At 37.0% G+C, this 557565-nt stretch overlaps 10 protein-coding genes, 4 long non-coding RNA genes and 2 pseudogenes across 24 annotated transcripts; 6 read left to right on the forward strand and 10 right to left on the reverse strand.

The window, feature by feature from the left end:
- Positions 1 to 6367: 6367 nt before the first annotated feature.
- On the reverse strand, positions 6368 to 16631 carry LOC139969796 (uncharacterized). Of its 2 annotated transcripts, none has more exons than XM_071975077.1 (4): positions 16576 to 16631; positions 13473 to 13657; positions 9208 to 9311; positions 6368 to 8379 (listed from the first exon to the last, which is right to left on the reverse strand). In XM_071975077.1, exons 1-4 carry the CDS (start codon positions 16604 to 16606, stop codon positions 8271 to 8273), a joined length of 429 nt encoding a protein of 142 aa, XP_071831178.1. In that variant the 5' UTR covers positions 16607 to 16631; the 3' UTR covers positions 6368 to 8270. The 2 variants fall into 2 exon arrangements, with proteins under 2 accessions (XP_071831178.1, XP_071831177.1); XM_071975076.1 differs by having other exon boundaries at positions 13461 to 13657.
- Positions 16632 to 19151: 2520 nt separating this feature from the next.
- On the reverse strand, positions 19152 to 30815 carry LOC139969798 (uncharacterized). The gene is made up of 4 exons (XR_011793803.1): positions 30792 to 30815; positions 30395 to 30415; positions 29012 to 29098; positions 19152 to 23069 (listed from the first exon to the last, which is right to left on the reverse strand). It is a non-coding gene; the product is annotated as an uncharacterized lncRNA (long non-coding RNA).
- A 31249-nt stretch (positions 30816 to 62064) lies between these two features.
- On the reverse strand, positions 62065 to 271970 carry LOC139969799 (uncharacterized). Of its 2 annotated transcripts, XR_011793805.1 has the most exons (5): positions 271865 to 271970; positions 271254 to 271594; positions 69226 to 69293; positions 66788 to 66820; positions 62065 to 62098 (listed from the first exon to the last, which is right to left on the reverse strand). It is a non-coding gene; the product is annotated as an uncharacterized lncRNA (long non-coding RNA). The 2 variants fall into 2 exon arrangements; XR_011793804.1 differs by lacking the exon at positions 271865 to 271970 and having other exon boundaries at positions 271254 to 271858.
- On the reverse strand, positions 125623 to 262775 carry LOC139969797 (uncharacterized). Its single transcript, XR_011793802.1, has 3 exons — positions 261575 to 262775; positions 260913 to 260982; positions 125623 to 126478 (listed from the first exon to the last, which is right to left on the reverse strand). It is a non-coding gene; the product is annotated as an uncharacterized lncRNA (long non-coding RNA).
- Positions 271971 to 280722: 8752 nt separating the features above from the next.
- On the forward strand, positions 280723 to 293811 carry LOC139969800 (tetraspanin-11-like). Of its 2 annotated transcripts, XM_071975080.1 has the most exons (9): positions 280723 to 280890; positions 281386 to 281514; positions 287323 to 287514; positions 288236 to 288310; positions 289049 to 289147; positions 290112 to 290273; positions 290473 to 290556; positions 291413 to 291483; positions 292580 to 292718. In XM_071975080.1, exons 2-8 carry the CDS (start codon positions 281449 to 281451, stop codon positions 291461 to 291463), a joined length of 729 nt encoding a protein of 242 aa, XP_071831181.1. In that variant the 5' UTR covers positions 280723 to 280890; positions 281386 to 281448; the 3' UTR covers positions 291464 to 291483; positions 292580 to 292718. The 2 variants fall into 2 exon arrangements, with proteins under 2 accessions (XP_071831181.1, XP_071831180.1); XM_071975079.1 differs by lacking the exon at positions 291413 to 291483 and having other exon boundaries at positions 280725 to 280890; positions 292580 to 293811.
- A 1689-nt stretch (positions 293812 to 295500) lies between these two features.
- On the reverse strand, positions 295501 to 311910 carry LOC139969801 (uncharacterized). The gene is made up of 19 exons (XM_071975081.1): positions 311520 to 311910; positions 310087 to 310178; positions 309764 to 309908; positions 309189 to 309289; positions 308607 to 308627; positions 308002 to 308028; positions 307365 to 307432; positions 306196 to 306347; positions 305880 to 305983; positions 304365 to 304375; positions 303238 to 303400; positions 302295 to 302367; positions 302017 to 302114; positions 301279 to 301395; positions 300282 to 300508; positions 299300 to 299483; positions 298000 to 298131; positions 297146 to 297208; positions 295501 to 296144 (listed from the first exon to the last, which is right to left on the reverse strand). The coding sequence occupies exons 2-19, from the start codon at positions 310129 to 310131 to the stop codon at positions 296049 to 296051; spliced, it is 1827 nt and encodes a 608-aa protein (XP_071831182.1). The 5' UTR covers positions 310132 to 310178; positions 311520 to 311910; the 3' UTR covers positions 295501 to 296048.
- Positions 311911 to 314620: 2710 nt separating this feature from the next.
- On the reverse strand, positions 314621 to 319649 carry LOC139969802 (thymocyte nuclear protein 1-like). Its single transcript, XM_071975082.1, has 5 exons — positions 319426 to 319649; positions 318679 to 318800; positions 317977 to 318141; positions 317069 to 317315; positions 314621 to 316829 (listed from the first exon to the last, which is right to left on the reverse strand). Exons 1-5 carry the CDS (start codon positions 319466 to 319468, stop codon positions 316759 to 316761), a joined length of 648 nt encoding a protein of 215 aa, XP_071831183.1. The 5' UTR covers positions 319469 to 319649; the 3' UTR covers positions 314621 to 316758.
- A 25169-nt stretch (positions 319650 to 344818) lies between these two features.
- On the reverse strand, positions 344819 to 431284 carry LOC139969803 (potassium voltage-gated channel subfamily A member 1-like). The gene is made up of 3 exons (XM_071975083.1): positions 431016 to 431284; positions 402342 to 404481; positions 344819 to 357772 (listed from the first exon to the last, which is right to left on the reverse strand). The coding sequence occupies exon 2, from the start codon at positions 404169 to 404171 to the stop codon at positions 402351 to 402353; it is 1821 nt and encodes a 606-aa protein (XP_071831184.1). The 5' UTR covers positions 404172 to 404481; positions 431016 to 431284; the 3' UTR covers positions 344819 to 357772; positions 402342 to 402350.
- A 1746-nt stretch (positions 431285 to 433030) lies between these two features.
- On the reverse strand, positions 433031 to 442812 carry LOC139969804 (nitric oxide synthase-interacting protein-like). 2 transcript variants are annotated; one of them, XR_011793806.1, is made up of 9 exons: positions 442625 to 442812; positions 441935 to 442040; positions 440359 to 440470; positions 437347 to 437410; positions 436304 to 436506; positions 435805 to 435992; positions 434421 to 434526; positions 433500 to 433666; positions 433031 to 433381 (listed from the first exon to the last, which is right to left on the reverse strand). XR_011793806.1 is itself a non-coding variant. In XM_071975085.1 (8 exons), the coding sequence occupies exons 1-8, from the start codon at positions 442692 to 442694 to the stop codon at positions 433592 to 433594; spliced, it is 924 nt and encodes a 307-aa protein (XP_071831186.1). In that variant the 5' UTR covers positions 442695 to 442812; the 3' UTR covers positions 433031 to 433591. The 2 variants fall into 2 exon arrangements, 1 of the variants encoding a protein (XP_071831186.1); XM_071975085.1 differs by having other exon boundaries at positions 433031 to 433666.
- Positions 442813 to 445563: 2751 nt separating this feature from the next.
- On the forward strand, positions 445564 to 445636 carry LOC139970357 (U2 spliceosomal RNA; annotated as a pseudogene).
- A 623-nt stretch (positions 445637 to 446259) lies between these two features.
- LOC139969818 (uncharacterized) lies at positions 446260 to 462558 on the forward strand. The gene is made up of 17 exons (XM_071975105.1): positions 446260 to 446422; positions 447835 to 447917; positions 448551 to 448770; positions 449604 to 449648; positions 450267 to 450326; positions 450778 to 450828; positions 451510 to 451775; positions 452395 to 452562; positions 453641 to 453808; positions 454529 to 454696; positions 456141 to 456275; positions 456541 to 456633; positions 457158 to 457331; positions 457654 to 457954; positions 460376 to 460589; positions 461518 to 461593; positions 461999 to 462558. Exons 2-17 carry the CDS (start codon positions 447900 to 447902, stop codon positions 462041 to 462043), a joined length of 2202 nt encoding a protein of 733 aa, XP_071831206.1. The 5' UTR covers positions 446260 to 446422; positions 447835 to 447899; the 3' UTR covers positions 462044 to 462558.
- Positions 462559 to 462952: 394 nt separating this feature from the next.
- LOC139969820 (TNF receptor-associated factor 6-like) lies at positions 462953 to 512936 on the reverse strand. Of its 3 annotated transcripts, none has more exons than XM_071975107.1 (7): positions 512788 to 512936; positions 492702 to 493014; positions 491501 to 491552; positions 481687 to 481791; positions 479624 to 479785; positions 475284 to 475433; positions 462953 to 472692 (listed from the first exon to the last, which is right to left on the reverse strand). In XM_071975107.1, exons 2-7 carry the CDS (start codon positions 492983 to 492985, stop codon positions 471736 to 471738), a joined length of 1710 nt encoding a protein of 569 aa, XP_071831208.1. In that variant the 5' UTR covers positions 492986 to 493014; positions 512788 to 512936; the 3' UTR covers positions 462953 to 471735. The 3 variants fall into 3 exon arrangements, with proteins under 3 accessions (XP_071831208.1, XP_071831210.1, XP_071831209.1); XM_071975109.1 differs by having other exon boundaries at positions 512792 to 512927; XM_071975108.1 differs by lacking the exon at positions 512788 to 512936 and adding an exon at positions 501490 to 502119.
- Positions 512937 to 516703: 3767 nt separating this feature from the next.
- Positions 516704 to 530851, forward strand: LOC139969805 (uridine 5'-monophosphate synthase-like). The gene is made up of 12 exons (XM_071975086.1): positions 516704 to 516858; positions 519672 to 519881; positions 521325 to 521423; positions 522955 to 523116; positions 523279 to 523382; positions 524363 to 524507; positions 524836 to 524967; positions 525615 to 525748; positions 526006 to 526220; positions 526388 to 526486; positions 527006 to 527118; positions 527527 to 530851. Exons 2-12 carry the CDS (start codon positions 519732 to 519734, stop codon positions 527617 to 527619), a joined length of 1446 nt encoding a protein of 481 aa, XP_071831187.1. The 5' UTR covers positions 516704 to 516858; positions 519672 to 519731; the 3' UTR covers positions 527620 to 530851.
- A 365-nt stretch (positions 530852 to 531216) lies between these two features.
- On the reverse strand, positions 531217 to 543570 carry LOC139969806 (polyglutamylase complex subunit TTLL1-like). 5 transcript variants are annotated; one of them, XM_071975088.1, is made up of 14 exons: positions 543412 to 543570; positions 541187 to 541390; positions 540901 to 540966; positions 540389 to 540531; positions 539946 to 540050; positions 539435 to 539510; positions 539026 to 539160; positions 538695 to 538803; positions 537573 to 537653; positions 537003 to 537065; positions 535145 to 535231; positions 533974 to 534083; positions 533363 to 533416; positions 531217 to 532071 (listed from the first exon to the last, which is right to left on the reverse strand). In XM_071975088.1, exons 2-14 carry the CDS (start codon positions 541300 to 541302, stop codon positions 531960 to 531962), a joined length of 1257 nt encoding a protein of 418 aa, XP_071831189.1. In that variant the 5' UTR covers positions 541303 to 541390; positions 543412 to 543570; the 3' UTR covers positions 531217 to 531959. The 5 variants fall into 5 exon arrangements, with proteins under 5 accessions (XP_071831189.1, XP_071831188.1, XP_071831190.1 ...); XM_071975087.1 differs by having other exon boundaries at positions 541187 to 541309; positions 543412 to 543531; XM_071975089.1 differs by lacking the exon at positions 543412 to 543570 and adding an exon at positions 543176 to 543302.
- Positions 543571 to 544197: 627 nt separating this feature from the next.
- Positions 544198 to 544296, forward strand: LOC139970342 (U2 spliceosomal RNA; annotated as a pseudogene).
- Positions 544297 to 549702: 5406 nt separating this feature from the next.
- On the forward strand, positions 549703 to 553604 carry LOC139969807 (uncharacterized). The gene is made up of 2 exons (XR_011793807.1): positions 549703 to 549998; positions 551230 to 553604. It is a non-coding gene; the product is annotated as an uncharacterized lncRNA (long non-coding RNA).
- The last annotated feature ends 3961 nt before the right edge of the window (positions 553605 to 557565 follow it).

Here is a 557565-nt window from a genome sequence, read left to right on the forward strand (position 1 = left end):
CACATATCACTCCAAAAGCTGAATGTTTCAAACAGCTGTTGTCATTCTCACACTACTATCTCCATTCTACTGACATTATCTGCAAACCTTCTCAAGGGCTGCCTATGTTGCTATGGTGACTGGTCATTAAAAATTAACTTAATGATAAAGACACAACAACTTACGAACGTGATCTGCTTGCAACCATCCTTACTTGCATTTTGAAAGAAAATAGCATTCCTTTAAGTTGCTTTTCTACAGTACCTGCTCGTAAACGTTAACATTTGTAATACTAAAAGGAACTAGAAGTAGAGAAAAAACCTCGGTTAGTGTCGTTACAACAATTTGTTATATGCACACGGCTGGGATCTATCTTCTCCTTTCCGTTTATTGAGAATACGAATGACTCAGGTCAAAGGTTAATTACCCATCTGGTTTGGCTGACAACACATCTGCATCAAACTCACATATTAGACTTGGAGATGATCTCCATGCTTCCTAACTTGAGATACTGTTTACAAGGTTTCCAGTGTTTGACATATGGTGACTTCAGATGACACGCAAGAGGGGAGTGAAGTAAATGTTTCACATTTGTTGACCTTTGACCTCCACCAACAATAGGCTACTTAAATTTGATATGGTATATCTACAAACCAAATATTCGATCTGTCCAATATCTTGTTTACAAGGCTTTCACGTTTTGACCTATTGTCCCCAAATGACCTGACCTCCACCAAAAACAAAAGGGCTCCTTGTACTCAATGTGATACTACTACACACAAAATATGAAATTTGTCTGGCCTTCCCTTCTTGAGATACCGTGTTTACAATCTGGGCGTCACAAACGCACTCACACACACATATATAATATACACACATACGCCATATCGAATGCAAAGGTTACGATTATCAACAAAACCAAGAAGATAGATCTACTGCAAAACCAACGACAGCAGGAAACTATCCATTGTGATGTTAATAAGGGGGAATGGACACACCCATCATGCCACGTGACAGGAGGAAAAATGTTGGCATTGTTACTTTCAGGCTACCATAAAAATTAGGAAGGAAGGAATACTGTGAAAAGTTGTATGCATCCAAAGATGATGACACACAGGAGGGTGAAGAAGATCAAGAATTTGAGGATGACCCAGACATTCTTCTCTGCGAGGTGGAGCATGCAATGAAGAAGCTAAGGAGGGGTAAAGCCCCAGGAGTGGACAATATCCAGGCAGAATTACTTAAGGAAAGCAGCAATGAGGGAGTTGCAGTAATTCATAGATTGTGCAACAAGATATGGAAAACTAAAGATTGGCCAGAGGACTGGAAAAGGGCAGTGTTTCTTCCATTACCCAAAAAAGGTGATACAAGGGAGTGTGCTAACAACCGCACCATCTCACTCATCTCTCATGCAAGCAAGGTTTTGCTCTACATAATTGCGGAAAGAATAAGAAACAAAATTGAAAGTGAGTTACCACCTGAGCAAGCTGGATTTAGAAAAGGAAGAGGGACAAGAAATCAGATAGGAAACTTGAGGAATATGATGGAGGAAAACGCGGAGTTCCAGCAACCCCTTTTCCTCTGCTTCATTGACTACAGCAAAGCCTTCGACTGTGTTCAACATCATAAGTTGTGGAGAATCATGAAAGAAATGGGCTTCTCTACACATGTGATCATCCTGATAAAATCTTTGTATGAACAGGGGCGGATCCAGGGGGGGGGGGCCGACCCGGCCCCGGCCCCCCCTTTTTGGAAATCAGTTGCGTTTTTTTTTGTGGGAGTACTTCAAATTCCTAATAGGCATACCTTGGTGAAAGAAAAGCCTAATATATATCCAGCTGCTCTTCCCTGAAACGCGATCGTTTTTATTCCAAATTTGAAACTAAGGCAATTACCAGGCCTACGCGACATCACGTATTAATTAGATACGGCTCAGTACTATAGTGCTGACTATTACTGTCAGGGAAAATCAATGCACAGTTAGCAAGTATATCATAATTATCTGAATGAAACAGGGTGTAGGCGGTTTTACACTATCTAACGCAACGTAGTCGCCAAGAACCTGAAGTATTTTTAAGGGAGGGCCTGAGGAACATGAACTTATAGCATGCTCCTCGTGGTGAAACATAATTGCACCTATTAGGTGAATTGAGTGTACTGTTAATAGTAGGAGAGACTAGTGTAGGTTCTTATGACCAACTAGACCGGTTTCTGCTCTCAAACTTTATAGGAGGAGCTTCATCAGTAGTAGCCTTTGAATATTTTATATTCGGCCTGGGCGTCTCGTTCTCAAAATGCATCTATTTTCTGTGCACGAGTTTTTATGGACTCATAGTGCAGCTATAAGAGCATCTAAAAGAGCTTCGTGTGAACCTTGAGAGTCAGCTGATTCTTCGTTAGTATGAAACCTTGAGTTAACAAGTAAACCTTTGAGATTTTGGGCCCTTTTGTATAGGCTAGAATCGGTTCTTTTGGAAACAGTTTGGATAATTCCGCGTGCAGGGGCGTAGCGAGCGGGGGGGGGGGGTGTGGGGGGTGTATATAATAATTTGGTCGCTGTCGGCAAATTTTGGGTCTGTCGGCAAAAGGAGAAAAGGTGAAGAGAGCGGAAGGGGAAGAAAGAAGGAAAGCTGAATAGAGAAAAGGAGAACGGGAGCTTCTTTATCGGTTATTTCGATTTTCCAGTTCTTCATCTGATAAACTCATTCACCAATCCAATCACCCGACGCCTGCAAGTTAAAAACCTCTCGGCAAATAACTGATAATGTCACGGCCGTCAGTATAGCTACTGTAGCCAGGCTCAGCTAGACGAGTGCCAGAATCGCCGGCAACTCAGTGAAAGAAATGGAATTAAAGGCTTCCGTATAGGCCGCAGCCCATGAGTCGTGCTATCGTGTGACAACGTGTTGTTATTATCCTCTGTTCAGAATGACGTCATCGCAGATGTCATTCGTTCTCCGTGGAAAACTTAAGGACACGGCTCACGAATTGTACACAATTTTTAACGTTTCTCGCTTGTATATCAATGAATGTTGTTATTTCTCATTACCGGAAAGTTTTCTGAACATTTTCATCACGAAGTTTCACGATTTCAACGATCGGTGAAAGAGAAAACACAGTTCGATAATTGGTCCCAATTAATTCTTCTTCTGCCGAATGCCATAAAAATAATATCGAAATGGAAATTCTACGGTGCCAAATTTGACTTAAAATATGCACCAGATTGCATCTAAGGACGTTTCAAAACTAAAAATTTTCCAAAGGGAAGGGGGACACCCCCTCCCCTTAGACCCCTCCCCCATTTCAGTCACCACTTCCAGATCCGTCGGCAAATCAAATTTGACTTAAAATATACCCAGATGGCATCTAAGGACGTTTTAAAACTAAAAATTTTCCAAAGGGGAGGGGGACACCCCCTCCCCTTAGACCCCTCCCCCATTTCAGTCACCACTTCCAGATCCGTCGGCAAATCAAATTTGACTTAAAATATGCACCAGATTGCATCTAAGGACGTTTCAAAACTAAAAAATTGCCAAAGGGGAGGGGGACACCCCCTCCCCTTAGACCCCTCCCCCATTTCAGTCACCACTTCCAGATCCGTCGGCAAATCAAATTCTCCACACCCCCAACAAAAACCCCTTCGCTACGCCCCTGAATAGGAAGCAAGAAATAGTCCACAAATTCCGATATTTTTTCGGTCGGTGATCCGTTTCCGCTTATTATCGGGCCCTCACTTAAAAATACTTCAGGTTCTTGGCGACTACGTTGCGTTAGATAATGTAAACCGCCTACACCCCCCTTTCATTAATAAGTATATCATAATTATCTCATTGAATATATCTTGTTTTATGTTTTTTCTTGGGGTGAATCTGGTGTCATAATTTTCGCGCAAAAGAAAAAACGAATCGACGCAATAATAGTGCATCCATTGTACATGCACTGTTGAGCGTTCTTAAATATGTGTCTATCGAGAAAAAATATGTGCACAAAAAAGCGTGTCTGCAACGTTTCTGGTTTTTCTAGTTTTTGGCGAAATGTTTCACCATTTTGCATCTAAGCACTCACAATTAACCAAAAATTTCCAAGGGGGAGGGGGCCCCTCCCCCTAGACCCCTCCCCCAGGACGCGGATCACTAAAGTGCTACCATTGGGATGTCGGCCCCCCCTTTCTCAAAATCCTGGATCCGCCCCTGATGAAGGTCAAGAGGCCACAGTTAGAACAGAATGTGGTGACAGCGACTGGTTTACAATAGGTCAAGGAGTGCGCCAGGGATGTATCTTGTCACCGTATCTCTTTAACATCTACGCAGAATACATCATGCGATCAGCTCTAGATGACTTTGTGGGACAGGTATCCATTGGAGGACGCCAGATAAATAATCTTAGATATGCTGACGACACTACCCTACTTGCAAGAACAGCAGCAGAGCTTCAAGACCTTATTGAAAGAGTCAAGCAATCCAGTGAGGAATACGGACTGTACCTCAATGTTAAGAAGACAAAGGTTATGATATGTGGAGGAAAGAATGACCATCATATTCAAGCTGATGGAGAGGATGTTGAAGTAGTCAACACTTTCAACTTCCTGGGCTCTCTGATTGTGGATGGTGGTGGATGCTCACAAGAAATACGACGGCGTCTCGCCATGGCTAGATCATCTGCTATAAACCTCACTGACATCTGGAAAGACAGAGGGATCTCAAGGAACACCAAGATCCATATAATGAATGCTTTGGTCTTTCCAATCGCTACATATGGGTCTGAGACGTGGGCTTTGGGAGCAGTAGACAGAAAGAAAATCCATGCTTTTGAAATGTGGTGTTGGAGGAGGATGCTGAGGATATCATGGAAGGAACGTAAGTCAAATGATTTTGTCAAGAACCAAATTGGAGCGAAGGTTACCTTATGTCAGAAGATAGATAAGAACAAGCTGCAGTATTTTGGACACATTTCTAGGAGAGAAGGTGACAACTTGGAGAAGATCATTACCCAAGGTCATGTTGAGGGTCAACGAAAACGTGGTAGGCCAAAAGTTCGATGGGCTGACGGGATAAAAGAGATCACCGGCATGAACATCTGCGCAGCTCACCGATTTGCCCAGGATAGAAGTGGTTGGAACGTCATCATCAATAGGGTCACAAAGGGTCAGTCATGACTCATAGGACAACGACGACCATAAAAATTAAACCCAGTACCCACGGTTCGTTTAATTCACACCAACATTTTAATTACCTACGGAAGAATTGTGATCATACAGCCGAATGAGAAATACGATGGCCATAACATGTTAACAAGCAGCGTCTATAGAAAATGAACAATCTGATAATTTGTATAAAGGGTCTGCTAGAATGAGCACAAGATTCCACTCATCATCAAGGTTAATTGCATCATTATTGCATCATAATGCACAGCCACCATTGCCAATGTCGACCAGCAAGAGGCAACAGAGAGGTAGACATCTGAAACATTAACTCTTCCAGTTTTATTCGACCAACAAAGTGACAATACATTGAAGAAATGCTGAGCTAGTTATATTTCCTATATTGAGAAGTAATCCAGCAATAAGGCGTCTGTGCGTGCTCTCGACTATTCTACAGTAATCTTCACTACTTAAAATAATGGCAAGATGTCTTCACGTTTAGAGTTTAATGGTTGACCATTCATCTATCACTGACATGTATTTACGTCAATAAGCAGATATAAAAGGAACTAGTGGCATGATTTAAATGGTCACAGAGTAAATATCTGTCGCAAATAGCATGGGGCCCACGAAGGTCAAATCACGAGGTCTAAAAGTTGATCGGCTGATGTGTGGTCTCAGATCTGAACAGTAGACTTTAAGGCTTTGTTCAAGGTACAACGGAGTTTGCTGTCAGCACTTCCGCTCAAGAAGACGATGCTATAATAACAAATGTATAAAAGAGAGAGGAAAGTAATAAAGTATTTTACTACTCAGACCTTGCACAATTTCATTAGTAATGACGTAAGAATTGAGGGGAGGGAGGTGGGGGATGGAGGCAGGGTAGCTCTGCAAGGGCTATACAGAAACTTTTCTCACCCCAACAGGTGAATGCCAACTTTGAGGAAGGGGATGTTCAGAGAGGGAGGAACAGAACAGGGGGATGGAGAGAAGGGGTACACTTCTGTTGTAAAAGGCTAAATATGCATAAACTAATACCTCTTCTCCAATAGCATTCCTGATTTAGCCACTTCTCAACTGCCTACAAAGATGATTCAATGATGCGCAAGTGGATAGGCCAGTTAACAGCAGGCAGACAAGTGGAGGGCATGCCAGTTATCTAAATTGTACTGTACACTCAAACTTCCCTTAAAGAACATCTGCAAATGTTGTTAGACTGTTAATGAATACACCCATACATTTCAATATTTACACTTTCTTTAATTGTCCATCAGGAATGTTCGAAATCATAGTAATATAATCAATCATACAAATCACATCTAACAAATATTGTCATTACTGTATAAATACAGGACATACTTGTAAGTCAATACTGCATCCCATTAACTTTGAGCATTGATAAGTAGGATTTATTGACTTCATGATTGTTAAATTTTACAAGACAAACATCCACAAGTGTCTAGGCCTAGTGTCCATCCTACATAGCAGATGAACCTTTAAATAGCAGAGTGGACACTAACAAGAAGTTGTTAGGCTTAATTTTGATTGATTCTCTGTAGACATTGCTCTACCTCAGCTAGGAGAATATGATTCAGTAAGGCATTTTTCAGTCTGTACCTTCAGTCAAATATGCTGGATGCATAAACTAAGACTTTTTAAATTAAAGATGAAAAACTTCAGTTCTCGGGATTGAAACACTGTCCTGGGAAGGGATTAAAATCCTCACTTGATTCTGTTTGACTAGTCTCCAGATGAAATACTTCAGGCTAATGGGTGGCAATCATTCTGCCATTAAACATTTTGCTCAATTCACAGGAGTTTGGTTTCATGTGGCTGCATGTTGTCTAAATATAGTTTTTCTTTTAATAACGGCCAGACAAAAAATATTGCCAACCACAGCAAAATATTCTGATCAGCATAGAGTCCTAGGAATATTTTTGACAATGTTTACTGTTGGTTTTCTACATCTATCCAGCTACAGTTGGCTGGCCTTGTAAGAACCAGGCGTGGAAGCCACGACTGACTTATTACCATCAAATTTTACGTTTTCTTCACGACATTGTCAAAAAAAATCTACATTCTTGTTCCTAAGAAAATGGCTGGCTATGGTTATTAGGTGTCTATCTTTCACCTCTTCCCTTAAAAGGAAATTCTTATCGAATGACTTGATCGTAAAAGTTCCGTAGATACCTTATATTTTCTAAACTGGGAGGAGGCTTCAGCCCTGGCAGAGTGAGGGGGGGGGGGCCTTGTTTAGGAACCTGGTGCTAGAGGACTTGTGAGTAAAACCCCACTGGAATCATCCTACTCTGGGGATCAGTCCAGTCACCAGGAACTATTTTTTATTCTTACTTTTTTTCTTAGCTTAAGGGTACATCTCGGCAGGGTGGGTTTTTGCCAGGTCTGGGGCAACCGCCCATTATTATTCCTAAATAGCTCCTTTCTTTCTTAAAGCTTCCAAATGTTGGTACTGTTTTTCTTCAACCTCATTTGTTACTTTAAAATGCTCAATTGTCTGTTTTCCATCATCCCAAAAAAAGTTCCCATTTACCTGCAGGAACCGTGCCTTGCACGACTCGAACAGGTCTATCAATCTGACCATGACTTGATCGTCAGCTCAAAGAAAAGACTGAACCGAACTGATATTCTGTACCCACAGATCTGAAGTTCATTGAATGAGAGTACCTCTGCTGAGTGTAACCTAACCACCAGAAAGTGAAATTCTGTTTCTGATCTTGTATGTACACATATCTGGTGTGCGTTTGACACTAGGTCACTGTCACAACCTATGAGAAGACACCGTTGCCAACTTTAGAGGCTCTTCAATCATGCATGGAGGCCTAAGAAGAGAATAAATATCTCTGATTTTCATTTTAGGCAGCAACTTTCCTCACGGCTCATAAAATATTAAACTAGAACCCGGCCGTAGAAATGTTGAAATTATTAAGAGAACAACAAGAATAATAAGAACTGTTCATATCTTGAAGCAGGTGGCTCTGTTATCTCCAGAGTTCCTTCATTCACATCACGAACCCTAACAGGTTGTTGCTTAGTCATCCTCTACCAGTTTCTCCACATTTCATCCATTTTTCTTTCTTAAATAATGAAATCTACAGATTTGAGTGCAAATGCAATATTTCAGATTCTTCGATCATTTGTCAAGGGGAGCATAGTTGAGAAGTTTCTCAATCAAGTCCACATGAGACAGAAGCATTCTTCTACAGCAGTATCTCTTCAGTCCAAGGGCATCCAAAGCATCTCTGAAAGTCAAACAGCAGCAGGATTGAACAAAATCAAATTTCAATGAGAACAAAAGAATCAAATTATTTTACAAATATAAAATAATACTGTAATACTCACCACAGGACAATAATAAAGTTAAAGCAGGACATTGCAATCAAGTCTTAAATTGCATAAAAAATAATTAAGAAACGATTAGATGAAAACTGTATCTTTCGGTATCCTGATCAAAAAATTGTACAGTGCAACAATTTGAAAGATGCAACATACAATTTCTTTCAATTTTCATGTACAATTAAAACCTGCCTAGAAATGAGCATTCACTCCTTTGGATTCGGATTACACCAGGGGTTCCCTAACTGGGGTGCATGAACCCCCGGGGTGCGTGAGTACATCCCAGAGGGTTCGTGAGACGTTTCTGAAAGTCAAAACTAGAGTACTTTTTGTTTAACTAAAATCTGATATATCATGTAATTTAGTAATGTACAAAAGTCGTACCAATCGATATAACTCTTTTCACGGTCCATACACATATGTTGCGATAGTAGTGCCGTACCGTGCATGTGATAAATAACTGAATTATGAAACAGACACAGGCCGCAATATTTGTTCATCTCTTGTTTTTTTTTCATTACGATATTACACTATGAACTTGATCTTTTTACCAAGCACTATTATGCGTATTATATTATAATAATGACTCAGATTGTGTCGCGAAAAGTTGGGGGTTCGTGGACAACTCTGACATCCACAGGGGGTTCGTGGGGGATAAAGTTAGGGAAACCCTGGATTACACAGTTGGTTAGATGAGCTATTGGCATCCAACCTTCATGGTTGTTAATACTTACCCTTCAGTGTATTCAGCTTGTAATAAGCCCAGGTAAGCCTCCCACTTACTTCCGATCACTTTGCCACAGGTAAAACAGCGAATAGGAATAATCATTTTGCAAATCTGAAAGCAATTGATAAGGGGGGAAAAAAAATCTTCAAAAGTTTTTTATATACTTTGAAACTAAGTAGAATATCCCACTAAAATGGTTATATTTGCATAAAAATGTACAGTACTGAACTTTGATATTTACAACTACCAGGTTTGGCGATTCTCTTTTATTTTTCAGCAAAGAGAAAAAAAATTGGATTCATTTGATTTAAATCAGTTTTGGGAATACTTTTGCTAAATGTACAGTATTTATTTAATGCCATGTTATATTTGTCTTTGATAAATGAGTAGCATATGTAAACTGTTAAATTGGTTTTTTGTGGTGTAACATTAGGCCTCTAGGCTATAAAGGAAACAGTCATTAAATGAGCAGATACACCTCTGAACAGACAACGAAAGTTAATTTTGACCTAGGCTAGGCCAGTCAGCGTACTACTTGCAGAGATGGTCAATATAAATTGTTGTGATTAAAACAACCTGTACTTTCAGTCATGGAGTAAAGGTTTACCATATATCACCATTAATCGGGTTTGTCCCGTTGTGGCAGCAAACTTTATATTGTCCGAGCTGGCCAACTTTTTCCCATTTTTTCTAAAGGTCATTGTGATGTTTAAAAATGTCACAGATTTCATGATACGAAACTGAAACATGTAGTTGTACACATGTAGTAAGCATCATTTCTTAACATGACATGTTTTGTAAGTATAGTAGCGGAAGCCTAAAGTCTAAGAGTAACTAGCTTTCAACACAAGAGCAAGAAATGTTGGTCTTTGGTCGCATATTATCTCACAAGCTTGACGGGAGCTGTGTAACGTACTGTAGGCTGAGGTGCAACAAGTATGGCACTAACATTAATGTAGCTATTACATTTGAGCAACCTTGAGCAACATTAGGTTACCATCCAGTTAAACTAATGACACAGTGTCCAGGCGCGTATCCAGGATTTTCTAACCCGGGGGGCGCGAATTACTATCTAAGCGGAGCGCCACCATCGGTTGGCGCGCAGCGTACAAGAAAATTTCTTGTTTTGAAACCCCCCAGATCACCGGAAACGGCACTTCTCGGGCTTGAAATGACCAACCAGATGTACACTTTTTGCCTGAGAACCAAGTATTTCCTAATAGTTTTTTTTTCCATCCATAACCTTTTTGAAGATTGTCAACCCGGCACACATCATGTTTGACCTGATCGCATCTCCTGTGGGTCTTTGCTTTTGTAGGTGATTCTACGTCGCGGCCCACAATACCCGTCAGCCCCACTTTTCAAGGTTTTAAGCCCCATATTTGTTCAGAATTTGAAAATTCACATTTCTCGTGAATAAACTCACTTCAAAACATACCCATAATGTTGTACAAAATTTCATCTATGGACAACCAATATAGAAAAAACTTCCTTCAACCCCTAACAGACCGGTCAAAATTGCACGAGTAGAGGGAAGTGTGATGTAGAATGTTGGTCAGAAATTTTCTAAAATTCAGACACAGTTAATTTATTGGTGTACAAATATTAAAACCTGTTATAACGGCTATTATAAAACTTGGTTGAAGGAAATGAAAAAATAGCAGATATTTCTGAAACCGAACACTACTCACATAGGCGTAGGAGGCGCGGCGGCAGTGGCGGAGCTAGGGGTATTGGTCAGGAGTGGCGAGAATGGTCTGTAGGGGCACTTAAAGATACTCCCTAGATCGCCGGAAATGACCCTTTCTGGGCCTGGCTAATTTGCAGATAAACGAAGAATAAGGTGTCATCGCCAAATTACACCAACAAAATGTGACAAATGTCAATAAGTAGATGAGAGCGCAATAAAAAAAGTCAATAATCTAGAATAAGTAAAAAGTGGTAAAGAGCTGAAAAAAGGCGCCAGCAGTCCATTTGAGTCCGTCAGGGGGGGGGCATCCGCCCCCCTGACCATATGGACGCTCCGCCACTGCGCGGCGGGGGTGCAGGCCCTAATTCGCCATTACTAATGTAAAAGAGAGTTTTGACATAATTGGACCTCCATGCTTTTTATACATCTACATGAGACATGTCGTTGTTTACATTAGCATCCAGCGGTATACTGCGCAATTTTAACGGACCGTACGGTACATGATGGCATGCGATGTAATAACCGATGCTTGCTTATATGATATTGACATGAACACGTTGAACGCGCGCGAAGCGCGAGAAAATTTTTGGTTATTTTTTCAGGCAAGTCGGACAGTTTTGAGGCTTTTCATCCTGGAACGCCATTTTCATGCTCACTGATATGATGTGATATCTGCTGTTTGCGTTACAAATTCGAACAGGCGCGTAGCGAGAAATTTGCCAAGGGAGGGGGGAAGCCTGTAGGCAAATTATCTAAGCGTAGCGCCACCATAGGTTGGCGCGAAGCGTACAAGAAAATTTTGGCCGAAAATGCCTCCCAGATCGCTGGAAATGACACTTCCCAGGCCTTGTAAGTTGCCTCTAAGCACTTTCTATTTTGAAATTACTTAGCGATATCATTTAGAAAAAATGCTGAATGGGGGGTGGCGGGGGGTCGCCCCCATCCCAAAATGCGCATGTTCCCCGACGACACGGTCGAGTTCGAGACCAGCCACAGTTGGTTTCATAGCACAATTCTACACACGCGTTATGATAGACCATATATAGTATATATATAGATCATTAGTGAGAGAGGAAAATGGAAACGGGAGTTGTCGGTGTAAGGGGTAGGGTGAGTCACACTTTTACGAAATCATTGATCCGTCACTGGCTACCCTTCAGCGCTGTAATGATGTCACTGTTTCTCTTTCTCTTCCCGGTGTCTTCGCGTTTTGCTTTTACTCCCTCTTTTTCTCCTTTTTCTCTCTTTCTTCTTTTTCTTTTCCCTTTCTTCCTCTCCTCCTCCTCTTTTTCCCCTCTTTTTTCCTTTTTTCTTCTCTTTTTTTTCTCTTCTCTTTTTCTTACCCGGGGGGCGCGCGCCCCCAACGCCCCCCCCTGGATACGCACCTGGTGTCCCACTTTTCCACCAAGGAAATATGGTTACCCTAAGTACAGTAGTATAGCACGTTTTCCTATGGCAGAAACTAGTTTTTTTTCTGGTAGAAGCTATGTGAATTAAACTTGCACTGAAACAGTGGTACTGTAATGGGAAGGGGGGGGGATAGTCTATAATTTGGGGCGGCCCGGCCCACCTTTTGCCCACCCTGCTGTTTCAAACAATTTTTACTTTCCTCCGCTCCACACCTTCATCCACCCTTGTACTTCCCTTACTTGCCAACTCCGAAGTAGTTCCATGCATTGACCTTGTAGTGACTCCAACAACCAACTCTTCAAGCATCCCTGTACCTACAGTGTGCATCTCTCTCGCTTAATTCCACACAATTCACTGTACTTTTGCATGTACATAGGCCAGTTTGAACTTCATTTTCAACTGCATATGTGAAAACCCTCAAAACCTGATCAAACATTTATCCTGTGCTCTTTGCAAACAATCATCTTTACAAATTTACAGTAGGCCTAAGTGAATAGATTTGTACACTATGTTGATTAACAAAAATCAACTTCAGTGGCTACTATTGACGATGCACGATGTACAGTAGTTAACACACGAACGTTGCACCAAAAAAAATTACTGAAGCACATGGTCAATTGGACCACAAAAAATTTGCAACAGAAACTACTGTGGTATGAATGCACATTTTCCTTAAAACTCTCAATGCAGGGGGAAGAAACATACTGTGAGATGAAAAATTCATAGATAGTCGCAACTAATAACATTTTCTGATCAAAAGAATGATTCAAATATTACGTGATAGTCTCAGAAACAGTTCAAGTGCATCTTGAGTACCAGGAGTGATTGTTGTCAAAAGTTACGTACGGTATATGACAAAAATGCCTAATGGGAATGTGTCGACTGGGCAACGCACATCGGGATACATCTCTCAGTCTCAACTCTCAAGTGACCTTGCATTCTACAGTTGTACCTCCGCACATTGCTACACTAAACAGGGCCTAAGTAAGCCTACCCTAACTCAGAGTTAGACCCAGAGTGTACAGTAGGCTAGCCCAGGCCTGACTATAGCTTAACCTAGGCCTAGCCTAAGTTAGGCTTAGTGTGTCTTAACTTGGGCTAGCCGTTCAATAGTATTTATTAGTTTGATTTTGCCGAAATACCATTAGGGATAAAATTACTTGGTATCGTACGTTTCCTTTCTTTGTGCAAGGCAGAGATAATTCAACTTCGCGATTTGTTAGCACCTCCGTCTTATGCGTGCAGTACACGAGATTTTCTAAAAAATAGTAAGTACGACGTTCACGTTGCCAAATTTCAAGTTCAAAATCAGTTAGACAACGTAAGTGGTTGGAAAGCCGAAATTGCAACAAAACTACTGTTGACAGTGAAAGAAGAGAAGAACCATGTCAGTCAGAAGTCATAGTAGGTGTCGGTATAGGTTAGTTAGAGCCCAGAAAAACGAGCTAAACACTTACGTGTTTGAGATTGCAATTGCATGGATGATCGTCTTTGTGTTACCAACATCTAAATAGTTTTTACTGTTTTAAAAAGTCACACATGGTGAGTGACCTACCATCTACCCAAGCATAGGCGTAGGAGGCGGGGGGGGGGCGGGGGGGGGTGCAGCCCCCAACCAAAAATTTGTGTGAAAATTCGGGCAATATGCTGAGAATTTTTCGGGCACCTACTGAAAGAAAAATAATTTGCAAAGTGATTTTCAATGGTTAAATTGATATTATTTTGGTCATTATTATTGTAACGACTTCCTCAATAATTCTAACCAATATGGGAGGGTAATAACACAGCAAATGATTGTATCCTATTGGCATGCGATGTAATAACCGATGAATGCCTATATGATATGCACATTAACATGTTGAACGCGCGCGGAGCGCGCGAAAAATTTTGGTTATATTTTTCGGGCAAGTCGTTACAGCCCCCCCCCCCCGCCCAAATCAAGTTGGGCTCCTACGCCTATGTACCCAAGTAACATGATACTTTTTTTTAAGAAAGTCCCCCAAGATAGAACATGGATACGAAAACCAACATACTTAACTGATCCACTCCCAACCCCAGTCCCCTTACATCGAGACTGACTGTCTGATCATCGTTACTTAGAAAGGGAACAGATACTACTCATGATCTTAGCCACAGGTAACTACACAGATAATATACATGATCTTAGCCAAAGGTAACATGATTGGCTGATTTCCACTTGCGTCACGTAATAGTAATATGCTACATAATGCTATGCTCCACCTAGCTGAGTATTTGCAGACGGACACGAGCAAACTACGCCCACAAACAGAAATACTAACTTTCCAAGAAAAATGGATAGAAACAAATTACTTCATCTGACGCGTTGGTTCATTTAATTAGCATTAACTTCTTGTTATAACCTACTTCGAAAAACAGACATAGTAGTTGATGTTATGTTACTTTCGCTCTGCTAAACAGCATCCCATAATGTTTTCTAGAGAGGTTTCCCTTTCTGTGACTTTGATATTTTCTCCTTGTTCCGTTTGTATTTTTTTATTTGTTCTCTTTTCTTTTTTTTTATTGGGAGGGGGGGGGGGGTTAGCCTTATCTTTTTCTCTATAGCTGTGATAAATATTCTTATATTGTTTCTAGTACCTATCATATAATGTGTAAGCTATAACAATGTCTTATCACTTTGTCTTGTATTACTGTAAAGCATATGAAAAGGAAATTTGAATTGACAACAATAGAATTGAATTTTTTGGAGGGTTCCTATATTTCGTCATAGTACAGTCGTAATGCAGTATATGCAATAGGCCTACGCTTATCCCGTAACAAAAAGAGGTATACGAATCAACAATATAAGTTTTCCACGAAAAACGACAACAAACGTCCCATCGAAGTTGAATTAGGCATACTATAGCCACTATTTTAAACACCAAGTTACCATGACTATACTTACAATGATATACGATGCAAATTGGTATTGAATATTTAATTCTGAAAAGGATACATAAATGGATCCCGACCCTAAATAACTTATAAGATTGTCCGAGTGTTCATTTATTCATATGTGACCTTACATCAGGCGCGGCGGAACGGAAAAATTATTGGGGGGGGGCTAATGTGTGGAGACTATCTAAGCGGAGCGCCACCATCGGTTGGCGCGGAGCGTACAAGAAAATTTTGGGTTATTTCAAACCTCCAGATGGCCGGAAACGGCACTTCCCGTGTGTTTTATGCTGCGAATACCTAGCCCTAAAATATGTGTCTCAAGCCTGCAATTTCTCAGATTGCACGTAAAAGTCTGTAAAAACATTGAAATTTGTATATTCGATGGTGTTTTAAGAGAATTATACTCGTAGTGTACTCGCAAAGACATTTTTTAGTGTAGTAAGGGCAGTGGCGGAGCTAGGGGTATTGGTCGGGGGGGGGGGCAAGAATGGTCTGTAGGGGCGCTTTCGACACTATCTAAGCGGAGCGCCACCACATGTTGGCGCGGAGCGTACAGAAAATTTTGAGTAAAGATACTCCCTAGATTGCAGGAAATGACCCTTTCCGGGCCTTGCTAATTTGCAGATAAACGGAGAATAAATAGGTGTCGTCGCCATTTTGTCGGAAAATTACACCAACAGAATATGACAAATGTCAATAGGTATATGAGAGCGCAATAAAATAGTCAATAATAGCGAATAAGTAAGAAGTATAGTGAAAAGCTGAAAAGGGCGCCAGCAGTCCATTTGAGTCTGTCAGGGGGGGGCATCCGCCCCCTGACTGTATATATGGACGCTCCGCCACTAAGTAAGGGGATGTTGGAAAATTGTCTGAAATGAGGCAAGTCATTGGCCTAAGACGAAGTTGTGTTACGCTTGCTGGTACTCACACTCACTGCTTCCACTTTTCACGGGGCGTGAAGACGCGATTGGGGTGACAATGTGGTCTATAGCCAGGGGACGGGCCGAGGGTCCCCCAGCAATTACTAAAATTATTACACCTATATAGTATACGTGTGCATCAGACAGATCGACAAGTATGCATTGAAAAAATGGGCAGATGCACGTTTCGGAGCCTTGGTAAATATTGGGGGGGCTTATCATGCATTTGCCCCCTCAACTTTTTCATTGGGGGGGCTGAGCCCCCCCAAGCCCCCCCCCCCCCCGGTTCCGCCGCCACTGCCTTACATAATTATACACTCCGACCTCGCACAACATTTAATAATCTCAACATATCTCATATGATAGCCTATATTACATGCGATATATGAAAACGCCTGGAAGGCATGGGGATATAGAAATGTACACTACACAAAACTACATAATGTTGAGAGGCTGATGCCTTTTGACATTTAAAGCTAACGAATACTGACTGACCCTCACAAAACATCGGGCAATCAGTGCCTCTTACGTAGAGTCTTAACTTTCTCGGGTACTAATGCAGACATTTTCTGTCCGTTTCAGACCGTTTTACAATGAGGAAGATTTGTTCTTATGAATGCGTACATGCCCTTAGCAACGGAAACATTACTGCGCATCGTTTGTCGATGTGGTATAGTACATTGAGAGTCTGTTACTTTTAGCCTCTAGAAAAACGACGAAGAGAACAAATTGAGTCAAGTCGATCAGATGGAAATCACCTGCAAGGCAGAATATGCTCTCGAAAACAGTACATCTAACTTCAACTCGAAGATTCGTATATTTTGTATGTGCGTGCGTTTACAGTATAATGTACCTCCAAGTCGCCCTTAAGTGCTGTCAACCAAGAAATAAACTGAAGTGTTATAAATTGTGTGAAGTCTCATGTAAACTTGGAAATATGCGAGATATAGCTGAGGGGAAAAAATAGGAAAGGGATAGACTAAATATACAGATGTAACAATACAAGAAAGATACACATATTGCCCATTGGTTTACTGTTGATCACTATCATATAAGTAGGCTACTATACATTCCTAAAACACAAAACATGGCTGTCTCTACAGACGGATCGATGTAAGGTCTCAACAGGCATTGCTATGGTAACGCCTTCAGTGCCATAAGGCACTAAATGCTTGCCCCCCCCACTCCCTCATCATTAAGGTTTGCAGGTAAAACCATAAACTAGAAAGATGGAAGGTATCTATGGGTACTTACCTCATACGTGGAAGCATTACCACCATCTTGGATTCTCCAGACCTGACAACAGGTCTGCGTGAAGGGTGAAGCGCCACCTCACTGTCTACCATTAAAGTTCGAGATTAGAACTTTCATGCTGAAGTCAAAATTATTTCATCTTAAAATTGCACTTCAATAGCAACAGTTGTAATGACACTACTTAATCGCACAGTAAGTCTGAACAGCGCCGCCACCCCACCCCCCTTAACCTTCACCACCACCATTAACCCCGGATTGATTATCACGGTCAGTTTTCATCAGTAATGGAGAAATACCCCTCCCCCTGGAAAACGTACACCTCACACTTCCATGGCTACTTTGGTCTCTGGGGAGGGTGTAGGGGGGGGGGGTACCCATAGGAGTGTATAGAGATGTTGGTGTACTAGAATATCGTGAAAGCACACAAATCGTAATGATTTTGTGAAATTGCCGACAGTCAACAATTTTGACTAATTTAATTTGGAGTTCTGTTAAGCGGAGTCGCCTATAAAAAAGTTCACCACTTGACTCTGTGTGTGTGTGTGTGAAATTGAGTCAAACCCGTGTGTCCCATATACACAAATGATAATAAATTCAGTTGGACACTGCCACTTGCGATACAGTGGCGGTTTTATATTAACGTATAACGTATGATTATGCTATAATAATAATAATAATAATAATAATAATAATAATAATAATAATACTTATTATTATTATTTTTATTATTATTATTATTATTATTATTATTATTATTATATTTTAATTATTTTAAAATTAATTTATTATTATTATTATTATCATTATTATTATTGTTAATATTATTATTATTATTATTGTTGTTAATTTTATTATAATATTAATATGTTGGACCACTGCCCTTAATTGTATGCTTGGTGTACATGCTGGACGTGGGGGGGGGGGGGGGGGAGTAGATGAGGGCAAATTTGGATAAAAAGATGAAGAAATTGAAAAAGGTTATATCTCTAAATCTCTAAATCAATGTATACGAAGCCGAGCTGTCATGGCTTCGGTTGGCTTTTGTTTATATGGAAACGGTGCTGAATTGGAAAGTTGTGCACGAACTGTTTGTGTTGGTATAGTAGTCCGTGAGATCTGTCGAATTGGTGAGTGCGCGGGAGGTTGTGGGAGAGAGAGAGAGGGGGGGGCATAGGCGTAGGAGGCGGGGGGGCATTTGGCTGCAGCCCCCAACCAAATTTTGTTGGCCGTAAATTCGGGCAATATGCTGAGAAATTTTCGGGCACCTACTGAAAGTAGAATAATTTGCAGTGTGTTTTTCAGTTTTGTTGGTGACAATTCGGCAATATGCTGAGAACTTTTCGGGCACCTACTGAAAGAAGAATAATTTGCAGTTTGTTTTCAATGGCTAAACTTATAGTATTATTATTATTATCATTATTGTTGTAACGACTTCCCCAATATTATAACCAATATGGAAGGATAATAACACGGAAAATGAATTTATGTTATTGGCATGTGATGCATAACCGATGAATGCCTATGTGATATGCACATTAACATGTTTTTTTCGGGCAAGTCGTTACAGCCCTCCCAAATCAAATTAAGCTCCTACGCCTATGGGGGGGGGGGTCATTTAAAGTTTTGAAACTGTCCTTTGTTGAAAGACTGATATTTCATTCTATAAATATATATCTACATATACTATAAATGTGTTCAATAAAAAATGTATTTGAAATTTTCATAGAAAATGAATGAAAAAATGACAAATTCTATTTGAGGTGTCATCAAACTCTTTATTAATCTTTGGACAATTATGTACATTAATGTACACCGTGCCTAAATGAAATACCAATTGCACTCTTCTTAGTATAACTAGCATTAATTAATATGTTAAGACAAAACAATTTTGAGGATGAAATTGATAAAATTGTGTCGTTTTGAAACCATGAAACCAGCAAATTCTGCAGACTTCTCATACCTTCTTCAAATTTACTAAAATTACAGAATTGTTCTAAGATAATTGGGATCAGGTTGGATAAAATTGCTTAGGAAAATTGGGATCAAGTTAGATAAATGTTAAGAGACGTAGCTTAATAGATTTCCATGAATTTGCACTTAACTTTTACAACTCCTATTTTTTGTGTCGAAATGACTGGAGCCGTCAGTGGCAAGAAACTCTGTACAGGTATCTGTCATCATTAATAATCACGTGATCAACTATATGAAGTCCTTACTGTGTGTTCGTTCGTGTTTCTTCTTTGGGTACTTTAAGCTGATTCTGCTACCATTGTCATATGAAATTCTACTTACGCCACGAACATCAGAAATAAAACGCCTGAAGGTGCAAGACTAACATTACAATAAAATGACTGCACTATAATTAGATAAATGCTTTTGGGAACCCAAAAAGAAATAGAAATAAAAAAAAAACCATTTTAACACATCCCGCTTTTTGGGTTATGCTGTTCACGTCATTGTCCGCACACCACAGAGATGGCTTTGCCAGATTGTAAAAGTACGACGAAAAGAAAGGTAATATGAATCTTAGAGAAAAAGAAACATTACCCTTTTAAATTCTTCAACTCAATTAAAACAGAAAGCCCTTCCAGTTAGTTGTCAACATTTTCTCTAACATTTTCCTTGAAATTGAGCAGCTCCTTAGATTAATCTAACTTTCCATGACTACAAAAATAAGGGGAATGCGCTGAACAATTTGAGAAAGAATAATAGCGTACATTGCGGCACGGATTTATACATCTGAACAATTCTACACCAATGAACATATAACCACCCTCTCGTCCCCCAATTTTAATTGCTTTGTGATTATCTTATAATTTGAGGTAATCCCCATTTCCGTTTCTCGTTTTTCCCTTCAAATTACATTACGAACTGTCTAATCAATTCTATTTTTTTTTATTCCGAGCTTAATTTATATACTATGAATTCTCCAACTCCCGTTTCCCCTTATTTATTTGAAGTCTATCTTATAATTATAAAAAGATATCCTGTGAATAAGTAGGAGTAAGTCTATTTTCCACAAAAAAGCCTGAAACTGTTCTACATTCGAAGAAATACTAACAAGTTTCGTAAATGATTGGGCTTTTTTTTGTATGCATATATTAACTGTTTACTAGGAATCGGGAGTTCGCCATTTACTTTGACTGATCAAAGTACATTTGGAAGAGCGGAAGAACTTCGAATGATTTGTAATCTAAGTGGAATAAAATATAGATCATACTAAAGTAAATTTAATCCTACTTCTTATATCTTTTCCATATTTTTTGGTTTGGATGGGGTGTAGGGTTGGTGGTGTGGATGGTGGGGGTTGACATAGTTCTTTCCATGCCATTCTTCTCGTGTATATTTGCCTGAGCTTAAACTAATTAATCACTTATTATACAACTGAAAGTTACATTGGAAAACTGGTCATGTGATGCGATGAGAGAGAGAGATCTAGCATAAGTAATAAATACATTGGCTGAACATAGTCAAGTCGACTCACTAGCGAAATACACAATGATGATTTTCAGTTAACTTATCTTAATACAAAAGCAACATGATATATGATGTTCAAACATATTCTTTGGACTCGTAGATCTAAACTAACACTTGTATGTTTGTTCTACAGGCCAGCAGCTAAATCACAAATTGTTACCAATCATACATTTAATATTGTATCATATCAATATGTATATTGCAGACGCACCGTATGCCGTTTCATCATATTCCCATTGCGCATGCGTATGTGGCAGATCATGTGATACTGGTATTATATATGTACATATGCAATGCCGCGTTCTGATGAAAGTAACGGAGATAAAATTTAGTATTTTCGCGGTGAGTAATTAAAATGACGTAATATGCGGCTTTATATGGTCAATGATGTATGTCACTCTTTGATTACAACTTTTCTGATTAACGATTTTTAACGATTTAAAGAAAGTATGAGTCATAAAGAAAACATAATGTGCTATTAAAGTGAACAATATTAATAGTTCCGAGTAAGAGTAAGAGTTAAATAAAATTTAGCTGTAGTTCATTTCGTATTTCATTCGATTACTCATTTCGTATTTGAAATCGGTAGATTCCTCCAAATATGAACTTTCGAAATGAAACACATGTGAAAACCAAATTTCTTAAACACGAGGATATAAATCGCATAAGTAAACCGTGTCATTATTTTTGGGTCGATAAAGACTAAACTGATTAAGTTTAATGAAGGTTGGATTGATTCCACTTATATGGAAATGTACCTTTCGTGACTTCAAGTACTTAATGTACTTGGGGAAACTAAACACACAAGATTTAAAGTAAAATACAAAAATACACAGCTCAAAATTGGTTGGTACTCTTAAATTAAAAGCAGATGGAACATGAAACTATCGAACTGGACAAAATGTTTCTCAATTACCTCGGAAACTAATCAGAGTTGTCAGAATTGTCATTTAGCCTTTGAAGAAGATCCTGCTAGGATCGAAACGTCAGGTCAACTTACTTTTACACATTATCCTACACATCAGGCTCTCTAGTGGATAAGCAGTTTGCTGACAGTTTTATTTTATTTTTATTCAGAATATAATGGAGACAAAATCCGTTCATGTGGACAGACAGCACTAAAAGATAACTGGATCTACATTAACATCTCACGGTAACAAAATGTCTCACCAACAGTGAAACCAACATGCAGCCATCTTAGCTCCAAGACAAGAACCAACATCGATGGATCAACAAGTCATGTCTCTCAAAGACTATCCATCAATTTTCATGAATCAATGTCGCTGGAACAGGGATTTGAGTCTGATCACTTTCCAAGGATCAAAATTCCTGTTTCTTTTCAGAGACCAGTATATATATGGATAAAAAATCTTGAGTTTTTTTGGATGGATCAATGATCAAGGTACTTAATTAAACAAAACAACGGATAAATGAAACAGGTTATTTGAACCAAGCTTGGTTGATCCTTGATAGATACCGATGGGCGATTGCTTACTGGCGTTGGAACAGTTGTAAAGCGCCAATAGTCCAATCTTTATTCTATCTTTTTCTTCTATCGAAGACCACGCGTGTCGATGGACAAATTAGCATATGCTGGAATAGTTCTGTGATAATTTATTGATGATCAACACTCAATAATCAATTACAGTACATCGATGACACGTTTATTGATCTTAATAACGTTTCTGTGAAATCGAATGTTTTGTGTTGATAGTATCACACGATGCGTATCTAAGATAACATCAATTAATCGATACATCTTGTATGGATTTAACTGCCATGTATCATGTGTTGTCATAAACTAACGCCATGGTGATGAATTATGAGAATGTATGTTTATAAATCAACTTAGTTTTTTGTTTGGCCTCTGGAGGTGCCCATTGGCTTCATGGACGGTTAGATTAACTCTGGGTGTGTGTGTATAACAAATATCTTTTTGGTTATAGAAAAAATAACTTTCTTCACTTTTCGTCAGTTCAAAAATACCAATCAAATTGACAAACAACAACTTACACAACATTATTCTCTTTGACATCATAATATATAAGTCTTAAAGTTTACAAATTGTTAGTGACTAAGAAGCAATCCTCAATTTTAAAATGTATTTTTCATCTCTCTGGTTTTTATTTGGCACTCTCGCTTCCAATATCAGCTTGCTTGCTCTGGTTGTAAACGGCTCTCTTCGTTTCACCCCGTGAATTGCTGTCAAAGAAAGGAGAAACAAATAAAGCTATCAATCTGATAAACCGCAGATAATAAAATATGTGAAACTGTGGGCGAGAAGAGTTGATCGAATTTGGAAACTAAACGAGTGGATCATTCGTACCCTTTTAAAGCTTAGGCATCAATATATCATATATGTCTGTGTGTTAGGATACCTGTACGTCTTCATGAAACATTGTTTAAACCATGGACCCCTCAGTTCATAAACGCGAATTGCTGAAGAACTATACCTGCTGATATGAAATTTTATCGAAAGTCACGAAGTAAATATGGAAACTCATTGTAATATTCCGTCGGCTACATTTTATAAGCTTTTGGCTATTAAACAGACAGACAAATAAACAAACAAACTGACAATGATAGCGACACACAGACCGACAGAGCGAGATATGGATTCTTATCTGCTGTGGTATAGTTCATGATATGGTACTGTGACCCAATCAAGTTCACACAGAACACCATCAAATTGAAATGGATATCTTCACATGCCTGGTTCTTGCCGATGAGAAATCGCCTAAAACCAAAGACAACACAAGAAGCGGTAACTAAGACTAATGGTCCTGAGAATTATGAACATTTTATATTGCAGGTTGTCATGGTAATGATAAAGCACATCACCGCTCATTACTTGTTTTCAATTTGTTAGTTTTCCAAGCCTCACTTGAAATCCAAATGCATTTACTGACGTCATAAAGATACTCCAATCATAAGAAAATTATTTCCTTATGCTACTCAAACACTTGGATTTAATGTAGCCTAGCTGCCAGGAGACCCATTTTGTTGTAGACTTAATACGTTTCTAAGGGAGTTTGACATGATTTAGCGGTACTGCAGCTCTACCAAGAAAGGAAAAAAGGAGAACGAAAAGAAGAAACAGAAGAAAGAAGTAAAGTGCACTTGTTTGTCGGTTATATGGCAAATAAGTAAGAATTGTCGTATAAGCCGAGAGCATTATCGATAGCACATTTATAGCAATGAGTCATTTATATCACATTGTATTTTCGAGAAAATGTTTGAACTGTCACGCACCCTACTACATCTGGAAACCTTTTCTTGGGTGAAATTATATGATATGAGTCTGATTTGTTTGTCTACACAGTTTCTGCAGTATTGTTGTGTCTTATCCTGAGTCTGTAGTTAATCGTGACAATGACTTACGCCATCTCCTTTGTCTCTTCTATCCTTTGTTTGTTTCTGTCGTTTCAATTTTACCTATTTTACCATTGTAGATTATCAGTCAGTCTCCCCACCATTCTGCACCCTTTGCAACACCCACATTTATCATTTTCTCATAACCCACAGGCTTAAATGTCACATAATCCCATGGCTCTGTTTTCCTATATATTTTCACTTTTTCGGCATTCGTACTGTTCTACCATAGTTTTGCTGCCCTCCCTCGGTATTTTTTGTTCTTAAGCCGTGTACTCGTCTCTCTTTTTTTCTATGTATACCCAGTGACGGTGAATGAGGTTTTGTCAGTTTTCGATTCACTAAAATCCCTGCATTAGATATTAAGTCAGGTAACATCAGTTAATTGTCATTTTTACACAAGGAGATTATAAGATACCTATAAATACGGAGGATATCAAAACCATATAAACATTCCCATCTTAAGCCGATTAAATTGATTTATTTGACGTCTCATTAACACTTCACAGACATAATCACACCCTCCCCACCCCCCCCCCCTCCCCCGTCTTCTCTTCATAGTAAAGTGTCTGACGCGAAGTCAAATGTGGTTGTGAATTATAGGTGCGTAATATATAGTTGAGTAATATATGTGGGAACATTCGCTTTAATATGTTGATTTTCATAGGAGTGGAAATGATATGGAAAATGACGTATCTTCAGTAACGTTGTTTGCATCACCGTTTTGCGATAAGAACGCTGTGTCTGAATTTGTTTACTATAGTGTGAGAGAAACTATTATACGCGTTAAACAAATACGGTTTGTTAAGGTATATGTTTCTAGGATTCAGTATGACTCCTCAATGCTAACAAATACTATTTTAACAATTTTAACAACTCATTGTTTGTAAGGACATTCATGTAGCAAGACTTATTACACACTTTCTACATGTGTTTCAGATACAAAAATACGTTCCCTTTAAGAGGCATCTGTATTAACGTTCATATATTTTATGATAAAGTTCCATACTACTGCAAATTCATTAGTTTGACTTATTTCTGCAGGATTGAGTAAAGATAAGAAAATGTTAGAATTGAAGATTTTCTGTCTGTTTTTTTTTTGCGTTTGATTAACTCTATTGGACGAATGTATAGAGTTAACTCTATTGGACGGGTGTATAGAGTTAACTCTTTTGGACTAATGTATAGAGTTAACTCTATTGGACGAATGTATAGAGCTAACGCTATTGGATACATGTACTGTTGAGAGGTTTAACGTGTACTGTAAGGATATGTTGCGTGTACTGTGACTGTGAAGATATAATGCGTGTACTGTTAAAAGATTTAACGTGTATTGCTAGGAGATATTTGCGTGAACTGTTAGAGATTTAACGTGTACTGTTAGGAGATAAAAAAACCCAAATGGGTAAGAATGAAATAGCTATTTTCTCGTTATTTAATATCCATTTGGCCAAATAAAAAGAGGAATATTGAAGGCGCCTTAGTTTATGAATTCCAATCTTATTTTGATCAATATCTGGTGGGCGTTTGTTTGTTAGTTTTTGTTGGCGCAACTACCATAAATTCGATAGGTAGCAAAATAAATTTCTTAATTATTAGGTAATATATATATATAAATAGATGACATGTAATGCACCGTTAGACATTGCAAGTCATCCATGAGGATTGCTCTGATTTTTCACCAAGTAGACCAGGGCACTTCTAGATTTGACCTGAACTACATTTTTTTGTGTGCTAGCTATAAGGTACTAATTTGCATTTCGAATTCGATTGATTTAGTGTTGTCGTTGTTTGGAAATGTAGGGCAAAACCTGAATTTAAAACAAGAAAAATGTACAGCGAGTCTGTCATGTACATCAAATATGGAATCTCCGTGTCGTAAACCTCTTGAAATTCACAGTTGGCCGGAATAAAATGTCTTATTCAAATGGCTCTACAATTCCGACGTTCTTCAAGAGGTTATGAGTCTGTATCGGTAGTATACACTTGTTACACGTTCTTAAGCTATTTACTGTTATATTTCCGTTCCATGCGTTGAACGTGGCCAACCTGTTCATATATAGCCATATATAATGACAGTGTTATTACTGCAAGTGTGCATGTAAGCATATATAAGTTGCTCAATAAACTCCTAATTCCAAAGTGTGTCGAGGATGTTCTCTGTTTTGAGAGAGTTAAGTACACATGCTTGCTATTATAAGACTGAAATTATATAAATTTAGCTCAAAATAGAGCGAAAATCTCTTCTCGTTTATGTGTTGCTACTTTGGGGTGAATCCACTCTTTGGTAAGATGAAATTCACTCCTCAAAACGAGTGATCACCCTGGACACTTTCAACGAAAAAGGAAAGAATTTAAATTTCATAAAAAATATTGATATATAAACCGTTGCATACATTGCTTATTCCTATTTTACTTTCTTAATTGCAGGGTAACGCAAACTGAAACCTATGGCTGAAATCTTGAATTTAACTAGTTAATTTATGTCTGGCGCTGATATATGGACAAATGCAAGGACAATCGTAGCGCATGGGGGGGGGGGGGGGTGAGGGAACAGTGGAACTTCATATCCAGTATCTGTATCGGTTATTTACAAGTTTGGTCGAAGTTTGACCTATACTCAAGTGCACAAGATTATTGCAGGCTACCTCTCAACGCTTCGATTTTACTTTAAGAATTGCACTGAAGTTGTATTACCAGAGATATCAGCTATAAGAAAAAAAATCATTAGTTTCCAAGAATTCCGAGAAATATATACATACTGCGAGAGTAAACTTGCGATCATGCGCGTCTGCGCTCATGACGAAAATATAGCATCGAATATATACTGACGGAAATCTAATCTACGTTATAATATGTACGATAAGTAGAAGAATTACCAATTCCTTAGAAGCCTTTATGGAGCTGGACAATAACGCACGTAGACTGCTCGAGGACCAACAAAGAACTATAGAGTATTACACAGAATTTGGCAATTTAAAAAATTAGGACTGGAAAATTGACTAAAACATGAAGTGCAATTAGTCACGTACTACAATTGTCAAGTGGGAATTTATACATTGGAGACTATTTAGTTGTTCTAAAAAATAATAATATAGATTAAAGAAATGCTTTTAGTATGAGGACATACATACAAAAGTAGGTCCCTGATTAGTGTATGTAGGACGCTTCGTCCGCGTACAGGCCTCTGCATGGACGGAGTATTTCATTCCTCTATTATAAAATGTGTTTAATTTGTTAATTTAGTTACAAACGTAACGGGGGGGGGGGGGGGGGAGGAGGCGTAAGGTATTTGCTGTTTAAAAGGTTTTCAACTTGGGCCCAAAATTTGAACATACATCATTTCTTTTTCTTCAAAAACTACTAATATAGAACCTCAACCTCACCCCCCTCCCCAACATATGAATTAGACGAGAATTAAATCTTCGCTTTATCTTTAATATTGAAGTGAAAGTTAGAAACGTCTTTATAATAAACTGCATCATTAAGGACGCTAGGAACACGCCATATCACATATTGAAAAAAATCAACGCAAAAGCCTGCTTGAAGTGGCAAGCAAATGGAATGTGCTTTTCGGGAAACCATTCAAAAATAATAGACTGTCGTTGCACTGTTCTCTCCATTTTATCCTGCAGGAGTTATCACGAATGATCAAGATCAATTCCTTTGTGAGTTCGATCTGTCATTGATATGGAACACATAATTAAATGAAAAATATCAAAGATAAAAGAACAGGAAGATGGATGAAATAAGCTCCCAATGAAAGCTATAAATCTGACGAGGAGTTGATGACTTAAAATGTGACAAAACCTTCCCTTTTGGTGTTTTTGGCAGACATTATCGCTAAGTTGCCGTGACAAACACTTGTTTTTGAGTTTCTGATATCTCTTTTAATTGAGTATGCTGACAGATCTTTGAGACATTTCAATTTTCATATAATTTGGGATGATTTTCAAAAGCATTAAATTGCTCTTATGTTTTTCATTATGAATGTTTTGACGATAGCTATATGCTACAAATTGTTAAAGCACGTTCCACAGACTTATTTTATTTATAGCACCACGCTTGAAATAGCGATTGCACTTTGTTTTTGGTTTATGGTCATGACGTGAGCGATCTGAATATATAAATATATATATATGCGAATGTCAGACGCGAATCCAGGGAGGGGAAAGAGGGTGGGTATGTGTTCCCCCTCCCCCTCTCTTTACACCCCGCGAAACAGACTAAAAGTAGTTATAAGCACAGTATTGCGTCGTTTAGATCTAATTATAAATTAATTGATGTTAAAGATGTTTCCACCGATATTTCTTCCGATTCTTTTTTTCCGAGATTATCCAAAACATTTGTTGGCGACCCGACTTTGAATACAAGGGTCTAAGATGATTCGACCCGACCCTCACTTTGAATACAAGGGCCTAAGATGATTCGACCCGAACCCCACTTTCAATACAAGGGCCTAAGATGATTCGTCTTATATAGAGATTACATAAATTCATCACGGTACTGTAGATAGTATACGGCATGCTGCTAATGACATAAATAAGATTTTTATAAATTATAATAACAATCAGCAGTTATTCTTACGACGCTTAAGCGACCACAAATGTGGGAGAAACCCGCATGGGCTTATGAATTACAAATTACACGTCGGGTGGCTTCCAATCCAACATTTTAACTCAAATTTGGAATGTTTTCAATGTAGAAATTGAGAGTATATGGCATAGGCCTATATGTGAAGCCCACACATGTATGCGAGCCTGTCTACTTACGATATCATTGAGCTCTAAATCTGTGACGTCAACTTGTTTATTTAAGTCACCTCGTAAAGTTTGAAGATCTGCTGCCTTTATGCTTCTCTGTAGAGGAATAAAGCAGAAAAACAATAATTGAAAGCAGTGAAATCTGGAACCCCTGCAGGGGACGGTCTTTATTTGGACAAGACCATTAGCAGATTAGAGCCGTGAAATGGGGGCAATACATTTAGAATTGATGTTAAACAAAACTGGGTGAAATACTTACAATTTAAACACGAATAAACAATGTAGACCATTTAACACCAAATTACTGTACGTTAGTCCTAAATGTTATAAAATCGAAGAAATTGCAGGAGTACATCACATCCAAAAATTATGACATAGTTAAATGTAATTTGTTTCGTACCTGCATCACAAGAAAACAATTTTCCCTATAAATGTGTTCGGTTTCATATTTATTGTTGCATATAACGTGAATACATTTGCATATATTAATATGTAAAGCTCTCTCTAATATATAGACCAACCTTTAACGTATTTCGCGTTTTATTCTTATTTGAAATAATGACAGGATTTTCTCGAACGACCACAATAAAATGCCACCATCAAATTCAGAAATGAAAATTATTCAAACTAATTAATAATATATTAATTTGCAAGATGGAACGAGTATTTTCTACAATACCACTGCGTGGACATCAGAAAGTCTAAACTCAATTTGCCAAACGACATTTTCTCAAACAACCTCTATAACAAAGTCGAGTGACGTCACTCACTATATCCAGAAAAAGGTCATCTTAAAGTGACAAGCTAAGAAAAACAACAGATCTTTAACAAACCGACATTTACCAGATGATCGTAAAAGTGATACTCGTATCATTTGCTGGTGTTTTTTCCTTAGTTTTCTTTGTTACCTGAAGATGAGTTTAATATAAGGAGATTGAATTGCCCTAAACTAAGACTGGATGTTATTAATCGTATAGAATAGATGGACGAGGGAGAATGGCGCCTGGATACATATTAATTTAATTGAATCTTTCTGCTTCGCTTTTTAGATGGATGAGTTCTAAAGGTTTTATAGTGATGATGATTGAAGCATCAAACCTTTATACTTAAAAATAACACTGACCAATCCACGGTCATTTATAAGTGGCCGATATTTGATCAGCGTTCTCTAATTACCGTCAAACTCGAAACTGTTCGCGCGTTGAAGTAGGTTTTGTTAAACTTTTATCTCTCTGCTATAATGTTCTTGAAAATCTGGATGATCGTAACCATGCATGACGATAGTGTGTTACAGTTAGAACTAACTAGAACAACCAATTATCCGTAATTATATGCATTTAATTCATTAATATTCATGTTTGTTGTAAACAATGTTCTAACATAACAACTTACCTTTCCACCGCCAAAGAAATGCTGTAAAAATGAAAACAAGGCCAACATAACATTGAGGTTAGTTAGCAGAAATTCGCGATAATAAACATGTGGCCGTTACACGACATAGCATTAATTTAAAAACAACATGATTTCGGAAACACGCAACAGAAGCAAATGTACGTAATAAACCCAGAAAATTCATAACCAAACTTCAAAGTGTGTCGTGTTCGTATTTAAAGTTGAGTACCGTGCATATATATTCTGTCAACTTATAACGTGACCAAATTCCTTAAATTTTATGCTGACGTATAAAGTAAGCAAAGAATAACAAACCCAGTTGTCTGACATTTAGTTCTAGTAATATGAAGCTGGTAAATATAGAGATATTTAACAAGGTGAAAAATAAGGTACTTACCCGACAGTGCTAATTTTCCAGATGTGTGAAAATTGAGAAGGAGATAACAACCAGAACAGAGGAGAAGAGAAAAGAAAAGAAAATGAAACCTTTAAAGAATTGAATGAAGGTTAAATTAGAAGACGTACCTCGATAATCAGAGGGACAACACTGTCATATCAAGCTAGGAATATAATAGGTTTGGCATTGGCATTTATCGATCCGAAAAGGAATGGGAAATGGCAGGTTTAATGATATAAAATACTTCAACTGCCTTATAAATGCCTCGGAATGTTCCTTTAACATCAGCTGAGAAAACAGAAATTAGCTACACTAACTCAAATTTAATGTCAGTCTACAATCCGATTGATTTTTGATTGAAATAATGAAAATAATTCATATTTCTGGTGCACTTTAATTCTGGGCTCTGCTCTCTGCCTCAGTCAAGTGTAAAACTTATAAAAAAGAAAAACCGTCCATGTTTGGAAAAACTTAGAAAAAAAACAACTTTGGAAAAAAATATGATGATTTTTTGGTTTGTCCTTGAAATGTCTCCTTTACTGTTTACATTAACGTCAAGTTGAACATAAATGTTCAACATAAATGTTCAAAGATACATGTAGCAATATTCGTCTTTTTCATATAATAAGTGCTAAGAGAGTAATGTATCTCATCTATGATATATAGTGACACACATGATTTGTAGATAGCATTTACAAGATTCTGTAAGTGCCGATGTTTACGTTTTGTAACACTGAAGTTATTTCTCTATATGTGTATCATTAATTCCCATTGAAATATTATATCATGTTATTATCATAAATGTCACTTAAAATCTACATTTCCCTACCATCACATATATATTGTCTATTTCTGTCACATTCTGTTATGTTACTTTCACATCTCTTTTTTTCTTTTTGTAACATCTCTATTGCCTTACTCTCATAATTGTAATAATTGTCTAATTTCGCGAACTTGTCAGCATTAAACCTTTAGGTCACATATGCACGGTCTTTCTGTCACATCTCTATTGTCTTATCGTCACCTCTTTATTGTATATATATATATATATATATATATATATATATATATATATATATATATATATATATATATATATATATATATATATATCTGTCACATCTATTGTTTTATCGTCACATCTCTATCGTCCTTCTGTCACATCTTTATTGTCTTCTCGTCAGATACTCTATTGCCTTACTCTCACAATTCTATACGGTAGTCTTATTGAGCGAACTTCTCAGCATTAAACCTTCAGGTCACATGCGCATGGTCTTTCTTTCACATCTCTATTGTCTTATCGTTACTTCTCTATTGTCTTTCTGTCACATATATTGTTTTATCGTCACATCTCTATTGTCCTTCTGTGAAATCTCTATTGTCTTATCGTCACATCTCTATTGTCATACTGTAACATTTCTATTGTCTTATTGCGCGAACGTCTCAGCATTAAATCTTCAGGACATACAAATAAGTCTGAATTGATGGAAAACCGTGTAACAGAATAAAATCTATAAACGAATGTTTCCACTTCTCCGCCCTTCTTTATCAATTTTATTGAAGTTTGACCAATGTTTTCGTGCATGGAGCATTGTCAACCATTTACTACGATGTACCTGAGCGTACATGTTGTTCTCTTATCCACCTAACAAAATCGAGTTTTTACTTAAATGATTTTACTCTGTGGCGCCCTCAATTAGCTCACAATCAATTCATTTATTTGCTAATCGAACCTGCAAATATCACATTGGCCCAATGATGAACAAATTCTAATGCATGTGACGGTAACAATCAATCTTTGTTGATATTGCAACGCAAGCTCTTATATAGTCTATAATCAATACAGTTAATAGAATGAAGGTTACCTGAAAGCTATATCCACTTTTTTCTAAGAATGATTGTCCATTTCATTCTTAAGCAATGATAATCCAAACACATACAAAATATCAGATAAAAGAATTACTCTAACGTTGTGGAAATTTGGAATATATTTCCTTAATCTTTATATTTGTTGGTCTTTTTTTACATAATTATTGTGGATGTAGATAACCCCCTTACCTCTTCCCTAATAGACCCAGTGCCTCGGGCTGTAGCACTCTCTTACCCCCCTCCCCCCCCCCCCCCAACTGTGAAATGATTTTGCATACTCGAGAGGAAACTGGAAGGGAACGAAAACATCGTGAAAGGAGGGGGGGGGGGGGGGAAGGATGTGTGGATTCAAGTGGATGAAAAGGATGGATTAATGTAGCCTGGTATATTTGGTCTTAACATTGTATGTGTCTGCGAAGGAACATACCAACAATGTATATATATATATATATATATATATACAACTATATAGGCCTGTTTTCTCTATTAAGCTCGATATGAGATTTCAGATTGCTGACAAATTCTTGGAAATTTCTCAAATGTGAGAGGAAGAATGGTCTCATTTTTGCATCAAATGAAGTAGATTCGACAATTAAAGAATGGGTAAAATACAGCTATATATCCCACGTGTTGGATTCAGAGTGACGTCACTTCACAATTTGTTATTTATTCCAGTCTTTAGATCATTCCAGAAAGGCCCTTGACATTCACCTGCACTTTAGCTGTAAATTTCAGATATTTATAGATTCGTCTCAATTTTTTTGGAGTTGTCTGTTACTATTTATTACACCTTTTCGTTCTTTGTTTTTAAAGAATTTTCCGTTCCTTTTTAAGGATTTTCAAATATAGCCTAGCTGACCTGTCAAATAGGCCCCCACGGGAAATAGATTATAGAAGACTTTACTGGGAGGAACCAATAAATAAAAGGAGAATAAAGACCATTTATATCTTCAGTGATTAATTACCATGGTAACGGGTGTCCCTTTTCGTGTTTGTTGAATGTAGTTATGTTATTTTGTCTTGTGTTTCAAATCGCGGATTCGTGTTTCTTGCTAAACAGGTTATCTCGCCTTTAAGTTATTCTTATTCCTAACCTATTCATATATTAATTTCTTGGCATGTCTTTGTAGTAGTTGTATTAATATATGGATGAATATACAAGATCACTAAAAAGAGTTCGATCAATCGTAAACTGCATGTAATTACATTTAAAAAAAAAATGTGTTAAAACAGTAAATAGAATAGAATTTATTCAGAACGTGTTACGTTACGTCTCGTTGACTTTATTTCATTCATTTTGGTTTTTAAAGAAAAAAATATGTTAATTTTTGTACTGTCGATTGCGATGAATAAATTTCTTGAGCTAATTTTAGCAATATTCTCGACAATTCAAACAAGAAATAAATTGCAAGCAGTGTTGTACATATTTTTAACATTCTGTGAAAGTCAAGTCAAAAGTCATGCTTGTAACATAAACTGAAATTGTTATTTGAAGGAAATCTAGTTTTTGTCGAAAAAATACTCTAATATCACCCCCCTCCTCCCCCCCCCCAAAAAAGCTTTGGAAATTCTTTGATGTCGCTAGGTCACAATGATTGTGAATTTTTCGTTTCATCAACGAGTGACTGTTATGCATTATATGCTAGTTATTTCCAATTTATTCTTACTTCAGTGCAATGCTTAAACGTGAGTTCTGAATAATCCTATGACAGGGTTGCTCTTGGCATCAAGCCAAATACTTTAATTTTACCAATAAATAAATAAATATCAATAGGAAAAAAAAAACAATGTTATTTATTATATAAACAAAAAACTCATGGTGAGATGTAGTCATTATAAAAGAAAATTGTTTGGAACTAAGTTTATTAAATCTTAACTTTAAACTGACGAAACAGGAAAAAGGAATTGAGGTTTATGATATCTTCAACATATAACAGACCGGATCGATGGAGTGGTGGGGGGGGGGGGGGGATGGACTGTACCTCACTTTTAGGGTGGGGGTACAGCCCCACTCTTCAACTCCACAGAAATATTAAAAGTGGTTATTAGTAGAACGATGCCTACATTAATGTCGTCTTCAATTAACGATCTCACGACCACACCATTCTCTTTGCTAAAATCCTGAATCCGTCTCTGGATAGAGACGTTTAGTATTTTGAATGTATGGATACAAGTATTGTAGGGGTAACTTACCGGCCCTGGATGAGACTGTGGAAGATGATTGGTCAGAATTATGAAAAAGATCAAAGAGAAATTAATATTACTATCATGTGAAGTTTTTTTGGTAAATTGCATCTAAATGTTGAAAGCTATGAAACATGATTGATGACAAATATTATCTGAATTTCTAGCTCAGATTGATAAATTGATGAGATTGATAAATGTTACAATAAATGTGTAACTATATTTTTGGGAAAAAAGCGTTTCTTTTCATAGGTCATTTTTCCCTCCCTGAAGGACTGCAACTTTTTAAATAAAATATTGGATGTTTTGCACCAAGTTTTATACATACACATAGTCTTTATTCGTGATTTTTAATAGTAAGTTTGAATAATTATTTTCTGATACGAAATGAAAAGGTACGGTATCACTTCACTAACTGTAAGTAAGTGTTATACATCGATAGCAATTCATAAATGTCAATATTAAAGCTGATATTTCGTTGTAAATAAAACCCCAAAACCTCGAGAATAAGAGATTTAAAACTAACTGTCTCTCATAACCCATCTGTAAAATGTAACTACTTTGGTCTATGGATGAATATCCTTTTCATGCAAACCCATGAAAAAGATTTTTTCCTTTGACAAACGTTAAATGAGCTATGATTTATGAGCAATACATACACCCTGCACTTTTCAGGAGGGAATATCCTCTACCATGTCATACGATATCTTCACATATTTTCTTCACTGATAATATTTCTCATTCTGCAAAAGAGACATTGCCGAATACCACCCCCCCCCCCCAAACAAAATGTCAATAATTCCCGCGAAGACGACATTATTGTTTGCAAGACTCGAGCAATTCCATTTCTTTCTTGTCCTAATATCATGATCATTTTCAGGTTTGTTTTGTTTTAATGTTTTACAATTAACCTTGCCACAAGGGATTTCATTTTATTTCTATTTTTTTTACGAGGTTCACAATTTTCATTGGAGTCCTTTTTTTTCCAAGTTGTAATTAAAATTATGGAGGACAATTCACAATAACTAAACAGTTATCAAATTCTTTATCGTGTTCATAAACCAGTGTTCGTCTTTCTTTATTCGAAGAAGAAACTAAAAGAAGGAAGAGAATTGTGAAAAATTTCAATGAATTAAAAATAAAATGGTGAGGGGGATGTGAAATGGTGATGATAAATCTCGCGGAAGAAAGTTTCCAATGACTTTGCCTTTATGTTTAAATGAATGTCTGTCGATTTTATGGTATTGCAACCATTTTAATTATCTAACAGAGGGTGGAATATCATTTTTGAATTTGCAAATACACTTGTTTATAGATACAAGTTTAGAGGATCTCTCAACTGTTGAAAAATAGTGTTTACTTAAAAATACAGACAGAGGAGCGCTTGTTTTAAATGTCCGACACAAAATGTCATGTGTTTGCTGGTAGTAAAAGTGATACAAGGAGGAGCGCAACCACCATTTTTGTATTGTAGCGGGTGGTAAGATGTTATGTCGTCCAGTGGAGGGGTCTATGGAGCGAGGGGGGGGGGCGTCACCTTTTGAGAAAGTTTGGTAAACTGTAAGGTACTTCCGCGTACAAAATGATGGTATATTGTGCAACTTTGAAGCAACTTGTACTGTACGTGTAAATAGTTATATATTTATGTACTGCAAACTACCATTTTTGGTAGTATTCTGTCTTCCAGGGGGCGATGGGGAGGGGAGGGGAAGGGGTAGGCTGAATCCCCTGATTTTATACAGTCCCCGAGAAGTATACATGGTTGCACCCCTGTGTGGATAAATATGTGGCTTGGTTTAAAAGATAAGATATGAAAAATGTTTAAATGTTACTAGTATTACTTCACAGTAATATTTAATGTTATAAGCTTTGATCCACAGTTTCCCAATTATATGTCTAATCAAACGTTAAATGGGTTGTTTCTCTCGTGGCTGAACTTAATTTGTTAACTTAGCTCTTAAACTTACCATGCATTTCTGCTCATCCAGAGAGAAGAAGAAGGAGAAGATGAAGAAGAAGAAGAAGAGAGAGACAAAAAAAAAGAGAAAAAGAGGACATGAATAAAAACCTGTAACAAGTTTGACGTACTGAAAGTTTGAAACACTTACCACTTAGATTTGATTTATGTTCCTACTAAATATATCGACAGGAACCATTATAACAATACAAATGAAATGACGTCATTGCGCCCTCCTAAACCGTACATCATGATTGGATAAAATTGAAAGTACTTACAGTAACATTTAAATTTCGAAAGTGATTTATTCAAATGAAGAGCCCGTTCCGTCATTAAAACAATTGGACTTAAGAATTTATTTATTTGTTGATAACTTTCGTCATTTTTAAAAAGTCACGTGGATATTTTTCTGATGAATCAAAAGGAATTTGTTATATTCAACAACTAAGACATCATTTGAACTTTCTTCGGATATTTTTAGGAATTGGTCGGTGGCATTTTACTCTTTCAAATAATGATGAAATAAAGAAGCTTGACAACTTCAATAAAAAGTGAGAATTTTTATTACACAGATATTAGTTCTAGTACACTTCGGGATAAGTGAGTTGCTCATGTCTTATAAACCACAAATAGACAGAGATCTTTTCTACTTGAAACAAGGAATTATGTTTAGAGACAGACATCTACACTAAACCACCGTGGTATAATTGTAATTATCAGATAGTTTTCTCATAATCATGTTTAAAGAAACGTTTGATTGATACAGGAAAAGTCACAATCGTATTATTTCATAATTCATGCAAAACAAAATTTCTAATTATATCATGTGTTGGTTCTTATTAATTAAGGCAACATGCAGATAGGTTATCAAAGCTGGAAGGTAAAAACAGAATTATTAAGAACAATAATAACAAACATCCATTGAGGTATGATACAGGCTGAAATCATAGATGATTTATCGATTAAAGAAAAGATGAAACTGGGTCATCATAATCATCTCCTTTAAGAAATCGGAAATTGATTTCTAACGTCTCGTTATCTCTGTAAACAATGTTTCCCAGTATACGGAAGTGATGATGTAAATAGAAATTAAACCTGAAGAAAGATGTTGTAGAGTGCGCCCTCTTTATTTCGTACACATGTCATGCACATAGCCTATCTTTCATATATTTGATTATTATATCACTGGAAGCATTAACCGTCGCATGGTCTTCAGAATAACTTTTAGTCTTGATAGATTGTTCTTTTCTATAGAAGCAAAACCTAACGCAGTAACGCTTCATACCGTTTGAGAAACAATCCTGATACACATTTGATAGTGTAGGCTAAGCTTATATGTATAGATAGTGTGTAGATATCAACAGTATCTGCCAAATGTGTAGGTACAAAGAGTATATACATGATGATCGCTCAACGCGTGAAACTTTGACTAACAACTATGCTAGTGTTCAACAAGTCTCACTAATTCTCATCTATACTTCGCTCTGCGCCAAGATAGACGCCTATATCAACCAAACGTATATCTAAATATATATAGCCTATATATATACCCATATATGAAGCCTATATAAATAGGCTATATATATATAGGCTATATATAGAGGCTATATACGAAGGCTATAAAAAGGCTATATATATGAGATATATATATGAGATATATATATGAGATATATATAGGCTATATATAGGTGATATATATATATATATAGGCTATATATATCACCTATATATATATCACCTATATTTATCACCTATATATATATATATCACCTATATATATATATTGTAGTGTATAAGCCTAAGCATATTGCGTTCGGCTGCTTGTATATATATATGATGTGTAGTCTTTTCATGCTAGAAATTTGACAAGCTGTATACTCGCAGAAGTTGCACATGTTGTGCATACATAGCTGCACGTTTAGACGACAGTGAATAACACACGACATAGTTTCTCATGCATCATATTACATTTCAGACAACTGTGTTTGACCAAATGATTGCACAAAGCGTAAGATTATTAGTCGTCGGCCTAATTGCTTGGAAAATCCATTGTTTATTAATTATTGGCATGGTGCTGGATGCACCGGGGATGACTTAGCGCTTCCAAAATTGATATAAGCTCAATTAGTGATGAGAAAAATAGAAAGAGATATCGATCAATGAAGATTAGGATGAGAGGAAAGTCAAGAAGAGGATGGCTGGCTCCGCGAGAGGAAGAAGGCAAACAATTGGTGAGAGGAGTTTGATTAAAAGCAACGATTTTCATAGACTAGACAAAGAGAGGCGATGTGTAAAACAAGTGTTAATAAGGAAACATTAAAGAATAACAAATAGGCATTCCGCCTTTGGTTATATGCTATTAATAACTATAGGTATTACAAAGTTAAACAATAACGCCTTTTTGTAAACACTTATAGTCGGCGACAATTTATTTAACGAAAATAATTATTAGCCATGTGTTTTACAGCTTTGATGATGCTTCATGCAAGACAATGAGTGACAGCATTACATGACAAACATTGTTTAGGGTTGTCAGTATTGGCTAGAATATGCTAGAAAGTGACATAACGGTCACTGGTGTTACTGACAGGTGCTGAGTTAAACAATTTTAAGCATGATGAAAGCTGAAGGAAGTACTGATTTTTCATGTTCTCGTTGAACCTTGGAGGAACTCTTTGTTATCTCAATCATGAAAATACTTCTGACAAAATATTAAACAATATCATGGAAGCAATAACATAGACGGCTGCAGAATACATATCTCTATCTATGATACTTATCAATAGTAGCTCAAAATATTAGATTGCTATTATTGCTATAAAATTCTCAATGTCACATTTTTTTTCGCATGTAAGAAGCATTTCATATCATTCAAACAGCTTGTCGTGTTTATCAGATCATCTTTATTGCACTGAAAGAACAGAATAACACGTCATTTAGTATCAATGAACAGCTACTGAAGTCAGTCTTCAAGGTGGGAATTTACATATATTTACATATATGTATTACTTTATGCGGTTCAAATTGCAAGTAACATGACTATAATTTCTTCCTTACAATAATATATATATATATTATATATCTATATCTATATATATATATATATATGCATATATATAAATATGTATATATATATATATATATATATATATATATATATTATTGTAAGGGAGAAATTATAGTCATGGTACTTGCAATTTGTACCGCATAAAGTAATTGTTAGTGTATTCACTGCATAAATGCCTCTGTCATATGTAAACATGTTATGTGTTTACAACTAGTCCCTCTGTAATCAATAAACTTGTAGTGCAATCCAGATTCATTTATAATACTGCATTGGGAGGTATTAAAATCAACTTGTGAGTAATTAAAAGTTCTTTTTTTTAACGACGCTGCATGAATAAAACTCATCAGAAACCGACTGTATTTTAATACTAACAAACATTCCAATCACACACAATTTATATACATATATATATATATTTATATAACGCCAACCTGTAATTACCTATAACTGTCAATCCAAAGCAGAGATTATTGAAATAAAGGGGCTTTTCGTTTGATTAATAAATCTTCGGTAACTGCACTGCTTTCAATATATCCAGCGGTTTCTTTGACTTATTTTGGTGTAGTATTTTGTTTTCATTCAAACGTTCATTAGTGATCAGCGATCTACAAACTATAAAATGCTTCTTTCCATGCAGTTTCTTCATACTTAGTCATCCTTACAAAGCAATAAACCACGAAGTCTCGTGAAAATGGTCGTAATATCTATCTTCCGGAAAAAATCTTATATATCGTGATCTTCGGATAAGCATTCTCCTTTCTCGAATTATTAGTATTTCCTGAGATCTAAAGGTGAAGCAGTTTGGAACTATTCTCATCTCCTGTGTCTACTAAAATATGTTTTATATTATCGTTTATTTTAAAGACAGAAATGAGCCTCACGTTGGCTGCCTATATTTCATATCGATATGTCGTTACACGTCAAACGTTTGGTAATATATATATGGTGCGTTCACGTATGTAACAGTAGTTCATTTTTTTTCAGGATTTCAGTTGAAATGTAAAATGATGATATTATACAATGAGCATGATGACGATGACGCAGATGGGTATGGCGACAACGGTGACAACGACGACGATTATGAAAATGATGATATTACTACGAGGATGATGACGATGATGATACCACAATGACGACAAAGACAAACATTAATATGATGATGATGATGACGATGATGATGATGATACGATGATGACGATGACGATGACGATGATGACGATGACGATGACGATGACGATGACGATGACGATGACGATGACGATGATGATGATGATGATGATGATGATGATGATGACGATGATGATGATGATGATGATGATGATGACGATGATGATGATGATGATGATGATGATGATGATGATGATGATGATGATGATGATGATGACGATGACGATGATGACGATGACGATGATGACGATGACGATGACGACGATGGCGATGATGATGATGATGATGATGATGATGATGATGATGATGATGATGATGATGATGATGATGATGATGATGATGATGATGATGATGATGATGATGATGATGATGATGATGATGATGATGATGATGATGATGATGATGATGATGATGATGATGATGATGATGATGATGATGATGATGATGATGATGATGATGATGATGGCGATGATGACGATGGCGAGAACCGTGACGAGCACGAAAAATATGGAAATGATGATATTACAATGAAGATTATGACGATTATTGATATCACTATGGCGATGGTGAAGATGGCGATATTACCATAAAGAGGACGAGGATGACGACGATGGTGATGATTACAATGACAATGTCGTAGTTGACGACGGCGAATGTTTCAATCAAAGAGATGATTTCAATGAAGAAAATGACGTTGACCACAACGAGTATGACAATGACGATCTCACGACAACGACAACAATAATTAACATTGATAAATGACAATGACAATCTCAATGACAGTTTGATTAAGAAGAAAAGGAACACTACATGTTTCTTTCATTGCAGACATTAATGTTTAATACATTACACATTCAAATAACATTCTTCTTTTGTAAAGTCATGCTTTACCATAGCCACCCCATTATCTGTTAAATCGGAGAGAAATCGATTTGCAAGATTTCAGTCAAATGTAGGATTGAGTTTTCAATCTAACGTAGAGTGAATATATTATTCTTCAATGCATTTGGTTTCTTATTGGTCCAAACTTGTCTTCAAAGAAGACGACATATTCAGGAACAAAATGCATGCAAAGAAAAAACAAGAAACTTACCGACTATAGAAACCAAGAAGAGGAGGCATAAAACAGCAAAACAGAAAAGATAAAAAGAGATTGATAATATTGATTGAAGTAAACGTCATTGGAAGTGAAACAATACATAATAGAAATGCGAAGAATTCTGACATGATAAATCTATTTCTTTTGGGGGGGGGGGGGATTTATATGTGACTAGAGAAACTCAAGTAAAGCTGCGAAATCTCCCTCAAAAGGGGACAAGATTATAAATGTATAAATATAGATGACAAGAACGTTTCATTAAGTCATAAACAATTGAACCTACGAAAGTAGAGGAAGACACAAAATATAAATATTAAAGCATTGGGTATAAAAACACTGTGAGGGCAAATGAGTAATATATATTGGAAAGACAATGAAAATATATATTTTATTCATATTGTGATATGCTGCAATTCTCAGACTGTTTGTCAGATCTTTATGCAGACTGCAGAGATAATCGCTTACAAACTGTCCCATAAGAACCCCCAAAAGATTGAAGGTAATTTGACGTGATAAACCTAAGGCAGTCATTGATCTCTATACGAGCAAAACACATCATATAGCCTTCATCTATTTTCCTTTTTATCGTAATAATTACTCATTTCAAACTTGTGAAAAAAAGAATCAAAATAAAGGATTTCTCAACTCACCAAGGCTGTCAACTATATCCAACGATTTTTGCCAAAAGAAAGAAGGAAAAGGGGAGAGAAAAGAAGAAAGAATTGTAGTTAGTGTTTAATATTTTAGAAAAGAAACGTGTTTAGCAAGGATTTTGTGTGGATCGAGCGATACCCTACAGGGAATTTGGATCCACTTTTTGTCGAGGCTAAGAAGTCGTATGCATAAATTTAGTTCCCGCTTGAAATAACGACAGCTTTAATGCACATATACTGGACGAAAAAGCCTTCATTCTTTTTAAATAACATCCTGAAACAGAACATATTAGCCGATGGTTAGTTTCTGATGAGTAATTCTATGAAAATTTGTTTTTCACATCTGACGACAAAAATACCATCAGATGGCAATGAATATATATATTCATTATACAGTGTATGTAGATAACACGAGATGCGTTTTACAACACAAACAAACCCTATCATGTCGTTCTTTGGAATAATCGCCGTAACAAATGACATCATTATTCGCTCATTACTGTTGCGTTTAATTGTTCCTTGTTTTCGTTTAAATATGCTCCTTTTCTAGAGCTGTGTCTCTGTAGTCATCATTTATCATAGGACACCAAGGGGACCGATTCTTGTCTCTACATCTCTCCATCCACCTCCACCTCCACTTCTCTCTTTCTCTCTGTCTAACAGACTCTCTCTATATAATTTTGTCCACAAACTATTTGTGGACAAAAACACTTTGATTCCAGTAAGCTATATAAAACATCTTAAGCTGAAAACGTGCCGTCCGTTGCAAGGGTTTCATTTGCTATACAGAAGCAGATATCTAAAGGGTTTCAAATTTCTATTGGAGAAAAGGATATGTAAAGTGGGAGGATTTACTTTACGTCCCTGTTGGCTATAAAAGTTACTCCGTTTATATTATTAAATGCACTATTTTGATCGCCGATGACAGGAAATGTATATATATATTTATATATATATATATATATATATATATATATATATATATATATATATATATATATATATATATATATATATATATATATATATAAATATATATATATATATATATATATATATTCTTTTTATCTTTACTGCATCGTACATTCGGACGAAAAGGAAAACCTAAACCAACTAAGTACTAAGACAAGACGTTGTGATAGACAAGCTACCGCTCTAAGCAACGAGATATATAATTCTAAAAAATATTCAAAAGTTTCATCAATTATTGAGTTTTCCCATTTGAGGTTTTACTACGTCACAGTACTAAAATGTGTTTATTTACATCTCAAGCGCAGATCCATAGGGAGGGTGCATGTGTGTGTGTGCACATCCTACCCCCTTGCTAAAACACACAAACTATTAAAAGTAGTTATTAGCATAACCAAATCAAAACGTGTACAGACATAAATATAGGTCTAATTATAGCCTATATATCAGAAGGCACAATTTGACGTCTATCTTTGTCTTCTGTCGAGGACCGCAGACCTGCACCGAATCAGCTATAGGCGTATTCAATGTCCTAATCAATTAATGTCGTTACGTAATCTTATAATTTATAATTCATATTCTAAACAGGGACCAAACAGAGAACTGAAATTGTTGTCATTACACATGATTATTTTTCATACAACTTAATCTAGCATACAGCCGGTGTACATATTTGCATTAACCTTATCAATGTCTGAGTGATGCCCTTTACCACCACACAAATAATAATTACCAATTAATATTAGCAATTTGACATGAGGAACTTTGTTTAATGTATGTTGTGTATATAAATCAACAGACTGGGATTTATTGTTGCCAACACATGGGTACAAACACATGGCGCCAATATTGATTACACATTAACACAATATTAACAAAGCGATGTTTAAGTCAAGCTCACTAAAATAATCCCTACAAGTGAGATTATTATTTCTTTCTCACATGTTTTTAAATTGCATGAAAAATCCGTTTCGTTTATGCAGATGATAAACGAATTGATGAAACTTAATTTATATGAAACTATAACAACTATGCACCATATCTGAATTGTATAATTTCTTCCTTTTCAACACGATGAGAGCTCCTTACTGATTCGTTCTTATAAACCAGATGGACCTAAAAGCATCTCAAACGTTTACTGTGAAATGATTTTAAAGCTCCTATGACAAAATATTATTATAATAACATATAATAATTAATAATATAACAATATTTCAAATATTAAAATATATGATATTTAAAAAAATGATACGATATCAAGTTAAAAACCAGTGCACAATAAATGTTTCATATATAAGCAACGATATGGTACACAAAAACTTTTCTTTCAACAAAAAAAAACTCACTTCTACCTATATATTCCAGAGACGACAGTCGATATTAATGTCCATGGGGAACGTTGACGATATACGTGTCTATTCACGTTTTGTCCTTATATGCATATTCATGATAACAGAGATTTACCCGAAACTCTATATTTCACTGAAGCTCTCAGGCTAGAATTGTTTTTCTTCATATCTTCAATTTTATGCTTTTATTAAAAACATTTCAGTCGATGAAACGGCTAATTATGTTATTATTTTATTTATGTTTTGGTCTCATTTTAATCCTACACATTGAAGTAAAAACCTCGTCATCTAAAACATTGAAGTCTGGACGAAATTCTTAATCAACTCCTAACAGTCGACCATTACGGTACTTTATCGAATCAAACAGAGAATATCTCCAAGGAATAAATCGATTTTTGCTAGGAAGGAATGTTGCTTTCGAGCCAGCTCTTACCACCCTGGGGATAAGCACACTTCACAGTGTGACCAATGTAACATATAGTACAGTGCGTTGTGTTCATCTTCATCGGATCGAACCATGGAAACAAACGTTTCACGAGCAGTCAATCTTATTTATACCAGAACGTGTAACCGTGTCAGATTATGATCTGTACAGCAGACTTGTAATGAATATGTACTTGTATTCAATCATAGTTACATGTGCTTGTACTCATCCTCATGTGTTCGTACTCACCCTCATGGGTTTGTACTCACCCTCATGGGTTTGTACTCACCCTCATGGATTTGTACTCACACTAATGGGTTTGTACTCACCTTCATGGGTTTATACTTACCCTCATGGGTTTGTACTCACCTTCACGGGTTTGTACTCACTCTCACGGGTTTGTACCCACCCTCATGGGTTTGTACTCACTCCCATGTGTTTGTACTCACCCTCATGGGTTTGTACTCACCCTCATGGGTTTGTACTCACCCTCATGGGTTTTTACTCACCCTCATGAGTTTGTACGTACCCTCATGGGTTTGTACTCACCCTCAGGGGTTTGTACTCACCCTCATTTGTTTGCACTCACCCTCATGGGTTTGCACTTACCCTCATGGGTTTGTACTCACCCTCATGGGTTTTTACTCACCCTCATGGGTTTGTACTCATCCTCATGGGTTTGTACTCACCCTCGGGGCGTTTTGGAAGGTATAGTAAGTACTCGTACCGCACATTAACATTAACATTATTATGAAACAGTGAAATTGGATATGTAGAGTGTGATATAAAGGCCTATAGGATACAAAAAGTTAAAAACAATATGGCGTAATCGATTTATTTTCGCTAAGGTAAGAGTTACTCCTATAATACATAAACTAAATTGGGACATTACGTCCTAACCCTACTGCACTATGGACGCTGCTGTTATTGTCAGTTGTTTGAAACCAGTAAGGAAGACCGTGCTATCATTGAAGCCGCGCCCTCTGTAATACATCAGTATCCTTATTGTGACGCAATTTTCATAATCTAGAGATCAATAATGTTGTACACTTCCTGGTCGGATAACATAATGCCAATAATATCATTGTGATAGTAATTATAAGAGCACTGCAGTCTCGTACTATGAACTACATAGTTTATGAGTTTATGGACAGAAATTTGGGTCAGCTGATTAGTCTGAAACTACTTGAAAAAATGTACCAATTTATGCACATGACTAGTTTCTAGGTTTGTCGAATAACTATAATGAATGAGCATTGCTGTCTACGATTTCAATTTCCTGGTTATGATATATGATTGAAGTGTCACTTGTTAGAAACTGACATATTCAACTGCTAAAGCAACTATTAAAGGTAATAACGGCGTTCCGTGTTTACACTCGAAACACTTAAAAACGCGTTCAACTGATTTAATGAGGCATTGACGGGTGTCATTGTACTAGAGTACCATGGGAAATGTGTTAGTCTCATTTTCGTTCGTTCGTAGAAACGGATGAAGAATTATGGCTCGAACTTTTTGGGGAAGTCAAGAGAGATTAATAAATGTTTTGTTTCCGGCAGATGGTTATTAAAGTGTTATTAGGCAGAGAGACAGATTCGTAATATTATTCAGAGCATGGTATATTAAAGGGGAACGGAAAGGGCGTTAACATAAAGATTGTAAGACATTAAAATAAAACTGGTAGTTTATAGTCCATTTCGAACCATCAATAGCCTAGTTATTTAATTATTATGACTCACAATCAAGGGATCGATCAAAGACATAAACTTTACGCCGGACGGCGCACACGGTACAATGAATGATGGAGATTGTAAAGGGAAAGCGTGGTTTGCAATTAAGCAACTATCTAAATCATAAAAAATATTAATTAGTCACACGTCAGAGCATTCACTCAGGTTACATAACACTCATTGCTCATAAAGGGCAAATCACTCAACTGCTTGACGTTCGCTTCTCCGAAAAGTGGGTGAACTTTGGTTACTGGTCAGAATCAATAACTATGTACACCAATCAGAAAAGGATGTCAGACGATTTTTTTTTGGAAACGGACGTCATTGCGGAAGAACAATTTGCTAATGTGCTTGTGTAGCTCTTATCACGTGACATTTTATGATGAAATGACACATATAACTTTCTTGATCGAACAGATTAAATATTTCAGTCTACAATTCGTTTGGTGATATCAAGAGGCCACCGAAGGTCAATAGTAACTGTAAAGCCAAACAGTTTGTTTTTGTCGTTCATTAGAAACATTTCCAAGTATTAGTTATGTGTATACTACGGTGTGTACAACGATAATTTGTGTTTCTAAAGCGTCATTTATACCAATAGAATTTGAAGGGAAATGTATTTAGTTACAATTAAATAGCAGTAACATGATGCATAGGTCGACATAATGGACGAAACTAAATGGTTTAACAGTACTCCATACTACCCCCTGATTATCTCATATTTACTATACTAGTTGCCGACATGAAGAAATATATATATACATATTAAAATATCCCGGAGAGAGCCTTGATTGATACTCAACTTCTAAATTTCGAAACTGATGACCTTGCCTTTCATAAAATACCAATAATTAAATCATAAAAGTTCCAAAACGCATCATGCTGATGATATATTGGTTAAAACTACGTTTTAACTGTGTCACGCCTCTTCAAAACAATACCAAAGTAATGTCCTGAATCACATGCTTAAATAATCAATGCACGTTCTAACCGACTTATAACAAGATGGTTTCATAGTACATGTCGACTATGCGTTCATATCGTGAAGACTTTCGAACGCTATGCAATTCAGAAGATCATTGGAAAAGTTTAATTGCGGTTAAAGTAAACAACATGACAACATGTTCATGTAACTTATACAACAAATGTTACTGTAAAAAATGGTCGGTACGTCTGAATCTATGTATACAGGCTTCATAAAGCTAGATGACTGACATTTTTAGTGCATGTGGATCATATGCTATTGTGAACGTTTTGGGAAGGGGTACACATCCAATATCAGTATTGCCTCAATATGGATGCTTGCAAGCTAAGTAATCGTCACTAAAATGTATTCTTTAACAATAATTTTATTGCCAATCTGTTAAGTATCTTGTATCTTTGTAAAGTATCTTTGTAAAGTATCTTTGTAAAGTATCTTCCATAACTGAGGCTAAGACACATAGTTGACATCGTTCTTTATCGTGAATGATTTAAAGGCTCAGTACCGGCAACCTACCTGAAGTTGCCTTTGAAACCTTTCATTTACAATTTATTCAGTGGATTGGATCTGCGTCGCACTTGAGCTATATATGTATATGTATATGTATATATATATATATATGTATATATATATATATATATATGTATATATATATATATATATATATATATATATATATATATATATATATATATATATATATATATATATGTATATATATATTTGTTCGACCCGTGTAATTATGTCTCCACGTATACTGAGTCTGCTCATGTGTGTCATATTTACTTCAAATCAGAGTCAATGCTTTTGCTTGGGGTTATTTATTTCTCCTCGAAAGGGAATGGAAAAGGAAAAGAAAAGTTTTTATTCTCCTCAATGCCATAGGGATTTAAGGTGCATCATATTTTGTGGCAGCATTTTCTATTTCTTAGTGCGGTACAAGCGTGTGTTGTCCCATTAACACGTATCGAAATGTCAAGGAGAGATGGTTTAAAGGGAGAAAGAGAGAGGGAAAAAACTAATGAACAAAATATAACTCTAGTGATCTTCGAGAATTGATTTAAGTCTACGGAGGGAGATTTGACGCCGTACGGTTTACCTGCCTGGGGACAGACTCATTGTTCTTTCTTAAACATCGATCTTTTTCACAGAACTTCAAGATGGACTGCAATGAAATATTCCATGTCCCACCAAGCTTTGTCGCTGACGTCACAGCTAAATTGAACACGAGATTCTATGTGTCCTATAGTCATTCGGCAATATTTGTTTATTTGAAAAGAGTTAACCAAGTGCAGTTAAGACATGATTTGCTTATAATTTGTTATTCATCACTTTATTCAAGATTGTCTAATTTTTAGAGTATTACATAATTCGTCTACTGATATATTACCAGAAACAAGAATAGTATTTTTGTATTTTTACACGGTTCATTAAACGTTGATTTTATAGAGCAATGAAAAGGCAGATATATATCGAACCAAGAAAAGGTAATATGGGAAACTTAAACAATACATTAATTTGTTTTAATAATATGATCAACGCGTATGGAAATTATCAACACTAGGCTTCAATTTGCTGTATGCATTGCACGGTAGTAAAAACTATCATCTGTCAAATGTGAAAGATTTCATTCTTCATTTTGATTTCAGTCTTGCGTATAATTAGTTATAATTATCATATGAATTTATTGGGTTAAAGAATAAAATGTGTCCGTTACTTTGACTTGGTGACTCTGGTGACATGATCAACGAGTATGGAAAATATGAACACTAGGCTTCAATTTGCTGTATGCATTACACGGTAGTAGACACTATCATCTGTCAAATGTGAAGGACTTCATTCTTCATTTTGATTTCACTCTTGCGTATAATTAGTCATGATTATCATATGAATTTATTGAGTTAAAGTATCAAATTTGTCCGTTAAATTGACTTGGTGACTCTGAATGTCTGGTCAAATTGCTGGATTATTGCTGTTTTAGCAATCTCCAACGAGGCCCGGTTTATGCAAGATAAATAGACCATATCATACTTTGAACAAAATGTTTTTCATTATAATGACTTAAATTTGATATGCAACATTAGGAGATTTGTTTCAGTCTTAGATGTATGAGAGAAAGCGTTTGACTTTTGTCCATCAACTTCATTCACTTTATCAAAAGTGCAGATAATGAAACTCAACTTCGAAATAGCTACATATTTGAATCTTCAACACTTCTTCGCATAGACATAGTGATCATATGCAAAATCATATTTAATTATTTCAATATTTTACGTTTTCTTCATTACTTGAAGTTGAATAATGACTAATTAAACTATGGGACTATAGTACCAGATTATGTTGCAAATTTACAATAATTATTGCAAAAGCTTCTACAAATATGAAAATGATAAAGATAAAGTAGATTTTTTTTAATTCTTCCATAATTCTACCCGAATTTGGTTTCGCTGTTGATCGCATTAATGTTCTCTCCTAAGCAATTTCACTTTGGCTTATAGTGATTTAATAAAGACAACACACAAAACAGGATGGTATTTCCTTCCTTGTATCAATACATTGATTTCAGTCATCAATACATCTCTAATTGCAGTATTTGAAAGAGGTATTATGGTAAACTCTTAACCGGTCGGAGTACCGGCCGGACAGGCGCAGTATTTAATTACATTCACCGAAGTCAAGAAAGGACATGGGAACGTTATTGGTCAGAGTTGAAACCGAAAACCGCGTTTTACGCTTGGCCGCCACATTTTGTCAAATTCATCAATACTGACATTTATTAAAAAAAAGAAAACTTGCAATCGGATGAAACTAAAACGACGTTTCGTTATTTCAACAACTGAAGTAAAAATTGAATAATTAACGACTCCATCTGAATTCAAACCTTGTGTCCACCAGATATACTTGTCTCACACCCTAAAACAAACTCGACAAATTTCTGATTTTACTGCATTTTACGGGATTTGTGTGGAATGAAGAATCAAAACTCAAACAAAACTTATGCCAGCAGTCCAGGCAGTGTTGTGAATTTGCAACGCTGTAAAAGTAATTATTAGAGTAGCGTGCGTAGGATTTCGGAGGTGGTTGGGAAGGGGGGGGGGTGAGATTTGTAAATTACTAGTTTCAAGCCGGTGAAATTGTTAAGAAATAATTGATTCGTACCGATAAATAAATTCAAGAATTGAAAATTGAAGCATGACATAGAATAAAGTGCTTACATGCAATACCGACTGAGTGATTTTCCACCGACTTGGTGATTTCCCCCGACTGGCTACGGAGTTTGGAGGGGCTGGGTGGGGGGGTTCAAGGCCACCGGCCTCCATTTATGCCCGCCACTCATTACTACATATATGAATATATAAGGATGCAATATAGACGAACAATAGTCAGCTAAATTTTTTATTAAAAATTGCATATTTATTATACTGCCAAACCCCACAACACTTCCCTTATCCCTTTAATTTGCTTCACAGTAACGTTCTATGAACGAAATGTTGAAAGCTACAATATGGGACGAATTTTTGACTGCTAACCAGCATATCCGTGAAATTTAACCTTACAGGTTGTGTACAATGCATAGATTCCTGTACAGGGCTATATTGTTACAGTCGTACTCTTTCGGCGTTCCACAGTAACATTAGTCAAGCGATAGCCTTAACCCGGCTTAATTTTCAAATCTCAACGGTACTGCTAACGGTTTAAGGAAAGATCAAGTAACACCTTAAAATATGATAGTCATTTTCAAGTGAACTGTCATGTCATATTTAGTGACGTATATAGTGACGTATACTAGAAACATTATCATATTTTCTAGAAAACAGAGGGAAAATTAATGTGGGATGAAAAGTTATTCACCATCGCTGGAATTAATAGACGTCTGGAAATTAAACTAGACAATCTTAAATGTGCAAGCTGGAGACGCTGCTGAAGAACAAATTGTTACCGTGAGCTCTTCTTCTGTTGCAAGAAAAAAACGACTTGGGTAAGTCAGAATATGATAACAGAACCTTTTTACTGTGTCCTAATATTAATTCACTTGAGTATTTTCTTAGAGAAAGTATTCAGGCATAATTTGTGCCTAACATTAGCTGGTAATTGACTGGAGAAACATTAACAAGAATAGCAATCAAAAAACAAAGAAAACAAAGAAAAAATAATATACTTTGTCTGTCAGTTGCATGTAGTAGTAGTTACATTTACTAATATATCCAGCGTGATTCGACAAAGGTGAAAAGTCTTTCAAACACTCTGATCTAATTGTCTACAAACCACGCAGAAATACAGAGTGAGAAAACCGACAAGATAAAGACAAGCTTAATTCACACAGTCCCACTCAAGAATACACACACGCGCGCACAATTCAGACAATCCCCCTCAAGAATATACACACACGCGCGCGCACAATTCACACAATTCCACTCAAGAATACACACTATACAAATCCCACTCACGCATACATGCACAAACACACGCAAAAGAACAACCTAGTGCGTTTGGCAGTCAGACTGAGGACCTCATTTTTTTTTGTCATAGTTAAAGTCCACGTACTTAGACAATACCCCTTTAACAATATAATTCTTCTGAGGACGTGGTGATTTTTTTTTGGAATGACCTCGGAGGACTTGGAATTTCTTTGTTCAAGTCCTCAGTCTGTTCCACAAACACCCACATAGACGTTTGAACGTTATGCGGAAGTAACTGATTTGATATTGTAAAAACTACAACATCAACAAGCACATGGCGTCTAAATCACTCTTGAAAACGAACAAGGTCAAGGTTGAATTACTAACGTCAAACTTAATTTGACTTTTTTAAATTAATTCCAAATTCATGTTTATTGAAGGGGAAATTGTTCGATATTGACTCCAAGGTTTTGGGAATAATCGGTAGCGATGTCTTTGATAAAAGAAGAAAATCGTTTGCAAAGGTGACAATATGTACTTTTTTTTACTACATTAAAACTTGCTGGCTTAATCAGCTGAATATATTTTATGAGTAAATGAAATGATTATAACCTCTTTCAATGCCAAACAGACAGACAAAAGAAACTTGCAAAAAGCACACATCTTTTTACTGAAACAAACATTACCAACGTTTGTTGGACACAAAATTGACTGTGTTTGAATACGTTGTTAATAAATTTTCTTCTCATCCAAGGGGATTGTTAGCTTTGGAGCATTCAAGCTATAGTCTGTGATATGAAATGATCAGCAATTTGTTTGAAAAATAAGTAACGGATTTATAGAGAGTTTGAACATTTACTTTATGTTAATGCTAGAAATATTAATAAATATAGTACGCTCAGGTACTTCGACTTTGGGGCAGATGTTCAACTGGTAAAAGTTTAATGGTCCGTCTGATGTGTGTTAGTACATGCAATTAGTTTCTAAAGTTGGTAGTTCCATTTTGGCAGTGTGATTGTGCAATTGAAAAAAGTATGTTCTTCATAGAAATAAAAAGAGAAAGGAATTAAAACATATTTTGTCAATATTTTAATCATTAGCAGGTTGTAGCGTTCTTTCATTAAAATTGATTGAGCGGAAACACCTCAAATGGATTTGATTAGCACCATGCTGTTTAAGTGAATGTCGGAGCCTTATTGCACATGTCACAAACCCAACACGAAAGCTGATTGACATTTGATCTTGTAATGGTTTGAATTTGGTTCATTGTTAAGACCGAGTAAGTTGTAGAAACCCTCCTGTGAAATTAAACTGAGCTCTAGAGTTTGTTGTACTATGTAACTATTTGCTTTGGTTGATCGAATTATATTCGCGGGGGAATTATACACAAGATGGACGTTTCGACTACCGTTCAGTGCGTGCTGCGAATTGAAGCCTATTGTTAATATATTTTACATACAACTTGCTTAGGTTGTAATTATGGTTTTGATATGGATAGCAAATTACATTCACAATGTGTTTGAATTCATGTAATGATCTCCTCACAGGTATCCTAGCTTCTGGTATTACGCGTTTATTAGATCGTCAGCTATAGTCAGGGAGCTTAATGTACAGAAAAGCCAACATAGCACTTGTCCATCAAATGTTTTGGAGAGGTTTGTTCAATTATTCTTTTACATCACAGACACTCCGTCTACGCCTCGATCGCACTTTTATAGCCATCTCCTTAAAGGATAAGAGCAGTTCAATGAATAACAACCATATAAGGTATATATCTGTATCTTTGGTGATTAGGTTCAAGTTAGTGCCACGCAGGGTTTTTATACTAGTCAGGCTATAAAGGGAGACATAAAACCCCCAAACTCTCACAAACTGGTGAAAGGAAATGAAACTATCTCTCTTCAATATATAGGCCTATTCAAATATATATATGACAATTTACGAAGATTGTCACGGCGAAGATCGTTCGCTATGTTCTCGCTCGCTTTCACTATATTACAAAAAAAATTTTTGGGCTTCTGTACAGAAAACGTGCATCGCCTTTTGCCAACTGGCTAACATTCGAGGAAGATATTTTCATTATAAACGAAATAGAAGATTTTACAACTATACTATCAGTCTGATAGGTTTATGTATTAGCAAATGAAGGGAAATGAGCCTTTCAATGTAAAATGTACCATAAGTATACGCGTTAAGATAGAACCATGCATATAGGCCTATATGGGGTCTGTTATTTTAAGTCCACCGTTACGTTACAACCTCATAAAAAGACACACAATTTGACATAACGCCAGGTAAACGTTCATTTTATGAAAGGATGTTAACGTCGTTACGGTTTACCGTAATTACCTCTGCTTCAATGGCTCTGTCAACTCTGTTTTTTTTAGACAGTTTAGACTTAATGACAATTTTATCACTTTGGCAAGAAGAATTAGTCTTTCCTTTATATTGCTAATTCTGGGGATAGTTTCTCCGTTTATATTGTCGTTCGGTAATTTAAATTGATCATACTAGTATACCCTTATTTGATAACGTATACGCATATCGGTACCTATTCCGCAAACTGTTGTTGCAACAACACGACATATGCCAACCGTCTTTATTCAAAGCAAACATTGCCAATTGATACATTTGGAAATGCTGTTAAATTTATAACCGCTGGTAAATAAATCAGAAAACGACAAGTTCAAATGCTGGTTACTATAGTTTTTTTTTTGGTGTGTCACACAAGGAGCTGTCATGCATTTTTCTTATTATTCATGAACCTGTCACGTTTATGATTCTCTTATCTCCATGATTAAATTTGAGACCACAAAGTGTTAAGTTCGCACCACAAAGATACCTTTGGCTGTCTATAAAATAAATATATATATATACCCGAAAATTCTTAATTTTGTGCCGAACATACGGATTTTCTATACTGTGCCTCCGCGTTAGTGGATCAAATTTCATGTCAATTCCACATGCCTTTGACGCCGCCCGTCGTTTAAGAGTAATGCCTCCGACGGAATATCTGGACTGCTCGTTTATTACGATGAAATTGTATTCTTAGAAAGTATATCTTGCCACGCATCGGTTAAAATATGGAAGTGACCCTTAACTCAGGTTTCGTTTTAGCTTGGATTTCATCCAACCCGACTTTGTCTCATTTCTTGCCAGTAAAGTTCAAATATCTTTCTGTGGAAAAGACTAGTCCGTCCTGGTTTTGGTAGAAGGTGTCATTTGATTGACAACGCACTTACTTTGTTCAAGTGATGTGTTATAGTTACTTCCTGCAAATCAGTAGATCGATGGGTCATGAACTATCAAAATCATCACTTAACCAGACAAATTATTCCACAATATGTTTGACTTTTGATTGCAAAATATTGCGATTCACTATTTGAGAGTGTCCAGCGTGATGATATCGTGAACTCAACTACTTGTTTGTTATGCAGCTTTCTGCCGATTCAACTCCTTAACACTAGTCAAGATTCTTTAATCTACATAAGAACTAAATGGGCAAGATTTCACTCTCATGGCAAAGAATAAATTCAACATTCTTATAAGAGTTATCACTTTGGATAATCAACACTGGTTACAAAGATGTATATATGATGCACGAAATTAGGATCAAAAAGCTTCGTAGTTGTAAGTAAATGAACCAAGAAAACCTGAGAAAGCTCGTTTTTATTGAGCTGAAAGCAAAAGAAGGACATTTTTGGAGAAGTTGACGACGTGACTTATTGCAGATTTACAGTAAAATTTAAAAGTCAGACTACCTGACGTTTTGATCTTCAGGATAATCTGCCTTGCCAGCATTTTGCCCGAAGGCAAAATACTTGTTCCTATAGTATCGACCCGTAAAATACCTACTCCCGTGTATTGTCTGTATATTTCCGAAACATTTGGTTCTAGAAGAAGTGCTTTATTTCTTCAATGTCACAAAGGAATTGACCGTGGCGATTAATAAAGCCCTGGTCACTCAGCAGTAAATTTAATTTTGTGTTAAGTAAATTAAAACGAAATCTTTCTCAATTGGCTTTGACCAACGTGATTGTAATAAGCCCACTGTTAAAGGAGCATACTATCAAAATTTGCCACACCGCGGGGAGACCAGCCTGTATCGAAACTGTGCATACACGTAACATATAGAAAATGTGGGACCATTGGAAGAGGTATCCTGCTTTCGTGGCTACCTAGTCAATAATAAAACGGTTAGCCTGTTGGCGTTTCGAAACGTGATATCTTACGTTTGCCTTTATTTAAATATAGCAGAACCACATATCCATGCATTCACTGCTTAAACAATTCTATTGTCATTACACACATTAGAAATATGATTGTATACAATTTCTTTGTATTGACATATATAATCTGAATAATATTTTGCACTCGTCAGTCTCTGTATATTCATTAATCGAAATTTACTTTATATAACCAAAGATGAACAGATATAGAATGACGAAAAGTAACAAATAAATAAGCCGCAATCATGAATGTCGTAGGCTAATTTTCTTTCTTCTTTTCAAGCAGATTTAGACTATAAGTCTTAAAGTTTCCGTCTTTTCATCCTCTTAATTTATGCTCTCCCGAATTGCATTAAACAGAACAAGGAGATGACGCAGAGCCATCTATGTAAATTTCATTGGTAGTTACTAGATATCAGCAGAAACAGTCTTTACAAAATGGCGTTATTGTAATCCTGAAGCAGCTCTTACAAAAGAAAAAGGAAAAAAAAAAGAATTATGTAAAGAACTCACCAATTTGGGGCAAGTTTCTCTGTTGTTTACTATCATGTAGTGCTTCTAAGCACTCGTACGAACAGAATGAGCAGTTAGAATATCATGCTAAACAGTGCTTTAAAACATGGTATGTTAGTACTGCAGTTGATAGAGTGGTCTTAATATTAGGAAGTTGTCCCAACTGGCTGACAGAACTTAATGAAGTATCTAGCATATACTAAATCTTAAAAGAGGGTTTCGCATTTATTGTAGGGAAGTATGGAAGTCGATCGTGTTACCAACATTACATCTCAATTCTCTGTGTAACTTTCCTCAGTTAGAACACGGAGTTTTCAGAATAGTTAGTGAAAGAAAAACCTGTTCAATATACATTTTCTTACTTGTCGAGTCTTTAGTTTTATTATATGATAACCAACAATAGTTGTTGCGTTGTGTGCCCTCTTAGGAAGTTTCTCTCAAACACCGAATATTCCTTTAAGTCTTTGAACGACCTTCGTGTACAAGGACCAGCCTCCCAAACGCACTAAAAGAATGCTTGATTATATTAAAACAAGAGTCTCGCATCTCGGGGATCAAGTGTTTCGGACAGCTTTTGAGATTTCGCGCTGTTGATCGTCTTATACGCGAGGCGTGCAATGTTCGGATGCACTTGTGAATTCTGAAGAAAAATTAGGGCCTTGGGAAGGGGACTTGGTAGAAACGATTTCATCGCAAAAAAAGAAGCACTTGATTTCTAAACGAGGATAAAATTGCATTGTAATAGTTATTATGTCTATAAAATACGGACAGTTTACACCGGAGAACAAATAGTGGTATTTTAATGCATTTCGAAATACCTTTTGGACAGATATGTTAATAAATAGTGGGTTTGATAAACTAATTGTGTCATACCTGGATGCTGTATTTGATGAGTTTTCGGCATCCGTACACATGGTTCAGAATATTATCTTAAGCAGCCCACTACGTCTATAAGGGAGACACGTCAATGTGCTAATATCACACATTACATGATATGTTTAGAATTCCCGATGGCATCGATAAACATGTTGAGATATTATTTCCTTATTATTATTATTATTATTCATTATTCCTATCATTTACTCCTGATAAAATTGTGTTCGGGTAATCTATAGGTTTTACTTTACACTGTACTCTCCTGTCATTATGCTAATAATAATATATATATATATATATATATATATATATATATATATATATATATATATATATATATATATATATATATATATATATATATATATATATATTTGAGTGTGTGTGTGTATGAATGTATTTCCGTCTTTTGACGTGTCCGGTGACTCTAGGATTTACTATACATTGTACTCTTTAGTGAGTCTACTGGTAGAGGGGCACTATTCAATAAAACTAAACTAAGGTAGCAGCTTTCGAGTTGAAAGTTCAAATATATAGCGTAACTTAGGATCTGGTTTCAAAACGTTCAGTGATGCAAGTAGACATTTTAATAAATTACTTGTCTCATTACATCGTTAATAGTCCTTGTGTAGTTTTGTTATTAATATTCTTATTACAATTCCATAAGTCAAGCGAGAATTTCCATGAAATCTTGTAAATGACAGAAATACCACGACAGAGGATCCCTCACTTGGTACACCAAACAATTATTCCCATTTTCATTCAATCACATGAGAAAAGTTACATTTCTCGGAAGAAAAAAAAAAAAACGTCGAACTCTATTTCTTTACAGATTGGTAGTTTTCACATACGAATAACATAATGTCAACACACATACACACACACATCCTGCCCTTCGACCATATCTCTAAAATAATAATATTTCTACTTTCTCGTACCGAAACCAATAACTTAATAACAGAGTGCAACGTTTTTATGTTTTGATTTCGAAGTGATCTGCATGTCTGCTGGTCGATTTTTTTCTTCAATTTTATGTCATTTTGATGAAATACTTATATTGATTTGTCACTCAAAAAGTACACATCTGCTGTCGGAAATGCGTTAGCATTGTCGATAATCAACAGTCCGTTTCATTTTTACTCTGTCACTAATTGAGCTTAGAAATTCAACAAATGAGCGGAGGTAATTTTTCTTTTTTTTTCTTGCCATGGTTTCTCACCTTCAATGCCAATTAAAACTGAAGCACATATACGACTTTGGATTCACAAATCGAATAAAGAAGGTATCTGGCAACATTAGTGATAACCAGGAAATGTTATTACTGTATAGGTACATTACAATACATAACACATGTGGACACTTCATGGTAATTTGGCTTACTTTTTAAAACATAAATAACACAAGTTTGCTTAAATAGCGTTTTATTGCCAATGCAGCAAATCTAAATAACCATTTCTTTAAAGCTTAAAGTGTTACTAATATTTTTTTGTAAACTTGCGGTTTAACCATAATGACAGCAGAATAGTCTCATATATATTCACGCAACAGCTGCAATACACCAAACCGTACGGTAATACACGAACCTATGGTATCTTAGAAAGTCATAGTACTGCCGAGAAGTATTGCTTGGCGATGTGTGTTTATACAGAAGTACCCTATCCTTTACCTATAAGGACCATTCTTTACCTATAATGACCCTATAATGACCAGGCGCGGATGTATACGTGCAGGTGGGAATGTGGGGGTGTACAAATCCTCATTTCAACCCACACAAATATCAAAAGAAGTTATCAGCTCAACTTTGTATGAATATACCTAATTATATGTCTTATTTATAATGTAAATAAACTTCGGAAAGCACAATTTCACGCCTATATTTTATCTTATTTTATTTTTCTTGGGGTGGGAACACACCTAGTTAGCAGCTTAACCATGCATGTTTACCTAATGATATGTGATATTCATGTCTAAATATGCCTCATTTTACTCTCTTTTTTCTGGGTGATGGGATTACACCTAATGTAAAACGAGAGGAACAGGAACAACGTCGCAAGCACGTATACTCAATGTGGTCAATAACCATACGGCAACTTTGAAGAGCCATTTAGTAATGTTGTATAATGTTGTATATCAATTTGCGAATACATCTTTGGTTACAGTATAGCTTGACGACTTATAGTCGTAATGACAGTTTCTTTTGTTCCGTGCGACCTTCCCTTTTTCCTTTTTTTCATTAATGAGCAAAGATGATTTTAATAAGTAGCAGGATGTTTAGGTCGTGTTGATATCCCTTGCATTGATTTATGTCAAAACAGTAATCAATCAATTAAGTGTCTTCTGAAGAAGACCCTTTTTATTTATAAACACTCTTCCCAGCCTCTTCATTAATTTCAGACAGCTACATGCCCAGGTAATTCAACACATATGGTTTTTCCATTTTCATGAAGTAATTCGAGGTTACATATTTTACATGAAGTTTAGATTCTATCGTGACATTTCTTCAGTTATTCATCAGTATATATCTCTGATAGTGCTGCAGTACAGTCGTAAATACCAAGACATGAGATATTTCTTAATAATAGTAAATTTCAGAAGGTCTAAAATGTTATGAAATGCAGTCACCGTTGACATGTAAAGGCTTCGTCAAAAGTGTGGTACATTTCAGTAATGAAACATTTCTGTCTTTGACTGCCAAAAAAATTTGGGGGGGGGGGGGGAGTGCAGGAGAAGACGAATAGAAAAAGAACTTTTAATTTACGACGCAAGAATTACGATAAAGTCGATGCTAGTCATGTCGGATGAGCGACAATTCATAACTGGATGCACAATGTGGTCAAAGAGAAAGAACTAAACTAGATCAGAAATAATATATCAAAAGATCGTGTCACATCAGTGGCAGACTATAATAATTGAATTCACTGTAATTGGTCTATTCATTCCAAAGTTTATATTATCCTGAGATGTTTTGATTGGAATTGTGGAACCAGTGGTTCCTTTTATGGGATTTATTTTTTGACGGATTATAAAGAAAAACCCTCAATGGTTAATTAAACCAGAGATCAATTCTTAAAATGAAAAAAAAAAAAAAATAATACTGAAATTGCTTTTAATAAGTTGAACGATTCTATTTACTATATGGGTTCAACGAAGAGGATGTAAACAAGTTTTGACAAGAAACAGACTCTCAAAGTTAGGAAAAATATTTTTAGCGAATTATGAGCGTCATAAGATTGCTCAAAATAAAAGAAACTCATGTTTTTGTTAGTTAATTGTCCCTCTCTCTCTATATATATTGTTTATATATACACTCATTTTTATGTTTGTCTCTTAAGTATATATATATATATATATATATATATATATATATATATATATATATATATATAAATATATATATATATATACATATGTATATATATATATATATAAATATATATATATATATATAAATATATATATATATATAAATATATATATATATATATGTATATATGCATATGTATATATATATATATATATATATATATAATATTATTAATGTACAACTTAAATGTTTTATTGTTCGTGTTTACTTGCAATAGTAATTATTATTGAACATGCATAAGCGAACGTAATATAGAAAATATCGCACAATAACACATGACTTTATCGTAAACATATGGAGTTTTACGTCATACAACGACACAACTTTTAGTATACCATCAGTGGTGGACGAGACTGTAGGAGTAGTCAATATTATATGACGTACGGTTTCATGAGTTAAAGTTAGTAATGACGTAATAAAGAAATATCCACACAAGGTAACTCACCCGTTTAGCTGGTATTTGTGACTGTCCCATCTGTAATACAATTAAAAACGACAATTATAAGTAGTTAACAAACGCAATCAATATATTTATCAGCTACGCACATTGTTTCTATTCTTAATTAAACTTAGAATGTTACATGTAAATCCGTGCAAATGTAGCTATGACAGAGTAATGACGTTCACTATATGCATCCTTCCTCTAATTAAATTGACATGAAGTCACTCATTGATTAAGAGTATAAGGTACTTTCCTCTACAGAGTCATGTACCTTAGAGACTCTAAAAGAGGGAATTCTCGGTCTTTGAAATTAAAGATTGTATTGACATATATATTGAACTATAGTCTATGAAATAAGTTACCAATAGCATGCATGAAAAAAAAGAAGCCTCACGCAATAAGTACATTTTATTCTGCTTTACTATCAGTTTTTCAACAAAGGCAAATTTCAGTAAAATAAAAAAATCACCATTCACACAGCAAAACTTGAACAAAAACGATTTAGAGAAAGGCATGAATGGTGGATACATAAACTTAAACTAAAGGAGAAGTTTAAGGCCTTTGGCGATCCTTTTGTCTATAAATTGGACGTGGAATATATTTTGAGGCAATGATACTCCAGCTTAGTGCATTAGCCTAAAGAGATTAAGACCGTTGTGATTGTCAAACTAATTTTAAACTATGTCGGGTGAATGTCAACGGCATCTGTCAATGACCAAAGGTAAGAAAAATAACTCTGTTCCTACAGATATGCACGTAACCATGGTTATGTAAGATAAACCAGAAATGATTAACTTGGATATGATTTAAGGATACATGCCCGCCACAAAAATTAATTTGAAATTTTTTACAGCAAGTTATCAAATTGCTGTACGGATCAGAGAAATAGAGGAAAAATCGTTGGGAGGGGGAAATGAGAACCTTAAACGATATTTGTTAATGTTTTTTGCACGTAAGCAATCCATTTTTACTTTCATCAACTGTATGAGATATGTCAAGGAAATGTGAAGTTCGTTCATTTAATCAGACATATGAAAGCAGAAACATTCGGTGTTTCTATACGTGGACTATATTTCATGTCCCAAGTATAACATTATTGAACTTAGATAAAAAACTAAATTTTAGTTTCGAATTTGATGTATTTGTAGAGCATTATTTGCGAAGAAACGTCGCCTTCGATCTGTGTAGAATAAATTATTGTCTTTCAAGGTTCTTTCATTTCCCCGGATGGTGATAGGTTTGCTGCTAACCCCCCCCCCCCCCCTCTTGTGTAGGCTATCGTTACTACTGTACAACTCACTATTGTGCACGACTACCCTGTGTGCAAAGAAAAACTTTACGTTACAGGACAGAAATATTGATCCACTTCTTCAATTGATGTGCCCGGCCAGCCGATACTCATAGTTAGTACAGCAACTATACTTACTGTTCATGCCCAGCAACCTACTTTGTGTTAGTAACACGGTAACATGTGTTACAGGTGGCACTGTAACAACTGCAAAGCTGTTAACTTGTTCCCATGTAAGACAAAGAAGACAACGCTAGAAAGCCTCTAATGGGGCTTTAATCGGAGACAAAGATGTTAGTGTATGTGTATCCCTCTTACACCGCTAAAACACCTCCGGACATGGAGATGGAGAACGTATCAAGAGAGGGGGTGCGGCGGTTGCTGTATGTAAGTAATTAACCGAGTCTCTTCAATATTAGCTATAGATTCCCCATTATCTCTTATTAATGCAAACGTTGAATGTTTGCTTCTACAACGTCAAGTCCTTATAGCTGGTTTTTCCTGTAAGGTTTTCCTCTTCTTTAGTAGATAAGCAGTTTGCTAACAGTTTTGCTTTAGTTTCATATGTTTTTATTTTAATGTATTAAGTAGTGACAATGAAGATATAACCAAATTTTCTGTTAGTTTCTCTCTACGATTTCAGTTTTTGGGCATGCGCATTTGCCAAAGTAGCAGGAACCATATAACTCTACATACACCCCGAAGTACTCAATCATGTAGAACAACTGACTAGTTAGTAATTACCATATTTAATCAAATTCACACAAATTTTTAATTGATTCATTTTGGAAATATTTGGAAACTTTTTCAAAAAATCTTTTAAAAAAATGAACCAATGAATGACTTACTCAAAGCAAAGTATCGCAAACAATTTAGCAGTAAAATTACTAAACTAAAACGTCCTGCAAGTCAGGTAGTAAGTATATCCTTAGACTAATAAAAGCAATAACAACTATTAAAACATCATAACCTGCTATTTTGTCCTATTTACTTCCATGGTACAGTCTTTAGCATAATTTGAATAATTACCATTCGCATTCGACTACAGTTCATGAAGAGATGTGTTGTAATCAATAAAAGGGGTATTCAGGTATTCGTACATAAGATGTTGCCTTCGTATTATAACAACTGTATTGAAGTATTACATTTATAAGGTAAGAAATACCGCTTTAAGTTTTACTCAAGATAATATTAGAATTAATTTAACCAGGGCACCTGAATACAATTTCAAACAATGTGCGAGCAAATACAATGCTTCCATTTGAATTCATTTATTTCGTCGCCAAGTCACTAATCATTAATGTTAGTTTGCTACATACGAAAAATCCCTCTCACAATGTTATTAAGTGATTGCATTTTTATTACTCTGTTTTGCACAAAAAATTGAATAAAATATATGAAAAACTATAACTGACGAACAAAACGTGTACAGCTATTGAATTTCTTCGTTTTGCTGTGATGTAAGAATCAACCCCCCCCCCACCATCCCCCAAAAGGGGAGAAAGCTGTTCAATTGTCTAAAAAACAGTAGTTTCTATACTTCCAGGTAGATCTGGAATATCTCAACCGCAAACTGACCTGTTAATGATGACTCTGCGACGGTCACTCATTATGATCGTGGAACTACTACCTATGATAAACAGTATCCTGTTCCACTTAACGCTTGTTGGACATCAAACAATGGAGCAAATACTAACCATCGTTCCACGCAGAAAGCCTTTTCAGAACATGACGTCATAGCACGTGGAGAAGCAATACATGTCATTATTTAGAAAGCTTCTTCCATTTGTGAAAAAAAACCGTTAAGTGAGTTTTAACGATTATGACGGTATGCGATTTTATTTGACCTCAACAAAATGTCCTTTGTTTGATGATAACTGCTGAAAAAGAGCTTCAGACAGATTTAAAGTTGACAATTTATCGTGATTATGAATCATTCCAACAAAAAAAGACAAAAAAAAAAAAAAAAGACATCTTTGTGAAACAGAATGACGAGTTTTCCTTTTTGAAATTTCGCGATTTAATGCCACGAGTTAGGTGCTACCGCACATTGCCCCAAAATAGCGATTGACATGGTTTGAGAAACTGTCAACTTACATGCAAATGTACTGCTTTAAACTAAAGAGCAATAACTGTTGTCCTTCTCATCTTAAGATATGAGACATTTTGATGTCCTGTCTTCTAAATCCTCACTTTATTTATATAGCCTTTTGGCGTTCCATAAATTAATCAAATGTCTAGATATATGAAGATTCTGTCACAGTTCCCGCCAGAATCTTATTGCGGCCTTGACCACTGGTTGCATATCACATTTAGAACTGCACTTTCCTACTAATCTGTTAATTGTAGAAGCATTATACTTCTAAGTACTGCCTTTGGCAAGTGATACGTATACATATATGTTTGCTTTCAATATAGCAAAATATTGACGTCTTCTTAAGCTAAAAGATGGATAAACCAAGTTGTCGATATTTCAGTGTGAGATAAAGCTGTTCAATCTTTGTCTTTGGTGGTATTTTGTGGATTACTTTCTTGAAGAACAGAATATAAAAAAAATGGGGGAAAAAAAGAATAGAAATTGTCACGTAGCTTGGAGGAAACAAGAGTAAAATGATGGGTTTGAAACTAAGTATGTGTAATATTAGCCGTCATAATGACGTTATGACAGTTTAGAGAATACAACTTGAACCTCGCAGCGAGCTCAGCGAAAGTTTGACGAATCACGTCGAGGCGAACACAAAATTGACAATATATATATATATATATGTATCATTTTAAATATCTTATACCCAGGATCTCCACCGAGAGCAGTTAAAGAGGTTCGGTTGTATAATATTTCTGAATTACAATAAAGTATCAACGCGTATTGTGTGGTCATATAATCATGTGAGGTGAGACAACATTATCAGTTAACAGAAGGCAAACAAAAGGTAATGGAACATGATGTCTCGCACGTCTAATGAATTTGACGAAAGTTGACAAATTAAACGAGATTTAAGTTTTGATGAAAGTTATCATTTAAGCATTTAAGCGAAAGTTGGTTTGTTATCTACAAGTAAATGTTAGTAACATATGCAAAAAGTGGGTCCGCCGAAATGTTTCGGTGGGTCGCGAGATTTTTCCAGACGTCATTCATTATCTACAGTTTTCGGACCTTGAACGGAATTATATCAGTTCTGTTTTTTTTAAGTTTTTGATGTAAACTATGTATGGTATTTGATATAAATTAATATCATATATAAAAACATATATATATATATTATATATATATATATTTAAATATATATATATATATTTATATAAATATATATATAAAAATATATATATATATATATATATTTATATATATTTATATATATATATACAAACATCTCCGGTTAAAGAAAAGGACCAACTGGTGAAGAGATCCCCTTTAAGATATACTTAATACTCACCGTTGAATGTATCCTTTGTGATTCGAAGCTGGACTGTCAAAATAGAATGGAAAGAGAAAAACAATATCGGGAGGATGAAATGCTCAGTTGATTAGAAACATTTCATTGAAAATTGCAACAGTTGCTTGTCAGGACAGATTAGTTTCTGCCTGCTTCCTTTAATCACTTGATTGAGGTTTGATTGAGTTGTTTATTTCGCTTGGAACGCCGGACTGGAAATTAATAGCCCTTTAAAATGACGAATATGACAAGCAGAGGCAGGTTAGATTTCAAGCAATCAGGATGACATGGACGATTAAAAATGTTTCCATCAATAGATGACAAAATGTGGATTAAATGAGTCAACGAGTCAATGGGTTAGCTATTGATTGATTACGTCATCAAATTATTTTGCATAACGTAGGGGATGCAGTGTTCTAAAGATTACACACAGATTTTGGGGCCTGTAAGAGAAAACTTTGATCAGCTGTACAGGTTGAAAGATGGAGCCTTTGAAGATCATCCGTATTTAGTGGCGCCATTTTGAACGGGGAGGGGGGCGGGGGGGGGCTTATATGTACAGGGGAGGGATCTACGTCCCTCTTTGAGATATATTGGTTATGGTTTCGAATAGGTTGTACCGCACATACATGTTGTATATTTATGTATACTTTCTGTTACATTCTGTCAGCCCGGGGACGAGGGGGGGGGGCAGGGTCTGCCATCCTTGGTTTTATTATGTGACAACATATTAGCAGCAACGCAGTTCCAATATTATTACAATTCTGGTACAGACAATATTATTAAGATCTTCATCTCTTTCCAAAATATATTAGTGTCATCAGTAAAGGACACGGTGTGTGATCTACTGAGGAGGCATTTAAGACATTATAAAAGTGTATGATCAACGAAAGGGGACCCCTGGGGTACACCACAGTGTATTTCCAGAAGTTGAGAATGGATGCTTGGATGTAAACTGTTATTATTGATAGTCGTTTTGAAAAAGTTCAGTAAGTATTTGGAAGTTTTAAAATCAAGAAACAGGTGCTACATTCTGCGGATCGGATCATGTACATTGTATCTAAGGTAACACAAATTATAGGCTGTCTTCAAACTTTAATGTACAAAACTTGGTATCAGCCAAAACTTTAAACATGCTAAAAATCTGAGGAATTTTCTGTCTCAGTAATATTGATCGACATCCTTGTTTCCAGTTAGTTGCTTCCTCGCTTTCTATGTTTTTAATACATTTTTGGACAGATTTTTCCTCTTGGGCTTGCCATTACCTATCATATTTTTGTTATCCCGCCAGTATACGGTACCAAACCACTTACTGAACATTAATGATGAATCACTATGTCAAAATATGTTCAAAAAAGAGGCGGATTTTTGATGATTGGAAACACTAAATATTTCTATTATTGACTATCATTGACATGCCAACGGTGCAGACGACAGCTGTACTACAAAGACTAATGGCGTGCCATGAAAGATTGCAATGCAGTAAATCATGCAGTCAAAATATGAAGGCAAGAAAGAGTAAGCTGAGAAGGTTTAAAATTATTAACTGACCTTGGATATTAGAAGCCTATTCAAGATTCAGAAAGCGATATTCAAATACAAATTCTAAGGCGGTGTTGAAGGTTCATCAGTGGACATCGATGGTACATCGATACAACATTGATATACCACTCTAAGACTAGCGAAATGTAAGGTTTAAAGTAGCGGATATTATACTGTTTCCATGGAAACAGGAAATTAGCTGAAAAATCTAGCTGTCACTGTGGTTTAAGGTTATGATACACAGCGATATGGGACAACATTTGCAAGGTTGATTTTTGTTGTGATTGCAGTAATATCGAACATTATTTACCTGCTTATATCTTTTCATGCACAAGTCTGTATTCATGCTGATATTATGGTCTTTCATAACCACGGTACATAAGGGCGCAGTATTGTATTACAAATTACCGTACCCCATTGTGAACACAGGCCTCGTATTAAAATATGTTATATATGTTTTACATATATTGAGGTATACAACATAGATTTATGCAACGATTACGAAGTATGGAATGAGGTTCATGCACGGTTGTGTTTGAGCAAAAATGTTTTTCCTCGACCAGAAGCGATTTGCTTAGAGTGCTAATGTCACAACAGAAGTTTAAGTGTCCGAACATGGCCACTTAGCCTACCACACTTCTTTACACACGCAAGTATAGCCTAGTCTGTTTTGTATATAAGAATTGTGACTAAAATCGTTATTGACTTTAAGTGTGAGACTAACTATATCAGCTTAATGCAAGATATTTTGATAAAGAAACAAATCAGAAACGTTTTTGGATTACATTTCACAATTACATTGCGAACATAACAAAGGGAAATATACTTGTACTCGCACTAAACCTCACAATAAAAGTTTAATTAACCTAATTAAACTAATGTGTTCCGTGACATACCTGTTGACGATGGTTACCAAGCAATTCATTCTGTAAATCAAACCAAGGATTAGCCGGTCGAGAAAAAACTGCGAAGGAAAAGGAAAAGAAAACATTATAAATTAAACCATCCCAAGAAATATTTATTTTGAATATATAGAGGCAGACACTACATTGTTAGGGGTATAAACAGTAATCATTAAGAGATTCGAGTATTCAAAGGTACTTTTTCCTGGCGGTTCCGACTCTAACAGTTATTCACATTATGAGCCCATTATGAGCCCATTATGAGCCCAAATTACACAAGTGGATGTCGAAGTGATCAGGAAATGGAAATAGTGGGCGTTTAATTATTATATGACTTTTCGATACCACCATTAAAATGCCTCATCTCTACATTTCGAGAAGTATACGAGATGTTTTTTCGTTATAAGTTCAGACCATATTAAGTACATCTTGTGAATGTTATTAACTGATAACGACACTTTGACCATCATTCCGTCTGGCTCGTCTTCCAAGTTATCACCCACGTGGTTTCAAATACCGATAGATGAACGTACATTTTCTATATATAGTTACATACACCCGACAAATAGACACAGTTCTGTTCAATTCTGTTCCTAATGCGATGTGATTAGATATCCTTTTCCTTAGGTTATTTAATCAATTTCGTTAAGTTTCTTTACTTTTACCAATCAGATTCAGTTAATATCAAGAAGCTTAAAGCAACCGACTTGGAATATACTACAATAACGTCTCCCGCGAAGCCAACTAACCTAATTTACATTTAGCAATTTAGGCGATAATTTTTACATTCATCAATTAATTTCTAGGCTATAACTATCAGCTAGAGCGTCAATTTTAAGGCCCAGATCATTAATGGACGTACTAAACATGACGGCCGTAACGTGTTATGTGTGAATCTGGTATACATTGTCTGAATGTGGTTACGTAAGGAGATACATTAAAGATGGTGACGTCAGCACTGCTCTAGTGACCGCTTGTGTTCGAAATCGAAATATCAAGCAACAAAGTTACTATAAGTAAGAAAATTTAGAGCGATTCGCTCTCCCTTATCACGTGACAAATGTTTTAATTGTGTGCGTACATGCAAACCACTTGACCTGACTTGGAACACGCACATGCGCAGTTTGAAACATAGAATCGATTTTAGATGAATACTTTTCCTGCATTGATTTCTTTCTTTTTCAATTCATTTTATTTTTACGAAGAAATAAAAAAACGTAAACCTTAAGAACAGAGCTTTTCAAATTACAGCGATGTATTGTCAAAATGTTTGACGGCGTGTGGTGTTCCTTTAACTCATCTGTCAACGAAACCTAAATGTTTTCTTGAGATTCAGCAGACAACTTCCTCCTTCTGTCTATAATTTAATACTAACCAGGACATTCTTAGCTGGCTCGGCAAATCTAAACCCTTTAGGATTTGGTTTAAAAGTTCACTTTCTTCATATGTAGGCCAATACGACCATCATGTCATTCTAAACAAAATTGCCCTTTTTGTTCTATTTCTGAGTGTAAAAAGTGTAAACTTTCTCTTCATAAATCAAACCAGTAATGAGAAATTCAACGATGATAACAAAGCAACAACAACGGCAACAAAAGAGCAAGAAAATGAAATTGACAAATCTTATACAAAGTTCTAGATTTTATTCTCAAATTTGCCCACAGCATTCAATTATACAGGGAAATTTTTTGTGTGGAAAAAGAACGAGTTTCATTTTACAGAACAGGATCAATTAAGATACACAGAATTGAAGTTCTTTCTTGCTAAAAGACGACTTGTAGGCACAATACACAAAGGAAAGGGATAGCGCCATACAACATATCCGTAGAGTATAGGTTTGAAAGGTTGGCTACAGCTGTGTGTAACAGTGCATGCCACTTGGTATTAGTATATTTACTGACCTAAAGGTACATTTAAGTACTGATTTGATGAACAGTCCTCCCTCATCTCTATCCCCCCCCCCCCCCCCGTCTCTTCACCAATACGTCTAGAGTAGACAGAATATCTAATAAAACTTTAGACGGTCTTAAAGTGAGCCTTTCTTCGAAGTCAGCCTTTACTGCAATATTGACCAACTTTCTGAAAGTGCTTTAACGATAGTTATTACTCTGCAACTTATCTTTTCAGTACGATGGAATACCAGTTCAAAGGTCACAGTGAGTGAAAATGCTGTCATTGATAGTAAGTCTACCAGGCTTAGAGTGATAATTGGTGAACAGTCTGTTGTGTTTTGTTTTTCTAGTGTGTTTGTGCGAAAACGCTGACTTTTTTAGCACGGTTTGTAAGTCCATCGAGATGTACTAGATGTGAGGCATCACATGCGGACATCACAATTTAAGTGATCCTTATAACACAATCGACCTTGTTACACGTACATAACAGGACAAAAGGCCAGGTCACCCTCCTGCGATACAACTCATTATATTACTCGCTAATGAAATTACAATGATGAATCGATTGCTTGACGTAGTTGCAATCAGGTCCTGCTACGAGGATCACGTGACGCGTTTCAACGCACGTTTCAGGCGCTTAGTGTGACGAAGTACGACTCAGCGCACACCCACCCATGTTACATGACGAGGTTCAAAGCTGCACGTTTCATTTATACATAACGTACCGTAGTTTACGTCAGTGCATGCGTAACAAATTGATATAAACCATTTTCTTGCCTTAGTTATATTTTATATTGGTATACTGTCCAATGCTGCTCTATCATAATATTACATTACAAACATAACAATGCAATCCATTTATATGAACAGTCAAGTTTCATATTCAAGAAAGAAAAGGAAAAAAAGTAAATATTTCTGACAGTTTCCTTTTTAATCACGTTATATGTAATTAATAATTACAGGCAGGAGGAAGTATCTTTGCGACGAAACTTTTTGCATTGATTTTAAGTGATTAATTAGTCCCTCATTACTGTTCATTAGGTAAACCCGATCCAGAGGGACGTCCTTGTTTGATTATTGCAATCCAAAATGCCAGTATTACTCGGTGGGTGTGGTTAAAATGTATCGAATATAAGCTAGGTATATATATATATATATATATATATATATATATATATATATAAAGAAGCGTCCCAGTGTAGAAAGGGTTTCATTTTCTCATGTTCAGTTTTGATTTATTGAGTTATCTGAAGAAGATGAATCATAATACAGGTTTGTCATAGTATGTATCAGTAGTTTACCACCGTACCGATTTAATACACACATTCATTGTTCACGTTTCACCTTTTGCAAGATACACCCTACATTTTCCAGATAAATTGATTTCAACAATTTTAATATTTTTTTTTTTGGGGGGGGGGGGGGGGAGAAGGATGTATTAATGCAGTAACAGAAGAACCCTCTCTATCACATGACTTATGTACGAGCAGAATAACAGCTATATGCGATTAATAAGAAATCCAATATCAGTATTGGCTAGTTTAATATATCCTCGCCAAAATTATATGAAAATGATGAATGCATTGCATTACCGTTCCTTCCAGGGAGCAGGGGGGATTCTTTCCTCAATGTTTCATATAAAATCCTACTCCGACACGATTTTGGCACGTTTTGTTTTATTAAGGTTGAGGATACACGCTCTCAGCAATTTCATGTTTACTCTTAAACTGATCGTTTCCTTACAATAAGCTATTCAGTTAACCTTCTTTTTTTTTTAAATAAAATAGGTGAGCGCAAGACCAACGAATATTTTGGTCAGTTCGGTTTCTTCTTTCAAATGTCTATAACTTAGTTGATTAAAAAGTTGTGATTATCCTTCCGAAGAGCGACCAAGTTATTATGCATTTTGCAGAAGCTATGAAATAAGGCAGTACAGTTTTTTTTTTTTTGGGGGGGGGGGGCGAGATTTATTCAACCGATCTGGTATTTTTTTCATCAAATGTACTTAAACTACACCAGAAAATACTGATTTATTTTTTTCTACCAGAATTGTATTGTCCAGACACCTCCATTCAGAGATAATAAGTTGACTTTATTGTTACGGATATGGCAAGCCAAATGCGCAATAATTAGAGAAACCTGGCTCATCGGTCATACAAAAATGTCTTTCGAGCTTATCGCCAGATAAACCAAGTTTATAGGTTGATGTTTTACGTTCTCTTTATAGTCCTGGTATTTCGATAGAAATAAAGATTTATCAATTAAAACAGAGCTCATTGGTCGGTAAAACCGCTTTTTCGTCTGACAATTGAGATTAATCGGAAGATAACAGGTTATTACTGATTAATGAGCATTTGGCTAACCATATAAACGGATTTAATATCTCTTTCAAGCAAATAAATTTAACTGAAATGAGAATTATCAGTACCGATTCAAGATCGATCACAATAATTCCAGAGGCCAGTTTTAATATATCGCTCTTCAACAACCGGGATTGGTTCTATACCCTTTTTGTGTGTTTTAACTTCTTCTCCTCGTTTTTGGAATTAATTCGTTTGGCTTTTTTTAAAATTATTGATGTGCAAATGTTAGTCTCTTTATGAGCTTAAAACTAATATAAAAGGCTTTGAATCCCATTCCCATATGTATATCAGACGCGGATTCAAGAGGTGCGGTGGTGTATACAACCACCTTCCCTTTCTGAATCCCCCACAGAAATAATTATAAAAAAAAGTAATGTATATTTTACTTCTTAATGGTTCGTGTTATTTGAGAGAGGACCCCAGACCCACTACACGAAAGCGACACCAGTACCACACATTCCTTTTACACGTTCTTGGGATGACACCGGTATATAAACACGTTGCAGATTCCTTTTCGCTCGTCTCAACCACCCCCCCCCCTCCCCCACACACATATACAGCTCATTAACTAGACTTGCGGAGTGAAGAGTGAAGTGTGAAGTGTTTCAGTCTCGTCAAAACTCAAGTACATTAAAGCAACTCATTATCAAGTCGAATAAATAAATATATTTTGGATTTTTTTACCTAAGAAGACTTACAATCGTCTGCTCTTTACCAATCTTTCCAAGTTAAACTTATAAAATGTAGGTCTTCCTCGCGAAGAGACAGATGCAACCCGAACTAATACCTCCTCCCACCCACACCCACATAACCCTCCCCTACACAAAAAAAAAAGGCAACATAAACACACATTTCTTTTACACGCATAATGAACTATAAGTTAGTTATTTATCAGGGTACCACTAACTACTCTGAGTGATATTTCATGATTATAAAAACCATTCTTCGCTATAGAGTAGCCATCGACTCTCATGTGATGCAATTCAGCTTATTTACCAAATGAAGGACGCCCACGCTTGTGCCCCTTATTTGAACGGAATAGTTCATGAGTTTGAATAAATTTCCAGAAAACTGGTGAATGTCATGGAGGTCACTGGACACTTTTTTTAAGACCAGATATCTTTGAAAATCATGAAAAAGATATCAATAAGATGGATTACAATAAAATAAATTAGATGAAAGACAAGATTCTGTCAAACAGAGGGAAAGAAAGAAGAATGGTTTATTGGTAGTGAGGTTGCGGGAGACTGACCCATTTCCAGTTTGCATTTACCTCTGCATTTTTAGGCCTATGATAAAATTAACGTAGTTCTTACGTTTTTCACAATGGACAGGACTGACGGGGTAAACGTTAGTCTTACCGAAATTAAGCCAAACTAACCTAACATACAACTTAACATAAACTAACCTTACCTAACCTTGCCAGAAGTAATGCAATCGAACCTAATATAAACTTACCTGTCTCATACACCAAACACATATCGTTAACCTTAAACTCATCCTAACGTTAAAGATCCTATCCTATCATTGATGATCCAAGCCTATCCTTTTATAGAAAATCATATGCTATCCTTATATTGAAATTGCTTGACTATCTATATAATGTTGACGGTATTAGCCTCTCCTAACATTGATGATACTTGCCTATACTAACATTGTTGAGCCTAGCCTATCCTAACACTGAAGATCCTAGCTTATCCTAATACTTAAGATCCTATCCTATTTAACGTTGTACAATGTGCTTGTAAAATGAGGAAGAATCCAAAACTATTACATGCCATCCCACCATTGACTCTCAAGTAAGTAGCATATTCAAAATAGATAAAATGAATGAGACAATATTGTGTACAACATAATAATCAGCAGTTATTTCTAATCAGCAGTTATTTTTACGACGCTTAAGCGACCCACAAATGTGGTAGAAACCCGCAAGGGCTTATGGATTTCAACCTACACGTCGGGTGGCTTCCAATTCAACATTTTAACTCAAATTTGGAATCAACACCTTATAAGGTCGAACAAAAGTAGTTGGCTCTCCAAAAACATGTCTTCACCCATCCCCCCACCGCCCTCACTCGTTGTGAGACCGTTGGGGGGGGGGGCTGACACGTCTGTCCTATATCTCTCATAAATTTTCACAATGAATAATTGTTGACCTCACCAACATCGACGTTATTCTTAGAATCTCAATATATAAGGTACCGTAACATGCGATCTATCCCAGCAATGAGACCTACATCCTAGTCAGGTCCCAACAGAGAACTTTGCGTATATGAAGTCCCAAGCTCTCTTCACATGTCGACATACATTTCTCTCAAAAAATGTACTTTTTAGAGCTATATCTGGAATCACAAACAAATATTGTCTTACCGAGATAATTGCTTTAAATTATTATTGTCGTTTCCTCTCTATCTTTTCGTTTTTTTCTCTCACATTTTGTTTGTCTCAATTTTTCTCAGTGTCCAGTACAATCGAAGCAATTGTTGAGGTATTCCGTTTTTTTTTTTGTGGAATTTCCCTACAAAGGGCCTTGCAAACGACTATTAAAGAGTTTAATTGGGTTTGACGCAATGATAGGAAAAGCAGCTGCGGGGATAACTACATTGGAGAAAAGGAAGACTCTTCTAAAACGGCCCAGTTTTTCCTGATGGTGAGATTTCCCATAGGAGTTGTTCCGGGAACGGTATTGTCAAAGTTATTGGACAGACAGACGGGATTTTCGTCACTGCCTTATACCGTAAGTTATCGACTACTTGAATCGGTAAACGGTTATTCATCGACGGTATGACGATAACCGGTTATCATACCACTGAATAGAAGATTCAGTTTCTGACCACTTGTAATAAACACAATAAAGTGAAATTTTATTGGTATTTGTAGTCGATGTTATTATGGTTATTTTATTATAATATCTAATGTGTGTGTGTGTATTTTACAGACGTTTTTTCCTTTCGATGAAAAAACACAAGCAGACAAACAAACAAAATATTTAAATCAGCAATCTGATTTTGATCCATTTTTTTAATGAAAGTATCAAACTTTACTTAAACGAATACTGCAATTGGCAAAAACGATTGTATTTCAACGAGTTTTAAATCAAACGAAGATGATTAATAATCCAATAGTCTGTGAATCTATGCGGTTCTTAACATTTCCTCAAATTTTGATTAACAACATTTAAAACGCAAATTTTAAGATGGTAAAACAAATCACGTGACGTATCTGGTATACACGCCGCGTTAAAACAAGTTAATATCAAATGAATATTCATCTTATATATGCAAATAATATTTGCCTATTCATGGAGGAGACTTTCCACATTATTTGTGTTTATCTTTGGCAAAACAAGAAGACATAGAATCCGCAGGTAGCACTGATTTGTTAGGTAAATCATCCGAAAACGTTATAAACACGTTTCCCTTTTTAAAGTTACAAGTATAAAACCAATCCTGCCACAAGATGAACTGAAGAAGAGTGATGTTAAATAGAGTTTATTCCTGTCATTTATAAGCTAATAAGTAAACATAAAAAATGCAATGAAATTTACAGTCATTTTTATGAGTTCAGCATGCATTGAGATAGTATACGTTGTATAAAGTATCCTATGGCTTTACCACATTATATTCAAACCAACGACAAAAGCGAGGGTATCGCTAACAACAGGGAGCTGTATATAAGAATGAAAAGGAAACTTGTGTAATTCTGCGATCTACTCAAAACAAAATCCAGTTACGCAGGCTAAAACATTCGTGTCTTCGAAATGACCCTTTATTTTTAGGCAGAATTTGAAGTGTCGAATCATAAATCGAGATAACCTAAAATGGCAATGAAAATCATGCTACCCTCCACTCGGGGAATTAATAATACTTTTGTACGTCGTATTTGTGTAAATTAACGTATATTAGATCGATAGATCATAAATACTTGTTACATAGCTATCAACAGCAATCCTCAATGCAGGGATAAATTGGGGCCAGAGAGACTCAAACTGAGCACTTCAAATGAATTTCGCTGGCTGGATCATAAAGTAATCGAGACAAAAAGGTAGAGAAATAGGACAGGCAATAGTTCAGGACAGGCATATCAACCTCATGCAAAATGGTCGATATATATATATATATATATATATATATATATATATATAGATATATATATAAATATGTATATATATATATAAATATGTATATATATATATATATATATATATGCAGGAATCGTAAATTCAACTTGGGAGCCCCTTAGGAATGTTGTATAATTGTTGGATTTGCGTTGCATACTATATAAACAAGAGTTTATCCTGAGATAGAGTAACGTCAGAAGTTATCTCTACATAATATTTTCATGGTCATTATTGTTAATTTCCGCAACTAGGATCGAACCAAGAAAACATTTCCTCTTCGGCAAAAGTCTCACCGATGCAAAACGATGTAGAACAAAACTGATTTCTCATCTTCACAAATTTCCTCTCACTTCAGACCATTGTTCATTACCTTTTAAATGGAAGAAGTCAACGTTCTTTGGTGAAAGTAATATTTATTTATTACAAGACTTCATGAAAAATGGTCGATATAAATGTTACATCATGTTGAACTCATGTTCAGCGGTATTCAGTCATACAGTAAAGGCAAGAGCGGCTGGGTGTCATATCGAGAAAGTAGTACAAAGGTATGTAATTAAAATGGGTGTTAAGCACCGTTACTACTCCCTTCTCGCACCCCTCCCATGACCACCCTCCTTCACCGGCTAATAAACTTCAATGTACCAATCCAAATGCCTTACAAATTGCCATTGAAACTTTACTTGAGCAAGCACAACAAGAAATGTTATTGTGACGCATGCGTAATGCAAGTAACGTATGATAAACAAGCTACAAGGTTACCTTCGCTTGTGTAAAATACTGTACAAATAAATAAGAAACGGAAGCAACAGTTTCTGATTCAAATTTTCAACATGAGTTAACAGCAACTGACGTATAGCCGGAATAATAAATTGAGCTTAACATTCGTGTTTGTGTTTAACCGCAAATATTTTTTCATGAGCGATATGATTTATCGAATTTTGCATTTCAAACGATTTTTTAGGTGTTTGCAATTGAATTAGCGCCACTCAGCTCTTTGAACCACCGCACATTAAAATCCAGACGCAAATCGACATTTCTGAAGGATTCGCTGCTGGGAGGTCAAACGTTTTAGTCGTTTTCCTTTTCGTAATCTTTTGGCGTGCAAGGGTAGAATCATCAATGGAATGAAACGATCAATTCCGTACTATGCATAGGTCAATTTACAACTGTGCAGCTACATTGAACACTACGGTAACTCACGGATTGCATTCTGGTTGTGATTCATATTAAATTTTCCGTTTTGATAACACTAAAAAGATTTCTGCCAGGAAGATGCGGTGAGTAAGAGGGTTCTGCAGCGATCACGTTCGATTGAATATAGTGCTACAATTTTGTAATTTTTTTCTTACTTTGATGGAAATAAATTCATCATCGGTCAACCCGATAGCTTCACCCAGTTGGAATTTTGTTACACACTACACCTTCATGTCCCGCTTCACAGCAGTCGTACTGATAGTACGAGCAGTATGAATATCATGTTTCTACTATAACATCAAGGCTAGGAACAGTACTGTACGTTATACGTTTACAATGGCACATGAGCTCAGCAGATTGAGTCATTTGTCAGTGGCAGGACTTTTTCAGTTTCTTCAAATCTTAATTCTTTCATCTTTTAAGAATGACGCCCCTTATATTCATGATCTGTCTTAACCAATCCTCTAGGTATATCTTTGTAAGGTTTGTGCCTCACCTTAATCTTGTAACGTAAATACAACAAACTATACAACATTCCTAAGGGGGCTCCCTGTTTAAATTTACGATTCCTACATGTATCAGATAACTTAACGAAATGGTTTGTTAAACATTTTACAATCACCGAGATGAGAGAGGTTGACAAAGAGAGAGAGAGGGAAATCAGTTTATAAATCAACGGGTGATTAAATACGTGAGTGATAATTTAATGACGATTATCAGTATTGTCTATTTAAACATCTATAAATCAATATACTTAACAAGCGGATCGGTTTATTCACTATATCTTTCTGTGACAGACCCGGGCAAAACTTCTTATTTTTTCTTTGACAAAATAGTTATGTCGAATGTTTAAAGAATATATCTGAGGTTAATGTTCACACTCTTTAAACTGGGTTGTAGAACGAAATATGTGACGTCACTGGAGGGGTGAACGATGTGAAATACGATGTGAAATGATAGCTAATTATGTAAATCGTATTTAAATATTATGTATCGGTTGTATCATGTTGTTGATTCATAAACATCTATAAATTACATGAAATATTCTTTTTTTCTCAGAGAATTAGGTGAAGGATGACAGAACGAGATTTAAGGAGAACGGATGATGTTAAACACAAACAAGTCTTATTACGACCACAATAATCCATATTTTATATTTGTGACAAATACACGACGGTTTTTATGGTTTTGTGCTTGATATTCAGCGTTTTTGGTTTGTTTTGAGTTTGTTCTCATAAAACAAACCCGTCAGGAAAAAAAAAACATGTGGCAAAAAAGAAAATATTTTATGTAATATATATTTTATTTATTTACGTAAAATTTTCATTTGTTACGAAGTAATTGAAACGTTTTTCAGAGATCAATCTGTTGGTTTTAAAGATACTTGTTCTTTTATTTGAGGAAAACAAATGTTTTCCTCATGAATTTTTTTCAAATAAAGTGATAATTCCTGATATAAGGTAATTTTATTGTTTCTTTACCTTGTTTTAATATGAATCTATATAACGCGCACATATTCCATACATTGTCCAGACAATCAACGTTTAAATTACTTACATTTAAAAGTAATGATTGATATAAACGCCTGCGACCAAGTTACATGACGATTTTATTTTACACAGACCTTTCTATTGACTGTTCGTGATATTTTTTTATGTGGAAATGCTGTTCAAAACTGTGGGATTGCACTGTCTCGAGATCCACTGTCTCATATCTTAAGTAAATATATGAGATGTATATAGATTAATTCATTATTCATTCTCCGTTTTCTTTTTGGTATTCGTATTTTGTAATTAACCGGTGACAAATCATGTATTCAGGGTAAAATGAAGAATCTAATTTCTTGAAAAATTGTTTTTGACATAATCTTCCATCGTTCAAGTTTTCATCAATCACATAGCTACCGTTTTTTTTTTTTTTGGTTCTAGCAAATATCAACGCAAACACTTATCGAATTGATAAATAACCGTTAAAACAGGTATTTCATCCGTTAGGCAAAATGAGCGGCGGACACAGGATCTTAAAGGAGCAGGTTTGTCATTGGAACTTCCAAACCTTCTCTCAGGTATAGAAGGGAATCTGGGGTGTCCTCTCGTTCACAATGCTCATTGAAGTTACATCAGCTATTCACATAGGCCTATAATATATTTTCATCAAAATCCAAAAATTGAATTTAAAGATAATCCGATTAAAATCATAATGACAGAGAACAGTTCGTAAATTCTCTGCATGTATATATATATATATATGCATTTCGATGTAGTAAAGCCACGCATTTCTGACACACGTAATCATGTGTTATCCTCCGGATATTTCCCTCTCGAATTCGAGGAGTAATTTAGACCTGACAGCTCCTATAATTGATTATTAGTTATCTTGATAAAGTGACATTTATATCAGACGCATTTTCGTTCTCCTTAGAGTGGAATTAAGTGTAAGTGATTTACTTCAACTTTAATTAGGTCTGTAATTCTACATCGTAATTTAATTAAAAGCAGTTTGTCTCCTCTGGAAGAGAAAAGAAAGGAAAGGAAATGAAAAGAACAAGAGAAAGGGGGAAAATAAAGACGGGCTTCTATTGGAGGAAGTCAAAGGATTACTAATTTTGTCTATAATTAGGGACACAATGATGAAGTATTTTGATTAACAAGTAGTTAACCGTCAAACAGAGCAAGGTATACATGGTGACACTTCTAAATGGCATTACTGGCAAAAAGCTTCGATCAGTGGGTAAAGATTTAATTTTAATCGGCATTCATTGACGGATGATCTCGATTCGTTTGATTCATCATCATCGATGAAATCAAAGAAGGTTTCTTTTCTTTAGGAATTAAGAAGGTTAATGCTTATATAACGCGCGGGGAATAATTTACAATTAATAAACGGATTATCATACAAACAATATATTATCATCGAAAACTGTCACAAATATTTTAGACTTGTGATGAATTCTTCAACAAAAGAACAATGTTAGATTATAGAAAGGGGATGGGCTCTCATTTTGGTTCAACTGCAATTACTAGAATATTTGATATGTAAAACAAAGTTTATAACGAATATGGATAGGAAAGGAATCATACTGGAAACCAATAATTGAGTTGAAGAAGACGAAAAATGCATGGCTGAATTAGACGGTTGCTAAGATTAAGGATATTTTATTGTCTTTATTTGTTGATGGAATATTAATCATATAGTGACTATATTTTCAACCTTTATATTCATTACTTTCATCCTTTATAGTTCTAGTGTGTGTAAAATCCACTTTAACCCCCCACCCCCCCCCTCACACACTCATCTGGACTTGACAATAAGATAAGTTTGCTGGTATATAAGTTAAGTATGTTTTAATTTGTTTTCTTGCTGTAGTTCAAAGTTTACTGGCATGATAACCACTAACTTCCTATTTATATTAATATTTGCATATTTACGTAACAAAATTTACATTCACCGCACCCCCCCCTCCGCCACCTACCCTCATCAGGACTTGACAATAAGAACATTTCTCAAGAGTAAAAAAAATAATAGAATTCCCATTCTAATAATCAAGTGAATAAAAAAACAAAACACACATCTTTTTCTCCAACTTTAAATCATTTTTATATAACCAAACCAAAATGTATAGACCCACATTCTCTAAACTACGTATATACACATGTAACTAAACTCTCCCTTCATATTGTCCAAGACTACGACGCCGACTACGAACATTTGATTAAACAAATAATTATCATTTTATGAACTCTCCGAGTAATACAAGTCGAAGCTAATAATCGTCTTTGTCTAGGACAAAAATTGGGTCCGTTTATGACGTCATTAATACGTTAATTGGTGCTGTTATATTAAAAAATAACTTCATGCTATTGGTTCTGATGTTTTTCATTAGTTCATTGTACTTGGTGCGACAATCTCGCGTATATGCATGCGTGTGTAATTGCATACACACAGATTGTATACACACAGATTTACAACATGCGATGTGTATTTGTTATTTATAAAGATGTACCTTAGTGATATTTTCATGCGAAGAGAAAGTGCCTTAACCTTTACAAACTTACATAATTCTTCTTACGTCAGAATTAATTAAGTGTATCAGACTCAGCATGATGAATGAATATATGTATATAAATGTATGTATATATATATATATATAAATATATATATATATATACATAAATATATATATATATATTATATATTTATTTATATACATAAATATATATATATATATATATGTGTACATATACATATTCATCACATATAAAGCCGCTTATTCAAATTATCATGTTTTATGCAAGTTCAAGGATTATCATACATTTTAAACCCTACAAGACCTTTATGTGGTGTGACATTTTGAAATGGCAGTAAAGTCAAATGCATAAAGATTCCTTGCACTTGCAGTTTTGAACAAAAACGTCTATATACTGAAGATAAATACCGTCAAATTGTCCAAAATGTAATGAACTTGCTGATAACACCCTAGTTTCTGAATTTCTTAAGGAAATGTTACGATGGTGTTCGGCTTAGTCGTTGATGGGACGACTATAGCTAAGTTGATCTGGTTAAAAATTGTCAAGTTGATCAGCTGATCGGAACAGGTTTGCGGGTATCTTTGTTGCTGTGGTGTGTTTTTGGAATACCAAAAGGGGCTCAGTTAAAACTGTATGCGCACATTAAGATATATAATTGACTTCTTATTATATAGGGTTAAAAACCATTATTAACGTCACACGCCATTTTCGTTCTGACAAAAAAATGTCATTGTCAGCTCAGCTCAGGGAAATGCTTTCATCTGCGTCATTGGCTTAAGGATCATAAATAAAAAAGAAAACTTATCTGATCGGAAGTAACTTTATTTTTCTGGTGGTGACAAGTTTAAGCACTTTCTTCAGGTACCTTATGATCATATTTTATAGTTCAGACTTTATATAGGCCTATAGGTTTAAGTATATACTGCCACTGTCCAAAAGCACATTACACACTGACAAATTGGTCTTTACTAGATTGATAATGAACAAATGCAAATTGTGAAGTGGTTTAAGTTTACAATTTACGGGAAAAGAAGGGCTAACGGAAGAGCTTAATGGATGCTCAAACGAATCTAAATATAGACCCAAGAGGACTACAAACAGATGATTACTCCCTTGATGTGTTTACACCATCTTCTTTCTATTTAATGAAAGGGCCGGACTACTTTTTTTTCGATTTTCATTTTAAGAAGGAAGATATCTTCTTCAAAAACGTCCGTAATTTGAGACTCCAAAGTCAAGGGAACCTATCATCAGTCAGAAGAAAAAAAAACATTTTCCAAGAATATTTTAGAAACTAAACATGGTCAGTTGTCGATACCAACTTTAAATGCGCCAAATGACGTCATATCGGCGGACGTGGGCTTATTTGCCTACGTCACGACATCACGATGCATGATGGTACATTAGGGATTGTGTCATACGTTTAGTTGTGTGAAAGGAATATGGGGACTGATTGTACCGGTCTGACACAATACACTTACCATAATTCCCAATAATCAATACTGCTAGTCAAGTCGTACATCTTAGTCGCCTATTGTAACAGTTTAAGGTGATCAGAGATTTTGATGTTATAACAATGTTACACAATATCTTTAAATATGAGTACCAGGAATAGATGTAACGAAAAATATATTTAAAAAGCAACACTATGCACACGTGTCCTTCGTGTATTTCTAAGAAGTCGACTAAAACTATTTTATTTTTTGTAGTAAAGATAAGGAACCGTAAACTTAGGATCAAACAAGAAATTGGGCAACATTTAGACATTTAATTCCGTGTAAATGTGAGGAAACTAAAGTGTTTCATACAAGCTGTAGCTATATTGGAAACAATGAATGGAAAACCACCATGGAATAGGTCTAACCCAATTAAATTAAATTGCAGTTAAGATGTTCCTTGTCTTTTATGTAGAAACAAAATACACTATACAGCGAAACTATTTACATATCGGCTTCACGTTCAGTAAGAATTCATGCGGCTTTCACTGTTGCAGGTCTCGGGTGTGGACTATAGCGGGACCCGTGTGACAATATTTATGCAATAGAACCTACATGGTAATGTTGCGTTTTCTATAGTGCGTTACATTTCGTCTTGTGAATTGAATACGCGTACGGACAGCCACCCCTCCCCGCCCCCCCCCCCCCTCGGCGTTAAATAATACCCAGTGTGTAACTTCTCTTAGTAAACTTAGTATACCATTTAGCTTCGTTCAAGTTAAACACACACGAATGCATTCTGAGGAGTTTGGAAGTTTCTGAAGTTTTCAACACAAAAATTAAACCATCCTTCTATATAACCTGGGTTACAGACACTCGATCCATGAGGTTGCGAGGCAGAACTCCATGGGTAAAGGTATACATAAACATGAAACTGAACATTACGCCCATAGGCGTAGGAGCCTAATTAGATTTGGAGGGGGGGGGGGGGCTGTAACGACTTGCCCGAAAAGTATAACAAAATTTTTCATGTTAATGTGCATATCATATAGGCATTCATCGATTATTACATCACATGCCAATAACATACAATCATTTTCCGTGTCATTACCTTTCCATATTGGTCAGAATTATTGGTGAAGTCGTTACAATAATAATGATAATAATAATAACATAAGTTTAACCATTCAATAACACTTTGCAAATTATTTTTCTTTCAGTAGGTGCCCGCAAAATTCTCAGCATATTGCCCGAATTTTCACAACAATTTTGGTTGGGGGCTGCAGCCCCCGCCTCCTACGCCTATGATTACGCCTACTGCGCAAAAAAGCATTCAACACCCTCTGGTTAAGGAGGTTCAAATGTCTTCTTTTTTCCCTTCTAATTGCTTATTGGTGTGAATAGTGAAAAAGTTTATGAAACACTGAAGGATGTTAACCTGCAATTCCCTCATTTGAAGTCCATCCTACAACTTATATAAATACCCTGTCGGTTTGCATGAATGCAGAACTAGTCCAATGTTCTATTTTTCCTCACACAGTTCTCTTTCATCGTCCCATCACCTTTGTTTTAAGGCGCTAACATGAAATGGAACCTCGAACTCAACACTTCCTTTTTAGGGAAAACGTTTCGACTAGTCCAACAGGTAAAACAAAACTGGTTATCAATGCCTTTAATTAAAATCACCGGAAATATATTCGAATTTTGAAATCGAGCGACCAATTTACCTTGTCTGAACCCCTCATCAACAAAGTAGGTCACGTGATGTTAGTGACGTGTACGGAGACAGGTTATAGACATACTGAGCTAACTTATTGAGGCTCATACCTCAACCTTACAACATAAGTTATGTACAAGGACACTATATAATCATTATTATGAATAAAAGTTTGTACAAGTCGTTCTCAAATGATGATGAAAAGTTTCCTTAAATATCTGTAAATTCTATACCTGCAGAGGTGTCACCATGTACTCACAATGTTGTACCCACTGTACCTGCTATGTCAATGTGTCAGTAGCATATAAAGACTAAAAGAAATGGTAATGGTAGCTATGATATCAGAAAGAACCTGTACCCGAAAATTAAACTTCAGTGCATTTTGCCGAGGAAAACCTTTATCAACCCCGATCCATTGTCACCATTTAACCATGCCGATAACATGCTAGTGAAACTCTGGATAGCTTGATACACCGTTAGATCCACATATATGCATTTATATCAAGTTATAGCGTATAGGCAGATAGGCATACGCATATGCACGGTCGATAGACCAATAGTCTATGTATACTACCGTGTGTGTACGTGTTGTTTTATTATGTAGTTTTACATAGTCTATGAATAGGTCACATGTACGGCACGTGGTGAAATCATTTTTTTACACAAGATTAATTGAACTGAAGATTATTTGTCAAGTAGCTGACTTCGGAAAAATACAAATAAAAACAATAACAAAAGCCTTTGATAATACAGTTTTCATGTACCTTGCTTGCTTGTTAAACAACTATATAGTGGTCGCATTATCTTTCTTGCCTGGTCGGCTTTCCATATCTTATTCAATAAACAAAGTCTCAGCGATGATAAGTTACCTTAACAAACCACTGCGTCATACCTAGAACAGCTATAGAAAGAGTTATTTTGGGATTACTTCACACATTAATTTCCCTTGGCCTCAATATTACAAATTTACACGGGTATTTCACGACACATTCCGTAACGACTTCCGATGCAGAGATGCCAAATTATTTCGATTTTAGCCTAAAATAAACCATTCATAACACTTCTTCAATTTTCTTTAGGAACCTTATTTAGTCATAATGTCGATAAATCAATAACACGTCATGTCCAGAGTTAAGATGCTATCTACCGTAGATAGATCTGGCTGCAAGAAGTCTTGATGTATACGTATGCTGGATTTCCGTATCTGACTTTTATCCTATAAAATTAACTTAAACATGCACTGCGTTCCGCATTAGACTCGGGGAGGATGCCTCGGCTCTGGTGAGAAGGGTGTGGTGAGAGTCCAAGTGGGGGCGGGGGGGGGGGGGCAAGCTAATCTCATCTTAAATCTCTCGTCTTTAGTTCTGGCGGAAATGAGAATGGTCTTCCATTCCGTACTGAATGAACATACGAGTTATATAAGTCATACAATACATTAATGATTTCAATTAAACCACGTTAACTATAGAGTGGTGCAAAGATGTTCTTTTGACAAAGCTGTAAAGATTTCTGGAAATAAAAAGCAATGCCATATTCTAAAACGATTGTAGGTCTTTAGGCAAAATATGTTACAAATTGTCTCTCTTTTCTGTACATAAAATCTATGTTAACTCATAGTTATGATAAGGAACAACTGTGTAGTCAAATATGCCAATATCTATCAATACACAAACCAACAACGCCAAGTTAACTAGGAAATTATAAACACATTTGAAAGAGAAATTTTTTTTTTGCTAGATTCTGATGTCAAAATATTTACTTTCCTCTCAGGCTCCAGGGAAGATAATCGCTCTCAAAGGTGACGTTATATGTTTAGGGTTTATCATTATAGCTTCCATCACACCCACACCCACCCCTTCCCACCCACCCACCCCCGTTATACCGACGATCACCCTATTTATCATGTTTCTACGCCGTTCATATGTCCATATAGCCAACGCATATATACCAATTCATCGTTCTCCGTCAATTGTTGGAGGAAGCACAAATGATAAAAGTGGCATAAAATGACTGGCTCTTTTTTCTTCTAGATTTAACAGTTAAAAGTGATAACCTCCTTTTAATAAACATCTCACATATTTCACTACTGCTACCGCCTTCGGATGTAATATCGCTGTCATATATTATCTTCCCTTTAACAAAACATTCACCTTGTTTGACACCCACCCATAGCTTAAATGATTCCAAAAAGTCTGAAAAGAGAAAAATATTTGCGATTTCTTTTCGGTTTTATTCATGTTTTCAGGAAACGCGTTGGAATGTGGGTGTGATATGTTTAACCCATTTCCTTGCGAGACTGTCACCCCCCCCCCCCTTATTAATGTACCATACGTGTGATCCCTACCATAAAGACACTACCGGCATTTTCTTACGCGTACAAGGTCACCTGATGGAAACTCAGAGAGCATAAATATTAAATTTTGAATGTCAATTGACCAATCCAATCAAAAGCCTGTTCCCCATTTTCGTCATAGCAAGAGAAAAATCGATAGCCTTTCAGACTTACTCATTTTGTGCAAACACCTGACAGATTCCTAACTAAACACTCTTCCGAAATAATTATAACTTAAAAAAAAGTGAATGAACTTGAATTTCTTTTATGGTATGGAGATGAACCAGTAGGGGTATTTACCTTGAATATATATCACTCCTGGAGATACTTACGAGCTATCACACCATCGATTCGCATTTGAAGGTTTCTTTTAAATCCCTCTCGCCAGAAGAAATAAAATGTCCTTAACCTAGATACGGTAAACATGAACAATCTTTTTTATCCTGCCATGGGAATCAAACGTTTAGACTTCATTTTATTTCTTGCCAGTAAACTGGAAGAATATTTTTCTTTTTTTGCGAAACAGGATCAATAAGTGTACCATTTCCGATGTACTGAATTCCTACATGAATCCTTTCGTTACTTATGTGAATAACAGAAAACCAATTCATGACACGACAGAAAGTGAAGTTCAATTTCTGTGCCTTTAACTTATCAATTTGATTTCTCATATGTTTGTACAAGATTAATACAAAACCAACATTACAGTAGAGAAGTTAACATATGAAAGACACTAGAAAACAGCAAGGCTGTTATCTCAGCTAGTGACCAAGAACTATAACTACAAATTACACACCGACGTCTTCACTGTTACTGACTTTAAAAGGTAGGTATGGCATAATACCAACCTTCATTACTTGGATTATAATCGCTTACAATTTTCATGCAACATCGTTTTCATTATAGCTTTTTAAAAATCCGTTCTTTGATAAAGACCAAGCTTCTGCACTATTTCAGATACGTTTAATACTTTTGTTCAGTTTATAAAACACGGTGATTTAGACGTACAGTAAGCTATATGCTGCTTTAATTATTTCCTATAGGTTGTCGGATGTTACAGTCAAGCACGTACTTGATAATGGGTTCACTCTTTCAAGAATTTCAATAAACCAACATCTCTAGTGTTTAAAGAAGTGTGCAACTGACCTACTTAGAGGTACAGCGACGGCGTATAAGCTCAAGTTAGAAATGGAAATAACAGTCGCTATATATTAAAGAAGGAATCGTCAGCGAGTAATAAAATCATTTTATTTTAAATCGACATAATCAAAGTGACTGTTTGCTTCATAAAGATTCGAATATTGGAATTTAAATTATGGATTGTGGATTTAAATCATTTTGTTATTATTTTGCTAAGATAATTTACTTTTCACAATCGTATTATATCTTATTGTACCTTATCATATTATAATAACACTGGAATAAGACATTGACGAAAGAATCCACATATAGATTAATGTAAGTAGATTATCAGATATGTTGAGGTCAAAGTTCATTTGGGAATACCAATTCAATCAACCATTGGACTGAATTAGTGGAGTAACCTGTTAGACTTTCCTAATACACAAGAAAAAATATTTCCACCCAATATACAATAATGTTACAAGTTATGTCACTTCTTATCGTCAATGAAAATAATAATAATAACTTCACGCAATATGATTGCGGCTTATATATGTCAAGATCAAGTCAGCGCATGCGCATATAGTTATAGAATAGTGTAATAATCATTCCGTTTGTCGAAGTAATTGCCCTCCATAATAGAGGGCTTTGAATACCAGAGGTATTAGTGTCTCTGTTGTTTCAAGTTTCCATTCTTATCAATACAAAGACTGATTAGTAATTTATTAAGGAAAACACAGTAAATAATGAACCCGATAAGGGGTGGATTCTTGTAATCAACAAACTTTTAAATCTATATAATTTTGTGTCATTTCAAATTTTTCAGTAACGCGTTCAATCGCTCGAACGATCCTAGGGACAAAAAAGTTGTCATAATTAGCTATCAAATGCTTGTAAGAAATTGCAAGCCTTTACTAGGTGGGATTTATTTCGCATTCTGACAGATCCCACCCACCTTTCCTTTCATCGCAAACAACTGATGTCAAAATAATATTTATAACGTCGGAATGGATTTGTATAGTGATGTGAATACATGCCTGGTCAGTTACACATGATGTGTTTAATAACTTTTAATGATAAAGTATGTGGCGTCAACTCGCTATCTATAGTCCCTGCAGAGTGTTGCAATTATCGTTGGACGCCCCGACACAAAAGCTAGAGCCCATCAGATGAACAGACGGCTTACAAAGAGTGACATTCTGGTACTTATAACTCAACTCACGTACATGTTCTTCTTAATTGCTTTTATATTGAACTATACATATAAACAATTCCTTTATATAATTTATGACGTCATGTTTTACTACATGACTGTCATGTACAGCCGTCCGTCAAGCGCAGTCCTTTTACTAATTGGATGTTCATGAAGGTAAACAGTATTTAATTAAAAATTGTTTCATTTAGTGGATGATTCTCTTTCTTTCTCTCTCTCTGTAACTTAAAGCAATTTTGAACAATTACACCAAAATTCATGGGGGAATATGGATAAATTTATAGCTAAGAATATTTGTGAAGTCATATACAGCATGGGTGGCCATTTTGTGAAAACAAAGGAATGTTTCTTAAGTATTGTTGTCATCCTAACATACAAACCATCAACTTAGGTTCACGCAACACGGGAATGTTATCACAACGTTACCTCGTTGATCTTTCAATTCCTTTCAATAACCATCTCGCAATATACAGGTATTTCTATCTAAGAAACCATGTTTCCTTCAAATAATCCTTACATGGATTACCTTAATCCCTAGGGAGGAAGCTGATCTCTTTGTAACTTCTCAGAATATCACGTGACTTTTCCCAACGGTAGCGCGAAGGAAAGGAGTGCTTATATATTTCTTTGAAAGGCTTTAAATTGACCGGTGCGTGCCTTAGCTTTTCGGCAGCTTCGTGTTGCTTTAATACACCTGATGCATATATACCTTTACCATGTATGAAGAGCTACCTTCTATATAAGTGACTATTGATCACACAGTCACGAGCTAGCTCAACTATGAAGCGTAAATCATTTCAATTAATTACCAGTCTATCGCTGACCAGTACCAGAAATGAATAAAAAAGGCAATGAAAAGTAGAAATAGAAGTGGTGTGCACTGTATACTATGACAAAATGGACTCTTAATCGCAAAAGACCAGAAAAGGTTCGTAAAGGTTGTTATTTTCAACCTGTCACTCACTTATCTGGAAGAAACTGCACAGAACAAGTCTTTGCTATAGGCGAGAAGAAACATTTAGACTTCACGTAATTGGAGACGAAATCGCGTTTCGAAGAAGATCAAATGAGCTATTGCAATAGTCCACATGAGATATCGCCCACTTCATGCTCAACCTGTTTATCTTGTTTAGTTACTTGTTTAGTTAATTAATCAATCAATCAATTAGGCAATTAGCTTATGATGTTATTTAAGGTCCTTCATTTTTGCATAAATCATTATATTACTTACTAATATTTTAATTATGTTTCTAATCACTAAGACAATAACACAAACTTCTCATCATTGGTAATTGATGTGGCATAGATCACATGTAGAAATGCGACGGTTTGTCTGAAATCAAGAATTTTCAATATGAAGAAAGCTATAGCATTATTTACCTTATACTTCAAATTGCTGTAAAAGTGTATTTAATTCGTAAGGTAATCGTGTGGTATTAAAAGGTGATCATTATTGTTGTATAAATATCATTAAACTTAATTGTTACTATCTTTTGCTGGACGTTTTGTTTAATAATTAGAATATTTGTAGAATCAATTTTTATTCACATCTTATATATTATTAGTGATGTAAAGAGATGACACAACTTGTGCATACATATTATTTACTCTACGGACGTTCATTACCAAGAATTAAGGTTTATAAACTTCGCGGATAACTAACAGACATTATCACAGGATAGAAATAGTACTTGATATGAATTTAAAATTCTTCTCAAGATGATTTAAAACACGAACAATAAAGTTCTTTTTTTCACCCTAAGTTTACGAAAAAGAATATGTAGCCGATTTTAAGTCTGATTGGCATAGATGCAAACACAGCTGTTATCTCACTTCGCGTGAAATTTTAAAGATTTCAAAATGGATGGTGTTACGGTAATACTGTGTGAAGATGTGAGTAGCCACTACGTGAGTTTAGATATCTCTATATATTACATCACGTGTAGTTTAATCTAATAGAGATATTTGCGGTACCTTGACAGGGTGTTGAATTATAATAGAGTAACCACATGGCTTAACACCTTTTTTATATTAACAACAAAACAAGCTTGAAAGGTGTGTACGTTCGATCGAAAACGTAATATGTATTTTTCCCGTCTAAGAGTCGTCGATCTTGGACTTTATTGCGACTGAAAAGTAAGCACTCAGATCTCAGAGGTCAAATACTCTTACTTAAGAATATAATAATTGTATAATATTTTTCGCCTTTTTGTTACTAATATAACTATCGCCATTGTTGCTTTCCTCTTTTGACGGAAACACTGAAACCTAATTTACGAATTGGAATTGGGAAAACACTCCACTAATTGTGTATGCGCGTAAGTTTTATGCGTATGTGATAATATGCAGTCAAGTCCGTTTGTATTACAGAGTCATTCCGTTAATTTTGGGAAACTTATAATTTACGAAATTGTATAGGATAAACTGGAAGTTTGAAAACGAAGATAACTGGGGTAAAATATAGTTCATATATAATATTTATTTGAAGACTCGTAAAAACAAGCTGCCTTTTAGCCTGCTTTTACGATTTAGTAACGTCTGACATGTCCTGTTAAAAGCATACAACCACATACCAAATGCGAATAAATCGCAAGGTAGATGAAATCCCCTGTCGTCATGGCTACAGCTGCACATGCGCACAGAGAGAAATTGTCACGAGATTAAAAAACAACAAAAGACTCGTCGGCGCTTTAATATGCTAGGATGAAAAAAATTGTCGTCATGGTTACAACTGCAAATGCGCACAAAGAGAAATTGTAACCAAAGATTAACCAAATTCATTCATAAAAATGGCAGTAAAACGATTGGAATATCACTAACTCGGCGTTTGACAATATGTGAGTTGGCTTTGAAATTAAGCAAAGAATCGTAAAAACAAATCTCGGTTAGTTTCATAGGTAGGGTACATGCTGTACTATTTTGCAATATACGTTATATGAGCTTAATAGTGTTTGCAAACTGTACTTGGTCTGACCCGGAAGTACAACAAACGCATTTGCACGTGCATGGAATCACGAATCATATCTTTGCATTACGATATCGTGCTGGACACTCAATACTCACTTTATAATATATAATTACTCTGTATTTATTTATATACCCCGCATCTAAATAACATCAAAATAGCTACTGTAAATCTTAAAGTTTTGTAACAAAGTAAAAACTGGATCGTGCTATAAATCGGTAGCATGAGCTATTAGAATTACAGTAAGAACTGAGGATATGTGTAATCCCAACAAATCCAGTTTAATGCATTATTTGGGATTACACATATCCTCAGTTCTTGCTGTAATCGTAATAGCACATGCTACCGATGTATCATATTTGTCAGCACAATCCAATGTTTATCTGTGGTACAAACATTTCAAATGTACAGTAGTTACAGCAATCTGTGTGAATCGGCTGAAACATCTGACTGGTCGCAACGAAATTAATCGACATGGCCTACAACGCGAAAAAAAGGTACCACAACCACAACTGAACACAATGCAAAGTAACACAACGAATGGCATAACAAAATACAACATGATAACTCCACAGTACAACACACACCACCACCACTGGCGCAAGTAACATGATAACACAATGATCATTGTATAATTGTTTCGTGTAAAGCAGATACAAGTTGAATGTGCTCAATTAATCTTAATTTTATGCATGCCATTGAAGAGTAAATTAGATCGAGAATTTGTAAAATGAGCGTCACGAGAAGTTTATCGATTACTCGATTAATATTTAAGGACTGGAAAATAACCCTTTTCAATTTCAAACTTGTGATTGTCAGGTTGTGAAGTTCATATGTTAATGTATTTCTTCTCAGTGTGTTAACGTTTCTTCTCATGCAGAGACCAAGATCGATGACAAGCGATAATTCTTAGAAAGACGAGGTTGCTACAGCAAATGTCTCATCTTTATCTTTCAAGAAAATGCAAACAAATTATAAGCAAAACACAACGGTGTATTATAAACGTTTTCAATTCAGAACAACTTTACGCAAACAGACTTTATCCACAATATTACAAATGTTGCATGATCCTATACGAGCGATGAATACATTTATGGCATTTGAAATCAGCCCAAAGCAACCACGCGCCTTGCAACCAACGAAGAAACATTTGAACTAAAGAATTAACGCCTGTTACTTCATTTGTACCGAGAAAAAAAAAGGCGCTGATCAGAACACAATCATGAAACCTTCAGAAACAAACGGTATCTTTTACCATGCCAGCTATCTGTTTATAGCTCCATGCTTATACAAAGGCTATATTATGTTTGACAAATGGAAAAGTACGGTATGTAATAATGTAGCCGAGCGGGGTTAATATCCATGGGTATTTAAGCTTTCCCCGGTCTTAATTAATGTTCAGATATATACCTGAATACTGCTCCTAACGATTGCTTCTTGCAGTTGAGCCAACAATGATATTACAGTGATATATATACACTATGCGCTATACTGTGTTTAATTGACCAGTATACTTGGCAAGCATACCTAGCAATACGTGGTCTCTTATATTTTGTTTTAAACTCCTCACAATAAACTAATTTACACCAGTCCACTATACAAACATCGATTCAAGGACATATGCAGAATATAGTCCTTCACAGTTACCATGTACCATGTTAATTCCAAACCAGTAACACATTACACTCTGCAGTACTAAACCTTCGTGTCTTGCACGCAAATGTGGTCTCACTTTTAAAAAAAAACTTGTAATAATTGATTTATTACAATTTCAAAAGCCATTGGTTTGTAAAAAAAAATCTTCCAAGAAAACAAACATATGAAGGAGATTTATTCGTCCAAAAACGACGAACTCTCTTGACCGAAAACTGAAGTAAATTGACGGTATTATCCAATTTAAGAAGAATACCATTTGAAGTCAACTTTAGTTATACGAATCTTCAAGAAATATATAATGAGTGATTCACAAATGCATTTATAATGGCCATTGATTTAATTTATCAAGCCGCAATTTCTCAATCATGTCAGAGCAAATTACCCTGTTTTTTTTTTTTCTGGATAATAAAGATAAGCTTGATGTGGTCCATTCGAGTGACGTACATGGCTAGAGCGGAATAAGCTAACCATGATCATTAAAATAGACCAAGAACGGGAAATAAATTCATTTCTAAGATAACGTAGGATTCACTTTAAATGACACACGGGCTGTAAACAAAGACAAATTCTTAAGAATCCCAAAAAAGATAAGATAACTAATACGGCATAAGATAAGTCATTCTATCGTTAAACGGGAAACAGATTTTCGTGAACGACAATAGTTTTCGGGAGGATGGGTCGGTTACGTGAGGGTCGGGTGTGTTTTAACTAAGTGTACCTACCCCTAATATATGTACCGTACAAATGTAACTTTTTTATTTTATTTATAATCTACACGGTCTCTGATGAACATCAAATCACTAAAAACAGTATACTATACACAATACTTCCTCACCCTATCAACCCCCACCTCCCTCCCACCACCCCACCACCATTCATAAAATTATCTCTAAAGTAAAAGATAGAGTACAGGAACGATGTTTGTTACATTATATACGTTAGAATTAATACGGAAACCTGCTTTGTCATTGCAAGTAGGAAACTAACCTTGAATATTGAGTTAACTAAGTAAGGAACGAATGACATGCCATAAGGATTACATAGGTCAACACGAAATACGGAAGCCTATACTTCCAGTATTAAAGGTTACAAGTCACGGAAACTGCATTAATTGTCTTGTTAGTAAGATCGACATAACTGACATAATAACAAAATAACATGTAAAACGGAAACCCAACAGGGCCATCTTATGATTCAGTAATTGTCCATGCAAGAAAATCATGAAATTAACGGTCAAATCAGTTATAGGTTACTTAAACCGAGGCTATATGACTATTGGTTTAAATATATAAAGCATGCACAGAAAACAACGCCCTTCATATGAAAATGTCACACGCACCAACAACGTAGGAAGTGTTTGATTTTAAGTTACTATTGTGGTCATGTTTTATTTGTAATTAAATATCGAAAATATTTAACAAAACAAAAAGGTTAAAGTTGGCACCGTTAAATGCAGACAACCACCAAACCCCTGGCGGTAATAAAACGCTACGTTTGTTTCACACGTAAATAATCAATTTCTCATTAGCAACGAAAATTGGCAAAAATTAATCAAAGAAATGTGAAAGTGTATACGTTTTGACTTCACTATATTTTGGATAAACTACCGTAAAACGTGACAACCACAACAAAAATAGGTTATAAGTAAAGCCAGCGCCACTGTGCTTCAGATCAATGTGGTAGTAACACGTAGCAACATTTATTAACAGAATCAAGTCGCTCATGTTGTTCATGAACTGATTACCGATAAAACCAATTCTTTTAAATCTATGTTAGTTAAATAATAGCACAACAAATTCCCAAGGTGAACGAACGAAAGAACATGAATGTGACGTAATAATCACGTGATCTTCACATGTTTATCGTTATGTTTCTCGCCTTTGTACATTACTTAATGGAAAACACTTTCAAAATTAATAAGATCCGAAGGATTCCTATTTTGAACCAACTTTACCTTATTGCAGAGACCTTTAAAACTACTAAGATGCTTACAAGGTGTAATTCATTTCAATGAAATTGAAAGCAAATAAAACTCTTAAAGACCACCAAGTGCAGGTATTTTATTACCCCTTTTTTAATTGTGTTGTGTACCCGGACACAATAAATCATACATCACCGAATGTATGCATAACTGCAATTTAACGTGTGCAGTGCCATGAAACAATTTTTCAAAGTTTTTGTCATTTTCAAGTTTCTCTGACGTCTTTATACAGTTAATATAAATGACCTTCACTGACCTTATCTTATCACCAGCTCCAAGAAAGGAGCTTACAGTTTGCTCTCGTTGGATACGGTCTTTGCCGTGTATAGGACTGATAGCTTGCTTCTCAAAAATACTTTTCAAGAAAAGTCACCCCAAGAAAGATCCTGGGCACGAAAAAAAAACAAAAAACAACCGAAAGACTGATCCGCTCTCAGCCCCAATCCCGTTGCATAGAGACTGTGACTGTGTAATGATCATTGTCAGGTGTGTATCACGGAATGAAGGAACATCTGAACACTCCTGTCATGTTGTGGAATGTTCTCATTTCTTTTCAAGTTGCTTTAATAGAGTACACTGTATTAACTATCTCGTCAAGGTATGCATGTTGTGTTATTATGTTTAGTGAGCTGGACTAGCTTGGTGGTCATGTAAAAGTTATACATAGGGATTTCATAATACCTCTGTGGAAGTAAGAGGTAGTTAGAAGACCCATTGTCTGGGCTGGATTTGTCTCTTTGTACTTGTTAAAAAGGAAATTCAGTGAGGAATGGACAGCTTTGTGAAGAGAGAAGAATGGAAATAGCGACAGAGCCCAACTGCAAGATATTGTTATTAGTTTGCAATGTATTACGGTGGGAGGAAAATTGTGCATTATATCAAGGTTTTGTGACAGTGTGCCTGAGAATTGCCCGGCACAATATCTGGAATAGAATATTTGGAGGAAATATTCAACATTTGTGATGCGTCACCCGATACACATAGGGAAACAGTTACAACTGTAAATCTTAAAGTTTTATACCAAAGTAAAAACTGGATCGTGATATATAAATCGGCATGTGCTATTAGAATTACAGTAAGAACTTAGGATATGTGTAATTTCGTCAAATCCAGCTGTTGGTATTTGTTGGGATTACACATATCATCAGTTCTTACTGTAATCCTATATATAGCACATGCTACCGATTTATCAGCACAATCCAGTATTTACTGTGGCTCAAAACTTTAAGATTTACAGTAGTAAATGTGTTCTCTGTGTGAATCGGTTGGATGCGTCATCTTTTGGATGTGATGTCACATCTTTGGATGTGACGTCACATCTTTGGACATGACGTCACAACTTTGGACGTGACGTCACATCTTTGGACGTGACTTCACATCTTTGAACGTGACGTCACATATTTGGATGTGACATCACACATTTGGATGTGACGCCACACCTTTGGATGTGACGTCACATCTTTGGATGTGACGTCACATCTTTGGATATGATGTCACATCTTTGAATGTGACGTCTTTTGTGCTGATTGAATCTATACGTAACCTGAACTTAGAAGCAACCAATGAAGGAGAACTTCCTAACATGGTGACAGCGGTGGGAAGTTCCTAATTTCTCTTTTACAGGAACATACGATATATACGGTTTTTTGCTTGATATGGTCAATGTTATGATATGAGGCTTTTTGTGAGTTCTTGACACACCATAACGATCTCTTCATAAAAAATACTGTTCGTTAAAATCTAAACAATAAATCACCCGTCATCCTTTCACTTTTAAGTGTTTACTTGTAGTTTCTTGAATGCTCCTGGGTTTGATATAAAGTAAACAACATTGACTAAATTATAGCTTGTAACAAATTGCGTCACTTTTCAGACTTATTTTGTCAAAACTAAGAACAAAATCAAATAAGACAGATAGACAATGTTTCGTCCATGTTTCACTTGTTCTGTGATGTATGTACTCGCTTTGGATTTTGAGTATGGCATATCATGGAAGCGACCTACTCTAATCTGTTCTTCTTTGACATGCATGGATCACTGGAAATGTTCGAAACCAATTTAGATTGGACATTCTGATGTATAATACTACTTGCGTCCTTTCTCAAATTGTGTAATTTTAAGAGACAACTACATGTCAGTCCCATACAGACAGCTCTTATGAAAAAAACACCGAAATTACAACATCTAAGATAACAATTGACAGGAATAGGGTGAAACGATATTTAGTCACGTGTTTGTACTTCTCGTAAGTCATATTATGGAATAACATCATTATGATCTATAGATGAAACCCATAGTAAGCTCACCTTCAGACAGGGTTTGAATATTTGTAAGTGATCTTGCGTATATGATAATTTTTGTAAATTATCTACACGACTTCTAAAAAATTGTGTTCGTCAATAACTATACAATGGTCCTTTACTTTGAAAATATGTAAATGCGAACCTTGAGTTAGAGAGAATAAAATGTAAATTAAACACTCTTAAATTTAGCTGCAGGTGATCTAGACGGAGGGAGCAAACATCAGCGGTTAACTTTGTCAATTATACCCGGTCTACAATTCTGTCAGCAAATGTGTTATTACTATGTAAAAGATAATTTTTTATTTTTAAATTAGAGTTATAAGGAAAAGAGCATGAAACAATAACGGGAGTGCATCCCTTTAGATATTGTTTAATGTTATGTCACAGCGCGGTAAAGAAACGATTACAGTACACTCGCTGCATTCTATGTATAGTTGACTTGCTTACGCGTTGGTATAGGTCTTGTGTATGAAAGGTTCCCATATGCATACTGATAAACTGGCATTCAAATCCTATGACTGATATACCCTTCCCCTTGTTTCGCTACCCTAGGTCCTGACCCATACCCCAATTTTTGACCCCCCCCCCTTGCCGAAACTCAGCTGAATATTTAGCTTTACATGAGAGACCTCAACACAAATATACTGTAGCTTACCAATGGCCCTTACTTGCATATCATGTGGCCTATACTATAGGGAAACGTTGATTCCACTAAACGTTTGACGTGCGATAAAATGAAACCACAGTGTGCGTTACATGACATGAACAGTATAGTCAATGTACAAGCTATAGGGTGTTGTTAGAGGTAACATGAGTAAGAAGCAAGAACAAAGGTTTCATAACTTCATGCAAGTTAGCGGATTGACTTTAGCGGAAATATTGGCTATTATTTTTGGCTATAGTGTACAACCTCATGAATACAAGAGTGTAACTATATTCGCATAGACGTTACAATATACGGTAAGTCAATCAGCAATCAACCAACTTTTAACATCAAGCATGCTAGATCGAAGCTTTTCATAGGGCCTACTTTCAATAAAGGATATATAGGTGAAATTCACATATACATCACGTGACGTCCAAAGTGTGTTTAAGTTATTGAACTATGCAAATATAGACAAGTTAGCCGACCTATTTCCCTCTGATAAATGGGACCCAAGTCGATATCTCCTCCACCCACCCTTTTTTTCGAGGGGGCACAATGAGTACTAAAACTTGACCCCACAAAAAAAAAATCAAATGTCGGTATCACATTATTTTTTATCATTCGTCTTGGATGATTGCAGAGTTTACAAGTCCTAATATTTAGGTCAAAGAAAACTGTCCAAAAGAAAAATTATTCATCTTAACCAGATGATTCTTGCTATTTCCTGAAATGCGTGTAAGATCTAGTTACCAACGTATAGCTGCTGGTGTCAACCACATACATCCCTTGGGGCATGTTTGAGTGTTGAGTTTGCCAAAAAGTTTGACTTCTTGCTTTGAATTAAGACTAGTAAAATGATTGCGGATCGAGTAACAGCATATCATGAGTTAATCTATCATGTGTGTCAATAGCTGATATATACACACGCTAACCTTTTCTGCATGCATCGTGCGTGTTAGCTAACCATTGCGGTTCGATAGTAACAACAGCGCACGACCAAATTTATACATAATTTGGTACATCAAGCGAGATGCTAAGTGTCGCACTTCCGCTGGTTAATTTTGTGAATTTTCATATATGATTAATAATCAACGTATAATATTCAAATTGATAGAGTAAATATTGTTTGCTTTTCATGAAATAACCACTATAGTGAATAATGAATGAATACATAAAAAATAAAAAAAATCAGTAACATAAAAGTAAACAGAAACCTTTAGGTAAGCCATATTCCACACATTTACCTTTCACTTTCAGTGATTTACTCACTGTAGCAACACTGTAACGAGAATGTCGACATGATTTCACGGACAGTTTGCCTGTATCTGGTATGTGAATAGTGAGAGTAATTAAATCAAATTACCACGCGTGACTTGGTTACTAGGAGAGACGCCAAACGAAACAGAGAATGTAATTCGTAAATTAAATCTGAGGGACCCAAGTATCGTTTCCTTCCTGTTTTATTGTCTTAGTTAAGATTCACAAATGGACCGATTATTATTTGTCCAGAAAGAAATTTTTCACGTAAAAAGTCAATTTAATTACCAACTTTGTTTACGGTCTTAAAATAGATGGCAACTACAGAAACGAGTTTACATGCGTAAACGTGGCGTCTATTTTGGTCCGAAAGTTTACACCAATTACAGTTTCCTGTTATGTAATGATTAGTGCGTCAATTTATGCCGATGTGGCATTTCTTTTTATGATTTCATGTCAATACGTAACAATTACGTCATCCCGACAAGTAAAAAGAAAATCAATTACTGAATATATTTAGATAGGTTCGAATTTAAAACCAGCAAGTATAAGCAACGCGTATACAATATCGACAACTTTTTATATATTCTTTCGCTGCAACAGTTTGTCTGCGTTTCTGTACTGCAGGGCCAAGCTGAATGTCAATGTATAATAATTATGTTTACAGCATACTATAGTACAGTGGAGATGGCATCTTCGACTCACTAATACGAACATTACGTTATTAAAAGCGATGGCATTAAAATACGTCAAATCATTCTGAAGATTGATATATAAATGTCTGCATACCGCTCTGTCAAAAATTCAAAATTTGCGCTTTTCAATGCCACCTTTCCCCTCGGGCAACTACCTTGGAATTCTGTTAATCGCTAATTACGCTGTTCCTGCTTTGGTGAAGGACTTCATATCGTCTTTATATCATCTCGAATCAATTATTATCCTGGGAAAATCATTCTCCTTCTCCCGCCCAAAAGCCTGATTTGAATGTCCAGTTTAAGACAAAAATAAAATATAACAACGCTATTGCTATATGTTTTGATACTTTGGTACTTGAAAATAACTGCAATCTCTGAGGAAATATGATAATGTTTTCGATTCACTTTCAGAAGCAAATCCTCAAGGAGGCCTACTTAGTAAACTGTTATACCATCTCTTCGAGTGACATCGCTTCAAAACTGTTCATGCGCACAAAATGTTATAAAACGAAATGAAAAGAAAGTCTTGTATTATTCTTTCTTTTGCCACTTGTAGAATTAAATATAAAACAAAACAACAAAAAATGGTGAAATCCTGATTTTTCCATTTCGTTAGCCAACATTTAGCCTACTTGAACTGACAGAAAACCGCCTACTGCTTCTCTTGAGAGAATATTTCAAGAAGAAAATGGATTGTCACAAATATGGGAGCGAGAGGCTCTTGAAGTTTGGTTTAGCCTATTATGGATACATTGATGGAGTACTTAGTACAAGGACGGGAGATATTTGAATTTTGTTCATGAATTTAGTCCTTGAACCGATGTCATATAGATAAAACTATGGGACTATAGTGTTTTAATGTCAAATGGACAAAGATTATACAGCTAATGATATGTTTGTTTTTTCTTCTCAAAGTCTGAAAGAGCAGCAAACCTATATCATCATTACAGTTAATCGGGATAATTTTCCAGTGCTACTACCACTCTATACTCTACACTTATATCATGCTTTAAAGCACTCATACTGACAGTATAAACAGTTCCTAACCTTTCTCTAATTTTTGTGCTAATACCACTCTATACTGTGCTCATATATTATGCTTCAAAGCACTCATTCTGACAGTATAAACAGTTCCCTACACTTTTGTGATAAAGACAGGATATTCGTACTGCTCATACTGTCAGTACAAGTGCTCTGAAAGCAGGACAAGAAAGTGCAGTTCACAAATACTGTCCCAACTGGGTGCATCGCTATGACAAGGTCATGAATATTCATAAATAATTTCCCAAGTGACCAATGTGCTCACGATCATTCAGCTGTTTTCAAATCAAGACCTATTACCCGCTTAGAGTCGGTGCCTGGCCTTAGCTAAGTTGTTGATCAAATTCAAGAGAGGTGTATTAAACGTGTACACGGTGCATAATGTACCAAAAACAGCATAAACTTAGTACAGCCCTCTAATTCTTACGTAAGACATATTGTAGAAAAAAAGTAGCTTTTTGATTCCTTGTCATCCCCTCACGAGAATTATACTCAAATTTCAGTTTTCTACATTTCTCGTAATAATATACGCAAGTTAGAAGTTGCAATTAGCTTGTGGGAAATGTTAAACCTTGTTGACACCCATACCTTACACTCTATATAGAACACTATACTGCATATATCCGTTACATATACATACATGCATATTAGTAGCTGAAATATATAGAAAAATAACAAACAATCGGACAATGTCTCATATATTTACTAAATCATCAAACTAAACTGGATCGGCACTTATATATGACATATTATAAGTATTTGATTTGAAGGCAAGGGCGTAGGAACCGGGCGGCTGGGGGCGCCAGCCCCCCCCCCCCCAGTGAAAAATATGGGGGGCGGAAGTATCATTCCGCCCCCGCTCAGCAAGTCAGAAAACCCCTTTTTCATTTCCAAATCAGAAAAAAATCTCATTTGGAGCACCAAATTGCATCTAAGGCCAGGTGAAAATACAAAATTAAGTTTACAAAATGGAGTGGGTGTTGAAGTGTGCTATATTGCACCAAATTGCATCTGAGGCCACCTGGAAATGCAAAAAATTCCAAAGGGGAGGGGGACACCCCCTCCCCTTAGACCCCTCCCCCATGGCTGGCCATCAGTCTTCAGCCCCCCACTCAAAAGTACCTTCCTACGCCACTGTTTGAAGGCAAATTCTAAGAGATGCATTTGATATGGCTATAAGAATGACAGGTATAAACATTAAGCAGTATAACTGTTCGTATAAACGGAAGAAAAGTATCGAAGACATCATTCCTATAATTTATTTTTTCTTTTCCCTATTTCCGGATAAGGATATAGTCCTTTTTATCTGTGATATCATCGTACTTCCTCGGTCATGTGACATTGTATGTAACTTTAACCACTGTTCTATTTCGGTAAGTGCAATGTTATACCTCTTTATGATTCCATAACCCATTTTCCTACGAGTGATGTATCCCCATAGTATATTGATGTGATATTATCACCAATAAACATCTTCCTATAATGATCAACTTGTAAATTGGTCTATGAAGAGGAAGGATGTATAATATATCTTGATTTTTTTTTTTGTAACAGGTTTCGATCAGTCAGGAGTAAATGTACTATTCGATGACGTTTTTGAAAGTTTTTTTTTGGGGGGGGGAGTGTGGAAAAGTTCAATTTTCAAGCAACTTGACATTCCGGTACGTGTCGTGACTGAGAGGGGTATATGTAGGCGAAATGAGGCTTTATAGTTTTGGTCTAAAGTATAAGTATCCACTTCAAAATAAGTCACTTTTTAAGTCCTTTTTATAGAAAGGGCCACAACTTTGAAAGTTTCAAGTAACAAGTTTCGCTAATGATCTAACTTTCTTGGTGGCTGATTTGGTCATGAAAGATTTGCTCTGTGTTTACCAAGCCTACAAACTGTTTGTAAACGACAGACACTTTTTGATTACTTCTGCGTTTTTATAGTCTAAACGACGCGCTCAAAGCTGAATAAGTTTATTAGAGAATTCCTAATTTGCATAGAAGGTTTGGGAGGAAGGTAGATATTGCTGGCAAGTAATTACCTCCCAGATGCAATTCTAGAGAAAAAACGAAACTTACAGAGAGCGCACATTAATCAAGAGGACACACATGAGGTACAATTATTCAAAGGATATAGTCGAGAGTTAAACTTACTTTTGACAGATATGAAAGAGGAACATATACTAAGCAGTCTGGTGAAATTTGCAAGGTTTTGCATTTTCGAGATATGACTAGTTGAAATTGTCACATTTTGAAATGTAAGTTAACTTGAAGCAAACAGGTGTGATATCATAGTTGCACACCGACAACAAAGTAGTTTGATTTTTTGATATTTTTTATTCTATATTTTTGTCACGTTATTGTTTTTGACGTTGAATTGAATGGCGTTCTGCTTTTCTTTGGTTATGTGAAGCTATCAATAACACCAAAAATTGAACTTTGACAATATACTGTTAATGCATCCCAATCTTGAGGAAAATTGTATGAAAATTGTAAAGAACAAACATAAAACAAATTTGTCAGTGTGTGCGCATCTTTATGACGTCACATCTGCTTGCTACAAGTCCACTTTTTGTTTTAAAACATGTCCATTTCCAAATGCCGTTATACCGAAAACGACACACAGGAAGTATTAGTGCAAATTCGACCAAGATTCTAAGAACATCTTATTCTTTCGGAAGATATAAGTTAAAAGCACTTCAAAGGACCAGAATTACCTGACTTAACTAATTATGAAAATGTGCTCGCTTACGCTAAAAGGGGACTAAATCTCCAGTTCGATATGTCATATATATACCATGACAAAATATTCCATTTTTAAATTCTCTGAATTAGAAACACCTGAACAGCTGCTGGCGAAAACCGCTTTTCGGATGAAAAATGTAAATCCTTCTTATACGATTTTATTTCAGGATGCGTTTTTTTTTTCTCTCCATAAATTGCCCGAAGCTGTAGCTTTTCACACATACAATAAAATGTGTAGGCATGGTCTATTTATCCAACGGGTTAACAAGTTAATTATGTCCCTATTTTTTGTTTTATATTTGTCTCTGACCTGCAAGCGAGAAACAAGTCACCCGTGAATAAACTTAATGGTAAAAAATGACTATAGCTGAGATTGGGGAGAAATATTGGACTACAACTGTATAATGGGTATCTCTTACTTCGCCGGAGAAGAAACTTACAAATGATATTTTACATTTTCCAAGAGAAGGGCCTATAGGTACATGGATAAACGGGCTAAGACCTTACCTAGATTTCTTTTATATATTACCATTGTCTGACTGAAGACGCCAAGCTAATGAAGTCATCAGCCTTCAAGCCCAAATATAACTGAATATTCATATATACAACATTAAAAGGAATTGATACTTTACATTTTCCAAGAGAAGGCCTAGGTACATCGATAAACGGGCTATAAGACCTTACCTAGATTTCTTTTAACTATTACCATTGTCTGATTGAAGACGCCAGGCTAATGAAGTCATCAGCCTTCAAGCCCAAATATAACTGAATATTCATATATATATATATAACATAAAGTGGAATTGTCTGGCATGTGTAACCAGATATCAGTTCCTTTTAAAGGTAATAAGTTTTACGGTTTATCTAAAAAAAATTATCGTCAGCTTTCAAGCTCATGAAAATTGTTTCCTAACTCTCTTTCTCACAGTTTTTTTTTATGGGAGCTTAAACTATCTACAAATCTACATTCATTAAGTAAAATTTCATCTTAATTATTTGGTTTTAAAATTTCGAAGTTCTGTAATGTTATCCTTATCTTATCGTTCTTAAATGTTAATGGAGATGAACTGAAGTGACGTACTCTCAAAGTGGTAGTTAAGTAAACGTGATGAACGATAAGTGTTCTAGCTGATTTGTTTGTAATTCGACTTTCAAATTTGTGACTAAAGCAGATAATATATATAAGCGATTGGTTGTTAATTTCGGTATTTTATCAAACTTTTCGAATATAGTTCAAGCTTCCAAGTGATCGAACCAATACCCCCCCTCCCCTCCCCTTCCCACCCTTCCCCTTAGACCATTCTCACTGTTCACAAACTGAAGCATATTGAGAATATTCAGGGAGAAATGGAGACTTAAGTCACATATAAAAACAAATCATAAACTTTTTAAGGGTATTTTGTGTGACTGTGTGTTTGGTTCTTTGGGGGAGGGGCAGGGGGAGGGGGAGGGGTGGGCTTGGCGTCAAACTCTGAACTGCATGATGGATGCTGGAATTTTATTAGCAAAGTCTCCTGAATTTTGACCGAAATCAAAACACAAGGCTGATTTAGCGCCCAACCCCTGTACGTTATGCTCTCTATACCTATAGACAGAATAAAAGTCACTATAGATTGAAATTTTTGTGTCAATATAATAATATAATAATGTTATGTAATATCATTTACGCCTACTCTAAAAAAGTGACAGTACTATTCACTCTTAGCGAAAGATTGAACACTACAAATGTTGCTTAAACATAGATTGAACAAAAACTGTCGCTGTTGGGCGTATATATGCACTGAATCGCCGAGATGAAGGAAAACAGTCAAAGACGTTACGAGAGATGTAAACGAGTAACGTGTACTCCTCAATATACTGGCGTGAGTCCACAAATCACTATTTCAACTAGAAACTTTTACGACATGCCTTGGGGTCATATTTCATCAATCATACTTACTTTTAGCACCATTCGTTTTCCTTATTTATGAGAATCCCTTCTTCTTCGTTTTTTGGTTAATTACCAGTATTATCATGACGGATGTGTTTAGTTTGACCTACTCAATGTCAAATCCCTTCCCTGTTTTCCAGTTGATGTGTTTATTTATCAGTCATTTACTGGCCCCATTTCTAACTCTTTTCTTACGATTTGTGTTCCCTCCGCCGACATAATACCTCTGCCTTCATCCGAGGCACCTGTATATCTTATACTCTCTCGAGTTTGAGTTTTTTTTTTGTGCTCAAAATAATCTGTAACAGATGAAGTCAAACTTAGTCCGTTTATTCAGCTGTTTTGGCCAAAATGCTTTCAAATTGATTGCTCCCGATATGCAGAGCGGTCTAAATTTTTTGTTCATAGGATGACTTCATTTTTACTTATTCAATTGCATATTCTCCCATCTACCATTAAAATATGTCTGTCTTGCTCTGTCTCTGTCTCTCCCTCCACCTTTCTCTTTCTCTCTCTTCATTTCTTTCTCTGTCCTCTCACTTTTTTCTTTGATTGCTACGCCTCGATAAATTAATAACACGTGACTGTGTGTATCGCCGGGTAAAAAACCAAATGGAAAGGAGAAAATTTTACTTTGAATGTTTGACGTCACATTTTTTTTCGGTGAATAGCTTGTATATCATCAAATCTTCTTAATTTAATAGAAGTATTGCCTTAAAGTTCGCCGCCGCCATCATTTTTATTTCATTAATATTATTACTTTGTCTTTTATATTTGGCTTTCAAAATCTTGAAGCAAAAAAAAAATGACAAAATGTAACAGGATAAAGGATATGGCAATGGAACAATCAGTGCAGCACACAAAACTGAAAGAGAATGAATACTACTGGGAGAAGGGTGTTCAACCCCCCCATCCCCCCCCCACACACATGAACACTGACGGACAGAACTTTACAACAAGAAAATTCCTAGTGTATACAGTACCTAAATATATAACATTTATGTAAAAACCTAAACAGCCAAAACTGGTTCAATACTGTTTCAAACGTTAGCAAAATTCATCCAAGTACCCTAAGCTTTTACCCTAAGCTTTACAACGTTCGCAAAATTCATCCAAGTACCCTAAGTTTTACCAACACTTCTCAAAGGGTAGGTATCATCCCTCCCCATAGACGACATATAATGTTAATCCTCCCTCAACGCATCCCCACCCCCAGTACAGAAATGGTGGTTGCGCCCCGGGTCCAAGACAGGGTCTCGAGTGAGAGGGAGGACGAATGACCAACATGCCACAGTTTAAGAAAGTCGTGGGGAGGTTTGGGGGAGGGGGCGTAAGAAAGCAGTGGGAAGTTGTTGTTTTTTTTTTGGAGGGGGGGCGTTAGTTGGGAAACTAAAATGTAGTTTCCTCAAAATTAATTCAAGACGTAGAATACAACATCTATTTGGGCCCTTGCTGAGTACAATAGATTTCATTGTGTATTAAGAAACAAAGAAATCTATATTTATACTTTGAATGATACATTCTTGTGCGATGCAATTTCAAAATTAGCATGCATAAGAATTTTGCATTCAGAAACTGACCAGTCTACTCCGTTTTCAATTGTTAAAATGATTTTTTTAAAATACATTTTGCTGTCGGTTTTAAAGAAAAAAGTGAGAAATGTAACTCATATGTACCAAACAAAAAAACACAGCTCGCTGCTCAGAGGATTATTGAAATATGTAAGCGTGATCTTCTCGCCAATCGGAATTGGATATAGGTGAACAGAGGCTTTTTCTGTCTCTATTTCCTGCTCTCACTCTGGCGTCAATTGGTTTTATTCGTTATAAAATGTGCGATGTAGTTTAATATCATTAAACATTTACAACATATTGGATATGTTCGACGTTATAAGGTGTATGATATAAAACATAGAAATAGATTTGGCTTTTCTATGAATTTTAACTGGGCTCGATAAAATTCATGACAATTGAGAACAATCTGTCTCTTCTTGTTCAGTCGATTCATATGTTATAGTATACGAAACAATTGTACTGTAATATTAGAAAACTTAACTGTTTAATTGTTGTCATAATATATCATTGTACCATGTAATATTATATGCAACAGTATTATTGCGGATATTTTATATTATATAATAATGATGCAATAACTGTTGTATGATACTATGTGAATCGGGTTATCCCGTTTCACTCTTCGGGCGGGCGGAAGTTCATCGTACGATCATGGATTATGCATGTGGTCAATTTTCAGAGCATTTAATTGCAAAATAAGTTACAAAATTCAAAGAAGAAAAATCTTCCTTCATTAGTTAAAAAAGAGATGAGAACACCCTTGGTCAATTGTGAGTTCCATCATTACCTTTTAAAAGTTAATTCATATATAATCCACTGACAAATCTTACTGTAACGAACAACAAGGTATCATAGTTTATTTGACAGGTATTTACCTTGGTTTACGATTAACCCATTTTCTTTAAAGATCACCCTTAAAATACACCCGGGGGCGGCGAACATTTCAAATCCTCTGCGAAAGATCAAGCTTTATAATGCATTTGAAAGCTCTACACTAATCTTATTTTTTACACGCCTTGAAAATGCATTCTACGGTGTACTGATCATGTCAAAAAATGGCAGTATTTTAAAGCCGGTATCCCTCGGGGTTGGAAAATTACGGAAGGTTAATTCGTTTTTAAGAGAAGTAATCGATAGTTTGGAAAAAGCCTGGTTAAAAAACAAACAGGATCGTAAAGAGAGATATGAAGGTTCGACCATACGGAAAGATGACATCTAAAAGCATTGCCAAAATCCAGATTGTTCTGACATTTTAAGTAAACGAATGATAACGAAAAAATAAAGAAAAATATAAATAAAATCATAAGGTCGACATGCGTCACTTGCGGAATGGGTCATTTGAACTTCACACTGTGATCGTTAAAACCTGTTTAAGAACTACATGCGCGGTTGTACAGTAGGTCGTGATATGATGTGATTTGATGTGATGTGATAATAATAATAACAATAATAATAATAATAAAAATAATAATAATAATCAGAATAATCAGTTATTTTTAGGACGCTTAAGCGACAACAAATGTGGGAGAAACCCGCAGGGCTTATGGATTACAACTTACACGTCAGGTGGTTTCCAATTCAACATTTCAAACTCAAATTTGATATCTTTTCAATTTAGAAAGTCATTACAGAAGGGAAAACCGTAGATTGCTCTTGAAAATCCACCTTACTATGACCCACCCCGCCGGGTATCGAAATTGTTAATTAATTATTGTAATTATTTTTAATAATAAATACATTGAAACCTCAGTCTCTGAGTACACCCGAGCTTATTATACCGTTCTTGAGACTGTTATACTATATTTGGGGTTGACTCTTCAGTTTAATTCGTTATTTTATTTCAGGGTATGTAAAAATCAATTGCACATGTGCCAGATCGTTAAGGTTAACCGTCCACGTATATTAATGTTTTCATCACATTTCTATGAAATTTATGAAAATTGCCTACGTCATAATACAACGCCGTATGAATCGAAATGTATTTTGATTATCTATATATTCCAATTAACTACTCACCGATAATTGTGTTGTAGTTCATTTATTATTCACAAATTAATTATGTGATACAAAATATTGCATTACCTTTCAAGGCTTTTAGTAAACTTTTTTTATATCTAAAACTGCAAAGTCTGACACCCGGAATAGTTTAAACGAATGACTTCAGCGAATGTTTCCAGGTGAGCAGCTGTGAGATAACCACTTATTTCTGCAGCCTGAATTATCGGTTGTGACATTCTGCAACCCTTTATCTTCTAGATTTATCACAATGCACCGTCCCTCGGCAAGGACTCCCAATAGTACATTTAAACCCCAAATAGTGATAAACGCTTTATAATGGACATGCGCAGATGGCGGGCACCAAATGCAATAGGTCAAACAAGCACCGAACGTATATAAACAAGGAGATAGGCCTAAAGTCAGTGTCCCAGGCTGATGAAGAAATACGTATCAACGGCTCGTAGTTTATGGTTAAGGGAATACTTTGATCTGTATCTAAAAAGGGTATAAAAGATAACGAACGTAATAGTCAAAGGAAGATACGCGTACGACAGCATTAAAAACATGTTAACCAAAATGGCTCATAGGCATTATCTAACAACAACTAGGTCAAAGAAAGTAAACAAATAGCTAAACTAACTACTTATCACCATCAATATGTCATCAATGCAGTGGTACAGTTTACCAACTGTTTGTTGATCGATTAAATTGGTTGTGAAAAAAGAGCAAATAAACCTACGACTTTTAGCACTTCAAGAAATTTTCAAGAAGATTTCAAGCACTTTTGAAGCCTCATCGACAAAAGTGCCCGTCTTTAATCGGCTTGGAAGAGTAAGCTTTCGAGATTTCTTCAATAACAGAATAACAGAAGTAAAATTGATAATCGAGTCATAACTTGAACTGGCGTCAAATCTTAAATCAGATATAGTTTCAAATATACTCTGTATATTTTGACCTTCATTTTATGTAGTTACTGCTCTTTATATACTTTATGAGTATATTTCAAAAGGAAGACAAAAAAGAAACAAGTATCCTAAAACCTAAAATAATCATATTTTAAAAATAAATGAAGAAACCATAACATAGAATTGAAAGCAGAGAAATTCGACCATAAAACATTAATCGTTAGGTTGCTATGGAAACTGTTGTCATGGTGACATAGATATGAAACAAGCGTGGATGGTTATCAGGTATCATCCATTTAGAATGACGTCCCACATATCGATGGAAACACTTGGCCTTGATCCCACCCCATGTGAACACATAACTTCTATCAATTAGATAAATGCTGGAAATTGTAAAGATCCCCGGCTGAACACAAATTAGTGTCCCATCATATTTAGGTTTCGTATTGCTTTTACTCGAAGCTTCTTACAGTGGAGGCAGATAAACATAGAAGCCACTCGTCCCAGCATGGACGCCCCGTCTCAAGCTGGATGGATGGGGATGCATTGAGAGACCAACCTACTTCGAAGCCCTTTGATGTTTCATAGAGAAAATAAACCAATTGTTTTGGAACGAAGACAATGTACAGGATGAAAATATGTGTACCATCGATAGAGTGTGTTTGTGTGTTTTAAATGTCATTGTTTTTAGAGGCTGGTCCCGGTATGAATGGTGTGATATTCATTTCAGAAATAATAAACAACCAACATCTTGTAAGTCCTGAGCAGCTGTCGCCAATCAGCGATGTATACGATCCCATGATTTCTGCTATTCAAAAATTCAAGCGATGCGACGCGCGTTGTGTTTTTAAATGATGTGAACTCTTATTTAATTATAAGATGATATGAATACTCAAAATGTATAGCTGAAGATGATTTAGATGATTGCTCCAAGTGATTACTGGGAGATGAACTAGAGATGACGGGGGTGAAAGATGGGGTTGTGAACTTCATATCAGTCCAAAGAATACCAGAGTAATAGTGAAGAACATATTAATACTGCAGCCAACGCCAACAAATACAAAAATAGGATGAAGAAGAAGAAGGAAAAAAAATAAGGTTATAAGTATTTTTCCTATACAAATATGGTACATAATGGAGGCAAAATGGAGGCTATGTTGATGCATAAGTTCCTCTATTGTTTCTCTTTCGTATTTCATTTGCCTTCCAGGTCATTTACTTTATACAAAATGTCGTCGATAACTATATGAGAACCTACAAAAGTGCCATGATAATCTGCAGGTGGTATACCACTGAACTTTCCATGGTGTATATGCTGTGCAACGGATATAGAAATTATCTATGTGTGTAATTTACGAGTCAATTAAGTTTACTTTACTTATACTTATTGTCTTGCGAGGAATTAAATAAGACAAAAAGATGAATATATCTGATAATTTGGAAACATAAATACCAGTTGAACAGACCGAGGACTCCTACCCAAAACATGATCACGCAATATACTGACTATACTTTACCGTAACCTTCTGAAGGGTGTATACTATAAAAAAGGCCAACCCTTCCGAGCGTCAAGAAGAAAGATTGGAAGAAAAATCAAAACGTCTATAATGTACTAACTTCTCTGTTAACTAGACAGAAATGTGATAAAAGCAAAAGTGTGGAGATGACGTCATTGCTCTTTACAGTTGTAGCAAGTGTCTGTTATAATATTTAGGTGCTTAAATTACAATAATATTAAATGACATAATACAAAAACTATATGGTTCATCGGTTTTTGATCAGTTTAATTAAATCGGTTGTGGTATTTCTGCCTTTTATAGTGGGGGGTTTGAGGTTATGCAAATGTTAACCCCTTTTCACCCCTTCGACACCCCTAAAGGAGGTGAGATGACTAATATGTTTTTATATGACTGTATATTGCAATCGACAAACAGAACCCCTTTAATGTTCAAAACACTAAGTAGCAACATCACACGACCGTCTTTTTTAAAATTTACAAACACATGTTTTGAACACGTGGTGATGATACCACCATCTGAATTGAATTATTATCATAACAATTACACACTTGGCGTTCCATGGAAACATGAAGTCAAAAGTTACGGCGTTTCATGTGTAGGAGGCTACGAATTCCTGCTGAGTAGTAAGTCTTTCTCTGTGTCTTTGCCCCTATACAACTCAGCGTGGTTCTGTTATTACATATTAAACGTCTTGTAATAAAACCCTTTTTAAACCGTCTTCTCAACCGGTTTGGTTTTGGAGATATATCCCTCACTCGATAAGTTCCCCAAACCATGACAAAAGTCGGTCATAGGTAATTTAGTTATTTTTGGGTATACAGAGTATTGTCTTATGTATATAGGTAATACAAAACATAATATGTAGGCTTATCTCACTATCTACCTAATAGCTATTCAAAGAACACACGCAGAACTTACTTCTTCTTTCTTAATATTTACATATATAGTGTGCATGTTAGCAACTGGAAACATGGATAGGTTATGTTAAATGGGACATGAAAACCGAGCCTGATTTATAGCAAATTAGTGTAGACCTTGCCTGGCCATTATTTGACTATTTGGGGGCAACTTCACTGATGTTCCAATTAAATAGACGAATAGGACAGAAGATTTAATTGGAACAATTAAGAAAAGTACAACTATAGAAGAAGGAAGAGTGAGAGAGAAGCAATTGAGAGATGATAGCGCTGAAGATAAAGTATATATAACAAACTATATATAATACCGCCCTCGGTATTGATGAGTCACTCAACTCTTGTTAAAGGCAAACTCCATGCGGCTCAATTTGCGGACAACTTTGTCCTGTTTTACATACTGAATTCAACGTTAATACCAATCCTTTTATTTGTATAGAAAGAACCGGTATTTTGATACTTGCAAACTTAAATTCAAATCAATCATATTTAATATTTCAGGATAACGGAGGGGTGGGGTGTAGTGGGGGTGGGCTAAGGTGGGTGAAGTAAATGGCCTTTTCCTCTCTTTTTATTTGAAAATATCAACTATCAAAGAACAACCGCATAAGGCAACCAATACAAACTAAAATTACAGTCTATAAGAATACCGAAAGGTTAGTGTCCAATAACGTTTCCTTCACTCAATTCTCCACTGCCTTCAAAGAGAACCTCTTACCTTTAGGCGACAAGCATCATTTTTACAATTGTACAATGTCTAAAGTGCATAACTTGCACTTGGAAACCATTCTTCGGAAAGATGTACTTGTAATTTTCAAGTGCACAGTGATTCCGTTTGTTTTTACGTTGGATTGATGCAGCAGGAATATATATATATATATATATATATATATATATATATATATATATATATATATATATATATATATATATATATATATATATATATAAATATATATATATATATATATATATAAATATATATATATATATATTTATATATATATATATTTATATATATATATATATATATATATATATATATATATTAAGTTACGGTACCGTATTCAATCATACAACATGTCAGTAGTATCCACTTTATGTATATGAACATCTTACATTGATGATGGGGAGGGGGGGGACCCATCGGCATCAAAACGGTCTTTCTATTGTAAGTTGAATATCAAATCATCCAAGAAGTCTTTGATCCTAATTAGACACGTTTAGCATACAAAGAGGATTTGAAATCCAGCATTCATAACCTCAACTTATTTAGATCCGTTGAGTATAAATTAAGTCATTTTATTTTCATGAAGTGTTTGTATGTCAACTAATTGCATACAAATAAGGTACTTGGCCGAGAAGCATACTTTATAGGCCCTGGCTTATTAGTGAAGTAATAAGACATTTACAAAAAAAAAGATCTTATGGATACATGACATGCCGCGATGAACGCTCTCCACCTCTCTCACTTCCTCTCTCTAGCTCTCTCTTGCCAGAGAATACAAAAAGTGCTTTAAATGATGTCACAAGATGACTTCCATTCGACCATTCTTAACAAAGTTTTGAATTTTTCTACTTCTTGTTCAGTTCAGTTAGTTCAGTTAATATATATTTCGCATATACATAGACATACAAAAACAGTGCAGTAATGGTATATACAGGATAGTCGAAAAAACATAAAATGTTTATCAAAGCTAGTAACCCTAAAGAAAAAGAAAGAAAATAACAGAACAAAGTAAGAAAGAAAATCAAAATGTACAAAACAAAATTGACAATAATATCAATCACGGTACTTGGAAGTTAGATAATTCTTTAGTTGATACTTAAATGCCGCGATGAACGCGATGAACGCTCACGCTATACGTTTATAGTCTGTTATAGGCAGGCCGCGCGCATCTTGTCAGGCCGCGCGCATCCAAGATTTTAAGATGGCGGAATGTGGCGCTGCATGTCGTTGAAGCCTTCTCCCATATAACCATTTAGGAGAGGTCTAGGGTCGTCTCTCAGAAAATAAATTCAACTTCAGACGTGAAATTGTGCATTCTGAGGCTTATATCAGGGAGTTGTTATGGAACTCCCTGCTTATATCTTAGGCTTTAAAGTCTACACACAATAAATTGTCACAGAAATCACGAAATAAATTAGTTTTGTCATTTGTATCAAGTTAAAGATAGTAGTTAATAGTGACAATGATACAGTAAAAGCTATGAAAGGATTGCTCGCTGGATGACCTTTTGTATTTCAACTTATTTATGGACATCAATTTCACCAAATTAGTTTGTTTCCCTTCTTTTCTTTCCACTTTTGAACAGGTAAATTAACCTCTGGACATAACCTTATTAAAATGAAAATTGCATTTAGAACCCGCCATAGTAGTTCAGCCTCAAAAATTAAATATAAACAAATTTAATCTGAAAAATGAGACAATCTGGGCCAAAAAGTTTAAACGGCAATCAGAGATATCTAATGACGGTAGAATTATGACTGACATGCAATGAAGTAGTAATGACGTGTCGTTACCTTCACTCTTAACAAGTCCTTACTACATATGAAATAATGGACCAAACGTGGTAATTCCTGACATTCAACTCACTCTCACTGCTTCTGTATTCCAAAATTAGCCCACCGCGCATCTAGACTAAATTATTTTTATGCGGTTAATTGTAATTAATTTGATCTAATGTGGTTCAATGACACAGCATTAACAGGGACCGTGGGCCTACATAGTGACATAGAAATGGCAAGATATGATAAAAAGGTCACACAGGTATACGCAACGTTGCTGGCAAACGGATTTTTGACAGGTTTGGACTGTATCTGTAGATGCTATTCTTAAGGTTGTGATAATCTGCTCGTTCACGGGCAGTCATGTTGGTATAAACGGAAAAGGACAGATTTCATTCAATTCAAGGTGGAATTTCATTCAATTCGGGTATCACCAAGCAATGCTTCCGATGGTTTAACTTTATCCGTGCCTCCTGTTTCAGTTTAAGTCTGTAACACGACGTAGTATTACGTCATAGACGGATACAGGATTTAAAAAAAGGAGGGGTGTCGCCATGAGGTCTTTGAAGCGAACTTACATGTCGGGGATTCTTCCCCACCCTTTCACAACTCACCCCTAGAAGAAAAAAATACCTTGCAGCGGTGAAATGATACATTATGAGGCATGTAGGCTATAAGTTAGGTCTATGGTCTCATTCATGCGGTTGTTTTAATAATCACTTCTAATATTTTGTTCGAGGTTTTAAGAGGATGGGGGTGGTACACATCCAATACCCCTTGATCTGAGTCTGTTACTTATGATAACGAACCAACCCCCATTTAGATGTGTCGATACTGTTTCTCTGCGACTATATTTAGATATTTGCGTAAACAATGCATCTAAACGTTCTTACACTACTAACGTGGAGAGATAAATACACAATACATAAACTGTATTTACAGACCGTTATTTTCGACTTTTATTATATTCTTGATAACTCTATATGGGAATAATCAACCTTGACATTGTTTTTTCGGCTAAATTACTTTCTGGCTAAGACTCATGGGGAATATTTCTACAAGTATACAATCGGAAGGTGGATATGATTAAATTAAGTAGCTTTCATACGTCATATTTCAATTAGTCTACAAACGGAAACATTTCGTTGTAATGGCGTGCCGTCACACTGACTTGTCCGCGCGCATTCAAGTAAACCTATGCATATCCTCAGCAAACTATACTCATCAAGCAAATTAAAAGACGCCAAATATAACAGCACGGATATTTTACCCCAAACATCGTGATGAACTCATTTCTGATGTGTATAGACTTATTTATTTTAGTCTCGTGCGCCCTTCGGGAGCCATTGAGTAGATCCGCGAACTCAAAGATATGTACAACTCGTTTAATTAATGGTCACTTATTAGGTTTGTCGTTGTTTTTGTATTTTCTGAAACAAACTCACGAGAAATCAATAACCGAATCGATTGAAAACCTAGGACTGTAGACTACTCGTTTGATTTCATCTTTCAATTAGGGAGAGGCTACGGCCTCGCGATGCTTAGTAACATGCATGGTCATAGCGTATACAGCAAAACTACGGTCATATAGGTTCCGAGAAGTAGGCCAACATCATGACAATCGTTCAACGCCGACGCTAGTAAATTGACCACAGTTCTGATTCGATATAGGTCCTGTCCTATCTGTTTAGTGAAAAAGTATCAAACTTCAAAAATAGCTGTCATGAATGATTTAGTAACAAACAACGGAAGAGAAAGGCAAGAAGACTTACATTTTTTACGTCGAACCATTTAGATTAAAGAAGCACGTTGAGATGAAAATTCACATCAAATTTCTTCAACATGCTTTCCAACCCTCTTAATCCTTTTCCCCCCTTCTCTTACAGGCTCCCCGGCTAAATTAACAATTTGGTGTTTTCGGGAGAAGTGACAAACACTAGTGCGAACTTATTGGACACCTCTTAATAAAATTACATCCATATTCATAATTTATCAAATTAGGAGGGAAAAAAAAGAAAAACAAACCAAAGCAAAATGCTTTGGGCAAGTACATAAATTCGTTGTCAAAAGTCGTTATGCTCCTTTAAATTCATAATGTAAAATTGGCACAGAAAAAGCGGCCTGCGGGTGGAACCTCTTTAACTGCGGTTTGTAATTGAGACCAAAAAAACAACCTATATGAACTAAATAAAACGTTATATGTATGCTTCTTCACGCGCCAAAAGAAAAGAAAATTTCAATCTTTCTCTCGCCATTTGTGGTCGGTAATCTAAACTTTATTTATATTTTTCTGCACATTTCTGATAATCTTTCCTATCAATAGTTGGACGAACAGCTGGAGTGCAAACATTTGTCAAAATCAATTTCGGATATTCTTGTCTTGTTTTCTATAACCCAAGGGTTCTAATCATATAGATATCGAAGACTTATTTCGTGTGCATAGACTAAACACTGTCTATAGCAATGAGACATGTGGATTTGGGTTTTCTTAGTCGCCATACATTGTCGCTTGTCTTTCATTGTTATTGTTTATTGTTATTGTTAGTAAACTCCTGGGAGAGTGGTTTTGCCAGGGTTGGGGCAGCCCCCAGTGAGGTCAGCTTTCCCCTTCCTGAAAACCTATTTACTTATCTACTTTACATCTACTTTTCCCCAATTCTAGTCAGCTTTAAATTTGGCTGGAGCTCGACCAGGCGCCCCTGCCCCCCCTTCCCATCACCCTGGCATTTTATCATACGAAACCAACCCCCGAACTTGCATATAATTTTGCAGTATAAATACAAGCATAAATTATTCAAATGGGCTACTTGTTTACTATATTTTACTTCTTCCAAAGATTTTCGTGACCAAGAATGGTGATGTGTGTGTGTGTTAACAGTCCCATTCGTACAAAATAACACCGTTATGTCGATTCAACACCGGCTTTCAACTGATAGTCAAGAGGAAAAATGTCAATTTTGGACTAAAAGGAAGAACAATCAAAATACTTCCTGGTGAAATTTACATACGATTCTTACGTTGCGTTTTCGAGATTTATATTACTATTTAAACTTGTCAGTTTGTACCATAAGTAAACTTGAAGTAAATAATTTTCGCTGCAAGCAGATGTTGTAGTTGCACACTGACCGCAAAATGTTATGTTTACCTTATTTCTTTCACTTTATTGTTTTGCAACCTTGGACTGGATAAGATTCCAAATTTGCTTAAGGGATGTGAAGTTATTAATACCCAAACGGTTGATGAATATTCATTTGTTGATCATGCATATGCAGTTTTGAAAAAAATTGAATAAATATTTACAAAAGAAAATAAAGAGACTTGTCCGTGTGCATCTATGACATCACACCTGTTTGCTGCAAGTCCACTTTGAGTACATGACATGTCAACTTCAAATGCTGTTATCTTGAAAACGACAAACTGGAATGAATCCAAATTTTCACCAGGATGCATGAGAATGTTCTCCTTTCATTACAGTCAAAAGTCATTCCCCTGGGTTATCCTATCAAGTATCAGATTGATTTTTGACGCTCAGATCAGTGTTGTATGTACCTGACGATGACAATAATTGCAGTCGTGTAATAGGACACCGCGAGGTTGATTCGGGAAACAGACTAAATGTCAACTTTTGATTCTGAGCTGTTTCATGCATGTGACAATCACCAGTAAGCCTATTCCAAATTGTGTCAAAACAGGACACCGCGATGTTGATTCGGGCAACGTACTTTTCTATCGACTTTTCACTATAGAGTTGTTGATCAGATGCTGAGTAAACTGAGATTTTCAATTAACCGAGACCGTCTGACCAATCAATGATGAGATCAGACACAGATGGGCTTGTTTACTTGCTAGTGCATAGACAATGGATAAACTGGATATATATGCACACACACACACGCATATATATATATATATATATATATATATATATATATATATATATATATATAGATATAGATATATATATATATATATATATATCTATGTATATATACATATATATATATACAGATATATATATATGTGTGTGTGTTTTATGTTATCATATAGATTAAACGAAGGAGTATTAAAATCTGTTAAAATTGATTCTTACTCTCTCTGTATTTGCCTATTTTTCACTGTATATTTCTTCTCTGGATTTTTTCTCTTTGTGGAGTTACATCATACCCATGCACAAGGGATTTCGTCGGTGGGGTTAACACAAAAGATAGAGCTATATATCTGTATTACCATATCAGATATATGGACACACCCACTTTCAATTAATAACTGTCTCAACGCGCTTAAGTTCTTAAGTGGGGCCTTTTTCAATTTTATACAATGGTTAATTAACCGGAAGATTATGATTTCTGTGGCCCTAGAGAGATTAGTCTATACCATACATAACCATTCTTTCAAGAAGGGTTTCTTAAAGCTTTGCATTAATTGGCCTCTACTTTTAAAGTGCTAAAAATGCCAGAAGGTTAGTAATATAAAGATACTTTACATTGCCTTAAAATTCCAATGTAATTCTTTGATAAGACCTTCAAGAGGATCTTAGAAAAACTGAATGATATAAATATGAGAATAAATTAAAGAAATAGTGTTTTGTTTTTAAATGGACAAAATTGAATTATCTTTAAACTGTAGTAGCCTACAATATTTTCATATCGTAACGTACTGATGGGTTCAGTTGGTTTCTTCATTTTGTACAAAGTTATTTTTGAAAGGGTTGGGTAATTATTTCTTGTAGCTTGAGACAACATACTTAGTATGTATGGAACGTAATTAAATATTCCGTACTCTGCACAGGTGTATCGGTGACTGTACAGCTTACACTACCATTGTGGACTTTGTATATCGATTCTGTTGGATGAACCGTATGGATATAATGCTATAGAAGACACATTCACAGTAAGTTTGTACAGACATGGGACATGGTCAACATGCGGAAAAGAGGCTGTAGCTGCGAAACTACCATTGACTTTGCAACAGCCCCTGGTGCAGTACGTGGGTGTATCGTTAGGACTTTAACTGATTCGAAAGAAGAAGAAGGAGGGGTGTGGGGGCGGGGGCGAGGATTGAGGAATCAACATCTATTAACTAAGGAACACTTTTTCTCACTTTACTCAATTGTTGATTTAAAATAACCCTGGCAGGCGGGCAACTCGGTTATCATTGCAGGTTGAAGAAATCACATGGGGAAGTTGTTGGATATATTAAGTACATAATAAGAAAAAGGAACTACAAGTAATGAATGTTATCCGAAATTCCTTAAACCTTAATTCATTGATCGTGTATCCCCAAAGTTTACTCAAAACCAGAATAATTTGATTCAAAACCACATCAGCTATATATATTTATATATATAAATATGCTCACTAAGAAAGGTTGGTGCTCGCATATTTAACCTGACAAAGTTTTCCAGTCTAAATACTGCCACGCGAATTGTTCTTTCATTTTCTTTCCATCTCCGAGAAGCATCACTGTTATCGTATATGATCATTTCGGTTATCACCTTGACCATTACAACCAGGCCATATGCGTAGAACATATGCCCCCTATAGTTTGACGTCATCAGCAAGGCCCCATTATGTGGGACGGCTATTTGGTTTTACAATAGCTTGACACAAAATGAACTCTACTCGTTTCTCCATCTGACCGCAATCGACGATAAACTTTTACTATACACACACTAGGACCTCTCCATGTCAGTGGGTTATAACTTTTCAAGTCGCCTCGGCAAGAGACAAGTGGCTATAGAATTTGCATCCTTATCGAAGTAATTCCATGTGTTTTTAACAATGTTTGTTTAATCATTTCAATTCAGCTAGAATTCCTCTTGAGATGAACATAGGCCAGGGAACTGCCGCGGACAAACACCTTCAGTAAGAGCAAAATAAAACCTAAAAAAGGGGGGATCTTTACTCTACAAACACAGTTGACAGATAGAAAGATGTCGACTCGCCCTTGACAATAATCGTAGCGAGATGGTTAACCTAATTGAGGGTTCTGCAGTTAGTCATGTCCCATATACTAATCATTTGTATAACTTGCTGCAAGTCATTCTCTTGACACAATTTGGTTTGGAACGCTAGAAGGGACAGTGTCATATAGTCACAACACCCCAGGATTTCTGTCGGTATATCAAAATGGAAATGTGGTAATCTTATTTACACTTTGATATTAAATGTCATGAAAATGACAGAGAAAATAATACGCCTTTTTCCTCACAATTTCTTGGAAAGTTAAGTAATTAGGCTATGTAATGTACACAAATAATATAATTCGCTCTTTAACTTCACAGCGGTGCACTATGATCGAACAAACATTAAGACATTTATCTACAGAGCAAACGTGTTGCTTTAAAAAAGCAGAAGCCTTTTGGCGACAGCATATCTGAGAACTTACGAATGTGAAAAAAAGTGATAATAATGATTCATAAAGGAAAAAGTAAACCTAGACAAAACACATCATAGTTTTAATACCTTTCTCTTTAAACATCCGACATCTTTTACGCTTTTACGCTAAGTTTATTTTGTATCAAATTTCTCCCTTGGAAAGCTCATCTAATCTAGACGAGGATTTAAGAAGCATTTTGTAAAGTTCAGAAAAGAGACTCATTTGTTGAAAGAAGGAATATAGGAGACAGATATATCATATACTATAGGACTCTTTAAGATTTTGTGCATATAATATATCTAAGACAGAGATTAGCTGTGTGTGGTTACTAAAATATTCTAAGGGTGTCATGTGAGCTCATGAAAATGATCATGCCGTAGCGAAAATATTAAGAAGTTGAGATGGAGAGAAAAATATATAGTGAGGGCGTTTTGAGTAAGTTTATTTAAATTGCTCGGATTAATTCTTAAGTTATTATTTAATGACATTTTGAAATAAAAACAGCCAGCTTTGTGGGTGGATTTTGGTCAAAACAAAATTCGATAAGTATCCTGATCTGTCAATACAGTATAACAACACCCTCATCAGATTTATAGTTATCACGTTTCATTCTACAAAATGAGTTGTTAAATAGAAACTATCATAAAAAACTAATAAACAAAAATCTGATTTGAGCTTATACATTGTTGAAACACGTGTCTGTTTTTTGAGGACGAAAGAATCTCAATGACACTTTGAATAGTTACCCCGTCTCCATGGAGTTATCCAAGACTGGATTTTTTTCTCAACATTTTCAACCCTCCTCCGCACTCCCACCCTCTTCCGCATCCCCCACCCTCTTCACTTTGTATGTTAAACTTACTTAAGATTATACCTATCAATTTCATTCCAGTTAAACGATGTTTCTTTCCGGTTGTGTTAACTACACACACACACACACCCATACAGGCGTAAGGTGGTTTACGGGGACTCAACCTTTTGGCTATCATTATGGGGACCGTTAGTTACAATGATCACAGAGGCTTCAAACTTTGAATTTGTAATGACCTTTCCATCCAAAATTAAGTTAGGGATTATTTATGTTTTTATTTACTTTTGTTATAGTGTTACTATACAAGACATTCCACATTACTTGTGGGGACTCACTACTGACTTAACACACACTGAATTGGTTTATGGGGACCTCACTGGAAGTTTGTTATTTCAATCATAATCAATGTAGCATGCTTCTGTTCCATTGTCAGTATATCATGGGGAAGGGGAAGGGGGGGGGGGTGATAAGGGAAAAAATTACTTCACACATGACAAGTGAGTTGGCCACAGACTTGTTTGAAACTGGTATCAGCTGGATATCATTTGAGAAGCACTACTTCTAACTGTTCATGATCGAAGTGTGCTTATTATCCATTCCTGGGATGCCGAAGGGGGTATGATGGGGAAAACAGTGTGTTACTTCAAATAATGATCGTTAGGGACACATTATAGTTTTTGCAGAAAGGTTGATATCGAAAAATGAAAAAAAAAACACTTCAAGCCACATAATTTCAATCATTACCAATGTAAATATATTCCATAGTGTTATTGGTAGTAATTTCTGGGGTGGAGGAAGAGGGGGGGGGGGAGTGGAGGAGGAGGAGGCATAATGATTGAACAAGATATCTGGCATTTCACAATTGTCATGGAAGGATGCCATATATTGGTTTGTTGCATATGGAACTTATTTCCTGATACATCCCTCAAATTTTAATTCCATGCAATTTTGAAAGAATGCAATGGTAAATATAGGATAACAATACTGGCCAACTTTTTAAAGCCTTAAGTGGGCACCTTTGTCCTCTCCCACACAGGAAACATTTAATTGAACTGTTTACCTAAATAACAGTTCAAAACCAAGCTGCTGTTCAAACACTCCATGTTGGTTGGCATCACCACTTGACTCAATTTGATTCAAAATAGGGGGATAATTTCAGCATAAGGTGAAGGTGGGGAACCAGGGGGGAGGGGGGTAATCCACCTTCCTCCTTGGAAAAAACACAGCCAAAACAACACCCTTCGTGCCCTGTAAAATAGTAGCACAAAAAAAACCCAAAGAAGAACTTTTATACAACTGTGTGGAAACATAGAGAGGATATTACAGATATTGTAGAGGAAGTAGAGTAGAATTTTATTCAATTCTTGTCATATGTTGCACCCTATGTATCTACATTGCAACAGATTTGTCCATACATATGGAACTGTTTCAAGACAAATATCAACAGTACATCACTTTATCTTTAAAAAAGTATAATTTTCACTGGTATAATATGGTATGGTATATATTATATTTCATCATAGCTAATCTTCCTGTCACATTGACAAAGCATGATGTTCACAAATGTTTTGTAAATTTTCTAATTATGCCTTTCTCTTGCATCATAATATATTCTTTAGTATTAAAACTCCTCAAACACATACCATCTCAGTTTAATAAATAACTCATCAATATAATATCAAGATCAATGCATGGTGATATAATACAATGTGCTCAATGGTCTCCAAAATGTATGATAATCAAAGAACTGAACACAAGAAACAAAGATTCTCTGAAATGAATATTGTGCATAGAGCTGAACTTCACCAATCAGTATGATCTGTTGCTATAGTGCTGACATATCCACTATGCAAGAATTGTTTGCTTGAAACCAACCCAGCTGACAAAATCCAAGAACATGTTTATTGCATATCCGGAGGTCCCAACACAACATTATATAATATGGAACCAAGCAGCCTTGATATACCAACTTGAGCATTTATATGATAGTACTGTGCCAGCCAGCCAGCCCTTGTCTGTAAGAGAGCAGAAAAACAATATCTATGTGAGAATATGATAAAATATTTGACAAAGAATAGGGGAAAAGGTTAAAAGGTAGTGTACTTTCCAAGGCATGCCAAACTTTATAGATCTAGCATATGCAACAGCATATAGCTTAATTGGGTGGTCAAGTCACCTTATCCCCCATTTCCAATCAACAAGTGGAATGACATCAAAGCATTAAATAGACATAACATTGGAATATTAGGCCATTATGAAATGTCAAACCCTGAATAAAGTACTCAAAGTATGAAGTACCTGATTCCCCATGGGCCCATTCCACCTGCCCCATGCAATGAACTTCAAAACAGTGTACAATCTGTAGTTTCAAAGACATATCAAACTACAGAAATGTAGCATTTGCTACATAAAATGGTCTAAATAGGGCTCCTATGTCACTTTCCCAACCATCTCCAGCACGACAGTGTACAAAAGTCATACAATCTGATATATTATAGAGAAAATAGGGATGTACACTGTTATGGCTTTCTCCTATTGTTCGAGAAAGAATTTTTATTACCATTTCCAACAGCATAGATTAAGGTGATGTATATTAAATGTAATGTAGAAGGTTTTTTTTTCAACTATTAGGGTCCCAATGTGTGTGAGAATTTAATGAACAGTCTAATATTAATTTTTGACCATCTTATTTTCACCGTTTCAAAGTTTTGATGTCATTCCAAATTGGTGAACTGCTTAATCTCAAATACATCAGTGTAGAAAATTACCTTGTCCAACATTTACAGGGTCCACCCATATGTGGAACCATCATGTGGGGCAGAAGTTGGGGGGGGGGGGTTGCTGGAGGGGGAAACTGGGAAAGCAGCTATATGTAGGTTAAAGCTATCATTAGGATCAAATATTTCAAAGCATAGGATTTTATGTGTATTCATCTTTGTTGAATGGGATGGAGGGTCGGGGAGGGGTGGGGGGGTGTCCAATTGACTTGGCTGCCCTCTTGGTCGTCTATTTGCTTTCTACCTGCTACGTAAAGTTTGATATGTCCTGAAAATTACAGTTTGTACACATAATCACTCTATCTAGCTCATTGCATGTGGCAAGTGGTGTGGGTTACTATGGAATCAGGTACCGTATACAGGGTCAGACCTCCATAACGTCCTAATATTGTGATATTATGTATAAATAATGTTTTGATGTCATTCCACTAGTTGAGTGGGGATGAGGGGTGGGGATGATTGGAAAGCCCTAATCAGAATATATATGCTGTTGTATGTGCTGTATTCATACAATTTGATATATTATAGAGAAAATAGGGATGTACACTGTTATGGCTTTTTCCTATTGTTTGAGAAAGATTTATTTTACCATTTCCAACAGCATAGATTAAGGTGATGTATATTAAATGTAATGTCGAAGGTTTTTTTTCCAACTATTAGGGTCCCCATAATGTGTGTGAGAATTTAATGAACAGTCTAATATTAATTTTTGACCATCTTATTTCCACCTTTTCAAAGTTTTGTTGTCATTCCAAATTGATGAACTGCTTAATCTCAAATACATCAGTGTAGAAAAAAGCCTTGTCCAACTTTTACAGGCTCCACCCATATGTGGAACCATCATGTGGGGCAAAAGGGGGGGGGTGTTGCTGGAGGGGGAAACTGGGAAAGCAGCTATATGTATGTTCTAGGGCTATCATTAGGATCAAATATTTGAAAGCATAGGATTTTATGTGTATTCATCCTTGTTGAATCGGATGGAGGGTCGGGGAGGGGTGGGGGGGTCCAATTGACTTGGCTGCCCTCTTGGTCGTCTATTTGCTTTTCTCCCTGCTACGTAAAGTTTGATATGTCCTGAAAATTACAGTTTGTACACTATCACTCTATCTAGCTCATTGCATATGTCAAGTGGTGTGGGTTACTATGGAATTAGGTACCCTATACAGGGTCAGACCTCCATAACGCCCTAATATTGTGATATTATACATGTATAAATAATGTTTTGATGTCATTCCACTAGTTGAGTGGGAATGAGGGGTGGGGATGATTGGAAAGCCCTAATCAGAATATATGCTATTGCATGTGCTACATTCATACAATTTGATATATTAGAGAGAAAATAGGGATGTACACTGTTATGGTTTTCTCCTATTGTTTGAGAAAGATTTTTTTGACCATTTCCAACAGCATAGATTAAGGTGATGTATATTAAATGTAATGTCAAAGGTTTTTTTTTTTACTATAAGGGTCCCAATGTGTGTGAGAATTTAATGAACGGTCTAATATTAATTTTTGACCATCTTATTTCCACCGTTTCAAAGTTTTGTTGTCATTCCAAATTGATGAACTGCTTAATCTCAAATACATCAGTGTAGAAAATAGCCTTGTCCAACTTTTACAGGCTCCACCCATATGTGGAACCATCATGTGGGGCAAAAGGGGGGGGGTGTTGCTGGAGGGGGAAACTGGGAAAGCAGCTATATGTATGTTCTAGGGCTATCATTAGGATCAAATATTTGAAAGCATAGGATTTTATGTGTATTCATCCTTGTTGAATCGGATGGAGGGTCGAGGAGGGTTGGGGGGTGTCCAATTGACTTGGCTGCCCTCTTGGTCGTCTATTTGCTTTTCTACCTGCTACGTAAAGTTTGATATGTCTTGAAAATTACAGTTTGTACACTATCAAACTATCTAGCTCATTGCATGTGGCAAGTGGTGTGGGTCACTATGGAATCAGGTACCGTATACAGGGTCAGACCTCCATAACTCCCTAATAATGTGATATTATGTATAAATAATGTTTTGATGTCATTCCACTAGTTGAGTGGGAATGAGGGGTGGGGATGACTGGAAAGCCCTAATCAGAATATATATGCTGTTGCATGTGCTGTATTCATACAATTTGATATATTAGAGAGAAAATAGGGATGTACACTGATATGGCTTTCTCCTATTGTTTGAGATTTTTTTTTTTCACCATTTCCAACAGCATAGATTAAGGTGATGTATATTAAAAGTAATGTCAAAGGTTTTTTTTTTCAACTATTAGGGTCCCCATAATGTGTGTGAGAATTTAATGAACAGTCTAATATTAATTTTTGACCATCTTATTTCCACCGTTTCAAAGTTTTTTTGTCATTCCAAATTGATGAACTGCTTAATCTCAAATACATCAGTGTAGAAAATAGCCTTGTCCAACTTTTACAGGCTCCACCCATATGTGGAACCATCATGTGGGGCAAAAGGGGGGGGGGGGGTGTTGCTGGAGGGGGAAACTGGGAAAGCAGCTATATGTATGTTCTAGGGCTATCATTAGGATCAAATATTTGAAAGCATAGGATTTTATGTGTATTCATCCTTGTTGAACGGGATGGAGGGTCGGGGAGGGGGGTCCAATTGACTTGCGTGCCCTCTTGGTCGTCTATTTGCTTTTCTCCCTGCTACGTAAAGTTTGATATGTCCTGAAAATTACAGTTTGTACACTATCACTCTATTTAGATCATTGCATGTGGCAAGTGGTGTGGGTTAGTATGGAATCAGGTACCGTATACAGGGTCAGACCTCCATAACGTCCTAATATTGTGATATTATGTATAAATAATGTTTTGATGTCATTCCACTAGTTGAGTGGGAATGAGGGGTGGGGATGATTGGAAAGCCCTAATCAGAATATATATGCTGTTGCATGTGCTGTATTCATACAATTTGATATATTATAGAGAAAATAGGGATGTACACTGTTATGGCTTTTTCCTATTGTTTGAGAAAGATTTTTTTTACCATTTCCAACAGCATAGATTAAGGTGATGTATATTAAATGTAAGGTAGAATGTTTTTTTTTCTCCAACTATTAGGGTCCCCATAATGTGTGTGAGAATTTAATGAACAGTCTAATATTAGTTTTTGACCATCTTATTTTCACCTTTTCAAAGTTTTGTTGTCATTCCAAATTGATGAACTGCTTAATCTCAAATACATCAGTGTAGAAAATAGCCTTGTCCAACTTTTACAGGCTCCACCCATATGTGGAACCATCATGTGGGGCAAAAGGGGGGGGGGTGTTGCTGGAGGGGGAAACTGGGAAAGCAGCTATATGTATGTTCTAGGGCTATCATTAGGATCAAATATTTGAAAGCATAGGATTTTATGTGTATTCATCCTTGTTGAATCGGATGGAGGGTCGGGGAGGGGTGGGGGGGTCCAATTGACTTGGCTGCCCTCTTGGTCGTCTATTTGCTTTTCTCCCTGCTACGTAAAGTTTGATATGTCCTGAAAATTACAGTTTGTACACTATCACTCTATCTAGCTCATTGCATATGTCAAGTGGTGTGGGTTACTATGGAATTAGGTACCCTATACAGGGTCAGACCTCCATAACGCCCTAATATTGTGATATTATACATGTATAAATAATGTTTTGATGTCATTCCACTAGTTGAGTGGGAATGAGGGGTGGGGATGATTGGAAAGCCCTAATCAGAATATATGCTATTGCATGTGCTACATTCATACAATTTGATATATTAGAGAGAAAATAGGGATGTACACTGTTATGGTTTTCTCCTATTGTTTGAGAAAGATTTTTTTGACCATTTCCAACAGCATAGATTAAGGTGATGTATATTAAATGTAATGTCAAAGGTTTTTTTTTTTACTATAAGGGTCCCAATGTGTGTGAGAATTTAATGAACGGTCTAATATTAATTTTTGACCATCTTATTTCCACCGTTTCAAAGTTTTGTTGTCATTCCAAATTGATGAACTGCTTAATCTCAAATACATCAGTGTAGAAAATAGCCTTGTCCAACTTTTACAGGCTCCACCCATATGTGGAACCATCATGTGGGGCAAAAGGGGGGGGGGGTGTTGCTGGAGGGGGAAACTGGGAAAGCAGCTATATGTATGTTCTAGGGCTATCATTAGGATCAAATATTTGAAAGCATAGGATTTTATGTGTATTCATCCTTGTTGAATCGGATGGAGGGTCGGGGAGGAGGGTTGGGGGGTGTCCAATTGACTTGGCTGCCCTCTTGGTCGTCTATTTGCTTTTCTACCTGCTACGTAAAGTTTGATATGTCTTGAAAATTACAGTTTGTACACTATCAAACTATCTAGCTCATTGCATGTGGCAAGTGGTGTGGGTCACTATGGAATCAGGTACCGTATACAGGGTCAGACCTCCATAACTCCCTAATAATGTGATATTATGTATAAATAATGTTTTGATGTCATTCCACTAGTTGAGTGGGAATGAGGGGTGGGGATGACTGGAAAGCCCTAATCAGAATATATATGCTGTTGCATGTGCTGTATTCATACAATTTGATATATTAGAGAGAAAATAGGGATGTACACTGATATGGCTTTCTCCTATTGTTTGAGATTTTTTTTTTTCACCATTTCCAACAGCATAGATTAAGGTGATGTATATTAAAAGTAATGTCAAAGGTTTTTTTTTTCAACTATTAGGGTCCCCATAATGTGTGTGAGAATTTAATGAACAGTCTAATATTAATTTTTGACCATCTTATTTCCACCGTTTCAAAGTTTTTTTGTCATTCCAAATTGATGAACTGCTTAATCTCAAATACATCAGTGTAGAAAATAGCCTTGTCCAACTTTTACAGGCTCCACCCATATGTGGAACCATCATGTGGGGCAAAAGGGGGGGGGTGTTGCTGGAGGGGGAAACTGGGAAAGCAGCTATATGTATGTTCTAGGGCTATCATTAGGATCAAATATTTGAAAGCATAGGATTTTATGTGTATTCATCCTTGTTGAACGGGATGGAGGGTCGGGGAGGGGGGAGGGGGGTCCAAGTGACTTGCGTGCCCTCTTGGTCGTCTATTTGCTTTTCTCCCTGCTACGTAAAGTTTGATATGTCCTGAAAATTACAGTTTGTACACTATCACTCTATTTAGATCATTGCATGTGGCAAGTGGTGTGGGTTACTATGGAATCAGGTACCGTATACAGGGTCAACCCTCCATAACGCCCTAATAATGTGATATTATGTATAAATAATGTTTTGATGTCATTCCACTAGTTGAGTGGGAATGAGGGGTGGGGATGACTGGAAAGCCCTAATCAGAATATATATGCTGTTGCATGTGCTGTATTCATACAATTTGATATATTAGAGAGAAAATAGGGATGTACACTGATATGGCTTTCTCCTATTGTTTGAGATTTTTTTTTTCACCATTTCCAACAGCATAGATTAAGGTGATGTATATTAAAAGTAATGTCAAAGGTTTTTTTTTTCCAACTATTAGGGTCCCCATAATGTGTGTGAGAATTTAATGAACAGTCTAATATTAATTTTTGACCATCTTATTTCCACCTTTTCAAAGTTTTGTTGTCATTCCAAATTGATGAACTGCTTAATCTCAAATACATCAGTGTAGAAAATAGCCTTGTCCAACTTTTACAGGCTCCACCCATATGTGGAACCATCATGTGGGGCAAAAGGGGGGGGGTGTTGCTGGAGGGGGAAACTGGGAAAGCAGCTATATGTATGTTCTAGGGCTATCATTAGGATCAAATATTTGAAAGCATAGGATTTTATGTGTATTCATCCTTGTTGAATCAGATGGAGGGTCGAGGCGGGGTGGGGCGGGGTCCAATTGACTTGGCTGCCCTCTTGGTCGTCTATTTGCTTTTCTCCCTGCTACGTAAAGTTTGATATGTCCTGAAAATTACAGTTTGTACACTATCACTCTATCTAGCTCATTGCATATGTCAAGTGGTGTGGGTTACTATGGAATTAGGTACCCTATACAGGGTCAGACCTCCATAACGCCCTAATATTGTGATATTATGTATAAATAATGTTTTGATGTCATTCCACTAGTTGAGTGGGAATGAGGGGTGGGGATGATTGGAAAGCCCTAATCAGAATATATGCTATTGCATGTGCTACATTCATACAATTTGATATATTAGAGAGAAAATAGGGATGTACACTGATATGGCTTTCTCCTATTGTTTGAGAATTTTTTTTTTCACCATTTGCAACAGCATAGATTAAGGTGATGTATATTAAAAGTAATGTCAAAGGTTTTTTTTTTCCAACTATTAGGGTCCCCATAATGTGTGTGAGAATTTAATGAACAATCTAATATTAGTTTTTGACCATCTTATTTCCACCGTTTCAAAGTTTTGATGTCATTCCAAATTGGTGAACTGCTTAATCTCAAATACATCAGTGTAGAAAATTACCTTGTCCAACATTTACAGGCTCCACACATATGTGGAACCATCATGTGGGGCAGAAGGCGGGGGGGGGGGGTTGTTGAGGGGGGAACTGGGAAAGCAGCTATATGTAGGTTAGAGCTATCATTAGGATCAAATATTTGAAAGCATAGGATTTTATGTGTATTCATCCTTGTTGAATGGGATGGAGGGTCGAGGCGGGGTGGGGGGGGTCCAAGTGACTTGCGTGCCCTCTTGGTCATCTATTTGCTTTTCTACCTGCTACGTAAAGTTTGATATGTCTTGAAAATTACAGTTTGTACACTATCACACTATCTAGCTCATTGCATGTGGCAAGTGGTGTGGGTCACTATGGAATCAGGTACCGTATACAGGGTCAGACCTCCATAACGCCCTAATATTGTGATATTATGTATAAATAATGTTTTGATGTCATTCCACTAGTTGAGTGGGAATGAGGGGTGGGGATGATTGGAAAGCCCTAATCAGAATATATGCTATTGCATGTGCTACATTCATACAATTTGATATATTAGAGAGAAAATAGGGATGTACACTGATATGGCTTTCTCCTATTGTTTGAGAATTTTTTTTTTCACCATTTGCAACAGCATAGATTAAGGTGATGTATATTAAAAGTAATGTCAAAGGTTTTTTTTTTCCAACTATTAGGGTCCCCATAATGTGTGTGAGAATTTAATGAACAATCTAATATTAGTTTTTGACCATCTTATTTCCACCGTTTCAAAGTTTTGATGTCATTCCAAATTGGTGAACTGCTTAATCTCAAATACATCAGTGTAGAAAATTACCTTGTCCAACATTTACAGGCTCCACACATATGTGGAACCATCATGTGGGGCAGAAGGCGGGGGGGGGGGGGGTTGCTGAGGGGGGAACTGGGAAAGCAGCTATATGTAGGTTAGAGCTATCATTAGGATCAAATATTTGAAAGCATAGGATTTTATGTGTATTCATCCTTGTTGAATGGGATGGAGGGTCGGGGAGGGGAGAGGGGGGGTCCAATTGACTTGGCTGCCCTATTGGTCGTCTATTTGCTTTTCTACCTGCTACGTAAAGTTTGATATGTCTTGAAAATTACAGTTTGTACACTATCACACTATCTAGCTCATTGCATGTGGCAAGTGGTGTGGGTCACTATGGAATCAGGTACCGTATACAGGGTCAGACCTCCATAACGCCCTAATATTGTGATATTATGTATAAATAATGTTTTGATGTCATTCCACTAGTTGAGTGGGAATGAGGGGTGGGGATGATTGGAAAGCCCTAATCAGAATATATATGCTGTTGCATGTGCTACATTCATACAATTTGATATATTAGAGAGAAAATAGGGATGTACACTGTTATGGCTTTCTCCTATTGTTTGAGAAAGATTTTTTTTACCATTTCCAACAGCATAGATTAAGGTGATGTATATTAAATGTAATGTCAAAGGTTTTTTTCCAAATATTAGGGTCCCAATGTGTGTGAGAATTTAATGAACAGTCTAATATTAATTTTTGACCATCTTATTTTCACCGTTTCAAAGTTTTGATGTCATTCCAAATTGGTGAACTGCTTAATCTCAAATACAACAGTGTAGAAAATTACCTTGTCCAACTTTTACAGGCTCCACCCATATGTGGAACCATCATGTGGGGCAAAAGGGGGGGGGGGGGTTGCTAGAGGGGGAAACTGGGAAAGCAGCTATATGTAGGTTAGAGCTATCATTAGGATCAAATATTTGAAAGCATAGGATTTTATGTGTATTCATCCTTGTTGAATGGGATGGAGGGTCGGGGAGGGGTGGGTGGGGGGTCCAAGTGACTTGCGTGCCCTCTTGGTCGTCTATTTGCTTTTCTACCTGCTACGTAAAGTTTGATATGTCTTGAAAATTACAGTTTGTACACTATCACACTCTCTAGCTCATTGCATGTGGCAAGTGGTGTGGGTTACTATGGAATCAGGTACCGTATACAGGGTCAGACCTCCATAACGCCCTTACATTGTGATATTATGTATAAATAATGTTTTGATGTCATTCCACTAGTTGAGTGGGAATGAGGGGTGGGGATGATTGGAAAGCCCTAATCAGAATATATATGCTGTTGCATGTGCTGCATTCATACAATTTGATATATTAGAGAGAAAATAGGGATGTACACTGTTATGGCTTTCTCCTATTGTTTGAGAAAGATTTTTTTTACCATTTCCAACAGCATAGATTAAGGTGATGTATATTAAATGTAATGTCAAAGGTTTTTTTTTTGTACTATTATGGTCCCAATGTGTGTGAGAATTTAATGAACAGTCTAATATTAATTTTTGACCATCTTATTTTCACCGTTTCAAAGTTTTGATGTCATTCCAAATTGGTGAACTGCTTAATCTCAAATACATCAGTGTAGAAAATTACCTCGTCCAACTTTTACAGGCTCCACCCATATGTGGAACCATCATGTGGGGCAAAAAGGGAGGGGGGTTGCTAGAGGGGGAAACTGGGAAAGCAGCTATATGTAGGTTAGAGCTATCATTAGGATCAAATATTTGAAAGCATAGGATTTTATGTGTATTCATCCTTGTTGAATGGGATGGAGGGTCGGGGAGGGGTGGGGGGTGTCCAGTTGACTTGGCTGCCCTATTGGTCGTCTATTTGCTTTTCTCCCTGCTACGTAAAGTTTGATATGTCCTGAAAATTACAGTTTGTACACTATCACTCTATCTAGCTCATTGCATATGTCAAGTGGTGTGGGTTACTATGGAATTAGGTACCCTATACAGGGTCAGACCTCCATAACGCCCTAATATTGTGATATTATGTATAAATAATGTTTTGATGTCATTCCACTAGTTGAGTGGGAATGAGGGGTGGGGATGATTGGAAATCCCTAATCAGAATATATGCTATTGCATGTGCTACATTCATACAATTTGATATATTATAGAGAAAATAGGGATGTACACTGTTATGGTTTTCTATTGTTTGAGAAAGATTTTTTTTACCATTTCCAACAGCATAGATTAAGGTGATGTATATTAAATGTAATGTCAAAGGGTTTTTTTTTTTACTATAAGGGTCCCAATGTGTGTGAGAATTTAATGAACAGTCTAATATTAATTTTTGACCATCTTATTTTCACCGTTTCAAAGTTTTGATGTCATTCCAAATTGATGAACTGCTTAATCTCAAATGCATCAGTGTAGAAAATGATCTTGTCCAACTTTTACAGGCTCCACCCATATGTGGAACCATAATGTTGGGCAAAAGGGAGGGGGGGGGGGTTGCTGGAGGGGGAAACTGGGAAAGCAGCTATATGTAGGTTAGAGCTATCATTAGGATCAAATATTTGAAAGCATAGGATTTTATGTGTATTCATCCTTGTTGAATGGGATGGAGGGTCGGGGAGGGGTGGGGGGTGGGGTGTCCAATTGACTTGGCTGCCCTATTGGTCGTCTATTTGCTTTCTACCTGCTACGTAAAGTTTGATAAGTCCTGAAAATTACAGTTTGTACACTATCACTCTATCTAGATCATTGCATGTGGCAAGTGGTGTGGGTTACTATGGAATCAGGTACCGTATACAGGGTCAGACCTCCATAACGCCCTAGTAATGTGATATTATGTATAAATAATGTTTTGATGTCATTTCACTAATTGAGTGGGAATGAGAGGTGGGGATGATTGGAAAGCCCTAATCAGAATATATATGCTGTTGCATGTGCTGTATTCATACAATTTGATATATCATAGAGAAAATAGGGATGTACACTGTTATGGCTTTCTCCTATTGTTTGAGAATTTTTTTTTTTACCATTTCCAACAGCATAGATTAAGGTGATGTATATTAAATGTAAAGTAGAAGGTTTTTTTTCCAACTATTAGGGTCCCCATAATGTGTGTGAGAATTTAATGAACAGTCTAATATTAATTTTTGACCATCTTATTTTCACCGTTTCAAAGTTTTGATGTCATTCCAAATTGATGAACTGCTTAATCTCAAATACATCAGAGTAGAAAATGATCTTGTCCAACTTTTACAGGCTCCACCCATATGTGGAACCATAATGTTGGGCAAAAGGGAGGGGGGGGGGTGTTGCTGGAGGGGGAAACTGGGAAAGCAGCTATATGTATGTTCTAGGGCTATCATTAGGATCAAATATTTGAAAGCATAGGATTTTATGTGTATTCATCCTTGTTGAATCGGATGGAGGGTCGGGGAGGGGTGGGGGGGGGGGTCCAATTGACTTGGCTGCCCTCTTGGTCGTCTATTTGCTTTTCTCCCTGCTACGTAAAGTTTGATATGTCCTGAAAATTACAGTTTGTACACTATCACTCTATCTAGCTCATTGCATATGTCAAGTGGTGTGGGTTACTATGGAATCAGGTACCCTATACAGGGTCAGACCTCCATAACGCCCTAATATTGTGATATTATACATGTATAAATAATGTTTTGATGTCATTCCACTAGTTGAGTGGGAATGAGGGGTGGGGATGATTGGAAAGCCCTAATCAGAATATATATGCTGTTGCATGTGCTACATTCATACAATTTGATATATTAGAGAGAAAATAGGGATGTACACTGATATGGTTTTCTCCTATTGTTTGAGAAAGATTTTTTTGACCATTTCCAACAGCATAGATTAAGGTGATGTATATTAAATGTAATGTCAAAGGGTTTTTTTTTTTACTATTAGGGTCCCCATAATGTGTGTAAGAATTTAATGAACAGTCTAATATTAATTTTTGACCATCTTATTTCCCCCGTTTCAAAGTTTTGTTGTCATTCCAAATTGATGAACTGCTTAATCTCAAATACATCAGTGTAGAAAATAACCTTGTCCAACTTTTACAGGCTCCACCCATATGTGGAACCATCATGTGGGGCAAAAGGGGGGGTGTTGCTGGAGGGGGAAACTGGGAAAGCAGCTATATGTATGTTCTAGGGCTATCATTAGGATCAAATATTTGAAAGCATAGGATTTTATGTGTATTCATCCTTGTTGAATGGGATGGAGGGTCGGGGAGGGGGGAGGGGGGGTCCAATTGACTTGGCTGCACTCTTGGTCGTCTATTTGCTTTTCTCCCTGCTACGTAAAGTTTGATATGTCCTGAAAATTACAGTTTGTACACTATCACTCTATCTAGCTCATTGCATATGTCAAGTGGTGTGGGTTACTATGGAATTAGGTACCCTATACAGGAACAGACTTCCATAACGCCCTAATATTGTGATATTATGTATAAATAATGTTTTGATGTCATTCCACTAGTTGAGTGGGAATGAGGGGTGGGGATGATTGGAAAGCCCTCATCAGAATATATTCTATTGCATGTGCTACATTCATACAATTTGATATATTATAGAGAAAATAGGGATGTACACTGATATGGTTTTCTCCTATTGTTTGAGAAAGATTTTTTTGACCATTTCCAACAGCATAGATTAAGGTGATGTATATTAAATGTAATGTCAAAGGGTTTTTTTTCTTACTATTAGGGTCCCAATGTGTGTGAGAATTTAATGAACAGTCTAATATTAATTTTTGACCATCTTATTTCCACCGTTTCAAAGTTTTGTTGTCATTCCAAATTGATGAACTGCTTAATCTCAAATACATCAGTGTAGAAAATAACCTTGTCCAACTTTTACAGGCTCCACCCATATGTGGAACCATCATGTGGGGCAAAAGGGGGGGGGGTGTTGCTGGAGGGGGAAACTGGGAAAGCAGCTATATGTATGTTCTAGGGCTATCATTAGGATCAAATATTTGAAAGCATAGGATTTTATGTGTATTCATCCTTGTTGAATCGGATGGAGGGTCGGGGAGGGGTGGGGGGGGTCCAAGTGACTTACGTGCCCTCTTGGTCGTCTATTTGCTTTTCTACCTGCTACGTAAAGTTTGATATGTCCTGAAAATTACAGTTTGTACACTATCACTCTATCTAGCTCATTGCATATGTCAAGTGGTGTGGGTTACTATGGAATTAGGTACCCTATACAGGGTCAGACCTCCATAACGCCCTAATATTGTGATATTATGTATAAATAATGTTTTGATGTCATTCCACTAGTTGAGTGGGAATGAGGGGTGGGGATGATTGGAAAGCCCTAATCAGAATATATGCTGTTGCATGTGCTACATTCATACAATTTGATATATTAGAGAGAAAATAGGGATGTACACTGATATGGTTTTCTCCTATTGTTTGAGAAAGATTTTTTTGACCATTTCCAACAGCATAGATTAAGGTGATGTATATTAAATGTAATGTCAAAGGGTTTTTTTTTTTACTATTAGGGTCCCAATGTGTGTGAGAATTTAATGAACAGTCTAATATTAATTTTTGACCATCTTTTTTCGCCCGTTTCAAAGTTTTGTTGTCATTCCAAATTGATGAACTGCTTAATCTCAAATACATCAGTGTAGAAAATAACCTTGTCCAACTTTTACAGGCTCCACCCATATGTGGAACCATCATGTGGGGCAAAAGGGGGGGGGGGGTGTTGCTGGAGGGTGAAACTGGGAAAGCAGCTATATGTAGGTTCTAGGTCTATCATTAGGATCAAATATTTGAAAGCATAGAATTTTATGTGTATTCATCCTTGTTGAATGGGATGGAGGGTCGGGGAGGGGTGGGGTGTGTCCAATTGACTTGGCTGCCCTATTGGTCGTCTATTTGCTTTTCTCCCTGCTACGTAAAGTTTGATATGTCCTGAAAATTACAGTTTGTACACTATCACTCTATTTAGATCATTGCTTGTGGCAAGTGGTGTGGGTTACTATGGAATCAGGTACCGTATACAGGGTCAGACCTCCATAACGCCCTAACAATGTGATATTATGTATAAATAATGTTTTGATGTCATTCCACTAGTTGAGTGGGAATGAGGGGTGGGGATGATTGGAAAGCCCTAATCAGAATATATATGCTGTTGCATGTGCTACATTCATACAATTTGATATATTATAGAGAAAATAGGGATGTACACTGTTATGGCTTTCTCCTATTGTTTGAGAAATTTTTTTTTTCACCATTTCCAACAGCATAGATTAAGGTGATGTATATTAAATGTAAAGTAGAATGTTTTTTTTTTTTCCCAACTATTAGGGTCCCCATAATGTGTGTGAGAATTTAATGAACAGTCTAATATTAGTTTTTGACCATCTTATTTCCACCTTTTCAAAGTTTCGATGTCATTCCAAATTGGTGAACTGCTTAATCTCAAATACATCAGTGTAGAAAATAACCTTGTCCAACTTTTACAGGCTCCACCCATATGTGGAACCATCATGTGGGGCAAAAGGGGGGGGGTGTTGCTGGAGGGGGAAACTGGGAAAGCAGCTATTTGTAGGTTCTAGGGCTATCATTAGGATCAGATATTTGAAAGCATAGAATTTTATGTGTATTCATCCTTGTTGAATGGGATGGAGGGTCGAGGAGGGGTGGGGGGGTCCAAGTGACTTACGTGCCCTCTTGGTCGTCTATTTGCTTTTCTACATGCTACGTAAAGTTTGATATGTCCTGAAAATTACAGTTTGTACACTATCACACTATCTAGCTCATTGCATATGTCAAGTGGTGTGAGTTACTATGGAATTAGGTACCCTATACAGGGTCAGACCTCCATAACGCCCTAATATTGTGATATTATGTATAAATAATGTTTTGATGTCATTCCACTAGTTGAGTGGGAATGAGGGGTGGGGATGATTGGAAAGCCCTAATCAGAATATATGCTGTTGCATGTGCTACATTCATACAATTTGATATATTAGAGAGAAAATAGGGATGTACACTGATATGGTTTTCTCCTATTGTTTGAGAACGATTTTTTTGACCATTTCCAACAGCATAGATTAAGGTGATGTATATTAAATGTAATGTCAAAGGGTTTTTTTTCTTACTATTAGGGTCCCAATGTGTGTGAGAATTTAATGAACAGTCTAATATTAATTTTTGACCATCTTATTTCCACCGTTTCAAAGTTTTGTTGTCATTCCAAATTGATGAACTGCTTAATCTCAAATACATCAGTGTAGAAAATAGCCTTGTCCAACTTTTACAGGCTCCACCCATATGTGGAACCATCATGTGGGGCAAAAGGGGGGGGGGTGTTGCTGGAGGGGGAAACTGGGAAAGCAGCTATATGTATGTTCTAGGGCTATCATTAGGATCAAATATTTGAAAGCATAGGATTTTATGTGTATTCATCCTTGTTGAATCGGATGGAGGGTCGGGGAGGGGTGGGGGGGTCCAATTGACTTGGCTGCCCTATTGGTCGTCTATTTGCTTTTCTACCTGCTACGTAAAGTTTGATATGTCCTGAAAATTACAGTTTGTACACTATCACTCTATCTAGCTCATTGCATATGTCAAGTGGTGTGGGTTACTATGGAATTAGGTACCCTATAAAGGGTCAGACCTCCATAACGCCCTAATATTGTGATATTATGTATAAATAATGTTTTGATGTCATTCCACTAGTTGAGTGGGAATGAGGGGTGGGGATGATTGGAAAGCTCTAATCAGAATATATGCTATTGCATGTGCTACATTCATACAATTTGATATATTATAGAGAAAATAGGGATGTACACTGTTATGGTTTTCTCCTATTGTTTGAGAAAGATTTTTTTTACCATTTCCAACAGCATAGATTAAGGTGATGTATATTAAATGTAATGTCAAAGGGTTTTTTTTTTTACTATAAGGGTCCCAATGTGTGTGAGAATTTAATGAACAGTCTAATATTAATTTTTGACCATCTTATTTTCACCGTTTCAAAGTTTTGTTGTCATTCCAAATTGATGAACTGCTTAATCTCAAATACATCAGTGTAGAAAATGATCTTGTCCAACTTTTACAGGCTCCACCCATATGTGGAACCATCATGTGGGGCAAAAGGGGGGGGTGTGTTGCTGGAGGGGGAAACTGGGAAAGCAGCTATATGTAGGTTCTAGGGCTATCATTAGGATCAAATATTTGAAAGCATAGGATTTTATGTGTATTCATCCTTGTTGATTGGGATGGAGGGTCGGGGAGGGGTGGGGGGTGTCCAATTGACTTGGCTGCCCTATTGGTCGTCTATTTGCTTTTCTCCCTGCTACGTAAAGTTTGATATGTCCTGAAAATTACAGTTTGTACACTATCACTCTATTTAGATCATTGCATGTGGCAAGTGGTGTGGGTTACTATGGAATCAGGTACCGTATACAGGGTCAGACCTCCATAACGCCCTAATAATGTGATATTATGTATAAATCATGTTTTGATGTCATTCCACTAGTTGAGTGGGAATGAGGGGTGGGGATGACTGGAAATCCCTAATCAGAATATATATGCTGTTGCATGTGCTGTATTCATACAATTTGATATATTGTAGAGAAAATAGGGATGTACACTGATATGGCTTTCTCCTATTGTTTGAGATTTTTTTTTTCACCATTTCCAACAGCATAGATTAAGGTGATGTATATTAAAAGTAATGTCAAAGGTTTTTTTTTTCCAACTATTAGGGTCCCCATAATGTGTGTGAGAATTTAATGAACAATCTAATATTAATTTTTGACCATCTTATTTCCACCTTTTCAAAGTTTCGATGTCATTCCAAATTGGTGAACTGCTTAATCTCAAATACATCAGTGTAGAAAATAACCTTGTCCAACTTTTACAGGCTCCACCCATATGTGGAACCATCATGTGGGGCAAAAGGGAGGGGGGTGTTGCTGGAGGGTGAAACTGGGAAAGCAGCTATTTGTATGTTCTAGGGCTATCATTAGGATCAAATATTTGAAAGCATAGAATTTTATGTGTGTTCATCCTTGTTGAATGGGATGGAGGGTCGAGGAGGGGTGGGGGGGTCCAAGTGACTTACGTGCCCTCTTGGTCGTCTATTTGCTTTTCTACCTGCTACGTAAAGTTTGATATGTCCTGAAAATTACAGTTTGTACACTATCACTCTATTTAGATTATTGCATATGTCAAGTGGTGTGGGTAACTATGGAATTAGGTACCCTATACAGGGCCAGACCTCCATAACGCCCTAATATTGTGATATTATGTATAAATAATGTTTTGATGTCATTCCACTAGTTGAGTGGGAATGAGGGGTGGGGATGATTGGAAAGCCCTAATCATAATATATGCTGTTGCATGTGCTACATTCATACAATTTGATATATTAGAGAGAAAATAGGGATGTACACTGTTATGGTTTTCTCCTATTGTTTGAGAAAGATTTTTTTGACCATTTCCAACAGCATAGATTAAGGTGATGTATAGTAAATGTAATGTCAAAGGTTTTTTTTTTTTACTATTAGGGTCCCCATAATGTGTGTGAGAATTTAATGAACAATCTAATATTAATTTTTGACCATCTTATTTTCACCGTTTCAAAGTTTTGATGTCATTCCAAATTGGTGAACTGCTTAATCTCAAATACATCAGTGTAGAAAATTACCTTGTCCAACATTTACAGGCTCCACCCATATGTGGAACCATCATGTGGGGCAGAAGGCGGGGGGGGGGGTTGCTGGGGGGGGAAACTGGGAAAGCAGTTATATGTATGTTCTAGGGCTATCATTAGGATCAAATATTTGAAAGCATAGGATTTTATGTGTATTCATCCTTGTTGAATCGCATGGAGGGTCGGGGAGGGGTGGGGGGGTCCAATTGACTTGGCTGCCCTCTTGGTCTTCTATTTGCTTTTCTCCCTGCTACGTAAAGTTTGATATGTCCTGAAAATTACAGTTTGTACACTATCACTCTATTTAGATTATTGCATATGTCAAGTGGTGTGGGTAACTATGGAATGAGGTACCCTATACAGGGCCAGACCTCCATAACGCCCTAATATTGTGATATTATGTATAAATAATGTTTTGATGTCATTCCACTAGTTGAGTGGGAATGAGGGGTGGGGATGATTGGAAAGCCCTAATCAGAATATATGCTATTGCATGTGCTACATTCATACAATTTGATATATTATAGAGAAAATAGGGATGTACACTGTTATGGTTTTCTCCTATTGTTTGAGAAAGATTTTTTTGACCATTTCCAACAGCATAGATTAAGGTGATGTATATTAAATGTAATGTCAAAGGGTTTTTTTTTTTACTATAAGGGTCCCAATGTGTGTGAGAATTTAATGAACAGTCTAATATTAATTTTTGACCATCTTATTTTCACCGTTTCAAAGTTTTGTTGTCATTCCAAATTGATGAACTGCTTAATCTCAAATACATCAGTGTAGAAAATAGCCTTGTCCAACTTTTACAGGCTCCACCCATATGTGGAACCATCATGTGGGGCAAAAGGGGGGGGGGGGGTGTTGCTGGAGGGGGAAACTGGGAAAGCAGCTATATGTAGGTTCTAGGGCTATCATTAGGATCAAATATTTGAAAGCATAGGATTTTATGTGTATTCATCCTTGTTGAATGGGATGGAGGGTCAGGGAGGGGTGGGGGTGTCCAATTGACTTGGCTGCCCTATTGGTCGTCTATTTGCTTTTCTCCCTGCTACAGTACGTAAAGTTTGATATGTCCTGAAAATTACAGTTTGTACACTATCACTCTATTTAGATCATTGCATGTGGCAAGTGGTGTGGGTTACTATGGAATCAGGTACCGTATAAAGGGTCAGACCTCCATAACGCCCTAATAATGTGATATTATGTATAAATAATGTTTTGATGTCATTCCACTAGTTGAGTGGGAATGAGGGGTGGGGATGACTGGAAATCCCTAATCAGAATATATATGCTGTTGCATGTGCTGTATTCATACAATTTGATATATTGTAGAGAAAATAGGGATGTACACTGATATGGCTTTCTCCTATTGTTTGAGATTTTTTTTTTCACCATTTCCAACAGCATAGATTAAGGTGATGTATATTAAAAGTAATGTCAAAGGTTTTTTTTTTCCAACTATTAGGGTCCCCATAATGTGTGTGAGAATTTAATGAACAATCTAATATTAATTTTTGACCATCTTATTTCCACCTTTTCAAAGTTTCGATGTCATTCCAAATTGGTGAACTGCTTAATCTCAAATACATCAGTGTAGAAAATAACCTTGTCCAACTTTTACAGGCTCCACCCATATGTGGAACCATCATGTGGGGCAAAAGGGAGGGGGGTGTTGCTGGAGGGTGAAACTGGGAAAGCAGCTATTTGTATGTTCTAGGGCTATCATTAGGATCAAATATTTGAAAGCATAGAATTTTATGTGTGTTCATCCTTGTTGAATGGGATGGAGGGTCGAGGAGGGGTGGGGGGGTCCAAGTGACTTACGTGCCCTCTTGGTCGTCTATTTGCTTTTCTACCTGCTACGTAAAGTTTGATATGTCCTGAAAATTACAGTTTGTACACTATCACTCTATTTAGATTATTGCATATGTCAAGTGGTGTGGGTAACTATGGAATGAGGTACCCTATACAGGGCCAGACCTCCATAACGCCCTAATATTGTGATATTATGTATAAATAATGTTTTGATGTCATTCCACTAGTTGAGTGGGAATGAGGGGTGGGGATGATTGGAAAGCCCTAATCATAATATATGCTGTTGCATGTGCTACATTCATACAATTTGATATATTAGAGAGAAAATAGGGATGTACACTGTTATGGTTTTCTCCTATTGTTTGAGAAAGATTTTTTTTACCATTTCCAACAGCATAGATTAAGGTGATGTATAGTAAATGTAATGTCAAAGGTTCTTTTTTTTTACTATTAGGGTCCCCATAATGTGTGTGAGAATTTAATGAACAATCTAATATTAATTTTTGACCATCTTATTTTCACCGTTTCAAAGTTTTGATGTCATTCCAAATTGGTGAACTGCTTAATCTCAAATACATCAGTGTAGAAAATTACCTTGTCCAACATTTACAGGCTCCACCCATATGTGGAACCATCATGTGGGGCAGAAGGCGGGGGGGGGTTGCTGGGGGGGGGGAAACTGGGAAAGCAGCTATATGTATGTTCTAGGGCTATCATTAGGATCAAATATTTGAAAGCATAGGATTTTATGTGTATTCATCCTTGTTGAATCGCATGGAGGGTCGGGGAGGGGTGGGGGGTCCAATTGACTTGGCTGCCCTCTTGGTCGTCTATTTGCTTTTCTCCCTGCTACGTAAAGTTTGATATGTCCTGAAAATTACAGTTTGTACACTATCACTCTATCTAGCTCATTGCATATGTCAAGTGGTGTGGGTTACTATGGAATGAGGTACCCTATAAAGGGTCAGACCTCCATAACGCCCTAATATTGTGATATTATATATAAATAATGTTTTGATGTCATTCCACTAGTTGAGTGGGAATGAGGGGTGGGGATGATTGGAAAGCCCTAATCAGAATATATGCTATTGCATGTGCTACATTCATACAATTTGATATATTATAGAGAAAATAGGGATGTACACTGTTATGGTTTTCTCCTATTGTTTGAGAAAGATTTTTTTGACCATTTCCAACAGCATAGATTAAGGTGATGTATATTAAATGTAATGTCAAAGGGTTTTTTTTTTTACTATAAGGGTCCCAATGTGTGTGAGAATTTAATGAACAGTCTAATATTAATTTTTGACCATCTTATTTTCACCGTTTCAAAGTTTTGTTGTCATTCCAAATTGATGAACTGCTTAATCTCAAATACATCAGTGTAGAAAATAGCCTTGTCCAACTTTTACAGGCTCCACCCATATGTGGAACCATCATGTGGGGCAAAAGGGGGGGGTGTTGCTGGAGGGGGAAACTGGGAAAGCAGCTATATGTAGGTTCTAGGGCTATCATTAGGATCAAATATTTGAAAGCATAGGATTTTATGTGTATTCATCCTTGTTGAATGGGATGGAGGGTCGGGGAGGGGTGGGGGTGTCCAATTGACTTGGCTGCCCTATTGGTCGTCTATTTGCTTTTCTCCCTGCTACGTAAAGTTTGATATGTCCTGAAAATTACAGTTTGTACACTATCACTCTATCTAGCTCATTGCATATGTCAAGTGGTGTGGGTTACTATGGAATTAGGTACCCTATACAGGGTCAGACCTCCATAACGCCCTAATATTGTGATATTATGTATAAATAATGTTTTGATGTCATTCCACTAGTTGAGTGGGAATGAGGGGTGGGGATGATTGGAAAGCCCTAATCATAATATATGCTGTTGCATGTGCTACATTCATACAATTTGATATATTAGAGAGAAAATAGGGATGTACACTGATATGGTTTTCTCCTATTGTTTGAGAAAGATTTTTTTGACCATTTCCAACAGCATAGATTAAGGTGATGTATATTAAATGTAATGTCAAAGGTTTTTTTTTTTACTATTAGGGTCCCAATGTGTGTGAGAATTTAATGAACAGTCTAATATTAATTTTTGACCATCTTATTTCCCCCGTTTCAAAGTTTTGTTGTCATTCCAAATTGATGAACTGCTTAATCTCAAATACATCAGTGTAGAAAATAACCTTGTCCAACTTTAACGGGCTCCACCCATATGTGGAACCATCATGTGGGGCAAAAGGGGGGGGGTGTTGCTGGAGGGGGAAACTGGGAAAGCAGCTATATGTAGGTTCTAGGGCTATCATTAGGATCAAATATTTGAAAGCATAGAATTTTATGTGTATTCATCCTTGTTGAATCGGATGGAGGGTCGGGGAGGGGTGGGATGTGTCCAATTGACTTGGCTGCCCTATTGGTCGTCTATTTGCTTTTCTCCCTGCTACGTAAAGTTTGATACATGTATGTCCTGAAAATTACAGTTTGTACACTATCACTCCATTTAGATCATTGCATGTGGCAAGTGGTGTGGGTTACTATGGAATCAGGTACCGTATACAGGGTCAGACCTCCATAACGCCCTAATAATGTGATATTATGTATAAATAATGTTTTGATGTCATTCCACTAGTTGAGTGGGAATGAGGGGTGGGGATGATTGGAAAGCCCTAATCAGAATATATATGCTGTTGCATGTGCTACATTCATACAATTTGATATATTATAGAGAAGATAGGGATGTACACTGATATGGCTTTCTCCTATTGTTTGAGAAAGATTTTTTTGACCATTTCCAACAGCATAGATTAAGGTGATGTATATTAAATGTAATGTCAAAGGGTTTTTTTTTCCCCCAACTATTAGGGTCCCCATAATGTGTGTGAGAATTTAATGAACAGTCTAATATTAGTTTTTGACCATCTTATTTTCACCGTTTCAAAGTTTTGATGTCATTCCAAATTGGTGAACTGCTTAATCTCAAATACATCAGTGTAGAAAATTACCTTGTCCAACATTTACAGGCTCCACCCATATGTGGAACCATCATGTGGGGCAGAAGGCGGGGGGGGGGGTTGCTGGGGGGGGAAACTGGGAAAGCAGTTATATGTATGTTCTAGGGCTATCATTAGGATCAAATATTTGAAAGCATAGGATTTTATGTGTATTCATCCTTGTTGAATCGCATGGAGGGTCGGGGAGGGGTGGGGGGGTCCAATTGACTTGGCTGCCCTCTTGGTCTTCTATTTGCTTTTCTCCCTGCTACGTAAAGTTTGATATGTCCTGAAAATTACAGTTTGTACACTATCACTCTATTTAGATTATTGCATATGTCAAGTGGTGTGGGTAACTATGGAATGAGGTACCCTATACAGGGCCAGACCTCCATAACGCCCTAATATTGTGATATTATGTATAAATAATGTTTTGATGTCATTCCACTAGTTGAGTGGGAATGAGGGGTGGGGATGATTGGAAAGCCCTAATCAGAATATATGCTATTGCATGTGCTACATTCATACAATTTGATATATTATAGAGAAAATAGGGATGTACACTGTTATGGTTTTCTCCTATTGTTTGAGAAAGATTTTTTTGACCATTTCCAACAGCATAGATTAAGGTGATGTATATTAAATGTAATGTCAAAGGGTTTTTTTTTTTACTATAAGGGTCCCAATGTGTGTGAGAATTTAATGAACAGTCTAATATTAATTTTTGACCATCTTATTTTCACCGTTTCAAAGTTTTGTTGTCATTCCAAATTGATGAACTGCTTAATCTCAAATACATCAGTGTAGAAAATAGCCTTGTCCAACTTTTACAGGCTCCACCCATATGTGGAACCATCATGTGGGGCAAAAGGGGGGGGGGGTGTTGCTGGAGGGGGAAACTGGGAAAGCAGCTATATGTAGGTTCTAGGGCTATCATTAGGATCAAATATTTGAAAGCATAGGATTTTATGTGTATTCATCCTTGTTGAATGGGATGGAGGGTCAGGGAGGGGTGGGGGTGTCCAATTGACTTGGCTGCCCTATTGGTCGTCTATTTGCTTTTCTCCCTGCTACGTAAAGTTTGATATGTCCTGAAAATTACAGTTTGTACACTATCACTCTATTTAGATCATTGCATGTGGCAAGTGGTGTGGGTTACTATGGAATCAGGTACCGTATAAAGGGTCAGACCTCCATAACGCCCTAATAATGTGATATTATGTATAAATAATGTTTTGATGTCATTCCACTAGTTGAGTGGGAATGAGGGGTGGGGATGACTGGAAATCCCTAATCAGAATATATATGCTGTTGCATGTGCTGTATTCATACAATTTGATATATTGTAGAGAAAATAGGGATGTACACTGATATGGCTTTCTCCTATTGTTTGAGATTTTTTTTTTCACCATTTCCAACAGCATAGATTAAGGTGATGTATATTAAAAGTAATGTCAAAGGTTTTTTTTTTCCAACTATTAGGGTCCCCATAATGTGTGTGAGAATTTAATGAACAATCTAATATTAATTTTTGACCATCTTATTTCCACCTTTTCAAAGTTTCGATGTCATTCCAAATTGGTGAACTGCTTAATCTCAAATACATCAGTGTAGAAAATAACCTTGTCCAACTTTTACAGGCTCCACCCATATGTGGAACCATCATGTGGGGCAAAAGGGAGGGGGGTGTTGCTGGAGGGTGAAACTGGGAAAGCAGCTATTTGTATGTTCTAGGGCTATCATTAGGATCAAATATTTGAAAGCATAGAATTTTATGTGTGTTCATCCTTGTTGAATGGGATGGAGGGTCGAGGAGGGGTGGGGGGGTCCAAGTGACTTACGTGCCCTCTTGGTCGTCTATTTGCTTTTCTACCTGCTACGTAAAGTTTGATATGTCCTGAAAATTACAGTTTGTACACTATCACTCTATTTAGATTATTGCATATGTCAAGTGGTGTGGGTAACTATGGAATGAGGTACCCTATACAGGGCCAGACCTCCATAACGCCCTAATATTGTGATATTATGTATAAATAATGTTTTGATGTCATTCCACTAGTTGAGTGGGAATGAGGGGTGGGGATGATTGGAAAGCCCTAATCATAATATATGCTGTTGCATGTGCTACATTCATACAATTTGATATATTAGAGAGAAAATAGGGATGTACACTGTTATGGTTTTCTCCTATTGTTTGAGAAAGATTTTTTTTACCATTTCCAACAGCATAGATTAAGGTGATGTATAGTAAATGTAATGTCAAAGGTTCTTTTTTTTTACTATTAGGGTCCCCATAATGTGTGTGAGAATTTAATGAACAATCTAATATTAATTTTTGACCATCTTATTTTCACCGTTTCAAAGTTTTGATGTCATTCCAAATTGGTGAACTGCTTAATCTCAAATACATCAGTGTAGAAAATTACCTTGTCCAACATTTACAGGCTCCACCCATATGTGGAACCATCATGTGGGGCAGAAGGCGGGGGGGGGTTGCTGGGGGGGGGGAAACTGGGAAAGCAGCTATATGTATGTTCTAGGGCTATCATTAGGATCAAATATTTGAAAGCATAGGATTTTATGTGTATTCATCCTTGTTGAATCGCATGGAGGGTCGGGGAGGGGTGGGGGGTCCAATTGACTTGGCTGCCCTCTTGGTCGTCTATTTGCTTTTCTCCCTGCTACGTAAAGTTTGATATGTCCTGAAAATTACAGTTTGTACACTATCACTCTATCTAGCTCATTGCATATGTCAAGTGGTGTGGGTTACTATGGAATGAGGTACCCTATAAAGGGTCAGACCTCCATAACGCCCTAATATTGTGATATTATATATAAATAATGTTTTGATGTCATTCCACTAGTTGAGTGGGAATGAGGGGTGGGGATGATTGGAAAGCCCTAATCAGAATATATGCTATTGCATGTGCTACATTCATACAATTTGATATATTATAGAGAAAATAGGGATGTACACTGTTATGGTTTTCTCCTATTGTTTGAGAAAGATTTTTTTTACCATTTCCAACAGCATAGATTAAGGTGATGTATATTAAATGTAATGTCAAAGGGTTTTTTTTTTTACTATAAGGGTCCCAATGTGTGTGAGAATTTAATGAACAGTCTAATATTAATTTTTGACCATCTTATTTTCACCGTTTCAAAGTTTTGTTGTCATTCCAAATTGATGAACTGCTTAATCTCAAATACATCAGTGTAGAAAATAGCCTTGTCCAACTTTTACAGGCTCCACCCATATGTGGAACCATCATGTGGGGCAAAAGGGGGGGGTGTTGCTGGAGGGGGAAACTGGGAAAGCAGCTATATGTAGGTTCTAGGGCTATCATTAGGATCAAATATTTGAAAGCATAGGATTTTATGTGTATTCATCCTTGTTGAATGGGATGGAGGGTCGGGGAGGGGTGGGGGTGTCCAATTGACTTGGCTGCCCTATTGGTCGTCTATTTGCTTTTCTCCCTGCTACGTAAAGTTTGATATGTCCTGAAAATTACAGTTTGTACACTATCACTCTATCTAGCTCATTGCATATGTCAAGTGGTGTGGGTTACTATGGAATTAGGTACCCTATACAGGGTCAGACCTCCATAACGCCCTAATATTGTGATATTATGTATAAATAATGTTTTGATGTCATTCCACTAGTTGAGTGGGAATGAGGGGTGGGGATGATTGGAAAGCCCTAATCATAATATATGCTGTTGCATGTGCTACATTCATACAATTTGATATATTAGAGAGAAAATAGGGATGTACACTGATATGGTTTTCTCCTATTGTTTGAGAAAGATTTTTTTGACCATTTCCAACAGCATAGATTAAGGTGATGTATATTAAATGTAATGTCAAAGGTTTTTTTTTTTACTATTAGGGTCCCAATGTGTGTGAGAATTTAATGAACAGTCTAATATTAATTTTTGACCATCTTATTTCCCCCGTTTCAAAGTTTTGTTGTCATTCCAAATTGATGAACTGCTTAATCTCAAATACATCAGTGTAGAAAATAACCTTGTCCAACTTTAACGGGCTCCACCCATATGTGGAACCATCATGTGGGGCAAAAGGGGGGGGGGTGTTGCTGGAGGGGGAAACTGGGAAAGCAGCTATATGTAGGTTCTAGGGCTATCATTAGGATCAAATATTTGAAAGCATAGAATTTTATGTGTATTCATCCTTGTTGAATCGGATGGAGGGTCGGGGAGGGGTGGGATGTGTCCAATTGACTTGGCTGCCCTATTGGTCGTCTATTTGCTTTTCTCCCTGCTACGTAAAGTTTGATACATGTATGTCCTGAAAATTACAGTTTGTACACTATCACTCCATTTAGATCATTGCATGTGGCAAGTGGTGTGGGTTACTATGGAATCAGGTACCGTATACAGGGTCAGACCTCCATAACGCCCTAATAATGTGATATTATGTATAAATAATGTTTTGATGTCATTCCACTAGTTGAGTGGGAATGAGGGGTGGGGATGATTGGAAAGCCCTAATCAGAATATATATGCTGTTGCATGTGCTACATTCATACAATTTGATATATTATAGAGAAGATAGGGATGTACACTGATATGGCTTTCTCCTATTGTTTGAGAAAGATTTTTTTGACCATTTCCAACAGCATAGATTAAGGTGATGTATATTAAATGTAATGTCAAAGGGTTTTTTTTTCCCCCAACTATTAGGGTCCCCATAATGTGTGTGAGAATTTAATGAACAGTCTAATATTAGTTTTTGACCATCTTATTTCCACCTTTTCAAAGTTTCGATGTCATTCCAAATTGGTGAACTGCTTAATCTCAAATACATCAGTGTAGAAAATGATCTTGTCCAACTTTTACAGGCTCCACCCATATGTGGAACCATCATGTGGGGCAAAAGGGAGGGGGGGGGGTGTTGCTGGAGGGGGAAACTGGGAAAGCAGCTATTTGTAGGTTCTACGGCTATCATTAGGATCAGATATTTGAAAGCATAGAATTTTATGTGTATTCATCCTTGTTGAATGGGATGGAGGGTCGAGGAGGGGTGGGGGGGTCCAAGTGACTTACGTGCCCTCTTGGTCGTCTATTTGCTTTTCTACCTGCTACGTAAAGTTTGATATGTCCTGAAAATTACAGTTTGTACACTATCATTCTATCAAGCTCATTGCATATGTCAAGTGGTGTGGGTTACTATGGAATTAGGTACCCTATACAGGGTCAGACCTCCATAACGCCCTAATATTGTGATATTATGTATAAATAATGTTTTGATGTCATTCCACTAGTTGAGTGGGAATGAGGGGTGGGGATGATTGGAAAGCCCTAATCAGAATATATGCTGTTGCATGTGCTACATTCATACAATTTGATATATTAGAGAGAAAATAGGGATGTACACTGATATGGTTTTCTCCTATTGTTTGAGAAAGATTTTTTTGACCATTTCCAACAGCATAGATTAAGGTGATGTATATTAAATGTAATGTCAAAGGTTTTTTTTTTTTACTATTAGGGTCCCAATGTGTGTGAGACATTAATGAACAGTCTAATATTAATTTTTGACCATCTTATTTCCACCGTTTCAAAGTTTTGTTGTCATTCCAAATTGATGAACTGCTTAATCTCAAATACATCAGAGTAGAAAATAGCCTTGTCCAACTTTTACAGGCTCCACCCATATGTGGAACCATCATGTGGGGCAAAAGGGGGGGGGGTGTTGCTGGAGGGGGAAACTGGGAAAGCAGCTATATGTATGTTCTAGGGCTATCATTAGGATCAAATATTTGAAAGCATAGGATTTTATGTGTATTCATCCTTGTTGAATGGGATGGAGGGTCGGGGAGGGGTGGGGGGGTCCAATTGACTTGGCTGCCCTATTGGTCGTCTATTTGCTTTTCTCCCAGCTACGTAAAGTTTGATATGTCCTGAAAATTACAGTTTGTACACTATCACTCTATCTAGCTCATTGCATATGTCAAGTGGTGTGAGTTACTATGGAATTAGGTACCCTATAAAGGGTCAGACCTCCATAACGCCCTAATATTGTGATATTATGTATAAATAATGTTTTGATGTCATTCCACTAGTTGAGTGGGAATGAGGGGTGGGGATGATTGGAAAGCCCTAATCAGAATATATATGCTGTTGCATGTGCTACATTCATACAATTTGATATATTATATAGAAAATAGGGATGTACACTGTTATGGCTTTCTCCTATTGTTTGAGAAATTTTTTTTTTCACCATTTCCAACAGCATAGATTAAGGTGATGTATATTAAATGTAAAGTAGAATGTTTTTTTTTTTTCCCCAACTATTAGGGTCCCCATAATGTGTGTGAGAATTTAATGAACAGTCTAATATTAGTTTTTGACCATCTTATTTCCACCTTTTCAAAGTTTCGATGTCATTCCAAATTGGTGAACTGCTTAATCTCAAATACATCAGTGTAGAAAATGATCTTGTCCAACTTTTACAGGCTCCACCCATATGTGGAACCATCATGTGGGGCAAAAGGGAGGGGGGTGTTGCTGGAGGGGGAAACTGGGAAAGCAGCTATTTGTATGTTCTAGGGCTATCATTAGGATCAAATATTTGAAAGCATAGAATTTTATGTGTGTTCATCCTTGTTGAATGGGATGGAGGGTCGAGGAGGGGTGGGGGGGTCCAAGTGACTTACGTGCCCTCTTGGTCATCTATTTGCTTTTCTACCTGCTACGTAAAGTTTGATATGTCCTGAAAATTACAGTTTGTACACTATCACTCTATTTAGATTATTGCATATGTCAAGTGGTGTGGGTAACTATGGAATGAGGTACCCTATACAGGGCCAGACCTCCATAACGCCCTAATATTGTGATATTATGTATAAATAATGTTTTGATGTCATTCCACTAGTTGAGTGGGAATGAGGGGTGGGGATGATTGGAAAGCCCTAATCATAATATATGCTGTTGCATGTGCTACATTCATACAATTTGATATATTAGAGAGAAAATAGGGATGTACACTGTTATGGTTTTCTCCTATTGTTTGAGAAAGATTTTTTTTACCATTTCCAACAGCATAGATTAAGGTGATGTATAGTAAATGTAATGTCAAAGGTTCTTTTTTTTTACTATTAGGGTCCCCATAATGTGTGTGAGAATTTAATGAACAATCTAATATTAATTTTTGACCATCTTATTTTCACCGTTTCAAAGTTTTGATGTCATTCCAAATTGGTGAACTGCTTAATCTCAAATACATCAGTGTAGAAAATTACCTTGTCCAACATTTACAGGCTCCACCCATATGTGGAACCATCATGTGGGGCAGAAGGCGGGGGGGGGGGTTGCTGGGGGGGGGGGGGAAACTGGGAAAGCAGCTATATGTATGTTCTAGGGCTATCATTAGGATCAAATATTTGAAAGCATAGGATTTTATGTGTATTCATCCTTGTTGAATCGCATGGAGGGTCGGGGAGGGGTGGGGGGTCCAATTGACTTGGCTGCCCTCTTGGTCGTCTATTTGCTTTTCTCCCTGCTACGTAAAGTTTGATATGTCCTGAAAATTACAGTTTGTACACTATCACTCTATTTAGATTATTGCATATGTCAAGTGGTGTGGGTTACTATGGAATTAGGTACCCTATACAGGGTCAGACCTCCATAACGCCCTAATATTGTGATATTATGTATAAATAATGTTTTGATGTTATTCCACTAGTTGAGTGGGAATGAGGGGTGGGGATGATTGGAAAGCCCTAATCAGAATATATGCTGTTGCATGTGCTACATTCATACAATTTGATATATTAGAGAGAAAATAGGGATGTACACTGATATGGTTTTCTCCTATTGTTTGAGAAAGATTTTTTTGACCATTTCCAACAGCATAGATTAAGGTGATGTATATTAAATGTAATGTCAAAGGTTTTTTTTTTTTACTATTAGGGTCCCAATGTGTGTGAGACATTAATGAACAGTCTAATATTAATTTTTGACCATCTTATTTCCACCGTTTCAAAGTTTTGTTGTCATTCCAAATTGATGAACTGCTTAATCTCAAATACATCAGAGTAGAAAATAGCCTTGTCCAACTTTTACAGGCTCCACCCATATGTGGAACCATCATGTGGGGCAAAAGGGGGGGGGGTGTTGCTGGAGGGGGAAACTGGGAAAGCAGCTATATGTATGTTCTAGGGCTATCATTAGGATCAAATATTTGAAAGCATAGGATTTTATGTGTATTCATCCTTGTTGAATGGGATGGAGGGTCGGGGAGGGGTGGGGGGGTCCAATTGACTTGGCTGCCCTATTGGTCGTCTATTTGCTTTTCTCCCAGCTACGTAAAGTTTGATATGTCCTGAAAATTACAGTTTGTACACTATCACTCTATCTAGCTCATTGCATATGTCAAGTGGTGTGAGTTACTATGGAATTAGGTACCCTATAAAGGGTCAGACCTCCATAACGCCCTAATATTGTGATATTATGTATAAATAATGTTTTGATGTCATTCCACTAGTTGAGTGGGAATGAGGGGTGGGGATGATTGGAAAGCCCTAATCAGAATATATATGCTGTTGCATGTGCTACATTCATACAATTTGATATATTATATAGAAAATAGGGATGTACACTGTTATGGCTTTCTCCTATTGTTTGAGAAATTTTTTTTTTCACCATTTCCAACAGCATAGATTAAGGTGATGTATATTAAATGTAAAGTAGAATGTTTTTTTTTTTTCCCCAACTATTAGGGTCCCCATAATGTGTGTGAGAATTTAATGAACAGTCTAATATTAGTTTTTGACCATCTTATTTCCACCTTTTCAAAGTTTCGATGTCATTCCAAATTGGTGAACTGCTTAATCTCAAATACATCAGTGTAGAAAATGATCTTGTCCAACTTTTACAGGCTCCACCCATATGTGGAACCATCATGTGGGGCAAAAGGGAGGGGGGTGTTGCTGGAGGGGGAAACTGGGAAAGCAGCTATTTGTATGTTCTAGGGCTATCATTAGGATCAAATATTTGAAAGCATAGAATTTTATGTGTGTTCATCCTTGTTGAATGGGATGGAGGGTCGAGGAGGGGTGGGGGGGTCCAAGTGACTTACGTGCCCTCTTGGTCATCTATTTGCTTTTCTACCTGCTACGTAAAGTTTGATATGTCCTGAAAATTACAGTTTGTACACTATCACTCTATTTAGATTATTGCATATGTCAAGTGGTGTGGGTAACTATGGAATGAGGTACCCTATACAGGGCCAGACCTCCATAACGCCCTAATATTGTGATATTATGTATAAATAATGTTTTGATGTCATTCCACTAGTTGAGTGGGAATGAGGGGTGGGGATGATTGGAAAGCCCTAATCATAATATATGCTGTTGCATGTGCTACATTCATACAATTTGATATATTAGAGAGAAAATAGGGATGTACACTGTTATGGTTTTCTCCTATTGTTTGAGAAAGATTTTTTTTACCATTTCCAACAGCATAGATTAAGGTGATGTATAGTAAATGTAATGTCAAAGGTTCTTTTTTTTTACTATTAGGGTCCCCATAATGTGTGTGAGAATTTAATGAACAATCTAATATTAATTTTTGACCATCTTATTTTCACCGTTTCAAAGTTTTGATGTCATTCCAAATTGGTGAACTGCTTAATCTCAAATACATCAGTGTAGAAAATTACCTTGTCCAACATTTACAGGCTCCACCCATATGTGGAACCATCATGTGGGGCAGAAGGCGGGGGGGGGGTTGCTGGGGGGGGGGGAAACTGGGAAAGCAGCTATATGTATGTTCTAGGGCTATCATTAGGATCAAATATTTGAAAGCATAGGATTTTATGTGTATTCATCCTTGTTGAATCGCATGGAGGGTCGGGGAGGGGTGGGGGGTCCAATTGACTTGGCTGCCCTCTTGGTCGTCTATTTGCTTTTCTCCCTGCTACGTAAAGTTTGATATGTCCTGAAAATTACAGTTTGTACACTATCACTCTATCTAGCTCATTGCATATGTCAAGTGGTGTGGGTTACTATGGAATGAGGTACCCTATAAAGGGTCAGACCTCCATAACGCCCTAATATTGTGATATTATATATAAATAATGTTTTGATGTCATTCCACTAGTTGAGTGGGAATGAGGGGTGGGGATGATTGGAAAGCCCTAATCAGAATATATGCTATTGCATGTGCTACATTCATACAATTTGATATATTATAGAGAAAATAGGGATGTACACTGTTATGGTTTTCTCCTATTGTTTGAGAAAGATTTTTTTTACCATTTCCAACAGCATAGATTAAGGTGATGTATATTAAATGTAATGTCAAAGGGTTTTTTTTTTTACTATAAGGGTCCCAATGTGTGTGAGAATTTAATGAACAGTCTAATATTAGTTTTTGACCATCTTATTTCCACCTTTTCAAAGTTTCGATGTCATTCCAAATTGGTGAACTGCTTAATCTCAAATACATCAGAGTAGAAAATGATCTTGTCCAACTTTTACAGGCTCCACCCATATGTGGAACCATCATGTGGGGCAAAAGGGGGGGGGGTGTTGCTGGAGGGGGAAACTGGGAAAGCAGCTATTTGTAGGTTCTAGGGCTATCATTAGGATCAGATATTTGAAAGCATAGAATTTTATGTGTATTCATCCTTGTTGAATGGGATGGAGGGTCGAGGAGGGGTGGGGGGGGGTCCAAGTGACTTACGTGCCCTCTTGGTCGTCTATTTGCTTTTCTCCCTGCTACGTAAAGTTTGATATGTCCTGAAAATTACAATTTGTACACTATCACTCTATCTAGCTCATTGCATATGTCAAGTGGTGTGGGTTACTATGGAATTAGGTACCCTATACAGGGTCAGACCTCCAGAACGCCCTAATATTGTGATATTATGTATAAATAATGTTTTGATGTCATTCCACTAGTTGAGTGGGAATGAGGGGTGGGGATGATTGGAAAGCCCTAATCAGAATATATGCTGTTGCATGTGCTACATTCATACAATTTGATATATTAGAGAGAAAATAGGGATGTACACTGATATGGTTTTCTCCTATTGTTTGAGAAAGATTTTTTTGACCATTTCCAACAGCATAGATTAAGGTGATGTATATTAAATGTAATGTCAAAGGGTTTTTTTTTTCCCCCAACTATTAGGGTCCCCATAATGTGTGTGAGAATTTAATGAACAGTCTAATATTAGTTTTTGACCATCTTATTTCCACCTTTTCAAAGTTTCGATGTCATTCCAAATTGGTGAACTGCTTAATCTCAAATACATCAGTGTAGAAAATGATCTTGTCCAACTTTTACAGGCTCCACCCATATGTGGAACCATCATGTGGGGCAAAAGGGAGGGGGGGGGGGGTGTTGCTGGAGGGGGAAACTGGGAAAGCAGCTATTTGTAGGTTCTACGGCTATCATTAGGATCAGATATTTGAAAGCATAGAATTTTATGTGTATTCATCCTTGTTGAATGGGATGGAGGGTCGAGGAGGGGTGGGGGGGTCCAAGTGACTTACGTGCCCTCTTGGTCGTCTATTTGCTTTTCTACCTGCTACGTAAAGTTTGATATGTCCTGAAAATTACAGTTTGTACACTATCATTCTATCAAGCTCATTGCATATGTCAAGTGGTGTGGGTTACTATGGAATTAGGTACCCTATACAGGGTCAGACCTCCATAACGCCCTAATATTGTGATATTATGTATAAATAATGTTTTGATGTCATTCCACTAGTTGAGTGGGAATGAGGGGTGGGGATGATTGGAAAGCCCTAATCAGAATATATGCTGTTGCATGTGCTACATTCATACAATTTGATATATTAGAGAGAAAATAGGGATGTACACTGATATGGTTTTCTCCTATTGTTTGAGAAAGATTTTTTTGACCATTTCCAACAGCATAGATTAAGGTGATGTATATTAAATGTAATGTGAAAGGTTTTTTTTTTTTACTATTAGGGTCCCAATGTGTGTGAGAATTTAATGAACAGTCTAATATTAATTTTTGACCATCTTATTTCCACCGTTTCAAAGTTTTGTTGTCATTCCAAATTGATGAACTGCTTAATCTCAAATACATCAGAGTAGAAAATAGCCTTGTCCAACTTTTACAGGCTCCACCCATATGTGGAACCATCATGTGGGGCAAAAGGGGGGGGGTGTTGCTGGAGGGGGAAACTGGGAAAGCAGCTATATGTATGTTCTAGGGCTATCATTAGGATCAAATATTTGAAAGCATAGGATTTTATGTGTATTCATCCTTGTTGAATGGGATGGAGGGTCGGGGAGGGTGGGGGGGTCCAATTGACTTGGCTGCCCTATTGGTCGTCTATTTGCTTTTCTCCCAGCTACGTAAAGTTTGATATGTCCTGAAAATTACAGTTTGTACACTATCACTCTATCTAGCTCATTGCATATGTCAAGTGGTGTGAGTTACTATGGAATTAGGTACCCTATAAAGGGTCAGACCTCCATAACGCCCTAATATTGTGATATTATGTATAAATAATGTTTTGATGTCATTCCACTAGTTGAGTGGGAATGAGGGGTGGGGATGATTGGAAAGCCCTAATCATAATATATGCTGTTGCATGTGCTACATTCATACAATTTGATATATTAGAGAGAAAATAGGGATGTACACTGTTATGGTTTTCTCCTATTGTTTGAGAAAGATTTTTTTTACCATTTCCAACAGCATAGATTAAGGTGATGTATAGTAAATGTAATGTCAAAGGTTCTTTTTTTTTACTATTAGGGTCCCCATAATGTGTGTGAGAATTTAATGAACAATCTAATATTAATTTTTGACCATCTTATTTTCACCGTTTCAAAGTTTTGATGTCATTCCAAATTGGTGAACTGCTTAATCTCAAATACATCAGTGTAGAAAATTACCTTGTCCAACATTTACAGGCTCCACCCATATGTGGAACCATCATGTGGGGCAGAAGGCGGGGGGGGGGTTGCTGGGGGGGGGGGAAACTGGGAAAGCAGCTATATGTATGTTCTAGGGCTATCATTAGGATCAAATATTTGAAAGCATAGGATTTTATGTGTATTCATCCTTGTTGAATCGCATGGAGGGTCGGGGAGGGGTGGGGGGTCCAATTGACTTGGCTGCCCTCTTGGTCGTCTATTTGCTTTTCTCCCTGCTACGTAAAGTTTGATATGTCCTGAAAATTACAGTTTGTACACTATCACTCTATCTAGCTCATTGCATATGTCAAGTGGTGTGGGTTACTATGGAATGAGGTACCCTATAAAGGGTCAGACCTCCATAACGCCCTAATATTGTGATATTATATATAAATAATGTTTTGATGTCATTCCACTAGTTGAGTGGGAATGAGGGGTGGGGATGATTGGAAAGCCCTAATCAGAATATATGCTATTGCATGTGCTACATTCATACAATTTGATATATTATAGAGAAAATAGGGATGTACACTGTTATGGTTTTCTCCTATTGTTTGAGAAAGATTTTTTTTACCATTTCCAACAGCATAGATTAAGGTGATGTATATTAAATGTAATGTCAAAGGGTTTTTTTTTTTACTATAAGGGTCCCAATGTGTGTGAGAATTTAATGAACAGTCTAATATTAGTTTTTGACCATCTTATTTCCACCTTTTCAAAGTTTCGATGTCATTCCAAATTGGTGAACTGCTTAATCTCAAATACATCAGAGTAGAAAATGATCTTGTCCAACTTTTACAGGCTCCACCCATATGTGGAACCATCATGTGGGGCAAAAGGGGGGGGGGGTGTTGCTGGAGGGGGAAACTGGGAAAGCAGCTATTTGTAGGTTCTAGGGCTATCATTAGGATCAGATATTTGAAAGCATAGAATTTTATGTGTATTCATCCTTGTTGAATGGGATGGAGGGTCGAGGAGGGGTGGGGGGGGTCCAAGTGACTTACGTGCCCTCTTGGTCGTCTATTTGCTTTTCTACCTGCTACGTAAAGTTTGATATGTCCTGAAAATTACAATTTGTACACTATCACTCTATCTAGCTCATTGCATATGTCAAGTGGTGTGGGTTACTATGGAATTAGGTACCCTATACAGGGTCAGACCTCCATAACGCCCTAATATTGTGATATTATGTATAAATAATGTTTTGATGTCATTCCACTAGTTGAGTGGGAATGAGGGGTGGGGATGATTGGAAAGCCCTAATCAGAATATATGCTGTTGCATGTGCTACATTCATACAATTTGATATATTAGAGAGAAAATAGGGATGTACACTGATATGGTTTTCTCCTATTGTTTGAGAAAGATTTTTTTGACCATTTCCAACAGCATAGATTAAGGTGATGTATATTAAATGTAATGTCAAAGGGTTTTTTTTTCCCCCAACTATTAGGGTCCCCATAATGTGTGTGAGAATTTAATGAACAGTCTAATATTAGTTTTTGACCATCTTATTTCCACCTTTTCAAAGTTTCGATGTCATTCCAAATTGGTGAACTGCTTAATCTCAAATACATCAGTGTAGAAAATGATCTTGTCCAACTTTTACAGGCTCCACCCATATGTGGAACCATCATGTGGGGCAAAAGGGAGGGGGGGGGGTGTTGCTGGAGGGGGAAACTGGGAAAGCAGCTATTTGTAGGTTCTACGGCTATCATTAGGATCAGATATTTGAAAGCATAGAATTTTATGTGTATTCATCCTTGTTGAATGGGATGGAGGGTCGAGGAGGGGTGGGGGGGTCCAAGTGACTTACGTGCCCTCTTGGTCGTCTATTTGCTTTTCTACCTGCTACGTAAAGTTTGATATGTCCTGAAAATTACAGTTTGTACACTATCATTCTATCAAGCTCATTGCATATGTCAAGTGGTGTGGGTTACTATGGAATTAGGTACCCTATACAGGGTCAGACCTCCATAACGCCCTAATATTGTGATATTATGTATAAATAATGTTTTGATGTCATTCCACTAGTTGAGTGGGAATGAGGGGTGGGGATGATTGGAAAGCCCTAATCAGAATATATGCTGTTGCATGTGCTACATTCATACAATTTGATATATTAGAGAGAAAATAGGGATGTACACTGATATGGTTTTCTCCTATTGTTTGAGAAAGATTTTTTTGACCATTTCCAACAGCATAGATTAAGGTGATGTATATTAAATGTAATGTGAAAGGTTTTTTTTTTTTACTATTAGGGTCCCAATGTGTGTGAGAATTTAATGAACAGTCTAATATTAATTTTTGACCATCTTATTTCCACCGTTTCAAAGTTTTGTTGTCATTCCAAATTGATGAACTGCTTAATCTCAAATACATCAGAGTAGAAAATAGCCTTGTCCAACTTTTACAGGCTCCACCCATATGTGGAACCATCATGTGGGGCAAAAGGGGGGGGGTGTTGCTGGAGGGGGAAACTGGGAAAGCAGCTATATGTATGTTCTAGGGCTATCATTAGGATCAAATATTTGAAAGCATAGGATTTTATGTGTATTCATCCTTGTTGAATGGGATGGAGGGTCGGGGAGGGTGGGGGGGTCCAATTGACTTGGCTGCCCTATTGGTCGTCTATTTGCTTTTCTCCCAGCTACGTAAAGTTTGATATGTCCTGAAAATTACAGTTTGTACACTATCACTCTATCTAGCTCATTGCATATGTCAAGTGGTGTGAGTTACTATGGAATTAGGTACCCTATAAAGGGTCAGACCTCCATAACGCCCTAATATTGTGATATTATGTATAAATAATGTTTTGATGTCATTCCACTAGTTGAGTGGGAATGAGGGGTGGGGATGATTGGAAAGCCCTAATCAGAATATATATGCTGTTGCATGTGCTACATTCATACAATTTGATATATTATAGAGAAAATAGGGATGTACACTGTTATGGCTTTCTCCTATTGTTTGAGAAATTTTTTTTTTCACCATTTCCAACAGCATAGATTAAGGTGATGTATATTAAATGTAAAGTAGAATGTTTTTTTTTTTTCCCCAACTATTAGGGTCCCCATAATGTGTGTGAGAATTTAATGAACAGTCTAATATTAGTTTTTGACCATCTTATTTCCACCTTTTCAAAGTTTCGATGTCATTCCAAATTGGTGAACTGCTTAATCTCAAATACATCAGTGTAGAAAATAACCTTGTCCAACTTTTACAGGCTCCACCCATATGTGGAACCATCATGTGGGGCAAAAGGGGGGGGGGGGTGTTGCTGGAGGGGGAAACTGGGAAAGCAGCTATTTGTAGGTTCTAGGGCTATCATTAGGATCAGATATTTGAAAGCATAGAATTTTATGTGTATTCATCCTTGTTGAATGGGATGGAGGGTCGAGGAGGGGTGGGGGGGGTCCAAGTGACTTACGTGCCCTCTTGGTCGTCTATTTGCTTTTCTACCTGCTACGTAAAGTTTGATATGTCCTGAAAATTACAATTTGTACACTATCACTCTATCTAGCTCATTGCATATGTCAAGTGGTGTGGGTTACTATGGAATTAGGTACCCTATACAGGGTCAGACCTCCATAACGCCCTAATATTGTGATATTATGTATAAATAATGTTTTGATGTCATTCCACTAGTTGAGTGGGAATGAGGGGTGGGGATGATTGGAAAGCCCTAATCAGAATATATGCTGTTGCATGTGCTACATTCATACAATTTGATATATTAGAGAGAAAATAGGGATGTACACTGATATGGTTTTCTCCTATTGTTTGAGAAAGATTTTTTTGACCATTTCCAACAGCATAGATTAAGGTGATGTATATTAAATGTAATGTCAAAGGGTTTTTTTTTCCCCCAACTATTAGGGTCCCCATAATGTGTGTGAGAATTTAATGAACAGTCTAATATTAGTTTTTGACCATCTTATTTTCACCTTTTCAAAGTTTCGATGTCATTCCAAATTGGTGAACTGCTTAATCTCAAATACATCAGTGTAGAAAATGATCTTGTCCAACTTTTACAGGCTCCACCCATATGTGGAACCATCATGTGGGGCAAAAGGGAGGGGGGGGGGTGTTGTTGGAGGGGGAAACTGGGAAAGCAGCTATTTGTAGGTTCTACGGCTATCATTAGGATCAGATATTTGAAAGCATAGAATTTTATGTGTATTCATCCTTGTTGAATGGGATGGAGGGTCGAGGAGGGGTGGGGGGGGTCCAAGTGACTTACGTGCCCTCTTGGTCGTCTATTTGCTTTTCTACCTGCTACGTAAAGTTTGATATGTCCTGAAAATTACAGTTTGTACACTATCATTCTATCAAGCTCATTGCATATGTCAAGTGGTGTGGGTTACTATGGAATTAGGTACCCTATACAGGGTCAGACCTCCATAACGCCCTAATATTGTGATATTATGTATAAATAATGTTTTGATGTCATTCCACTAGTTGAGTGGGAATGAGGGGTGGGGATGATTGGAAAGCCCTAATCAGAATATATGCTGTTGCATGTGCTACATTCATACAATTTGATATATTAGAGAGAAAATAGGGATGTACACTGATATGGTTTTCTCCTATTGTTTGAGAAAGATTTTTTTGACCATTTCCAACAGCATAGATTAAGGTGATGTATATTAAATGTAATGTGAAAGGTTTTTTTTTTTTACTATTAGGGTCCCAATGTGTGTGAGAATTTAATGAACAGTCTAATATTAATTTTTGACCATCTTATTTCCACCGTTTCAAAGTTTTGTTGTCATTCCAAATTGATGAACTGCTTAATCTCAAATACATCAGAGTAGAAAATAGCCTTGTCCAACTTTTACAGGCTCCACCCATATGTGGAACCATCATGTGGGGCAAAAGGGGGGGGTGTTGCTGGAGGGGGAAACTGGGAAAGCAGCTATATGTATGTTCTAGGGCTATCATTAGGATCAAATATTTGAAAGCATAGGATTTTATGTGTATTCATCCTTGTTGAATGGGATGGAGGGTCGGGGAGGGGTGGGGGGGTCCAATTGACTTGGCTGCCCTATTGGTCGTCTATTTGCTTTTCTCCCAGCTACGTAAAGTTTGATATGTCCTGAAAATTACAGTTTGTACACTATCACTCTATCTAGCTCATTGCATATGTCAAGTGGTGTGAGTTACTATGGAATTAGGTACCCTATAAAGGGTCAGACCTCCATAACGCCCTAATATTGTGATATTATGTATAAATAATGTTTTGATGTCATTCCACTAGTTGAGTGGGAATGAGGGGTGGGGATGATTGGAAAGCCCTAATCAGAATATATGCTGTTGCATGTGCTACATTCATACAATTTGATATATTAGAGAGAAAATAGGGATGTACACTGATATGGTTTTCTCCTATTGTTTGAGAAAGATTTTTTTGACCATTTCCAACAGCATAGATTAAGGTGATGTATATTAAATGTAATGTCAAAGGGTTTTTTTTTTTACTATTAGGGTCCCAATGTGTGTGAGAATTTAATGAACAGTCTAATATTAATTTTTGACCATCTTATTTCCCCCGTTTCAAAGTTTTGTTGTCATTCCAAATTGATGAACTGCTTAATCTCAAATACATCAGTGTAGAAAATAACCTTGTCCAACTTTTACAGGCTCCACCCATATGTGGAACCATCATGTGGGGCAAAAGGGGGGGGGTGTTGCTGGAGGGTGAAACTGGGAAAGCAGCTATATGTAGGTTCTAGGTCTATCATTAGGATCAAATATTTGAAAGCATAGAATTTTATGTGTATTCATCCTTGTTGAATGGGATGGAGGGTCGGGGAGGGGTGGGGTGTGTCCAATTGACTTGGCTGCCCTATTGGTCGTCTATTTGCTTTTCTCCCTGCTACGTAAAGTTTGATATGTCCTGAAAATTACAGTTTGTACACTATCACTCTATTTAGATCATTGCTTGTGGCAAGTGGTGTGGGTTACTATGGAATCAGGTACCGTATACAGGGTCAGACCTCCATAACGCCCTAACAATGTGATATTATGTATAAATAATGTTTTGATGTCATTCCACTAGTTGAGTGGGAATGAGGGGTGGGGATGATTGGAAAGCCCTAATCAGAATATATATGCTGTTGCATGTGCTACATTCATACAATTTGATATATTATAGAGAAAATAGGGATGTACACTGTTATGGCTTTCTCCTATTGTTTGAGAAATTTTTTTTTTCACCATTTCCAACAGCATAGATTAAGGTGATGTATATTAAATGTAAAGTAGAATGTTATTTTTTTTCCCAACTATTAGGGTCCCCATTATGTGTGTGAGAATTTAATGAACAGTCTAATATTAGTTTTTGACCATCTTATTTCCACCTTTTCAAAGTTTCGATGTCATTCCAAATTGGTGAACTGCTTAATCTCAAATACATCAGTGTAGAAAATAACCTTGTCCAACTTTTACAGGCTCCACCCATATGTGGAACCATCATGTGGGGCAAAAGGGGGGGGGGTGTTGCTGGAGGGGGAAACTGGGAAAGCAGCTATTTGTAGGTTCTAGGGCTATCATTAGGATCAGATATTTGAAAGCATAGAATTTTATGTGTATTCATCCTTGTTGAATGGGATGGAGGGTCGAGGAGGGGTGGGGGGGTCCAAGTGACTTACGTGCCCTCTTGGTCGTCTATTTGCTTTTCTACCTGCTACGTAAAGTTTGATATGTCCTGAAAATTACAGTTTGTACACTATCATTCTATCAAGCTCATTGCATATGTCAAGTGGTGTGGGTTACTATGGAATTAGGTACCCTATACAGGGTCAGACCTCCATAACGCCCTAATATTGTGATATTATGTATAAATAATGTTTTGATGTCATTCCACTAGTTGAGTGGGAATGAGGGGTGGGGATGATTGGAAAGCCCTAATCAGAATATATGCTGTTGCATGTGCTACATTCATACAATTTGATATATTAGAGAGAAAATAGGGATGTACACTGATATGGTTTTCTCCTATTGTTTGAGAAAGATTTTTTTGACCATTTCCAACAGCATAGATTAAGGTGATGTATATTAAATGTAATGTGAAAGGTTTTTTTTTTTTACTATTAGGGTCCCAATGTGTGTGAGAATTTAATGAACAGTCTAATATTAATTTTTGACCATCTTATTTCCACCGTTTCAAAGTTTTGTTGTCATTCCAAATTGATGAACTGCTTAATCTCAAATACATCAGAGTAGAAAATAGCCTTGTCCAACTTTTACAGGCTCCACCCATATGTGGAACCATCATGTGGGGCAAAAGGGGGGGGGTGTTGCTGGAGGGGGAAACTGGGAAAGCAGCTATATGTATGTTCTAGGGCTATCATTAGGATCAAATATTTGAAAGCATAGGATTTTATGTGTATTCATCCTTGTTGAATGGGATGGAGGGTCGGGGAGGGTGGGGGGGTCCAATTGACTTGGCTGCCCTATTGGTCGTCTATTTGCTTTTCTCCCAGCTACGTAAAGTTTGATATGTCCTGAAAATTACAGTTTGTACACTATCACTCTATCTAGCTCATTGCATATGTCAAGTGGTGTGAGTTACTATGGAATTAGGTACCCTATAAAGGGTCAGACCTCCATAACGCCCTAATATTGTGATATTATGTATAAATAATGTTTTGATGTCATTCCACTAGTTGAGTGGGAATGAGGGGTGGGGATGATTGGAAAGCCCTAATCAGAATATATATGCTGTTGCATGTGCTACATTCATACAATTTGATATATTATAGAGAAAATAGGGATGTACACTGTTATGGCTTTCTCCTATTGTTTGAGAAATTTTTTTTTTCACCATTTCCAACAGCATAGATTAAGGTGATGTATATTAAATGTAAAGTAGAATGTTTTTTTTTTTTCCCCAACTATTAGGGTCCCCATAATGTGTGTGAGAATTTAATGAACAGTCTAATATTAGTTTTTGACCATCTTATTTCCACCTTTTCAAAGTTTCGATGTCATTCCAAATTGGTGAACTGCTTAATCTCAAATACATCAGTGTAGAAAATAACCTTGTCCAACTTTTACAGGCTCCACCCATATGTGGAACCATCATGTGGGGCAAAAGGGGGGGGGGGTGTTGCTGGAGGGGGAAACTGGGAAAGCAGCTATTTGTAGGTTCTAGGGCTATCATTAGGATCAGATATTTGAAAGCATAGAATTTTATGTGTATTCATCCTTGTTGAATGGGATGGAGGGTCGAGGAGGGGTGGGGGGGGTCCAAGTGACTTACGTGCCCTCTTGGTCGTCTATTTGCTTTTCTACCTGCTACGTAAAGTTTGATATGTCCTGAAAATTACAATTTGTACACTATCACTCTATCTAGCTCATTGCATATGTCAAGTGGTGTGGGTTACTATGGAATTAGGTACCCTATACAGGGTCAGACCTCCATAACGCCCTAATATTGTGATATTATGTATAAATAATGTTTTGATGTCATTCCACTAGTTGAGTGGGAATGAGGGGTGGGGATGATTGGAAAGCCCTAATCAGAATATATGCTGTTGCATGTGCTACATTCATACAATTTGATATATTAGAGAGAAAATAGGGATGTACACTGATATGGTTTTCTCCTATTGTTTGAGAAAGATTTTTTTGACCATTTCCAACAGCATAGATTAAGGTGATGTATATTAAATGTAATGTCAAAGGGTTTTTTTTTCCCCCAACTATTAGGGTCCCCATAATGTGTGTGAGAATTTAATGAACAGTCTAATATTAGTTTTTGACCATCTTATTTTCACCTTTTCAAAGTTTCGATGTCATTCCAAATTGGTGAACTGCTTAATCTCAAATACATCAGTGTAGAAAATGATCTTGTCCAACTTTTACAGGCTCCACCCATATGTGGAACCATCATGTGGGGCAAAAGGGAGGGGGGGGGGTGTTGCTGGAGGGGGAAACTGGGAAAGCAGCTATTTGTAGGTTCTACGGCTATCATTAGGATCAGATATTTGAAAGCATAGAATTTTATGTGTATTCATCCTTGTTGAATGGGATGGAGGGTCGAGGAGGGGTGGGGGGGGTCCAAGTGACTTACGTGCCCTCTTGGTCGTCTATTTGCTTTTCTACCTGCTACGTAAAGTTTGATATGTCCTGAAAATTACAGTTTGTACACTATCATTCTATCAAGCTCATTGCATATGTCAAGTGGTGTGGGTTACTATGGAATTAGGTACCCTATACAGGGTCAGACCTCCATAACGCCCTAATATTGTGATATTATGTATAAATAATGTTTTGATGTCATTCCACTAGTTGAGTGGGAATGAGGGGTGGGGATGATTGGAAAGCCCTAATCAGAATATATGCTGTTGCATGTGCTACATTCATACAATTTGATATATTAGAGAGAAAATAGGGATGTACACTGATATGGTTTTCTCCTATTGTTTGAGAAAGATTTTTTTGACCATTTCCAACAGCATAGATTAAGGTGATGTATATTAAATGTAATGTCAAAGGTTTTTTTTTTTTACTATTAGGGTCCCAATGTGTGTGAGAATTTAATGAACAGTCTAATATTAATTTTTGACCATCTTATTTCCACCGTTTCAAAGTTTTGTTGTCATTCCAAATTGATGAACTGCTTAATCTCAAATACATCAGAGTAGAAAATAGCCTTGTCCAACTTTTACAGGCTCCACCCATATGTGGAACCATCATGTGGGGCAAAAGGGGGGGGTGTTGCTGGAGGGGGAAACTGGGAAAGCAGCTATATGTATGTTCTAGGGCTATCATTAGGATCAAATATTTGAAAGCATAGGATTTTATGTGTATTCATCCTTGTTGAATGGGATGGAGGGTCGGGGAGGGGTGGGGGGGTCCAATTGACTTGGCTGCCCTATTGGTCGTCTATTTGCTTTTCTCCCAGCTACGTAAAGTTTGATATGTCCTGAAAATTACAGTTTGTACACTATCACTCTATCTAGCTCATTGCATATGTCAAGTGGTGTGAGTTACTATGGAATTAGGTACCCTATAAAGGGTCAGACCTCCATAACGCCCTAATATTGTGATATTATGTATAAATAATGTTTTGATGTCATTCCACTAGTTGAGTGGGAATGAGGGGTGGGGATGATTGGAAAGCCCTAATCAGAATATATGCTGTTGCATGTGCTACATTCATACAATTTGATATATTAGAGAGAAAATAGGGATGTACACTGATATGGTTTTCTCCTATTGTTTGAGAAAGATTTTTTTGACCATTTCCAACAGCATAGATTAAGGTGATGTATATTAAATGTAATGTCAAAGGGTTTTTTTTTTTACTATTAGGGTCCCAATGTGTGTGAGAATTTAATGAACAGTCTAATATTAATTTTTGACCATCTTATTTCCCCCGTTTCAAAGTTTTGTTGTCATTCCAAATTGATGAACTGCTTAATCTCAAATACATCAGTGTAGAAAATAACCTTGTCCAACTTTTACAGGCTCCACCCATATGTGGAACCATCATGTGGGGCAAAAGGGGGGGGGGGTGTTGCTGGAGGGTGAAACTGGGAAAGCAGCTATATGTAGGTTCTAGGTCTATCATTAGGATCAAATATTTGAAAGCATAGAATTTTATGTGTATTCATCCTTGTTGAATGGGATGGAGGGTCGGGGAGGGGTGGGGTGTGTCCAATTGACTTGGCTGCCCTATTGGTCGTCTATTTGCTTTTCTCCCTGCTACGTAAAGTTTGATATGTCCTGAAAATTACAGTTTGTACACTATCACTCTATTTAGATCATTGCTTGTGGCAAGTGGTGTGGGTTACTATGGAATCAGGTACCGTATACAGGGTCAGACCTCCATAACGCCCTAACAATGTGATATTATGTATAAATAATGTTTTGATGTCATTCCACTAGTTGAGTGGGAATGAGGGGTGGGGATGATTGGAAAGCCCTAATCAGAATATATATGCTGTTGCATGTGCTACATTCATACAATTTGATATATTATAGAGAAAATAGGGATGTACACTGTTATGGCTTTCTCCTATTGTTTGAGAAATTTTTTTTTTCACCATTTCCAACAGCATAGATTAAGGTGATGTATATTAAATGTAAAGTAGAATGTTATTTTTTTTCCCAACTATTAGGGTCCCCATTATGTGTGTGAGAATTTAATGAACAGTCTAATATTAGTTTTTGACCATCTTATTTCCACCTTTTCAAAGTTTCGATGTCATTCCAAATTGGTGAACTGCTTAATCTCAAATACATCAGTGTAGAAAATAACCTTGTCCAACTTTTACAGGCTCCACCCATATGTGGAACCATCATGTGGGGCAAAAGGGGGGGGGGGTGTTGCTGGAGGGGGAAACTGGGAAAGCAGCTATTTGTAGGTTCTAGGGCTATCATTAGGATCAGATATTTGAAAGCATAGAATTTTATGTGTATTCATCCTTGTTGAATGGGATGGAGGGTCGAGGAGGGGTGGGGGGGTCCAAGTGACTTACGTGCCCTCTTGGTCGTCTATTTGCTTTTCTACCTGCTACGTAAAGTTTGATATGTCCTGAAAATTACAGTTTGTACACTATCACTCTATCTAGCTCATTGCATATGTCAAGTGGTGTGAGTTACTATGGAATTAGGTACCCTATACAGGGTCAGACCTCCATAACGCCCTAATATTGTGATATTATGTATAAATAATGTTTTGATGTCATTCCACTAGTTGAGTGGGAATGAGGGGTGGGGATGATTGGAAAGCCCTAATCAGAATATATGCTGTTGCATGTGCTACATTCATACAATTTGATATATTAGAGAGAAAATAGGGATGTACACTGATATGGTTTTCTCCTATTGTTTGAGAACGATTTTTTTGACCATTTCCAACAGCATAGATTAAGGTGATGTATATTAAATGTAATGTCAAAGGGTTTTTTTTCTTACTATTAGGGTCCCAATGTGTGTGAGAATTTAATGAACAGTCTAATATTAATTTTTGACCATCTTATTTCCACCGTTTCAAAGTTTTGTTGTCATTCCAAATTGATGAACTGCTTAATCTCAAATACATCAGTGTAGAAAATAGCCTTGTCCAACTTTTACAGGCTCCACCCATATGTGGAACCATCATGTGGGGCAAAAGGGGGGGGTGTTGCTGGAGGGGGAAACTGGGAAAGCAGCTATATGTATGTTCTAGGGCTATCATTAGGATCAAATATTTGAAAGCATAGGATTTTATGTGTATTCATCCTTGTTGAATGGGATGGAGGGTCGGGGAGGGGTGGGGGGGTCCAATTGACTTGGCTGCCCTATTGGTCGTCTATTTGCTTTTCTCCCAGCTACGTAAAGTTTGATATGTCCTGAAAATTACAGTTTGTACACTATCACTCTATCTAGCTCATTGCATATGTCAAGTGGTGTGAGTTACTATGGAATTAGGTACCCTATAAAGGGTCAGACCTCCATAACGCCCTAATATTGTGATATTATGTATAAATAATGTTTTGATGTCATTCCACTAGTTGAGTGGGAATGAGGGGTGGGGATGATTGGAAAGCCCTAATCAGAATATATGCTGTTGCATGTGCTACATTCATACAATTTGATATATTAGAGAGAAAATAGGGATGTACACTGATATGGTTTTCTCCTATTGTTTGAGAAAGATTTTTTTGACCATTTCCAACAGCATAGATTAAGGTGATGTATATTAAATGTAATGTCAAAGGGTTTTTTTTTTTACTATTAGGGTCCCAATGTGTGTGAGAATTTAATGAACAGTCTAATATTAATTTTTGATCATCTTATTTCCCCCGTTTCAAAGTTTTGTTGTCATTCCAAATTGATGAACTGCTTAATCTCAAATACATCAGTGTAGAAAATAACCTTGTCCAACTTTTACAGGCTCCACCCATATGTGGAACCATCATGTGGGGCAAAAGGGGGGGGGGTGTTGCTGGAGGGTGAAACTGGGAAAGCAGCTATATGTAGGTTCTAGGTCTATCATTAGGATCAAATATTTGAAAGCATAGAATTTTATGTGTATTCATCCTTGTTGAATGGGATGGAGGGTCGGGGAGGGGTGGGGTGTGTCCAATTGACTTGGCTGCCCTATTGGTCGTCTATTTGCTTTTCTCCCTGCTACGTAAAGTTTGATATGTCCTGAAAATTACAGTTTGTACACTATCACTCTATTTAGATCATTGCTTGTGGCAAGTGGTGTGGGTTACTATGGAATCAGGTACCGTATACAGGGTCAGACCTCCATAACGCCCTAACAATGTGATATTATGTATAAATAATGTTTTGATGTCATTCCACTAGTTGAGTGGGAATGAGGGGTGGGGATGATTGGAAAGCCCTAATCAGAATATATATGCTGTTGCATGTGCTACATTCATACAATTTGATATATTATAGAGAAAATAGGGATGTACACTGTTATGGCTTTCTCCTATTGTTTGAGAAATTTTTTTTTTCACCATTTCCAACAGCATAGATTAAGGTGATGTATATTAAATGTAAAGTAGAATGTTATTTTTTTTCCCAACTATTAGGGTCCCCATTATGTGTGTGAGAATTTAATGAACAGTCTAATATTAGTTTTTGACCATCTTATTTCCACCTTTTCAAAGTTTCGATGTCATTCCAAATTGGTGAACTGCTTAATCTCAAATACATCAGTGTAGAAAATAACCTTGTCCAACTTTTACAGGCTCCACCCATATGTGGAACCATCATGTGGGGCAAAAGGGGGGGGGGGTGTTGCTGGAGGGGGAAACTGGGAAAGCAGCTATTTGTAGGTTCTAGGGCTATCATTAGGATCAGATATTTGAAAGCATAGAATTTTATGTGTATTCATCCTTGTTGAATGGGATGGAGGGTCGAGGAGGGGTGGGGGGGTCCAAGTGACTTACGTGCCCTCTTGGTCGTCTATTTGCTTTTCTACCTGCTACGTAAAGTTTGATATGTCCTGAAAATTACAGTTTGTACACTATCACTCTATCTAGCTCATTGCATATGTCAAGTGGTGTGAGTTACTATGGAATTAGGTACCCTATACAGGGTCAGACCTCCATAACGCCCTAATATTGTGATATTATGTATAAATAATGTTTTGATGTCATTCCACTAGTTGAGTGGGAATGAGGGGTGGGGATGATTGGAAAGCCCTAATCAGAATATATGCTGTTGCATGTGCTACATTCATACAATTTGATATATTAGAGAGAAAATAGGGATGTACACTGATATGGTTTTCTCCTATTGTTTGAGAACGATTTTTTTGACCATTTCCAACAGCATAGATTAAGGTGATGTATATTAAATGTAATGTCAAAGGGTTTTTTTTCTTACTATTAGGGTCCCAATGTGTGTGAGAATTTAATGAACAGTCTAATATTAATTTTTGACCATCTTATTTCCACCGTTTCAAAGTTTTGTTGTCATTCCAAATTGATGAACTGCTTAATCTCAAATACATCAGTGTAGAAAATAGCCTTGTCCAACTTTTACAGGCTCCACCCATATGTGGAACCATCATGTGGGGCAAAAGGGGGGGGGTGTTGCTGGAGGGGGAAACTGGGAAAGCAGCTATATGTATGTTCTAGGGCTATCATTAGGATCAAATATTTGAAAGCATAGGATTTTATGTGTATTCATCCTTGTTGAATCGGATGGAGGGTCGGGGAGGGGTGGGGGGGTCCAATTGACTTGGCTGCCCTATTGGTCGTCTATTTGCTTTTCTACCTGCTACGTAAAGTTTGATATGTCCTGAAAATTACAGTTTGTACACTATCACTCTATCTAGCTCATTGCATATGTCAAGTGGTGTGGGTTACTATGGAATTAGGTACCCTATAAAGGGTCAGACCTCCATAACGCCCTAATATTGTGATATTATGTATAAATAATGTTTTGATGTCATTCCACTAGTTGAGTGGGAATGAGGGGTGGGGATGATTGGAAAGCTCTAATCAGAATATATGCTATTGCATGTGCTACATTCATACAATTTGATATATTATAGAGAAAATAGGGATGTACACTGTTATGGTTTTCTCCTATTGTTTGAGAAAGATTTTTTTTACCATTTCCAACAGCATAGATTAAGGTGATGTATATTAAATGTAATGTCAAAGGGTTTTTTTTTTTACTATAAGGGTCCCAATGTGTGTGAGAATTTAATGAACAGTCTAATATTAATTTTTGACCATCTTATTTTCACCGTTTCAAAGTTTTGTTGTCATTCCAAATTGATGAACTGCTTAATCTCATATACATCAGTGTAGAAAATGATCTTGTCCAACTTTTACAGGCTCCACCCATATGTGGAACCATCATGTGGGGCAAAAGGGGGGGGGGTGTGTTGCTGGAGGGGGAAACTGGGAAAGCAGCTATATGTAGGTTCTAGGGCTATCATTAGGATCAAATATTTGAAAGCATAGGATTTTATGTGTATTCATCCTTGTTGAATGGGATGGAGGGTCGGGGAGGGGTGGGGGGTGTCCAATTGACTTGGCTGCCCTATTGGTCGTCTATTTGCTTTTCTCCCTGCTACGTAAAGTTTGATATGTCCTGAAAATTACAGTTTGTACACTATCACTCTATTTAGATCATTGCATGTGGCAAGTGGTGTGGGTTACTATGGAATCAGGTACCGTATACAGGGTCAGACCTCCATAACGCCCTAATAATGTGATATTATGTATAAATAATGTTTTGATGTCATTCCACTAGTTGAGTGGGAATGAGGGGTGGGGATGACTGGAAATCCCTAATCAGAATATATATGCTGTTGCATGTGCTGTATTCATACAATTTGATATATTGTAGAGAAAATAGGGATGTACACTGATATGGCTTTCTCCTATTGTTTGAGATTTTTTTTTTCACCATTTCCAACAGCATAGATTAAGGTGATGTATATTAAAAGTAATGTCAAAGGTTTTTTTTTTCCAACTATTAGGGTCCCCATAATGTGTGTGAGAATTTAATGAACAATCTAATATTAATTTTTGACCATCTTATTTCCACCTTTTCAAAGTTTCGATGTCATTCCAAATTGGTGAACTGCTTAATCTCAAATACATCAGTGTAGAAAATAACCTTGTCCAACTTTTACAGGCTCCACCCATATGTGGAACCATCATGTGGGGCAAAAGGGAGGGGGGTGTTGCTGGAGGGTGAAACTGGGAAAGCAGCTATTTGTATGTTCTAGGGCTATCATTAGGATCAAATATTTGAAAGCATAGAATTTTATGTGTGTTCATCCTTGTTGAATGGGATGGAGGGTCGAGGAGGGGTGGGGGGGTCCAAGTGACTTACGTGCCCTCTTGGTCGTCTATTTGCTTTTCTACCTGCTACGTAAAGTTTGATATGTCCTGAAAATTACAGTTTGTACACTATCACTCTATTTAGATTATTGCATATGTCAAGTGGTGTGGGTAACTATGGAATTAGGTACCCTATACAGGGCCAGACCTCCATAACGCCCTAATATTGTGATATTATGTATAAATAATGTTTTGATGTCATTCCACTAGTTGAGTGGGAATGAGGGGTGGGGATGATTGGAAAGCCCTAATCATAATATATGCTGTTGCATGTGCTACATTCATACAATTTGATATATTAGAGAGAAAATAGGGATGTACACTGTTATGGTTTTCTCCTATTGTTTGAGAAAGATTTTTTTTACCATTTCCAACAGCATAGATTAAGGTGATGTATAGTAAAAGTAATGTCAAAGGTTTTTTTTTTTTACTATTAGGGTCCCCATAATGTGTGTGAGAATTTAATGAACAATCTAATATTAATTTTTGACCATCTTATTTTCACCGTTTCAAAGTTTTGATGTCATTCCAAATTGGTGAACTGCTTAATCTCAAATACATCAGTGTAGAAAATTACCTTGTCCAACATTTACAGGCTCCACCCATATGTGGAACCATCATGTGGGGCAGAAGGCGGGGGGGGGTTGCTGGGGGGGGAAACTGGGAAAGCAGTTATATGTATGTTCTAGGGCTATCATTAGGATCAAATATTTGAAAGCATAGGATTTTATGTGTATTCATCCTTGTTGAATCGCATGGAGGGTCGGGGAGGGGTGGGGGGGTCCAATTGACTTGGCTGCCCTCTTGGTCGTCTATTTGCTTTTCTCCCTGCTACGTAAAGTTTGATATGTCCTGAAAATTACAGTTTGTACACTATCACTCTATCTAGCTCATTGCATATGTCAAGTGGTGTGGGTTACTATGGAATGAGGTACCCTATAAAGGGTCAGACCTCCATAACGCCCTAATATTGTGATTTTATGTATAAATAATGTTTTGATGTCATTCCACTAGTTGAGTGGGAATGAGGGGTGGGGATGATTGGAAAGCCCTAATCAGAATATATGCTATTGCATGTGCTACATTCATACAATTTGATATATTATAGAGAAAATAGGGATGTACACTGTTATGGTTTTCTCCTATTGTTTGAGAAAGATTTTTTTTACCATTTCCAACAGCATAGATTAAGGTGATGTATATTAAATGTAATGTCAAAGGGTTTTTTTTTTTACTATAAGGGTCCCAATGTGTGTGAGAATTTAATGAACAGTCTAATATTAATTTTTGACCATCTTATTTTCACCGTTTCAAAGTTTTGATGTCATTCCAAATTGATGAACTGCTTAATCTCAAATACATCAGTGTAGAAAATAGCCTTGTCCAACTTTTACAGGCTCCACCCATATGTGGAACCATCATGTGGGGCAAAAGGGGGGGGTGTTGCTGGAGGGGGAAACTGGGAAAGCAGCTATATGTAGGTTCTAGGGCTATCATTAGGATCAAATATTTGAAAGCATAGGATTTTATGTGTATTCATCCTTGTTGAATGGGATGGAGGGTCGGGGAGGGGTGGGGGTGTCCAATTGACTTGGCTGCCCTATTGGTCGTCTATTTGCTTTTCTCCCTGCTACGTAAAGTTTGATATGTCCTGAAAATTACAGTTTGTACACTATCACTCTATTTAGATCATTGCATGTGGCAAGTGGTGTGGGTTACTATGGAATCAGGTACCGTATAAAGGGTCAGACCTCCATAACGCCCTAATAATGTGATATTATGTATAAATAATGTTTTGATGTCATTCCACTAGTTGAGTGGGAATGAGGGGTGGGGATGACTGGAAATCCCTAATCAGAATATATATGCTGTTGCATGTGCTGTATTCATACAATTTGATATATTGTAGAGAAAATAGGGATGTACACTGATATGGCTTTCTCCTATTGTTTGAGATTTTTTTTTTTTCACCATTTCCAACAGCATAGATTAAGGTGATGTATATTAAAAGTAATGTCAAAGGTTTTTTTTTTTCCAACTATTAGGGTCCCCATAATGTGTGTGAGAATTTAATGAACAATCTAATATTAATTTTTGACCATCTTATTTCCACCTTTTCAAAGTTTCGATGTCATTCCAAATTGGTGAACTGCTTAATCTCAAATACATCAGTGTAGAAAATAACCTTGTCCAACTTTTACAGGCTCCACCCATATGTGGAACCATCATGTGGGGCAAAAGGGAGGGGGGGTGTTGCTGGAGGGTGAAACTGGGAAAGCAGCTATTTGTAGGTTCTAGGGCTATCATTAGGATCAAATATTTGAAAGCATAGAATTTTATGTGTGTTCATCCTTGTTGAATGGGATGGAGGGTCGAGGAGGGGTGGGGGGGTCCAAGTGACTTACGTGCCCTATTGGTCGTCTATTTGCTTTTCTACCTGCTACGTAAAGTTTGATATGTCCTGAAAATTACAGTTTGTACACTATCACTCTATTTAGATTATTGCATATGTCAAGTGGTGTGGGTAACTATGGAATTAGGTACCCTATACAGGGCCAGACCTCCATAACGCCCTAATATTGTGATATTATGTATAAATAATGTTTTGATGTCATTCCACTAGTTGAGTGGGAATGAGGGGTGGGGATGATTGGAAAGCCCTAATCATAATATATGCTGTTGCATGTGCTACATTCATACAATTTGATATATTAGAGAGAAAATAGGGATGTACACTGTTATGGTTTTCTCCTATTGTTTGAGAAAGATTTTTTTTACCATTTCCAACAGCATAGATTAAGGTGATGTATAGTAAATGTAATGTCAAAGGTTTTTTTTTTTTACTATTAGGGTCCCCATAATGTGTGTGAGAATTTAATGAACAATCTAATATTAATTTTTGACCATCTTATTTTCACCGTTTCAAAGTTTTGATGTAATTCCAAATTGGTGAACTGCTTAATCTCAAATACATCAGTGTAGAAAATTACCTTGTCCAACATTTACAGGCTCCGTCCATATGTGGAACCATCATGTGGGGCAGAAGGCGGGGGGGGGGGGTTGCTGGGGGGGGGGAAACTGGGAAAGCAGCTATATGTAGGTTAGAGCTATCATTAGGATCAAATATTTGAAAGCATAGGATTTTATGTGTATTCATCCTTGTTGAATGGGATGGAGGGTCGAGGAGGGTTGGGGGGGGGTCCAAGTGACTTGCGTGCCCTCTTGGTCGTCTATTTGCTTTTCTACCTGCTACGTAAAGTTTGATATGTCTTGAAAATTACAGTTTGTACACTATCACACTATCTAGCTCATTGCATGTGGCAAGTGGTGTGGGTCACTATGGAATCAGGTACCGTATACAGGGTCAGACCTCCATAATGCCCTAACATTGTGATATTATGTATAAATAATGTTTTGATGTCATTCCACTAGTTGAGTGGGAATGAGGGGTGGGGATGATTGGAAAGCCCTAATCAGAATATATGCTATTGCATGTGCTACATTCATACAATTTGATATATTAGAGAGAAAATAGGGATGTACACTGTTATGGCTTTCTCCTATTGTTTGAGAAAGATTTTTTTTACCATTTCCAACAGCATAGATTAAGGTGATGTATATTAAATGTAATGTCAAAGGTTTTTTTTTTTTACTATTATGGTCCCAATGTGTGTGAGAATTTAATGAACAGTCTAATATTAATTTTTGACCATCTTATTTTCACCGTTTCAAAGTTTTGATGTCATTCCAAATTGGTGAACTGCTTAATCTCAAATACATCAGTGTAGAAAATGATCTTGTCCAACTTTTACAGGCTCCACCCATATGTGGAACCATAATGTTGGGCAAAAGGGAGGGGGGGGGGGGTTGCTGGAGGGGGAAACTGGGAAAGCAGCTATATGTAGGTTAGAGCTATCATTAGGATCAAATATTTGAAAGCATAGGATTTTATGTGTATTCATCCTTGTTGAATGGGATGGAGGGTAGGGGAGGGGTGAGGGGTGTCCAATTGACTTGGCTGCCCTATTGGTCGTCTATTTGCTTTTCTACCTGCTACGTAAAGTTTGATATGTCCTGAAAATTACAGTTTGTACACTATCACTCTATCTAGATCATTGCATGTGGCAAGTGGTGTGGGTTACTATGGAATCAGGTACCATATACAGGGTCAGACCTCCATAACGCCCTAATAATGTGATATTATGTATAAATAATGTTTTGATGTCATTTCACTAGTTGAGTCGGAATGAGGGGTGGGGATGATTGGAAAGCCCTAATCAGAATATATATGCTGTTGCATGTGCTGTATTCATACAATTTGATACAGTATATCATAGAGAAAATAGGGATGTACACTGTTATGGCTTTCTCCTATTGTTTGAGAAAGATTTTTTTTACCATTTCCAACAGCATAGATTAAGGTGATGTATATTAAATGTAAAGTAGAAGGTTTTTTTTCCAACTATTAGGGTCCCCATAATGTGTGTGAGAATTTAATGAACAGTCTAATATTAATTTTTGACCATCTTATTTCACCGTTTCAAAGTTTTGATGTCATTCCAAATTGATGAACTGCTTAATCTCAAATGCATCAGTGTAGAAAATGATCTTGTCCAACTTTTACAGGCTCCACCCATATGTGGAACCATAATGTTGGGCAAAAGGGGAGGGGGGGGGGGGGTTGCTGGAGGGGGAAACTGGGAAAGCAGCTATATGTAGGTTAGAGCTATCATTAGGATCAAATATTTGAAAGCATAGGATTTTATGTGTATTCATCCTTGTTGAATGGGATGGAGGGTCGGGGAGGGGTGGGGGGTGTCCAATTGACTTGGCTGCCCTATTGGTCGTCTATTTGCTTTTCTACCTGCTACGTAAAGTTTGATATGTCCTGAAAATTACAGTTTGTACACTATCACTCTATCTAGATCATTGCATGTGGCAAGTGGTGTGGGTTACTATGGAATCAGGTACCGTATACAGGGTCAGACCTCCATAACGCCCTAATAATGTGATATTATGTATAAATAATGTTTTGATGTCATTTCACTAGTTGAGTGGGAATGAGGGGTGGGGATGATTGGAAAGCCCTAATCAGAATATATATGCTGTTGCATGTGCTGTATTCATACAATTTGATATATCATAAAGAAAATAGGGATGTACACTGTTATGGCTTTCTCCTATTGTTTGAGAAAGATTTTTTTTACCATTTCCAACAGCATAGATTAAGGTGATGTATATTAAATGTAAAGTAGAAGGTTTTTTTTCCAACTATTAGGGTCCCCATAATGTGTGTGAGAATTTAATGAACAGTCTAATATTAATTTTTGACCATCTTATTTTCACCGTTTCAAAGTTTTGATGTCATTCCAAATTGATGAACTGCTTAATCTCAAATGCATCAGTGTAGAAAATGATCTTGTCCAACTTTTACAGGCTCCACCCATATGTGGAACCATAATGTTGGGCAAAAGGGAGGGGGGGGGGGGGGTTGCTGGAGGGGGAAACTGGGAAAGCAGCTATATGTAGGTTAGAGCTATCATTAGGATCAAATATTTGGGGTTTTATGTGTATTCATCCTTGTTGAATGGGATGGAGGGTAGGGGAGGGGTGGGGGTGTCCAATTGACTTGGCTGCCCTATTGGTCGTCTATTTGCTTTTCTACCTGCTACGTAAAGTTTGATATGTCCTGAAAATTACAGTTTGTACACTATCACTCTATCTAGATCATTGCATGTGGCAAGTGGTGTGGGTTACTATGGAATCAGGTACCGTATACAGGGTCAGACCCTTATAACGCCCTAATAATGTGATATTATGTATAAATAATGTTTTGATGTCATTCCACTAGTTGAGTGGGAATGAGGGGTGGGGATGTTTGGAAAGCCCTAATCAGAATATATATGCTGTTGCATGTGCTGTATTCATACAATTTGATATATTATAGAGAAAATAGGGATGTACACTGTTATGGCTTTCTCCTATTGTTTGAGAAAGATTTTTTTGACCATTTCCAACAGCATAGATTAAGGTGATGTATATTAAATGTAATGTCAAAGGTTTTTTTTTCAACTATTAGGGTCCCAATGTGTGTGAGAATTAATGAACAGTCTAATATTAATTTTTGACCATCTTATTTTCACCGTTTCAAAGTTTTGATGTCATTGCAAATTGATGAACTGCTTAATATCAAATGCATCAGTGTAGAAAATGATCTTGTCCAACTTTTACAGGCTCCACCCATATGTGGAACCATAATGTTGGGCAAAAGGGAGGGGGGGGGGGGTTGCTGGAGGGGGAAACTGGGAAAGCAGCTATATGTAGGTTAGAGCTATCATTAGGATCAAATATTTGAAAGCATAGGATTTTATGTGTATTCATCCTTGTTGAATGGGATGGAGGGTCGGGGAGGGGTGGGGGGTGTCCAATTGACTTGGCTGCCCTATTGGTCGTCTATTTGCTTTTCTACCTGCTACGTAAAGTTTGATATGTCCTGAAAATTACAGTTTGTACACTATCACTCTATCTAGATCATTGCATGTGGCAAGTGGTGTGGGTTACTATGGAATCAGGTACCGTATACAGGGTCAGACCTCCATAACGCCCTAATAATGTGATATTATGTATAAATAATGTTTTGATGTCATTTCACTAGTTGAGTCGGAATGAGGGGTGGGGATGATTGGAAAGCCCTAATCAGAACATATATGCTGTTGCATGTGCTGTATTCATACAATTTGATATATCATAGAGAAAATAGGGATGTACACTGTTATGGCTTTCTCCTATTGTTTGAGAAAGATTTTTTTTACCATTTCCAACAGCATAGATTAAGGTGATGTATATTAAATGTAAGGTAGAATGTTTTTTTTTCTCCAACTATTAGGGTCCCCATAATGTGTGTGAGAATTTAATGAACAGTCTAATATTAGTTTTTGACCATCTTATTTTCACCGTTTCAAAGTTTCGATGTCATTCCAAATTGATGAACTGCTTAATCTCAAATGCATCAGTGTAGAAATTGATCTTGTCCAACTTTTACAGTCTCCACCCATATGTGGAACCATAATGTTGGGCAAAAGGGAGGGGGGGGGGTTGCTGGAGGGGGAAACTGGGAAAGCAGCTATATGTAGGTTAGAGCTATCATTAGGATCAAATATTTGAAAGCATAGGATTTTATGTGTATTCATCCTTGTTGAATGGGATGGAGGGTAGGGGAGGGGTGAGGGGTGTCCAATTGACTTGGCTGCCCTATTGGTCGTCTATTTGCTTTTCTACCTGCTACGTAAAGTTTGATATGTCCTGAAAATTACAGTTTGTACACTATCACTCTATCTAGATCATTGCATGTGGCAAGTGGTGTGGGTTACTATGGAATCAGGTACCGTATACAGGGTCAGACCTCCATAACGCCCTAATAATGTGATATTATGTATAAATAATGTTTTGATGTCATTTCACTAGTTGAGTCGGAATGAGGGGTGGGGATGATTGGAAAGCCCTAATCAGAATATATATGCTGTTGCATGTGCTGTATTCATACAATTTGATATATCATAGAGAAAATAGGGATGTACACTGTTATGGCTTTCTCCTATTGTTTGAGAAAGATTTTTTTTACCATTTCCAACAGCATAGATTAAGGTGATGTATATTAAATGTAATGTCAAAGGGTTTTTTTTTTTCAAGTATTAGGGTCCCAATGTGTGTGAGAATTAATGAACAGTCTAATATTAATTTTTGACCATCTTATTTTCACCGTTTCAAAGTTTTGATGTCATTGCAAATTGATGAACTGCTTAATCTCAAATGCATCAGTGTAGAAAATGATCTTGTCCAACTTTTACAGGCTCCACCCATATGTGGAACCATAATGTTGGGCAAAAGGGAGGGGGGGGGGGGATTGCTGGAGGGGGAAACTGGGAAAGCAGCTATATGTAGGTTAGAGCTATCATTAGGATCAAATATTTGAAAGCATAGGATTTTATGTGTATTCATCCTTGTTGAATGGGATGGAGGGTCAGGGAGGGGTGGGGGGTGTCCAATTGACTTGGCTGCCCTATTGGTCGTCTATTTGCTTTTCTACCTGCTACGTAAAGTTTGATATGTCCTGAAAGTTACAGTTTGTACACTATCACTCTATCTAGATCATTGCATGTGGCAAGTGGTGTGGGTTACTATGGAATCAGGTACCGTATACAAGGTCAGACCCTCATAACGCCCTAATAATGTGATATTATGTATAAATAATGTTTTGATGTCATTCCACTAGTTGAGTGGGAATGAGGGGTGGGGATGATTGGAAAGCCCTAATCAGAATATATATGCTGTTGCATGTGCTGTATTCATACAATTTGATATATTGTAGAGAAAATAGGGATGTACACTGTTATGGCTTTCTCCTATTGTTTGAGAAAGATTTTTTTTACCATTTCCAACAGCATAGATTAAGGTGATGTATATTAAATGTAAGGTAGAATGTTTTTTTTTCTCCAACTATTAGGGTCCCCATAATGTGTGTTAGAATTTAATGAACAGTCTAATATTAATTTTTGACCATCTTATTTTCACCGTTTCAAAGTTTTGATGTCATTCCAAATTGATGAACTGCTTAATCTCAAATACATCAGTGTAGAAAATGATCTTGTCCAACTTTTACAGGCTCCACCCATATGTGGAACCATAATGTTGGGCAAAGGGGGGGGGGGGGATTGCTGAAGGGGGAAACTGGGAAAGCAGCTATATGTAGGTTAGAGCTATCATTAGGATCAAATATTTGAAAGCATAGGATTTTATGTGTATTCATCCTTGTTGAATGGGATGGAGGGTAGGGGAGGAGTGGGGGGTGTCCAATTGACTTGGCTGCCCTATTGGTCGTCTATTTGCTTTTCTACCTGCTACGTAAAGTTTGATATGTCCTGAAAATTACAGTTTGTACACTATCACTCTATCTAGATCATTGCATGGGGCAAGTGGTGTGGGTTACTATGGAATCAGGTACCGTATACAGGGTTAGACCCTCATAACGCCCTAATCATGTGATATTATGTATAAATAATGTTTTGATGTCATTCCACTAGTTGAGTGGGAATGAGGGGTGGGGATGATTGAAAAGCCCTAATCAGAATATATATGCTGTTGCATGTGCTGTATTCATATAATTTGATATATTATAGAGAAAATAGGGATGTACACTGTTATGGCTTTCTCCTATTGTTTGAGAAAGATGTTTTTTACCATTTCCAACAGCATAGATTAAGGTGATGTATATTAAATGTAAAGTAGAAGGTTTTTTTCCAACTATTAGGGTCCCCATAATGTGTGTGAGAATTTAATGAACAGTCTAATATTAATTTTTGACCATCTTATTTTCACCGTTTCAAAGTTTTGATGTCATTCCAAATTGATGAACTGCTTAATCTCAAATACATCAGAGTAGAAAATGATCTTGTCCAACTTTTACAGGCTCCACCCATATGTGGAACCATAATGTTGGGCAAAAGGGGGAGGGGGGATTGCTGAAGGGGGAAACTGGGAAAGCAGCTATATGTAGGTTAGAGCTATCATTAGGATCAAATATTTGAAAGCATAGGATTTTATGTGTATTCATCCTTGTTGAATGGGATGGAGGGTAGGGGAGGGGTGGGGGTGTCCAATTGACTTGGCTGCCCTATTGGTCGTCTAATTGCTTTTCTACCTGCTACGTAAAGTTTGATATGTCCTGAAAATTACAGTTTGTACACTATCACTCTATCTAGATCATTGCATGTGGCAAGTGGTGTGGGTTACTATGGAATCAGGTACCGTATACAGGGTCAGACCCTTATAACGCCCTAATAATGTGATATTATGTATAAATAATGTTTTGATGTCATTCCACTTGTTGAGTGGGAATGAGGGGTGGGGATGTTTGGAAAGCCCTAATCAGAATATATATGCTGTTGCATGTGCTGTATTCATACAATTTGATATATTATAGAGAAAATAGGGATGTACACTGTTATGGCTTTCTCCTATTGTTTGAGAAAGATTTTTTTTACCATTTCCAACAGCATAGATTAAGGTGATGTATATTAAATGTAATGTCAAAGGTTTTTTTTTCAACTATTAAGGTCCCAATGTGTGTGAGAATTAATGAACAGTCTAATATTAATTTTTGACCATCTTATTTTTACCGTTTCAAAGTTTTGATGTCATTGCAAATTGATGAACTGCTTAATATCAAATGCATCAGTGTAGAAAATGATCTTGTCCAACTTTTACAGGCTCCACCCATATGTGGAACCATAATGTTGGGCAAAAGGGAGGGGGGGGGGGTTGCTGGAGGGGGAAACTGGGAAAGCAGCTATATGTAGGTTAGAGCTATCATTAGGATCAAATATTTGAAAGCATAGGATTTTATGTGTATTCATCCTTGTTGAATGGGATGGAGGGTCGGGGAGGGGTGGGGGGTGTCCAATTGACTTGGCTGCCCTATTGGTCGTCTATTTGCTTTTCTACCTGCTACGTAAAGTTTGATATGTCCTGAAAATTACAGTTTGTACACTATCACTCTATCTAGATCATTGCATGTGGCAAGTGGTGTGGGTTACTATGGAATCAGGTACCGTATACAGGGTCAGACCTCCATAACGCCCTAATAATGTGATATTATGTATAAATAATGTTTTGATGTCATTTCACTAGTTGAGTCGGAATGAGGGGTGGGGATGATTGGAAAGCCCTAATCAGAACATATATGCTGTTGCATGTGCTGTATTCATACAATTTGATATATCATAGAGAAAATAGGGATGTACACTGTTATGGCTTTCTCCTATTGTTTGAGAAAGATTTTTTTTACCATTTCCAACAGCATAGATTAAGGTGATGTATATTAAATGTAAGGTAGAATGTTTTTTTTTCTCCAACTATTAGGGTCCCCATAATGTGTGTGAGAATTTAATGAACAGTCTAATATTAGTTTTTGACCATCTTATTTTCACCGTTTCAAAGTTTCGATGTCATTCCAAATTGATGAACTGCTTAATCTCAAATGCATCAGTGTAGAAATTGATCTTGTCCAACTTTTACAGGCTCCACCCATATGTGGAACCATAATGTTGGGCAAAAGGGAGGGGGGGGGTTGCTGGAGGGGGAAACTGGGAAAGCAGCTATATGTAGGTTAGAGCTATCATTAGGATCAAATATTTGAAAGCATAGGATTTTATGTGTATTCATCCTTGTTGAATGGGATGGAGGGTAGGGGAGGGGTGAGGGGTGTCCAATTGACTTGGCTGCCCTATTGGTCGTCTATTTGCTTTTCTACCTGCTACGTAAAGTTTGATATGTCCTGAAAATTACAGTTTGTACACTATCACTCTATCTAGATCATTGCATGTGGCAAGTGGTGTGGGTTACTATGGAATCAGGTACCGTATACAGGGTCAGACCTCCATAACGCCCTAATAATGTGATATTATGTATAAATAATGTTTTGATGTCATTTCACTAGTTGAGTCGGAATGAGGGGTGGGGATGATTGGAAAGCCCTAATCAGAATATATATGCTGTTGCATGTGCTGTATTCATACAATTTGATATATCATAGAGAAAATAGGGATGTACACTGTTATGGCTTTCTCCTATTGTTTGAGAAAGATTTTTTTTACCATTTCCAACAGCATAGATTAAGGTGATGTATATTAAATGTAATGTCAAAGGGTTTTTTTTTTTCAAGTATTAGGGTCCCAATGTGTGTGAGAATTAATGAACAGTCTAATATTAATTTTTGACCATCTTATTTTCACCGTTTCAAAGTTTTGATGTCATTGCAAATTGATGAACTGCTTAATCTCAAATGCATCAGTGTAGAAAATGATCTTGTCCAACTTTTACAGGCTCCACCCATATGTGGAACCATAATGTTGGGCAAAAGGGAGGGGGGGGGGGGATTGCTGGAGGGGGAAACTGGGAAAGCAGCTATATGTAGGTTAGAGCTATCATTAGGATCAAATATTTGAAAGCATAGGATTTTATGTGTATTCATCCTTGTTGAATGGGATGGAGGGTCAGGGAGGGGTGGGGGGTGTCCAATTGACTTGGCTGCCCTATTGGTCGTCTATTTGCTTTTCTACCTGCTACGTAAAGTTTGATATGTCCTGAAAGTTACAGTTTGTACACTATCACTCTATCTAGATCATTGCATGTGGCAAGTGGTGTGGGTTACTATGGAATCAGGTACCGTATACAAGGTCAGACCCTCATAACGCCCTAATAATGTGATATTATGTATAAATAATGTTTTGATGTCATTCCACTAGTTGAGTGGGAATGAGGGGTGGGGATGATTGGAAAGCCCTAATCAGAATATATATGCTGTTGCATGTGCTGTATTCATACAATTTGATATATTGTAGAGAAAATAGGGATGTACACTGTTATGGCTTTCTCCTATTGTTTGAGAAAGATTTTTTTTACCATTTCCAACAGCATAGATTAAGGTGATGTATATTAAATGTAAGGTAGAATGTTTTTTTTTCTCCAACTATTAGGGTCCCCATAATGTGTGTGAGAATTTAATGAACAGTCTAATATTAGTTTTTGACCATCTTATTTTCACCGTTTCAAAGTTTCGATGTCATTCCAAATTGATGAACTGCTTAATCTCAAATGCATCAGTGTAGAAATTGATCTTGTCCAACTTTTACAGGCTCCACCCATATGTGGAACCATAATGTTTGGCAAAAGGGAGGGGGGGGGTTGCTGGAGGGGGAAACTGGGAAAGCAGCTATATGTAGGTTAGAGCTATCATTAGGATCAAATATTTGAAAGCATAGGATTTTATGTGTATTCATCCTTGTTGAATGGGATGGAGGGTAGGGGAGGGGTGAGGGGTGTCCAATTGACTTGGCTGCCCTATTGGTCGTCTATTTGCTTTTCTACCTGCTAGGTAAAGTTTGATATGTCCTGAAAATTACAGTTTGTACACTATCACTCTATCTAGATCATTGCATGTGGCAAGTGGTGTGGGTTACTATGGAATCAGGTACCGTATACAGGGTCAGACCTCCATAACGCCCTAATAATGTGATATTATGTATAAATAATGTTTTGATGTCATTTCACTAGTTGAGTCGGAATGAGGGGTGGGGATGATTGGAAAGCCCTAATCAGAATATATATGCTGTTGCATGTGCTGTATTCATACAATTTGATATATCATAGAGAAAATAGGGATGTACACTGTTATGGCTTTCTCCTATTGTTTGAGAAAGATTTTTTTTACCATTTCCAACAGCATAGATTAAGGTGATGTATATTAAATGTAATGTCAAAGGGTTTTTTTTTTCAAGTATTAGGGTCCCAATGTGTGTGAGAATTAATGAACAGTCTAATATTAATTTTTGACCATCTTATTTTCACCGTTTCAAAGTTTTGATGTCATTGCAAATTGATGAACTGCTTAATCTCAAATGCATCAGTGTAGAAAATGATCTTGTCCAACTTTTACAGGCTCCACCCATATGTGGAACCATAATGTTGGGCAAAAAGGAGGGGGGGGGGGTTGCTGTAGGGGGAAACTGGGAAAGCAGCTATATGTAGGTTAGAGCTATCATTAGGATCAAATATTTGAAAGCATAGGAGTTTATGTGTATTCATCCTTGTTGAATGGGATGGAGGGTCGGGGAGGGGTGGGGGGTGTCCAATTGACTTGGCTGCCCTATTGGTCGTCTATTTGCTTTTCTACCTGCTACGTAAAGTTTGATATGTCCTGAAAATTACAGTTTGTACACTATCACTCTATCTAGATCATTGCATGTGGCAAGTGGTGTGGGTTACTATGGAATCAGGTACCGTATACAGGGTCAGACCTCCATAACGCCCTAATAATGTGATATTATGTATAAATAATGTTTTGATGTCATTTCACTAGTTGAGTCGGAATGAGGGGTGGGGATGATTGGAAAGCCCTAATCAGAATATATATGCTGTTGCATGTGCTGTATTCATACAATTTGATATATCATAGAGAAAATAGGGATGTACACTGTTATGGCTTTCTCCTATTGTTTGAGAAAGATTTTTTTTACCATTTCCAACAGCATAGATTAAGGTGATGTATATTAAATGTAATTTAGAAGGTTTTTTTCCAAATATTAGGGTCCCCATAATGTGTGTGAGAATTTAATGAACAGTCTAATATTAATTTTTGACCATCTTATTTTCACCGTTTCAAAGTTTTGATGTCATTCCAAATTGATGAACTGCTTAATCTCAAATACATCAGAGTAGAAAATGATCTTGTCCAACTTTTACAGGCTCCACCCATATGTGGAACCATAATGTTTGGCAAAAGGGTGGGGGGGGGGTGGGGATTGCTGAAGGGGGAAACTGGGAAAGCAGCTATATGTAGGTTAGAGCTATCATTAGGATCAAATATTTGAAAGCATAGGATTTTATGTGTATTCATCCTTGTTGAATGGGATGGAGGGTCGGGGAGGGGTGGGGGGTGTCCAATTGACTTGGCTGCCCTATTGGTCGTCTATTTGCTTTTCTACCTGCTACGTAAAGTTTGATATGTCCTGAAAATTACAGTTTGTACACTATCACTCTATCTAGATCATTGCATGTGGCAAGTGGTGTGGGTTACTATGGAATCAGGTACCGTATACAGGGTCAGACCCTTATAACGCCCTAATAATGTGATATTATGTATAAATAATGTTTTGATGTCATTCCACTAGTTGAGTGGGAATGAGGGGTGGGGATGTTTGGAAAGCCCTAATCAGAATATATATGCTGTTGCATGTGCTGTATTCATACAATTTGATATATTATAGAGAAAATAGGGATGTACACTGTTATGGCTTTCTCCTATTGTTTGAGAAAGATTTTTTTTACCATTTCCAACAGCATAGATTAAGGTGATATATATTAAATGTAATGTCAAAGGGTTTTTTTTCCAACTAATAGGGTCCCAATGTGTGTGAGAATTAATGAACAGTCTAATATTAATTTTTGACCATCTTATTTTCACCGTTTCAAAGTTTTGATGTCATTGCAAATTGATGAACTGCTTAATCTCAAATGCATCAGTGTAGAAAATGATCTTGTCCAACTTTTACAGGCTCCACCCATATGTGGAACCATAATGTTGGGCAAAAGGGAGGGGGGGGGGGGTTGCTGGAGGGGGAAACTGGGAAAGCAGCTATATGTAGGTTAGAGCTATCATTAGGATCAAATATTTGAAAGCATAGGATTTTATGTGTATTCATCCTTGTTGAATGGGATGGAGGGTCGGGGAGGGGTGGGGGGTGTCCAATTGACTTGGCTGCCCTATTGGTCGTCTATTTGCTTTTCTCCCTGCTACGTAAAGTTTGATATGTCCTGAAAATTACAGTTTGTACACTATCACTCTATCTAGATCATTGCATGTGGCAAGTGGTGTGGGTTACTATGGAATCAGGTACCATATACAGGGTCAGACCTCCATAACGCCCTAGTAATGTGATATTATGTATAAATAATGTTTTGATGTCATTCCACTAGTTGAGTCGGAATGAGGGGTGGGGATGATTGGAAAGCCCTAATCAGAATATATATGCTGTTGCATGTGCTGTATTCATACAATTTGATATATCATAGAGAAAATAGGGATGTACACTGTTATGGCTTTCTCCTATTGTTTGAGAAAGATTTTTTTTACCATTTCCAACAGCATAGATTAAGGTGATGTATATTAAATGTAATGTCAAAGGGTTTTTTTTTTCAAGTATTAGGGTCCCAATGTGTGTGAGAATTAATGAACAGTCTAATATTAATTTTTGACCATCTTATTTTCACCGTTTCAAAGTTTTGATGTCATTGCAAATTGATGAACTGCTTAATCTCAAATGCATCAGTGTAGAAAATGATCTTGTCCAACTTTTACAGGCTCCACCCATATGTGGAACCATAATGTTGGGCAAAAGGGAGGGGGGGGGGGATTGCTGGAGGGGGAAACTGGGAAAGCAGCTATATGTAGGTTAGAGCTATCATTAGGATCAAATATTTGAAAGCATAGGATTTTATGTGTATTCATCCTTGTTGAATGGGATGGAGGGTCAGGGAGGGGTGGGGGGTGTCCAATTGACTTGGCTGCCCTATTGGTCGTCTATTTGCTTTTCTACCTGCTACGTAAAGTTTGATATGTCCTGAAAGTTACAGTTTGTACACTATCACTCTATCTAGATCATTGCATGTGGCAAGTGGTGTGGGTTACTATGGAATCAGGTACCGTATACAAGGTCAGACCCTCATAACGCCCTAATAATGTGATATTATGTATAAATAATGTTTTGATGTCATTCCACTAGTTGAGTGGGAATGAGGGGTGGGGATGATTGGAAAGCCCTAATCAGAATATATATGCTGTTGCATGTGCTGTATTCATACAATTTGATATATTGTAGAGAAAATAGGGATGTACACTGTTATGGCTTTCTCCTATTGTTTGAGAAAGATTTTTTTTACCATTTCCAACAGCATAGATTAAGGTGATGTATATTAAATGTAAGGTAGAATGTTTTTTTTTCTCCAACTATTAGGGTCCCCATAATGTGTGTGAGAATTTAATGAACAGTCTAATATTAGTTTTTGACCATCTTATTTTCACCGTTTCAAAGTTTCGATGTCATTCCAAATTGATGAACTGCTTAATCTCAAATGCATCAGTGTAGAAATTGATCTTGTCCAACTTTTACAGGCTCCACCCATATGTGGAACCATAATGTTTGGCAAAAGGGAGGGGGGGGGTTGCTGGAGGGGGAAACTGGGAAAGCAGCTATATGTAGGTTAGAGCTATCATTAGGATCAAATATTTGAAAGCATAGGATTTTATGTGTATTCATCCTTGTTGAATGGGATGGAGGGTAGGGGAGGGGTGAGGGGTGTCCAATTGACTTGGCTGCCCTATTGGTCGTCTATTTGCTTTTCTACCTGCTAGGTAAAGTTTGATATGTCCTGAAAATTACAGTTTGTACACTATCACTCTATCTAGATCATTGCATGTGGCAAGTGGTGTGGGTTACTATGGAATCAGGTACCGTATACAGGGTCAGACCTCCATAACGCCCTAATAATGTGATATTATGTATAAATAATATTTTGATGTCATTTCACTAGTTGAGTCGGAATGAGGGGTGGGGATGATTGGAAAGCCCTAATCAGAATATATATGCTGTTGCATGTGCTGTATTCATACAATTTGATATATCATAGAGAAAATAGGGATGTACACTGTTATGGCTTTCTCCTATTGTTTGAGAAAGATTTTTTTTACCATTTCCAACAGCATAGATTAAGGTGATGTATATTAAATGTAATGTCAAAGGGTTTTTTTTTTCAAGTATTAGGGTCCCAATGTGTGTGAGAATTAATGAACAGTCTAATATTAATTTTTGACCATCTTATTTTCACCGTTTCAAAGTTTTGATGTCATTGCAAATTGATGAACTGCTTAATCTCAAATGCATCAGTGTAGAAAATGATCTTGTCCAACTTTTACAGGCTCCACCCATATGTGGAACCATAATGTTGGGCAAAAAGGAGGGGGGGGGGGTTGCTGTAGGGGGAAACTGGGAAAGCAGCTATATGTAGGTTAGAGCTATCATTAGGATCAAATATTTGAAAGCATAGGAGTTTATGTGTATTCATCCTTGTTGAATGGGATGGAGGGTCGGGGAGGGGTGGGGGGTGTCCAATTGACTTGGCTGCCCTATTGGTCGTCTATTTGCTTTTCTACCTGCTACGTAAAGTTTGATATGTCCTGAAAATTACAGTTTGTACACTATCACTCTATCTAGATCATTGCATGTGGCAAGTGGTGTGGGTTACTATGGAATCAGGTACCGTATACAGGGTCAGACCTCCATAACGCCCTAATAATGTGATATTATGTATAAATAATGTTTTGATGTCATTTCACTAGTTGAGTCGGAATGAGGGGTGGGGATGATTGGAAAGCCCTAATCAGAATATATATGCTGTTGCATGTGCTGTATTCATACAATTTGATATATCATAGAGAAAATAGGGATGTACACTGTTATGGCTTTCTCCTATTGTTTGAGAAAGATTTTTTTTACCATTTCCAACAGCATAGATTAAGGTGATGTATATTAAATGTAATTTAGAAGGTTTTTTTCCAAATATTAGGGTCCCCATAATGTGTGTGAGAATTTAATGAACAGTCTAATATTAATTTTTGACCATCTTATTTTCACCGTTTCAAAGTTTTGATGTCATTCCAAATTGATGAACTGCTTAATCTCAAATACATCAGAGTAGAAAATGATCTTGTCCAACTTTTACAGGCTCCACCCATATGTGGAACCATAATGTTTGGCAAAAGGGTGGGGGGGGGTGGGGATTGCTGAAGGGGGAAACTGGGAAAGCAGCTATATGTAGGTTAGAGCTATCATTAGGATCAAATATTTGAAAGCATAGGATTTTATGTGTATTCATCCTTGTTGAATGGGATGGAGGGTCGGGGAGGGGTGGGGGGTGTCCAATTGACTTGGCTGCCCTATTGGTCGTCTATTTGCTTTTCTACCTGCTACGTAAAGTTTGATATGTCCTGAAAATTACAGTTTGTACACTATCACTCTATCTAGATCATTGCATGTGGCAAGTGGTGTGGGTTACTATGGAATCAGGTACCGTATACAGGGTCAGACCCTTATAACGCCCTAATAATGTGATATTATGTATAAATAATGTTTTGATGTCATTCCACTAGTTGAGTGGGAATGAGGGGTGGGGATGTTTGGAAAGCCCTAATCAGAATATATATGCTGTTGCATGTGCTGTATTCATACAATTTGATATATTATAGAGAAAATAGGGATGTACACTGTTATGGCTTTCTCCTATTGTTTGAGAAAGATTTTTTTTACCATTTCCAACAGCATAGATTAAGGTGATATATATTAAATGTAATGTCAAAGGGTTTTTTTTCCAACTAATAGGGTCCCAATGTGTGTGAGAATTAATGAACAGTCTAATATTAATTTTTGACCATCTTATTTTCACCGTTTCAAAGTTTTGATGTCATTGCAAATTGATGAACTGCTTAATCTCAAATGCATCAGTGTAGAAAATGATCTTGTCCAACTTTTACAGGCTCCACCCATATGTGGAACCATAATGTTGGGCAAAAGGGAGGGGGGGGGGTTGCTGGAGGGGGAAACTGGGAAAGCAGCTATATGTAGGTTAGAGCTATCATTAGGATCAAATATTTGAAAGCATAGGATTTTATGTGTATTCATCCTTGTTGAATGGGATGGAGGGTCGGGGAGGGGTGGGGGGTGTCCAATTGACTTGGCTGCCCTATTGGTCGTCTATTTGCTTTTCTCCCTGCTACGTAAAGTTTGATATGTCCTGAAAATTACAGTTTGTACACTATCACTCTATCTAGATCATTGCATGTGGCAAGTGGTGTGGGTTACTATGGAATCAGGTACCATATACAGGGTCAGACCTCCATAACGCCCTAGTAATGTGATATTATGTATAAATAATGTTTTGATGTCATTCCACTAGTTGAGTGGGAATGAGGGGTGGGGATGATTGGAAAGCCCTAATCAGAATATATATGCTGTTGCATGTGCTGTATTCATACAATTTGATATATTGTAGAGAAAATAGGGATGTACACTGTTATGGCTTTCTCCTATTGTTTGAGAAAGATTTTTTTGACCATTTCCAACAGCATAGATTAAGGTGATGTATATTAAATGTAAGGTAGAATGTTTTTTTTTCTCCAACTATTAGGGTCCCCATAATGTGTGTGAGAATTTAATGAACAGTCTAATATTAGTTTTTGACCATCTTATTTTCACCGTTTCAAAGTTTTGATGTCATTGCAAATTGATGAACTGCTTAATCTCAAATGCATCAGTGTAGAAATTGATCTTGTCCAACTTTTACAGGCTCCACCCATATGTGGAACCATAATGTTGGGCAAAAGGGAGGGGGGGGGGGTTGCTGGAGGGGGAAACTGGGAAAGCAGCTATATGTAGGTTACAGCTATCATTAGGATCAAATATTTGAAAGCATAGGAGTTTATGTGTATTCATCCTTGTTGAATGGGATGGAGGGTCGGGGAGGGGTGGGGGGTGTCCAATTGACTTGGCTGCCCTATTGGTCGTCTATTTGCTTTTCTACCTGCTACGTAAAGTTTGATATGTCTTGAAAATTACAGTTTGTACACTATCACACTATCTAGCTCATTGCATGTGGCAAGTGGTGTGGGTCACTATGGAATCAGGTACCGTATACAGGGTCAGACCTCCATAATGCCCTAACATTGTGATATTATGTATAAATAATGTTTTGATGTCATTCCACTAGTTGAGTGGGAATGAGGGGTGGGGATGATTGGAAAGCCCTAATCAGAATATATGCTATTGCATGTGCTACATTCATACAATTTGATATATTAGAGAGAAAATAGGGATGTACACTGTTATGGCTTTCTCCTATTGTTTGAGAAAGATTTTTTTTACCATTTCCAACAGCATAGATTAAGGTGATGTATAGTAAATGTAATGTCAAAGGTTTTTTTTTTTTTTACTATTAGGGTCCCCATAATGTGTGTGAGAATTTAATGAACAGTCTAATATTAGTTTTTGACCATCTTATTTTCACCGTTTCAAAGTTTTGATGTCATTCCAAATTGGTGAACTGCTTAATCTCAGATACATCAGTGTAGAAAATTACCTTGTCCAACATTTACAGGCTCCACCCATATGTGTAACCATCATGTGGGGCAAAAGGGGGGGGGGGTGTTGCTGGAGGGGGAAACTGGGAAAGCAGCTATATGTATGTTCTAGGGCTATCATTAGGATCAAATATTTGAAAGCATAGGATTTTATGTGTATTCATCCTTGTTGAATCGGATGGAGGGTCGGGGAGGGGTGGGGGGGGGGGTCCAATTGACTTGGCTGCCCTCTTGGTCGTCTATTTGCTTTTCTCCCTGCTACGTAAAGTTTGATATGTCCTGAAAATTACAGTTTGTACACTATCACTCTATCTAGCTCATTGCATATGTCAAGTGGTGTGGGTTACTATGGAATGAGGTACCCTATACAGGGTCAGACCTCCATAACGCCCTAATATTGTGATATTATACATGTATAAATAATGTTTTGATGTCATTCCACTAGTTGAGTGGGAATGAGGGGTGGGGATGATTGGAAAGCCCTAATCAGAATATATATGCTGTTGCATGTGCTACATTCATACAATTTGATATATTAGAGAGAAAATAGGGATGTACACTGATATGGTTTTCTCCTATTGTTTGAGAAAGATTTTTTTGACCATTTCCAACAGCATAGATTAAGGTGATGTATATTAAATGTAATGTCAAAGGGTTTTTTTTTTTACTATAAGGGTCCCCATAATGTGTGTAAGAATTTAATGAACAGTCTAATATTAATTTTTGACCATCTTATTTCCCCTGTTTCAAAGTTTTGTTGTCATTCCAAATTGATGAACTGCTTAATCTCAAATACATCAGTGTAGAAAATAACCTTGTCCAACTTTAACAGGCTCCACCCATATGTGGAACCATCATGTGGGGCAAAAGGGGGGGTGTTGCTGGAGGGGGAAACTGGGAAAGCAGCTATATGTATGTTCTAGGGCTATCATTAGGATCAAATATTTGAAAGCATAGGATTTTATGTGTATTCATCCTTGTTGAATGGGATGGAGGGTCGGGGAGGGGGGAGGGGGGGTCCAATTGACTTGGCTGCCCTCTTGGTCGTCTATTTGCTTTTCTCCCTGCTACGTAAAGTTTGATATGTCCTGAAAATTACAGTTTGTACACTATCACTCTATCTAGCTCATTGCATATGTCAAGTGGTGTGGGTTACTATGGAATTAGGTACCCTATACAGGAACAGACTTCCATAACGCCCTAATATTGTGATATTATGTATAAATAATGTTTTGATGTCATTCCACTAGTTGAGTGGGAATGAGGGGTGGGGATGATTGGAAAGCCCTCATCAGAATATATTCTATTGCATGTGCTACATTCATACAATTTGATATATTATAGAGAAAATAGGGATGTACACTGATATGGTTTTCTCCTATTGTTTGAGAAAGAATTTTTTGACCATTTCCAACAGCATAGATTAAGGTGATGTATATTAAATGTAATGTCAAAGGGTTTTTTTTCTTACTATTAGGGTCCCAATGTGTGTGAGAATTTAATGAACAGTCTAATATTAATTTTTGACCATCTTATTTCCACCGTTTCAAAGTTTTGTTGTCATTCCAAATTGATGAACTGCTTAATCTCAAATACATCAGTGTAGAAAATAACCTTGTCCAACTTTTACAGGCTCCACCCATATGTGGAACCATCATGTGGGGCAAAAGGGGGGGGGGTGTTGCTGGAGGGGGAAACTGGGAAAGCAGCTATTTGTAGGTTCTAGGGCTATCATTAGGATCAGATATTTGAAAGCATAGAATTTTATGTGTATTCATCCTTGTTGAATGGGATGGAGGGTCGAGGAGGGGTGGGGGGGGGTCCAATTGACTTACGTGCCCTCTTGGTCGTCTATTTGCTTTTCTACCTGCTACGTAAAGTTTGATATGTCCTGAAAATTACAGTTTGTACACTATCACTCTATCTAGCTAATTGCATATGTCAAGTGGTGTGGGTTACTATGGAATTAGGTACCCTATACAGGGTCAGACCTCCATAACGCCCTAATATTGTGATATTATGTATAAATAATGTTTTGATGTCATTCCACTAGTTGAGTGGGAATGAGGGGTGGGGATGATTGGAAAGCCCTAATCAGAATATATGCTGTTGCATGTGCTACATTCATACAATTTGATATATTAGAGAGAAAATAGGGATGTACACTGATATGGTTTTCTCCTATTGTTTGAGAAAGATTTTTTTGACCATTTCCAACAGCATAGATTAAGGTGATGTATATTAAATGTAATGTCAAAGGGTCTTTTTTTTTACTATTAGGGTCCCAATGTGTGTGAGAATTTAATGAACAGTCTAATATTAATTTTTGACCATCTTATTTCCCCCGTTTCAAAGTTTTGTTGTCATTCCAAATTGATGAACTGCTTAATCTCAAATACATCAGTGTAGAAAATAACCTTGTCCAACTTTAACAGGCTCCACCCATATGTGGAACCATCATGTGGGGCAAAAGGGGGGGGGTGTTGCTGGAGGGGGAAACTGGGAAAGCAGCTATATGTAGGTTCTAGGGCTATCATTAGGATCAAATATTTGAAAGCATAGAATTTTATGTGTATTCATCCTTGTTGAATCGGATGGAGGGTCGGGGAGGGGTGGGATGTGTCCAATTGACTTGGCTGCCCTATTGGTCGTCTATTTGCTTTTCTCCCTGCTACGTAAAGTTTGATACATGTATGTCCTGAAAATTACAGTTTGTACACTATCACTCCATTTAGATCATTGCATGTGGCAAGTGGTGTGGGTTACTATGGAATGAGGTACCCTATACAGGGTCAGACCTCCATAACGCCCTAGTAATGTGATATTATGTATAAATAATGTTTTGATGTCATTCCACTAGTTGAGTGGGAATGAGGGGTGGGGATGATTGGAAAGCCCTAATCAGAATATATATGCTGTTGCATGTGCTACATTCATACAATTTGATATATTAGAGAGAAAATAGGGATGTACACTGATATGGTTTTCTCCTATTGTTTGAGAAAGATTTTTTTGACCATTTCCAACAGCATAGATTAAGGTGATGTATATTAAATGTAATGTCAAAGGGTTTTTTTTTTTACTATTAGGGTCCCCATAATGTGTGTAAGAATTTAATGAACAGTCTAATATTAATTTTTGACCATCTTATTTCCCCTGTTTCAAAGTTTTGTTGTCATTCCAAATTGATGAACTGCTTAATCTCAAATACATCAGTGTAGAAAATAACCTTGTCCAACTTTTACAGGCTCCACCCATATGTGGAACCATCATGTGGGGCAAAAGGGGGGGTGTTGCTGGAGGGGGAAACTGGGAAAGCAGCTATATGTATGTTCTAGGGCTATCATTAGGATCAAATATTTGAAAGCATAGGATTTTATGTGTATTCATCCTTGTTGAATGGGATGGAGGGTCGGGGAGGGGGGAGGGGGGGTCCAATTGACTTGGCTGCCCTCTTGGTCGTCTATTTGCTTTTCTCCCTGCTACGTAAAGTTTGATATGTCCTGAAAATTACAGTTTGTACACTATCACTCTATCTAGCTCATTGCATATGTCAAGTGGTGTGGGTTACTATGGAATTAGGTACCCTATACAGGAACAGACTTCCATAACGCCCTAATATTGTGATATTATGTATAAATAATGTTTTGATGTCATTCCACTAGTTGAGTGGGAATGAGGGGTGGGGATGATTGGAAAGCCCTCATCAGAATATATTCTATTGCATGTGCTACATTCATACAATTTGATATATTATAGAGAAAATAGGGATGTACACTGATATGGTTTTCTCCTATTGTTTGAGAAAGATTTTTTTGACCATTTCCAACAGCATAGATTAAGGTGATGTATATTAAATGTAATGTCAAAGGGTTTTTTTTTTTACTATAAGGGTCCCAATGTGTGTGAGAATTTAATGAACAGTCTAATATTAATTTTTGACCATCTTATTTTCACCGTTTCAAAGTTTTGTTGTCATTCCAAATTGATGAACTGCTTAATCTCAAATACATCAGTGTAGAAAATAGCCTTGTCCAACTTTTACAGGCTCCACCCATATGTGGAACCATCATGTGGGGCAAAAGGGAGGGGGGGGGTGTTGCTGGAGGGGGAAACTGGGAAAGCAGCTATTTGTAGGTTCTAGGGCTATCATTAGGATCAGATATTTGAAAGCATAGAATTTTATGTGTATTCATCCTTGTTGAATGGGATGGAGGGTCGAGGAGGGGTGGGGGGGTCCAAGTGACTTATGTGCCCTCTTGGTCGTCTATTTGCTTTTCTACCTGCTACGTAAAGTTTGATATGTCCTGAAAATTACAGTTTGTACACTATCATTCTATCAAGCTCATTGCATATGTCAAGTGGTGTGAGTTACTATGGAATTAGGTACCCTATAAAGGGTCAGACCTCCATAACGCCCTAATATTGTGATATTATGTATAAATAATGTTTTGATGTCATTCCACTAGTTGAGTGGGAATGAGGGGTGGGGATGATTGGAAAGCCCTAATCAGAATATATGCTGTTGCATGTGCTACATTCATACAATTTGATATATTAGAGAGAAAATAGGGATGTACACTGATATGGTTTTCTCCTATTGTTTGAGAAAGATTTTTTTGACCATTTCCAACAGCATAGATTAAGGTGATGTATATTAAATGTAATGTCAAAGTTTTTTTTTTTTACTATTAGGGTCCCAATGTGTGTGAGAATTTAATGAACAGTCTAATATTAATTTTTGACCATCTTATTTCCACCGTTTCAAAGTTTTGTTGTCATTCCAAATTGATGAACTGCTTAATCTCAAATACATCAGAGTAGAAAATAGCCTTGTCCAACTTTTACAGGCTCCACCCATATGTGGAACCATCATGTGGGGCAAAAGGGGGGGGGGGTGTTGCTGGAGGGGGAAACTGGGAAAGCAGCTATATGTATGTTCTAGGGCTATCATTAGGATCAAATATTTGAAAGCATAGGATTTTATGTGTATTCATCCTTGTTGAATCGGATGGAGGGTCGGGGAGGGGTGGGGGTGTCCAATTGACTTGGCTGCCCTATTGGTCGTCTATTTGCTTTTCTCCCAGCTACGTAAAGTTTGATATGTCCTGAAAATTACAGTTTGTACACTATCACTCTATCTAGCTCATTGCATATGTCAAGTGGTGTGAGTTACTATGGAATTAGGTACCCTATAAAGGGTCAGACCTCCATAACGCCCTAATATTGTGATATTATGTATAAATAATGTTTTGATGTCATTCCACTAGTTGAGTGGGAATGAGGGGTGGGGATGATTGGAAAGCCCTAATCAGAATATATATGCTGTTGCATGTGCTACATTCATACAATTTGATATATTATAGAGAAAATAGGGATGTACACTGTTATGGCTTTCTCCTATTGTTTGAGAAATTTTTTTTTTGACCATTTCCAACAGCATAGATTAAGGTGATGTATATTAAATGCAAAGTAGAATGTTTTTTTTTTTCCCCCAACTATTAGGGTCCCCATAATGTGTGTGAGAATTTAATGAACAGTCTAATATTAGTTTTTGACCATCTTATTTCCACCTTTTCAAAGTTTCGATGTCATTCCAAATTGGTGAACTGCTTAATCTCAAATACATCAGTGTAGAAAATAACCTTGTCCAACTTTTACAGGCTCCACCCATATGTGGAACCATCATGTGGGGCAAAAGGGGGGGGGGTGTTGCTGGAGGGGGAAACTGGGAAAGCAGCTATTTGTAGGTTCTAGGGCTATCATTAGGATCAGATATTTGAAAGCATAGAATTTTATGTGTATTCATCCTTGTTGAATGGGATGGAGGGTCGAGGAGGGGTGGGGGGGTCCAAGTGACTTACGTGCCCTCTTGGTCGTCTATTTGCTTTTCTACCTGCTACGTAAAGTTTGATATGTCCTGAAAATTACAGTTTGTACACTATCACTCTATCTAGCTCATTGCATATGTCAAGTGGTGTGGGTTACTATGGAATTAGGTACCCTATACAGGGTCAGACCTCCATAACGCCCTAATATTGTGATATTATGTATAAATAATGTTTTGATGTCATTCCACTAGTTGAGTGGGAATGAGGGGTGGGGATGATTGGAAAGCCCTAATCAGAATATATGCTGTTGCATGTGCTACATTCATACAATTTGATATATTAGAGAGAAAATAGGGATGTACACTGATATGGCTTTCTCCTATTGTTTGAGAAAGATTTTTTTGACCATTTCCAACAGCATAGATTAAGGTGATGTATATTAAATGTAATGTCAAAGGGTTTTTTTTTTTACTATTAGGGTCCCAATGTGTGTGAGAATTTAATGAACAGTCTAATATTAATTTTTGACCATCTTATTTCCCCCGTTTCAAAGTTTTGTTGTCATTCCAAATTGATGAACTGCTTAATCTCAAATACATCAGTGTAGAAAATAACCTTGTCCAACTTTTACAGGCTCCACCCATATGTGGAACCATCATGTGGGGCAAAAGGGGGGGGGGGGTGTTGCTGGAGGGTGAAACTGGGAAAGCAGCTATATGTAGGTTCTAGGTCTATCATTAGGATCAAATATTTGAAAGCATAGAATTTTATGTGTATTCATCCTTGTTGAATGGGATGGAGGGTCGGGGAGGGGTGGGGTGTGTCCAATTGACTTGGCTGCCCTATTGGTCGTCTATTTGCTTTTCTCCCTGCTACGTAAAGTTTGATATGTCCTGAAAATTACAGTTTGTACACTTTCACTCTATTTAGATCATTGCTTGTGGCAAGTGGTGTGGGTTACTATGGAATCAGGTACCGTATACAGGGTCAGACCTCCATAACGCCCTAACAATGTGATATTATGTATAAATAATGTTTTGATGTCATTCCACTAGTTGAGTGGGAATGAGGGGTGGGGATGATTGGAAAGCCCTAATCAGAATATATATGCTGTTGCATGTGCTACATTCATACAATTTGATATATTATAGAGAAAATAGGGATGTACACTGTTATGGCTTTCTCCTATTGTTTGAGAAATTTTTTTTTTCACCATTTCCAACAGCATAGATTAAGGTGATGTATATTAAATGTAAAGTAGAATGTTTTTTTTTTTTTCCCAACTATTAGGTCCCCATAATGTGTGTGAGAATTTAATGAACAGTCTAATATTAGTTTTTGACCATCTTATTTCCACCTTTTCAAAGTTTCGATGTCATTCCAAATTGGTGAACTGCTTAATCTCAAATACATCAGTGTAGAAAATAACCTTGTCCAACTTTTACAGGCTCCACCCATATGTGGAACCATCATGTGGGGCAAAAGGGGGGGGGGGGGTGTTGCTGGAGGGGGAAACTGGGAAAGCAGCTATTTGTAGGTTCTAGGGCTATCATTAGGATCAGATATTTGAAAGCATAGAATTTTATGTGTATTCATCCTTGTTGAATGGGATGGAGGGTCGAGGAGGGGTGGGGGGGTCCAAGTGACTTACGTGCCCTCTTGGTCGTCTATTTGCTTTTCTACCTGCTACGTAAAGTTTGATATGTCCTGAAAATTACAGTTTGTACACTATCACTCTATCTAGCTCATTGCATATGTCAAGTGGTGTGAGTTACTATGGAATTAGGTACCCTATACAGGGTCAGACCTCCATAACGCCCTAATATTGTGATATTATGTATAAATAATGTTTTGATGTCATTCCACTAGTTGAGTGGGAATGAGGGGTGGGGATGATTGGAAAGCCCTAATCAGAATATATGCTGTTGCATGTGCTACATTCATACAATTTGATATATTAGAGAGAAAATAGGGATGTACACTGATATGGTTTTCTCCTGTTGTTTGAGAACGATTTTTTTGACCATTTCCAACAGCATAGATTAAGGTGATGTATATTAAATGTAATGTCAAAGGGTTTTTTTTTCTTACTATTAGGGTCCCAATGTGTGTGAGAATTTAATGAACAGTCTAATATTAATTTTTGACCATCTTATTTCCACCGTTTCAAAGTTTTGTTGTCATTCCAAATTGATGAACTGCTTAATCTCAAATACATCAGTGTAGAAAATAGCCTTGTCCAACTTTTACAGGCTCCACCCATATGTGGAACCATCATGTGGGGCAAAAGGGGGGGGTGTTGCTGGAGGGGGAAACTGGGAAAGCAGCTATATGTATGTTCTAGGGCTATCATTAGGATCAAATATTTGAAAGCATAGGATTTTATGTGTATTCATCCTTGTTGAATCGGATGGAGGGTCGGGGAGGGGTGGGGGGGTCCAATTGACTTGGCTGCCCTATTGGTCGTCTATTTGCTTTTCTACCTGCTACGTAAAGTTTGATATGTCCTGAAAATTACAGTTTGTACACTATCACTCTATCTAGCTCATTGCATATGTCAAGTGGTGTGGGTTACTATGGAATTAGGTACCCTATAAAGGGTCAGACCTCCATAACGCCCTAATATTGTGATATTATGTATAAATAATGTTTTGATGTCATTCCACTAGTTGAGTGGGAATGAGGGGTGGGGATGATTGGAAAGCTCTAATCAGAATATATGCTATTGCATGTGCTACATTCATACAATTTGATATATTATAGAGAAAATAGGGATGTACACTGTTATGGTTTTCTCCTATTGTTTGAGAAAGATTTTTTTTACCATTTCCAACAGCATAGATTAAGGTGATGTATATTAAATGTAATGTCAAAGGGTTTTTTTTTTTTACTATAAGGGTCCCAATGTGTGTGAGAATTTAATGAACAGTCTAATATTAATTTTTGACCATCTTATTTTCACCGTTTCAAAGTTTTGTTGTCATTCCAAATTGATGAACTGCTTAATCTCAAATACATCAGTGTAGAAAATAGCCTTGTCCAACTTTTACAGGCTCCACCCATATGTGGAACCATCATGTGGGGCAAAAGGGGGGGGGGGTGTGTTGCTGGAGGGGGAAACTGGGAAAGCAGCTATATGTAGGTTCTAGGGCTATCATTAGGATCAAATATTTGAAAGCATAGGATTTTATGTGTATTCATCCTTGTTGAATGGGATGGAGGGTCGGGGAGGGGTGGGGGGTGTCCAATTGACTTGGCTGCCCTATTGGTCGTCTATTTGCTTTTCTCCCTGCTACGTAAAGTTTGATATGTCCTGAAAATTACAGTTTGTACACTATCACTCTATTTAGATCATTGCATGTGGCAAGTGGTGTGGGTTAATTACTATGGAATCAGGTACCGTATACAGGGTCAGACCTCCATAACGCCCTAATAATGTGATATTATGTATAAATAATGTTTTGATGTCATTCCACTAGTTGAGTGGGAATGAGGGGTGGGGATGACTGGAAATCCCTAATCAGAATATATATGCTGTTGCATGTGCTGTATTCATACAATTTGATATATTGTAGAGAAAATAGGGATGTACACTGATATGGCTTTCTCCTATTGTTTGAGATTTTTTTTTTCACCATTTCCAACAGCATAGATTAAGGTGATGTATATTAAAAGTAATGTCAAAGGTTTTTTTTTTCCAACTATTAGGGTCCCCATAATGTGTGTGAGAATTTAATGAACAATCTAATATTAATTTTTGACCATCTTATTTCCACCTTTTCAAAGTTTCGATGTCATTCCAAATTGGTGAACTGCTTAATCTCAAATACATCAGTGTAGAAAATAACCTTGTCCAACTTTTACAGGCTCCACCCATATGTGGAACCATCATGTGGGGCAAAAGGGGGGGGGGGTGTTGCTGGAGGGGGAAACTGGGAAAGCAGCTATTTGTAGGTTCTAGGGCTATCATTAGGATCAGATATTTGAAAGCATAGAATTTTATGTGTATTCATCCTTGTTGAATGGGATGGAGGGTCGAGGAGGGGTGGGGGGTCCAAGTGACTTACGTGCCCTCTTGGTCGTCTATTTGCTTTTCTACCTGCTACGTAAAGTTTGATATGTCCTGAAAATTACAGTTTGTACACTATCACTCTATCTAGCTCATTGCATATGTCAAGTGGTGTGAGTTACTATGGAATTAGGTACCCTATACAGGGTCAGACCTCCATAACGCCCTAGGTGATATTATGTATAAATAATGTTTTGATGTCATTCCACTAGTTGAGTGGGAATGAGGGGTGGGGATGATTGGAAAGCCCTAATCATAATATATGCTGTTGCATGTGCTACATTCATACAATTTGATATATTAGAGAGAAAATAGGGATGTACACTGTTATGGTTTTCTCCTATTGTTTGAGAAAGATTTTTTTTACCATTTCCAACAGCATAGATTAAGGTGATGTATAGTAAATGTAATGTCAAAGGTTTTTTTTTTTTACTATAAGGGTCCCCATAATGTGTGTGAGAATTTAATGAACAATCTAATATTAATTTTTGACCATCTTATTTTCACCGTTTCAAAGTTTTGATGTCATTCCAAATTGGTGAACTGCTTAATCTCAAATACATCAGTGTAGAAAATTACCTTGTCCAACATTTACAGGCTCCACCCATATGTGGAACCATCATGTGGGGCAGAAGGCGGGGGGGGGGGTTGCTGGGGGGGGGGGAAACTGGGAAAGCAGCTATATGTATGTTCTAGGGCTATCATTAGGATCAAATATTTGAAAGCATAGAATTTTATGTGTATTCATCCTTGTTGAATCGCATGGAGGGTCGGGGAGGGGTGGGGGGGTCCAATTGACTTGGCTGCCCTCTTGGTCGTCTATTTGCTTTTCTCCCTGCTACGTAAAGTTTGATATGTCCTGAAAATTACAGTTTGTACACTATCACTCTATCTAGCTCATTGCATATGTCAAGTGGTGTGGGTTACTATGGAATGAGGTACCCTATAAAGGGTCAGACCTCCATAACGCCCTAATATTGTGATATTATGTATAAATAATGTTTTGATGTCATTCCACTAGTTGAGTGGGAATGAGGGGTGGGGATGATTGGAAAGCCCTAATCAGAATATATGCTGTTGCATGTGCTACATTCATACAATTTGATATATTATAGAGAAAATAGGGATGTACACTGTTATGGTTTTCTCCTATTGTTTGAGAAAGATTTTTTTTACCATTTCCAACAGCATAGATTAAGGTGATGTATATTAAATGTAATGTCAAAGGGTTTTTTTTTTTACTATAAGGGTCCCAATGTGTGTGAGAATTTAATGAACAGTCTAATATTAATTTTTGACCATCTTATTTTCACCGTTTCAAAGTTTTGTTGTCATTCCAAATTGATGAACTGCTTAATCTCAAATACATCAGTGTAGAAAATAGCCTTGTCCAACTTTTACAGGCTCCACCCATATGTGGAACCATCATGTGGGGCAAAAGGGGGGGGGGGTGTTGCTGGAGGGGGAAACTGGGAAAGCAGCTATATGTAGGTTCTAGGGCTATCATTAGGATCAAATATTTGAAAGCATAGGATTTTATGTGTATTCATCCTTGTTGAATGGGATGGAGGGTCGGGGAGGGATGGGGGTGTCCAATTGACTTGGCTGCCCTATTGGTCGTCTATTTGCATTTCTCCCTGCTACGTAAAGTTTGATATGTCCTGAAAATTACAGTTTGTACACTATCACTCTATTTAGATCATTGCATGTGGCAAGTGGTGTGGGTTACTATGGAATCAGGTACCGTATAAAGGGTCAGACCTCCATAACGCCCTAATAATGTGATATTATGTATAAATAATGTTTTGATGTCATTCCACTAGTTGAGTGGGAATGAGGGGTGGGGATGACTGGAAATCCCTAATCAGAATATATATGCTGTTGCATGTGCTGTATTCATACAATTTGATATATTATAGAGAAAATAGGGATGTACACTGATATGGCTTTCTCCTATTGTTTGAGATTTTTTTTTTTTCACCATTTCCAACAGCATAGATTAAGGTGATGTATATTAAAAGTAATGTCAAAGGTTTTTTTTTTCCAACTATTAGGGTCCCCATAATGTGTGTGAGAATTTAATGAACAATCTAATATTAATTTTTGACCATCTTATTTCCACCTTTTCAAAGTTTCGATGTCATTCCAAATTGGTGAACTGCTTAATCTCAAATACATCAGTGTAGAAAATAACCTTGTCCAACTTTTACAGGCTCCACCCATATGTGGAACCATCATGTGGGGCAAAAGGGAGGGGGGGTGTTGCTGGAGGGTGAAACTGGGAAAGCAGCTATTTGTAGGTTCTAGGGCTATCATTAGGATCAAATATTTGAAAGCATAGAATTTTATGTGTGTTCATCCTTGTTGAATGGGATGGAGGGTCGAGGATGGGTGGGGGGTCCAAGTGACTTACGTGCCCTCTTGGTCGTCTATTTGCTTTTCTACCTGCTACGTAAAGTTTGATATGTCCTGAGAATTACAGTTTGTACACTATCACTCTATTTAGATTATTGCATATGTCAAGTGGTGTGGGTAACTATGGAATTAGGTACCCTATACAGGGCCAGACCTCCATAACGCCCTAATATTGTGATATTATGTATAAATAATGTTTTGATGTCATTCCACTAGTTGAGTGGGAATGAGGGGTGGGGATGATTGGAAAGCCCTAATCATAATATATGCTGTTGCATGTGCTACATTCATACAATTTGATATATTAGAGAGAAAATAGGGATGTACACTGTTATGGTTTTCTCCTATTGTTTGAGAAAGATTTTTTTTTACCATTTCCAACAGCATAGATTAAGGTGATGTATAGTAAATGTAATGTCAAAGGTTTTTTTTTTTTACTATTAGGGTCCCCATAATGTGTGTGAGAATTTAATGAACAATCTAATATTAATTTTTGACCATCTAATTTTCACCGTTTCAAAGTTTTGATGTAATTCCAAATTGGTGAACTGCTTAATCTCAAATACATCAGTGTAGAAAATTACCTTGTCCAACATTTACAGGCTCCGTCCATATGTGGAACCATCATGTGGGGCAGAAGGCGGGGGGGGGGGGTTGCTGGGGGGGGAAACTGGGAAAGCAGCTATATGTAGGTTAGAGCTATCATTAGGATCAAATATTTGAAAGCATAGGATTTTATGTGTATTCATCCTTGTTGAATGGGATGGAGGGTCGAGGAGGGTTGGGGGGGGGGTCCAAGTGACTTGCGTGCCCTCTTGGTCGTCTATTTGCTTTTCTACCTGCTACGTAAAGTTTGATATGTCTTGAAAATTACAGTTTGTACACTATCACACTATCTAGCTCATTGCATGTGGCAAGTGGTGTGGGTCACTATGGAATCAGGTACCGTATACAGGGTCAGACCTCCATAACGCCCTAACATTGTGATATTATGTATAAATAATGTTTTGATGTCATTCCACTAGTTGAGTGGGAATGAGGGGTGGGGATGATTGGAAAGCCCTAATCAGAATATATGCTATTGCATGTGCTACATTCATACAATTTGATATATTAGAGAGAAAATAGGGATGTACACTGTTATGGCTTTCTCCTATTGTTTGAGAAAGATTTTTTTTACCATTTCCAACAGCATAGATTAAGGTGATGTATATTAAATGTAATGTCAAAGGTTTTTTTTTTTTTACTATTATGGTCCCAATGTGTGTGAGAATTTAATGAACAGTCTAATATTAATTTTTGACCATCTTATTTTCACCGTTTCAAAGTTTTGATGTCATTCCAAATTGGTGAACTGCTTAATCTCAAATACATCAGTGTAGAAAATTACCTCGTCCAACTTTTACAGGCTCCACCCATATGTGGAACCATAATGTTGGGCAAAAGGGAGGGGGGGGGGGTTGCTGGAGGGGGAAACTGGGAAAGCAGCTATATGTAGGTTAGAGCTATCATTAGGATCAAATATTTGAAAGCATAGGATTTTATGTGTATTCATCCTTGTTGAATGGGATGGAGGGTAGGGGAGGGGTGAGGGGTGTCCAATTGACTTGGCTGCCCTATTGGTCGTCTATTTGCTTTTCTACCTGCTACGTAAAGTTTGATATGTCCTGAAAATTACAGTTTGTACACTATCACTCTATCTAGATCATTGCATGTGGCAAGTGGTGTGGGTTACTATGGAATCAGGTACCGTATACAGGGTCAGACCTCCATAACGCCCTAATAATGTGATATTATGTATAAATAATGTTTTGATGTCATTTCACTAGTTGAGTCGGAATGAGGGGTGGGGATGATTGGAAAGCCCTAATCAGAATATATATGCTGTTGCATGTGCTGTATTCATACAATTTGATATATCATAGAGAAAATAGGGATGTACACTGTTATGGCTTTCTCCTATTGTTTGAGAAAGATTTTTTTTACCATTTCCAACAGCATAGATTAAGGTGATGTATATTAAATGTAATGTCAAAGGGTTTTTTTTTTTTCAAGTATTAGGGTCCCAATGTGTGTGAGAATTAATGAACAGTCTAATATTAATTTTTGACCATCTTATTTTCACCGTTTCAAAGTTTTGATGTCATTGCAAATTGATGAACTGCTTAATCTCAAATGCATCAGTGTAGAAAATGATCTTGTCCAACTTTTACAGGCTCCACCCATATGTGGAACCATAATGTTGGGCAAAAGGGAGGGGGGGGGGTTGCTGTAGGGGGAAACTGGGAAAGCAGCTATATGTAGGTTAGAGCTATCATTAGGATCAAATATTTGAAAGCATAGGAGTTTATGTGTATTCATCCTTGTTGAATGGGATGGAGGGTCGGGGAGGGGTGGGGGGTGTCCAATTGACTTGGCTGCCCTATTGGTCGTCTATTTGCTTTTCTACCTGCTACGTAAAGTTTGATATGTCCTGAAAATTACAGTTTGTACACTATCACTCTATCTAGATCATTGCATGTGACAAGTGGTGTGGGTTACTATGGAATCAGGTACCGTATACAGGGTCAGACCTCCATAACGCCCTAATAATGTGATATTATGTATAAATAATGTTTTGATGTCATTTCACTAGTTGAGTGGGAATGAGGGGTGGGGATGATTGGAAAGCCCTAATCAGAATATATATGCTGTTGCATGTGCTGTATTCATACAATTTGATATATCATAGAGAAAATAGGGATGTACACTGTTATGGCTTTCTCCTATTGTTTGAGAAAGATTTTTTTTACCATTTCCAACAGCATAGATTAAGGTGATGTATATTAAATGTAATGTCAAAGGGTTTTTTTTTTTCAAGTATTAGGGTCCCAATGTGTGTGAGAATTAATGAACAGTCTAATATTAATTTTTGACCATCTTATTTTCACCGTTTCAAAGTTTTGATGTCATTGCAAATTGATGAACTGCTTAATCTCAAATGCATCAGTGTAGAAAATGATCTTGTCCAACTTTTACAGGCTCCACCCATATGTGGAACCATAATGTTGGGCAAAAGGGAGGGGGGGGGGGTTGCTGTAGGGGGAAACTGGGAAAGCAGCTATATGTAGGTTAGAGCTATCATTAGGATCAAATATTTGAAAGCATAGGAGTTTATGTGTATTCATCCTTGTTGAATGGGATGGAGGGTCGGGGAGGGGTGGGGGTGTCCAATTGACTTGGCTGCCCTATTGGTCGTCTATTTGCTTTTCTACCTGCTTCGTAAACTTTGATATGTCCTGAAAATTACAGTTTGTACACTATCACTCTATCTAGATCATTGCATGTGGCAAGTGGTGTGGGTTACTATGGAATCAGGTACCGTATACAAGGTCAGACCCTCATAACGCCCTAATAATGTGATATTATGTATAAATAATGTTTTGATGTTATTTCACTAGTTGAGTGGGAATGAGGGGTGGGGATGATTGGAAAGCCCTAATCAGAATATATATGCTGTTGCATGTGCTGTATTCATACAATTTGATATATCATAGAGAAAATAGGGATGTACACTGTTATGGCTTTCTCCTATTGTTTGAGAAAGATTTTTTTACCATTTCCAACAGCATAGATTAAGGTGATGTATATTAAATGTAAAGTAGAAGGGTTTTTTTTTCAACTATTAGGGTCCCAATGTGTGTGAGAATTAATGAACAGCCTAATATTAATTTTTGACCATCTTATTTTCACCGTTTCAAAGTTTTGATGTCATTCCAAATTGATGAACTGCTTAATCTCAAATGCATCAGTGTAGAAAATGATCTTGTCCAACTTTTACAGGCTCCACCCATATGTGGAACCATAATGTTGGGCAAAAGGGAGGGGGGGGGGGATTGCTGGAGGGGGAAACTGGGAAAGCAGCTATATGTAGGTTAGAGCTATCATTAGGATCAAATATTTGAAAGCATAGGATTTTATGTGTATTCATCCTTGTTGAATGGGATGGAGGGTCGGGGAGGGGTGGGGGGTGTCCAATTGACTTGGCTGCCCTATTGGTCGTCTATTTGCTTTTCTACCTGCTACGTAAAGTTTGATATGTCCTGAAAGTTACAGTTTGTACACTATCACTCTATCTAGATCATTGCATGTGGCAAGTGGTGTGGGTTACTATGGAATCAGGTACCGTATACAAGGTCAGACCCTCATAACGCCCTAATAATGTGATATTATGTATAAATAATGTTTTGATGTCATTCCACTAGTTGAGTGGGAATGAGGGGTGGGGATGATTGGAAAGCCCTAATCAGAATATATATGCTGTTGCATGTGCTGTATTCATACAATTTGATATATTGTAGAGAAAATAGGGATGTACACTGTTATGGCTTTCTCCTATTGTTTGAGAAAGATTTTTTTTACCATTTCCAACAGCATAGATTAAGGTGATGTATATTAAATGTAAGGTAGAATGTTTTTTTTTCTCCAACTATTAGGGTCCCCATAATGTGTGTGAGAATTTAATGAACAGTCTAATATTAGTTTTTGACCATCTTATTTTCACCGTTTCAAAGTTTCGATGTCATTCCAAATTGATGAACTGCTTAATCTCAAATGCATCAGTGTAGAAATTGATCTTGTCCAACTTTTACAGGCTCCACCCATATGTGGAACCATAATGTTGGGCAAAAGGGAGGGGGGGGGGGTTGCTGGAGGGGGAAACTGGGAAAGCAGCTATATGTAGGTTAGAGCTATCATTAGGATCAAATATTTGAAAGCATAGGATTTTATGTGTATTCATCCTTGTTGAATGGGATGGAGGGTCGGGGAGGGGTGGGGGGTGTCCAATTGACTTGGCTGCCCTATTGGTCGTCTATTTGCTTTTCTACCTGCTACGTAAAGTTTGATATGTCCTGAAAATTACAGTTTGTACACTATCACTCTATCTAGATCATTGCATGTGGCAAGTGGTGTGGGTTACTATGGAATCAGGTACCGTATACAGGGTCAGACCTCCATAACGCCCTAATAATGTGATATTATGTATAAATAATGTTTTGATGTCATTTCACTAGTTGAGTCGGAATGAGGGGTGGGGATGATTGGAAAGCCCTAATCAGAATATATATGCTGTTGCATGTGCTGTATTCATACAATTTGATATATCATAGAGAAAATAGGGATGTACACTGTTATGGCTTTCTCCTATAGTTTGAGAAAGATTTTTTTACGATTTCCAACAGCATAGATTAAGGTGATGTATATTAAATGTAAAGTAGAAGGTTTTTTTTCCAACTATTAGGGTCCCCATAATGTGTGTGAGAATTTAATGAACATTCTAATATTAATTTTTGACCATCTTATTTTCACCGTTTCAAAGTTTTGATGTCATTCCAAATTGATGAACTGCTTAATCTCAAATACATCAGTGTAGAAAATGATCTTGTCCAACTTTTACAGGCTCCACCCATATGTGGAACCATAATGTTGGGCAAAAGGGAGGGAGGGGGGGATTGCTGAAGGGGGAAACTGGGAAAGCAGCTATATGTAGGTTAGAGCTATCATTAGGATCAAATATTTGAAAGCATAGGATTTTATGTGTATTCATCCTTGTTGAATGGGATGGAGGGTAGGGGAGGGGTGGGGGGTGTCCAATTGACTTGGCTGCCCTATTGGTCGTCTATTTGCTTTTCTACCTGCTACGTAAAGTTTGATATGTCCTGAAAATTACAGTTTGTACACTATCACTCTATCTAGATCATTGCATGGGGCAAGTGGTGTGGGTTACTATGGAATCAGGTACCGTATACAGGGTCAGACCCTCATAACGCCCTAATAATGTGATATTATGTATAAATAATGTTTTGATATCATTCCACTAGTTGAGTGGGAATGAGGGGTGGGGATGATTGGTAAACCCTAATCAGAATATATATGCTGTTGCATGTGCTGTATTCATACAATTTGATATATCATAGAGAAAATAGGGATGTACACTGTTATGGCTTTCTCCTATTGTTTGAGAAAGATTTTTTTTACCATTTCCAACAGCATAGATTAAGGTGATGTATATTAAATGTAATGTCAAAGGGTTTTTTTTTTCAACTATAAGGGTCCCAATGTGTGTGAGAATTAATGAACAGTCTAATATTAATTTTTGACCATCTTATTTTCACCGTTTCAAAGTTTTGATGTCATTGCAAATTGATGAACTGCTTAATCTCAAATGCATCAGTGTAGAAAATGATCTTGTCCAACTTTTACAGGCTCCACCCATATGTGGAACCATAATGTTGGGCAAAAGGGGGGGGGGGGGTTGCTGGAGGGGGAAACTGGGAAAGCAGCTATATGTAGGTTAGAGCTATCATTAGGATCAAATATTTGAAAGCATAGGATTTTATGTGTATTCATCCTTGTTGAATGGGATGGAGGGTCGGGGAGGGGTGAGGGGTGTCCAATTGACTTGGCTGCCCTATTGGTCGTCTATTTGCTTTTCTACCTGCTACGTAAAGTTTGATATGTCCTGAAAATTACAGTTTGTACACTATCACTCTATCTAGATCATTGCATGTGGCAAGTGGTGTGGGTTACTATGGAATCAGGTACCGTATACAGGGTCAGACCTCCATAACGCCCTAATAATGTGATATTATGTATAAATAATGTTTTGATGTCATTTCACTAGTTGAGTGGGAATGAGGGGTGGGGATGATTGGAAAGCCCTAATCAGAATATATATGCTGTTGCATAGTGCTGTATTCATACAATTTGATATATCATAGAGAAAATAGGGATGTACACTGTTATGGCTTTCTCCTATAGTTTGAGAAAGATTTTTTTACCATTTGCAACAGCATAGATTAAGGTGATGTATATTAAATGTAAAGTGGAAGGTTTTTTTCCAACTATTAGGGTCCCCATAATGTGTGTGAGAATTTAATGAACAGTCTAATATTAATTTTTGACCATCTTATTTTCACCGTTTCAAAGTTTTGATGTCATTCCAAATTGATGAACTGCTTAATCTCAAATACATCAGTGTAGAAAATGATCTTGTCCAACTTTTACAGGCTCCACCCATATGTGGAACCATAATGTTGGGCAAAAGGGAGGGGGGGGGGATTGCTGAAGGGGGAAACTGGGAAAGCAGCTTATGTAGGTTAGAGCTATCATTAGGATCAAATATTTGAAAGCATAGGATTTTATGTGTATTCATCCTTGTTGAATGGGATGGAGGGTAGGGGAGGGGTGGGGGGTGTCCAATTGACTTGGCTGCCCTATTGGTCGTCTATTTGCTTTTCTACCTGCTACGTAAAGTTTGATATGTCCTGAAAATTACAGTTTGTACACTATCACTCTATCTAGATCATTGCATGGGGCAAGTGGTGTGGGTTACTATGGAATCAGGTACCGTATACAGGGTCAGACCCTCATAACGCCCTAATAATGTGATATTATGTATAAATAATGTTTTGATATCATTCCACTAGTTGAGTGGGAATGAGGGGTGGGGATGAATGGTAAACCCTAATCAGAATATATATGCTGTTGCATGTGCTGTATTCATACAATTTGATATATTATAGAGAAAATAGGGATGTACACTGTTATGGCTTTCTCCTATTGTTTGAGAAAGATTTTTTTTACCATTTCCAACAGCATAGATTAAGGTGATGTATATTAAATGTAAAGTAGAAGGTTTTTTTCCAACTATTAGGGTCCCCATAATGTGTGTGAGAATTTAATGAACAGTCTAATATTAATTTTTGACCATCTTATTTTCACCGTTTCAAAGTTTTGATGTCATTCCAAATTGATGAACTGCTTAATCTCAAATACATCAGTGTAGAAAATGATCTTGTCCAACTTTTACAGGCTCCACCCATATGTGGAACCATAATGTTGGGCAAAAGGGAGGGGGGGGGGGATTGCTGAAGGGGGAAACTGGGAAAGCAGCTATATGTAGGTTAGAGCTATCATTAGGATCAAATATTTGAAAGCATAGGATTTTATGTGTATTCATCCTTGTTGAATGGGATGGAGGGTAGGGGAGGGGTGGGGGGTGTCCAATTGACTTGGCTGCCCTATTGGTCGTCTATTTGCTTTTCTACCTGCTACGTAAAGTTTGATATGTCCTGAAAATTACAGTTTGTACACTATCACTCTATCTAGATCATTGCATGGGGCAAGTGGTGTGGGTTACTATGGAATCAGGTACCGTATACAGGGTCAGACCCTCATAACGCCCTAATAATGTGATATTATGTATAAATAATGTTTTGATATCATTCCACTAGTTGAGTGGGAATGAGGGGTGGGGATGATTGGAAAGCCCTAATCAGAATATATATGCTGTTGCATGTGCTGTATTCATACAATTTGATATATCATAGAGAAAATAGGGATGTACACTGTTATGGCTTTCTCCTATTGTTTGAGAAAGATTTTTTTTACCATTTCCAACAGCATAGATTAAGGTGATGTATATTAAATGTAATGTCAAAGGGTTTTTTTTTTTCAACTATAAGGGTCCCAATGTGTGTGAGAATTAATGAACAGTCTAATATTAATTTTTGACCATCTTATTTTCACCGTTTCAAAGTTTTGATGTCATTGCAAATTGATGAACTGCTTAATCTCAAATGCATCAGTGTAGAAAATGATCTTGTCCAACTTTTACAGGCTCCACCCATATGTGGAACCATAATGTTGGGCAAAAGGGTGGGGGGGGGGTTGCTGGAGGGGGAAACTGGGAAAGCAGCTATATGTAGGTTAGAGCTATCATTAGGATCAAATATTTGAAAGCATAGGATTTTATGTGTATTCATCCTTGTTGAATGGGATGGAGGGTAGGGGAGGGGTGGGGGGTGTCCAATTGACTTGGCTGCCCTATTGGTCGTCTATTTGCTTTTCTACCTGCTACGTAAAGTTTGATATGTCCTGAAAATTACAGTTTGTACACTATCACTCTATCTAGATCATTGCATGTGGCAAGTGGTGTGGGTTACTATGGAATCAGGTACCGTATACAGGGTCAGACCTCCATAACGCCCTAATAATGTGATATTATGTATAAATAATGTTTTGATGTCATTTCACTAGTTGAGTGGGAATGAGGGGTGGGGATGATTGGAAAGCCCTAATCAGAATATATATGCTGTTGCATAGTGCTGTATTCATACAATTTGATATATTATAGAGAAAATAGGGATGTACACTGTTATGGCTTTCTCCTATTGTTTGAGAAAGATTTTTTTTACCATTTCCAACAGCATAGATTAAGGTGATGTATATTAAATGTAATGTCAAAGGATTTTTTTTTTTCAACTATAAGGGTCCCAATGTGTGTGAGAATTTAATGAACAGTCTAATATTAATTTTTGACCATCTTATTTTCACCGTTTCAAAGTTTTGATGTCATTCCAAATTGATGAACTGCTTAATCTCAAATGCATCAGTGTAGAAAATGATCTTGTCCAACTTTTACAGGCTCCACCCATATGTGGAACCATAATGTTGGGCAAAAGCGTTGGGGTTGGGGGTTGCTGGAGGGGGAAACTGGGAAAGCAGCTATATGTAGGTTAGAGCTATCATTAGGATCAAATATTTGAAAGCATAGGATTTTATGTGTATTCATCCTTGTTGAATGGGATGGAGGGTCGGGGAGGGGTGGGGGATGTCCAATTGACTTGGCTGCCCTATTGGTCGTCTATTTGCTTTTCTACCTGCTACGTAAAGTTTGATATGTCCTGAAAATTACAGTTTGTACACTATCACTCTATCTAGATCATTGCATGTGGCAAGTGGTGTGGGTTACTATGGAATCAGGTACCGTATACAGGGTCAGACCCTCATAACGCCCTAATAATGTGATATTATGTATAAATAATGTTTTGATGTCATTTCACTAGTTGAGTGGGAATGAGGGGTGGGGATGATTGGAAAGCCCTAATCAGAATATATATGCTGTTGCATGTGCTGTATTCATACAATTTGATATATCATAGAGAAAATAGGGATGTACACTGTTATGGCTTTCTCCTATTGTTTGAGAAAGAATTTTTTACCATTTCCAACAGCATAGATTAAGGTGATGTATATTAAATGTAAAGTAGAAGGTTTTTTTTTTCAACTATTAGGGTCCCAATGTGTGTGAGAATTAATGAACAGCCTAATATTAATTTTTGACCATCTTATTTTCACCATTTCAAAGTTTTGATGTCATTCCAAATTGATGAACTGCTTAATCTCAAATGCATCAGTGTAGAAAATGATCTTGTCCAACTTTTACAGGCTCCACCCATATGTGGAACCATAATGTTGGGCAAAAGGGAGGGGGGGGGGGATTGCTGGAGGGGGAAACTGGGAAAGCAGCTATATGTAGGTTAGAGCTATCATTAGGATCAAATATTTGAAAGCATAGGATTTTATGTGTATTCATCCTTGTTGAATGGGATGGAGGGTCGGGGAGGGGTGGGGGGTGTCCAATTGACTTGGCTGCCCTATTGGTCGTCTATTTGCTTTTCTACCTGCTACGTAAAGTTTGATATGTCCTGAAAATTACAGTTTGTACACTATCACTCTATCTAGATCATTGCATGTGGCAAGTGGTGTGGGTTACTATGGAATCAGGTACCGTATACAGGGTCAGACCTCCATAACGCCCTAATAATGTGATATTATGTATAAATAATGTTTTGATGTCATTTCACTAGTTGAGTGGGAATGAGGGGTGGGGATGATTGGAAAGCCCTAATCAGAATATATATGCTGTTGCATGTGCTCTATTCATACAATTTGATATATCATAGAGAAAATAGGGATGTACACTGTTATGGCTTTCTCCTATAGTTTGAGAAAGATTTTTTTACCATTTCCAACAGCATAGATTAAGGTGATGTATATTAAATGTAAAGTAGAAGGTTTTTTTCCAACTATTAGGGTCCCCATAATGTGTGTGAGAATTTAATGAACATTCTAATATTAATTTTTGACCATCTTATTTTCACCGTTTCAAAGTTTTGATGTCATTCCAAATTGATGAACTGCTTAATCTCAAATACATCAGTGTAGAAAATGACCTTGTCCAACTTTTACAGGCTCCACCCATATGTGGAACCATAATGTTGGGCAAAAGGGGGGGGGGATTGCTGAAGGGGGAAACTGGGAAAGCAGCTATATGTAGGTTAGAGCTATCATTAGGATCAAATATTTGAAAGCATAGGATTTTATGTGTATTCATCCTTGTTGAATGGGATGGAGGGTAGGGGAGGGGTGGGGGGTGTCCAATTGACTTGGCTGCCCTATTGGTCGTCTATTTGCTTTTCTACCTGCTACGTAAAGTTTGATATGTCCTGAAAATTACAGTTTGTACACTATCACTCTATCTAGATAATTGCATGGGGCAAGTGGTGTGGGTTACTATGGAATCAGGTACCGTATACAGGGTCAGACCCTCATAACGCCCTAATAATGTGATATTATGTATAAATAATGTTTTGATATCATTTCACTAGTTGAGTGGGAATGAGGGGTGGGGATGATTGGTAAACCCTAATCAGAATATATATGCTGTTGCATGTGCTGTATTCATACAATTTGATATATTATAGAGAAAATAGGGATGTACACTGTTATGGCTTTCTCCTATTGTTTGAGAAAGATTTTTTTTACCATTTCCAACAGCATAGATTAAGGTGATGTATATTAAATGTAATGTCAAAGGGTTTTTTTTTTTCAACTATAAGGGTCCCCATAATGTGTGTGAGAATTAATGAACAGTCTAATATTAATTTTTGACCATCTTATTTTCACCGTTTCAAAGTTTTGATGTCATTCCAAATTGATGAACTGCTTAATCTCAAATGCATCAGTGTAGAAAATGATCTTGTCCAACTTTTACAGGCTCCACCCATATGTGGAACCATAATGTTGGGCAAAAGGGGGGGGGGGATTGCTGAAGGGGGAAACTGGGAAAGCAGCTATATGTAGGTTAGAGCTATCATTAGGATCAAATATTTGAAAGCATAGGATTTTATGTGTATTCATCCTTGTTGAATGGGATGGAGGGTAGGGGAGGGGTGGGGGGTGTCCAATTGACTTGGCTGCCCTATTGGTCGTCTATTTGCTTTTCTACCTGCTACGTAAAGTTTGATATGTCCTGAAAATTACAGTTTGTACACTATCACTCTATCTAGATCATTGCATGGGGCAAGTGGTGTGGGTTACTATGGAATCAGGTACCGTATACAGGGTCAGACCCTCATAACGCCCTAATAATGTGATATTATGTATAAATAATGTTTTGATATCATTCCACTAGTTGAGTGGGAATGAGGGGTGGGGATGATTGGTAAACCCTAATCAGAATATATATGCTGTTGCATGTGCTGTATTCATACAATTTGATATATTATAGAGAAAATAGGGATGTACACTGTTATGGCTTTCTCCTATTGTTTGAGAAAGATTTTTTTTACCATTTCCAACAGCATAGATTAAGGTGATGTATATTAAATGTAATGTCAAAGGGTTTTTTTTTTTCAACTATAAGGGTCCCCATAATGTGTGTGAGAATTAATGAACAGTCTAATATTAATTTTTGACCATCTTATTTTCACCGTTTCAAAGTTTTGATGTCATTCCAAATTGATGAACTGCTTAATCTCAAATGCATCAGTGTAGAAAATGATCTTGTCCAACTTTTACAGGCTCCACCCATATGTGGAACCATAATGTTGGGCAAAAGGGGGGGGGGGGGGATTGCTGAAGGGGGAAACTGGGAAAGCAGCTATATGTAGGTTAGAGCTATCATTAGGATCAAATATTTGAAAGCATAGGATTTTATGTGTATTCATCCTTGTTGAATGGGATGGAGGGTAGGGGAGGGGTGGGGGGTGTCCAATTGACTTGGCTGCCCTATTGGTCGTCTATTTGCTTTTCTACCTGCTACGTAAAGTTTGATATGTCCTGAAAATTACAGTTTGTACACTATCACTCTATCTAGATCATTGCATGTGGCAAGTGGTGTGGGTTACTATGGAATCAGGTACCGTATACAGGGTCAGACCCTCATAACGCCCTAATAATGTGATATTATGTATAAATAATGTTTTGATATCATTCCACTAGTTGAGTGGGAATGAGGGGTGGGGATGATTGGAAAGCCCTAATCAGAATATATATGCTGTTGCATGTGCTGTATTCATACAATTTGATATATTATAGAGAAAATAGGGATGTACACTGTTATGGCTTTCTCCTATTGTTTGAGAAAGATTTTTTTTACCATTTCCAACAGCATAGATTAAGGTGATGTATATTAAATGTAATGTCAAAGGGGTTTTTTTTTTCAACTATAAGGGTCCCAATGTGTGTGAGAATTAATGAACAGTCTAATATTAATTTTTGACCATCTTATTTTCACCGTTTCAAAGTTTTGATGTCATTCCAAATTGATGAACTGCTTAATCTCAAATGCATCAGTGTAGAAAATGATCTTGTCCAACTTTTACAGGCTCCACCCATATGTGGAACCATAATGTTGGGCAAAAGGGTGGGGGGGGGGTTGCTGGAGGGGGAAACTGGGAAAGCAGCTATATGTAGGTTAGAGCTATCATTAGGATCAAATATTTGAAAGCATAGGATTTTATGTGTATTCATCCTTGTTGAATGGGATGGAGGGTCGGGGACGGGTGGGGGGTGTCCAATTGACTTGGCTGCCCTATTGGTCGTCTATTTGCTTTTCTACCTGCTACGTAAAGTTTGATATGTCCTGAAAATTACAGTTTGTACACTATCACTCTATCTAGATCATTGCATGTGGCAAGTGGTGTGGGTTACTATGGAATCGGGTACCGTATACAGGGTCAGACCTCCATAACGCCCTAATAATGTGATATTATGTATAAATAATGTTTTGATGTCATTTGACTAGTTGAGTGGGAATGAGGGGTGGGGATGATTGGAAAGCCCTAATCAGAATATATATGCTGTTGCATAGTGCTGTATTCATACAATTTGATATATCATAGAGAAAATAGGGATGTACACTGTTATGGCTTTCTCCTATTGTTTGAGAAAGATTTTTTTACCATTTCCAACAGCATAGATTAAGGTGATGTATATTAAATGTAAAGTAGAAGGTTTTTTTCCAACTATTAGGGTCCCCATAATGTGTGTGAGAATTTAATGAACAGTCTAATATTAATTTTTGACCATCTTATTTTCACCGTTTCAAAGTTTTGATGTCATTCCAAATTGATGAACTGCTTAATCTCAAATACATCAGTGTAGAAAATGATCTTGTCCAACTTTTACAGGCTCCACCCATATGTGGAACCATAATGTTGGGCAAAAGGGGGGGGGGGATTGCTGAAGGGGGAAACTGGGAAAGCAGCTATATGTAGGTTAGAGCTATCATTAGGATCAAATATTTGAAAGCATAGGATTTTATGTGTATTCATCCTTGTTGAATGGGATGGAGGGTAGGGGAGGGGTGGGGGGTGTCCAATTGACTTGGCTGCCCTATTGGTCGTCTATTTGCTTTTCTACCTGCTACGTAAAGTTTGATATGTCCTGAAAATTACAGTTTGTACACTAACACTCTATCTAGATCATTGCATGTGGCAAGTGGTGTGGGTTACTATGGAATCAGGTACCGTATACAGGGTCAGACCCTCATAACGCCCTAATAATGTGATATTATGTATAAATAATGTTTTGATGTCATTCCACTAGTTGAGTGGGAATGAGGGGTGGGGATGATTGGAAAGCCCTAATCAGAATATATATGCTGTTGCATGTGCTGTATTCATACAATTTGATATATTGTAGAGAAAATAGGGATGTACACTGTTATGGCTTTCTCCTATTGTTTGAGAAAGATTTTTTTTACCATTTCCAACAGCATAGATTAAGGTGATGTATATTAAATGTAAGGTAGAATGTTTTTTTTTCTCCAACTATTAGGGTCCCCATAATGTGTGTGAGAATTTAATGAACAGTCTAATATTAGTTTTTGACCATCTTATTTTCACCGTTTCAAAGTTTTGATGTCATTCCAAATTGATGAACTGCTTAATCTCAAATGCATCAGTGTAGAAAATGATCTTGTCCAACTTTTACAGGCTCCACCCATATGTGGAACCATAATGTTGGGCAAAAGGGGGGGGGGGGGATTGCTGAAGGGGGAAACTGGGAAAGCAGCTATATGTAGGTTAGAGCTATCATTAGGATCAAATATTTGAAAGCATAGGATTTTATGTGTATTCATCCTTGTTGAATGGGATGGAGGGTAGGGGAGGGGTGGGGGGTGTCCAATTGACTTGGCTGCCCTATTGGTCGTCTATTTGCTTTTCTACCTGCTACGTAAAGTTTGATATGTCCTGAAAATTACAGTTTGTACACTATCACTCTATCTAGATCATTGCATGTGGCAAGTGGTGTGGGTTACTATGGAATCAGGTACCGTATACAGGGTCAGACCCTCATAATTAACGCCCTAATAATGTGATATTATGTATAAATAATGTTTTGATGTCATTCCACTAGTTGAGTGGGAATGAGGGGTGGGGATGATTGGTAAACCCTAATCAGAATATATATGCTGTTGCATGTGCTACATTCATACAATTTGATATATTATAGAGAAGATAGGGATGTACACTGTTATGGCTTTCTCCTATTGTTTGAGAAAGATTTTTTTTACCATTTCCAACAGCATAGATTAAGGTGATGTATATTAAATGTAATGTCAAAGGGGTTTTTTTTTCAACTATAAGGGTCCCAATGTGTGTGAGAATTAATGAACAGTCTAATATTAATTTTTGACCATCTTATTTTCACCGTTTCAAAGTTTTGATGTCATTCCAAATTGATGAACTGCTTAATCTCAAATGCATCAGTGTAGAAAATGATCTTGTCCAACTTTTACAGGCTCCACCCATATGTGGAACCATAATGTTGGGCAAAAGGGGGGGGGGGGGTTGCTGGAGGGGGAAACTGGGAAAGCAGCTATATGTAGGTTAGAGCTATCATTAGGATCAAATATTTGAAAGCATAGGATTTTATGTGTATTCATCCTTGTTGAATGGGATGGAGGGTCGGGGAGGGGTGGGGGGTGTCCAATTGACTTGGCTGCCCTATTGGTCGTCTATTTGCTTTTCTACCTGCTACGTAAAGTTTGATATGTCCTGAAAATTACAGTTTGTACACTGTCACTCTATCTACATCATTGCATGTGGCAAGTGGTGTGGGTTACTATGGAATCAGGTACCGTATACAGGGTCACACCTCCATAACGCCCTAATAATGTGATATTATGTATAAATAATGTTTTGATGTCATTTCACTAGTTGAGTGGGAATGAGGGGTGGGGATGATTGGAAAGCCCTAATCAGAATATATATGCTGTTGCATAGTGCTGTATTCATACAATTTGATATATCATAGAGAAAATAGGGATGTACACTGTTATGGCTTTCTCCTATTGTTTGAGAAAGATTTTTTTTACCATTTCCAACAGCATAGATTAAGGTGATGTATATTAAATGTAAAGTAGAAGGTTTTTTTCCAACTATTAGGGTCCCCATAATGTGTGTGAGAATTTAATGAACAGTCTAATATTAACTTTTGACCATCTTATTTTCACCGTTTCAAAGTTTTGATGTCATTCCAAATTGATGAACTGCTTAATCTCAAATACATCAGTGTAGAAAATGATCTTGTCCAACTTTTACAGGCTCCACCCATATGTGGAACCATAATGTTGGGCAAAAGGGGGGGGGGGGGGATTGCTGAAGGGGGAAACTGGGAAAGCAGCTATATGTAGGTTAGAGCTATCATTAGGATCAAATATTTGAAAGCATAGGATTTTATGTGTATTCATCCTTGTTGAATGGGATGGAGGGTAGGGGAGGGGTGGGGGGTGTCCAATTGACTTGGCTGCCCTATTGGTCGTCTATTTGCTTTTCTACCTGCTACGTAAAGTTTGATATGTCCTGAAAATTACAGTTTGTACACTATCACTCTATCTAGATCATTGCATGGGGCAAGTGGTGTGGGTTACTATGGAATCAGGTACCGTATACAGGGTCAGACCCTCATAACGCCCTAATAATGTGATATTATGTATAAATAATGTTTTGATGTCATTCCACTAGTTGAGTGGGAATGAGGGGTGGGGATGATTGGAAAGCCCTAATCAGAATATATATGCTGTTGCATAGTGCTGTATTCATACAATTTGATATATTGTAGAGAAAATAGGGATGTACACTGTTATGGCTTTCTCCTATTGTTTGGGAAAGATTTTTTTTACCATTTCCAACAGCATAGATTAAGGTGATGTATATTAAATGTAAGGTAGAATGTTTTTTTTTCTCCAACTATTAGGGTCCCCATAATGTGTGTGAGAATTTAATGAACAGTCTAATATTAGTTTTTGACCATCTTATTTTCACCGTTTCAAAGTTTTGATGTCATTCCAAATTGATGAACTGCTTAATCTCAAATGCATCAGTGTAGAAAATGATCTTGTCCAACTTTTACAGGCTCCACCCATATGTGGAACCATAATGTTGGGCAAAAGGGAGGGGAGGGGGTTGCTGGAGGGGGAAACTGGGAAAGCAGCTATATGTAGGTTAGAGCTATCATTAGGATCAAATATTTGAAAGCATAGGATTTTATGTGTATTCATCCTTGTTGAATGGGATGGAGGGTAGGGGAGGGGTGGGGAGTGTCCAATTGACTTGGCTGCACTATTGGTCGTCTATTTGCTTTTCTACCTGCTACGTAAAGTTTGATATGTCCTGAAAATTACAGTTTGTACACTATCACTCTATCTAGATCATTGCATGTGGCAAGTGGTGTGGGTTACTATGGAATCAGGTACCGTATACAGGGTCAGACCCTCATAACGCCCTAATAATGTGATATTATGTATAAATAATGTTTTGATATCATTCCACTAGTTGAGTGGGAATGAGGGGTGGGGATGATTGGTAAACCCTAATCAGAATATATATGCTGTTGCATGTGCTGTATTCATACAATTTGATATATTATAGAGAAAATAGGGATGTACACTGTTATGGCTTTCTCCTATTGTTTGAGAAAGATTTTTTTTACCATTTCCAACAGCATAGATTAAGGTGATGTATATTAAATGTAGTGTCAAAGGGGTTTTTTTTTTCCAACTATAAGGGTCCCAATGTGTGTGAGAATTAATGAACAGTCTAATATTAATTTTTGACCATCTTATTTTCACCGTTTCAAAGTTTTGATGTCATTCCAAATTGATGAACTGCTTAATCTCAAATGCATCAGTGCAGAAAATGATCTTGTCCAACTTTTACAGGCTCCACCCATATGTGGAACCATAATGTTGGGCAAAAGGGTGGGGGGGGGGGGTTGCTGGAGGGGGAAACTGGGAAAGCAGCTATATGTAGGTTAGAGCTATCATTAGGATCAAATATTTGAAAGCATAGGATTTTATGTGTATTCATCCTTGTTGAATGGGATGGAGGGTCGGGGAGGGGTGGGGGTGTCCAATTGACTTGGCTGCCCTATTGGTCGTCTATTTGCTTTTCTACCTGCTACGTAAAGTTTGATATGTCCTGAAAATTACAGTTTGTACACTATCACTCTATCTAGATCATTGCATGTGGCAAGTGGTGTGGGTTACTATGGAATCAGGTACCGTATACAGGGTCAGACCCTCATAACGCCCTAATAATGTGATATTATGTATAAATAATGTTTTGATATCATTCCACTAGTTGAGTGGGAATGAGGGGTGGGGATGATTGGTAAACCCTAATCAGAATATATATGCTGTTGCATGTGCTGTATTCATACAATTTGATATATTATAGAGAAAATAGGGATGTACACTGTTATGGCTTTCTCCTATTGTTTGAGAAAGATTTTTTTTACCATTTCCAACAGCATAGATTAAGGTGATGTATATTAAATGTAGTGTCAAAGGGGTTTTTTTTTTCCAACTATAAGGGTCCCAATGTGTGTGAGAATTAATGAACAGTCTAATATTAATTTTTGACCATCTTATTTTCACCGTTTCAAAGTTTTGATGTCATTCCAAATTGATGAACTGCTTAATCTCAAATGCATCAGTGCAGAAAATGATCTTGTCCAACTTTTACAGGCTCCACCCATATGTGGAACCATAATGTTGGGCAAAAGGGTGGGGGGGGGGGTTGCTGGAGGGGGAAACTGGGAAAGCAGCTATATGTAGGTTAGAGCTATCATTAGGATCAAATATTTGAAAGCATAGGATTTTATGTGTATTCATCCTTGTTGAATGGGATGGAGGGTCGGGGAGGGGTGGGGGTGTCCAATTGACTTGGCTGCCCTATTGGTCGTCTATTTGCTTTTCTACCTGCTACGTAAAGTTTGATATGTCCTGAAAATTACAGTTTGTACACTATCACTCTATCTAGATCATTGCATGTGGCAAGTGGTGTGGGTTACTATGGAATCAGGTACCGTATACAGGGTCAGACCTCCATAACGCCCTAATAATGTGATATTATGTATAAATAATGTTTTGATGTCATTTCACTAGTTGAGTGGGAATGAGGGATGGGGATGATTGGAAAGCCCTAATCAGAATATATATGCTGTTGCATAGTGCTGTATTCATACAATTTGATATATCATAGAGAAAATAGGGATGTACACTGTTATGGCTTTCTCCTATTGTTTGAGAAAGATTTTTTTACCATTTCCAACAGCATAGATTAAGGTGATGTATATTAAATGTAAGGTAGAATGTTTTTTTTTCTCCAACTATTAGGGTCCCCATAATGTGTGTGAGAATTTAATGAACAGTCTAATATTAGTTTTTGACCATCTTATTTTCACCGTTTCAAAGTTTTGATGTCATTCCAAATTGATGAACTGCTTAATCTCAAATGCATCAGTGTAGAAAATGATCTTGTCCAACTTTTACAGGCTCCACCCATATGTGGAACCATAATGTTGGGCAAAAGGGAGGGGGGGGGGGTTGCTGGAGAGGGAAACTGGGAAAGCAGCTATATGTAGGTTAGAGCTATCATTAGGATCAAATATTTGAAAGCATAGGATTTTATGTGTATTCATCCTTGTTGAATGGGATGGAGGGTAGGGGAGGGGTGAGGGGTGTCCAATTGACTTGGCTGCCCTATTGGTCGTCTATTTGCTTTTCTACCTGCTACGTAAAGTTTGATATGTCCTAAAAATTACAGTTTGTACACTATCACTCTATCTAGATCATTGCATGTGGCAAGTGGTGTGGGTTACTATGGAATCAGGTACCGTATACAGGGTCAGACCCTCATAACGCCCTAATAATGTGATATTATGTATAAATAATGTTTTGATATCATTCCACTAGTTGAGTGGGAATGAGGGGTGGGGATGATTGGAAAGCCCTAATCAGAATATATGCTGTTGCATGTGCTACATTCATACAATTTGATATATCATAGAGAAAATAGGGATGTACACTGTTATGGCTTTCTCCTATTGTTTGAGAAAGATTTTTTTTACCATTTCCAACAGCATAGATTAAGGTGATGTATATTAAATGTAATGTCAAAGGGGTTTTTTTTTCAACTATAAGGGTCCCAATGTGTGTGAGAATTAATGAACAATCTAATATTAATTTTTGACCATCTTATTTTCACCGTTTCAAAGTTTTGATGTCATTCCAAATTGATGAACTGCTTAATCTCAAATGCATCAGTGTAGAAAATGATCTTGTCCAACTTTTACAGGCTCCACCCATATGTGGAACCATAATGTTGGGCAAAAGGGGGGGGGGGGTTGCTGGAGGGGGAAACTGGGAAAGCAGCCATATGTAGGTTAGAGCTATCATTAGGATCAAATATTTGAAAGCATAGGATTTTATGTGTATTCATCCTTGTTGAATGGGATGGAGGGTCGGGGAGGGGTGGGGGGTGTCCAATTGACTTGGCTGCCCTATTGGTCGTCTATTTGCTTTTCTACCTGCTACGTAAAGTTTGATATGTCCTGAAAATTACAGTTTGTACACTATCACTCTATCTAGATCATTGCATGTGGCAAGTGGTGTGGGTTACTATGGAATCAGGTACCGTATACAGGGTCAGACCTCCATAACGCCCTAATAATGTGATATTATGTATAAATAATGTTTTGATGTCATTTCACTAGTTGAGTGGGAATGAGGGGTGGGGATGATTGGAAAGCCCTAATCAGAATATATATGCTGTTTCATAGTGCTGTATTCATACAATTTGATATATCATAGAGAAAATAGGGATGTACACTGTTATGGCTTTCTCCTATTGTTTGAGAAAGATTTTTTTACCATTTCCAACAGCATAGATTAAGGTGATGTATATTAAATGTAAAGTAGAAGGTTTTTTTCCAACTATTAGGGTCCCCATAATGTGTGTGAGAATTTAATGAACAGTCTAATATTAATTTTTGACCATCTTATTTTCACCGTTTCAAAGTTTTGATGTCATTCCAAATTGATGAACTGCTTAATCTCAAATACATCAGTGTAGAAAATGATCTTGTCCAACTTTTACAGGCTCCACCCATATGTGGAACCATAATGTTGGGCAAAAGGGGGGGGGGGATTGCTGAAGGGGGAAACTGGGAAAGCAGCTATATGTAGGTTAGAGCTATCATTAGGATCAAATATTTGAAAGCATAGGATTTTATGTGTATTCATCCTTGTTGAATGGGATGGAGGGTAGGGGAGGGGTGGGGGGTGTCCAATTGACTTGGCTGCCCTATTGGTCGTCTATTTGCTTTTCTACCTGCTACGTAAAGTTTGATATGTCCTGAAAATTACAGTTTGTACACTATCACTCTATCTAGATCATTGCATGGGGCAAGTGGTGTGGGTTACTATGGAATCAGGTACCGTATACAGGGTCAGACCCTCATAACGCCCTAATAATGTGATATTATGTATAAATAATGTTTTGATGTCATTCCACTAGTTGAGTGGGAATGAGGGGTGGGGATGATTGGAAAGCCCTAATCAGAATATATATGCTGTTGCATGTGCTGTATTCATACAATTTGATATATTGTAGAGAAAATAGGGATGTACACTGTTATGGCTTTCTCCTATTGTTTGAGAAAGATTTTTTTACCATTTCCAACAGCAAAGATTAAGGTGATGTATATTAAATGTAAGGTAGAATGTTTTTTTTCTCCAACTATTAGGGTCCCCATAATGTGTGTGAGAATTTAATGAACAGTCTAATATTAGCTTTTGACCATCTTATTTTCACCGTTTCAAAGTTTTGATGTCATTCCAAATTGATGAACTGCTTAATCTCAAATGCATCAGTGTAGAAAATGATCTTGTCCAACTTTTACAGGCTCCACCCATATGTGGAACCATAATGTTGGGCAAAAGGGTTGGGGGGGGGGGGTTGCTGGAGGGGGAAACTGGGAAAGCAGCTATATGTAGGTTAGAGCTATCATTAGGATCAAATATTTGAAAGCATAGGATTTTATGTGTATTCATCCTTGTTGAATGGGATGGAGGGTCGGGGAGGGGTGGGGGGTGTCCAATTGACTTGGCTGCCCTATTGGTCGTCTATTTGCTTTTCTACCTGCTACGTAAAGTTTGATATGTCCTGAAAATTACAGTTTGTACACTATCACTCTATCTAGATCATTGCATGTGGCAAGTGGTGTGGGTTACTATGGAATCAGGTACCGTATACAGGGTCAGACCTCCATAACGCCCTAATAATGTGATATTATGTATAAATAATGTTTTGATGTCATTTCACTAGTTGAGTGGGAATGAGGGGTGGGGATGATTGGAAAGCCCTAATCAGAATATATATGCTGTTGCATGTGCTGTATTCATACAATTTGATATATCATAGAGAAAATAGGGATGTACACTGTTATGGCTTTCTCCTATTGTTTGAGAAAGATTTTTTTACCATTTCCAACAGCATAGATTAAGGTGATGTATATTAAATGTAAAGTAGAAGGTTTTTTTTTCAACTATTAGGGTCCCAATGTGTGTGAGAATTTAATGAACAGTCTAATATTAATTTTTGACCATCTTATTTTCACCGTTTCAAAGTTTTGATGTCATTCCAAATTGATGAACTGCTTAATCTCAAATGCATCAGTGTAGAAAATGATCTTGTCCAACTTTTACAGGCTCCACCCATATGTGGAACCATAATGTTGGGCAAAAGGGAGGGGGGGGGGGTTGCTGGAGGAGGAAACTGGGAAAGCAGCTATGTAGGTTAGAGCTATCATTAGGATCAAATATTTGAAAGCATAGGATTTTATGTGTATTCATCCTTGTTGAATGGGATGGAGGGTCGGGGAGGGGTGGGGGGTGTCCAATTGACTTGGCTGCCCTATTGGTCGTCTATTTGCTTTTCTACCTGCTACGTAAAGTTTGATATGTCCTGAAAATTACAGTTTGTACACTATCACTCTATCTAGATCATTGCATGTGGCAAGTGGTGTGGGTTACTATGGAATCAGGTACCGTATACAGGGTCAGACCAAATACATCAGCGTAGAAAATTACCTTGTCCAACTTTTACAGGCTCCACCTATATGTGGGTGTAGCCATCATGTGGGGCAATAAGGGGGGGGTTGCTGCAGGGGGAAACTGGGAAAGCAGCTATATGTAGGTTAGAGCTATTGCTAGTACCCCCACACACTATACTGTTTACCAAGATTTATGTAGGTTGGCTAGTTTCTTGTCTGAGATAAGATGTAAAGGCTGAAAAATATTAATTCAAAGACTTGTTTTCAATAAAAAACACATATTCAAGTTCAGACATAGAAACTACCTTGAGTTGCCACTTCCAATATTCACATAAAAGGACTCCAAAGTTAAAACAATACTCCAATATAAAAATCAGTGCCCCCACACACTATACTGTAGATCAAGATTGATATAGGGTGTGCTGTTTCTTGTCTGAAATATGAGGTAAAAGTCTGTGGGAACAGGAACGCTTTTAAAACTACATTACTACTGGATCTAATTTAAGGATACAATAACTTTTGCATATTGAAGGGTGCATCAAAGTATATACAAAGTTATCTCATGTACACATATCTTTGAATTCTTTCTGAAATTGTTTTTATCATATACCAGTACATTTGAGAGTTAATTTTGAAATTCATTGTATTCAAGCAATGCATGCATATTACAGAAACACACATGAGTATGAAATTGTCTTTATCATATACCAGTACATTTGAGAGTTATTTTTGAAATTCATTGTATTCAAGCAATGCATACATATTACAGAAACACACATTAGTATTAGAACCAGTCCCCCTATTGAGGTATGTGTGCAGACAGCTCACATTTTTAATCACTGACATGAATTTCTTATTTTGTCAAGATATCATGAAACCTATATAAACTGCATTACTACTGTGTCTATTTTAAAGGTACAATCATAATTTTGAATAATGAAGGGTGCATTAAAGTATATGCTAAGTTATCTCATCCCTTTTGGAAAACACTGATGGAATTCTGAAAAAGTAAACGGTGAGGTTACCTAGCTGGTCTTTTCAATGCGTGAGTAGGAAACTGGTCTTTAATTGGCATTACAACAAACTTGGTATACCTTGCAAAATACTGAAAAGTTAACATATACACATATCTTTGACTTCTTTCTGAAATTGTTTTTATCATATACCAGTTCATTTGAGAGTTATGTTTGAAATTCATTGTATTGAAGCAATGCATGTATATTACATAAACACACATTAGTATCAGAACCAGTTACACTGTTGAGTAATGTGTGCAGGGTGCATCAAAGTATATACAAAGTTATCTCATCCACTATTGGAAAACACTGATGGAAATTCGGAAAAAGAAAACGTTGAGGGTACCTAGCTAGTCTTTTCAATGCGTGAGTAGGAAACTGGTCTTAAATTGGCATTACACAAACTTGGTATACCTTGCAAAATACTGAAAAGTTAAGGTCAATACTTGGGAAAACATGGGATGAGGTGGTCTATATCAGTGAGCTAAATGCGCGGCTAATTCCATGCTATCTTTGAATTATACTCTTTGAATTATAGTTGCACATATCTCATAAATGGGCGTAGGAATGATTTGTGTGCACCCTACTTGGCTTAAGTGAGCAGTAATAATTGCATTTGTGAAGATCGATGCTGTCATAGTGACTAAAACAGTCCATTTGAGTGCATTCAGGGTAGGTGTACAGAGCTCCCAACTGACCCTCATTTCGCGGGTTGGACCCGCATTCTAACACCCAAACCCGTTGACCCGCGCAAGCGTCCGAAAAACCCGCATTGTCATTGTCAAGTATACAAAAAAAAATGCATCAAATTTTGACTTAGCAACCATCATTTCTTTAGCATTTAGCATAATGGTTACATCTCTATGTTCCGACGTCTCTAGGTTCCGACGTCTCTATGTTCCGACGTCTCTATGTTCCGACGTCTCTATGTTCCGACAATTTTTTCGGACTCAATTTTTTTGGACCAAAATTGTTGACCAACATGTTTTCGGACCAACTTTTTTCGGACCAAAATTATTTTAGACCAACATATTTTTATGACCAATTTTTTTTTGGACCAAAATTTTTGACACCAACATGTTTTCGGACCAACTTTTTTCAGACCAAAATGTTTTTTGACCAAACTGATTTTGGTCCCAAAAAATTTGAGTACAAACAATTAAATTTCGGGTCACAAGCAATTTTCGGTCACAAGCACTATTTGGGTCATAACAAACTTTGGGCCCTTTTTTTCCTGAAAAAAATTTGGTGCGTCCAAAAAATTGTGTCCCCAAAAAGGTAGGTCAGAAAAAATGTTGGTCCAAAAAAATTGAGTCCCCCCCAAAAAAAAATTGGGTCCCAAAAAATTTGGGGCCCAAAAAATTAAGTCCCCCAAAAAATTTGGTCCGAAAAATGGGGGACCAAAAATATTGAGTCTCCAAAAAAAAATTGGGTCCGAAAAAATTTGGGTCAAAAAAATTAGAGTCCAAACAATTTGTCGGAACATAGAGACGTCGGAACATAGGGATGTCACCAGCATAATAGAGTATAAAACCTCCTTTACAGCATCATTTGAACCACAAATTAGCCTATATTTCTTTTCATTGGGGTGAGCAGCGAACATTTTCATGCCATGGGAAGAATGAATTATCCCCTACTATTCAATTTATTGATGTTACACACAAAAAAAATGCATATTTCTCAGAAAATATTGGGTGACAAAAGAATTCAAAAGGGGGGACACCCCCTCCCCTTATAACCCTCCCCCAGAACGGCGATTCATGGCATGGACCCGCATTTGCCTTCTCAAGAGTTGGGAGCTATGGGTGTATGTCTTCGAACACAAATAGGTTTCTCTCCATGCCATATGTAGCACAGAGAACATATCCCTGTAGAATCTTTGCCCTCTTTCAGCTGATCACTTAACTGACCTCCAAGGTAATAACACCTCTGCATTAGTATGACCTTGGCCATACTCACAACACACTCAGTGACCATCAGCTACTTCAGGCCTTTTCATACAGTTTATATTCACACAGTGCAAACAATAACAATGTGTTAAGTCATCATATGCATGTGTATAGCCTATGCTTGCAGTGTGGCTATGTTGTAACAGGTGAACATGTATTGCAGGGATGAAATGTTGAAATTAAGTTAATGGACCATGAACATTTCATTTTGTTTAAATTTCCAAGGAATAGGGATTGTAGTAGCTCTAGGCCTATAGTCAACCAGCTTAGCTTTGAGCAGAAGCAAAAAATGCAGGATTAACACATTTTTTTTATAAGTTTTAGCTGGTGAATGTGCCAAGCAAGTCTGTAGCAACTTCCCAGGCTAAGCAAACTGTATGTAATTATGTACTAAGCAAACTAGACATAGTATGGGAGCCTCTATGACCATATTGTGTGTTATACCAGTTAAGCAAGCTTTATCCTGTAGTTTGTCACCTCAACTTCAGTTGTCGGGTTTGGACCCCAGAATTCCCTGAAAGACCCCCAATACAGGTGACACCTTATCTTGCACATGGACCAAACTGTGGCAAAAGGAAGTTATAAGAAGAGAAAAAGTTGCAATGTTCCTTGTCTGGAAGGGGCTGTTTAGTCACCACGCAGCTGATTCAGTTAGTTCAGTTACAGTAGTTCAGACAAACCATTAACCAAAATGCCTGTTCATGAGATTACAAAAAAAAATGAATATAAAGGACAAGAGTATGGTTGAATAGGTTTCATCATCAGGTTCCTTTCCCCCTTCCCTCTCATCATACATTGTACATTATTGAAACTTGGTCATAAGGAGCTGCTACTAGTGGGTCTTATGCAGCCTTGAGTGACCAAATCCACTTTTCACATCACGTCACATTATCAGTGAGCTACTTTGGCTTCTACTGTACTATTTATCATACCCCTAACCTATCTGTCTCTCAAGCTAACCTCAGAAACCAAAGCCTGGCAGTCATCTTACAGTAAAACTATAGGCTTTGGGTACATTACAATTACATTCCATTTACAATCCACTATACTCTCCTTGAAAATAAAAACAGCTGATGAAATATTTATGACCTCTGTTGTAAAGTATAACTGAGCTAGCTAGGTCTTTATGGTAGGCTCTCAGTATCAAATCGTGGGCAATTGACATACCAGGCGCGTATCCAGGAGGGGGGGTGTGGGAGCACGCGCCCCCCAGGTAAGAAAAAGAAGAGAGAAAAAAAGAGAGAAGAAAAAAGGAAAAAAAAAGGGGGAAAAAGAGGAGGAAGGAGAGGAAGGAAGGGAAAAGAAAAAGAAGAAAGAGAGAAAGGAGAAAAAGGAGGGAACAGAAGAAAAACCCCAAGACACCGGGAAGAGAAAGAGGAACAGTGACATAATTACAGCACTGATCCCTATTATATACACACGGTAGTCAGTGACAGATCGAGAAGGGGCGTCCGCCTCAGCCTACCCCTTACACCAACAACTCCATTTTTGACGTTTCCATTTTCCTCTCTCACTAATGTTTATATATATATATATATATATATATATATATATATATATATATATATATATATATATATATATTTATATATATATATATGCTATATATAGTATATCATGGCGCGTGTGTATGTATGGACGCCTTAAACAATTGTAAATTTGTGTTATGAAACCAATTGTGGCTGGTCTTGAACTCGACTTAGTCGTCGGGCATAGGCGTACGAGGCGGGGGGGGCAGGGGGGCAGACTGCCCCCCCAAATTTCCAGAGGACAAGAAATTCGGGCAAAAGTCCTGAAAAATTCGGGCAGTCTAAGAGGAGAAAAAAAAAATATATATATATATTTTTTTTCTCCTCTTAGGCTGTCTGAATTGTTCAGGACTTTTGCCCGAATTTCTTGTCCTCTGGAAATATATATATGTATATAAATATGCAGTAGCTTGCCCGAATCTTTTTCAAATTTTTGCCCGACAATTCCATGATTTTCTTTATTTAGCATCATGATACCCGAATATTTCCGTGTAACACCACCGTAAGCGCAGTTCATCTGGGCTACCACGCTTTTTGCACGATCAATTTTTTTTCTAACTAGTCAATTGTATACCTGGACCAAGGGCGGAGGAACCGGGGGGCACAGGGGGCACGTGCCCCCCACTTTACCTCAGGTTAAAAATGTGCCTTTTTTCTACATAAAAATTGAGGTGCCTCAAGTTAGCAAGAGGCCAGGGAACCAGAATGAACACTCGGGAAGGGCCGTTTCCGGCCATCTGAGGGGTTTGTAAAACCAAAAATTTTCTAGTACGCTCCGCGCCAACCGATGGTGGCGCTCCGCTCAGATAGTCGTGCATACAACTTTGCAAATCCTGGCTAAGCCTGTGACTTTTAATGAATTTCTGTGGGTCAAGCTCAAAGCTATTTCGAATGGAAAAGATTTGTTTAGATATTAACAAGAGAAAAACTCTAATTCGGAAGATTCTTACATTAGCAACTAGCATGATTTCACCTCATTTTGTCTCAAAAGAAAACTTGTTCTTTGTTTCCCAATTTGCGCATTGGATATTGCAGTGCTAGTATGCATATTTTCCTTTAGGGGGGGGGGGGGAGGGGGCGTTGATGGAGTGATGTGTTTACACAAATAAGATAATACAATAAGAGTTATAAAGGGTACTAAATATAAGGCTGCATCAGTCCAATCGAATATCTGCAAAGTGCCCTTTGATGTCGGTGCCCCCCCCCAAGATTAAAAGTGCTTCCGTCGCCCTTGACCTGGACATCCCAACATGAGTGTATATAAGAAACGTATTCTTGTTCATGGATGGTGGGGGGGGGTGCCTACAAGCCTAGAAGTACAGGTTTATCATATTCTTTGTTAAAATTGCAGTCTCACCCGACACAGCGACATTATCCCGCCTACGTGTCGTTGAACAATGTATGTTTTTCTGGAGGTAGCTGAGTACTATGTTAAAATAATAAATAAGGTAACTAAATAGGAGCTTAAAAAATATACTGTCCCATTTTTCCCCTACAAAGTGATGTTACCATTTTTCTTCTTCTAATTTACCAAATTTTTGGGGAAGTGTAAATTTCTAAAACGAGAGATTATCAAATAAAGAATGTCTAGATGCAACTTTCAAGGCCTCAGAAGTGCTGTTTCCGGCAATCTGAGAGGCATTGCGTGCCAAAAATTTTCTTGTACGCTACGCGCCAACCGATGGTGGCACTCCGCTTAGATAGTGTCACGGGAACTTTCGGGCACAAAAAGATCTGCCCCCCAAACTGAAATGGTCCCGTACGCCTATGTCGTCGGGGAACATGACGCATTTCGGTATTAGCCCAGGATCTATATGCGAACTGCACTAGACATATGTCCTTCGATGCAACACTGTGATCCAGAGATAAAATGTTATACAACGCGAACTTAATGCTAAGTGTTACCCCACCCCTAGTACCGTAACTCATACAATGAATCTAAAAATAAAAATTCCGCATGCGATTTGAGAATTGAGCACATTTCCTGCTAATATCATGTAGTGGATCCAAAGGTGTATCATTGCCGGCGGGGGGGGGCGGACGCACACATTACTTCTTGAGATTGTTCCCACCTGCATGAAAACGTGCGCCCCACAACCCTACGCCCACCCCTCTAATCGCTTCCCGATGAGTTACGAAACCAGACCCATCGTATACAAAATTCTACTTGGATTATTTGTCCCCTGATTTTTTTCTGTTGATGCCCATGCATTTCCCCAAACTAAATTTCTAAGCCATGAGATCTAAAACTTAAGGAGGCTTGGGAGCATCATTGGGTCTGGGAAGTGTTATTTCCGGTGATCTGGGGGGTATATTTGCCAAAAATTTATTGTACGCTACGCGCGAACCCATGGTCGCGCTTCGCTTAGATAGTATCAGAGAACAGATACGCGTCCCCACCATTATCCACGACTGATCTGCGCCCATGCACCAATAAATTAACTGTGTCTGAATTTTCGAACTTTCCCTGACCAACATTCCTAACAATCTTCCATCTTCTTGCGCAATTTTGACCGGTCTGTTAGGGATTGAAGGTTTTTCTGTATTGGCTGTCCATAAATAAAATTTTGTGCAACATTTTGGGTATGTTTTGAAGTGAATTTATTTCACGAGAAGTGTGAATTTTCAAATTCTGAACGAATAATGGGCTTAAAACCTTGAAAAGTGGGACTGACGGGTATTGTGGGCCGCGACGTAGAATCACCTACAAAAGCAATGATCCACAGGAGATGCGATGAGGTCGAACATGATGTGTGACTGGTGACAATCTTCAAAAAGGTTATGGATGGAAATTGGGAAAATACTTGATTGACTCAGGCAAAAGTGAACATCTAGTGGGTCATTTTCAAGCCCGAGATGTGCCATTTCCGGTGATCTGGGGGGGTGTCAAAACGAGAAATTTTCTTGTACGCTGCGCGCCGACCGATGGTGGCGCTCCGCTTAGATAGTCATTCGCGCCCCCCGGGTTAGAAAATCCTGGATACGCCCCTGCATACTGATGTAAAATCGACATATATGTATATGTAGTGTTGGAACATAGAGGTGTCAGAACAGATTAGAGATTATTGCATGCAGTTAGGTGTGTTTAACATCTATATGTACAGTAGCTTTAGAAATCAAGAGAACTTTAACCATAATTTTTTGCATTGGAGAGCTCTGCTGTAGTTCCTAGGCTGATAAATAAATGCTGTAGATATGATAGTGATTCTGAGTTTTGTAGGGCATTATTGATGTTAATTATGAAAAACACATACAACAGGCGTGGTTAAAGGGACATCAGATTTATGCCCGATGCTGAGATTGAAGACTGACAAACAGTGTATGGGAATATTTTGATTTTCAAAAACCAGGTTTATAGCTATGTGATAGGCCACATGCCGCTAAAGAGGGAATTTTGAAGTGAATCCCATAATCTTCAGTGGTCATGTTATCAAACTATATATATACTTTATGTAGGCATTCATTGGTATGATACTATCCTTGTTATACGAGTGATTCACCTGGCACCTTCTATGTAACCTGCTAAACACTACACTGTGTAATAGGTTCAGGCTCATTCATGGTCGAAAATTTAAATAAAAAATGAGACATCCACGTGCAAAATAATCCCCAAATTATGATGGCATCCCTGGGTTCAAAAAGGAGAATTAATGCTTTCTTTTTGTATCCTTGATGGACAGAACATTCCCAGAGACACTACATGTGTACTAAAGTGGTATGTATAAATACAATTGAGATTGGTCAGTGTTTGGACTGTCATTAGGCCAAATATGAGCTCAAATATGTGTTTTTGTTTTTTTTTGGTTCAATACATACAAAACACATGTTTGAGCTCAGACTTGTGCAAATTTTCCACAACCTAGTACTCCAAACTGAAAACAGTACCCCAAATTGTACCGTATATCAAGATAGTTGTGCTAGTTTTGTCTCTAAAATTAGAAGTTAAAGTTGGAAAAGTTTAGTTTAAAGATTTGTTAACAACAAAAAACACATATTTGAGCTCAGTCATAGCAAGTAACTTGATTTTTCATTTCAGATTATCACATACAAGGACACCAAAGTTAAAACAGTACTCCAAAATAAAATGCAGTACCCCCACACACTGTACTGTATATCAAGAGTTATATAAGGTGCACTGTTTTTTGTCTGAAATATGAAGTAAAAGTTGGAATTTTTTGTTCAAAGACTTGTTTTCAATACAAACACATGTTTAAGCTCAGTGTATGTTATCATCGATTAAAATGGTTATACTACAGTAACACACAAAAGTATTTGGACCAAGTTCGCCTTATCGAGGTAAGCATATGTACACATAGTAAATCACATGCATATATTCACAGTCAATTTCAGTATATTAATTTGGCATGAGAATATTGAGGTATGCAATTGTTTGCACTGTTAGTTAGTTGGTAATATTCACAGTCAATTTCAATTTATTCAAGTTTTCATATTCTATTAATATTGATTTTGTTTGAGGAGTGAATTATAAGAAAGAATTTTACTGGCTTATACCACAATGGAACAGTAATATCCGAAATAAGGAAACACACAATATTCGGGGTACCGGACTCACTTTTGATGTACTTTTTATAATGTATAATTTTATTATGTTAAATTCAGATATAAATGATAAGAATATACATGTGGAAAATAGAACTGCCTGGTCAGTTTCCATTTCATCACTATCATAGAACTTGTATTTTGAAGGTGTGTGACAGAAAGTCCCACATTTATTGAGAGGACACAAATCAGTCCCCCAATGTACTGTTCAAAATGTGCCAACGTAATGGTCCCCCAAATGTAGAGAAGGTTTGTATGCATGGTCTAACCCTGTGTACGGTACTATTTTCGTAATAGCGCTTTCCAATCATCTCCACCCCTCATTCCCACTCAACTAGTGGAATGATATGAAAACATTATTTAGACATAATATCACAATATTAGGGCATTATGGAGGTCTAACCCTGTATACGGTACCTGATTCCATAGTAACCCACACCAATTGCTCCGTGCAATGAGCTAGATAGTGTACAATCTGTAATTTTCTAAACATATCAAACTTTATTTAGCAGGGATAAAAGCAAATAGTCTCCTGCCCAGCCCACCCCCTCCCCACCCTCCATCCCATTCAACACATAAAATCCTATGCTTTCAAATATTTGATATTAATGAGATCTCAAACCTATGTACCTGCATTCCTAGTTGCCCTCTACAGCAACCTGCCCCCCCCCCCCCCCGCACCCCTAACTGCTCCACATGATGGATCCACATATGGGTGGAGCCTGTAAAAGTTGTACAAGGTAATTTTCTACACTGATGTATTTGAGATTAAGCAGTTCACCAATTTGGAATGACATTGAAACTCTGAATTGGTGGATATAAGATGTTCAAAAGTTAATATTAGACTGTTCCTTAAATTCTCACACACATTATGGGGACCCTAAAAGTTGAAAAAAAAACTTTCACCTAGCATTGAATATACATCACCTCAATCTATACTGTTGAAAATGGTAAAAACAACCCAGCAACCCCCTTCCCCCTTCCCCCCAACCCCTAACTGCCCCACATGATGGATCTACATATGGGTGGAGCCTGTAAAAATTGTACAAGGTAATTTTCTACACTGATGTATTTGAGATTGAGCAGTTTCCCAATTTGGGATGACATGGAAACTTTGAAATGGTGGAAATAAGATGGTCAAAAATTAATGGTAGATGTTCATTAAATTCTCACATACATAATGGGACCCTAAAAGTTGAAAACAAAAATAAAATTACCTATCATTTAATACACTTTAATCTGTGCTGTTGGAAATGGTAAAAAAATCTTTCTCAAATAATAGGAGAAAACCCTAACAGTGTACAACCCTATTTTCTCTGAGATATATCAAATTGTATGAATGTAGCATATGCAACAGTGCATTTTCTCAATAGCGCTTTCCAATCATCTCCACCCCTCATTCCCACTCAACTAGTGGAATGATATGAAAACATTATTTAGACATAATATAACAATATTAGGGCATAATGGAGGTCTAACCCTGTATACGGTACCTGATTCCATAGTAACCGACACCTTGAACTGCCCCATGCAATGAGCTAGATAGTGTGATAGTGTACAATCTGTAATTTTCAAGACATATCAAACTTTATGTAGCAGGGATAAAAGCAAATTATGTTCAACAGGGCAGCCAAGTCACTTGGATCCATCCCCCCCCCCCCCACCGACCCTCCATCCCATTCAACAAGGATGAATTCACATAAAATCCTATGCTCTAAAATATTTGATCCTAATGAGAGCTCTAACCTGCTTTCCCAGTTGCTACCCCCTCCCCTCCCCTCCCCCCTATCTGCTCCACATGATGGTTCTACATATTGGTGGTGAATGTAAAAGTTGGAGAAAGTAATTTTTTACACTGATATATTTGAGATTGAGCAGTTTCCCAATTTGGGATGGCATGGAAACCTTGAAATGGTGGAAATAAGATGGTCAAAAACTAATGGTAGATGTTCATTAAATTCTCACATACATAAATGGGACCCTAAAAGTTGAAAAAAAACATAAAATTAACTATCATTTAATATACCTTAATCTATGCTGCTGGAAATGCTAAAAAAATCTTCCTCAAACAATAGGAGAAAACACTAACAGTGTACAACCCTATTTTCTCTGAGATATATCAAATTGTATGAATGTAGCATATGCAACAGTGTATTTTCTCAATAGGGCTTTCCAATCATCTCCACCCCTCATTCCCACTCAACTAGTGGAATGATATGAAAACATAATTTAGACATAATATAACAATATTAGGGCATTATGGAGGTCTAACCCTGTATACGGTACCTGATTCCATAGTAACCGACACCAACTGCCCCATGCAATGAGCTAGATAGTGTACAATCTGTAATTTTCAAGACATATCAAACTTTATTTAGCAGGGATAAAAGCAAATAGTCTCCTGCCAAGCCCCTTGGACCCACCCCCTCCCCACCCTCCATCCCATTCAACAAGGATGAATACACATAAAATCCTATGCTTTCAAATATTTGATATTAATGAGATCTCAAACCTATGTACCTGCATTCCCAGTTGCCCTCTACAGCAACCCCCCCCCCCCGCACCCCTAACTGCACCACATGATGGATCCACATATGGGTGGAACTTGTAAAAGTTGTACAAGGTAATTTTCTACACTGATGTATTTGAGTCTAAGCAGTTTACCAATTTGGAATGACATCGAAACTTTGAAACGGTGGAAATAAGATGGTCAAAAATTAATATTAGACTTCATTAAATTCTCACACACATTATGGGGACCCTAAGAGTTGAAAAAAAAAATTCTACTTTACATTTAATATACATCACTTTAATCTATGCTGTTGGAAATGGTAAAAAAATCTTTCTGGAACAATATGAGAAAACCACAATAGTGTACAACCATATTTCTCTGAGATATATCAAATTGTATGAATGTAGCATATGCAACAGTGTAATTTCTCAATAGGGCTTTCCAATCATCTCCACCCCTCATTCCCACTCAACTAGTGGAATGATATGAAAACATTATTTAGACATAATATCACAATATTAGGGCATAATGGAGGTCTACCCCTGTATACGGTACCTGATTCCATAGTAACCGACACCTTGAACTTCCCCATGCAATGAGCTAGATAGTGTACAATCTGTTATTTTCAAGACATATCAACCTTTATATAGCAGGGATAAAAGCAAATTATGTTCAACAGGGCAGCCAAGTCACTTGGATCCACCCCCCCCCCACCGACCCTCCATCCCATTCAACAAGGATGAATTCACATAAAATCCTATGCTCTAAAATATTTGATCCTAATGAGAGCTCTAACCTGCTTTCCCAGTTGCTACCCCCCTCCCCTCCCCTCCCCCCTATCTGCTCCACATGATGGTTCTACATATTTGTGGTGAATGTAAAAGTTGGAGAAAGTAAGTTTTTACACTGATATATTTGAGATTGAGCAGTTTCCCAATTTGGGATGGCATGGAAACCTTGAAATGGTGGAAATAAGATTGTCAAAAATTAATGGTAGATGTTCATTAAATTCTCACTTACATAAATGGGACCCTAAAAGTTGAAAACAAAAATAAAATTAACTATCATTTAATATACCTTAATCTATGCTGTTGGAAATGCTAAAAAAATCTTCCTCAAACAATAGGAGAAAACCCTAACAGTGTACAACCCTATTTTCTCTGAGATATATCAAATTGTATGAATGTAGCATATGCAACAGTGCATTTTCTCAATAGCGCTTTCCAATCATCTCCACCCCTCATTCCCACTCAACTAGTGGAATGATATGAAAACATTATTTAGACATAATATCACAATATTAGGGCATAATGGAGGTCTAACCCTGTATACGGTACCTGATTCCATAGTAACCGACACCTTGAACTGCCCCATGCAATGAGCTAGATAGTGTACAATCTGTAATTTTCAAGACATATCAAACTTTATGTAGCAGGGATAAAAGCAAATTATGTCCAAGAGGGCAGCCAAGTCACTTGGATCCACCCCCCCACCGACCCTCCATCGCATTCAACAAGGATGAATTCACATAAAATCCTATGCTTTCAAATATTTGATCTTAATGAGAGCTCTAACCTGCTTTCCCAGTTGCTAACCCCCCCCCTTCCCCTCCCCTTTCTGCTCCACATGATGGTTCCATATATTGGTGGAGCCTGTAAAAGTTGTACAAGGTAATTTTCTACACTGATGTATTTGAGTCTAAGCAGTTTACCAATTTGGGATGACATGGAAACCTTGAAATGGTGGAAATAAGATGGTCAAAAATTAATGGTAGATGTTCATTAAATTCTCACATACATAATGGGACCCTAAAAGTTGAAAACAAACATAAAATTACCTATCTTTAATGCACCTTAATCTGTGCTGTTGGAAATGGTAAAAAAATCTTTCTGGAACAATATGAGAAAACCACAACAGTGTACAATCATATTTCTCTGAGATATATCAAATTGTATGAATGTAGCATATGCAACAGTGTATTTTCTCAATAGGGCTTTCCAATCATCCCCACCCCTCATTCCCACTCAACTAGTGGAATGATATGAAAACATTATTTAGACATAATATCACAATATTAGGGCATAATGGAGGTCTAACCCTGTATACGGTACCTGATTCCATAGTAACCGACACCTTGAACTTCCCCATGCAATGAGCTAGATAGTGTACAATCTGTTATTTTCAAGACATATCAACCTTTATATAGCAGGGATAAAAGCAAATTATGTTCAACAGGGCAGCCAAGTCACTTGGATCCATCCCCCACCCACCGACCCTCCATCCCATTCAACAAGGATGAATTCACATAAAATCCTATGCTCTAAAATATTTGATCCTAATGAGAGCTCTAACCTGCTTTCCCAGTTGCTACCCCCCTCCCCTCCCCTCCCCCCTATCTGCTCCACATGATGGTTCTACATATTTGTGGTGAATGTAAAAGTTGGAGAAAGTAATTTTCTACAATGATATATTTGAGATTGAGCAGTTTCCCAATTTGGGATGGCATGGAAACCTTGAAATGGTGGAAATAAGACGGTTAAAAATTAATGGTAGCGATGTTCATTAAATTCTCACATACATAAATGGGACCCTAAAAGTTGAAAACAAAAATAAAATTAACTATCATTTAATATTCCTTAATCTATGCTGTTGGAAATGGTAAAAAAATCTTCCTCAAACAATAGGAGAAAACCCTAACAGTGTACAACCCTATTTTCTCTGAGATATATCAAATTGTATGAATGTAGCATATGCAACAGTGCATTTTCTCAATAGCGCTTTCCAATCATCTCCACCCCTCATTCCCACTCAACTAGTGGAATGATATGAAAACATTATTTAGACATAATATAACAATATTAGGGCATAATGGAGGTCTAACCCTGTATACGGTACCTGATTCCATAGTAACCGACACCTTGAACTGCCCCATGCAATGAGCTAGATAGTGTGATAGTGTACAATCTGTAATTTTCAAGACATATCAAACTTTATGTAGCAGGGATAAAAGCAAATTATGTTCAACAGGGCAGCCAAGTCACTTGGATCCATCCCCCCCCCCACCCCACCGACCCTCCATCCCATTCAACAAGGATGAATTCACATAAAATCCTATGCTCTAAAATATTTGATCCTAATGAGAGCTCTAACCTGCTTTCCCAGTTGCTACCCCCCTCCCCTCCCCTCCCCCCTATCTGCTCCACATGATGGTTCTACATATTGGTGGTGAATGTAAAAGTTGGAGAAAGTAATTTTTTACACTGATATATTTGAGATTGAGCAGTTTCCCAATTTGGGATGGCATGGAAACCTTGAAATGGTGGAAATAAGATGGTCAAAAACTAATGGTAGATGTTCATTAAATTCTCACATACATAAATGGGACCCTAAAAGTTGAAAACAAACATAAAATTAACTATCATTTAATATACCTTAATCTATGCTGCTGGAAATGCTAAAAAAATCTTCCTCAAACAATAGGAGAAAACCCTAACAGTGTACAACCCTATTTTCTCTGAGATATATCAAATTGTATGAATGTAGCATATGCAACAGTGTATTTTCTCAATAGCGCTTTCCAATCATCTCCACCCCTCATTCCCACTCAACTAGTGGAATGATATGAAAACATAATTTAGACATAATATCACAATATTAGGGCATTATGGAGGTCTAACCCTGTATACGGTACCTGATTCCATAGTAACCGACACCAACTGCCCCATGCAATGAGCTAGATAGTGTACAATCTGTAATTTTCAAGACATATCAAACTTTATTTAGCAGGGATAAAAGCAAATAGTCTCCTGCCAAGCCCCTTGGACCCACCCCCTCCCTACCCTCCATCCCATTCAACAAGGATGAATACACATAAAATCCTATGCTTTCAAGTATTTGATATTAATGAGATCTCAAACCTATGTACCTGCATTCCCAGTTGCCCTCTACAGCAACCCCCGCACCCCTAACTGCACCACATGATGGATCCACATATGGGTGGAACTTGTAAAAGTTGTACAAGGTAATTTTCTACACTGATGTATTTGAGTCTAAGCAGTTTACCAATTTGGAATGACATCGAAACTTTGAAACGGTGGAAATAAAGATGGTCAAAAATTAATATTAGACTTCATTAAATTCTCACACACATTATGGGGACCCTAAGAGTTGAAAAAAAAAATTCTACTTTACATTTAATATACATCACTTTAATCTATGCTGTTGGAAATGGTAAAAAAATCTTTCTGGAACAATATGAGAAAACCACAATAGTGTACAATCATATTTCTCTGAGATATATCAAATTGTATGAATGTAGCATATGCAACAGTGTATTTTCTCAATAGGGCTTTCCAATCATCCCCACCCCTCATTCCCACTCAACTAGTGGAATGATATGAAAACATTATTTAGACATAATATCACAATATTAGGGCATAATGGAGGTCTAACCTTGTATACGGTACCTGATTCCATAGTAACCGACACCTTGAACTTCCCCATGCAATGAGCTAGATAGTGTACAATCTGTTATTTTCAAGACATATCAACCTTTATATAGCAGGGATAAAAGCAAATTATGTTCAACAGGGCAGCCAAGTCACTTGGATCCATCCCCCCCCCCCCACCGACCCTCCATCCCATTCAACAAGGATGAATTCACATAAAATCCTATGCTCTAAAATATTTGATCCTAATGAGAGCTCTAACCTGCTTTCCCAGTTGCTACCCCCCTCCCCTCCCCTCCCCCCTATCTGCTCCACATGATGGTTCTACATATTTGTGGTGAATGTAAAAGTTGGAGAAAGTAATTTTCTACAATGATATATTTGAGATTGAGCAGTTTCCCAATTTGGGATGGCATGGAAACCTTGAAATGGTGGAAATAAGATTGTCAAAAATTAATGGTAGATGTTCATTAAATTCTCACATACATAAATGGGACCCTAAAAGTTGAAAACAAACATAAAATTAACTATCATTTAATATACCTTAATCTATGCTGTTGGAAATGCTAAAAAAATCTTCCTCAAACAATAGGAGAAAACCCTAACAGTGTACAACCCTATTTTCTCTGAGATATATCAAATTGTATGAATGTAGCATATGCAACAGTGCATTTTCTCAATAGCGCTTTCCAATCATCTCCACCCCTCATTCCCACTCAACTAGTGGAATGATATGAAAACATTATTTAGACATAATATAACAATATTAGGGCATAATGGAGGTCTAACCCTGTATACGGTACCTGATTCCATAGTAACCGACACCTTGAACTGCCCCATGCAATGAGCTAGATAGTGTACAATCTGTAATTTTCAAGACATATCAAACTTTATGTAGCAGGGATAAAAGCAAATTATGTCCAAGAGGGCAGCCAAGTCACTTGGATCCACCCCCCCCCCCACCGAACCTCCATCCCATTCAACAAGGACGAATTCACATAAAATCCTATGCTTTCAAATATTTGATCTTAATGAGAGTTATAACCTGCTTTCCCAGTTGCTACCCCCCCCCTCCCCTCCCCCTTTCTGCTCCACATGATGGTTCCACATATTGGTGGAGCCTGTAAAAGTTGTACAAGGTAATTTTCTACACTGATGTATTTGAGTCTAAGCAGTTTACCAATTTGGGATGACATGGAAACCTTGAAATGGTGGAAATAAGATTGTCAAAAATTAATGGTAGATGTTCATTAAATTCTCACATACATAATGGGACCCTAAAAGTTGAAAACAAAAATAAATTTACCTATCATTTAATGCACCTTAATCTATGCTGTTGGAAATGGTAAAAAAATCTTTCTCAAATAATAGGAGAAAACCTTAATAGTGTACAACCCTATTTTCTCTGAGATATATCAAATTGTATGAATGTAGCATATGCAACAGTGTATTTTCTCAATAGCGCTTTCCAATCATCTCCACCTCTCATTCCCACTCAACTAGTGGAATGATATGAAAACATTATTTAGACATAATATAACAATATTAGGGCATAATGGAGGTCTAACCCTGTATACGGTACCTGATTCCATAGTAACCGACACCTTGAACTGCCCCATGCAATGAGCTAGATAGTGTGATAGTGTACAATATGTAATTTTCAAGACATATCAAACTTTATGTAGCAGGGATAAAAGCAAATTATGTTCAACAGGGCAGCCAAGTCACTTGGATCCATCCCCCCCCCCCACCGACCCTCCATCCCATTCAACAAGGATGAATTCACATAAAATCCTATGCTCTAAAATATTTGATCCTAATGAGAGCTCTAACCTGCTTTCCCAGTTGCTACCCCCCCTCCCCTCCCCCCTATCTGCTCCACATGATGGTTCCACATATTTGTGGTGAATGTAAAAGTTGGAGAAAGTAATTTTTTACACTGATATATTTGAGTCTTAGCAGTTTACCAATTTGGGATGACATGGAAACCTTGAAATGGTGGAAATAAGATGGTCAAAAATTAATGGTAGATGTTCATTAAATTCTCACATACATAAATGGGACCCTAAAAGTTGAAAACAAACATAAAATTAACTATCATTTAATATACCTTAATCTATGCTGTTGGAAATGGTAAAAAAATCTTCCTCAAACAATAGGAGAAAACCCTAAAAGTGTACAACCCTATTTTCTCTGAGATATATCAAATTGTATGAATGTAGCATATGCAACAGTGCATTTTCTCAATAGCGCTTTCCAATCATCTCCACCCCTCATTCCCACTCAACTAGTGGAATGATATGAAAACATTATTTAGACATAATATAACAATATTAGGGCATAATGGAGGTCTAACCCTGTATACGGTACCTGATTCCATAGTAACCGACACCTTGAACTGCCCCATGCAATGAGCTAGATAGTGTACAATCTGTAATTTTCAAGACATATCAAACTTTATGTAGCAGGGATAAAAGCAAATTATGTCCAAGAGGGCAGCCAAGTCACTTGGATCCACCCCCCCCCCCACCGAACCTCCATCCTATTCAACAAGGACGAATTCACATAAAATCCTATGCTTTCAAATATTTGATCTTAATGAGAGTTATAACCTGCTTTCCCAGTTGCTACCCCCCCCCCTCCCCTCCCCCTTTCTGCTCCACATGATGGTTCCACATATTGGTGGAGTCTGTAAAAGTTGTACAAGGTAATTTTCTACACTGATGTATTTGAGTCTAAGCAGTTTACCAATTTGGGTTGACATGGAAACCTTGAAATGGTGGAAATAAGATTGTCAAAAATTAATGGTAGATGTTCATTAAATTCTCACATACATAATGGGACCCTAAAAGTTGAAAACAAAAATAAATTTACCTATCATTTAATGCACCTTAATCTATGCTGTTGGAAATGGTAAAAAAATCTTTCTCAAATAATAGGAGAAAACCTTAACAGTGTACAACCCTATTTTCTCTGAGATATATCAAATTGTATGAATGTAGCATATGCAACAGTGTATTTTCTCAATAGCGCTTTCCAATCATCTCCACCTCTCATTCCCACTCAACTAGTGGAATGATATGAAAACATTATTTAGACATAATATAACAATATTAGGGCATTATGGAGGTCTAACCCTGTATACGGTACCTGATTCCATAGTAACCGACACCAACTGCCCCATGCAATGAGCTAGATAGTGGGATAGTGTACAATCTGTAATTTTCAAGACATATCATACTTTATGTAGCAGGGATAAAAGCAAATTATGTCCAAGAGGGCAGCCAAGTCACTTGGATCCACCCCCCCCCCCACCGAACCTCCATCCCATTCAACAAGGACGAATTCACATAAAATCCTATGCTTTCAAATATTTGATCCTAATGAGAGTTATAACCTGCTTTCCCAGTTGCTACCCCCTCCCCCCTCCCCTCCCCCTTTCTGCTCCACATGATGGTTCCACATATTGGTGGAGCCTGTAAAAGTTGTACAAGGTAATTTTCTACACTGATGTATTTGAGTCTAAGCAGTTTACCAATTTGGGATGACATGGAAACCTTGAAATGGTAGAAATAAGATGGTCAAAAATTAATGGTAGATGTTCATTAAATTCTCACATACATAATAGGACCCTAAAAGTTGAAAACAAAAATAAAATCACCTATCATTTTATACACCTTAATCTGTGCTGTTGGAAATGGTCAAAAAATCTTCCTCAAACAATAGGAGAAAACCGTAACAGTGTACAACCATATTTTCTCTGAGATATATCAAATTGTATGAATGTAGCACATGCAACAGCGTATTTTCGTAATAGCGCTTTCCAATCATCTCCACCCCTCATTCCCACTCAACTAGTGGAATGATATGAAAACATTATTTAGACATAATATCACAATATTAGGGCATTATGGAGGTCTAACCCTGTATACGGTACCTGATTCCATAGTAACCCACACCAATTGCTCCGTGCAATGAGCTAGATAGTGTACAATCTGTAATTTTCTAAACATATCAAACTTTATTTAGCAGGGATAAAAGCAAATAGTCTCCTGCCAAGCCCCTTGGACCCACCCCCTCCCCACCCTCCATCCCATTCAACAAGGATGAATACACATAAAATCCTATGCTTTCAAATATTTGATATTAATGAGATCTCAAACCTATGTACCTGCATTCCCAGTTGCCCTCTACAGCAACCCCCACCCCCGGACCCCTAACTGCACCACATGATGGATCCACATATGGGTGGAGCCTGTAAAAGTTGTACAAGGTAATTTTCTACACTGATGTATTTGAGTCTAAGCAGTTTACCAATTTGGAATGACATCGAAACTTTGAAACGGTGGAAATAATATGGTCAAAAATTAATATTAGACTTCATTAAATTCTCACACACATTATGGGGACCCTAATAGTTGAAAAAAAAAACATTCTACATTACATTTAATATACATCACTTTAATCTATGCTGTTGGAAATGGTAAAAAAATCTTTCTGGAACAATATGAGAAAACCACAACAGTGTACATGTACCATATTTTCTCTGAGATATATCAAATTGTGTGAATGTAGCATATGCAACAGCGTATTTTCTTAATGGCGCTTTCCAATCATAACCACCCTCATTCCCACTCTACTAGTGGAATGATATGAAAACATTATTTAGACATAATATCACAATATTAGGGCATCATGGAGGTCTAACCCTGTATACGGTACCTGATTCCATAGTAACCCACACTAATTGCTCCGTGCAATGAGCTAGATAGTGTACAATCTGTAATTTTCAAGACATATCAAACTATATATAGCAGGGATAAAAGCAAATTATGTCCAAGAGGGCAGCCAAGTCACTTGGATCCATCCCCCCCCCCCCCCCACCGACTCTCCATCCCATTCAAAAAGGATGAATTCACATAAAATCCTTTGCTTTCAAATATTTGATCTTAATGAGAGCTATAACCTGCTTTCCCAGTTGCTACCCCCTCCCCTCCCCTCCCCCTTTCTGCTCCACATGATGGTTCCACATATTGGTGGAGCCTGTAAAAGTTGTACAAGGTAATTTTCTACACTGATGTATTTGAGTCTTAGCAGTTTACCAATTTGGGATGACATGGAAACCTTGAAATGGTGGAAATAAGATGGTCAAAAATTAATGGTAGATGTTCATTAAATTCTCACATACATAATGGGACCCTAAAAGTTGAAAACAAAAATAAAATTACCTATCTTTAATGCACCTTCATCTGTGCTGTTGGAAATGGTAAAAAAATCTTTCTGGAACAATATGAGAAAACCACAACAGTGTACAACCATATTTTCTCTGAGATATATCAAATTGTATGAATGTAGCATATGCAACAGTGTATTTTCTCAATAGGGCTTTCCAATCATCTCCACCCCTCATTCCCACTCAACTAGTGGAATGATATGAAAACATTATTTAGACATAATATCACAATATTAGGGCATTATGGAGGTCTAACCCTGTATACGGTACCTGATTCCATACTAACCGACACCTTGAACTGCCCCATGCAATGAGCTAGATAGTGTGATAGTGTACAATCTGTAATTTTCAAGACATATCAAACTTTATATAGCAGGGATAAAAGCAAATTATGTCCAAGAGGGCAGCCAAGTCACTTGGATCCATCCCCCCCCCCCCCACCGACCCTCCATCCCATTCAACAAGGATGAATTCACATAAAATCCTGTGCTCTAAAATATTTGATCCTAATGAGAGCTCTAACCTGCTTTCCCAGTTGCTACCCCCCCTCCCCTCCCCCCTATCTGCTCCACATGATGGTTCTACATATTGGTGGTGAATGTAAAAGTTGGAGAAAATAATTTTCTACACTGATATATTTGAGATTGAGCAGTTTCCCAATTTGGGATGGCATGGAAACCTTGAAATGGTGGAAATAAGATGGTCAAAAATTAATGGTAGATGTTCATTAAATTCATACATACATAATGGGACCCTAAAAGTTGAAAACAAAAATAAAATTACCTATCTTTAATGCACCTTCATCTGTGCTGTTGGAAATGGTAAAAAAATCTTTCTCAAATAATAGGAGAAAACCTTAACAGTGTACAACCCTATTTTCTTTGAGATATATCAAATTGTATGAATGTAGCATATGCAACAGCGTATTTTCTCAATAGCGCTTTCAAATCATCTCCACCCCTCATTCCCACTCAACTAGTGGAATGATATGAAAACATTATTTAGACATAATATCACAATATTAGGGCATTATGGAGGTCTAACCCTGTATACTGTACCTGATTCCATAGTAACCCACACCTTGAACTGCCCCATGCAATGAGCTAGATAGTGTACAATCTGTAATTTTCAAGACATATCAAACTTTATGTAGCAGGGATAAAAGCAAATTATGTCCAAGAGGGCAGCCAAGTCACTTGGATCCACCCCCCCCCCCCACTGACCCTTCATCTCATTCAACAAGGATGAATTCACATAAAATCCTATGCTTTCAAATATTTGATCCTAATGAGAGCTATAACCTGCTTTCCCAGTTGCTACCCCCCTCCCCTCCCCCTTCTGCTCCACATGATGGTTCCACATATTGGTGGAGCCTGTAAAAGTTGTACAAGGTAATTTTCTACACTGATGTATTTGAGTCTAAGCAGTTTACCAATTTGGAATGACATTGAAACTCTGAATTGGTGGAAATAAGATGTTCAAAAGTTAATATTAGACTGTTCCTTAAATTCTCACACACATTATGGGGACCCTAAAAGTTGGAATAAAAAAACCTTTTACCTAGCATTGAATATACATCACCTCAATCTATGCTGTTGGAAATGGTAAAAAAAAACCCAGCAACCCCCCCCCCAATCCCTAACTGCACCACATGATGGATCCACATATGGGTGGAGCCTGTAAAAGTTGTACAAGGTAATTTTCTACACTGATGTATTTGAGTCTAAGCAGTTTACCAATTTGGAATGACATCGAAACTTTGAAACGGTGGAAATACAATTGTCAACAATTAATATTAGACTGTTCATTAAATTCTCGCACACATTATGGAGACCGTAAAAGTTGGAAAAATATATAAACTTTTACCTAGCATTCAACATACATCACCTTAATCTGTGGTGATGGAAATGGTAAAAAATCTTTCTGGAACAATTAGGAGAAAACCATAACAGTGTGCAACCATATTTTCTCTAAGATAGATCAAATTGTTTGAATGTAGCATATGCAACAGTGTATATTCTTAACAGGACTTTCTAATCATCCCCACCCCTCATTCCCACTCAATTAGTGGAATGACATCAAAACATTATTTAGACATATTATCACAATATTAGGGCATCATGGAGGTCTAACCCTGTATACGGTACCTGATTCCATAGTAACCCACACCAATTGCTCCGTGCAATGAGCTAGATAGTGTACAATCTGTCATTTTCAAGACATATCAAACTTTATTTAGCAGGGATAAAAGCAAATAGTCTACTGCCAAGCTCCTTGGACCCACCCCCTCCCCACCCTCCATCCCATTCAACAAGGATGAATACACATAAAATCCTATGCTTTCAAATATTTGATATTAATGAGATCTCAAACCTATGTACCTGCATTCCCAGTTGCCCTCTACAGCAACCCCCGCCCCCACACCCCTAACTGCACCACATGATGGATCCACATATGGGTGGAGCCTGTAAAAGTTGTACAAGGTAATTTTCTACACTGATGTATTTGAGTCTAAGCAGTTTACCAATTTGGAATGACATTGAAACTCTGAATTGGTGGAAATAAGATTTTCAAAAGTTAATATTAGACTGTTCCTTAAATTCTCACACACATTATGGGGACCCTAAAAGTTGGAAAAAAAAACCCTTTTACCTAGCATTTAATATACATCACCTCAATCTATGCTGTTGGAAATGGTAAAAAAAACCAGCAACCCCCCCCCCAACCCCTAACTGCACCACATGATGGATCCACATATGGGTGGAGCCTGTAAAAGTTGTACAAGGTAATTTTCTACACTGATGTATTTGAGTCTAAGCAGTTTACCAATTTGGAATGACATTGAAACTCTGAATTGGTGGAAATAAGATTTTCAAAAGTTAATATTAGACTGTTCCTTAAATTCTCACACACATTATGGGGACCCTAAAAGTTGGAATAAAAAAACCTTTTACCTAGCATTTAATATACATCACCTCAATCTATGCTGTTGGAAATGGTAAAAAAAACCCAGCAACCCCCCCCCCCCCCAATCCCTAACTGCACCACATGATGGATCCACATATGGGTGGAGCCTGTAAAAGTTGTACAAGGTAATTTTCTACACTGATGTATTTGAGTCTAAGCAGTTTACCAATTTGGAATGACATCGAAACTTTGAAACGGTGGAAATAATATGGTCAAAAATTAATATTAGACTTCATTAAATTCTCACACACATTATGGGGACCCTAATAGTTGAAAAAAAAAACATTCTACATTACATTTAATATACATCACTTTAATCTATGCTGTTGGAAATGGTAAAAAATCTTTCTGGAACAATTAGGAGAAAACCATAACAGTGTGCAACCATATTTTCTCTAAGATAGATCAAATTGTTTGAATGTAGCATATGCAACAGTGTATATTCTTAACAGGACTTTCTAATCATCCCCACCCCTCATTCCCACTCAATTAGTGGAATGACATCAAAACATTATTTAGACATATTATCACAATATTAGGGCATCATGGAGGTCTAACCCTGTATACGGTACCTGATTCCATAGTAACCCACACCAATTGCTCCGTGCAATGAGCTAGATAGTGTACAATCTGTCATTTTCAAGACATATCAAACTTTATTTAGCAGGGATAAAAGCAAATAGTCTACTGCCAAGCCCCTTGGACCCACCCCCTCCCCACCCTTCATCCCATTCAACAAGGATGAATACACATAAAATCCTATGCTTTCAAATATTTGATATTAATGAGATCTCAAACCTACATCACCTCAATCTATGATGTTGGAAATGGTAAAAAAAAAACAGCAACCCCCCCCCCATGCAACCCCTAACTGCTCCACATGATGGATCCACATATGGGTGGAGCCTGTAAAAGTTGTACAAGGTAATTTTCTACACTGATGTATTTGAGTCTAAGCAGTTTACCAATTTGGAATGACATCGAAACTTTGAAACGGTGGAAATAAGATGGTCAAAAATTAATATTAGACTGGTCATTAAATTCTCACACACATTATGGGGACCCTAAAAGTTGAAAAAAAAGACATTCTACATTACATTTAATATACGTCACCTTAGTCTATGCTGTTGGAAATGGTAAAAAAATCTTTCTGGAACAATATGAGAAAGCCATAACAGTGTACATCCCTATTTTCTCTATGATATATCAAATTGTATGAATACAGCACATGCAACAGCATATATATTCTGATTAGGGCTTTCCAATCATCCCCACCCCTCATTCCCAATCAACTAATGGAATGACATCAAAACATTATTTATACATAATATCACAATATTAGGGCATCATGGAGGTCTAACCCTGTATATGGTACCTGATTCCATAGTAACCGACACCAACTGCCCCATGCAATGAGCTAGATAGTGTGATAGTGTACAATCTGTAATTTTCAAGACATATCAAACTTTATGTAGCAGGGATAAAAGCAAATTATGTCCAAGAGGGCAGCCAAGTCACTTGGATCCACCCCTTCCCCCCCCCCCCCACCGACCCTCCATCCCATTCAACAAGGATGAATTCACATAAAATCCTATGCTTTCAAATATGCTATGCGAATGACAGCGCTAACATACATACCTGCTTTCCCAGTTGCCCCCTCACCATCCCCCCCTCCCCCCTTGCCCAACATAATGGTTTCACATATGGGAGGTAGCCGGTAAAAGTTAGACAAGGTAATTTTCTACACTGACCTTATTCAAGATTAAACAGTTTACCATTTTAGAGTAACATCAAAGCTTTGAATTGTTTGATATTATTAAAGATGTTATACTCTCTGGGATATAAATGCATTACTTTGATGCATATTTACGGAGTAGTATGCATGCCCTGAACTTACCTGCTTCTTGCCTTAGCTATATAGTGAACAAAAAATTCCTTTTCCCTTGATGATGTGGAAGTTGTTTGATCTAAATATGAAGAAATAAAAAAAATGTCCATGTCAAGATATTACAAACTTTCTGTGGTACATTCCTTGTATCTCCATGAGGGCAATTAGGATTAAGATAAATAATACCACATTAATTAAACAATAGGAGTTGCAACTGCTGGAATGAAATCCAGGGTGAAGAGCAATCATCATAGCATATAACACTACTTGTCATTAAAGTGTTACAGAAAACCGTATATATGGCACAATTTGAAGTGAAATAAAAACAAATTATCTCGGTTGGAAGGAATGCAATTTCTTGCCTAGTAGAGTGTCACAGAACCACCGAACCTCTGTTCTATTTTGTTGTATCTTATATTCCCATTGAGCCTATATGAATACAAAGCTTTTATGCCAATCATGTAAAGTATATATCTGCCACCAATTGTAACTGCAGGTTTTAACAATTAGCATGAAGCCTGCATAAATAGCATAAACATGTTATTAGAAATAGTAGTCATCATTGTGCAACTTCTAAAGTGTAATTTTAAATTGCTAAAAAGTAAACAGTGATTACAACAGCAACATTACTTGTACAGATATAGTTCTGAAGCAATAAAATTTATACTTACCAGTTTAGCATTGTGACAAGTTGACAGATCTTGATAGGAATCGCTAGATGGCTCAGGTGCCAAATTCTGTCCATACTCAAAATATGCTTTATCTGAATTCGTCATACATGAATACCTGGAACTTGTTTTCAATAAATTCTGTACTTGCATGTACAGAACTCTTAAGGAGTATGTCAAATTTAGGTGAAAGAGAGTATTTAAACTATGAAAATCTCTTATATTATTACATAGGCTATTCTGTAACCTTGAAGAAAAAAGAGTTCTAACAATTAATTTACGTCAAAATCCCCCATATGGATTACCTTCAGCATATACAGGCTATGGCTACTATTTCAGGAGGCTGTATCATGCTTTTGTATATTGATATTGACAAATGGTCAATTCACAATTATTACCTACTAGTAAGCCTAAGTGAAATCTTTCCAACTATTTATATTTGTTTATGGAGGTGTAAACTTCTAAAACATGAACTCCCAGACAAAAGAATGCATAGATGCAAACAATGTTGGGAAGTACATACCATTTTCATGCAATCTGGGATCATATTTTAGCAACAGCCTTCTCCATACACTGCTTGCCAACCAAAAATGGTGCTTGCATTATTGCCACCATGCCCCCTCCCCTCCCCTCCCCACCCCACCCCACCCTGCACTAAAAAATTCTTATAAATCCCTAAAAAAACTCCTTTTCATACTAAAAGCTCTATCCAACCCTAAGCCGGTTATACAATTGATGGATCTAATGATGTGAGTAAATACATGTACTTGCTCTTTGAAACCGAGTTCCACTTTCCTGAAAAAAGGCATGCCCCCCTCTTTGCCAGGCTAACACCAGCCTGCGCCCTTGAAATGTGGCTTTGGTAACCAGAGCCTGGCTTTTGAATTTTCTGTATACTATTTGTACATAGAGTTACACATTTTGGGGGGCGCTCTTCAAAAATACCATAGGTCCCCACAATGTGTGTTGAAAAATTTTCAAGAAAGAAGAAAAAATTTAAAAAAATTAAAAATCCTTATTTTCATCTAAAACATGCAAAATAAGTTTTTTATTAGCAAAACATTATGGGGACCTGATACAGGTCCCCACAATGTTCACAGTCCCCATAGCGAAGGTGTGTTGTCACATGCGGGTCCCCGTAAACCACCTTACGCAAACACACACGCACACACACACACACACACGCATGTTGGTTTTACATTCCAACCGAGGACCCCATTGTATTTTCCATTGTTCAAATCCACGTACCCTAACCTTAACAATACCCCTATACAATAGAAATTCTTCCGAGGACGTGGTGATTCTTTAGAAATCACAACCGAGGACCTGGAATTCTTTTGTTCGACTCCTCGGTCAGAATACAAAACAAACGCACACACACAGACAGACAATCCACACTTCACCACTTGACACTTTCTATTCACTGAACAACACACTACACACACTAGCAAAACAATCTTCACATACTGTAGTAACATGATCATTCCGTAAAACTGCCGAAATCTGCTTTCTCATTCTCTCTATCTCTCTTTTTCTGCATCTCTCGCTCAAGGTCTTAAAATGATAAAAACATGAAGATATTAAAATCTTGCTATTGATTCGTGTTCTCGTTATGCAAATTTCAAATCCATCGAGAAATGCAACAATTAAAATCTAGCTTCCTTATTCTGACCTTTCCAACAAGAATTTTTTGTTTTTGGGTGAAAACTTATTTCATGCTGCCAAGAAAAAGATAAAGAAAAGAGAGAGAGAGAGAACGAACGAAAAAAAAATAACAAAACAAAAACAGGAGCAAAATAAGCTATAAAATGTCCAGATAATCTAGAAACCAAATCACGTCTCTTGGTCCAAAGGGCATGTAAGACTTTGTCTTTCAGGACATGTTAATTTCTTAGTTTCAGATTGTCCTTTGGGGGAAGACACGACAAAGGAACATTGAAAAGAATATGATAGCTGTTTGCATAAAATCAGAACAGACGGAAGCCCACGAGAAAATTATTTGGAGCGTGATTTGAAATATTTATTGTTGAATATGCATATAATTGTCTTCGGGGCAGTGACCCTGGACATCGGTATACCAGATGGCACTATGTTGTTTGTATGTTAATGTTGTTTGCATGTTGCCTATAGTTTTTGTACACGTGAAGCTTTTAAGTATGAGGATAAGTCAAGTTTCCGGAGTCAGACAAACTTACTGACCCGATAGTTTGTAATTTTTTTTCCTTCCATAATACAATGCAGAAGGAAGACATTATCTTGACAAGATTTTCACAATTCTCACCGGAAACCTGATGAAACGAACTGTATAGTTCAAGTGCAAAACATCGAATAATGACCACGAGGACAGATATTATGACATGAGAACAGCTAAGCCAGAGCAATTGTGACGTCATCATAAAACTGAACGCTAGCACGGACGTCTATAGATAAGAACTCATGCGAATATTATACCATTGTGTTATGTTTATTGTCGGAAGAAACTCAAAATTCACGACATGACCATGTTTATGAAATAAGAGCAAGTATACCTTCCCCCTGAATATTCTATGATATAGTCACATAGGCCTTTGTACTATAGAAGTTATAACTCGTCTCTTCAACTCATTCAGAAATTTGGAGAGGGAAAAATATATGAAAATATCGAGACGTATAACAGACGTTTTTCTTCTCTCTGCAATATTTAACTCACTTATTGACAGAGGAAAGTAATAATTTTTTTTTAAACAAGACAGTAGCATTTTGATGAAATTCTGAACACAGAGAACCTTGACAGCTTAAGCAAGCATTCTAACTGTATCAGGTTTTAAAGGATAACTACACAAAAAGATAATATTAGGAGGGAAAAAAAGCTTTGAAGAATATTTGCCGTTGTGACGTCACAAACCACCAATATTGTGTTCCACTCGAGGGTTTGGGCAGATAAAATAGGCTAAACTGAATCAGCCAAATATTGATTTTTTAATAGGGACAAGGTATCCATATGGGGCTTACAACTAACATTATCTGCGACTGGAATGCCCCTTTAACTCTAACAAGTTTACAATCGGTCATAAGCAGACACTCGTTCAGATTTTTTTGCAGTAAATTAATGTTAATGAATAAGTACCTGTTCTTAATAGTTTGTCGCCCGGACAAACCATTCACATTATTCACATGTTCGACACAAATTGGAAAGTTTCAAAGTTCAGAAACTTGTACGTTTTTATTTGAAAATGAAACTTGCCTATATAGTTGAACTAATCAATAACATTATTATGGGATTTTAGTACCAATAGCTTCCCTCCCCTCTTCCCCTTCTCCAAAAATAACCAAAATAAAGAACTGATCAAATCAAATATTGTTATTTTGAATCCCCGTTATTTCCTTCCCTCTATCCTTCATTGTATGCAGTCGATTGATACAATACACCACGTGACGAAAGGGAAGAAATTGAGATATTTATAGAGACATTTGTTATCAAGATTGAATGCTCAATCATGTAATTAGGAAGCTTTAATTCTAGAAGAGAAAAAAACACGTTCCCTGAGAATATACGTTTCAAGTCGATATATCACAAATCTAATATTCTTTCATAATTTGAAATTATGTTTTATGTTTATCTTTATCAAATATTACTATAATATGTCTTTATCCGAAACGAATCCCTATTTTCATTAAAAAAAAATCCACTAATTATGATAATATCTTGCGGGAATAAAGTTGTCAAAATAATCAACGGTCAAATCATCTAATAGGGGCATTCAGTCGCTGTTAAAGATTTCACAACTTGGCTATACATATATATATGATTTTAAGTGCAAACAGCTTTTCCGTTTATTTTTGGATGGTCATCAGATATTTATTTTTTCTCACTTGTTGTGGTTTTTTGTTTTAGTAAACTCAACCACTCCTTTCCTCGTGTTGGAGTGAAGTTTTGTAAACAGTTCCGGTGGCTTGGATCATGTAATACCTGTTGTGTTTGAAGAAATCACAAGGTTCACTTATAGGGATTAAAGGAGTGCACTTCAATCAGAAACGCCGAAAGGGGGAAGACTGCAATGTGTAATTAGTCTTGACTCAAGATCTATTTCTGGTAAAAGCATTGTTCTCCAGGCTGAAATTTGACTCTTCCCGAAAAAAAGAGAAAAAAACGTATTTGCATTTAAATTAGCCTACTCCGAACAGGTGACGGCATTTAATTGTCAAAGGAGACTGGGTTTTACTTATTTATATTCACTGACGAGGCTGTATTCCTATTGTATTTAGTACTACAGACATTTCAGAAGGTATCATTATAAGAGACGAACCTTACATTTACAATGTTTCAGAAACTGTCAAACCTTAAAGAGACTATGATGTTAAAATATGAATGATAACTGCATGATTGTTAAAGGTCAACGGGATAGTGACCCATGGTCATCAGTCAATCAGATGACACCGATAATCAATGTTGTTTGTAATGTTGCCTGTTTGTTTTAAAGTTTTGGAACAAACTTGATGATATCAGTATGTATTGAGAGACTCCCTAGTTCTACCTTTGTCACTGAAACTATAAGCAAAGTGACATCGGTTTCTAACACACCTAGAACGAACGTCATGGAAATAATGGATACGCTAATCCACACAGAACGGCTCAAAGTTTATTGTAAGTTCTTAAAGCACCGTGACCGTGCGGCTTAACATACCTAGAAGCGTTGGGGCCTGTTAGTGGTACCTTTTTGGCTTTTAAAGATCAGATGAGTGTATAAATATATATATATATATATTCATATATATATTATATACATTGCGAATAACGGAAATTTATAACATCTTGCAGCAAACATCGCAACTTGCAAGATTTATCATTGCGAATGGGCTTTCGCTGTACGGATTTATCTGTATATGTGAGACAGTTTTATTTAACCTCCAATCATATGCCGTTAGTAAAACTGTGCGCTAAACCACGCGCTGCATTATTAACGAATATATTTTCAAGACGTTATTGCCAGAATTGATATGTAATTAAACACGGAATTATGTCTATAATGAGGATAAAAGTCAGTTCATTAGTAGGGCCATGACATTGCTACGACCGACAATGGTTACATAAGGTTGTATTATCACTATATGAGAATGCGTAGTTGTAATTTCCTAAAATTGGCAATGATATTACAAGAAGCCTCAACACACACAATGCCCCAATTCACAGTGTCTGATGTAATATTGGGCATGCCCATGCGTACGTGTGTCTGACTAACTTGGACGAGTAAATCTATTCTAACAGTGTTCGCTATCACTTAACAGCACATCACATTCATCAATCTTTGTTGACTATCATTTATATGATCATGGCAATTAGGCATGTCATTCTTGTGTTTGCTCATTTCCGCTAAGACTGCCTTCACAACTCCATTGCTAATAATGAATGGCCGATCATCGTGTGATATTTCATTCGTTAACCCTTTCCACCACAGCCTTACCCTTCCCTTCAAATCCCTCTTAATTTAAAATTAACTTTTGATGATATCTGTCTAGTGCTTGCTTAGTATATAGTTTCTCGAAACATCCAATCCCTTTGCACGCAAAGTTTGCAATGAAATTGAATTTCGTACAGAAAAGTAAAGAAAACTAAGTGATATAAAGCCCAGTCGTTGTAGACAGACTTGCATGGTAAATAACGTATGAACTTTAATAATGCACACATTCTGTATAAATGAAAGTCACGTCATGTAGATTGCCTGATATATATGTTATAGAACAATCATTGTACTTGCCCCATTTCTGAGGCAATGGCTATCCTTCAACATTAGACATGAAACACCTTCTCCCCCACCCTTTCCCCTCCCCCACCCCTACACACCTCTGTCTCTGAGGCTGATTTTTGTTTTCGTTTACCTGATTACAGGGACGTAGCCAGGGGGGAGCAGGGGGAGCGACCGCTCCCCCCCCTTTCAGTGTCGATTTTTTTTTTAAACTGTCGATTTTTAGCATGGTATTTTGTCAGTGCTCTTTTGATCTTGAATACTCGTCAGCTCCGTTAACTCGATTATAATCGTAGTAACATTCACGCCTACTGATTCAACTACTTACTTAGTTTGGCAGATGCAATTAGCTAAATTTAGCTTATAGCCAATTACAAGCCTACAGTTGGCCACTGTGTAATAAAATACATATTGCCTACCTAACCGCACTCTTTGGAATGTCACGAACTGTATGCACAACAACGTCGACAACGTTCGTTCTATGAGTCGTCCTAAGGTGTTGCACGAACAGCATGTTATGAAGCTAAGCTAGCAATCGTACGTGATACGCACTTCCTGTAATAATTATTACACTGCTAATACACTGCGATAACGATATTTGTTTTTAGGCCACTGCATATCTGGCAATATTACAAAATATGAAAGTTTATATTGTCCATCAGTTAAGTTCGTCAAATGTATTAAAGTCCACCCATTGGACAATAAACAAGAATCATCCTACTGGAAAAATTGTAAAAGAGCACTATGTTTGTCTTTCTGATATATTATGTAAAAGAACATGTAAAAGAATTCAAACAGGAAACAAAATCTGCTGATTATGATATCATATGATCAGGGGCGTAGCCAGTATGTAGCACTGTAGGCCCGGGCCTACATTTTTTTTGGCCAAGTTATCTTTTTTTTAAAAACACCCACAATTCAAATCGATAAGCTTGCTGGACGAGTTTAAGAGTCTATAGACAGGAAAAACTATTGAAATGAACGTAGCAAGAATATGGCTAAATTAGGTGACCTATTCTTCTGTCATCTAGGCTGTCATTTCTATCGCGTGCCGTTTCATTCAACACTCTACCCGCCGAAAAAGACTAGGATCCGATGTTGTCAGTTTTTTAACATGTAGTTAAGAACCCGTTTACGCAGATAATATTTCAGTTGAGAAAACAGTTGAGAAATTTGCATCAGATTGCAATCGTCGGATACCCCTCGCCTTCTCTTATTAGGCTAACTTAAACATTTAATAGCTACAGTTGTATCAAAGACAATTACTGGCTATAGTTATATCAAAGACATTTCAGGCCTATCTTTGTATCTGTAAGTATCAAAAGTTAAAACGTAAGACTACTCTGTACGTGTACCTTGCTAATTTTAAATACATTATGTAGTATTGAATTAGACATTTAATAGCTACAGTTGTATCAAAAACAATTACTGGCTATAGTGGTATCAAAGACATTTCAGGCCTATCTTTGTATCTATAAGTATCAGAAGTTGAAACGTAAGACTACTCTGTACATGTACCTTGCTAATTTTAAATACATTATGCAGTATTGAATTACGTACTATTTTAACTCATTTGTTTTTTGGGTTTAAACGTGATATTGAATGAGGTGTCTCAAGTTAGCAAGAGGCCAGGGAACCAGAATGAACACTCGGGAAGGGCCGTTTCCGGCCATCTGGGGGGTTTGTAAAACCAAAAATTTTCTTGTACGCTCCGCGCCAACCGATGGTGGCGCTCCGCTCAGATAGTCGTGCCTACAACTTTGGAAATCCATATCAATCGCAAAAAGTGCTCCCCCCCCCTTTCAAATTCCTGGCTACGTCGCTGCCTGATTATAGTTACCCACTAATAATTAAAAGTTATTTAACAAGAACATGTATTGGAGAGTCAGTACCCAATACTCGACCCAAGTCACGACCTGACGCACTGTGGAATCAGTACTTAACACTCTACCCAAGTCACGACTTGGCGCACTGTGGAGTCAGTACCCAAAACTCTAGCCAAGTCAAGACTTGGCGCACTATGGAGTCAGTACCCAACACTCTACCCAAGTCACGACCTGGCGCACTGTGAAGTCAGTACCCAAAACTCTAGCCAAGTCAAGACCTGCCGCACTATGGAGTCAGTACCCAACACTCTACCCAAGTCACGACCTGCCGCACTCTTGAGTCAGTACCCAACACTCTACCCAAGTCACGACCTGGCGCACTGTAGAGTCAGTACCCAACACTCTACCCAAGTCAAGACCTGGCGCACTATGGAGTCAGTACCCAACACTCTACCCAAGTCACGACCTGCCGCACTATGGAGTCAGTACCCAACACTCGACCCAAGTCACGACCTGGCGCACTGTAGAGTCAGTACCCAACACTCTACCCAAGTCAAGACCTGGCGCACTATGGAGTCAGTACCCAACACTCTAGCCAAGTCACGACCTGGCGCACTGTGGAGTCAGTACCCAACACTCTAGCCAAGTCAAGACCTGCCGCACTATGGAGTCAGTACCCAACACTCTACCCAAGTCACGACCTGCCGCACTATGGAGTCAGTACCCAACACTCTACCCAAGTCACGACCTGCCGCACTATGGAGTCAGTACCCAACACTCGACCCAAGTCACGACCTGGCGCACTGTAGAGTCAGTACCCAACACTCTACCCAAGTCAAGACCTGGCGCACTATGGAGTCAGTACCCAACACTCTAGCCAAGTCACGACCTGGCGCACTGTGGAGTCAGTACCCAACACTCTAGCCAAGTCACGACCTGCCGCACTATGGAGTCAGTACCCAACACTCTACCCAAGTCACGACCTGCCGCACTATGGAGTCAGTACCCAACACTCTACCCAAGTCACGACCTCACGCATTGGCCGCAATGTTATAACCCAAAACCTATGTTGACATTATAAATTGAAGGTGAATTGGTGAGATTCATGTTAATATTTCCGTCTTTTCTCCTCTCAAACCATCGTCTCTGCTACTATATCATTTACCTCCTTTTCCCTGTCTCGAAGTTGCATCTCTATGCGTCCTAGCAGGTACTCCTGGTATGGTTACAACTTCCTAGTAGTACTCTCTTTCACAGTTCGCTGTATTTAGATAACCTTTATGACAGTTTGGTTTCCTCGTTTGATGACACCGTATTTCAACACCAATGGTGTTACTAAAACAAACAACATCATACCACACAACCTTATGATTATGAATCACGATGAAACATGCCCTGCAGAGGTACGTATAGTCACGTTCAAGTAATTATACTTATTATGTACGATTATGGTAAGGATGACGAAAGAGAGAAAATAGGAACTGGAGCTGGGAAGGGGTAAAACTCTCAAGATATTCTCCCAATATCAATAATAGTATCATAATTCCAATTAAATACCAAACGGTGACGTACATATAAATGTAAATGATAGGATATATATATATATATATATATATATATATATAATTGAAATTGTAGTGAGTTGGAATAATCAGAACAGTGAAAAAACTTCCAGCCTCCACCGGGATTCGAACCCGGGCCTCTCGCTTTATATGCGGACACCTTAACCACTAGGCTATATACGCCGATTGAACGTCCAGAGGTTCGAAACCGGTAAGGAATGTCGTAATTCCAATGTGGGCACCTGCCACCTGTATCGAAGTCGAACAACACTAGTTCTGTTTTGGTGACATATTTTGCCTAGAGAGCAATCATGATGCTAAATAACTCGAAATTTATTAGAATATTAATTTGCCTTTTTGCTCGTCAGTATACAGTTGTTGAGTTTAATTAGATCAACAGTATATATAGTCACAAATTGTTGTCGTCTGTTCAGAAGATGTCATTAACAGTATTAGTGTTTAACAGATGAACAGCAACTTTGAACAATGAATAACATTCTAAAAACTTCACCTCCCCCCTCCCCCCCCCCCCAATCCCTACCCGACAGATAATAAAAAAGTGGAATCTTACCTGCTACCGAAAGACAGATAACGTATGCGATAATTAGAAGTAGGGTTGATATTGCCTTCATGGTGACTGTGCAACGGCCTTATCCTTTTCTTCCTTTTTTTTTTACTCTCGGCACCTCCAAAATGTCCTCCAATAGCTTTTATCTCAAAATCCAAATTCGTTGCCTTGTATTTGATATAACAGTGTCCCGAAAAATCTCGTTAGAAAATTCCAATATCCAAAGATCCGATGACAGTTACTTTCCAAAAGAAGCCAATTTCAATTTCTGATAAAGATTGCATGCACGAACTTGACGGAATGACTTTAGATTCCACGGCCAACTTTCTGATCCAAAATAACCACTTAGAAAGAAAAAAAAAGCAGAAGTCACCAAGGGTTAACTGGTACTAAAAAATGAAGTTGCACACAATGAAAATTAAACCGAAAAAATACTCCCAATCAGATATATAGATATACTTTATTTCTTTTATTTTTCACCCAAAAATACCCCGCCTGTCTAATATGAAGGTTCTCCTCAAACTAATACCGACAAAAAGTCGTCAACACTTCGTTCTTTTTCTCTTTCTACTTTACAAATGATAAAAAAAAGCCAACGCATCTACTAATCTTACCAATCTGGAAGCCTACTACCTGTTCTACCGTGAATACGAGGCATCAATATGATATTTCCAGAAAACCTATCGCAGTCGACTCGCATGCACTACGCGGGAGAAATTATTGAACAACGATGACGTCACAGGAGAAAGCTCCGCCCCTTTAAAGGACAGAATGCTCGGGGACACATTGACATACATATAGATAGTCTGCTCTCGGTTGGACTTGGAAGAAAAAAATGTTATAAATAGGTCAGCAGAATCGAAAAGGTCAAACAATATGTTAGCATTTTTTTTTCCTCTGTGGGAAATAAAAACATATCTTTCTACGGTTTGAAAGATCACGTGGTTTATATTCTTGATTAATTCTACCTTTTAAAGAAATTTGAGCTTTTCGAAATATTCTTCATTTACATACAGTGCCTGTGTTTTACACTTGTCAACAGGGTGTAATATGTAACACGAACACATTCTCTTGGTGTTTGGTGTAGAGCCTAAGATACAGCGACATGGAGCCTTGTTTACGGAATAAAGAAATTAGTTTTGGACATCTATGTCATTGAAAGTTATATATAGGCAGATATAGGCCTATACAAATACAGACCAAACTGTATGTTGATATGTGATGGTCACTATAATAATTAGAATGATTACAAATCAGCCTAATTGATTGACTTCAGACTAAAGCAAAATTGGAATAGGTATCATAAATCGATACGTTAATAGGAATATAAGGGTTATAATTTTCTAGCCATACTAACATTAAGTCATTCACGAAAATGTGGGCGACAGAATTGACTGTCGCTGTCGCATTCACTGAATGTTATCACGAACTGAAGCAGTTGTGTTACGAAACAGATTAAGATCAAGCACAGCTGTCATCTTTAAGCAAAAATCTGTTTTAATCTCTTATAATCAAAGTAAAAAGAAAACGAAAATGGAGAACTATCCCCCATCAGGTGTTATATATAACTCAATCGAGATGACGTCATAGATCAACCACATAAGAGGATTCTGGATTCACTGGTATAAATATCTATTTGTCCTCTGATTTGCGTTAACTTGAGTTTGGACGACTTAGTATACATCTAAGAAAGCCTTCTTATATCGTGACACCTTAGTGAGTTTGGGATCATAGTGGTTTGGTAAATATAGTGAGTTGGGAACATAAGGGTTAAGTAAGCATAGTGAGTTAAGGAAAATAGTGGGTTTGTAAATATAGTGAGTTGGTGAACATAAGGGTGTGGAAGGATAGTGAGTTAGGGAACATAGGGATTTAGAAATAGTATTGAGTTAGAGATCATAGTGGTTTAGAAAGCATAGTGAGTTAGGGATCATAGTGGTTTAGAAAATATAGTGAGTTAGTGAAGGTAAGGGTTTAGAAAGCATAGTGAGTTAGGGATCATAGTGGGTTAGTAAATATAATGAGTTTGGGAACATAGGGATTTAGAAAAATATTGAGTTAAGAATCATAGTGGCTTAGAAAGCATAGTGAATTAGGGATCATAGTGGTTTAGAAAGAAAAGTAAGTTAGGAATTATAGTGGTTTAGTAAATACGTTATAGTGAGTTAGGGAATCCCTATATAGGGATCTTGGTGGTTAAATGAAACAGCGATTTGGTTCACCTGTGAGTAATAGGGACTATAATGGTATAGTATGCAGAGTGCTTTTGTGAATTAAGTGGTCTAGTGGATATTTTGGTTAGTAACTACATGGTTAGGTTTAATGATCAGAGGTAGTATGGTAAACACAGTTACCTATTGACCAAAGTTATTTAATATGTTATGCCTAGACGTTGAGTTAGTTTGCAGTACATTAGAATCCTGAGATAAATGTCTACTCACGTTTAACGTTTGTTATCAAGTCATTGATGGAAGTACTTGTTCAAGGGAAGACATGTGTTGCTGCCACGACAGATGCACTTACAATCAATGTTGAGAAAGAACATGCATAAGCCTTTAACAGTGACGGTAAAGGTGAAACGGCAGAGAATGAATATGAATCATCAGCACATAGGCACAGCTAGAGTTGTCTGTACGTTTGGAAAATAAGTATTTCGTTTGTTTTAAATGATAAATTTCGCAAAGACAAAAATAATACCTCTTCATATTTAGTAAATGAATGTACTATCTATATTATTATAGATAATCTGACGTTATTCACAATATTTTAATAAGGAAAATAAATATTTATGCAATCTACTGTATCTTATTACAGCCTATCTAAGCGATTACTGTTTAAAAGGATGAGATTATATGTAGATATAAGATTGCTGGGTGAGGCATTTTTTGAATTCCAGTTGAAACTAGAGAACTTTTAAAATATAATAATAAAATTGTTGCACAATACTATTATTTCACAGATTAAATTTCACAGATTTACTCGCAAATTGATTCAATAAAATAAAAAACAAAATATAACAGAACGATTGAATACAATTTATATAACTTATTCCTATAATTATTATTATCCATAAATCTATGCTAAGTTTAAACTTGTAACTTATTTCTACAATTAGTTTCCTCAATGATTGTATGCCCGTATTTGCTGTTCCATAAGTTTAAGTTTGTAACTTATTCTCCAATTATTACTAACAATAAATATTTGCCTAGTTTGCTAAATTTAAACTTGCTACTTATTCCTACAATACCGGAATTACTTCATTATTTATTGCCTACTATATTTAACAAATCTAATGGATACGAAATTTGATTATTATCAATATTACCATAACTATCAATGTTCGAGTTTGTGCTGACATTTGTACTACAAAATCATCATGTTTACCACTTCCTTTAATACTAAGGACTGTTGGGTATAAATAATACCTATAAATAACATTTTATCGTTAGTTGCAATATTTTGGCATGCAACGAGATTGAACAGTGGATAATAGTTGCTACGCTATGTGAAGCAAGTAAGGGACTGTGAAGCAGGATTTTGCTGCAGCAACAGTTTACGGGGTTCCCATTTGTTCCTTTATGTTATCTTCGCTACTTCAAATCCTTACGAAACATAAGGGACCAATTTTCCCTGTCTCCTCACAAACCATCTAAGGACTGTTGGGTATAAATAATACCTATGAATAACATTTTATCGTTAGTTGCAATATTTTGGCATGCAACGAGATTGAACAGTGGATAATAGTTGCTACGCTATGTGAAGCAAGTAAGGGACTGTGAAGCAGGATTTTGCTGCAGCAACAGTTTACGGGGTTCCCATTTGTTCCTTTTTGGTATCTTCGCTACTTCAAATCCTAACGAAACATAAGGGGCAATTTTTCCCTGTCTCCTCACAAACCATTCCTCCGTACAGTGTTCAGTTTTATTTGTAAATCAATCTTTCACTCTATAAATTAATAACATTTCTCCAAAGTTAATTTCTTGTTTGAATTTTGTCATTATCAATGTACTCAATAAACATGACTCTTTGCAGTCATTCCGTCTCAAAATGTTGGTTTCTATTAATGCTGCAGCAAAAAAATGATGCAGTCAATTGATATCGTCATGGATAATCAAACTACTTTAGTTTGGAGAATGAACAATGTATTTACGGTGATGATGTCGTTTTTATTTACTCCCTCCCTCCGTCCATCCAACCAAACCCCCGTTTAGTCGTCTATTTTTTTATTTTATTTTTTATTTTTCGTCGTTATGATACCAGTCCGACGCCTATTTGCTGGATTTATCTTTGTCACTGACTAACTTTTGCGCTTACCAAATAGAGGGCGCTTGACCTCAGAACTCCGAGCAAAACACATAATCTAAAAGTGGCTCTGTAGCAGTTGGTGACTGGACGGTTTGAAGACATAATTTCTCTTGACTTCAGTTACGCTTGAACATAATCTACTTTGCTAGTTGGTTACATAAATATCGCAAGATATGCATTAAAAAAAGGAATTTTCTTACTTTTCAGGACAGATTATCGACACCAAACCTATAGTAGGACTACCTTCCTACATTGAATGTATACGTCCTATAGTTAGTCAAGTATTAATGATATATCTTTAAGATTATAAACTTAATACAGCCTAGTCGTGACTTTCTGGACGAGAGAAAATAATCAGTCCTCAAACATGCTATTGTAGAAGTACTTTTGACATGACCCGCCGAGCCAAACCGATACAGCTAAAACAACGCAATGAACACAATAAGCTCCTCACAGAAAACAAAGGCACAATCACAAACAATCTCAACGTCCCCACATTACGTGCACCATCCATGGTCAAAAAATCCTCCGAAACTACGTGTGGCCGGCCCACCCAATGATGCTGATGACCGCATCTAACCCCCCCCCCTCCCCCCCTCCAGAAATACATAGGACAGTGACGTAAAAATCCACATGAAAGCTCTTTCATAATACGTACGAAGCTGACAAATTGCGAGGCTATCCTGTTTTGTCTGTCATTTCACAACACAAAACATATGGTACAATTGTCAAGACCTTTAGCAAATTATGAAGATGTCAGACATCAGTTATACATGATTGAAACAATAATGCCAACCGTATCCTACCCTACCCCCTCACCCCCCCCCCCATTTTTCAACGATGAACCGATCTACCCACCCAACAACCTTCTCGTCCGCACACAACGCGTTGAATAATTTAAAAACAATGTAAATACTCAATTTTCGCCATATTTATAATCATCCAATTAAATTGTGGTAATTCCTTTGTAAGAGTCATTAATTCCCATATGTTCTTTGCCAGCTCGTTATACAAACACAAACTCCTCGGTCCAATGTCCGAGATACCAGTACTGTGTTAATTACTTTGTTAGTTCAATCTTGACTATACGTTAATTAATAATTTTTTTTCGTTAATCAGTGAAGAGCGTCTGCTCATTTTTACTTGTTCTTTCTTCATGTTTGCTTCAATAACATCCAAATTAAGTAGATTTCAAGCAGTGAATCTCCTCTAGAGACATGACCAAGTTCTTTTGTAAAGGTCATTCCGTACAGAATTTCGAAACTTAAAATTTTTAAATGCCATCAGGAGGAAGGTATCAAAATCACGATATTTCAGCAGCTAACGATGGCTTTATAATCTATTCCATGAGTTATTAAAATTGGCATACGAAGATAGCAATCCCTAAGATAAACTGAAGAGCCCTCTAATTCGTTTAATTTAATCGTCTACAGTAACACTGACATATCCATTGATCCGTGGTAAACATACATAAATAATATCGAGACGGAAAATATTTAGCTTTCTGCTTAAACAAGACGGCATCATACAGTATAGGCTTATCATTCTTTTGACGGGAAGTTAATAGAGGGCGCAACTTCAATTTAATAACTTTGCTGGTATTAAACCAAGCACAAAGTGACGAGTATATATACATGTATATGTGTGTGTATACATATATATATATATATATATATATATATATATATATATATATAAATACACTAAACTAGATTCACCAACTGAGTATGGGTTGTACCTGAAATGTGTTGTATGGTAACGGTTACGTAACTTTGATTACGTCATTCTATAGCAACCTTTTTAAAATTAATGTAAATTCACAGAAATAGTAGACCATTCAGTAAACAGATAAAGTTAACTAAGCACATGTTATCGCATTTTCACACAATACGACTAATTTCATTACTAACGTCACCCGTGATCGAAGCAGAAACTAGCATGTTTGCCAAGTTCCGACAGCAAATTTCACGAAAAGGGTTATATTCCCCTGTATTATTGACTTATAATATGTCCTTGAAATATTATACATTTAGAACATTACCTTAACACTCTATTTATTTATATTAACCACGGGAGCTGCTTGTTGTATTTAACTAAAACTTCTTGAAAAGAAAAGACTTTTGTATGATTAAATCTATTAATGATGATAACTTGAAGCACGGCTTTTAAATTATAAAATGAGTTAGAACGAAAACTATTTCAAGTCTCAAGATGATGTCACTAACACCGCGGTTGATGCCCGAAATAAGTGAAATTACACCAAATATGAAAGCTCCTGTTGCTACCTAGTGTAACCAGGGAGTTGTTATCCATAACAACTCCCTGGTGTAACATAACCTGCAAGTATACAGGCAATATACATTAAAATGGGTGACGAAGTCGAAGACTTGTAAACAAATATAATATAGATTTGGTAAACAGGACATTTGTCCTTGATCCAATTTTGATATCTTGTTGAGTCGCTGAGGTATACAATTTTGAAATTCATTTCCTTTATTTGCATAAGTACCACGCGTTGCGTAATAATTTGAAATGGACAACACATTACACAGTATTTTTTTTTGTGTCTTATTTTTTCAATGCTGATCCAATTAGAAACCTTCTACCAATTAAAGTGACTGTTTAATTGTTATGACGTTTTTTCGCCATGCATATCGCATTACGAGGTAACATCGCTTCACAATTGGATTCATGTAGAGCGTTTTTTCAACTACAGTAATCATTTTACCTATAAAAAAGAATAATAAAAATAGTTGTTATTGTAATCCATATGTAATCCATATTATCTAGGAGTGTTATCTCAGTGGTTAACGCCGGTGCCTTCCAATCATAAGGTCCCGAGTTTGAGTCACTCCAAGATTAATGTATATATGTCCAGTTACAGAGTTGTTGACAATTGCAACAATTCATAATCATGGACGTTAAATATGAATGTAAGAGACTGAGGATCGGTCAGCTTGCTGCTTTGATAAGCCAATGATGGTTTCTTCGCGAGTTCCTGCTTGCAGGAGGATCTAAAATACACACATACATACATACATGTTTGTCAGGACTTCGTTACCCTTTTAACCAATTCTAACGATGTATCGAATGAACTGCATCATCTCCTATGTAAATATTATTCCTCCCTTTGTCCCTCCCATCCAGCTTTCCTAGCTCACCCTCCCATTCCCGATTCAATATAATCATTATACTATAGTTGGATTCTTGAAATCTTGATGAAGTTGCAGACGAAGTCATATAATTATCAAATACCACTTCCAAGTATATAGCTACAGTTAACAGTACGCTGTACAGCCTGAATGTGTTCTGGATATATATGGATATACATATATATATATATATTTGTGTGTATATTAAAATAATAAGAAGAGCCCCAGAAACTACAGCATAACTGTACTAGGGAGAAAACAAGCACGTTTGATTGAGGTGAACATACAGGTATATTTCATTATGGCGTATTAGATGTCTTGGTCTATCTTCGCTCCAGTACCTCACCATAAATAATAAAATATGTCGTCTGGCAGACTATGTTTTGTGCGAACAACATGTACGTCAAACAAGGTGAATTTTTACAGATATTCCATAAAACTGGGGGGGGGGGGGGAAATCGATATGTAAGTTAGTCAAACTCACGTATTCCCTTCCGGAAGTAAAGCATTGTATTTCGTGGTTGAACCCTTACTATAAAGTTGCCAATACAAAAAAAAAATGGAAAACCTTCAGTAACATAAATATATTTAGATTTACAATATTACGAGTCAAGTTTGTACTTAATTGTTAATAGTTAAAGTCAGTCATAGTATACTTTATATCAGTTAGGTAGTTCCAGATGTAGAGTAATACTGTATAGGGCTATGATATCCTATACATGAGAATATTAGACAATATAAATCACGGCTGTTGATTTGTTTTCTCCAAGAATGACTTCCGTGGCTATTCCCTGCTCTAAACTTACAACAACTCCATAAGCAAAGAGATATCTCTTTAGTGGGTGATAGCATTATTTATAATGATTTTAATCCGTTTATCATACAGGATGTACATTTTAAGAACTTTCACCCAAGACAGATCTTGGGCACAATAACTATACAGTTTGATCCACTCTCAACCCGAGTTCCCTTACATCGAGACTGTTACCGTATGGTCATGACGATGTTACGTCAAATGAATATCTTGAGTCCTTGGCAATGGAATAGACGCTGCGCATGATCAGATTAATGGTTGGTGAGCAATCTACTGTGTATCTGAGCTGAGCGATCAAAGAACAGATACTGCGGTACTATCTATACGCATCCGCCTACATATGGCATATATGTTGTCCTATACTGGGTAACTGTGTGGAGCCCGATATGGACGAACGAGATTGCCCGTCCACCCATGGAAGTATGCTACCATATATAGTGTTCCTGAGTAACTGTTCTTGGTTTCGACGAGGCGAGACATGAAAATACAGTACAGAAACTTGGTTCATCGACAATCATTATGCTTTTTTTGCTGACCCTTTAGCAAATCTATGATATCTGTGGGTAGAAGGTTGTCTCAGTGCTATTTACGAACCACGCCCCTAATATGTTAACCATATGAACTATATTGGCTTAATCCACTACATCGGATGTCGATGCAGCAAGTAGTATGGAAGCGCATAAGTGACATTGTGTTGACTAACTGATTAACCGACTTGAATAGAGGTAGAAGGTCAAAAACACAATTTTAAGAAATCGCAAATAAGAATGCCAAACATTCTATATGTATATGCTCTTCCAAAATAAGCAAATAAAAGGGAAATACTATATAAGATACGATAAAATTCAGAGAGAGCTTGCATAACCGACCAACGATGGTAATGTTTAAGATGATATACATGCATTGTCGAATAATTACAATTACAAGAACCTATTTTTTTTTGGGTAGTCCCACCCAAGGTATGAACACCTCATAACCTCCTTGGCAGCAGTTGTAATCTTCAAGCAACAGGAGGTTAATGACAAACCAAGCCATTACCTCATCATAAAATGGTAATTAAGAGGCCAATAAAATGATTGATAACCTGGAATTACTATGCAAATAAAAAAGGCAAACTAACGGAGACATTGTGTGTCAGCCTTATAGATACAGATTTGAAGTTCGTGTTAGAGAAAAACAAGTCACTCGACCATTTCAAGGGTAGAGTAAATATTTCTATCATCACTAGCGTGGCATTAGCAACATTGTATCGCTCTTGATAAGACACAACACGTCTACAGCATCGTTGGTTCTATAAGGTTCTAGGACGCTTCGTTCTTCTATAAACCTTGATTACTCGCATTATATAGGTATTTGGTTCAACTATACGGTAAGTATAGGCCTAATGATGTTGGCTTCCATTTAATAATAGTGTTGCTTATAAGTAATATTGTTGTTCGTATGCATCTCTCGTTACGTTTTACAAATGTTTTTACTTATTAAACTTCATTGAATATTGACGCCAAGTTACTAATTATGACGTTTATACTGTAATACATATAGACCTACATCACAATGTTGAATGTGATCACAATCTATAACGCAGTATCTTTGGTAACACTGTTTAACGCAGAGCTTGATTAGCTTCCTGACAATGTATATCAGGAATATCGGATGGAAAATGCTACATGATATTTTAAGCATGAAAAGTCTTTAAAAGATCAATGATTTGACTTCCATATTGTTTGATATATTTATGTATTTTGAGAAAATCGATACGATATTGCCCAGTTGTACTTTATTTCTCAGATAAACTGATTTCATTCTATAGTACTTTTCAAGAATGTTTCCAATTTGAAATACTTCTTAATTCCATCTGTTTCAGGGCCAACAAAGAATAACCTTTGTTTTACATCAAGTAACATCAAACGCGAGAAAATAAATCAAAATGGTGAAAGGCTGTGCACCAAAAATCGCTAAAATGACCCTATTTGTACTAAACTTTGCCGTTTGGGTAAGTTTTCTTTCTAAAATAAATCTGATTTTCATTCACTTACATTTAACTTTAAAGGAGAAGCAAACCGCGATCCCTCATTTCTATGATATGCCGATGTTTGTAATGACCAACGCCCCATACATAGAAAAGATTGTACAATGTGGGAACATCATTTCGGTGGGCAAAACATGGATTTGCGTTCATCGTGGATTTTGTGTTCTAAATATAACTAAAGAGATCATTTTAAAGATAAATCAAAGCAAAATTCGTCAGTACAATTGTCTGACGTCACACCTGTTTGCCTCAAGTTCACTTTTGCACTTCAATTGTTATCAGCTCGAAAACGATAGATAGTAATGAAATGCAAATTTCAACAAGATTTTTAGAATGTGTTCCTCGTTAATCAGCCAGAAATAATTTTCGTCAGGACTAATCCTTTAACGATAAAGTTTGGTTGTGCATCATTGAAGCTAAATTGTCCAAATTATTTACGTAATAATCGACTGAAGCGGTCTTATTTGCCTAGTTTCGTTCACGTGAAAAGATTCTCATAGAATACCTTTATACGCCAGCTGTTCAAATGTCCTTTTATGATTTTGTTTAACCGGGCAGGCTATTTTACCGTAACTTATATTTTTGTGGCCTACATACTGTTTGATATCATAGCTATGATACAGTTATAGGATAACGTGACCCACATAATAGTTCAAACAATTTATCCCCGAAAGTCCACCAAGCGAAGTTTAAATGACCGTATCATCGGTGCTGTTTTGACCAGTGAGACGACTGAAAGGTCATCTTCAAGTAAGGCCTCAGATATGCTAGATAGTCGAATAATGGTCACTCATCATGAAATCCTCTTCCGCCATCCAAAGTGTATTGTCTCTCTCTAGGACATCTTTATGTCTAATGTCTACACTGCTCAATGCCTGGTAATATTTTTTTACCTCATTACAGCAGAAAATAGGACGTTTTATCAGTTTGTATAATGTGGAGACAACTCTTCAACAAATGAAATTTAGATACGATACTGATCATTTTTGAAGATAGTATAACTTGCAACAAGAAATTAAAGCAAAAACCAGTGCTTTACCAAAATACGTAGAAGTCTAGATTATTCAACAAAATCTTACAGAATGCGGAACTATCTATAGTCTGCCAGTTGCACGAGATACTTCCATTTGATTGTTACGTTAGAGAAGTGGTCAATGATCATATTATTACGTCATATCTTATTACGTCATAGATTCAATTTGACCACAGTAAATTAGTGAGACATATGCGAATGGTAAATTCCACAAATATAAGATGAGTGGGCGGAGTATATGTGTCTCAAGGGGACGGAAGACTGGGAGGAGGAAGGGGGAGGAAGGGGGAGGAAGGGGGATCAGGTAGGAGAGAGGGAAGACGAAGGGAGGGAGGACGGGGACGGAGAATGGGAGATACTTATTTTATTGGTGACAGCTTTCGACTTTAAAGCCTTCACGTGAATGCATTGAAATTGTTATCAATGGTATATTCCACGAATCTAAAAGTGACAGATAGAGGTTTGTTTACTGTTTTGAAATCGACCCATTTTGAAAGCACGTAATTTCACTGTGGAGTTTATATAACGCCGGTTACAAGAGAAGATCTAGAGTTTATTGGAAATATACCTAAACGTTTTAACAGAAATCTTACTATTACATCAAGAGGTAATTTGGGTTTCGTATGCCGGTCTCTAATCCACTCATTTTTCTTTATCCATAAATAAGTTTTTTAACACTTTTGATTTTTATACTGGTTTTGCTTCCCCTCCTCTTCTTCCTTCCTGAGGTTTGATGTATTCATAAAAAAAAGGTTGAGACAACGTATTTTTAATTAGTTAATTATACATGGAAGGTTACTGGAATATTCCATGTTAATTAAACTTGACCAACCCTATAAAGAATATATTATATGAGTGATGTTTATTGCCTGGTTCGTGTTAGCTCTTGTTTACTCAGCCGTTGATAGACAGACACTTGTCTGAGATATACACTTCGTTTAAAATACAGGGTTACTTATAAGAACAAAATATGTTACTCAGATGAGTCATTAGATGTAGATAAAAAAAAAAACAGCAAGATTTCAAGATATTTAATAAGTATAACATTTACTAGGCCTAAGGTCACGAATGATATATGATATATATGGTGTATTTTCCCATATATAGTATATATGTATGGTGGTGTGTATACTCATATATAGGATATATATGGTGTTGTGTACTCGTATATAGTATATATATATATTTATATATGGTGTGTTTACTCATATATGATATATATATATATGGTGTGTATACTCCTAAACAGTATTTATATGGTGGTGTGGGTGCATTATGGAGCTTCTAAAACTGCCAACTGGCACATGTGTGGTTTGTTCATTGTCAAATTAATCAGGCATACTCAAATTATTATAAATAGCTTCAATCAAATCACATCACATTTTACTTTAATCTGGAACACACTGATAGTCCTAGCGTATTTCAAGTATTACTTACTTAACGTTAGCTTGGGTATAATTATGACTATAAAGGAACTCTAATTGTCCCTATGCAAGCGCGCCATCAAATGTATTGCGCCACATTATGGCCTAAGGTTCCCACATATTACTGAAGTACTGTTAAGTTAGTACTTATATACAGTAAAGTTATATACTCACATTCATACTATAATGATCACGTGATGTTGGACTTTTCATTCTGTTCACTGACAGTATTAATACTTCATTAGTGTTTTCTCTGTAATTAGAGGAGAACAATTGTTTGTAATTAACCAAGACGGTAGTTCATCGATAAACACAAAGAATAACATATAGTATGCATCATACCCAAGTCCAAGTGAATACATGACGGAGATTTCATGTGACATCCCCACCACACCTCCCCCCCACCCTCCCCGTCTCTCTTCTCTTCTCCTTTCCCTTCTCTTCCCATTCCTCACTCATTTACCCTACCTTAACGATTATACACTTATCAAAACAAATTCCATTGATTCCCAGAATGAAGATAACTTGAGAAAATAAACTGATGTTCTTCTATGTCTTATATATAAATCACGTGAATTCCAGTAAAACGAATTACGTTTACTTTACGTTTACTGATTTATCTTAAAGTCAATAGACAGAGTTCCGCTATAGTACCGAAATCGCCAATTTACTGTAATATTTTTCGGTTCGGGAAAATGCATTTCACGTGTATAACATTACTTACCTGTCAATAATTTGTTCATTTTATGTCCTGAAATGAATCACCGCAATACAAATAAGGGAATTTTTTGCCCCCAACTGACTCCACCCAATATTATTTGTATACTAGTTAAACATATAATTACTTATTAAAACAAGAACGTGTGGCTACAGTCGACAGGCTCTGAGACAAATACAAAGTCACATTACAAAGTCACATACCATTTTCTTAGGTTTCAGTAAAGATTATTTAATATTCTTGGTGAACCGTTTTGTGAAGTACATCTTTAATTATGGGTTATGTATCTGCCAATCATGGGAATTTGTCAATTGTTTTTTTTGCAACGAATTGCAATTTCACTAAGTGTATTTATTACAAGATATATAAAGTGTAACTCATTAAAAGCAATTAAAACAAACGTGGGGAATGTCAGAGCATATCCACATTGAGAAGATAAATCTAACAACTGCTCTACAGTCTTTTTTACCGTGGGCCGCCACCCCCACCCCGCGTCCCCCACGAGACCCCTGCACAGTCATACATGCTTGTTTTCCCTAGGAAATTGAAATATGAAGTCTCAGCGAAAATGGAGAATGTTTAAGTTCTTTAGTGATGTAACACATCAAGCGATGCACTAACCAGCTGCAGGTGATGTATGAATCGAGGAACTAATCGTGTCCACAAGCCCGTATAGCCAGGAATTCTCAGTTGGAGGGTCACCAACAACCTAAGGAGGGGTGCCAACAATATAAGGAGGGGTGCCAACAATTCAAGTATAGGGGTACAAGCAGGCGCGGCGGAACGGAAAAATTATTGGGGGGGGGGGCTAATGTGTGGAGACTATCTAAGCGGAGCGCCACCATCGGTTGGCGCGGAGCGTACAAGAAAATTTTGTGTTTTTTCAAACCCCAAGATGGCCGGAAACGGCACTTCCCGAGTGTTTTATGCTGCGAATACCTGGCCCTAAAATATGGGTCTCAAGCCTGCAATTTCTCAGATTGCACGTAAAGTCTGTAAAAACATTGTAATTTGTATATTCGATGGTGTTTTAAGAGAGTAGCTATTACTCGTAGTGTACTCGCAAAGACGTTTTTGAGTGTAGTAAGGGCAGTGGCGGGGCTAGGGGTATTGGTAGGGGGGGCAAGAATGGTCTGTAGGGGCGCTTTCGACACTATCTAAGCGGAGAGCCACCACAGGTTGGCGCGGAGCGTACAGAAAATTTTTGAGTAAAGATACTCCCGAGATTGCAGGAAATGACCCTTTCCGGGGCCTTGCTAATTTGCAGATAAACGGAGAATAAATAGGTGTCGTCGCCATTTTGTCGGAAAATACACCGACAGAATATGACAAATGTCAATAGGTATATGAGAGCGCAATAAAATAGTCAAAAATCGCGAATAAGTAAAAAGTAGTGAAAAGCTGAAAAAGGCGTCAGCAGTCCATTTGAGTCCGTCAGGGGGGGGGGGGGGCATCCGCCCCTGACTGTATATATGGACGCTCGATCCGCCACTAAGTAAGGGGATGTTGGAGAACTGGCTGAAATGAGGCAAGTCATTGGCCTAAGACGAAGTTGTGTTACGCTTACCGGTACTCACACTCACTGCTTCCACTTTTCACGGGGCGTGAAGACGCGGTTGGGGTGACAATGTGGTCTATAGCCAAGGGACGGGCCGAGGGTCCCCAGCAATTACTAAAATTATTACACCTATAGAGTATACGTGTGCATCGGACAGATCGACAAGTATATATGCATTGAAAAATGGGCAGATGTACGTTTCGGAGCCTTGGTAAATATTGGGGGGGCTTATCATGCATTTGCCCCCTCAACTTTTTTATTGGGGGCTGAGCCCCCCCCCCCAAGCCCCCCCGGTTCCGCCGCCACTGGGTACAAGTGCTCATGTCCTATGGTGGTAGCCTAAATGGGGAGAAGTATAGAAGTCTGTACGGTAGGGGGGAGCCCCTGTGCCCGGCCTGGCGATGGGATTGCATGCCCTGGACTTAACTTACTTCTGTTACCAATAATAAAGTACCGTATATAGAAGCCACGCTCACTGGTTACTGCCCATTGTTGTTAAATTAAGCAATAGACAATTTTGTATAGCCGAGAACCATACAAACCAGTTTTTTTAATGAAAAAGGTGTGCAAAATAATCATCTTTGATTTCATCTGCAGGGGTTTAATGTTGTTAGTTTTAAATTCTAAGTGAAACCTATACTGTTTCACGCTACAGTAGCATGCGCTACGCAGTCGTTCTAATGGAATCAATATATCCTTCTGTCGGATTCCATGCTAACGATCGAACAGAATATTACAATATATATGCTTGTAAAAAAAGTATCACTCGTATCGATAAGATTAAAGTTTTTTCCTCTTTTAGATTTTGAAAACATGGAGCATATGGCATACATTGCGTTCCTTGGACAAATGTCGCCTAATTGATAATAAAAGCTCGCAGCTTGATCAACCAAAATAACCTTGTAAATCAAATTGTACAATAGAACTAAACTATAGCTCGTCAGTTTTGCCATATTTTTAATCTCTTCTTCTCTCCCCTCCCCCACCCCCCCCCCACCCGTCCCACTTTATGTGTTTCTATGTTTGTTATCATCCCCAGTGCTGTAGCGTGGTCGTATTATCTCTGGGAATATGGATGTCTGTACGGTCGTCGAAATTCGCGGAACTGTTTTCCGAAGACTATATCTCGACTGTGGCTTACATGATGATAGGGATCGGTGCCTTTCTCTTCATCGTCGGTTTCAGTGGATGCTGCGGAGCTAAGAGAGAAAGCTCTTTCTGGTTAAATATAGTAAGTTTATAAACAACTATTCAATCTTGTTCTCTGGTCAAGATCGATATTGGTTGGACATCGCTACTGGTGCTCCTATCCTCACCCCTCGAGAATATACGTCTTAATCTCCCATAAATATGTTACTTACACCATTTCATCACGTTCCCTGTACGACGAGCATACCCCCCCCGCCTCAACCCCACCCCTCCACCAACATCATAAAGAAACTCATCAGACCCTATCTTCAAACTATTTTGGTTACATTGCTGTTCCAGGTAGGATATCACAAATCGAGCAGTTCCTTTGAAATACATGTGATTGTGTGCAGCATGATAACGAAATCACCCCCCCCCCCCAACACACACACGCGCCCACTATACCAACCCCATGCCACCCCCACTATACATCGGAATTATCATCATGTTAGGATGACCACGGTTTCTCTATATCGAGAAAGACGTCACAGTTGTTCGACAAATACGACTACAACTTAAATTACGACACGTGGTTCATTAAGTGTATTTATAGTTAGAGTACTAATTAGGCCAACAAATGGGTCAGATTGAAACTTTCCTCTTTTTTTAGATTGAATATGTATAATTTAGGGACGGTTACATTTTCTTAAAAAAATATCCATTTTATACATCATCATTTTTACGATATAAAATGGCTGCAGTATTCCGTATATTCGCTAAATCTCGCTATTATTATCTCCTTTCCTTTTTTGTTTATCTTGCAGTACTTTATCCTAATGCTGGCAATAATTATAGTAGAAGTTGCAGCAGGTATCATGGCGTTTGTTTATTCATCACAGGTAAGTCATCGTTATTCCTATAAATATTCATACCTATATCTATGCGATTTTGTTTGATATACGACATAACTGTATATAGATGTGTATCCATATAAACTAACAGCATCATCAATCTGAAGAGAAATATAAAAACTCCTACATTAAACTAACAAATTATACTGTCCATTATGACAGGGTGAAACCTATCCCCCCACCCCTTCCCATCTCAAGTTAAATGTAGGGACGAAGCTGCTACAGTATGTTAACTAAAGAATGTGAAAATCTCTGCTACCATCTTTCATGAACAACAAATGTTTGCGTTTCGTTGCTACTATATCATAACCATGTTCACTCAAGTTACTTAACCCCCCCCCCCCCCCCAAAAAAAGGCCTATATATAACACCGTGTATCTCTCCACGCCTAGAGTCACCGTGGCAAACACGGGGCGGGAATTATTCTTATCAGAAAATTAAACCAAAAGTCTCATCCGGCATTTTTATAAACATAAAGACTATGTAGGCTAAATATGTCTGCTATGTACTTTTCTTCGATTTAAGCTGATGACTAAATCTACAGTTACGCGATATTGTATTCATATTTTTGGGACGTAACCCTACAATATACCGACACATTATAGGTTTTTTTTTCTATCTGTATAGCGAGGGACGTTGAGATGAAAATATTAACAACAACTTCTAAATTAAAAAATTATAACATACATTCTTCTTCTTAATTATTATGATTATTTACATTTTCAGATGGAGGAATTCATGCGCATCGGTATGAATCAAACTATTGCTACTAACTACGGATATTATGATTCTGCTACAGAAGTCGTGGACACATTGCAGGAAAATGTAAGTGTATGTAAGGTGGGCCTCTGTTAGTACGTGTGGAATCCTTCACTTGAAAATATCCAACGCTTTGTCATGTGTACGCCTCTCCGATGATTTCATTTTGATCTCTCAGTCTCAATAATTCGTACTCTGTATTTTATACTTAATATTAATTGTTACGTTTGACTGACCTAGCAACCGATCGACTAACCGTGCGACCTATAGCGACCGAACTCAGTTATAGCAACAGCATAATTCTCACAGGGAATATAATTATCAGAACATAGACTGTTTCGTCATTAGGTGAACTAGTGGATCATTTATCCGCTATTTTGTGTAATGTTCTTTTCTCATTTTCTTTTCATTTTTGTTGTTGCTCGAGACAAAATTTACTGCTTTAATAACAAATCTTTCTTTGGCATTAACATTTTTTATATGTTTCTATTTACCTTACTAATTGGTTTGAACAAGACTGTAACCACGTTTACCTCTGCAGACGGCGAGGGGGGTATATCAAGGGACTCAATCCCCACCCCGTTCATTACAGACAGAATTTTGCAAAAATCCTAGTGTGCAGTACATGCATAAATGACATGTATTTACGATACAACCTAAACAGTAGAAAGTAAATAAATATAGCACCATTTTGCATTTAAGAATCCTCTATACAAACATTCTCAAACGGGAGGGACACCCTTCCCCCTTAGACCCCTCCCCTTTACGTCAAGCATCGTAGCACCCCACCCCCCAACCCCCACCAGTACAAACAAAAGGTAGTTGCGCCATAAAATATTGTTATTTAGCTGTATCCAACTCTCTTTCACCCCTTACATGATGTTCAAGGAAAAGAAAACCGACCTAGCGACTGGCCGCATTACAAACTGATTAACCGGCTGATAGGTCGTTGTCCAAGTTTTCTTCGACACGATGACAATATTTAGAGTGCTTTGCTTCAATTGTCCCTTTTTTCCCCCATTGTTTTCAGTTTGAGTGTTGTGGCGCTAACTCATATAAAGACTACACTTACTCAGCCTTCATGCAGGAAAGTATAGGCAGAGCCGTTCCGATATCTTGCTGTAAGACAACCCAGGATTGTGGTCTTGGAACACCTGGAAACCCAACCATTACGTTAAGTGTATGGCCAAATGTAAGTGCCTTTCTCAATCTTATTCAGATATGTTACATAGGCTAATATCCTAATGTGAGAGTAAACATTTTTCGAAAACAATTCACAAATTTGAGGGAGGCTACATTTTTGGAAGTCGCAAAACTGACGACCCTTTATAAAGTTAGGTCGTTTCATTAACTGGTAAATAATATCAATGTTTTCATCCTTTCTTCTACAGGGGTGCGTGTCCGTGTCGATAGACACCGCCAAGAGCAATGTTGTAGCCCTTGGAGCAGTCTGTCTGGCCGTGCTGGCTGTAGAGGTAAATACGGTCAGGAAATGGACCAGCTATCTCAAAAACAAAACTTTAACATCTAAAGGAGCATATTATGGATTCCCTGGCACAGATACTAGAATACCACCCCTTTTTTTAAATCAAATTTCACAAGAGATAAAGCATAAACGTGACTGAAAATAAACTTATGTTTTGGCTTATGTAGCTTCGAGAGGGGAATAGATAGAAACTGATACAAGTTTCATGCATACCGACTTCACAGATTTGTAGTATACAAGCACCACCAACTGACTAAAGCCTCTCATAACTAAAAAGATATTACACATTACATTCAAACTAAACGTTTCTCTAACTAATATCGTTGAGAATTTTTCCAATGTTATTATTACCCCTAAAAGCAACATATCCACTTGACACCTTCCTTAACCCCCCCCCCCCCCACCCCTTGCCCTCCAACCTCTCACCCATTCCAAATTCTTACCCCAATACATCCACAAGGATATATACTTCTACCGACAAGATATTACAATGTTACCTTCTGAGTCGATTCCACCATGCACATCCCTATTAACACATTCTCATCCCTTTAAACAGAACCTTGCGGTATACCTCATACATATAGTCACAATAGCAGTTTGCAACGCATTTTCATTTATGCATATATATATATATATATATATATATATATATATATATATATATATATATATATATATATATATATATATATATATATATATTTATGCTGCTTTTTGGGGTTGAGACAGATCATGTTGCGAGCAAACATTACAAAATTCAAATTTCTGTCACCTTTCTGCGCTGCTCTGTTAATCATGAAATAATCCCTTCTTTACTATCCTTTTCCTTTTCTTTGCTCTTTCAGGTTGCGGCCATGATTTTCGCATGTTGTCTCAAGGACGCAGTATCGGGTTAAAAAATCCAAATTATTTAATTGTAATTTTTACCATTAATTTTTCCCAGACATTCTTCATTCATTTGATACTGTGAGCCGGAATTCACACATTAAGTCACACATAACCACAATCTTAAATAACGACAAATACTATAGCTAAAGTAAATTTGATTTCTGTTTGAAGATATCATATTAAATTAGTTTTCGATATGAGAGCGAAAAAGTCTGCATGAAATTTGATAATAATAATAATAATAACACATATTTTGAGCTACCAGAGGTGTGACCTAAACATGATACTTATTTTAGCTCTGTTGTCAGTCCACCTAGCGATTCTCGTCGGTACAAGGATCACGTGTATTTGCAAAACGGTACACGAAGATACCCCCCCCCCCCTCCTCTCCCACACCACCACACTTCTGAAGAAACGACAAAGGAAGTAAAATCCATTAAAACACTATGAACAAAAAAGGAAATGCTTGTTGCAGGAATTGAATTTCATCACCAATAATTTTGTTTCAAATATTGCTCACGTGTTTCCTATAATATGCTCCTTTAGGCATCCTGTCCAATCATACGTTATACCATACCATTCCTGCTGATCTATTCTGTGCATATTCAATTTTTGAGATGGTGGTAACGACATGGAGAAATGTGTTCTGTGCGAGGTATCCGTTTGTTGTTTGCTCTGATTTACATTGTTTTATTTTGATTACTATCATCAGTCAAGTTGATTTGTTTGAATCATTGCAAAGTGGGGAAGGAATTGATTATAGCGGTGGCGTGAAATCGCAATGATTTCACTTGTTTTCTTCACTTGTTTACTTGCAGTAATATAAGCTAGGTTCCTTCTAAATGAGTGGTGGCAAGGACCAAAAACTTCTGCCGAACGACCGCGCTCCTTCCCACGCCTCTTCCACCCAAGAGGCACGATAAACAGAATATTGACTTGCTTCACACTTACTAAAAGAAAGTTTCGCCAAAAGAAAAGTCATATAGAGTTGATTTGTTTATATGAGCCTTGCCAAAGTGCTTCCGAAAATAATCAATAGTTTATTTATTTCTTTGATATGATTTATTTTGAATTTGACATATTTTATTTTATATTACTTTATTATTTTTCCATTTCTTTTATAGATTCTTAGTATGATATTTGCAAGATGTATTATAAAGAGTATCAAGAGAGCAACACACACAACCAAAACCAAAACCAAGAAAGTCAAAAGTAAACCACCAAGCAGCAAGAATGGGGGGCAACCTGGGACCAATCCTTACCCTGTTACTTATCAGCCTACAGCTCCACCATACCAAGGACCTCCTCCTAACGTTGCGAACCCGTATCATCAGCCTCCTACACTCACAGAACAAGAAGTGTTGCCAATTGCTGTTGCACAGAATCCGGTCCAAAATAAATATGCAAATGAAGATGTACCAGTCAATAATAACGATATGAAGAATGTACCAAAGGAACAAGACAACGCTGGTTATTTCTAAGAGTTTGCTAGTATCGGATTCTGATTGGTGGTTTTGTAACGTTTTATCGAATCCAATTTATGAAAATCACGGTATTGGGTTCGACATACAGTAGAATCTCAGAGTAAACAAACGCCAAGCTTCGTTACCTTGGCAACTATGATCATCTTAAAGAGGACTGCTTAAATTTTTGAGGTTGAAAAAAATTAACATATTGTATATCATTTTTAGTTAATAGTCTCCCACGGGCAATTTAATCCTCCCCCAGAGTAATTAGCCCCTCCCCAACCCCTCCTGGCCTTGTTAACAACGGTCGTGTTTAAGAGGTCTTACATTCTAGGCTGAGAAATCAGGATCCATAATATATTGGATTGAGGTAATCGAAATGGTCCCACATACTAGCATCTCAAACTTGATACATTTACAAAATGAATTTCCAGAATGTTTGGACCATCCATCCCAGACCACTAGAAGTGTTTAATTAAACAACCAGTTGTACATAAGTGGCTTGTAATGGCTATCTGGAATATATTAGGATAATACAAATCACCTTACCACCATGCGACATATTTACTATCACCATAATACTATTTTATTCAAAAGAAAAACAACATATTTTACAAAATCGCAGTGATAGTTTTACTGGACACCTTTTTTTAGCGTTGTTTACGTAGTTTAGGAGTGACCCTAGCAGTACGCGGGTGAATGGCATAAGTATTGGGCTTATATGTAAATATGTTAACTTACTATGTACTAGATTAATACATTAATGGTTAATGAAGTTAACATATTTCATGTTAATATAGCAGACTGGTTATGTGTGTTAATTTAGACAGATTGACCGACGCTTTCGGTATGACGTCTGCGCAGTGCTACTTGCTTACTTTCACATACAATTCATAGTACTTCAACGTAAATTGACTTGACTTTTTCTTATTCATATATTCTATGTTCGTTTTTTATCCGTGTCTAAGAATTGTTTTATAAGGCGCGGATACAGGGGTAGGATAGGGGTATACATCCCATCTCCTCCCCTCCACACACGAAAATTAAAAGTAGTTATTAGTACAACCTTGCGTGTAAACCTAATTATAGACCTAATTTATATTCTAAATATGCCTCAGCAATTGAAACTTAAAAGCTTAATTTTCCCGGGCGGGGGGGGGGGGGAGAGATACCCTTGACTCCCTATATAGGAGTGAGCTTTAAAAAGGCCAGGTTCGCCCCCTTTATATAAAATTCAAAATCCGTCCTGATAATTGCTTCTGAACATGGCTAAAACTAACAACTGTTCCGTTCTTTCTCAAGTGATACCCCATCAACAATCTGAAATCATTTTAAATCATATAATGCTATTAAACAAGAAAACATGCTTAAGAAATATTTGTTGTTGAGTTGACAAGCAGTATCCAAATGCTAAATATAAAGTGACAAATGTATTCATGAACAGAAATAAAAGACCAAATACACAAAACAAGTTTTATGAATCAATATTTTATGTGAAGCAAATACAACTTGGCATGATATCACACCATGAACACAAAATGGAATGTTGTAATAATAACTTATGTAAAACGTGAGTTGAAACATAGAACAATATAATCTTATTTACAATGTCTTTAAATATACAGAATCTTCTAATATCAACTCTCTTTTTCTCTTTTTCCTTGTGTCTCTATTTATTTTTTTCTTTCATTTTTTGTATTTTGTTGTGCTAATTTTGCTAAGGCACCTCTGGAAGTCTGTCACAGTTGACATTCTGAGTAATAAATAACTTTAACTTTCATAAATATTTGCAAACTTGTGCAATGCTGTGAACTATGACATATATTAAATTTTTCTTACATTAGATACTTTTGATAATTTATCAAATTAAAGCAATAAGTATAATTTCGAAGACCTTTTAAGAAAGTTACTTCTTATTCTGATGAAATTAATCCACCTAGTCATTTGAGTGATCACATTCTCTTGGCATTTACAGGCCAAAAGTTTAAACTTTATCCATGCCATAGGGAACATTGCTCTCTACAAACGCAGAGATGATCCCTGATTCTGACAGACCTGCGAATATCGAATAAGGTTTAACAAGTTTGATTCAGGGTTGCTTGTTCAAGCATGGTCTCTCTTCATATTAACATTTCTAGGTTTTTGGGTCCAGGTCAAACTTGTTTTTATACTACAGGTGTGATTCACAGCTGTGTGTTGAACTAAGAGATCTGTGTTTGATCTTGATCAATGGTAAACAGGCTCTAAATGATTCTACTAAAATAAGGTACTAGTTTCACTGATCCATTCGCAAGATGCACTGTCTTTCATCCTTTAAATTGTTCAGTATTTTGTTTTAGCAAATAACTATATGGAAAGATACTGAACAATCCAATAATATGATTTGGTAGCGAGGGAAATGTATGGTTAGATAGTACACCGTAAAATGTAGGAAGGCAGAAAGATAACCTAGAACACTATGTATTATAACTGCATCAAGTTACACTGTTTGAGTACCTTATACATCATTCTTCTAATTTGTTATTTAATGGAAAATTAGGAGTCAATCTTTTTCCATTTCTTTTTTGAAACAAAAGTAATTTGACTAGAAAACAATCAACGAGAATGTGAACCTTTTTTGTTTATGATGACTGAGGAATACAATTCAAGAAGTATTATTCAGGTATATACCACTCACTTTAAAAGTACAAGAGCAGGGAGCGATCTGCTCATTATTTTTGGATTCAACATCAAAGTAGGATGATAATTTTCTCAAGTTTCTGCTCAAACCATAGCAGCCATTGAACAGTTAAAATTCCTATCTGAAGGCTTTAACCTTATTACAATATTTTAAACAAAACTTAACTGAAGATGACAAATAAAAAGTTAACTGTTTAAATGTGCTAACATCATTCATGAGTGCTGCGTACTTTAGAACATAACAGTGGCTCAGACTAAAAGTGAAATGAGTTCCTAAGAACAGAACAGTTTCATCTTCACACGATCAAATACTCTACATCTCTTTAAAAATGTTGAAAAAATACCAATGTTGTCTTGGTTACCCTTCTTGCATATTTCTTGCATGTAATAAATGATATATTAAAATGCTTTCTGAAAGTATATAAAATTCAAATGACAAGAACCAAAACTACACAACCACTGGCTTTGACACTGAACTAGCCTTACGCCTCTTTCTACCTTTCTGGGAACCAGTTTCCTGGCTATCACTGATTTCAAAGTCATTCTGTAAAGAAAAAGAATGAAGAATGACAAAACACACACACACAGAAAACAATAATAATAATAACAATATTTAGATTAATAAAGCGCAGATTTATGTAACGATAACTGTCTCAAGGCGCATCACTATACTACCCTGGTCAACAATAACCTGTCAAACATAGAGACAATCCATCCACATGGCAGCAGCTAAACAGCACCCAGCTCACAATTTATCTCACAGATTATTATCACAATTAGTAATGATCAATTGTTCACATGTTCTCAGAAAGTAACTTAAAGTTGTCCAGAATGTAAGTTTTATTTAAAGCTATGGAGTATTTCTCTAAATAAGATTGCAACCAATCCAAGATACTCTCCCAGATTTCCTTTACTAATCAAAGTTAATGAGCAAGTCATTAATGATTCCATTTAGTTATTGAAATTTCATATTAGCAATTTAATAACATAGTGAATGAAAAAGTAAAAATTTTGGATATTTAAGTTACATTAAGGGAAACTAAAGAATTTAATATAACAACCTAAATTATGATGAGATTCCAATATCAAATGGCACTGAATTTAACCCAACTCTACCCAAACCTGCTTCAATCCTTTTATATTGCTTGTTCAATTACACAGAAGAAGACACTCTGATAATTGAAATGTAGTTTAACTAATCTGTACTAGCTGTAAATACTGACAAAAATTCAAAACAAGCAAATATGCTGGATGAGTTTGCACTACTGTTCCTGTTAAGGATATCTATTATTGATGGCTTATATTCTTTGCAGGATGCAAGAGAAGCCACAGTTGGTACTTTGATTGCAGTTAAAAGTACCAAAACTAATCTGTTTTTTGTGGATGAAAATTATGATAAAATTATCTAAAGAGACTAAAGAGACCACTGCAGGTGTTCTTATTTAGTCTGTGTAATAACCACTATTACGACTCTCCTACAGCCAATGAATATTACTGCAGAGCGCTTACAGGACTGATACAACATAGCAAAGCTGGAAATCTCACCCCACTTATGGATGCTCTCTTCCTTGATTTCTGTTTCTTTGAGTTTACTGGTTTTATCGGCAGCTGGAGAGAATAATACATCACACGTCAGACTTATTTAAAATGGTGATTGTAAACAGAAATATAGTATGTATCGCTGCATATCATTTACTAGACCACTGTTGCTCCTGAATCTACCATCAGGATTTTAACTCAAGCCATAAACATAACATTTTATTCAATGGCAGTTTACAAGCAACTTTTAAATCCTCAAAACTGGACTGATATTTGTAACTGCACACAACAGGTTCATAATTCAGTGTATTTAGAGTTTTGTGGGAAATTAGCGTAGTCACTTTCCACCAAGTAATTTAGAATTATCGGCATAGAACGGACAACTCTGTTTTATCTTTACAGTGTCGAACATTTGGTTTACATGAAAAACTCTTGACACAAGATCTCAGGCAAAAGCCAAAGATGTATCACAGGGTAGGCCGTAGGCCTATAGGAAATATTTTATATTTAATGCAAGCATCACACTTTGCAGTCAAATGAAACAAACAGAATCAAAACAATAGTCCAAGGCACATGAGTGAGAAACATCCTGAGTGTCAAAACAGCATCGTTCAAACAGGTGTGACAATCAGTTTGAGGGTAGTGAAAATAAGGGCATCGTACATTTTCTTGGAATGGTAGAGAGTGCTGCTCTTTGATACGAAACAAGCTCTAATTTTGACTGAATTTCAACCCTGTTGGAAATATCTTCTATTTACAGCTAAAGACTGACTAAAAACAGAGCAAAAAACAAGACAAAATAATTAAAACTTTTAAATGCAGCATTAAACAAAAAGGTTAAGTACAGACGGACTATTTACCTTCTTGGTTTTTGTGTTGGATGGATTATCTCCCTTCTCTGTAATCTGTAAGCTTGTTAATCCCTTTCTCTTTGATCTCTTGCTCCTTGAGGAAACATCCATCTGAGCTGTCTTCTCTGTCAGACTCTCAACCTGTCAACAACAATGATAAGTAAACAAGTCAACAGAGTTGATTTCAACTATGAGGACTGGGCCCTATTTCATAAAAGTTAAGAACATTCTTATCTTGGAATTAAGAACATTCTTATCTTGGAATTAAGAAGAATAATCTTTCTTAAGCCTGTAATTGTTCTTAACTTTAAGAACATTCTTATCTTCTATTTCATAAAGCAACTTACGAAGTTTCAGAGAAAGTTGGCGCTACAGGTCAAAGGTCAAATTCAGCCTCTTTCAAAGTTATAAAAGATACAAACTTTTAATAAATTCTTAAATAATTGTTCGTAACTTAAGAAGATTAATCGTTGGTAAGATACAAACTATTTCTTGTTCAAACTTCTTAAGTGACTTACGAAGAATTATTTAAGAAGTTTCGTAAGTAATCTTTACAAAATAGGGCCCAGATGTTACTTCTTTTAGCTTTTCTCACAGACTGGTAACATGCAGGTTATGCCTTGTGATATCAAATCAGTAAGAAATGTCATGTAATAGCAAGTCTGTAAGGTCTTTTAAATATTGACATTCTAGATTTGATATAGTCTGTGCCACTTCCTGTTATCAGCCAGCATGATGTTTCTATTCAACTCCTCCACAAACCTGTGTCCAATTAATAAAATCCAAAACTGCAGTGACTTTTAAGGAGAATATGTGAAGTGTACATGATAAAACCTATGATCTATAAACTTTTTCAAAAAAAGAATACTGCAAAGAATCTTGCATGAAAGATCCAGCTGGGTATCAGCTGAACTCATCACTTCCACAATGCTAGACCCTCATCACTTCAAAAGCAACCATTAAATATACCAACCCATAGCACTGCTACAAAGTTTTTAATTCCAAAAAGAACATACAAACAAGGTGGGAAAGATTTCAACTCCATATCAGTTTCAAAACTTTTAAAAGAATCCTGAGTGTCAATACAGCATCGTTCAAGCAGGTGCGACAATCAGTTTTAAGGTAGTGAAAATAAGGGCATCGTACATTTTCTTTGAACGGTAGAGAGTGCTGCTCTCTGATAGGAAACAAATTCTAATTTTAACTAAATTTCAACTCGCTGGAAATTTCTTCTTATTACAGCTAAAGAACGAAAGAGCAAAAAACAAGACAAAGTAATTAAAACTTTCACAAGAATTCAGCTGCTTACTTCATTCTGGTGTTTATTTGTTTCCATTTCTGTAAGCTCAGGCTCTGGAATATTTTCATCCTCCTCATCCTTCCTTTGCAACTCTTTCTTTTCTGTTTTTGTTTCTGTTTCAGATGATCTCTTTTGAAAATATTTCAAAAAACCTTCTGATTTTATTTTCTTCACTTCCACAATTCTACCAGCCCTGTTTGAAAGACAAAACACTCTATTAGAATTACTTCATATACATTGAATGTTTTTTTTTTATGACAACAGGTTATGGGGATGATAACACTTTTGTTGTCAAGTATTGGCTATGTTATAAATGTTATAACTGTTCAAAGAGATAACACTGATGCTGCAGCAAATGTGTGTCGATATTGATAGTGATCTAAGGCCATGTATATGTTATGGTTTAAGTTGCACTATGCAATCTAGCACAGAGTTGGGGGAGGGTTGTCCTGAGGTCTTTGAAACTGACCCTCATATATTGGGTCATTTCCCAGAAAAACTTACAAGTGAATGGTGCATAAATAACATCCAAACACAAGATTGTGCTAGTAAATACTTTTGATTTTTGTGTTGGGTTGAAAAGTCGGGTTACACCCCCCACCCCTTCCCTGTGGTGACATCATGTTACCAAGGTAACAGGTTCTTTACATCTCCACTGCAATACATGCATATCCTTGTGTTAGTACATATCTAATAATATGATCTATGTATGTCCACAGTCATGATTCATTCAAATGCATTTCAAAGAACATCTTTCAGCATAAACTTAACAAGAATTATTGTTTTGCAAGTTCTTGTCTCCTGTATTATATCTTGATAAGTAAACAAATATTGTCAGACAGGGATAATGTATGATACCAATTCATACTGGCAAATACTTTAGATTTGCAAACTGGGTGATCATTTTTATGTCCGTTTGAGTCTCCATTGTAGGCCAATAGGAATGTACAGGTTAAACACAGTACTGAACCAAGTGTGTAGTAATCTTTACCTTCCTCTTCCTGCTGCCTTTACAAATCCTTCCTTCTCCAACCTGTTTAGAAGACCCCTTGCCACTGGTACTTCTACTGACAATCTTTTGGCAAAGCTAGGAAGCAATATTTTGGTAAATTCTGTTGCAGCAATTAGAGATCTTCTCCAAAGGCACAGAGCTGTGGCATTTGCTGGTTTAAGATTGGTCAAATATGGATCAGTTGGTGTAAGGTTCTCAGGTGATTTCTGAAAAAAAAGATGAATGTTTACTTCTGAAGCAACATACAGAGGAACACTGTAGACTGACTTTCTCACTCATCTAGCATACATGTATATCTAACCGAAGTGAGTCAATTCTCTAAATCAAACCTTTTTGCTCTTCATCTTGATCACCCTCCAGTGGCAGATGTTGTCCCCTGGGGTATACATGGAGGAGGTATATATTCATTTAATTTGTTTTATTGCCAATTGTGTACTATGGGAAGGAAGTCTCCAATAAAGTCTTAAAAAGACTTAACAAAGTAGGAGACTCCCTGGAAGAAAATAAAAAAATATATATTTATAAAAAATATAAATAAATAAAACAATAAAAAATAAATAAAAAAAATGAATAAAAAAATAAATCAGGTATCCTCCTGACATTTGCGAAATTTGAATAAGGGTGCTTAATTGCATAAGATATGTTATAGTTTGGAACTCTTGAAGTATTTTATGTTCAAAAGTTCTCCACTTTTATTCCACAATGTTATTTTTGTTCCTACAATTTCTTTGACGGCCGTCCAAAACATTTTGGCGACCCTTAAAATAGTCGCAACCCCCACTTTGAATACCAGGGCTCTAACACAATGGTTTACCAAACTAACAAACCTTAGTCCAATGTTGGAAAACAAACAACAAAGATGACATGCAGGGATCAAGAATATTCTATATTGTTTCATCTTCTTGGGGTTAAACTGTTTGTTTCCTACAAGTAGATGACTCTAAATGCATTATACAGCTGAGTGAGAGGGTCTTACCTTTGCACAAGCATAGCAGAGATGCTTCGAGGGAGCCTCCTCTTCAGATAATATCTTGTAACAGACGGCATGCTGCCATGTTTCACAGTCTTCACATCGTATCATCAGTCCATCATCCTATATGAAAGAGAAATTTATTTCAAAGGTTGCCAAAATACAGCAAAAGAAAACTTGTGTCACAGGTTCAAAATTCATGTATGGAAACCTGTAATTATCCCTGAAAATGCAAGGAATTTTGTTTAAAATACTACATTCTATGGTACAGCTGGTATTCCCTTTGAGGATTAAAGCAATTGGCCTATATGAAAACATTCTACCAGAAAAATGAACAAAATGCAAGCATCAATGAAGGTTTAATCTCAGCTTCAAATATCACTTTAAGAATCAAATGCACCAATAACAATACAAAATAGAACACATTCTATGTTTACATGAGAACAATCCAGCAAGATAAATGAAAACTTAAGAAAAAGTTGAGTTGATGCAATTCATTTTGTTACAACAGTTATCTTTTTCCTTTTTTTTCCTCAAATTCAAAGCTTCAAATGGTGTCAATTTCTGAAGAGTTCTTCTCAAAAGGAAATGAAAAGTTTCCAATGTTGTTTAATACTATTTTTAGATTGTGTGGAATATCTTAAAAGGTGCAATGTAATTAATTGAAAGTGTACCTTCCACTTTAAATATCTATTTAAAGCATTTATCGAAGCTAAATCATAATCATGTTAAACGTGATGTCACCTCTGCTAATCCACAGGGACACTTGACAGGGTATTCATCCTCAGACTGTTTGGCTTCTTCAGAGGTTGGTTTCACCAATGCAGCTTCACTGGATTTATCTGCAAGGTTCAACACATGGATAGTTTCATTAATTAGGATTTTTTATTACATATTTTACCATGTTTTCTAAAAATCTTCAAACATAATCAGAATTCTACATACGATACTGTGCCTTATTTTTGAGTATTACATGATACGTCCAACGTGAACTAAAATAGACAATTAAAAGAAAGTTATACCTGGTAAGACAGGACTTTCAACAGGAACATTATCACAGTTCTCAGGTTCTTGACATTTGTCATGTTCTGCAGGCTGAAAGTAACAAGAAATGCAAAGTTAGAAGACTAATAATAAATTTCAAATTAAAAGAGGATACTGGATTTAAATATAAATACAAATATAAAAATATTAAGTAAACTAAACCACTCATTGAATTTTAACTCTACATCATTCTGACCAAGCCATTTCATTTTCTCACATAATTTGATACCCATTGATCTACATACCTATGTAGATCAGGCCTTGAAATTCAGGCTATTTATTGACTAAATGCTTGTGCATCTTTTCACATTGATAGTAGGGACAAAAAAAAAAGCCTCTTCCATTTTTTTGCCAGTAGTCATTTAAGAACATTAACACATGACAAGTCAGTTAACAGTGATCAGTCCGAGAATCGACATGATTTCTACATCATTTTAAAGCTTATTATCAGCCAAAATTATTGATCTGCTCTCACAGTAACTATGTGTGTTGTAATTCAGGAAAATACCAGTAGGAACTTCATCTAAACCAGTAGATATTACAAGCACTTGCATCTTTTGGCAAGTTGCTTAAATTGTGATTTATACAACTAGTCATTTCGTTTTTTTCATTTTTTTATTTATTACTTTTACTTTTATTTTTTTACAAATTCTGAAGTAATAAAGACAATATTGCCTCCAACAAATTTAATGTATTATTTTATTTTTTATTTAGAAACCTTTGTGTTTATGACAACTTTTCTCTGTTTTTGGAGTGATTGGGGGGACTTAAGTAACAGATTGATATTTTTTTCAGCCCCTTTATATTTCCTTTCATACTGGAAAATAATTGTTCTACCAGATTGTAGCAAAACCAATGTTAAAGACAGTTTTAAGTAAAACAGATATACCAATTTTGTCATATTCAATTTTCAGAACACACCTGTTTCTCCTGAATAACGTCCACTTCTTCATCTAGGCCTTTATCAATGATTTCTTCAGAAGAATTTTCTACATCCTTGACTACTTTCTCCTTCTCTTTCTCCTTCTCCTCATCTTCATTAATATCAAATTGACTCTTGTCTGTTTTCATTCGTACCTTTACTCTGTAATTTATAAAGAAAATGTGTCAAAATTAGAAAAGTACACACACTGACTGTAATAATCTTATAAAACTAATTGTGAAATGAAATAAAGTTAGTTTCTTGAACAGTTGTTAGCAATAGCACCATAGCAAGTTTTACCATCAAATTAGACCTTTGTACGTGGGTGATGTAAACACATGTTGTTGTGTCTCTAGTGATACCATGCTACCTGTACAGTATTCTTCATAACTAAAGGTACCTCTATCCCCTAAATTACACCCTCATTGCTATAACTTACACAGCACCTCTGTGCCCCCCCCCCTTCTGCCACCCCACCTCATCACTATTTTAATAACTTAAAAGGCTGTAAATATGATTTAGAAGAGATGCCAACAAAATTTCAATTAAAATTGAGGAATTGGTAGTGGATTTATTTTACTGCTCTATTGTAGCATGATATATTACCTTTTCTGGGCATATCACAGCTGTTAACTGATTCAACTTCTATACAATTTCATATCTAAAAGTCATTTGATGCTAACCCTTCATTTTACAAGTGGCCATGTCAACATAGTGAATCCCAACTTTGAGGTTAGAAATTTCGATACGTATTAAAATGCTGCAGATAATACGTTTCTGTGTACCAAAAATTGCAATATGCATTAGTATTTGTGATGCAACATTTTTTTTGGCTGCATCATACTGCTATAGATATCCAAACAAGATGGACTATTCTTAGTCACATTAACTAAATGAAGCACTTCACATTATTATTAGATTTAAAATCTGTACTTTGTATCTTTACATATACGTATTTATATATATTTATTTATATATATGTTAGCATATGCAGTAGTTGGAATACAAAAGAATATATGATTAAAACTTAAGGATTTTCATATCCAAAGTAAGACATTACTATAACACAAACAATCATAGTGGGGTTAATGTGGTACTATAATTACAACTACAGATAGACACTTACGTGTGAAACGGCTGTCCAATAAACCATGAGGGCGAAAAGAAAAAGAGAAAAAAATCAATTAATGATTCAGCCTCTGAAGAAGATCCTGCTACGATTGAAACGACAGGCCCACTTACTTTAACACATTCTCTTACAGAGGCTCTTTAGTAGACAAGCAGTTTGCTAACAGTTTTTGTAATATTTTGAAAATAAATTAAAGCAGTAGAAGTCAGTAAATATAGTGTCCTGTGCCATTTCAAATTGTAAACATGTTCAATTAGAAATTTTATGCCTGTGAGCAAGAACTGATCTTAACAGATCTCAACTGAACTTAAAAGTTTGACCCTGCATAACCACATGTACACATAAACATGGATAATCGGACAACTGGTGTAGAATTATCAAATGAAACTATCATTTCAAGTTAAGAAGCAATTATAGGCAAATATGAGTACTAGGACAAAACTCAAGTTCAAATTTATGCAAAGAGACATGTAAATGCATATGAAAGCACAGCGAATTATTGAATCGGGTGTGATTGGTGGGAATGCAAGCAAAGCGGAACATGTGAAGAGATGGTTTGAGATCCCACTTGTCCACTTACTCTTCAACATTTTACCGAAGATGACTAACAAGTGGTTTCAAATTTGCCGATGTGACAAGTTGTACTACAGTTTACACTTATCCTTTGAAACATGAGAGAGAAGCTAGTAATTTCTAGTTGTAAATTATTATTTTATGGTCCTAAATTATAAGGATTGTCGGACTCAGATTGAACTACAGAAAAGGAAACCAGGCAGTCCTTTGGAAAAAATAGTTTCATCAAATTGCCCTGAAAGTGTCAACATATTATTTACTAAGGTTTAATCACTATTTACATGACACATAGATCATCATCAAGAACTCTTATCTAAATGGAGGGATCAAATTCCCAGAGGAGTATATCTGCCACACATATACACTAAATATGAATCCGATTGAGATCAATGATGCAATGTTGCTTGACACATATTTGCAATGCACCCATCCCTTAGTACATGCATCGACAAGCACTTCACACCAAAATATAGAAATTGTACAACCTGTTTATGTTCACAACCAAGGTGACTTTTCAGGAAACCACAGAAGAAAAGTCCAAATGGATGGTGGAACAGCCGACTTCATTATCAGCCCTTTTCTGACTCCAACAGTCACCATTGAGTTGGGATGCTTGCCACGAACATTACTTGATTTCTAAAAGTTCTGTACTGTACCCCTAGCATTGCTGAGAGTAAACTTTCTAACCTTGATTCAGATTTCAATGGTGCACATGTTAAAACTATTGATTCACACTTTGATTTAAAAGGAGCAACTTTTGAAGAAATTCATGATGAAGATTTTCCACATTTTTCTACAAATATTGGCAATGTTTCTTTATCTACCGGAACACTGGCTACCCTGCAAGCCATTTGGGTGACTCTATAAACAATTGCGACCCCCAGTTTGAATACCCTGGGTGTATAAAATGCCTAAGTAGTTACTTTGCTGAGTACTTACAGTTGTGACATCACCAACTCTAATGTTCATTGGTTCATCTTCATAGGTAAAGTTGTCCGATGGAGAAGCCTTGAAACCAGGAGGTTCATAATCTGTTGGGGTGACTGTTTGAAAAGGGATACAAATATTTAATATGTAAATTATGTTCTCACTTTCAGTAATATCCAAACAACCAAAAGCAAACTTATATTGTGTACACCCTTAGAGTTGGTTGAAGATGGAGTATAAATGATTGAAACTGTATTTTCCCTCACTCTCTCCACCTCTCTCTCTCTCTCTCTTTTTAATAAATAAATCGCAAAAGGGAAACAAGTACCTTCATCATAGTAAAGAAGTTTCATGGTCATCATAGCCTCATCTGGTAAGAGTTTAAGAGACTGAGTCAAAACAATGATAGTACGTAGTAGTCGAAGAGTTGCCTTCTTTGTCTCCTTTGCTGAACCAGCGCCACTAATTTTGTTTTCATTTCTGTAAGATCAAGAAAGACCAAAGATTTACACATTTACAAAAATTTAAAAATTCAGAAAGTTCATCTGAAAGTGTTTTACACAACAGTGAGTGCAAGACAAGCATACATAATGGACACATGAAGCTTGGGCATTGATATCAAAACTGAAGTCTTCTACATGATGTGGTACATGGTTTTTGTTAATTAAGGAAAAAATTAAAATTTTAGATGTGAAATAGTGTCTGAGAATATTTAGGCTATAAATTAGGTCTATAGTTAGATATACATGCAACATTGAGCTAATAGCTATAGTTAATGTTTTATGTGTTCAATCGGAAGGTGTGGAATCTACTTTGAACCCCCCCCCCCTCACAGACTCCCTGGAACTGTGTCTGCATTTGGCTGTTCCTAATTAGCAAGTTACAAATCATTTACCAGATACAAATGCTGTTGTGACCTACAATCTTAATTCAATTGATATTCTTTCACTTGTACATTTGGTGCCTATAATTATGCCTAAGTGTATAACTTGTGGTGCAATCTTGGCTGACTACCATAACAGACTACAGTATGTTATTAACCTTACTTCCTCTTTATCAGTCAATGAAAAAGACAACATTTGGGCAAATTCTATGCAAGAATGCAACTTAGGTGTAAATTTTGTTATAAATACATACTGCAATTTACTTTTGCAGTTTATACAACACCTTAATTATTTGGTATTCTGGTCACTTGATTGGTCAATTGCTCGTTGATTGCATGCAAATCCGCTTTATTCCACTCTATGAAATAGAACCATGGGTTATACTTTTTTGGTAGCACTTTTTTCAATGGTAAGAGAGCAGAGAAACCTGTCTGTTCAAAACGAGGCGCAGCCGAGTTGAATGGAACAAATTACATCTTTCAACTCATGAAATATTTGCACTATTGCACTCATAACCATTCACTATTTGTAAAATAGTAACCGATTGATGAAAGCAAGATCTTGTACATTAATTCACGGTCTAGAGACTGGAAGGAAAATTTGATATAATCACCTGTAAATGTCCACACTGGGTCCACTTTCAGTGTAGCTAAATTTGAAGGTGTATGACTCGATGACAGTCTATATGACAAGGAAAAAGCAAACTATTTTGTAGGAATTGTTGATATTAAAATGCATATAATGGAAATACTATCTACTGTGGTGGTCCATATCAACTGACACCTTTTCACAATAAGCTGGAAATTAGATTTAACACAACCCTATACATGTTAATGAAAATGAAAATGGGGGAGGGGAGGGTTTGTGAAGCATTTGATTGCTACTTTTCTCCATAGGTGGAAGTTTACGATGCAGTACATTAAAAGTAATTATATAAAGTATTTCACGATATACTACTGCAACGATTATAGGAAGACATTAGACAGAATTCTACATTATGTCACAGGCCAAGGAAAAATTTGATTGCTACTAATGTCTATTTATATCTTTTCAATTTTTCAAGATATTCAGCTTAAAATATGCCATGTCTCTGGCATGGTCCTTTAAGGATAAACTGATGATGCTGTTGGTTCCTCATTGCAGGCTTAACTGTTAATGTCAATCATTTTCTAATTTCTAATAACTCAACCAAAACATCATGGCAAATAATTAAATTAAGAAACTTTATGTTATTAGTGGCAAGAACTTACATCAGGATCATCAGAATCGATATAGAGCTGATGGTGAAAAAAAACATTCAATATCAAATAATTCAGTATTTCTACAGCAGGCAACTAAAGAAGTAGAATAGTTTAGTGTAGTTTCTTGAAGCAACCACATCATTTTCTGAAAGTAAAGATTTTCTGGAATTTTTGTTAACAAGAAATTGTTTTGGTTCTACCTAGAGCTGTAAATTCATGTGATTTGAATAATGTTCAGTGTCTCAGTAAATCATACTAAAACAGGCGGAAAGATTTGTAGTAACTGGTGTGAATCATAGAATGGAAGACATAGTGAACTGTGAATCTGTGATCATGTACAAATTTCTGTACAAACGTATTTGCAATATGGGAAAGTGTCATAGAAACTATTTAGCCACCCCCCCCCCCCTCCCCTCCCATCACTTCATATTATTTATGTGGTTCATAGGCAATACTCTTGAAGAAAGTTTCAACAATACTATATGGGAAGTAGCTGTAGTCCTGAGTCTGATACTTTTTGCTGCAGTGCACATACAGACAGTCAACTCAATTCCACCACACATCAAACTGTCACAAGAGGACCATTGGTAACCGAAAATAGTGTCACTACTCACCCCAATAATCAATGCTCTGAGCTATAAAACAAGAGGAAACAGAAACTGTAAATTAATTTCATATTATAAGTGGCTAAGTGTTAAGTGAAACCTCCCAATCAGTATCATTAATTCTACTGTACTGTACTGCACAATGAAATAAACGGATATGAAGTTAAAAAACAAACGTCCTAACAGGACTGAGATTTAGGTGATTCCATGTTTTTCACTACAAACAATACTCAGGCAGCTGGTTGCATTTCATCACTAAAGTATCATAGCACAATTCAGTTTTCCAGCAGACATCCTTGATGAACCAGTAATGTTCTTTATAATCCTACAAAGTATTTCATGTCATCCAAAGAATGGTTAAATTAGCTATGCCAAATTAAAAAATCAATTGGTGAAAAAGACTAGTTGGATTACCCTCATCAATTATACTCTTCTTTTAATTAATGCTCTATAGCCGGGGTATTCAAACTTCTTTAATTAGTGACCCAGTTTTCACCTTTATCATCTACCATCCAGTGACATATGTTGCAATGTGGAGAAGGGATTTGACTAAGAATTCAAACAAAACAGTATCAATTATCCAAAACTCACATATTTTTTATCCAAGGCATCAAAGCATCCCTTCATCCACTTTATGACACTACAAGCCCCCGGACAACTGCTATCATCTCTCAGAATTTTAAGGTTCAAATCTGCAAAGTAAAAGAACATTTTCCATATCAACTTTACATCACAGGTTTTATACCAAATAAGCAACATATAAAATGCTTCACACATTTAAACTGGCCCAGAAAAAATTAAACTGTGGGAAGTTTAAATAAAAATTCAGACATTTAACCACCTGGTTTAAACTCATGAATGGTCAGATGTTAGTTTCTTCAAGTGTCTTATAGCAGTTAGAGGGTTTATGGTCATCTTCATGATATGCTAAAAGCATATATTCATTTATTGAGCATATCAAAACAGAAAAAACTCTCTTTTGCATTCAATGAATTGAACTGAATTTATTTTCTTTAATATCCTTACATATAATAGCTGCAGTAGAAATGAAAGATACAAATGTTGAGAATGGCCCAACATGAAATTGTACATACCAGCCATAAGTATTTGTGTAAATAATACTATAAACAAGAAAGTATACTGTGAATCTTAGCTGAAGACAGTACCTTCCAAACATCTGTCTCCAAATGCATGTTCTGGAAAGATAGTCCTTAGATATGTTATTGTTGATACTCCCACAGCCAAGAGTTTCTTGACAAATAATGCCGACTGTTGTTCAGATATTTGCTCAGATGGAAATATTGAAGACCACTGAAAAAGAAAGGAACCACAGAAAAGTCAACATTTGATATCATATCTCATATATCAACTTTGCCTAATACACTTAAACCTCTGGGAACTAAAATGCACAACAGCAATATTACCAATCTAAAACATATCCAGATTTGAATGTCTGGGTGCAATAATAATAGCTCTAAATGGCACTTACTTGTCCAGCACTGGTCTGTGGTCTTACTGCTGTCTCCACTGCCATATTGTGTTTTCTACTCTACTAACTGATAACTTCAATAATTTCCCAACCTACAGATAAAGTAAAAATGAAGATTAAGTAACAAGGTAGATACCTTTTTTGTCATTTGTTGGGAGGGGGGGGGGATAGTGATAGGTTAGTGTCCTAGAAACCAGATTCTCTTGACATTTTGAAAACTGTGTCATACCCATAGGTCAAAGATACAGATGTTATTGATGGACATACCTCTTGGTGAAAACAAGAGTTGTAATGGCTATGGAAAAAAACAAATTTGATATTCACAGAAAATTTATAGAGACAATTTAAAGTCTCAAGAAGAAATATTTCTAAATTAATAACAGCAATGACTTTGCTCTTATTTATTGCATTATTCAGGCCCTGTCAGTCTTTGAGTTTGTGCCTAGACCTAGCCTCAATATTGTCAGAAATTCATTCTAGCTTAAATAATTCTATAAGTGCCAAGATGTAACAAAGTTTTGAAAAGAATGTCTATGCATGTGTTGTGTGTTGCATGGGTTGGTTCAAATGGGGTGTGGAACAGGCTAAATGGTAGTGATCACTTATTGTTTGCAAAGACAAGATATGTTTTCATCTTTGTGATACTCCAATTGGAGTAATTTAGAAACATAGACGATTCGATCTTGCTAGTTCGTCTAATTATTCTACTTAATATGAACTCTGACGTAGTGACAGATATTAATCCACCCCCCCCCATCCCCCTGTGACTGGTTTTATATATTTGTTACATAAGACTACAACTCTCAGGCACAAATCAGAAACCATGATGAATTTTTGGCCAACCACAGCCTACAGGAATAACTCCACTTAGCATAGTATTGAGCATCAGCAACTTTTTCTGGCGATGTCAAATTGTGGTTACTGTAAGCCTACCTAACTTGTCATTTATGCTAGGTAATGCTATCCAGCTACTGCAGCCGAGGTATGCATTTAACATCATCTTTTTTGCGTTTTAAGCTAAAGATATGTTTTCCTAGGTTATGTCTTTAGGCTAGCACTTGTACATAGTATAGCCTAGTCTAACAACAGTAGCAGTCACAACTTAAAAGTAACAGTTGCACTGTGTCAGTTTGTGCTTAATGTTATGTTGTTAATGTTATGCCATGCCCCAAATTTTATATATTTCCCTGTTTCTTACTCAGTTAGTTATGTCTGTGCCCTGTTACTGAGGCTTAAGTATAGTTAGGTCCAGCCCACTGTATGTCCTACAAAGTGCAATACTAGGCTATTGCTACTATTACTAATACTGACTTAGAAAACTAAAGTAAGCCTTACAACTTACAAATGCAAGTTACAGTAGGCCTAACAAATAACAGTTAGGGGGCCTAGGCCTACATCTTAACATTAGGCTTAACTGTACGTTAGTTCCTTACCAGACACTTGCGTTTGCCGTGCGTTAAAATACCGTCCTTGCTGTGACAGCAATCGGCAATTCCTGGAATCAGACTTTTGACAGATGCGGAAAGTTAATGCCCCAGATTACAAATTGAGGAACATTACTTTTTTGTTCATTTGGCTGTTAGTGTTACAATGTTAAGTTGATGCTGTGTTTAGCCATAACAAGTAACATTACATACACACAGGCTGCATTAGTACTAGGTACGTACCGTACCGTACCCTGGCTGTACACTTTTAGTCCAGATTATGACGTAATGATTTTCGCCAGGGTGAGTGTGGAATTCATTAGCTGTCGTCTGCAGTGATTACAATTGATATTTTGAATAACTATTTGTAAATCGTGGTCCAATTTGGCCATGCGTCAACAAAATTTAAAATACTAATATTTGGCAGGAAACTCATGGTCTGTTGAGTATTTACTTACAAAGGGAAGTACGATTCCAGCTTTCAAAATATTTCTCTCCGGATAGCAGACGACAACCGTGCAAAATATACGGACGTTCAAAGCGACCATACACTGACTTGAATGAATAGCAACACACATACGTCGCTCAACTCACATGCGGGCCTGTGCTATAAGCTATGTATTATGCTGTATTTTTCTATGAATCGGTCCATCGATACGGACATCCATATCTTATTGTAGTGCTTTGCCAAACAAATTGAAAGAATGACAAACAGAGAAATCACTCCAATCGTAAACTACTTGATAAACCACTAAACTGATTTATAACACTGCATGCAACAACCGCCCTATACTCCCTCCACTGACCTCTGCGCCCAAGTATACTCCCCCCCCCCCTCCTCCCACTTGATGGATCGGAAATCTACACGGAACACGTAGAACCCACTTATTTCTATGTCTGGTCTCGAATATGGTTGACCAAAAAACGGAATATGCCTGTTAGGCCTACGTAACGTACGGTCTCGCCTACTGTATAGGTCCGACAATACTACGCTACTGCTCCTACTGACATAGGTAGCTTGAGCCTTACAAGTTACAGTAGACCTAACAAATAACTGTTAGTCTAACATTAGGCTTAACTTACGTTAGTTCCTTACCGGACACCGTGCATTCAACGGTTGAAGTACGTTCCTTGCTGTGACAGCAATCGGTAATTCCTGAAACTTTAAAGCAGGTTTGGCAGATGCGTAAAATTAATGCCCCAGATCACAAATTGAGAAAAACATTTTTGGTGGTTACTTTTAGTGTTAAGATGTTAAGTTGACACTAGGCTTACGCATATATTCACTACTAACATTCATACACGCAGGCTATGGCATCGTATAATAAAGTAGACAGAGAGCTGCTACTCTAACGTAGCAGCTCCCTGAAGTAGGTACGTACCCCAGCTGATACACTGTAAGTTCAGATTATGACGTAATGATTTTCTTCCTGGGTGAGTGTGGAGTTCATTAGCTGTCGTCTGCAGGCGCGTAGCCAAGGGGGGGGGGCGAAGGGGAAGCCGCCCCCCCCCCCCGTGAGCATATTTTTTATATATTTTTTTTTTAATGTTTTTATGACATCGCTAGTAATTTCAAAAGAGAAAATGCTAAGATGCAACTTACAAGGCCTGGGAAGTGCCATATTTCCAGCGATCTGGGAGGCATTTTCAGCCAAAATTTTCTTGTACGCTTCGCGCCAATCATGGTGGCGCTACGCTTAGATAGTTTTGCCCTATCTACGGCTCTGATATTTTGCCTACATTTTCGCCCCTCCCTTGGCAAATTCATGGCTACGCGCCTGGTCGTCTGCGGTGATTAATATTCCTAACTTGAATAATTATTTTGTTACTCTTGGTCCAATTTGGTCGAGCGTCAACCAAAATTAAAAATACTTATATTTTGCAGGAAACTCATGGTCTGTTGAGTATTTACTTACAAAGGGAACCACGGTTCCAGCTTTCAAAATATTCCTTCCGGATGGCAGACGGCGACCGTGCAAAATATACGGACGTTCAAAGCGACCATACACTGACTTGAATGAATAACAAACGCACATACGTTGCTCAACTCACATGCATCGTGTGCCATACTTAAGAACTCTGATGTAGCCTATTTTTCAATAAAGCGGTCCATCAATACAGACAAACCAGCCCTATTATAGTGCTTTGCCAAGCAAAGTTAAGAATGACAAAACGGAGAGAGCACTCCAAACGTATAACCTATTGATAAATCACTAAACTAACTTATCAGTAACACTCAGTAAACAACCATACGCGCCTATCCCTCCACTGACCTCCGGGACTCAAGAATATTCCCCCATCCCCATCCAGGATCGGAATCTACACGGAACACTCACGTTTTAATTTGGTCAGTAGATATGCTAACCAGAATGCAAAAATGCATTGTGGTTTCGATGATGTAACATGAGCAGTTTTCTTCATAATTCTGACGTAATGTATAGTGAGAGTGTACATGTTTACAAGGGTTTCACGATTTGACCTCTGATGACACCAATGAACTTTGACGTCCACCAAAAACAATAGGCTCTTTAACTCAATGTGGTACTCTACACACTAAATTAGAGGTCGGCCCAAGCTTCCAGTATTGAGATATCGTGATCACAAGGTTTTCACAATTTGACCCCTGGTGACCTCAGCCCTCAACTAATAACAATAGGCTTCTTTTACACAATGTGGTACTCCTACACACCAAATATGAGGTCTGCCCATGCTTCCCTTCTTGAGATATCGTGTTTACAAGGTTTTCACAATTTGACCCCTAGTGACCCCAAATTACCTTTGACCTCCACAAAAAAAACAATAACCTCCTTGTACTCAACGTGATACTTCTACACACTAAATATGAAATTGGTCTGACATTCCCTTCTTGAGATAACATGTTTACAAGCTGGGCGTCACAACAAACTCACACACACCCACACACACACACACGCCATCATGAATGCAAAGGTTACGATTATCATCGAAACCAAAAACTGTTTCTGAAATAATCAATATATGCCAATGGTATCATCCCTTAAGATCGAGTTTGTTTGTAATTTCAGCTTGTGTAAATATCATCTTTTAAATGATGACAATACTAAAAGACAAAGAAAAGCATAACAAAAACATTAACAAGAAACAAATGAGGCTTTTAATTTTTCTGATCATAAAGAAGTAACAATTTGCATGAATATGTCAATATAAATGATAACATGAAGATATGAATATATGTAAATGATAACCAATGTCTAACTAAATAAAAAAAATGAGGCTTTTAATTTTTTTTCATAACAAAGTAACAATTTGCATGAATATGTCAATATAAATGGTAACATGATGATATGAATATATGTATATGATAAACAATGTCTAACTGGCAAAATAAATGACTTTTAATTCTACTTCTTTTTAATTTTACATCATATCGTACGTCTCTGACAGATCACATCTGATTATTCTCTTTAAGGAAACAAAAAGTTATAAAGCTTTTTAATTAGCTACTCATGAAACCACTCTTCAAACTTGCGACCAATGATTTCGCAGGCAATTCCTACTTCATGAACTATTATAGGTCATACTTTCATGTAAAGGCTAGTCAGGTAAGACTATTCTTATAGCCTTCTTATCAACTGGGAAAAGCATAGAAAAAATATATACACTAAGACTCACAAAGTGAAACCAAACTTATCGATTCTCCACCTCAACTTTCGTAGATTACTCCATTCTTGAGACGTAATATACTGAAAAGTGATTGATTGGTTCGAAAAAATGCTTTGTGCAATTACTTCTGATGTCACTGAGAATGAACAAATCAAAACATTTTAATCTTCTTCAAAAAGGAATGATTAACATATAGAACTGTTATCATATAGAGCTGTTTACTAAGCTACTCATGAACTCTTCAAACTTGCGACCAATGATTTTGCAGACAATTCCTACTTCATGAACCATTATAGGTCATACTTTCATGTAAAGGCTAGTCAGGTAAGACTACTCTTATAGCCTTCTTATCAATTGGGAAAAGCATAAAAAAAATATATATACATTAAGACTCACAAAGTGAAAACAAACTTATCGGTTCTCCTCCTCAAATCTCGTAGATTACTCCATTCTTGAGACGTAATATACTGAAAAGTGATTGATTGGTTCGAAAAGTGCTTTGTGCAATTACTTCTGATGTCACTGAGAATGAACAAATCAAAACATTTTAATCTTCTTGAAAAAGGAATGATTAACATATAGAACTGTTATCATATAGAGCTGTTTACTAAGCTACTCATGAACTCTTCAAACTTGCGACCAATGATTTTGCAGACAATTCCTACTTCATGAACCATTATAGGTCATACTTTCATGTAAAGGCTAATCAGGTAAGACTAGTCTTATAACCTTCTTATCAATTGGGAAAAGCATAAAAAAAATATATACATTAAGACTCACAGAGTGAAACCAAACTTATCGGTTCTCCTCCTCAAATTTCGTAGATTACTCCATTCTTGAGCCGTAATATACTGAAAAGTGATTGATTGGTTCAACAAAATGCTTTGCACTATAACTTCTGATGTCACTGAGTATGAACAAATCAAAACATTTTAATCTTCTTCAAAAAGGAATGATTAACATATAGAACTGTTATCATATAGAGCTGTTTACTAAGCTACTCATGAACTCTTCAAACTTGCGACCAATGATTTTGCAGACAATTCCTACTTCATGAACCATTATAGGTCATACTTTCATGTAAAGGCTAGTCAGGTGAAACTAGTCTTAAGTCTTTCTTATCATTTGGGAAAAGCATAACAAATATATATACATTAAGACTCACAAAGTGAAAACAAACTGATCGATTCTCCACCTCAACTTTCGTAGATTACTCCATTCTTGAGACGTAATATACTGAAAAGTGACTGATTGGTTCGAAAAATGCTTTGTGCAATTACTTCTGATGTCACTGAGAATGAAAAAATCAAAACATTTTAATCTTCTTCAAAAAGGAATAATTAACATATAGAATGGATTTTTTTTCTCCATAAGGCTCTTGTCTAGATTGTTTAGGTTAAGTGAACAGTTGCCAAATGGTTGTTAAAATAATTCTTTGTAAGCTCTCTCTTGCAAAATGTTATCATCTTATTATTTGATGATATCATTGATTTTTAAACCATTTTTTCCCTCAACTTTATCTTGACATCTTCTTATCTCTTCTCTTCCTGTCTTCTTAGATTCCAGTTTTGCCGAGAATCAAGATGTTTCTTCCATTTTTCGTCTCTCATGATTTCTCCTCCTTTAATTCTTCATCTGGATCTTTTTCTTCCAGTTGAAGGATAAACTTGAACTCATCTGAAAAAAATTACGTTTAAAACTGATAATTTAGTGCCTTTCTGGTCTGAGTTACCTAGTTTAAAACAATTTGAGAAGTGGCATTTGAAGTTTCACGATATCATACATGGTATTGTCAAATATTGAATATGATGTGATAATAAAATTAATTGAGTAATTAAGGAGACATAGTTAGAGATAAACCTAGTACTCACAAGAACCCACCACCACACCCCAAATTACATTATAGTTGAGCTCACCTTCTGTCAAAGGTTGAACCGATAATCGAGCCCTTGTAAACAGGGAGAGCTTCTCAAGGGGACCGCCATTTGTCTTATGTTCGAGGTGTATCTGCTTTAATTCCTTCAATGAAATGAAACGCTTCAATTTTCTGACATATTTGACATCTACCATGATCCACTTAGGGTCTTCCTTTGAACTTGATTTATCAAAATGAGGATCTTTGCTATCAAACTGTGTGTGATCAACATAACCTTCCTTAACAATCTGTAGGAAAACGAGAAGTGGGAAAACGAGATTATTAAACAAATGTTCGAGAACTAGATAACCATTACGGCAAGCAAAACATAACGAGAGGGCATTCTAGTAAGTAGCCTATCGCATTGCAAATAATCCTTCGTGGACAATTGATTGTGAGCTAAATAGTAACCTGTTTAACCTCACAACCTTAGTGAACTCTAGACTGAACAAAACTACCCACTACAATATCTTATTGCTTGAGTAAAGCAACGATGAGATATATCATAATTAGTAGTGATCTTTGAAGTTCAAGTGTTAACAGTGAATAACTGCTATGGGAGAAAATGCAGCCCATCAATTAAGAGAAAGATAAATATATGAAGTGAGCTGAGAATCTCAGACACACTTTGAAGCAGTACAGAAAACTTTACGGTAAAATATGGTACAGCATATACATAAAATAAAAATTAACCAAGAATCACTACATTTAGTCATTCCAATCTTTGAAATCTTGATTTGAAGTGGTATCAAGCATAAAGATATGATGAAGGGAGATTTGAAAATTTACATCAGATTATGTAACAATAACATCTCATTATTAATTCCTATTGATAAAACTGTTTAATCAATCAAATGATATTAGCAAATCTGTTTCTTGTTGGGGAGGAGAAGGAAGGGGTTAACTTACCTCTGTGATTCCCACAATTCCAGGTTCCTTACAATTGCTGTGATAATAGAAAGCAGATTGTCCAACTTTCATCTGATCTCTCATGAAGTTCCGAGCTTGATAGTTACGAACACCGTCCCAGCAAGTTGTTTCGTTTGGTTCCTTCTTGAGATCATCAAAACTAAACTAAAATTGAAGAAGATCAAATAAATATATTTTTTTTCAATATTACTTAAAATAGCTATTTCTGGTTTTAATCTAGGAACAGCTCTTAAATGCATTAAAAAAAAAACCAGAATGGCAATAACAAATTAATGAACAATCAATTGGTTATTGCCATTGTGATGGGTTGGACATTCTGCAATTGATTGGTAAAACTAGAGTGGGGGGATTTTTTTGGGACATATTTCCACCTTTTTATCAGAGTGTACATAGTCTAACTCTTCCTCCTTTTCTTCCAAGTATTTTTTACTTTTGAATATATTACATTAACATAGTTTTAAAATTGAACACTGCACATGAGTCCAAACTTTGGTCAAACACTACTAGTTAATTACCACTTTATCATAGAGGAATTAATTTTAGATGAAGTAAACATGAAAGATATTAATGGAGATCCTTTGGCCTTCCTCCTTTCATGGAGAAATTTTAATCATTGATAATCTGTGAAGTTACCAGTTAAGTGTTCATGGGTAAGTTGCTAGTATTAATAAACCAATTTACCTTCATTTCAACCCCATTTTCAATCCGACTCTCTGGCTCTGACTTCATCAACCATTTTGTAAATATTTTTGGAGCTGCCTTTGGTGTATCTTTTTTCTTCTGTAGCTTCGCTAGCTTCGCTACTGTGAGAATGAAAACAACATATATTTAAAAATATCCTACTGTATTTTGGTGTTTGGTAATTCTTGTTTAAATTGAGGGCTTGAAAGTCATCAGCAGTGGCCATAAATTCAAAAAAAATTGCTAACAGATATCAAAGTAACATTTTGAAGGTTATGACTCCCTATATTCTTCACATATATTGAGGAGTTCTTGCTTGGATAAAAGCATGTCACAATGAGATAAAATGACTAGGCTGGAGTGTGGCAGTTTACACATACTTATTTGGGCATGAGTGGCAAATATTTCATTCCTTAACAATAGAGTTGTCATGTAGGACTAAAGGTTAGGCTACTGTAGGTTTACTTTCACTTTTAACACTAGTGTTTAAGGCACATTTACTTGATAAGTTGACATTACCCATTAGTTCACTACACACAAAGATTGGTCAGAGGCAGAGCAAATGACTAACGAACACTGATTTCCAAAATAAACGTTGTTTACAAGCTTTTGTATCACCTTCGTACAATCAGGCTAGCTTTACATAAAGATACACACTGAAAATAATGAGGTAAACTTAATGAATAATAACCTCGACGTTACTTAAAGACAATATACTTGGTACTAGTTAAACGAAATATCACTAACATTTCGACTTCTCAGATTTTGCTTTCCTCTTTCCGTGAGGCATTGTGGATGATTTTCATAAACCTGAGTAGCGATTGAAATTCAAATTGGTTGGCTTGAAAACGGAAGTTGGATCTCGATGCAATTCACTTTTCAGTATCTTCACAGTTATCAATCTCTTCAATTTGTTATCTAGGCAGAATCTAGGCACGCTGCGTAATGAAGGGTGCACAGAAAAAATGACATCTAACGCGGTATCTAGAAAAAGTCGCATATTTTAACATAGCGCCATCGATAAAGAATTTGGTTGGAATGGAGAAACCCAAACATCGTGATAGCCACACACGGAAATAAAATATTGTGGTTTTCTTTTGTAGTCGACTCATAGAAATTGATTATCAATTTCTATGAGTCGACTAAATGTCATGCTGTATGATTACTACAATCATCTATATTTATCGTCAAACGATTCGGTTAGCTTAAAAACATTGGAGTAATGTTCAGGGAATGCCTTAGCTTTCAGAATCACAAAACAGAATTTACAACGATCATAGATTATCGAAGAAGCAAGTATTATACATTTTCCCATAATAGACTAAAATAACAAAATAAACCTAGAAACAAATTCGAGACATATAATATGGTATTACATTTTCAACCTATCTGAGAGCAGCAAAAAACCGTTGTATTTTTATTCTTTTGTCACAAAATAATAATAATACATCTGAAGTAGTAATCTAAGGCTAACATTGTTGATTGTTAAGAATTATTAGCCTGGTATGATATTGCAAAAAAAGAATTGCCATGATATTGGAAAACTTAAATATTCTGATTTAATTTGCCTGACTACATCTTGACAGAAGAAGGTTAGGCATGGACTTCGTGTCACGTGTTTAGACATCTAATCAAAGTTGGCTTTTACATTACACTAATGGAATTTTACGGTACATTTCTCACCCAGTTACACCCGGTCTGTCTCGGCTAGCCTCCCTACTTCACAAGAAGTTTTACCAATGCTTTCCGCTGTCTTTCCCAAGCTTACGCACACCGGCGAAATGAAGAATTTATATGTACATATTTTGACAGAGGTGGCCGAGGTAAATTTGGTATTGCCTCTAACAAATAAGGCTCACTCGTGATCAAACAAGACGGAATTTGTCTTCCTCGTTGACAAATTCAATTGATTTATTAAACCAATTGCAATGTCTGGACAAATTTGGAAGGTAAATTTTGAACTACTTTTGAAACCATAGGAAGCCTAAAAAGCTAAGCAAGATACGAAACATGATCAAACCCGTTCGACTTGAAATTGTAAGAGTTTGAAATCGACGACTGAAGCGTTGCTAATTTTGTTTACATATAAAAGCGTGGAGACGTCTCAATGGAACTTTCCGTTACACATTTGCCACATACTTTAACAATACTTCTTTTCAGAAATTAGTTGTAGGAGGATGGGGGGGGGGGGAGGGAGGGGAGGGGGCGCAACGGAAGCAAGCCGTGCCAGGAATTCTGAGTTGTAGGGTACCAAAAATATTAAGAAAGAACAACTGCACTTTAAATGAGGGGCACAATACTCGTGTCTATGTAAATTATAAACTAGTGATTTTTGTGTACACTTGATGATGGGGCAGATGTGGGTGTGGCACAGGATTCTGTTCCGGGGAGAGGGGGAACGATGCCCTGTGCGCGGCCAGGCTACGAGCCTGTGTGGAAGTCAAGAATTTATTTCTGCCAAGCTTTATGGGTCTCAAGATGGAGCTAGCTCGAAGGTCTCAACATTGGTTTTAGTGACACGAGTTGCTTGTTTCTCTTAACGCCATGTACGAAATAATGTTAATATATGTGTCATCCCAATGATGAGAAATCACGTGACAGGTCTGGTGCGTGACTGACTAGTCTCATAGAAACACACGATGCGACTAGAGAGATACTGTACTGTGCAGACAGACACAGGAACAGCAGACTTGGAGAATGAGTATGATATTCACATGGTATGCGTACAAGTATGAGTACAAGGCTCAAAGCACGAGTATCTAATCATTCCACATAAAGTATATCTATAAAAGAAGTCCGAAATGCATCGAGTACCATGAGTTACGAAGGTCTATACAGATAACTAGATATGTTCAAATATAAAACTCATGATAAGTCTGCACAATATACGCCATTGGCCTTTTATAGTGACGTATGATATGCCACTTTTGCGAACATTTGGATATTGTCGAAGTCGTATGTAACTGTAATTGCCTGCAAAAACGCAGTATTGAAGTGCGCGTGGAGTGCTTGCAGCAGTATGAAGAACTTTTCGGTAGTTCATTGTGTTAGGTTTTGGACGGACAACACACTGCACCAGGGAGTATATAGTCATGTAGGTACATACAAAGTGAGGGCGCTTGTGAGCGCAGTGACACAGAGCCGTATATAGAGATATACGGCTCTGCAGTGACATAGAGACTCTACCCCGACAGGCTCAGAATAAGCTAGGCTATTAAACTGCAAATATACAGAGACTATATGAAACTTTTAGTTTAAACGTCCAGTCATGTAGGTATTGTTCACTTGGCCAGTAATGCCAATGTTGTAGCGCGCACGCGCACTACAATTATGACGTTGATTGAAGCTCCGACTGTGACGGTCGCAAATAGTGACTTTCGTATTACTTATTATATGTCGAGCTTATTATCGCAATTCCGCCGCCCCGCCCCATAGCCTCCCCTACCTACACCTGTATGTTACAATACGAATACAAGTATACTGGTTCAATCCACGTCTTTTTTATAACTGTAGCATATATACAGTACAGCTTATGTAGAAAGAGATGTGTTTATATAACTGTTTAATATTTAGAAAGATCAAACAGACATATAGTCAAAACTGAGACAGACAGACAGACAGACAAACAGACAGACAAAGACAAACAAAAAGACGAGAAATACGCAGACAAATCACAGAAACAAAAACATAGGACAGACAACAAAACAAGAAAACCCAAAAGAGACTAAGCCAGTCGGGGGCAGACAGCAACATTTTAATTTGAAAATTATTGACTATTTCAATTCTACCCAAAGTTTATACTTTCAACTTGACTATATATGTATATATATATATATATGTATATATATATATATATATATATATATATATATATATATATATATATATATATATATATATATATATATATATATATATATATATATATATATATATTGAAATGAATCAAACGAGGAAAGTGCATATATTATTGTCTATTTGCAATTTTCCTGTTATCGAGATGAAAGCCATGCCGTTGTGTGTACACAGCCTCAGAACCCACATGTTATTTAAACACGGAAAACAATTATGGTATCGATTGTTTTAGATTACGATTCTGCCCTTATTGATCACACTTACTAATGAAAAAAGAAAAGCAATATAATTTACTCTAGCTAGAGTCAATACTGAAATCGTTTAACTAGAATGATTTAATGAGGTGATTTAGTGAGCTGAAGCCTTGTCGGTCACAAACTGTCTCTAACCAGCTGCCATCGACACCTTCTAACCGATGAATAATACAACTGTAACTTAGTACTGCGCTGACGTCAGTATCGGTCAAATTGACGTCATTAAAACAAAATAACGTTTTTCGGGGTCGATATTTGGATTCGGGTTCAAATTTATTTTGCGTTTATGGCATCAGTCCACATTTGATACAATTTTATATTGATTGTAATTCTATCAAAAGAAACTCTGGTTGTACTATTGAAATTGTAATGGACGTTGGCGTCCTTTAATATAGCCCTAATGAAATAAACAGGCAAGTGTATAAACAAGACGGTCAAATCATTGATTATATCACGTGATACAGGAAGCAGGAAAAAGGGACGTAATCGGACTGTTTTCCTTTATCAATTTTTGCGTTAATGTGGGTGAAAGAAGGCTACTAAAATAAGTTTCATAAATAGCTTCAATAATAGAATTTCATTTCAGATATAACTAGGAAAATCACGAATTACTAGTCCCGGGGTGGGGGGGGGGGGAATCCGTACATTTTTAAAGGAGGGGGTGTCCCTGAAATCATTGAATCCGAGTTCAATGTAAGGAGGTTTGACCGGCTCTTCAATAGACAAAAATAACTCTTAGACATTCTCTGAGGCAAATATATAGGTTATAAATTATAACGGTGATTACGTCTACACGCAAGCTTGTGCTAAAACTACCCTTAATTATTTTGTCAGGTTGGGGAGTGCTATTACACCCCCCCCCCTCTCCCCATTCCTCCTCCACACACACTTTCTGTGTTAATCCATTGTTATTTTATTTGGACTAAGACTCAGAAGCTTTGGTTAAATTGCCAAAAGATAGCGAACAATCGCATATAACATCTTGTGACGTCAAAGAACTTGATTTGAAAGACGTTAGTAAGAAGTTAGTTCTTTAAGGTAACAATGTAGGTTTCTGACTGCATTTGACCTATGGTAATTACACATGCACTGTCTCATTGCTATCAACCCCTTCTGCCCACCCCCCCCCCCAACCCAACCCAACTTCCTACAGACACATAACCATATATTCCCCCAAACCATACTTGTGTAGTGCGACATAAATGTCAAATGCAAAAGCAAGTAGTAACAGTCCCAGATGTCAACCTCCCTGCCCACCACCCCCACCCCAAACCGAACCCTCTCCCCCAACCCAACCCCATACAAACATAAACACATATTCCCCCAAACCCTGTAGTGCGACAGTAAACTGCGAAGCAGAAGGAAGTACTAATAGTTCCAGATGTCGACCCCTCCTGCCCACCCCCCCACCCAACCCAACCCCATACAAACATAAACACATCTTCCCCCAAACCCTACTTGTGTAGTGCGACAATCAACTGCAAATCACAAGCATGTACTAACAGTCTCAAATGTCAACCCCTCCTTGCCCACCACCCCCCCTAAACTCCAACCTCCCCTCCCCTCCCCAACCAAACCCCCTACACACATCAACACATATTCCCCCAAACCCTACTTGTGTAGTGCGACAATAAACTGCAAATCAAACGCAAGCATTAACAGTCCCAGATGTAAACCCCTCCTGCCCACCAACCCCCAACCCAACCCTCCCATCCACCAACCCAACCCTACCCCTTACACACATAAACACTTATTGCCCCAAACCCTACTTGTGTATTGCGACAATAAACTGCAAAGCACAAGCAAGCACTAACAGTCCCAGATGTCAACCTCTCCCGGGGTCATCCTCTTTGTACATATACAAGATGTTCAGTCAATCCTTGCCACCAGTAATGGAATCGATACCATCTGGCAGCTAATTAAGCCAAACAATAGACACGAGTAACACTTGTCAAATCGTAATTAAAACAAATTTAATCTGTAATGTTGAATAATGGCATATAATTGAAACTTCTCTCCGATCGAGTATTCTGTTTTTAACTTGCCTGGTAAAGTCATTAATTGGCTAAATTTGACCTCTGTCGGTCTGTTGGACAAATTTACTTTGGATAAAAGAGTAAAAATTTATGGTACGTGTGGCAATGTACGAGTGTACATATGCAACTGACACTAATCAGTCCAGTAAATATCAAGGCTGGGTCATAAATATTACTTTTCGGACGGAAAGGCTATAGTTTCTATTTACGACATTGAAAGAAAAAAACATGTTCGTGTATTTTATTACATAACATAACATAACATAACTTGTTTGTGAGGGAGGGGGAATCGGTGCGGATTAGGCATAAAGTACTCTTTTAGTTGGAAATCCAATCTATATAAGCTATAGTTCAAACTACTTAATTTGAACTTGTGTATATTGTAACTCAAATGAAATTTCGCTATTTCCTTTTTTCTCTCACTTTACTCATAAATAAAACTCAAAATACATAATTGGCGTGATGACGTCACTTTACTCATATAGTGACGTCATCGCGCCAAAGTTGTTTCTTTCATTCTTCACATTTATTTGGTTTTATGTCTATATCTTCTTTTGTCTATTTTTTTCCTTGACCTTTTGGTAAACGCAGCTTCTGTCAAGTCTCCTCCAATTTGATAAAATGTTCAAATGTAAAAGATTTCCAAAAGCTGATACTTTTTATGTGTTGTAGAAACGAGAAAGAAAAAATAGGTGCTGAAACGGCTGTAAAGCTTTCTATGGCATGTGTCTTGCATTATAAATATATTATGAAAAATTTAAATATAGAGAAACAATCCTTTGACTGTACGGATGTAGTATTACTATACGGTACATATTCTTCCCAAAAATATTGTCCCTTACCCCCCCCCCCCCCCCGCCCCCCTCTCATCCAAGAGAATAGCAGTCTCGATGTGGATTTAGTTCCCCATTTTGCACTTCGTTATTGTTGGAGGAGAAAGGAGAAGGGTGTTGGTGGGATGGGGTTGGGGCGGGGGTAATGTGGGTGATGCATTGGTTTGCCACTGTCCTTGCTTGACGGTGGTTATATATAGTCAATTCGGCAGTCAGGCAATGTTGATCATTTACCTGTTTACCTGGTCAACACTTCAACAATTTTGGGAACTCATTACCTTAACAATAAGACTGTATCAGCGTATGATGATGAGGATGGGGATGGGGGGGGGGGTGTTATACACCCTGCTAGTACATCAGAACCTGTGTCAAAGGTTAGGCATAAATGTGTCACACGTGATTAAATGTCACAAGAAAATTGAGGGACCCTGGAGGGAGATTTAATTTATAAAACTGATGTGTTGTGACCTTAATTTCACACGCACACATCAACCTTCCTACAGAGGTGGTTTCGCTTGAACGCTAACATTGACCTTCTCGGAAGGCTCTTCTCTTTTGACGTTCCAGATTAATTTGTAGGACAGAATGAACATATAATATTTAGTGGAATACATAACTTGATATTTTTGAACCTAAACAACATAGTACAACGTTAATGTAATATAAACAGTTTGTTCAATTTCTTAGAGACTGAACGGAAGGCAATAGTTTCTTTGATCGAAAGCGTTTGCAGTCTTCAACTTCATTTCAATAGTTGTATATAGGTCTTTATTTATTCTATGCGTGTACGTGCTGTAAAATGACTAATTTGAAGCTAGCGAGCACTTTGGCCAGTTCAATGTAGAGACCCTATAATAGTCTCTAGTTCAATGTCGTATTATAGTCTCATGAAACATTGCCATGACAGGTGGAATGATTTACCATCGAAATTTTGAAGGGAAAAAATCGCCCAGTCTGTTGCTAATCTGACCGAAAGGAAGAACAAGGATTGCGTTTCTTTTGAATTAAAAGTACGTGTTACAAAACTTATCACATAATGTGCAGTAGACTTTATCCAGTCACTGTCAACATAATAATATATTATTATATATATTATTACTATTATCATTTTATTGGGGGGGGGGGATGATTAAAGGTGAAAATCATATCTACAATATTTCCTTATACTTAATATAGATGCTTTCCCTCAAAGTACCTGAAAGTACTTACAATGTATGTTTCAAAAAGTTAAACTGTTAATATTTTGAATAGTAATCGAGGTGGTTCAATGTATTTCACATGAACATGAAATGCAATACCGTTAATCTTTTAACACTTTAAGATTATAACGTTTACATAAGTATAGCTCTGTAAATGATATCGTATGTTATTGTTGTTTGTTTGTCGTTTTTAGACTTGACATGGATAACATATATTAAATTATATCTGGTTCGCACCGCACTATCAGTGTTGGGTTATTCATCAAATAGGATGTCGAGGCAAGTGCCTATAGGTGCCCACTAAGGCACGGCATAGGTATAGGCAAGAGGTCTCTTAGTATCTTTCGACTTGAGCCTGTAATAATAGATACAGAGGGGGCAAGCGAATGTTGTGTTATGGCTCATGCAGGGGGCATTATCTTGGCTCTGTGCACCAGGGAGGGACTGAGGCTTAAATTGTTACTTGCTCTGTTATCCAACTGGTGGCGCTGGTGACTTGCATCAAGTGACGTAATTGGCGTCTTCGAATGAAACTTTAGGACCTTCCGCGACCAAGCGGAAATCAGCGCCTTCGGTACCTCAGCCTGACGCCTCGGACCCAGGGGCGCACCAATCCGTTCCAACTGGGTACAATCTCTTCCATTAATGTTACACTTTGACAAACTTTGTGAATATATCTTTAGTCAAGTTTATTCAGGTAATGAATCATTAGTTTCGTCATTTTATCGAAACACAAGCAGTTCCTTCTCACTGCAGATATTGTTCGTGACTTATCTCGGACTCATTCAATCCAAAGTATTACTGAAAGGTATTGGTAATCCTCTTCCATGATATAACATGTCAAACGACTTGGTCAAGTTCAATCAGTAATGTCCTCATTTAACTTAAATACCGTATCCACCATAGGTACGGATGTCGTAGGCATATCTATACAAGCACTTGAGTACATTGAGGAGAGTGGTTTTGAATAATAGCAGAATAAGACATTCGGTTCCCATCTGTTTTCTTCTATATTCGTGTTGGTTGAGCAGGGGCAGGTGGGGAGGGGGGGGGGGCTTTGTCATTCATGTTTTTATCCTCTTCTATACGTCACTAACTTTGTCATTACATTAATCTGTTTCTAGACTTTAGTGCCCACTGACTGGTATACTAAAATACCCTTCTCGATTCTGCATCACATAATTATATGCAAAACAGAAAAAGAACTAATAACAATTTGTACGCTGCCTATATCCCTCAACAGATTGTGCATATATCGCTTCCTGGTTGAATATTTCTCAAATACAAAAAGAAGATAACATATACTTCTTAAAACAAAAGATGAAATATTAAAACTGACCTTGTATGATTTTGAAACATTGTCAAGCCACACGATATTCATGAGAAAACGATTTTCTCATTTCCAAGTATGACGTCACAAACCCAATTTAAAACACGGCAAATTCATGTTGGATGAAATAACGTCTGTGGCAACATGTGTTTCTAGACAGATGAACGAATTAATGACTAGAAGCTATGCGGTGTGACGTCATGAAGGTAAACTTGGCATTCCTGTTATAAGTATACTCACAGTGTGGAGATATGAAGATATAAATGAAATCAGTGGCTAGAAAACAAGAGACGTTTACTTATATACCAAGATAAATGGGGAGTGAAGAAACTTGCACCTGTCATTCTTTTGACGAAGAGGGGGGGGGGGTCTCTTCTATTGGATTGGGGGGGAGGGGTCATTAGTTAAACATTAATTGCGATAGTATACATGAACATTAATACGACTACAAATGTTGTCCGGTCCCATCCACATTTTTTATTAAGAGGTGTTTATATATTTATATATATATATATATATATATATATACTATATAGCCTTCACGTACAATGTGTTGGGCTATCAAAATTGAAGAATAAATAGTATTTAGTAATTAGTCCATAATTTACATTAATTTGGTTGCATAATTTTTTTTGATTGTCTAAGTTTGATCAATGGCAATGTCCTTTTAGATAATATACCGATAAATCATTTAAAATAAGCCAGAAATTCGGCTAGCAAACTAAAATAGCTCTTGTATGAGTATGTGTTTGGAAGTAAATAATGCATACAGGCAAAGAGAGACAGCTCTTTCTCACAAACCAAAAACAACAACTGCTATAAACCTACCTCATAACTTACCTCTAATAGGCACCTGGGTATTAAGGGGTTTTGTTCTATAAAAGTCAAATTCTCTTGAGTTTGTGAGCTTCAATCATTATAATCTTGTCCTTATCAGTCCCTTAGGATCTTCCGTAGCAATAAGAGAACCGTCGGTAAATACTTGCAACGTTTATTTACACAATCAGCATGAAATCAGTCTTATCGCTTGACGTCATAAAGAAAGCCCAGGCTCTTGTCTGTCAACAAAACGCCATTTGCTCATCTTACTCTGATGGCCTGGCGTTCCTGTTAGCGTATAACGAGCGTAAGTAAGCGCGGAAGTCAAGAGATATATAATATTGTACAGTAGTTAATCATGTAGGCCTATAGTAAGCTAGAGGCATGTGTGTTACATCTGGAGTTGTTTTTTCACTTCTGACCTATTCCACACGTCTTTTTGGACGACTTTGAAAGTTAGTACTATTTTGTAACAGCAGTTCCCCAACTGAGGTCAACTAATACCGTGGGTATCTATGCCCGAGGGCGGGAGGGGTTGGGGTGTGTGGAGGATAATGTTGAATGTTATGGAAACTCAACTTAAAGTAGATTCGTTGGTTCTGGCTCGTTCGTATGATGATGTGTGAATTAAATTAATGAATAAACTGCAATTGGGAGACTTGTACTGGTGAACAGACAGTCTAAACAGTCTCTAATATTAAATAACTGACGGAGACAAGTACGCTATTACATAACTTAACTATATTGTACAAAACGCATCGTTGCATTTAAGCTATAAATAGCAAAGTTATTGAGTTGATAAGCTGTTGTCCGTTAAGAGTTTACAGAGACGGACGGCCAGTTTAATCTCTTATTAGTTCAGCGACAAGAGAACATAAATAAAATAAAGCGCGGTTAACGCTCGTGGTATGTCGCACCATATCTCGGAAAACTGCATAAAACGCAAGCTCATGCGGCAAAAATGTCTGTTACGCGTGGAATTCTATATAGGCTGGGTGCACATCAATGAGATGATGTCACTTCTCGAGCTGTCATTCCCGTCTGATGACGTCATATTAGTAACAATTCTGTACATACGGTTTATTAAAACGTAAAGTGAAACGAGTGCTCTTGTCAAATGAAAATGACGTCATTAAGGTCTAACTAATCTCTCTATACTGAAGGCTATACCAAAACACACATACATGGTGTAATGTGCTATGGCATATTCAGTATGTGATTTTTTCTTTTTCTATTGTCGTCAGTAAATGAAAAACGGAAAACTAACTGGGAAATTACAGTCAAATTGGAAAAAAGGGCAAAGTGTTTTCTTGTGTGTGACTAGAGCAGGATCATGAATCAGTGACCTTAGAGATTACAAGCTCTGCGCCCAATTGAGCTATCCTAAGCAGTATTCGCGATCCAGTCCTGTAGCCAAGTTGGGCCCTCCCCCGAACAGACGATACTGTTATACAAAGTTTGTGCTCCATAAATTGTTCAGTTGTGCCCAACCCACCCCTCCCCTCCCCCGCCCTCCACTCCTCCAATACGTGGCTCCGGTCCTGTGGCGATCCGTATATAACCATATCTTGATGATGCCAGTAAGCAGCCACACGGTACCTGGGATATTGTGTAACCAGGGATCACATCGACACAAACCTGAAGCGGCAGAAAAAAATTCTTTGCTCTTTTCCTTCTTCATTGGCAAAATTAGCTGTAAAGATGAGTCTAGTGCCACCATTTCTGAGAAATCCTGGATCCGACATGCACAGATATGTGTTGAATTCTTCTTAGCGTGTTGTAAGGTGTTTTATGTTCTTAACGCAGCCAGTTATTTTAAAATTGTCCTGAAGCATTTTCAGGGAAACGTATGTTTCCAATGTGAAGTAATGATTATTTCTAAGTAAGATAAAGACATGTGAGGCCAACTTTTTACACTAGTAGGATCTTTCTTAAATAGATGATTTTATGATTAAACTGTGATGTATTATAGACCTTCTTTCAGCCCAATTTATACTTCTCTTTGCAACGCAAAACTCAGTAAGATATCAAAAGACTATATATGGCCGCAAAATAACATGTTTATAATGTATTGCTAACATATTACATATTGTGGACAGTATTGTCCACGTGATGTTTAAAGAATATGCTTTGGTTTAGATATTATAATTTATGAAACAAGACAATAACATTAACATGCAGGCCTGCCATGAAAAGCCGACGCCATCGACGAGTTAGCCTTAAAGGAGCACTCCAGATTGTTTATTATATTTTAAAGGTGAATATCTGTAAACTCGGAAAAGCTGTAGGAACATTGCTAGCTCCCAAATTTTCACTTTCTGCTAGACTATGATATATAAAGACCAAAATCAGGCCTTAAGTCACCATTTAAGTCTCTTCTTAATGACCCTTTAGCATTAGTTTTCAGAAACGGTGTCCTTGAAGCCCCACAGTGTCAAACAATTTATTTAGTTTTCAGACGGTATTCACAGACGATAACGTTGACCACTTTGCAGGGCTGTTTACATTCTGATAAAAATCGGTTTGGCAATGACGTCATGTGACATAAATAGACTTCTTCGACGCCGTTTCCACTGATAACACGGACGGAGCCTCTCGCCTCTAGCTAAAACAGATAAAACGGTCAAGATATAAAGTTTAAATTTTCTTAACGACCATTTTGCTTTTACCATCCGTGTAAAAGGTAAGATGGTTCGTGATTAAGAAGATGCAATTATTTCACAAACCAACGTGCAAGATGACAAAATGTGAGTTGATATGACCAGCGCTGAACTGACATATTTACGACATGACGAACAACCATTATCAAGTGGAAGGTAAACATCATAAATTCCATATACTTTGTTTGGATAAAACAAACTTTTGTAGCAAATTTAAAAACTTTCATAAGATTAACGCAAGGGTATCCGTAATTTACTTCAGATATACTTTAAATTTTACCTCTAATCGTGGAAGTAATCGGCCACCCAATTATTTACCGCTCGCAATTATATATTGTACAACGAAACAGACTGAATATTCATAACGCCATTGTAAAACAACATGCAAGGACGACTGGTCGATTTTGAAGATGGGGTCACAAAACGCAATGCATGAATGAATATGTTATCTGTTGAGTTAAACGGAATAAAAACAAACTCAAACGAGATCAAACATTTATTCTATTACCAATAGAAGTAGAATTTTTTGTTTCAACATCGTTAATTAATATATATTACTTAGTTTCATACATATTTATGTACACCACCCCCAGTGGAAAATGGAACTTCGCTTGGACATTTATGCTCAACCGGTGAGCTGGGCCCATGAAAACTTTACTTCTTTTCTCAAAATGAAAATGGGCCCTGTGGTAAATGCATAGGCTTTAAGATGACATGAGTTTCAAGTTGCGTGTTGGTCAGGGACTTGCGCTAAGGGAAATGGTTTGAAATGTAGCATTTACCGTACACAGGTTTGACCCCGAACCGACAAAATAATTTGACACTTTCACCTCTTTAACAATTCAGTGAAACCATTTTTTTTTTCAAGTTGAAAACACTCCACTGTTCAGCTTAAACAGCATGCACTTAATACACATTAGATTGAACTCTCATTCCACTCCGTTATCGTAGACAGTGTTTACCATGAAAAAAAAAAAAAATAAAGGACGACTGGTCGATTTCGAAGTTGGGGTCACAAAACGCATTGTACGAATGAATATGTTATCTGCTTGAGTGAAACGGAATAAAAACAAATTCAAACAAGATCAAACATTTATTCTATTACCAATAGAAGTAGAATTGTTTTGTTTCAACATCGTAAATTAACATATATTACTTAGTTTCATACATATTTTATATACACCACCCCTAGTGGAAAATGGAACTTCGCTTGGACATTTATGCTCAACCGGTGAGCTGGGCTCATGAAAACTTTACTTCTTTTCTCAAAATGAAAATGGGCCCTGTGGTAAATGCATAGGCTTTGAGATGACATGAGTTTCAAGCAGTTGCGTGTTGGTCAGGGACTTGCGCTAAGGGAAATGGTTTGAAGTGTAAGATTTACCGTACACAGGGCTGACCCCGAACCGACAAAATAATTTGACACTTTCACCTCTTTAACAATTCAGTGAAACCATTTTTTTTCCTAAGTTGAAAACACTCCACTGTTCAGCTTAAACAGCATGCACTTAATACATATTAGATTGAACGCTCATTCCACTCCGTTATCGTAGACAGTGTTTACCATGAAAAAAAAAATGGAAAAAAAAGGACGACTGGTCGATTTTGAAGTTGGGGTCACAAAACGCATTGTATGAATGAATATGTTATCTGCTTGAGTGAAACGGAATAAAAACAAACTCAAACAAGATCAAACATTTATTCTATTACCAATAGAAGTAGAATTGTTTTGTTTCAACATCGTTAATTAACATATATTACTTAGTTTCATACATATTTTATGTACACCACCCCCAGTGGAAAATGGAACTTCGCTTGGACATTTATGCTAAACCGGTGAGCTGGGCCCATGAAAACTTTACTTCTTTTCTCAAAATGAAAATGGGCCCTGTGGTAAATGCATAGGCTTTAAGATGACATGAGTTTCAAGCAGTTGCGTGTTGGTCAGGGACTTGCGCTCAGGGAAATGGTTTGAAGTGTAAGATTTACCGTACACAGGGCTGACCCCGAACCGACAAAATAATTTGACACTTTCACCTCTTTAACAATTCAGTGAAACCATTTGTTGTTGTTTTTGAAAACACTCCACTGTTCAGCTTTATTTCGGCCCCTATTGTACGACAACAGTTAACGTCATCGAAATGTTGTCATTTCAAGCAAATTCTGAGGCTTCAATTTCGTGACGTCATAGATAATATTACCATAAAACATCTAACACTGTACCGTATAGCTATGAACGTTGACAATTATCACCTCGAACAAGTAGTAACCATGAATGGTGTTATACAGAATAATAGAGTAATATCGATTGACGCCATTTTGCCTCTTTTGCGATATTTGTTTAATAATTCTCATTCAGTTTTTACGAATATTCGAATATTTACAAACTTCCACAATAATCAGTGTTTACCTTGAAAACTGATGAAGTTTGTCGGGTCATGACCGTTCAAGATGGTGAATCATTAATACAGATCGATAAAATCTGCATAGCAAAACAAGTAGACCTGATACTGCAAATTTCAAAGGCCGAGGTTATAGACGGTGATAGACTATGAATCAGCCGTTCCTACTTTGGTCTTTACTGTACAGTTGGCTTTTCCCACTATTTGATATCATATAAGTAAGATTGGCTATAATCTGGCTTTGCGGTGGGGATGGGGGGACTAGAAGACAATTCGAAGTGTGTAGCTGTCTCCAAAGCATCTGATATCCTTAAGGGTTGAAATAATATGTAAAAAGAAGAGTTTGTGAAATTGTAGCCTATCAACCAGAAGTATTAAATTTATTACGTCCATAAGTAGTATTTCTAAACAGGAGGTGGTAGAACGGGTAAGTGGGAACGGTAGCGTTTGGGAGGGGGCATGTGTCGCGTAGCAACCAACTGAATGTTGTATACAACCACATCAAACTAATAAAATCAGACAAGTAAGGTTTTACAGTAGGAAATATGACGTCATTATTCATTAGTCTGCAAGCTGTAATATTGGACCTAATATGGACTAACTTATGCTAAGTCAACACTTTTTCACTTTCATTATACACTGTTATTTATATACGGTAAGTGTTATTCAAAGGGAATAGGCCAGCCTTTTCTCGCTATCCCCTCCCTCCCCCACCCTACGACCGTCCCTCCGGCCACCCTCCTTCTTCCTCACGCCAAGCCTGTACGCCCCATTTCATGTTAGGCAAGGATGGTCAGAGCTATTTCATTTTACAAAACTAACTATGCAACGTCACTCGAAAACCAATATCCAATTAGTACAGAATGGTTTTATACCATTGGTTATTTCTAATTACAGTACTACAACGCGGACAAATTGACGTTGGTTAAAGTTGCATAAATTAGCCTTTTTTTAATAGACTTTGAAAGTACTTCAACTGAGACGACGGCAAGACCTAAAAACATCAATTTCGTCTAGATTTTTTTGGAAAATTTTCCAGTCCATGGAATAAGATCCATCTCACATGCACTAACCAATAAGTGACATTTGAAAGGATTTTTACATTTTCGACAACACGCCACGATTATACCAACTGAGGGCGCTATGCACAGCGGTCTTTCAAAGAGTTGTATACAGCAGCTGGTTACATTTCATAGGTTACAAAATGATTCGGTTGGTCACGGGAGATTTCCAGACGTTTGAAATGTATACACATTTTCGGAGCTCACCGACGTCTATAGTCAAAGTTTGCTTTCATGCAGTCTGAGCAGAGTGGGTGAGGGGAGGGGTGTGGGAGGGGTGGGGGTGTCTGCTAGGTCGTGGCTCAGTTCTAATATTTAAGCTTCTCTGGGTTGTGGGCTTATCAGCTTATCCGCTGAACTACATAATCTTGAGGCCAATGGTACTGTTCTCTAGTAATTACGAAATATTTCTACGTGCCAAAACGTTAAAAGAGTTAGTAACCACACTTACCATTATATAAAATACTTGGGATAACAATTTCCGCCCGATTGCTATATGCATATCTTTTACCTACGTCACGACAGAATGGCTTCACAAGTAACAGTGTATGTAATGTATCATCATTATCGTCACCATGAAAATGATGCACCGTAAAGTGAATTGAACTTGATTAAAATATGAATAAATAAAAAGCAATTAATAAAACATGAATACACCAAGCCCCCAATACTATTTTTAATCATTATTCTTGTTATTGTTTTTTAATAATTAATTTTTTCTGCTACTGTAATGTTGCGAGAAATCACAAGTTTCGTTTTATTTGGTTTCCTTATCTTTCTTCAAAATCAGCATCGCTTTTTACATGACTTAAATGTTTTAGACTATACATGAACAAAACATGTGACTTTTGTTATCATTATTGACCCGTTTACTTTGATAGAATGAGCCTGACGAAAAATATTTGCACTTTAAAATGTATATGGAGTTGGGATAAAGTTTACATCTATAAAGGATTTTCCAGAGCAGGAAGTTCTGACGAGAGGGGTGCAGTCACTGGGGATACAGCTCAGGGCACGGGGTTATAATAAGGGGCTCGGAGAAATGAAGAAGGCAAGAAGGAGTCCGGGCAACATAATTACCTCCTGGAACCGGCCTGGCTATCTATCCCTCACTGCATGAAGAAACAAACTTTTCTTTTACTGCAATATCTCTAAGACAGATTATGCAAATTCTGCATTTTCCATTCTAATTGGATGGTTTGGCACGAAGGTAAGAATTTTTCAAGTATTGAGGGATTTTTAAAATATAAATGTATCTGATAAACGGCAAATCGAGAACATCTTCAAAATGACATTAGTTGGAGATGTGATAATTGTTTTATTCCGTTTACATCATTCTTGCTCATGTTGAGATATATCCGAGTTTATTGGTTTAAGAGCTGTGTTTATATGGGTGCTGTCATTATATAAATCTGTGATGTCATAGTGCTACTATATGAAGCATCTGTGATGTCATAGTGCCACTATATGATGCGACAACTTTAGATTTCTCTTTGTTTTGCTTTTCATATTTTCCAGATAAAATGATAACAGTGCTGACACAGAAACCTGAATGCCATCATTATAGAATATGTTAAGAGTTGTAATATGTTAGATTCAGCACTTGTAAAATCGGTCTCCATTACAGAAATTTAAACATTGCAATAAATAAAGAACATATTACCATCTGTTCATGTCAGTTATCTCAATCACACATATACCAATGGTGATGGTTGGGTTTGTTTCCTGGTAGTGGATGGTTGGGGAGAGGCGGGGATGGGTGAGGCGGGGTGAGGAGGGGGGGAGTAAGTTGTTCATGTTAATTATCTCCATTACATATATACCAATGGTGATGGTTGGGTTTGTTTCCTGGCTGTGAAGGGTGGGGAGAGGCGGAGGTGGGTGAGGCCGGGGGGGGGTGTAAGTTGTTCATGTTAGTTATGTTTATCACATATAGACCGATAATGATGGTTGGGTTTGTCACCCGGCTGTGGGGGTAGGGAGAGGCGGGGGGTAAGTTGTTCATGTTAGTTATGTTTATCACATATAGACCGATAATGATGGTTGGGTTTGTCACCCGGCTGTGAAGGGTGGGGAGAGGCGGGGCCGGGGGGTGGGGGTGGGTGATTTCATGTTAGTTATCTCTATCACATATAGACCAATGATGATGGTTGGGTTTGTCACCCGGCTGTGGGGGGTAGGGAGAGGCGGGGGGGGGGGGTAAGTTGTTCATGTTAGTTATGTTTATCACATATAGACCGATAATGATGGTTGGGTTTGTCATCCGGCTGTGGAGGGTGGGGAGAGGCGGGGCCGGGGGGGTGGGGGTGGGTGAGTTCATGTTAGTTATCTCTATCACATATAGACCGATAATGATGGTTGGGTTTGTCACCCGGCTGTGGAGGGTGGGGAGAGGCGGGGCCGGGGGGGGGGGGTGGGGGTGGGTGAGTTCATGTTAGTTATCTCCATCACACATGGACCAATGCTTATGGTTAGGTTTGAGTATCCTTTTAACGCGGTGGGGTATTTCTGATTATTTGTTTCTTTTTTATTAGTTAATCAAGTTAGCGTGACAAGTAAGCAATAAACTTTGGGGAGTAATGTAACGTATTTAACCGGATTTATCCACATTCTGGAAATATCACGATCTCTGCCAATAACACATCTACATGTCTTGCCTTTCCTTGCCTTAGTAAGGTCACTCTAACCAAAAAGTATATTTCTTTAACTTTTAATAACTTTTAATGATAAAACTGGTACAGTTGACTCATGAAGGTCACCTTGTTTTACCACCCCCCCCCCCACCCCACCCTCTACTTTATAATTTGTGAATATAGGTCAGGACAGTTTAATACATGACATGGACACCATTCAAGCTTCAAATCACTCGGCCTTGTAATTTGTCAAGGAAGTGATTATTTTACTACATATTTCTGTCTGTGTACTTTATACTGTTGCCTTTCAAGACTTATAGGCATATTATAAACTAATTATAAAATCCTCTAAATCATTACAAATGTAATTATAGGAGAGTCAATTCACAGTATATATAGCAAATTTCCTTTAAAAACGTTTTATGTTTGTTCTGTGTTATATTTAACGTCCTTGAGTAAAGTTTCTATGGTTTATACCATCCTACGGCAGCCTAAGTCACGTATTCCATATGTTAGGATGGGCACTTGTACTCATACTCGGATCCATACATAAAATTAATGTAGTCGGCTACATGGACCCCAGGGCCAAACACCTTCTCCTTTATAAAATCTTTCGTTCGCCTCTGCCCCTTCCATTTCTTTTATGACTATAGGTACTCCTGGGAGGTTGGTATTGCGAGAGCTTGGGCAGCCTCCCAGTGAAGTCAGCTACCCCCTCCCCCATCCCCACTGCCCCAACACACCCCTCCTCTACCCCTCCTCACTTAACTTCCCGCAAGTTTGCTTCCAGCCATCTGTTATCTTTCTCTCATCTCTCCCTTACTCTCTGAATTATTATCAATATTGGTTCTCCTGGCATCTCATCTATGCAGTGACGGTTAAACCTCCCCCATCCCTCAACACACAGCTCTAACACACCTCTCCCCTTCCCCCCCCCCCCACTTCTCTTCCCGGTATATTTCTTCCAGCCAACAGTTATCATTCTCTGTACTGTCTCATTCCCTTACTCTCTGGTCTTTTTCAATAAAAGGTCTCCTGGCATCGCATCTATTTAGTGACGGTCATCGTTCATAATGAGTTGTACTGCAACGGTGGAAGCACACAACGAGGCCAGAAATGGTGTTAAATGTTATCCATCTTATGTTTTTCCCATTAGTCACACAATGCCTCAGATAACTTTAATTAACTTTGCCAACTGATCGTCATAAATAAATCATATCTAGATACTATGCGCTTATGTGAACGAACGGTTGTCATGGACGTTTTTTTTTGTTGCAAAATCGGCGTGCCTTACGCAGGATGTCGGCACACCAGTTAGGCAATTACACCAAAGTGTAAATTTTCACGCGCATGAACGAACATTTTCTTCCCTTGCTCAAACGAAATCTGCGTAAGTCGCAGCTGTGATGATGAAAAGTACGGGTATTAAAAAACATGACCTTTCTACACACGTAAAGCATTTTGTATTAGTCATAGCACTTCCCTGGTCATATTTATTATTCATTTTGCGGGATTAATTAGACACAATTTAGATTTACAAATAAATCGACTTGTCTGTATGTGTCGTTGACCTTCGTAACCTCCAGCGAATAAATAAATAAGTCAATTTGAAAAGGATGAAACAATTAATAAACCGGACCAAGTGCAAACAAGGTCATCCAACATCACTAAAGTCAAGTCATCCGGACGACCCCAACCCAACCCAACCACTCCCCCTCCCCCATAACCAACCTCTTTTATTGGAGGTAAAAAAATCAAAAAAAAAATCGCAAAAGGCAACTCCAACCACGCTGTGTTGATACTGTGATGGGAGATGATTACAATCAGACGCTTACCATTGTTTGAAAGATACGGTATATACTACTCTTTTCTCATTCCACTCGAGTTATCCTTTTTAAGGCAGAGTTAACATTGTTAAAGCGAACAATAATTCCATTTTCATTTAATCCCATGAAGACATTAGTGAACCGCCCAGTTAACTTACCTCTCCTGTTGAGGGAGAAATTGTTTGCAAGACCAGAATGTCTGTGATTCCGTGCACATATTTTGGAATATTAACCAGTGTTCGGATTCGCCCTCATTGGATTCATGTCCGTACTGGTCCTTGGTAGTATTAATACTCAGTGTAAGAATACACGTACTCATAACCGTATAAGTAGAGCCTTGTATTGGCCAGAGTATACTCATACATACTCATACTGGTTTAGCATGTACAACAAGTCTGTTACTAAACCGATTTATATAGTTCTCGTTGATTATCCTCCCTCTCAGTCAATTTTGTTTCACTATTTTATTCTTTCATTCATTGTTACTCATCATAAAGAACAACATATGCAATTGACATACCAGGGTTACATGCAGAGGGAAACCTTTGACCTTTGATATTGATGATGTTACAAAGTAGTTAAAGCTGAAAACGTTTCGGGCGTGAAGTTATGAATCTTGGCATGGCAAGGAAATTTGAAATTACGATTAACTGAACCGAATGTTGTATGCAGGGATCCGCTGAAATGTTATACTGAGACCAATTGCATTTCATGCGAACAGTTTGAATATCGACTTTTCCCCTTCAAACTTTCAGGGCCGGCAGAACCAAAAGAGAGTCAGTAACAGGGGGACGTCCCCCCCCCCAAGTACCCCTTTTCATAATATATTTTGTCAATTCTCATTTCTGTAGTTAAAAATACCCGTTTGTAAACAAGAAGGTGTCCTTTGCTTGAAAACTGTAATAAAATAAATGTTGTATCTTTTTGCCAAAAACTTTCCAATACTGGAGTGTTTCGTACGGAAAGCACAGATGATCCATTTTGCCCCAACATGTTATTGTTACGTACGTTATTATTTTGCCCCCTAAAATCAAATTCACATGTATAACTGCTCATGAAGCTTGGCAGCGTCACCCCCACCCCTCCCCCACTCTCCCCTCCCCGATTAAACGCGCTTCTACCACCCCCGCAAATTTTGAAACAGTTCTGGATTTTGTCGCATTTAGATTTGAATGAATCAGTGTTTTCAAGGCATCCGTATATAACGTCTAAACCCTTCACAGATCTCTGGACTAATTACGAAAGAGTGCGTTGTGTGTAGCTGCTAGCCTTAACTTCTTGAGTCTTAAGTACGGGTATTTATGGCAATAATACCGCTATGACTCGCATAGGCTAATATAGCTTATATTATCGGTACGGTAGAATGACGTAGTGAGAAGGGTCTTCAATCACCCTTGAGGAAGTTCAGCGAAAGGAAATTAATTACAACATATTAAAACGGACGCTGAAAGACTAGGCGTACGTATATGCTATATTTGATGCGTTTGGTATTATATTAAAACTGAAAGGGGGCACTTTTCTTATCGAGGCTAATGGCGAAAGGTTTTATCTGAACTTTGATTTTACAGATGATATTTTCACGTATGTCGTGTATACGATGGAAATATTAGGGAATAAAATTGAAGTATAGCGCAAGGATGCGGATTACTTATAATGTAAGAGTCTCTTCATTAAAATTAATGCGTACTCTTTAAAGCGGAGTAAATGCGTACGTGTGTATAGTATCCCTGCTGTGATGGTTGATCCACGTAATTGAAAAGACGGTTGAGATGCGGAGTCAAGTAATATTACAGGCTCCAAGCTTGCTCGTATACTTGTAGACTATGTTGTGTATTATAAACATTACACATACAGTAGCCTATATAAACTATAGACCTACGACAGAAGTCGATTAGTTGATCAATAAAGAAAGCTTCATTGACCAAATCACATGAAAACAAAAACAAAAAAAGTGACGAGTGTAAAAAAGAACTGTAAAACTGTGCACAATGCGGGAAGGAATTGTGTGAGAGGTAATTAAGAATTATTATTAATCAATCATAATTTGGACGGACAAGGAATACGTCACAAGACGGTTTTTTGCAAGTCAATCATCCAGAGGCTAAGAAGTTTGTTATGTAATACAGGGAGGCGTGTAGCAAGATTCGTCTATCAATAACTGCATCTCTTTCGTAATGCTCTTCCATTCTCTCCCGAAGGTCCCCTTAGTTACCACGTGACTACGCAGTCTCCCTGCAGCCACTTTATTTGTGGAGCCCCAGATGATTAAAAGGTGATTCTCATAATTTAAAAGAGTTACAGAAATACGACTTCGCATGCCTGGTTTATCAAACTTGATTTCGTGTCGACAGTCATCCTTTAACTCTCGAGTATGCTACCACCAGTATTAGACTAAATAGTCCAGCCACTTGAATTAATGAGCCTCAGGCGTTTCAAGGATCCTTTCGCCAAAATTGAAAGTGTTATAGAAAAACAACCTGAGATGATATAGTAATGATTTTTTTTTTAACGATCTACAACATTTCAAATTTCATTTTAGAGATAGTAAAGTCATCCGTTAAATGCTTCTTCGTACGTATCAGGTATAATATAGCATACGTAATCCTATAACACCAATAACAACTAACACACGTAGTAATTACTTTTATCATTATTTCATTTATAAACATATTCACGACAAGGTAACAGTGTTAAATTTAACGAAAATGAAGGACGTTAGAGAGTCACCAATAATGTTTTTTTTTGTCGTTTACAAGTTTTAATGGTCGAATGAATGAACCACACCTGCTCTGTGGACGTTAAGATAACTGTCAAATACTCACTTATTGCAATTGGTCATTCCTCGTAAAGATATTGTTTTGTTACCTTTCACACAAAATATGACAAAGAGCAAAAAAAGTGACATTTTCATGGTCGAGTTCACTAAAGACTTGAGGTAAGTTATAAAATACAAGACAGCCTGGACCTTGAAAATAAGTCGATGAAAAATGTCATCAAAAAATATGGAAGATATCAAATAAAATTGTAGTATATGAGATCAAATTTATAGGTATATATAGAATGTAAAATTATAGATTTTTTATTTTTTATATTCCTTTGCTTGACTGTTCTAAGTGGTAAGGAAAAGTTTTGCATCTCTTTTATTTCATGTCTTTCTTTTAAACTTCCACATTTTTATGATACAAACAAACAATAAATGGTGATGTTTTTACAAAAAAAGTCTGTCAATTTATTCTTTGTTTGTTAAAAAATTTCCGAAAATAATAGTAAACAAAACTCCTTAGAGGGCTAGATTTCGAAGGATAATCACAGTTAAAAAAAACAAAAAACGGCTGGTTTATGTCTCAGCAGGGAACAACTCCATTGTCTCTGAACTTAATTCGAATAATTCAAAAACTAAAAAAAAAAAAAAAAAAAAGAAGAAAAATCCATTGTTATAGAAATCGAGTGCATTGTTACACAACCATTTCAACCCCTCACCCTCCCTACATTATATAAGAAAACATATTATATAGCGACACGCAAATGGCTATATATGCTAAAATTGCCACAGAGTTTCAACAACAAACAACGCCATTTTTATCATATTTTGCTCAGAATCAGAATATAGCTGTTTGCACGGTGTATAAGTTGGTGACTATCTTCATGTTCTTTCCTAGTGACGTCATCTGAACAAGACAGTCTTCAATGAATTTGAGCTGAATTGGCTTGAGAAGGTCGTTAATAATCATCACAACTATACAGATAGGAAGTCAATTAATGGTTAAATAATTGGTCACTCATGCTCCAACATCAACAACCATTTTACTTCCACCCCTCAAGGAAATTGTCTTCACTCAAACATTTAAATAGTCTAAACTTGACACTCCAAAATGTCTGGAAGTTACTTGGAGATGCAAATCCGAAAGGGAAGCCTCTTTTGAACACTTCTAGCAATTTTTAGTAAGCTAAAAAAATTGGGGCCCAATAACTGATGATCTTTAAGTGACATCTGCGCTTGTATTTCTGTTCCACTTGAAAAACTGGAGGCTAAATCATCGTTGAGAACGTTTTCCCACTAAATGTGTTTACAACTCTGTCGGAAAGACATTGATCAGGACATTTCGTATTAATCTTGTAAATCCATCCCGGGCGCTAAAAGAGGACAGATGCTCGTGATTTTATCAGGACTCTAAACGTATATTGTGCAATGCCACGTCTATTTCATACCAACTATACCTTGTGTAAAACAAGAAATTGCTAGCTATGCGCAGCCTGAAAATAAAACGAAGGTAAAATTGGAAGCAATACACTAATACCCCGCAGTACGAGAAAACATGATACATCGTATTATGTGCTTCTACTATTACTCTATACTGTTCTAAACTAAAATTTCAGGTGTTAATATTAATTAAATTTATGTGTTAACCCGATGAAATAAAAGGCAGATTAAATCACTCAACGGAATGCATTATGGATATATATACTTAAAGTTTATGTTGTGATTGAATGACACGTTATGAATTATTATATTCAATCAATTTTTTTTTTCACCTTCTTCAACATCTGAGTCCCATATTTTTTTTGGAGGTGCCAAATCTTCGGAAAAAAGAAGAGTTTTTCACCACGTGACTGTTCTTTTTATGTTGCTCTGTATATAATTTCGCTTTCGGAACGGGAGGGGGTGGAGAAAGGAGAGGGGACAATGGAAGTAGGACTCAAAATGACGTCGTTTTTCCGAAAAAAAGGGTCATGTTAATTATCATTAAATTAACGGTATTTTAGTGTAACGCTGCTTGGCCTTAACTTTGATAAACATCATGTAAAGTATATGCTTTTGTTAAAAAACTGTGAGAATGGCACAAAGTACTATTCAGAATATTTATCGTCAGGATCGCCTTGTCACAGTTTTCATGAAGGGGTGAGGGAGGGGGGGGTGGAGGTAACAACCCTCACATTGTAAATGTTTTGGTGAGATAATGGTTGGTTTTCGTGTCCAGGCGATACTCCCCGACTTCTGTTTAAATGCTTGTTTCTTAATATGTTACACAGACAAACTCTTGTGGAGGTGGGAGGGGGTGGGGGAGGGGAGGACTGTGACTGAGAGTGTAACAGTTTGATGGAATAATGGTTGGCTTACATATCCAAGCTATATCTTGAGCGGCGTTTCTCAAAAAAAAACATATGTTTTGTTAATGTTACATAAAGAGACAAAACGACACACAAAAAAATGACAATTCTTGGAGATGAAACTGATTTGATGACAGCGCCCCCGCTGTATATTTTGCGAATATATTTCAGTATATTAGTATATCCTGTGTGAACAGTCCCAACTTTTGCATAATCAAATAACTTGTACATTTGCGCATTTATAATATACAAACATACAGTACATAGTTTTTATAACAATTTAACTGTCTTTTTTTTTTGTTTCTTTGATTCGTAATTTAAAATCTTCGATACACTACATCTTAGGAAAGCACTTTTATTCACTCTACTTAATATATCACCTTTAAAATAAACCAATTACTAAATAAATATAAGTTTAAAACAGTTGTGAATTACACCCATCCCTTCCTCCTCTGATTGAAAACTTATCGAACAGATCAGGAATAAAGTAAAATAATAGAGTAAACAAATTAATTAAAAGTTCACAAACAAAATCTCTCTACTGAACGACAAATCATAAAATTGTGCCAAAATATTACACTGTTGTAGTATGAAAAAAAAAAAATTGCATTCAATGCGTGTATAGGTCATTTAATCATAAAGAAAAATACTTAATTTAAAAGTGCCACTAAATGGTACATGATGAATAAACATTACTGCTAGTTTGTCACATGATCAATTTTTCTGAGTTTATGAATATTCATGACTATGCTTATACCGTTTTTTTTCCTATTTTATATACTCAGTTTTTTGCAGATATATTGGTTTATAGTTTCTAAACAAAATTGTTGGTATAAAAAGGATTTTGATAAATTCAGGCTGGCCACAACAAACAAATGTCATTTCATTGTCTTGAACAGAATTAAAACACGTTAACGAGTTTGATATATGACTAATTAATTCCCGTCTTCGGCAGTGAATGAAAAGGTTGTTGACATATTTATTGTTGTTTTACATACTTTACGTTATTGTAGACACTTTCATGACACTTAATTGGTACTGTAGACGAGTATGAACCGCAACATGCACACTAATGCTATACTGTTAGAGTTTATACCATAGATATCTGAGCATGACTAGATTAGCTGCTATTACATGACACATGAGCCAGACAAAGTCACAAGGGGAAGCCATCTTGCTGCACTTCCATCATATCACAATTTGAGTACACAGTGAAATACGAATATGTTAATGGTACGTTCCAAACCACAGCTACGAGGTGGTGTAAACGCCAGACATTTTGACAGCAACAAGTTCCCCTTATCCTACCAATAACCCCCCCTCACCCCACCACCTTCCCAAACCCTTCCCTGTCCCCTCACGACATTGTGATACAGCAACATGGAGGAGGGGCTTGCAATCAGCTGCATACGTTGTTCACATCAAAGATAATATCCACGTAAAAAAACCCTAAAATGTATGATTCTAGAATATTAAAATTGCTCCATAAACATTACAAAGATAATTGTATACACACTTTTATGAGTACCTTAATATTTTTCATTTTACTTGTTTTTGTGTTCGTCTCACTTGTATCTATTTATGGCGAAACAATTTTGTAAGGTCAAACTGTAAATAATTCTAATTCTGTAGAGTGGCAGATCCCGGACTGTCCTTAAAGAGGGGGCACGGAAGACGGGTATATCAGCAGATATAAAATATACTAGCCGAGCAAACAGTAATTCATAAAGAAAACATCAGTGAACATGTTAAGGAATGCCCATGCACAAAGCGTGCTCAAATGTCTCGGCAGTGTACGTTGTTTTCAGCAAACTAAATGTTTGCAGCTAATATTAGTGCCAACTATTGTCACAAGAGGGGCCTGGGTCGTCCCCCCCCCCTCCTGGGTCTGCCCTTGCTGTATACTCCATAGTCCTCAGATAGTTAAGAGTTTACCATTAGAAGATAATGCATGTCTGCATTCAATATACCTTTGAATAGAAAAAAATACCTGATTAAATATAACCCCCCCTCCCCCCTTTTTGTTTATGTAGATTGAGAATGAGGAAATATTTGTTAAGGCAGACTATCTTTACTGTGTATAAACCAATCAATAATGTTCATTACTGTAGGAAATATTAAAATGATAATACTGGGATTATATAGCCATGCATATTTAAATGCTTATAAATATTCATGATATTTGTAATAATTAGCATACAACCTACCAATGAGCATGCATACCTCTTCCTGTTTAAACTTGCTTTGTTTTGCAGTTTTTTTTGTCCTTTTCATTTTGAGCAGAACTTCACTAGTTTCTGTGTGAGATGCAGCGCAATGTTCTAAAATTGTTATTATATCGCATTAGCACACTATGGACATGTAGTACAAAAACAAATCAAAACTTTTAAAATTAAAATAAATAATAACAAATATGAACTGAACATGGGAGACATAAATAATTTACTGGATTTTTTCTTCAATAAAAACAAGAAACTTTCTAATCTCGAAATAAAACGGAAAAAAAAGGGGGGGCAGGGGGATAATCAACTTTAACAATATTAAATAAACTACAATCATCTCAATAAATGCTAAGTTATTTTAATTAAAAGGCAAACAAAATTCCTCATTTATCTCTGAAAGCAGACAGGAAATGGAAAGGCTTGGGGGAATGGAGATAGGAAAGATATGGTATGGGAGAGAGAGGAGGGAGCGAGGGAAGGGGAGGGGAGAGAGTGAGGGCAGGGGGAGGGGGAGAGAGGGAAAGGGGGATATATGCATAAGCTATGTATATCAGTTGCCCATTATGATTCCTTCCTCACATAGCCAATTGATTCTCCGATAAAAGTTGGTTATTTTGACTTTAGGAAACACAAAATTGCCACAGGGGGATTTTCCCTGTTACACTGAGGAATTGCAAAATTCTCTTATATTTTTTTATATATTTCTTTATTTCTGACTGTGTTATCCTCTTAATGAACCATTCATCAAGAGCATCGGTTTGAGGCTGACAATGTTGTTCATATAAACAATCCATATTTAACTTTCATATAAGGACAACTGTCTACTGTATGGAGAGATGGCACCATATTGACTTATTGATTATCACATTGGTAGTATCAAATTACCATGGTAACAGCAACACTTCTGCTAGATCTATGTCTTACGTGGAAATAGAATTCTTCGTCCAACAGTTACATTTTCTTATTTGATAGAGAAGTCTCCCTTCGATGGCATCCTCCCTACGATCGATGGGAGAGGCAGCAAGGTTTGTATCAATGAAATGAATTAAACAGGGTATAACAAGGATAATAATGCCTACCATGCAGAAATTAATGTCACAGTATAATTAATATATTTTAATAATTAATAATTACTTTTGACATTTGCTTTCTCGTTACATTTGTTAGTGTTCCAAGCACATGGAACCAAGAACGGGATTATTTTAGTAAAGAATTGAGTCCTTACGATGCACACTGCTACAACTTTTGCTACATTCTCCAGAGAGAATTGTAGGTGGGAAATTTAAAGGGGGAACCACCATTACAAAATAATACCACGTTTTAAAAAAAAGCCATCGCTAAATATTAATCAAGTTAAATCCTGTAAAAGGTAGCATTGATGTATTATTTGTTCTATAGTTTTCACCGAAATTTTGTCCAGCGGCTTCACTCATCTGGAATGCTACAAAAACTTAAAAAACCGAATGACCGTAACTGATCGAAGACAAGCAGAAATTTGCGGCCAACTTTTTCTACTACATGCTGTATCGTTCCGATTGATTGTAGCGGTTTGATGCGGACTAGGATTACATTTAAGCTTCCAATGACCCGTTGTATGCCGCTGATAATGGAAGAGATTTGTCTATTAATATGTTAATTCAGTAGAAAGAGAAGGCCGTTACAGGGAAGTAGCCTGAGGTCAGAATCAATACCGACTGACCTATCAGCACAAGTGTGAAGGTTGCACAGACATTTTTAAACTCCCGTACAATAGTTTTACTGCTATCACGGAATGGGTGTTTCATCGCATGACGCTGCCTGGAATTATCGACCGTAGACATTGCCGTCTGGAGGGATTGCAGTTTTGAGTGATATTCTTATCCCCGCCCCCACAACCGTTGGCAAAACTACAAGCTGTGATGTTCTATGAAAAACATGTCTTATTTATGTCAAGTTTCATTGCCATTTAAACTGCAAAATTACAAAAAAATAAAATAAAACAGTTTACGGTAACATCTCTACTATGTGCTGTTTTGAAATATTGCTTAAACAAATTGCTAAAATGAAGTAATCACTATCCAAGCCCTTATGGATTGATTGTCCATGCATTTGTTTTCTGAAAAAAAATTATATAAATTTTTTCTTTTTTTCGGTGTCAACTGGTTTTATATCAAAGGATTTTACTAAACTAGAAAATCATTATTAGCTACGTCACTATATGCAATTAAAATAATGTTGTAAACAAAAACACATTTATAAAAATCATTGCTACAAAACTAACCAATAATCATTTTTTGATGTGTAAATATCGTTCTTACGGATGTACAAAACTGAAACTGTTTCTTTACTGTAACTGTAATGTCCCACTTCAGAACACTCATACTGTCAGTATGAACAGTATGAACATCATGTTTCTATCAGATCATGGTTGGGAACTGTTTATACTGTCAGTACGAGTGCTTTGAAGCATAATATGACAGGACAGTATAGAGTGGTATTAGCATTAGAATCTGAGAAAGGTAAAGAAACTGTTCATACTGTCAGTACGAGTGCTTTGAAACATAATAACGGAGGAGAGTACAGAGTGGTATTAGCACTAGGAAATTGTCCTCGACTGGCTGTGATAAGCTATGATTGATAATATGATATGGAAATGGGAGAATATAGTTCTATGGGAACAGAAGTTAAGGCAGGGAGTGTAAAGGAAATCTACATGTATTTACAGTAGCTGCGGTTGCAAAAATAATAAAGATAAAAAACTAGACAAAAAAGGCATGGGGGGGGGGGGGGAATGATAAATAACTAGAAATAGATGGTTTACATTTCCAGCAAGCAATGATAAGTTTGCCTTGTAGGCCTATGGGTTACCAAGTTCTAAAATATAAACTGTAAAGTAAAATACCAACAACATGGATTTTGTAAACATAAAAATACAAGTTAACAAGTCAGACCCTCTCACAAGGTTACTTTAGTAAACGTTTAGCAATTTTTAGGACGTTTATTCATTTTGGACCGATACTGGTGACCTTTGAAAGAGGTCAAGTCCCTTACTCGATGTCATAATTAAAGTCAGTTGTGAATAGTTTTAAGGTATCGCCACATTATCACAAGTGTATATCGTACCAAACTTTAAGTTTTCTTGTTGCGTTATTGAAATTAATAAATTTTTTCTCTTGCATATAAAACGGTGACAACTTTTCTCTCCATCTCTGAGACTGAAAGACAATCTTTGAAACCTAATTTGCATTTGTTTTCGATGTTAGTGTGGGCATCAAAAAGATTTCGTTGTCGGTAAAATCAGTCCCTTGGAGTGAATGTAATTTTTGTCGTATTGTAATTTTTTGTGAAAAAAAAGAAAGAATAAAAAAGCAATTGGTTGATTTACATGGAAAAGAGGGATGATTAAAATCTAAAATCAAAGTATTAATGAGTAAAAAGTTGATACCTGATGTTATGAAATCTTCATAACCTCCCCCCCCCCTACACCATCTTATCATGATAACACCCCAATTTCTGCACCCATGTCTTAAGATGTATAGATTGGCTATAGCCCTACATATACAGTAGCTAACAAGGTAACATTTACCAACTTTTAAATAAAATTGGAAAGTCCTTTTTCCCCATTTTTTTTTTATCAAATGAGTTATATATCGTCACCAATAGTAAGTTCATCCCTGCAAAGCTGCAAATTTTTTTTCGATGTATTTACGATTTATTAGTTTTATAGAGTCACAGGAGTACTTCAGAGATCAATAAAGAGAAGCACACATATATGCTGGGGACGCTTCAATGAATACACGTGGGTGCACGTACACATGACAGATCCTAGTACCTTTCGTAAATATGTTTGAAAGCTTTCAACACATTTGATTGGTATTTAGAAATATTCGTATAATTTATGATCAATTTTTTGAGTACTTGGTACTTTTCCACTTTGATACATTCATAGATATAAAGTGCTAAGCCTGATATGACTCAGTGTGCTCTACCGTCAAAAAGTATACAAAAAAATGATTACCTATCCATATTTTAAAAATAAAAAAGTGTTTACCTATCCATCTGTTAGTCAACCTAATGAAACAAAATTAAAATAAAATAAAATAATAAATAAAGAAATAAATTTACCAGATTTGAATCTTCTATGATGAATCAGAAACAAAGAAGAAATATCTATACAAAGAAAGAAGCTTAAAAGACCCAACAATTTTAGAATATGTTGGCTCTTAATGTTGGAACCAAACTCTTGGGGGGGGGGGGCACATCAACATTGGGGGGGAGGCCATTTGTCTACTGCTACATATTTGAATGAGGTAATATAAAGAAACCAACAGAAAGATATTTAACACATAAAACAACCAAAACCACTGAACCCTTTCCATTTATGCTTCTTCCTCCCCCTTGCCTACCTCCTTCCCCCCCCCACTCTTCCATCCCCTACCCTAATTGCAGAAGTATATGACAGCATACCTTATGTATTATGCAAAATTGAATGAAACTGTAAAACTCATTGTGAAAACGTTAAGAAAAATTGTAGCATTCAAACGCCATGCGTCGCAACTTCATTTCAGGTATAAAATTTTAAAGAATCATTGCAAGCAAACACCTCCCTCTTTCTTGACACATTACAAACAATTTTCTCTTAAAATGAAAAAGAAAGATTAAAATGATTTATTCATAAAACAGTCTTTGATCAGGTGCACACGGTAATTTTGTCTTTAATTAATTAATTAATTAATTAATACATGCTTTCATTGGTAGTGGTTGTAATTACTTTGCTTGTCGATATATACTCTGTATTGCGCACAGTAGAAATCAACATTCTAAATGATTAAAAAAAAAAAAAAAAAAACCTTGGCTGTAAGACTGCCAATTTAAAATGCTTTTAAGACATGACCCCTGTTTTATATGGCTGATGAAATTCCCAGTTCAAGTAAAAAACACAGATAATGTGAGACCAGATGTTATATACATGTAGTTTTTTTGGTTACGGCAATGGGCTTGCAATCTAAGAATTGCAGGTTTGGTTCTTGCCTGGATCACTATGTGTGTGTCGTTAGGACCTGCGAGGTAAGTTGTAAATTATACAGTTGTGTGTGAGCAAGATTGTGGAAGTATGCTATAGGATGACCACCCCCCTCCCCCCTCCCCCACCTTCCTTATAGGTGGCACCCCAAAGGGGACTGAAACGTCCAGACATGAGGGTGTCGGTGTGATACTTTACCAGTGACCAGCTGGTAAGCTGTGTTGTAAAGTCATGTGATAAAACATTCCATAACCTTTCAATTTAAACAGTTATGGAATTATGGAATAATACTGTCACAGATTACAGACAAACTACGACAAAGTCCCAGACAACATTGACTGGTAAACTTATACTTACGAAAATGAAGTCTTTTTAAGAGTTACTAATTCCTAAATTTACACTTTTAATCTTTTTCACCACCACCTCCCCGCCAAAAAAAAGTACAAATTTCGGATCTGTCAGAGGGAAAATAGAACGGGGGGCACAACACATCTATCTATCTCATAAGACTCACTTCCTTTCATTAAAAATAAATTTTCTATCAACTGTTTCATGAACATTTCTTCATTAAATAGTCACGAGATGTTACCAACATTTTGATTTATTTGTCTGTGATTAAAATTTCTATAACTATCATACTGATCATATTTGATAAGGATCTACAATAAACACTGCAATATTAGTAAAAATGACAACCATTTTGTAGATTCATGTTCCGTTATCACACAAGAATCAAAACTGCACGGACAGTATTGAACCCGACCAACTTAAAAGGAAATAGTCAAATGAATCCCATTCCAAAATGCCCCAGAAATAAGGTACAAGTTTTTCTAGAAAGGAAAAAAGAGAGTATAGTTTTCTTGTTAACGTTAAAAATGCTAGTATCAAAATTCTCTGCTCTGTTAGTTCCTGACAACAGTCTGAGAAATATCCATGCAACAATTATGACATCATAAAACCATCATTATACTCTTTGACATAAGGTTTTGTTACCATAACTACATACACTTTTGTCTGAATGCAAAATGGTTAATAAAATTGTAAAAATTTCTTTATTTTGCCAGTCTTTCATCGTGGAATGACTGAATGAAATGTTACATTGGATATAATATTTTAACTCGACTAAATAAAGTTTTAACGACCCAATTAGCACTGTCAGCCTCGATCTATAATCGTTAAACTGTTTTAATATATCATAGACAGACTAGGTTTATACTAGCCTATCACACTGAAGTTAATGTTGTGACCCTGGTTAGTACATACAACAAGTACAATTTATCCCTTCCATACAAAACTTGAATATATATGTGAACTGATTAATAGAGAGATCACACCACCGATTAGACACACTATTGTAATAGGAAGGTACACCTACCAAATGCAATGATAGCAGCACAAGATTATGTTGAGACATTTTCTACATTATATTGGTTACAAATATAAAATTGTATAAAAAGTGTGCATTACGCACATATAGATGAAACTGTACTTTTTTCAAGCTTACGCACACACAAACAAACGGAAAACAAACGAACAAACAAACTTACACACACACACACAGATGATTTCTTCTTAGTGATACATCAAAACTTTATGACCTGAAATTAAACCATAGTTTTCTCAAAAAATTTGTGCAGAACTAAATTACTGGCAAATTCATACATCATAATTTTGTCAGGTCTGAATGACTTATAGAATTAAATTCAGATAGGCGACATCCCTGAACGCTCTACGGGGATATAACATAAACGAAACATGGTACAGAGCTTGTAGTTGGCTCTACCTTACATATATAGTGAAGGTTGTTGGTATATTTGTTATTATAGAGGGTAGCAAATATTCACTCTGAAAAATCTATGCTGTATTGCAGGTATGGAAGATACTGAATCTAATCATAAAATCTCTAAGAAAACAGTTGACCAATCAGCAGTTTTCATCAGAATACGGAAGCTTTATAATCCAGAAACTTGCAGAGATTATTCACCCCCCTTCCCCTCCCCCCCATCTGCAGACAATGTGCAAAGGAGGGTTACTTTGATATGAATACTCTCAAAAAAGCATCAGAGTGAGTGAGGCAGATTAAGACAGGTTTTGGAGTGAGACCAACCAGTTGTTTCCGTCTAGACTTTCCTAACTCTGAGAAGATCCAAACATTTCTTCATCTTTGCCAAGGTAAGGTATAATTTTCTCTATGGATTCCATCATTTGGTATGGATTGAGACCAGGCATGCATTCACCCACAACAAATTGTAGAGCAGCACAAACTTGACAACATTTTGAAATGGTTGATATATATTACTGTACTTGCACAGAAACCTTGTGCCTTTGGGTTAACATGCTGTAGCTCATGTACAAAAAAAAACAGAAAGCTGTTACCCCTAGTTACTGACACAGTTTTTTGACTGTCGCTTTTGCCGGTGGGTTTCTGACGGGTTTTGCAGAGAAAGAGGCAAGACTCTCATACCTTAGGTTCACTAGAGTTTGACGAGAGGGAGAGCGATTATTTGACCCATTTTGACTTGTCGTGTTTCTGATCAGAATTCTTAAAGTGATCTTGCGATGCATGATCCCAAAGATATGAAGGAACTGAATCAACAATTAGACCTTCACAAATATGTATATAGAATAATTAGCTCTCCTGTTGGTCACTCTGAGCCATGAGGTCCCACAAAGTCCACACAATGTCGCACAAGGTCCCACAAGATCCCACTTTAATATCTCAAGATATTTGGTTCCTTCATCACATCTCCATTGCATTTTGTCCCTTTCTTGGGGGAGGGAGGGAGGGGCGGGGGTTCAATTTTGCAACACTGTATAGTCTTCCTCACTACAATTCTATTCCTTCAATTTACCCTTCTCCATTTATCAAAATTGATTATAAATTTTTGAACAATTGTCTACGTTTAAAACTGAGAATAAATAGGTTCACATTAATCTTGACATGCTTACTATAGGGAGCCGATTATGTAATAATCCAACCAGACTTTTAATCGAAAGATACATGCTTTCAAGTTTTCATCTTTTTTTCTGTTTTGCACATTGTATATTGGTTCTAGTCTATTCTGTCATTGGAAGACGTAGGGAATGAAAGTAGAAAAGGAAAAAAAAAGGAAAAAAAAAACATGATTATTACGGACATGATTAGGTCGTGGGAATCTCATGAAGTTGTTCCAAAACGAGACGTCAAATCTCATCGGGGAGTTGAAGAGTGTATGATGTGCGCTAAACAACTCCCAAACTAGTTTCGCAGAAATGATTTATTAATATTTTGCAGCCTTTTGTGTCCTTGGGAAGAAAAACCCTCTCAAGAATTCACTTATTAGATGCTTCGCTATAGATTGAAAAAAAAAAATTACATATTCGTTGGTTTTTGAGGTATATATATATATATACTAATATGACCAGCCAAAGAATTTTGCTTCCTAGCAGAGTAAGAGAAGTGAAACACAGAAATTGGGTAAGAAGATTACATGAACGATGTTTTTCCGGCCAGAAATAGGTTAATTAGATATTTGAAATTGAAAATGTTATAAGTTATTTTTTGTTGAATCCAATGTTAACTTTTCAGTAAAATTGACTGCAAGATGGATAAAAGTGCAGTCTATATACCTTTTTTCTCTTTTAATAATTTTAACATTAATTCTTTCATCTCAAGCAGCTGAATTACTTGCCTGGTGTCAATCCGTTTCGCAAAATAGACGGACAGGATCGGGTAGACCTAAACCGTGACCTACCGCTGACACGGAGTGTTCATGTAAAGTGTTACCTTGGTGATAAGCAAGCATTTAGCCGTATGGGCTATTAAAGATTGGTCACGTATCAATGTACATTATCTCTGGCAAAGGTTTAACTCTATGAAAACCGGATTTCAATTTATTCTTTCATACTTTGTTTAAGAACTTTGCTTACCAGTCTAACTCTTACCAACCTGTCTCTCTCTTACAAATGCAGTGATCATGAATTATCGACACTTTTGATGATAATTATCAAGAAGATTTGATCTACAAAGTCTTCACACACTTTCAGAGACATTTTGTGATTTTATTTCTCTACTCAGTAGTTAACCAAATTTGGCTTAAAGGAGAAGCAAACCTAACCATCAATATGATTGGTCTTTGTGATAGAGATATCAACAGGCAGGAACAACTTCCTAAACCACAGGAAAAAAATCTTATTCCATCTGAGAGATATAACATAATTTTTCGTTCCTTCACACAATATTTCATTATTACAATGTTTGCCTTCTGTAATGGAAATAAGCTTATTTTGCCTTTGGTGAATCATGTAACATTTTGAAACTCTTAACATGACCTGCTTTCATTGTCAAAACTGTCAACATTTTACAAAATGACAGCCCTGACTCACACAAGAATTTTAAACTATGGTATCTCCCAAACAAAAAAAAATCTTTTTTTATAGATGTTTGCAAGAGTTTTCCATCACAAAGACCTCTTTCAGATATAGCTGGGTGCATCCCCTTTATCTCCCAAAAAAAAAAAAATTTTTTTTAGATGCTTGCAAAAGTTTTCCATCACAAAGATCTCCTTCAGATATAGCCTGGGTGTGCGTCCCCTTTAAACTGATGACTAGAATTACCCTCAAATTTATCGAGACCAAAAAAATAGGTCACAAATTGTAAAACGGCTCAGACTGTTTGTGACAACTCCTCTACAATTTTAATAATCATGTTCTCATTGGTCCTATTTAATGCCCATGTCTAAGCTTTGTCTGACAAGATTATACCTCTGCAAAATTAATCACCCATTGGCAAGTTTGACAATCTAATTATATATATATATCTATTTGGGGGGCAATTCCAGATAAGCTAGCTCTCTAGATCCCAAAGACTATCGTTAGCATGCTTTGCTCTCACACGTATCTGTGATTCGGGTTCTCTTCGCAAACTTTTCACTGGCAGTACGACCAATATTTCAAGGCACTCTTTACATCCACATATTATCAATGGTATTTATACATATACCCCTTTTACTTATTACTCATTACTGTACATTCTCAATTTCTGATCTGGCCATCATATTATCTGTGTTTAGCTGGTTTAGACATCCTTTAAGCCAGGTTTACAGGTTTTCATATCTGTACATCTGATTTTGCTGGGGTTAGCTTTTCCTCGGTGTCCTGTTGTGAACACCATGGGTACAAGCAATCTGTAGGAGTTAAGTCTTCCCAGGTAGTTTAACAAGATCTATATTTCCCAACAAAGGCACTGAAAACAGGCCTGAGTATGGATACACCTAAAATAAAATAGGGCTTTCCAGTAGTGTCCTAACTTTACCGTGTGTGTGTGTTTTCTGGGTAACAACAAGTGTAGTAGTACTGATGTGCGTTCAATTCCCATGTCCATCACTTGAGTTCAAACCGTCTCTGCAAGGCAGGGCCGTGGAACCCCGATGGTTCATCGCTTTGGTCTGACCTCACAGAGCTAGCTGGTGCTAGACTATACAACAACTCTCTCTGCATACAAACTGCACACAAATCTTTTACACTAGGTTTGTAGTACCTGTTTCAACTTTGTTCTTCGGCGATACGCGGCTAGCTGTTGTTAGGCATGTCGGTCTAGTCTTACACGAACGGCTTCAGATTGAGGAAGAATAAATGGAAGATGTATTATTCGTTTTCCTGGTCTGAGGCTCTCACCAATCATCTCCTTCCACCACCGATCTCAAACTGAGATTGTCTTCATCAGAGAGAGGATGACTTGCATACGGTTTTTATGCCATTATCACACACACACTCGCACAGAGTCCCATATAGTCTTTCATATCTGGTCGAGACATCTCTGTTGTCCAACTTCTCCATCACATCATCCAGGCACTAAGAAACACAGGTGCAGTTCTGGAAAGGTAGAAAAAAGATGAAGGCATACACAGTGAGTTTAAAAGTTAATGCATTTAAAATTTATTTATCATCAAAACATTAACTTCATGCAAAGATTTAATTAATCACATGGAAAGGAAGTGAACTTGTTCCAAAAAATTCATACATCAACTTCAGCAATGTCAGAAGGAAATACATGCTTTATTTGTCATGAGAGGTTTACAGTCTGTGTTACATGGTGTATGATGAATTCATGAATCTGTGACATTCAAAAATGTGCTGTACCCATGCATGCAGACAAACACATAAGACTGATCGACAATTAAAGATTACTAAGTTTATATTTGAAAGAGATATGTGTTTGCTTTCACAGGAGATTTATTCATATTTAATTCTTAAAGGTTATGGATATTATGGTGATTGCCCCCAAACTTTTAGTTCTAATGCTAAAATTATTACTCATTTTCAGAAGTACGCTTTCCCTGTCGATTCTCTAACTTTTCAAAATTAATCACAGGCATTAATTGAGCATTACAAAAATGACACAATTAAAAATGTCTTAGTGATAAAAAATTGCTCTGCAGGTAGAAGGACAAAATGCTTTTAACTCTTTGAGCATACAAGACCATTATTAGACTTTCTAACATATTTTAGGATGAATGCAACTTTTCATTCATTGCATTTGTATGAACCACACAAAAGAAATTCACAAACCACTTTATAGCTTACAACCCCCCCCCCCCCCCCCCCTCTTGCTCTTTCTCTCAACACAACCAAGAAAAAGTAAAAATTATATCTATAAATAGACAATTCATTATTTAAACAAGAATGTAAAAACCTCATTCAATGATTCCATACATACTGTTTATATCTACGGCATTGTGCAGTATGTATAAGTACAACCCTGTGCATGTTCAAAATTTATTGCCTAATTCTACCGAGCCAGTTCATTACTTCTAACTGGCCGTCTATTATCCAGGGTGCACGGTTGCGGCATTCCCCAAAGGAGAGCAATGTCAACAGAGTAGATTCGGACTGCATCGTCGCAACGAACAAACAGGGCACGCAATATGATGGATGGTTATCATACCCGAAGGAGCGACTCGATGCTCCAGAAATTATCCTCATGGAAAGTCCTGGTCGTAATAATAAGTAGCCCAGGAAACAAATTAAAATTAGTCAGGGCAAGTAAACTATACTGTAGCTAGAGCTTGACATTAATCTTTCCCAAAAAATGTTTTGAAAAATTAAAGAACCTCCCTCACCCATGTCAAGTAAATTTTTAGTTCAGTAAAATCTTGTTACTTTTGTGATGTCATTCTGTATGAAGTAGTACTTGCAAATTGGTACGTGCATTCTGGGACATACTTTAGACTCTAAATTAGGTCTAGCATTGGGTATTAACTCATTTGTGTACGTACATCCCAGTTCCCACCACCATCCCCCCCCTCCCCCGGAGGTAATATATTATAAGCCAATAATAATAACAATAATAAATGAGACTTATATAGCGCCAAATCAGTAGACAAAAGCCACTGCTCAAGGCGCTTTACAAAGAAAGCAGATTAATTTACAAAAGAACAAGTGAAAAGATGGGTCTTAAGTAGACTTTTGAATGTAGAAAGTTTAGAGCATGTTTGAATGTGATCTGGTGACTTGTTCCAGAGATAAGAGCCAGAGTATTCGAAGCTTCTGTTATAACCATAGGTCTTCAAGCGTGGTTTAGGAACAGTTAAATACAGTTTGTTGGAGGAACGAAGTGTGCGAGTTGGAATATATGGCAAGAGAAGTTGTGACAGGTACACAGGCTGTTCCAGATGATGAGCACAAAAGGTGAGAAGAAGTAGTTTATACTGGATTCTGTAGCTGATAGGGAGCCAATGAAGTTCCTTCAGAAGTGGAGTGGTTTGGCATATTCTTCCCTTCCTTTTTACAATTACGGGCAGCGGTGTTTTGGATCTTTTGAAGTTTCTGGATGGTCGAATCAGGAAGGCCGAATAAAAGTGAATTTAGAAAGTCAAGCTTTGATGTTACAAACGCATGGACCAGTATCTCGCAATACCTTCAAGGTTATTGTGTGCAAGCACTTCTGCCAAGAATCAAATAAAATCAAATGGTACCCTTATTTATATACCATCTGAAGGTGAGACCTCTGTAAACAAATTGTTTAAATTTCAACAAAACAAAAGACTTTAACTTTTGACTTCAATTTCTTTGATTCAACTCTGTACATGGTTTGGTTAATCAACTATATATTGTTGCTTTATAATTAAGTCCAGCCCATTCCATTGTCACAACACCTACTACGCCTAAAAATATCCAAAAATGTACATTACTAAACACGCAATGGAAAATATATATAATGTAGTTACACAAAACACATGCAAGCACTATTAAACAGAGCTCGTTACAACTTTCATCAACCTATTGATGATATCCCACGGATAATATTTTTTTGCAATTAAAACTAAAAAGGATGTTTTCCAAACATGCATGGGATCAATATCGCCAATGGCAAGTTGGATGGAACAGCATCTCCTATAAACAAAATAAAGATTGAGGAAATACAGCGAGATGTGGAGAGAGAGAGAGACTGGGTGTGTGGGAGAAAAAAATACAGAATGACATAAAGAAACCAAAAAAATCATTAACAGAACTGAACAAAATAAATTCTGAAGAAATTACAATGAGAATGAATATGTTCGCATGTTAACGTATCTCTTCATTGTAATTGACAAATTGGACAGGGTACACTTTACTTTACTACTGTGTATAACTGTGTATGCATATTGTTACAATATGAGAGAGTATGTCAAAACAGTTTCTATAGATTCTGAAGCTATACTGTAAGGTATTAATAGAGAATTTAATGACTTTCAACCCAATTTCTTTATTAATTAACTTCATAATTAGTTAATTTAGGAGAAATAAAAATGTTGTAACCATATAAATCACTTAAAAAAAAAAAAAAAAATTATACTGTAGGTTTATACACTTAAGTTATTACAGTGTGAAGCTCAGTACATGGCTTGGTCAGGTAGATTTATACAACAGCTGGTCCAAACAAAACCCAAAAAGCAATGCTAAATATATACTCTTTTTTTTCCCTTCTTTGTTACCAATAAAACTATTCATAAATGCAAAGACTCATTAACTCATATATATATAATATGTAAATATACATGATAACTGAATAGAACATTTCTGCAATATGACTCCCAGTTTTTCATTTTTTTATGTTGATAATTAACTGTATTGATGTCCTACAGTAGCTCAATTGTAAATATATGAAAATATGGGTCAAATCTCAGCTCCCTTTGAAAGATTTCACCTTAATCCTCATTTTTCACATGTGCCGACTTAGCCAGTGCAGCTTTATAGACAGCTTGGATTTAACATTTTCTTTGAGCTCATTAGATAAAAAAACCAGCCTCCCGTACGTACCTTGCGATGACTAAACCATAGCTGCATCGTCTTAGATTATATTTTTCTCTCGCGAAAAAAAAAAGCTTGAGGATATGCGAGACATTTAATGAGGCACTCCGACTGCACTCAACGACAAGAGGGAGAAGAGAACGTTGTAAAAATGAAAGAAAAGGCAACTTTAAGACATATTCGGTGCAATCTTCACCACGACGATGGCACATTAGGGCCTCACACTCTTGCCAAAGTGAAGGATTCTCTAATGCAGCCAAGCTTCCACTGAATTTAAATTAAAGCAAGCCTATGAGTAAAGCATTGTACTGTACATCCCTATAGCAGGCTGCATTGGATACATGTATAATAATAACAATGTTGCAAAGCTACCTGTCGAGATGAACAATTTGAGATCGTCAAGCATTTAACTCATTTGAGATGAATTAAACAAATACCAGACATATTTGTCTATCTTCTCATTTAAAGGAGCTCTTTTCAGTTTGGCCAGCTATCACTCCCCCTCTATCTCCCCCACCCCTATATCCCCCTCTCCTCTCACATAATCTCAAACTAAAATTTCAATTACTTGATGAAGATGGACACTTCTAAACTCTCCTAGATTTTTTCAGCGAATAAATTAATAAATTAAACTGTAGCACCTGGCCATCATGTTCTATAATATCTATATATACAAGGATAAGAAACTAACCATTTCATGTACATTAATGTAGGCAATAAATGTATTATGAGCAGATACTTGAAGGTTATTGTGAACAAGTACAGTATAGTACCTGCCATAAATCAAATCAAATGGTACCCTCATTTATATACTTTCTGAAATTGAGACCCTCTGTATGCAAATTGTACTATATATACATTTCAACAAAATAAAGGACTTAAACTTTTGACTTCAGACATGTCTTTGTTTCAACTCAATGTACATGGTCTGGTTAATCAATTTATATATTGTTGGGTGTCAAAGATCACCTCTCAACATTTGAACTATAGGATCCAATACAGTATCTGTTACAAGTACTTCTTGGAATTGCACATGATATCACTCAAGACAAGCGATTAGTTGTCACATGATCGCAGCCATGACATTAGTAGATTGGGGCAGAGAGTGTGTTGTTCTTTTTTTTTGAACCAATTGGCACTTCCTCAAAAGTATCACAGAAAAATTCTTGTAAATATTTGTCATCTCAAGTCATAAAATGATACACTATTAATTAACCAACTGCAAGGTACCAGAGAGATACTTTGATATTAATCACCTAGATTTAGGTATATGAGGAATGGGTGAGTGATGGGGAGGGACGGAGGGAGGGTTGGAGGGAGGGGGAGGATATGCAGGAGAGGATGTGATGTGATGTAAATGACATATGTACAATAATAGATAACTACACAGGTAACACTAATATTTACACTTCCATACATGTACAAAATTCTTTAATTTATGTTGTTTTCAACAATACAATTTCCACCTTGAGAAAATGCTGGCTAAGACAATAATTGCTTTTAAAATAAACTAATTAATGCAGAATGGTAATGAGTTACTAATTAGTAAACTTGTGACCTTCTTTAATTTCATTGAAGCCACCGCTAATTGGCAAGAAATTTGCACAACTCAAGGTGATAATGAAGTAAAAGCCATCTATTCTTTTTAATTTCACCCAGTATTACATAAAATTACATTCAGTTAAGTGTAGTCAGTATAATCTCTTAGAAGATCTAGCCTATGGCTTCGATGAAGACACTGAATGGACACACTGTAACCCAGGCGCTAGCCAGGAAGGGAGGGGTGAACCTGTAGGCAAACTATCAGAGCTGTAGATTCTGCATTGAAAACTATCTAAGCGTAGCACCACCATGGGTTGGGCGCTACGTGTACAAGAAAATTTTGGCTGAAAATGCCTCCCAGATCGCTGGAAATGGCACTTCCAAGGCCATGTAAGTTGCATCTAAGCTTGAAATTACTAGCGATATCATAAAAACATACAAAATATATATGCTCAAGGGAAGGGGGGCCGTTGGCCCCCTCCCTTGGCTACGCGCCTGCTGTAACCTAGCTAACAGGATTGACATTTAAGGGCTCCTCCATGAGCCCAACAACCTGTTATGTGATCTCACTCCTCTGTTTCTTATTCTATCTCCAACTCGCTTTCTCTCCTCTTCCCTAAATTTCTTTCCAAGGCAGTAGTGATGTGCAGTCTCTGGACTAGAGGATATGTTCAGCTAGAAGAAGATCAATGCTAATTGCTTAAAACTCTCAAAGACATGCCCGATATTCAGAATCACCAAAAATCTACGGCAAGCTTTTGAGGTTGCTTATTTACGTAGGGGCTCCAACTTTCATGCACACACATATTATATACACACAGTATGCTGGGATGAAAATTAAACACTAAAGGATGAAGACACTGTGAGCTCAATTTCTGTCTCTGCTCGATGTGTGTTGACCACGTCGAGACTATGTATATGTACGAAATGGAAAATCTAGAACAGTACGTAACAATTCAGGGAATTTTACTGCAAAGATTTAATACGTTTCCAAGCAGTAATGCATTTGCATGTACGGTCGACAATAGACAAATTTATCAGCAATATCAAATATTACTAGTAATAATAACACAATTTATTGATCAAATTCTGACACCCTTATACATTTTCTTTAAACAAAAGTTACAATAAGTTGGTAAACTTTACTTCCTCCCACTATGTTCCATATTGTCCTCAACACACAAGTGAACATTTCTATCATTAATGTGATAAAACACAAATTGAAAATGTCCAAATTTTTCCTTTTACATTAAAAGAAAGAGTTGAGCAGCTAATAACCTGTATTGTGACCATTTTTTTTTTAGAAAATTGAAAAATGGAAATCTAAAACATGAATATTATTGAGAATATTCATTAATTCTTTATTGTGTTTGTAGAAGATAACCTGATATGCAAAAATTGGTCAATTTTTGATTTTTGGCAAACTAAACACAGTGTAGGTGACATGCATGTTACCTAATATTGTATCCATATATCACAAAGTTAACACAACAGAGGAGAGAAATGTTTATGTTTTTCATGACAAACTAGGATGGCCATAAAAATAGGAAAAGTGGAATTGCTTTTAATTTGCCAGGAATTGGTGACCCAGCCAACTGAAGAAGCTACTTTTAAAACACAAGAATATACTAAAATGGAAAAAAAAGGACACAAAAATAACAAATTGTACAGTGATTTCAAATTCGGTGCTACTCTCAAAATTTCAATTCAAAAATTATTTATTTGATCAGTTGATGTACAGTACTGTCTGTGCGCGTGTGTGTGTGTGCGTCTGTGTATGTGTGCGTTAGTGCGTGTTTCAAATTTACCACGGTTCACATGTACCTGTGACTTCCATTACACATCTTTATACCGTGAAATGTCATACGAGCAACAATAACTTCATCTCATATTCATGAATGCCACAGGTAGCATATACACAAGAAACCCACTCATTCATCACTGACAAAAATTTATTAACCAAAAAATTTTCTGTGAAATTTTGAAAAACTCCAGGCCCGCTGAAAAAATATGTCTATTATGCTGAGATCGCATTGCAAAATGCTGTTTATAGGGAAAATTTTATAGAAAGGTTTGCATATTTTGAAATATGAGATTCATCTTATTTTGATAGATGCAAAGAAGAAAGACTTAAGTACAGCAGAGTCTGCACAAGGTGCAAAATAATATGGAAGGTGATATATTTTCATTGAGCATTATACTGTCACTTTTGTAAAAGTGTTCATATCATAAAAAAAAAGAGAAAAAAAAAGTCCAAACTACAGTTTTGTTCAAGGAATGGCCTTTGTCTACTGTAAGAATTCATCCATTTTTAAACTTACAAATTTTTACTTGTAAAGCATTGATTGCACCACAATCAGTTGTTTAATACCTATAAAATAACATCGGACACTCATCATTATGGGAAACAACAAGAGTACATGCATTTTCTGTACACAAGTACAGAATATTAATAAATTAAATGCCCTCTTAGCGTTTCAAAAAATATATACGTATCATGTATAAAGAAAGAGGGCATCTTCCATCATTATTCGTCAAGTTTGAAAATACTGAAAATTTGTTTGTTTGTTATCTTTTAACTTTTTGCTGTGATATCCATTAATCACTATTTATAATGAACCTTACATACTTATTCTATTAACTATGTTCAATAAATAAAAAAGTAAAACACTTTCATATTTAAACAGAATGTTTAATGTTTCATCATTGTGACATATCTGTACAGTTCACTCAGTAGCAACATACCAATCTTGTTCAGCTCATTCCAAGTCCCCATCCATCCGAATAAATAAAAAAAAGCAAGTAAATTTAAAATTATTTTTAAAATGAAATCTTGTCGAAGTTCCAATTCATTAAATGTCCCAGCCACTTTGATCGAGGCTCTGCAGATATCCAATAGGATGAAGAACTGCAGCCTGAAATCATATAATTTACCACCACCACCCATAGCCCAATTTTAATTTGTCACCTTCCAACCAATTCAGTTGCTTTGCAGTTCAATAGCCTCTTTAAGTGTAAAGCCTACTGTAGGTACGCTTGGATGTATGACAGTGCTAGCTACTGCTACTGTACTGTAGGAGCAGTCATGTGTTGGCACAGACAGGCATTCAAGTGCTTCAGTATTTGATTACCCTGTATCTGATTATTAAAATGTAGTGCAATTTTTGAAATGCTTTCACTAAGAATGGGATGTACATTCTCATACCCAATGAAGTCACAAGCATATTACATCTCTCTCTGAGTGTGTGTGAATGTGCGTGTGTAAGCGCAAATATGTGTATATATATATATATATATATATCTATATATATATATATATACATATAAATATATCTAATATATATTTATATACATATGTATATTATAAAACTTACTGGTTTATATATTTACGAGTGACCCACTTACCTGTCTCCCCACAACCTATGCACCGCATTCTACCGTGTCTAGAATGCCCTGGTAATCTTTTAACACTGTACATATATGCATCGAAAACTTGTAAAAGGACGAAACATGTATATAAGGGAGAGAACCCCCTAACCGCGAACCAGCGGAGGGGGGAACAAGGCTACGAGGTACACCCCAAGTCATGAGACTCAGGGAGCGCACGTAGCAACAACTGGAGGAAACATGAAAATATACAACAATATATGAAATCAAGGATACTCCCGTCTTAACATGAAAAACAACGAAACGAGCCGACTATCTCGACTAGTTAGGAGATATCGGAACGTGGCTACAACTACGCTACAAAAGTGAAAACCCACACTGAAAGCGTAAAAATTAACGAAGTACATGAAAGCAAAACATCTTATGCTAAGTAAGAAAAGCTGAAACACATGTACATACGGAAAAACATGCCTATCCGCGTAAACAAGGCGGTATAGGCAACGCTACAAATTACGCTACAAGGGCAAAACCCACACAAAAGCGTAAGAAATAACGAAGGTACATGAAACAAGCAAAACATATTATCTTTTAAAGTAAGAAAAGCTGAAACATGTACATACGAAAATATATGCCTATCCGCGTAAACAAGGCGGTATAGGCAACGAACGAAGTAGTCTCGCAGAGCTACTACCTGTTACCCTAAAAACGTTACGTAAGAAAAAACGAACGCATGGGCGAGAGTGTACACTAAAAACAGCCCCCAAAAACACCCTTCCCTACAAGAAAAGGATACTTATCAGGCTGGAAAAGATCCTTGGAAGTGCAGAAGTCCTGATAGGAAACTTCTAGAGTATAAATCCAAGGTAATCCGGGCGAATTTCGCGAAAATTTTTCTAACTCCGAAAAACACAGTGAGACACTTTGTGGGTAGAAAAATGAAGGAAGGCCATTAGGGCCAGTGAGGGTGTACAGTGTTAAAAGATTACCAGGGCATTCTAGACACGGTAGAATGCGGTGCATAGGTTGTGGGGAGACAGGTAAGTGGGGCACGAAGTAAATATATATATATACACACACACATACATATATATATATATTCATATGTATATATATATATCTAATATATATATATACACACATACATACATATATATACACATATATATATATATTATAAATGTGTGGCACATGGTATGACACAGCTATATCATAAATTAAAATGAGTCCAAAACAAACTTTCATTATTATTAAATTTGAATAAACCAATTCTTACAATATCTCTGCCATTTGCTCACACTGTATAAATAAACACTCTGGTGTAATCCACACTGGAGTGCATTGATGCCTTCACAATTTTAATCAAAATGACAAAATGTATATACTGCCAAATTTGTAAACAGTATGAATATGAAGTACGCCATGTTAGATTTGAAATCTGAACTTAAGGTATGGCTAGATCTTAATTCTACTAACAGTAAACAAATGTGCACTAACTGCAAAAAGCAGTAATGGATATGCTGCGGGACAAATACTTTGGGAAGGCCATGAAGACATTTTGCCGTATAATATATACATGAAAATGAATTTAACAATAAAAAGGTCTTAATAGATGAATATATGTTTTGTGCCTTGTTTTTGTACACATGATACAAAATGTATATAATGAATTTAAAACAAGGATACAATAATTAAAATATCTATCAACCAAAGACCTATATATAGTATATATATAGAATCATGTTTTAAATTATTTGGAAAACTACAGTAAAAATAATTGTAAATGGATACTTTTTGCATAAAAGATAACATAAAAAAGAAAGGGGGTCCCAAAAGTAATTTTGGGTGTGTCCTTGTGTGACAATTAAGGGCATGCAGTATTTGTTGAATACATGTGCATGTCTTAGTATGCATACATTATCTTGGCGTGTCTAGTATTAAGTTTTGTATAAAATTAAATTTACAACGGTCACAAAATAGGCCTTGTTCACATTTGAGAATGCAAGGTGGATCTGATTAAATGCAGTGTGAACCCTAGCTCTGTCCAATCAGACTCCCACCAATAGTATTCTCCCTTTCAGGTGTGAACCTGTGTGACTATGGCAACCGACATCTATGGTGATTTGCCTATACCTCACTTCTACCATCACTTTTAGGCCAGGTAGATGAGAAAGTACAAGAGTAGAGTCGAGACAAGTCTGAGAGGAGTGCATTAAGTCCTTATAACTTGACAGAGTTAATTACAATACGAACGATCTATAGAACCACGAATGCCCTGGTGACAATTAATCTGTATGGAAAGCTCCTTTAACCCTGAAGTCCTAGCTATCAACACAGAGTTTTCAGTTCATGTCTAACCTTTTAGTTTCCCTCATCAATGTCAGTTACTCTTACCCGCGATGTGTTAAGGAAAAAAACCTAAATGAAAAACCCTCTTCTTTCACAACCATTAGAAAATTTGAACCGTAAATCTCAGCCTAAACTACAGGAGAGATTTTCCACTCATGTTATTTGATGCACGTGATCTTTCCCTAGAACATCAAGTAAAATAAAACAAGCAAAATGTTTGCAACTATTCCTGATTCGAAGCAAGATTGTCATCAAGGAAGAATTCACCATCTGATAAAATTTCTCTCTGTGGATCTGCAGACACCCTTTTCTGGGGAGGCTTGGCATTAATGTACAAGTTTATGGAGCGCCGCTTGCATTATCATAAACTTTCGAGTTTGTAAACAGAGAAAAGCAATGGAGGGTAGAGGAAGGTTGTCGGGTGTGCAGGCGATAAAATACAGTTTGCTTTGAACTTCCTAAAGGTGTCAACAGCTACTAGAAGGGGAATTAACAAAGACTTGTAAACACGATTTGCAGGCTTTCATATTTCATCACGATTAAACCAAATATATATTAGTCATTAAATATTAAAGAGGCAGGATATGTCAACTTCGATTTGATCTCCAATTTTAGAAATTTAGAAATTTAAGAAACAGATGATACATGCCCTTCAGGCAAACTAACAATATATGAATATGCAGCAGCATTACACAAATTTATGCTAAAGATTCCTGGATCTATAAATATGGAAATCAGTGACAGCTATAGCACCCAGTTGGGAAAGTTTTTTCTATACTGTAGTGTTATGTCCCGCTTTCAGAGCACTCGTATTGTCAGTACGAGCAGTATGAATATCATGTTTCTATCAGATCAAGGTTAGGAACTGCTTGTACTGTCAATACCAGTGCTTTGAGAGCATGATATTGGAGAACAGTTTAGAGAGGTAATACCATTAGGAAATCGTCCCAACTCGGTGGCTTAGTCATACATGTATGCGAAAATGTAATTTACATATTAAGTGTTATTCATATAATGAGAACTAAGAGTCATGGCACAGCTGTCCTAAATCATTTCAGATAGTGGTTACTTTGAGCTAGTGGATGGATTAAAGAATGGGAACCTGTAACAGCTACACACAAACAAGTAATTTAAATATTCAGTGTTATACATATAAATTGGAACCTTTCCAATTTAGAAAGTCCTTTCAGAGGGGGAAAACGGTAGATTGCTCATGGATGAAAAACCCACCTTACTATGACCCAGTCAGGTATCAAACCCAGAACCTCCCGATTGCTAAGCCTCATTGCTTCAAATGCCAACGCCTTTATCCACTCGGCCACAACACCGGTATATGGCAAGGACGTTTTGCAAGCTTCATAATGTTAAAAAAAAAAAAAACCTTAATAATGTTACTGTCCAGATAGTATGCGGCATTATATCATTAATAATATTCACGAGAGCGCCTTAACCCTGAACTCTTAATACTATTTGAAGAACTGCAAAATAAATACTCAGGGATACCATGGAAAATGAGGGTAATACTAGTTTCCATGATCAAACGTTCCCATAAAACATTACTTTTGGCCAGAAATATTTACTAAACTGCTGCAGTAAATTGAATTTTTAATGTAAAACGTTAAAGGGCCTGACTTTTTTTGATCCTTGCAGGACCTTTCTTAGCTGTCTCATGTAATTAAGCAAGAGGTTATTCAATCTGGTGGTAATAGTTCCCCCTGCTCCCTTCCGCCCCCAACTATCAAACTTAGGGAGGGAAACAAGCTAGATATTTATTGTTATTATAATTATTATACATCTTTACCACAAAAGTAATTACTGTAACAACACTGAAGTTATATATCATTCAGGCTTCTAATCAAATGTATTTAGTGCAAAAATGTTGTTTTCCACTGTTTTATTCTCTCATATACTTTTTTCCCTTTCTTTGAGAAAGCTAAGGAACTTGCCCAAAATTTACCACCATTTTTCATTCATTGTGACACACTCCCTTTGGTGTGTCATGCTTGGCTGATTTCGGTACGACAACATGCCAAAGTAAGTTCTGCTTGCAACAACGAAGAACATAGCTCCCCCGTAAACTTGTTATCAAATTGTACTTGATTGTTTCTGTATTAGCTGGCCGAGGACCGGGTAATATGTCTGTAGAATAATTAATGCCGAGCTGCAGCTTTCTAGATCAGAGCTTGTACATAAAGGAAGAGAGGGAGAGAGAGCAAGACACGTAGAACTTGAATTCCAACAACTATAGTGAAGTTAGCAGCTACTAAGAGATAAATGAAACAGAAAAAACATTGCGGCAAGCTTAATCGAGCTAACTTATTAGCAAGCCAGGGTCTAGGAATGACGCCACAGCATTGTTGTGATTTGTGAGAGGTCAAAGGTCACACTCAAACCACTTGCTGTGTTTCTGACATGGAAATATGAAATAGATATTATACATATATAAGCTAAACAGCGCCCTCTATTTGTATACCGTCCACAGGCCTAGAATTTCTCAATATTATAGCCACCGCTAAAAAATGCAAGTGTTAAAGAATTCTACAGGCTTAAGTCAAGCCCTAGAAGTCATATTTTCTCTCATTAAAACACACATCAGTTATTACATATATATACAGCTGTATGGGAGCAGCCCAATGATACAGTTATGTTAGTTAGGTTCATTGATATCACATAGAATCTTTAACCGACGATTGTCAACCGACTTTATATGGCGTCTTTATGTTCTTAACGTCCTTCTGGCAGAAGAATGCAGCGCAGTGCCCTTCTTTTTATTACTGGCAAACAACAAAATAAACTGGCATTTAGCCAGTAAATAGCCCTACCCAGAGGCCTGCATACTTGTATGCATGTAAATGATATTAATGAAGTTTAAAAATTATGTATAAATTCATTGAATGCGTCAGGGTAACTGCATGAAATATTTTTGAATCTCCTTTCTGCTGACAGTAGTCTTATAAGCCTATACATACATAAGTATGTCAATGTGCCATATGATAATTATTGTTGTTTCTTTCATGCTACTGGCAGGACTGGATTAAGTGAATGCTTGACAGTTAAAATTCCAAGACACTACTACCTAAGCGAAACGCCTCCGTGGGTTGGTGCGTACCGCAGGAAGAATTGTTTTGGCTAACATTGCCGGAGATACACGGCAGATTAGCCCACCTTCCCCGGCAATGAATAGCGTTGAATCGAATATGATCTACATTCGTCTCCCATTGTGGTTGTGGTGAATCAAAAGCGCGGAAAAATACAATCCTTTATGTGGAACGTCATAATCGGTTCCAAATAATCGGTAGGGCAACGGAATTTGCCGATTATTTACGGATTGTTTGAAATTGGCCTGATGCCGATTATCGGTCACACACTAAAATATATATATATATATATATGTGTGTATGTTTAAGTGTATGTATATACCATCTTCCCCATAACTATACACAACTGATCTATACCTGCTGCCCTAAGCCAATAAGGGATCCATCTCTTCTTCTCCTTAACAAACACATTTACAGCCAAAGATCTACTGTAAATATATTACTGCATCAATATTTCGGAATATATCTATGAAAGTGTTTTACCCTTTCACTGCAGTCTACCTACCTCTCTCTTTATATGCTGCCATATGCGAGTTGAGAAACAGAAGGAAATTCCAGACAGGCTAAACCATTGAAAATGATTTATTTTATTGATCACTAAAAAAAAAAAATTGCTGCATCCTTGTGGCAGCTTTCTCTACGTTTGAGAGCCGAGAATTATTATTACAGAGCATTAAATCTCAAGGCACCTGCACAACGTGTTAGTTTTTCAAATCGGGATCACTGAGCATAAATTTACGGGCTAAATTGAAGGCTAGAGGTATATATATACATGTGTATACCGATATTTACCAACCGATGTGGCTGTGTGCTCTATGTGTTATTAATTTCATGCCTTTGAACATGATGTCAGTTAATAAATAGGTAATAATACAGTGTCTAGATGCCAGTTTGTTTTTTTCCCTCTCTCTATTTTGCAGCTGCCTCTGATAATAGAGCCGACCATTATACCCTTCTGGTCTGAAGGTCTTCAGCTGTAAGCAGTCACTTTCAAACCGAGCTATCAGCACCAGCAAGACATCCATTTAGCATGGAAATCAATAAAACACTTCTCAGAAGCAGTGGCAGGGTCGTATATATATGTATATATGTATACACATATAGCTAAAGGAATGAGTGAGGGTGGAGGATATTAAAAGAGGTATGAAGTGGTGCATTGATTCCCCTCCTATGATACTAAATTTGCCAGAGGATTGAAAGGCGGATACTCTGATATCTCCCCCCTCCCCCCCCCCACAACTCACATAATTGGCCCTATAACAATTGCAACTGACTTGCTTACTGTAAATTGTGTATGAATTCAGCTACGGCTGTATAGGTAGAAGTAGTCACAGTCAGATAAAGCTATATACTGCCATCAGCAGTTGCAAGACCTCCATTTAGAATATTAATTGATAAAACAGATGATGCAGTGGTAAAGTCATAAATCTAGAAAAGAAATGAGTGAAGGGTGGAGGATATCAGAGGTGTTAGGGTGCATCGGTTCCCCTCCTATGATACTAATTTACCAGAGGCATGATGGGGTACTCCAATATCACCCCCCACCCCCCATGATACTAATTGGCCCTATTGTAACTGACTTGCTTACTGTAAATTGTGTATGAAACAGCTAGGGCTGTATAGATGTAAGTATGGTCACAGTCAGACAAAGCTACATACTGCCATCAGGAGTTGCAAGACCTCCATTGAGATTATAAATTGATAATAACAATCTCAGAAGCAGTGATAGGACATCACAGCTGAGAAGATGGGTGAGGATGGAGTTATAATTATCACAGGGAGGTATGAGGTACAGTCTAAGGAGGGGTGTGTTGATTACCCTGCCAGAAATTGGTCTTAACGACTGACACTTCCTGTCTTATAGTAAAATGTGAAGGAAAACAAATGGTACTGTGTCATCCTTCAATGGCTGAACTATAGTCAGCAATAAACTTGCATTACGATAAAAAGGGGGAGGGGGAAGGGGAGGGATGGGAATAAACAAAAAAACTAATACAGTCAAGCTAAGATGCATGCATGATTCAAATGTGACCACTTGTAATCCGGCATATATAGCTACTACATACATACGTAACAGTTGAGTTGCATTTTTTTCATTTTCACTAGATGTTTGAGGGAGTTTTTTTCTCTCTACATCTTTCTGTTGACTTGTTTGTCAAGTTGGCATTTCCCTATTGGAGGATTTAAAGCTGAAATATCCTTACAATGATTGACTTATCAATATTCATGAGTTCTCTCCATTTTTGAAAACATTCTGCATCCTCTGTGACAATGACAATTACCTTGCAAAGAAAACCTTGCAAAACAGATTAAAACAAAAAAAATGTAAGTCCTCACCACCACCTCCCCCCCCCCTCCCCCAGGCCTGTCTACCCAACAAGCTCTTCCACTTCCTATTCCCTTTACTTTCTTTCCTTTTATCATAATAAATTCAATTTATTAACATTCATGATAACATGCTCCACTGGGACTTAATCACGCTTCGCTGCATGGCTTCCATTATATTACACCGCTAACGACATCGATATACACATAAAAAATAGTGCACTCTATGAATTATTCATCTTTGAAGAAAGATGATAGCTACACAAAGACTGTCAAAATAATCAGACTTTTGCCTTCTTTTTTTTGGCATTCTCTTTTAGGAGGGCCTCAATTATCCTCGGCTTGACCCTATTGGTCGATTGCATAATAAACTAGGGTAGCTTAAAATGGCTGCATCTTATATTTCTTATTCAGCATCTTCATATGGGTTGAAGTAAGGGGACTAGCTGATAGCAAGATGCCGTATTAACAACTTAGCATAGTTAAAAATCCTGTACTTGTGCTCATCCACCCTCAGGGATATTGTACTCATAGTCTTTACCATACAAAGAGGAATTAAGTCTTTTTGTTCTCAGACTCACCTTGTTACATGTGGATATTGACCATACTTAGCATAGCAACCTGTTCACTTGTACTCACTACCAAGGATGTTTACTTGTACTCGTACCCATAACTTATGAGGAACTCTTCTTGTACTCATTTGCATATATTGTTGAATATGAAATACCATACTGTACATACACAATTATCGGCAGATTTTTAGGGAGTCCATATTTTTACTCATATTTGAGCATAGCAACCTGGACTTGTACTCATCCCCAAGGATTTGTACTTGTACTCATATCCATAACTTAAGAGGAACTCTTCTTGTACTTGTTTGCATGATGTTTATATAGACAGCGTATGTTAAACCATGCTTTATACATACATACTTCAGGGCAGACTATAGGCAGGGCAGACTTAATGCTGAGTTCCTTCTTGTATTTATATGTTACCATAGTAACCTATACTTGTACTCTAGAGCCCTTATGGATTTGTACTCTGAATTGTACTCAGGCAAAATGCTACAAAAAGCAGAATAATGTAAGGAAGGCTTCATGTACATAAATCTCTTATTTTATGCACAATAGTTCTTATTACAATCTACATATATAGTGTCAAAATTGCCAGAATATGAAAATATATTAGAAATGAGAATTTACAATTTTTCTTTCATGACCTAATATTAGTGCTCAGGTTTACTACAGCATAGCTGAGCTTCTTAACATATTTTTATCTAACGTTTTTTTCTCATTTTGCATCTATATAGAACAAACTTTGCTACATGATATCTAATAAATTGTTTTGTACGTCCCACTATTTAAAATTATGAATTTTTCATTTTTCTATTCCATGCCCTGCCCGCCCCCACATTCTCTCTTTAAATATATTTATATCTATATTATGACATACTAATTTAGATCATAAACATTTATATTCCCAGACATTCTCCAGATGTTGTTTGGTGTTGATATGATGCACACATATGCTGCATAATAATTATGATGAGTAAATTATGCCAAAGATATGACATGTGATGTAAAGAGAAGCGATAAAGCAGAATCTGGTTCCCTCTATAGCGAGTAAACCTTTTAATTCAAATAAAGCTCAGAGCTCTGCAGACTACAGCCTGCACTGAACCGATCTGTCATCAGTTATGTGTGGCTATGTATACGTCTGTACATACCTTCTAGAGATCTCAAATATGAATCACAATGTATATAAATACTGCAGTAAGCAATCTTGTTAGCTCCCCTTCATTGCCGCATTTAAAACGACAGAGACTCCAGCTCGAACTATCTGCGAAGCTGCGAAGGGGAAGCTTTTTCAATTCTGACAATATATATATATATATATATATATATATATATATACATACATCTATATATACATAAAGTTATGTGTAAAATGCCAGTACCATACTATATGTTTCAACTGATGATGCAGTTATAACTAACTACTGATTATATCCCAGCTATCATCTATAAACTGAAATATAAAAATAAATAAAAATATGGCCCTCAAATAGGTATCTTAAGTGGGATAAGTCTGTATTTAGCTCCTGTTAATTGGAAATTAACTGACTTATGACAAGACTTTCAGAGAGTGTTAGCTCAGTGGTTAACGAGCTTGAGTTCGGGTCCCGAGTTTGAGTTACTCCAAGATTAATGTATGTCGTCCAGTTACAGAGTTGTTGACAATTGACAATTCATAATCATGGACGTTAAAATATGAATCTAAGAGACTGACTTTGGACAGCTTGCGGCTTTGATAAGCCAATGATGGCTTCTTCGCGAGTTCCTGCTTGCAGGAGGATGAGACATGCAATACATACTTTCAAAACAACTATTTGTGAGTGACCAGGGAATAATCTAGGAAAAAGCAGTTTCCAAGGTTCTGAGGTTTGTCTCATTATATAGGACTATGGTTCCTGTGTACAAAGGCTGCTATGCATATTTGCAGCATTTGACCAATTTACATAGCAGTTTGCGATGCCAGACCGGATGAATTATTCACCGATGCCTACAAACGATGAATCTACATAGTCTATATGATATATTTGTCTGTCTGTGACAGCAGTTCTAAGTTAATTGGAAATTAATGCAAAAAAGCTTCAAGTGATGGATAATTCACATTACTGTACTTTGTTTCACCATAAATTCCAAAAAAACCAAGGGTTTGGAAATTATCGAGCAAATGGCTTACATGTTGCTGGCTTAAACTGAAAGCAACCAGTCTGGAAACTAATACAGCATTTTGTCGATAAGTAAAAGTGCAGCAGCTACAAAAAACAAAACAAATAGAGATTATCACTGAAGACCAGCAGTGCCTATTGTGTGAAACTGCACAGCAGAAAGGATTACATCATACACAGATGCGCAGGATGCTGCAACCCCTGCGCACACAGCCCGGCTGCAGGATGCTGCAATCCCCCTCAGTATCCTACATAGCCTGGCTGCAGGATGCTGCAACCCCCTGCGTACACTACACAGCCTGGCTGCAGGATGCTGCAACCCCCCCTCTGCATTCTACACAGCTGGGCTGCAGGATGTTGCAACCCCCTTAGCTTCCTACACAGCCTAGCTGCAGGATGCTGCAACCTCCCCTCTGCATCCTACACAGCCTGGCTGCAGGATGCTGCAATCCCCCTCAGTATCCTGCATAGCCTGGCTGCAGGATGCTGCAACCCCTTGCATACACTACACAGCCTGGCTGCAGGATGCTGCAACCCCCCTCTGCATTCTACACAGCTGGGCTGCAGGATGTTGCAACCCCCTTAGCTTCCTACACAGCCTACTGTAGCTGCAGGATGCTGCAACCCCCCCTCTGCATTCTACACAGCCGGGCTGCAGGATGTTGCAACCCCTTTAGCTTCCTTCACAGCCTGGCTGTAGGATGCTGCAATTCCCCTCAGCATCCTACACAGCTTAGCTGCAGGATGCTGCAGCCCCTTCATCATCCTACTTTTGACACAGTGCCTAATTAGACAAGTAAGCCAGGAAGCAAAGTTAATTTTAGGGTCAGCTGTTAATGTCATTGATTTCAGATTTGAAACTAACAATTTTAGTTTACTTGGATTATGTTACTAACATATATGGTATGGGATAACAGTAATTAAAATAGGCTTTATTACAGTCAAATAGTGTCACAATTCAAACATTAAAAATCCAAAATACAGACTAAACTTTGCCAAAAAATGTGGACTAGCTGATCCAGCTGATAATTGACATAATGTTAGCAGGGGCGTAGCGAAGGGGTTTTTGTTGGGGGGGTGTGGAGAATTTGATTTGCCGACGGATCTGGAAGTGGTGACTGAAATGGGGGAGGGGTCTAAGGGGAGGGGGTGTCCCCCTCCCCTTTGGCAATTTTTTTAGTTTTGAAACGTCCTTAGATGCAATCTGGTGCATATTTTAAGTCAAATTTGATTTGCCGACGGATCTGGAAGTGGTGACTGAAATGGGGGAGGGGTCTAAGGGGAGGGGGTGTCCCCCTCCCCTGTGGCAATTTTTTAGTTTTGAAACGTCCTTAGATGCAGTCTGGTGCATATTTTAAGTCAAATTTGATTTGCCGACGGATCTGGAAGTGGTGACTGAAATGGGGGAGGGGTCTAAGGGTAGGGGGTCTACCCCTCCCCTTTGGAAAAATTAGTTTGAACGTCCTTAGATGCAATCTGGTGCATATTTTAAGTCAAATTTGGCACGGAAGAAGCTCCCGTTCTCCTTTTTCTATTCAGCTTTCCTTCTTTCTTCCCCTTCCGCTCTCTTCACCTTTTCTCCTTTTGCCGACAGACCCAAAATTTGCCGACAGCGACCAAATTATTGGGGGGGTGTGACACCCCCCCACACCCCCCGCTCGCTACGCCCCTGAATGTTAGATTTTAAAAACACAAACTTTGCAGATTCACAGACTACAGTAGTTTAAGTGAACTGTTAATACAGATTGTAGCCAGATATTGCACTCAGTACATAAAATGAATGTACACATGCAAAACCATACACGTACATAGTATGCTGATAGGCCTTCTATAATACAAAGCTACAGTTGATTCAGTTGAGTTGGTGAGATCTCCACATGCTTAAGGGATCCCCTGCAAGAAATATCACATTTCATTCCCTTGTGATTTGGGGGCTTTGTGAAGGTGCTGTCTAACACCAAATTGTATTTAAGAATTGATACAACCTCATGTTCTAGCTTTCTTGCACCAACTCACAAGAGAATTTGGTCACCAGGGGGCCCAAAATGAGGTTCATTGTGCTCCTATATGAAAAATATTAGTAGAATTTAATATACATGCTTAGATCAGGGATAAATATTTAACACACAAACGTGGAAATAATTGAGTTTTCTTAGAACTGTTAGATTATCTCTAGATATCTACAAGCAAAAAAGTTGCGGTAACTTTAATATCTTGTTCTCTATTAAAATTCTGAGACACAATGCCTAAGTACTATAATATTTAGCCTTTAAGAATGATAGACGCAAGAAAAATCTTCCTAACGCAGGAAATATAGATCTATAGTTTAAAAAGTTATATTGGGGGGGGGGTGGGGGTTGTCTCTTTGTAGATCTGTGATGTCATAGTCCCACTAGGATGTGAAAGCTTTTTACTCTGCATTAACTTTTGTGTCTCTCATCAAATTTTTCAAGGTAGCCTGAAAGCCAACGGTGGTGAAATTAATGCCGTCCTATATAAGTTCATGTTTGAGAGATTTGATATTTTAGAATCGACATTTACAAAACTCATTATCCTTACAGAAAGTAAACATTGTAATAAATAAAGGAAGAAATATAATTTATAGGGAGGGTTAGCTCAGTGGTTAACGCCGGTGCCTTTCAATAATAAGGTCCCGAGTTCAAGTCACTCCAAGATTAATGTATGTCGTACAGTTACAGAGTTGTTGACAATTGACAATTAATAATCATGGACGTTAAAATATGAATCTAAGAGACTGACTTCGGTCGGCTTGCGGCTTTGATAAGCCAATGATGGCTTCTTCAAGATTTCCTACTTGCAGGAGGATCTAAATACATAATTTTGAAATATTTGTGAATGGTTAAATGATATCATGTGTTTAGACTTGATCAAGTCTTCAGCCTTGTCTGTGAAAGATCCTTAAAACTGATGGTATCTTCCAAAATGGAATAAGATTTTTCTTTAGCTGTTTAGCAAAGTTGTTTATCACCACAGTTACCTATCTCTCAAAAAACAGACTTAAAGATGATGATGCTTTGGCTTGTGTCTAGCTCCTTCAAATTTCTAAAGTCTTTATTTTTACAAATTTTATTTGCTAATTGGTAGTGTGGTGAGTGGACTTGTCCTCAAGGTTAACAATATAAAGTTACTTCAGAAACAATGTCAGCTTCATCTGAAGAAGCCCCATCGGCTAAGCGCTACTAGCACTTTATTGGCAATTAGTGCAATTTCACCGTTAGCAATATTAAAATGATATTCACAAATATTAGCCAATAAAGATAATGTATATTGATAATTTGTTAATGCTCTTTCAAATAATGATAGTTTAATTTCTTTCTCAGATTGTGAAATTAACACAGTTTTTGAAAGATGCATGTTAACTTCACCACCAATCAATTTAACAGACCTTTGAATTGTTGTTTTAAGTGTTAATGGGAATCAATAAATCCAAGCTATTATAGTGATAATTGGCAATTGTGATTGAATGAAACTAAAAATCACATTTTCAAACAGTTTGCAGATAAATTTCACACAAACATAATTTAAAACTGAATGTAATTCTTTCACAGCCAAAAAAAAAAGAAAAAAAAAATGCCACAAAGATATTGAGAAAGGCAAGGAAAGGACAAAAACTATCATACTCTCTTCATAATCTGTCATACACGCACATTTATAGATTTCAACCTGATTATATTCCACGAGCACAATGCTATTATCTCACAAGATTTGTCATAGTACATGCCTCATAGAACACAACTACACACCACACTCATGAAAAGATCTAGTAAATGCAGTTTAGCTCCAGTAATTATGTCCTTTAATATCCTGTGAAATCTGACTGCAATTTCTATAACACCATACAATTTTGTTTTTTTTCCCTCCTTCTTGCTGCCTGTCTAGATCAACTCAAACCTAGCCCATCCCACTGTGAACAGAATCACCTTCCAAGGTGTAAAATTAAAAATGCGGCATGGAACGTAAATTGCCTCGCGATGCTTCTTTGCAATATATAAAATATATAGTAGATTTTCTTATACATAGCGAGTCAAGTCTGTGTACAAATATGACAGGCATTTTTTTATAATTTTTTTTTTGTGCTTTTGCTCAGAAGCAGTGGACCATTTGCTTTAATACAGCAGTCACCAGTGTGTTCCTCCGTGGTAATGACCAGATATGGCTATTGACACTGGTCGTCATGGGAAAATACGTGGGGATGAGGAAACGCTATATATCTATATATAAACGAAACGACTTGGGGAAACAGTGATATATTGTCCTCCTATATGGAAAGCATGCTTGATTTATACTAGTCTACATTATGGGACAAATTTTAACTGAACAAGAAAATCATCTGAAATATCAAGATTCATACTGAGGTGTGTATAGGCAGATTCAGCAGCTGCCTATATACTGTATATACAGTCTAATGCATACATGTTATATCAGCCATACGAGTGTTTTACTTTGCATAGCAGATGTGAATGCATATGGCGAGCTCCAGTGATTTTCAATACATATAGAAGGATATACCTACAGCCAGACAACTTAGAAAGATCGAGACAAACTTTGCTATCCTAAAATCAGTCTGGTCTGAGTATTTACAAACGGTTCTTAACTATATACCTGTCTCCACTCAACATGTGCACTTTCATCACCTATAGCCTTCAAAAAGCTTTGGTAACATTTTAGAAATATGCTCCTCCCCCTGACCCAGGTCACTGCCAACATTTTCCTCCCCAGTATCTACCACTGCGTCTAAGATACAATCCTATGTTTACCGTGTGCCTGTGTGTTTTAAATGTGTGTGTGACTGCACTTGTTTTGTGCTCAGATTGAGCACTTGAACAAAAGGCTCAGACATCATTTGAAAAGAATCACCATGTCCTCAGAACAATTCTATTGTTAAGTGGTATTGTTAAGGTTATGGTACATGGATCTGAACAATGGAAAAAAGACAATGGAGTCCTCTGTCTGAATGTATAACACACTTGTGTGCATGTGTTGCCATCCACCTGAATCTGGGAAAAAAAATCAGGATTAAGGAGAGTTGTTGGTGTCATATCTGTAGTAGACTCTCCGAGGATAGATAAAACTAGAAACACTGATTTTGACAAATTCGTCATCATTTTATATGTTTAAATACCTAATACTTTTTAAATGTGAAGATAATAAGTTGGCACAGCATTTTTGGTTGATGGCTGAACTGAGAATTCATACCTCAATTAAGATCAACAATATTTCCAAAAGGATTATATATACTGTTTATGCAAGACTAAGGTGTCACACACATATGTTAATATAATCTATATCAATGTTTACCACACAGATGCTGGTATCTATAGGGTGATGAATCATTTCATTGACATCAGAACTTGTAATCAGATTCTACAAAACAGATACCTGTATAAATTATACACCTTTGACAAGCTAGGCTACTATTACTTGTGCATTACATATAGCATTTTCATGTGACACACTACAGTACATAAAGCTAGCTCTATTAACATAGAAATGGCACTGTTTTTTCCTGCATTTTTGTCCCCTCTAATTTGTAATTTTGCCATTATAAATTTATCTATTTTTATCCACATATATACATATCAATTTGTGTATCAAATCTAACCATGTATTTTAGAGAGCATTGTGATCAAGTGGTTTGGCAGTGGATTTGAAATCTAAGGATTGCAGGTTCGAGTCCTGGCCAGATCATTGCGTTGTGTCCTTGGGCAAGGCACTTTAGTTTCATTGCCTCTCTTCACCCAGGTGTATAAATGGGGACCTGTGAGATAAAAACTGTCAGCTGGGTGCTGTTTAGCTGCTGCCATGTGGAAAATTTATCCTTCCCTGACTTTTTCATGTTTGCTAATAGTAGTTGTACAAGAGGTCATTATCTTAAACCCAAGAAGATACAAAGTAGGATTAATATTCGGTATAACTTTTTGTCTAATATGGTTGTGAATGAGTGGAACGGTTTGCCTGAGAAAGTTGTAGTTGCAAGTAGTGTGAATGGGTTTAAGAATGCTTCGGACAAGCACTTTCAGCATTGTAATTGGGTCTGAGTGTTTGTGTCTTCAGATTTTTTCTCTCTCCTATAGGGTCCTTGATGGGGACTTGAGTGTCCCTCCTGACCCTTTTTCTACTATACTAAACTATGTACAGATCATTAACCTACATAACTATTGCACAAATAATAATCAATAATCAATAGTACAGTGACTTTTACCAGAGCATGCAAGTTTGCCACAGAGTAGTAAGAGCTTGCATACTAATGACAACTATCAGTGCTTAATTATACATAAACACCTATACATAATCAATTACAATGGAGCAGCTCAGCTAGCATATACTCTAAAGTGCAGGCCATTTTATTGGAAAGAGATTTCCTTCTGATCTGCGAATAAGCCAAACTTCCGGGATACAGAATGAAACAAATAGGTTTAATCATCAGTTTAATGAATTCAGAGTACAAAAAGCTTTTCTCTTTGAAACCTAAAATTTTAATGGTTTATTTCATCATGTGTAAGTATAGCATATATATAAGCATTTGTCCATTATTCTATGGGGTACATGTGTGGTCTAAACGAGATTTGAGCATAGTGGCCAATTGGCTAAGGCGTCGGACTTGTGATCCAACGATTGCTGGTTCGATTTCTTCCTAGTTCATTACGTTGTGTCCTTGGGCAAGATGTTTTATCTCAATTGCCCCTCTCCACCCAGGGATTAAATGGGTACCTGTGAGGTAACTCGTCATTGGGCGCAGTATATAACTGCAGCCGCCTGGAGGGATTGTCTCTGGGACAGGTTATCATTGATCAGGGGTAATATAATGTCTGTAAAGCGCTTTGAGACCTATCGCTGGTATAAAGCGCTAAACAAATCGTGTAGTTTATTCCTAAGTGGTAGATTCGGAAGGAGGTGCAAGTGGGCCGTGGCCAGGGAGCGAGGGCGCACTGCTAAAATGCTCCAATGTGTAGTTAGATAGATGCTAAAGTGCAGATGTGGAGTGGGAGACAGGTAAGAGAGGAGCGTAGTAAATCCAATATTATTATCATTATTATTGATACGGATCCATTGTAAGCCGGCTGAGTATGTCACGTGACATCCACGTCTGAAAATTGTATTTTATAGCCAGTGCAGTAGTATATACACTGCATGATAAAACCACTGTTACTGTATGATTAGTACATGCACCTTTGCATACAGTCACTTCAACTACAAGTTAACAACTATTTTCCCAACCAGTTTACTGAAAATTGACTGATAAATCTGATTGCAGGATAAAAAGAGCTCTACCCTATTTGTTAGTGATGGTATACATTGTGTACAGTAATTCTACACACATCAAGTCAAACAACTGTACACTTTTTAGAGACTGTGAGATAAACTCACAGTTTTTTCATTGTATCGTCATTTCTACATCAAGATGACACCCCCGTAAGATTCACAAGCCATGGCGTGATGACTGAAAGATAATTATTCAAGTTATCAATCTGTAAACTGATGCTTGCATTATACAAACATGTCAACGTTTACACTTACGCTTACAGCCAATTAAATATTTGTTGAAAGCTGACAGAACATACACTGATATACAATTACACTAGCTGAATTTAAGTGAAACGTCTTCAAAATATTTATAGGCTTTCTAAACTTGAAATCTCAGCGTTCATTATTTTATGCTTGTAAAAGTCATTAGTGCTGTATATTAAACTGGTCCCAAATTTAAGCATACTAAAAATTGCTAGAAATTAAAGCTTTCAAAATACCTTCCTAGATGTCCTAATCTTCTCATTATTCCCAGCCCAATGAGGATTCTTAAAATAAACAATTAAATATCTCAGTGAGGATTAAATACTTTACTTGTGACCATTGGTGACCATTATCTGACTTTCTAGCATATCTAGCAGAAACATTAATGATCCGTAAGTCTCTTTAACATGAAATACCGCGTCGGTTCTCCTTTGCTCTTGCAGGTGAAGCAAAAATTACGTTAATTTAAGTAATATAGATCGACTCTCTTTGCATTGAAATATGTCAACAGACAGGCATAATATGATAGTCACAACTAATTATTGAAACACTCTGTTATTTGTGATACACGCCGTAATGCATCAAAGACATGTAGCTCTATATATCTTTTGTGCCGCACTTCCTCGTACGCAGTTAAACTACGGTAAAGCTGGCAAGGATTATCGCAAGGTTTCTTTCAAATGTCAGCGAGTCATTCACCAGAATCACCGGGGAATTTCCTTTAATACCGTAGAGCTGTCATTCTCATAAACCTGCCTTTTGCCATTTCCCCTTCTAGAGCATCGACTGGTTGGAAAGCTAAGTTTAAAAAGATCAAGGGAGTGTGCCATAGATTACAGGGTAATCAATTACTTGTGCGCGATAACATGTGGTAGGATATATGTGAATGTCATTGGCAGTCGCACAGAGGTCGCAGAAGATGAGGTCCGACAAACACACGTACGTAGCAGCTCAATCTTTCTGGGAGGGAAACGGAAGATGCGGTCTCTAGGATACGAGTGAAAACGATCGGTTAAAAGTCTCATCCGAAATGATCTCAGGACTTCAAACAGACAAAGTGTGTTGCAACCTTTTATTTATCTGTTGAATGTAACATTTACTGTAGTGCGCGTGCGCGCTACAATATTGGCATTACTGGCCAAGTGAGCGATACCTACATGACTGGACGTTGAAACTTAAAGTTTCATATAGTCCCTGTAAATTTGCAGTTTGAGGCTAGCTGCGTAGCCAACTTATTGCAAGCTTTTCACAAGCGCCCTCACTTTGTAGGTACCTACATAACTATACTCCCTGTTGTGTTGTCGCCCAACTTGATAACACCATGAACAACCGAAAAGTTCTTCCTAATACTGCAAGCACTTCACGCGCACTACAATACTGCGTATTTGCAGGAATATGCAGTTCTAGTTCCTCCTGTAGTTAATCTAGTCCCATTGGGTAATTCACCCAAAGAACAATGTAACCATTGTCATCATTAATAGAACAATATTCCACACCGTTGGTTGAAACCCCCAACGTTAATATTTTCTTCTTAACTCATGATATAGTCGATGGAATGGAGCTTATTTTGACTGGCTGAAGCCCTCCAAATTTGAAGCATCTTTTTTAGTGTCTTTGCCATAAAATTATGCTATGAATGTTCACGATTTTGACCTAAAGATGTTTGAAAGGTAATTATGAAATTTTGGGAGGATTAATTTTATGTGTATGTCAGTTGAAGATATCCCAGGTTAGCTTAGTTTAGAGACCCAAGGATCAGGAAGCCTTACAGTAGCTTATTTGACACCCTATCCATGTTAGATCGCGGATGAACACCGCCTTATTACAAGCCTTCTCTTTGCGATAAGTGTTCAGAGGATAACAAGGCAGGGGTGTGAATTTGCTCCCATTCCTGCTCCAGGGACCGCCATTTAACGTCCCCATCCGATGGACGAGAGTGTATGTATACCCCAGCATCTGAGCACTTACTCAAATGGCACCCCATTCGACATCACTGCAGTGCTGAGCCGTGACGAACAAAGTTGTTTCGAAAACCAAGTGAAGAACAGAAACAAACCCCCTTTCCCAAGTTCACAAACCAGAAATAAAAATCCATGGAAGACTCCACACATCACCACTGCACTGCAGCGATTTTTGAATAGGTCAAGAGAATCTGGCTCCTGGCGGAATTTTGATCCTGGAACCTAAGGATTGTGAGGAGGACACTCTAACCGCTGAACCACGTCTTTGCCTTCAATTGTTGTATTCACTACAGACAAATATCCCTCCCTTGTATGAATTATGTCAGATGCATATATGCTTTGGTTTATAAATTAATAGCAAAATAGAAAAATTCATAAATTCATAATAATTAGTGCATAAAGTGTTCACATTGGTTTAAAGAAAGCCAGCAACATTCATCGTGATAAAAAAAAAAAAACATCGTAAGGAGACTTCAAACTGATTAATGTTTAAACATGTCAAAGCAGGTTTAAATAGATCTGTCAAAGGTATGCAAAGCATGTAGAAAACTATGTGCAACATAGTAAACAAACACAGCACCGTGGCAGGCAAGACAGCCGCCTTCTTAGCACTTCATTATTCAGGTGATACTATGATGGATAGAATTTGATTGCTTCAGTTTTGAAATGCTGGAACTTTCTGCATCTTTTAGAACAAAACCACACAGTTCATAGTATACCATATACCACCACCATAACATAGCAAACTATAGGGTTAATATTTTTCTGATCAAAGCAATTTGATGATGGAGAGGAGATGAGAAAGGGGGGGAAATTGAGGGAGATGTGGGGTGGGAGGGTGGGGTGGGATAGGGGTTTAGAAAGGGGGTTAAACATACTTTTACTGTTCCTGAGGGCAGTGTCGGCATCGACCAAGGCAATTTGGTGGGGGAGGGAGCAAGGAATATTTTTTTGGGGGGAGGGCAAAAACTTTAACACTGATATGGGGTCTAAGGGAAGGGGTTGACTATCTCTTTTGGGAATTTTTTGGAAAAGTAAAGTAAAGTGACTTAGATGCAAAATGGTACTATCATTTGACAATGTTTCACATTAATGCATTGCATTGGAAACTGTTTCTAATACAAATGATTAGCCTACTTCTACATATTCTGGTTAAGTAGTATATTGGGGTGGGGGAGGGGGGTAACTGGAGGGGCAAGGAGAAAATCTGGGGGAAAATTTCTCCCACATTCCCGGCTCCTATTCTGTGCCACTGCCTTTGGGAAAGGGTGGGTGCTACCATGCATTTAAAACAACCATACATTAATTCCCAGATAACATTACACAGACTTGACACATTGGTACATATGTAGTACATAATCCAGAGGAAGCTAGAGCTGAAATTACCTGCTACATGACAGTTTGAACATTAATGTGACTGCACTATTGCACATGAATAATTAAGGACTAATGTATACTATGATAACCTTAAACAGGGAATAATTTACTTTTCAACTTTTTGCTTTTTGCATAGCTGTTCTGAAGGCTAGCTCTGAGCTTAGTTACCTATACAACACAGGTATGGTTACTATGGTGACTACGGTTGCTACGTAAATAAACTTCTATACATCTTTGAACTTGTAGAGCTCAATTTTCCCATGTTACATAGCACTCTGCAATGCGATATATATACTGGATAAATTATGCCCTGTTAAATTGCTGTCAAGTTCCCCATGTAATATACCAAATATTGTACCATAGAAATTTCCCATACAAGAACTTACATACAGTAGTTAGCACCACAACTTGTTAATGTCCCTCTGAAGTTTATTTTGTACTAGCTATATCGCTTTCTCAATTTATTCATTCACAGCGTGACCAAAAACGTGTATTTGTAATTACAACAAGTCCTACCCAATGTAGATCAACACACATAGCTAAAGCTATCTGATCGGTTTACGTATTCGGCCCTCGGCAACTATCCCTTAAGGATTTTTATAATACATCCCATCCTCTCAGAATAAATTGTAATTTAAGGATCTTCTCTGTGAAGTGGTCTGTGTATTCGATAAGCTATTCATCAGCATTCACTTTCAATCCCATGTGCATAGGCCTCCAAATCTTCTGTTATGGATCTCATCACTTTCAGGTACAAATATACAGTATTCTTTTATCTTCATTTTTACCCTCTCATGTTTTACCTTTTGCTTTCTATCTCTCTCTCTCTCTCTCTGTGTCTCAATCACCAAAGAAACCACTAAAACTTAATGCATTTTCATTTCTTGATGCTATGGCAAAGGATACAGCATTGTTGAAGCCAAGTTCTTTGAATGTAAGGTCTCCTGCAGCAAGACGTTAATTACAGCAGGTAAGTTTAACCAACTTGATTATATACAGGCAAGTTGTGTCACTATGGTTACCGGATATATATATATTCCAAACTAACCAAATATGAATATTTATGAATGGAAACCTAGCTCACCTGTCTCTTCACAACATCAGCACCTTCCCTCAGATACCAAATCTAGAGTGAACCAGTAACCTTTTAGTGCTATACACACATAGGGAGAGGTCACTTCTGGTCAATGGACCTTCCTCCTTCTTCCTCATTCTACTGTTCAAAGTGTCTAGAAGAGTGTTACTGAATCAGAATTCATTATCAACATGAATCCACACCATCTTTGACCATCGAGACCAAATTCCACTCTCTTGCTACTCCTACTGGCATTTACAATTTGAAAGTTTTTCAGGAGGGGGGTGAGGTTTTCAGGAGGGGGGAGGTAGGGTAGAGGGGATCATTATGGGGACACTTTGGGTGGCAGAACGAAAAGGAGAGTCATCCACTGACCGCAAGAGACCGGTCGTTGAGGGTGTACTATGCTAAAAGGTTTACCAGTTCTCTCTTTGGACATGTGGCAAAGATTGGTTACCTAGGAAGTTAATTACTTATGTTATGATGCCAGATATTCCACTCATCAAAATGATTTTCAAATTTAATTCTATTACTTAAAAAAGTATAAAATAAAACAAACTGTTAGCAAGTTGAAGAAAAGGCATTAACATGTGTAAATTTGCATCACACTATTGTTGCATACAGCTATATGCTGTAGCAACTACTGTGAATACAAAGCCAGTGACTATAGGCCTACAGTAAGTTCATTAATCCTTATTCACATTAACAGTATCTGGGCCTTTTTGCTAACTTAACAAAGTGAATGATAAATAGATACAAATAAATGCCTCTTCAAGTATATACTGCAACTTAAGATGAAAGCAGATATAATTTTATAACATTAATGGAAGTTTTGCAGTTAAACATTTAAAGCATTTTACAATCTATAATTCTCATAGTAACAAAGTGAAAAGACACTTGAAACTACACATAAAATATGTAAACATGTAAAAATATGAAAGTCACAAATTGCCATAAAACCTGTAATATTTAACAATAATTTCAGCACTGAATAACACTATCGACTACAACAAATACATGACATCCAGACAAATATATATCTCTGAAGGAAATTATTTTACCAATGTTTATCATTTTACTTATACACACTTGTACATATTACAGCTGCATGCATTGCCAGGCCTATGATACTCCTTCAGAACTTATAACTATATATAACTTTCCAATTTCATTATATTTTGAAATTTGATAACATAATTATTGCTCCCGAGAATTCCTCATTGCGTTTCTGTCCCACGCAAGTATTGGTTTGCCCTGGAGGTGGTCATTGCCTCCAATGTGAGCTGTATATGAAGTATATGAAGTATAGCATACAGATTTATTTAAAACTGTTACCAATACTACCTTGTTTTGACTGTTGTGTGGTGATAGCGGGTGATAGTGTCAAGCTGATGGTGATAGTGGGCTACAGAAAGTATGTACAGCTAAACTGTATTGTAAATTGAGGTGAACTTAAAAGGCAGAATTGGGCTAAATAATGATAAGACTTCAGACTGTATGGGCTTTATTAAAAATTAAAATAAATGAATATGAAAATAAAATTAGGTTTAAGTGCCAAAGGATACAGGCAGCATGTTGATAAATTGCATGTTTTACCAGTGACATGATAGTTTCTCAACCCCCTTTTTTGTTCAATCTTTGTAGGATCTGATATAAATTTTAACAAAAATATTAAACTCAAAAAGTTCAAAAGATTCAATACTGGAATGTAATGGTTGCATCCATGCTAAATAAATGCTACAACTTTTTTTTTTTCCAGAAATTTTGGATGCAATATTTTCTACTGCTTAAAATTATTCAGGGACACCAATGGGTTATTAATAATTACTGACATTTATTATTCCCCCTCAAAATTGGTCGCAAATAATTCACGATGTGCTATGTTTGCCATACAGGACTTCATTATTATTATTATTATTTTTCCTTTGCTGTTTTTTTCCTGATAGGATATGAATAAAACAGATGGACGATGGACTTACAGAATTTTCTCAAGTTTTTTTTTTTTTCCATGTAAGATAATATGTCCATTTTTATCACAGGATTAAGTGTCATACATAAGTGTGGTGGCAAATGAATTGAATACAAAGTGTTCAATTGGAGGGGTCTCTACTGTATATATACAGTATGCAACCCTGACAGCTATCAATACTGCTGTTCAGTAATTGGAGATCATTGTCAATATCATGGACACTGAATTAATCTTCTACGGTAGCTTGTATGAGCCATGAGTAATTTCATCTCTGACAGTACTATCCAACAATTCTATCAGCTTAGTCAAGTCCTCACAGACACAGTATCCTTATCTGTACACAGTTTTGTTTTCAACTCATTACACATATTTACTGCAATTGTCTTGCTATGTCAGGTCTACAGGGCTTTTAAAAACCTCCCATTTATATTATTATTGTAAATGTTTCTGTACTTTGCATATCATTACTACGTCTATAGCTTCTTTTTTTCACAGACCATGCAAATTAAACCAAATTTTGAAGTTCAAAAAGTGATCGGAATTCATTGAACTAATTAGACACGGCTTATGCATAACCGCATAGTATTTCTCATGAACAGAATATTATAAATTATTGATTCATAATGATTCCTTAATTTGCACATCTGACAAATATATAGGACTAAGATGTGTTGTCCTTTGAGTCACACATTACACTGAAGTTAAAGTACAATGTTTCCTTAACATCAAAACAAATTTGAAATGCCAAACCTCATAGAATTTCTCATAAACAGAATACTATATATTATTGATTAATAATGATTCCTTAATTTGCATATCTGACAAATATATATATGACTAATGTGTTGTTCTATGAGTCACACATTACACTGGAGTTAAATTAAAATGTTTCATTAACATCAAAACATAAAATTCAGCTGTATATTAGTATCAGTCATAGATTCTTCAGTTCTTCAGACTTACATATAATTTACCTCACAAGTTCTTGGCAATTAACTAACCACCATGGGCCACCTTTAACTTGACTATAATGTTCACACATGAGAAGCAATGGTCTGTGTTTTATGGGATGTAAGAATCTCAGGCTAATTTTGATCTGTTATCATCTCCCGTAAATTTGAAACCTTTCATAACCTATATTAATTTAATTGACAGCTCAAACCAATGAATGACTGTCTCAAATTACAAGTTCTATTTAACACACAATGTATATACAACAAAACAAAACCACAACAGAATTGAAAGTATAGCTAGACCTCTTGCAGGCTACAAAACCAGCCATAGTGTTTTGATTTACTATAACAGCCACCAAGTCTATATATGTTAATGCAGTATTTAGTGTTTTTGTTGCAGTTTTAACAATGAAATATGCCTGTATATCAGTACAATACATCTTACAGACCGTGATAAACCTGTCCTGTAAATGGCACCTCTGTGGAATTTTGTGATAATACTTTCGAGGTGATATACACTACAGCTTTTTTTCAAGTTTAACTCGATAATAAGCTCACTTATCAACTATGGTAATTTTGAGAACTGCTTGTTAAGTTTGATAAATTTGCCGCAAAATTGCAAGAGAGCTGCATTAATTGTGCTCTCTGCAGAGACGAGCCATTTCAATGGATTTTGTGCTTCTTATACTCTACCTAAAGGCTATAAGATTCCAAACGACATGCAGCCCGATCGAAAGCAATTTGTGATGTTGTTTGTCTTCACATAATGACGCTCTCTCCTTTTCATGATCATTAGATGACGAAGACCCTGGAATTGACATCTAGATACCCACCGGACTGGCAAGACTCAAAAAATAATAAGCACTAGTCTCACAAGTAGAGTGCAGCATATATATATATATGTATGTATGTATGTATGTATGTATGTATGCAGCACACTGGGAGAAATAAAAACCTTCCCAACATAGGTAATATGGATATGATCCTTGCTAAACTTGGCAATTAAACCTTTTTTTTCATCTTATTTCTTCTAATAGGAGGGTGGAGGGCAGGGATAGTCTTTTTTTCTAACAATTTTTTTAAAATATGAATGTACAGTAGAAGTATAACCTAAAAGGTACCACTTCCAGTATAAATCTATCAAAATGATGTGAAATCTAAGTGTGGCATCCAAAAGAGAGCAGCGAAAACAACTAATATGGAATTCTTATTAAGATATTTCACACAACATTAATAGCCCATGTAGTCAATTCTCAACCGTTCCGTACGATAAATCATCTGTGACAGTTCCTGTTCTACTTTTTTTTCTCTTTTACTTTTCTACCGATATATGAAAGCAATCTTGTTGTTTATACTGTACAACAAAGCAAGTACATGCTCAGTGAAGAATTATCAGAAATGTGATGTAGGCTGATGCACGCCTTCATTCCCAGAGCTATGGCTGCACTATAAGCTTGCAGAAATCTACTGCAGGTTACGCACGCCTGCATTTCCAGAGCTATGGTTGTGCAAGCTTGCAGAAATCTGCTGCAGGTTACGCATACCTACATTTCCAGAGCTATGGATGTGCAGACTTGCAGAAATCTACTGCAGGTTATGCACGCCTGCATTTCCAGAGCTATGATTGCACAAGCTTGCAGAAATCTGCTGCAGGATTACGCACGCCTACATTTCCAGAGCTATGGTTGTGCAAGCTTCCAGAAATCTGCTGCAGGATTAAGCACCCCTGCATTTCCAGAGCTACGGTTGTGCAAGCTTGCAGAAATCTGCTGCAGGCTTATGCATACCTACATTTCCAGAGCTATGGCTGCACAAGCTTGCAGAAATCTGCTGTAGGATTACGCACGCCTACATTTCCAGAGCTATCGTGTTACAAGCTTGCGCAAGTTTGCTGCTGCAGGCTTCTGCACGCCTGCATTTCCAGAGCTATGGTTGTGCAAGCTTGCAGAAATCTGCTGCAGGTTACGCATATCTACATTTCCAGAGCTATGGATGTGCAGGCTGCAGAAATCTGCTGCAGGTTATGCATATCTACATTTCCAGAGCTATGGTTGCGCAAGCTTGCAGAAATCTGCTGCAGGTTTACGCACAACTGCATTTCCAAAGCTATGGTTGCGCAAGCTTGCAGAAATCTGCTCTAGGTTTATGTACACCTACCTTAATTTCCAGAGCAATGGTTGTGCAAGCTTGCAGAAATCTGCTGCAGGCTTCTGCACGCCTACATTTCCAGAGCTTTGGTACTCAAGCTTGCACAAGTAGGCTGTTGCAAGCTTATGCATGCTTGTGTGGCTTGGTTGGATGTAAGTTAGCTGGCAGCCATGCACCTTGCAAAGCATATAGCATGCTTGCGGAAACTTGTTTTCCTGAAAGAGTATGCATGAGTACAATATAACTTTGCCTTACAATAGTACATGTACATGAATTATGTCATGTTGGTTTACTCACTCTGAATTATCACACCTATAAGTTCTATATACCGTTTGCTATATATGTTTTATGTTCAATGGCACACTGTACATTAATTTATATGCATTACTATTTTTCTTTCACTACTGTAGTACCAAACGTCTAGCTTTTTTATTAAACTGCTTCATGCAGAATGATCCTGTTTTATGTATGCTTACAAAATGATTTTTGTACATTTGCTTTTTGAATATATATATATGTATATATATATGTAGATATACATATACTGTTAAAATGGTTGCATTCCAAGCAACAGTGGAACGTTTGACAAATTAAACGTAATTCTCATGGGAAATTGGGTAAAATTGATGTTGCAGGAACGATGATGGGAGAGGGATAATTATTCACATCCAATCTTAAACCAGCAATTAATCAAAGATACACTATGTACAGTTGGAGTTGTAGCCAAGTCTAGGTATATCTACACACACACACACATATGAACAATGCATATGTATATACGCACATGTAATGCTATGCGATTGGTCTTTTCAAATGTAAACGTAAAACTTATCTTTTGAGCTAACTTTGACGTCTAATCTGTTCTGAAGGTTTTGTATCTTTTATGCATTTTATTCGTTTTCCTTCTCTTTATCCTTCTTATATTGTACATCACCACAGAACATTTTTATAGTTGTGGTGCTTTGTAAAGTTTATTATTATTATTACCATTATGATTATTATTATTATAATTATTATGTAATTTATAGAAATTTGTCGTCCATGAGAGCTAGCAAACAACTGTTTAACATATGAACAGTACTCTTCTCAAGATATGGATAATTATTGAAGTTTTGGCACATATCAGGGAGATTGAAGAAAGTGCGAAGAAATGTATCGACACCTACAGTATTATATATCCCATAATAAGAAAAAACAGGATTAGCAAAACTCTAATGCTCCACATTTAAACAGGCTAAATTGGTAAATATTTTCAAAAGGAATTTTCTGGAAGTTAGAATCTTCAAAGTCATTTCCAATAGTTGAGAGATGGCCAATGAGACAAATAAACAAATCTCAATGAAGAAGAACTCTAAGCAATGGGAGTAAATTTGGGAAGAATTTCTCCTAAAATAAGATGATATAGATTCAATATTTTTTTTTTTTTTTAAAGATCATGGTACGTATAAATATAGCTCTAAATTTTACCAGGCTAAAATAGCTAAATATTATCAAAAGTATCTTTCCAGGAAATTTCTACCCTTTTCAACAAATTATTTCCAGAGATTAAGAAGTTTCCAATGAGACAATATAACATGTCTCAATGAGGAAGAACTCTTGACTGTAGGAGTGAGTGTGAGTAAAATCAGTTTGAAATCCATATTTTTTACTTTCTAAGATACTAACTGAGGCTAACGCTCCATTGACTGGCAACCTTATAATTATGCTGGTAGGTGACTTGATTTTGTCAGTATCTCAAGTGATATTTGATAATCAATTATCCCATTGAAGCAGTTTATTCATAAGTTTAGCTATCAATTTCATTTCAAGAATAGCAAAGGAAAATTCAAAACAGCTTTTACTTTCTAAACTGATCTAGAAACACATCGTCGGGCTGACAAAATGTTTAAGAACCAAAATGACTGGTTTGTATTTGTTATTTACTATTCTCTTTCACAGTTCATTCATTTTTTGAGAACCTCTAGGGTTGGCTTATAGTGTCTAATTAGCTCGAGAAACACAGGACTGGGGAACATTAACGACCCAAGATAAAAATGCTGGTAGAGAGGAAATCTTTGGGTAAAAGTTTGATTCAGAATCTTTAAGACTGTTCCAAAAATGGGCTTTGATGTCATTATATTGTTGCTTTGTTTTTGTGTGTGTGTGTGGGGCGGGGAGAGGGGGGTGGAGGTGGAGGTGGTGGGAAGGAGGAAGCAGGGCACTCCTTAACAATTTCTATAGAGTTCATCCCTAGCCATATGGGACAAACAATTGTTGGGGATGGAAGAAAGGGGTGAAGGTAGGGTTCTTCTTAATAATTTCCAGAAGTCATCCTTAGGCATTTTCTGTAGGAGCAACGATTGGTCTGAAAATTCTTTTATTAGATAAATAGGCAGTGGTTACAGCAATACTACTTTGTGCACTATGGACAGGTTTTAAAATTAACTACCCAACAGCTTTGGCAAAAAATTGCTGCAAAATGTCCATGAATTCTGATGCCATGCCACACTGCCCTTCCCTCCTCCTTCCAGCCCCCACCCTACCTATCTGTTCCCCTTCTGAACCACAACCAGCCTACCCATTCCCTTTCCTATCTCAACCTTTTTCTTCCCTTCATGGCCCAACACCTTTTTCAATCACCTCCATGCCAGTAAAGGTTCCAGTAAGTGCTGTACTTATTAGTGCCTAATACAGCCAATAACTAACAGTGGATATGACTTGCACGTACAAGCATACATCTTTGGCTACATATTACATCTGTTTCAAGCTAAAAATTTGCCATTGATTTCTTTTTCAAGTTCTGATCATTAGGTGCCCCAGACTTGTTGTTAAGCCAACTTGAGCAAGTACAGTACTCTATTCTCTGAACTGCTTTGAGTGTTCTCTCAGCTTTTGTTGTTGTTGTAAATATACAGTACTTGTCCCACAATTGCATATATACTGAGGTGCTAAGTAGTAGCACATGTGATACTGCAAACTGTACAGCACAATACTACAGTTATAGCTAGCGTAGATCTATATCAATGCATACCACACAGTGTGCTGTAAGTGTGATCTTAATTTTTGAGCCCTCATTGTTCTTGCTGATTAAGAAGTTTTGCAGATTGCCCTTGGTTTTCTTTCTTCTTTTAGTTTTGGTTGTCGCAATAGATTGACAACTCTACAAAGATCAGCTGTTTAATGGGCTGGACAGTCAAAAACAGATACTAGGAAATGTTGTACAACAAAGGGTCCCAGGAAAAGACTAAAGAGTTGGCAGGGACCCTCAGGCATGCCTTGGGGGAGAAACATTAAGTGAAGGGGATACATGACTTAGGTAGGGATATTAAGAGATGGGGATATATGTCTAAGGAAGGGATATTAAGAGAATGGGATATGTGCCTTAGGGAGGAATATATTAAGAGAAGGGGATATATTCCTTAGTGAGGTAAATTAAGTGAAGGGGATACATGCCTTAGGGAGGGATATTAAGAGGGACATATGCCTTAGGGAGGGATATATAGTAAGAGTAGGGGGAATATGTCCCAACCTTCTAATTAGCAATTATATATAGCTAAATTCCTATAACTGAGATGAATATGAAATTTGCTACCATGTATTTATCAGCTTTTCATGTAATATGTTCTGATCACATTCATTTCCAGTTTCCTGTGAAATTTCTATTCTTTTCTGTCTTATTTCTTAACAAAGTGAAAACATACATTTCTTTCATATGTTTTCTAATTCTGCTTCAATCCATGCCTCTGTGTGTGTCAAACAAACTGCAGGCCTTCATTAAATCTTAACATGTACTGCTCGGCCTTTCAAAATCTGCTCATTTATTCTCCCCCCTCCCCCCCCCCTCCTGTCCAATGGAAGGCTGGCTGATCTTGTTCAGGTCCCAAAGAGTGGAACAGTCTTCCAAACCGTATCAAAAATGCTCATACTATTGATATTTTCAAGAAACTGCTAAAACATTACTTGTTTGAATAAGCGTAAGTTAATGTCATGTAACTGTCACATAGAGATTTTGAACAGCGTTTGTTGATATTGGCACTATATAAATTTTTCTGATTGATTATTGATTGATCACATTAATGAAAGCCATGGTTAACTTGGCTGACAAGTTACATATATGCACATATGAGTAACATACAAATATTACCATATTTATTTACATCATAAATATGTGTAAAGTATACACACAAATTCTATATTCATGACAGTTGAAATTCAGTCACTTTTGTGAACGGAAAGCTCTACCACCACCTCCCAAGGCAACCTTAAAGGCATTGAAGACTCGCCCCAAACCGCGTGCGGCCATCTGAAAAAGTTGACTTTCTGTTGCTTGCAAGTGACGTTTTGTTTGTGTCACTACAAAATGCAAACAGTAATGAAACGTGATACCTTGTTATGTTTAGCTGGACCTGAGATGTCCATTGCTGTATCATTTATACACTGTGCTGTGGGTATTGACCGCAGCTGTTTGTACTGACTGTACACTATAGTGTCTAATTACCGACAGTAGCAAGCAGTGTGTGTATTTTCTGGGATCGATGGTGGTGTCTAACACTTCTGTTACACCTCATTCAAAATTAGGTCAGATTACCGGCATTAGATGCTTCTTTTTACGCGAGTCTTCACACCCTTTAAGCTTCAAGCTCTATGGGGGCATTTTTGTCAATTATTTACAAATTTTATTTCCACTCCCTTAATTAGAATGTTTTCATGTGAAACCTGAAAGTGCGATCAATCCATCCATCCATCCATCCATCCAATGATCAATTTAATCAATCAATTTTCCACAAAAAAAAAAAAAAACTGCATATATCTTTGACATGTACTGTACATGTAGTATGCTTAAGAATGCTTTTATTATTACAAAATGTGATATAAATGTTGCTTTAAACATTTTGCATACATAAAGTTATAAATTACAGTACGTCGCCATAACAATTCTAGATCAAAGGTACAACAAAGGCTCTGATATTTACTTACTTTTCAGTTTACTTACTAATTTCTCAACCTTGATTGTTATTCTGTTAAAACAGTATAAGGCCACACAGATGGCTAGCCAATTAAGGATCAAGTAATCAAGTCACATTATGTCATGCTTGCCTGAATTTTTCTAATTTTGTCACCGAATCCACCTAACCATGCAGAGAAGCAAGGAAGTAAGTCAACTAACAACACAGCACTGCTGGTCTTCAAATGTTGTATAATGAAATAAATACCAGTAAAAAACACTGGTCTTCAAAATGTTGTACTTTTTCTTCTTTTGCTTAATTTTTTGTTCTAAAGATTTTTGTGATTTAAAATATATCTCATTTCTTTCGTTTTCTTATCAAGTTTATGCCACATCATCTAAGTAGGATATATATACATTTTAATACTTAAGTTATAAAATTACGCAAACATGAATAATATGAGCAGGTGAACATTACAATTTGAACATTCAGTACTGTACTTAACATATCTTAGTATCTTTTTATTATATCTTTCTTTGAAGATCACACATGTTAAAGCAGATATAACACTAAAGCCCGGGTCACATCTGTGCGATTCAACACGCAACTAAAATCACGCGAATCAGAAGAGTTGCTTCAAAGAAGTTGCGCTGATTAGGACATTGCTCTATTGCAAATCGACGGCGCAATTTTTATTGCGCAACAAGTTGATACCCGTGTCTAACTACGCGATTCAACCTTCAATTGTATTGCGAGTTGAATCGCGTGTTGAATCGCGCAGATGTGACCCGGGCTTAAGATACACACACCTAAATTAGGCAATGAATACTGGTCAGTTTAAAACAGGTACTGCACAGTAGCTGTGTGCATGATGTCATATACCAGCAATTTCAAATTCTGTCTATGTATTCAAACCAAACACTCTTGGTTATTGTAGTGCGCATGCGTGCTATACACTATGGGCATTACTGGCCAAGTGAACAATACCTACATGACTGGACGTTGAAACTTGAAAGTTTCATATAGTCTCTGTACATCTGCAGTTTCAGAGGCTAGCTGCGTAGCCAAGCTATTCACAGGCGCCCTCACTTTGTAGGCCTGTACCTACATGACAATGTCCACCCATACAATAACAGCATGCACAATCGTAAATATACTGCATGCACTCCACGGACACTACAATACAGCGTATTTGCAGGCAAATGCATTTCTAGAGTTAAAATATTACTCTCCTTAAATGTTACATGCTGTTGATTTCTTCTTGAAAATGTGATACAAATAGGGGAGGGGGCAATGTAGGACATGTACAAACAGGAAGGGTTAGGTGAAGGAAATTGGGAAATACTGCAAATTAAGGTACAGTTGTGATATGAGAAAGAAAAGTGAGATATCATATATGGATAAGTCAGGTATCATACATGGAAAGTGACATATCATACACGAACAAGTGAGATATCATACATGGATTTAAGTTACATATCATACATGTATTAAGTGAGATATCACATACGAAAAGTGACATATCATACATGGTACAGTGATATATCATACATGGAAAGTGACATATCATACACGGAAACGTGAGATATCATACAAGTGAGATATCATACATGGATTTAAGTGACATATCATACAAGGTACAGTCATTTGTCATACATGAACAGTGACATATCATACATGAAAAAGTGAGATATCATACACAGAAAAGTGATATATCATACAAGCTATTAAAGTGAGATATCATACACGGACAAGTGTGATATCAAACATAGAACAGTGACATATCATACATGGAAAAAGTGAGATATCATACACAGAAAAGTGATATATCATACAAGGTATTAAAGTGAAATATCATACACGGACAAGTGAGATATCATACATGGATTTAAGTGTCATATCATACATGGTACAGTCATATGTCATACATGAATAGCACTGACATATCATACATGGAAAAAGTGAGATATCATACAAGGTATTAGAGTGAAATATCATACACGGACAAGTGATATATATCATACACGGAAAAGTGAGATACCATAGACGCAGATAATTGAGATATCATAAATAGAAATGTGGCATATCATACATGGAAAGTGATATATCATATATATAGAGGCAAATGGCAAATGAAATGGATGCATAGGGATTCTACAGTGCACAGAAAGCAAACAAAAGACATTTAGAGGGAGTTTGGCAAGGAAGTGAGAGAGGATTAATGAGTCAATTGCTTAAATTTAACGTCCCACTTCTTCAATACATATGGCAAATTTTTGTAAAGTGCTGTAAAATTGTATCTGTATGTACTGTAGATAGAACAGTGTGATATGGTTGTGTCAGATAGGATAGCTTAATGCATCTGTGCAGATTGTTGGTGTGAGTATGCAACAATCAACTGGTTTATCACACACAATATCAAACATAGCACAGATGTGAATTGACGTTAACTCTGCATGACTTAACTCGTTGACCTTCAAAACCTAGTTTGCCTTAATTAAACATGTGCAAGTTTTAAATAACTTACAACATCAAGATGAGCCATCTTCCATGGCTATATATCTATATATATAGATATATATCGATATATATATATATATATATATCGATATATATATATATATATATATATATATATATATATCGATATATATCGATATATATATATATATATATATTTCTGAAGGACACGTGCTGTGCAGAAGTTACGATAAAAATGATTTTGACTGAATTTTTTAAAATTTGGGTTACCTCAAGAGGAGTTTTCGTAACTGTCCTGTACACGTCATGTATGCACAGCAACATAGACACGCAGAACTTTCATATATGTTATAGAGCTCGTACTGCGAAGTTTCTGCCATCTTTTTGCATCAGACATGTTTTAATCCATTCCAAACTTGTGTACTGTATGTTTACACAGTCTGGATCACCATCATCATGACATACTTAGAAAAGGGTAACCTCATATAGTTCAAAACATGAGGAATCTGTACCAGACACTTTCATGTGACTTGCTTTACATAAAGATCTCCTTAATTTGGAAAAACTGAAGAAGAAATTTCAGTGTTTGCACAACCTACATCAAAATCAAAGTCGCAAAGACATTCCTATCGATCGATATGAACAGGCTTGACTGTCTACTGTCGTGATTTTGTGTTTTCATTTCGCTACTGTGGACTCCATAATAGGACCAGCAAAAGAATGTTCTATTTCCTACAGAGTGTTCACAGAATTAATGATGATGATGATGTTCAAACCATTTCCCTGATTGTTGGTCAGGTTTTCAAGGTTGGGATTCTATCAAATGGCTCGACACTAAGATTAACAGCCATCTTTGATACCATTGTAGGTAGTAGCAATTTAGAAGAAGTAAGTGGTACTAATGGTTAACTTGTAACACAAATAGTTTTCTGAGTTCTTGGATTTGATTAACCCTCATATTTAGACAGTTTTGTTGTAAGGCTCTGTGATTTTAATCGATATGGCTGGACAATGATTTATGGGTTGTTTTTTTTTATACCACTAGCAATAGAAGATCAAATGGTAGCCTGCTTATATATGGATTAAGATAGCTAATGGCTATAAACAGTTTTCTAAACTCATTGCATGAGTAGACAATTGATGGTGTCCATAAAGTTTGTAACGTGCAGTTTCCCTGCACGTTGTGCTTTCTTTATGGTCAGACCTTGTTTTCTCACCCCATAATGTGACTTACAAACGGATATAATTTACAGTATACTTTCTATCCTAGACCAGCAAAAAAAAATGAATATCGTACTTACGGTTTTGGGCTACACATCAGTTTCTATGCTCACGGAGTTGACATTCATATTGATACAGTTTCCCTGCACGTTGTTAGGCTTTGTGTTGTCGTTATGGTTAGACTTTAATTTGTCGCCCCCTAGCAGGCCTTCCTCCATCTCCACCACATCGGCGGAGTTGTCCGTCTCGTCGAAGCTTTTACTTCTTCGGCTTCGTCTGCTGGAGGAAGGTGAGGGCATCATGAAGCCAGGCCCACTCTGCACGTGGGAGTAGGTGCCCTCGTCGTTCTCTGCCTCGCGGTGGTAAAAATAATTAAAATTTGAGACGATAACAGGCACCGGAAGTGCTATGGTAAGCACACCAGTGATAGCACATAGAGACCCAACAATCTTAGCACCTGTACTCTGAGGTTTCATGTCCCCATAACCCACTGTAGTCATGGTAACCACAGCCCACCAAAATGCATCCGGGATGCTCCTAAATACTGGTTCTCCCTTGTCATTGACGCTCTCGGCGTCGGCAAAATAAACTGCACTTGAAAACAGAACGACACCAATGCATAGAAAGAAAATAAGGAGGCCCAGCTCCCGCATACTGGCCTTGAGAGTCCGTCCCAGGATTTGCAAGCCACGCGAGTGCCGCGACAACTTAAATATTCTGAAGACACGGACCAACCTAACGACCCTGAGAATCGCCAGGGACATCGTCTGGCTGCTATTGTTTTTATCTGACTCTTCCGAGGTCGTCGAGGACTGGGCGATCACGGTTCCCTCCTGGATAAAATACGGCAATATTGCTACTAAGTCAATTACATTCATGACATTCTTGAGAAAAACGATCTTGCTCGGAGACGAGATGAAACGAACGATAAATTCAAACGTGAACCAGATGATGCATATAGTTTCTATGATGAAGAAAGGATCCGTTACATGTTTGACAAAGTCCTCATCGTTGCCGGTCTTGGGGGAAGGGGTGGTAGAGCTAACTCCACATTTATTGGGGTTCACCGGTTTGGGGTAGCCTACTATCTCCGGCATTGTTTCCATACAGAAGGTGATAATAGAGACCAGTATCACAGTGACCGATATGATAGCGATCACACGGGCTCCGCGTGAACTCTCGGGATATTCAAAGAGGAGCCACATCTTCCTCTGCCAACTTTTGGTGGGAAGAATTCTCTCCTCTTCCTGTATGAAGCCCTCGTCCTCCCGGTACTTCAACAGTGCCTCCTCTCCGAGCTCGAAGAACTTGATCTCTTCCGTGAAGATGTCGATCGGAACGCTGACCGGCCGTCTTAATCTTCCCCCGCTCTGATAATAGTACAATATGGCGTCGAAGCTCGGCCTGTTCCTGTCGAAGAAATATTCGTTGCGTATGGGGTCGAAGAATCGGATTCTGCGTTGTGGGTTGCCCAGGAGTGTGTTTGGAAACTGGCAAAGAGTTTTGAGGTGGGTTTCGTATCGGAGTCCACTTACGTTGATGACGATACGTTCCCAGCCGGGGTCCTGCTCGTCGATGTCGATATTGCTCTCCACGGAATCGTCGTCGTTCGGGTAAAACAGTTGTGGCATAGACTGGGTGGGCGACTCCTTCGCCTCTCCAGGGTATTGCTTGGATTGGGCCATGTTATGGGGCACGCTGTAGGGCGCCACCGCACCGGCACCCGTGCCACTGCCAGCGACAGAATCATGGGTGCCCATGTGGAAGGCCGCTTCCATATTGCCACCACGAACTGACTGGGGCTTGTGACGCCCCAGGTTTGACAATATTGGGTGCAGACCCCAACGCTCAATGAAATCAAGTTTACGGTTCCCCACTTTGGCAGTCGGCCTTCTGTGTCTTTCGCCCATAAAGCCTCGTGATTATTTCCAACATATGATCAGTTAATATCCGGCTCTCCTGAAAATCTTACCTCCACATATCACTGAGTATCTCTCTCGATCACGAGTCACGATTGCGTTCGCTTATTCATGATATGCATGAGAACATGCAAACTCGGGGGCCAAAAAACCATCATTATAAGTTGTTTTAGCTTAAAAATCTATTTTAAAATTTGAAAATCTATCAAAAGAATCGGACTGGTCTTTTTTAAATTTGGAAGTCCATTCCTGAATTGACTGATCTTCTTCTTTTGTTGTTCCTCACTTCCATCCAGAGTGCCTGCAACAAAAAAAAGAAGAAAAAAAATGCAAAAAATCACAAGAAATGAAATTGTTACCCTTTCTATCAGCAATAAACAGCTTCATTAAAAGAATTATCACTTTATGAAAGAGTGATATAAAGCAACACAAAATTTAAAATGGAATTCAAAATCTAACTGGAAAATTTAAGACCAGAGAAATATAAGAGTCTGCAACAGGATTTAAAACAGTGGAACATGCCCTGTGCTGTACCATCTGAGAGATATCCTACTTTCATGCAATCACTACAATCACATTTTCTTGTATCGTTTAGACTTTTTTGGATCGTGTTCTTATAATCTTTGCACTTTTGCAAATGTATCTGTTAGTCTGCTTTCATTGACAAATGGCATCAGGACTATAGAACTGTTATTTACGTATTTTAGTAGATAAAGTACACATTTGTGTACACTATAAGCTTGTTACTGTAACATCAATATAAACAAAGCCACATATAATTGACCTTCCTAATAACATGACTAATTTTGCGCTGTAGTTCTAGTGGGCTACAGAGCAACATTATATTTCCACATCAGTGTCTTGTTCAATAATGTTACTTTAAGATGTTATGTCCCAGCATGTCACATGTTCATCGTTAAATGCAGCTTCAAAGATAATAAACAAACAAAAAAAAGATTGATGGCATACATGTATATTTTGTGATTTATTTTACTATAAAGTCATTCATACACAGTAATATCTGGCTAACAAAACTAAATAGTCTCACAGACAGACAGACAAACACTAATGTTATAATATGGCTCACAAAACCCATGGCATCTCGGTAGCTGGCCTTTTCAACCCCACACAAAAAGTTAAAAGGTAAAAAGTTATTTACCATAGCCTTTCTTTAGACCTAATTATAGACCTAATTTATAGCCCCATTATGCACCACTTTCTCTCCAAAATTTAAATTTTCTCTAGAGGAATATAACCCTAGACCCTGCAAACCCCCTTCACCCACCACCCCTCCCAACCCCCCCCCCCACCATCCCATCAAAGAACCTTTCTTTTATAAATCTTGGCTCTTCCCCTTCCAGTCATTTCTGAGATAAATTATGCTCTTCATTTTATACAACAAATGGCACCTCAAAATATTAGTAACCTTCAAATTAGCATATAAAACTGTAGGATTGTTCGACACCTAAGTATTATTGATAGCTCTGGTCTAGAAGCCTGTGATATATCAGAAAGTAAGCAAGCCCTCATTTAATTATGAGAACAGCAAAAGTACTTACATGCATTATAACAGCTCTATACAGGTCTGTGTTCAAACATTCACAAAATTTATTTACTTAATTAGCGAGCCTTTTTCCTTTCTTTAATGCTGATCTCTACAATTTACAGTTGCTAAGTACATACCATTTCTAAAATTTTCAGTTACAGGTAATCAGTTGCTTTTGAATAATTGGTGATTTAGCTACCAACTTCTTCTGTTCTGGGCCTGATCACAAAGGACTACTGTACTGTGGGTACTAGAGTTTATTATGCCATTGGAGTTGCTACAATGTGAGACCTTTATGCTAACTTATTTCCTTCAATGACCCCCATACACACACACACAGACCTCTTGTACAATACAGAACTACACAATACATCCTAGCTTGAAAGGATTTGACCGCATGACTGACCTAGTCCTGTGTTCTTAGACTTGGAGACTTAGACCATTTAATAGATGAGAACGATATAAGGCAACAATAGTTAACCCTCGTTTTTTGCATAGAATACTTAGTTGTCAAATGAAAGTTATATGCAAGACCAATCATCACTTAAGAATGCAAGATATGCTATATAGAATATATAGCTTATAGGCACCCCTTAAATTGTACAAACTCCTCTTAGATCTTAAAAAAAATGTTTTCTAGTTTCTGCACAAATCAATTTCCGAAAGTAACAAATTTGACCAGCTTTCAGGCTTATAAAGTAATATGCTAAAAGTTTGGAAGAACTTGATCATTTATTAGATTTCTAGATTTTTTTTCTTTTTTGAACTTGTTTAATTCATGCAAGTAGAATTCATAATTCGCAGGGAAAGAGGTTGAGCGATGGATGGCAATACACTGGGTATAACAATAAGTTGCAAAAGAGAAACAACACACACGACAGTAAAATGTGCTACATTTCAAACATGTGTCGTCAACATGTACACTCTGCTTGAATCAAATTTACTCGATAAAAGTTAAAAGGCACACGACGTTCCGATCCTATACCAAAATCTTCCTCAAAGGCAAAGAGTTTTCAGCTAGTTCATGCAGACAATCTTGCTAGCTGGGATCAAAAGATTAGGATCAAAGAATTAGGTTCTTTTCATAATGCTTTGGTTCCCTTCTAAAAGCTGAATTTTTTTTATGGTGCCCATGAACCTATTTGTACATACATATGGATGGAAGACGATTTCTAACTTGCTGTAAATAGTTGCCTTGTCCCTCTCAAACTTTTGGTTCAAGCCTCAGCTGATCCGACATTTGCAAACATTCTACTCTAATACAGTGCGACAAAGTTTCAACTCAAATCAATTAAAAATACAGGTTTCATTTTAATGTATACATGTAGAGGTGTTATAATACACAAGACAATATCAATGACGACATCTCGACGCTAACTACCTTATGTTCCGGAAGCGTTTGACATTGGAAACCACTGGTAAGATATTAACGATATGTTGAAGGACGTTTGTCCTCAGACACATCTTGCCGGCTGATGCACATATGTTGCTTCATGACGGTGCTAGGAGTCACAGTTTATTAAAGTCATCGATTAATCAATGACAAACTACTTGTGAAAATGTCAATAAATTATTGTAACTCTTTCACAAAACGGAAGTAAAGGAAAACATTGGAACCACACACGAAATATATATACTATTCGTGAATGAATACGGATTTACAACTTTTTGTTCAAAACAATCAAAACTGTTTAACAGGGCTAGACGTCAACTTTTCCGTCATTCTGTCTGAGTTCAAACATCAATTAGGAAACTAAAAGAGAAAAAAAATAATAATTACTATAAAACTATTGATTTTACTCTACATGAGCTTCAAACAAAGAAAAAAGACTGTGAAAATAATTCAGCTGTTTGCACAGGATGCATGTTTTGCATATATACTATGTAAGTAAAATGACATAGACTGTATACATAGTTTTATTCTTTGTGCATACTTGCCATGAAAGGAGGACACTGAATGATGGCATTTTCAGAAACGATATCTTATTTAGCTTTAATTATCATTTCATTAATAATCTCACTAATTAATGAACACATAATTAGAATATTTCAGCATTTCCATATTTTTAAGGAAGAAAACTTCAAGAAAAAAAATGAGTTACTTCAGATATTATTAGAGAAATCCAGAGAAATAAGATATGACTCATAATTGACAAATAAGGAATAAAGTTTTAGAAAATATATTGGAATTTTCGGTCCCCCTGGGACCTTCGTCAGCAATTCTTGGCAGTCGAATGAAAGTACAAAATATATATATAACCACAACATTTCTGAAGAAATCCTTGAACTGGTCTTACTGTATCTACCGATCATTATACCAACATGGACATTTATGTTTTGTAACTGAAGATTCAAATATTTCATGAAGGTTGCTTTAAAGAAGACACCAATTTAAGATGACATTCATCAAATCCAATCTCCACTAACCACGAAGATGAAAACACGAATTAGTACAAATTGGTAAATCATTTGATAAATACACGTCTTTCGCCATTGTCGTTTACTTCCACTTCATTTCACAGCATCTTTTGTATGTGTACGTATGTATGTATGTATGTACGTATGTATGGGTGTATGTATGTATGTATGTATGTATGTATGTATGTATGTATGTATGTATGTATGTATGTATGTATGTATGTATGTATGTATGTATGTATGTATGTATGTATGTATGTATGTATGTATGTATGTATGTATGTATGTATGTATGTACAGTATGTGTATATTTACCTCAGAGGCCATGAGAAAGGGCAGATCTGAAGATGTATGTAGTATCATGCACATGGGCGCACTGCAGCAGCACAATGACAGCTCTGGACATATTTTTAGAGGTACTTTTTAAGAAAAGTCACCCAAGAAAGAACCTGGACACGAAAAAAACCAAACAACCGAACGACTGATCCACTCTCAACCCCAGTCCCCATTGCATCGAGACTGTGACTGTCTGATCATCCTCAGGTGTGTATCACGATTCCCCTAGAAGGGGAACATGATACTCTTTAGAAAAGTCATATGGGAAAGGGGAACCTAATGATACTTTTTAGAAAAGTCACACAGGAAAGAACCTGGACACGAAAAAAACAAACAATTGAACGACTGAACCGCGGTTAACCCCAGTCCTCTTGCATCAAGACTGTGACTGTGTGATCATCGTCAGGTGTGTATCACGACTTCCCTACAAGGAGAACATACAGTAATACTACACAGGACCTCAGCCAAAAGGCATTCATAATTCCACAAAACTTATTTTTCAATTAATGAAAGAATCTTCTAAATTTGAACAGTTTATGAAATGTATGAAATGCAAAGTGGCGATTTGACTAAGTACTATGTTTTCTGATATAATGAAACTCGCTGAACGGTTCACTTTGGGAATATTGACCAAAACTGTGCAGAACAAATAGATTTCTGGAGTCCAGCTGTTTCAGTACATTTTTTTACTCCATTTTAAAAATTCATAAATAGGAGTATAAAGAATAAAGATATATATAAAAATATACATATATTAGCATTAAGATCTATATAAAGAGGTTAATAGTTTGAACCTAAAAATGAGTCCATAACAAAGATTCAAATGCTTCAATCTGTCTGAATAAAGTTTGCAGCTCTGTAAATAAAAGAACGATTTTGTAGGTGATGTACCGTTAACAGTAAACCATACTGGTATTCCAATTAACTAATTCACAGAGTATATATATACAGTGTCTGGCCGACATACTGTAAGAAGCTACCTACTGTAACAAGTTTAGATGCTTCATCATATAAAGCAAATTATCATTTATTCCCAGCAATACCAGCGAGTAAATGCATTTACCAGACAAGATGTAATCAACTGAAAATTACACTTGCATTGCAGCTAAACTTCAGTCGAAACACTGACAGTGTTTTTCTTACAATGTACCTGCCAAAAAACAAACAAAAAAACAAAAAAAATGGTTTTTTGAAATTAATGTGTGATTTTTCAAGTCTTAAAGGAGCCGAGAGTATACCTTGTTTGCTACATGGATAATGTTAGTCTGGCTCTCAACATGATTACTGAAGGAGAGAAAGAATCTGGGAATGCAACTTTAGAAGGAACTTAACAATTTAGAATCTGTTCTGGTTTTAAAAGTTCTATCAAAGTCTTGACTGCTAAGGGCCTCTTCAGCATGATTATAGAATGGAATCAACCTTTCAGTTCTGTATGTTGCTTTTAAGCAGGGTTTCCCTAACTTTATCCCCCCACGAACCCCCTGTGGATGTCAGAGTTGTCCACGAACCCCCAAATTTTCGAGACACAATCTGAGTCATTATTATACTATAATACGCATAACAGTGCTTCGTAAAAGTGCATAGTGTAATATTGTAATGAAAAAAAAACAAGAGATGAACAAATATTTATTTGGAAACTTCAAGATCAGATCAGCTCTTTTTCTTTAGGACGTAGTTTCATGCGTACACCAACTTCACCAAAGTCATGCGGCCAGTGTCTGTTCATAATTCAGTCATTTATCACATGCACGGTACGATACCACTATGGCAACATATGCGTATGGAATGCGAAAAGAGTTTGTCGATTGGTACCACTTTTGTACATTACTAAAATTATATGATATCAGATTTTAGTTCAACAAAAAAGTACTCTAGTTTTGACTTTCAGAAACGTCTCACAAACCCCCTGGGATGGACTCATGCATGCACCCCCTGGGGGTTCATGCACTCCAGTTAGGGAACCCCTGCTTTAAAAGAACTTAAAACATATTTTAATGGAGCCAATAATATCTTCTTGCTTTCTACGTCAAAAATACAATGCGAGTGAAGGACACGTTTCCAAAGATCATGAACAATGAAAAGCGCAACGTTTTGGAAAGAGTGATGGTAGGTAAACCAGATAAGGATTCTAGCCTTGGACACGTTTTTTCGAAAGTTAAAACTGTAGTACCAGTTAATTTTTTGTGTGGATATTTCGAGATATATACTCTCGGATCTCCTCATTCACTATCAGCTGTTCTCTGCTTGATCCGTACTGAACCTTTACAGCCTATAGATATAAAAGTATGGAGGTAGAATTTTGATTCCAAACTAAATTTAGAGCTCTCAGCACGTTGCATTTAGATTGCATGATAACCACTTGACCTACAATCTATGGTTTTGCAGTGAACACTGTACTGTAGCTGCTGGTATGTCTGTGATGCAGCACTACAAAAATTGGTGAAGGCCATGTTGCTCAATGTTCTTGTGATGATTTTCGAAATTCGCTTGCAACGGTTGATCAGTGAATATAACAAAATAGACCGTACCAATCGATCACTTATAAGATATTTTATTCCTACGTCATCACCTTTCATCCCACCACTTTTCGTAAAATATTTTATACAAAACTTTCAATACTTCCTAAAAATGATTCCTTCTACGTGTCCTACAATGGTTTCCTAAAATGCTTCCTAATTTACAACCTCGAGGGGGGGGGAGGGGGGAGGGGGGAGGGTTGCCCCTGCATCCCTTTTACTACTTACGTGTCTCTTAGTACTAAAAGAAATAGGGAATGAAACATTAAAATTGCTTTAAAGTAACTTAGAATGTTTTAAAGGAGTCTATAATGACTTCTTGATTTCTACATGGAAAATACTATTTGCCTCTTAGTACTAAAAGATACATGTGCATGTGGTATAAGCCCAATGGCTTTGTCATTAACTCACATTTCACGACAGATAGCGATCCCAATTTACGGGTTTTAACTCACTTTGGATTTTTTTTTAAATTTGGAGGACGATTTCAGATGGAAAATTGTGGAATTCTCCCAGATGAAAAACCCATCGCATTTTGGTCGGCCATGGATCAAAACCCACAATCTGCCAGGTGCTGGGCTTCATTGCTCCTACTGTAATGCCACTGCCATTTATCACTCAACCATAGCAATGATACTCTCACTGCCTTGCATGGCCAAGTTTCTTCAGTGGCGTCGCCAGGGGGTGAACTGGGGGGCACATGCCCTCCCCCCAAAGAATCGTGCCCCCCACAGTTGCTCCCCCAGATGCGATTTGTAGTGTTAAGAAATATACTCAAAACAAAAAGTTTATCTGCCTCAATTTAAGAACATAAATATCGGACAGACTAAGCCCAAAAATTCTTGAACATAAAGTTACTTCAAGTTGCAATATATAGCACCAGATTGCATCTAAGGAGCCTTTATTAATCAAAAATTTCTCAAAGGGGAGAGGACATCTCTACCCTTAGACCCCTCCCCCAGGAAGGCATTCACAACTAAACATTGTGTCCCCCTAATAAAGTGCTGTTTCCCCCAAGATTGAAATGTCTGACGACACCACTGAGTTCTTGGTACGATTCTATAAACAGAATGAACCTCTCTGACTCCTGTCATAAAGGAGCTTAGAATCAGTTCATACGTGGGATATGGTCAGTACTATGTGTATGTATACTTCATACACACTCCTCACTTGTGATGACTGAAGAACGTGTGAAAACCAGAAAGCTGTTTTAAGTGATCAAAAACAATTTCCAATTGCATTCTTAATGACAAACAAACTCAAGTTGGAGCAGTATGTATCTAGTACTGTAAACTGTTGTACATATTACTGTAATGCTAAATGTGTGCTAAACGATACACATGCACACACTGTAGATCGCTCGATCCTTAGACAACAAACCGGTGCCTCGCTCACTTTATTTTGTTGATCTTTTAAATATCGGTCACGACACAGTGAACTATATATTGTGTTCTAATCTAATTTGCATATAGCAGTGGGGGGACATATCTGTGATGTCACTTCTCTAATTCACACAGTGACTGTTGAATACGCTCAGAGATACTCCCTTTAAGACACGACCAAACCCCAGAGGGCACAAAGGTTGCAAGAGAGGATGACGTCAATGCTGCCGAGAGAGGCATGTTAATTACAGATCTACAGAACACAATATCTAGCTCGTACATCAGATTTTTAATGTCACAGAGGGAATGACATCTGCGATCTTATCTTTCAAGCAGCCTGAATGTATCTCTGTTGAAAAGAGTATTTCATATATATTACCTACATGAAATATGTAGTAATGAGAGCTGACTGGGTAAAACCATGCCTGGATGGGTTACTGTGTCTCTATAGCTACTGTACTGTAGTCAGTGACGTGACAGCATTACACATCTAGCAACTTAAAGGCACTGAAGACTCGCCCCAAACCGCATGCAGCCATCTGAAAAAGTTAACTTTCTGTTGCTTGCAAGTGACGTTTTGTTTGTGTCGCTACAAAATGCAGACAGTAATAAAACAAGATACCTTGTTATCTTTAGCTGACCTGGGATGTCCATCGCTTTATCGTTTGTACACTAACTGTGCTGTGGGTATTGACCGCAGCTGTATGTACTGGCTGTACACATGTGTCTAATCACCGACGGTAGCAAGCTGCATGTGCCTGTTTTTCTGGGATTGATGGTGGTGTTTAACACTTCTGTTACACCTCATTCGAAACTAGGTCAGATTACCGGCATTAGACGTTTCTTTTTGCGCGAGTCTTCACACCCTTTAGAGGAAACCAGTATTATGTCCCCAATATATGCTACCAAATTTAGATAATGGTCATCTATGTTCAAATTTCAACATGCTTTTTTACTGCCATTTTGTAAGCAGTTAAGACAGAGTATCAAGAAAGAAGAAAGAAAAGCTGCAGCAGCTGCAAAATCCCCTGCAGCAAAGCTGTAGTAATATATCAAACGATAGAGATTATACCTGCAGACCAGCTGTGCCCATTGCATGAAACTGCATAGTATGTATGTATGTATGTATGTATGTATGTATGTATGTATGTATGTATGTATGTATGTATGTATGTATGTATGTATGTATGTATGTATGTGTGTATGTATGTATGTATGTATGTATGTATGTATGTATGTATGTATGTATGTATGTATGTATGTTATATCCTCCTGCAAGCAGGAACTCGGGAAGAAGCCTCATTGGCTTATCAAAGCCGCAAGCTGACCGAAGTCAGTCTCTTCGATTCATATTTAACGTCCATGATTATGAATTGTCAATTGTCAACAACTCTGTAACTGGACGACATACACTAATCTTGGAGTGACTCGAACTCAGGACCTTATGATTGAAAGGCACCGGCATTAACCACTGAGCTAACACTCCTTGTATGTCCTGTACTTACTTGTGAAGTTTCTATACAAGTGATGGTGGCACAGTGGTGGGGTGGGGGAGATAACCATAGTCTGCATGGAGGAGGGGGCAGGGCATACTCCCCTGTTCCCAGGGCAGCCCATATCAATCCTAACCAAAATCATGCACTAGCTACTCCCCATTTTCCTTACTGGCATTACAACCATATGTGATATAAATTACCTTAACCTTTCCTCAGATTGTAAATATATATGACCTTTGACATAATTAACCTAGAATCATAAAAGATTGATAAAAAGCAACAGGAAGTTGTTACATATCTTGCATGTTCTCATTGGAAACTATTCCAAATGTTTGACTACATGATCATATGATTCTTTTTAAATTACAAAATTTACTTCAAATTTGTTTTTGTGCCTCCCTGTTTGCTTTTCTTTGTTTCCCCCCCCCCCTCTTACATTTCTTGTTTTAGGTTTCACCTAAATGTATTTATCTTTTCATTTTTTTCCCTCTTACATTTCTTGTTTTAGCTTTCCGGTTTTGCGGTTTTGCCTGAATGTACTGTATATATACATAAATATACTGAACAAAAACCAAATACTCAATGGCAATTATTCTCAACTTGACAACATATCAAGTACTAGTAAAGAAGAAGAAATGAAAAAGAAGAAATAAAAAAATCAGAACTACAGTGCACTTATCTGCTTCCACATTGAAGTACACTAGAAGCCCTACAAGTACTACTGTAGTGCATCAATTCAGTAATCACTGTTTAATGCCAGCAATGTGTTAGACAATGCCAGCAATCTAGAATGGAAGCCCTGCTGCATTTTAATTTACTATATATATACTTAAAACAAAATATATGCCTTGAATTGCCTTCTATCAAGAACTGTATGAAATTTAAATAGGTCAATTCTTCCCATACAGACCTACTACTACCGTATATTAATGGCGTGTGACATCTGGAAGTCGAGCACTTTATGGAGTTGAATGCAGGCAGAACTGTACAATACACTAGAGGTTAATGACAGTAGAACTACATGTAAGGTGTCATTTCAAAGACAAAAATATGTGAATTAGACGTACGCTCCCGCGAAATGATCGATCAAAATTCAAACCAAATCGACCCTGATGATTCTTGCAGATTATAAAATTGGCTGTGAAAAGTTAGTACAATGATCTAGCTATGAAATCATTTTAGACTTGCTCCAAGTACAGTAGTTTATCAATCCTGAATGCATTTTTCATTTGCAATTACTTGAATGAATATCGCCCACACATGACATGTACAGTAGTTAGGCCTCGATCTGCCTGTAAGAGGCAGCAGACAAATATGTGATTGCACACCTAAGGTGACTGTAAGAGGTGTGATTTATCGCACCCAGTCACAAAAAAAAAAATGTTATAAAACAGAAATCAATATTTGCTTTCAATCATCAACTCCATCTTTCCATCCTTGATCTCCCAGTAGTTACAATTTGTGATACATATATTCCTGATATGTCACAAAATACATGTGACTACAAAGATTGTCACAACGGCATGAATACCGTTCAAAAACGAAACCACAAAAAAAAGATTGAAACTCTTTTCAGTTTTTGAAACATTATAACCATATTAGCATATTTTGTCAGTACATGTATAGACATTTAAGGATACATGATTACAAATTACATAATAACCAAAGACAAAATACAAACTTTCATTCATGAAAATCAAGAAAACAAGTATGTTGCAGAACTCATTCAAAGAGAGCTCTATATTTATAATGAATTTATATCCTACGGAATCGTATCGGCTGTGATAGACTTGAGGATGAACATGGAACACTGCATTATGGGTAACTTTGAAATGAAACACTTCTGTGTAGACTCCTGAGCCTCCATGGAGTGTCCCTCCTAGCCACGAGGGTAAATTATTTGACATTTTCTTCACGAATATTCTGTTATGTTGGTTCTTCTGATGTGACTTGTATTTAAGGCGTATATAGTACAAGTTGTGCATGCAGAAATTAACTCAAAAAAAGCAATTTGAAAAAGTCTGAATAATTTCTTTCAAATTTCCAGCTGAATGAGGGAGTAAGAGTCTGTTTGACATATACTCATGTGCAGCTAATTAACTGTACTAATTGTTAGGCCTCTATATTACTGGAGCTACTTACCGGCTTATGTTGCCAGTGGATTTTGCCATTTGCCAGTAGATTATAAACCAGGGATTGGCAATTTTTCTGCCGGTAGACATTAAGAAGTAAACATTTTATGATGATTCCGTTAACAAAGACATTATAATCATACCATACCTTTAAAATTAAAGTGATGTACACTTCACTGCTTTTCTGAAATATTTTCGGGCTGCTCTCAACAGCCTGTACCTGTAGTTTACAATTGATGTGTGTTGTATTTCAGGAAAATGTCTACTGCACAGAATTTGATTTAACCAGCAGAGTTTTTAATCATTGATATATTTATTTAGAAACTGGCCAAAATTGTGATATTCTATGTAGGTCTGATTGTGTCTCATCACAAACTCAAGTCAATGAACAAGCAGAGTTTTATTTAATACAGCAATGATCAAATCAATAACATACACGTAGCATGCTTGTACATTGGCTTGATTTACTACTCTGCACCTAGTTTCCATCAAATGAATACTTCGAACAAATGTCCTTTAAGGCTTTCCATATAAATTGGAAGTAACCTAAAATATGTAAAAAAACAACACTTCACCAAACCATTTACCCACATGACTTACATTACATCAAAGTAATGATGGCTTTTGGAAAAAACAAAAAGTACACAGCCCACCAAAATTTTAAATGGTACAAACATGGTTACCCTAAAAACGTTACGTAAGAAAAAACGAACGCATGGGCGAGAGTGTACACTAAAAACAGCCCCCCAAAACACCCTTCCCTACAAGAAAAGGATACTTATCAGGCTGGAAAAGATCCTTGGAAGTGCAGAAGTCCTGATAGGAAACTTCTAGAGTATAAATCCAAGGTAATCCGGGCGAATTTCGCGAAAATTTTTCTAACTCCGAAAAACACAGTGAGACACTTTGTGGGTAGAAAAATGAAGGAAGGCCATTAGGGCCAGTGAGGGTGTACAGTGTTAAAAGATTACCAGGGCATTCTAGACACGGTAGAATGCGGTGCATAGGTTGTGGGAAGACAGGTAAGTGGGGAACGAAGTAAATATGACATTACAGATTCACTCTCTCCATCCATTTATCTAATCTATGTGAACCAAATATATCCAAAAAGTGAGATATGGCCAGTACAGATGCCTATTTGCCAACCTAATCGTAAGCTTGTATTGTTTCGATCCATACTGTAATCTTTTTGCCAAAACATGACTTTCAGCATTAATTTACAAGAACATAAAATATCTATGGAAAGACACATTGCAGTTTTTTGTACGGAAAGCCTTTATAATATATTTTCAGTATTTCATCATGAATGTGCAAAATTGAAAACCATGAAACTTCACATTATAAAGTGAATGCAACATTTAAACTGTTTAATTATTTCCCTGTATTCATACATTAGCTGGCATGTTTGTTAACAGGGGCGTATCCAGGAGGGGGGGCGCCAGGCATGAATGATCGCCGTCCTGGGGGATGGGTCTAAGGGGAGGGGTGTACAATTTTTGCTTTCGAAGAAGGGCTGAAATGCAAAATGGTGTCATATGCATGGGCGGCGATCCGTACTTCCGAGTGGGGGGGGGGATATGACCTTGTTGACTATCTAAGCGTAGCGCCACCATGGGTTGGCGCGAAGCGTACAAGAACATTTTGGGATTAACAAACCCTCTAGATGGCCGGAAACGGCACTTCCCAAGGTTTCCAAGCGGCATATACCCAACTTTAAAATAGGGATGTCATGTCCGAAATATCTCATAATCAGGATCCAAAATACTTTTTTTTTAAATTTCGGGTGTTATTTTGGGAAAATTGCCCCTGTCAATCTTGTTTCAGGCGCAACGTTAGAATGTTCGAGAGCTCTTTTATATTATTCGATGAAGAAAATGGCCTCATGCAGGCTATTATAGGCCTATACACATGCAATACACAATTACACATAGTTACATTCCTAGGTACCGATTGCTAGGGCATCCAGGTGGAACGTGTATTAAGCATTACCCTGGTTACATGAGATTCTCAGCTGTTCGAGGGAACATGTACGTGTGTAGGCCTACTATAGGGCCTATGTGAATACTTTGAGGGTGCATATATGTACTATATCAATACCGTGGGCGCAATAATACATTTTGTTGTTATAGGGCCAATGAAGCTTACAGTCAACTATTTTTGCTTTATAAAGACGCTTTATTTGAAAAGATCGCACTGCGTTTATGGTAGGCGAGAAATGAAGCTAAAAAAGAGCCGTACATTAACGAAGATGCATAAATGTAGGCATGAAAATATTCTTATCCCTGGCATTTGGTGGGGGGGGGGATATGGTGCATTACATCCCATCCACTTTTCATGGGGGGATATATCCCCCCTCCACCCAGGATCGCCGCCCATGGCCATATGTGATCCATTTTTCGACCTTAATAATAAGCAACATTTCCAGTAAATATGGACACAAAATGCACAATTTAGTATGGCTGGCATGTCACTTATTGTTTATAGTGATAATACAAACACAATTACCATCTATGTTTCTAAAACTATTATGCCGCCGAACTTCGCCAGAACCTTTTTTGGCAAACAAAAAATAAAGCATACGGGAGGGGGGGGGGGTTGAGCGATCACCGACATCTCACATAAAGGTCGTCATCAATTTTTTTTTTTTTTTTTGCTAAACTTTTTTTTTTTTGGTGACGGCCAATAGGGGGGGCGCGCGCCTGTTGCGCCCCCCCCTGGATACGCCCCTGGTTAATATTGTTCATGCAGAACTGATGACTCATATAGATCTGTTTCACCCTAAACAAAAACACATGATCATTTACATATATTTACAAGCTAATCTTTTCCATTTTTTCCACAACAGTATCAATGTAATTACTCACTACGGTATTCATCCCCAGTGTTGCAAGTCTGACATTCCTCACAATGAGAAGTAGTGGAAGGACAAACAAAAACAAAAGCCAAGCCGATACAGTTGCATAGAAAATTTGCCGAAAAGACAGAAATATCGAACAAAAACCTACGATGGATCGTAACATGTGCCTTGTGCGGCCGGGTTTATCAATTGACTGGATACAGAATGAATTGATCGATGAAACTCAGGAACAATTACCCATTGCAGACTCTGTTAAATTCCTTGGCGACAAATATTGGAAATTACCGCAAACCCGCGGCCTTTGTAAAGGTCAACTGCAATCGTTTGGTCTAGGCAAAAGTATATTATACATGTTTCAAGGAATATTCTGCAAGTGGTACTGTATATATACAGTATATTATAAGAAACGAAAGAAAAATTTCAAGGCTGGTTCTTTCAAGTCGGAAAAAAATAACGTGACTGGCTTATTAACTTATATTTAGAGTATCTATTCCTGTCTGCATAGTGTTGTTTACAGAATTGGCCAAGGTTTTTTTTCCCCCCATTCGATTATTAAACACAACAGCTGAGATGAATTTGGTTGTAAATTATATAAAAGGATTCAAAGGATATATCGTAAAAGTTCATGTACGCATTTATATTTGAAACCACTGCAGTCTGTAGTGCATTTCTATAAAGTGGTAATTACAACTATATTGTGTCTCTGTGCACCGTATGTATTTATATACCAGTCTATATAAGCACTGCAATTTGTTGACCCTCATATTTGAAAAAATTAGTAAGTTTATGATCATCACATTTGGAAAAATCTAGCAGGATACCTTTGGTTATGGTGATTTTGTTATGAATTATTAAAGTTGCTTGTTTATTACAAGTTAACCATGTAACTGATATTGTATTTACGCAGGCAATTACTGTATGAATAACCCATATACAGTACATACATAGCTAGTGTGCTAAGACTGCACGGTATGTTAGCTGTCACACGCTTTATTATAAATCACAAGCTGGAAGTTTAATACTCAGATGTAATTTCTAGAAAAACTGTATAAATTGTTCATTGAAATTGGATTCCATTTTATTGTTAAAATTGAGGATGAAAACAGTCTGATCAAGTGAGCAGGTACAGTAATACACTGGCAGACATAAATTTATAAGCTTTTCTAGAGTCACTAGAATACCTTGTGTGTATTGGAGATACAGTACTACATACAATAATAATTCAATGAACAGTAAAATATGACAGCACAGTTGTTACGCTCCTGGGTATCAAAGTACACTATTTTATATGTGGTAAACATAGTTAAATTTGCTGCCAGGCCCCTCAAGAGGTAATGAACATATCGTAGAGAGCTGTTGCCTAAAATTCTGTCCCTTTTCAAAGAGACTTGTACACCGGATATAGCAATATTTATTGCACAATGTCAATACGATATCACACATACAGTACCTGCAATCATGCAGTGTCCTACAGTATTGTCTGAAGTTGTGGTTTCTGAGCCTTTGAGCCACCATGCTGTATATTATAGAACATACAGTGATAGAAATTGGAATAGTAACTGTACCAGCATAAATAAACCACAACCACCACATGCTATGGTGATGTTGAATGACAATCAAGTTTTACGGACGATTTCAGCACAGTTAAATATCAACCCTGTGAATAATTTTTCCAACTTTTGTATGAAACCTACGAATTATGTTTTTTTTTAAACTTTCCTCAATGAGTATACTTGCCTACTAAATAGTATATAAAGTACTTACAGTACATGATACTGTATTAATCGGTCCATTTAACTTTGTAAAAAAATGTCTTGTAACAAACCTGACATAAATTAAGTAATAACATGAAAAAATGATTCGCCAAGTTGCATTTTTGAAAAAAATTGGAAAATCAGCTCTCTAAATTTACTTATGGGATTGAACAGGTTCCATCACTGAATTATTCTGACCAAGCTTATATATAATACAGCATACATTCAGTTAAATTTATGCTGTATTGGCCCAAATCCCAAATATTTCAGATTTTAAAATATGGTCACCTTTGGTCAAAATTCTTGAACTATTTTTGTTATCACCCTGGAGGAAATTTACCTCACTGGGACATTCAAACATCTTGGGTGTTCATTTAGAATGTCTGAGAACAATTTTGAGAGTAAAGAACTCCAGGAAATTACTTTTTGAAAACTTATAACAATTAATAGCATGCTATAATTTTGGGGCCAGCTATACAGACTACCTTTAACAATGTGGTCCATCAACTTTTGGAATGGGGAGATCAACTTTGTACTGTGTGAAATGCTTGCATACATACTCAGAATCAGACCCCAAAATCATGAACTGGGAGGATTATGAAGCTGCTAGGATTGTAGATTGGACTGTGAACACTCACAAAATTGTGCTTGCCCCTCCCTACCTCTTTGCATTCTGAAATCTTAAGACTGGTCACAGCTATTAATTTCCTCTCTGTCCATAAACATTGGAATCCAAACAATAAGTGGACTGGTAATCTTTAAAACCTAATATTGTGAGAATATTCTGTCTGCTTGCTTTGTAAAGCGCCTTGAGCAGTGACTTTTGTCTACTGATTTGGCGCTATATAAGTATCATTAATTATTATTATTATTATAATACAACTAGAGTATTTTATTAATTGTCTGTATAGTATATGGGACTATAAATACATTTACATACCACTTCCATGCTTGGGCTTAATTAATTATATCTATAACAAGACTCGATCCTGTGTGCATTGACAGAAAATTTGTTTTGGAAAATGAACATCTTGAGATATCAACTAGCTACTGTACGATGGAGCCATACACACATGTTACACTGTGCAAAATATGCCGCCGCTATTTAGCATTCATTTTCTGTCTGACCTAATTTGTATCGTCCATGGCGAAGAATGGCAATCGAAACCTGCTGTGCTTACTACCATAGAAGAGCAGTACACAGCAAGATTGGCCTAGCTCTGCGTTAATAAGTTGCTCCACAAAGTGTGACACACTTCTTTAAAGCAGTATTTTGAGTTGGTTCGAAAACTTTTCCTCAAACCTACAGAGTATCAAATACTAAAAATTAGATAGCAATTGATCAAACTTGGATAATCTTCTGGTTTTTGCACCAAAAGATGGTCCAGTAGTATGTTGTTGCTAGAAAGACACATTTCTCATACATATCAGTAATTTATCAATCACCTGTAATGGTGAGATAATTAGCAAATGTTGTAATTAGTTTATTCAAAGTTTGCTGGAAAGTTGAATTAACATACTCGATTTCACAAGCCTCAGTTTAGTAAATTTCTCAAATTTCTTCTATTTATGGTTTGAAATCTGATTATTTTACTGACTCATATTCACCTCAAGGATGAACATTGTCTTATTTTGGCGCAAACATAATTCATTAGTTTCTTTAAAGATTGATTGATTAATTTATTATTTTGTTATATATTTTGTTACACTATTAACTATTGATAAAACTTACTGCACAGTAGGATAATGTGCATAAATCTGTTTTTCACCCAAAATTAAGGACTGTATCCCAGTGAAATGTTCAATGTGCACATTTCTGCAAAAAGTCACATGAAGCATTTACATTTGACACAACATATTGTTCTAACATTATTGTTCCATGGCATGATGTTCCATACTGACTACTTCACAAATTACTATTTTATATTTTCATATACTGTATGTTCAAAAATGTGGGGAACAAAATTCTTACATGTTTTAAAATGCTGGTATCATGAATGTACAACTGTTATGGTTTTGATGATGTATTGGGAAAACTTTCAATATTTAAGTTCAATTCATGGAGAAACATTTCAAAAATTAAAAATGTGATCATTGTTGTGAATGCACTTTTCATTCCTTGCCATCTTGCTGAAACAAACTAAAATCTGTATACATGTATTCCTTGAGCTGTAACCAGCATAAATTTGTTCTGAAATGTACTTTCCAGGAAACCTGTAATACTGCTGTATATTTAAATTAACACCAGTAGACTTGTTGTGATTCACCATGTCTGTCTGTCTATACATACATACATACACGCATACACACACACATGTACATACATGCATACTTACATAATAATATTCTTCAATATATAAATTTATTCAAAATGCTGGTTATTTGATATTTGTTGTGATTCACCATGGTCAATTATCTCAAGATATGTATACTATATACATATAGTATATATATAGCAAAATATTCTTCAAAATATAACTTTATTCAAAATGCTGGTAGTTGTTATTAACCTTAATATCTGAACAGCGCTCTTCTAAGAAAGTATTGTTATTTTCTCGATTAACAAATTTCATTTCGAAAATTTATATTTAATAAGTTTCAACAATATTGCAGTGAACTACAGTATAGCGATAAAGCATGACAATGTGTCAGATATTATGCCATCTTCCACTTATTTTTTTTAACTTCCATTAGATCAATTTATTATCAAACGTATGATAAGATTCAAGAGTAAACCCGCAATGTCTTAAAAAGAAACACAGGTCTCATATTCCAATGCTCAAGTGGTGGTGATCTCAAGATCAATCAAAGATCATCAAACATGATATTTAAAGGTACACATGTCTAAAGGATGACTTATTATCATCAAATACTATTGGGCTACACTCATACTGTATCTGCCTGTACTATGTGCAGTATTACACTCAAGAAAATGCCTGCAATGCGGAACTTGATGTTAGCTAGTATTTAGCTAGTAAATAGCCCAAATTTTTAGGCCTGCCATTGAGCTATCCACATTACTTTCACTATATATGTTACAATTAATTGGTTTCCACCTAATTTGGATACTGTGGACCAATCTTATCACAAATCATGCTGCCCTTATTTATAGAATGAATTGTAAATATATGTAGGATTCAAACCCCTTACAATTCTGTAGGCTAGTATGATTGTTTGAATTTAAGATTAGTAACACTTACATGCCATTGAAGACTCTCACAGCTGTTAAGTATCGATAGAAATTCACAGCCTTGGTCAAATAATTACGACAAACAAGTCTGTTTAAATTCATGACCCTTATGTCAGTATTTATATCTATTGTCAAGTACACTCTCTCTCTCTCTTGAATTTACTCATCAAACAGAGACAGAGTATTTGAAGTCATCCGTTATTGACTGAAAATTTTAGCAATTAAAATGCATAGCTGGAGGGGATTTTTTTTTGGGGGGGGGCATACAAAAGCATTTTAGAACACTAACAATACTGTGATTCCCCTGTTTAGTCGAAAGAGACAGTAATTTAGAGAAATTTGATGTCAAAGTTAGCAGATTCTCACTGACCAGAAAGGTGATGCGTAAAAGCTCATGAAAGTACAGGTCACCGTGTGACGTCATTCTGCAGAGTGTACCGCGAACACGAAACAATAACAATGGACTTTCCACGTACTTCTCGTAAGAAAGGGAACCTTTTATTAACTTCACTCTTCCAATAAACATGCAGCTACGACAGAAAGAAATGGTTGTTAGAATTGCTCACACATTTGTTAACTCATTTTGGGTAGCAATTCTTCAATTAAAAGTCAATTATGGTTAAAAAACTGCCTCAACGTCTGGTCATACTTTGTGAGATTGAGGTCTTGCCACAATTGAAATGCCTACCTTGTGAAAATAAAAAGTGTCCAGTCAGTGGATGCAATATTAATCGAATCCACGAATTATAAAGCTTTGGGTGTGTCTCAACAAAATTAATCGTTTTTTCGTAAAGAAACTTAAAGTGTTTTTGCAACCTCCTACTACACAATTTGTTTACACTTTGATTTAACAGTATAACAGTGTCGTATTGGTGATTTGGTGTAGCGTTAGTGCTAGAGCGAATTGCTTGATCGAAAGTCTTCCTCAACCGACTCCGCACATGTAAGTCACAGGGTGACCTGCAGTCAAGTGAGCCCTGAAGAATTTTTGAGAAAAGAGCAAATTCCTTGTCCAAAAGTTCTCGGTTTGATCAAGTTTTACTGAGTCCCAAAAGAAAATAATACAATGTGCAATACATCAATGGAAAGTGTAAATATTCAATGTAACATAAACTTAACATAAATTTGAAGGGATTAGAGGATGTTGAAAAACCACCAGCTATGCCTTTTAAAACTAAGGGCCTAATTTGTTCACAAATTTACAAACATGATGGAGGTCGGGATCTTGTTTTTCCCTTGGGGAGGTACTGCTGTTCCCAAACAGGTCCAAACTGAGAGAGAGTGGCATAAACATAAAACAATGTTGAATGATAGACCAATATGTGATTGCAAAAAGCTCAAAGCAGTGGTTGTTTACATGATCTGTTAGCTAGTTAACTAGTAAGCTACAGTGTGTCTGGAAGAGACAATTATGCAGGTTGATCCAAGACAGGGAGATAGTTACGATTGCTGGGTTTGATCCTGATTGCAGGGTTTGATCCTGATTGCTGGGTTTGATCCTGATTGCAGGGTTTGATCCTGATTGCAGGGTTTGATCCTGATTACAGGGTTTGATCCTGATTACAGGGTTTGATCCTGATTGCTGGGTTTGATCCTGATTACAGGGTTTGATCCTGATTGCTGGGTTTGATCCTGATTACAGGGTTTGATCCTGATTGCAGGGTTTGATCCTGATTACAGGGTTTGATCCTGATTGCAGGGTTTGATCCTGATTGCAGGGTTTGATCCTGATTGCTGGGTTTGATCCTGATTGCTGGGTTTGATCCTGATTGCTGGGTTTGATCCTGATTACAGGGTTTGATCCTGATTGCAGGGTTTGATCCTGATTGCAGGGTTTGATCCTGATTACAGGGTTTGATCCTGATTGCTGGGTTTGATCCTGATTACAGGGTTTGATCCTGATTGCTGGGTTTGATCCTGATTACAGGGTTTGATCCTGATTGCAGGGTTTGATCCTGATTGCAGGGTTTGATCCTGATTGCTGGGTTTGATCCTGATCGCAGGGTTTGCTCCTGATTGCAGGGTTTGATCCTGATTGCAGGGTTTGATCCTGATTGCAGGGTTTGATCCTGATTGCTGGGTTTGATCCTGATTGCTGGGTTTGATCCTGATTGCAGGGTTTGATCCTGATTGCAGGGTTTGATCCTGATTGCAGGGTTTGATCCTGATTGCAGGGTTTGATCCTGATTGCAGGGTTTGATCCTGATTGCTGGGTTTGATCCTGATTGCAGGGTTTGATCCTGATTGCTGGGTTTGATCCTGATTGCAGGGTTTGATCCTGATTGCTGGGTTTGATCCTGATTGCATGGTTTGATCCTGATTGTTCCTAGGTACAGGAGACTACCCTCACACAATGAAGATGATCACCCACCCTTTCCATATAATTATAATAATAACATTTGCTTTTTATATAGCGCATTATACCAGCGATAGGTTTCAAGTGCTTAACATGTTATATTACCCCTGGTCAATGATAACCTGTCCCAGAGACAATCAGCTTGATTCCCCCTTGCTTTCCTGTGCAATAACTGATGTGTGATGGAATCAAGTTAGAACTTGATTTTTAACCACTTAGTATAAATTTTTAAGCACTTGCATTTTTTTAAAGCAAACTGTGGCTAAAAATTGTGAAATTCTAGGCATGGTGAATAAATTTGCCACTAAATTAGAAACATGTGATCTCCCATTTGTACATAACACATGACTGATTTGTGTGTACACTTGATGCCAATTATGACTGATGGAATACTAATATTGAAGGAGAAAGCAAGTATCCTGTTCAAATTCACGAAAGGTCTTGTGACCGTTGCATTGAAGTCCATCAGAAACCAACCAAGTACTAATTAATACATGTAGACAGTATACTATCTGGAACTATCTGGACACACAATAACACGATACAGTGATTATATTGTACAGTATACATTGATATATATATATATATATATACACAGTATATAATTATGATAATCAGCAGTTACTTATACGACGCTTAAGCAACAACAAATGTGGGAGAAAGAGAAACCAACAATGGCTTATGGATTACAATTTGCACGTCGGGTGGCTTCCAATTCAACATGTTAACTCAAATTTGGAATCTTTCCAAAATAGAAAGTCATTTCAGATGGGAAAACCATAGATTTCTCAACCCACCTAACTATGACCTGGCGGGAACCTCCCGATAGCTAAGCCTCATTGCTTCAAATGCCACCGCCTTTATCCACTCAGCCACAGCACACTGTAGTGCAAGTTGATAACTAAATGTCAGCCTTTACTGCATACATGTGGAAAGATTCTTTTCCATCAAAGCAACCTACAGTATTGACCAAAATCCTTCTGAACTGATCGGATAATTTTGCATCACATACTGTGGCGGCCATACTGTAGTTATGCTTAACTGTAACCTACAAAACCCTATCAGATAAACAGAGCTATTGGTTGCATCACTTAGCAGCCATACAGTAGTTATGGTTAACCTTAACCACCCCAGATCCTACAAAACCCTACAGGTAAACAGAGCAACATACAGTAGTGCATACATGTGTATTCCATAATATATGAAGTATAGCATTTGTAGTCATTATCTGCATCTGGTGAGACAATGTAGTCTTAGAATCATTTTATGACATCAAACAACTTTTGCCTTAATATGTAAACTAGTAAGTTTATGTTACAGCTCAGGATGCACATTTAAAAGGTTTGTTCATTCTTCTGTGGAATGATCTTATCATGTTTAGAATGTATTAACATCTTCGTGACTGCCTATGAATATGATACTTTATTTACATCACATGCAAGAATACAAAGTAGCTTGAAAGGTCATCACTATTGGCCTCCAATAAATAGCAAACTAAAAATTACTAAAAGTTTCCAAAAGTAATTTCCTAGAGGCTCTGATCCTTGACTTAAAAGGTTGTCTGTATAGGCCCCAAATTATAGCAAGCTATAATTGCTAGAAGTTTTCAAAAAGCACTTTCCTGGAGGTCTTTACTCTCCAAATTGTTCTAAGACATTTTTTAAGTACTGTAAATGCAAGATGACTGGATGTCCCAGTGAGGACAATTTCCTTGAAGGTTGTAATAAAAAAGTTAAAGAATTTTGACCAAAGGTGACCATACAGTATTTGAATATCTAGCATATTTGGGGCCAATACAGCATACTGTACCTTTAAGTTCCAGTCATTGCAGATAATTAAGATAGAGAAAAAAATAACCTGTGTGGATTACTTACTTTTAGAGTAACAGTTAGAATGCTTCTTGATATTTAAGCATGGGTGACTAACCATACACTGACTTTGCAATTAATCATGACCTTTCAAAAGCAGCTAATTGAATTGGTTTGGATATCTTCCTATCTTCTTTCAGTAGTAACCAAATAGAAAGGTAAGTTATTATAGCCCTGACTATATTTTGTGTTCATTCCGAATAATTTAGCATATAATTAAAAGTCAAAAAACCTGAAATTCTCTGATGGTTCTTTACATGATTAATATACTCATTATGGAAAGTGTCTATAGGCGATACAATGTTAAGAATCAAAATGGATTGATTAATAACTGTACTCCCTTCAGTTTGGAATATAAAATCTTTAAATCTGGGCCTCGGTAATCTTTCCTTCCATCATTATCATCATAGGGTGACTTTTTTGTAAAAATTTCCGAGCACTTGAAGTAAAACAGAAAAACTAACTGCTTCAATCAAAGCTTCACTCAATTGTCACTTGTCACTGGTTCTTCACAACTTTTTTTTGTAATATTAGTCATATAACTACTACAGTAGCTACAGTGTTACTGTACATATAATGTGTATCGTATGAATACAGCACTTACACACTAGGTTTTTGTTAACAACAGCTGCAAGCCTACAATTGATCAGAAACAGATAGCCGCCTGGTTTGATTCACCGCAGAACTTACAGTATATACAGACTGTAGGTTAATAATTAGTTATTGAATTTAGTTCCAATAAATTTTAACAAATCTGACATTTTGCATTTGATCCTTATATATGATGTTCAAGACCAAAAGAATGCATATTTCATAATAAAACTTACAGTTAAAATAAAATCAGAGCAAGATGAGTATAATAATACAAAAGTTCATGTCTGTTTCATGGCAAAAAGCCAGAAATATTTATCTAGTATTACAATCTACAGTAGTGCTGTACCATATGTCAGGATTTCACCTCGTGGCAAGAATACAAAACCATATAACATGTACATACTGTAAACATTACTGTACAACAGCAGGGATAAAACAAGAAATCAGAAATACATCAGGGAATCCAATTCACGACAATTCGGCAAAATTTTATTCGATTTAGAGTGCTTACTGTTGGTAGCAACTTTTAAAGCTTTCCAAGCATATGAATGCACTTCCAATTCCACATCAGTCTTTTGTCTAACTTGATTGGTAAAGTTTTTTTCGTACTTTTCACAAAATGTATTGACGTTTTTTGTTAATTCGTACCTTTTTACAAAGTTGCCTCAGAAGGTGCAAGCAAGCAGTTTGAAGACAGCATCAATGGCTAAAATTTAAATTCATAACTTTTCAGTTTGTTTTAATTTATTTTTAAAAAATTCCCCTCCTTTTTTCTTCTTGTCCATAGTAAGGCCATTCAATAGATGAGACCTGTCACTCAACAATCCAAATGAAGAAATTTTTACAAAAATACAAATATAGTGAAAAATCAATGACAATATAAAAACAAGGTGTAGCACAAGAAGTAAAATATTGATTTTATAATTAGCAAAGAAAAATCTCCACAAAAGTGCAGATATATGTAATGACTCATAATGACACAGGTCTTTAGATTTTGGCTATTCCATGTAGAATACTGAGCTGATTTTGTTTGTTACTGAGATTTACAGTAATAAAGAATTAAAGATTTCCAAAATGTTTTCTTAATTTCCCCCCCCCCCAAAAATCTACATAGAATAAGACGGTAAAATGTGATCCTCTCTATATGAGATGAATCAATGTTGATTACAAGCACTTACTGTACACGAATACAAGAAAGTTTCATAAGAATTCATATCTCATTCTGTAGTTTAAAAATCGGTAAATGTCACCAAGATTTATTTTAATCTTTACAGGCAATATAATTAAACAAAAAAGTTAATACAAAACACGATTTTGTGTCCAACATGCTAACAAATAAATAACATGCAAACGGTATAAGTTCATAAGATATGTTCACAACAGCTTCTTATACAGATAAGTAATTTTATGGGAGGTGCACTGTAAGCACTTAAGCCTTTAAGTTCGGCTGGAATGCATGTTAAATATAAGATAATTAAATATGCAGCACAGCACATTATTGAAATGCTAAAATTTACGGTTGAGTCCAAGCTTTTGCACCATATGCCAAAGTATATACGCAATGGTAATTAATCAACTGTAAACTAGAAACCAAATTGACCTAGGTTAAAGATCAAATGCCCAATTGCCTGTAGAACTGTTGTCCACATTTTGGTGCAGTGCAAAGAGTTGCCTGATAATACTGATAATTAAGTAGACATTCTAAACTAGGTATTAATATTTTGCATATAATGCTTGGATATTGGAAATAGTTGTCTACATTCCATAGCAAGCCTTTGACTGTTTCATGTAACATAGTGCTTTTCTTTTAATGCTTTCTTTTTTGGTCATTATTCACTGTAGGACTAAGAATTAAAGATGGTTACTCACTTGCAAATTAAGCATTTCTAGCCTAACACGTACTGTTCTTCCAACAACGAATAATTTTTGAGAGGAAGGGTAGACATAAAGACAGCTGTCAATGTATTATTGTGTTACTAAGGGCTTCAAATGATGACTTAAGTTAGTGCTAATTGCATATATGATAATGCATTTTAACATACAAATGCTCTTTTCTACCTTACAAATAAACGAAACTGGCCCGAATAAAACTAGTCTTTCCAACCTAATACTAGTAATATGGGAGTAACTCAATAAGATCAAATACCTTGTTAACGTACAGTGAAATACTAGTCTACTAATCAATGAATTTGTATAATGTAGGCCTATCCACTTTAAGATTTTCTTGATCCCTTTCTTCAAATTGCTTTGATGTAAACTACATGTAGCCTAAACCGTAGTGCAAACAGACCGAACGTAAGTAACGTTGGCTTAATCAACTGAATCACAGCCGTGGCTAGCCAGCCATCAGACAGTAACTTAGGCATTATTTTTCATTATAAAAATTTTACCTTTTGTCTCAAACTTTCAGTTATAATTGGTAATAATCCACGAAAACGTATGTTCCAAATAAATCCATATTCCCGGAAGATCGGTGAAGTTATGAAACATTGGTTTCATAACCTGACGGAAGAGGAGACGATTTTCTAAACTTCAAATTCCTCCTGCTTCCGTCCTATTGCTAAGCATCCTCTCTGTATACGGTAATCAGTACACACTGGTTGTATATTATTGTTGTGTACACACAGAACACCGGTATTGCATTATTATATTATGCGCACGCATTGAACAACGTACAGCCATAAATCTGCTCCTCCTTCTCTCCTCCGCGGCGTGAAACCGCTTACTAAATAGGGGGAGACAAACACGTCTATAACGAAACTTTTTACTTTCGATTTTGTTCTTGGGTATAACTTTGTTTATTTCGTCCCGTTGTTCGACTGAAAAAAAAATGGCCCTTTCTTTTTCTTCTCTTTATATGATATCGTATGCAGTGACGGTGCAGTGGCGGATCAAGGGTTTCCTGGAAGAGAGGGCCCGGGAAAAGGATCGATGGATAACGAAAATACTATTAAATAAGACGTGATAAGAAAACATATCGGTAAAAAGCAAGAAATGATCGCGCACGAAGCGAGCTAAGTTTCCTACTGAAAAGCTTATTTGGGATAAATGTATGTTTGCAGCTAACTTTTAGTGCCAGATGTGGGATTGGTAATGGGGACCGTGGAAGCAGTGTTGCAACAACGTGGGCTTAAGCCCCTTAGCATAAAAGCAAGGGTTCAGTCCTCCCCTCCCCCAATGAGAGAAAAAAAAATTACAAAAAGGATCGTGTTTCTGAAGTTGCATCATGAAGTATCTAAGCACCCTCCAGTACACCATAATTTCTCATATGGGAGAGGGAAATAGGCCCTCCCTGGACTATATAAATCACCTCCCCTTAGACACCTTCCCCAGGCCGACATAACATCCTATGCCCAACCTTATATGAAAAAAAAAACACCTGCATGAAAGTGAAACAGGGGAGGGGACAAGGAGGGAGGGAGAAGGAAGGGGCCATACAAAAAATACATATGTGGCATAGGAAGCACCCAAAATGTAATATGAATATTCATGAAGTGGCTTGTGCCCATACCAAGAAGAATTTCACTTGTACTCTATACTACTACTCATCAAAGTCTGGTAACAGTCATCAGTTTTTGCCCAAACCCAAAATCATAAAAATATAATTCAGAGGGAATTTTTTTAAAGAACAATATGGAAATGAAATGTTTCATTATCGTCCAAAACAGTGAAAATTAAGCAGTTTTTCCCTCAGGAAAATTGACACAAAATGTGAAACACATTATTTCTATGGTTTTCAGTAAATGTAATTTATTTAACAAAGCAAAAGCAACCAAACAGACATATCAGACAATTTAAAAAATATATCACATGTTAAAAACTTTGTTTTGGGAATATTACAAAGATACAGTATACCAAACAAACCCCAGTGATGATGTAATCTTATGATAAATGACCACTAATTGACCAAACTGTAACAATTTCCAAGATTCTTCTTTTTGTTTTACAAAATAAAAGTTAATGTGAAGTAAATAATGTATTTTGACTCTATCACCAACAATTTCAAATGCAATTGAAATTTTTAACTTTTACTTTACTTCATTCCAAGCTAAAGACCTACATTTTCAGGTGATTTAAATATAAAAAAAATCCTCAAACTAAACTCAAAAAGTTACTTTTACAAAAAATTGCACACAAGTACTTAACTGATAAGGTATCAGCAGCCTACTGCTTTAATACTTGTCATGCTATCTGGATATCCACTGAAGGTTTACAAAACTTTATTACAAGAAAAAAAGGCATGTCACATGCTGACAAGAGAAATGTAAGACTTCTTCATTCATAACATTGGATAGACAGTGTGCTTACAAACTTTGTACATACATTTCCTAGATTTTTACTGGCTGCCAATTGAAATTTGAGCAGCTCACTTTGATCACCCTCTGAAATACCAGGCAGCAGCTGCCATTTTTATCTCTTGCTCGGTAAATATATTCTTTAAAAACGCAAAGTACTCCTATTTTGTTCAACAAGTCTGTCAAATATACTATATACCAACTGTATTAAATATTACAAGGAACAGGCATTTCAATCATACTAAATGTTCATTATTTTGTCACACATATGCTACACCTTCCCCTTCTAAAAAGTTGTACTCTCAGGATGCCATCATAGCTGGCCTTGCTTTCTTGGCCTCCAAGTCTACTCCTAATGTTGCTATATTACCGATGTTCATTTTTCGCAAATATGCTACACCTTCCCCTTCTAAAAAGATGTACTCTCAGGATGCCATCATAACTGGCCTTGCTTTCTTGGCCTCCAAGTCTGCTCTGATGTAGCTATATTACCGATGTTCATTTCTCGCATGCTACACCTTCCCCTTCTAAAAAGATGTACTCTCAGGATGCCATCATAACTGGGATTGCTTTCTTGGCCTCCAAGTCTGCTCCTGATGTAGAAACGGTATATTACCGATGTTCATTTTTCGCAAATATGCTACACCTTCCCCTTCTAAAAAGATGTACTCTCAGGATGCCATCATAACTGGCCTTGCTTTCTTGGCCTTCAAGTCTGCTCCTGAAGATGCAAATCCAGTACCGCCCTAAAAGAGAAACAAGAAAAACCCAAAAATCTCAGCTTAGAAGACAATTATGTTCTGTGCTGGACTAGCTGAAACCTATCTGTCCACCTAAGAAGATTGGTGAACGTAAACATGTTCAATAAGTACGTCTAATGTCAGCTCAAGGTTGACTAATGCCATAGGGTGCAAAGCAATTCATAGTTTCTACAAGTCTTTTCTATCTTTCCAGGCTTGAAAGTTGATCAAGATAAATGGAGCCAAGTTTACCCACCAAAAACATATAATTTGTGCTGAAAATAGCAAAAAAGAAGATTTCCTCGCCTTCTAGGGCTAATTATGCATTCTATTACAAACAACGACTAGCTTAAACACCGTGCTAATTTATATGAACTTTTCCAGTGAATTTTTGGTCATCAAACTTGTCTCTCTCTCTCTCATTCCAATGCTGGGTGGGTTTGATAAATTGAGAACATATATTAACAAACATCTACTATCAAGACAAATTCATAGCAGATATGATTAGGTTACATTAACAATAAAGACATGGAAAATGAAATATCGATAAACCAATCTTAAGTACCAGCAATCCTCAATAAGCTTGGCTGCTGCTAGATAGGGAGTTGGACTGACCTTAATTAATAGGAGGTATGATGTCACTCTCCTTATGGGATTCCCCTGTATTGTTATATTGAGAACAGTAAAGACATGGAAAATGGAAATATTGATAAAACCAGAAATTGATAAGTTGTTTGACTACTGCTAGGAAGGGACTCACCTTAATAGGTATGATGTCACTCTCCTTAAGGGATTCCCCCGTGAAGGGATCTTTCATATCTTTTCTAATCAGTTTCTCCACGCAGTCCATAGTGACAACTTTTCCGCTATGAATAAAATTGAAACGCAGAGAGAAAAATGCTTTAAAAATCATGTTCATCTACTAGATAAGGCTGTCCATACAAGAAGGTAGAAAAAGGTATATATATATGCACTTACATATATGTGTGTTCACTTTCAGCAACACTAACACACAAAATGATAATAATTTGTTTTCTCTTTAATGAATAAAAATCACCATAATTAAGACATTTCTTTCTAAACTTGGAGTTTATAAGAGTAAAAGAGTGACCATAATGACAGTTTGTTAAATTTTTGAACTGCCCAGCTTCAGGCAATAGTCATAAACTAAAGTCTAATTTCAGCACAGCAGTTTCTAATCACCCATTTTATTAATTATTTAAATGGGTGAGATAATATTTTCTCAATTCAAAGATACATAAGTTCCTAGTTGCTATAGATACAATTGTTTCTATAGATACAATTGTTTCTTACCCCTGGAGGAGATTAAAGATTATCGTTTGGCATTTCCTCAAATCAATTGATCAGTTAATTGCTAATTATCAACAAGATCTGACCAAAGTATTGGAACGGTCACATGGAAGTCAAATAGATGACAATGGTTTTATCCTCTGCTTCTTGATAGTTCTATATTTAATGTTTAGAATTTAAATTTAATGCAACAGGTGGGGGGGGGGTGGGGGATCCCTATTGTTTTGGAGAGTTCAACTAAGGTCAGAATGTAACAATTTTGTAAACACAATATTCCAAAATTGAAGCTTGGTACATGGATTCACCATCTGAGCAGTAGAACTCAAATTACTTTCTCTGGAGGACAAAGGTCATTGGAGGTCAACAGAGGTGGAAATGTAGTAATGAAGTAAACATTGTAACTTTGAAAGTAAAAGTTGGATAAAGTTTGTAAGAAGTATGTGGATACAACTAAGCAAATGCACAAATATTTGGGCAAATGGCAAACATGTTCTTTACAGTTCTGTCCATATTGAGGTGCTACATTCATGAGTTCTTGCTAATCAATCCCGAATCACCACAACTTAACGCTGGATGTCTTATTTAGCTGAGTATAAAATTGCTTTCTTACAGGTCACTAGTTTGTACCCATTCCCAAAAAATTGCTTTGTCCTCCCAGAACAAAGTTACAAATTTTCTTATTCGGTTTTCCTTTACCCTTTACTTTATACAGACAGCAACATAAAATCCCAGAATTACTCGGCAAGTTAGAGATTGATTTCTTTTGGAGTAAAAGTATGAAAGAGAAAATGTGGAACTAACGAGTTGGAGTACTCTGCACCCATCGCAAATACCTTGTTTTAATGACTGCACATCTGATGGAATTGGTCAGGATATCGTGAGTCACAGCGCACTTGTAACGGACTTGTTTTCCTGCTAAGTTTTTACCATTGTCCTCTTTATCTGCTAAAGTGAATTCCACCGGAAGCAGGTGTTTCATCTTGAGTGGTTTGTCACTCATAGGGCAGTAGACGGTTTTATCCTGGAATTACGGACACGGAGAAAAATTCACAAAGATAAAAAAAAAAACCCATTTCAACTCGATGTGCCGAAAAATATTACAACCGTTTGTAAGCCTTCTTCACAAGAATACTAGGGATTGTGAAAGGTGGAATGGCAGGGTCAACCCTGACTACCTAAAATTTAAAAAAAATTTTTAATTAATTAATTGCTCTTCTATATGAAAGTAAATGCATAACAGTAAGAGGAGTTAAAGGACCTGATATTTGATACTTCAGAGGCAGGATCAAAACATCAGGCCTCTTTTAAGTTTGAAACTTTAAATTTACGTACAGGTTTCTTAACCAAAGATGCCTTTGCCTGAGGTGTGTGAGATGGTATCCAGAATGATGGCAATTCTTTGGCTCTTCCCGTTTGCATGTTTGAGATGGAGCCATTGCTGGTGCTCGGCATTTTCTCTGGTTCATCTGTTCTTTGCTTTTTGGCGGGTGGAGCATCCTGAAATGGGTTCAGGGGTTTACTTGAGATGCTGGTTTCTGTTAGAATAAAAATCAAAACAAACTGTCATCTTAGTATTAAAATACAAAATGGGACTTCCAAATCTCTAAGAAATTTGCACCAGCATTATAGGGCTCAGCAGACAGATTGCATTTACAGGGTTTAGAAAAACCCTCATGGGATCCCTGGGGTTCACAGAAAGTTTGTATGTGGGCCCCATGTGGCCCAACTGTGATGAGCAAGGAGCATGAGTAACAATTAGTCAAACTGATAGTAAGTGCACTAACAAACAGCAGGGTTCAGGGTTGACTGTCAGAAATCTAAGATCCAATCTGTTTTCTCCTTTTTAAAAATTTATTTTTTTACTTAATTATTTAATTTGAAATTTTTGTAAGATAACAAAGAACATTGGTTGGCTATTATTCCATCTTTAAAGGCGTTATTTAACTTGTTAAACAACACCTAGAAGGCCAGTCTGCCTTTGAGATATTGGTGGCCCTACCAACATAATCAATTTAGCAAAATACTATAATATTCGATTTTGTCACTTATTTTGCAAATCTGTCTGTGATTGAAATAGAAATGTCCTTAGAACTGTACTTACAACTTAGAACATTGTGGTGGGTGCATGCTTCTTAATAAAATATGTGAAGCTGGATAAAACCTTGCCTCTAAGCTGTTGAATTTGTCTCTTTAACCTCCATCCTTGAGGATCCCACAATTGCTTTAAAGTATTTTAGTTTTCATGAGATTTCCCTACCTGAAGAAGCTGTGTAGTTCAAACGGGCATTCTAACAGTTAACACCCCCCTCCCCCAACCCCTCCTGCTCCCTTCACCACTGTATGATTCTGGAAGGTCAGCCAACAGACCAACTTACCATTTTTCATGAAAGCAGTCAACTTCTGGGATTGTTTGTTCTCACCGGTTTTAACTTCCTCATCCTGCAAAACATGACACAAAAAGATAACGACATCAGAAACAAAGGAAAAATTTTTAAAAGAAAAGTTTCTCCCCACAGTCGAAATATGCCTAGAACAGATTGATCAGCAGATGTCAGTCCCTACACCTCTCCTATGTTATATATAACAGTTGTAGAACAGTTCTTAACATTTCCATTAACTGGTTACCTTGGTAACCATCAGGCTATTGCAACTTTCTTGATCGAGGAAAACTATTTGGGAAATATTTGCTGATATCCTTGCACTGCTTCAGGGAGGCAGTTCATTTTGGAGGGCCCGGACCAGAGATAAAAGTTTTGTGAAAACCGGGGCAGGCACTGCGTTGTAGGTAAATGCAGCAGGTACAGATATAGTTATTGCGCATGTGTCAGTGTTTGCAGAGATCCATAAATAACTTTCAACACAAAATAGGAAAGTAATATGAAGAGGTAAGAAAGAAGTTTATCAATATATATTTGGAGAAATGTCTTCTCTATATATCACTTTTTGTTCTTAATCTGATCTATTTTCATATGTTGGGCTTCTGATTGTGGATCCCATCTTATCTGCCCATCTCATCTGGCCCAATAGAAAATCAATGCCTGCACTGTTTTAACAAGAATTTAAATCTAACTGAAAATTGATCATTGTTAATGGTGCTTACTAAACAAGCCAAAAGACCATATCCTCTGAGGGGCTTACAGGTACCACTGTGCTGTGGACTCAACAGTACACTTATTGCTGGTGGGATTTCTGCAGAAATGCACCACAAAGTTGAACACTTTTTACAAAGCATGCTATTCAATAAACATTCGTTGGTATTGTCACCTGCTAATTCAAGTCTTTTAGGTATAAATTTATGAAACTGTTTTTTTTACTTCATACCATAAATGATGTACACCTACCTTAGCTGTGTTATGGGGACAAGAATGTGAAGGTCAACAACTTGTAGAGTGTGTAAAGTCAGGGTACTAAAGTTATATTGAAACAAGTCATGAGATGAAGCAAACAGTTATCAATAAATCGGCAGACAAGGTTGAAATCTCTCACTTTCAAGAGGTTTTGAAGCTTACTTAATATTTAGGGCATTCTACCTCAAAAGCAGTCACTTCCACTCCATTACTAATAAAGAGCATGTCTGCCAAATCCACTTTTAAATTAGAAATATTTTGTTATTCAAATGTTACCAATTTTGCTTCTACTTCTTCACCCGAGATGGTGTAGACCATTGCTTAGTAAGGCAAATTCATAACTGTAACAGCTTCAACCAATATGATGAGCTAAGAAGGCTGTTAACATAAATATTTGTACATTTTCTGATAAAGTTGTATAGCAACACAGGCCTGGTAATAATAGATACCTTTAAAAGGGAGTCTATCTTGGAGTAGGAAATGTCAGCTCTTAGGTCCCTTATGTAACAGCTAATAATGTATTCTGTTATATTCATGCATGTGAGGGGGGAGGGGAGAGGGGAGGAGACAAGCTCGAAAAAGGTAGCCATAAAAATTCCAGAAACAAACTCGCTTGCTTGATCAGTGATGACACAGGTCTGTGCATCAGGACTCGGGCAATAACTGAATAAAGTTTGCTTTGGTATACTTTTCTGCTCTTTTCAGATTAACTTAACAGAATAACTCAAAGTGCTATACAAGTGCAAAAATCATAGCAATTTTGTATGCAAAAATCATAGTATTTTATACAAGAATCAAATCAGAGTGCTCATTTAAAAATACCACACAGAATTTGAAAACTAAATAATCTCCCTGGTTGAATAACTGAATATACACATATTAACACACATCAAATATATACCAAGTTTCTACTTTTCACATCCATGTGCAAATGACCAAAGGTACATTATACACATTCTTTGCATGCTTAGCACAATTTAAATAATCTACCACTCACCATGATTGTAGCCCTACAGAGATGCAAATAAAAACGGGGCTTTGATAACGCCTCACCTGTGAGTCTAGGGTCCACAGAAACAATCTAGAACCTCAAGACAATAAGGTCTCACATATAGTTTTCTTAACCATAAGATGCAGTAGACCAAGTTTACAGGGTATTTTACACCTCACATGCGACAGAACTTTGCCCACCTGCGCTCAATATGATAAGGCTTGATGTAAGCAGCAGGGATGTAAGTGCAGCCAAAAAAAAAAACCGGAAAACTATTCGGAGACCCCGGGTGAATGCCGTCCTAACACATCCTACTCCTAGCTTTGACTACTTACACACTATCGTTATGTTAGGCTAGCTCAGAAGTATTAGCGCTAACACATCTTACCCCTAGTTCTTACTACTTACACACTATCGTTATGTTAGGCTAGCTCAAAGTTACGAATACGTCGCAGCGAACTACGGAATAAAAAACAGTCTCACATTCGAATGCGATCACAAATATCGACTTTCATATGTGTATCCCGTAGATTTCCGCCGCTCACAAATATCACAAGCGTTAATTCCGAAAGTTATGTCGAGCACCAGCAGTTACGAAGATATCAATTAGCAGTCCAATCAACGTGAATTAGGCAAGGTTTTTCAACGACAGAAATGAGCTATGGCGATTTGAAGTTCGCACGTACGCAACGATATTCACATGGCACAATGTTGTACAGTGCAATGCGATGATGCGAAACAGGAATGGTATTTTGATTGATCGATGAGTGAAAGTTGAAGTTAGCTTGCTGCAACGGGCCAGGCATTTTTGCCGCGTTGTGTCTTTGATATTCGAACAATTTTTTGGAACTTTATTGGAATTAAAAAAAAACAGATTTCCGTAAAAATACGGAAGACTTTACATCCCTGAAAAAAAAACCGGATTTCCGTAAAAATACGGAAGACTTACATCCCTGAAGCAGGTACATGCCCACTTGGCTTACTAACCATTAGGTTCATTGGAGCATATGAAATATCAGTATACGTACAAAACTGACAAGTTAAAATACCTTTTCCTGTTTACTCTGTCTCTCAAATTCCTTCATCTGTTTTTCAATCTCCTGTTTTTTGTGAAGGATGTACTCTAGAATCGCTTCTTTGTCATACAGCCATCCATCAGGTCTAAACAGGAAAGGAAAATATCAGAGATAAATTCAGTTTTTATATGCATTCCACACAGTAGGCCGTAACAAGACTGAACAGATTCCTCACAGCTGCTTGGGATCTAATTCTGGCCTCCTGTCTATTCCTTCAATGGAGTGGATACATTGGCCTAATGTTGAGGGGAAACTGTACTATCATGACACTATTCAAAGCACTTGTGTTAACGGACTGAGCAGTTGAATGGATTCATGTTCTGAACTGTTCATACTGTCATTTCCATTGCATTAAAGCATGATATGAGAGGACAGTATAGAATGGTACTGACTTGTCCAAACCAGTTGAACAGATTTCTATGAATATTCATTCAGATTGGTTCTTATGCACCGAATTATCCACAACCCTGGCTAGGAAATATCCATAGGAGATGTTCTTTTTGTAAACCATCACCTTGCAACCAACCATAATGGCAATAGCTGAGTACATGTTGAATAACCACGGGAACACACTAACTACTAGTCCGCTTTTCAAGAAACTAAGCTTGCTTAAACACGATGATATCATCAAAATGAAGCCTGCAGCTTTTGCTTACAAATCATGGAAAGGGTCACTGCCGGAAAATTTCCACAGATTTATTAATAGTAACAAAACTTTTTATCACCATCAAATGAGACAAACTTATACTGCACATCGTAATTTTTACCGTACCACTATAGGAACCTAAAGCTTTCGTAACCGTATAATTAAAACGTATGGAATTCCCTTCAGATAATATAAAGACCAAAAAGTTGTTGATTTATTTAAGAAGTATTTAATAAAATACATCATCAAAACATACTAATACGGTTGTATTATATTTTTCTTCTTTACCAGGGAGTCTTCTACTCTGTTAAGCCAATTCAGGCTTTACAGAAGACTTCCTTTCACATCATAATTTTTTTGTGATAAAACAAATAAATAAACAAACAAATAACACTTGAAAGTGGAATAGATCATGGCAAGATATATGCTTATTACTAATGCATGTATGTCATGCATTTTTATACAAAGTAAAAGAAAACATTTCCTAATTCCTTCTATACATTACAAAGGAAATCATACATGAATTTAAAGTTGCAAAGTTTACTAAATTTTCAAGAAAATATGGTAGTAAGCAGTTTTGATGTCACCCTATGTTTAGACAGAAATTCTAAAAGTAAGACAAATTAGGAAATAGCTAAGGTTGATGATTTCAAAAAGATTTGATCGGAGGACTTGCAGTACTTGACCATCAAATATGATCACGCAAATCATCTGGTAAGGCCCAGCTTTACCACACAGAAGCAGTACCAACATATCACATAATTTAAAGACAAATTATCTTGAAACCTAGCAAGGAAGCTTGTCCTGCACCAATGATTTCGTTTTATTTTAGTACAATCCAACAGATATATGTGAACATCAAAATTTTACTTGCAACAACCTGTAAAGCAGATTGTAACTTACGTTATAACTGGATTCTTACATGGCTGCAAACTTAAACTGCAACAATCAAACCCTTTAACTGAGTCTGTTCCAAGCCTTGCATGATTTGTTCCATATCCGGATGTTGCTATAAAAGAGAAAAGAAGAAAATACTTGTTGAAGAAATATAACAAATGTCATCAAGATGTTGTAATTTGAGCAATTCTGAAGGGAAAAAATTGTTTCAATTTCATTTCATATTATGTTTTCTCACATATGAGGATTTTAACTTTTAATTGAAGGAAACAGATCTGGCACTGAAAACGACTTCTAGTGAACACTGCATTATTTTCAGGTAGAACAGGGTACCCACTCCCTTACCAAATCAGGGACTGGTGCTGGAAGTTTTGGTATCACACTGTGTACTGTAAAGTGTAATGATGTATTTTCATACACTTATAAGCGAAAACCACATGCAGAGAAATGTGCTTATCCTTTGCCCTGAAATGAGTGACAGTAGTACATAGATTCTTGTAGAATTCTTTTCTCATATATATTATGCCAGAAACCGATATCGACATCGCGGAATACAGGATAATCTGTGACTATAATTAAAGTGGTATAACTATACTTTCGCAAAACTAGTATCAACACTGTTTGAACATGTACTACGAAACAGCAAACTATATCTAACACTCTAAGTTAAGCCTGAATGTTTTCGTCCGTTTTTACCAGCGTCTTTCTTTCTTTCATGGTAGGTATATACACAACCAGCTGTGGCGTTCCTCTGATGCCTCGTCATGGTGGACTATGCAAGGTACAAGTTGTGAGGCTGTGAAATAAGCCACAAAATCTTCAAATTCCTGCTTTAATTATTGCGAGAAAAGTGACAGACTGTACTTTTGTGTACAAGTACAAGACTAAAGCAAAAACTTATGGCCCGCCGTTGGGTATGATATGTAGAGGGCGATGGTCCGCAAATAGGTATCTAACATGTATCACACTAGTTTGGCCGTAGTCCAACGCGCTTTCATGTATTACATCGATTATGAAGAGCAGGGACCTGGGTGAATCGGGGCTCATCCCTCATAGAAGCTCATGTGAACGCGCTGTTATAGGCTATACCCCCAGTCCGGCGAACGGTATCTGTGGTAACAATAATTTAACCACAATTAAATACTGTGCATGTTGGACTTTATACCAACCAGCGTATACCGCCCGGTACTGCTTCCCCCTACTAATATCGACAATATTCCCCCACTCACCCCATCCTCCTCCTCCCCATCCAGGCAATGTCTGACAAAAGTCATTTGTGGTACTTGCTGACATTCTGAACAGTGAATCACATAAAAATTGGTTACCTCCCCAGTTATGCTAATCGTGCTCAGTATTTTGACGTTGAGAGCATAAATAGGATGCCATATGTCTCTTAGCAATTCATATCAAGATAGAAATACACAATCGGGTTCTGCTCGTTTATGCATTGTATGTGAGTGACATACTTGACGGAGGATAATATGACCTACATACCGATATCGAGTGAAGAAATTATCCCGAGATAAAAGAAAAATATCGACATAGTTATCTCGGCGCGATAAAATTTATCACGAGATAATCAAAAGATCTCCTGACAATTATCCCGAAATAATTTATGATCTCGAAACATTAGCGTAGCCAGGATTTTTTTCAGTTGGGGGCGCTGGGGGGGGGGGGGCTTGACCATTTCATGGGAGGGCGTCTTGTTACTACTTAAGCGGAGCGCCACCTTATCTGTGCAACCGATGTGAATGCGGACGTAGGTATTACGAAGTGCTAAGTACAGAAGTGATACCCGTCCGTGTCGCGGGCAAAGCGCCACCATGAGTTGGCGCGCAGCGTACCGGAATTTTTAGCTAAAAAGGCCTCCTAGATCGTTGGAAATGACACAATTCCCAGACCTTGTAAGCTGCTCTAAAGTTTTCTCAACATCTTTTATTTTGAGATCCCATGTCTTGATATGGTCATCAAATAGTTCAGTGAAAGTCTGGTAAGTTATACTTTGAAATATCATGACATATCTTTGTGAGTTTGACACCGGCATTGACATTTTTCGACAAATCTGCAAATTGCGCGTGAAAAATAAGGCAAGATTGACTGGGCTTTCAGGTAAGTAACATACTGAAATGACCGAACTATATGTCAAACTGACATCAATGATTGCATCTGAAATATTATTGAGGGGATAGATTGATTGGCCGGTAGTTCTCAGCCATAGTATTGCCTCCTTTCTTGAAAATTTGGTTTCTTAGCGGTTTAACGAGCATCAGGGTACGTCCCAGAAGTGAAAACCCGATTGAAAATGTAACAGCTGTTACTCTAGAGTATCGAGGCAATGACGCCGAGCAATAATGTGAGAAACCTGTATGATGTCAGCAATTTTTACCTTTTAACATCTTCTTTGGCATTCCAGTACCTGGAAACCACCTTTCTATAAGGGTTTAGTATAGCTCACAGCTTGTTTGATCAGTCAATGCGCACTGGTTACATGATCCTGGTTGGCTGTTTGTATCAGTATTTATTCAGGCGCGTAGCGAGGAATTTGCCAAGGGAGCGCGAACCTGTAGGCAAATTATCAGAGCCGTAGATTCGGCATTGGAAACTATCTAAGCGTAGCGCCACCATAAGTTGGCGCGAAGCGTAAAAGAAAATTTTGGCCGAAAATGCCTCCCAGATCGCTGGAAATGGCACTTCCAAGGCCTTGCAAGTTGCATCTAAGCATTTTCTATTTTGAAATTACTAGCGATATCATAAAAACGTACAAAAATATGCTTAAGAGGGGGGGGGGGGGTCGCCCCCTTCGCCCCCTGGCTACGCGCCTGTTTATTAGAGCAGGAATTATATAATTCGACGGTCGTTAACATGAGTTTTCAGTACAGTGCGACTACTGTAGATGTCTTCTCGGCCTATGTGCTATGTCACGTCAGGTTTTGCAGCAACTATAGCCTACTGCCGGTCCGCGGTCGAAGGGTCGTTCATGACTGGTCACCATGGAGATTCGAGACCATTCAGACCAATGATATATTTTTCGCAACATGTAATTTTTTTCGACACCCAAAATCCAAGTGGGAGGGCGACTGGGGGTGACAAGCTTTCATGGGGGGCTGTCCCCCACCCCCCCCCCCGTAGCTACGCCACTGTCTCGAAATGATGTCATCGAAAAATAATTCATCACGTGATACTTACGTGGCTCCTTATATTGTAGGATCCTAGCTTGTTTATCCTATCTTAGGCTAGTCTATTGCTGGCATATATTAGACTATTGTGGTCACTGTTAGTGCTAGTTTACTGAGGATAGCCATCTATGGCATTGTTGGTATTCTATCTATTGTTTACACTGTAAGTTGAGTTATGTTTTGAAGCTTTGTGGCCAGGTCAATTGGAGAGTATCCATGCAGGTGCACATACACTGGTGTGATCCCATGTTATACAGGTGTAGATGTTTGTGAGAGGTGGAATGACCTAGTGGGAGTGGTCAGTGGTCTCCCACCTACCAATAGGATTGTGTTATACTAAGGTGTTGGTTTATGTTAGTGTTAAGTATGTTGAAGATGATGTTACAAGAGAATAATATAGAGCATAGCTCCTTCAGCCTCCAAGCTGTCAACTTGTCTTGTGTCATTCTTTGTTGGTTGATCGCTTCTCGGCCTTTTGGCTAAGATCATGTGTAGTATCTGTTCCCTTAGGGAATGGTGATACACACCTGACGATGATCACACAGTCACAGTCCCGATGCAAGGGGACTGGGGCTGAGAGCGGATCAGTCGTTTGGTAGTTTGGTTTTCGTGCCCAGGTTCTTTCCTGGGTGACTTTTTCTTAAAAAGTATCTTTGTTGGTTGCATATGTTTCAGTTTGTTCTGTTACTGCTCGGTCACTACAATATAATATCGATTATGGGGATATGAAGAAATAATATAATTTTGTGACATCTAATTATTATTTGCTTAACTATACTTCTACTCCCTACACTTGTTTCCGTTGGCATTTATGCAAATGTGTTTTACTTCAGTTTTATTGTTGTAATTAATTACGTAACTGTTTGGTATTTAACATGTATATAAAGTTTGCACGTGGAATTAGACAAGGAGTTGGATTTACGGTACTGCTGTGTTAAGTTGACTTAATTGTCTTATACTTATTTATTCCCCTGACTACACGACAGTTTTGGCGACGAGGATGGCGCAAATTTTACAGCCGCCAGCATTTCTTCCAGCACCGGGATCTCCAGCTATTTCATGGAGGCAATAGAAGCTTACTTTTGAGAAGTATTAATTGGCCATGGAAGGCGAAGATTTCTCGGCTGGCCGCAACTATAGACTGCCTTACTTGTTGGAGTTGAGGGTCAGCGAGTATATAATTCTTTACCCAAACCTGAACTGCCTCCAGATACTTCTAAATTTGACCATACTCTCTCAATTTTGGAAGAACATTTTGAACCTACTATAAATGTTGTTGCTGAAAGATATCGTTTCCGACAGCGGGGTCAGCATTATGGTGAGTCAATCGATAATTACGTTGCCATTTTACAACCACAGAAATGCAAGTTTACATCTATGTAACGACGAAACCGCGTACGTACCATAAAGGTGGCGCAATATCTGAATTGATAAACGCCACGCACCGGCTGGTTTTATCCAATCACGAACGCCGTTAGGAATTGTACATCAATTTTAAACAAATTATTTTGCTGTATTGTTAATGTTACAACGTCATTATTCAAATATTCGTATCAACTACATTAGAAGTAAAGGTAAGAAATCGTTTCAGCCTTATTAATTAAGTTATCGCTGTGACTGGAAAATGCGATACTTGAGTGACTAAGAAACTTTACCTAACTAAACGCAAAACATAGTACGGTTTAGGCCTGGGCCGCCGAGTTACTAAAGACGTTACTCTAGACTGTAGGCCTAACCTATTTAGTAAACAGCCTAACGTTAAGCTTCGACTATGACTGAATGTATGAAAGTCCATCATACTGACAAGTGACATCAGTAATGTGATCACAATGGCCCAACCAAAATATGCTCAATTTCCCATATAAGCCTATTGCTTTCAACATATCGTCCTGTAAAATTTGGTAAGAAATTATCCTAGGCCTATTTCTAAATCTTCTGCTCTGTACTAGATACTTGTTAAAAACCCCTCCCGGGTATCACAACGAGGATGTTGGTGTGCAGCGCAACAGAGCTAATAATAATGCGTGGACAATCTTGTCTTAAACACCTCAAGACTAGGGCTCTCTTTAACGGCCAAGGATTGTGTATTCCAGTCTTTTATGGTCCTAGGATAGAAACTATGGTCCTAGGATAGGCTAGAAATCTAAGTAGGCCTAGGCCTAAGTGTGTAGCAGACCGCTTTCTGTGTTTTTCTAAAAGTTCCAGATAGCTGCTACTACCTTTCCTCAGATATTTTTACTTACCTTTGTTTATTTTCAATCTTGCATGCTTCAACTTTGATACTACCTTGTTTCTATTATTCTCCACCTGTTTTGATCATTTGTACACAAGTTTGCTTCCTTAGTATGCATAACTTCCTTTTATATTCTCATTTGCATAAATTCTTGTTATACATGTAATATACCTTGATTAATGATTAACAGATGGTTTGCTGAATAAAGATTGATTCTGTTCCTGTACACCAGCCTGAAAACATCTCTTTTCTTTCCTTCAGTACTTACAGTTTATATAATTAGTTGGAGTTAACTTGTCCTATTTTCATTTTTCTCTACAAGTGTGTGCACTGAACTAAACCAAATGGTACTACTACTAGGCCTAGGATCCATTGACTAACCAGTCAACTGACAATAACATCATTCACAGAGATTCCTATAGCCTAGCCTGGAAGTGCTCAGTTCCATAAGTAAACTCAGTTGTACACCCAAATGCGTCTTCTTTCTTTCTCCTCAGGTAGCCTTACTTATCTCCTCAGTTTTAGTCCTATTTTTTGGTCAACGAAGACGGAACCTTTAGCCATGTCTGGGATACCTCAGGTACAGTATGAAGGGATTACAAAAATAGATAGACTTACTACAATATGGACCTATCATGTGCACTTTCAATATTCATTCATCGTTACTGGAAAATAATATTGTGCCATCCAGGGAATAAGTTTGTTGGTTTAGTATCAATATTCAAAACTAAACATTGTTTTAAAATGTTAGACTGCATTATTGAAGTTGTATCCCAAGATAAGACATATATCGGTTAGTCCTTACATTAAGTTCAGTCTCTTTGTGAGTCCTGCATTTGGTAGCTTTACATGTCACATCAGTACAGGGAATAATTTATCCAAGGATGCATTGCAAAACGCTATGAAAAGTGGGCAAAATTTTGCACAAAACAAGAATCATAATTTTTTTTAAATAAAACAATTAAAGAGATAAAATTCAGAGCCGTCATGTGTTACAGACAAACAAATTGAAAAATGAGTTAGTTGGGTGAACAGAGGAAGAATAAATTCTTGAATTCTATAAAGAAGAATCATTACAATTTTAGAAATTGGAGAACTATGCTTAGTTGCTTTTACGTATGTAAAGACAATTTTAACAGTTTATAATTTTTTAGAAAATCTACACATATTGCAGGGCAGAATTGACTCTGATTTTCTCTCTTCATATTTAAAGAGGAGAGCGCTCGGAGTAAGAAATGATAATGTGAAAAGTCGACTCCCAATGCTTTCAAAGCTTCCTGTGAAAGATGCTATACCAGTGAGTAGGAAGAGAAAAGTAGAGACCAGCACTGTTCCTGGAGCACCGATAGGAAAGAAACTTTGTACTGACCAAAGGACAACAAAACCAGCTGTTACTGCCAGGAAAGTCACGGCAAAACCAGCCAGAGCGACAGGTAAAACTTGTTAACAACCCCAAGAATAATGTTAAAGCTTTTTGGGTATGGCAGGTTCATGGAGTTCATTTTTAACTGTGCAAATATTGTTTTCATTGTATACTGGCCATAAAGGTAGGTACAGTATGTATTCTGCTATCATTTTGTTTACTTTTCTTCACATGTACCAGATTATGTATCACTATACACTTTCAGCATATATGTAGTTTTGAAAGGACCTGTCTAAGGAAGCCTTGGGGTTTTAGAAAGTTAGAATATTCTCTTAATGATATTTAAATGAATGAAAGGAAACAACAAGAAAGAAAGAATGAAAAACAATGACAAATTAATGAGCTCCTCTAAACTAAAGACATGCATAACATATGACAATATGAATGGATCAATAACATAAAATAATCTCTATACCAAGATATAGCTTATTGGGGTAGATTTGTACAATTAATAATCATAAATTTGATATCCATCTTACTGGGGCAAAAAAGTTATCCAATAATTTATGGTGTTAAACTATTGTAGGCTTAGAGGTGTCCATGTACTTGATGTTAGCTTTGAAAAAAGCTACAATTTGTGTACAAAATGTGTACAATTTATCTATTACTTTATGACAGATTTTCATGTTACACAGACAAGCAGTATATCATCTCTGTTCTAACATTCCTTATAGCTGGTGATGGAGGAAGTAACATTTGTCAACACAAGCAACTGCTGTTTCAAGGCAACTTTAGAAAGCAAAGAGTTGTGATATTTTGCCACTGAGTAAGGAGATTAAATAGATTGTACAACCACTGATAATCTCCTTTCTGTTACTCTTCTTCCTTCCATCTTAAAACCAGGTGTTATCAAGAGAGGACCAGTGACGGCTGCAAAGAAACCTATCAGTAAGTCCAAAATTTTATGCCCTGACACCCCGACGGGAGGCTGGACGGGATCAAGAATGAAAAGCTGTTTTGCTTTCCAGACTATTATTCATGTTCTTTCTAAATATTGTTATAATATCATGGTTGCTGTGAAGGGAAGGGGATGGAGTGGGGGGGGGGGTTGGTTTAGGCTTAAAGTGTTTGTACCATACAATAGACATGGGATTGACTACTGACTCCCGCTCTAGAAATTATTTTATGTGTTTAATAATTGCAAAATAATATTAAGAAAACCATGGATCATCCCAGCAAAGGAAATATGGTTATTTAAACATTACTTATTAGTACGCTGAGTTTGGTGAACTTTAGTTAAAATATCATAAATAATATGGTTTTCTGTACAAAAAATGATTTCAACAATTTTGCATTTGTGTAGTAAAGTTAAAATAATTTGTAAAGAGTACTTGATTAGTTGCTTTGCAATTCCATATGAATAAATTGCCGTCAATTCATAGTTTCTGTCATTGCTATCATGAAAAGAGTTCACTGTTGAGAAAATAGCATAACGAAGTTAAATCGATATATGCTGGACTCTTGATTCAATTTCGTATGATGTTTTTAATTCTCCACCATTCATAGGTGCAACCGCTAGGGGTACCAAAACAGCCCGCCCTGCGGTGAAGAAGCCGATTGGAAATGGTAACTTCATTTTGGTCACACATGTGGAATTCAGTAACTTCAGTCAATATTTTTCTCACTTACCCACAGTATTTTTAGTTTTATTAGAGCCATAAGCATCCCACCCCTCTCCCAGCCTTCCTGTCCCACCCCACCCCCTGTAAGGAACCATGTTGTCATCATATTCAGTACTTGTTTAATTTGAACAATTTCTGGGAATATTTGGGAGGGTCACATCTGTCAGTAGGAGAGTCCTCCTGATAGCTTTTAGCAATTTCACAGGGCTAAGATTTGAGACCAAACTGATGGTCGTCACTATGGCTCCCAAATTAAACTAGTTAATTAACAGGAGAAATTAGAACCAAGCAGGTTGACTGGTAGTGACAGGCGACACACATTTCAATAATAGGAAATTTCAATGTGACTGTCATTATTTTATTTTATGTTCTTCATTTTTCTTTCATGATCACAGCTAACACTAAACAGACTGCTCCTCCTGGGATGAGAAAGCCTGCAAAGAATGGTAAGCAATTGCATCACACCGTTTTAAGTTTTTTTAATCCAGATTCTGGAAGAAGTGGTGTACAGTGTTTACTAAACATTCTTATGTTTATATTAGAGTTAAATTATTATGTACCATGTGTATGTTTATCGTTGTACCCACAAGTCAGCCATTCGATATACAAAGTAGTTTGTAGTGATCGATTAAAGATGTGGTTGTCTTATTATTTTAGTATTTCAGACGAAAAAAAAGCTATTTGTTCGCCTTCACTATCCTTGATAGTGGTAAAGGTTGATAAATTAAAGGAGACACATACTAAACCATCATTATTTTTCTATTTGATAAAGACTGCTGTCATGAATAACTCCTTCCTCTTTTCCTCCATCCCTCCTTTCCATCTCTCCTTTACTTCCATTCCTCCCCCTCCCTCCTCAATCAAGCCTACACACATCCCCTTTAATTAAATGTACTTGTTTCTCCTGAGTGTATTCATTGTGTCAACAATACCAGTCTAGACTCTTCAAGTAGGAAAGTGGCACACTGCAAACTTGGCAGACTTCACCACAATTTACGTGACTTTTTGGGGGTACATAAAAAAAATTGAAAAGACACATAAAAAACCTTCCCCAAGAAGTGCACCAGTTAACAGATCTGTAAACCTATAAATAAATATGCAATGTTCAATCCTTGTGCATCTGACAGGTGTCAAGTCTGTTAAACCAGGATGGGACCTACGCGGCCAAATTTTAGATTTGCAGGCGTCGGTTTCAGAAAAGGAGGAGGAATTATTGGTTGTCAAGGAGACCGCTCAGTCTCATCTGGAAGAGAAAGAAACTCTACAAACTCAAGTTGAGATTCTGGAAGGTCGGATAAAAGAGATAACGAGAGAGTTGGAGGTCAAATCTGGCAAATATGACCTGTTACAGAGGGAGACCATTTCCATGGAGATGGAGTTATCCAATACAAAGGTTTGTATTAGTTTTAAAGATAAACAAGACTGTTCTTTGTCACATGACCCTTACAGAGCTCTCAGAATTGGGTCAAAATGTTTAATGCTGAGGTTAACATTAGGTCAATACACAGCCAGTTGGGAAAATTGTCCCATGCTAATACCACTCTGTACTGTCCTGCCATATCATGCTTGAAAGCACTCATACTGACAGTACAAACAGTTCCTAACCTTTATCTGATCAATAGAAACATGATATTCATACTGCTCATACTGACAATTTAATTGCTCTGAATACAGTATAGAAAAATATTGTCCCTACCGGGTGTCAATACAATATGGTTATTGCAAGCCTGTAATGGTGATTAAACCTGTATACATGACAGTGAGGGAGGAATAGGTGGTCATTCCTCTATGTTCATAAACCTGTTTACATGTCGACAGTGAGGGAGGAATAGGTAGTCATGCACCAGAGTATATCCTTTCAGCTGGCTTCACCAATCGGTACCATCTGTTTTGGTAGAGACTATCTGACCTCTTCACAGGCATCCAGCTGCAGCTTATATGTTGATCTTCATTGATAACTCACTATTCATGTGTTTTGCAACATTTTCTGACACTTTCATCAACATTTACAGGCCACGGTTGAGAGGAAGGAAATGGTGATCAAAGAGAGAGATGGGGAAATCAGAGGACTGAAACAAAACATTGACGAGATGACTGCAACTATAGAAGACCAGAATAAGAAACTAATCGAGGCCGAAGAGACGAGAAAACGTCTCCACAATGCAGTTCAAGAACTGAAGGTAAAGTAACAGAGCATTTCACATCTATGAAATCTTCAGCATTAAAGGCATGGAAGACTCGCCCCAAACTGCGTGCGGCCATCTGAAAAAGTTTCTGTTGCTTGCAAGTGACGTTTGTTTGTGTCGCTACAAAATGCAGACAGTTAATGATACTTTGTTATCTTTAGCTGGACCTGAGATGTCCATCGCTGTATCGTTTGTATACTGTGCTGTGGGTATTGACCGCAGCTGTATGTACTGACTGTACACTAGTGTCTAATTACTGACGGTAGCAAGCTGTGTGTGTATTTTCTGGGATCGATGGTGGTGTTTAACACTTCTGTTACACCTCATTCGAAACAAAGTCAAATTACCGGCATAAGACGTTTCTCTTTGCGCGAGTCTTCACACCCTTTAAAATGAGCATTTCCTTGTTGAACACACAATTATCCACATCCCCGCTCACACATATCCTTAGTAAATGTTATGAATATGCATATACATATCCATAGGAAATGTACTGAATATGCATAGAACATATGTATACGGTACCTAAATGTACATCCCATAAGAAGTGTGTCTGGGTTCGCCTGAACATTTTCCCATAAGTTCATTGAGAATTTGTTCTGGATGTTTCCTGGTGTAAATGATGCCGGCGAGTAAACTTCTGTGCGACAATGACAAAACAGTACAGTTTGTGACTGTTATTTAAAGGAGCATATTGCATATTTTGGGCAAATTGAAGGTTAAAGCTTCAGACTTCGTTTTGCTAAAGTAACTGCATAGTAGCTACATAATGTGTAAATAGTGTCGTTTGGCAATTGAAAGAACATCAATGACTTAACAGAGAATTTTCAGGTCCTTGAAATATTGACATTCCTCTCGGTTGAAAATGTACCAAGTTTGGATTCAGTTAAGTTTTAAATACTTTCCCAACCTATTTCAATCGGTCATGTGTAAGCCAAAAAGAGAAATAATTCGGGACACAATATGTTCTGATAATCTCATTCATACCAAGGCAGTACCAACGTACTCTTTTATGATCCCTGTACGAAATATGCTCAAAACGGCAGTATGCTCCTTTAAATAACAATTGCAGACTACTTTGGAGAGGAGAGAGATGGTCATAAGCGATAGAGACAACGAGATCTCAAATCTGAACAAAACCGTTGAGGATTTGAAGGCGAAAATTGAAGAGCAGCACCAGGAACTGATCGAAGGAGAAGAGGCCAGGAAATCTCTTCACAACACAGTTCAAGAATTGAAGGTAAACCGTAACAGAGCACGCCAAATCTAAGAAAAATCAAACAAAAAGTCAGATCCATTTGTTTCCTGAGTATAGGACAGCAAGTTTTCCAGACCTTGAATGCACAGTCAGGAATTCTGCCTGTCTAAGCTATTGTCTCTCAGAAATTACATTACACTACATACATGTGTGTGTGTGTGTGTGAAATATGACCTCCAGCGACCTACAGAATGTGCCGTTTGATTGTCCAAAAATAAAGTACCAATCAAAAATTGAATTGAATTTTGGGTTTTCTTTGGAAGAGGGGGGAGGGCACAGTGTTAAATGGTTTTGTCTGAGTGTTTGATAATATTGAAAAATGTACACTAAATATGAGGTGACAATGTTGTATATATGGTAGTTGTGTGAGGCTGTTACTTAAAGGAGCATACTGTGTCTTAGCCAAACCCTACAGTATCCCTGTCATTTAGATAGAATAGCTTTCTGTTTTAGCTTAGTATTGACCAGTGTAATAACACCCGAGACTTTGGTCTCAATATAGAAAGGTATTTTGGTGAATATTTACTCCCATGATATTAAGGTGAACACTGCAAAACCAAAAATGTAAAACAAGTAAATAGTGATTTGCTTTGATAGTCTCATAATTCTCTTCCTTGTTTAAGTCATAAATTAAGTGAGACATTTGCCCCGTTACGATTGTTAATTCAAACGGCAGTATGCTCCTTTAACTAACGTTTACAGAGTACGTTGGAGAGGAAGGAGATGGTGATAAACGACAGAGACGCAGAGATCACAAATTTAAACGGAACCGTCGAAGAGCTAAACGCCAAACTTGAGGAGCAGCATCAAAAGCTGATAGAAGGAGAAGAGATGAGGAAATACCTCCACAATGCAGTCCAGGAACTGAAAGTAAACAAAATATACAGTATTAACTTAGGGAATCAGTAGTTGGGAAAAAATGATATTTCAAACAGACAGTTGACCTGTAATATCATAGATATGCAAATTGATGACAAAAAACAAATGTCTTTATATATCTTGTCTTTATATTGTCTTTATATATCTTGTCTTAAAAACAACTTGTCTTTATATATCTGAATACTTTTGACCTGTGACCTTGGATTCTACTGAGCTTTACCAACAGGATTCAGTAAGGAGGGAGGTGTGTGTGTGGGGGGGGGGGTGAGTAATAAAACACACACCATAAAAACCAGTGAATGTTGACTTATTGATTGTTCAAATTATGATGCATCCAATGATGAGATAGAAAATTAGAAAGTTTGATTAAAATTTAGAGAAAAGATTTTGACATTTTTTTACTATTAAGTCTTTTTTGTATACTGATCATATTAAACCCTTGCACCAAAGGCTTCAATGGTCAGTTCTACCTTGTGTGTTGCAATAACAATCGTCTTCATGGCATACACAATTTGTTGTTGTTTATTGTCATGGTTCTACTGGTTTTTCATGACCACATTTGCTTCCTTTTTTTTACAGTAGGTGACAACGACTGCCAAACATTCCACTTTTATCTATCTTGCATTAATTAATTTATGCAGGATAAAATTTATGCAGGAGGATAAAATTCTTTCTAAGGGTTTCTTTTTTCTTTTCTATGCAGCTGTATATTTTTCCCTGGATTCTTTGCCACTCTTCCCCCTAATATTTTCTTCCTCACTAACTTAATCTACTTTCAGACTTTAATTTTCAGAATTTAGGGGTGAAAAAAATATATTTCAACACAGTTGAAAATACACAGATGCTCACCATGTCAGAATTTTTGGATGCATTTCTGACAAGAAGATTTTTTTCTTCCATTCATTTCAAAATTGATTGTCATATTGATATCTTAGCACAGAATTCAAATTCCGATGGAACTGATCAGCTTTTGATTTATTTCGTTAAATATATCAGAATCCTGAATTGCTATTAGTTTAAAATAAGTTAAAGTTATATATTTCTCATGAGAAATACATGTTCATATTATTTATTTTGTTTATGTTCGTATATTTTTTATGTTCATATTTCAACGAACATCCTACCTTTTACACGCCCCCTCTATCACCTCTCTCCTATCAACCTACAAAGCCCCCCCCCCCCCGCTCCTATTAACCTACCATCCCTCCCTCCTCCACTTCAAAGCATATATTTTTCGGAGACGTCCCATTGCTTAATATACAGTATCTCAATATCTGGGGATTAGATAAAATCAGAACCTTGAAGAAATTGCTTTTGAAAACTTCTGAATTCTTTTAGTGCTCTTAAGATTTGGGACTGCATATTCTAGTGACAACAGTTATTATGACTCAATTTCAACCTAGCTATAAATAATGCCCCTTTTCTCTCTATTCAGGGTAACATTCGTGTCTACTGCAGAGTTCGACCACTGCTTACAGGAGAAGAAGAAGAAGCACAAGACTTCATCTCGTTTAGCGAAGATCAGAAACTCTTGGAATTGATCAATCTGAGAGATAGAAGCGTAAATAAGGTAAAACCAGAAATCAAGTGTAAACTCCATGACTAATTGTTTGCAAGAAATTGATAATTTTTAAAGTTCTGTAATTATCCGGGAATATTGAGCCAATATTGTTGCTAGCGCTACCTGACATTTTCACTAAAAATATTTGATTTTTATTTAAATTATTTGAATAAATACATCATTGAAAAATGTTGTTCTTCAAAACCAGGGAAGAAAAATGAAGTACCCAAGTGGAGAATGTACAAACTAAACAATTTATTTCTAACATTCGCAGACTTCAAAGAAACTAGAGTTTTCATTCGATCATATCTTCGGACCAGCCTCTACGCAGTCCGAAGTTTTCAGCGAAATCTCGCAGCTTGTCCAGGTAAGATTAGCCTTGGTCATAGGATGGTGGATACCAGAAAGAAGTATAATAGACACTTGGAATTTGTGTTTGACTTGTATTGTGATTATATGTGCACGACACGATTAGGCAATGTGGACATGTGTGAATCGTATCGCTCAAGTATATTTGTCTTTCTTTTTGGGGGAAATGGGAGTGGAGGAGAAAGTCCCAATTGAATAAGGCACTGCTTCAAAAATAATAGAAAAAACTGCTGACCAGCTGTGCCTATTGTGTGAAACTTTAGAGAGTGAAAGTTAAGATCCTCTGCATCCTACTACTTTATTCATGGTGCATGTATTTGTGTGATAATTAAATCAGAGAATATACATGTGCTTGTACCAAAAAGGGAAATTGGTAACAGCAAAATGGCTGCAGATTTGCCAGAGATACCCACAACATAGTATTTCAAGTAGTAGGACAATAAAATAACAAAAATAAGATCAAATTACAAACCACCTTAAAAGAAAAATTCTGTGTTAATTGATTAATTGTTTTTCGTTTAGAGTGCTTTAGACGGGTACAACGTGTGTATCTTTGCTTATGGCCAGACCGGCAGCGGTAAAACATTCACGATGGAAGGACCGGTGCGAACAGACACGCACCAAGAAGGAATGATTCCCAGGGCAGTCGGTCAGATATTCTTAGCAGCTTCTTCATTGCAAGACAAGGGCTGGCAGGTATCGTCACAATACTAATTCTATACTCCTTCGCTTATTCCGTTCGTATTTTATTGTATAATGTGCAAGTAAGTTACAGACCGACGTAACAGAGTCCATCCCTTGTGAGTACTGAACGCTAATGTGACGACGTTGTGTCAGGTTTACGTAAAAACCAACCCTGTTTCCTGATGGGAGCGTTTTTCAATTAAAACCCATTTGTATTTCACAAATAAACCAAAGTGAAAATGGTTTTGTGTCTTTGAGATATGGATATGTTCGGATTCTTCCAACCTCCTGAAAGATTCAATGTTAAGCATATTTTCCTTTTCGTCTCCCCTAGTTTGAAATGGAAGCTACATTTCTGGAAATCTACAACGAAGTCATTAAGGACCTGCTTGGACAGGACAGCTCCAAGAAACCAGAGATTCACATGGTAGGAGGAAAGTCGAAAGAAGTAGAGGTTACGAATATAGAGAAATATTCGGTGACCTCAGAGGGGCAGGTCGCCGATCTCCTGATGAAAGCCGCCAAAAATCGGGCAGTTGCCTCAACAGCATACAACGAGAGGTCTTCAAGGAGTCACAGCATCTTCAGGCTGAAGATTACAGGAAGGAACAGCATAACTGGTGACAGCACCTCAGGTAATTCAATTTCAATTTCTTTTTCAATTTCAATTTCTTAATTCCAGTATAAATTATAAAATTTATAAATAGGGCACATAAAAAATGATACATAAAAGACGTAAAAATGTACAAACATGAACGCATGAACAAAAAGAAATAAGATGGATGATTAGAAGTTTTAAAGATTAAAAGGATTATAACAGAGATTCTAAGAACCCATTTTGAATATAAATGGCTGCTCTGTAGATAAATGAGTTCTTAAAAAGCATAATTCTAAAAGTTGGCAAGATAGTAGGATTACGTAGATAATCTGGGTCCTATTCTGAGAGAGGGAGGGTGGCTAAACGTTGTTATCCATGTGCTGTCTTCTGCCCTGCAACACATATGAATACTAACTTTATCAAAGCCCTAAATGAGTGCTATGCATGTTTCCATAGCCAATTCCTGTTGAAGAGGTTAAATATAATTTTAAGTTATACTTACTCTCGACAACTATGTTCTAAATGATCCTCCGACGACCCAGTCGCCTCTCTGACTATTTCAATTGACTGGTTCAACTCTCCAGTAATGGTCTAGATGAGTGAGCTGTATATGGTCAAAATTTGGCTTCGCAACTATAGCGCTAGCACGAGGTAGATCTGCCAAGTAAATATGATGCAGACTAGACACGCAAATACTCGAATAAGTAAGGCAAAAATGACAACAGCTGGTCATCCCACACTGTGTTTCTGTGCTGATACATTGTTAAGATTGATGAACATATCAAGTTCTGCTGAGCTGAGACTGTAATTCACTATACAGAAATTAAAAAAACCAAGCCCATATCTGAAAAGAAAAACAAAATTGTAATTAATCAATAACCTACGGTATTTCCCCAAAGTTAGACACTTGTTGAAAACTAGAACATACTCCTAAATCACTTCTTTAAATGACTGAACATTAAAAGTGACTCCATTTGATTCTGTAGGGCTCATCGACCAGACCACTTTCTCATACATCAAAATTTAAATAAATTCAATGAAACAAAATTTAATAATAGCAAGGTAAGAATAAGATATATTGTAAAAATTAAAAACTCATATAAGTCAAAAATGAAGAAGAGAAGGAAAGATGTTGCTTGCATTTACTTACATGTAACATTTTAGCGGCTTGTAAGATGTGACCAGAACGTACATTCGCAAGTCAAACTTTTTGCCACCGATAAGAAGAGGGTTGTCGATGAATCTCGAGATGACATGTGAATCTCGTGCTGATGATGCTTGGAAGCTAAAAATGAATCGTATGTTAGTTATCTAGCATTGAAAATAAATCATGCTTTCATATTCTTCAGTCCAGTTGAAGTTAAAAAGAATATTCACTTGAAAAACCTTCATATATTCTCAAACAGGATATTCAAAGGTTGTTTGTAATAAGTTCCATTTACCATTATTTGGATTCTTAGGCCATTGATTGACATTTAAAGGAAAGAAGGAAACATCAAATGGACTTACTCTGAAGTCTGGCTCTCTCGGGACCATTTCTTAAGTTGAGATAATTCGTTGATTTGAACGATACCAATGCCTCTCGCTACAAAATCAGGAAACAGATTAGTTAAGAGGAATGTTTGCATATATGGTCACTGCACTGTTTTCAAGAAATTTCACCTTGGCTTAACCTCTAAAATACTCATTTAGGGCTAAACTGATGCAGATGTGGTGTTAAAGTTACATTGTAGGTAGTTAAAATAACATTAAATACATGTATGAAAAAGATCATCTAACTCAACCAAAGCATGTTCTTTTTCATTTCATAAAACATCAGAGCCCCCTCAGATGCTTAAAGGTTCATTTCTCAAAAATTCCAACTGAAGAAAGAGGAATACTTGCAGGGCTAACAGCAGTGTTTATGAAAGCTCTACAACAACATAGAATTAATTCCATAAAGCCTCCCTATAAAGTGACAATGCTTTCATGTCAGTTATTATAAGTTTGTTTATGTGAGTTCCTCATGTGTGGGTGCATGGTTTCAATGTATAAAACAAAAACAAACAAAAAACGGTTGGCATGTGTCAAGTTTATTTTCCACTTTCCATATATATAAACAGTAACAGAGTCAATGAGTGATTTACTTACATTAAGATGAAATAACAATAAACAAAGTTCAAAATATGCTAAAATGGAAGTGGAGGAACCAGAAGTAAGTAGAGACTTTTTGAGTCTGGACCCTTAACAAACAAAAGAGAATTTCAAAAATCACATAAGTACAGAGAGAGTAAAGAGATAAGGAAATACAGAGAAAAAAATAAAGAGGAAGCGAAGAAAGGTAAAAGCAAATCCATACAAAGATTTTGTCAAGCAAACATGTTTTTGTGTGATTACTCTGTCAATCACACACAAAACATGTTTGCTTGACAAGGTGCCTCATCCCAACCGTTTTTTTTTTTTTTCTTTCTTGCTCTAGGTACGTTAAATCTTGTAGATCTGGCTGGCAGCGAGAGGCTCCCCGAGGCGGGCTACGAAAAAGAGAGGCTAAAGGAAATGAAAAATATAAACCAGAGCCTCAGCAACCTCGGCAAGGTCATTATGGCTCTCTCGAATAAAGACAGCCATGTACCATACAGAAACTGTAAACTGACTCATCTTCTTCAAGACTCCCTGGGAGGCAACTCAAAAACGTGAGTTGTTCAGATTATTTGCTGCTCCTTAATAGTGAGATATTTAAACATCAAGTCTGTCAGAATCAGACCATAAGCATGATGAGGATTTGTCAAGATTTTTATACATTTTTTATTTTTATACCTCTTTTATTCCGAAAGTTTGACACAGTGAGACATCATACTTCAGGCAGTGTTTGTGGAAATCTCGAAATCTTTGACATTTTAAAAGTATGCTGAAACAATAAACAAGTTATGGCAATGTGACAAGGTAGATGTAATATATCCCACTATTTCATTGTACTGATGAGATGAAATGGTGTAAAAGTAAGTTGGCCTGACGTTTCGATCCTAGCAGGATCTTCTTCAGAGGCTAAATGACAAGTAACAGTAACTTTCTTCTCTCCATCCCTTGTCTACCAAACCCCTTACATCCATCTCTTTGTGTTCACCATGCTCATTAACCTGTCTGTATTCTGTGCGTGTTTTTGTCCCTTCTGTTACTGTTACTTGTCATTTAGCCTTTGAAGAAGATCCTGCTAGGATTGAAACGTCAGGCCAACTTACTTTTACACATTCTCCTACACAGGCTCTCTAGTGGATAAGCAGTTTGCTAACAGTTTTATTTTATTTTGAGATGAAATGGTATATGATTTTAGAGTAACCAACACAGCATGTAACACATACAGTAGTTACGGCATCTGAATGTTTTGCATATAGTCTTACTTGTGCATATAAACATAGTAGTATGGCATTATGTATACATCTTATGTTTCACTGAATTCTTTACTTTCTAGGAAATCTTTTGGAGCATAATGATAACCTTGTAGTAGCTAAGAGAAATTTAGGAAAACATTAATCAAGAATGGAGTATTTTAAGTGAATCTCTTTTTTTTTAGAGAAAAGGAGTATTTTAAGTAAATTTCTTTTTTCAATTTTTTTTTGACAGTTTAATGTTTGTTAATGTTTCACCCAAAGAAGAATGTTTCCAAGAGACCCTTTGTTCCTTGCGGTTTGCAGTCAAGGTAAGAAATTAGGTTGCTTCAGATTGGATGTTGCTTTTTTTTTTTCATTTTTAAGATTTTCAAACTAAGTGTAGTCACCAAACATTACTTTGTTTCAGTTAATCTGACACAAGCTCATTATAGAGCCATTGACTTTTCTACAAACAATGTTACAAGCAACTAATCACAGAGTGAGTTATAGATGGGAGATGCTCATGTTTTGTAAATGCAATTTTGTTACATAACAATACTGTGGCTTTCTTCCCTGAAGGATCCCCCTTCTAGGGATATAACTAGGTAACCCCTTATATCGTTAGCAATCAAACCTGAAAAATGGTCGGTCCACAAATATCCACATCTTGAAACTATGGTGTTACTTATATTTGTCCAGCTTGTGGAATAACTTTGAACATGTTTTATTTACAGGTAAATAATTGTAACATCGGCACTGCTCAGAAGAAGGTGAAATGAAGATTCTCCTAGCCGTCCACCACCTGATGACGATGAACAAGACCATCAGTTTGTGTCACCATGGTAACACAATGTCTCAGGGTTGCCAAATTTGACCTATATCAGCAATTTTTTATCTCTTTTTATATGGGGGGGTGGGTAAAGTTTTTTAGTTTTCAATGTAAAGAGCCATACCATATACAGCAAAATCAGTAATTTAATAGTATCCTTAGTTTCAGACTCCACCGTAGAGAATTTAATATATATGTGTGTTTGATTTCTTTAATTGTTTGCACAAACTGTATGTAAATACACAACAAAGTAGATGTGAGTTGACCATTTGAACTTGTATCAAACATTTTGTCTGGTTGATGGCTAAATTGAGTGATAGTGACACTGCCATTGTAAGGTCACCTTGGTGATGACCTTTGACATATCACATGATCTCCATCCTCTAATTGGACACACACACAGAGTAACACTACAGTGACATATTTCCTCACAACTAGTAACTGGAGGAAGTTTACTAATTGCATGCATAGAAAAGTAATGTTTCCAAATATTGTGAAAGCTTAAAAGGTTTCCTGTAGCACTTGCATAGTGTAGGTAGTATATGCCTCTCATGAAGTACAGGTACATAATAAATTGCATTTTAGTTGGTATTTATGCTGTATAGCAGATATTCTTTAAGGACCTATCCATGAGAGTAACTATGAGAAAATTCAGGGAGAAGGGGCCATAGCCACCCCCCCCACCTCTTCTGAAATGATTGCAGCAGAAATACTTTTACTCAAAATAAGGTAAATAATGATTGATAAAATTAGCAGTCTTTCTGCATGGCCACTCCTTTCATACAGGTCTCTTAACAATGTTTTCTCATGTACCGCTATTTCTGGCCATCGATTCTTGTTTTTCTAGGTCCCTTTCTTATTTACAAGAAATCCTGGATCTGCCACTGGTGAGACATGTTCGAAGTAATCTTATCATGTTTTACTTCTATGGCATTTTGCTATAATTTTTAGTGGTGCCGGTTAGAGACAATTTTTCTAGTAATGACAATGTAAATATTAGCATACTAAGTAGTACTTGAGCTTTTGTAAATAGAATTTTGTAAATATTTTAGTTTGTTAAATTCTGCTGCATTTTTATCATATTTTCTGCAAAGGAGGAATATACCATGGGTGCACTGATCTGACAATTCACCCTCACAGCAAAAATACCAACTTGAAATTTGTCATTTTGTTTTATCTCATTTGTTCAACCATTCACTTGAAGAGGAGTAACTGCCAAATACACATTGGGGACCCCAGTCTACCTGGCACCAATAACAAAACAATAACATGAAGGTCCCATAATTTTGTCTAAGGACAATTGGCATAATCACCACGATTTCACCTCTGTGAACATAATTTTCCTTTGGTTTTTCCTCCAACGAATATCAGGCTTTGATTAGGATTACTACAGATTTTAGGATTACAACTAAAAATCAAAGTGATCGATCACGATTATGTGGGCATGTAATTGTGATTACACTCATGATTACATTTTAGGATTAAATGAATTTTCCGGCTGTTTGAGAAGGGTATAAGGGTCATGAGCTCTTTCTATGTTTACCTAAATGATCCCCATATGTTTTACATGTAGTGAGCTCTTAACTACTTCACAGGATTGATTACAACATAAGACACTCTCACATCATAGCCCATACACTGCCAAAAAGCTATTTCAACACTGCAATTATCATGCAGCAAATATGTGAATCATGGTTTTAACAATTTCAACCATCCCCAGTAATAAAAAACAAGTCAGACCCCTTGTCCCTTCTGCTGGGTATGATTGACTGGGGGATACCTTCTCCCCATATACCTCTCCCCCCCACCCTTAGGTTACAACATTCACCACTGGAGGGTCACAAAGATGATGGTGAAAAATGGAGTTGCCAAGGAAAACATTAAATACAATGGTTGCTGACTTATTATAGTCAACAAGGTTCAAAACAAACAAGAATAAAAGAATGTGGGTTTAAGATTTAAATTTGTACATCTTTATTTATGAGTGCAGAATTTTGAATAACATCCAGCAGGCTTTTGCCAGTTACTATAACAGTTCAATATGAAATACCATAATATAGGTCTATCTGACCAAACATCTGTGCTAAAAAAAAACTCTTGTACAATTTCTGTCAGATATTGGCCGTCCATACCATGGAAATTTCACTAATTATTCTGTTGCCTCTAAAAAAATTGTCAACATTCTTGGAGACCAGTAAACTTCTGGCAACTTAAAATAACAGGAAAACTTAGAAAGTAATTAGAAACTTTAAAAGTAATTAGGAACGAGCACAGGAACTTATTGGGTAGAACATGCCCCGTTCTGTCATACCTGAACTATCCAGCCCTTACTCTGTGGCCATCCACATTTAGCCATTTCTGCATGCTTAGAGTCAATTTTATTTTATGGTTTCCCTGGTGTTAATTTTGCGAGGTGTCCACCATACTTTTCTTTGCGATCACTGTGTCAGAGAAGGAATGAAAATGATTGCAATCCAACTCGTGCCAACATCTAGTATTGAAAAATTGGCTGTGGACACTAAATTATAGCAACAAATTAAAGTTCTTCTGCCTATTAAACATAGCATTTTTATCTAATTTGTTGTTATAATTGACATTAGGATGTTTAACAGAAGTTTCTGTGCGACCATGCCCCCAGACCCCCCCCCCCCAAAAAAACAGGCATGCTCACACCCTCCAATGTCACAAACCAGTTGCTGACTCTCACATGACAAGAGGAAACCCTGTATTTGATAAATTCCAGCAGAAATTTCTTTCCTCTATACAAACTGCCTAAAGCAAACAAACAGAAAGCTGAATGGGAATTAATTAATTTAAAATGAGCAGAAAAGGTCTTTGGCGAGAGTGAGATTCCAGCCAGTCCTGAGCTATCCAGCCATTTGTTAGTAGTGATGATCATTGTACAAACTATAGACATTTCTGTGTTATGAGGGAAAACCATAGTACTTTGGAAACCAGGTCAAAGTTACATCCCGTTTTTTCCAGTGGGTGGATCCAGGATTTAAATTTTTGTTTTTGTTGCTTTGTCATTATTTCCTCCTGTTTGTTGTGAACTTCCCATGCCAGACTCACATCATTGAGAAACAGCAGTAAGGTACTAAAAAACAAATATTCATTGGTTTTTATCATAGTAAACATTTCAATTATCAATGTAAAGGAGGGGAACGTGGCTCTGGGGTCCTTGAAGCAACCTTATGTTTAGGGGTTCTGGGAGCATATCAGCCCAGAAATAAAAAAAAATATGGAATAGTGCTACTGATTGTGTGATTGAAAAGGAGGCTTGCGGGTTTTAATCGGGTAAAAGTTTTCATGCCATCCTTCACGTCTTTAACGAATACATAAAAAAGCAAGTCGGTTTAATGAATTAGACTAATTGATGGCAGAGTAATAGAACATGCAACAGAAATGAAAAAGGAACATAAGAAAAAAATAAATAACAGTGTAATTAGAATTCTTGGTTGTTATCATATTTAGCTTTTCTTTCTTTATAAATAACTAACAAAAACGTTATACAAATTGTCTTTATGCTTTAGTAATTTGTATACACAGACGAATATAGGAAGTGTTTTTTTACCATCAATATGTACATACTTCTAGAATATTCATAGCGATTGAACATTTGACGTTAAATTTGTTAAAAAGCTGATAAGATATGATTATGTTTCATAGAGATCTGCATTAGGTCATCTTTTAACATAGGGTATTTCCCCACTGAAGCAAAAAATACAGAAACATCACAGCCAGTAATGAAAAGTGTTAGATACGAAAAAAACAAAATGTTGGTTCTTCTACCTATTTTGTAGTATTAATATAAATATACTTTTTGCTCAAACTCAAGGAGGCATTGCTTACTTTTTACAAATGTTTTCTTATGTATCGCTTTTCAGGTAATAGTTCAGAAAATAATTTTCAGGGAATAAAATTCAGGAAATAATCTTCTCTACACCACACACCCCCTCCCTCCCCCACGCCTCTTCTGAGAGTAACTTCCAAGTTATAACTGCCAGCAAACTTGATTGAGAGAAATACAGGTCTATACTAATAAATGAAAATATATTCAGTTCCTGTAGATAACCACCTCACTTGGTAACAAAAGCTGTGAAAGATAAATGTCCTCAACACTTTTGAGTTTTAATCCCTCCAATATGGAAGTGACACAAAACCAGAATGTAAGAGGTACGGTCAAACGTAGAATTAACAACATCAAGGCAAATATTACGACCTGAAACCAGAAATTCAAAAAGATATCAACATACTTAGTTTCTACTCAAAGGATCCAACAATCCCTAAGTGAAATTATAAGCCTAGTTTTTTGCTATTATGATGCTGGAAACTAGAGATAACAAATACATGGTTAGAGTGATTGCTATGATAAAGGTCAGTCTTTGGTTAAAACTAATAGCATGCTAAAAATTTTGCTACAACTTTTCAAAAGTAATTTCCTTGAGACTCCGATCCTCCGAAGTAGTCCCGGCCATTTCAGATTATTAAAATAGACAATTTAATATCCGTGGAGATAATCCGTTAACATGGACAATTTAATATCCGTATAGATGACTTCTTTTAGAGGAGCAGTCAATTAAAATGTTGAAATTTGTGCATGGGTGTCTGACCATTATCTATCCTCTCTAGCATATTTGGGAGCAATATGGATGACTTTCAAAGCAGCGAGAAGGAATCAAATAAGATACAACAATATGGACACAAAAAATTCTTCTTTCACAAGACCCCCAAGCTGACCTGTGGATGTACCCATGCTGGTACAGATTGGGGGAGGGGGCACAGTTGTCTGCACATGGGTGGGAGCAGCCCCACCCCTCTGTGCATTGGCCTGGATACAGGCCTGTCTCTCCTCTAACTTGCTTCATCTCTACCGTCCCTCACCCCACTCCCCCTAATCCCATGTACCAGTCCCACACAAATATAGCATGTTCGTTATGACACAACCAGAGTAATTATAAATTAATTCTGTCTTCGGAAAGCAAACTTTTTGAGGTAATTGAGACATCAACTTAACTGAGAAGTTACCATAATTTATGTGTTTAATAAATGACTTTTTGTATAAATTAGATGAATAGTAATGAAGGGTTAATATAATTAATGTAAAAATTATTGTCATAGGAAATTAAAAATATAAATACCTTTATTTATTTTACTTTTAAAAGCTGGAAAGAGATCAGCTCCTTTCAAAATCCAAAGTAAAATAAATAAGTAAAAAATTAAAGAGTTTTGAACCAGCAGTAAGTTCAGATAATGGCTCTTATGCTCTACTGACTCTGATAAAGATGCCTCCCCACACATAACTCCTCGTATACCCCTCCCCCACCCCCTGCCCCTTAAAGCTATGAGACTTTGTTCTGATGTTTCATCATATGCTACACAGTGATGTTGAATTGATTTAGTTTTTCTTTATTCATTTTATCATTGGTTCATCTTATTTGACCACTTTCAATATTACAAGCATTATTTGGGATACAATAAAAAAAGTGTTCAAATACACATCAAACTTCTGCTTTACCTTAATTTATGATTATTTAATAACTATGGGCAGCTTTTGTCTTAATACTAGTTTCATCTGGCCACACCTACCAAGAGGGAAAGTGAAATAAGGTGATAATTGCAAATGGGTATTTCAACCTTCAAGTGGGTGGGATGAAAGTGAGGGATGGGGGAGGGGGAGGGGAATGATTTGGAGAGTGCCTACAGGAAGTCTACTTATTGAAAAAAAAATTGAAACCAATTTTGAAGAAAAAAATATCAACTAGAAATAATAAGACAGTTTCACATTTTGTTTTGATCTTATTCTGAAAGTGTGAAACCACTAGAAACCATAAAAAAAAAAAAGGTGGTCTGAGTAGTTTATAAGCTTCTCGATTTCCAAAATTAAAAGAAAAACATCAATCTTAATTTGGGAAGCAGAAAGTTACCTCAGAAAACAAAGAAAATATAACCCAGAGTCTGAATATTCGTTCCAGTGATAGGGTGGTGACCGACATGAAAACAAAATGCAGGACACAACGAGGACGACGACTTGAAAAGATGAAGATATGGCATGACGGTCTCGTGACGGTCTCGTGACGGTCTCGTGACTGTCTCATGACGGTCTCATCTTTTATCTCTCGTCTTGATTACTGAGAATCCAGCAGGTTGTATATGTCACGATGTTTATAGTAAATACAGTACTTGGAATTATATACACAAGAAGTCAGTGCAATTTCAGAGCAGTTAATATGAAGCTTGAAAATCATTAACTGTAATGAAATCGTTTCCAAAGTGATATCCATATATGTATATGCATACAGTATGCATATGTGCACATGCATATGCATACAGTTAACATATGCTTCAGCCAGTTGGGACAATATCCTCATGCTATATTACCACTCTATACCGGCCTCCCATGCCGTACTTTAAAGCACTATTACTAACAGTACAAACAGTTCCTAACCGTGATCTGATAGAAACATGATATTCATACTGCTCATACTGACACTACGAGTGCTTTGAAGCGGGACATGAAAGTAATGTATAGAAAAAAATTGTCCCAACTGGGTGCATACATACATAAAGGCCCTACATTCAGATACAGAGGACAAATGCAAACGCTGAAGTAGCGATTGAGCAATACATAGCCCGTAGAATATTCAACAAATATTGAACATTCATCGCTGAGGTTAAATGCTTAAAATATTTTCAAGATAAATGCCAGACATTGATACATCCGGTGAAAAGGAGTCTCGTATGGAGGAGAGCGCACTCGATGGCTGGACTATCCAGCCAATGGACTATCCAGCCAATGGACAGACCGTCCGGCCACCCTTGTCATTACCTATGTCATTACTTTACTTTCAGTATTGACAAGTATCCTGCCATCCATTTATAATGAGGACGAGCCCTTATGCAAACAATGAGAAATGAAGTGTCAACACGGACAAAAGGCTCGTTCGGTAACAATTATTGCCAGATTATTACAACTCAAACTGCATCTGTTGGCATTTGTTAATTGTAGTAGACTACAACTTCCTTTCATTTCTTGACAACTTTTCATCCCCCTTCCATTTCATACAATTCTAATTATGCAGGAAGATACTATACCTGAAACATCTGTTTGATATCACACCAAAAATAGGATTGCACTTGATTAAACTAAGACACACCGATTCTGAACATTTTCCCAAAATTTACTGACCGTATAACGTAATGATTCCATGAAATTTGACTAAAAATTTCAATGGAAAACACTCATTTATTTGAAGTCATGTAAAAAAGGATTGATCAGAAATGTTTACACATTTTAGACTTGAAGTGAATTTAATTTGTGACGAGGCTTGGTTTTTGGTAACTGAAGCTACAGTTTGTAATGTCATGGAAATTTAAGAATCTATTAAAAAATTAACGAAAATTTAAGAAAATGAAAGTAAAATCAAGAGATATGCAAACTTGAGAAGGGAGTGTCGATAATCTATTAACTTTTGTAAAAGCCCAATAATCTATCTCACCAGTCCTTAGCCACCCCCCCTCCCCCACCCCTTAACACACCTCCTTCTGCTTCTAATAGAGACATTTAAAAGTAACATTTTATGAACAATCTTCAGAATTAAATCTTTAAGACATTTTGCAAGCTTAGCTCTTAAAAAGTTTTGCTAGTTATTGTTCTAAATAGTTTTTCTTTATTATTGGTAAACTGATTTTTACCAATTAATACGTCTAGATATCCACATAATGTTGAAGAGTTACAACACCAACTGCCAAAGATTTGGTTCTAAACAGAAACACAGACTGATGGAGACACATAATCTTATGCTTTCACAATTGTATGCAATCGTATGCTTTCACAAGATTTTAATTTATAGAGAAATATTACCATTATTACAGACATAGAGTAAACAGTAACACAACTTGATAAGAATTCTACCCCAAGATAAATGTGATCACTGCAAACAATATAGTTTGATATATACAAATATATTGATCACTACAGATAATATTAGTGTTATCTATAAGTCTTGACATGAGCTTTGCCTATAGAGAAATATATTGATCAGTACAGATATTGATGTTACCTATATGGTTTGACATGAGTTTTGCCTATAGAGAAATATATTGATTAGTACAGATATTGATGTTACCTATAAGGTCTGACATGAACTTTGCCTATAGAGAAATATATTGATCAATACAGATAAGATTGAAGTTTCTAATAAAAGACAAGCCCAAATAACATCAGTGCATCACAATAACTCAGCAGTTTGCAACATACACTTGAAATATTTGAATTTTTTTCTCTCCATACAATGAAAAATTTATTGCTCATAGTATTAATAGACTTTACGAAAGCTATCAAGAACCTGAGCTTCTTTACACAAAACCAGAACTAATCTCTGCTTCTGCTTATCACCATGGAAACGCTTCCCCGGCGATATGTGACACTTCCTTTATGATAGACATAGACTTTACATGTGACTCATGATTAATGTTTCCACTGTAACAAAAATCTACTGTGACACTGCACCCCATCCAAATAAACTGAATTTATTTCATTATTTTAGCATCATAATAACAGAATAAACCGTGAAGCTGGACGACATAAAGACCTCTTTTTGCCCCAAGTTTATGAATCACTAACTTTTGGTAATTTCAGACTTCAAAAATTTCCTTCAAGTCTTGGATTGCCAGACAAAACTAAACAGCAAAAAAAAAAAAAAAATTAGCACTAATAATTCTCTGAAATTAACAATAAACTTGAGCTATCAGAACATCCGCTATTCTCAGAATGATACCGGATCTTGAAGCATAAATTATTACTGAAGCCATAGTTTTATGAGCTTGGGAATATAGGAACGTATAGATAACGAGGTGTGTATACATACACTATAATATATATGTAATATTACGACTGCCATATATATGTGTATAACTTTGCTCAATCGATAATAACATGATACAAGAAGTTGCATCATCGTATCAGCTCTTTGGGAAATTACCGGATTCTTTTGGTTTCAGAACTGATGAACGATTCATACTCTATTACACTGACATCTCTCCAAAGCGGAAACATTTCCAAGGCTGTAATAAATGCAACATTCTGAAAGTGACAATTCAGTCGAGAATTTTTTTTGATTATTTTTTTTTTTAGATTTCTTAAGCAAGCTTAATTATTATTGTTTTCATTGTTCTCCTCCAAATTGTTTTTGGGGAAAATACCATCCTCATTATTATCACATTTCTATACAATATTTAAATTTGGTTAAGATAATTTTCCACCTTTCTGGTTAAAGGTCATCTCTTGCTAGATTTGATTTTCAAACCCTAGAATTAGCTGGTAAATCTGTCATATTATTCCAGGTGTAAAATGCAGTTTTCTTCAACTAGTTAGATTTCTGACAGACCACTTTTGGGGATAAGTTAACAAAGAATTATGTTTATGCAGAAGATTTCCAGTGTAAAATAGGTTTGACAAAATACACTATAACACATTCTATCTGTCACAAAGTCTGCATCAACACAGGACCAACTAATTGTCACAAACTTGTCAAATCTACAGACACATTAAAGCTTTAATTTCCGTACTCCAGTGACCAAAATTCGGTACTTGGGATAGGAACCAGTCAACATGGTTTTTGTGTCTGATAAACCGAGACACTAGCCAGTGTTTACCTCTACTTTGATGTAAAAGGAGTCGTTTTTAAGATAAGAACCATTCTCCAGGACGGATAACGGAGCAAACTCCATGTAACCGAATCCCTTGTGATTACGATAAGAGGTCGGACGATGGAAGGCCAGCAGCTCGGACTTGGCGATGAGCGTCTCGCGGAGATGCTTCCGTTTCAAGCAGTCCTCTGTTTGGTCTAGAATGGAAAGAGAGATACAGCCCTTGAAGGGCCACTCGACAATGTTATCGTACTCTCCCTTCATGAAATGCACAAAGAGAGAGATGTAGGCGCCTCTGATACTATCCGTGGCGTTAATGTTCACCCGGATGCAGAGTTTGTAGCCGTAGAGCGCCGTGTAGAAGCCGTCGCTGTGCTGCACGCTGGTGGCACCCTTCATTGCGTCGTCACGCATCTTCATGTAGTTCTGAAGTCTCCAGATGAACGTGCCGTTACAGAATCGGTTCGTGTGTGCCTGATTATGTTTGTAGTTCTTCTCCACGTGGAGCAGTCTGTGCTCGAGGTCTTGTATCTTCTTGGTCTGCTTCCTTTCCCGCTCCTGCATCGCATGCGTCCACTTTAATATGTGTTCCATGTATTGGCTAAGCTCCTGTGGACTGTAACTATCTTTAGCATGTAATAAACTGGGTAGAGGTGGACCCATGGGCCCACCAGCAGCACTACTGTGTCCCTTTGCCAGTGGTTCCATATAACTTTGATAATCTGATTTGCCTTTGGAGCCTTTCATACCGAACGACGTAGCACTGGGCATTCCATATTCGGACATATTCGGCTGATGGTGTGGAAGCCCACTGTAATCGCCGTAATCGTCCGACTCTGTTAACCTGTGTGCTCCGGTCATGTTCAGGGATTCCACTCCGTTAGCAAGCAACACTATATGTTGATAGACTGAGTCCCTCATATGGAACTCCATTCTCTCTCGAAGAAGCTGAAAAAGAATTACAAATTATTAAGAGTCACTGGAAAACATCAGCTATAAATTTAGTTTTCAGGTGATGAATTTTGCTGACAAATGAAAGTTTCAGTGTCCTTATCACAATGTTTATAAGTTCTCCTACATTTGTTGTTGCTTAAGTGTCGTAAAAATAACTGCTGATTATAATTAAGACTACTATTAGTTTTAAATTTTCTGTAAAAAAAAGTTTGCGCCTTTTAAGTAATAACTAATGAGGGAAAAGAACGGTTTGCTTTTTGAGCGAGAAAGATTGAAGTTAATTTTAGGAATCTGGCAGGACTAAACTTTTTCGGGTGACAGCAAAGATTGCATAGAAAAATCCCCCAAAGGGTTTGCACAATCTTAAAAGTACAGTAACTGTACATCGTTAGCAACAGCAACCAATCTCTGTTTAATCATCAAAATTTAGAACTTGCTGTGACAGTTCATATCCTGTAGATTATATTACTCATCTCAGCCGAGAATTTAGTGCACAAAATTACGCTACAAAGACTAGACAACTATTTTAGGGCGTGGTACTTATTATGACACACTTTTAGAAGTGTCAGGATATTACAAAGAAAGGTAAATTCTCCTCTGACCTTAAAAGGCATATTCTAAAATTCTTCTTAAATTTAAATCAATTGTAAAAGTAAGTGGGCCTGAACGTTTCGATCCTAGCAGGATCTTCTTCAGAGGCAGCCTCTGAGGAAGATCCTGCTAGGATCGAAACGTCGGGCCCACTTACTTTTACACATTCTCTTACACAGGCTCTTTAGTGGATAAGCAGTTTGCTAACAGCTTTTGTTTTATTTTAAATTTAAATCTGGTACCATGTGGGTAAGCTTAAAATTAATTTTCCCAACTTGCAGAGGGGCAACCCCTCAATTCAGAATCTTGCCCCTTGCAGGGACAGATAATGTATGGTAACCCTACACAAGTACATTACGAGACATGAAGTATTTTCATTAAATTTTTTTTTTTAATCTATTCTCCATCTTGATTTCAGTAGATAATATTGACATTGTACTGGCACATGCATCACTCTATGTTCTAATATATTATCCTACTCAATTTTGAGGTTATTGAACTTCTGGTACGCTCTAACAAGTACCTGCAACAAACTACCTTCCATGTATTAAAGTCACTTTCCAGGCTACAGCAGGAACGAACATATGAATAAAACATCATGAGAATCAATGGGAAATTCCCTGATATGATTGCAGTAATTAGTGAAACAATAGCCTGCCAGTACAGTAGGATATGAGCACTATGAAAAACAAGTACCAGGAAGTAGCCGACCTTCCTAGTATAACGGATATCAAGTCTTCACTTCAACCACATGGGGGGGGGGGGGGTCGGATGGAGGGGAAGTGACGCTATCTAATTGTGATTACCCTTTACACCATAGGCAATATGGTGCATTTACAATTTATCTACCATACTTGATATTAATACAGAGCTTTTTATATTTACTGAATCAACTGAGTCTATATATGCAGGCCTTAACATAATATCTCTCAAAATTTTTATGAAGGAAGTGAAAAAAAAAGCCACTGAACTACCTTCATTTTAGAATGTCACCTTCTTTTTTTTGGGGGGTCTGCATTCGGTCAGAAAAGTTTATCAACTCTATCTGCCGGGGAGTATTACTAAAGATATTTGCAACTGATCAGTGTAAGACATAATAATGTATACACTTTATCACTACAAGACAGATAATGGCCAAAGAAAATCCAACACTCAGCTCCCTGTCGTTAGGAAGAAAGGGGACATGTTGGGCCTGGGGGAGGGGGAGTGGGGGGGAGTAAATCCACCAGGACCCTCATTTAAAGTTGAAGAAAGAGGACATGGCTGGGAAAATAAATCCAGATATATGGTACTACCCTAACATTCATATCACAAGGAATATTGCAGCACCGAAAATGTGCCATACACAGGATGGACGAACTTAAACGTGCATTGCAGTACGTATGGTACCGAAACTTTCATAGACCAAAATACAAGTTTTAGTTTTATTTTGTCACTGTTTCTTTTAGTTTATTGATACATTTCAAACAATTTATGGAAGATATTATTTGTCAATCTAAATAATTTTATAGCTTTTCAAAAAAAACACAATTTTTTTTTTTTTTTTTAAATTTTTCAACATGATGGCCTTTATGGCATTCATTTCATACTTTATGGACTTAATAACAGAAGTTTCCATGCCATGACAACCCAAAGGCCATTCATTATTAAAGACCTCCTTTGCAAATAATATATAGTACATACATACCCATGGCCAAACTAAATACCATAGGATAATGAACATATTATACAGGCCCCCTAGCCAGGAATACTCATGCAGAGGGCGGCATCCAACAATTTAATGGAGGTTAACGAACAATGTAAGGAGGGGGCACAATAGTTTGTGTCCTGTTTTAACTTGTAACATTTTTTGTACACGTGATGTGGGCACAGATGGATGGAAGGTACAGTAGTCTATAAAGGGGGTGTAGGGAGGGAGGGGGAGGGGGGAACTGTGGCGTGACCTGGCCATAGGCCCGAACACGAACCAAAGTAATTGAAATCTAGTACGTTACCTCCGTTTGACAACCAAACGTTTTAAACCGACAAGCGACTACCACCTTAGGACACGTCTGGTCTATGTGGACCTTCTCCTCCTGTCGTAGAACAGACTGTCCGCAATGCTGGCACTGAATACTGGCTTTGGAGCAGTTTTCGCTGTGTTTCTGTAGAAGAGAAATGCCGCGGTCGTCAGACTAGGTTACACCCAGTGGGGCGGTACTGTAGCAATGACTTTTTACGCCCTTGATAAAACGTTTGAATTTTGGATGGCACACTGGAAATTGAAGGTAATAAGAAGGCCTTTTTTTATGTACCCAGATAGAATTCTTGCATAGAGTGTGACTTAAACTAGGCAGTTTTATTGCCTAAAACAATATGGTCACCATGGATTTTTAAGGACTTGGGGTATGCATGGTAACAGGTTCATTGAAATTAGGACACATGCAACATTATTTGGCCTCCGAGCAGATTTGGGGGTTGGGGAAAAAGTGTGGGGGGTGGGGTCGAATACTGATGGATGACCTTTCGTCAGCCCAGTGACTATTATGGGCACCCATCTATTTTAAAATATCAAAACAAAATGGATTCTTTTGTCAACAATATCTAAAGGTGGTTGCTTGTTTAAGCTCGTCATTGCACTTATATAATAATATAAAGCTGCATAGGATGAGAAAATACTGTAACATCTTTCAATAACAGACTTGAATGCATTTTGAAAATCACCCACCTCCAAAAAAAAAACAAAAAAAATAAATAAATAAACTTAGAGATTCACATAGGAGGGAGTTTTCATAGAATAGATTCATATACTTGAAACAGAGATTTCTAGATGGGGCACTTGCAATATGAGTACAAACTGTACCAGCTGTACCAACTGGTACTAGTAGAATCTGATGCTCTTGGTACGAGCGTGAGTACCCAGGACAAGTACAAGACCATATTAAGTATGAGCACTTATCCTTGCACTAGTACAGTTTCTATCATACGTGAAGTCAGTGTACTTACATGCTAGTACTCATAACCGGCCTTGTACAGCTAGAATTGTACTCGTACCTGTTCTACTGTAACAGCATGTTTAATAGTTGTAGCATAGCTGCTGATTGCAAACTGACATATTCATACTTGTACTCAGAAGCCTTGTACTTAAATCAAGGGAAATTCTACTTGTACTCATACTAATATAACAGCATCCTCAATAGTAGTAGTATTGCTGCTTACTATTCATACTTGTACTTAGAGACTTGTACTCAAATCAAGGGAAATTCTACTTGTACTCATACTAATGTAACAGCATCTTCAATAGTAGTAGTATTGCTGCTGATTGCAAACTGACATATTCATACTTGTACTTAGAACCTTGTACTCAAATCAAGGGAAATTCTACTTGTACTCATACTAATGTAACAGCATCTTCAATAGTAGTAGTATTGCTGCTTACTATTCATACTTGTACTTAGAGACTTGTACTCAAATCAAGGGAAATTCTACTTGTACTCATACTAATGTAACAGCATCTTCAATAGTAGTAGTATTGCTGCTGATTGCAAACTGACATATTCATACTTGTACTTAGAACCTTGTACTTAAATCAAGGGAAATTCTACTTGTACTCATACTAATGTAACAGCATCTTCAATAGTAGTAGTATTGCTGCTTACTATTCATACTTGTACTTAGAGACTTGTACTTGTACTCAAATCAAGGGAAATTCTACTTGTACTCATACTAATGTAACAGCATCTTCAATAGTAGTAGTATTGCTGCTGATTGCAAACTGACATATTCATACTTGTACTTAGAACCTTGTACTTAAATCAAGGGAAATTCTACTTGTACTCATACTAATGTAACAGCATCTTCAATAGTAGTAGTATTGCTGCTGATTGCAAACTGACATATTCATACTTGTACTTAGAACCTTGTACTTAAATCAAGGGAAATTCTACTTGTACTCATACTAATGTAACAGCATCTTCAATAGTAGTAGTATTGCTGCTGATTGCAAACTGACATATTCATACTTGTACTTAGAACCTTGTACTCAATCAAGTGAAATTCTACTTGTACTCGTACTCGTATACATAGCTATAGACAAGTATCTGATATCAACACCAGATTTTCAAAAATGTCCCAAACATGTGTGGGATTGAAAATCCATGAGGGGAGGGTAAAATCGCAGGCATCTATACTAGAATGCTATGACTAGAGAGTAGAGATCGAGGAACAGCGGCACTTCTTGGGAAACAGATTCATCTAATTTTAAATAGGGGACCACCAACAGGATGATATGATCTGCAGGAAACACAGGCTGAGCAATGGGAAGCGGAGACCATCTAGAACAGGTGACGGAAACAGTGATTAATACACACAGGTACTTTACTCTGGACATTACTGCCATTAATTTTGTATATATTACGTATGTTTAGTAGTCTGTTTCGAGGCTATGAATATTCACGATCTACTTTGGATAGTATTTTCAGTGCATTGCACTTACATTCCTTTAATTTTTTTGCTTTCTCCTTAATCTTCTCTCACTCTTTTCTTTCCAATTTTGTTTTCCTCGTTTCATTCTACTGTTTATTTTTTCATTCTTTTACAAGTTGTGGGGTGGGCGGAGGCGGGAATCACGGTTACATGAACACCTGAGTTTCAATTATGAGTTTCTTTCGAATCAAACCGCAGTTTGCACATATCCATTGTTTTTTATACCCCTGGATTTAACTTGCCTAATCATATCCAAATCAAAATTAACTGTGAAAAAAAAAATTATTAATTAATATATTAAAATTTATTAATTGATAATTTAGTTGGTGTGATACACACGTTTTGTATGCATAAAACAGAGGTAGTCTTATGGATCTCCTCCAACTCTTCACATACGTTTAGTCTTTTTAGAACTATAACCTTTGTAAATAGTTGAACTGTCAGAATTTATTTTGTCATCTTATGACTCGAGGCTTACTGGTATAAGGTGACGATATTATGTTGAGGAAATCTTGGTACAATATACTTATGCTGCCCCACCCCCCCCCCCGCATCCTCCATGTTGATATCAGGGGGTAGGACTGACTATTACTTCTTCTGCACATTTAGATGAATTTAGAGAAACCCTCAGTGTTTGCTAGTGCCAAGTCTTGAGGTTGGAGATGAAATGCCCATTTTTCTGTAAAGTTTACTCCAGAAGTAAGTATTTTGTCATCAATACTGATAATCCAAGGCTGAAGAACCTTAAGGTACCTGCAAGCCTTATTAATTATCAGTAAATGTCAAAAAGGGGGGTGGGGAACAGATTGATTAATGCAGGCTGTAAAATTATGCAACGATCTAGGACCTTTTTGGTTGCTGGCCCCAATTTGTACCCTTGGCGACCCTCCAGGGGCACAGATGTTGTGGCCTGAGAAAGGGGCCTACAAGGGATAGGTATCTCCCCCCCTCTCTCACATTTCAGAAATTTGTATGATTTATTAGGGTGCCTACAGTTTGCTAAATGCTGTTAGATTTTCAACAAGTAATTTTTATGTTCAAGATATTCCACTTCGTTTTACCAAATACTGTTTTTTTCCCCCCACAATTTTTGGCTAGCATCCAAAACTAATGGTACATGTAAACATGCTTTGTAGAATTGCTTGACCACGGAAACCTTAAAGTAAACATGAACTTCCGACCTCAGTGAAAGGGTTAGTTGCTTCATTTTGTTGCCAAAGACTGGTTAGAGGATATATTATAGGTAGCATAACTCAGGGAAATAATCCAAAACGTAACAACTCCACGTGTCAGGCACTCAGAGATTGTTGGATTTGAGCCAAATGGTACCAGATGAGCTATGTCATACAGTATTCAAATCGCGGGTGTGCCGTTGCAAACTTCACAGAGATCGGAAAGCCAGCACATTTGAAATTTTAAACCATCTTTGTGACTTTCTACCGCCTGCATAAATGCTCTTTCGAATCCACCTAGAATTCACCACCGGTTCTCAAATTTTTGACACAAGGGAAGAAAAGGATCCTGATACCACCTGGCATTTTTCAAACGTCAACAAGTCCTAAAGAACCCCAAAACCTCTAAGATGCTCTAGATTTGAAAACACATCAAATACGACAAGTTTCATCCAAGTCCCTGGCTGGTGAATTTACACATCGAATAGATCCAAGTCAAATCTATGGTTTCCCGATAAGGAAGTCGGCATTTACCATTACGGTTAGATTCGTCCAAACACGGAAGCATACAGAAATGTTGTACTCAAAGCCGAAGTGAAATTAATCGGGTCACACGTACATCCGGAGTCTATGCAAGCCAAGTTCTTCAATACCGCCCTCATTTACCTTTCGGACTGTAGTCTGGATTACTTACTCACCTCCAACATATCTTTTGCGATTTGCTTCCCACACTGTTCACAACCGACAGGTATCTTGGGACATAGCACACGGACATGCTCCTCGAACGACAGTCGACGGACTTCCTTACCGCATAGGTGAGGACAGCTGATCATTCTAAAAGAGCAGTTCTCTTCATGAGTCTAGAAAAATGTGAGGACATAAATTATTAAGATCAATTAAATTATTAATTAATTAAATGTTAATTTGGTACAACACATGAAAACATACACTCACGTACAGTAGTAAGATTTTTTTTGCTGGGAATCAAAATTGTCATCTCTATACATAATAGGACAATTTTTAATGGGGCTGTTGAGTAATTAATTACTCAAGTCAAGTTGATTTTATTTTTAAATGTGCCTGCCTGATGACTAACCTACAGTAGCTCACTTGAATGGACACTGGACTACTTGGTACTAAGATTTCCTTACAATGTATGCATGCAATGTTGCTTCTGGCAATTTTCCTGTGTTTACATCTTTGCCAGCCTACATCGTGTACTGTTACCAGCCATCGAAACTGAACACCACTTCTCCCACTTCTCCCACTTCAACCAGATCGTGAATTGCCATATTTGTGTGTGACATACTGTAGGTCACTTCATTTTGAGCAAAACCCAGAGAGCTGGTCTCATTTTTAAACGATTCAAGCTGTTACATTTTGATGGCATTTAGATCAGGAAACACTCCAGACTGGCTCAAACCTCTCGAGCCTGCCAGTCGAATTGCACCTTGTAATAAGATTGTGAATGGGAGTTGCAACAAAATTCCCCTTTTAATTTTCTCATTTGCATTCTTGCCAATTGTATTTGTACATTAAAATTACACATGGGCATGGCATGTAAACATTGAAGTGTATTATGAAAACTGCAATATCATTGTGTTTATACATGTATGAATACAGGCTGAATAAGAAAGAACAGCACATTGACTTAAACCAAACTTTAATAGGAGCTTTTGTTTCCAGAGAATGAACAGTTCTTTGCCAACCCTCTCATAGTCAAAATTCTGTGTTGCTAGGTGTTAGTAATAACAAATGCTTTCCATTGTCATTGATACCAAAATAATTTTTTTTTTTTTTTTTTAAAAACCAGCCATGCCTGGTGGTTCTAGTAACTGGCTTCAGGTAAAATTTTAGTATTGATATGTTTAAGAAAAAAGACAAATGTTGGCTATTTATGTTTCTACAGCTAATCTGGTTATTAAAACATTTACCTCTAAAGTATGTTATATCTCCCGAATGCTCCTTTAAGGCTAAATCGATGATGATGTTGGTTCCTCAGTAAAGGCTTAAAATGTTAGCATTAATCTGCTGTTTTTTAAAGTAACACAAAATCAAAAGAATGACCTTAACCTTCATAATGAACTACAGAAGACCCTTGGATGACTTTCAACACACAGTTTGACCTTGACAAATTTGTACTCTGTAAGTGTAAAACATGTTATTTTGAGGCCATGATAAATCTCACAGGGTTTTCCCATTTGGTTTTTGTGCTGCATCCGAGTGACCGACTTTACAACGGTCTGTGTAAATTAGACTGTACAAAGTCCAGTCACCTTATTCCATGACCCTCAGCTGTTTAAAGGGTCACTTCTCAAAAACTTAAAAGTGATAAAGGAATGCATCACAGACGGAAAGCACCGTTTCTTCAAGGTCAAAAATTAATTTTAATCAGTCATCCTTTGAAGTAAGATTCCTCCTAGAGTATGTTTGTTAGTGAACATGAACATCTAGCAAATTTGGATTGGTTCAATGGTGTATTAAGCCGCATACACATATAGTGATATATCTTAGAGAAATCTCTGTTTGGGATGTTTGATCTTCAAAACATGTCAGAAAGAGAGCCAAAAAAAACCCCAAAAAAAGATCCCCCCAAGATTTTTATTGCAACTAGTTTCACTTGGGATTGATCAATGAAGGGGTGAAACAGTGCATGTCACAAATTCCTGACTTGACTCTTGACTTAATTTCTTCTTCCAAGGCGGGAGGGAGGAGGAAGTGTTACGCTTCGTTAGTTGCCCTTTGCTGTCACATTACTCACCAACATTAGTCTCAGCTCGATCTTCTCTTTACATCCTTTGTCTTTGAACGGGCACAATGCCAGTAAACTCATGATCTCCCGTTTGGCGAATTGATCTGGAAACATCTGAAACGTAGTAAAAAGGTAGTAAACCTATGTAGTTCACCTCATATGTATTTCAGGTGTGGAACGAGATGGATGTGCGGGTGTGACATCCTCCACCCTAAGCCCTCACCATCATTACCACCCACAAAGGAAGTACTCATTACCACAACCTTTACGTACTGACCTAATTCATAGCCAAAATATACCTCAGAATGCAACATTTCAAGTCTAACATTATATATGTATATTTTTTCTTGGGGGGGGGGGGAAAGGATTACCACATCCCTCCCTAAAATTGAATTCAAAATTTAATGACTACAGGGCACCACTCTCTCCTTTTTAAAATCCTGGATCCAACTCTGCACAGAGGTGGTATCTTTGGCAACTTATCAAAGAGCAATGCTGCAACAGCTGCAAATACTGACTGCAGGAATATTAAACGAATATTAAATAATAGAGATGGTTTCTGCAGACCTCAGGAGTGCTTATTGTGTAAAAGGTTGGAAATGCAAAAGATTGTGTTCAATGCATCCTGGCTACAATAATGCTGCAGCCACCTCAGCATCACCTCTGCTGGACATCCTCTTAGACAGAAGCTGTTCAACAAAACACCCAAACTGAAAAATATTCGAATCGGACTGTTGAGACATGGGTGTTAAAGCTTCTTGAACCAGAAATCCGAATCGTAATACCAGTACAGATCCGTAGTGAAGATAATTCCATGTAAGCGAAATTACCGACAGGCTGCTCATTGGTTCCTTACTTGTCACATTTTTCTAAGACTATACGAACATTGTTAATACTTGAATACTTGTACACAAGGCTTTCAAAGTTTGACCACTATCGACAGTGAGTTTCTTGCACCCAATGTGGACATACAGTACATATCAAGTCAGTTTATACAATCTTTACTTTTGAAACTACCTTATTTATTTAGGACTTCATACTTTAGGACTTCATGTCTCGCAGTCTTTGTTCACTGACCTGAAATGAACTTTGACTTCCGCATAAAACAAACTGGGTTCTTATAACACACCTCATGAAAAAGCTTTACTTTCGGCGATTATTGTGATCACAAGGAATTCAAACTTTGACCTCTGCTGACCTCTAACGACCTTTGATCTTGATACAAACAATAATCAGCTTTCAGGCTTTCCTTTCTCTTTTATTTGTTGTTGTTTGCAATCATATTCATTCAAAAACAGTCATTTGCTGAAATCAAATTTACATAAATTTGCCATTCATAGTCTCTACTCAGAAGGAACTTGACAGAAACATGTATTTTAGATCCTCCTACAAGCAGGAACTCGCGAAGAAGCCATCATTGGCTTATCAAAGCCGCAAGCTGACCGAAGTCAGTCTCTTACATTCATATTTAACGTCCATGATTATGAATTGTCAATTGTCAACAACTCTATAACTGGACGACATACATTAATCTTGAAGTGACTCGAACTCGGGTTCTAATGATTGAAAGGCACTGGCGTTAACCACTGAGCTAACACGCCTAGCTGGACGATCTTGGACTATCTTGTTTTCATTTTCTCTCTTTCCAAGATCTCACCAATCTGTAACCTGAAATGGCTGTGGGTGTTTTGATCCTGCCAAAACACACATACAGTACAGATTATTATAACCAGCATACTGTACTTGAGGACTGTGAAAGTAAACAACCTCAAAACGCTTGTTTATAGAGTTAGTCTGCAATCTGCTGCTAGAGAAATGCGAAGGGACTTTCCCTTCATGTTAAAATCGTGCCTGGATGATCTTTAATATTTAGCGTACTGAAACATAGTGACCAACAGCTCAATAGAGATTAAAATATTAACAGAACCCTGATGTGTTTTTTATTTCTTCCGCTTTCAGTGTGACCGGAGAAGTACTTGTTCAACTTTCAAACTGACCTTTCTTTTAATAGTAGAACTGACCAGTTACCATGCAAGTTATAGTTCAACAGAATCTACACAAAACATTCAATCAGGCGTTTCATTTCCCCCCCGCATTTCACTTTAAAGGTGTCTTGCATAGAGGAGGTTTGAATTATAAATTGATTTGAATTGGTGGAAAAAATCATCAAACTGACAGAAAACACATTTCGTGTAGAAATTTATGTCGAACGTTCAAGGCATTGAAAAATCGCCCCCAACCGTGTGCCGTGCTCTGAAAAAGTTAACTTTCTGTTGCTAGCAAGTGATGTTTTCTTCTTGTCGCTACAAAATGCAGACGGTAATGAAACGTGATACCTTGTTATCTTTTATCTAGACCTGAGATGTCCATCGCTGCTATGTACACTGTGTTGTGGGTATTGACCGTAGCTGTATGTATTGACTGTACACTAGTGTCTAATTACCGACGGTAGCAAGCTGTGTGTGTATTTTCCAGGATCGATGGTGGTGTCTAACACTTCTGTTACACCTCATCCGAAAGTAGGTCAGATTACCGGCATGAGACGTTTCTTTGTGCGCGAGTCTTCACTCCCTTTAATAAATGTTACTTGAACAGCTTTCCACAAGTCCTTGAGAATAAATTTAATGGTTTTTCCATGGCAAAAATTAAGGAATTCCATCACCTGATTTGTAAAACTTGAGACTTGGGCAAATAAACAGGAAGAAGAGAGGGAACAGAGAGTTCAAACAATTTTGAAAAAAAAAAAATAATTAATTCTTCGATGACCTTTCCAGGCCTAGAATTGATTTTCAAATTTCTATGACTATATCCAGGTTCTCCATTACAATGGGACCCCACATCCTTATCCCTCGTTCGTAAAATGTTTAAATCCACGTACCGCTTGTCCATAACGGTTTATGCCCATACCTTAATTAGTTGGGGAAATGAGCTTTCATGGGGCATTTTTTTTTAATCCCCTTTCACTTAAACATCTATCAAAACCTTCCATTACATCCTACATCAATAATGAAATCAAGTCTTCACACACCCCCCACCTCTTTTCCCCCATGTACAATGAAATCAACCAATGTTTAGTACTACATGACCTTGTTCTCAAGTGTTTCAAATCTTACCACTAGCCAACCAAGCTGTGCTGTTTTCAAACTTACACCTATCATTGTTTAGTGTTCAACTTTAAAGTCAGCAAAGGCCTGATAATCCCGATTATGAAAAGAAGTTGTACAATGACAAACAAAAGAGAAGGAAATATATACAGCTGAAACAAACCTATTGTGTTGATTTAAACATATAATCTAGCACGGTAGTTACTTTGGTTTATAAAGCAAGGTCCTTATCTGGTTAATACTTTATCAGTGATAGCTGATCATCAGTGAGTTCAACTCTTAGGCTGTGATTTTTACTTCCTTCGACTAAGTTTAGAGCATACTTAAATACACTTGGGCAAGAATGCTGCTTCGTTTTTGTAAAGATCGGTAATGACTGTAAGCCAACCGATTAAAGGAATAACAAAAGCAGGGATCAAAGATAATTGACATTATTTATGTAACCTAAATACTCTCTAATGTTCAATTTTCATGTTAACTGCTTCCTGTTGGACTGAATACGGGTCCTTTGAAAATTGGCTCCTATGGTTCCCACCTTTGATCCCTGGCTTCGTTATTCCTTTAAGTACCCTACAATGATCTAGCAAAGGCCTTGGCATCTAGGGGAGTATATTTACAGATCTATTCAAAGCTGAATTCAAATGGGGAATACCCTGAACAATACCATCACCTAATATGTACACAGATCAAAACTTTTAACACAGTTTAAAGACCGTTTGATCCAAGGCCAAAACTATTATGCTTGCCTACATGTTGTTTCACTTTGAAGGGGTGGGTGATCTCAGCTTGGACAATAACCATAGGGGGAAGGCTACTGTATATACTGATCTCCCAGGCTTTATACGAATTAATTTATAAAACTAATTTGAGCTCTAACTTTGAGAGTTTGTGTATCTTTCAGGAAGGTATTATGTGCTTGTCTGAAATGCCAAAGCACACTATCACACGAGAAAGCAAATACTGTACTACCCAAGTCCATACATATTTGGAGTGTTAGCTCAGTGGTTAACGCCGGGTGCCTTTCAATCATAAGGTCCCTGGTTCAAGTCACTCCCAGATTAATGTATGTTGTCCAGTTACAGAGTTGTTGACAATTAACAATTCATAATCATGGACGTTAAATATGAATGTAAGAGACTGACTTTGGTCAGCTTGCGGCTTTGATAAGCCAATGAGGCTTCTTCGTGAGTTCCTGCTTGCAGGAGGATCTAATATACATACATATACATACATTTGGTATGTGTTTTCACAACTTACTTTTGAAATATTTAACAAACTTTATATCGGCCTCGGAAACAAGAGGTACAGTACAGTATTTGTTGCCTGATACTGTATAGAGGTTCAGTATGGTATTTTATCGGTATTCCATGTTACTGCGAGAAATATATAGATCAGCACAGGTGTTGTTTTCTCTTTTTTGGAAAGATCGAAAAACTTAATTTAAAAGCACAGTCATTCTTTCCTTTTTCAAATTTAACATGTTTTGAGAGAGAGCAGTGTCATATTAGCAAATCTGTTTTGTTGAGTAATAAATTTAATCAATTTCGTTTTTTTTTTTTTTTTTGGCCAAATTTATTTTGGCATCTTTGTTGTTTTGATGAATGTAACTTTAGCAAATTTTTTGTTTACATACATACTGCTTTTGATATATAACGAGGCAATGCTAGTCTTTCCAGCCTTTCATAGTTTATCAATGTATTTTTTGGCACAGATGGTCTGTTGTTTTCTTTCTGAGGATGGATTTTTCTATTTTTTTTTGGGGGGGGGGAGGTTGGGTGGGGACAAAATATTTTAGCATGCATGTACTGCTTTTGAGAATTATATTTCAAATCTTTCAGATCTCTTGAATAACAATTGTTCCAAAACGAATGTCGTGAAAAAAAAAAAAAATACATATACTGCTTGAAAACACAGACTTCTCAAAATAGGTTTTAAAAACAGAAACAGTTAAAGCAAAGTGTTTTTCCGGAAAAAAACAGAAAGAAATGAGAGACACCGAAACATATTTCTTGGAGTTATAGATTAAATACTAAAGTAAACTTCCAAAGAGAGAGAAACCTACAATAAACCTACATTCCTACAAAAACAGAGGTGGCAACTACTCGAAACAGCAGACTTTTTCTTTTAATGGCACTACTGGGCATCCATATTTGTAATGGCATCTCTCTCAAACCTTATCCAACATTAAATGAGTCACGTTTCAAAGCAATTTTTTCAAAACAAACTTCATTCCCAGGACGCTATTTTCTTTCTGCGAATTTTGTGCACCTTGAGTTCGATGTCCTGATGTGTGCCAACATTGAACTGAAATTTCGCTGGAGGACTAGCTACGTACGTTAGTTTTGAACCCTAGTAACGAATGCAAGAACTACATAGTGAAAACAATTAGGACAAAGAACAAAAGGTGTACTAAGTTTTAGAATCGTTTCAAAATTTTCGAAAGTGAAAACAGATGTCCTATATGAATTCTGCTCACTTATATAGGTCAAGAGTTGTCAAAATAATAGACCGACTGTTCCACGAATGAAGTTAGTACGCAACACACACACACACATACACGCACACACACAAAAAGAAACAGATAATTCTTTGTTTATACTTTTCTAGAAGGACAGTCGATGCATCCGTGCTCACCGATCATACCTGACACACTTTTATAGCTGCAGCACTTTAGCTTGCTTCAGTCTGGTGGTATAAACTCCAGGGATCTCAGTGACATATTGAAGGAAATCTCGTATTTGTTATGTTGTTAATAGACACAGCTATCAGCCCATGGTCTATTTATTTAATTTTAGAGAACTGACTCTTTTCTTATTATGATTTTAGGTATCCTTTAAGGTATAAAGCCCAACACTATCTCAAACTAGTGCGACCAAAAAAAAAAGAAGAAAAAAAAGAATGAATTTAAGTGCGACAAAAACGAAAGAAAAAACTTTAAATCAGTTTCCAATATTTTATAAGCCAAGCACAAGTTATCATGAATTGTATTCCATACCTCATACTATAGCTACCCCTGTAACAATCACTTGATGTTATCAAGATTTGCGTAAGTTGTGATAAATTGGTTTCACGTCCTCAGTGTTGGTGTTCTACTGTATTCACCAAAACACATCTCTCCTACAGAGTGCATATTTGTCTTTGATATTTAGCTACATTCTTACGGAAAACCAAAGCTTCTGTTTGGAAAACCACAAATTTGTCCAAGGGACATTCAGCCCAAAAAATCCCTTAAAACTTCGCTCTGAACCCTTCGGTGGAGTGCGAGAGGTAAATATTGTAAGAAGACAGGTAAACGAGGAAGCGAAGTAAATTGATGCAACATGCCAGCCACAGGGATAATACGATTTAGATTTTCATTGTACAGTAACCACTGGACACTGTATAGTAACCACAAGGAATACATCACAACTACAGGATAATCAAAGGGCCAACACTATTTAGATATTCACTGTACAGTAACTGTAGGAAATACTGTAGAACATAACTACAGGAAAATCAAAGGGCCAACACTATCTAAAACACTCTACAGTAGCTGTATGAAATACTGTAGAACATAACTACAGGAAAATCAAAGGGCCAACACTATTTAGGTATTCACTGTACATTAACCATTAGAAATACTGTAAAACATAACTACAGGAAAATCAAAGGGCCAACACTATCGAAAACACTGTACAGTAACTGTACTATAGAACATAACTACATGATAATCAAAGGGCCAACACTATTTAGATATTCCCTGTACATTAACCATTAGAAATACTGTAAAATATAACTAAAGGATAAGCAAAGGGCCAACACTATCTAGATATTCACTTTACATTAACCATTAGAAATACTGTAGAACATAACTACAGGATAAGCAAAGGGCCAACACTATCTAGATATTCACTGTACATTAACCATTAGAAATACTGTAAAATATAACTAAAGGATTTAAGCAAAGAGCCAACACTATGTAAAACACTGTACAGTAATCATTAGAAATACTGTAGAACATAACTACAGGACAATCAAAGGGCCAACACTATCTAGAACACTGTGCAGTAAACCGTATGAAATACTGTAGAACATAACTACAGATAAATCAAAGGGTCAACTGCTTCTCACACAGAAGATAGTCATACAAAACTACATTTAGTCCAGGAGCAACAACATCCCCAAAATTGCAGTCATATAGACTAAAACACTACAATAGTCAAAGGTCGAACACCATATTCAACTCAAACAGAAGTTCATCAAAACCAACAAGCCTTTCAAATTGTATGGTTCAGAAAATCTTAACATGTTTGGGGTAAACACAAAATCTTTCCTACAGGCTATTTGCTGTTGAACAAAAGCCAGAAATATTTCAGGGAAGTTCCCTTAGCACTATTCATCTCTAACAGCAAAATACTGCATGTATACGGAAGCTTCAATTCCTGTCGATATGCTTAATGTATTAGAATAATACTCCTGTATACAAAACCATTTATTAAATGCAATTTGCCGTGTCATGATACCTTCCGTTAAGCCAACAGTTGCAAATTTAAGATGTGGTATGAAAGGCCGATAGTGTTTTGTTTATCAGTTTACGTCAAATGTATTACAAACCTGCAGTGTATCTTACTCAAATTGAGATTACATTTTGATTAATCTACACACCTTCCAAGAAACTAATAAACCCAAAACGCCTGTTAATATAGTAAAACCTAGCACCGAGTACCACGAAAAAGTAACGTTGAATAACGAAAAAACAAGAATGGAAAACTAATCGAAATAGGTCAACAAGTAAGGTTGGGAGACAGAATTAAAAACATGTACAAGTCAAAACAATTGTAAATACTCTTCTTCTTCTTCTTCTTACGTTGCAGTAGCCCATAGGGCATAAGCGCAATTGTAAATACTGTACCAGGGAGAAAAGCTGGAACTAACAGCAACAATTTCACACAATCAATACCTGGTACCTTGAATAGGGCTTGGACCAACCGGCAAAATGGGGGAGTTTAATGAGTGAAGTCTGTATTTTGCAAATAGGCCATTTTACAAGGGGTGAAACGGCTCCAAAGATGAAATGAGTGTTAGTCTGTTGTTTGCGAATAGGCCATCTAAAAGGGGCGAAACACCTCCAAGTGTAACCAGAGCATAACCTGGTTAACGTTTTGTATAGTAATCATTTTCTTTCATTTTCCTACTTTTGTTTATATTCATTTGATTATTTTCTTTCATTTTCTTATTTGTTTGTTTTTGTGTGAGCATTCTGCCTTTTTAAGTTGTCCCCACAATCTCAGAGTAAACCAGCCCTACCCTCATGGGAAGGTGCCACTTGTAAATTTCCCAAACCTACAAATATATTTACGCCTGGTCACTGCATTTTTGGCCGGCTACACAAACATGAAATGATACTTTAAGAGACTTTTAGTCCCGTTGTTCACATAAACACTACACCTACGAATAGGCTTTCTAGAGTGACAGTGCATTAAAAGTGCTGTTTTAGTCATTTCTTATGGATGCTGCGCCTCAAAATAAGGCGGCTTTCTAATTACAAGTCTCATCATATTTGCTGTTTTTTACTAATGTTTGTTGGATCCTGCACGTCGCATTATAAATGCTGTTCTATTATCACTCAGGTGTGTGTGTTCATAACTGTTTTGTCTTCTCTGTATAAACTTATTTTACGGTACATTAACCACTGAGTTTGGCAATGCTAATGTCAAAGTTCAACTTGAGAAGTAATATAGTTAATTTAACCATTAATAATCTTAATGAATGTAGTTTGTGGTTTACAATATTCTTCTTCTTCTTTTTGCACTATACCTACAACCTAATGACTTTTGCAGACAAAGTGATTTCAATAGACCAATTTCAGACAACAATCAAGTGATTTCATCGACTGAATTTATAACAAAACAAATATATAAATGTGATTTTGCCACAACAAGTTATTGGCAATCAGCAAAAAAAGTGGCAACAAAATCATTTTAAGTTAAAGTTTTGTACTTATTTCCGTGATATTTGCTGTGGGTGGTTTTGCCTCTGGAATAACACTTGGATTAACATAAATATATCCTTTCTACTAGTTGTGTGTACTTTTGGCCAGATTATGTTACCAGATTTCCTATTTCACATATTCGGAAGGATCCACAGCGTGGTCGGAAACACGATACGAATTGAAAATTGTAACAATGAGTGAAGAAGTGAAATAAGCGAGAAGAAAATTCCTCCAGTCTCACAAATTTTGGCGGGCTCCTACAAACACCAGTCTCCCCCTCTTACCAGTTTTGTTTTGTACACAAAACTCATCCATGCAATTATTTGGATCAAACAAGAAACATAACTGAGAGGGTGCCTCTATCATTTTCTTGCCATCTCCCTTCCTCACTCCCATCCCTTCTCCATCCCTCTACTTCCCCCCACCCCCCACCCCCCGCCCCCCTCCTCCCCCTCCTCTGCTTGCTATGTGCTAAAGAAGTAAACTCTTCACCTTACAAAATCATCATCAAGCAAAGATGCTTGCAAAGAAAAGGCAATGAAGATATTTCTCTAAAAGAAACCAAAACACAACAATTATTGGGACATATGTATACCACATAAGTTAATATTACCACCAAGTGGAACAATATTTTTCTCAGCTGATTGGGGGAGTTATTCTCCACAAAGGTCTCCGTCATATCATTTAAAGATGATGGTCAGGTTTCTGTCCCATTTAAAAGCATCCAATCACATACAAGATAGCTTACCGTCTGCTCAGTGAGAGGTGCATTGTCAACAGGACATCTGGGGCCAGCTTCCCTGCAGGAGAAAGAGAGAGCAAATTCTCTTCATTTTTTGAGCATTTTTTGGCAATTGATTATACAAATAACTTGAAATGAAGAATTCTTCATCAAGCTAGAAAATTTGGCCACTGCAAAATAGCAATGCTAGCCACATTCACGATAAAAAAAAAAATTAAGATAAAAAAAAATTGCTAAATATATCAGAGTGAAGGAGAAGAAGAAGAAGCACAAGACTTCATCTCGTTTAGCGAAGATTAGAAACTCTTAGAATTGATCAATCTAAGAGATAGAAGCTTAAATAAGGTAAAACCAGAAATCAAGTGTAAACTCCATGACTTATTGTTTGCAAGAAATTGACAATTTTTAAAGTTCTGTAATTATCTGGCAATATCTAGCCAATATTGTTGCTGCGTTACCTGACATTTTCACTGAAAATAATTTATTTATTTAAATTATTTGAATAAATACATCATTGAAAAATGTTGTTCAAAACCAGGGAAGAAAAGTACCCAAGTGGAGAATGAACAAACTAAACAATTTATTTCTAACATCGCAGACTTTGAAGAAACTGGAGTTTGCTTTCGATCATGTCTTTGGACCAGCCTCGACACAGTCCGAAGTTTCTAGTGAAATCTCACAGCTTGTCCTGGTTAGATTGGCCTTGTTCATAGGATGGTGGATACCAAAAAGATGCATAATAGACACTTGGAATTTGTGTTTGACATTCGCAGACTTCAAAGAAACTGGAGTTTGCTTTTGATCATGTCTTCGGACCAGCCTCAACACAGTCCAAAGTTTTTAGTGAAATCTTGCAGCTTGTCCAGGTAAGATTGGCCTTGGTCATAGGATGGTGAGTACCAGAAAGAAGCATAATAGACACTTGGAATTTGTGTTTGAATTGTATTGTGATATATTCCGGATTCAGAAGCAAGAAGTGTCCATCGCAGATCTTTTAGTGCTCTTAAGATTTGATGCTTTCTTCTTGTTTTGAGTTTCCCTTCTTCCCCTTTCATTGCATGGGAGTGCTCAATCTTTGGTTAAGCCGCAAGACTTCCTAGATGCACGACTGCGTGCCACAACTACTACAAGTTATATTTAACCAATTACATCTGTACATCTTTATTTGTTTTGGGCCAAAAGAATAAAAACAAATGACACAACCTACCTGAGTGAACGCTGTATACAAGATTTACAGAATCTATGACCGCAGCCTGTCTGCCAAGGATCTCGAAGACACATCAGACAGATGGGACATTCATACTTTGAATCCAAGGCTGGGGAGAATGTAAAGTCCCAACCGCCTTGGTTGTCATCCTGAGTTGAATGGGACAGCAACAGAGATTGGTTTGGCAATGATGAAGCCATCAAAGGTGGACCGGGCCCTGAAGGCTGCTGTAGGGGACCCAGTCGAGACTGGCCCTCGTATGTCTCAAAACTGCGAGGATTCATCCTAGATCCTGTCTCCTGTCACCTCATGTCTGTGAGGGGATTAGATGGATTGGAAGGATCAATACACAGTTGGTATAGTTTTATGGACAATCATCATAATTTGTTTACAAACAATGAGCTCACCTGTCACCTACCGAGAAGTAAAGCACCCTCTGGTAACCTTTGTAAGACTGTACATCCTTTAGCCAATCCTCCCGACCAGTCAATATGACCATACACAGTGGCGGAGCATCCATACAGTCAGAGGGGGTGCATGCCCCCCCCCCCTGACGGACTCAAATGGACTGCTGGCGCCCTTTTCAGCTTTTTACCACTTTTTACTTATTTGCGATTATTGACTTTTTTATTGCGCTCTCAAATACCTATTGACATTTGTCACATTTTGTTGGTGTAATTTTCTGACAAAATGGCGATGACACCTATTTATTCTTCTTTTTTCTGCAAATTAGCAAGGCCCGGAAAGGGTCATTTCCAGCGATCTAGGGAGTACCTTTACTCAAAATATTTCTGTACGCTCCGCGCCAACCTGTGGTGGCGCTCCGCTTAGATAGTGTCGAGAGCGCCCCTACAGACCATTATCGCCTCCCCTGACCAATACCCCTAGCTCCCCCACTGAGCCTACACTTCACTATTCTACCACATAGCAAGAAACTTTCAAAACTGTTTAGTAGCAGTTTGTCTGTTTGTTTTTCTGTACCATATCATTAACAAATGCAGATCATTTATGTAACTGAGTGTTCAACAAAACTGTTGAGAAATTATGTCAAATGGTAACATTTAATCCCACGGACGTTGATATTTTATACTACGATAGGTTTTTTTGTGGCAACGTATACTATAATGATAAGTGGGTGTTTACTAAACCTACTGTAACCTTGTCAAATCTACTTTTCTGGTGGCCATGCACAATGTGTAAATTATAAAGGTATATACTGTACTTTACAAAAAATGCATACATGTACAACTGAGTAAATCATGCTCAATGGTTTTGTGAATAATTCGACACATGGCATGGTACTAGGATTTAACATGGATTACCAGCAAGATAAAGGTGTCTGATAAAGTCAGCTGGTATATAGCTAGGATGGAGGGAGAGGGGGGGGGGGGGACAAAAGTACTGTTCTATATCTTGTAAAAGAATGTTACCCCAAAAGAAAAAAGCATATGCCCCAGCATTCAATTTGAAGCTGGTAGCAATTGTTGATGAAGTTCGGTCATACTGTACATACAAGCACACAACACATGTGTGCTTTCAAATGGCAATATGTATACTATTTAATATCTTCCTACATCAAATACTACTGGTCCTTTGTAAGGGAGCCTAATTATTTATTTTTTGGTGCCATGGACTGTAGCAGATAAACCACAACGAAATTACAAAAAAAATCACTCGCACATTCAGACCATTCCATAGATTCTTTATGGCTAACATATCTTGATGAAGAGTAATATTAAACATATGTATGTAGGTGATACACGAACATTTGTATTGTGGATAACACAAACACTACTTTAATATGTTCCTACATCATATAATTGTCCCTTGTCCCTTGTATGGAGCCTTCCCAGGGATGCGGCATGTGGCGGTGCCAGCCAGCACAAACAGTATTTTAAACATTTCTGCCCAGTACTTTTTTTTGATGGTTAATTTCAGAAATTTTACCATTACCAAAATATGGGTGAATACTTGGCACAGAAGTGAGCGCCAGAATAGGAAAAAGATGACACCATTTGCCATCTACGCATACTTCATTTGCAAATATTTTCCACCCCTGACACCCCTCCCCCAGGACGTGAATCACACTACCGTACAAATCTGTTCGGCACTCAAATATTCCTGAGCACCATCCCTGCTTCCTTCCTGTTAATGTGCCATCAGCTGTTACAGAACTTTTTAATTAAGCTAACTACAAGTTTACAACAAGAGCTCCCACATTGAGCCATCCCATTGACTTTGTGGTACAGTACAAAGCAACTGCTGATAACATTCAGTAGCCAATTTATTTATAACTGGTACCTACAGTAACTGTAAGAGAGTGTGCCTCATGTTTATTCAGTGTGTGAGGTCATGCCCTCTGTTTGGTCCTTCCTGCATGTGGCATGGAGAGATCGGGGAGCTCACTGGCATTCTAGATCTGCGTAGGGTCAGTTGTGTGACCGGATACTTTATATTATATATGCATGTTACTTGTGCCAGGGTGGGGCAGCCAGTGCAACTCATGCCGATACGGTGTGACCTTTGATTGTCACAGGATTTGCCTTATAAGAGTAAAGGATACTAAAGAGGTACGTTTTAACTATTGCGGTTTATGGAGTTAAAATATGTAATTGTAGAAACTATTTGAGTTGCGTCTTTGAGGTTTGCATTGCATTTTCTAGTCTTTATGTGCTACTTGTATGTTTTGTGCTGCTTGCGATTTATTGGTTATTTTGTGATATATTTGCATGTTAATAGAGAATTTATATATATTTTTTTTGGTAGTTTTCAGGGATTGAATAGATGAAATATCCAGTAGAAACCTTAGTGTCCTCAGTCTCATCTATATCTCTACACCACGGTTACAGTAACAGTAGCAGTCTTCATTACTATAACTGACCTAGCCTACACACCTTTATGCAACAGCAACATATACAGTACCCAATTTATTTATAACTGGTCCCTACAATGACTGTACCAGTCTTCATTACTATAACTGACCTAGCCTACACACCTTTAGGTAACAGCAACATATACAGTACCCAATTTATTTATAACTGGTCCCTTCAATGACTGTACCAGTCTTCATTACTATTACTGACCTACAGTAGCCTATACCTTTATGCAACAGCAACATATACAGTACCCAATTTATTTATAACTGGTCCCTACAATGACTGTACCAGTTTTCATTACTATTACTGACCTACAGTAGCCTATACCTTTATGCAACAGCAACATATACAATACCCAATTTATTTATAACTGGTCCCTACAATGACTGTACCAGTTTTCATTACTATTACTGACCTACAGTAGCCTATACCTTTATGCAACAGCAACATATACAGTACCCAATTTATTTATAACTGGTCCCTACAATGACTGTACCAGTCTTCATTACTATAACTGACCTAGCCTATACCTTTATGCAACAGCAACATATACAGTACCCAATTTATTTATAACTGGTCCCTACAATAACTGTACCAGTCTTCATTACTAAATTACTGACCTAGCCTATACACCTTTATGACATTTATCACAAACAACCACATACCTATCATTCTTCATTTCATTCACTATGTAGGCTACTGCATGTAAGACTCAAAGCTAGTTAGGAACTTGTGAGTAACCATGGTAACATGCTAAAGTGAAAACATCAGGTTCACATAAAGACAAATCTCATCCATTTACAGACCACTCTTGCCTCTGAGTTGTCAAGTTCAACTTCAATTTCAATGAACTTGTTGTTTACATCTAATTGTAATTTCAATACCTCCAGATAGGTAAAAAAGAATAAGTGGTGTCATTCCCAAAGTTGGTGTTCTATTCACCAACTGACACATCTCCCCTGCAGTGGAGATCTTGGTCAAGGCTTAAATATTTTGCTGCATTTTTTGGGCAACCAAATCTGCTGTTTGGACAACCATAATGTAAGGCATATAATAATAATATTTGCTTTAATATTTGCTTTTTGTATAGCGCTTTATACCAGCGATACTGCGATAGGTCTCAAAGCGCTTTACAGACGTTATATTACCCCTGGTCAATGACAACCTGTCCCAGAGACAATCCCTCCAGTCGGCAGCAGTTATATACTGCGCCCAATGACAAGTTACCTCACAGGTACCTATTTAACCCCTGGGTAGAGAGAGGCAAGTGAGATAAAGCATCTTGCCCAAGGACACAGCGTAATGAACTAGGCAGGAATCGAACCAGCAATCCTTGGATCACGAGTATGACGCATTTGCCAATTGGCCACCACCCTCTCATATAGCTAAGGGAGAACCAGGATAAATCCTTAACCAGAGGGAAACCCCCTCCCAGCGGTTACTTGCCTTTAAATACATTTATACATATGCAGCACAAGAGTAGTTAATATCCCTGGCTGAAGTTCATACTGCAGATGGAGAGCAGAATAGATCTAAACAGAGTCCCTGCTTACATGGTTTGATGACGGAATCGTGTGACAATATACCACAACGATGAAAGAGAGACACTTTTTTCCTTTGAAATTTATTTTGCATGCTCAATGTAACAACAAAGAGCTGACTTTGCACTTTTTAATAGTTAACCCATCATGATATCCATTTGATATTTTGACATGTGGACCTCTGCTGACCCCAAATGATGTCAAATTAACTCCACCCAGAACAATAGGGTTCTTGCGCTCATTGCCCAAAAGAAGCCCAATAAACCCTACTGGATTGACCTTTGACCTTCAATTGTTGAACATACCAGCCATTCCAATGTTCAATAATAATAGTGAACAACTTGGGGTAGAGGGTCCTTGCATCCTGAAATATTTTTCTTACTTTCAAACAATGGCACATAATGACCTTTAAGGAGACTATTGATCAGGACTATGAAGTTCCTCCATAACACCCCATTAAAACTTTTTATTTATTTCTTTATATATTTTTTATTATACAAGATGAATATCCTACATACAGCACTTGAAGACATGCAAATGTCTAATATATTTGACATAGAAAACAATGACTTATCTGAATGGGAAGTAAGAGTGAAGGTGTGTGTATCCGCACACACTTAACTGCACTTGACTCAACAGTACAGTATAGTGTCATTCACTTTCACAACATCCCTAGTGAAACGGCAAAAACATCTCAATAGAATAAAGTGCATCATGTGCATAAACGGTGCAGAAGGGCACATTTAAAGGCATTGAAGGCTCGCCACAAACCGCCTGCCGCGCTCTGAAAAAGTTAACTTTCCGTTGCTTGCAAGTGAAGTTTTCTGCTTGTCGCTACAAAATGCAGACAGTAATGAAACGTGATACCTTGTTATCTTTTATCAAGACCTGAGATGTCCATCGCTGCTATGTACACTGTGTTGTGGGTATTGACCGTAGCTGTATGTATTGACTGTACACTAGTGTCTAATTACCGACGGTAGCAAGCTGTGTGTGTATTTTCTGGGATCAATAGTGGTGTCTAACACTTCTGTTACACCTCATTCGAAACTAGGTCAGATTATCGGCATGAGACGTTTCTTTGTGCGCGAGTCTTCACTCCCTTTAATTTGAAAACACTCAGGTCTGACTGTTGAGCCCCGCTAAAATATAAGAGATTACACCGACAGAATTGAGATCAGGTTCAACCTTTTGCACAAGGTCGTCCCAACCCGTTATTTTAGGTAACTTTAAACTTAAACTGGAATTGTAGTCCATGTCAAAATTATAAAGAATTTCACAATAAGACTACAAATAACAACCTCATATTTACAATTTCATATGCAGAACTGAACAATAAACAAGGAAAATTTCTAAAATGTCTAATTCCAAATTTAAGACAAAAATAAAACAAAAATTCCCTACAGCCTTAAACATGTAAATCAAATAGTTAAATAGTTTCCATGAAGTTGTACAATAAAGAAAGGAGCTGGCTCACAGATTGCTGGGAATTTTCATGATAAAACAGTAATATTGCTGTACAAGTTGGCACTTGTACCTACAGAGAGCAAAGCGGAAAACCCCTACGTACAATAAAATAAATAAGGCGTAGCAAATTGATTGTTACTCAGGTTGTACTGAAGTGCTAACTACAACCATTTTAAGTCCTTGTTTCAATAGCACTTTGCCACTATCTTTTATCTTTACACTCGATCGATAAAGGAAGGGTATTACTAGTAGCTCTGAAATCATCATCTATTTCTGTACTGCTTACTGCAACCCAATATCACACCATGATTTATCAACTTTTAGGGGAACACTTCCAAAGGTTTGGTAAAAGAAAACAAACAATAGAGCATTTCATGAAATTTGCGGGAGACAAAATATTCTGTGCATGCTGGATTAAATGTTACAACTCTTGATGGCTATGCTCAGATTAAGGGACACATCAATGTTAAATGATTTGGATAGAAAAAGACACAAATTGAGAAAAAGAGAGTAAAATGGAAAATTGATCTGTACTCTTACTTTAATGGATGACTTTTGTAAAGTAAAATTTTAGTCTGGACTCTGAGAGAAATAAAAATTTGAGTGATAGGAATGTTTCTATAAATTTTGGTTTTTAAGGTATTCAACTCTAAAATAAAGGCTTTATATCTGGATTGCTCGTTTAAGGTTAAATTGATGATGCCAGTCGCCCCCTCAGTGGAATCCTTAATGATAATCTTTAAGTTTATCCATTGTTTTAAAAATTCTAAATTCCTCAACAAAACCTTGTTCTGTTATCTTGGTATTCATGAGCAACAGAGCATCCCTGAAGGACATTCAACACCATTCACTTATCCTGGGCAATTCGGCAATGCATTGCAAACCTCTTCCTTACAGCACCTCCATGCTTAAAGGGTGTGAAGACTCGCGCAAAAAGGAAGGTCTAATGCCGGTAATGTGACCTAGTTTCGAATGAGGTGTAACAGAAGTGTTAAACACCACCATCGATCCCAGAAAATATACAGACACAGCTTGCTACCATCGGTCATTAGACACTAGTGTACAGTCAGTACATACAGCTGCGGTCAATACCCACAGCACAGTTAGTGTACAAACGATAAAGCGATGGACATCTCAGGTCCAGCTAAAGATAACAAGGTATCATGTTTCATTACTGTCTGCATTTTGTAGCGACACAAACAAACGTCACTTGCAAACAACAAAAAGTTAACTTTTTCAGATGGCCGCACACGGTTTGGGGCGAGTCTTCAATGCCTTTAAAAGAATAGTTCAGGTCAAAATTTTTGTTTTGATATGTTAAAGAGTCCAACCATTTCAATTGGATGAACCTCAGATGTTTAAAAGGGTCATAAATTTCTCAAATATTACAAGTAGTAGGCATATGTATTTTATATACAAAATTTCAGCAGTCTTTCTCAAGAATGACAGTCTACAAATATATCTGAACTTTATTTCGGCCTAAATTAATCCTTTAAGAGTAATTACTGACACTAAATAGAACACCGGATTCAGGTCAAGTCGTTTACCAGGAATTTTCCTGATTGAGGTCACAGACTGAAGTCACTGTATTTGATCTCTAGGATAAAAACCAATTCTATTTCAACCATCCAGTTTCCTTGAGTGTAACTTCAGAAGCACTACATGATTGATGTCACGATTGGGCACCATATCATCTGACATTACATAAAGCAACTGAATGCAGAATGAGGTACATATACAGCTCACCGATTGTAGATCAATGCTTTGTCAGGGGTACAATGAGGGGGGGATCCTTCTCAACCCTGCTGTTGAGGGAGGTGTCCCTCTCGACCCTACTGTTGAGGGAGGGGTCCCTCTTGACCCTGCTGTTGGTTGATCATGTCCACTTTATCCGCGGAATAATGTTTATTTGTTTGTTTTTCTTTTAGCTTTTTTCCTTTGTTATATATTTCAATATACTTGGGAGCACACTCTATTAGACAATCCTCATAGGGTAGAGCTCCTTTCACAGCTTTTCACACCAATTTTAAAACTGGAAAAAAAAATTGATTTACCTTATAACATTATTATTTTTCACTGTACTAATATATATATATGCTGTCTCTTGTAACTAAACAGTAACTACACTGTACCATATTGTAAAGCTGTAGAGAAGCATGTTTAAGCCAAGTTAACCCCTGTCCCCTCTCAGACCCCACTACCCCCCCACCCCCTCCTACTATAGCTATATATAGTTTACATATTAGTTAGATCTAATTTGATAAGGCTGGTGGTAGGTGAAATCTCATACAAAAACACAAAAATATCAACTACTCCATAATTTGATTTTACTATGGTGCATATTTCACAGAAGTTTCATGAAATCCCTGATAAATTATCCTTACTAATATGCAAATAGGACATAATATAACAAAATTGGAAGAGTAAATTTTATGTTATATGTTTTGGTATACATGTACACAATTATTATGCTTTCTTTTCTACAAATCTTGACACAAATATGAAAGTCTAACACAAAATATATAAACTGTAACAATGTCCCCCCCCACACTAATAATGCATTACACATTTACTATGATTAAATAGGTAATCAATAAATCAATAAATTGCTTCTAAATATGCTAGAAAGTAAATTTATGGTCAAGCAGGTTTAAGTTCCAACACAAATTTTGTGGTAATCCCCATTTACATGCATGTCCCCATCGCTTGCAATATTTTAAAGTGAGAATTCCTATTTTAACACTTTCTGTGTCTTAGGGAAGGGGACCGGGGTTGGGGGGGGGGTGGGCAGAAAGCTCAGAGAAAATATTTTTGTAAACTATGAGCCAGCTTTTAAGAATTGCTAAAATTAATATGACATTTCAATTAACTACATTTCTACAGTATACTATACATTAAACATACCTTTGAATGAGTTCCATCCAAACATTGAAAAACAGGTTCAGCTATAACCACCAGTGTCTGGAAGATCCTTGGAAATAGAAGACACATACATGTACACAAACCCACTCTTATATCTTCACAGCTGATGCACCAACCAAGGACTTAATAAGGAAATGACCATCAAAAGTAATAAGACTAGGGGATTATCCCTTAGATTCGATACTACATTTTAACTTCAAAAGGTCAAAAGCAGTACCCTTGGAGAGAATTGATATCCAATATTTGTCTTGTGGTTTAACTGGCAATACACCAACATTTACTGCAAGTTATAACTACAGTATAAGTCCAACAGACAAAATAATTCCTGTATCCAGCAACAACAAAAACATGTAACAACAAAAAAGTCAAAACTCATCTAGCAATTCCTTCTTGAAATTATATCTTTTTTTTTCTGGTAACTTCTTCTTTAAAATGGTTTCTCTTTGTTTTGTTTTTTAAATTTTGTTATAAATCTCTTTCTAGGATGAAACGTAATTTGTTTCTTCTTATTAGCTAGCATTTGAGGTACAGTAGTACCATAGGTAAAACATACATGCACACACACCGAGAATTGCACACAACTGAGGTCAGACCACTGGCAGCTTCACTTGTCGTCTGGGTGTAATGCATAAACTACTAACTGTGTGCTGATCGTAAATGTATAGATAGGGGATTTTCCCTGATAACAACCAGGTTTTTTTTCAATTGTATAATTAAAGCGGGAATCCAATGAGTAGCAGAACAAACACATTTTTTGGTGATAACAACAGAGTGATATGGGTCTATGGATTATAAACAGTTGAAACTCTAGAATGAATTAAAACTTTGACTGTAATTTAATATATAGCTGTACATAACTGTGTATGTACAGTACACAAGTAACAGTCAACAAAATATATATGTATTTAAGTAAAATGAAATACAGAAAGATTGGGAAAATGTACAGAGCTCAGAATGTTTGGTTTCCTGAAAGAGAAAACTATGGATTCACTCTCGCCGACCTTGCAAAGTTGGTAATGACGGATTGCAAATTATTAATATTTTATAATATAATTACTATTACGTTTAGATTCGTATATATATATATCTATATATATATAGATATATATATATATTCGTTAAACTCTGAGTAACAGCTACTAGTGTTCCACTAATCTCAACTAATTCTCACCTATAATTCGCTCTGTCCACCGGACATACAGCAACTCTGCGCCAAGATAGTCCCCAACCAAACAAAGGTATATATATAACAATATAGGGAGAGGAGAAGTAGGAACTAGGGCCTGAGTAGGTTAGACAGTGACTATAAGGGGAGACCTTCGTCTGGTCAGGTCAAAGTTAGCTTCAGTAATTCTCAAGTAGAACTACGACTTCATGATACTAAGAAGATAATCATAAATATTACAGAAATATGCTATGCAATATGCTGTGTGCTAATTGTACATGCAGGAATGTTTTCTAACTGTTTTCTGTGACTTATAATTACAGAAAAAGAAGAAGAAGAAGATGAAAAGGAAACAAGAGATTTGTAGATCTGCAGATGCTTCCATGGTTTACAGTTGTGTTTTTTTTGTGTTTTTCATGAGAACTTTGAAAAGTAATCAGCTCAGTTGCTGTGTGCATGCACGTTGCCAACAGTCAGTTAGGGCTTCCTTCCTTGGCTCTAGTCACACAGTGAAGGGTTAATTGATAACAAACACATTTTCCCAAAAATATTGAAGTTATCCATACAGACATTTCAATTGAAACTACTGTATCCAACTACTGCTTCAAAGATAGTGTTTTTAGTTTGTAGAACTTTGTAACCATTTTGGCAAATCAAGCAATTTTCTGTTTCACTACATAGTCACTTTAAAACATATAGTGTATAAAGATTATACTCAATTATTTCCTTCCAGCAATGCTTTTAGCAGAAGCTGTTGACGTATATATTAAAAGTGTCATAATCACCACAAAACTTATCGAAGGTAGAAAATCCAATCCAAAATCATGTGTACACTTTGGATGGTAGAATGAGAAGGGCATTGACCGGAGGGACCGGTCATAGAGGGCGCACAGTGTTAAAAGGTTACCAGGACATTCTAGACAGGGTAGAATGTGGTGCTAAGGTTGTGAGGAGACAGGTTAGTGAGGAGCAATGTAAATCCATTAGAATCCATTAGAGAGTAGCTCGGAGCTGATAAAATTAGTTTATTTCACTTATTAAAAAATAAAAAATAGTCATGTTGAATCATCTTTCCACAGACTTACATACAGTACAGTACGGTAAAGTACAGTACAGTACAGTAGATTATGTAGCATCTATCAGTTTTGTTAAGTAGAGAACAGACAATACACTAGTTCATTATAGTGACGTGCACAGTACCGTACAGCTACAGTAGAGTACATATCATACAGTACTTAGACTACAGAACAGTACAGAATAGTTACTGTAATTCAGTACATTACAGTACAGTGCAATGCATACCATACAGCAGACTGCAGAACAGTACAGAATAGTTACTGTCATTCAGTACATTACAGTACAGTACAATATTACATACCATACAGTAGACTGCAGAACAGTACAGGAAAGTTAATGTAATTCAGTACAGAACAGTACAATACATACCATATAGTAGACTACAGAACAGTACAGTACAGCTACAGTACAGTACATACATACAGTAGACTACAGAACAGTACAGAACAGTTACTGTAATTCATTACAGTACATTACAGTACAGTACATACCATGCAGTAGACTGCAGAACAATACAGAATAGTTAATGTAATTCATTACAGTACAGTACATACCATACAGTAGACTACAGAACAGTTACTGTAATTACAGCTACAGTACAGTAGAGTACATACCATACAGTAGACTACAGAATAGTTAATGTAATTCAATACAGTACAGTAGAGTGCATACCATACAGTAGACTACAGAACAGTACAGAATAGTTAATGTAATTCAATTACAGTACAGTACATGCATAACAGTCTACAGAACAGTACAGAATAGTTCATGTAATTCATTACAGTATATTACAGTACATGACAGTATCACTGTGTGGTATTTAGAGTAAAGTATGTGCGTTACAGTACAGTAAAGTATGGTACATGTACGTTATGGTACTGTACAATGTTAATTTAGTACAGTACAGTACATACCATGCAGTAGACTGCAGAACAATACAGAATAGTTAATGTAATTCAATTACAGTACAGTACATGCATAACAGTCTACAGAACAGTTACTGTAATTCAGTTACGTTACGGTACTGTACAATGTAGGTATAAGGTTCAGTGCATTCACTACGAGCAAGGGGGGGGGAGAGGGTGGTGGTACAGTACCAGGGGAGGGAGATTAAAAGAAAAATTGAAGTAGCAAGATGCCAAACACAAATACACTGTATGCACATTATAAGCCTACAGACAAAATTGTGTTGATGAAGTCAAAAAATATCTATATTTCCTTTTCAATCCCCAACCCCCCCCCCTGCCCCTTCCCTTGTTCTTTTGTGGCCTTGTTTGGGATGAATATCAGAACAGTTGCTTACAATAAATCTTGAGAAAGTCTATCTATACTTCACATTATGACAACTTTTACAATTACAGCTGTAATACAGATCCATCCATCCATATGATCTATTCAGGCATTGTGGTCAAGTGGTTAAGGCAGTGGACTTGTGATCTAAGGATTACAGGTTCGAGCCATGGCCAGATCATTGCGTTATCCTTGGGCAAGGCACTTTATCTCCACTGCCTCTCTCCACCCAGGTGTATAAATGGGGACTTGCGAGGTGACTTGTAAATATAGTTGCGTGTGCCGGTTTGTGGCTGCACCCTATGGGAAGTCCCCCAGGGAAAACGTGGCTGTGGTGCACTGTTGTGCCCCAGGAGAGATTGTTTGAATTTTGTACACTTTGGTGTGTAGGTGTGACAAGCTACCAATGACCAGGGTTAATTGTAAAGCGCATAGAACTTGTGGATTATGCGCTATATAATTAACGGCGTAATAATAATAATATCAATCTCAGGAAAATTAGGTACCAAATTAGGTATTCGTCCATCCATCCATCCATCTATCTAGCTATCTGAGCAAAATTAGGTACTGGAAATTTGTACCTTCTGGACAGTATAGAATGTGTCTTGGGTTTATATACTTTGCTATCTATAAACTATCATGCTTGAGTGAATCTGTAAATTTCCGTCTTCTTGTAGTCACTCTACAGTATCTACATAATATAGACTTGCTGTTTATATCCTTCCCTTTTCTTTGTGGATTCCTGTTTACGAGTCTCTTTCTTTGTGGAATCTCTTCAATGATCTTTTGTATAGTAATCTATTATGTGGTTTTATCATTTTCTGACACTTTAAGCTATTCACTTCTGTTTGTACAACTAAATGCATGCTTCTGTAACCTTACAAAGGACTGACAGGCCTAGCTCTTCAGTCCTGCAGAAAATATACTGTATGTTTTATTTCCTCTTTCCAGCCGGTAAGTTCTGACATAATACCCAAACTTTTTTGTCTGTGTTTTGTGTATTTATGGTTGATGCTTCTGGACCTTTTGGCTAAGATCATGTGAAGTCAGTGGCGTAGCTAGAGGTTTTGACGCCCGGGTGCAAGAGTAGAAAATTGCGCCCCCACCCCCCCCACTACTGAAAGAAAAAAAAATTGCGCGCTAAGCGGGTGAAAAAAGTCGTTACAGCCCCCCCCCCCTAAATCAAATTGTGCTCCTACACCTATGATATTTCTACCTTTCGAAATCTACTGCCTTGGAACTGTATAGGCTAATGAAATATCCGAAATTTCCGTGACATGTAGTCATTACAGAACAGAATTTAAAAAAAAGAGAAAACGGTTGAAATGGACTGAAAAGAAATCACAATCTATAAATTTGCTAATAAAAACAACTACATTCAGTTCAGATTCTTATTAGTAACTGGAAAATATTCATGCCATGACGACATACATCAATTTCGTCATGTTTTTCTAAAAAGTGCTTATTTTGTTTACTCTCATCCTCCCATTTCAGCGCCCCCCTAAACCCGGCGCCCGGGGCACCTGCCCTCCCTTGACACCCTTAGCTACGCCTCTGTGTGTAGTATCTGTTCCCTTTCGAGGGAATGGTGATGCACACCCGACGATGATCACACAGTCACAGTCTCGATGCAAGGGGGTTGAGAGCGGATCAGTTGTTCGGTAGTTTGGTTTTTCGTGCCCAGATTCTTTCCTGGGTGACTTTTCTTAAAAAGTATTTATGGTTGATGATCCTTACTATACCTAATAAAGTTACAGACGAGAAAAAGATGAAAAAATATCAAGGAACACTTGCAGCCTGCTTGGGTCATGATCTTCCCAGTATGGGAGATAAGGATTACTGGATCTGATCCTTAATCTGCTTTGCATAAATGACGAAACCAACTTAAGTAAGAAATTAAATCAAGTGTCCTCTGATCCAAAGTTTGGAAGACCATTTAGACCTTGGTGCTTGGTATGAGGCAGTAAAATACTGCCCAAATGCAATTTGTAACTTTGAACTTTGTTGCTAAGAGTGGTAGCACTGACCTAGAATTATGAGCAATCTGCCCTTTGCTCAAAACTGTCCAAAGTCAAAAGACAATTTAGTATTTAATTAGTTTTATAACGAGAGTTTCACTTGTGTTTCCTTATTTGGGGAAATTCCTTCAACCTCAAATATTACTTATCAACCTGCATCACAACAGTTTATGCCAAACATAAATTTACAATGTGCCCACAGAATTAAGTGAAAGGTCAGCTGGTCATCAAGAATATACAACAATAATCAAAATACAAAGGCCACCCCTTTTCTCAAACATCAGCGAGAAGAACTTCTTACCCATTCATAAAACATTTCTGTTGGGTAAGTTTACCTAAAACTAACCATTCTAAACATTTGGCAAAGTGGATACATGTGATTTAAAGACATTGAAGACTCGCCCCAAACCGTGTGCGGCCATCTGAAAAAGTTAACTTTCTGTTGCTTGCAAGTGTCATTTTGTTTGTGTCGCTACAAAATGCAGACAGTATAGTAATGAAACGTAATACATTGTTATCTTTAGCTAGACCTGAGATGTCCATCGCTGTATCATTTGTACAGTGTACTGTGGGTATTGACCGCAGCTGTATGTATTGACTGTATACTTGTGTCTAATTACCGACGGTAGCAAGTTGTGTGTGTATTTTCTGGGATCGATGGTGGTGACTAACACTAACACCTCATTCGAAACTAGGTCAGATTACCGGCATGAGACGTTTTCTTTTTGCGAGTCTTCACACCCTTTAAATAATTTGCAATATTTATTTATGCTTAACTTACACACTGGTAATCCAAACTAGTGGTATGAGTAAAACAGCATGAGACTTGAGTACAAAATCTGTTCTTCTTGGTAAGAGTACAAGTACGAGTAATAAGGATCTAGGCATGAGTACAAGCACTATAAAATCATGCATTGTGGGTACTTTTAGATTTTCTAACATCCACCCCTGAAGAGTACTATTCCAATAGGGCCCTGAAGAGTACTATTCCAAATAGCGCCCTGAAGAGTACTATTCCAATAGGGCCCTAAAGAGTACTAATCCAATTGGGCCCTGAAGAGTACTATTCCAATAAGGCCCTGAAAAGGTCTATTCCAATAGGACCCTGAAGAGTACTAATCCAATAGGGCCCTGAAGAATACTATTCCAATAGGGTCCTGAAGAGTACTATTCCAATAGGGTCCTGAAGAGTACTACTGTATTCCAATAGGGCCCTGGAAAGTACTATTCCAATAGGACCCTGAAGAGTACTATTCCAATAGGGCCCTGAAGAGTACTAATCCAATAGGGCCCTGAAGAGTACTATTCTAATAGGGCCCTGAAGAGTAATATTCCAATAGGGCAAGAACACTAGGATACTAGTCAAGCCCTTAGCCAGAGTAACCGATTTGAGGGGGAAAACCAATGCAGGAGGCGCTGTCCTGGGAGAGGTCTAAGGGGAGGGGGTGTCACTCCCACCTTGGAGAAATTTTGCTTACCTCATAGGGCTTCGATGCCAAATAATGCATAATTAGGCTATTGTAGGCCTAGGCCATAAAACTGATAAAAAAAACTGGGGTAGTTATGGTGGTTTATTGGTTTCATGGGATAGGAGTTTTATCTGTTCAAAACCTAACCTTTTTTTTGTGATAGAAATTTTGAAAAATAAAAAAAATTGGGAGGGAGGGGAAGGGGGGGTTGCCTGATACTAGAACATACAAAATATCTACGAATCTACGGATGATCTTTATTGCATATCAACTTATCAAAGCTTATTAAAACCGATTCTGCTATGTACAATTATTTGTTACTGAACATGAAGACCTGGCCATGCTAGAAATCAAAAATTTAATAGTTTTGTGTATTATTTTAGTGATTGTTACAATACTATATCATTGTAATCTCTATAGGATTCATTCAAAGGTTATGGAGTTGCTTTTCTAGTTGCTTTTGAATATTGTAAAAAAAAATATTTATGTGATATTGGAATCCCACCACGATTTATTGAGTATACTGTAAGGTTATTAGTTTCGTAATTCTACTTTCATTTCAAATAATGAATGTCATATTTGTTTTCAAATTTTCCAATTTGCTCTTTACATGTTGACATAATTTTATCTAGTTTCCTGGGTATATCTTTTGGTGAACGAAAACAAACAAAAAGGAAAAGCAACCAAACTATGTTTATCACTCTTGAAATATAGATCGTTCCATTCCCTATTAAATGCTTGTACCATATGGTTGGTGGTGGGCGTACAGTAATTGCTTTTTGTTCTAAGCATCTTATTAGCATCCCACAGTTACTGCAGACAGTACCATGATACTATCATGTGATATTATCATAATATTATCATTTATTATGTAGGCTCTCTTTGATGTCCCTTGTAGAAACTCTAAAGGTAGTCCCCAGATTTTGAATGCATCCCTGGAAGATGTTTCAACTTATCTAATCTCACGATCAAAATATTAAGAGAATGCAAACGACCTGTTATTTACTGACCTTCATTCAATCCTTTTAGAACAATGGGGTTTTAGCCACAGGTGTTGTTGGGCACTCATCGAGGCGGGTGATTACTCGGAAATTTCCTGGCCTGACATTTAATTAGCTCTTTGGAGCAAGAACAGATTAAATTAACTGGAATGTTTATGGAGTTGCGTTGTAATTTGACCAATCAACACGTTGAATATTTAAACATCCCATTATAGTCAACTCTGTGCAACTTCTAGGGCAATTTTCTATAACGACACAGAGACTTTATCCCGATCCCGATCCCGATAATCATTCAAATCAGACGGATCTGCTACTAGTCATTTTGATTGCCAGCTTTTGTTATCTCTATCTGTGATTCAACTTATTCTGCAATTGAACGTTATCATTTTTTTCACATCATGATTCAACATTTGAGAAAAGAAGAGGAAAAGGATAAATCAGCAGATTATCAAATGGAATGTGTTATCGTTGATTTGGATTGATGGAATCTGTTTGATATCAAGGCTTTATAACACTTAATCAACTCCCGTGTGCAAGATCCGATACACGAAGATACCCTTAGTCCAATCCTGTATCATGGCACTTACTACAGACTGTAGTGGTATATGCAAAACTGGAAAGTACAGTAGAAAAGACTTAATGTAGAGAATGTTCATCTTGCACAGACAAAAATGATTATTTTGTCCATTATGTCATATTTCATATTACTTCATATTTGCAGCAAATATTGTGTAATTATATATACTAGACTATATGGAATGAAATGATCTGATTCAACTTGAGAAAATATAAATTATGTCACAAATATGTACGATACCATTTTAGTTGATAAAAACTTTTATCTACATCGAACAGTTTTGAAATGTTGCCAAGTTTTTACTTTGAAACGATAAAAACTTATAATACAAGTTCATGCACTGTTTGTGAAGGATAAAAAGAATAGTTTGAGCAATAAAAAGACTGAAAGCTAGTTTAAGTTAAAGTTTTGTATATTTGTCTTCCTTTTAAAAGATTCAAATGTTGCATATTCCATTTGAAAGTAAAAATGAGTACAAATAAAGTAAGTTTTGTACAGCTTTGTGTAATAGGAAGTTTTATTTAAAATATAGTAAAACACTGACTATATGTGGAAGTATAAGTATTGTGTTAAGTGCCTTCGTACACACACTATGTTGGTAGTAGGGTACCAAGTATGCTGTACACAAGCACTATACACACCACTAGTAGACTAGTAGTGCACACTTTACTCTGTACACATGGCAGTCGAGAAGAAGTTCCTGGTACGGTAAAACTCAACCTGTAGGACAATGTAAAACTGAGGAACAGCTGAGTACCTCAATCTGTCCTGACCTTTTCCCATGAAGTAAGGGTGTTAAGCAGGAAATAAATTGCATATATTCCTGTTGCAAATGAAGACAACACATTTTATTTACTCTAAGGTAGCACTTGAAATTCCTATTACTGCTTTAATTTATATGAAGGGTAACCTCTCTACTGTATTTGTTTTAAGTACTTCCTTAAAGCTGCAAGGTTTGCACTCAGATTCATCAAGTGCTACCTTGATATTTAGCTTATAAGGAGCTCTGTTGGTATTTGAGAACACAAGGTGGATCAGGGTGTTGCTTTACCTCAGGGAGGTAATCAAGCCGACCCCTGATTCATACACTTTTGAGAATGGGTGGTGAATCAACATTTTAAACCAACATCTTGAGCATTTACACAAGCACAAAAGGGGTCTGTGTTTATCAGGAACTGTTTAACGAGGAAGTGACTACTAGGGCAAGAAACCAGAGATCTTGGGTTAGGTGATGCCCTGAGCAATCTTGATTAACCCTTGCATGGGTTAGGATCCTCCATGAATGAGAGATCAGGTGTGTTGGGTCTGATCCTGATCAATGGCCCATACAGTATCAGATCCCTCTTGCATTCTCAGATGTGAATTAGGATATTGCTACCATATGAAACAAAACGCTCGCACATGTATATAACTGGATACACGGGTCTCTTATTGAACTCTGTGTGGGGTACAACGACTTTGCTGCACAAACTGCTACATGTATACTACAGAGTTATACGTCATCAAATCTTCAAAGTACAGGAAGAGATATGTTCCAGAAAATGTAACAATACCTTCTTGAGTTGTTCCCAATTTTTTTCATCATTCTGGTTGTGGTCTTGGTTGACAAATATCTATTAGGGATTTCTGTACAGTACAACAACTAAGCATCCCTTCAATGGCTGAGTATGACACAAACAGATTGCAGCAAATATAATAGTACCATTTTAAAGTAAAAAATAGCAAATGTCAGGCAAAAACTTTTCCAAGTTGCCACATGGCCCCTGGTTACAGTCAAGTGACCCCTGATTCCATTGAAAAGCTGATGAACAATGAGCCTCTTTTGACAGCAAGAGGAACTAGTCCTGAAACCTAAACTTCATCCCTGCGTGTAAGGCATTTAGAAAACGTTCAAAATTTGGGATTAGACTTGAGTCTAAGCCATAAAGAGGAGCTATCAATTCGTAATATGGTTTAAAAGTACATTTCGCCTTAAAATATTCTATTCTCTTCAATGGAATGATGAGGAAGGATGATGCAAGGAAGGTCAGGTTAAGAAATCAATTGTCTGTTTATCAATCGCCATTGACCTTGCACCAAATTTTGAATTTTTAAACTCTTTCTACATTCTTTGGATTGAAACTTGCATAGCATAGCCAAATACTGAGTATGACTAGTGTAAATTATCTAACTCATAACTAATTTAGTGTAGACATTTGTACAGTAAGCTGTTCACTACAGTACATGCTTAGCCTAGGCTAATTTGGTCATGGTTAGCTCTACATAATGAAGGTATTACTGTGTGCAGGTGAATACACTTACTCATCATTTATAATGTTCCTAATTTGCAACTGTACATATCCAACATCAGGAACTAAAGTTGGCTAACGTTAGGCCTACGCCTATGTTTGCACAGTTTGTATTATTGCTATGACTTAGCGTAGGCGTACGAAGTTGACAGTTTGAAGTCAAATATATTATACTAGTACAAATATACTCTTATGTATTGTATTACCACGTCCTCCAGTTGGATATTGTACGATAGGGTAAATGAACTGCAAGTGCGTGGTACGCCACATAGATAACAACTAGTACTAGCTTAGCACTATATAATACCAATTACAATGTGGTACGAGAGCTTAGTTTTGACACAAATTCTGACAGAATGCTTTTCACTTGTAGCAGTAACTACAAAAGAACTTACCTGCCTTAAACATAAATGAAGTTATAATATCTTTCATTGGTTCTCACTTCATCTACGCTGGAAAGCGAGGGAAATGTTGTTCCTATATGCGGACATTGTGGACCATTCCACACTCAATAACGTTACTTAGCAAACGCATCTATTTTAAGCTTCGATTCGACGAAAATTATTTATAGGTTCTTTTTTATCAAATTGTAAAATTTTGTCTATTCATAGCCATTACTTGCACAACTAAAGTATAAAAAGAATATAACATGTATTAAAAATTTATCAAAACTCATATAAGTGATCTAAACTCATTATTGAAGTGATTAAAGGTCATATTTTGGTGCAATCTGAAAAAGAAACCCTCTTTTATAAATGGAGAGGCTGCAGGGGAAATACCTTCTGTTAATACCAACGTGATGAAAACCGCATGAGTCAAGGTTAGGAAAAACTCATCAGGAATGACGGTGGCGCTACGTAGCTAAAGGAAACGCATTCTGTACGGGTGGACGAAATGTAAAGTAGCATTTGACCATGTTTGTAATGAAAAGCTAGGTACCCTATAATCATAAAAATGTCCTCGTCTTGAAAATATAAAATGAAATAATAAAGTGCCGTTTCGTTGAAGAAAAAGAAAACTCAACTACAAATAAAAATAGCATTCAAATTCCGTGGAACAAATGGCGCAGAACGTACAGTTTGTCCGGGCGTGCACGATTCGGTGGTTTGGCCGCTAAAATCAAAGCCATACGATATACCACTGCCCTCGAACTTTGCACCTATAATATTTTTATTTTAATATGATGGCATTAATTGTCAAAACTGTTTTGTGATCGAACCGTTGATATGTTTTCAATAAGTTACCCGATCACATTTGCACATGCTCTAGACTTTCTACATTCAAAAGTCTACTTCAGACCCATAAATTTTCACTTGTTCTTTTGTAAAGGAATCTTCTTTTTTTTGTAAATTGCCTTGAGCAGTGACTTTTGTCTACTGATTTGGCGTTATATAAGTCTCATTTATTATTATTATAATTATTATTATAATTATTATTATTATTATTATTATTATTATTATTATAATTATTATTATTATTATTATTATTATTATTATTATTATTATACTGATAGAAACTATTGTAGATTTGTTATAGGTATGAACTTGAATTATTAACATTTAGCAAATTAAATGACGAATTACTCTCGTCTCCTCTATGCTCCATTTACAAGTTCTGCAAGATGGTCATTTATTCTTTTTACCAGTTGAAATAGAAATGTATTTATCGCAAAATTATTTTATCGGAGTGATTTCAACATTTTTCATTGTAGGCTTTTCTAACACCTTTGCTTTGATATTAGAAAACAAGCGTTATAATCAGGGGCGTATCCAGGATTTTCTAACCCGGGGACGAGAATTACTATCTAAGCGGAGCGCCACCATCGGTTGGCGCGCAGCGTACAAGAAAATTTCTGGTTTTGATACCCCCAGATCACCAGAAATGGCACTTTTCGGGCTTGAAAATGACCAACCAGATGTACACTTTTTGCCTGAGAACCAAGTATTTCCCAATAGTTTTTTTTATTCCATCCATAACCTTTTTGAAGATTGTCACCAGTCACACATCATGTTCGACCTCATCGCATGTCCCGTGGATCATTGCTTTTGTAGGTGATTCTACGTCGCGGCCCACAATACCCGACAGCCCCACTTTTGAACGTTTTAAGCCCATTATTTGTTCAGAATTCACATTTTTCGTAAATAAACTCACTTCAAAACATACCCATAATGTTGCAAAACAATTCATCTATGGACAACCAATATAGAAAAACCTCCTTGAACCCCTAACAGACCGGCCAAAATTGCTCGAGTAGAGGGAAGTATGATGAAGAATGTTGGTCAGGAAATTTTCGAAAATTCAGACACAGTTAATTTATTGGTGTACAAATATTAAAACCTCTATAACGGCTATTATAAAACTTCGTTGAAGGAAATGAAACAAATGCCAGATATTTTCGAAACCGAACACTACACATATAGGCGTAGGAGGCGGGGCTGCAACCCCCCCCCCCCCATTATTTTTTTTCTGAAAATTCGGGCAATATGCTGAGAATTTTTCGGGCACCTACTGAAAGAAAAATAAATTGCAATACATAGCTACATCTAAAGGAAATTAATGAAAAATCATCTCCTTGGTAATTAAAATAAAGTTCTAAGCTTGGCCGACTAATTAGCCATAACTAATGTAAAAGAGAGTTTTTACATAATTGGACCTCCATGCTTTTTCTCCATCTACATAAGACATTTCGTTGTTTACATTAGCATCCCGCGGTGTACTGCGCAACTTTCACGGACCGTACGGTACACGATGGCATGCGATGTAATAACCGATGCTTGCTTATATGATATTGACATTAACATGTTGAACGCGCGCTGAGCGCGCGAAAAATGTTGGTTATATTTTTCGGGCAAGCTCCCCAAATCAAATTGGGCTGCTTCGCCTTTGACTACACACACAGACAGTTTTGAAGCTGTTCATCCTGGAACGCCATTTTCATGCTCACTGATATGATTTGATATCTGCTGTTTGCTTGAAAAATTCGAACAAGCGCGTAGCGAGGAATTTGCCAAGGGAGGGGTGAAGTCTGTAGGCAAACTATCTAAGCGTAGCGCCACCATGAGTTGGCGCGAAGCGTACAAGAAAATTTTGGCCGAAAAAGGCCGCCCAGATCGCTGAAAATGACACTTCCCAGGCCTTGTTAGTTGTATCTAAGCATTTTCTATTTTGAAATTACTAGCGATATCATAATAAAAATATGCTCATGGAGGGGGGGGGGGTGGTCGCCCCCTTCCCGAAATGCGTCATGTTCCCCGACGACTCGGTCGAGTTCCAGACCAGCCACAGTTGGTTTCATAGCACAATTGTACAATTGTTTAAGGCGTCCATACACACACACGCGTTATGATAGACCATATATAATATATATATAGATACATTAGTGAGAGAGAAAATATGGAAACGTCAAAAATAGAGTTGTCGGTGTAAGGGGTAGGGTGAGGCGCACGCCCCGTCCGAAATCCTCGATCCGCTTCACTGGCTACCCTGTGTATATACTAGGGATCAGCGCTATAATGATGTCACTGTTCCTCGTTCTCTTCCCGGTGTCTTGGCGTTTTTCTTTTACTCCCTCCTTTTCTCCTTTTTCTCTCTTTCTTCTTTTTCTTTTCCCTTTCTTCCTCTCCTCCTCCTCTTTTTTTCCCCTCTTTTTTCCCTCTTTTCTTCTCTTTTTTTTCTCTCCTCTTTTTCTTACCCGGGGGGCGCGTGCCCCCAACGCCCCCCCCTGGATACGCGCCTGATAATAAGTGACCCTTTGGGGCTTTATGTACAAAACATGCGATGGACTCTTGTAATGTACCGGTAATGGTTTAAGTTATGGTTTCGACAGATTTTAGTCTCATGTCATAGGCCTCATTGGGCTCCTTCTAAGCGAAATATTTATGCGAGACTGTACTATAGGGTTTCAAATCAGGGAGTTGTTCCATAACATAGTAGGATTAATATTCGGCATAACTTTTTTTCTAATAGGGTTGTGAATGAGTGGAATGGTTTGCCTGAGAAAGTTGTACTTGCAAGTAGTGTCAATGGGTTTAAGAATGCTTTGGACAAGCACTTTAAGCATTGTAATCGGGTCTGAGTGTTTGTGTCTTCAGTTTTTTTTTCCCTCTCTTTATAGGATCCTTGATGGGGACTTAAGTGTCCCTCCTGATCCTTTTTTTCTACTAAACTAAACTAAACTAAACTAAACTTAACTCAACTAACTCCCTGTTCAAATACATGCTTGATGCATGCATGTATGAACAGGACGTCGTGATTCTACCACCTCATCCCACACAAATCGGCATCCCATGAGATTGTCTGAAAGGCCAACCAACATCAGTGGTTTGAGCAGACCACACAATTAATACAGACAGCAGACAGACTAGACTCTCTGACAGTCTCTGTATAGCTTAATACAAAACTACTATCAGCAACATATGAGTGGTTCGTTGCATACCTAGCGAAAGGCTTTGTGATCAAGACTGCATGTAAGTATTTGCGCATGCTAAGGGCGTTGTAATCAATGTTTTATGCGAATACCGTTGGATATTTCACACTGTACGACATACTTTTAGCTTTGAATGCTGGCACCGACCTACACGTGCGCCTCGTATACTGTGGTAATGTACTAAATCAATGTATAGGCCTAAGCTAAAGTGATTGTTTACGTTTTGGTATTGGTGTAAACGTAATACCTGCACCTCAAATTCAGTGCAGACCAAACAGTGGGCGTAGTTTAGAGTGCCAACCCAACAGTCTGCGTAGATGGGAGTGTACAGTGTGGCGCAATGGGTTGCTGCCATTTTGTTGAACATTGGTGTTGACGGGTCACACTAATTAGCGTCAACTCACGACAACTCACGACAACTCACGACAACTCACGACAACTCAAGACAACTCAAGACAACTCAAGACAACTCAAGACAACTCAAGACAACTCAAGACAACTCAAGACAACAGGTTTAAAATAACATCAAATACAATTGATGTTATCAGAGTATATCCGGAGACACGTTTAAAACTGACTGGAACCAGCGTGCATACAGATCTTTCACGGGAAAAAATGTTTTTGTCGTAAAAATCGCCAACTTTTTTCTAACGTTGAATTGGACGACGTGATGCCATTGCGCTTGCGCAATGACATCGGACCGAACCATTACACTACAGGTAAGTGTAATTTTTCAATCGAGAATGGTGCCCACACGTCACTGGTAACTTGGCAAAAGGCGACGAGCGCCATCTAATTTTACTTAACTACTTTTTATGAGAATCATTCGTTACTATACTATACTACTACTACTACTAGTGTCAGTGAGTACTACTACTTTTTGTGAATGGTCTTTTATTCATTTTTACAGAGCCATTCCTATGTTTAACCAGATCGTGTTATATTCAGGGTAAGCTTTAATTCATGATTGTGTGATAGGATTTAATTGCAGAGTGATGAAGAGTGTTTGAAAAAAGCACTTTTGAAACATTGGCACTTAATTTCGCAACACGCGGAATTATCCAAACTTTGGTGCTTTATTACTACGACAACCCACCTTACCGACACTGTACACAAGGTACTTTCCAAACCTAGCACAAACCCACCCATATTATAAAGGTTCGGTCCGATGGCATTGCGCAAGCGCAATAGCATCACGTCGTCTAATTCAACGTTAGGAAAAAGTTGGCGATTTTTACGACAAAAACATTTTTCCCGTGAAAGATCTGTATGCACGCTGGTTCCAGTCACTTTTAAACGTGTTTCCAGATATACTCTGATAACATCAATTGTATTTGATGCTATTTGATGTTATTTTAAACCTGTTGTCTTGAGTTGTCGTGAGTTGTCGTGAGTTGACGCTACTTAGTGTGACCGGTGTTGACTGTTGTATAGCATTTGATTAGTTGGATATTACAGTAGATCTAGCAAAAGTTGACTCCAACGCATGTGCCATTATTTGGTTCTATCATAACAACATGACGAGAAAATACGAACGATAGTTAACCCTGACTAGTGTAATCACTCAACGTTCCCATGATCTCATGCTTGTCTGCTATGAGATACGTAGATCAGTGCAGTCTGCCTGTGAAGTCTGAGACACCAGGTCCGCATTATTGCTCTTCATTCGTATAAAACCTGATGACTTTCAAAGGAGTAAGGACTATATCCTGACACTGCATGTGATTTTGCTTTGATATTACCTTAAAGTTAAAGATTGAGTGTTATCAATCCCTGACTGTGTGTAGGATAGGGCTAACTAAGGTCTAGGCAAGGAATTGCTACCGTTATTCAGTGTAAAGGCTAATAATAGGTCTATACATTAGGCTTGGGTAGTGATACTTTGCCCCAGACAGACCCTTTTATATTGTTGTGTAGAGGATTTCCAATGCCTCTCGGTAAAATCAAAGATAATCTTCAGTATTGTGATTGGTTATTGATACATAATTATTCATTAATATGTATGTCATGTGATTTGGTCAAGAGACCCAGATCGAAGCTTCTGGAAGGACCTTTGCTGGTTCAGACAGGAGTCACGTTCTGGGAGTTGTTGACACAAGAAAATATTCGAAACGCGGACAAAATATCAATAAATCGGAGTCGAATCAAACCTTAATCGTGTTTCTGATTATTGCTAATTATCCTGAGATGTCTAATTAATCAAGCCAGCCAACGAAAACACAACAATATGTAAGCATAGGCTTGGGTGGAAGTGTGACTAGTTGTGCTACAGCAATACCAATTTAACTAATGGAAAGAGTGAGTGGAACTTCATGAGTGGAACTGTCACTGTGCCAGTGCAAACTGTTTTGACCATATCCTGTGAGGGATCCATGTCCTATCCATATCCTGAATATTAACCATATCCTGTAATCAGCCTAAGGCTAGCTATACTGTAGGTCTAATTCTTATACTTTTGGCTGGTAATCCATCAAAGTTAGTTGTTTCTAGCCTTTTGAATATATTGAAAATGATGATTTCTGATTTATTTTCAGGCTTGATTGTAAAGAGATTGTGTCTATAAAACTGTTTTGAAGATCAGCAGGGTTGGCAAATTTTCCTAATGACTGTCTGCCAGAACTGGTGTATATTTGTTGAGACATTACATCACTCGATTTGACTAATTACTTCAATGGACTTGGCAGAAAGTCAGAGATTACCTTCAAAACACTGAAATTTCAATGTTTTAGCTGCAATAGTCAAGTGTATTGATATGCCTAAATATTATGAAACACAACTTATAGCTAGATCTAGATGGTAGCTATGTATCATTGGTTTGAGAATTGATATAAATATTTTATTTCCAATATACAGCTAGCCATTTTGCACAAGATTCTTTACTTTCTACCAAACCGACGTTTAGCTGCATGAGACATGGAGTTGAATGACAGTACCACAGACAATCTCATTCTGAAGCTGTTTGATGCTGGAGCTGTAAAGTTTGGAGAATTTACTCTGAAAAGTGGCATAAAATCACCAGTTTACTTTGACCTGAGAGTAATGGTATCATATCCTGAAATTATGGTAAGTGTGCATGTACTGTACCTACAGTATATGCAGTGACCCAATGCTGTCTACAGTTTTTTATCTTTGAATGTGGACCGTTTTCATGCAAACACTTACAAGTAATCGTAAAATAGATAACTTTATTCTTTAGTATGTCTTTTTTCAGTTATGTCACTATAGTACATGTAAATACTACCACCAGAACAGTCAGTTCTGATCGATGTTAATTTGCCATGTTATACATTGAGGGCCTTTACTTTAGTGGCAGATGTGTTGATATGGCTGACATTCTCATTAGGTAAAGTAGTCTGCCGGACAAGCTCGGGCCCACAAAAGATTTAAACGTGGCCTTCGGAAAAACAAAATGGTTTCTAAATTACAATTATGACCCATTGAATGTTTTTCTCAAGCTAGTCAATGCAAAGTGTTAAATGTTATAAGCATTTAGGCCGATCCAGCCTTGAAGCATATCATTATAAACAGGAAGTAGAATACATTCAATATTATAATTTTATAAAGTTCCCAAAATATGTGCAATATTGATAATAGGACTAGACTTCAAAGTATATATGCTAGTGTAATATTGTCCTCCAATATATGACAAATATAAAGAACTTTTAGAGCAAATTTTAAAGCCACTTTTTTTTCTTCTCCATATGACAACCCAAATAGTAAATTCTGTTATTTTTTAAGTTCTAATCAGTCTGGTATTGCATCGCAGAAAGCTATGCAAAATAGGCAAATTGCTATACAAGTGCTAGGATGTACAGCAGTGTTTGCAGACAGGAACCTTGTATTTTGTAAGAAACCAAGTTCAGAGCCCGAAACTGCTAGATACAAAGTTTAAACATTCAATTGTACCCTGAAAGCTAAGTACTCAAACAATTGTGTTGGAACAATATGTTGAGAACTTGTTTAATGGACTGTTACCATTGATATCCATATATATCAGAATGGTTCTAGGACCCATCCTGCCACAAGATAAGTCTCTAAATTATCATGTCCTTCTATTCAACTTCATACATGTGCCTTTGCTTTAAGAGGGTGTTAAATTTCAGAGGGGAAACCTCTCACCTTTCAAGTAGGAAGTGAAACGCAGGTATTGCATTCCTCTTTGTCATTTTATTCCATGATAGGATGAAAACATTTCAGCTATTATTACAGTGTTCATAAACTTTTTGTTCCATTGTGATCCTAAAAATGTTGAACAAAGTGTTTTGAGTAGCCTATTCAGGTTATCGAGAACCTTGTACCCTGTTTTGCTCAAAGGATATGTCACTTTAAAACCCAAAATTAATATATTCTGCCAAATATTCTTCTTTCTAGTTGGATCAACTTTCTCAAATAAAAGTGTTTACTCAAGGAAATGAAAGTGTACCTTTTGTTTTGTATTTTCCCCATTCTGTTAGGAATGTTATTTAACTAATGTTATTTTGTCTAATAACTGATTATGTTCTATAGAAAGAAGTATCAGAAGTATTGTGGAACATTGCAGAGAAAATGGATGCAAAGTTTGATTCAATTTGTGGAGTGCCTTACACAGCTCTTCCAATTGCAACTGTAAGTGGACACTGTCATTCAAATGATAGATCATAATTTGTTATTATTCATAAGAGGGGGGGGGGGGATGTGATAGGGTGAGAGAGAAGATGAGGGCAGAAATTATTGAGGGGTGGGAAGATACGCAGGGAGGTAAGGTGAGGTAACGAAGGATGAGGGGAGGGGGTTGATATGCCTGGTGGCTACAGTGTTCAAAGCTTTCATTTGCAATAAAAATGTAAACTCTTCGTACAATAACTAAAAAGTTTGGCTGTAACTTGTTGTTGAAGGATGGAAATTATGAGGAATATGATGGGGGGGGGGAGGTTGGATGTGTGAGTGTGGGGGGGGGGAGTTGGAGAGGCATATATTTATTACAAATGTACCAAGAAATGTTTGATATTGCAAGTGTAGGTGTACTTTTCATTCAATTATTGGAATACAATTAGTTACTCAGGAGAGGGGATGTAGGGACCAGATGAGAAAGAAGGGGAAGTATTTATATCTTAAAGAGTAATGCAAATGATGGGAGAATATATTATCAATCTGGGAAAGAGGAAAATTGGGGAAGGAATGGAGGTAATGGGATGTATTCCACATGGACAATTCATTCATAGAATATCTTCTTAACTTGCCACTATACTGTACATGTGTGTGTGCAGTGCAATGCATTGATATATCATATAGACTTAGTTTTGTCATTCAGGGGGAATGGACCATAAAAACTGTATATAACGATGTTCAGCATTCCATTTACTTGTCTTAGATTTATGTAACCTTGAGGGAATACAGCATTTAAGTGTTTTCAGTAGCTACTGTAGTTGGCCATAAAAATAATTTGAAAGATTTTAAAGTTTTTGACTTGTCATAGTAGCCTACCTTGGAGGACAATGGTCTCTAGGGTAATCAGTTTCGGTTCAATTAAAGTATGTTTCATACAATAAAATTGTAAATATTGAAAGGAAATTGATATTATATTAGTAGAAGAGGATGGAGCATGTTTGAGGATAAACCAAATACAGTCAAAAGACATACATAATATACAGAGAAGAAAGTCTAAATACAAAGGACATACAGAAGATACAAAGAAGTTAGGAAGAAATTAATGAAAGAATAATCATTCAATCAACAGGGTTTCATAGATATTACAAAATTAAGATCAGAGAAGATTCTCTATCCGAAGAAAATTACAAAAAAAGTGGATGTATCTGGATTTAAACTTCAGTAAGGAATAGTTAAAGTTCTGATTGGTTGATGGGTTGGGACTAGGCAGGAGGAAGTAGTCCCAGATGTGGAGTAAGGGGATGCAGTTCTGAAATATGCCTCATTCATTAGGTTCGGTAGATCAATTAGAGACAGATAAGGATCATTGCTAGTAAACACCCAGGCCAGTATGGCTTGGGAATTTGGAATTGATACAACCATTAATAAAGAAACCCATCCTCATACATGAACATGAGTGAAGAGAATATTTTGTAATTATGAGGAAAGAGGGTAACAATAAACATACATTTGGTGTTCCAATATTTCCTACTCATCTGCCATTTTACAGTTGATGTCCGTGGAGCACAGAAAGCCAATGTTAATCCGTAGAAAAGAGGCGAAGGACTACGGCACAGCAAAGATGATAGAAGGACATTTTGAAAAAGGAGATAAATGTCTGGTCGTGGAAGACATTGTCACCAGTGGATCCAGTATTTTTGAGACATCAGAGGTAAATTATTTCGGTAATTGCTGAAATCTCAGGCTGTTTCGTTGGTGTGCTAAAAACTTCTGAAATTGATTAATTATTGTATTCAGGTATATTGTACATTGTTAGATAATTTGTGATGTCATTCACAGACAACTCGTCTAAACTTGATTTCTTCAATTACAGTCTTTGGTTGCTGTGGGGTTAAAGGTCACCGATGCTGTAGTTCTCCTGGATAGATGCCAGGGAGGGTCAGCAAGACTGCAGCAACATGGAATTAAAACTGAAAGGTATCAACAAGTTAGTGCTAAATATGGGAAATTTTACACAAAATTAATTGAATTTCAGGATATGGTACCCATCATTATTGTCATTGTGAACAGCCTACTTTTAGAATCCATTATCCATGGACTTAAAAGTCACCCAGTAGATGATTGGAATTAGTTGGCCAATAGATATTCAATTCATGTAACAGATAACTGGAAATCATTTGGCCGAAAAAATTCCTCTCATATATAGATGATAGAATGAGTAGGTAAGCAACGACCCCATTTAAGTAATCGATCATTGAATCAGCTGGCCATAATCTCATTCATCAATCAGTCAGATTCCTATTAATGTAGGTTTAAGTGCTTGAGTCACTTTACCCTGTGTCCATGCATTAGGCCATTGTGTTGATAAGGTAAGCTGGGGGAGCTGCAATATCCTCTGCAGCAAGGCTTGAATCAATATGGAACAATTGAGGTTATCTCAGCTGACCAGAAGTGCTTATTGTGTGAAACTGCACGGAAGAAATGATTACATCATACACAGCCCACTTGCAGGAGCTGCAAACCCCTGCGCACACTACACAGCTCCCTCAACATCCTACACAGCCTGGCTGCATGAGGCTGCAGCCCCCTCAGCATCCTACACAGTGCCTAATGTCACTTCTTCAGTGGATTGATTTTATTTCTGTGTTTATAGTTCTTGGGTCTCTTAGCTTGGCTTCTTTTGCTTAAGTTTAACTTAAAAAGTTACAGTTCTTAGTCTGGACTTGTAGGTTCATTACATGGGTGAATGACTCACTTAGCTTGACTCTGTTTATGTAGATCACTAATTAAGCTAAATTAGCCAGGACTTCATTATATAGATTCATCACAAAGGTGTAATCATGCCTGATTCTGTCCATGTGATTTAATCATAAGGTTCATTACATGAATGGATAGAAAAGCTAGCACTTCTTTCGCAAGACTCTGTATGACCATTTTCACTTTCTCTAAAATAACAGTGCCTTCACGATCCGAAAAGTCCTAGATGTTTTAGTCCAGCATGAGAAGATCAAGTTACCAATGAAGAGAGAGGTTGAAGAATTCATCGACGGCAACCAGTTTGAGTCAAAGTCTATCTTTACTCCAAGAAAGATATCTCCTGAGGTAAGACTAACTGCATCATCACCATAGCAACATTGATTGTAAGAGAGGTAACCAATCAGCAGTAACCAGTAGTGTGTCCCATTTCAAGAAAGCATTCTGTTTTGTACCACATCTAGCATGTTCCAGTAACTTTTAGCAGTGTCCTCTCTTTGTCATCTGGCCAACTCAGATCCATCATTCTCCTCCTGCGACCCAAAATGACCAGTTTGAAAAAATGTTGAAAAAAGTTCTGAAAAATTTTCATGTGAAAAAATCATGTTTTTCTCCTCTACTTGCTTTCATTTTCTCCTCCTACATCAAGTTTTCTCTCCTATGTCATTTGTAATAGGTACTCACTTATGCAGAGAGAGCTAAACTCTGCAAGAATCCAGTCGCTCGTAAGCTGCTGAACCTGATCGAGGAGAAACAGACGAATTTGGCTTTCGCCGCGGACGTGACGGACGCCGAAGAATTTCTGAAGGTAACTTTACCAGCTGATGCATACAAATCAACCCTTTGTGGAAAAATTAGGCAATTAAGCAACATTTCTATTAAGCCACAATGCTTAGATGAGATGTTAATGAGATGCAAATCATTAGATGTTAATAAGATGCAAATCATGTGATGTCAATGCAAATAAGTTTGGCCAAGAATTTAATGTGCAAAAAACTTTAGCTAGATGTTCAGACCTGCCATTAAAGTGTTGCATAACTAGACTAGACGTTGGTGTTTTACAGACTTGAATTGAGTCTGTACTCATATCTGTATTCTGTCCCCCTACATTTTCCTCTTGGATTTGTACTGGTATGCATTCTCAGGGAATATTGGAAAACTAGTATAGATGTTGATACCAGATGAGTACTCATGCATAGAGCCGTGTACGCATATTCCATACCAAGGGGAATTCTGTTTGCACTGATACTGAAGCTTATTCCAATCAAACAACTAGTCTGGTCTTCTAAGGATCCGTATTGTATTTTCAAGATATTGAATGTGTTTTTTTTTTATGATGCTCTTACAAGAAGCCAACAACTTGAATATTACTCTTGTTCAAGGGTGAGAGGATACAATAAAATAGATTATAAATGTAAAGTTTAATTTGCCGACATCTCCTCATTCTGTTTGCAGCTCGCAGATGTGCTAGGCCCTCACATATGTATCTTCAAGACCCATATTGACATCCTGAAAAACTTTTCTTCCGATGTCGTCACCAAGTTAAAGGCCCTGGCAGTGAAACACCGCTATCTCATTTTCGAAGACAGGTAGGGGTCCCATCTATCGTGATGAATTTTTAGTTGGTTTTAAACTTTCTTTTAAAGTCTTTTTTTTTTACCAGTATCCTACTAACCTACTACCCTGCACATAGCTTAATCAAGGTATAGTGTGATTTTGATCAATCAATGTTTCTCTCTGGCCCTAATAGAAAATTATTTGAGAACCCCAACTACAGTTGAAAAATACTCTGAAATATTAGCTGCAGCAAATTAAATTAAATATTGGTATCACTTTGACTTTTTAGAAAATTTGCAGACATCGGAGGAACTGTGAAACACCAGTATCGAGCGGGTGTGCATAAGATTGTAGAATGGGCTGACATCGTCAACGCTCATCCGGTCCCAGGTCACGGGGTGGTCGAAGGGCTCAAGGAAGCTGCTACTGGCAAGCAGAGAGGTTGTCTTCTGATTGCAGAGATGAGCTCAAAGGGTAACCTAGCAACGGGACAATACACAGCAGGTGAGTTTCACAAAAGTTTGAGTTTTGTGAATATTTAAGCCTCTGGGATACAGGATTCTCCACAAGTTTTGTTTGTTTCATAGGTAAACAAAGTCTATGACCTGAAAAGGTCTTGTATAATCACCACAATAGGTTAACACAGTACCCTTACAATTTTTATTTTCTAGCTGCGGTTAAGATGGCAGAAGAAATGTCAGACTTTGTAATCGGTTTCATCAGCCAGTCAGCGGTCAGTGCTAAGCCATACATGATCCACATGACACCAGGTAAGCAATTCAACCTGGGGAACTGTGGGGGCCTGGGCCAACATTCTTCCCCCCCCCACCACCCATAGTGTTATGAAAAACCTTGACATAAATAAAAAGTGCACTTGTTTGGTAAAAAAATAGTATCCTATTCCAAGTTTTGTAATTAAAAAGTTTGTTATATAGCAATTGCCCATTTGTTGAGAAATAGTTGAAAAGACATATCTATCTAGAATCCCTGCAGATCTGCCAAGCAGCCTTATGGCTTTTTTTCCCCCTCTAAGATATTTAGCTAAGTAGTGAATACTCAATCTGACACTTGGTCCTGTTAGTGATAATCATATGCAAGCAAGTTTCTGCAAGTTGAAGTAAAAGTTGAACAGGTTTAAATGGATTACAAAAGTGTGAGATTTTAGAAAACTAAAAAAATTTGTGTTATTAGTGGCAGTAAGAATGAACCCCCCCACCCTCCAAAAAAAATTGTACATCAAATTCAATGCAAATTCTGGCTTTAGGAATTCAAACACTCTTCTTTTCTAGGTGTGAAGTTGGTACCTGGGTCAGGAACGTTGGGTCAACAGTATGTGACCCCGCAGCAAGCCATCGTGGAAAAAGGAAGTGACATCATTATTGTTGGCAGAGATATTTATGAGGTAAAGTGCTTGAAAAGGGAGTGAATGATATCAAAAGGAGGAGGATAAGTACAATAAGAAAAATTATAACTAGTAATTAGACTAAAATATGATAACAAGATAAAGAAAGGAAAAAAGGCAAAGGAAGGAGGTACAAGCAAAAAAACAAAGTGGGGAAAATGGTGGGGGGGTGGGGGAAAGGAGATTAAAAGATAAAGGAGACACCCTGATACACACTGCATACATCACATAAACATTACATTTTTTCTATGTTTTGTAAATAACTTCAAACTTCTTGTGACTGAAAATTTTAAATATTTTGAAACTTGAACCAAACAAACTAGTTCGGTTTTTCCGTTTGTTGAATTCTTAAGTTGAGACGTCATGATTCTATCTCTACCTTCTTCAATATTGTTTTTACCTCAACAGGCTTCCAATCGAGTCGGGGCTGCTGCCAATTACAAGAAAGTAGGTTACCAAGCTTACTGTGCTCGGATGTTCAGAAGAAAAGATAAAGATTAAGACAGAGAATTGAAAGCAAAACAAAAACAGTTTCTTTATGCAACTTCATCAATATAGCCACCCAGTTTACCCACTTTATTCTTTCCACATTTTATTAAATAAAGCCACATTACAAATCAAGTTCTGTGTTTCTTTGGTTTATAATTATAATACTCAATGTATTTTGGGGAATGTGGATGCTGATTACTTGGCAAAGTAGAAGTAAATATGAAAATAGAGTCCATTCAAAACCAAATCACGGACAAGTCGGGTCAAAATTCTGCACATATTTATATAATTTTTGTTTGTTTTTGTACTCAATATTTTTTGGGGGAGAATGGAGGTGCTTATTCCTTGGCACAGCAGGAGTAAACATGATAGTAGAGTGGTTTTCTAATTTTGATATATTTAGAAGTTTGTTTATGGTGCCACAATGGTTGATTGGCTTAGCTCTTTAAGAAGGTTTGGGTTTAAAATACAAATGCTACCCTGTTTGCAATAATTTGCAATATTTGCGATAATTCCGCAAGTGTTATAGAAGTTTCATTCACCAGATAACAGATCAGACTACCGGATCAGACTTCTAGATCAGACTACCAGATCAGATCAGCAAAATGACTGTCTGGACCTGATTTTAAATATATACTTAATTCATCGATTTAATATCTGCCTTGTGTGAATTTTTGGATGTGTTGATATCGAAAACAAATCTAGGACTAGGAGATTTACAGTGATAACCTTCAGTTGCTTAGAATGTGACAATTGTAAACATGTGTCACTTACATAACTCAAGGGAAGAATGATATCAGGATTGTTGCCCTTAATCATTTTGTTTTTTTTTGTATGCAAATAATCTTTGTAACTTGATTTGTACGTGAATGCAAGTATTAAGTCATGGTCGTCAAGTCTATGAGCGTAAACTAGTGTGCTATAATATGCTAATGGCTGGTTATGAAAGTATTCAGCATAACGTTTTTGATCTCTAAAAGTATCCTTTCGTGAGGAGTCGTCTTAAAGATTGCTCTCTCAAATCCGTTGAATTTATCCCTATTATAATATGAGAAAAGGAACTATTCAGCTTTTCTAATGATTTTTAACATCAACTTGTTTCCAGATGCATTTAAATCAACATGGAGATAGAGCTAGAACTTAACATAATCAAATGTTTTTCTTGTTTCATGGAGTTGTGGATTGGGTTGGAGTTGTGGAAAGGGAGAGGGTAGGGAAAGGGCTAGGTACATTGGGGGATGGAGGTAGGGCTGGGTGAGTAATAGCGGTATGATTCTTGCTTCTCTGTGCAAAGACAATACCTGCAGGAGTCTTGAACATGCTGTGCTCTACAAAAGATCTCCAATAAAGAGAACAGTAGCATCTTATATCCATATACCTGGAAATTTTAGGCGGGATGTTAAATTTGTGGAGAGATCGTGAAATATGGAGTGAGAAACTAAATATTTCTGGAATGAGGTCTGTTTTTGAAGATTTCACTTAATGTTCCAAAAGATTGAATTGTTTTTTTTTTTAAAAGTCTGTTTTAAGACAAAAAAGGAAAGAAAAAAAAAATTCTTTCAAAGAGTGAAAAACAGGGTAATTTGTTTTTGAAATGCCAAAAATTAGAACACTGCAAATTTACATTGGTAATCTTATTTTTACCTTCATTCTTTCAATGATGCAGTAGCTGTATTTTTTTGAGGAAATTTGGATTAATTTCATATGGTTTTTATTGCTAATACCAAAGCAGGAAGTTGTCTCTATAGGAGTCTTTGATAGTTTTAGAAGATCTTCTGGTGGCAGAATGAAAAGTTCAAGTGCTACTGGGTTTCAAGTATATGTAAATATTTGTTTAGCATTGGTGGCACGAGTTTACGCCATCTGGGAAGGGGGGGGGGGGCAACAAGGCAGGAATATTTTATGGGTGCAACAAAATGTACACTGATATTGGGGAGGGGACTCCCCTCCCCTTAGACCCTTTATACAAATAAAATGACTTAGATGCAAGTGGTGCTATCATTTGACATTTTTCACATTAATGCATAGCATTGAAAGCTGTTTCTAATACAAATAATTGGCCTAGCTCTATATATTTTGGAAAAGTACTAAAGGGACTGTTATTGAGTGTAATTTCAGGTTTATTTTCCACTTATCATATATATATATACATATAAACAATAACAGAGTCAAATGAGTAATTTACTCAAATTATGATGAAGTAACAATAAACAAAGTGCAAAGGATGCTATAATGGAACCAGAAGTAAGTAGAAACTTTTCATGTCTGGACCCTTAAAAAAATTTTTTTTTTTTTAAATATACAAAAATAACAACTCAGCGTGGGTGGTTTGTACTATTATTTAAAAAGGTAATACTTGAGTTTTCTTTGCTTGAATTTGCTTTTATCTTGCTATATCTAGCTATATCTAGCTATGAAGGACAGTTAGTTGCCATTTACAGGGCTCAACATAATTTAGTAAGTGGCACAGCCCATGAACCAACAGCCAATGACAACGTAACTTATTAGCTTGATTATAATCAAGTATCCTTTCAAATAATGAATGAAGGACTTAAAGGAATGAAAGAAAAATGATTGGAGTTTGTTAGCCACGTGATTCATTTGTGAGTACTTAAAAAGCACTTATTTAATGCTATATGCAAGTCAGTAGCTCAAAATCAAATGTCGTAAACATTATGACCCAATCCGCAATATCAGCATTTTGAGTATTAAAGTGTGCTGTGTTACGGATTTGAAGATAAAGTGCAAACTCGAGCCAAGTGGATTGATCAAGATTTTGAGAAAGCCAAATTAACTTGTCTTCATAAGTTTCCTTTGCTCTGACAAAAATGTTACTCTATAACATGGAAAGAAGAAGGCAAGGCAGTACTTTTGATTATCATAGAACTGTGTCATTATGATGATTCTGATCATGGAAGGCCAACTAGTTGTTATGATTTAAGAATTGTGTTAAACCTACACATATATCTTTTTCAGTAGGAAAATTTTCATGACATAAGTTTTGAATGGACAATTCTACATTTATTCTTATGATCTTATCAACATTCTTCAAGATGATGTTAGCTAATGACATATCCATCCCATAATAAGTGTGACATATTCGTTGAAAAGCATATAAAACTCTTATTAAATCAAACATTCCATCTTCTGAAAGGTCTTGTTCTTCATATGTTATGTTTTATTTTGTGTAAATGACTCAAATGTCTTCCAAATTTTTGACAGAAAATAATACATAAATATGACAGTTTAAAAAATCAGTAGTGAAATATTTATCTCATATTTGTGGTAACAGTGACTCACTGTTAGTTATCATGCTAGCTGGTGTTAGATTGTCGTATCTCACTTGAAAATGTCAATTCAACTTTAAAATTGAGTTTTCCTCCATTTACGCAGATGCATTGGCCAAATTATGACTCAATATTAGTTAAATATATAAATGTGAATTGTGTAACCACTTAATAGGTATGTATTATTTGACAAATAAATTTCCAAGATTTATCAAATCAGGTAATGCAAAATATAATGTTACATTCCAGATGAAATTTTTCCATATTTTCTGCCTTCATTGCCCGAAATTTCTCAAGCATCCTTTTTGAGCTGAACAGTGTATTTAATTCTGTCCATATACTGGTGTACTGCATGAAACTAATTAATTTATTTGGAACTGTTTATTCTTTCAGCTATTCAGAGTTTTCATTCAATTCATTTTCTGTAATAACTAATTATTTACTCCTTGTTTACTTATTTGTCATTCAATCCGCTTTTAATAAGGTACATTTCTTTCTTGTAAAGCAAAGTTGTGCTTCATTCTTTATTCAAAAAACTAAGAAAGTGGTTAAAATAATTACTTAAGTACATGGTACTTTACTTTAGTACATGGTACTTCTTGTCAAACATATCTTGTCAAATAAATTTAACAACATGAAATGAAACAATTACTTTTGTAGTGTTTGTAAGTGATTGTAGCCTAGAGACGTGATCATTTCCCCATCGGTGAGTTGTGACATCCCAGGAAACTGTTGAAATGTCTTTCTGATCCATGATAAGGTATTGACTTCCAAGTAGCTGCATGTAGCTATCATTTCCATGTAGCTGCATGTAGCTATCATTTCCATGTAGCTATCATTTGCATGTAGCTGCATATAGCTATCATTTGCATGTAGCTATCATTTGCATGTAGCTGCATATAGCTATCATTTGCATGAAGCTGCATGTAGCTATCATTTCCAAGTAGCTGCATGTAGCTATCATTTCCATGTAGCTGCATGTGGCTATCATTTCCATGTAGCTATCATTTCCATGTAGCTACATGAAGCTATCATTTCCATGTAGCTATCATTTCCATGTAGCTATCATTTCCATGTAGCTGCATGCTTTACTTTTCCCTCTCGTCTTGATCCTGATCCTAGAGATACCTTACCCTTGCTAAATTCTTGATCCTGTTTGGCTAGTTCCTCATCGTATCTAAAATAAAAGTAATGACAGTTATTCTATCGATCTGTCTAATTGAAGAAGTTACCCTTAGGAGATTTGAAACCAAGAGACAGGAAATGAACCCCATCCCACCCCTCCCCCTCCCAAAATACTTTTCAGAGTTATGATTTATCCCTCCTTCTCCCCCCCCCCAATACTTTTCAGAGTTATGATTTAGCCCTCCCCCTCTCGCAATACTTTTCAGAGTCATGATTTAGCACTTCCCCTCCCGCAATACTTTTCAGAGTTATGATTTAGCCCCCCCCCAATATTTTTCAGAGTTATGATTTAGCCCTCCCCCAATACTTTTCAGAGTTATGATTTAGCCCTCCCCCCAATACTTTCAGAGTTATGATTTAGTCCTCCCCCCCCCCCCCAATACTTTTCAGAGTTATGATTTAGTGTGGTGCTGCCATAAGTGGCACTTTATCACCACTGAACCTTGGACAGACTCTTGACCCCTCCCTCATCCCCAGTATTATACCTGTATCAGGGTTTCTTATTGTACAAAATAGCATCATATAATCAAATAGGAAAATTGCCCAAATAGATGGAAGTACCATCTTTCTGATGTTTAATCATTTGTAATATATGTAAACAGGGTTATAGCTAGGAGATTGTGAGTGCTGGTTAAATAAATTTGCGAAGCGTAGCGAGCGAAGCTCTCGCATCTCACGGCAGGGGGTCCAGGGGCCCGCTTAAGGGCCCCTGGTGGGGTCCAGGGAAAAAGAAGATGTTATTATCATGTTTTACGGCAAGGGAAAGATAAATTTGTTACTTTTGTTGTATTTCACAAGCATTTTACTAATTTTTGTGCCGGCCAGTGGACTGTTTATTCACTTCCAATGCCGGCCGGCAGGCGTGAGTGGCGGTTACCACCGGCCGTCGCCGGCCGGCGTGGCTATAACCCTGTATGTAAATGATATCTGCATTTTGATCTAGAAAATAGGGGGAAAATAGAGGGCATTTTCCATTACATTAACACTTGTGGGTTAAAGCAATACCTTTGAATTTGGCAAGAGTTTGCAAATTGATCTTTGAGGATGTGAAGCACTTTCTGATACATTATATTCTGTTACATTATATGCTGATACATTATATTCACAAAAACTAACTACATGGTGCGTTAAATCCTACATTCAATTAACCAAGGTGCATTTAATGATGTCTATTGACATCTGGCCAGCTCTTCACGAATTAACATGATTGTTAAATGCATGTCCAAGTTCATTACACTGAGAGGACAATAAATAGATAAATATGGACTGAATGTTAGACTTACAATAGTTGATAATGGCCATATAACCCCTTTGGTGGTGTTTTGTTCCATTTAACGCTGAAAAGTTAAAAGAATTGAGAAACACATCGTGAAAGTTATTTATCACAACAGAAAAAGTGGACAAAAAGGCTATAAAACAAGAACAGTTAGATGTTTCTGTTTTTGCACTATTGTACTATTTTATGGAAAAATTTATTGTTTAAAAGGGGAAAACAAACAGAAACAATACAAATCGACATTCATGAATCTGTAACTCACAGCATTAAAATTAGTACAAAATTATCATTTTTCTACTCACTTGCGAAACTCATTAGTGACCTTGGATTTACTTATCTCAATTTTTAATTGAATTGAAGAAAAAAAGTGATTAAATCCACATCACCCGCTATATAAATATTTGAAACCTTATGATCTTCTTCAGGGTAGATAAGCCATGGATTTGATAACACACTCATTTCTTATGATTACTAGTCCAAACCTGAATGTGAATTTGCTTGCCACACAGCTCACAGCAGCCTTTTATAGCCTTGTACTTTTTATTTAATACGAGCACTTGTAATAAACACTTTCTTCAAGTCATGCAAACACAGCCTATATCCGTCTCCTTGACTTACTCAGGATGTTCTCCTCCAGGCATCACAAGGTTGATTGTGTCGTTTATTAGGTTGTACTTCATCGTTCGATCATTCACGGTGGTTGCAGACAGAGACGGGGAAGCGTTTACCTGTGGGAGGGTATGACGTACCTGATGATGTTCCAGCTGGTATCGTAAGGGACACTTCAATGGTGAAGCAAACTCTTACCATTTGCCAACTTATTTATAATAAAAGAACTTTGTTTTGAACAAATTCCAAAGAATAAAATTACTTGGTTTGTAAAATATGAGAGCTCAAATGTATGTAATGGGGAATATATTCTGCCAGTGTGTGATGTCACAGTGCTAATAGGAGGTGTCTTCTGCCAGTGTGTGATGTCATGGTGCTAATAGGAGGTGGCTTCTGCCAGTGTGTGATGTCACAGTGCTAATAGAAGGTGTCTTCTGCCAGTGTGTGATGTCACAGTGCTAATAGGAGGTGTCTTCTGCCAGTGTGTGATGTCACAGTGCTAATAGGAGGTGACTTTTGCCAGTGTGTGATGTCACAGTGCTAAGGTGACTTTGCCAGTGTGTGATGTCACAGTGCTAATAGGAGGTGACTTCTAATACTGTCCCTTTTCTTTCATATTTTTGAGGTGAATTAAGTTACAAAAGTTGACACCGAATTAAGCACCAGTATTATGTTATGTTCAGAATTTCTGTTATTGTTTCATTCAGCATTTTCAAAAACTCAAGAAAATGAACATGCCAATAAAAGAGAAAACCATTAAAAATTTCTAGCATATGTGGCTGAATGATGTCATAGAAAAGACTTTCAATTCCTTAGACTTACTCCAGTTGTTAGTCTTTCGTGTGAAGGAACACATTCCATCGATACAATCAAAATTTTAAATGTAATATCATTTTTCATCAGATACAGCAAATAGTCAATGACTTTTAAACCTACAATCTTAAAGGAAAAAGATTTTTTGTTTGTGATTTATCAAATAGTCAAAAAAACATTCACCTATAATTTTAAAGAAATAAGATTTTTTTTTTCCTTCTGATATAGCAAATAGTTAAAGATTTTTACACACCTATAATTTTATAGGCATAAGATATTTTTTTTCTGATATAGCAAAATAGTTAAAGACTTTTACAAACCAATAATATTAATGAACATATTTTTCCATTAGGATCGATTGACCTACCTCAATCAACCAAGGCTTGAGGTTATCGTCTATGATGATGTCATAGCCATAACATTCAAAGCAGTGTTTGTCGTTATTCATCACCCCCTACACAGAAATCGTTTAAGAAAATAAAAAAAAATATATATAGATTAGAATAAGGTGACCAGACGTCCCCGGTTTTCGGGGACAGTCCCCCGATTACAGTGTGCTGTCCCCGATGAACAAGTGTCCCCGAAAATGTCCCGATTCGTCAAATATGTTCAGGAATTTCGAAAATATCCCACATTATTAAGTAAAATAATTGTAAAAGTCCCACATGCCAATCTTATGACACTTGCGGGACTAGTTCTGTCTTTTCCGGGGAGTAATACATCAGTAGAAAGGGTGTTTTCTCTCATGAATGACTTATGGAACTCAGGGAAATCTAAGCTGAAGGTTGAAACGGTGAAAGCCATGCTGCCAGTCAGAACACATTTCAGTATGTCTTGTGTGGAATTCAGCAATAAGCTCAGTAGCACCAATGAAGTATTGCAGAAAATACACTCTTCAGGAAGTACATTAAGACCAATTGATCACGAATTTATGACACAAGCAACTCACAAGCTCTCAAAGAACCACGTAAAGGAAGTGAATTTCATCTAAGAAAAAGCTACATTTTTGAAAATAAAATTGATTTAAAAAGTGCTTCTAAGTATCACCATTTTACATCCAAGCACCTTAGGCACTTAAAAACACCCCCTCCCCTTAGACCCCTCCCCCATATCAGTCACGCAATAAATGTCCCTGATTCCAGTCAGGAAAATATGGTCACCTTAGATTAGAAGATCATGGAAAGTGAATATCTACCAGCTGGTTAATATACCCATTTTGGCGAGGTTTGATTTTTCAAACAAAGTGTTGTACGGATATATTTTCAAAGAGCAAATTTTTTAACTTTTCCAGTTTCACTTTTATCTGCTTATGGATGTTTTTTTTTATTGAAGCGATGCTTCTCACCCGTGATGGTAAGGGACAGTTTGTACAAGATGGATCATATATCACACAGTACCTTATTTTCATGAATAAATTATCCCTTTTAATTAAAACAATAAACTCTGCAATGACAATGTCTACCAGTATTGCTGTATTCTTAATCTACAGTAAGTTTCAGACACTGTTCATTACGAGTTCCATCTGAGTAGCCCTCGCTTGGTTTATACCCTGCAAAAAAAACAGCGATTTTCCGAGTAATACGTGATCTACAAATTAATATAAGCAATCTTCCTTGTTTAATACTAAGCAAGCACTTCTGTGAAAGTTTATTCTTGCTGCAGCTGCTTCATTAGCTAAGATAAAGCTGACAGCTTTGGTTACTTTGTAGATCATGTGATACCCAGAAAATCACCGTTTTTTTCCGAGAATAAACCAAGCGAGGGCTAACCAGGTTGAATGTTGGAAAAAGTCACTGGTTAAGTCAAGTCTTCATTTGATTTGAAGTTCCACACGACACTTCCACACAACTCTTGTCAATGCAAGTCCCAGGTTGAGTAAAGAATTTCCCTTGTATTGAGTTCTATAACATTCTTTATGGACGAGCAAGACACCGGTAACATGTCCTCATTGCCAAGTTTTGTTGGTAGCCGACAGACTCCAGGGATACTGAAGCTGATATTTTAACATGAGAGTGTCCATCAACAAGTTGCATGGAATGCCAATATGGACATGCAATAGATATATATATTTTAGCAGAGTTCTCCAAAAAATGTTAAAACCCCAGACTTTGACACCTCTTTCCTTGCCAACTGATTGGCAATGATTACTGAAGGTGGGGGGAAAGGTGGGGGAAATAAGGGAGGGGTATAGGGAAGGGAAAGGGTATGAGCAACAATGCACTTACCGCTACAGCTTTAAGTGAATGGACAATAAGCCAGTTGATATCATCAAAAAGCTTACTGGTCACCTAGGAAGAAAGAAACAGATAAAATAATGAAACTGAGCTTTCAAACAGAACATTAATGTCTAGATGCATATTTTCCACTCTAAAACAGATCACTCTAAAACTGAATTTGATCAAACTGAGAAGATGCCATCCTAGATTTTCTCACTAAATGAAGGTTCATCAGTCATAAAGTAATGAACTCTTCGGGTTACTAATACTTTCATCATTCATAATATGAAATTAATTTGGCAATTCAGGTTACTTTGTCAAGATATTTTAGTGGGGGGGGGGGGAGGGAGAGGTGCAGAGAAGGCAAGTAGGATGGGGTTGAGGAGGTAGGGTAATGGGTGGTTAATGGGGAAGCTTAACTTATTGGGTGTGCAAAATATATTGCTGGGTATAGTGTGTACTTCCCTGAATGGAGTAGACATGTCACAGAAATTCTTGGAGAGGGGGGAGGGGGAGGAGGAGGGGGGATAAAAGCAATTAGAACAACTAAAGGTAATTATTTGAGGTAGATAATCTCACCTCTCTGCCTCGGGTGCTCTGTAGGAATAATTTCAGGTTCTGTATATTCCATTTTCCACCATGTTGTTTGTTGTAATCGTCCTGATCGAAGGCAACAACAACAACATGTACGTTAGATACTCTTTACAGTTCGGTTTGTAGACAATTAGATATAAACCCATTAAAACAAAGACAAACACATAAACAAACACAAATAAAGAATACCATAAAGAACATATAACCAAGTAGTTGGAAAAGCATGAAGAGATGAAATCAGGTTATGAAATCAGGCTTTGCTTGCTAAATTCTGTTTCAATAAACATAGTGTTTGGGCATATTTATAATTATGCAAAGTTGTAGGGAGACAAACTATGTTATCCCTCATTATTACGCTTGATTGATTGATTGACTGAATCAGTTGGTTAGTAATTACCGATGTGGACAAACCATTCCCTGTAAACAACTAGAAACTGAAGGCAGTTGGTATCATTTCATGTAAAATGCAATCAACCTGATAAAGTTATATTTTAGGTTGTTCTGTAATTTTGTGTCACACTGGCAAAGCCGTGTATTACATTGACACATAACTGGATACCTCTCACATCTCCATGGTTATGACACATATTCAACTGGATAACTCTTGACTTGAAGAGATCTCCATGGTTACAACACATAATTGGACACACCTCCCTCAACCTAAGAATTCTACATGGTGACAATCAGTTGGCTGCTTTCAATTATAGAGTTATATACAACTCAGTCAAATTCAAAAGTTTTGTATCACACAAATTTGATATGTTTTTTTTTTTGGAGGGGCGGGGGTGGGGGGGTGTGGGATTTGCAAAACTTTTGAGGTTTATGCTTAGTTTGTCTCTCCTGGGCAGTACCATCTGGTGCAGAATACCTAACAGGATGACTTGAGGCACAAAATTAATGTTTATATGTTTAAAACTTAAAGGAGCAGTACAGACATTTTCCTCTTTAAATATTTTGAAAATCAGAAACAGATTATCATCACTCTCCGAACCTTCTGTCTGAAGTCAACCTTAAACGGTAGATGGATTTGTGGTATCATCAGATTGTAACAGCTGTGACACAAAATGTAAGTTTAATGCAAACAATGACAACAGCTGGTCAACTCACCCCGTGTTTCTGAACTGAAATATTGGTAAGATGGATGAACATATTATCAAGTTCTGCTGAGCTGGCACTGTACTTCACTGTACAGAAACGACAAAAACCAAGCTCATATCTGAAGAGAAAAAAAAAATCGAAATTAATCAATTAACCTATGGTATTTCCCCAAAGTTAGACACTTTTTTAGTTAGGACACCTTCTAAAACATCAAAATTTAAATGAAAAATTCAATGAAACAAAATTTAATAATAATAAGATATTTTGATGAAAATCAAAAACTCATATTATAAGTCAAAAATGAAGAAGAAAAGGAAAGATGTTGCTTGAATTTACTTACATGTAACATTTCAGCGGCCTGTAAGATGTGACCAGCACATACATTCGTAAGTCAAACTTTTTGCCACCAATGAGAAGAGGGTTGTCGATGTATCTCGAGATGACATATGAATCTCTTGCTGATGATGCTTGGAATCTAAATATGAATAATATGTTAGCAATTTAGTATTGAAAATAAGTCATGCTTTCCTATTCTTCAGTCCAGTTGAAGTTAAAAAGAATTTTCACTTGAAACACTTTAATAAAATTCTAAAACAGGATATTCAAAGGAACTTGTTTGTAATAAGTTCCAAGTAGTACCATTATTTGGATTCTTAGGCCATTCAATTAAAAAGTTCATTGATATTTCACATATTAATAGACGATATGATTGACAGTTAAGGAAAGAAGGAAACATCAAATGGACTTACGATGAAGTCTTGCTGTCTCGGGACCATTTCTTGATTTGCGATAATTTGTTGATTAGAAAGATACCGATACCTCTCGCTGCAAAATCAGGAAACAGATCAGTTAAGAGGATTTGAATAAATGTTTACAATGGCTATGGAATAGCAAAACAAATGTTGATTCATTTTAAGGTTTGGGGGTGGGTGGGGAAGTGATGAGTGGATGATTAAGGTAGTATTAAAGATGACTGTATATTTTTTTTTCTCTTTTTGTTGGCACATCCATATTACAATCATTAAAGATGGACTCCCAAAGACTTTCCTAGAAGATCAATTACTCTCAATTTTTTTTTTTTTTAAAGTCTCAGAGATGTAAGATTCCCTAATCGAGGCAGAAATGCAAGATATCAAGTTTGACTATAAAGGACCATTTTTTGGCTTGGTCTAGAATATTTAAAGGAAAGACTAAATGATCATTAAATACTATGTACTAAATATCAACTTTGGAATTCCGTGGAATTCTTGCCATGTTTACCTTTTCCAGTAGGTTTCATAATCCAGGTAGAGGATGGATTTTTTCGGAATTCTTCCACGAAGAGGTTGTAGTCGGCGGGCAAGAGAAACGTGACTGGGATGAAATCTGAAGAAGCATATATATAGTTAGCTAGCAGTACTCTTGTGCATATAACTGGTCACCCATCCCAAGTAGTTCTATTAAATTGCTACTCATGTAGCATTTTTGTCTACTTGTCTATTAACCGTTCCACAAACCACGAACAGAAAGTAATAAGAATTCATGAAAACCAATTTTATAAACAATAGACCATCAGAGGGATGTCTACAAGTCAGTCATAAATATTAATGACCTTAAAGGTCATCAGCATAATAAACAGATGTACACATATCCGTATATATGTTACGTGTGCATATCCAAGTATACCCATTTGAATACCCAATGTAACTCACACCCACACTTACCCATATAACAGTAATGACCAAGTTCATCTTTTTCTGCCAATGGATTTCCTTCTTTCTCCAATTCTTTTCGATATCTCTTCAAGTTTTTCACGAGCAGGTCCTTCCTGGTAAGCTCGTAGTGGTTTGGAAAGTGATTGATAATTCTGAAGTTTGAAGTTCGCAGTGAGAAAATAAGATAAGTAAATGCAATAAGCTGATCAAAAGATAAAGTGGTATGACAAGTAACATATGAAGACAATATGTGAAGTTTTGGTATAAAAATGATTCAACTACAAACACAGTATGCATATGCAGATTGGACTCAAACGGTAAAGTACAGGATAAATTGATTACATGTTTTAAAGTTAAATTTTATGAATGATGGACGGCTATGAGCAAGTCACTTCATAATGAAAAGTTTAAACATGATGAAAACTTGAAACGAAGCTCCAAAATAAGGCAATAGAAATTAACATAATTGAATAAACAGGATTGAAACAAAAAACTATGGTTTACTATTGTGTACTACTTACTGGTCATCTTGTAGTCTGTACCCAGTTTCCACATTGAAGATTGTTTTGGCACTTACGACACTGGCCCTAATGAATAATGAACATGAAAAAGTATTTCAATTTTAACCCAAATTCATGACAACTTCCTTTTCAACAAGAAAAAAAGAAGAGGAAAGGGTGGGGAGAGGGTGAGGGGAAATAATATTGGTTGATATGTTGGCTCAATAGATGCATGATATTAATGATGAGAACTCTGCAATTAAAAGGAAAAGAAAAGAAAACCACAGCAAAACATTATCACATTTACCAGTAAAAATTCCACTCCTCGTCCGACGTCACCTGTGCCCATCCTCTTTTGTCGAAATTGCTGACAAGGACACTCTTTTCCATGTCACAAGCATATTTGCAGGTACGGCTGGCCATTGTATATCTATGGTATATGAAGATCTATGGTATATGAAGATCTATGGTATATCTATCTAAGCACCAAACGGCATAGGTAACTTCACCACTGTGTGACATAAAAGTAACAAATGATGTTAAAATGGATCTGGTACATTTACTCAGTAATATATGACAAATGCAATTACCTTCTAATGATCACTGATAAATAGGAGAAACTTTTCTATCACCATAGACTCAAGTACAAGAGATTGACGATGCACTGAACAGCAAGTCTCTATCAATTATTGACAATGTAAATTTATGTCAAACTTAGACCTAACTGGCCTACTTAACAAGTGTGAATGACCCTTTCATTGTCTAAAGGGGATCAAGTGCAATCTTTCCCTGGTCGGATTCTCCATTTAGTTATTAGGGGGGTTTATAGCAACAACACTGTTTTGTCAATCATAAACTACTTAGACTTTAGAGAATGACACTTTCCCCCTTAAGTTATTTTAATTACTGAATTGATAATAGAAACAGCTGTTTACACAATTGCAGTATAGTCAGGTGCTTCTCTCATATAATGTTGAGAATGGCACTTTACATGCCTTAGTTATCGTTAAAATAAAATGGAAGAATCTGACCAGGGAAAATGGGTTTTGAAAGTTTAGTCTTGATCAGTGGCGGCGGAACCAGGGGGGCTTGGGGGGGCTCAGCCCCCCCAATGAAAAAGTTGAGGGGGCAAATGCATGATAAGCCCCCCCAATATTTACCAAGGCTCCGAAACGTGCATCTGCCCATTTTTCAATGCATACTTGTCGATCTGTCCGATGCACACGTATACTATATAGGTGTAATAATTTTAGTAATTGCTGGGGGACCCTCGGCCCGTCCCCTGGCTATAGACCACATTGTCACCCCAACCGCGTCTTCATGCCCCGTTAAAAGTGGAAGCAGTGAGTGTGAGTACCGGTAAGCGTAACACAACTTCGTCTTAGGCCAATGACTTGCCTCATTTCAGCCAGTTCTCCAACATCCCCTTACTTAGTGGCGGAGCGTCCATATATACAGTCAGGGGCGGATGCCCCCCCCCCCATGGACTGCTGGCGCCCTTTTCACTACTTTTTACTTATTCGCGATTATTGATTATTTTATTGCGCTCTCATATACCTATTGACATTTGTCATATTCTGTTGGTGTAATTTTCCGACAAAATGGCGACGACACCTATTTATTCTCATTTTATCTGCAAATTAGCAAGGCCCGGAAAGGGTCATTTCCTGCAATCTAGGGAGTATCTTTACTCAAACAAATTCTGTACGCTCCGCGCCAACCTGTGGTGGCGCTCCGCTTAGATAGTGTCGAAAGCGCCCCTACAGACCATTCTTGCCCCCTGACCAATACCCCTAGCTCCGCCACTGCCCTTACTACACTTTGCGAGTACACTACGAGTAATAGCTACTCTCTTAAAACACCATCGAATATACAAATCACAATGTTTTTACAGACTTTTACGTGCAATCTGAGAAATTGCAGGCTTGAGACCCGTATTTTAGGGCTAGGTATTCGCAGCATAAAACACTCGGGAAGTGCTGTTTCCGGCCATCTGGGGGTTTGAAAAAACCGAAAATTTTCTTGTACGCTCCGCGCCAACCGATGGTGGCGCTCCGCTTAGATAGTCTCCACACATTAGCCCCCCCAATAATTTTTCCGTTCCGCCGCGTCTGGTCTTGATACAGGCAAAATACCAAGTACAGAGTCTGAACCCTGGATTGCTAAAACAATATTATCACTGAATATTCTGACTGGCCACCGTCAGGGTACCTACCAAACCGTTACTGTTACACAGATAGTCTTAGGCTAGCCTAGGCCTAAGTTAGTAACATTGTAACAGACAGACATACAGTACACGAAGGTCTCGCTAAACTGAACCAAACGTTGACCCTATGCTACATCAAACATGTACTGCAGTTTCGGCAGGAACAGAGATTCAGCTGAAAATAAAACTACGTGTTTAATTATTGCCACTCCACCTAGAGCCAAGGCCTCCTTAGATCAGTTAGGTTAGGTGCCTCTAATACGTCTTATATTATAGGGTTCCAGCCTACATAACATCTATCTACTGCCTATAAAATTGTTACTTACATTTGCGTGGTTAGAGCGGCACTGAATGTCATGGTTACTGTTATTAGAGTAATTACTTGCAGTTTCTCCGTGCCCAGATGTAATTATGTAATCATCGTGTATTATATTATGGTAAACTGTTAATCTTCCCGTATGTCTGTGATTGGTCAGCTAGGTTGCTTGGGTGTGGTTATAATCTTGTGAGTATTAGTTATCTACCTCCCTAATTGGCTCTTTAGTTGCGACCTGGGGTATATTTATGGCTCCTATACAATGTTATTACATAATACTTCACTTACCAGCAACTCCTTGACTGAACAATAGACAACTTTCCCCAGGCGCGTAGCCAATGGGGGGGGGGGGGGAGGGGCAGCCGCCCCCCTTGAGCATATTTTTTTTTTGTTTATATGATATCGCTAGTATTTTCAAAAGAGAAAATGCTAAGATGCAACTTACAAGGCCTGGGAAGTGCCATTCCCAGCGATCTGGGGGGGGGGGGGGCATTTTCAGCCAAAATTTTCTTGTACGCTTCGCGCCAAGCATGGTGGCGCTACGCTTAGATAGTTTGCAATGCCGAATCTACAGTTTCGCCCCTCCCTTGGCAAATTCCTGGCTACGCGCCTGACTTTCCAAAGAAAAAAAGAAGGGAAAAAAGTGTCTATTCTATGAAACAAAACAATGCTATTATCTCCCCCGTAGGACCTCTCGTGAGGTCGATCAGCGGTTAAACTCCTTTTTGTTGTATCTATGGATATATGTGTTACTGTAGTGTTAGTGTAGCCTACTGTGGTATAGTACTACATTGTGATCGCTTCTCGGCCTTTCGGCTAAGATCATGTGTAGTATCTGTTCCCTTTCGAGGGGAATGGTGATGCACACCCGACGATGATCAAACAGTCACAATCCCGATGCAAGGGGGACTGGAGTTGAGAGCGGATCAGTCGTTCGGTAGTTTGGTTTCGTGCCCAGGTTCTTTCCTGGGCGACTTTTTCTTAAAAAGTATATTGTGATTGTATGTCAATAAACCATAGAAATTAAATTTCTATGCAATAAACAGAACTGCACCAGACCCTGGACTGTACACATGTCCTCTCTCTCTCACTAGGTCCCTACAATACCATGATCAATATATAAAATATAATGAAATTGAAATATATCAGGTTTAATTGTGAACAAGTCGGAGACTAGTATTACCAGGGAGTTGTTATGGAACCACTCCCTGGTATTACGACGGTATTTGTGATTGACACTGCCATTACCTACACGCGCTCAAACTTCATGTACCTGTGAAAAACGCATACAAAATTTTGGTTTGAAAAATTACTGACGCATGTACTTGAAGGCAGGTTTAACCAAAACTAACATGATCACCGCTAGCTGACGAAACCAATGTGACGTAACGCACGTGACCTATGGAATGCCAAAAGGAAAAAATTATATGATGATCGTGTCAAAGTAACTTGTGAAAACGAAGTAAAAGTACAAAAGTATGTCGTTTGTAGCATACATGGTGGAGGTGTCTGTTAACAAGTCTTCGTATTTCGATAATCAAATCAAGTTACATAATAATGTGTTACATTTACGTATGGGATGATTCTTTTTATAGTTATCACGGTGAGGGGTATATGTAAGTTGCTGTTTCGTGTGGTAATATTTCTACACACTTGTATACCCTATCATTATTAATGCAAATTATTGGCAAAGCAACTTCTGCGGAATTCACGAATGGCATATGGTAAGCTCGTACATGAAGTTTATACAGATATATTCTGGATTTTGTTTCTTTCCCTACACCACAACATAATTTTCCTAGTGATACTAATTATGGAAGTATAAATTATGCCAATACAACCCTGCTGGGGGGGGGGGGGCAGCGTAACTTTATAAGCAAGGGCTGTTTTTCGTCATTGCAGAATCACTCATCCCAGCGTAACTAATAGCAACACATGTTTATGCCTACTCAACTGTGTATGCCAGCATGACGAGCTGTTTTATCCCATGCATGTGAACACAGTAAAAGTAAAATGTTTTAGAGCCTTGCGTTACTATCTATCACAACATAAAATTACTCCCAGGCACAGCTTTAAACAATTCTTTCTCTGAAATGGAGCAAGATTTTTCTTGCAGGTAGCTGTTCTGGGGAGAAGTGTATAGACCCACATCATCACATCAAACAAGAAAATACGGGTGCTTAAGTCATACATGTAAAACCAATAATGATATCGATAGCAGGCGCGTATCCAGGATTTTCAAATCCGGGGGGCGCGAATTACTATCTAAGCGGAGCGCCACCATCGGTTGGCGCGCAGCGTACAAGAAAATTTCTTGTTTTGAAACCCCCCAGATCACCGGAAACGGCACTTCTCGGGCTTGAAATGACCAACCAGATGTACACTTTTTGCCTGAGAACCAAGTATTTCCTAATAGTTTTTTTTTTCCATCCATAACCTTTTTGAAGATTGTCAACCCGGCACACATCATGTTCGACCTGATCGCATCTCCTGTGGGTCTTTGCTTTTGTAGGTGATTCTACGTCGCGGCCCACAATACCCGTCAGCCCCACTTTTCAAGGTTTTAAGCCCCATATTTGTTCAGAATTTGAAAATTCCCATTTCTCGTGAATAAACTCACTTGAAAACATACCCATAATGTTGTACAAAATTTCATCTATGGACAACCAATATAGAAAAAACTTCCTTCAACCCCATCCAAAACTTCCTTGAACCCCTAACAGACCGGTCAAAATTGCACGAGTAGAGGGAAGTGTGATGTAGATTTTCGAAAATTCAGACACAGTTAATTTATTGGTGTACAAATATTAAAACCTTAGATTATAAAACTTGGTTGAAGGAAATGAAAAAATAGCAGATATTTCCTTCAACCGAACACTATACACACATAGGCGTAGGAGGCGCGGCGGCAGTGGCGGAGCTAGGGGTATTGGTCAGAAGTGGCGAGAATGGTCTGAAGGGGCGCTTTCGACACTATCTAAGCGGAGCGCCACCACTGGTTGGCGCGTAGCGTACAGAAAATTTTTGAGTAAAGATACTCCCTAGATCGCCGGAAATGACCTTTTCCGGGCGTGGCTAATTTGCAGATAAACGAAGAATAAGGTGTCATCGCCAAATTACACCAACAAAATGTGACAAATGTCAATAAGTAGATGAGAGCGCAATAAGAAAAGTCAATAATCTAGAATAAGTAAAAAGTGGTAAAGAGCTGAAAAAGGCGCCAGCAGTCCATTTGAGTCCGTCAGGGGGGCATCCGCCCCCTGACCATATGGACGCTCCGCCACTGCGCGGCGGGGGTGCAGGCCCTAATTCGCCATTACTAATGTAAAAGAGAGTTTTGACATAATTGGACCTTCATGCTTTTTATACATCTACATGTGACATGTCGTTGTTTACATTAGCATCCCGCGGTATACTGCGCAATTTGAACGGACCGTACGGTACATGATGGCATGCGATGTAATAACCGATGCTTGCTTATATGATATTGACATGAACACGTTGAACGCGCGCTTCGCGCGCGAAAATTTTTGGTTATTTTTTCAGGCAAGTCGGACAGTTTTGAGGCTTTTCATCCTGGAACGCCATTTTCATGCTCACTGATATGATGTGATATCTGCTGTTTGCGTTACAAATTCGAACAGGCGCGTAGCGAGGAATTTGCCAAGGGAGGGGCGAAGCCTGTAGGCAAATTATCTAAGCGTAGCGCCACCATAGGCTGGCGCGAAGCGTACAAGCAAATTTTGGCCGAAAATGTCTCCCAGATCGCTGGAAATGACACTTCCCAGGCCTTGTAAGTTGCCTCTAAGCACTTTCTATTTTGAAATTACTTAGCGGTATCATTTAAAAAAATGCTGAATGGGGGGGGGGGGGGGCGGGCGGTCGCCCCCATCCCAAAATGCGTCATGTTCCCCGACGACACGGTCGAGTTCGAGACCAGCCACAGTTGGTTTCATAGCACAATTCTACACACGTGTTATGATAGACCATATATAGTATATATATAGATCATTAGTGAGAGAGGAAAATGGAAACGTCAAAAAATGGAGTTGTCGGTGTAAGGGGTAGGGTGAGTCACACTTTTACGAAATCATTGATCCGTCACTGGCTACCCTTCAGCGCTGTAATGATGTCACTGTTCTTCTTTCTCTTCACGGTGTCTTCGCGTTTTGCTTTTCCTCCCTCCTTTTCTCCTATTTCTCTCTTTCTTCTTTTTCTTTTCCCTTCCTTCCTCTCCTCCTCCTCTTTTTCCCCCTCTTTTTTCCTTTTTTCTTCTCTTTTTTTCTCTTCTCTTTTTCTTACCCGGGGGGCGCGCGCCCCCAACGCCCCCCCCTGGATACGCACCTGGATAGTACATCACTACTTTGGTTATCGTTTTATCATAACGGTAAGGAAACGGTAGGAAACCCGTTCCGACGAAACTTATTTCGAATAATTCATAATACCATTATTATTATTTTTTGGGGGGAACATTTGTACAACAACAAAACTGCAGAGTAAGCACGAAAAGTAATGAACCCGTCAATATTCAAATGATGATTCTTCAAAGATACAAATATGGATTTATGAAGTCATATACATCTCGATTATTACGGTGACCCTTATCAGTAAACCTTCCTCCGATATCCTTCATATTTTGTCTACGACTCCGATTTAAGAGATAATACAAATAGTAATGTCCACACACGTGAGAGTTAAGCGCTTGTAATGGCCGTGTGTCGTAACGAACAACAGGCTTTCGAAGAAACCGTGCACTGCCTGGTACCGTTGTGGGTTGTCGGCCAAAAGAATCGAAATATTCCACGACGGTGCGGCCTTGTGGCACAAACAAGCTCGCCTAGGTGTTTTGTGATGCTATACGATACAAAGCCTTTGATATTTCTTTCCTCAGATCGATCGTATAGTCACCCACGTCTCTTTGACAACTTATACACATCGTTGGCATCGTCCTCCTCCTCATCATCACTTTCATATTTGTTCTTCAGACCATGGCGTAAAACCTTCGTCATGGCCTTATTGAGTTGGATCATGGTCATCCAAGTTTCTACCGCATTGTACACATTATCACCCTCCTCCTCCTTGTCACTTTCGTCTTTGTTCTTCAGTCCATGATGTAATATCTTAGACATTGCCTTATTGAGTTCGAGCAAGTGCATCCAAGTCTCCACAGCATCATAAGTGCGTTCACCATCCTTGTCATCGTGATCGTCACCATCATCATCCTCACTGCTACTAGTACCGTCTGATGTTTCACTCGGCTCATCCGAACTATTATGTTCATTACTTCCCTCAGTATCCACCAGGTCGTCGTCCTCTTCACTGCGGTCATCGGTCGAATCACTTTCACGATGTTTGTATTTCACGCCGACACGACGCGTATTCACATAACGATCTTTACCATTCACACTGTCAGTGTCATCCTCGCTGTTAGTTACCATCGCCGCCTTTTGATTACTAGGGTGAATGATGGATTCGTGTCGACGAAGATTGAAATGATCGACGAAGAATGAAAGACCGACGAAGATTTATTTCATATTTTACAACGAAATCTCATCTTGAGAGAGTGTGTACTCTTTTGTGTCATTCAACGCAATGAGAGCTATTAAACAAAAATGTGAATGATATACTTTTTGAATATATCAATATGAGCACATGCTCAATTGCTCATCTAAACGACTCTCTTTTGCTCACGGTGTGCTCTTTTGCTCTTTGAGTCACTCCTTTTGTGCTCGCGTGCTCATCAAATGAACCACATCATGCGTTTTTGTTTTGTTGCTAATTCTAATATGAGCACATGCTCAATTGCTCAGCTAAACGACTCTCTTTTGCTCACGGTGTGCTCTTTTGTTCTTTGAGTCACTCATTTTGTGCTCATATTTAAAAAATGATATAATCCACGGTAAAGGTTCCAGTGAAAAAAATATCGTATGAATCCACGGAACTTGCTCCGGAGGTCCGACAAAGGGAAGAGAGAAAGTATCCCGGTAAATGAATCCGATTGGTCTATGTGTATCAAGTTTTATTTCGTGTATGTGGCACAGGCGAAAGATCCTCAGGTATGGGACCAATCAAGCCTGCTCGTGCAATGTATCAGCCAAAAACGCAATCGACTTGGTTACTTTTCAGCCATGACGCACTTTTCCCGCAATGCAGAGGATATCATGGTGTTACAAAAAAGTAGTCGAAGGTTTTCAAAGCCACCATTACCCGTGTGTGCTGGAGAGAAATGTATGTACACGATCAAAATTTGGCACAAAGTGAGACTGTCCTACCTAAACCACTGTTTGAATACCCCCAATACTTTATCAAGTACTATTTGAGCGCCCCTCCTCCCTGAAGACTTTTTGACCTTCTGCCCCTTTCCCCTCTTGAAAACGATCGATCGGGATCATTGTCTGTCACCGGTCTAAGACTCCAACACACACAATGAGGCATTATCGATCCTTGGGTGAGACTTGGTATGTATACGGTGCACATATACGTAGTGTATATAGTGTATTTGTATAACACTGTGTGAGCTATAGGCACAACGTATGGGACCATCATAACCCATGTTTGGATCATCCTTATTTTGGATTACTGGCTGTTATTAACCAGGTAAGGTTTTTAGTACAATTTAAAGTTCTTGGGCGGTTCCCCAGTGAAACATTAGTTTCTCTGTAACTTGCTATTTCCCTCTCTCGGAAAAAGTCAACACTAACATATTTGTTTCTTTCCTAGAATTTTGTAGTACTACGATAGGACGAACACACTTATTTGATGTCTAAAGAGGTATTAAACGATGGTAAAATGGACCTAAAAATACAGTGAGGTTTACAAGGAAGTTACATTTTACTTGAGTCGTATGGTAAAATGGACCTCAAAAACACCTTTGTGTACTATAAATATTGTGCTTAATACTATACACACAGCTAGCGTATATTTGAATATGTTTTTTTTTTATTAGTCCTAAGTATCAGATAATGTAGACTATATATAGATATTTATTCGGGTATATATCTCTTTTTTAAAGTATGGGAGCCGCGGGCGGTACATGATAGAAGAAAATATAACTGAACTAGCCTAAATGTATTAAATTAACCAAACTCTTAAATTACACTAATGCCAAATGGCCTACCACTATAGACTAAGCCTATGCGTAGCCTACTTTAGAAATAAGATAGAAGACACAATGCATGTTTAAGGAGAGAGATGAGCCTGTTCTTTCTGGGATATTTGATAACCCTTTGCAGAGTCGGTTAAAAAAATAAAAAAAAGTTCTGATCATCTTTAGTCTGACAAGATCTTCGATGGTTTCTTCGTCCTCCTAAATGTCCTCATCTACCATGGTGGGTTTCCGGGAACATTTCGGCAAGTGTCTCTATGAAGACATTCTATTCTTTTTCCGTTATCCTCTGCTCCTTCAGGCTCCCGCTCCTCCTCCACATGCCTCAAATACCCAACGGTTAAATACAAATGCAGGCCACCGGGTGATTTACAAATTGCGTTGGTGTGTCAAAACCTTGACAACAAAAGACACAATATGCTCTTGCTAGCCATCTTCGAGGCTATAGCTCAAATGATGTGATCTCCACAGAGATATCGTCTTATATGGGGTTCCAAATGTTAATAGCGTTTAGTGTGTACCCCACAGTGTAAGTATAGGCAATGACTAGTTTCAAAAATACCACCAAATCATGTCTAGCACCATATACAATTACATCATTTTTCTAATGTAAGCTTTTAGGCTCCGCCCCCAATTCTTATGTAACATGAAATTTTATGTAAATGAGCAATCGATGACATCCCATCATATTCACCACGTGTTCCCGTTTCATTCTTCAATCAGAGCTCATGCATGTCGAACACTTCATAAGGACCCGCCATTTTGAGATCTCATCCATTCTACAATCACCATGCCACAAACAAAATTGTATAATTACTTTCCGATTATCATCAGAGATGATGAAGAAATACCGCACATGTTGTCGACGGTCCCATCGGAAGCGGATCATGATATCATGTTGTTGGACTTGAAGCATTAGCACTCACGATACTGGACACTGATTTCATGCTATCTATACCGGGGAACTTCCTGTCCATACCTAGCCTCCAAGAATTGTGGAACATACTCCAAAATGACTTATTTTCGTGATAAAGTGTTTTCATTGTACGACCAGTGAACACTTGTCAAGGATCATCATCTCATTCCTCTTGTAATCGTGAAACACACACAAAAAAGGAAGCTAACACATGTTTTTCTCCGATATGAAAGAGGATTCAAATATAGCATTGGTTCCTGTGATGAAGGAGGACCACGGACTTGTTCGAGGAGTTACGCCTTCATTTCCATGACGTGTGATGGGACATTCTCTAAAATGACTCATTTTCGTGGTGGAGTGAATTTACCATTCGAATGGCGAACACTTTTCAAGGAGCACATTGTGGAGATATCATTCAATTCAGAAGTACAAAAAAAAAAAAAAAACGCTACCAATGTTTTCTTGCGATATGAAAGAGGGTTCAACTGCATAGGCGTACGAGGCGGGGGGCATGAGTTGTTATTTGTTTTGTGACATTAATATTAATATAGGACTAATGATTTTCTTTATTTAGCATCATGATGCCCGAATATTTCCGTGTAACACCACCGTAAGCGCAGCTCATCTGGGCTACCACGTTTTTTGCACTATCGCCCAAAATTAACTGTATACCTGGACATCACCGACATGAGTGTATATAAGAAACATTTTTTTCATGGATGGTGGGGGGGGGGGGGGGAGGGAGTGCCTACAAGCCTAGAAGTACAGGTCCATCATATTCTTTGTTATTTTTTTTTATACTTTTTGTGTGACTGAGACAAATTGCAGTCCCACCCGACCCAGTGACATTATCCCGCCTACGTGTCGTTGAACAATGTATGTTTTTTCTGGAAGTATAGCTGAGTACTGTGTTAAAATAATAAATACGGTAACTAAATAGGAGCTTAACAAATATACTGTCCTATTTTTCCCCTTCAAAGTGATGTTACCATTTTTTCTTCATCTAATTTACCAAATTTTTGGGGAAGTGTAAATTTCTAAACGTGAGATTATAAAATAAAGAATGTTTAGATGCAACTTGCAAGGCCTCAGAAGTGCCATTTCCGGCAATCTGAGAGGCATATTTTGCCAAAAAATTTCTTGTACGCTACGCGCCAACTTATGGTGGCGCTCCGCTTAGATAGTGTCACGGGAACTTTCGGGCACAAAACTTTCTGCCCCCAAACTGTAATGGTCCCGTACGCTTATGTTCAACTGTACAATTGATTCCTGTGTTGAAGGAGGACCACTGGCTTCCTCGATGATGTATGACCGAGCTGTCCTCAGATTTGTCACTACCTAGCTTCCAGGAGATATGAATGTGTGGATCATAGACGGATCATATACGGAAAATAGGTGTTTGTTTGGGAACCAAGTGTGATACTTACCTTTATTTGTTGCCCCATGGACTCGTGAACTTTAAAAAAGACATGATACCTTGTATGCTCACTGTGTTTTTCATTTTCTACTCCCAGTTGAAAACTACCAATACAACATATGGATGACTGCATCTTCGGTAAAGTACATTTTATTGGTTAGATTGAGATAATGTTTCTATTTTAACTTTTACATTAAGATTAATTTTAATCTTCTTATAACTTTACAATGTTTGGGATGAAAAATTAAAAAAAATTATTTTAAATGAAGTGTTTTCTACAATTGACATACATTTTATGAAATGTGTTTAGCGATGCAACTTTTATCTTTATTTTTTAACTTTATTATTTACAAAGTGACGTTTTATGAACTGTTCGGTGCAACGTTTTTTAGTTTCAGATCAAGTGAAACTTTTAGGAAAAGTTTTTCTAAGTGACTAAAATAATTTTAATTCGTTTACTTTAAATGTTTGATAGCCTATTTCACATTTATGAATAAATTTAAGTATGCGCGACATGTTCGAAGGTGACTTCTATGAATTTTTTCGTGATGAAGAAAAGTTTTGAAATCATGAAATCGCTTGTTGTCACTGAAGTTTAGTTTTATAAAAACTTTTACATTATTTAGTAAAACACTTTGTAATTTACGTTCTCTTATAGCCAAATTAAATTCATTTAATAAAATATGCTAGCTAAAAATTCACTATTCATTTGATTAAAAAGTGTTATCATTGCAATTAAAGTTTTTGTAACTGTCGTTTCCCAAATGACGTGTCATGAAATGTTTTTTAGTAAAGTTTCATATCCTTTGAAAATGACAAAAGAGGTTTCGTATTCTAAAAGTCTCGTGCTGCATGCATGGCAAATGGTGGATACCTCTGCGGCTCTGTCAGTACCTTTCAATATTCAATACAGTGTTTTTCTCATATTTAGATAGTGTGTTTGTGTATAATTGTGTACTATTTTTTTTGGAAAATCGGTCCCCCCGCTACAATACCGCGCAAAATCCTAAAGGATAGGTTAAGACCAGGAGAACATTGAGTTTCATTGTCTACTGAGTGCGAATATAGCAAACGGACGATGATCTTAGGGGCTAGTACTTGTTTGCCTCAAACAGAAATTGATCGCTATCCTACCTAAAGGACGAGCGCTATTGTTATTGTCACTAAAGCGCACTATTGACTTATCCTTTTGTTAATATATTTTCTTGTTTGATGTGAAGATATGATGAACTCGAATAAATTGAAACATTTGTTAAAAAATGATGCTTTGTTTTCATTTTGACATGCCTGTCTGGCTAGGAGGGAGAAAGGGTTGATGAGGAGGTGGGATCATATTGATTCTATCTTACGGAGCTTTAGCGAAGGACCCTTGTGTCCAGAATCGCGCTATATCGGTTCCCCGTGTCTATTTTGTCCTAGTTCGGGTCCCCCTGTCCATTTTGCCCTAGTTCCGGTCCCACTTGACGTCCTATATCGGGTCCCCCTTGTCGATTATGCCCCGGTTGGTTTATCGGTTATGCCCCTGTTGGGGTCTATACACTACTCTGGGGAGATGTTCTTACATGCTAAAGATCTGATTGAACTCCCAAGTTATTTAACAGATAATTTAACTTATTCAATTCCCTGTAATTGTACCTAACGTCACTAATGAATATGCAAATATTAATATGGAAATAGTTTATACTACCACATCTATCGCCAGAAACACAAATAAAATCGGTTTGTCTCGACATTAAGGACTTTCCATTTAGAAACAAATATCCACTTCATACTCAGTAAACTTCACTCAATTAAAACCAAACTATTTAAACTAAACAAAGTCTAATTACCACCTCATGTACATCTCACAAACTACAAACATTTGTATTGATGACAATAACAAATACGCAACTAGATATTATATGACCTTACACCAACACTATATTACTCTCAAGAATCTTCGGAAAGTAATAAGTAAGACAAGCCAAGTACATAATTAACATCAAAGCAATTAATTATCCTTCAGAAAGTGAAATGCAGCTTAAGGAAGGAGCGGGGTCTCCACAGTTATGCCCTCAGATGTTAACCTATAATCAACAATGTCCTTAATAATAACTCATCAGCCCTACTCAATACCAAGTATCACCAGAGTCCTCTTCATCCACTTAAATCATTCCACTTTGGTACAAACAGGATCAAGAAAAAGATGAAATTCCTGTCTCCAAATTAAACTAAATAAATGCTGCACTGCAATTGCAAGTGCACGCTACACAATAGCTCTTCTCTCTGTGACGTCAGCTGGTACATATTTGCAGAGGGAAAAAAATGATGTCAGACTTCACAAATTTACTCAAATGATATACAACTTGCATGAATTGTGTAATTATGAATTTTTCGAAATTCCCGATTCCCGCTTCTTTTTGTATTCCGTCAAAATTAGCCTTGCAAGTAGTTGTGATGGTATTTGTAGTAAAATGCACTCAAAATTAACGAAAATACATCTGAAATTCCTTCTCTGAACTATACCACCAAGTACAAATTTGCCCCCCCCCCCACCAAAGCCCCCTCCCTCACTCGACAAAGACTACCCACTTTCAGAACTTTTATTACATTTATTACTAATGTAACATGGAAACCGGCGTGTAAATAGTATGGTGCATCTTAAATGATGACTATAGGCCCAATCTTAGTCTTGATTTGGAATTGTCCAGAAAAGGGGTGGGGGATGCTGAAGTGCTAGAAATGTTTCTTCAGCTACACTAGCTGGTTTCAAGATATACATATTTAAATCATGCTTAATTATGCTAAATCTCTGGAATATTAAATTGCTAAATGAGATCTGCTCCTCAGTCCATGCCTAACTGTTATTTTTTTTCTTATCCATTAATTGTTTTATCAATTCTTATAACTCAACCAAAACAATATGTTCTTTGAACTTCTAATGAACAAAAGATCTAACTGACCACCTTTGGTTGACGTACACTATCAACACTATTTTATCTTAAGAAATTTGTATCACATTCTAAACATGTTATTCGAGGCCACCAACATATTTCGTGTTACCCCCTCCCCCTCGTCCCCTGCCCCCTGTTGAGTTTTGTGTTTCATTGATGAGCCCCACATGTTTAATGGGTCGACCATTCGTTCATTTATCAAAGATTCAAAGCGATATCAAGATGTACAACCTGGACGAAGAGCAGTGTTATCAAAATGAAGTCCCTCTTTAGTGCCACCCCCCCTCCCCCAAACCTGGAGAGTGATACTTCTGAACTATTCTATTTTTCTGACTTTTCAAACGTGTGCTTTATGTGCAGTTTTGTATATACAGTTCCATCAACCCATCAATGCTATATTTGTTTGATACATGTAACTAGACGTCATTCATAGTACGACTTAATTCTCAAGCACTTTTTTTTTCGGTTCTGCGATTTATAAATGTAATTCTTTCCACCACTTGTGTGTACTATATTTGGTTGTGTATTCCTAAGGCATAGTTCCAGAGTAAGCAAACATTGCCAAATGATATCTCCACTTTTGCAAGACAATTTCAAGTTAACTACAGGCTCAAGATCTCTCTGTTTCCATAATTATCAAAGATTCTTGAAAAAGACAAGGCCGGGCAGAATGTGGTCATATCTTTTTAGCATACTGAGTTGAAGCTTGGCGGCTTGTTTGTATGACTCTGTTTATCACTATTGAAGCTTACAAGTTGGAATCTACTGTATATTTCATTAATTGTTGGTTGTTGTATCTTTTCTAAAGTAAAGCTTATATTTTGCATCTCTTCTTTTCTTTTGAAATACAATTGACTTTTAAAAATTGCCATCGTGAGGTGAACATGAGTGTGCAAACGTGGGTGTGTTATGAAAATTAGTGAATTATAATGAATTATTTATGTCTGCCTAGAGTAGGCCGTTTTTAATGGTTGCTTAAAGGGTGTGAAGACTCGCGCAATAAGAATCGTCTTATGCCGGTAATTTGACCTAGTTTCGAATGAGGTGTGACAGAAGTGTTAAACACCACCATCGATCCCAGAAACTACACAAACAGCTTGCGGTAATTAGACACTAGTGTACAGTCAGTACATACAGCTGCGGTCAATATACTCACAGCACAGTATACAAACGATAGAGCGATGGACATCTCAGGTCCAGCTAAAGATAACAAGGTATCACGTTTCATTACTGTCTGCATTTTGTAGCGACACGAACAAAACGTCACTTGCAAGCAACAGAAAGTTAACTTTATCAGAGAGCGGCACGCGGTCAGGGGCGAGTCTTCAATACCTTTAACTCGTAGAGTGATATATATGAATTATATATCTCACTCAATCAACAGTAGCAACTCCCATTAATAAGTTCAAATTTGTGTTACAGCAGCGAGCGGCGTTTGCAGCACGAACAACGGGTTGATTGTTGCAAATCTCCTTCTTGCGCAATGTCTGTGATTTCGATTACCGTCAGGATACGAATCCTTTCAACAGGTGTTAAGTCTATTCATACAATTCAATCGATTTGTGTTTCTGCATACATGTACCGTAGTCGTCAGGGATTGCGTGTTCTGGCATGAGACCGGGGCGCAACAGGAACTAGTGCCTTCACCATGATCATGCCACGTAAGCCAGGTCTGCAGTGTATAATTTTGCAGGTATATTGATATAACAACACGGAAAAACGGTTTGGGATATGACAGAAAAGCTTGTCGTTGTGTTTAGTACTAAATTCCAACTGTATGATGAGTTTGACAA

This window comes from Apostichopus japonicus, chromosome 7 (genome assembly GCF_037975245.1).
Source record: "Apostichopus japonicus isolate 1M-3 chromosome 7, ASM3797524v1, whole genome shotgun sequence".
Taxonomy (NCBI): Eukaryota; Metazoa; Echinodermata; class Holothuroidea; order Aspidochirotida; family Stichopodidae; genus Apostichopus; species Apostichopus japonicus.

Excerpts from the sequence above, each read along its gene's own strand:
- LOC139969796 (XM_071975076.1), bottom strand. The coding sequence starts at position 16,606 with ATGTCAAAAGGCATCAGCCTCTCAACATTAT. Across the intron at positions 13,658-16,575 it reads CATCAGCCTCTCAACATTAT|TAGTTTTGTTGCAATTTCGG; the intron begins GTAGTTTTGTGT and ends CACTGTCAACAG. Across the intron at positions 8,380-9,207 it reads CAAGCTGAATACACTGAAGG|AGATGCTTTGGATGCCCTTG; the intron begins GTAAGTATTAAC and ends TTTGACTTTCAG.
- LOC139969800 (XM_071975079.1), top strand. The coding sequence starts at position 281,449 with ATGGTGAAAGGCTGTGCACCAAAAATCGCTAAAATGACCCTATTTGTA. Across the intron at positions 288,311-289,048 it reads CGTTTGTTTATTCATCACAG|ATGGAGGAATTCATGCGCAT; the intron begins GTAAGTCATCGT and ends TTACATTTTCAG. Across the intron at positions 289,148-290,111 it reads TGGACACATTGCAGGAAAAT|TTTGAGTGTTGTGGCGCTAA; the intron begins GTAAGTGTATGT and ends CATTGTTTTCAG.
- LOC139969801 (XM_071975081.1), bottom strand. The coding sequence starts at position 310,131 with ATGGCAGTGGAGACAGCAGTAAGACCACAGACCAGTGCTGGACAA. Across the intron at positions 298,132-299,299 it reads CAAATAAACACCAGAATGAA|GTTGAGAGTCTGACAGAGAA; the intron begins GTAAGCAGCTGA and ends TGTTGTTGACAG. Across the intron at positions 297,209-297,999 it reads CCAACACAAAAACCAAGAAG|CTGCCGATAAAACCAGTAAA; the intron begins GTAAATAGTCCG and ends TATTCTCTCCAG.
- LOC139969802 (XM_071975082.1), bottom strand. The coding sequence starts at position 319,468 with ATGCCTCACGGAAAGAGGAAAGCAAAATCTGAGAAGTCGAAAT. Across the intron at positions 318,142-318,678 it reads AAAATGGGGTTGAAATGAAG|TTTAGTTTTGATGATCTCAA; the intron begins GTAAATTGGTTT and ends CTTCAATTTTAG. Across the intron at positions 316,830-317,068 it reads GGTTCAACCTTTGACAGAAG|ATGAGTTCAAGTTTATCCTT; the intron begins GTGAGCTCAACT and ends AATTTTTTTCAG.
- LOC139969803 (XM_071975083.1), bottom strand. The coding sequence starts at position 404,171 with ATGGGCGAAAGACACAGAAGGCCGACTGCCAAAGTGGGGAACCGTAAA.
- LOC139969804 (XM_071975085.1), bottom strand. The coding sequence starts at position 442,694 with ATGACGAGGCATCAGAGGAACGCCACAGCTGGTTGTGTATATACCTAC. Across the intron at positions 442,041-442,624 it reads TGAAAGAAAGAAAGACGCTG|CAACATCCGGATATGGAACA; the intron begins GTAAAAACGGAC and ends TCTCTTTTATAG. Across the intron at positions 435,993-436,303 it reads CATCTTTGGTTAAGAAACCT|GATAAAACCGTCTACTGCCC; the intron begins GTACGTAAATTT and ends CCGTAATTCCAG.
- LOC139969818 (XM_071975105.1), top strand. Across the intron at positions 448,771-449,603 it reads AAAACCAGCCAGAGCGACAG|GTGTTATCAAGAGAGGACCA; the intron begins GTAAAACTTGTT and ends TCTTAAAACCAG. Across the intron at positions 450,327-450,777 it reads GAAGAAGCCGATTGGAAATG|CTAACACTAAACAGACTGCT; the intron begins GTAACTTCATTT and ends TCATGATCACAG.
- LOC139969820 (XM_071975107.1), bottom strand. The coding sequence starts at position 492,985 with ATGAATCCTCGCAGTTTTGAGACATACGAGGGCCAGTCTCGACTGGGT. Across the intron at positions 491,553-492,701 it reads TGTATACAGCGTTCACTCAG|GGAAGCTGGCCCCAGATGTC; the intron begins GTAGGTTGTGTC and ends TTTCTCCTGCAG. Across the intron at positions 481,792-491,500 it reads CACCTCTCACTGAGCAGACG|ATGTTTCCAGATCAATTCGC; the intron begins GTAAGCTATCTT and ends ACTACGTTTCAG.
- LOC139969805 (XM_071975086.1), top strand. The coding sequence starts at position 519,732 with ATGGAGTTGAATGACAGTACCACAGACAATCTCATTCTGAAGCTGTTT. Across the intron at positions 524,968-525,614 it reads ACGCCGAAGAATTTCTGAAG|CTCGCAGATGTGCTAGGCCC; the intron begins GTAACTTTACCA and ends TTCTGTTTGCAG. Across the intron at positions 526,487-527,005 it reads CATGATCCACATGACACCAG|GTGTGAAGTTGGTACCTGGG; the intron begins GTAAGCAATTCA and ends CTTCTTTTCTAG.
- LOC139969806 (XM_071975087.1), bottom strand. The coding sequence starts at position 543,443 with ATGACATTCAGTGCCGCTCTAACCACGCAAAT. Across the intron at positions 541,310-543,411 it reads GCCGCTCTAACCACGCAAAT|ATATACAATGGCCAGCCGTA; the intron begins GTAAGTAACAAT and ends CATATACCATAG. Across the intron at positions 534,084-535,144 it reads TCAAGCCTTGGTTGATTGAG|GTAAACGCTTCCCCGTCTCT; the intron begins GTAGGTCAATCG and ends ACCCTCCCACAG.